Consider the following 555436-nt stretch of genomic DNA (forward strand, 5'->3'; position numbering starts at 1 on the left):
AGCACAAGCTTGGCTCCAGCTGAGCTAAAACATATACATATTTCCCATATAAATAAAATTTTGCCTTTTGTTGTTAAGTTGGCTAGACTTGTTTGTTATCATTGATCATGCCTTATGACTAATTTCTAGCATAGTGGCACGATTCGGCTGTCAAATAGTCAAAAGCCATTTAAACTTTTAAATCAGAAGAAACCTTTAACCGCATTTAGCTCTAGTTCAAGCTCACAGATTAAGGTTTGGAAGTATTTGCGTTGTTTAACAATCAGAAATGTCTGCTTTGGCCAGAGCTTGAATCATTTAAGTATTAGTCTTGGATTAGATTCGGAACTAAACAGAGGAAACAAGATCCGGAATCGTGCTGTGAATGTGCGATGAAGCAAAACATATTGTGGGCGCCTATTATAGTGAGCATCCTGTGGATGACATGTGTGGCCAAGCCAACTGTGGAAAGCAATGAGGACGAGAAGGAGAACCTGATCCCTGAAGATGCAGATATCGAGTTCCTTAATTCCTATGCAAATAAAATGAAAAGCTATATGAACCTTTCGATCTCTCCGTGCGATGACTTCTATGAATATGCTTGTGGAAACTGGAAAAATGTTCAGCCTGATCGCCGCGGTTTGCATATACGAGGCAGTGCCTCGGATATAATTTACACACTAGGCGATGTCACAGAGAATTTGCTTACGAAGTCATCACTAGCCATCGATTTGAATTACGAAAAAGAGATGCAAATTGCCCAAAAATTTTATAATGCCTGCCTCAGAGCGGAACTTCAGCCACTACCAGCAACTGACCCCGCTTATCTGACCCTTATCAAATCTATAGGCGGTTTCCCGGCGGTTGATGGTCCGGAGTGGCAAGCAGACAAGTTTAATTGGTTCAACATGAGTGCTCATCTTACTAATTACGGAGCCAAGGGCTTGATCAATGAGAGACTCATGACAGTAGCTCCCTTCGCTCCTATCTTTCTAAAGCCCGAGCTAGGGTTTGAGTATAAGGTATACAGCGATAATCTGGTCACCAATGAGACGGAAGCCTATAAAGTAAACGAGCAACGCATGCGTGTGTATTTGCAGTCATTTGGATTGGCTGAGGAGAAAATAAGTGAAGTAATTGCCGGTGTATTTGCATTCTGGCATGATGTCCTCAATCTTAACGATCGTTTTCCTGAGGACCTTACGGAGTGCACCCAAAAGTCATACCTGAGAAAATATACCCAGTTTAAACATTGGAGCAACTATTTCGAGATTGCCTGGAACGGGGAAAACTTTACGCTTGATAAACCTTTCGCATGTGATCCTTATTATTACGAACTGGACAAACTGTGCATCAAACATGGGCCTTCTGTGGCCAATTATTTGGTGATGAAGTTATTGTACACTATGGATGCTGATTTCAAAGAGGTTAAATATCAGAGGGATTATTGCAAAGGAAGCATCCTCGCTTCGATGCCCCATTTGTTGGGAAAACTATATTTTCTGGTATGTAAAATCAATCTTGTGAATTATTAGATAAACACTAAATTTACTCGCCTAAAGGAATACTCAATTGAAGACACCAGCAAGGAGATCCAGAGTATTTATAACGAACTTCGAAAGAGTTTCCGTGTGGCTATAGAGAATGCAGACTTTCTGGATACACGGACTCGCAAAGAGGCTTTAAAAAAGGAGTCCTTAATTAAGTCAAACATCGGTTGCCAACAGGATGACGCATTCACTCATCTCTTAATCAGAGAGATGCGTAACCTTAGTTTTGTTGATGGTTCTTATGCGCAGAATCAGATAAATCTGAAACGATTCAAAGTCTACATAGATCGTTTCAATGGACATCACAACGAGGAACTCCCAGAGGAAACGGTACCTTCAGAGGCATTAATATGTATGCAATCAGATGCGTTTTATTACTTTGGGGACAACTCAATTAATGTGTTGTCCGGATCATTTCATCCTCCTTTCTTCCATAAATATTGGCCGTATTCCCTTAAATTTGGAGCTATGGGATATGTAATTGGTCATGAACTAAACCATGGTTTTGATACAGTTGGCTCCATGTTCGATAGCGAGGCTGAAGTTCGTGAGTGGTGGTCTAACGAATCCGGCATAGCGTATAAGGACCGTACCGAGTGCTTTGTAAACCACTTTAATAATTATCTGATCCCAGAGATTAATCGTACAATCAATGGCGAAAAAACCAAAAACGAGAATATAGCGGACAACGGTGGTTTACGACAATCACTGAGTGCTTATCGCAACTTTATCAAAAATAAGATTAACATGCCCAAGAGTGAACAGATGCCCGGCATGGATCACTCGCCGGAGCAGTTGTTCTTCCTGGGATTCGCTCAATTTTTTTGTTCCGCTTATAAGATGACGGACTACTGGAACGAGTTATCAGATGAGCATCCCACAAACAAATTTCGAGTCATTGGTGCTCTTAGAAATAACGGGGACTTTTCCACGGCTTACAATTGTCCACTTGGCAGTCCCATGAATCCAAAAACGGAAAAGTGTCACATTTGGTAGAGAGATCCACAAAACGAAAACTTGTAATAGGTATATTTAAAGCACATTGCTCAACAAATTTGAATCTCCCTCAAAAGGCAATATTTTAATGAGATTAAATTCTTTAGTATATTGTATTTAAAAGAATTACGTTTCCAGTTGTAAGTTCAAAATGATTTCTAGCGATTAAAGTAAGCTTTAAGTTTAAAATTCGAAAATGCCTAAGCGAAATGTTTATCTGTTAACTTCAGTTAGTTTACTTCAAACATTTTCAGCATTATAATAAACCACAGAATGTGCCAGGAGCATTTCCAAAAAAAAAAAAAATAAATGAAAATAAAAACCGAAACAAGATGGGGCAAATGGGAAATATTCAGCAGAAAAGTAATTTCAAGAGCAAAAGGTGTTATGGGCCATGTCAAGTTGGCCATGGAGTCAGGAGTTGCTCTTGAAGTTAGACAGTAAACCAAGCTCAGTCAAGCCATATTGAAGCGGAAATGAGACGATAAAGAAGAAAAAGAAATGAAGATGGCAAATTCCAAATTATTGGCCAAATGAAGGAGCTTTTATTTTAATGTCTGTCTGGGGACAACCAAGACAATCAACAGAAAAGGGTGAAAAATATTACAAATGAATGCGAGAAAAATGGTTACATGGCAAAAATCTTTTCTTTATTCAATCAATTTATTGTTTTTATTGCCTTTACTTAGGAAAAGAGCTTCCCCAATTTCGCTCACCGGACGCAATATGCCACACTTTATAATTTAATTAGATTAGAATTAGTTTTTGGAGCAATGGCAAAAAAAATATGTCTCGACTTTATCAGCATTCAGTATTTTGAACAAGCGCTACATAAATCTATGATTTCGGGTAAGAGGTCTCTTGGGTCTAAGACAGCTGAGCTGAGACTTGATTACTTTTTTCTATAGAATAGTGATAGCACAAGCTTGGCTCCAGCTGAGCTAAAATATATACATATTTCCCATATAAATAAAATTTTGCCTTTTGTTGTTAAGTTGGCTAGACTTGTTTGTTATCATTGATCATGCCTTATGACTAATTTCTAGCATAGTGGCACGATTCGGCTGTCAAATAGTACGAAACCCATTTTATAATTAAATAACATTTAAACTTTTAAATAAGCAGAAACCTTTAACCGCATTTAGCTCTAGTTCAAGCTCACAGATTAAGGTTTGGAAGTATTTGCGTTGATTAACAATCAGAAATGTCTGCTTTGGCCAGAGCTTGAATCATTTAAATATTAGTCTTGGATTAGATTCGGAACTAAACAGAGTGTGAGTGTGCGATGAAGCAAAACATATTGTGGGCGCCTATTATAGTGAGCATCCTGTGGATGACATGTGTGGCCAAGCCAACTGTGGAAAGCAATGAGGACGAGAAGGAGAACCTGATCCCTGAAGATGCAGATATCGAGTTCCTTAATTCCTATGCAAATAAAATGAAAAGCTATATGAACCTTTCGATCTCTCCGTGCGATGACTTCTATGAATATGCTTGTGGAAACTGGAAAAATGTTCAGCCTGATCGCCACGGTTTGCATATACGAGGCAGTGCCTCGGATATAATTTACACACTAGGCGATGTCACAGAGAATTTGCTTACGAAGTCATCACTAGCCATCGATTTGAATTACGAAAAAGAGATGCAAATTGCCCAAAAATTTTATAATGCCTGCCTCAGAGCGGAACTTCAGCCACTACCAGCAACTGACCCCGCTTATCTGGCCCTTATCAAATCTATAGGCGGTTTCCCGGCGGTTGACGGTCCGGAGTGGCAAGCGGACAAGTTTAATTGGTTCAACATGAGTGCTCATCTTACTAATTACGGAGCCAAGGGCTTGATCAATGAGAGACTCATCACAGTAGCTCCCTTCGCTCCTATCTTTCTAAAGCCCAAGCTAGGGTTTGAGTATAAGGTATACAGCGATAATCTGGTCACCAATGAGACGGAAGCCTATAAAGTAAACGAGCAACGCATGCGTGTGTATTTGCAGTCATTTGGATTGGCTGAGGAGAAAATAAGTGAAGTAATTGCCGGTGTATTTGCATTCTGGCATGATGTCCTCAATCTTAACGATCGTTTTCCTGAGGACCTTACGGAGTGCATTCAAAAGTCATACCTGAGAAAATATACCCAGTTTAAACATTGGAGCAACTATTTCGAGATTGCCTGGAACGGGAAAAACTTTACGCTTGATAAACCTTTGGCATGTGATCCTTATTATTACGAACTGGACAAACTGTGCATCAAACATGGGCCTTCTGTGGCCAATTATTTGGTGATGAAGTTATTGTACACTATGGATGCTGATTTCAAAGAGGTCAAATATCAGAGGGATTATTGCAAAGGAAGCATCCTCGCTTCGATGCCTCATTTGTTGGGAAAACTATATTTTCTGGTATGTAAAATCAATCTTGTAAATTATTAGAAAAACACTAAATTTACTCGCCTACAGGAATACTCAATTGAAGACACCAGCAAGGAGATCCAGAGTATTATTAACGAACTTCGAAAGAGTTTCCGTGTGGCTATAGAGAATGCAGACTTTCTGGATACACGGACTCGCACAGAGGCTTTAAAAAAGGAGTCCTTAATTAAGTCAAACATCGGTTGCCAACAGGATGACGCATTCACTCATCTCTTAATCAGAGAGATGCGTAACCTTAGTTTTGTTGATGGTTCTTATGCGCAGAATCAGATAAATCTGAAACGATTCAAAGTCTACATAGATCGTTTCAATGGACATCACAACGAGGAACTCCCAGAGGAAACGGTACCTTCAGAGGCATTAATATGTATGCAACCAAATGCATTTTATTACATTAGGGACAACTCAATTAATGTGTTGTCCGGATCATTTCATCCTCCTGTCTTCCATAAATACTGGCCGCATTCCCTTAAATTTGGAGCTATGGGATATGTAATTGGTCATGAACTAAACCATGGTTTTGATACAGTTGGCTCCATGGTCGATAGCGAGGCTGAAGTTCGTGACTGGTGGTCTAACGAATCCCGCATAGCGTATAAGGAGCGTACCGAGTGCTTTGTAAAGCACTTTAATAATTATCTGATCCCAGAGATTAATCGTACAATCAATGGCGAAAAAACCAAAAACGAGAATATAGCGGACAACGGTGGTTTACGACAATCACTGAGTGCTTATCGCAACTTTATCAAAAATAAGATTAACATGCCCAAGAGTGAACAGATGCCCGGCATGGATCACTCGCCGGAGCAGTTGTTCTTCCTGGGATTCGCTCAAATTTATTGTTCCGCTTATAAGATGACGGACTACTGGAACGAGTTATCAGATAAGCATCCCACAAACAAATTTCGAGTCATTGGTGCTCTTAGAAATGACGAGGACTTTGCCACGGCTTACAATTGTCCACTTGGCAGTCCCATGAATCCAAAAACGGAAAAGTGTCACATTTGGTAGAGAGATCCACAAAACGAAAACTTGTAATAGGTATATTTAAAGCACATTGCTCAACAAATTTGAATCTCCCTCAAAAGGCAATATTTTAATGAGATTAAATTCTTTAATATATTGTATTTAAAAGAATTACGTTTCCAGCTGTAAGTTCAAAATGATTTCTAGCGGTAACGTAAGCTTTAATTTTAAAATTCGAAAATGCCTAAGCGAAATGTTTATCTGTTAACTCATCAAATAGTTTACTTCAAACATTTTCAGCATTATAATAAACCACAGAATGTGCAAGAAGCATTACCAAAAAAAAAAAAAGAATAAATGAAAATAAAAACCGAAACAAGATGGGGCAAATGGGAAATACCCAGCAGAAAAGTAATTTTAACTTAACCGCAAAGCAGGTTCACATAAAAGGTTCACATTCAACCGCATGCGATGAGCATTTACGAAAGTTACGAGTATTTGCGCTTTTAATAAATTTCCAATATGTTTGCAGCACCTGAGACAGGTGGAGCCCATGGAATGGTGGTGGGGTGGGGTCAAACTAAGGCCCCCGACTACCCCTAACGGCCCTCTTTAGCTAATGGACAGAGAATGAAATGAAATTTAATTTATTACCAACGAGAGAGAAAGAGAGACTAAAGCTAAAGTAGCATCAGACCCATTTAAAGCTAAAATGTTTATGCTCAGGTTATAACTCCTAAAAAGAATATTTTCTGCGTGTGCGGATCGTAAACATTAACAAATAAAAATGTGTTTAATTGCAAAAGAAGCAAAGCGAGAACGAGAGAGAGAGAGAGAGCTGGAGAAAGAGAAGTTGTGAGAGAGAAATTAAATTTATATGAGTGTCAAGTGCTAAACAAAGTATATGGTTGGTAGGAGAAGTTTGGTCTTCTTTCTTCCTCTCTCTGGACCAAGGATAATTAAAGACTGCTCCTGGAAGGAAGGACGAACGAAGAACACTCGTGAACTGGTGAAAGTTTCCAGAGCAACATTGTTAGTTCAATCGCATGGAATAATTTATTAATTAACTACAATTCGAAATGAATGAATGAACGATTACAACCAATAGGGGCCAGAAAGTGGGAGAAATTGGGATGGTAGTACCCTATGTGTGTCTAAGGAGAGGGAGAGGGGAAGGGCGACAGGACACGACATTGCCAATTCGCCATAGCACGTAAGCGGAAAATCAATTAAAAGCGTTTTATGTGCGCGACAGTCTTCGACTTCGACATCAACTTGAACTTCGTTTTCGTTTCTCGACTTGTGTGAGTTTTTACCCCCCACCCTGCTCCTCCTCTAACGCCCATCCTTTTGATGCTTTAGTGCCGGGGACAAGTTTAGCGCCTGCCTGCCAAATGGAACTTTCTTAGTTTCTAATTAATTGTTACAGTTACCGACGAAGCAAACTGCAACAGAAGCAACAGCAGCTGCCCGACAATTCTCGCCCATTCCTGGGTTATTTATGTCAAATACTCGTACTCAACATTATTTATGTTGCATATTTGGCGCATTGTAGTAAATTAACTAGAAATACTAGCACAACCAACCGGAGTCAGAGCCGCACGCAGAGAGCACGGAGTTGTAGTCAATGCCATGAAGTCGGTGGGAGTCGAAGACCGAAGACCGAGTCTGATTCGAATAACAGTCACAGCTGGCATTTTCTTTTTCCTGTTTATTGGAAATGTCACAATAAGTTTGCAGTTATGACAATTTTATGGAGCTCAGATTTTTGTTTGAGTCTCAATGTTATTTGTGATTATGGCTAAATGAAATAATGAAAATGCGGGCAATGTGATTGGAATTGAAATTGGTTGAGCAAAAATTATGAAGCTTTAAGCAGATTAAAGTCCATCAAAATGGAGGATATATAGAAAATATAGAAAATATTTGATTAGATTTAATGGACCTTTTTGAACAACCTATATCAAAGCTTAACCTGCCTTCAAGTTGATCCTAATAATTGGGATATATAGGAAATTATAGTTAGGAAAAGTTAAAAAAGAAGATGATTTAGCGGGTTTTATTAAACATAGATCGTTTTCTTATAAAATAACTTAAGCCTAATGAGAAAACCATAGATTACAATGCCAAATTTCTTGGTGATTAAAAATATCCTTCCTTTTCCATTTTACATCTGTTATTTGTACTTTCCTTTAATCCTTGAACTATTAACAGAACTATATTAACTTAACTACAAGGTATAATCATTTCATGCCATCATATTAATAAACACTTTAGCTTTATAATTATCTTAAATCGATTTTCATTTCACAACTTTTTAGTAGGTAAGCATCTCAATCATTTCAACTTCCTGTCATCCACAGACACACACATAAGCCATAATTACCCGTAAAATGTCTAACACCCAACAATCGGCAGCATTTGAGATTCACTTACAACTTCCCATAGCTCCTCTCGTTGGCCCATCTCCCTATGCTATACACAATTCAAACACAAAGGAGCAAAAGAAAAAAATATACAATGAAATCGCCCATGTTCATTTCCGTATTTGGTGGAAAACTGGTGGAACTGATGTTCTTCCATCCATGGCCTGTATGGACCTTCAACTGCCTGTCAATGCTATCAATACTTTTAATACTCTCTAGGCACCAAAGTCAAGTAGCAAAAGCAACAACAAAAGAGAAAGAAGAAAAAAGAATCGAGCCGAAAAGAGGGAGGAAAAAAATTGAGCGCTAGCTCCGGAAACGGAAAAGGCTTAACAGCTGCGCTTACCAAGGCGTGAAGATGTGGAAAGGGATACGGAAAGAAGCGAGACGGAGTCCGAATAGAGAAAGGAATATTGAGATGGAGGGAGAGTGGGTAAATGCTAGCTGGACACTCACAAACCGTAAGCGCATAATCATGAAAATTGTCAGTACATAATGCCTCAAAAGGCCGATAGCCAAAAGCCATCGATGGAAGCCGAAAAGGCGGAAAAGGTTTTTACTCGCAACTTTACTTACTTTACACGCTTGGCTCTTGGAAACCTGCAGTACAAACGTACATACACACATATATGGGCACAGTGGTGCACGATTTCAAGAAAAGCAAATAGCAAAAACACAAATAAAGTTCAAGTTATGTCAGAGATTAATGTACCAGAAGAAGAAGGTGTATCCTTTTAACCATTTCAAAAAGTTCTATACTCTTCTATAATAAGCTAAAGAATACAGTTTCATAAATTGCCATTTAACCACAGTGCAGGGAGAGAAAAGCGAGAGAAAAAAAAATGAATTTGTAGAGCGGAAAGTAATTTTCTTGCGCTTTTTATTTGCTTCGTTTTTTATGGGTCGAACTGTCCCCCGTATTAGCTGCCATCGCTACAACAACAAAAGAAAACGAAAACGAGAAAGCGAAGAGAGAAGAGAAAAACTTTACTTTCACATGCCGGCCGCACTTTGATTTTGTTGTCTGCCTTTTTTTATTTGGACCCCATGTTCTCCTCTCCTCTTTAGCATCTTGTTGTTATTGCTGTTATCGCTGATGATTTTATTCTTGGTTCTTTTTGAAAGAAGGAACAGGGCGTGTTTGCCTTTTTACTTTACTTTTTGCTGCTGGCGTTGGCAAAAATCAACTTTTGCACGTTTCGATTGTGTAAAGTTTTTATGGCTTTTTGATTTTTTCACTTATTGCCTTGGAAAATGGGGCGTGTGTCCACATCCAATAAGGTGGACATCAACAGCTAGCCAACATCCCATCCCATACCTCACTCCACTCAGTACCTCACTCCACTCCTTAAAGGCACTTAAATAATTACAAAATAATGGATGAAAATGGCAAATTGTTCGCAAGTAATGGAAAGGCAAAGAGTAATGCAAATCGTGCCTAAGTGCCCAGCCCTGAAGTGAGTTGACTTTTCTTTACTCTGCTGGCAAACTCTTTTACGTGAAGACGTTTCCCGTGGTGTGCTTGGATGGGGAAAATGGTTATGCAAATAATTTTCCCGACTGTGTAAATCAAGCAGACAAAGTGCCTTTCGGGCCTCATGCTGTTTGTTGTCACTTTTGTGATTTGCGATTGTAAATATTAAATGGATCAGAAATTAGAGCAAATAAAGCAAAACAATTTCTACATAAATTGCAAATCAACTAACTGAATGCTGTAATAACTTTAGGTAATCTAAATTGAAATTCCTATACAAATTCACATTATTGTTACAGTCTTATTGAATAAACTTTGAAAATAATTTACAAGTAATTTCTTTGGCGAGTATCATCTAAAAAGTATGCTATGAAAAATTTAATTTGAAGACCTGAATGTTTTATTGTTTTTACTTAATGCATAGCTGGCATAGGCTATCTCGCTTACTCTTTTAAACACACAAACATTTTAGCCAACTCTAGTCTTTATCTGTTTAGTATTATGGCAACTTTAATATATCATTTCACCAATACAAATTTAGTTTATTATAATTGTACATTAGATAGTTGCATATTTCGATTACGTTTATTATTATTATGTATATAAGAGTAACAATTAGCAGAATAAATCTGACTTTAAATAGTCGAAATGGTTTCTCTTAAGGATACGGTTAGCCTTTAGCTTGCCATTTATTTTCCATATAAATATATTTAATGCATGTTAAATAATGAACAAATAATACTGAAAATAATACTAAATACAAATGGTATTATTTTTACCAGAAGAGAAGTATATAAAACTTGCTTTTGGCCTAAACAAATAGTTTATATACATAATTGACTTTCTATCCCATAAAAAATATTTACTGAATATTATTAAATTTGCACTTTGCGCTTTTCATTGACAAATATTTGTTCTCAGTAAAGTAACCAAAAAAAAGTCAGAAACAAAGCTCCGATTTTGTAATACCCTGTGATATATTTATATATCCTGTCTAAGGGCAGTTGCTCCATATATATAAGACAACTTTATAACCATTTGGTTATAGAGAAACTCTGGCTAAAAGAGTTTACAAGTTTTTTCTAAAACATTTTTCGTGTTGCAATCGCTACACTCGCAATTCATTTCCCATGGCGAGTCAAAGGCAACAATAATATTTATAACGTAACACTAATACCAACACCAATATCAACAATATATATGTATGTACATATATATATTTAACACAAATAACTTTTATTGATAACGCATTTGCAAGTTTTTAACCCATTGCAAAAAAATTCATCAATGCAAATGCGCGTAGAGAGAAAGAGTGAAAATAAAACTCTATGAAATATTGAAAATTTATTGCAGGGGAGTACATATACCTATATTTTTCTGTGTTTTTTTTTTAGCAAAGGCTATAATAAATAAAATTAAATTATATGCTGAATGCATGCAACAAAAAAAACAAGTAAAAACAATAAGCAATTAAAAAAATAAACACGTTTGTAAGCATTTTACAGCAGCGGCCAGAGAAGCGAAATACAAAAGGAGATAAATAAATAAATTTTTGTTCATTGCAATGCGATTGAATTTTCAATTTTCTTTTCCATGTACATGTGTGTGTGTGTCTGTATATATTTGGTGGTGAGGGAAAACTGTTTTACAATTTCCAGCATACAAGGAACAGTAAATATTTAAAATGTAGCCAAGTTTTTTTTCGCATGTGTATTTATATTTCAATTTTAATTTATATTCATTTGAACCTTTTCGATTACAAACAAAAAAATACATCATAAGCTAATTTTCAAATACACCGAACTTTATATATTCTTATATTTCATAAAGGGAATTTAAGTCACTTCAAACATTGAACTAAACCTAATTTTTACAAGACATCTAATTCTAATCTTACTAAAAGCTAAAACTTAATATTTTTGTTATACTTTGGAATGGATAGAAAACAAGGAACAGAGTCCTTCTTAACTACAAACAAAAGTTAGCCAAACTAATTTGGTTTTAGTAAATTATCCTTCTCTTCACAGATTCAATCTTTATAAAACCAAAACAAAACAAACCTGAAATTTTCTTCAAATGAATGAAAATAGATTTCAAACTCTATTAAACACTTTTTGCATCTAGTAAATTTTTCGGTGAAAGGGCATTCAAAAATGATAATAAATCAATATTCAATTACTTTCAGTGGCTTAAAATTTATTGAAGAATGAATCTGTTTTATTTGAAAAAGCTTTTGAATTGGGTCATTTGTTTGTTGGTTTTTGCCGTTGTTTAGTTTTGTTTCGTGCAACAGTTTGTTTTAGTTTCAAGGGTTGGTAAATTTAATGTTAATGAACAAATATTAATTGAATTTCTAAGAAATGTGTTTACTTGAATTTTTGTCTTTGTCACAGCATGCCTATTAAAAGTTTTTGGGATCTTGTCTTGTACTTGTCTCTCTTATTTGCTTATGATTACATCTCCCATCAGGCATCATCTGATTGCCAACCTGTCTCTCACACCAAATCCTTTGGAATGGTTTTTGGGCAAAAGTTTTGTGGTCGCAAGTAAAGCTTTGATTTGCCAAATTCGTTATGCGGGCTTTTCGCTATATTTTAGCATATTAAATTAAAGCAAATGACAAATGGATGGAGCAAAGTCCAACTGAACAGCTGCTGGTCGTTCGGTTGGTTGGAGTGATAAATTTAAGTGCTGGCTTCTAAATAAGTGATGTCGCCGAGTGCGACAAAAGGCAAAAGGAAAGAGCACAAAGCCCATGTCCGTGCCCAAGCCGCGACTGAGCTGCTGAATAAACAACTTTTGCATTTGCTTTCATGAACTCTGGCAACTGGAAATCGGCTTAGACGTCATCATCATAGAGCTGGCGGCAGTAAACGTCATTGGCATTGTCATGCTTTATGCTCTTTCAAAGAGAGTGTATTGGTTTTATAAACAAACGCAACGTTTTCATTTCCCACAAAGGCACAAAAAGGCAAAAGAAATTTACTTTAAAGACGTTTACATATGTTTATTTTTACGATTTGCTTTAAATGCCCAAGAAATTCACTTACTGATTAGTTGCATAGAGTATTACTTCCTTATGCACAGCTGTTTTAACCATATCACAAACCGATCCAATATCAAAATATAAAACATTTGTGACTATATAAAAGGCTTCATCTACTTTCAATCAATTCAGTTTTTTCTACCAAAGCTAACCATGAAGTCGACCAACCACTTGTTAAATATATTTTTTATTTGCTTCATCGCCATACCAAATTCAATGGCAAGAATTCCAAACTATTGTCAGAATCCCCACTGCCAAGGCTTAAATTTGGCCTGTACTTCTCAAGGAGTAAGTTTTTTCATTAAAATATTAACAATATAACAACAATTGGTTCTTGGCAGAATCTTTCTAATTGCCCACGTAATGCCAAGTTGCTGGAAATGACGAAATATAAGAATTCTTTGGCTGATATTTTCAATACATTGCGTAACGATGTAGCCGGTGGCAAATATCGCAACTTGCCCAAAGCAGCACGCATGGGCAAAATGACCTGGTCCAATGAATTGGCCATGTTTGCCCGTTTGGATGTCAGCCGCTGCCGACTGACCCCCAGGCCCTGCATGAGTTCACCATTTTTCTATTATATCGGACATATGGCGGAAAAGATTATATTTTTGGAATACGAAACCGATCGAGGAAACTTTGCCATGATGACGGAAATAATTGATGGTTGGTTATCGGAGATAACTGGAATATCTCGCACAGCTACTTTGGTTTTGCCCAGTAGCTTTGACAAGCCGTAAGTGAGACTCTCATTAATAATACTAACTATTCTGATGGTTTCTTTTCTCTCACCGTAGTCAGAAATATAAAACAGCTCTCATTATAAATGAACGAAGTTCACAATTTGGTTGCGCCGCATTACGTTACACTTTGGCGGGTTATAAGTATTTCTACTTTAGCTGCGCCTTTGCCACCGACAATCTTATTGGTCGTCCGATCTATAAATGGGGTGCTCAACCAGGCGATAAGTGCCAACACAAGGATAAAACCTATGCCAATCTTTGCTGGAGTGAAGAGGATTATGAGAACAATAAATACACTCAAAGTGCTGGACCGTATACGGAATTATTTGAAGTTTGAGAAATTTAATAAAAACCCATTTCCATTGCTCGTCCCTCTACATAGACTAAAGTATCATCATAAATATTACATACACTAGTTTATCCTGGTCGCGAAAATGTTGCTGTCATACATCATCATCATCATCATCATCATCATCATCATCAGAATCGTCATCATCAGCATTTCCAGCATCGTCGTTTGGCAAGCGATTTGGACTTGATTTTAAATATTTCATGAAGCAAAAGAGACATCAAGATGAAGAAGGCGTTGGTAACCAAAGTGTATGGCATATAAATAATGTAAAAAGTGTGAAATGTGCCTAATGGTGTGCCCAAAGTCAGAATAAAAAAGAAAAACAAAAAGGGACACAAAGAGACAAGGGATAAGAGCTAGTGAAATGGCGCATAAAATGACAATTGACATCTGATGATACATTTTGCATTCGTTTTCTTCTTCGTGGGCGGTGAATTTCGCCTTCTACTTAACTATTTATCATATTCTCTTAATGGAATCTATATAACATTTGGTTTAATGTTATTGAAACAAAAATAATTTAAAACTAACAAAAACAAAAAGTAAAAAAAAAAATCAACATTTGCTATTCTCAACTCTAAGCACAGATTATTATTCCTACCATATCAGATCGAGAAGAGAAAACCAAAATTTTGTATATCCAAGGACGTTTTGTACATCCAATCGTATTGGGATTTTTTTTGTGTTCTATATAAATATATATATATTTTTTGTTGATGTTCCACACTCCCCCCTAATATGCCCTACAAGAGTTGTCCGCCAAATGAGGTCAATGGCATTTTCTTTCCCACCTGCTTTGAGCGTTATGGTGGCACTTGTACGCAAAAGAATCCTGGAAATGTCGAAGGACTTCATGTGTTGGCCCATCGGGTAATGCCAAAGTTTTTCGATGGTGTCGAATTGGAATATTTGCATCGATTGGCCCCAAATAAGTATATCAAAGCTTCCTGGTTGCTGAGTCATGTGAAGGCATCGGGTTTTCGTTTTGGCGGACTTTACACATTTCGGGTGTCCGATGATATAATGGTGAGGACACAGCAACTCAGCCAGTAGTTATTCTGTATATATCCTCCATTCTAGCTCACTCCCACGATAAGTGGCGATATACATCCCACATCATTGGCTGCCAATCTGAATATATTGTTTTATCCATTCAAATCGCTGCGCATGGAGGCCAATATGCAAAAAGCGAATGAGGTAACTCCGGTGAAATCGGAATACACAATCGAATGGACACGACCGTGCGACACTTGGTCAGCAAATTTATATGATGTGAGTAATGAGAATGGTCGTTGCACATTGTCCGTAATGCGTTCCATAACAACGCATTGGGCAATTGGCACGGAACTCCTGCTGGAATGGAATGAACCAAAAAGGATTACGAGTAATATTGCAGTTGCAGCCCGGTAATTTTCTTTAGTCTCTTATGCAAACACAGAAATTTACTGCTTTTTTCCAATGATACCTACTTAATAGCTACTCACATCATAATTATTCTTTTGCGGCCACCGCTTCCAAGCAAGGACTCGATGTTAGCTATTGGCAACGCATCCATCCACAAATTCAAATGGCCAATATGCTGGCTTGGAATCGCAATACACGAAAAACGCTTGCCACCATTGGCTATCAATGGAATTTCTGGAACTCAGAAGTGCATGGAATGTTCGACTCAGATGCCTCAGTGGGTTTCATGTGGACCAAGTAAGGCAATTTGAATGACCATATCTAGGCCAATCTGAAAACTCTTTGCATCTCTTAGATATCTAACATATTTACCAATTCAAGTGGGCTTTAGTGTGGTAATGAGCATGCCCACGAATCGCTTTGCATTCGGTACGCGTTTTGTGCTCGATCCCAGTGGTTTGAGACGAGGCGATTGATTTACCTATATATATATTTTGCCAAATTAAACTAGAGAGTTCAAAATTAATATTTTAGTGTGTCGGTCTAAACATCATGTGTCTTTTTACTATGTCTTTGGGTCAGAAAAACATTCATCAAACTTTTCACACACTCAGACACGGAAAATCTGTGCAAACCCATTAAGAATCATCATATACTATAGAGAGAGGGAAATGAACATGGGTGTGGGGGGAGTTGTGTGGCAAGTGTAATACTATGGGTAAAATATTTTCACATTTTCCCCCACATTTTTGCTGTAAGCTGTAAGACAACTCTTCTTGCCCCCTCAAATGCAATTGATTTATGCCCTTGCCCGTCTAGACATAGTAAATATTTTTTAATGCCAAGGCAAAAGAACCAAAGCAACAATAAAATAAAAAATACAGCAAACAAAAAAAAAAAAGGAAAATGTAGTACAACATTTTGCTTAAGAGCAAAAATATATAAATCTAAAGTATCTGGTTAGAGATTGCGACCTATTGAAATTTAAATTGAATTTAAACCGGCTCGAGGTCAATCTTACAAAAGAAGATTATTTCAAAGGTAACACACAAAAAGGTGAGCAGGTTGTCTGTATAGCTATTTCAAGAACTACCAAGTTCTATCATCAGCAGACTTTGCTAAAGAACTCCAGAATTGCAATAGCCATACCATGTCTTCAACGCTAAAACTAGTTGGGAATTACATTGCCAACTAAATGAAGCGAAAAAAGCTGGCGAAGCCTACAATACCGAAGACCACCTTTTGTGCATTACCCTTAGGCGCTATGAAATATTAGTGTAAGAGCTTCGCCCTTAACAAACTAAATTCAAGACCTGTTTCTTTTTATACACGGTATATTGTACCATATAGAAAAAGGGGTTTTTTTGGAATAAAATTCCAAAAATAACGGCGTGCCTTCCGTTAGTGTTATCTGGTTAGAGATTGCGACCTATTGAAATTTAAATTGAATTTAAACCGGCTCGAGGTCAATCTTACAAAAGAAGATTATTTCAAAGGTAACACACAAAAAGGTGAGCAGGTTGTCTGTATAGCTATTTCTTTTGTAAGATTGACCTCGAGCCGGTTTAAATTCAATTTAAATCTAAAGTAAATAAAATTTATTCCATAACATATTAGAGATCTCTTGAGTTCTGTTTAAACTAATTTATAGCAAAGATAATGCGTTTTAATCTGGTTCAGATGGTACTCATCAAAGGACCTAACAAAATTCCAGACATTTGAATTTAAGGTTTAGGTGTTGTCGAATAATTTATACTCTTACAAGAGTTATAGTTAAAAATCTTCAATGTTAAAACCAACAAAAAATTACCAAGATGTCCTTTGACTCTCCAAAAAGAAACCAAAAACCAGAGGGCCGGGGCTAACTTCGACCGCGTCAAAGTTTGTATACCCTTGCAATTTTTTTGGTAACTCTTTCCTTACCTATAGCCATTAAAGTGGAAAAACGTTTTATCTAAAAAAGCTGTTTCCGAAAGAACGGCCTACAATCTTAGCATAGCAAATAACGACGATATTGATCAAAGTCACTGTTTTCCACCGATCGTTCCTATGGGAGCTAAATGATATAGTTACCCGATCTTTATCAAATTCGGCACAGACATTAATAGATATATAAAACTAACAAATATTTAATTTGAAAGCAATCACTTTAAAAATAACGAAGTTATTGACAAAAGTCACTGTTTTCGACCGATCGTTCCTATGGGAGCTATATGATATAGTCACCCGATCTTGATCAAATTTGGCATAGTCGTTTATATGTGTAATTAACTCACCAATATTGAATTTCACGACAATAGCTCAGAAAATAACGAAGATATTGAGAAAAGTCACTGTTCGTGACTTTGCCATTTGTATGGGAGCTATATGATATAGTGGTCCGATCAGGCTGAATCCGAGATATACAACGCCTGCAGTATATACAAGCCTTCATGCAAAAAAACTCTGTAGCTCTAACGGTCTAGGAGGAGTTTGCGTTGATCCAGACGGACGGACAGACGGACAGACGGACGGACGGACGGACGGACGGACATGGCTATATGAACTCGTCTCGTCATGCTGATCAAGAATATATATACTTTATATGGTCGGAGATGCTTCCTTCTGTGCGTTGCACACTTCTGACCAAAATTAATATACCCTTTTTGCAAGGGTATAATAATGCAGATTTGAGATGTTACAAGCTCGTATCGAAAATATATATATTCTGTTATTTCTTAGCACATAAAATTACACAAAAAGTTAAACTTTTCCAATTGATTTTTGTTGAAACTTTTTAAGCTGCTTCTTGGTTTGGTCTGTCTTTAATTTTACAGCCAACAAAAACTTTGTGTGCAAAAGTTTTTCATTTTCCATACAGACACGCACACACAAACACACAGGGACGGACCCACATACACACATACACACACATGAGCTGATAAAAAGCAAATATTAAATAATATTTCAATAAATGTGGAAAATCCTTTTCTCATCTGCCTATGAAAAAGCCCGAAATACAAAAAACTTTTCTCTGTTTTCTCTCAACGCCTGAAGGGGCCATCCTCTCGCACGCTTATCATCGCCTTTACAAATCATTAGATTTTCATATCCGATGAATTTTACAACAATTTAAACAAAAAAAACCAAAAAAAAACAACCAAGAAAAACCATAACCCAACAGCCTCAACCAGTTGAAAGAGAAAAGAAAGAATTCCCCTTTTTTTCCGACTCTTTTTCGAGTTTTCTTATTTTTTTTACTCGGCATCGACATGTCAATTTGTTTGTTTTTCATCTGTGTGGGCGAGCGCCGGGAGGGAGGAAGGGAGTGAGTAGTGTGAAAAGTGGATGCATGTGTGGGTTATAAATTTGATATATATTGTACATTCATACACACACACACATACACACATATATGTATGCTTTTCCATATTTGCTGGTGCCTTATTCATTCGCTTGTCGCCATTTTATGTTTATTTAAACTTCCTTGTAGGCGTAAAATGAACAGAAGTGTAAAAGAGAGCCAAGCCAAGGCAACAATGGCCAGACCAGAGCAATGGAATGTTTAAACAACTGAGATATCTCGACTTTAGTGTTACCCTCTGTGAAATTGAGAATTATAAAATTTAATTCCATTTATTTTTACATATGATAAAAGTACATATATGTTGTTACTCAGCTTCGACAGATTCAAGTTCGATCTTTGACCCTAGATCTCGTTTTTTGGGTGCTGAGCTAACCTTGATGTTGTCTTAATAATCTAAGAGTAGAATACTTGATCTACCTATTAACATACCTAATATATATATTTCTATTATTACAATATTCATCCATTTCTAATAAAACAAGCTTTCTACGAGATTCTTGAACTTCTTTGTGAAGTGATATTAAGATTATCATTTGATCAATTAAGAAAAGAATCTTAGATTTTGAATTTCAACACCTTAAACCTATAAATATTTTATATATTAAAGCATTGATTTCTTTAGCTATGACTAACAACTTGGGTTGTGTTAATATACCCTTCTCGAACTTATAGACATTCCAGGTTACATAATAAAGAGAACGAAATATAATAAAGAAATTCATAATAAATTATTGTCAATGGCTGAACACAGCATACTGAAATGCTGAAAGGTTTTTTTTTGCTGTCTTTTCTTTGGTTCTTTTGCAATTGCAGACAATGAGAACATGCAAACTGACTCTGTAAATTTAATATTAATAAAAATATTGAATATTTATAAACTCAAATTAATCAAGATTTTACTTGTGTGTGTGTAATAAGAAGTTGCAAATGATAATTATGGACTTAAAAAGTGAATGAAATAAACAATAATAGTAAACAATAGTTTTGTCCATGTCATAACTTTCTGTTTTTCAAGTAGAAAGTGCTTAATTAGAATATTCTCTTAAATTCTTTATAAATTACTCTCACAAATCAAAATTAAATGAGTAAATGAATTCCACTTCATTCTTTTTTAAATGTTACAATATCAATAGCTTACGAAACGTACTCAAAAGTTTCTATACAAATTCCAAATTAAAATCTCTTTTTTTAACCCTAAACACAAATATCTACAAATGAATGGGAGAAAAATAAAACCCAACTTAGGCTAAAACCAGCCAAATGCAAATAGGAGAAATTTGCTCAAGGCTAGAAAAAATAAAAAAAAAATGTAACAAGTGAAAGCAGAAAAGGAAAAATAGAAACTTGTTTCCTTGCTACACCGACTAACATTTATGTTTATGTTGGTAAAATAAAACAGAATGAAACAACAACCAAACATAAATACACACACACAAACTTGTTGTTGCTGCTGGTATTTTCTTTTTTTTCATTTGGGTTCGTCTAGTGGAAAACATATTTAATTAAAGCTATCCGCATATTAAAAAGTTTTCTTTTTTACTTACATTTTGCATTTGGTTTGAGTTTGCTTCGTCTCATCATACCCTGTTATTTTTTAAAGAAACAAGTATATTGAATTGATGACAAACAAGAAACAAGAACTTAAGCACAAATAGTTTTACACAAAGAAGGCTGAGAGGGCCTTCAAATTTAAATGATTGATCTTGATCTACCTAGAGATTTACATAAGATCCAAATATATTTGATTAATTTTATACAGGGCATCTTAAAAACGTTTCCTGACTTATTTTACAGATTTTCCTGTTTTTTTTTACGCTTTTTCATACTTTTCGGTCAGCCAAAACTTAAGCTTGCCACATTACGAAGCATAAACAAGAGAATTTTCCGAGTAAGTTGTACGAGGAGGAGTGGACAGTAAATCAGAGGGGTTGGGCAGGGAGGGGGGGCGTTGCTGTTTGGTTGCTTTAAAAACAAAAGTGCCCCAAGGCGCAAAGCGGGTCACTCAGGATTCTTTTTCTTTTTTTATAAATATGCAAAATTTTAATGAATTTTTGTTTTGTTCTTTCCAGTTTCTGGCTGTGCCCCCCTTCCGTCTTTCGTTTAAGTCTCTCTCTTTCACTCTCTGTCTCCTCTTCTTCTCTCCTTTCACCCACAGGGAAAAAAACATTCATTGCATGAGGGTTAAGCAGCTTTAAAATGCGGGTCAACTTTTGCCGGCGAAGCTTTTCATTTTCCGATAAGAGGCCAAAATGGAAATTAAAACAAACAAAAGCGAAAGAGAAAAAGTAACTAACGGAAAACTTGTGCACACAACACAACGAAGATTCAATGCTCTAAAGATCATTCCGCAGACGATTTATATGATTATAAAGATGAAAGTTTCTCTTCCAAATGCTTTTTGTTGATTCTTTGCTAAATGGCACATTTTCTATGTATTTCGACCAACTTTTTGGATATTCTTTTATACCTTTTGTTCTTGAGAGAGTGGATTTCACTGAAATGAGCCTTAATTTCACTTAATTTCACCTTTTATCCATTTGCCTTACTTGTCTGGCTGTTTTCTTTGCTTCACGTTTACGAGAAAGTCATAAAATCGTAATAAAAATTGACCAACTTTTAATTTAATTGCCTTAACCACTTTTCACTGAACTTTTTTTTTTAATTCAATTTTCATGCACCCGCAAATGCTGTTTGACTTTGCTTGGGCATTCCGCATTAACATAATCAGCTCTTTGCTCTTCTTCATGTGTGTGTGGGTGAGTGGGTGGCTGTGTGGGTGGATAAGCTGCAGCTGAAACAACAGCAACAAGTGCCCAATCATAGCATGGAACAGCTGCTTTGGTAGTTATTCCTCCTACTTTTCGTACTGGCTGCTTCTCCGGTTTCTAGTCGTCCATCTGCTGCTGCTGCCTCTTGGCTAGGTATCCAACAAATTTCAACTGAATTTCAAGTAAGTAGGAGTTGGTATCTCATACACAGAGGAAAAGTAAGTGTTCTCTTAAACGCATTAAAAAGACAGCAAAATGTTTGACCCACACACAGTAAAGAGCTTCAAATGAAGGGGAAGAAGTTGGAGTAGTGGAAACTTGAGTGAAGTGGTTTTCCAGGGGCTAGTACTAATGCCCTTGCTAAGTGCCTGACTGATGTCCTGCTTAGCTTTGGCTTTTCTCTGTGATATGAGCTTAGGCAAAAACTAGATTTAACCACTTACATGTGGCAGCTCCAAACTGCAGAACATCAATCTGTCGAATAAAGAAAAAAAAAGAACTTTTAGCAAAGCTAGAGCCAAAAATTCTCATTGAAAAACGAATTGGAAATTTTTTTTTTTTTCATTTTCAAATTTGTTTAAAAGTTTTCACTTTATAGAAAGATTGCTATTCGCTTATTTCATTTTGACAGCTTTGAATTCTTTATATTATAATGGAAATATGTATAAATTGAATCTTCTGAGGTGCAAATGAGAGGGAAACGAATGGGGTCCTTACATTTATTACCACCAGTTAGGATAAATAATGTAAACAAATTCTCTATTTAATTAATTAGATGTGAATGATTAATTAGATGTATTTGCTTCTATTTAGAAACCATAAATGAAACCTACTTTTAAATCAAAGTTAAAATTAAGCGATTTCATGTCAATTAAATTCCATATGTATTTATATTTTGATTTTTTTGAAAACATTTTTCTCATATTACAAATGAGAAGCACTTAAACTCTATACACACACACACTAGCACAAACAATTTGTGGCCCACAAATGGTGGCTATTTTTATTGGTGCCATTACTTTAGCGCCTTTTCTAACAGCAGCCACTGGCAACCAGCAAGACTACTTTTCCTTCAGTTTTTCCATTCTAACAACAGGAAACGGAAATTGTCTATGGGAGGCAAAGTGCGTTTGATATCCGTTACGCTTTGTGGGCGCAGGAAAGTTTTACTTTCGTTAGGTTGATTTTTATTTCATTTTTACTTGACTCTCTCTTCTTTTTTTTTTTGTTGGTTTTGTTTTCCGATACCGAAGTTGATGCCAAAGAAACACTTGAGGGAAATGCTTGTTCGGTGGCATCGTATAGGCTCCTTGGAGTCCCAACAGTTGGACACTTTAAGTGTTGTCTGTGTGTAGGCTATTTCCACTTTATTTCTGTTGGTTGGTTCTTTTTTTTCTGGTTTGCTGCTTGAGTGTTTACTTAAACGTATATCCTGTCAATTTTCCGCTTAACATTTGCTCATAAATTCAAACAAATTGAAATGAAATCAAAAGGAAATTGCAATAAAAAGAAAATACACGATCTTAAGTAAATTGAAGAGTAATCCGATTATTAATCAATTAATTAAAATATCAACAGTTTATTAAGAGGGCAAAGTTAAATCAATAAAAACTAAAAGCATATGCCACAAATAACTTTCAGTTAATAAATCTGATTTATTTACTTTCATTTTCAATCAAATCAAAACCGAAAAATGTCAGATTTGTTTCCCTAGATTTAACACATGTCAATGCAATTTTCTTCATCAACTTGAATGCTATTATTGTTGTTGTTGTTAATATGGGGAAAATGCATTTCAATTTTATTTTGATTAACCGCAGAAATCATTTCTATATAAAATAATTAAACTGTCATGGGTCCTGTCAATTACATGCAGCAAAATGTTTTCTGAGCCGTAAGGCATTGGCGCAAAATGTGTGAGTTTATATATATACGTATCTACGAAAATGCATTTGAATGCAATTTTATTTATTTAAATTGAAAAATCAAATGGCGCTTTCCAGCTGTCGAATATGAGTGTCTGGCTTGTGAAAGGAACAGAGTCGCTGGGACTGGGTCCTAGGCAAAACCCTTTGCGGTTGAAGTGCAAACTAAATATATTTACATATTGCACTCACCTACATGCAAATGTGAATCTGTTTGTTGGTTCCCGCGTATATATTTATATATAGAAAAATTCAATTAAGTTCAATCTCACTTTTAGCCTGCCAAATGCACTTACCTAAAGTCAGAAAAAAAAATTGCGTATACGCAAGAGCGGAGCGCTTGGATAGGGTAGAAAGAAAAACTTTAAGTATGCAGCAACTTTTTCAATTGCCAAATGAAAATGCTGCTCACTCTAGTTGGGCGAATGAGAGGGGCGGGGCCAGGCAAGCTCTATGCACACTTTGCCACTTGTTTATTTAACGCTCCGCCTCGTTGCTCCTAAGTCCCGGAGTGCGGGGCTCGGGGTTCCGGAGCTCTCTCTCCGTCTCTCCCTATTACAGCAGCTATCATCAGCTTGCGGTTGCAGCTCATAAACGTTTCGCACTACATTAAATTTTATTTAGCACTCTCTACGAGTCCTGTCTGCACTGTTCTACTGCTGCTTCTCTGTCTCCTGGGCCCGCATTCATATTCATTTGTGTTAAACGCAGCGTGTCACACATACACACACACACAAAATCACATATATCCATACCCCCAACCATCATCTATATATGTATATGTATGTATAAAAGTCTCCTTCTACATCTAGATTTCTTTTTTTTTTCTCTCTTTTTTTTAGATCATTTGAAACTTTGCTGAGATTTAGAGAGCAAAGCCATCAAAGAACTTTAAGTTAAACTTTTCTCTTTTCAAGCAGCTTACCCATCAAATTTGATTTTGATTACAGTTGCAAACGCATTCAAGTTTTTCCTCTTGCCAAAAATGGTTTTCAAATCAGCAAAAGAATTTTAAGTACACTCAGTTAGGCCCCATTTTTTAAAGACTAGAAAATGCTTTTGCATTTTGTAAATTTTATTATTCTGGCCATCAATCTGTCTAACTAAGAGAAATGAAGGCTAGTTCGGAAATCAGTTACTCTAGCGTGTCCATGACACGTTGATTTCGAAATTATCTGCAGCTGACTATGGTTAATTAGCTTGAGGATATGCACCTGTTAGACTGTGGGTCAGTTCCCTGACTATTAGACTAGAAATTATGCCTTTAGCATAGCTTTTTGGTTATGTTAGTTAAACATAGTTTTGAGTAATTTAAACTCGTAATGAATACTAGGAGCAAGAATTATGTAATAATAAGAGAAGCCTCTAATAATTGCAACTGTTATTCTTCCTTATAAAGTTTTAAAGTTCTAAGTTTTGAGCTATTAATTTTTATCAAAAATTGAAGATCAATAAATGTTTAAGTTTTAATTTAATGCGCTTTATTTTATTTACAATTTTGGCCACATAAAACGGCCATAACGATAGTCTTAAGTGTATATATTTATTTATCATATTGTATCTCAAATAAACGCCTCATCAGTTTGTTTTCACTTTGCTGTTTTGCACGCACATCAAATGTACATTACGCATACGCCGAGCTGTCAATGTAAGCCAACAGTAGCAACAATAACAACAACAATAACAACAACAACAACAGCAACAACAACATCAATACACAACAGACACAACAAAGGCTGTCATTTAAGTCAATTGCCAAAAGCTAACGATGCAGCGTCCACACACACACACACACGCACAAGCTCACACACACATGGATACATATATCCACTCATTCTATAGATATAGTCAACAACTCATGCAATTGCGTGCAAATTACCAAATTAGCCCAATGTTCACCTCAACGCTTTCGTTTTGATGTTTTGCTTTCAATTAAAGCTATCCCGCTCTTTCTCGTTGGCTCTATCCCTCTGCTCCTGCTTCCGGCTAAAAGAGCGAATGGGGCTCCATATGTATATACGCAGGCTATGTCCAAATAAAAGCGGCGAATGACAACGACGTGCAATAGACGCTATAGAAAATTAACTTGACCAGGACCCCGGCAAAACCTGCGGGACTAGCCATCACTTTTTCGGCACGTAGTCAACGTTTGTGAAGTCCGTTTTATTACCAAAATCATACGAGAGTGTTCTGATGAAAGAATTCACCCAAAAAAAGAACTAAACTCGAAATGAAAGAGAAAAGAAATTGAGCGGAAGACAAGAAATTGATTGCCAATTGTAATCAAAACTTGAAATTTATTTTTCATCAGTAGAAACTCATGAAATATACTTACCAATAATATTTTTCTCTCATAGCCATCCGTTTCGAGTACAATTATCTCTCAGTTATGCACAATGATTTCTCAATCAAGAACATGCTGATGCTGGTTTCTTTATCATGCCCCGTTGATATCAACAGGAAGGTCCCGTGACTGTCACGTGAACCACCTTCTTTGACCTTTTTTTTTATATTTTTGCTTTGCTCATGCATGTGGTATAAAACAATAACAATTCCATTTTGCACGTTCGTTGCTCAAGTCAAAATGTCATTAAAAGCAGTTTTCAGTTAGGTCTTTCGATTCTATCCATTTTCTGTTTTGGGGCATTAAGTTGTCTTAGCCAGTTTGGTTTTGGCCTTTTAACAAAATCAATTTTCATAAATTTTACAGTTGTGGCGTGGCGGCAGTTGCATATGACTGCCACGCCCAATCCATTGGCTCTGCCTCACCTTTGTCACGAACTTTTCGTTCGTTTCATCGTTTCACTGATGGCAAAGTTCGAGGCATTGGCAAAGTTTTTTGGCAAACGTGGCGCATTTTTAAATGGTCACGTTTTTCAGTTTAAGCGCCAAATAAAGGGAAAAGAACAACATCAAAGCGTTGAAAAGTGTAAACAGGCGCGTGGTTGCAGAAAATGGGCGTGGCCATTTGCCACCTTTCATGACATTGCTTCAGTCGGTGTTGCTTCATTTCGTTGCTTTTTCTTTTGACATTACGCTTGCCACAAAGTTGCAAGGCGGTGTAAAAAAATGAATTTGCAGGCAAAAGCAAACCAACGAAAGGAAAGGAAAACCTATATATATGTATATATATCTATGTATATAAGAAAATTCCGCACAAAACTTGGCAAAGTTTGTAAACTTTTTAAACGCGCATTACACGGGCTGAACATGTTCAAGTCTTACGACTTAGCGGAGCAAAGGAATGCAGAAATACTTTGGCAGGTGGAGGGGAAGGAGGAGAGGGGAATAGAACGTTGGGGCAGATGGAATTGTAGCAACATTTTTGGGTTAAACGAAATAAGATGCTTTGGTATGTTTTGATATATATGTATATATTGAACCATCGATACGAGAGGAAATAACAGCAAACTAAAGAACCACGAATTTGATTGGATCGATGCCTCTTTCTTCTTCTCCCTCTCCTCTTCTGTTTACAAGGAAAATGAGTTACTTTCGGGTGAACAAAATGGGGCTGATGAAAGATTTCCTTACGAAGCCGAATTTATATTAATTAATTGTGAGAAGTGCATTTGTTTATGTTTTTTTTTAAGAATTTTTCTATTTAATAGCTAAAATTTATATTAGCTGGGATTAAGACTCTAATTATGGCCTAGGAATGAACTTTTTCTTGTTAACTATTGCAAAACTATTAACTATGTTCTTTGAAAAAGGCAAATTATACATTCCAAAGAGACAGAGAGAGCAAAAACTGATAATGCTAACTTTAGAGATTCAAAGGCAATTAAAGAAGTTTTATAATCCAAATCTGTAAAATCATTTAATCTAGATGCGTGTAAGGATATTAAATGTTGGCATATTAAGGCTTTTATATTTTTGTGCAAGTCATTAAAGATATGTCCTATTTAAATATGCAAAAATAATAAATGATTCGACTTTAAGCAAGTTAACATTAACGTGTCATATCTTTAATCTAGCCATGGCCCAACACAACAGCAGAAACAACAACACTCTGACCCTTTTGGGCAAGTTGACCAGGCTGTCACCTTTATAGTCTCACCCGGCCCCTCCCGGCCCATTCCTCCCTGGTGTCGTATTATTTTTTATGTAATATGCTTGCTGGCAGTGTCATTTGGTGCAACCACTTAAATGGCAACTGTAATTAGCATCATGGCCGCATGGCAGCTGCTATTAAACAGTCCACACTCTGTGAGGCAGTGGCTGAGGCAAAGCACACACACACACATAAACCGTAGGGGCACCAACTCCGATGGTTGAGGCATAGCGACAAGCGTTACAAGGGGCACGCTCTCTCTCTCTCTCTCTATCTCCTTCTCTCTGTTGTCGTAAACTCTGCTAAACTGTTTGCCACTTTGTCGCGCAAAATGCTAAACTTTGTCGACATTCACACGGTGGCCAGACGCAGAGGCAGCGGTGGAAATGGCGATGAACTCTCAAAACAAGCAAACCAACCTAGTTGGAGCATAGCTAGAGCTATCATCAAAAGGCTTAAGCAGCATCAGTCGTCGGCATCGTCGTCGTCGACGTCGTCAACGTTGCTGCTGCCACCTAACCGAGAAAAAAAAAAAAGAATTGGGCGATGGCACAACGCAAACTTTTACAAAATAATTTTGCATAAATTTTTGGAAAATTTGCTTTTGGCTTTCGCTGGTAGTGACTCCAGTTCTGCTGGCTTTGGTTCTACTGGTCCTGACCTGCGTCGGCAGCTGCGGCTTATTTACAAGTTGCCATAATATTTTGCGTGCCGTGCCCACCCATTCACCCATCCCTCCCTCCATAGCCATCGCTAGACCCTTCTCTCCCAGAATGTTGTCGACAGCCATTTTCACGCTTGAACAAATCACAAGCTGCTTAGTTTCATAATTAGAAGCGTCACATTTTCGGGGCGCCCGCCCGTTCGGTGCAGACATAAAACTCGTTGTGCATTATGCCAAATGGCAGCAGTTGCCATAGAAGAAGTAGTAACAGCTCCAACAACCAGGAGGTTCTGTAAAAGTTGGGAGAGCGGTCCCCATGCTTCTCACCAACTTATAGAATGCATAAAGTTTGACTAGGCCCAATACACATCCAGAGGTGTGGGTAAAAAGGGGGTTAATCTTAACTGATGAGAGCTAAAATTGTTTATATATATTGTCAGATCAGCCATCAATGCTGGAAACTTATTTTCTCTAAAAAGAACTTATCTAGTTCTAGCTTAACAAGATCCCCTTTCTACGCCCTTTCCATTTTGATGTAGCGTCTGTCAATGTCACCACAAGGCAGCAGACTGTGCTGTATGATGGTAAGAGAGACTGTGGCCCCCCCCCATGATGTTCTGTAGCTCTCTGGCTTGTCATTATTTTAATAAAGTTATTTACCTGAAAGTACGCAACAACATTTGTTTGCCAGGCAGCCCAAAAGGAAAGCATGAAATTAGGCACAATTGTAACAGAGTTGCCAACTTGCCATAAACACAACGCAAGGCAAACAAATGACACACAACCAAACACTCACACACACACACACTCACACGAACAGTGACAAAAGGCAAACTTAGTCCTTGGGGTGAGTCCAGTGCAAAATAAAACAAAAACAGCAACAGCAACAACAACAAAATATAAAGGAAGAAAAAGCAAAAGAGGTTGCCTTTTACTTTACTTGAACTGAACTCAGACTCAAGCCTGAATAACTTTTGGCTTATTTATGTTGATTTTCTAGCCAGACTTTCGACTTGGACCTGGACTTTTTGGTCGGAAATGGCAAACATAAATTAAAAGACTTTTTTGACAACCCTTGGAAATTATGATACTTATTATTTTGAGCTTTTTTTTTTCTTACTTTCTTTCGGGTGGGGCAAACTTTTCATTACAACTTCAAGTTAAAGAACGTAAAGTGAGAGAGAGAAAGAGAGAGACACAGAGGGATAGAAAGAGATAGCAGGTGGGGGATAACATTTGGCAATTGAGTAAAATGTAAAATGTCAGTGCATAAATTTTGTGAAAACTGCCTGGCCCAGTTTGAGTTTGTCTTTTTTGTTGGCTCGAGATACGAATCCCTCCACACACACACACACACACACACATACAGAGAAGATACCCACACAAAGACACATTCGCATACTGAAACACATTTGCATGTTCAGGACACCTAATCACAAAACGGATAATGTCCAAGAAGGAACCACTCACCCTCTCCCTCTAAGAGAAAAATGCATTTTTTTTTGTGGGCCAACGTCCTTGCCAGATCTCTGTCTTCTTCGTGTGGTTGCTGGAGCTGGAATCTTAAAGTAAAATTAGCTTTTGGCTTTAAGGCTTAAGCTTTGGCAACGGCCAACGAAAATCCTTTTTGGCTGTCAGCACGCCACTTGGCAAACAAGGAGAATGAAAGATTTTTGAGAGAGAGCAGAGATGGGAGCATAGTAGTAAGTAAAAGTGGTTGGGTGGCTGCTAGGTTCGTCTGTTGGTTGGTTGGTTGGTTGGCTGCTTGGCCTGGCGTGTGAATCCCAGCATCTAAGTCAGCATAATGCGGTAACAAACACTTTACTTGTGCAGTCTCTCTTTCTCAGTCTTCGTCTGTCTTTCTGTAAGTGAGTGAGTGAGTGAGTGAATGAGTTGGCCAGGGCCAAGATTTTCTCTAACAATGTTGTAATAGTTGACAGGCAAAGGACATAAGGAAAAATGTTTTCTTCTTCTGAATGGTGATATTTTCTAAGATTACCATTAAAGATAATCAACATTAAGCTAGATTTGTCAGAAAATTGTGAATATATATATATATTTTGGGAATAATAGAATTTAGTTGACCTTCGCTCTAGAAAGATCGAAATGAGTTTGTAAGCAGCCCTCAAATGTATGCTATATATTTGTATGCATGCTCTATCAGTTAGCATTTTACGATTTCCGTTAATACAAAACCCAAATGGGATGTAAATTTTTACTTTGAAAAAGCTAATAGTATTAATTTTAAATGTATCTATCTATGTAAGCTATGAGTTTATCTATTTATTGCTTAAACTAAACTTAGTTCTTACACCTAACCTCTCTAGTTGTCGGCACGCAGCTACTTCAGACTGAAAAGACACTCAGAAGCATGTAAAGGAAAATGTCAATTCTTGGCAGTTGGCCAAAGGTGTTGACATCATTGGCGTGTGTTAGCTGAATTGTGAAATTGCCATCAGCTTAGCGACAAAATGTAATTGGGTCAATTCTTCAATTTTTCCATTTTCTTTATTTAAATTTTGGCCATGTGTGTGAGTATGTGTGTGTGTGTGTGTGAATGTCTGTGAACATTTGTGAATGTAAGTGTTTGTATGCCAACCACAAGGCGTACACAATTATTTTGCCAACAATTTTGTCGAAGGGCAAAACTTGCCAACAGCCACAAACCAACAAACTCTTTGGGGCCGACAAAGTTTTTGCCTTGAAAGTTTGTCGAAGGGTTTTCAATGCAGCAGCAGCAGCAGCAGCTGAGCTTCACTGAAATTGCACCAGCTCGAAACATGGACATACAACATACATAAGCCAGGGACTTCGATCAGGCATTAGAAATCTATAAAGTTTATTTTTGTGTCTTGAGAGAGTTCTCTTCTCTAGTTTGGCAGGCAGGCAGTCAGACAAACTAGGCGTATACTAACCACTTCACTCCAGGCCAAGTCCAGGCAAAAGTTTGGAATGTCGTTGACACTGACAGGTAGACGAAACAGTTAGGTAGGAGCCGAAGAGTCAGAAGGAAAACCAGTCTAAGAGTTCCCCAAGGTAAGTTGAAGCTTGTTGCTGCTTTCCTGTTTTGTTGATTAGTTTCGGTTTTATGGCTATTTGAGCTTTGGCATTTATTGATAATTGAATGTCGACAATTTCACTCAGACCAATACAAATGAATGAGAGTAATTGATAGACATTTTTGACAAATTTATCATTTATGAATTAACTGATTCACTGATTTTCTTTTATTGCCATAGATTAACAACAAATTTTGGATAAGCTTGTTAATATTTTAATGCGGAATGACAATATTCTGCATACCATTTGTCTATATACCCTGAAAAACATTTTTGAAATCATATTTACTTTGAGATCGATGTGAGATACTGAGATAGAACAACATATATATATTATTTTAATAAAACGTATCTAGATTTTAGCAATTTTACATTTAATTAAATTTTTAAGCTCGTTGATGCGTACAATTCTTTTCCGTCAGCCTTTGTTCAAGTCCAAAAATATTGATTAGATTTTCAATTTTTTTATTTTTTTCGAATTAAACAATAACGTAAATTTGGTTTTTTTATTTGCCAACAAACTGAAATTCTCACACATGACTACCTTTTGAACCTAAAATTGTTCACAAATCAAAGTGTGAAAAAGAAAGAGAGAGAGAGATGAACATTCATTTTTGTTAGACGGTTAACACAAAATAAAAACATAAACAGAAAAAGGAAAAAAGAGGAGTCAGCTGAAAATGCATAAATGAAATGCTCCAAAATGTTATAACTCAATGCACATAGAGAAATTTTTGTGGAATGCATCATCAACAAAGAGATGCAGTCAAAAATCACAATTCCAGGGCGTTTTTTTAAACAATTTTCCTCTTGTTAAGTTGCTAGGAGAGAGAAAAAAACCAAACGAAGGGACAAGTCAAGTTGTCGAAGTTTTTATACTCTTACTTTCCAAGTTTACCAGTTTTTGTAGTCATAAAGGATTCACAAAAAGCCAACTACTCTTTTAGAAGTAAGTTGTGGTCGTAGTTAGTCTCAGTCCTCAGATAGAGTATAAATAAAAAATAAAACATTTCAATGTGAAATGTGTTCAAGTGAAATAAATTACTTTATGTGCTCTGCCAACAGAAAACCCAAAAAACAAAAAATCGCAAAATACTCGTATATATCCATATATATATGTATGTATGTAGGTATCTGTATCTGTGAAACCCACAAAGCGGAATAACAAACAAAATAAAATGAGATAAAAGAAACACACAACAGAATCAGAGAATCAGAGCTCAGGCAAATGAAAAACGCGTAAAAATAAATAAATAAAAAATGCAAACTGATTATGCATGACGGAAAAATCGGATTTTTATAAAAGACTGCAGCAAGCTAGCCAGCCAGGCAGACACGCCTACACAACCGTATACGCCTCTCTGTCATAGTACTATCTATGCCACGCCCATAACTAAACTGCCCATACACACACACACCCACACAACAGAAAGCGTAAACGTAACAACATAAAAATGGCAAAAGAAAAATTTGCATTTTAATGCACTTCACTTGTTTTGAGAAAAAAAAGCAAACGTAAAACGAGTTTTCTACGCTTTTCATTTTGGTCCATTAGAAAGAAAATGGATTCTTTATACATTTATACCAAAAATCCATACTCAAAGGTATAATAGACAATAACCGACCGACCAGAACCATTTGTCATTTCCTTAAACATTAGTCCAGGTCAGTGGACAGTTGCATACTTAATTGTGTCATTTCATCTCATTGCCAATTGCAAATGTGGAACAAAACTTTATTTTCCTTTAATTAATTTTACTTTAGCAATCATGTTCTACTTTCAAATTAAACCAACTAGATAAACTTTTCAAATATCTGAGCAAAAAAATAATAAAAATGTAGAAACTTTTCTTTATACTGAATAATTTCACAAATGAAAATGACCATCAATTTGTATAATATTATGTTCAAGTGCCAAAAACTTTTCTTATATCCATGAAAAAAAGAAGAAAATAAAACAAGAAGCAGAAAAAGTAAATAAAATTATGAGTTTAAGAACAACTTTTCACATATTTTCACATATTTTTTTCTTTCTCTGGTCCCTTTTTATCCCTTTTTTCTTTTCATTTTTTGTTTTGCCATTCAGGTGGTCTTCTTGTCCTTGTTGTTGCTGTTGATATGGGTCCTTGCCAGTCAGAAATATGCTGAACATTTATTCTATTGTCAGAGTATATTTGTTTATTATAACATAAAGTATGGCACCTGCAGGGGCGTAGTCAAGTGAAGGGGAATGTCAATAATGTAGCACTTTATTATATCAATTTGTTTAGAGGCTTTTGTTAAAAAGAGTCTCCAAAATTATGAAGTAACTTGCAAGAGCGTGCTTACAATTGAAAAAGGTGAAATAGGTAGATAAATAATTACTTATATAGATGATAGATAGGTGAAACATAGTTAGATAGATCGTTTATACCTTACTAGATAGATAAATAGGTAGATAGAAATATAAATAGTGATTGCTTCTTTCATATTTCTAAAATTTCTAATTCTATTTACAGTTGAAATGTTGTTTAATTCTATCTTATTCTACTTTGTCTAGGTCTTTAACTTCACAAATCACTTAAATCCTGAAGATTTCCAATGAGGCTATAAGAGAAACTAAACTTTAATGTAAATAAGCCAAGATTCCATATCTACCTTTTACACAGCACAGGCAACGCCTCTGTGCATATATATATGATTGAAATATATATACACATTTATATATATATTTATGTGTTTTGTTATATACAATAATCAAAAATCATGACAACCGACATTGAAATGACACCTGCCTGTCTGTATGTCCCAGTCTCGTCACGCCTGGTCTGGTCTCGCCTTGCTTGATTTGCCCCAAAAAGTTTCTCCTTTTTTTCATTTTTTTCTTTTTGTAAATCCATTGAATTTGCATATTCTAGTAGCAGAGGAAAAGTTCCTTTCCTTTTTTGTATCTATGTGTCGTTGTCTATCTGTCTGATGTCGGACTCCGACTCCGACTCCGACTCTGACTCCAACACTGATTTTGACTCGACAGTCGCCACAGTCGTTTTGTTCTCGTTTCCTATTGTTTGAAATGTACCGTAAAATCTGACTTTTCTGCTGCCATGAGGTGTTGCAGTTAGCCTGCAGTTATACATTCAAACACACATACATACATACATACAATTGTATATATACCTTTATCAAATACAATTCAAAGTTGATTCCTTTTTTCCTTATTTTGCTGCATTTTCTATCAAATTATTGATTGAGATTTTGCTGTAAAATGTGCATTAAAAAATATAACAACGAAATGCACTGCGAGAAATAGAAAGTATCTTTGTATTTAATCATCACTGGATGAATCGCTCGATTGCGGTTTTAAAGTTTCACAAAAAATACATGCCAGACGGGTCATATTATTTTCAGCATGGCAGACACAACAAGTCCATTTTTTGGTAATCGTCTTGGCCTTGAGAGCTTCACTAAAATCATAGCTAGCCACTGGGGATGGAAAGTAATCGGTTGACGACGATTTTTTATCCAACACTTCAGATGATAATTTCTTCAAGCTTAGTGGTAGTTTTACTTCTGGTAAGGGAAAAGGTGTTTCTGCAGATGGATTAGCCCCTGAAACTGGTTTGGCTGCGTCACAGACAACACATTGCTGCCGACTCTCTGTATTTGTCATCAAGCATGTCTCGCATTCCCATACTGTAGACGTTCCGCTGAACAGAGGGTCCAGCCCCTTGGTTATACCTGCCCGATCATTCATGTAGTTCATAAAATCCTCTTCCAATCCGATTGGTGATACAAATGTGAATATACGCCTCTGCCTCTCCCTTGCCGGTGGCAAGGGCAATGGTGGGTCAAATAGAAAAGTACGTGGAACTCTTTTGGTAGGTGTCAAGACGGTCCGAGTGAAATGCAAATCATTAAAGATTTTATTCCAATGTTCTGCGTTTTGTCTAAATTTTGTGGCTGTAGTTAAAATACAAGATGGGCTAAAAAAAGGATCAGAATTAGGTAAAAGAATTGTAAAGCTACCTGCTATTATAAAGCTAAAGCTATCATCTGTCTGCGTGGAGCAAGTTAGTTTTTGTTTATCTGATCCTTGATCCTTTATCATGTTATATATCTTTTTAGCCGTACTCGACAGACCAGTTAAATTAACTTCAGAGCTTTGGTTCTCTTCCGATTTTGGGCTGGCTTCAGATTCTGATGGCAACATGTGAGTTTTCTTGAGCTGACCACCACCGAGAGGTTGAAGTTCTGGATTTGTAGCTCGTTGTGGGAAACTTGGAATACAGTTGGCTGCATTTCCTCCAAAAGTGATGGGACCTGGATAAAATTGTGATTTGAAGGCAATTTGATCGCCATTGGTATTGTTATTCCGTTGACGTCGACGAATTAATAAAGCTGGGAGTCGTTTATAATCCTTGGGTTCAGCCACTCGTGCACGTTTTGATGTAGTTGGGCCATTTTCCACTACTTCGTCATTATCATTATCCTGGTTATTATTATTAGAATCCTCTGCATTTTCACCACTGTCGGTTAAATCATCTTTCTTGGCTGGCCTTTTATTATTATCCAATGGCATAATTTCTCTTAAATAAATTTATTTTTCTCGTTTCAAAATCAATGATTGACAAAAGTAATAGAATTTCTAAAACTATAAGAGTAAATAACTGGCCTACTATGAATTGATTTCTTCAAGTGTAATATCTATAGTTCAATCTAACTGAAAAACCGCAATTGTTTTGGTCAGTTCCTGACATGTCAATCGATGTGGATGATGATGAAGTCTTGGTTTTTTTATTTTTTTTTGTATTATTTTTTGTTTTTAACAGTCGTATGAAAAGCTTATGACCAAGACAATAAAAACAACAACAACAACAGCAGCAAAAACCAGCAGAAAGAAAGGGTTGTCGCTTCTATTGATGTTTTCAAGGGGGGTGGAGAGGGCGGTGCATGAATGTAGGAGCAAAAAACTTTTACATTTCTCCCTCTAGGAGTTAGCCTTTTATCAGCTCCCTGTCATAAAAGAAAAAAGTGTGCAACATTTTTAGCTACATCATCAACAACAATAACAGCAACAAGAACAATCAACCAGAGGTAACTTGGCTCCCCACCAAAACCCCCCAAAAACCCCACTCATATCTTGTCAACTTGGGTGAATGTTTAGAGTCTATAATCTTCAAATAATGGAAAAACTTTTGCTGTTAAGCAAGAGGAATGCCAAAGCTTAGATTTTTCTCTGTTGAGTTTTCCATTTTTTTTTTTTTTTTTTTGGTTTTTCATTTTGGTAATTTTTTTTTTTTTTTGTTCTATTTCTTTTGGTTTTTTTTTTTTCATTTCATCCTTGCAGTTGACATCCCTGGGAACTGTTAGTTGTTGTTGCTCACTCGATTTTCAATTTATTTCATTTCGTCTATGTGTGTGTGTGTGTAAAAGAGAGATTTAAAAAAAAAAACTTCATCAACTGTTTGCTTCTACCTGTGGCTTAAAGTCTTTTGCCACCTGCCCCCTCTTACTGCTCTCTCACCCTCTTAGCAATCAGGCAACAGCTTCTTCTTCTGTTTTTCCCAACGTTTTCCACAATTTTCGCTCATTTTTTCCCAACCTTTTTCCTTAGTTTGCTTCATTCTTTTTTTTCTTTTCTCGTGTTGTGGTGCAAATTAAGTTTGCGTCAAACGAGTGAAAAGCGAGCGAACAGAAGCAACGTTTATGCATTTTTATGATGCCTTTTGTTAAAAGTTAATTTCGATTTTTATTGCCAATTTGATTGAGATTTGAATGGAATTTTTCTGTCATGGCATTTGACACTTGGAAATTAATTCGCCGAATGCTACAAAACACCAGAACAAAAAATCAAAAGGTAAGAGCAATAATAAACTTTGGCCAATGAACCACTAAATTGTGGCTTATTAACTTCTTTTTTCTTGGCACAAAATGTCAATGGCAAATACGAAAATTGGAAAAAGCATTCTATAACTTTCATTCAGCGTGTCATACTATAGAATTTGATTTACAAAATTAATAAAGAAAAAACCCCGAAATTGCTAAACGAAGCTTTACGTTTTTTCGGGTCACTTGCCTCAATCTGCAAAACCTGAAGGCCGAAAACTGCAAAAATATAAATAAATATGAAGGCCAACAGGGTCAACAAGAGGGCTAATGGAGAGCCATTTAACGCTTGGCCAATTCAGTTGACTCTAGGTAAAATGAAAACCAGATTGAGGTTTCAGGTGCAAAGACCTTCAATTGAGTAACTAAAGAAGCATTTCAAAACGGACAAAGAAAGCCAAGCTAGAAGGCATTGCCAAAGCTTTAACTGGCTAAATCGTACCTATGTTAACTCTGTAAATGTTTAAAGCCATTTATTTTTATGTTTATTTATTATTATGTTATTCACACCTTTAATTATTATATGTTTAATAATGTTTCATAACCGATTTTCAAAAAATAACACAATGTAGCCACAAAACAAGAGCTAAACAAATTTTTGAAAAGGGGACAAAACAATTTCGTTTATTTACGCCCACAAAATCTCCTCGCAGCCAAACCAAAACGGAAACCACAAAAATGTCAAAAAGCAACAACAATTTGGCAACCTTTTGCGTTTTATTCACGTTCTTTGTTTTCTTTTTTTTGCCTGTGTGTGTGTGTGGTATTAATTTTCACATTTGCGAGTGTCAATAAGCCAACAAAATAATGCACTCGTTGGCATTTTGCGTTTGGTTTCTCTTTTGTCGGTTTCTGTGGGCTTGCCAAATTAAATTTCTCATTCAGCCAGAGGCGGAAGATATCGGCATAAAAACTGCAAATGTAATTTGTGTGCAATACGACGTGGTCATCCAAAATCGTTCTATAGCATTGTTGGCCCATATTATTTTTGTTTCAGTTGGTTTTCATATACCCATTAATTGTGGTGAATATAATGAGGTAGCTAAGGGGATACTCTCCAGCAAGCAGGTTCAGATATTTAAGGAGGCACATTTTTCGTAATGAATAATAATTCAAACAACTCATGGATCATAAGTTTTAAGATCTCAGGTCTCTTAACTTGGCAGTTTACAGGATATCGCTTATTAGTGTCCCACAAAATTTGCTTAAGAGTTTTTTTATTGTCCTTTTTTTTCTGTTCTGTTGGCTATCCCAGCTGCACTTGGTTGCAGTTTTATTGGCATCGTGCACCCACCATCCGTTTTTGGTTAACGTTGACATGTATCTGTTTGAGATTGCACCTGCATGCATATCCGTTGCAGATTCTGACTGGTCCAAGCTTCGTCGACATCTCGTGGTCATCATCATCGCACAGAATCGTTGCATATTCATATGCCATTCGCCGCATCTCTTCTCTCTCTCTCTCTCTTTCTCTCCATTTCTCGAGCAAATGTTGCATGTATGTTTATATGTGAGCAGTTGATGCGGGCGAGCTGATTTTTATGTGGCTGACCATGGCAGGTTGGCCGGTTTGGCCGGTTTGGAACGTTTTTGCCATTTTCTGTTTGGTTTTTATGGGCTCAATGGACAACAACGTATACACCAGCCATCCAGGACACCAAAACAAACAGTAGAAAAAGGAAATTTATGTTCAAAAAAAACGAAAATACTTAACGACTATTGAATATTCTTTCGTTATTTGGTTGACAAATCTCAAATGTCATCTTATGTTGAGTCATACAATAAGTTTTAAATGTTGATGATAAGTATAACATGGCTGGTATAATATTTTGACTTTAACTGCCTTTCTATGTTCACCTTAGGCAAGAAAACTAGTTTGATTTGCCTCTTGAATGGCTTATGGAGAAAGTATTGCTAAAATGTCAAACAACTGTTCAATTGTAGAGCACAAAGAGATACATGCGGAAGGAAAACGGGGAACAATCGGCCATCTTTCTGTTGGTGAGAGATATCATGGCTGTGCTCTGATGGAAGGTTCTGGTGATGGGCGTTGTGCCCGTTTTCGGTTTGGGTTTTGGTTTTGGTTTTGGCGGTGCTTTTGGCTCCGGCGTATGTCACGTTTAAAATATGCGCATTTTTGCAAATGACATTTCAGTCGCACCGCACTATCACTAATTGATATCATATGAAATGGAATTTATGCACAGACACCACCCGGAAATAGCCCTAACAGCCTACAAACTCTTTCCCCCACTCGTAACGACCAGGAGGCAGCCCATCACCCGATCGGTAATCGGTACTTTTCATGTTTGAGCCTTTTGTTATTTGCTCAATTGCTGGCAACTGCTGATTTTTTGCTCCCCCTTTTTGCGGTTTGTCGACGCGTCAGGGCCATCATGGGCAACCGATGTCTGATGTCTGATGTCTGATGTCCGATGTCTGCTGTCTGAGGTTGCCCATCCTGTGGTCCCCAACTGCGGCCCGATCATTCATTTGTCAAGTTGTCATAGCAGGATACGCTGGCAATTGGCTGTAAATGGCATAAAAGTAAACCATTTCCTGTTTTATCAGATTTAGGAACTATCAGGTCTTGCTTGGCATTATAATTCAGTTTCGTATTCTGTATTTTACAATACTTTAAATTTAGATCAGAAATCAAGTAAAATTGTTTTAGTTTTTTTTCCAATTTATCCAAATTTTTATTGAAAATGGAAGGTGAAAACGTGCGCAAGCCCATTGTTTTGGAGGACTTTGTCAATACGAATAATGTTAATCCTGTGGATATTGGACGATTAATAATTGTTATATTAAGCTGCATATTAATCTCATATCTGATTAACCTCCTAGCTCGCATTGTTATGGCTGTAGTGGTACCAGGTCTCATAGCTCTATTGGCATATAAAATGTATCAATCTGTAACCACAACAGATATAGTTAAATGCCTAGAACCAGGATGGAACTTGATCAATTCCATTTGCGATAAGTTCTATGAAATCATCTATGCGGCTATTAGTCACTAAAAGAAATCTCCAGGCTATGTTTATGATAATGTATGATGAAAATGGATTTGTTCGCCATGGAATTACGACTTTTTGAAACTATAACGGAGTTCAAGAGAACGGCTAACAATTTAAGCAAAAGATCCTCAAACTGTGCTAAAAATTGTAACTGAAAGAAGTCCTATTAAAATTTATAAATTGTCTAACCCAATATCTTCAAAAGCGTTTAATAAACATTTTTAAATCCAAATCTATTTTTTATATGATTTATGACTTGATTGCCTTTTTTCAACTAGACGAACAACATTCCATTGCCTTTTGGTGGGGCATTTAAAGGCCTAAAAGGCAGCAAAAGACAAAAGCACCCAAACAGAGTCAACGGCACAGACACAGACACAAGCCATGTTTATGTCCCACAGGCCAAGAGCAACAAAAATGGCTAACTGCAACATGGTGGCATCAACAGCCAAAGCATTCCCCGCCATTTTCAGATAGAATAGTTTTGCGCTATCTTCATGTCTCGTTGTTTTCACCACTGACCGTGAAGCTGGTTTCGCTGTCGGCAAATGCGGGAAGAGTTGACGCTGGGAGATACTTTTTGGCCGCCTTCTGTCCCATTCACGTTTTCGGAACGTGCGTTGTCTGCAGCTACCTGATGGTTGACTTTCTTGCTCTAATGAAATGCGGTTACAAATGCAATTTTACATTTTTCACAAAAAAGCATTTTATCTGTCGACGCCAGGCTCCAGGAATGAAGCAACAGCAGCAGCAGCAGCAGCAACTGGAAACAGGATCCAGGACACAGGCTGGCAAACTGGCAACACTCACTGCACGTGACATGCTTGTATGTGTGTGTGTTTCAATGTGTATTGTGTTTGTGTTTCGTCCATGTTCCTATTCGTGGCAGGTCCCCAAGCTGCTCCTGCCCCCTCTCCGACCCTCTCCACCCACTATTGCCGCTTTTACCCTTTCTCGTCAGCTTGTTTGCACCTTGTCGAAATTAGTGTTTGTACCGAAATGAACACGATTTGTTTGACCAGCAGGTGTTGAAAATACACTGCACTGTTTCTATTTCTGTCTCTCTCTCTCTCTGTCTCTATCTATGGTTGAGTTGGTTCATGTCTTTTTATCCCCCTCCACCCCATCGCCACACCTTCTATTACAACCTGTGCACCTTTCACATGGCAGCGTATGGGTAATGTTTTTCAAATTGTTGTGGTCATTTTGAGAGACATTTGGTTTTTATTTTAAAATTGAATGTTTCCTCTTTTGAGGTTTTATACAGCAAGATTTTTAGATGTTTGTTAAGGACAGATTGGAGGTATTTCACATATTGAACACAAAATGCTACAGAAAATGAAAAATAAACTAAGCAAGTTTGTAATTATCCCTATATACACATACATATATGTATATTTAGGAGTTTCCCCCTGATGAAGCAATACTAAAAGGTAGTTCCGTTGGGGATAATGAAAACGATTGTGGATAACGAGTAATTTTTAGGCATATACGAAATGTATGAGTTTAACTTATGTATGAGAACTATTCAGGAAAACTGTGGATTTTTACAAAAAAAAGAATTTAATGCCCAATCGCAGTATGTTTGGATAGTTTTTCTATAAATACTTTTATTATTAATGTGCCAAATTTATAGTTGTTGTTAAAGTCTATTTCTCTTTTGCCCCTTTCGCCACATACAACTTTCTTATTATTCTACAAACAAAATTGCATTTCTTTAACAGATTCAGACATCTAAAGCTTAAAATGTAGACATAAAAAAGTTAATATCTCGCATTGATCAACAAGTAAGAGAGACAATGTCTGACTCTTTGTTTAGTGCCTAAAGATATATGTCAAATAAGCAGGCAAAAACACAAACACGCACGCAATATAAATTTGTATCTGAATTAGAATTTAAGTTTAAGCCAAAGAAATGCTTTTTAACTTGTCTCCCAGTTGAGTCGTAAAATGTTTAATGGCCCAGCAAAGTGTCTTTCGATCTGAATCCGTTAACATTTTCTTTCTTTTTTTTTTAAATTTGGTAAATCGTGGACTAATTTCAATTTTTATAGCATACTTTTCAGATGATAAAAATTTAGTTTTCTGCTCGCTTCGTTTAGCTAACTTTGCGCACAACTTTTAAAATATAATTTAAAATTAAGTCTTAGACACAGAATTTCAAACGCCAGACAGACAGACATTGAATGACAGACAGTCAAAGAGACATTAGACATCCAGACGGCCAGACAGTCGCAGTTCTTATTAGTTATTGCAGCGAACATTTGGCAAATATTTCATTGCCAAATTGCAGTAGGCAGCATAACAACATCTGCAGCATGGTAGAGAGTCTAGAAGCCCCGTCGTCCCCCCTCTTGCCGTTCCGTTTGCCTAAGCAGTAAGCAGTACATCCTGGCAAACTCATTAACAACTTGGCACATAAAAGCCAAACAAAAACTTCAATGTTGGCGGCGGCTGGCGACAAGATGCCGCAACTAATGGTTGCCAGAATATTTTGGTTTTTCGGAAAGAAAACCCCAAGAAACTTGAGAATAACTGTTCATTTCCTTTTTGGGTTTTCTACATTTTTTTGCAGAGCAAGAGAGAGACTCTTCTCTTTTTGTATAGGCAAGGCCAAGGCAAATATTTGGCGGCGGTGAGAAGTTTTATTAAAAGCCAAACCAGTCGGAGACATATGTGCACTAGAGCCAAGAGGAAGACAGAGAAGGAGAAGCTATTGGGGGGAATGGATTCTCGTCTGTCAAAGCGGAAAAGCAAAAGACATGGCCTGATAAATACGACAAAATTATTGTGGTGAAACGGCAAAGTACAGTAAAAAATGACTACATTATACATTGATTTTCAATTTATTGTAAAATTTATGGCCACATGGAATATCATTCTTAATTTATACAATTCACAAGAAATTTATATGCAACACTTGTACATTTGTTGCAATTTTGAAAGTTCATTATAGCCTGCTTGGACTGTATTCTGAGCCATTCAAAAGGCAACTACCGCGAAAATTATAGCTCACACATGTTGCCGGTCTCCAAGCCGCGCCACTACTCATTGCAGAACTGTTGAAATATCTTTTCCTCTTCTTGGCAATGGAAAAACGACTGAAAACTCTGCAGATATCACACAGCAAACGACGACTGAAGCAAATCAGAAGACACTCACTCTTACTATTTTAAATGTAAGTTCTCCTCACAGCAAATCAAATTTGTAAAATGACAATTGCATAGACCCGCTGGACAACAGCAAGGACGAGCTAACGAAGCGAGATATGGATAGACAATGATGCGCCAAGTATCGTTCATACTGAGTGTTTCATAGTGATAGCCATTCTTGTATACCACACGAGGTGTCCTACTGGAATAATACTCCATTATGGGCACCAGGGAGACGTCAATGCAATTTACAAAGAACTTTACACATTTAACACGCGGAGCCAAGTCATACACACTTATAATCCCTTCATCAAATATACAAATCGAATCAAAAGGTGGTGTCTCTTTGCCAAAGATCAGACTCACATCCGGTATTGTTTCAAATTTATGTAACGTGGTCATTCCAGTGGCACCACTGGGAAAATAAATATGCGTAACTCCCTCGGTCACCAGAACGGGACTGGCACAGGCTGGAGCATCTTCATCATAGGCCACAACGTATTTAATATTTCCATCGTGTTTCAGCAAATTGTAGTTCCTCTCGAAATTCGGATGTAACGCTACATGAGGTTTCAATTGCTTGAAACGTATTCGCACACGTTCAATGAAATCGTCTCGGATCGATTCTTGCACAGCCACCGTGGCCATAGGATAATCTTGAAATGGCTCCTGCATGAAATTGGCCAAGCAATAGGCAGCCGTATTCAGATCACCATTCTCACAGACGACCATAAAACGAGCTCCTGGCCAAAATTTTGTAGGTTTCATATCATGCGCCTATTTTAACAAATATTTTTCCATTTATTTAAACAAATTACTTTATTTTATGCTTACAACAGTGAATTTTGGCTTATCGTAACGGAGATGATGCACCATATCGTGGGTTATCGCATTTTTAGGTCTTTCACACATGTTTTCGTTTTTTTTGCAGACTAATATTGAATTTTGAGCAAATTATGATCTTTGTAAATATGTATAAACTAAAAGGGATTAAAATTACACGACTTACTAGGCATATAAAATGTAAGGGAAACAAAAAAAGGCTTCTCCAAACAAGATTTTTATTTAAATAACTCATTAAAATCTCAAGTCTTAATCGTTCAACTGGAATAGAATTTGATATAAATATACTCTATGGTATAGAGTATACTATGTGACCTACAGTAATATTGAGAAAAAAGTTTAAACTTTTACAATTTTTAACAAATTTTTACAGTCAAATTTTTAACGAATTTTTACAGTCAAAAAAACAGTCGAAAACTATAATTTATGGCATTGAGTTTGCAGTTTTCTGTAGGAAGTTGCAATACTTGATTTTTATACTTCACGCCATTTGGATTATTGGTAGAATCATTTGGAAATAACTTTAAATATTTGTCTAGACTGCGAAATTTATGAAATTTTTTAAAATGTGGAGTATTAATTGTTACAAAGTCAACAAAGTCACAAAGGGAACACCAAAGACGTGCAGTTTGTCTGAAGAAAAACTTAAGAATTAAACTAAACATTTAATATCCTTTTTTCGGCATATTTTTGAGGTGAAAACTAGTTAAGAATGACATCTTTATGAACCAAAAAGTGGCAAGACTCACCTCTTTTGAACTTGTTTGTGACAAAATAAATATACTAACTTTCCACATAGGATGCCAAATTAGTAATGCTTAACCAATGTCTTTATTATCAATATTTCTTATATATTTTACTTTACACCATTTAAACACTCTAAAATAAATTTTAGACTTGATATAACCATAGGCTTGGGGTTGCAAAAACTCAACTAAAATTAGCGACCAGATGCAAATATTTGCCGTTTCTTTGTTAACTTGTTTTGCTGTAATTTCGTTTTTATCAATTTTCTTTATTGTCGCCGACTGGCGGAGAAGTGTCCCAGAGATGAATTTGAGAGTTTATGGGCTTAAAAGCTAAGCCAAAGCTAAGCAAACTGCCTGCCAGCCACGCCCATTTACCAGCACACAGGGTGGTAGCCTAAAAAACTTATTTATTACCTTTGTTTAGACTTTATATGACATGACACTCCTGTTGATGGCACTTGAGCTAATGGCATTAGCATTGTCTTGCCTGCTGCTGGATTAGGGTGATGGGTTGGGGGTAATGAAGTTTGGGGCGGGGGGTGTGTGTGTGTGTATTGAGAAATTTGACTTGGTTTATTATTGTTGTCTGGCCAAGTTTCTTATCGTGGCAAAATATTTTGGTTGGTTTACTTGTCCTTTGGCTGATTTGTTTTTGCTAACTTGCATGGGGACTTTGGGCCTTGTTGGCCTTGTTTATGTGGCTTTGAGGAAATTTCCAAGCTTGTTTTGCACTCTTGCTCATATGAAATGCGAATCTAAGGCCTTTCTTCGTTGTGAATTACGCCGTTTGAGTGCATAGTCATAAAAAGGATATTAAATGCTTTAGACTCTTGGTTAGTTTAAATTAAGATTCTGAATCTTGGATTATCAGCCATAAATTGCAAGCATAAATCTTCATAATGGCATTCCTATTAGAAATCCTCAACAAATTACAAAGTTCTAAGCAATTTTATATGGATTTTAGAGCTGCAGATTAATTAATTAAAATAGTTTACCAAAAACTAAGTTCTGACCTTGATTACATAAACCAAAAAGGAGGCACTTTTTGACGTAAATAAATTCTTTAGTGGTAATGGATGATGGAGAGGAAGAGAGAGGGTTGAGTAAAGTCAACTACACAATTTACAATTGCAGGCAAATAAACAAAAATTTGTTTTGCGGTTTTACGATTTTTGGACCAAGCGAATTATTTTCAATATTTTGGCAAATACGGGGTTATTCCCCCCTCTTCATTTGGTGGTAAATATGTTGAATTTTCTGCAAATGTATGAAATATTTTGCATTATATGATTTTCTGACCCATCTGCCTCTCTTTCCTCTGATTCTGATTCTCTGTTTAATTTGATGCATTTACATATTTTAATTAAACCATAAATTTTCTATTTAAGCTATGGAAATCATCAAATTCATTGAACTGTGAAAAGTGCAAGCCAAATGATAATGACTGAATTTCATTTAGCTAAAGCTTAACTTGGCCAAAAATGAAAATCAACTCGACATTTGCCAAAGATTGACTTTATTGATTCAAAAATCTCTTGCCTATGGCATACATAGTTTGGCATACCTTTGGTTATTTTAATAAAAATTTCAATAGACCCACACACACACACAGTGATATCACATCCACACTCTCTCCAAGTGTGTGTGTACACCTCGAACATAGTTTACTATCTATCTACTAAATATTTAAACGTGAAGGAAGGAGCATCAGATCGTAAAAGCGAAAAAAATGTATGCAAAGTGCATGTCGAGCAGCAATCGAGAGAACGGATGAGATGGTGAGCCATAAAAAAGGCCAAAAGAAGGCAAAGGGCAGATAAGAAAAAAGAACCAAGAACCAAAAGGCGAGCTATGAGCGAGGGAAGAAAAAAAATTAAAATAAATAAAAGCAGACATGGAGGTGAGCAGGATAGAGGGAAAACGTAAGCAGCAACAGGAACAGCAGCCAACATCAAGGAAAAATGTTACAATATTGAATAAAGTTAGTACCTGTCGGGCTGTTGCGCCTCATCGTATGCAGCACATACATATATATTTCTACATTTTTACTATTCCCTCTCATACCCTGGATCCATAGACCAAAGAGGCTATGTGAAGTATCTGAAATGAAAGCTAAAAGAGAATAAAACAAATCCTTTGAATTCATGATCATATATTGATTGTTTTAAGCCTTAAAATTATATATATATATAAAATAGGTTCTTTTAAGAATATCTAAATATCTATGATTAAGTAACAAAATTGTAATGTAGGGCAACAATAAGTCGATGCTCGTTACTAGATAACTAGGAAATTTTTGTTGCTTTAGTTGTTGGTTTGGCCCCAACGGTGCAAAACAGTCAACGGGATTCACAAAGTCTTATGGGTCGTTTATAGGTGTGTGTATGTATGAATTTGTGTGTGTGTGTGTATGTTTGAGTTCCAATATAAACGCAAATACGCAAACATTTTGCTGAAAGCATTTTTGCCACGTCCACGTCTTTTCACAGCTTTGCCAGTCAGTAACTAAAAAGCATCCACACATACACACATATACATCACTTATAGACATCCACACACACACACACACTATTCCCATGCATATTGTAGGCACTGTTGGTTATCCTTAAACATGACCAAAATGCTGTTATGTCCAAGTACCTACAGGAATGTTTGAATAACTCATGTGGTATTCATTCCTGAATTCAGAACATTACCAACAATTTACATATTTTGACAAGCATTCTGACAGATAAGTGAAGGTTCAAAATAATGTATAAAGATATCCTGTACACAAGAGGAAAGTTATTTACTTATCTACATATCATACTGCAGCAACTGCATACAAAAGACTTTCATCATTAAGGTGGAAAATTGAAATTTTAATTGCAATCACAATTATTATAAATTATTAAATGAAATAGATAGACAAACATTAAGAGAGCAACCAAAATCATTTATTTATTGAAATTTAATAAGGATTTTTCCTTAAGTGAGAGTAACTATATATGAAAGAATTTAATTTTGGGCCATGCTTTATCCAAATATCCCCTTGAAGTTAGCCTACTAATTATTCTTATGGAAGTGTTCTGAACTCTTTCTCTTTTCTTTTTTTGGGTCATACTTATACTTTATTTAAACTCCCTAGAATGAAAATTGGTCGATTCCTTCGATATGACAAATTTAATAGTATTAACCAAGTAAACCAGAAAAAACTTAAACATGAAGTTATATCGTAACAATAGCTTTAAAACTGCTAAACAAAGTACTTTCTTCCCAATCATTTTTAAGAATTATAATACTGGAACCATAACAGTAATCTTATCATTAAAATTATTTGATTTACAACGAAACATCTATATAAAATTTACGAATTTTTAGCCAATCTTATGTGTGTGTGTGTAGAATTACAGCAATATTTTTGCCGCACTTTAGTTAGTTTTCAAATTAACGCTTATCGGGCCTTGTAGTCTTTGGAAAACATTTTCATGCGAACGCATTGAAAGCCCAAAGACCCGAAATATATGTGTATGTACCAAGGGACAGGCTCTCAAAATTGCTTAATTTCAGAAACAGTTTCAATACAGCTTCCTCCCAATTCCACACTTGTCTCTTCTCTTGTGCTGAGAACAAAACAAATAAAAGCAAATCGCGCCAAAGCCGCAATGTGCTTGGGCCACCTCTCTTCACTGGGTGCATGTGTGTGTGTGTGTGTTTGCATGCATGTCTTGCACTACTATATATGATGCCACGCCCACACAATCAAGCGCCCATTTATGCACTAATTAAAATTTTATCGTTAAATCTTGTTTGCATGCATTGCTATAAGCGGCAAACGACGACTACGACGACGACGACGACGTGGACCACGACTCCAACTCCAACTACAACGATGAGTATGTCGATCGGAGGAGAAAACAAGCACCCAAAACACACAGCATACAAAATACGTTGTTCCATTGCCATATTGGTGCTCCCAAACGTATGCAATCCGCATATTTTTCGCCGAAAATGTTTGGCAACAGTTATTTGCACACTTCCTGCTGATGGGTGGCTGGTTGGCTGGCTGAATGGTCTGGTCGCTGGTGTTTGTGTCTGTGTGTGTGTATGTGTGTGGCTCCTAGGATTTCCATTGCATTTAATGCCTTGGCACAAACATTTTCATATTTTATTTGCTTGCTCATGCCGATAAGTGCTTCTGCTTCACCATTTACCATTTCTCCATTTCATGATTTTGGCATTTCTCCTATTGCCATTGCCATTGCGATTGCAAGTTTTAAAATGCTTGTTGACCTTCGTTAGCTGCAGGGAATTAAATATGAATTGCATTTTCTATGCTAACATCAACAGCAACAATAAAATCACTGTCAAAAATTTATCAAATTAGACACACACACACATATACACAGAAACAAGAACACTTGAAAATTTAATTTCCCAAACAAGTGAAAAACTAAATATAACTGACCAAAACAAAAATTGCACAAATCCCAAACAGATAGCAATAGGTAGAGACAAAGCGAGATAGAATATATATATGTGTATATGTGTGAGAGAGAGACAAAAAGATATGGGCTGTTAGATGAAACTTTTCGCGCGCCAGCAACTTTTTAATTTAATATATGTGCACACAGTGCGTATGCGTAATTTTTGTGGCTTTAAGTGTCAGTTCGGATGCCTGCAACTGGACGAGATGTGGTAAAAAATTTAATTAAAATGTTGCATAAATGAAATTCAAATTTCAAATTGCATGCAAAATAAATAATTGAATGGACTAGTTTTGCGACTACACAGTTAGTCAACTATTTGGCAACTGTTGTTGGTGTTAGTTTAGTTCATTTTGCGTCAGCGTTGATTTTCGACAGTTTTTTTTTGCTTTTTTTTGTTTTGCAGTTTTAATCATATCAAGCTCATAGGTTTAGTTAGTCGCAAAATTGACAATCATAGCTGGCCAAAATATTATGAACAAGTTGCCTATTCCATTCTATCATTATTTGTTATTATTATTTGAATAAATTGAATTAATTATGAAATCAAAATAAATGTTTGACTCTCATTGACGATAAGTTTAAGGCGTTTAGTATTTCACTTAGATCATGACAGTTGACGATTGTAATCGCTATTCCTATAGCTTCTAGTTGCACATTCTGTTTCAAGTCAGCCTCAAAAACCTTAAAGCAATTTATCGTTTTGAATAGTTTCTTTAGAAAGTTCAGTGTCCTATTATTATGCATGCTTCAGTGGCATGCAACATTAGAGCTTTGGCTTCTTCACTTGGTTGTCATTGCAGTCATCGTTCTCATCGTTGTCATCATCATCATCATCACCAATAAATCGCCATGATGTCCAGTTTTATTTATTTTCGCATCTCAAGTGTTTAGTTTACGCTTGAGAAAATCGCCATTTTCTCAACTTTATTTTGAGAGTACAGAAAATGGAAAATGCATATACATACCTACATATATATATATATATTTCTATGCAGCTGCACTTGAACATGTGACCAGGAGGAGAAAAAAAAAGAAACCTAAAATAAGAAAAGCAAAATACTCAACTACGAAGGAACAAAACAAAAAAAAAGAATGCAACATACACAGCGAAAGAACGAAGCGAAGGGAGGGTGGGTAAGGGTTATGTGGGGATAAGTCTACAGCTCTCAACTCAACTCTGTCATTGCCATTTCAATTTCCGTTTGAATTTTGCACTTCATTTCGCAAGTTTGCAATTTTCTTGTGAGCAAAAAAAAAAAACAAAAACTACAACAAAAGTTTGCCTTAGTGCGAAGATGAAGGCAATGCAAATATACTAAAATGTGAAAACAAAACAAAACAAGCGTAAATACGAAGAAGGCTAAGAAGAAGGCGATGTGGAAGACGATGACAATAAATTCCTGGAACAAAAAAAAAAAAGTGTAAACACAAGGCACCCCATGATAATGATGGAAAATCGTGGCCCAGAGAGACAATTGCACGTAGCCAAGTGACAGGCGTGTCCTTCTTCCTTTTGCCCCCCTTTTCGTCTTCACTTCAATGTTGCCTGCTGTTTATTTGTTTGACAAATAACAAGAAGGCAGCCCCATAATGAAGGAGGTGCAAATGATGTTGGCATTGTTTATTCGACTGCGAAATGTAATAGGCGCCTCGCACATCAAGTGGATGGCAAAAGGCGGGGTCACGATTTCGGTTTTTCTTTTTTTTTTTTCTTCTCTTCCTTCATTTCACTTCATTCTTCGTCTTTTATGGCTGATTTGACAGGAAACGGAAACGCGAAATTGCAAAAGCGCAATAAAGTGTAGCATAAACAAAGGCGCACGCGGCATACAGAAACCAAAACCAACTTGAAAATAAATTTGTTTCCACAATATGCTTATTTGTGTGTTTGTTGTATGTATATGTATATGTATGTGTTTTTCTTCTTCTTCTTCGTTTAGTATTATACTTTGACTTTACTTTAGGTTTTTATTTTAGGCAAAACAGATTTGTTTTCATTTTTATCTAGCACTTGTTCTTTTTTTTTGTTGTTGGTGTTTTGTATTTTATATTCAATTTCGTTTGTTCATATTTGTGGCTTTGACATGAAATTTTATCTCTACAGAGATATACAAATGGATATGGGGATGGAAATGGAAAGAGGAAGAGAGAGAGAGAGAGACATGAGAGAATGCGGGTCTCTTGAGGAAATGAATTTTATGGATTTTTGTGAATTTAAAATTTTCAAAAATTATTCACAATCAAAATTATGCCATCAATAAAGAAGAGTAACGAAGTATTTATACCCTGCATATTGAAATCTTTGGCCAACTAAACAAAATTATGCTATCAGATGAAAATGAACTAGTTTCTGCATATTCTATTTTTCTTTTAACCCAAATTTATTGCACATTTAAGCATTCAAATGTACTTAAACTTTGCACACAATCTTCATCTGTCAGTCATATGTATTTGCACTCAGAGTTCTGCATATTTATGCAGTCAGCCTCAAGATGAAATATGCGTGCGTCACTCAAAAAACGCCTGTAAGGAATGCAATGCTTTCACAATTTCCATGTTGTTGTTTTTTTTTTTTTTTTGCCATGGATTTTTATGTGCCATTGCTGACATGGCTTAATGGTGCACAGTTGATTGAGATAGACATGCAGGCAAGAAACGAGAGAAAGAGCGAAAGAGAGAGATATGCTAGATTGAAATATGAATCGTATGCAACTTACACTTAAAGTATAAAAAAAACAACACATACACACGCAAAATACTTGAGCAAATGCACTGAAAAATGTGTCAACAATGCATGCCATGAGGCATACCACCTAAAGGTGAGGCATGCCTCCATAAAAAGGTGAATGTTATGAAGAAAATTCTCAAAGCTAAGCATAAAGTAACAGTATCATAAACTAGTCTCATCTTAAGCTCTAGAAACTGAGCTCAGCCTAATCAAAAGTTTTCAAAAAGGGAAGGTTTCTAAAACGGAACAGTTCACTCTATATAAAAAACTTTCATGAATAGATTTAAAGGAAAATGTCTTTTATAAATGCCAAAAATTTTCAAAATACTGAAAATGATAATAAACTTCTAGAGCTTCTTTATAAATTTATGATTAACTAAATTTTCAATATATTGCCATCAATGTGTTTTGTGTTTTAAATATTTATGTGGAATCCCATTCCAATTTCTCTCTGCATTAAACTCTTGAGCATATTGAAACTCAGCAATTGGCAATTGGCTTGTTAGATGCTTTTCAGCTGTGAAGCAACAGTTAGTTGCTTCGGTTTCCATGGTGAAATGAAGCACAGCAAAATGTTTATCGATGCTATGTAGGTTGCCAAGTGACCGTAACCAAAGCAAAGGAAAGCAAAGCAAAGCAAAACAAAAGCCAAAACAAAAACCGAAAACTGACACAACGCAGACGAACAGAAAATACTTGAATTTCCCAGAAAAAGAACGTAAATAAACAAAAAGCAAAAGACTCAAAAAAAAATGGTAAGAAATTTTAGCTGAAAATAATGTTTAAAACATTTTGCAAAGACAGAGAGTTTTGCCCGTTTGTAGATACTTTCACGTGGCAAAACAGATTCGGCTAGTTCACGGAATGCGACCAGCAGTGGCGGCATAGGAGGTCCTGGAGTTGGGACTGCAGGTGGCAGGACGAATCAAAGGAAAGCACCTGCACCAGCCACATTGGAGGATTTCATTATTCGACGGGATTATACAGGAGCCCGAGCATTTTTGGAGGTAAACACAAACCAAAAGAAAGCGTAGAATTTTATAAAAATTTCAACTAAAATACTTTTTGCAGTACTCCAATGGCGATGATGAGGAGGGAAAGGAGGGTGATAAAGATTTGCAACAACAACAAATCGATCAATGGATTGCTTATTGTAGTTTCCACCTGGGTGACTATCAACAGGCATTAAATCAATATAAATCGCTACAGGAGAATGGCAAACAGAATCTTGAACTCAATTTAGCTGTCTGCATGTTCTATTTGGGCTTATATGAGGAAGCCCACCAGATGATGTCCCTGGTCATTGAGAGTAACCCTTTGAAACAGCGTCTTTTATTCCATTTGGCCCACAAACTGGGCAAGGAAGAGCAATGGGTAAATCTACTTGAGGAGCTGCAAAATTCACCCAATATTGAGCAACAACTGAGCCTGGCCTCAATGCATTACATGCGCTCTCACTATCAGGAGGCAATTGATGTCTATAAGCGTGTCCTGGTGGACAATAAGGATTACATGGCCATTAATGTGTACCTGGCTTTGTGTTTCTATAAGCTCGACTACTACGACATGTCGCAGGAGGTTCTCGATGTCTATATGGGTCAGCATGCGGATAGCACCATTGCCATCAATCTGAAAGCCTGCAATCGCTTTCGTCTATTCAATGGACGTGTCGCCGAACAGGAGATTAAAAATATTGCCGATAATGGTACATTTGGTGCTGATTTAATCAAACACAATTTGGTTGTATTTCGCAATGGAGACGGTGCCCTAAGAGTTTTGCCTGGTTTGCTCAATATCATACCAGAGGCGCGTCTTAATTTGGCCATTTACTATCTGAAGCAGGGCGAGGTACAGGAGGCACATGCCCTGATGAAGGAACTGCAACCAACCTCACCGCACGAGTATATCCTTAAAGGTGTCGTTCATGCTGCTCTCGGACAGCAATTGGGTTCGGTAAGTTTCACTTAAGCTCCTAGAAATGCTTACAATTCACTCTTAACTCGTCCTTGCAGAAGGAGCATATTAAGACGGCCCAACAGAATCTACATTTAGTGGGCAGTTCGGCCACAGAATGTGATACGATTCCAGGACGACAGAGCATGGCCTCGGCCTTCTTTCTCTATGAACAGTTCGAGGAAGTTCTTGTCTACATGAATTCGATTCGTAGTTATTTTGTCAATGATGATATATTCAATTATAATTTCGCTCAGGCCAAATGTGCGACAGGATATTACAAGGAAGCTGAGGAATTGCTAATGCAAATCAATGATATGGATATTAAGAATCAGCATACATATTGCATGATATTGGCCAAATGTCATGTACATTGTGGTCATCCGGAATTGGCATGGAATGTATTCATAACACGAGATACAAATGCCGAAGCCTTTATACTCTTACAATTGATTGCGAACGAGTGTTACAAGTGTGAAGAGTTTTGGGTGGCTGCCAAAGCTTTTGACATGCTGGAAAAGTAAGAAAAATCAGCTCTCATATACAGATACACCCACTTATTTTCTGTTTCTTTTCAAGATTGGATCCCAGTCCCGAGAATTGGGAGGGTAAACGTGGCGCCTGTGCTGGTGTTCTATATGCCCTGGCCACCAAGGCCCATCGTGGACGACCTGGTGGTGGAATATCCGAGGTCATTGGCCTATTGCGGGATTCATCAAACTCTCAGGCCGATTTGATGATCAAAACCATACGAAAGCATATTAGTAGCTTTAAATAATTTTCCAATAAATACATATACATACATATATGCAAGCAATTTGTTTAAACACTTGACAAATTTAAATTAATTTCCGTTTTGCCAACAGAACAGAACCGAACAGATTTCATAATTGATTAAATAACAAAATTTATCTAGATACATATTGAAAATGAACCACTTAATCAAACTGAGCACAGAGAGAGAGTGAGAGATTGCAAAAGCAAGACATAATAATTTTCACAAAACTAATTGATAATTAATGAAATAAAATTTCCATCTTTGCAGATTTTCTACTGCTCTCAATTTCAATTCCCCAGAGTGTTGGCAATTATGTTTCTTGGCCATCTCAAGTCTCAATCTCGTTTGTCTTTTACGCCTGCAGTTTTTGCCTTTGTTACCAATTTGTTGGCCGTTTTGCTTGCCTTTCTGCCAGCCTGCAGGCTACTCTTATATATACATATATATATATAGATATATACTTACATATATAAGCAAAAAGGCCCAGCAGCAAACTGAAAGTAACGCATAATTAATGCGATTAGCAAATGCGAAAGTGTGCCAGGGCAATAATAACAACCAATGGCAAATGATAATAACACAAAGAGACACCAAAATTTATAGGCGACTATAGATACACACTATATCCATTAAATAAGTACAAATTAATTATATTTCAAAGATATTTCCATTCCTAATCGAACGTCTATGATTTTTTATAGGCCATGTTTCAATTCAAACTGTCTGACTTAATCTACTCTAGTAAAATGGAATCAGTTTCAGGACAACTTCCTCTACACTCTTTTTATTCACATTGTGTACTCTTATTACTAATTGTTCAAGATTTTCATAGTACTCCACCCGGGCAAGTGAAGTGATACTCTGGCCTCGAAGCTAAGCCTCAGCCTTAGCTAGAGTTTTCCCAACCAGCGGAAATGTGTCGCAGCCATTTTGTCTAATTGGCTTTGAGAGAGAAGGAGAGATAAACCGGAAATGTCGCAGCATTGGGGCTGAGTATTTTTTTGTTCCTTTTGGTTGGTTTTCAGCAACACTTTTCCTAATTAGTTCAACAAATATTTAACTATCAGTTGCATTAAAACTTAAAGACAAATGCGACTGACTTATTTTTTCCTCACAGATTTTGTTTCTAGTATGCATTTATTATAATCTTTTCTTTTCTTTTGGAAATCTCAAAAAGTTTTTGGCCAAACTATAAATCAGCTGGTTCGACCCTTTTTTTCTGCTACTTTGCTTTCTTTCTCTTTCTATAGCTTTCTTTTGCTCTGCTTCTCTGGCACTGCTCAACAATTCCATTACAAAAATTAAAAGCAAATGCAAAGAAGAAGTTTAAAAAAAAAAAATAAAGAATCCAAAATAGTTATTAAATAATTCTTTGGCTCAATTGCCGAGAAAACTTTTTTTTTTTCTTGCGCCAGCACCTACAAAGAGCAGCAGCGAGGAAAAAGCAAACACAGACAAAACTTTTAGCTGGCAAAACTTTTTGTACTTATATATTTCTTATATATTTTTTTCTCTCCTTTCAATGGTTGTTTTTTTAAGTCCTTGTGAAACTATTAATTTGCATGATTATCGTTTAAACATAAATTCATTTAAGAGGCATTGTCGTTAGCGCACTCACACACACACACACACGCCCACTTATGCGCAAAATGTTCTCCAAAGCAAACAAACTTTTAAATTCCATTAAGTGCAATAAATTTTGCAACTGATAGCACAAAAAAAGGGCAAAGTCTAGAGCAGCTCTTTCAAGCGCCCTCTGGCGGCAACTTTGGATCAACTTAAGGTAACCATGTGCATGTGAGTCTGTGTCAGTGTGTGTATAAGTTTAATTAGGCACAGAAGCTAATTAGACTCGGCCTTCAGCTTACCTGAGCAATAAGAACTAATGAAAAGTGAGGTTAAGTTGCAAACTTAAAGATGCTAAGAACTTGATATGCAAAATATCATTAAGAAATTTGTATACTATAAGTTTAAATCCAATTTCTTTCAATGCTTTTATAAGGAGCCCTGAGTTTGCAATAGCTACATAAGGGTTTGTTGCCCAAGTCGTCCAATTTTTTAAAAACTTTCTAAAATCATTGCATAGCCAAGCAAAGCTTCTTCAAAATCAAACTTTCTGAAGTAGTCAAACGTTTACAAGGTTGTTTTTTGATAGAAATCACATTTTTGAGTCTATTTTGAGCCATCTTATTGATTAACAAATTATTATTTTCGTCTTTTTTGGAAGAGGCCTAAAAAACTCCTATTCCATATGATCAAAAATTGATTTGTATAAAGTAAATGGAAATAAAAGATTAGGCTATTGCCGTCTATGACTAAATATATAGCCTATTGTATATACATATACATATATATATGTATATATGTGTAATATTTTGTCCTTAATGACATAAGTAAGAGCAAGAAAGTCAGCAAAATTTGTCTGAAGTCTCTTGATTGCCGAAAAAACAGTGTGAAAAACATCAACAAAGAAGAAAGAAATATAAATTTGTTCCAATGCTCTATTAGAAATCTTCTTATAAAACGATTCAAATATCTATGAGACTCAACTTAGATTTTGACCCCTACTTTCCCTTATTTAATGCATTTTACAGTCAGCATTAAATATTTCTAACTCCCATTTCTCAAATTTAAATTATATCTTAGGACATTAATACACTTTTTCTTAACTCTACAAACCCTTGCAGACTTTAGAAAACACAGCCTGGCCACAGGCCAGACAAATCATAATAAAAACGAATCTAGTTGGCTTTTAGTCTAACTTAAATGCAAAATGAAATCATTCATTACACATATGTGTGTGTGTATGTAAGTGTTAGCAGACTCAATTCGAATTCAAATTGTAGTACGTAAAGAATTTATTTCTGGCTCAAACATTCTTGTGCAAAAAAAACAAAAATTAAATATGGCAAACGACGGTGAGAAACATTTGCAGGCTGCCTATGAACAGCTGATCGAAGATAGCGTCAAGGCGCAGTTCGAGAAGAACGGGACTATAGGCAAAATGCAGAGTGAGTTGCATGTGAAAGTGCTGCAAATGCTGAAAGGACAATTGGCTCTGAATCCCAATGTGACTCTGTGTGGAGCAAGTGGCCAAGGGAGTAATGAAGGCTTAGTAGGTGTTCTGAATCAATTAATAATCGAATATTTCAATTGGTATGGCTACAAGCATACCATGGAGACTTTTAAGATGGAATCGGGTGTTTCATTGGCCACACGTTCAGATCTGGAAGCCCACTTTAGCAATACACATGACGTAAAGCAATTGCCCATTTTATTGCAAATTCTTATGCGAGAACAGGAAAGAGATAAGAAAACTCTGAAGATCAAACAATTGCCATCGATGAAGCCAACGCAGGCAAACCAAGAGCAAATTCTAACACAAACGAAGAATTCTTCTACCACTCTAACAAAAGTCATACGAAACATGCCTGGAAAACCTTTGCCAAAAACCTCAGTAGTTAAACAATTGAAGCCTCTGCCCGTGTCTGGCTCAAAAGTGTTGCAATTAAAGAAACCTTCGAACAAAGAGAATCAAAAATACTCATCAGATCTGGACTCTGAGGCTACAGACTATAAGTCCTCCACCGATGATGACCTCTTCTCCGATATACCCGATAGGCACTACTATCGTGAAGAGGAACCCCCTGAGAGAAAATATCCCTTGGGCTTTGGCGAAGAAGGACCTTATAGAAGCAAACAAAAGGAAGCCGAGCGACTCTATCAGAAGTATCAGAAACAAACAACACCACCACTGAAATCTAAAACTTTATCCGATAAGAGATCAAAAACCACACGCCTAACGAAAACTACCAACGCTCCGGGTCGTGAAGCTTTGGAATTTCAACTTAGTAAGGCTATGAATGCCAAGGCCAAGAGCTCAAGTCAGACTACATCGAATAGTGGCAAATGCCTATGGTCTAAACAACGCACTCCTCCCTCAGAGATTGAGCCTAATTTGGCGGTGATGAAACCAAAATGTCCCGATACCTTAATCAGCAAAATTCAATTGGATAGCGATGAGGATAATGATGCATAGCAAGCTGGTTGAAATTGAAGTTAACTGATTCTGAGATTGGGAATAATGGCAAAAAAATGAAAAGCCTTTTACCTGTTTTTGCCAGATTTCGTTAAGAAATTGTTGTGTCTGTAAATTAATAAAATGTTTTATAATAAAACTTTACTAAACCAAAGTGATTCTTTAATTTAAATACAATTAAAATGGACTTTGTAGCCAATGGAAAACCTTTTATTGGAATGATCAAGTCTTTGTTAGTTGTCGTTTGCTATATTTGATTAAATTAATCTCTAGTATTCCAATTAACTGCTTAGTTCTTTACTTTGGCTAATTTGCTTCTATTTTTTTTGTGCTCTTCAGCTGCCTCCTATTTAATATTCTGTGCACAGAACAGAGCCCAACAATTAGGGAATTGGCCTGGGGATATTGGCCCCTGAACCATGCCTACATATTGCATCATTATAATTGAAATCAATATGCCAGCCCGTAGAGTTGCTTTCCGAAATGAAAGGGGAAATGCTATAAACGCAAAACGGATGCTGCCTGTCAATTGAATTGCATTAAAATGGCGTGCGAGTCTTAACACCATTAATTACATGACCAATGAGTCAATATTATGACAGTTGCAACTGCTGAGACCATGGGGTAACAATGAGGTCAAAAGGAGCAAGGAGTGAAATGTATAGTATCAGGACAGGCCACAATAACAACAACAACAGAACATGAACAACAACATCTTCAATCAATTAATTAGTCCTATGGGCCACAACAGAGTCCGGGGCCTTTTAAGTATTGTAGCTTGGGATACAATTTGATTGATTTTATGCAGATGCCAAAGAGGATAAAAGGATACCCCAAAGGGCATGCGAATGTGATATAGATTACACACACAGATGAAGAGTGAAAGATAAATGGAGAGAAAGAGCAAATACAACAGAACTAGCAATTTAAAGTATACTAAAGATATTATGTTTAACGGGAATAATTGCAATAAGTTTTAATAATAGCTCTAAAGTATGGTAGATCCTTTTCACTAGGAACATGCCATTTCCACATCATTTTTTCTGACTTACTGACTTAACCCCACCATCAAGTTGTCAAGTTGTGTCAGAAGATAAAGCCTTTCATCCTTTTCTTGCATCAAACTCATATGACAATCATTATTTCTTTCTCTTCGAATCCTTTAAGAAATCACGTTCCAGTGGCAGCTTCCACATGTCAACGAGACGCGACCAATTCCACGCATGCCACTAATGAGGCTCGTTAGCGTGGTCATCCATCGCCAGCACCCAACCCAACTCCAACAAGCTTTCTGCTGGCTGGTTTTACTTGCCCCGCTAGCTGGCATAATGTATGCAACAAGCCAAATTGTACAAATGTTCCAGGCAAATCGATAAAGTAATTTGGCCATTGCAAAACAAGCGACTGGCTTCTGAAAACCCCCTGGAATCCCGTCGAATCCCTGGCCATTCCGCGATAACAACGCCATCCTCCCGCGGCCACATTGGCCACATAATTTTGTTTGGCAGAGCAGCACGTAGTCGATGACTGAGTGACTGACTGACTGGCTGGCTGACTGACTGGCTGACTGACTGGACCAAGAGCAGAGTCAGGGTTTCTGCTCCTCGCCTAATTGCAGCGCCATCTTGTGGTTATGCGTTCTACGTGCGTTTGTCGCACGTTCGGCTAATTAAAATTGCATTTTTCGTTCGCATTTTCGTTTTTGGGGTTTGGGTTTTGGGTGTGGGTGCGACTGTGTGAGGTTATTGATATAGCATGGATAGGGATCCATGGATATGGTTAGGTATATGGATGGGCGTCTGTGTGTACTATATGGTATTGTAATATCATGACACCAGTTGGCTAAGTGGCGTCAGTTGGTTTTGACAAAGTGGAAATGCTCATGGGTAATTATAGTTACGTGCAAGAGAGAGAGATTGGGCAAAATATCAGGGATTTTAGGTGCTACAGCTAATGCCAAAACAATGCCTTACCAAATAAAAGTTGGCTTTATGTTTCCTGAGAAAGAAAGATGAAAATTCAAAGGCAAAGCTTCTCTTTCCCCAATCAACTGTTTAATACTTATAAATATAACTTTTACATAAATGTTAGCCAACTTATTTTTAAAGCTTTAACAATAAAAAAATAAAAGTGTCAGTCAACTAAACGTCACTTCAACTTTTAGCTAAAATAAAATTAAACTAGTGTGAAAATGCAAATGGTAAACTTGTTTCAAAAAGTTCTTCTCAAATTGAGAAATATTAAAATTGCAGTCAACTGTTATGTAGGGCATAATAAAGTCGATTTAACTCACCCAATTATGTCGTCTTATGAGAGAGAAGAACTGAATATGACAGCAAACAAATTTTAGTTAACCATTCTTTTTAATGCGAAAGCAATTTAAAAAGTTTTACCCTCTCTACGAGAGAGTGTAATATGTACGTGTAGTTTTCCGCTGGGAAGGGAACCCCCCCCAACCCTCTCTTATTAGGGAAACCTAATTGGTTTCCAGAGCCTGCTAGGGAGCAAGATGCGGTTAGATGAGAGGAAAGTTTATGAAAATATTTGTGGCGTGATATACAGGATAACTAGAATGAAGAGGACATGAAATTCCTGACGCTAAGTGAGCTTATAAATTACCAGCTAAATTAATTAAATGAGCCAAAACAACACACAAGTTATGACAAACTGAATGTTAAAGTGGGGGGGGGACGAGAGACTTTTTAGTGTTTCAACATCTGAAGTTAATTAATTCGAATAATTAATCAGTTCAAGCATTTATGCAATACAAAACTTATAAGCATAATTTACCATCAAAAAAAAAATGGGGAAAGAAATTCCTTAAAGTAGGTAAGAAATTTTCTTTACTCAAGGGAAATTATATCTTCAGATAGATTTTGAAATGAAACTAGAAAGTTTTCTTGTTAGTTTTCCAAGAAATTCGCTTTGATGTGAACACATAATATAAGCTATTTTATTTAAATCTTCTTTCGTTTTTTTTTTATCCCTCTAAAGGCAGGTGTCCTTTTCCCATAAAAGATTTGGGCTGATATAATCCTAGATATATGGATTTGTTTTATGTTATTTACGCTAAATAAAGGCTTAGTCAGTTGTCTATGGTATCAGTCGTAAGTCGGAACAACAATTGCAATTGCCAAGCGATTAACATTGGCAGCACTTAACAACAACAATTCTCAATATTGTTTCAGTTGTCTTCTCTATTAAGTTTTCCATTATACCATGTATGCGGAAGATAGTGATCAAACCACGCCCACTTTGGCACACACACACACAGTCACTAATACATAAACTGTTTGGTAAGTTCAAACGTAAATCGAATAAAAGGCCCAATGTAAAAGCAGTTACCAATATCTAAAGACTTCAAGCCGTCCTCCAGAATGAATCTCAACGAATGTGGCAAGTGCAGAAGTGAAGTGGCGCTGTGTGTGTGGTGTGGCGAGAAGATTCCAGGTCCTGAGTCCTGGCAACTGCACACATATTGTGTGTGGTGGAGGGATGTGAATGTGAGTGTGGGTGCGTGTGTAAGTGTGAGTATTGCCATGACAACAATGGCATTTTGATACTTTTGTACGAGATTTAATGAAATTTGAATCCTTTTGTTGAGTGGAATGACAACAGCAAGGAAGTTGAAACTGGCAAAAAGGACCAAAAGGAGAAAGAGTAAGAAAGAACATGGGAGTGTTTAGCCTGCAGGCAAAGCTGGATAAAACTACACTACAAGTAAAAGATGGCCAAGAAATCCCAAAAAAATCTAAACTTTATATTTCAACTCAAATTGGAGTTTAAAATTATTGTAAAACTATTAATTAAAAAGCACTTTGCAATACATTCATAAACTAATTATTTAAAGAGTTTTAATAATTCAGCCCATTACTCCCATAAGTAAATGAAACAAAACAACTGCTGAATCAAATCAAGGCTTAAATTATTATATTTAGAGTATATATATTAACAAAATATTACGACTATACATATATTAAATTTTCATGTGAAAAGAAAATTGATTTCCATTTCATTATTTTCACTCAAGACTTTTTGCCAATTGAAATTGAACTTTATTATTTTCTTTACATATTTTTTCTCTCAGTGCTGACGCTATCTTGTAGTTAGGGTATTTTTGGATCTATGTCCTTTTGCTTGTGCGGGTATTTGTTTATGTGGATGTGCTTCTGTGTGTGTGTGTGTGGGTATGTGTGTGTGAGAGTTTTGTGTGGATATTTGGGTGTTTGGATATATTACAACAATAGTAAAACAATCTTCTTAATGCACACTTTGGCCTAAAGGAATTTTTTGCACTTGTAGAGCGAAACTTGTAGACAGAAGCATGAGCTTTTCGGTTTGCCTATCATCATTGTCAATTTAGCAATATACATACATACATATATGTTCATATATAGATGTGTTGATGTATATACGTATACATATTGACAAAGAAACATGTTAATAAACAGCTGGAAGTTTGCTTTATTGTCATCAACAAAACTCCCAGGCATCTTTTTGCTTAGACCAAATGGAATAAAATCTATATGTATGTGGGTGAGTGTATGTGTGTGTGTGTTTGTGTGTGTGTGTACATTGAGACAATATGCTCAAGGGAACTTTGCCAAAAGGGTTTCTATTCACTGTCTGTAAACGGAAGCATGAGGTATCAATAACATTGTTGTAGAGTAGAACACCAAAAGCGTTGTAAAGACTGAGCCAAGGGAGACGTGAACAGAGATGTCAGCAGTTGCCAGCCAATGTCGATGACTGATGTTGATGATGCTTGAGTCCTTTGGCCCACTTCTACCATGGGGAAATGTATATCTGTGTGTGAGTGTGTCTATATATTTACTCATAGTTAAAACAAATTTCCAAGTTTAATTTTGCAATACATTGTTGAGGTATTTGCTTGTTCAAGACAATCTCAGCAGAACAACTAACGAAGCTTAAAGTTGGGGAAATAATATTAAGATTTTCTACAAATATACTAATTGTAAATTTTGCTTCTTTTGTTTTAAAAAAGGTAACTTCTGCGGCTCATTTTGAATTTTGGATAATGGCAAATCCAATAGCTTAAGTATATTTAAAAATCATTGCCTACTTATTTGGGCAAACTGAGGGAAAAGTTGACTTCTTTGACGGAAATGGGAAATATCATGATTTTGATTCAACAAATTTATCTCCACACAAGTTTACATTTGATTTTTTGTAACTTTAGCATACTATAATTTGTGCCAAAAGTTAAATTTAAAATTAATTGTTATCCCGTGTAGTCCTTTTACCTAAGGTAAACTCCCTAGGAAATGGCCAAACGAGCAAAAAATTGTCACATGTTTCAGATAGTTGCCGTAACAGGTAAATGAGAAATTACTTTGGCTTTTCCACTAGGCAAAAATGAACAAGCAGGCAACTGACATATTAGCGGTTGCCTTCCCCCTTCTTCTATCTCCTTCCTTCTCTCTATATATATATACTATGGATCGTTCTATATTTCATTTGTTTTTTTGCCATGCCACATTTTTAATTAAAAAATTAAGACGAAGCAAAAGTTATTCAACTAGTTGCACTCTTCGGCGATAGATAAATTTTGGCTTGACGCAATTTTCTCTCTGCCTTGACGAAATATGCGTGCGGTTCTTCTGGAGGGCGGGAAATATGGGGCATCCACATACAACTACTGATGGCGTCTGCCTGGAAAGTATGAGGCAAGTTTATGAAAATTCTTTTGTTTATGTCAAGGTGTGTGTGTGTGTTTATTTGTGTATATGCACGTTGCGTAGATTCTGTTGGTTTGTTAATTTTGCGTTGCTTTTTCGTTGGCTGTCAAATTTATATGCTGGTTAGCCTGCCGCAAACTTTTTGCTTCCCTGACGAACAAATTTTCTTCGTCCGTGTGTTTCTGTATGCATGTGTGTGTGCCTTTCTAATTTATGAGTACAGTTAGATGTGGGACAATGTTCAAGCTAGACTTCATTTGTATATTCAAGAGAAACCGAATAAGTCTTGAAAGTAAAGATAATTTTTGCGTATATAGATATAAAAGATCTTAGTTTATGGTCTAAGGTGAAGCGCATAAAAGTTCATCAAGCATACGCACAGTGGTCCGTATACGAATTGATGAATTGCTGTAGAATTTGGAATATTATTCTGCAGTATAAAAATGAGATAAATTGTAAATTGTTCATTTACTTATAATTATATCAATTCTTTATTTTACTATATTTCACTTTACAATTATTTTGAGTAGTTTTTCTTTTTATGGCATCAATTTTAAACTATGGAATACATTTTACTATTTTCTAACATAAAATAATCAGTAACAAGCAAATTCTCAACCACAAAATAATCAACAAAAATAGTAAATAAAAGTGAATAAAAATAAAGAAAATGTATTCTCCATATACCTACAAGGCAAATTTTCCTAAAAGGCAATAATTTTTGCATTTTATTCTCTCTCAAACTCAAGAAATTAGAAAGAGATTTTCCATCGTGCTCACACATATACACATATACAATAGATAAGGGAATGTGAATTTGGATACACTGCATTTAGAGCATATGGAAATGTCTGCTGCGATTAGTAAATGAAAAATACAACCACAAATATAATGAATTTTAAACGTTTTGCCAATGTATTAATATATGTAAGTAATTTTTCTACATAACATGTTCTTTATGGCAGAGTATCTTCAAGTCGTTTTGTCTATTTCATGTGCAAACAGTTTTTATTGTCAGCATCTGTTCTAAGAACTTGTTAAGCTCTGATCACACAAATGGAGAGTACCTGGTCGAACACATACACGCACACACATTCGTATATATAGTACGTATGCCATTTTGAGGCTTAAATATTTCACAAACTAATATCAATTCAATTTGTATGCATTGGCATCAATGTGTGAGACTGGGCATTAGTGTGTGTGAGCCAACTTGGGCATTCCAATGCACACAGGCGACAGCGGTTTTTGTTGTTGTTGTTGTTGTGACCTGTGACCAACAAATAATTTATGTATTTCTAATAAGAGCAAAAGGTAAGCAGTACTCAATTGTTTGTAAATTCGGCAAAAGCTATCTGTATTTTACAAGCATCGCACTTTAAGCAATTTCACTTTGCTTTGACAGAAAAATATTTTCAAATACAGGCAACATTTGCATTTTACAAAAAAATTATATATTTCTGGACATCAAAAAACCACTCTGATAACTATTTATTGTTAAATTCTATGCAGATATGTATTGTATGTAAAATTAGAAGATGGACAGATTTTCAAATATTAGAGATGGTAGGGAACTTGTTATACGAAGTATGTAGAATAACCCGCGAATTCGAAGGCTAATTGTCTGTCCATTCCACTTATATTGCAGATCTGTAAAATACAATGTTTAAATTTAAAATAAACTTACACTCACCTGAACAAGTTAATCGCCAGAAGACTTCCAAAGACTGATCGTGTAGGCGGTCAGCAGCACTGCTTATATAGGCACTAGGCATAACAGAACGTTATGTTAACTTAACATTTCCTGTTAACTTCACATTTCCTGTTAACCTAACATTTTCTGTTAACCTAACATTTCCTGTTGTTTATGTGGATGTGCTTCTGTGTGTGGGTAGGTGTGTGTGTGAGAGTTTTGTGTGGATTTTTGGGTGTTTGGATAGATTACAACAATAGTAAGACAATCTTCTTAATGCACACTTTGGCATAAAGAAATTTTTTGCACTTGTAGAGCGAAACTTGTAGACAGAAGCATAAGCTTTTCGGTTTGCCTATCATCATAGTCAATTTAGCAATACACATTACATATGTACATACATATGTATATGGTTGATGTATATATGTAACGCTAACAGAACACTATCTGTTAACCTAACACTTTCTGTTAACCTATAATTTTCTGTTAACCTAACACTTTCTGTTAACATAACACTTTCTGTTAACCAAACACTTTCTGTTAACCTAACATTTTCTGTTAACTTAACATTTTCTGTTAACTTAACATTTTCTGTTAACCTAACATTTTCTGTTAACTTAACATTTTCTGTTAACTTGACATTTCCTGTTAACCTAACATTTTCGGTAAATTTAACATTTCCTGTAAACTTAACATTTCCTGTAAACTTTACATTTTCTGTTAACTTAATATTTTCTGTTAACTTAACATTTTCTGATAACAGGTCTGTTAACTTTCTGTTATGCCCAGTGCCTATATAAGCAGTGCTGCTGACCGCCTACACGATCAGTTTTTTAAAGTCTTCTGGCGACTAACTTGTTCAGGTAAGTGTAAGTTTGTTTTAAATTTAAACATTGTATTTTACAGATCTGATATAGAAGTGGAATGGACAGAGAATTAGCTTTTGAATTCGCGGGTAATTCTACCTACTTCGTGTAACAACTTTTCTACCATCTCTAATATTTGAAAATCTGCCCATCTTCAGTTTTACACTTCTGGTCACACTTAAACGAATTATACGTGGATTCAACAAAAAACATAAATAACACAAAAAATGGCAAATAAACAGAAAGCAGAAGAAAAACCAAACAACGATTGGGATCAAAGTGATGAGGATGACAACTGGGATGACTGGGGCGATGATGATGATAAATTTGTCCATGTGGAGAGTGAAGCGACACCCGAAAACAGAAATGACACCACCCAGGCAAAGCCAGCAACAACAACAACAACAGCAGCTCCTGAACCACAGCAGGTTCAAAATCCAGTTTCCACTGCTTCCTCCTCCACATCCAGTTGGGGTGGTTTATGGGGTGGCAAACTAAGCTCAGTCCTTAGCACAGCTACTGAAGGATTGGGAACACTAGGCAACCAAGTGAATCAGGGCTTGAATCAAATTATAGGCGTACCCCAACCTGAAGAGCTAGCAAAAATTAATGTCGAGGAGCAAAAGCAAAAGGTAGAACAAGATGCAAGTGAAATGCCTGCACAAGAGTCAAACACCGAGCAGCTGAATGAAAACGATGAGTCCGCACAAGCATTTGGTTTGGATTTCGTTACCAATTTGGGATCAAAGGTTCTCAACACGGGTCTGGACACACTGGAAGGCATTGGCAAGAAGACCATGACAATTTTACAGGATAATGATCCCAAACTGATGAATAAAAGAAAATTGCTTGGCCTTGAGGCGAATAAACCAAATTTAAGTGCAATTCTGTTAGAAGCCAAAAAGGATGCCGATCAATTAGAACAATCTTTGGCCCAACTCCAGTTAGAGAAACAAAAGGCTCAGTTGAGATTTGAAGTTTTGTTTGAAAACTATTGCGGATTAGTGCATTTTGAGGCTTTGGAAATTTTATCCAAAGAATCCAGGCTCAAATTGGACACTCTATTGGAGGCAGTGAGTGGCAATGCATTGACTGATTTGAAAGAAACCATTGAAGAGGTAAAAGAACTTCTGGAGCTGGAAGATCTGGAGTGCGATAGTGAAGGGCATTACGAAGCCAATGAGTTGGGCGAACGTTTGCTATCCTCAATAACAGACGCAGATCTGGGGATTCAATTCGATGAACTGGCCAGGTAAGTAGATTTATCTTTCTTGAGAAGGTTTCGTCTGATTCCTTTTTGTTTTCCAGTCACTGGTCAAACTGTCTCAACTGGCTGAACTCTGAAGAAGCTAATTCAACTGCTGACTTGGATGAGACGTATGCAAAAAGTATACACGCTCTGAGCGAGGCTTGCTCTTTGGAAATGTTGAAACTTCATAAAATTGCCGAACTCTTGCTGGTCAAGCCGCATCACAGCACAGCCAATGAAGTGGATGGCATTGTGAATCTATGTAAACAATTCAATGGACATCTTCAGGGTCTGGCGCATCGCTATGCGGCCATATTAACCAGCAAAGGTGCCCAAGATAATGGAGCCTTGACAGAGGAGTCCAAATCGAAAGTCAATACATTCTTTGCCGAAATGTTGTCGGCTGTTCAATATATTGAAAAGGCATATAAACTCTTTACTCCCATTTTGCAAATGGGTGCAGTTTAAATGCAAAAACATAAATATTCTCTTATATATTATTATTATTATTGTTTTGTTGTAACTTTCTTATATTGTGTCTATTTCTACGTGATTTATAAAATTTGAATTGAATTCGATTGCTTAATTATGTGATAACATTCCAAAAAAATACGTATAATTGTTGATTTTACAAAGGGAATATGCTGGGATCAATGTCCAAAGTTGAACTTCTTTGCTCTTGAGATAGATAATTAATTCGAGCCCAACTTGTCATTCAGGAACTAGGATTAGTCCACTTTAATTCTACCAACATCTGTCACAAGAACTAAGAAACCAAAAAAAAAAACGATTCAGAAATTTCACTTTAGGCTTATAACTTTTTTTGTGGTTTTATTGTACATAACTAATTCTACAGATTACATTATCTGATGGTTTTCTATTCTTTTTAACAAACTTTTATGATTATTTCTTAAATAGGAAGTTTTAGAGGTTTCACTTTTCTTGTAATGGTAAAAAATTCAAAAACTAATTATAAACTTGAAGCCAGTTTTTTTCTTTTAAAATTGGAAATTGAGTAAACTTAGGCTGAAGTAAATGATAAAGAAAAACTAAAGAAGATTGCATTTAAAATGAAAATATTGAAGGTAAGATTAAAGAACAAAGAGCGTAGAAGGAAGTCAAAACCTTAAGTCGGGCTTGTATTTTGCCATGTATCTGAAAACGTAATAAGAAAGTCCAGTTAAATGAAAATTACAGTGTTAGCAGAAGATTTTCTGGCTTACCTGTCGAGAGTTTCCCAAAATTTGCTAAGCACTGCTCTATCCAAATGCCTTTTGTTTTGCGATAGACGCAGCAGCGTCACTGACCAGCGTTCCACATTTGCATCCAGTTTCAGCTCACTAAAGCACAAATGAAACGCGCAAACTGTCAGATGAGAAATAAAGAACATTTCATTTAGTATTTCCTGCCCACAATGATTGAGGATAGTTAAAGTTTACTTTTTGAGAAAATCTCCACGGGATTACCATCCCAAGGCCAGCCTTTGAATTGCCATTGTGGACCCATGACAAAGACAGCTACGACTCTTTGCCAATCCTGCTGATTGAGCTTGATTGGATTATCTATTACACGATATGAGACTGTTTGATTATTACGTTTTCTCTGAAAAAGATAGAGTCAATTATTTTCAATTCAAGCTTTAAATCATTTGCATTTACTTACTTGCAACAGAACCTCAGTATCACGCTGGCAACCTGCCATTTTCTTTTCTGCCGTAGACAAATAACGCAGTTCCTGCAATATATCTTTTACATTGAGCATGGTGATGAGGCTTGTGTTCGCTGACGGGATGATGATAATGGGCGTACGGGATGGACGCTTCTGGGGACCATTGCCGGATGCTAATTGCCTGTTCTGAGCTGTGGGCATACCTAGCCCCATATCCGGTTTGTTGGGTCGCATTCCGGGCGCTGCAGCACCACCTGCGCCTCCAGCTTGGGCCTTGCGTTGCTGGGCCAACGAGCCTTCGGTCACCGATTTCAGGGACATGCCATGATAGGTACCCAAAGTATCAATCTTGAATCCTTCCGTTTCCTCTTTTTGTCGATTGAAACGTTCCTGATCGTAACGATTGTACTGGGAAAGTTGTTGCTGGGGCGGTTTATTGATTCGTTGAGGCGGTTCAGGCATTTTGATTGCATTATTCGAGACCTGCGGTCTTCCCTGCCTTCCCTCTTCGCGCGCTTTAATTCCCTGCAGCATGGCAAATAGGTTCTTGGCGAATATTTTGCCCGTACTCTGTAAAATGGAAGTCCGCGTCCTCCATTGCCGCTCGCGACTAATGATATCCTTGGTGGAGTCGACATCATAGTCCAAAATGGCTCGCAAATCAGTGCCCATGGCGGCCTCATCGTTATCGGTGCGTTTAATGGTGGTACGTTTATTGGCCAAGCGCTTGGCCTTGATGGCAGCAATCTTTTCCACGGACATGGTTTCCGACAAGGACTTGATGTTATCCATATTAACAGCAGTCTCCTTTTGATTAACATCCCATCGAGCGGCCAATTGTTCTCGCACCTTTTGCACTTGAGTCTCCTCGAAACGTGGCTTCTTGGCTGCCACCTCCCCACTAATAGGATCGCCATCGGCTGACCGCTTCACCTGAGTGGGTATCTCGAGAGGCGCACTTTTGTCTATGCTGGCGCAGGTTTGTGATTCACCATTTAGGTATGCTAACAGCTCCTTACGATCTGGACGATTTACCGCTGGTATATCCTCGGCTGCACATTGTCGCACATACACCGAGTGCTGGAGCATCACATTTTTTAATAGATACAAGAGGCACTCCAGCGTATAGTATTCACGCGGAGCACCCTTTTTTCCGGATCTGAAAGATTTTGAAAGTTATTTGCTTAGTTTTTGCCATGCTGTGCCTTTTATTCAGCATCTCACTTACCCATATTTTAGATAGTTTGTCTTCACACTCTTCGGCCAGGAAAATTCGCCAAATATGATCTGGCTTTCGCGCTCTAATATTTCCTTTTTGTTGATGTTGTACTGGCGAAGCAAGCTCAAAGGATCTGCCATTTTGACCCTGTTTGCAGTTGTTTAACTCAGTCAAGAACAGCGATGTAAAATCGCTTTATTTAGTTCTGTTTTGCACCTCAATTTCGCAGTTTTCCGTTTCGTTTTGTGCTGATTTTCTTCTCTTTTTCGTTTCGGGTTCCGACATTTTATCGAAAAACATGCTTGTTAGTGTTGTAAAAACATCGATATTTTTTATAAACGAAGTGGTAAACAATCGATAATACCGGCAGTCAAACAACTCAAATTTAAAAATACAAAAACAACGACAATATAACATATTTTCATATTTCATTTTTATTCTTCTTATTATTAAGAACAGTCAAGATTATTTGTTTTTAGAAATTAAGTCTAACAGCTTTACCAAACGTTTTTTTTAAATTCGAATCTATTTTTGCACCAATATATGTAAGTTCCTTTGCGTCATATATCGTTTTCTTTCTATTCAATATTTTGTAACATCTTTTGAGCTATTTTTCCACACAACCTAGATGCTAGACTCGGTGTTGCTGGTAAATTTTTTTTTTTTTTTTATGTGTTTGATTTGCCGCCGTTTTGTTCAATTAAAGCTCATTTCGAACCTCGTTTTTAAATCTTGTATCCAAGAACAATTTCATTACTATCGATACTATCGGAATAATTCATTAGCCAACACTAAGACTTATTTACATTTTTCTGTAAGATAACATTCTTTTGGTCTGTAAAATTTAGTGTTGCCATACTAAGTGACAAACCGGCTACACAAAAAACAAAAAAAATAATAGAAACCAAAAACAAAGTTACAACAAAAGAGCTTTAAAATATTTAAAAAATCAATGCCAAAGTGAGTCAAGTGCATGCGGGTCGTGTAAGTGATAGATCATTGAATGCAAATACAAATCAAAATAGAAATGACGGCAAAGGGCAACCTAATTGGGGCCACGTGAAAATTCAATTGTAAATTTTTACTACGGCATCGTTTATACGAAAGCTCTAATTGTGATTACTAATACAACTGAGATTTATCAACTAAAATCAAATAAAATTGAGAGTGAAATTGTATTAATTGTAAAGATTATTTGTAGTATTAATATTGTAGCTTTATATACGAACGATATACATACATATGTAAATGTATGCAAATTTTTATTGCCCTTGTGTCATGGTCAATATGCAGCGTATAAGCGAATTGTTGTCATTGTTTCTGACGAAAAGATAAAAATTAAATTAAGTGAAATCATTGTGAATAAAGACCAGGAATGCAAATGAAATGGGGCAGTCAGCCGGTAAAATTGGTAAGTATAAATATATTTTTAAATTGTTTATATCTTCTTCCCCCTTACGTCATTGTCTACGTTTGACGTATTGCTTTACGTTTTATATTCTAGTGAGGAAACTTTGTTTAAAGTAGGCGATAGTTTTCATGTTACAAAAGCAACGTAGGGAATTTTCAAAAATTCGTTAAAAGCGTATGAAACAGAGCTCTAATTGTGTAATTCTTTAACTTTCTGACTAATTCTAATTTTAAGAGAAATAATGGGCGATTGCGTTAAGCATAGTGTTGTTTTATTAAAATCACAAACTCAAGATGATTCTTACGATGAACGGCCAAATTTGGAAGCGATCTATATAAATCCTGTAACATATGTCTTTAAGAATATACCACGGTTGCGAGCAAAACTCCTGAATCCCCATAAATATGCAGGAATAATTTTATGCGCTCCACGTTGTGTTTATGCTGTGAACGAAGCTCTCCAAAAGGATCCCTTGCCCACGTGCTGGCGTCCTTTGCACAATTATGCCCTAGGAAAAAATACACGAAATATGGCCTACTATTCACTACAGAACTTACCCACCATGGGTGTAAGTGCTTGTAGTGCTCATAATCTATGCGATTTAATTAGAGAGACATTCGGCCCCAAGCGTGATCTTCCATTCCTTTTGCCATGTGGCAATCTGGCCAGTAATACATTACATCTGCGTCTGGTGGCTCAGGGTTTTCGAGTGGATAGCTGCGAATGCTTTGAGAGTCAATGTCATCCACACTTTATGAATTCCATGAAACAGGCCCTCAAACTCAAGAAATTGGAAACTATTGTCTTTTTCTCACCGGCAAGCGTGAAAAGTGGTGCAGAATTTATCAAAAAGTATTCAGTTTCAATTGAAGATCGTAAACTCATAGCTGTAGGTCGCCAAACCCAGAAGGCCATGTTGGAGTCTGGTCTCAAAATCCATCGTCTAGTTGAATCGCCCCTTGAGGAATCGGTAGTTAATGCCATAATCAATTAAAAACATTTATTTTCGACTTGAAGAAAGCTAAATTCTGGTGCATACAAACCTTTTAAGGTTTTGACATTTAATGTAATTAATAATATTTGAATTATAAGAAATTATGAAGAAACTTTTCATCAGCTCTTTTGATTCCCATTTTATCAGAGTTGTGACTATATTTTCATGTTATTATCAATACCTATGAAAAAAATCCCCAATTTGATAAAATTTCTCATTCCTTCCGAATTCTTGTTTTTTATCAGTCAAACCCTAAAAACTTCTCAATCATTATCGTGATGTAAGCAAATGTTTTTTTTCCATTAAGTCTCTCACCTTGGATTTGGTATATCCATGTCTACGGTGGCATTTGGCATAGGGCATCAAAATGTTAGAAATCTAAATTAATTTTAATTTATCGTTGAAAATCTAAATAAATTCAATTATATGCCAACAATGTCAAGTGGTTTAGATAGGCTTTTATCGCGTCATTATTGATAATATACTAAAAATATATAAAAAGACTTTAAAATTTCAAATTTCTTCAATCAGTGTAGAATTTTCGGTTCAAGGTTAATGTCTTTAAGCCTACTTTTTGCTCAATCAATTACATCAATTAAATTTATTTAAGAATAAATGAATTTTAATTTATAAAAGGTTAATGGAAACCAAAGGCAGTTGGTTCTGCAAAATTAGCAATTCGAAGATAATTTCAATTCATCTTAAAGGTGAAATATAGAATTTCAAGTTCAAGGCAGATGTTTTTCCCATTTTTTCTTGTATAATCTATAAGCAGCTGTAAATAGGACTATATAAATTATTGATCGAATCTACCGCAACTAAAAACTGTAGCAAATGTCCAGGATATACATTTGTGTGTACGTATTTCCAATGTTTAATTAAAGAAAATAGAATGAAAAACGAAACGACATATGCAAACTGGTGACTCAAGGAAGAAAGAAAGGAAGGCAAGCAGCCTGACAGTTGTGTGTGTGTGTATATATGTATATAAATAAACCAAACTAATCCAAAAACCAGCAGAAAGACAGAAGGGAAAGAATTGCGCAAGCACTTGAGAAGAAACGACAGCAGTTCCCGAGTTCCCTTTCTTTCTATATATCTATAGAGGGTGGACCATCTCGTCTCGATCTCCATCTCCATTTCGTATACCTGCCCTGCCCTCCATGGCAGTTGGTTCCAGTTGCCTCAGTCGATCGAAATCTAACGTTTTTGCTTTATGGCAGAAGAAGAAGGAAACAAAGGGATGCAAGTTGGCAACTTCCACTTCCCATATCCGCCATCAAAGTCGCATCCTCCTTCTCTCTAACTCTCAATGTGTGTGTGTGCATACGTTTAATCAAATATGATCATAAGTGAAAAATACCCGGCCAAGATCAACACATGTCTAGTGGGAGTTGCATTCCCCGTTAGTTGGAAGTTTTACGGCCAAATGTTTGTTTGTGCGCGGGGGTTTCAGTTTTCAGTTTTTCACATTGCAGTTTTTTCCCGGTCTGTAAAATGTTGGAAAAACTCCCTCAACTGGCATGGACATTCAGAATACATTTGGCAAGTCATAGAGGGAGCGCGCAGAAGGTCCTTTTTGTTCATGGTTAAACAAAATGAAATTAAATTTTTCAAATTTCTACCTGTAGTACGTAGTGTAGTGTATGCCTGACGAGCCTTTGCTTTTTTCACTTATTGGTTGGTTTTTCTCTATCCTTTTGTCCTTCACGAAACACGTTGTAAGAAATCATGGACCATAAACTCAATAATTTATTATTTTCAGCTGCATAAAAGGAATAGACTCTGATTTGTTGTAAGAAAAAAAAAATTGAAACAGGTAAAATTAAGCATTTTTTGTTTTTTGGAGTCTCAAGTCTTAAGCATATCTCTGCTGCACCTGTAAAGGTGCATATTTTGCGCCCTTTTCTTGTGAAAATCCAGTCCTCAGCTGTTTTTTATTGACCTTTTTTAAGTTTTTTTTCTACACTCCTTTCTTGAGTTTTGATTGTGTTCTATATAAGGCGTGGAATCCTCAATTGACTTACTAAGCTGCTTATGATGGGTTGCAGATGATAATTGTTGAAGATTTCAATTACGTACGTATATATTAGGCCCTATAATTATTTATAAATCTATTTCTAGAGGTCTTTGGGTAAGGCTTTAATATAAAATATAATGGCTTATGGGAGCCATCGAATTTCAATGTCGAAAAGAGGCTTAACAACAATTTGGGTCTCTTATGGCCTTCTAAATATATGGACAAAGTTTTGTCCAAGTTGAAGAGTCGTATTTACCGATGAACTTGTTCAATCTATGTTTTTTGGTATGGACATCTTTAATTAAATAACCCAATACAATTCATTGCACAAAGAATTTGTCCCTTTAAACTAATCTTAAGGCAAACGACTATATATTAAATGATCCTTGAAAAAACTTATAGAATAAGCAGGATAAAGTTATATCCTGACACTGGAAATATAATTCATTAAATGTACCTTTCTCATAAAAACTTGGGTTCCTGTGATCCAAAATCTGTAGCAAACTGTTTCCGCGAAGCATTTTGAGTTCTTTTTACTACACCATAAACAAAATACCTAGTAAAATAATATACTAATTCTAGCCTTTTCTTTAGAGGAGAAAACTTGCCTTGGAAGACTTTTAACTATAGTTATAGTCTAAACTGCGACTAAGCTAAAAAAAACCGTCTGATCTCTATTCAAAAGTATGGACCAAGGAAGCAGTGCGTTCATTTGGTTAGAGGGTTTAGGTTAGGGGAAGGACTGAACTAATGTTAGGACAACTGCTGTCGTCTGTGGCTGCTGCTGCTGCTGACGATGATCCTTTCTATGAAAATGAAGTATAATAATTGCTTGGAGCAGACAACACAAAATGCTGGCAGCAGATGCAATTTCTCAAGATCGGAAGGGATCAGCACAAAGACGATGGGCAACCAAAAGAGGCATTTAAATTTCTTGTGATATTAAAGTGGAAATGCATATTCAGCATCCTCTATATCTCGCTGGACTCTTACTGATGGCAGCAGACGTGCGTCCTGGAAATACAGCTGCTGCTGCTGCTGTGCAAAAATATTGGCGAAACAGGAACCTTGCCATTCAGATATAAAACTACCCCAAAAAAGCAAAAAAAAAAAAGGTGTCATCCATCTGTGGTTACATTTTTCGCTTAGGACCTGAAAGCCAGGCTCGCTGTAAAGGATAAAGGGTTGCATTCTGCTCTTATTTCTTTTACATTTATCCTTCGCTTTTGTTGTTTGCCATTTCCAGGTGTAAATTTTTGATGTTTGTTTGCATCTAGGCAACCAGCCAAACCACGTGCCGACAGACGTGCGCCAGTTGTCGCTGGCTCCTCTTTGCTAGCTGATAAGGTTTTCCCTCTCTCTCCTTGTTTGCCGTTGTACACATTTATTTATAAATTTTTATATATAATCATATTTGTTTTTTTTTTGTCAGCGCCAGGGAACGGCTTGAAGGCCCCCTAAAAAGGCAGCTGCTGTCATTTGCTATATGGTTGGGGGCCCTTCATGTTTATATTCGCCTTAATTTTAAGTAGTTTTATGGCTAAATTTAGCAAATGTTTGCTCTCTCTCTCATCTTATCCCTCTACCCCTTCCCTCCAGTTTAATGCAAATTTTCTTGGTCTCCCACGAATTCGTATTTCCACATCTGCTTTAAAAACTTCCATATAGTTTGTTTTCTTGTTGTTTCTCAGATTTTACTGAATTTTACTTCTCGTAAGGGCCATTTGTCTTGGATTTTTGCAGATCCCACCACCAAGCCAAAACGAATTCAACTTTACCTTGACAATTCTCATTCTCATTGTGCATTTTCATTGTCTAATTTTCTTTGTTTGTCTTTGGGCATCTCCCAGGATGAGAAATTTTTACCTTTTAGGTTCAAATTTTCGGCCTAAGCATGTCAATGTTTTTAAAAGGAGAATTGTCCCCTTTAAGCAAGCGTTTAATGAAAATGCCAAATGTGAATTTTCTATGCTGAATCGGTATTATCTATAGGAATACCCGTATACACATATATGTATAATTCTACATAGTAAATCTAAAAATTTGTTAAACAATTATCTCAGTTTAATTGGTACAACTTTATTTTCGCAAAAGATTAGGCAAACAAATGTAGAGATAAGGGAAAGTCGGCGAAAGGTTCACGAACCTGTCTCTGGCCCCACAAACCTCTATTTGTCACAGTTTGCTCCTGTAAGTAATCATAATCAAAATTTCAAATAAAATATTTGAGATAACGTTTGGTAACTGAATCATGTGTAAATTGATTGACATGGTAATAGATATTTGGCCAAAATAAAAAAGACGGAAAATTGTATAGATCAGATAAAAACGGCAAGTCATTACCGATTCCATCATTTTTATTAATGAACCATTATCTGAATAATCTTGAAAATGTGGAATTTATATTGTAAGTGTGTGTGTAACAATTTACAATTTTGTAATGAATTTTACTGCAAAGAAAAAAGTATTTCACACGTTCTTTTCTGCTTTGAATTCCCGATAAGGTTACATTATTATCCAAAGACGTCAGCCCCACCACAATTGCATTCTTGCGCCACCTAGCGGTCAACGTGACAGTTTTAAATTTCGCATATATAATTCACAGTTATCAGTTGATTTAAATTTTTCTAGATCAGTTTTTTTGTTTTTAAAGTCATAGAAAGTATTACTAAATTGTTGAATCTTTGGCCATATGATGACCCCAGGTAATACACCTGAGGGCATTGGCAGATGTCCGTCTTTAGGTCCAGTTTTTCCTAACCCTCATGAACTGAAAACAACCTTGCTAACAAAAAATTCAAGATGTAAAGACCAAAACCCAAAAACAAAGAAAAAATGGCTTGAACTTTGCTGAACTATGAAAAAACAAAAAAACAGTTAACAGCGATCCAAGTTAGAGGCAGCCTGGGCCTAAATAAATGGCTAGAAGAAGCAGAGAAAGACCAAGACACAGAAGGAGAAGAAAAGACAGAATTGTTGATCAAGGTGCAGAAATTATAAGGGAGGTTCAATACACGCGAAAGGCAGGCACAAAAAGGGAACGAAACCATAGTAAATAAGAAACAGCTGCAAGACGAAAAACTGAATTGTTGTTGGTATTGGTGCCTTTTTTTCCTGTAGCGGGTGAGATTTACTCTCTCGTACACTCTTTCTCGCTCGCTCTCTTTGGAGTTAGTAAGCTAGTGATGAGAGAATTTTGGCCAGAACACGAAGTGAAACCATAACATTCGTGTAGTAGCTCTAGCTTCTCTTCCTCACCATGCACACTCGTGCATCCTGTCAATGTTCGTGTTTGCTTCGGCAAAACACGCTCATCGCTTGCTGCCATCTCTAGTCAGCTGAGCTGCAGAAACCAGTGTTGCCGTTTTTCCCCGAGCAAAATAAGCTGAATTAACAAAAAAAACCAGCCAGAATAAGCTAAATCCCAGAAAAAAATAGCTGAAAAATAAGCTAATTTTTTTAAGTTTTTAAATTATAAAAAACATATATTTTTAAAAAAACTTCATGTTTATGAAAAAAAAAAACGAAAACAAAAGAAATTTAAACTTATAAAGTTCATTTAAATGACATTAAACCTGCTATTAGATTGTCTACAGACTGTTTGGGCTCATTATCTAATTGTTCCACATTTTCTATAGACTTCAGGCAGATTGAAGAAACTTTGTAATCAAAGCAACATTTGTTGTGTCGGCTCAATCCGGATCTAGAATTTAAAAATATAAGTTTTTGTTCTGATGAGACTATCACTTTCTGAGACATTACCTTATGGTTAATATTGAATTTAACGTGTCAACGTTCATCCTATTTCTTATTTTATTTTTTATTAAATTAACTTGGCTAAAAACCCTTTCCACTTCGGCGTTCGACCAAGGTAAAGAATGTATTTCAAGCGCAACAGAACTCAGCTTAGAAAACCGGTTGTTTCCGCCCGAGTCTCTGTAATTCAATACTTCAACCCAAAATTTAATTGTGTCCTCAGTATTTTCCCAAGAGATAAGTGTCAATTCATTGTATTGACGTTCAATTTCGTCAATATTGGGAATTCCAAAAAACTCCAAAATCGGAATGATGTTTTTTTTTTTAGTTTTTAAAATATTTTCTACTGCAAAAGCATCGGCTTGTTTTAAGATTTTAAAATTGTCGGGTAACCTAAAATTAGAAAAATATATTATTAATAATTGTAAATTAAATAAAAAGAACTAAATATTTACCTCTGCTTTAGTTGCTTAACAAGATCAACTACGAAATTCGTGCAACTTTCTCGGATCGACTTTTCCTCATCATTGGATATACTCACAGATTTGATATGTTTTTCAAAAGCATATCCAAGATACAAGTCTCTAGTCACATACTTTTCAAATCCATCATCGTTTATACAATCTACACTTTTATCTGGAGCTATTATGTAGATTTTTAGTGAATTGATGGCAAATATTAGCTCGTTTAACAATTTCGATGGATTTGAAGTATTGCTTTGGAAGCATTTGTTAACTTTTTGCATATCTTGCAAAATTGGTTTCAAAAACAATAAATATAAATAGTTAATATTATCTTGAAACATATTATATAAAACGATTGCTTTGTGACATTTCTCCTCCTTGGCAGCAATACCAAAATGAGTCTTAAGCTCATGCCATTGTTCCAAAATTCTCGTGACCGCCATTTCGATGGATAACCACCTCGTGTCACACACCCTGTAACTTTGTCAATTAATCGGCATTTGGGAAACTTTATTATAACAACTAAAAGATATATTAAATAAGCTAAAAATTAGCTGTTTCGATTCTTAAATAAGCCAGATTTTCCGCTATCCGCAATTTCCCAATTTTATCCGCAATCGCTCTTGAAAATAAGTCAGATCTGGCCGAAAATAAGCCAAAACGGCAACACTGGCAGAAACTGTTTGCCTTGCTGGGCTGCCGCCGCCACTACAATTCACAGTTATAATTTGAACATCGAAGCGTTTAGGTCGTTCGCTCCGTCGTAGAGTCTCGTTTCTAGTGAAGTTCATGTTCGCGTCTCGGGCCAACAAACAAAATAAATAAACACAAAATGTTTTAACTTAATAATATTCAGTACTTGACGAATTAAATTGTTAATGCCAAAAAACAGAAATTGCATTTCGAGTTACAAATTGCAATTTCTAATCCAGTAAAACAAAAATTTTAAAGTTTCTAACACACGCAAAAATAAAAGATAAATAAAAATGGGTCTTTCGGATATCCCAAGCAATTACATGGCCCACCATCAAGGCAGCCATCCACATCTTAATATAAACCATCATCATCATCAACTGCAACACCATCAAAATGCTGCCACAGCCGCTGCAGCAGCTGCCGCCCATGTCCTAGCCATGGAAAGCAACGAACTAATGATGAGCAGCGCCAAGGACAAATTGGCTAGCAAAAAGAAAATGCATCTACTTAAAAAGATCAAAAAACGCTTTGGCTTAGGTTAGTTGATCACCATGCTAATAATTATAATTATAATCAACAGAGTTATTATATCTAAATGTAATTACAGCGTGCGAAAAATTAATAATTCATTTCAAAAACAATTTCAAACATAATTTGGTTCTCACATAAAATTAGCATATGGTGGCCCGTCTCTTTAGGCCATTGAATCATTCATTCATCCAATTTAGTTCTCTGCTCTGTTTTAATTAATGCGGCAAAGTTAAAACAAAAACAACGCTATTTTTAATGCGAACATTAGCATTTTGTGCCCATCCAACATAAAAGAATTATCGCAAAATATACTACACAAAATATGAGAAATGGGAGGAAAACAGAGAATGAGGGAGAATCAGAGCAGCTTATGAGATTGTTTAAACAAAAGTTTAGCCCAACAGATAGCAACAACAAAAACCACAAACAAATGGCCCCAAATGCCCCTTCAAGTGGCTCAAGATAAAAACGCCGCCAGTTCAAAAGAAATAACAGAAAACAAAAAAGATTAAAACTAAATACAAATTACAAATTGTTTTAGTTACTAATTATTATGAATTCTTTCATAGAAAATAGAACAATAGGCAATTCTAAAACAGCTTAAAGATTAAAATGTATATTTAGTTCCGCTTTAAATACGTTACAAACAAATGAACATTTTTGAAACCGTAACGGAAATTGAGTTAATTAGAAATTCGCGCAATGCAAATTCGCTAGAAATTCTCATCGTTCGCTCTGAAGATTTCACAAACCACTGTAAATAAACTAATACATGCAAACACACACATACACATTCGCGCACTTTCAAAGTAAAATCGAAATCATCCAAATTGCATTGTCTTTAACCACAAAAACCCCAACAACAATTTAAGCCCTCCCGAAAAACGAAACGATTATGTTTTATCATAACGATTATCTTCTTTTCGGCCTTCCCACCCAGATTCGGGGCTTTTTTTCTTCGTTTTTTGTTTTGATTGCAATTGAGAGAGAAAAAACACAACTCTCTTCTTTCTCTCTCTCACACAAAGACATACTTCGAGTGAAGGAAAAAAGCAAAGAAAAACCAAGTCAAAGCCAATGACGCATAGGCAAAAGAGTTCTTCTTGGCCTCAACCGTCGTATCCATGCCCACTTGGGGGGAGGGGTGAACCGGCGGGGGCCTCTATGCTGCCTCTCCATTCAGCTGAAGTTAGATTTGTACGCGAAGCGCCGTTGCCGCCGTCGGCAAAAGCAACAAGCCAAAGAAGAAACGCAAAAGCAAAAAAAAGAAAGAAAAAAAAATCCATATGTACATATGTAGGTACGTGGGTCGGCCACATAGACTTGATCATACTCTGCATCATATTGAATAACACAAGAACAAATATGAGTGTTTTGGTGTACTCTATGAACAGTAGGGTATCATAAGAAAGCCCCTCTCGCCCCCGCCTCGCTGCAGTTGCAGATGGTAGTTAGTTATTGTTGAAGTTTATGTGCAAGAAGAAGAAGAGGAAGAGATCCAAGGAAGAGGCGCGCCATGCAGAGGTATGAGGGGAGATGGTTTATGGCTGTCATTCCATTCCCGAACGTGCGCATTGCGTATCGGTAATCAATGAAATTACTTTGTGTCTTTTTTGTTGTTGTTTGTCTGGAAATCAGCTGGCTGGCTCAGCTCGGCTCGGCTTGGCTCAACTCTCCAGCTCCTTGGCTTGGTTGTTTTTGTCTTTGTGATTTGTTTTACCTGCATTTTCTTTTCTATTACAATTTTTTGTTGTTATTGTTTTTGTAGTTGGCTTGTTGCTTGATTCGTTTGTTCGTTGCTTGGTATGCCACGTTTACTTTGGTTTATCTCATTGGCTAAAGCTTCTCACGGTTTACTTTTTGGTTTTAGCGGAGCTGCCAACTCGTCTTGAATATCCCATCCACACACACAACAAACTCACAATAATGTTGTTGTTGCTGTTGTCGGTGCTTTCAATTCATCTAAACATTATTGTATTTACCCAAAGCAAATAAGCAGACGATTGCCAGAGAGAATGAGAGAGAGACACACCCACCCCACGTCCCCTAAACCCCCTCTCCGAATCAATCTCCACCCTCGCATTGAGAGTTTGTACATCTGTCATATGGAATATCGCTTCAATTTTCAATGTTCTTTTGTTTTGCCATTTTTTGTACCCTCTGCTACTTCCTCTCTTACCAATGAGTTCATTCCAAGATGGATGCGTCATTTGTTAGTGCAGTAAAAAATAAACTTATTTCTTTTCTTGATAAGACAGTTCTATTTTTTCGCATTCGTGATAAGAACTAGTGCGAATTGTATCAATTTGAAATACGATTTGCGACATATCAAAAACAAAAGGCATAATAGACCACGCAGAGACGGGCATGGCTATATCGGGATCAGAAACGCTGCATTTGAGACCTTTTCTACTACTTTGTCCAAACGACATCTATTCATTGTATTTCTTTTTATCTCTCAGTTGTCTTTTTTGTTTCTTTCTTTATCAAAGTTATCATTACAGCGACCTACATTCTCGTAATTCCCAAAGTATCTTTTTACTTTTATCAGTTAGTGAACTAAAGTTGGCAGCACAATTTGAGAGAAATAATGTACTTTTAACAGTTTTGTATTCGATAAAATCCGAGCATAGATAAACTTAACTTCATGTGGTGCTGTGCTGCATGTGTCTATCCATAGGGTGGTGGCGGTAGTGGTGCAACCAACTGCTGCAGTGAGGAACGCAGGTAGCTACCAACAGGTATATAAAAAAAGTATCAGATATAGTTGTAGATGCGGGTCGAGGCAGCTGCAATTAACTCACGCCAAGAGGCAGAGAAAGAGATTGGGAAACTGAGAGTTCGAGAGAGCTCCTAAAAGATATCGAAAATCTACGCCGGGTCAATTATATACGCTTGGTCAGCAGGCCTGGTTGGCTGGAGCGAGCGGGTGGTCGGACGGGGCAACAAGTCGTCAGATGTTGTGTCTATGCATAAATCAACGTAGTGTTCCACCTACGGGCACAAACAGCTGTCGATCTGTGTCTATCTAATGAAATTTGGTCAAATCGGGTTTTTACCTTTATGTTTTTTTTTTTTTTTGTAATTAATATGTACACCTATTTCTGACCAAGAACTAGATTCTTGAATTCGCAGCTGCTTGCTATAATGTTAAGAAATTTGCATGGTTTAGTCATTATTATTGAATTCTACAAGATTTTTTAATTAGTAGCAAAAAAAAAACCTCGAACAATAGGGCTTAAGAGAGTATAAACACTCTAGAAATATCCCTTCGATACATAAGAGAAAAATGAGTGGCAAACACTTGAAATTCATTGTTCAAACTTTGTAATAATGTTATAATGATGTGTTTTTATCAAAGACCAAAGAAGAAGAAGAGGCAGGCATCCTCTTCATGTCTATGGGTCATAATGAAAACGCTGAAAATGCTGTCGGCTCAACGCTTGAGTGATTTAATTACACACTCACACACATACAAAACTTGGTCTCGGAGACGCAGTCAAGTGCTAAGGAAATGCAAGTTGTACATAAGATACATGTATCTATATCTCTTCACTTGATGAGGCCCTTCTAGTAATTGCAACGCTTCGATAAACAAGCGGAAGAAAGCCAAGTTTCAGTTATATATACTACATCATACATATATATGTATGTATACCTGCCTGCCTGCATAAAGGTATATATTTGGATCGTCTATATGTATATCTATTTTGAGGCTCCACCATTACGAGTTGTTTCGTTCTTCTTGGCTGGGGTCTCATGCTTCAGTGCCTCATATGTTCATAGGTTGTGTTTTATTGAGGGAGTAGCAGCCCCTTCTATTTTTATTGTTGTTGTTTGTTGTCTGTGGGCTTATAAAAATATACACCATGTTAATTTGATTTGGCCACCCTCGCCGCTTTAGCTGCAGTCAGCTAATTATATATAAAATTTATTTTACATAGATGGATGGATGAAATTGGGTGCCAGCTCCTCGCTTCATCAAGTAACTACAAATTTTTGTGTGTGTGGCTAAGGGCCGAGAGGGGTGAATGAGAAATGTTATGACATTAAAAGTCATTGAACCTCCTCTGCCTATATACTATATAAGAATATAGTGTGTTAAGCTATAAAGGTGCGATTGATATTTATTTTTCTGAGTTTTCCACTAACTACAGCCATTTATCAATCCTAGTCAAATACTACTAAATCTTGTGTCTTTAAGGGTAAATATACCACCGAAAGAACGGGAAAATGGTAATTTTCAAGGGGAACTGCTTAAAACTGATCTTCATGGGTTTATTTAAGAAAATGCCCAAGAAGATATATCTATTTCTTATCTACCTTCAAAGTTATTTCATTAATTTTGTTAACTTTAGTAATTATTGCAAATGTGCCAAGCCGAGGAGGGCATCAGATTTCGCTTAATCGCATAAAAAGTGCATTGTACTTGATGGTAGACGATGTGGAAAGAGAAGAAGAAGAAGAAAAAAAAAGCAGCAGAACTCGAGTGGGGACAACATCCAATAGTTTGACCTCTGGTTTCCACATTGTTGTTGTTGTCGCCGTCGTCAGTCGGCCGTTTAGTTGTGCAATTATTTTTATTATACATATTTTCTTCTTTCATTTGTTGCTGCTGTTGCTGCTGCTTTCTGTCTATAGAGTCTAGAGTTACATACACAAACGAGTGGGGAAAAAGCCCGGTTGGGATGGGGGGGAGAGGTATTGGTCACCGGACAGGGGGCAACTACGATTACAAACACTCTCTTTCACTGGCTGACTGTCGGGCTTCTTCTCCATTCTGCACTAAAGAGTTTTGTTTTTGTGGCTTCCGCTGCCATTGATGATGGTTAGTTGCAGAACGGAAATGGTTTGTTGTTGTTGTTGTTTTTTTTTTTGCAAATATGTACGACTCTATAATGTACTCTACAAATTTCCATAATTTTCCACCAAAAAGCAACAAGTTGTTCAAGCTGCTGTTGCCCACATCTAAGACATACGCACTTTCTGTTGATTAAGGTCATGGGTCACGTGCTTGTGATTTCGGCGCGTGTCTTTGTTGTTATTGGGCCCACGTGCATGAGTCATAAAAAACGTGTGCGAACAATTAACAGAACAGTAAAGGTTTCTGTTTTCTTGTAATTATACCGGATATGAAGGCGGAGGAGGAGGAGAAAAAGGAAAGCGAACAGCGGAAGAGTGTTGTGTATGGGTGTGTGTGTGTAGATCGATTACCAAATTGTATCAATTGGTCAGCCACAGCCCACAATTGACCGCTTTGCATAAATTAGCATTTGAAGTAATCAACAAATGATCTGAAGAGTGGGTGCCATTACGACGACAACGACGACGACGACTTTACATGCTCTTAGAGATCTTTTGGGTTTGTGTCAATGAATGGAATGAATGGATCATCCTACGCCCAAGAAAATAAACTCTATCTATCGTATGTCTAGTGAAATTAGTTGTAGAAACATTGTGTGGGACGGATTGAACGAATTGTAGTGGGTTGTTGGCATTTTTTTTTTTGTTGTTTTTCGGTTTTTAGGCGTTGGCAGCAGCAGACAAAATAAAGTTGTTTGGCATCGGAACAAGTGTACAACAATTCTCACAGCAATAAAAACAAATATCATTATCGACATTTGTATGTTAAATAAGTGCAAACAGATCAACAATGACAAAACAGATAATTAATGCTAATTAATAACCAACTCTTCCTGCTCGCCTACCCTTCCGCCCCTCAATGAAGACACTCAATTGTGATCTCAACAATTGTCAGTTCGTCATCCGAGCGCATATATATATCTAGACTTTAAATCGATCTTTAATGATCAACGACAATCTTCATTATTTTAAATTGGTTTTCCTTAACGATCTTGAATACTATTCAACCGAAATAGGCAATCGTTTGATTACCTCACTTTTGCCTACCGTTGCTCAGTTTTTTTTTTTTTATGACACCTGCATGATTTTCACATTTTCCAATCCACCCGCGTTATACGAAACGAGATGAGATGGAGGAGGAAGATGAGGATGAGGAGGAAGAAGATTCATCCACTTCATTCGCTTGCAATTATTGTATGTAGCTTGTTACAGGTTTCCCTATATCTCCTCTCTCTCTATATATACAAATTTGGAGTCGTGGGAATTGTTTGTATTTGGCCAGCGTGGGAAATGTTTCTGTTTTTTTTTGTGTTTTTGTTTTTGCGACGCGCCAAACGGTAAATCAGGTTTTCCTTATTTTGCGCCAAAAAGGCAAAAATTTGCCTGCCGATCGTTTGGCAGATCGTTCGGCACGTTTGTTAAATTTGTTTTTGGGTTTTTCTTTTGCCAACTCTAGTAAACGCATGACCCCAAACAAGTTGGCAAGGAGGGGGGAGGAGGAGAATGAGTATTTTGAACTTTTAATCCCAAAACTGGCTAATGAATGTTGCAAAGCCAAAAGAGATCTTCAAGTGATCATGATCTAGTCGGGAAGAAGATCACTTGAGCAATCTGATGGTATTTTTTGTTAGATCATTTAAATTTTTAACAATTAGTGTGAATCTGATCTCTCTCTGAGCTAAACGAAGATCATTAGCTGATCGTCGAGGCTTCTACACTTAATTAATTGCCATGTCGTTGTCGTGATTGTCATATTGTTTGTCGTTTGAGTCTCGCCTCCTTTTTTCTTTTCTACCTAATTGATAGTATCAATGCGTCTTGCGTAAAACCGTTTTGATTTAACGAAACGCCAAGAAAAACATGGCTACAATAATATTACGATCATTGGAGTATTTCATTCATGCCATCACGACGATGGCGGCGGCGGCTACTGTTGTAAATTCATTGACAACTTGGCCTGGCGGCCCGTCTGCTGGCAAAGGTAGCAAAAAGTAGGCGTCGCCATTCGAGCCGCGACATCCTTTTGGCCACAACATAACACAACAGAAAGCAGACCAAAGAAAACGTGATTTCCTACTTCCTCGTCGTCGTCGTCATCATCAATGCGCGGCCAATTCATAAATATTGATAATGCACTCCATTGGAGTGGAGACATTCTTGATCGAAAACCAGCTCTTCTTGCATAGCGAAATGGGAGCCAACCGGAAGGAGAGACCAGACTCAGACCAGAGACTGAGAAGAAGCTGTTCTGGTGCTCCCTTTTTGATAATTTCCTTTCCCCAGACCCAAGACCAAGCAACTTCCTGTTCGATTTGGTTCTCTTCCCTTGTCCGGAAGTAGTGAGCCTCACTTATAACAGAGACAAGGCGAAAGATTTTTCAAGTCATTGGCCCTAAGGATGAGCTCTGGGATGGTATTGAATTTCATCCCCTTTTGGGAAAAAAAAACACACAGATACTTGAAATGTTGTTGCATTTGTCTCTCGATGAAACGTTTTTCGTTTTTCTCTATCAGTTCCAATTTTTGTCTTACATTTCTGAAAATTTGAACAGCTGCCGCTGCCGCCACTAGCAACCCCTAGTGATCGAAACTACCCTTAATCTACACACACACTCAAATGCATGCAATGAGGGTTGCTCGATTATTTTAGTTCGTCGTCGTCTACCTGTCCCTTTTTTTTTGGGGTACAAAGCGTACAGCTGCTTTCTTTGATTCCACATAAGAAGGCAGCTGCCACATGCCGCATAGAGGCCAAGATCTCTTAAAGACACTGTGCCACGCGCCGCATATCAACATGGTAATCAACTTGTGTCCTGTCTGTCCCTCGGTCCATCTGTCTGCCTGTCTGTCCTTCTGTCTCTCATAAGACAGGCTTTTGTTGTCTGGTCCTCCTGCTGCTTTGATCGCCGACTTACGCACGTTTTACCTTTTTTTTTTTGGGATAGTTTTTTCCTTCGTGTGGCAACTGCTGTGATGCCTTGAAGGCAAAAAACCTGTCGCAGTTTCTTGTGACTTTTTGGTAATTATTTATATTGGTTATAGGTTTTTTCTCTTTGCATTTTCTGTGTCAATTATGGCTAAAGAAGCGCAGCCTCTCACAGCAGGTGCGGCCAAGGTGCAAATAATTATGTCAATTGAGTAAAAATATTTCAAATTTTAATACTAAATGAGATCAAGAGAAGCTTAAGAAATGAATTTTTATGTTTATTTCTAAAAACATATTGATTCTATTTTTATATTACATAATTTTTCTTAGAACTCGGTCACTCCTTTCTCTCCAGATGGAAAACCTTCTGAGAATGTGTTACAGTTTCCTTTTGCTACAGTTCAATAATCATCATCAAAGTCACGTGCTATTTTTAGGAAAGGGTTTTTCTTTCTTTCTTTTTTTTTTGTGTAATATGAGATGATCTCCCTGGCTACCTGCATAATGTCTTTCTATCTATTTGTCGATGTAGGCGCGCAGTAACTCGATATTTACCATGAGAGATGAGATGAGAAACAGATTTCCAAAGGGGGTAATTGATATAGAAACATAGTGTGAGTAGATTTTAAATAAGTTTTGACCATTCATTTTGACATTTAGAAAGTGAAAATCTGTGGAAAAGTTCTATAAAATCTCTTCTTTTATATCATATTTCATTTTTTTTTATTAATAGCTTTAACTAATTTTGTATTACTTTCTCTTCTTTTCGCAGTTCGCCGCTCGCCCTCATCCTGCCCTGGCCCAAATAACCTGCCACCTTTGCAATTCCATAGCGTACATGGCGACAATATACGCATCTCTCGGGATGGAACGCTGGCACGTCGTTATGAGAGTTTCTGCCGTGCAATTACCTTCTCGGCCCGTCCTGTGCGCATTAATGAAAGGATTTGTGTGAAATTCGCTGAAATTTCAAATAATTGGAATGGTGGTATACGTTTCGGTTTCACCAGCAATGATCCTGTATCGCTGGAGGGATCCTTGCCCAAATATGCCTGCCCAGATCTCACGAATCGTCCCGGATTCTGGGCCAAGGCTCTGCATGAGCAATATTGCGAAAAGGACAATATTTTATATTACTATGTGAATAATGCCGGCGATGTTATCTATGGCATTAACAATGAGGAGAAGGGTGTCATCTTGTCGGGCATTGATACACGTAGCTTGCTATGGACTGTCATCGATATTTATGGAAATTGTACGGGCATTGAGTTTTTAGATGCCAGAATCTATATGTATCAACAGCAGCAAATATCGATACCTCCTCCATCGTCATCTGCCGGGCAACAGCAGCAGCCACTGCCTCAATCAGCCGCCGCCTCTAGCTTGAATCCTCATCATCCACATCAGCAATCGCGTCGTTCACTGCCCGGCGGCAATGCCATCGGACTGAGTGAACATGATTTGGAACGTCATGTGATGCCATCGTTGCAATCGTTGCATTTGTCAAGCGGTGTTCCCACAAGTGTTGAGGCCCACGATCTGGCCAATGGTTTGCCCCCTCTGCGTTATAATGCCAATGGCCGCCTGATACCTGTTCCATTTCACATAACCAAAGGACGTAATGTACGTCTATCGCATGATCGTTTTGTTGCCTCGCGCACTGAATCCGATTTCTGTCAGGGTTATGTCTTTACCGCCCGCCCCATTCGCATTGGGGAGAAACTTATTGTCCAGATTCTGAAGACCGAACAGATGTATGTGGGCGCCTTGGCCCTGGGACTGACATCGTGCAATCCAGCTGTTTTGCAGCCAAATGATTTGCCCAATGATTCGGATTTCCTATTGGATCGTCCGGAATATTGGGTGGTTAGCAAGGATATTGCTGCCGCCCCCCAACGTGGCGATGAAATCGCCTTCTTTGTGGCCCCCAATGGCGAGGTGAGCATTAGTAAGAATAATGGTCCCGCCGTAGTTGTCATGCACGTGGATCAATCATTACAATTGTGGGCCTTCCTCGATGTGTATGGATCGACCCAGTCGTTAAGGATGTTCCGTCAGCAATTGCCGAATATGGTGGCATATCCATCTCAGCCCCAAGTTAATGCCGGAGCACTGCCAAGTGGATCCAATGCCGCTATCGCCTCCGCCGCCTCTACCTCACGTATGCTACCCATGGCTGATTCATTGACTAGCCTAAATGCCACTGCCAGTCAAGGGCAATTGATGGCATCGAAAATGTCACTAAATCAGCACCATCTGCATCATCCGTCCCAGTTGAGTGTGGCACAGAGTACAAGTACTCTGGCCTCGGCCAGTAATGGGGGAGCCAATGGCAGTCGCATGATCAGCATGCCCTCAAACGGTGACATCCTTCAAATCCAACCAAATGGAGGTGGCACTGTTCTAGTAGTTAATCTACCTCCGGCTACAAGTTCGCATGATTTGAATGGTCAATTGGCGGCCGCCACCAGGCAACAACAGCAGCAGCAGCAGGCGACGACAATCACCTCCAGTGGCATATTGAACGGCGCTTGTTCCAGTGGCACATTGATAAGCACCACCAGCAGTCAATACATTGAGGTAAGCCATACAAATCTCCATCAAGTTCCTCAAATCTTTACTAAAGTTTCTCCATCTTCTCTTTACTTTATAGCCAATTGCCAATAATACAAATGCAAATGCCACCAAATGGAAGGACAGCTTGAGCGACCAACATAGCACAGATTCAAGTGCCGAGTGTACCATATGCTATGAGAATCCCATCGATTCCGTTCTATATATGTGTGGACATATGTGCATGTGCTACGACTGTGCCATCGAGCAATGGCGTGGTGTGGGCGGTGGTCAATGTCCATTATGTCGGGCTGTTATTCGTGATGTCATCAGGACCTACACAACGTAAAATACCAAAATTGGAAGCGTTTCAGTTTCCCTCCCCACACACTCACACACACACACACACCTCCCTAAGTAACTAACTACTATTCGAAAGACAACTTTTTAAACTCGCAATTTAACAACTAAACCTAACACTCAAATTAATTGCATTTCTTTTTTGTCAAATAGAGAAAGAAAAACGCATAAACTTTTGCATCCACCCTTTAGTATTAGTAGATGGAAAGTTATATCAATATTTTTGCAAAGAAAACAAAAAAAACTAGAGTATTCTTAAATATATATAAGAATGAAATACTTTGACTTTATTGATATAAATAGTATATAAATATTTAATTTTTTTGTGATTTTATATAATAAGTTGGCCCGAGAGCCAGAATTTGTTCAATTGATTGATTACTTGACCTTATTCCTTCGCGCGTACATATATATTGTATATTAAATTAAGCAAACGGAAATGTTTAATAATTTTTTCAAAAATTGGCATGTTATGTTCTATATAAATGCATATAGAAATAGTTTAAACCAAAGTATTGAAAAGTTGTTGCAAATTGACTTAGTTTTTCTAATTCCCTCCTTCTATCTATGTCAAAATTCAAATTTAATGTGCAAAATTATTAAGCAAACGAAATGAATATATTAATTTAATTTTTGTTTATTCCTATTTTTGGCTTGTTAATCATTTTGGTGCTAATTAATAAGAATCAAAAAAACAAAAAAAAATGTTAATGGATTAATTGGAAAAGTTATGTTGAAGCTTTGCAGCAACTCCTTTAACGTAAAAATTATAAAGAATTATATATTAAGCACACAAAACTATAAGAATCAGAAAATTACTTTGCACTTAAACAGAAGACACCAAACAAAATAAGAAAGAATGAAAATTAAAAACTGCAAGCGCCTGTTAAAATATGTCTATATTATAATTAGCATTTAAGTACTTAAGTTAATCTCTAGTCAACGAATTAATGCTGAAGTTTCACCCAAAAAAAAATGAAAAAAAACATTCAAAAAAAGTATATAAAATATAATAGAAACAAAAAAATCAATTAAGCACAAATGCAAATTTTTAAAAATTAAAAACAAAAAGAAAACAATATAAATAATACGCATTTTAGAATACCTACTAAAGTAGTGCACAGATTTTAAAGCAAAGATATATATAATTAATTATTAAAGAACAAAAGACTTGTATGTTGTTTAAACAGCTTGGATGAACAATTAATGAATTGAATTAAACTTAAACAAATGGATAACCATCTAAAACATGCAGTTAGAAAATTGCCAATAATAATTAAAACAAACACACACAGATACACAATACACAAAAGTAATAAGAACAAGACACACAGAACAAACAAACTTTACCTAAGATTTGTATTACAAGTTAAAAAAAATAAAAAGCTTAAAAAAGAGATTGTAATAGGCATAATGCTGTGCGATATGATAACGCAAGCAAACTATTTTTGTTATAAGAATGAAGTGATGGATATGATAAAACGAATGTGTATGAATGGAGAGATGTTATTTTGTCACTACAACTGGATAAATCATTTTGAATTTTTTTAAATTTAAAGCGATATGAAACAGTTACTGAATAGCTTGTAGGCAATCTAATGAAACTAATTTATATAGTTATGAATGAATAAACGAAAATGGAACATGTAATAAATCTTTTTTTATGAAACTATATTTTATAGACCGCAATGCTCTACTACCATTAAAACACTGAATAACGAATATCTAAATTATGGCTCGCTTGTCTTTCCTTCATTGTTTGATTTTATTTTATTAAAAATATTAAGTCTAGTCAGTTTGTATTACTCTAAATTTGAGTTCGCGCTGTAACGATAAACGATAACATATTTATTTGAGGAAAATCGATTGTCTTGATTGCCTATCGATAGTTGTAGCTTGCAGCACTGGTGCCAGCACGAATTGTGGTATTTTCTATGTGTCTGCTACGGTCACACTGCAGTAAACAGAGTTTTTGATTTTATCGTAAAATTCGCGGAAGAAAAAGATTTTGATCTAGTGAAAAACCATAAAAAAGTTAAGAAAAAAAGTGCATAAATGAGTGGAAAATAAGGCCACTTTTTAGCAAAGTACGTTAATGAAGAAATGAGTTACGAAAACAGATTTTCCAGCTCCCACGCACACATAACGTAGACAAAATACTAATCCCCCTCCCACTACTTACCCCTACCATAACACTACGTACATTTTTTTTCTTTTTCCAGAGACGACCCAAATACACAAAACGAAACGAAAGCTAATTAAATATTCTAAACATGGACGATGCCAACATACAGGACAAGGAGCGTTTTGCTAGTCGCGAGAATCATTGTGAGATCGAGCGACGAAGACGAAACAAAATGACGGCCTATATTACCGAATTGTCCGATATGGTGCCCACATGCAGTGCTTTGGCCAGGAAACCAGATAAATTGACCATCTTGCGCATGGCAGTGGCTCACATGAAGGCATTACGAGGCACTGGGAATACAAGCAGTGATGGCACATACAAGCCCTCTTTCCTAACCGATCAGGAGTTGAAACATTTAATACTGGAAGCAGCCGATGGCTTTCTTTTTGTTGTCTCCTGCGATTCGGGACGAGTTATCTATGTATCTGACTCGGTGACACCGGTCTTGAACTATACCCAAAGTGAGTGGTATGGCACAAGTCTCTATGATCACATACATGCTGATGATCGGGAGAAGATCAGAGAACAGCTTTCGACGCAGGAATCACAGAATGCTGGCAGGATTTTGGATCTGAAATCGGGCACGGTGAAAAAGGAGGGGCATCAATCGTCCATGCGTTTAAGCATGGGCGCTCGACGCGGTTTCATTTGCCGCATGCGGGTGGGCAATGTAAATCCCGATTCTATGGTATCGGGACATTTAAATCGTCTAAAGCAACGCAATTCGCTTGGACCTTCTCGTGATGGATCCAATTATGCAGTCGTTCATTGCACCGGTTATATTAAAAATTGGCCACCAACTGATATGTTCCCCAATATGCATATGGAGCGGGATGTCGATGATATGACCTCGCATTGCTGTTTGGTGGCCATTGGCAGATTGCAAGTGACTTCAACGGCAGCCAACGACATGAGTGGTTCGAATAATCAGAGTGAATTCATCACTCGTCATGCTGTCGATGGAAAATTCACTTTTGTGGATCAGCGAGTTCTCAATATCTTGGGTTATAGCCCAACCGAGTTGCTCGGCAAGATTTGCTATGATTTTTTTCATCCCGAAGATCAAAGTCATATGAAAGAGTCATTCGATCAGGTCCTAAAGCAGAAGGGACAAATGTTCTCGCTATTGTATAGGGTAAGAGCCAAAAATTCGGAATATGTTTGGCTAAGGACCCAGGCATATGCATTCCTCAATCCCTATACCGATGAGGTGGAGTACATTGTCTGCACAAATAGCTCTGGTAAGACTATGCATGGTCAGCCTCTGGAGCAGGGCGGACCGGGCCATACACCAGAGCAGCAGCAACAGGCAACTGTACAGAGCGCTGAACATGTCTATGTGCAAAACCCCGGTGTGGATTACACCCGCCGCGAGAGTTCCAGCCAAGAGGCCATGTATCATCCACAAATGTTAGCCATGCAAGCTCCAACACCGCAACAGCAGCAGCAGAGACCAAGCTCTGCCCAGCCCCCAGTGGTTTATTCGTATGATACCACTCATTCACCCTACAGCAGTGCCGGAGGACCATCACCGTTGGCCAAGATACCCAAGTCGGGATCATCACCGTCGCCGGTGCCCGTGCCGGCAAATAACTGGGCTGCATTGCGTCCTCAGCAGCAGCAACCCGTCGCCGAAGCTACCTATCAGTATCAACAACAAACGAGTCCGAATCGCTCACCAAGTGGACCCACTTACACCCAACTGAGTGCAGGCAATGCGCAGCAGCAGCAACAACAGCGTCAGCCTGGTCCGTATCAGGCGACAGCATCGGCTCAACCACCACCGCCATCGAATGCTCCCGGTATGTGGGATTGGCAAGGTGCTCCCCATCCCCATCCACATCCGCATCCAGCTCATCCCACATCAGCCCATCCGCATCCGCATGGCCATCCACATGCAGCTCCGCCTACCGGTGTACCCGGTCAGCCACAACAGGGCCAGGGACAGGAATTCTCCGATATGCTGCAAATGCTTGATCATAGTGCTCCAACCACCTTCGAGGATCTAAATATCAATATGTTTAACACACAATTTGAGTAAATTTCAATCCAATTCCATCGCGCTTCTCTTTCCATCATCATGATCCTCCCCTTTCTAACTCTCCCCTCTTTCTCTCCATACTCTCTCTCAAAGTGCAATCTATTGGAACATTGTTGAAATATTTCAAAAATGCGAAAGAAGCAAAAAAAAAAAACAACTACAAAATGGAAAAGAAATATAAAAAAAAACAACATGTAATCTCATAAAATAGCCATTTAAGTTTATAAACGGTAGTCACGTACAGGCCTCTGATATCTTTTATTTCATTTTCCCATCATAATCCGCTAATTTGCAAAAGTGAAAAATGAAAAGAAACACAACAAAAGAAACGAAATATCGAAAAACAAAAACAAAAGAACCAACAAAGTACATACTTAATGTATATGCGCGCTAAAATCTTTGTTAATTCATAGCACAAAACTTAAATACTCTACATAAGACCAGAATTATCAGTTTTATCAGTTAGATAATTGATAAATTGCCTCTCTTAGATTTTCAATTTATATGTATTTTACTTAATGACTTGAATTAATTTAATATACATTTAGTCTGATTTATTTTGTGTTAGCATCTCAGTTTTTTACAAATTGTTTTCAAAGATTCCATGCTCTTGTGATTGTTTGTACATTTTATGTAGAGTATTCCAACTTCGGCCTTTAAAATTGACGAAGGTAATTCAACAATATTCTTTCTCAATATGCAAAACTACAAAGTTCACTGCAACTTTAAAATATGCATATATATAGAGGTATATACATATGTCTGTATATCTAGTTTTAGATACTACACACTCTCTCCCTCTCTCTATGTTAATTCGCTCTCTCTCTTAGTATTCCATCACTTTGACCATCCATCCGCAATTGCTGCACCACTCATGCATATTGAGTCACCTCACATGGTCTCCAAGGTCGGCCACCCTAGCATTGACACAAATTTTCTTTTACATTTCGCTCCGGAAAACAAAAGTATATACATATATTTTAGATATAAATTTCTTGTTCTTCATTTGTTTTAGCTTTATAAGCACTTTATCATTTATATGGAAAAAGAGCTCAAAAATTATATGATTTAGAATTTGAGGCATAAAATTTACATTTCCACATTTATACAAGTTTTTCAAGTTCAAATAAAAACCAGAAAATTAGTTAATTAAGCACAAAACGCAAAAAAAAGCAACTAAACAATTTTCATAGCTAATAAGCATTTTTTATAATGTAAGCCAGAAACAAACTGATGATAACTTTTTTGTAGAATTGGTTAAATGAGAACAAATTTTGAAAATAAACTTAATATACTTTAATAAACAAAAACACGCAAAGAAATTAACTGTAAATCTTAATGAAATCATCTCTTTAATGAAATCTGTAAGTTATACTATTGATCGAGAGAGTATTGAGGTAAATATAGGTCTGTAAATACTATATAACCCATTGCTAGGGCATAACAATTAAAAACATAATATTTGATTCGTTTCAGTTATTTAATCTATCGGTGTATTTGATTTCGCTGCTGTCACTGCTATCGCCGCTCTTTCTGGACTTCTTGAAATCACTGAAACGAGGTCGCTTGACCGAATTTTCCTGCTGGCTGTGAATGGGTGACGATCGACGTTTCACAGCCTTCTCTTCCGTATCTTCACTATCACTGGGCTCACTTTGCTCAGCCTTGATTTGATCCTCACGTTTCTTACGTGTATTTAACCAAGCCTGCATGGTCTTATTCATGGCCGGTTTAGCTGGTTTTGCTGCCAATTCGATTGGTTTATTGCATTCTTCGCTTTTGTTGCGAGAATTGTTGACCAATTTGGAGACACGATGCCAGGCCAAGGATGTTGCTGGACGTAGAGTGGCTAGAGCTTCCGTATCGCTGACTCGCTTAAAATCCAACCAGTCCTGAAAGAATTAAGTTTAATGAGTTTTCTTCGTTAGCGAACAAAATAAGCTTCTGCTTCTTACGTTCATTTGTTGCTCCGTTTCTAATATGGCTGGCATGCGATAATGCATCCAGGACATTATCTTACTCGAGCTAAAGGTGATAATACTATAGCTATATATCTTATCACCGCTTTCGTCCTGCCAAACATCAAAGAGTCCAGCCATACGCAATAATTTTACATTCTCTGGCTTCCAAGTGGTTTTATCATGAATTTTGATGTCATCATTGTTTTGGGGCACATAAATCAAGAACGCTTCCCGCTCAGAGGGCTTCTTGGCTGGTCCTGATGTTTGCCATTCATAGAATCCTTCACAAAGAATCACACAACGTTGGCCGCGTTTAAAAGGGCCACGATATAATTTCGAATCCATTAAATGTTCGAGGCGACAGTTGTTGGTGGTAAGGCCATGTTTGCGGTAATCTCCTTTGTGCCAAAATGGAATCATGCCCCACATCATGGGCATCACAATGCGTGAGCATTTCTGATCCTCATCGTCGGAGAAGTGCGCTCCCGACACCACAACGGGAGTTATATCTGTGGGCGCTATATTATAGGAGGCGTGATAGCGCCGTCCTAAATTGAATTCCGCCCGCCATTCGGGCGTATCCAACTGCTGATCCTCTGCGTCTTGCTTTGGCTCCTTTTTCACATTGGTTATCTGTTGGTTTGTGTTTACCTCATCTTTAGAGATTTTATGTGGCTTTTGCCTGGGATATTTGCAAGCACAAAGTACTTCATCTGGATCTAGGGTTCTATAACAAAAAACAATATAGCAATTGTTATGTGACTACCTAATTAATATATTTACAAACAAGTCCGTCCACACATTTTGCCTCAAGTTTGTTTATTTTGTTAATAGAGGTGGAACTTTTATCGATTGTCCGATGTACCATCATGGCGGAAGTTTTTGAATTGATAAATAGTTGTTTGTACTTTCATCTTTCGGTGAGGTAATCTTATCTCCATAATCATGCCATAAAAATGTATAATTACAAAATTCAGAAGTTTGCCATTTTATTAAGAAAAGCGATGGAGTCCAGTTGTGATGGTGGCTACGTAGTCTACGACTGTGATATAGGAACCGACGATGCCTGGGGTTTGGCTATGCTCTTAAGAGCAGAGAAGAAAGGAAACTTTAAAGTGTCAGCTGTAACTTGTGTTCAAGGCAATACAGATGTGGATAATGCCACATTAAATGCATTCCGGGTGCTGACTACATTGGAACGTCTAGATGTGCCTGTTTTTAAGGGCTGCGCAGAGCCCATTATTCCTCGAAACTTTATACCCAAATCCCATTTTCATGGCCTTGATGGTTTGGGTGATGTTGGCAACTACCCTTTGGTAAATGAATCCGAATTACTTTCACAGGAACATGCAGTGAATGCCATGTACCGACTAGCCTGTCATCATGAAGGAAAAGTCGATTTTATTCTCTGTGGACCACTCACAAATTTCGCAAACTGCATTAATCTCTATGGAGATAAATTTTTGGAGAAACTACGCAGTGTCTATATTATGGGAGGCAATATTTTGGGCAAAGGCAACATTACCAAAAGCGCAGAATTTAATTTTATGTACGATCCTGAAGCGGCTCACATTGTTCTGGAACGATTAAAAAAACCAGCGATGATATTGCCCTGGGAACCATGCATTGACGGAGAGTTTGGTCTGTCTCTGGATTGGCGTTTCAATGTCCTTGGAGCAGTAGAATCTTCATTCATTCGTCTTCTAAATGCCACTGAAAAACAGATGCTTATTCCCCGTGGCTTTGATAAATGGATCACTCCGGATGCACTCTTGACTGCCGCTTATCTATTTCCCAACCAAATGATAGCAGATCAAAGGGATTACTATGCAAGCGTGGAATTATGTGGAGTACATACGCGCGGCCAAATGGTATTGGATCACTTGCGGGGTCGCCACAAGGATGCCCTCCATGGTAAACCAATTAATGCTAGTATTATACGTAAATTAAATGGAGACCCTTATCGAACAATTATATCCTGGACGGGGTGTTTGGAAAGTGCGAATATTTCCAAACTATGGGAAAAGGAGCTTCAGTTAAAAAAACAAAATTTTAATTAATGCTACGAAGATAAGTAAATGTCTCTTATCAATTATTTTTGTTTGTTGGACAAATGTTTGCAAAACTTGAGTATAACAAAATAAACTTTATCTATCTGATAAGATATTGTTTTGACTTATGCACTTATTTGAATAACTCAAGTTCCTTAAACCGCTACGTTTCGGAAAATGACTATTTAAAAAGTAATAAATATTTGAACCGGGCCGATAGTATATATAATATAATAATCGATCATTATCGATATCATTAACTTATCGATGTATCCTCAAAATGTAATCTATAGCTGCCCTGGTAACTAAAAGCGAAAAAATAAACAACGCCGTCTTTCGCTGTATCGCCGCCTTACTGTCATTACGTTTTATTATTATTGATTAATCAACAATGGGTGAACGCTACAATATCCACAGTCAGTTGGAGCATTTGCAAAGTAAATACATTGGAACTGGACATGCAGATACCACCAAATACGAATGGTTAACCAATCAACACCGGGATTCTCTTGCCAGCTATATGGGTCACTATGACATCCTCAACTACTTCGCCATAGCAGAGAATGAATCGAAGGCTCGAGTACGTTTTAATTTAATGGAACGCATGCTTCAACCGTGCGGACCGCCGCCAGAAAAACTAGAAGATTAAGAAATAAAAAATATGTAAAAATAAAAACAATTTATCAGGGATGAAGACACATAGTTGGCTATCAGTGGGCAGTATCGATAAAAGAATCATAGACGATAGCAGGGAGAGTTTATCGGCAGTGGACAGGGCCAACTAAGATCGAGCTTTTTGCACTCTCTAGAATAAATTTATTTTTCGTTTTATTCATATATGCAGTGGCACGGTTAATTCAAATAGTAAGATAAAACACGATAAATATACAGTTTCTTGTAAATACAATCCAATGTTTGGTCCGACAAATCCAATAAATATAATAAACCAAAATTGCCAAAACAAAAACACCAGCAATGCAGCATCATTGCTTCGCGAAATGAGAAGACAATGGGAATTTGCGGTGAACAAAAGATTTAAGTGTGATCTTTAACTGCGTATTATCATATACGTATAAACAATAATGTGAATATATTTAGATTGATGAATGTACTAGAATGCGCGCCAATAAATAAACATGCAGATGAAAACGCAAAAAAGTAAAAGCATTCCCATTCGATGAATAAGTCCACTGTAAAATATTTACAGTGTTGCCAGATCGTCGCGGAGAAAAAGCGTAATTCGCAAAAATGTTGACAGCATGATTAATAAAAAAGTCCTTGTTCTGTGCAGTTTTTGTTTAATTGTTTATAAACAATTAAACTGTTGTTGTTTAGCTGGAAAAGGTTATAATACAGTGCATCTAATTCTCCCGTTTGGGCATAAATATGGCCACACTAGGTCTCTAATGGCACTTCTTCAGCGGGGTGTCAGGGGGAGGCAATAGCAAAAAAAAAGCCCACGACATCGTCGAATGAGTTGATGAAAAATTTTCGCGAAACGAAAAAGTTAAAAATAAATGTGGAACTTAACTTGAAAAAAATGGCAGACAACAAAAGCTGAAAGGAAAAGGCAACAATTGCAATTCCAATTACCCCCAAAAGTGTGTTCGTGTGCGTGTGTGAATATGTGTGTGTGTGTCTGTCTTTGCTTTTTCGATAGCTCGCGCTCGATTGTATTGAATAATTTCATTTCATTTGCTCAAGCAGCTTGTGGGTGACCCAGGGGCAATGAAAGGCTAAAGGGGAAAGTAAGCTGTGCGGGGGAGCAAAGGAAAGTCAATTTGATTTTTTTTCTGTTTTCTTTTGCATTTCTGTTTTCTGTTGATTTTTCGGTAAACGAAATGCAAAAAGAACCGTAATCGTAAGCGAATCGTCAGAGAAAGAGCACTAGCGAAAAGAAAATAACCAGAGACAGAGTAAGAGAGATAGAAAGAGAGAGAGTGAGTGTGTGTAAAAGAAAAGAGAAGAACACAAAAAAAAGTCGAATTGAGATTTACAATGTCTAGGTAGCCCGGGCAGGCCGTCTTCTCCGTCGTGTATTGGCTATCAATTTTTCTCCGTTTACCCCTTTTGGCCCGAAACATTGCAATTGCAACAAAAGTGTTATTTATTCTTCTTCCAGCTGCTGCTATCCTGTGACAAAAACAAAACTAAGAAACAAAGAAAAAAAAAACTGGGCCAACCACGTCTCGCCATCATAATCTCCTCTTTCACTTCATCGTAAATAGACATTGGACATAGCACAAGGGAAACAACAACAATAATAGGGAAACAACAACAAATTCAGCAAAAACGTATCGTCTCCTCCTGACACTTTGCGTCAGCAGCGGGAAGGGAAAGAGGACGAAACGGAACGGCAAAAGGGAACGCGGGAGTCCTTAACGAGAGCACGACGTGGAGAACTTGTCGCCGCCGCTGCTGCTAAATAATGAGTCGTCATGAAGGTAATAATAATAATCTTGCCATCATTTCCCTGATACCCCCGTCCTGGGGAGGGACAGAAATTTAAAAGGGAAATTGGAAAACGAATAGTTCGTATTCTACCAGATCTTTTAGTATAAGCGGAACCTGATTTCAAAGCCACTTTATTTGTTTTCAAATAGTTACCAAATTTCAATACTTTTATTTGAATTTTCAAATTGTAACTTAAAATATTGTATAAACTAATTGAAATCGTTGAGATTACTAACAACTGTTTATATTTAAAAGATTTTATTAGTTAATTTTGAAAACATTCAAAGCATTTGACTATATTCGACTACTTGTATAAAACTATTTACATTTTCTCAAATTAAATCAATTCAAAATGATTGTTTCTATTTTTTCTCTATTCAGGTGTCAGCTGCGATTCATGTCTCAAAAGTAATTTCAATGGACGCCGCTATAAGTGTTTAATTTGCTACGATTATGATCTATGTGCCGATTGCTATGAGGATGGCGTCACCTCCACTCGCCATTTGGTTGAGCATCCAATGCAATGCATTCTTACCCGTTCCGATATTGAATTATATTTTGGCGGCGAGATGCTAACATCGGATCAACCGCAAAGTTTCACGTGTCCTTATTGCAAAAAGATGGGCTTCAGTGATGTAACATTGCTAGAGCATGTATCCACAGAGCATACGGAGACCAGTCTGGAGGTGGTATGTCCGGTTTGTGCCGGACTGCCAGGCGGTGAGCCGAATCTAGTCACAGATGATTTTGCTGGTCATCTAACATTGGAGCATCGGCAAGGACCTCGAGAGTTAATATCCTTTTTGATATCCTTTTGCACAAACACACACAATATCTAACTTTTTTATAACCCCAATGAACTGATATGGCTGTTTAAAAGAGATTATATTAAATATTTAGTGTAGTTATAGTTTATTATCGTCATCAATCTAAACTAAATTTTGTTAAAATTTCACATTTTTAGTTTTGATAGAATGTTTAAGTTCAATAGTTTGCTGAATTACTCTTTTGAATATTTGCAAGTTAGTTTAAGACATTCCTAGTTAGTTTTTAAGAACACTTTACTAACAAAGGTTTGTTAGTTTTGATCTGAAACACGAACATTCCTTTCTGTTTTCCTTTCAATTTTGGTTTGCCTTAACCTTTAGACAATACGACGAGCCATCTGCTATACGTCATGGTGGTGGAGTGCGTCGCATTCCTGGCCGTACCCTCGGTGGGCCACGCACGCGTCGCTCCAATATGCACTTTAGCTCAGCGAGCGGTCTCTCGGCGCTGTCGCCATCGGGTCGCGAATCGGTTGATCCTATTGCGGAATTACTCTCACAACTATCCGGTGTTAGACGTGGCGGTCCACCAACATCGCAATTGCAGCAACTGCAAATGCAAATGCAATTGGATAGACAACAGGCCACGGTAAGGTCGCAAAGAGAAAAGAAAGAGGTGAACTGTGATGCATACATATATCTATATAGATGAATATCTATAACGTATATATAAGGAAAATTTTAATGTCTTTATATTTTGCATTTGTTTTGTTTTGTTTTGTTTCTTTGTGTGTCTGTGTGTGTTTCTTTTACGTTTTGGCTCTTGCATTATTTTAGGCATCACGCCAAATCGATCGTTTGCCAAGACGTGCGCATCCTATAGTCTCAACATCGAATTCGAATGCAGCCATGTCCGAGGTGATCAGCGGTAATGGCGGCAGCGGAGGTAGCAGTGGCGCAGTCGGCAGTGGCAGCGGAGGCAGTGGAAGCGGTGGTATAACTGCAGCGCCCAATCTGCGCACAACCGAATGGCCAGTGACAGCTAGTTTCTCGACATCGGCCACTAATCATCAGCAGACACAGTCGAGTCTGGCCGCCAATAGCCTCAATACACGAGAAGTAGTTGAATCTAACATTTCATTTCACAAATCTTCCATTCTAAAATGTATCAATCCTTGCAGGCAATCGGCTCGGGTAGCAGCTCAAACAATGCCCTCGGCATAAGTGTGGGTGTAGGCGTTGGTAGTGGATCAGGCAATGGATCAGTTGGCGTAGGTGCTGCAGGTGTCAATGGCCAGGCAGTTGGTGCTGTTGGTGTTCCCGTTTCAGCAGCTGGCGAGGCTTTGCTGTTGGCCCAATTTATGCAGCCCACATTGACAGATGCCGAATGGGCGAATGTAGAACGCAAAAGGGCTAATTGGTTAGTAATCACATAAACACACAAATACTTACACATATTCAGGACATAATTATAATGCTGGTTTTTTTGTTTTCCAATCTTAGTTCGATGTTTGCAGAGACATTGCTACTCTCTATGCTCTGTGCAGAGGCTTTGGACTTGAATGCGGACTCGGATTATAATGATGATGATGATAGCGGCGATATGGCCAAGAGTGATAATGTAAATAAAGAGCAAAAACAGCAAAAACAACAGCAGGATGAGGAGGATACGCTGCTCAATAATAATGCAAACGAACCTGGGCAACAGCAGCAGCCAGCGATGGTGCGACAGGTGAATCAGATGCAACAGACGTCCCCAGAGGATTTTGTTGTCTGTGATGAGTATCGCTATAAAAACAAAAAGGCGAACAATTCAACAACAACTACTACCACCACCACACAGACAAGTGGTGGCGGTGGTGGTGTAGGTGGAGGAGTCTCAACAGCATCACCACCAACAACAGGAACAGCATCAGGAGGAGTCAGTGGCGGAGGAGGGGTTGGTATGGCTGGCAATAAGCCAACAGCTGATAGAGGCATCGAAAGACGCGGCCGCCCACCGCCAGTTGAGCAAACTGCCACCGGCAGTGGCTCTCAGTTGCAGCAACAACAACAACAGCAGCAGCAATCGGCGTCCCAGCAAAAATATAAACAACAACAAAATGCAAATGCGGCAACAGCAAACACAAATCAAATACCCGAAACTAGGTAGTGCCTCAGATAATGGATGCGAGATCAGATCAATAAAAATACCCCCCTCTCAAAAAAAGAGAATAAAATGTATGTGTAGCTGCAGCAGCCCTCCCCCCAAACTAAATTCTATTACCACTACCAACCACCAGCAAAAACAACAACAACAACAACAAACAAAAAACCAACCAACAAACATAGTAGAAAAAGCTTCGGCTCTGGAACATATCCCGAATTTAAAGATTCGGGTCTGATCATCTATAGCCTTAGCTCTCTCATGTCGCCGCCACCGCCGCAGCAGCAGCAGCAATTTCGTCAAAAACAAAACAACAAAAAAGAAAACTATATTATATGTATCGTTTATTAAATATATTAAAATTTATATAATTATAAAAAAAAAAAACAACAGCAGAAGAATTTGGGAAAGAAAGAAATGAGAGCAATCCGCAGAAAAAAAATTATTGTAATCATTGAATTAATTATAATTAAAAAAAAAAAAACAAAAAAAACAAAGAAAATCACACAAAATTGAAAAACAATTAACTAGTGTTTCTTGTGCAACTTAAAAGGAATTAGGATTCAGTTCATATTCATATTGTGATTTTCCCAATATGTTCTTAAACTATTTAATTTATTAAATCTTCACTGTAATTATTTTCTACGACTTTTTGGCGAGATGTAAAACGGAATAGTCTTGGAATAAAAACAAAAAGACACATTTCATTGAGATTATATCGGAGCTGTCATTCAATTGAGCTCATTTCGGGAAATTTTTTGCTTAAATCTAATCACTTCTTTTTAGTAGCACTTGATCACTTTTAATTAGGATCATATTTTTGTAACAATTTCATCAAGTTTAATTTGTCTGTCCACATTGAGATTTGGTAAATTATCCAAATCATATGAACTTTGTATGCCGCGAGGTTTAAGGCAAAATAAATCTTCAACAGTTTCTTTCACTTGACTCTGGGAAGCATAAGGATTCGCGAGGACAATGCAATTGGCCAATTTTTTGGCTAATTTCTTGAATAGAAAACGATTGCCAATTAAGCCATCCTGTAGCGGCGACATCAAATTGCGGACAATCCACGGACGAATACGTAAAATGCAGCTAGCAAGAAGAACCTCATCGACGAGATCAATTGATGGGCTTGTGATATGAGTGGCGAATTCTTCATCGCTATCCTCGCCAAAGAGTTCATGAAATTTCTCCCTCAAGGAGGTTTCAATGCGCCAATCTTGCTCAAGAATCCGTATGAGGCAGGCATTAAGGCGGCGTCGTTGGGCATAAAGTTCACATGGCCAGCGACTATTATGCAAAGCATCCATTTGATGATGAGGTTGCAGAGGCGGCGGAGTTGGAGTCGGTGAGTGTTTTTTATTGTGATGGGGTAGCTCCGCCTGATCGATTTCCTTCAAAAGGGCACACACTTGTGGATCATCGTTGATGTTCGCTGAAGTTTCAATGCCAAAGATTTCATTCAAATCTTTAGGCTCCTGGCCAAACAACATGGCCAATTCTTGGGCAACAATGTCGTCTTCCTCCTCCTCTGACATATGTTGCTCAGCGATTGGGCTTTTACTTCTACTATTGAAGCGACCATGATGATTCTCTGACTCCTCGAGCCGGGACTGAAACAAATCGATTTTCTGATAAAGCTCATAACTACAGTAATTGTCGTCATGGTCGATTTTTTTGTCATTAATATTTTGGGGCTCAGTTTGTGTAGACTTGTCGACCAATTGATAGCCATTGATATCATGTGGAGTGCCTTCATTTTGTTGGATTTGCATATTTTCAAATAATACGTTGGCAAGGCGCGTTTCCTGTGTATTTCGTCTAACCATGGCTATCTGTAAACGGTAAATTAATGCTATAATATATTAAATTGAATACTCATTGTATTCTTTTATACCAATTTGATCATATGCCTTTGATAAATGCGTGCCGACATGCATCCTCGTGCGGCCTTATCCTCCAGTTGCTCCAAAGTGTTTGGTATTTGAGCTACGGCTGTGGCCCTGTGATGATTTCTCGACTTTGCCGCCCATGCAGTTACATTCTCCTGCAGCTGACGTTCTAAATAGGATGCATACTTCTCACGGACCTTAGCAAAACCAATTAGAAGGAATTTATAAAAATCAATTCGTTTTCATTTACCAAATACTTACCACCTCTGTAAGCACCACAAAGTCATCAAGACTTTCGAAGGACATACCAAATGTTGAGGATTATCAATTGACTTTAAAAAGTTAAATAAAATGATCGGCTAGGCATTGAATCTCAAATGTTTGTTGTTTTGCCGTTCAAAAAACTATTTAAATTAAGCTTAAGTGTTGCCACCTTATTACTAGACAGCTGCTTCTTCTTAGTGATGGCAACTCGACTTGCACTTGTTTTAATATTCGTAAAGTTAGCGACGCATAGAGTTAGCAAAACCTGCTTTAAACCTGCAGCGCTTGAAATCCCCCTAAAATCAAGTTAAAACGAAGCTTTGCTTAACGAAACAAGTTTATTTATTAAGTAAATAACTAAAAATATTAAAAAACAAATTAGTTAACAATGGGTTATCAGCGTCGCTAACTTAACGCATATCTTATTTTACCCAATACCCTTTCTGTAAAACTATCTGAGTTTTATTGTGTACTTTGTGACAGCTAAAAATGTTCGAAACTTATCTAGAAATCTAAATATAAACAATATTGTTTATTTATTTAATAGACTTCATGGAATCGGAGCGTTTTTGCTGGAACTTTCCATTTTGTTCTTCTGATAGAGAAACAAGGAAAAATCGTTACAATTCGTTTATTTAAAGAATTCTTGTGGTCTTAAATTATGCCACAGACAACAGCATTACACGTTGTACTTAAGTCATATTATATATAATTGTTGAATTTATTTTTGACCGATTTTCAAAGGGTTAGAGCTTTACTATATGTAGTACCTATGTACACTCAGCGCATATAAATAAATTGTATATATATATATATATATATTGTTTCTATGAATATCTAATATAAGAAATACAATTTTATGTATGTAAAAAACCTCGTAACTTTTTTTCACGGGATTTCGTCAGATTTATCGTCGTTATTATTATTATATGTATATTGTTTGAAACATTAACAAAATTAAGCGTGAGAGAAACTATTATAGATATGCGCATATATATATTTATATATTCCGCACATGTTGTGTATTTAGGGGAAAATATCGTTTTACCGCACTCCTAGTCGAGAAACATATTGTCATCATCAAAGGTGAAAACATTATTTCGCGACGATGACTGCTGCTGCTGTTGCTGGGCGGGATTAGCTGGACTCTGATGTGAACTGCTGGTATTGTTGGCAGTAGTGTCAGTTGCCGTTGTCGAATTGCTGCCACTTCCGCTGCCCCCATCCATGTAATAGTTATCTTCTTCATTTTCATCGTTGCTGCCGCTGCCATCACTGCCGTCTGCGTTGGCCAAAGATTTCCGGCAAATGGGGCAAGTGCTGTGCAAATTTAACCATGGCACTATACAATTCTCATGATATAGATGCGAGCAGGGCAATTTTCGGACAGTTTCGTCTAGTTTAAAGTCATCCCAACAGATGGAGCACTGCATTTTCTTGTCAACTTCGTCGCGACTTATTTGGACATTGGGTATTTCCTGAATGCGTTGAGCGGAAAGTGGCGGCGGTCCCGATGTCTCCATTTGATTGAGCATTTGCGTCACAATCGTATCAAGGCCTTCGCGACCCCAGGCATAGTCACCCGGATTACCCATAAAGAACATATGGGAATTGCCGCCGCTGCCGCCACCGGGTCCCGTCACAATCTCCGCGGTAGCGCCAGCCAAAGGCAAACTTTGCAGAAAATCAAACAAAACATTGTCCAATCGATCCATATTCGCCGGAAGCACTCGTCCACCAGCTGTGAGGCCACCAGTTTGGCTATTGCTACCCGACGGTCCACCGAAGCCTCCCAAATGCAAAACGTTACCATGCCGACGATTTGGTTCAATAGTTATCTCCAAGTTGGGGACATTTCTCATGTTTAATAATGAAACAATATCATTCCTCAAAGATTCCACGTTTGACTGCGATGACAATGAAGCACCCGATCCCGAACTGCTGCTGCTGCTGGTCGACGCAACTTCTCCGGATGGAGCCGATGCAGCGGGTGTAGCGGCATTTGCCGACAGCTCCTCCACGAAGCCATTGGAGCACAGAGGGCATGTGAAATCGGCATTTGGAATGTTGATCTCCACATTGCACATGTGGCAGAAGAAACGTTTGGGCTCTGTGGAGCGATCCTCCACAACCATCTCAGCCATTTCCACACCCTTTTGTACTCTTCTCACACTTTTGTTCTTATTGTTGTGCAAGCTGCGCCGCTTCAATAGATTGACTTTGTCCTAGTTGTTGCTGTTTCTGTTGCTGTCGACGTCGATTGACAGCGGTTTATACAAAAAGATTACAGATAATGGTACATACGGCTGGCTCCACGTGAATCATTGGGTATTTTTTTAAGCAAAAATATCGAGAATTTAACAAAATTTGTGTATTTTACACAATTTTTTTTGCCCTTATTTTAGACGTTTCGACGCTATTTTTGTCGTATTGCCACTATTTTAAAATTCTAAAAATAAGACCGTCCATGTGTCCAGGATTAAGCAGGATAAGAAGAAAATTTTGGAAGAAATGTTACCCGTTTCCCCCCAAAAATACTAATACTTGAATTTTGTAGTCTGAAGTGAATAATTTCAATGAAAATTTTAGTCAATTTAGCAAAATTTTAAAATAGTAACATTATTTTCCGTTTAACGTTTGCAACACTGTTCGAGGTTTATAGTATTGCCACCTTGATTTACTGTGCAACAAACAGTCCGGCAAGGCTTGACTGAGAAACAAAAAGTCATCTTCTCTAGCGGCGTTTCATTTACTGCAACAAAATTTCATATTTTCCAACGTAAAAATTAACTAAACAGGGAGCCGAGATGTCGATCTTGTCGTATAATGGAGGGTGTGTTGTGGCCATGCGAGGCAAGGAGTGTGTGGCCATAGCCACTGACCATCGCTTTGGAGTCCAAGCCCAAACGATTTCCACAGATTTCAAGAAGGTATTCCACATCGCTCCTCGTATGTTCCTTGGATTGACGGGACTCCAGACAGACATACTGACGGTCCGGGATCGTCTAATGTTCCGCAAGAATCTGTACGAGACGCGCGAGAATCGTGAGATGGCTCCAAAACCTTTTTCCGCAATGCTTTCCAGTTTTCTTTACGAGCACCGTTTCGGACCATACTTTGTAGAGCCAGTGGTAGCTGGTCTTCACCCAAAGACCCTGGAACCCTTTATTTGCAACATGGACTTAATTGGATGCCCCAATGAGCCTGATGACTTTGTGGTGGCTGGAACTTGTGCGGAACAGTTGTATGGCATGTGTGAGACTCTGTGGCGTCCGAACTTGGATCCCGATCAACTATTCGAAGTGATCTCTCAATCAATGGTAAATGCCTTTGATCGTGATGCCATGAGTGGTTGGGGTGCAACGGTTTATGTCATCGAAAAGGATAAGATTACGGAAAGATCGCTCCAGACGCGCATGGATTAGATGTGGTTGCAAGTGAAGAAAGTACACATTTAGTGTTAATGTAAACTGATATATGAAAGAAAAAACACAAATAAAATTTGTTCAGGTACCAGGACATATAAAATAGACTCTTTATCTCTTTCAGTAAACATTTTATTGAAATTGTGCTTCTTGATATGGAATATCTGGTTCTGTAATATATCATTTGTAAAACTTTAATTTATTAATAGGTTTTCTACTCTTTGCTAACAAATTATTCAGCTTCTTCCGGCCATTCAATGCTCTTCTTGGCCATGGCCAAGGCTGCCTCTCTAGTTTTGGCGCCACCTATGAATCCACTATGATGCACAAATACCAATTCTTTTATGCCGGCCTTTTCGCTTAGCTCATCGTCTCGCAGGCCTCGCCAAGCAGAAGGCAGAAATTTGCGTCCCAAGAAACTACTTGGGGTCACAGGAACGCCAGCCACTCGCCAACTTTGTCCGTCGTTGAATATTACCAATTTGGGCACGCCTTCTATATTGTATTCCTTCTCAAGATCAGCCAAATGTGCTTTCCAAGGACAAAATGTGCTTAGCAGAAGGATTTCTCCACTCGGATAAACGCTTTTCGCATTCTCCAAAGCCTCTCGAACATAGTCTCGGGCCGCCAGCCAAGAGCAACAGACTTCCAACACGTTCTGTACGAGTTCTTTACCTGCTACTTCAATGGCCTGCTTAAAACGTTGTTCTATGTCAACATCTTTCTCCTGCCACGATGGATTCAAGCGGCCAATGCGTGCAGAGATGTGGGTGGAAATCTTATAGCGTGGTTCACCACCCTCAAACATGGGTACACCATTGTCTATGGCATCCAATTCGGATATAAAATTTCTATAAATTTGCACAAACGCCAATTGAAGATTTCTCGCCGATAATTGCTTTTGATGTTCCTTTTCTAAAATTCTTTGGATCACACGCTCGCCATAATGGCTATAAACAAGTCCAGCGCTGCTAAGTCTGAAATTGGATTGGACTTTCAACATTATTGCGTATACGGTGTGGGCTAATGGTTGACATTACCTTATATCGAAATCCTTACTAACTTCCGGATGCAGGCTGTGTAGAGTTTCTTGAAAGGGTTTCTGATGGTGATCATACCATTTCTTTTCATGATCATATTCTCCACCCACATCCACAATTATATCGCAGGTCTCCCTTAAGACTTTGTCATCACGACTGCGAAAGATTTCAGCATTCTCATATTCCGGTAGCTGTTGAAGCATAAAACAGGCTACAACTTCATCGCAATGAAAAGTTCCATTGTGGGTGCCAATTCGTGATGGAGTAGAGCGTTTTGGTGGAGTGGACATTTTGCTTAAATTTCTCGCAAAGTTGACAATTGCTGTTAATTAAAAATGGTTATTTAATTTATTAAAGAATATAAATTCGGCATGTTTTTTACTTACTCAGAAAACGCGGCAAACGAAACATATGATTTTTAAAGGCCCCCAGGTGAACAACGAATTTGAGATGGTAAACACCGCAAAGGGAAATTGCTCTTCAAATTGTCCATCTCTAATGCAGTGTTATCGATAATATCAATTAGCGCGCCTAATTTAAAAAAACAATTAACAACAGTTATAAACAGTCTTTGAATATTCAACTTTATATAAACTATTTTAATTAAACTTTAAATAATTACAAAACTTATTGCTTGTTGGAAAAAACTCTTTTGTACCAAGCACAGGCCGCATCCTACTACCTCATACGTCTGAGCCCATATTGATCTAAACAATTAACAAAGGAAAGCTAATTTGTTAAACAAAATTTTATTGGTATGTTTTACGATTTTTGGACTGTGTATAAGAAATACATAGTTTTTTTTTCTAGGGCGAGTGAAAAATGTTTAAATACAATTTTCAGTTAACTGACAGATATCGAGATCAACGCATGGATAAAGTTGATTAGTTCTTCATAAAAAGGGAAAATAATAAATAAACAGGCGAAAATGGCTGAGGCTAGACTGCGCCGCAATATAAGCCGCCAAATTCCAGCAATGTAAGAAACATTAAACATTATTAAAAATACAAGTAAATTCTGTGTGCGTGTGTTTTTTTGTGTTGTGTTGGGTTTTGCACTTATATAATCGCCTGATGATTTAAATTATTTAAATTTCGCATTTCCGTTAATTGTTGGGGAAAACTGAGAAAATGTTTGTAAAGTGACGGACACTGGCTGCTACAATTAAGAGAAAAAGTTTACAATAAACATAAATCACTGCCGACGACAATGATCACGTGTGATGTAAAAGCAACAACAACAAATACGCTAATTTTAAAATACAAAAATGTTTTCTGTATCCCATGACCTTCGATCGTCATGCGAGAGACGAGCGGAAATATTTTTACATTAGTTTTTGTAACGGAAACTTGTTTTCAAACATATATTTTTTTCATGTTTTTTTGCTAGAATTTAAGTGCATTCAGAATTTGCCGATTTTGGGGTAGCGGGAACAAAGACTCACAACGGTTGAATTAAATATTAAAGATGCTGATAAGCCATTTTCGTTTGGGTATTTTGAAAATCTTATCATTTTTGAGACAAGTTCATTGATCTAAAAATTTGCTACCCATGTCTAGGAACATATATGTATTCCATTTTGTTTCAATTACAAATTCAATTATTATTTCACACCCATTTGACTTGTTAACTGACGTTAGCGGGAAGTTTATTCCAAAACAAATTGCTTAATTCTCGTAATTTTTAGGACAAATATGTGAAAATGAGTCAGAAGCTATGTTGATAACAATTATTTATATATAGAGCATTATTGTTGATTTTGTCAAGCTTGGTAAGCACTTAATAAATTTAATGGAATTTCGGATAATCATAGAAAAAAATGCGTTGAAGCAAATTTAATTACATAATTTTCAAAATAACTCTGTGAGCTAAAAGTCTAATAGGTATATTTTAGTCTATCTTGTGTTCTTTTATCTTGTTCTAAGTCTAATTCTATTTATTTTAGTTAAACATTCAGGGGGTATTCAGTTTGCCAGTAGTCATAGGCTTTGTTAAACAATTAAATTACAAATACAACAATTTAGAACTCACTATCCGCTATCCGCTCAAGTAATTTAGTTTTGATTTACAAAGAGAAATCAAACAGATAAAAACTAGTCAACTCGTCTCGCTTCACTAGTTTCCGTGGACCAAAACCTAAACCTATTCGCATTCCATTTGAAAATGTTATTCAATTTCGTTTAAAATTTATAACTCAACTTGATTCTGACCTACGTATCTATAGCTTGTGTTAATACTTTCTTCTTTTATACATAAATTCATTATTAATAGTTCCAATACTCTACAATTAAGAAATATTTGTAGGGTAAGAGACCCATGACTTTTCGAAAATCTAGCAAAAAGACAGACCGAACAGACTATATGACTTTGTCATCTCAATTCAACTCATTTTCCTGATCAGAAATGCATTATTTACATATTTACATTTATATTGCCTTTGCATTGTAACCTTCTGGCCAAGTTGTTTATACTCTTTTCGCAAGAGTATAAAAAAGAACAAATAACCGGTTTAACATTTTTATTTTAACGTTTTGTTGACAAATGTTTATTGCTACTTGAAGATGTTCCAGAAACAATTTCTCGAAATTCTCCCACTTGAAATCGTTTTGAAGACCTAAGACTGCAAATGTTTTATCTTATTGTTCGTATTAGTGACGGGTTGAACAAGCAAAGGACTTGTTTTCCATGCTTGAAAACTGAAATTCGAATATTGCTTTAACAAGTCGAATATATTCACATTTTAGCTCAAATCTACTTAATTTTTATCACTTCTTCTAAATCTTTCAAAAGAAACATAAAACTGTCAATTTAAAATAAAAAATTTAACCCATTTCACATTGAACATTTTAATTCAATTGATTATTGTCGGCACATTATCCTGAATGTTTTTGTTTGCCTGCTCCCACTGTGCGTATACGTTATATTTGACCCCAAAAATGGTCCGGACAGCAGGGTGAAGAGACTCCAAAGCGTTGAATGCTTTGTAAGAAAGAGTATTACCAATAATACATTAGATTCTTGATAAATTTAATACTTCAAATTCATAAGTGAGTTCGTTAGTTTTCAGAACAACCTTCAATATAAATATTTTTGATATTTTGTATTTATCAATTGTCATTTAAAATAGAATTTTGTATTTCTTAATGAACTTCTTTTTCTCTTTTTTTTGCATTTATTGTTGGCTGTGTTCTGCTGTTGCATTATAAATTGGTCAAAGCATTGTTATTACCAAATGTGCTGCTGCCACGTTTGACATTTGCAACACCAACAACAACAATCAACAAGAACCGCCAATACAATGCAATAAGCTTTGGCCTAATGAGAGTTTTATATCGTATTGAATGCAGCTGTTTTTTTCTACTTTTTTGTTGGTTTGCTTCTGGTTACGTCGACGTCAACGTCAACGTCGACAGAGGCAGCGCTGTAAGCCAAGCTTAACAAGAGAGCTCCAAGCTTAAATTATTCAGTTTCAGTTTGTTTTTAACGTACAACAGGCACAGATGAAATTTTCGTTTAAAGCGCAACGACAAAAATCCAAAAAGTAACTGAAAACTAAGTAGGAAACGCATCAATTGAAACGAAGAAAACGCGCGTTTAACGTAACGGAAAATTAGAAAGAAACTAACAATATTTTTTGTGCATTACAAGTTTCATTAAACAAATTCTGTGTAAATTTTCTCCAAGTGACTGACTCAACCTTTGGATAATGCATTTCGGCCGCTGCACGCAATCCGCGCCGTTTCGCCGTTAACGATGACAATCTTTTAGCCCACTTTCGAGTACATATTAGGATTCGAATTCAGGTTGGGGGGTAGTGGAAACTTCCACCCCTTCTTCTGCTTCTAGCCCTCTAATATGTAAATCTTTTGGCTTAAAGTGTAAACTAAACGTAAATGGCATTCTTAGAATTTAGTTGAGAAAGTGAGAAACCAGTTTTCTAGGAGAAAAACAACAGCAAAATATCTTTAAAAAACGAAAAACACGTAAAAGAAATACAAAATAAAATCAACAAGACAAGATCAACGGAGAAACAAAAACACAACACCGAAAAAAATCGACAAAATAAACATAATTAATATTTATAACCGCAACAACAAGTTGTGAAAGGTGTTGAGCCTCTCCATTCGCTCTCACTCTAAGGTGTCAGTCGGTTAAAGTGCGGCGCTTCGTACAGTTCGCCAACAAGTGCGTAAAATTAATTCAAATTTATCGACAAAAAAAATAAATTATAAATCCAAACTGGTTAAAGTGTTGAACCATCAATAAATTCAATTTTCTCCCATCCCCTTTTTTTGTTTAAATTCAAACCCTTTTAAGCCAAAAGAGAACTTCAAATTTGTAAATCTCGAAAATATATAAAATATGTAAATTATATACAATTTGCACGTAACATTAATTTGTGTCAACCACGAACAAAATATAAATAAATAATAATTAAACTCCAACTGAACGATCGCAAAGGCATAATAAATAAGCTTGAATAATGGCAAAAGACTTTGCAAAGAAAGCAGCATGACGAGGTTTTTTTTTTGTTAATTTCAAACAAATTGTGGCTAACAAAGAGAAATGAAATCGATATAATTAATTTTAGCTTTACCAAAAAGCCTCTTCTTAATGGAGGGCAAAATCATCTTTAAAACTAAACTCTTACATTATAAGTGATAGATTTGAAAGTTTAATGAATTTATTTATGTATTTACTATCCTAAATTATAACTTATCTTTTCTCTTTTTTATTTTAAGTTAAGTCATCATCATAATAATTATAATAAATCATAATATAGAAACATCGTAAATTTTAATGAGTATAGGTTTGTCAGAAAGACAGGAATAAATTTTCACCACCCTACTAATTAAACTATCAACCTAACTATATTTTACAAGCACTGGTAACTAAGGGTTTGGCTTAGACGAAAACTACATCCATACACTAGCCTGGGATTCGAACCCGGATCCTCGTTGTTCAATTGACCAAATGACTGAGCCAAAATATAGAAAAATTTCGATAGCAAATTTGTAGTTTTTACAATTTGAAAATTTCATATTTGTTTTAAATATTTGATTTTGATACTAGAGGTAGGCCCAAAGCCCAAGGGCTACCGCGCCCATGGAGTGAATCCATTGTTAATGTTAATATTCCTCATCAATATCAACAAAAAATGGGTGTGATTTTGTTTCTTTTAAATATTTTAGACAATGAGAGCTTAGAATATCAACTTTTTTTTCCAGTATAACACAGAGACTTCTTACTATTCCATATGAATTTGAAAAAGGTTTTTTAACCAAGTTGGATTCCGCCAAGTTAGTTAGTTAATTCAGAATTCGGCAAGGGTTTTAAATTTCATCAAACTTTCATGTGGTTCCAAATGAAAACTCTATTAGATTTTGTCATTTGTAATACATTTCGAACTCCAATACAGAATATTTAGTTACCTTAAATGGATTTAAAGGTTTGTTTGGTGACAATTACTAAAAAAAAACCACGATAAATAGTGAACTTGAATATATAATTTGAAACATTTAAAGTCAAAATTTCAAATCAATTTGGTAAATAATTGTTTCATCTTCTCGTCATGCTGCTAAGTGCATTGTGAATTGATTTCAATAAATGTATTCACTTATCTTCTATTTGCTTGCACCCACAGAGTCAAAGTCAGGTGTTAACAATGAATAATTATAATGAAAATTAGAATTGATACTTAGCCAAGTCAGCAGCAGTAGCAGCAGCAGCAGCCAGTGAAAACGTTAAACAAACTATTAATAACTAGACAGAACTCGACACTTGAACAAGCAGTCAAAACTAAAGATAAACGCCGAGTGCAAGTGCCGCATTTGCCACAATGTTGAATGGCAATGGCAATGGCAAGTCAACGGCAACAACAGTTGCTGCAAACGCTGAAAAAAATGGGTAAAAATCCAACAAAAAACAACTCAAAAATATACAACAATCACCTTTACTAAAGCAAAAGTGTTTTAACTAACTTAATTTTTTTGAATTTTTATATTAAATTGCTTCTAGATCTGTGAACGATCGTCCTTTGTTTATGCTAAATGGCCATAACAATAACAATATTAATCGTCGCACTTCGGCGATCGTTAACGATGTGGAAGTTAGTAATTTTCGACGGGCCTTACCACAGTTTATAGCTGTTAGTATTAAGAACATATTGCTTTTCGGTAAATACTCGCAATGCCATTTTAAATTTCAATTAAAAAATAACTAAAACTTGGAGTGAAACTAGTTGAATAAAGTTTGAAGATAAATAAGAATAAGTTTAATTTAAAAGACATTGAAAAGTAATTGTTCTAAAAAACTTCTACACAGTTTAATATACATTGATTTTATATATATTTTGAAAACTTGATATATACTAATTTCATTCCCAAGTTCTCTATATACAGTGGCAGTCGGAATTTCCTTAATTTAATTTAAAAGAGGTTTATTATTCTAGAAATTTGTTTCAAAGTTTCATTCACAATACTTACACTTGGGAGATTAATTACTTTAGCATATTTTTAGGCAATTTAGTTTCACTTTTCGTCCTTTCGTCTGTGATTAGTTCACATGAGATTTTCAGTGTCTGCTCTCATTTTGGTGGAAGGTTGAATTATTGTTTATTCATTTACCTGAAATCGTTTAGAAATTCGTGAATGTATAGTCTAAAAAAGGCATCTGCCTTTACTCATGTTAACTAAAGTTTTGTGTTTAAAAATTCTAAAAAAAAACTTCTTTTATATCCTTACTTGAACTGAATGAATTGATTTTAAAGTACTGGTTTTCTTGAACTTCAGAAATGTAGTTAAAATTTCCCTTCAAATGAGACCATAATCATTTAAATTGGATATTTGACTCCGAAAAAGGAGCAAACTTTTGTGTGGCACTTCTCAAGAGGCCTCTTCCATATTCATTCATATCTTTGGTACAAAATGTATTTATTTGTAGACTCTTTAAAACTGTGCGCCACTGTATATATGTAGCTATATAGGTATTTAAATATATTTTGAATAAATAATTATAATTTAATATAATATTTGGCATATTAAGGCTATGGCATGACTTTGGGTTTTCCCACAATTGTGATACCAGCCATTCAAGGTGGTGAAGGACGAAGCGATCCCAATAGTGACATAGTTCTTAACAAAGATGAAATATCGTGGTTTAGTAAGTATATACTCACAAGTATTCACCATACACGTGGCTTATTCATTTATATAATTTACTATTTTTTCTATCTATTTTTTTTGATAGGTTCGATAAATTTGATTTGCGTGCCATTGGGTTGTCTCTTCTCAGGTTTGTTCACCCAGCCTCTGGGTAAACGGAGGGCTATGCAGGTGTGTATACCATAGGTGTGGGTGCTTGTGTGTGTGTGTTGAATGTGTGTGTGTGCGCACTTAACCGCAATCATCTGTAATCCATCCATCTTCCGCCACATGCAACATTGACACACTGAACTGGAAATGATCCGCGTGACTCTTTTTATTTGTTTTTTATTTTTTTTTTTGATTTTATTATGCAATTATGTTGATCATTTTGTTGTTGTTGTTTTCTATTTGTTGTTGTTGCTTTTAGTTTGTCAATCTGCCGATGCTGGCTGCCTGGTTAATGTTTCACTTTTCAACGCGTACGGAGCATTTGTATGCGGCTTTATGCTTGGCTGGTCTCGGCGGCGGTTTGATGGAGGCGCCGGTAAGTTTATTCAAATCCAAAACCAAAATCCAACCCTAAAATCAATTAATATATCCACTGGGATTGTGGGAATCTACATGTATCAAATTGATGACCTTGACTAGGGCAGACAATGTGGGGGACTCAAATTTATTGTTATTATGAAGATGATCATCAGTTTTTAGTTTTGCACCTTTTGTTTAGCTGATTTCGATTTGCATTAATAGACGTGAAACTTTGATTGTTCATAGATTTTGTCTCATGTCGGTATTGAGTTAATCCCCTTTTCTTGAGTAGGTGGGAAATTCACAGATGTGTATATAAAAAAAAAGTCTATTAAAAAGTCACAAAAACAAGTCATTTCCGGATATTTTGTGCAATTCTTAAGAATAAACAAAATCATTGTTTATGCTTACATTTTCATTATATAAGTGAAAGCTTAAATTCTGACAGTCGAAAAATATTTAAATTTTCGTATTTAAAGTTGTTAAGTTTGGTTTTCGCCTAAGTTATGACAATAAATATGTATTAAAGAAAACAATTGACTAGTTATTAAAGATTAAGCAAAGCCTTTTGACTGCAATCTCTCATTTTTGCTTAGGTGTCAGCAAAAGGTTTGTCATTATAACTTATATTATGCAGGTGTAGGCATGGGCCGAAACTCCAAAAACTAAAACGCTTGAAAAAACTCTGAAAATTATATATAACAACTTTAGTACACTTTCAAATCTTCGAAAACGTTTCAAAATTCATTTTTCTTTATTCAAATTAAGCGAAATACCTAAGTCAACTTTTAGCCAATCTCGTCTGTTACAAAGTTATTTCTATAAAGATTTGTATTAAGATTGAATTACTTTATACATATTTAGTAGAAAACACATTTTTAGGAGCGTTTTATTTACGTTACACTTGTTGTAGAAGTGAAATTGGTTGCAACATCGGATGTGTTAGAAGTCCCAACATATTTAGTTTGATATACTTGGTATAATTGCTGGCCAGGCAATATTTTTTGGTCATATAGACAGGTAAAAAACCATGTTGTTCCGGTAGTTAAAAGACCACAACCAACTTTTCTGATCTTATCGAATACTAGGTTTGCAAATAATCTTTCTTCTTTATTTGGCTTTGCGGGAAATTTACGAAAATCGAAATGATCTTTGTCGTCTTGGTATTTAAACCATCTTTTTAAGAACAAATTGAAATGATTTCTCGTGTGCGGAATGCCGTGATGTAACAAGTAATCTGAACTCTCGGCCACATTGCGATATTCAGGCAAGTTTACACAATATGGTGAAATGTCTTTAATACATAAATTACTAATACGCATGGCCAATAGACTGAGATTATCATCCCAGGTTACTGGGGGTATAGTTCTGTGACCGGGCCAGCTTTTACCAACGTTGTCTTCGAATTCGTTACGATAGTGATTGTGAAGATCGAGAATTGGTTGCCTAAATTTCAACATATCCACACCTATCCGCGGCCTTCCACAATTGGCACCCCACTAATTAAATAAATAGAGTGTAACTTTAGTCACTATGCTTTGATTTCACTTACGAATTGGGTCAGACAGCTAATATGTTCTTCTCCACGCGGACAAAGACTAGCAAGGCAAAAATTTAGTGGCTTCTTTGGAGGACCATACACCTTGGCTGGCCTATAACGATGCCATCTAGTGCGAAATTTTATTTTGTTATCCCAACATAGAACAGAATTGAATAAGCTCAATATTAAAAGGACCAGCAGTATTTGCATCTTGAAGTTTTAAACTTTGTAACTCGAAGATGCATGTGTTTTTGAGGTGGAAAAATTATATATTTAAATTGGCAAAGAAATTAATTCGTTCCATTCCCGAGGCGTAGTTAATCACATTTGATTCCATTTCAAAGCAGATGATAATGCCTGATATTGCATAGGTCGTATAAGTGATTTTTATATATAATATATATAAACTAAACTAGCTAAACACCCACAACTAGTTCGTGTTGGTCATGTTTCCAACCTAATTACCAATATGCACTTAATGAGTAATATTAAACACACACACATACACACATTCAGTGGTTGCATATTAAGTATACGTTACGTTGCTTTTTTTTTCTTGCCCTTGGCAAACTCCTCGTACACTTAACTTCACTTTACACTGCGACTGGCACTGGGTCATGCCATGACACCTGTGACCTTTAGGTTAACTTCAAAAGCGACCTTCGAGCTGTGTGTAATTTGGTTTGCATTTAATTCGTTATTTGTTTTCTGTTGTTGTTGTTGCAGGTGCTTACCTATGTGGCCGAGATCACTGAGCCCAAGTATCGTGGCATTCTATCGGCCTTGGGTACCACATGTGTCATCACTGGGGTCTTTGTGCAATTCATTCTAGGATCCCTAATGGATTGGCGTAGTGTGGCAGCTGTAAGTGCCGCCTTTCCCGTCATCACCATGTGCGCCTTGTGTTTTGTCCCGGAGAGTCCTGTGTGGCTAATCAGGGAGCAGCGTTTTCGTGAGGCAGTCAAATCCCTGCAATGGCTTAGAGGCTGGGTGCCCGAACACAAGATTGAGGCAGAATTCAATCAGCTTTACGATGAGCTGATTACCAAAAAAGCCTTGGAGCAGGCAGCAGATGGCATAACACCCGGAGAAAGCCGTACGTTTAAGAATCGTTTCCGTATGTGGAGGAAACGAAGTTTTCTGGTACCCTTCATGTTGGTCTCCTTTACATTTTTCACTGGCCACTTCTCGGGCAAGACTCCGCTCCAGACATACGCTGTGCAGATCTTTCATACGTTAAAGGCTCCAATGAACAAATATCATGCCACTATTCTGTTGGGAGTGGCTGAAATGTTGGCCACCATAATGGGTGTGATACTTATTCATTTTACTGGGAAGAGACCATTGGTTCTAGTTTCTACTGTGGGCACAGGATTGTGCTTCTTTGGCACTGCGACCTATGCCCATTTTCTAAATGATGTGCCCGGCTTTACGGTCAATAATGTGGTAGTCAATGCCTCAGCCATACTGCCCAAAGAGAATGTTCTATCGCAGGCGAATATATCGAAAATATTTGAGAATGAACAACAGGCCATCCGGAGGGAGGAAGAGGCGAGAATGGAGACCACATTGTTACCAGATGAAATGGAGACAACTACTTTGTTTGACATAGAGCGTATAAAACGTGACATTGAAGAAACCACAACCGAACCGCATTGGGGGGAGGAGGTGGAGTTAACCACATTGTTACCTATTATGAGCAGCAGCACCGCAAAGCCATTACCGAGCTCATCCCCGACGTCGGATAAGCCACCAATTGTGCAGGAAATATTATTAAAAGTGCCCAAACAGGAGCACAACTATTTGGTGTGGGTGCCATTGATTCTTTTGCTGCTGTCTGCCTTCTTCTCACATCTGGGCATACGTATGATACCATGGATATTAATTGGTGAAGTCTTTCCCGCCGAGATACGCAACAGTGCCTCGGGTTTTGCTGGTGGAGTGGGTTATATATTTGGTTTCCTGTCCAATAAACTATTTCTATCCATGGTAGGCGCCCTAACCTTGCCGGGAACCTTTGCCTTTTATGCCAGTGTGGCGTTTTTTGGCACCATAGTTTTATACTTTGCTTTACCCGAAACCGAAGGACGTTCTCTGGGAGTAAGTTATCCTTAGAAAGTAGAGATTTTCGCTTTATTAACTTTTCTACATTTTTATAGGAAATTGAAGCACATTTTTCAAAGAAATCCGAGATGAATTTGTTTCATAAGCAAGCAGCTCTCAAGTCCCCGAAGTCAACAACTATGGAGCAGAATCAAACGCCGGCGAATGTCATCAATATGGATAATTTGCAGAACCTTCATGTGCCCATCAGTTCTCAGCAGCAGGCAAAGATCATTCATTTGCAGCAAAGTGACTTTGCGCCACGATCACAGGATCAGAACGGGGCAAGAGCTGCAGGTGGTTCCACCAATTTGGCATTTGAGGAGCACAACACAACGCATCTGTAATACTTTCCACTTCCATTCCAGTGATATTTGCGAACAATAAACTTAAAATATTTAGTTGTACAGTAACAGTAAACAAGGCCAAAAATGTTTAATCAATTTTCTTGAAATTATTACGCGACTCAAACAAAAGGGTTACCAAATGTTGGCTCTAAAAGCAGCATCGGAAGTAAACCAGTTTGAGCCGCAAATGCCTCGCGCCTTTATGGTCTGGGCTGGTTCAAATCTGTTGATATTTGGCCAACAGCTTTACCAACTAACGGATGGTCAAATAGCTCTAAAGATCTGACAGCACATCAAGACATTTTCTTTTGGTTTGGACAATTAAGTTTATAGGTTCGACGAAATAACAAAAGAGCAATGTTTAAAAGGATTAACTACTTCTATTTTTTAATATATGAACTCGGAGTTTGTTTAACGTATGATTAAAGCATGCTTAATTGTAATATTGTATAACACATTTCCATAGAGATATATAGTAGAGGGTAACGGGTATAAGGATATAGAACAATTGATCAGGTTAATGGAGCTTTATGATTCGTCATCTTGAAGTTCCAGGAATTGCGTGCAAGTGTCACGACCACATTCGCCCTTATTATTAAATAGGAATTTATAGTAATGACCATCGGCGCAAATGGCTGGAAATTGGATTAAAAGAAAAGGTTAAACAAGTTACAAATAAACTTCGTTTTAGTATTGACAACAAATGATCTTACCCACAACTGAATTGGGTTCGGCACCAAAGGCACAAACACACCGTGGTCCCTGTGGTATGGAGAACTTAACGAAACTCCATTGACTTGTGAAATACTTGGGTATGATGGGCAACGATGACTCCTTTTGTTTATTATCGCATAAATTAAAGACATGTATAGTACCATGGTCGGAGGCCACAACTAACATGCTAGACTGATGATTGAAATTGATGCAATAAATATTTGCATGATTGCTTCCCCGTCGCAGTTCCGAAACCATTTTTCCGTTCTCCGTATCGAAAATCCGTATAAGTGTGCCCTTTTCACCAGCTGTGGCTAGACGAGTGCCCTGCAGATTGAGGGCAATGCAACTGATGGCCGCCTCATGAGCTACAACCTCCAAAGGAGCCCGCTCTGTATTGGCAAGATCAACGATTTGGACATGGCCGGTGCGTCGGCCGGGGAATGCGAGTAAACTTTTATTGCTATGCGGACACAAGACACATAGGCCATTGGGATTGGAGCTTGTTTCGAATACGTGCAACTGCTGAGGCTGTTGCGTAAATGTATAGACCTTAATCACTCCCTCGAGCACGACGACAATACGATCTCGTCGCAGGCGTACAGCACGTACCGGCTGGTTGAAATCCAAAGAGATGGCTGGAGACTTTTTTAAATCATCCCAAACGATGACTTTATTTGGCGGATACAAGGGTCGTATGCCGCCGCCCACTAAGGCCAAATAATTGCAGCGAAATAGCATTTCCACATGACTCAGGCCACCTGAAAATAAGACAATAGACAATGTGTTTGGTAAAAATGCAATGTGATGGGAATTTTCGTAATCCATGAACACAGACCTTCGGGAAAATATTGCCTTTCTTTTTCCTTCAGTGGATCACAATTGTAGACCCGAAATCCTGTATCTGTGGCGCAAGCAAAGCAACCTGCAACGCAATATCCATTAAAGATTATTTGACATACACATGTATATACATATATGTAATACAAAAAAAAACACGCCTTTGTGAGTGAATATGTAAACAACATATACATATATTTGTAACTTTGTACATATATACCTTGATCCTGATTGAAGCCTGCAAATAATAAGCCATTCCCATACGGATTCTGCTCCGTAAGATTCATTGTATGTGATTATTATTATCTAAAAGCTGATTTCGCAATTTGTTAATAATTTAAGTGAAATAAGGCAAAATGGAACGGCGTATGATTTATTTTTCAACAAAAACAATCGACTAGTGTTGTGCAGCGCGTCCGGACTCCCAAATGATGTCCCAAATGAACACCGATACTCCATATTTTCCAACACTAAAATTACGAGTACCATTTTTTTTTAAACATTTAAAACAGTTCGTGCTGAGTGCTTCTGTGTGTGTGTGTGTGTGTAGGTGGCCGGACACCGGGATTAGAACGAAGCGCGAACGCGAACAAACATTTAATACGAAAATTATAATAAAGTATTTTTTGAAAAAATATACATAACTATATATTAATATATATTAAGTTGAAAGTGAAACCGAGTCAATTAAATACAGTCTCAGGCAAAAACCAATAATAAGCAATGTGAGTTTTCGACTGTAACAGCATCAGCTGAGCAAGGGAAGGGGGGGCCAGCGGGTGCTTTGCCAATTTATTTAAACATTTTAAATCGAAAGAGCGTCGTCATATATAAATGTATATATACAAGCAAACAAATACACAGACATGCGTATACGTATATGTTTGTATGGCTATGCGTCTGCAATAAATTCTTTAATTTATTAAAAGGTGTTCGAGCCTTGTGATAGAGAGCCCTAAAAGAGAGAAAATTACGTAAAATGATACGCGCTTACAAGTGGTTCCAGTTTGAATTACCCATACAATATTTATCACTAGCTCTGCAAGTGTTGCCCCACACACTTGACTCCCGCTTCACCACTTTCCTCGCCCAGGTGACATACATATGTGGTGTATGGTGTTAGGGGGGAAATGTTGTGAAATTTTCAATTTCAGTTACTTTTTTGCCCCTTAAGTAATAATCGATAATTGTGTGTGTGGTGGATGGCAACTGCAGCCACAACAACAACAAAAGCAACAGGGTTAACTGTAATCTAAAATGCCTTCAACAAAAACGTCGAAATGAACTTTTTATCACATTTGTAGCCTCTCATTTTGAAATTTCCGCGTGCAAAGTTTATAACAAGTTGAATACCTTTACCACTTTCCTGATATCTTTATGCCTAAAATATATTCTTGGTGGATAGATAAAGAAGTTGCTTATCTAAGTTAAGCATTGACCAAAAATCAGAAAAAAATTATAAAATGTTTAAGTAAACTTATATCAAAAACCAAATGGACATCCACCGAAGTTGGTATACTCTAACTGATGTTATCCATTATCATTTAGACAGGATCGGAGTTACAGGGCTCTGAGGTTGAGAGATTTGTAGGGCCCGGGGCCTCAATAATCAATCTACTACCATAATTTATTCTACATCAAGTGCATATAATAATTAAACATCAAGTTATTCGTTGTCAGAGTATATGTGGTATTTGTATTAAGCTATTTTTCAATTAACATAAAGGCGTTAGCATGCTAATGAAACATTTTAGGGCAATTATTTATTCAACAAAGGCAAATATCATGGATTTTTCAAATGTGCATTAATATTTTGTATGTATAAAATTTTTATTTGATATGCCTTCAGCTGTGTGTGGGGCAAGTCAATAAACTTTGCACCAGGCAATGGTTGATAAGAAGCGGCTTTTCGTTAATTATCAATAATAATTTAACAAGTTAGTTCAGCATTATAATAATGTATACAAGCATATTTATTGTTTAAGTTTTGGCTCATCTCTAATCGAAACTAGTTTACACCGATTTCCTTATATCTAAATAAACTATTTATGTATACATATATTTATTTCACCAGAATGGCCTCAATACAACAACAACAACAAAAACAACAGCCACTTCAACAACCCAAACAACAACAATTTGCGTAAGTTATTATTAAACAACAAATAAGCAATGTAGAAAAAAAAGAAAAAGAAAACAATAACAAATATTATATATACATCTAGTGCACGCGCATAAAAAAAGGCGAGAAATAATCATTAAGTGGAAAATCAGTTGACAACATATAGAAATTGATAACTATAAAAGCAATACTATATATTATATATGTAGTTGAGAATGTCTTTAATTTCTCGGTGGAACAAACTTCAGTTTACAGCGAATATACCCTAGTCTAGTCTCTATTTCTGTAGTTTACTATATTTGGGGAAAAACTGCATTCTCTATGACATAATAATGAGTAGACATCATAGTATATAGTATTTCTTTCGTGTGTCATTATTTGGGTTAGAACATTGCTACACTGACAGAAATAGTAAGTTAAAATGCATTACTAAACACTTAAAGTTGAAGTTATTTTGGCGGCCTTAGGGCTCTTAAATTCTTAAATTTTGTTTTGAAATTTCTTCTCCAAATGTTTTTCACTTTTACAACATATTCTTCAAGTGTATTGCACATTGTTGTTTGTTTTGTTTTTGTTGCCATTGCTTAAAATATCTTTTTAGGCGGCTGGTCGGGTAAATGTGAATACTTACATATATGAATGTTTGTATATTTTTATATGTATGATATGCTGGCAAAGAATCAAATATTTTTTCTGATATTATAAATTCGCAAAAACTCTTTGCTTTGACCTTTTCTTTCAAAACAAAAAAAAATAGACAAGAGAAAGAGAAATTTGATCGATATATGTAAATGTTTACTTTAATATTATTTGCTTTGTTTTAAATTTAGATACTCATTATCATAGATACGATACTGCTTTGGGTTAGTGTGTGATATTAGCATAGGCAATTAGTGTTTGTCAAGTTCACGGCAACAAAACATTCAACAAGGCTAATCTAAAAGTTAGCGCAGTCCAAATATTTGTCAATGGGCCAAAACGAGAAAATGTAGAACACAATTAAATGTTATCACTTATCTTTAATTGCATTTGCAGACTATTGCCCAAGATCATTAATGGTGGCATAGCCGGCATTATTGGGGTAACATGTGTATTTCCACTGGATTTGGTCAAGACGCGACTGCAGAATCAGCAAGTGGGTCCAAATGGCGAACGAATGTACAACAGCATGTAAGTAATTGACTAAATATGTACTTTTCATTAATAATCAATTCGATGCATATCATTTTCAGGATCGATTGCTTCCGCAAGACATATGCGGCTGAAGGATATTTTGGAATGTATCGCGGCTCTGGTGTCAATATTCTATTAATTACACCCGAGAAGGCCATTAAATTGACAGCTAATGACTATTTTCGTCATAAGTTGACCACCAAGGATGGAAAACTGCCATTGACAAGTCAAATGGTAGCCGGTGGTTTGGCTGGTGCTTTCCAAATTATTGTCACAACTCCAATGGAATTGCTCAAGATTCAAATGCAGGATGCAGGACGTGTGGCTGCTGCTGCCAAGTTGGCCGGCAAGACCGTGGAGAAGGTATCGGCCACCCAATTGGCTACACAACTTATCAAAGACAAGGGCATTTTCGGCTTGTATAAGGGCATTGGCGCAACTGGGCTAAGGGATGTCACCTTTTCGGTTATCTACTTTCCATTATTTGCCACACTCAACGATTTGGGACCGAGGCGTAAAGATGGTTCCGGTGAAGCTGTTTTCTGGTGTTCATTCTTGGCCGGCTTGGCGGCTGGTTCGACGGCGGCCTTGGCTGTCAATCCATTTGATGTGGTCAAGACACGTCTGCAGGCCATAAAGAAGGCCGACGGTGAGAAGGAGTTCAAGGGCATTTCCGATTGCATAACGTAAGTGCAGTAAAAACTTATATCACACAATCAAATCAATCAATCTAACTCATTTCTTTTTAGTAAAACTTTGAAACACGAGGGACCGACAGCTTTCTTCAAGGGAGGACTTTGCCGTATGATTGTGATTGCTCCATTGTTTGGCATTGCACAAACCGTATACTATTTGGGAGTAGCCGAAGGTTTGCTTGGAGTGGAAAAGAAATAAATTCAATGGAATTATCGACAAAGTGTGCAAGAAATGAAAGGCATTTCCCATTAACTATCCATAGAATGTTGAATGTGTATTATATATATATATGTTTACTTTGTGTGTTAATTGTTGTTAAAGCTGTCCATTGTAAAGTCTCAAATTTAAGCGAAAAGTTCTATAAGACAATTGTTAAAGTTTGTTTTTGTTTCCAGCGAATATATATCTACATACATATGTATGTATATACTTATTAACTATACAGGCAGAATGAAAATTTCAATTCACAATGACAATAAGATAATGTAAAAGGATCGATGCTATTAAGATTTATGTAAATGTTTTGTGCTTTCGTTCATTTAGTATAATTTAGGTCTCTCTATATATTGCCATAACAAAACAAAAAAAAAAAAAAAAATTACCCTTCGGTCTTCTTTGCTTCTAATTGTATCTATTAGAAAAGATTTTGCATTTCCTTTTTATTTGTTGTCAATATGACTTAGAGCAATTTATTTAGATATCTAATACATACAAATAAAAAGATATATATAAACACATACATATATATACACTGCTGACATAATGATAAAGATAAATATATATAAAGATTAAATTTCTTGTGTTTCTTATGTTTCGTTATTCTTAATTTTCTTGTGGTCTTTTGTTCCAGTTGCATTTCTGTTTTTTGACATTGAAATTTAGACACATGGCCGATAAAAAACCCGAAAGTTTTAAGTGAGTAAATGTCTTTATTCTTTGGGCACTTGGCCTAAACATCTCCAGCTAGAATCCTGCCCAAGATCATAAATGGCGGAATAGCGGGTATAATTGGAGTTTCGTGTGTATTTCCCTTGGATTTGGTTAAGACACGTCTACAAAATCAACAAATTGGTCCAAATGGCGAGCGAATGTACAGCAGCATGTAAGAATTGGATTCCATATGCAAATTACATTACATGATGAATAATGCCTCGCTCCCTATATGTACATAGCTTCGATTGCTTTCGCAAGACAATTGCTTCGGAAGGTTTCTTTGGCATGTATCGCGGTTCGGCAGTGAATAATTTACTCATAGCACCCGAGAAGGGCATCAAGTTGGCAACCAATGATTATTTTCGATATCGTTTGGCCTCGGATGATGGCAAAATCACACTTCCCAAACAGGCTTTGGCCGGTGGATTGGCGGGGGCACTTCAAATAATTGTGACCACACCCATGGAGCTGTTGAAAATTCAAATGCAAGATGCTGGACGCATAGCCGATTCGTCCCAGGCATCCGACAAGAAAGTGAAAAAGTTAACAGCATCTCAAATAGCAAAGCAGCTTTTGAGAGAAAAGGGTATCATTGGTTTGTATAAGGGAGTGGGCGCCACTGCGGTGAGGGATATAACCTTTTCGATAATATATTTTCCATTATTTGCAACCATTAATAATGAGGGACCTCGAAAAGCGGATGGCTCCGGCGAAGCAGTGTTCTACTGGTCGTTGATCTCGGGTTTAGTAGCTGGTATGTCTTCAGCATTGTTGGCCACGCCTCTGGATGTGATTAAGACACGTGTGCAGGCCATTAAAAAAGCCGATGGGGAAAAGGAATTCGAAGGAATTATCGACTGCATTAACAAGACCATGAAACATGAGGGGATTACGGCATTTTTTAAAGGCGGCTTGTGCCGAATGATGGTAATAGCTCCACTCTTCGGCATTGCTCAAATGGTCTACTTCTTGGGTGTGGGTGAACGTTTGCTAGGCATAGAGCAAAAAAAATCTGTGTAAATCTCTCTGTTAACAATAAATTTTATTCCGTGCTTAAAAACTAACATTGAATATTTGATATACATTTCTTCAGGCCCATCTCTATTATCACATTCTGCAACAGCTTTTCAAACTTCTTACTTTCCAAACGTTCACTTAGATAACATCTGCTGGCCTGCTTGGTGGTACATTTGTGTCCCTTTGCTCTTCGTTTAGGTCCATATAACGACTACGCTGCCAGCGGGCCACTGTTGCCCTAAGCCAATCCGCAAATATAGCATGACGATATAAAACAATGCCCATTTGAAGTATTATTAAGCCCAGCATTGTCATTAAGTTAAAAACTTCCCATTCTAGCAGTATGACAAAAATCCATATAAAATATACGCGCAAGTAATCGGCCAATAGACGATTGCCAGTGGAAGAGAATTTCATAATTGCCATTCCCACATAATCATAGGCGGCACAACTTATGAAGAACATTATCAATGCAGTATTAAGCCACACATTTGCCTTCAATTGATACCACACATCAATCCAATCATCGAAAACTCCGCGTGAACTCTCATTGAATGAAGATGGCACATAATTGAAACAAACCGCCAATAAAAGAGTTATAATCATACCAAATAAACCCTTCCAACCGTTTGCCTGTCTTATGGAGACGTCTGTCGTCTTTACGATCTTCTCCTCGTAGACATACTGCATGGCATGCAGGAGTTCAGCAGTTATAATAAGTAAATCTCCTGTCAAGATGGAATTGCGGTCATAATGTGCCAAACTCGATTGATCGTAGTCTACTCGAAGCAAATCCATACTAATGATGTGTATTACGCCGCATGAAATGCTGATTATAGCTAACCAGTGGCGTGACCCCAGGCTCTGATTTAATAATATGGTGCCGAAAAAGCCCACAAACATCATTGCAGAACCTACTCGAAAGACAAGAGAGAAAGAGAGAGAGTAAAAGTGAGAGATAAGAAAGTGCAATGTAAGTGATTTGAACAGATGACAAATGCAACATAAAACGTACCTCTTATCATCTGAAAGCTGGTGGCATATGTTAGGTACAAGCCAGTAAATAGTAAAATGGAAGCGATGGCATCCAGCAAAGCAGGAAGAAGCATTTTTAAAGGCTTAAACTCAGCTCGGTCGTAAAGCAGTTGTTCCTCATTCTATAGAAATACATGCATACATATATTGAATCGAATTGGTTGCCGGTTTTATTCAGACGAAGTACACTTACCCGTCCACTGTTCCGAGAACACAAACTCAGAAGATTTCCAAAAAACATTAGAAAAGTCAAAAATACAGGGTGAAAGAATCTATATTTTTCACCATCTCTGCCCTCTACCTCAAGATTGTAGCCCCATCTGTGGATAAATGCACATATGTAAATACATACATATATTATAGTTTTTCCCCTATTACGTTTTTCCTTTGTTTTAAAGTTTTTTGTTTACTTACTTCACCACCAGAACATTAAAAGTGCCGCTTAAAACAAAAATCAGCGACTGAACAACTTCGCGATTCATTTTTTTGCTTTAAAATGCAGAAATTAAAAAGGTTTTTATTTATTTAATTAAATTAGTTTAATTTTGCGTTGTATTGGGAGTTGCAGTAGACGATAAACAATAGAAGTGAGAAATGCATCGATTGCACCATCGACAGTAACATGTGTTATCGATATCGATATAAATCGACTCTTTTATTTAAATTTAAGTTTGTTTTCATAATTTAAATCTTTTGCATCAAGGGTTGTAGTAACAATTTCCGTCACTTTTTGTGGATTTGATAGATAATATAATTATATTATATAAATGTGGTAATAGATTCCCATGAGAAACAAGTATTGAAGTAAATTACTGTTTTGTTCATTTTTTATTTAAAACCAAACTTAAAAAATTATCACAGGATATGAAAGAAACCATTTTAGAATGAAAATGAATACACAATTGATGTTTTGCATAAAAATGTGTGTGTTAATATTCCTTAGATTCGCCTGGGTGTTCCGTTTCCGTTGCATTCAAAGCTGGTGCCGTTGTGTTTTTCCTGCGAAAAGGACGTTGTATTTAGTATTGCTTAGTAATAATAACTATAATCCCGTTTTGAAATCAACAAACATTGATTTTATTATTTATTATGGTAGCAAATAGCGTGTCCTCACCTGTTGTTTGGAGTGTTTTTGTAATTTTTGTTTTTGTGTTGTGTTGTTTATGATGTTTGTTAAGAAAGTACTAAGTGCAAATATAGTTTTGTTTTTGGTTAGAGTTCATCTCTTTCATGGAGTTCGACTTGCTCCACAGAGCCCAAGCGTATGGTTTCATTTGGTTTACTAAACTTTGGTATATATTCAACTGTATCACTTGGACTAAACACCGAATTGTGTAAGTGTTCCGTAGGTGCTGCTGGATCAGGACTAGTGAGTGTAATTTTGGAACCTGTCGCAACTCTGTGAAAATGTATGTATTAATGTATGTATGTTTGTATGTTTTGGGTGTCAAAATTAGTGTCTCTTGTTCTGATGTCTTATTAGTAAAGCTCTAAAAATGGTTTTAGTTTACAAAACAGAGATAAAATTGGAAATTTGATTGTACCTTATGTACAGAAATGGTAGAAGTAAAACTTAGGAGTTGAGATGGTGGTTTTTTTTTATGAATCTGATGCTTTACTGACGCTGGCGTGCTCCACCACGTGCTCCGCGCAACTTTTGTGGATTTCTATTTATTGTAATCATTGAGATAATAATCACATCTTATATGAAACATACATATGGAATGATAATTCTTACCTATCCCTGGTCTGCATACTGGCCTCAACATCCAAGCTTCGTGGCTGACGGAAATCACATTCCAACGAGAAAGCCGAATCTCCGGGTGTTATCAATTCCGGATCATTTTGGATTACCACAATATTAGTATAGAGTTCACCTTCCTTAAGGGTCTGACATTGATCCAACTCGAAATTCATTTCGAGCGACCGAGATCCCTGCTGTTGTGTTGGCTTCATGAAGCAAGGTGGCGTCTGCTTATAGAAACTTCCACGGGTGTACATGACACCTGTGAAGGGTTTCTCCGTTTCCAGCATCACGTTCATTGAGTTTGCTCCACATTTTAGATTGACCTTCTGTATGCCCTGATCGCTGCCCTCGATTTTGAAAGTGTCCGAAAGGTCTTGTTCCCAGATTTCTGTAATGGTTACGGTTGACATTTATCACAGTGTTACATCGCTTTACTTGTTTCTTTTTAGTTCGTGAACTTTTAAAAAACTTACGCAAAGCTATTTTCTAATTTGTCTTCATTTTTAATTAAGTTTTCATTAAATTGTTTAAAGTATTGAATAATTTCTAAACACTAAACTCTTTGTCCCTTGTAATTTTTTGCCCTGATGCTGATGTTGGAAATAATTATAAGTCGATTTGGGAAAGTGGTAGTTTCTTTAATTAAATTCTAATGAGTTTAAAAGGAATATAGAAATCTAAATTATGTTCCATGGCTTTGATATTGAAATTCTTAACTTTTTTTGGGTTTTAAAGAAATATTTAAAGTAAATATTACCTAGCAAATCGATGGTTGCGAATTTTCACATAAACAAAACTTGCTTTCTGGTCAAAAAAGCCGTTAAAATCTGGTAAGTAGTTAATCTAACGAACCGCAACAACTATATAGGTATGAGACTCATCTTTACTCTGTCAATTCGATATATGCCGGTCAATAACCGGTTTGTTGTTTCTTTGTTTTGGTCTGGCTAGAACAGCAGCAACTAAGAGAACTTCCCCATTTTAGGCCGTGCCCTTTTCGATGTCGATAACCTTTCTTACCTTGATTCTGTTGTTGTTGTTGTTGATGGTGCTTATTGCCAGTTGCATGAACCATAAGCAACATGCTGCAGCCCATTAAAATTAAAATTCCATTTTGTAGTTTCATTATTATGCACTTTTGGTAAAATAATATTTTTGCAATTTTCTATCGATTATGCCGACACGTCTAAAAGACTGCGAGATGAAAGCAAAACTGTCGCTTCACCTGCGACTGCGCGCCGTTCATATAAGCAGCTGAAAGAAAGCTCGGCTTCAAAGAGAAAAACAGAGAGAGAGGGAGAGAGAGAGAGTCCAAAAGAGAGGAAGCTTCAGAGTGGGAGAGCTTTTACAGGTGAGTTGTGGAGAATCTGATCAACAGTTAGTTAATTGAGAAGGCTTTGTGATAAGGCCAAAATAAAAAACTACACTTATTGGCAGTTGTTTCTGGCCACTGCATATGGGAGATAGAGAAAGAAAATCATTTTACTGCAGTTTAAGGAAAACAAAATGCGGCAAAGACATTTCCGCTTTTCATGTCAGATTTCTGTTGTGCATTCGTTGCGCATTTTTCCCATTTTCTTTCGATTTCATTATTCAAAAAAAAAAGAAAAAACTTCCCCGTTTTCGTCTCCGCTTCGACGATTCTCCCAAAAAAATAACCAAAGAAAAACACATAACTTGGTTCGTGTTGTGGTTTTTCGTTTTTTTTTAATGCTGCGTTAATTAAGGCTTTAATTAGTTAGTGATTGACCGTGGTAGCGAAAGGTGGAAGTTGCATTGCAAATTGTTACCCTGGAGTCCATTCATTAAAGGAGCATAAACGATCTGCATTTTGCTTTATATGAAAATCATTTAAGGGAAAATTCTAGTGAAGCACCATTTATTGATATCTCAAGAATTTCTAAAACAAAGAAATAGTTTCTTCTTTAAAAATTAGGAAAATTTGGAAATTATGAACCTTTGCTTCTAAAATAATGTAATAAGCAGTCGAAGAATTTGCTTTTTGTAACATCTAAAGAAGCTTTGGAATATTTAAAGACTCTTGAAAACAAACATAGCTTGGCATATTAAAAGTAGTAAATTTGTTGCTAATAATGAATGCTTTTTCCATTGCATACTTTAAGGAGCAAAGTTCTCCCATTTTACAGTCATAGATCCACCTATGTATGTATGTATAGCTATTATTTATTAAATTATTTAATAAGCAAAGTGTTTAAAAAGTTATGCGGATAATTTCTAGTCGACCCTTTTGATTTTGTTGGCCAAATGTGTTTTGGCTAAAAACTAATGTAATCAAGACGTTGAATTTGGGTAATCATGCATAAAGAAATTTTAGTTATTTACTTATCATTTGGAATTATTTCTAGTCCGTAATAACTTACCTTTCCCATCTGTTTTTTTATTTTTAGTATCTTATCTTTGCTGGAAGGTGTTAATAGTTTTTAATTTCAATTTCTAGTAGTTATCAGTTATCAATGAGTTTTAACAATTTTATTTTGATTAGATTTGATTTATTTTTTGTCTTAAAGTTATTAAAGTTCATTTCTAGGTCAAATCAAAGGCAAACAAAACAGAGGCGAATTATGGCAAGGTTTACTTCTTTTTTAAGGCGGCCCAGTAGATTGCCAGTTCGTTGCCTTCCCAATTGAAAGGCTTGGTGAAAATGCTGCAAAAAATTTTACATAATGCACATTAATTTCAAAAGGAGAATTATGAAAATTGGGCAACAAAAATGAGGGATAAAATAGAAATGGTTTATTGGAAAATTATGGGGTAATGGAAACGAAAAAAACAAGTTCAACATGCAATGCCAATCGAGGAAAATGCAGAAAGAAAGAGAGAGAGAGAGACAGGGAATGCGCTAAAGAGGACCGCTTGGCGTTGGGGCTGCCTACTAAACCGATGGCCAAGATTGACAATGATCATGCACATAAAACATTGGACATAACCAGACTCTAACCGGACCCCACCCCACCCCACTAACCCCACTCCAAGCCATTTGCTAAGTGGATATGATGTAATAGTAACATTTTATCCGAGTTGCACAATTTTTGCTGTTTTGTCTTGTTGTTGTTTTTTGGTCAACTTCCGACTCGGACAGCATTTCCACTTACTTTTTGGTCAAGTGATCAAACACTTCCTGCTCCTTGGCATTGAGTCCATTGTAAAAGGCATCCAAATTTACTTGCAATAATTGAGTTGTCTGCATGCCAGTTAGAAAAGTCGATGCATCTTTCAACTTCAGGGTATAGTACATGGCCAATTTGCCGAGTTCAACTCCATTTTTAATACAATAATCGGAGGCTTGGCGTACAAATTGCTTTTGCTCAGCACTGGCAGGATGCCAAGGCTGGGGTCCAGCATTTGTTAGAAGACCCAGATCATGGGCTGCAGCACAAATGATTCCCAGATTTTGCGATTTGAAAAAGTCCAAGTAATCCAACAGAGTTTGATCGGTCAAAGTGTATCTAGAGTAGCAGAGAACCGTCTAAACGAAATAATTAAAAGAAATATAAGAAGTTTCAAACTTAACAAAGACAATAAAACTCACATCAAATCTTCCGGAAGCTCGTGATATACATTCCTTTAACGGGGAAATGGGATAAGCGGAGACACCAATATACTTGAGTTTGCCCTCTTTAACCAGCTGCTCCAATGTGGGCAACGTTTCGTTTAGAACAATATCCAAACTCTCTGCAAATTCAATGTCATGGATTTGCACGACATCCAAATAATTCAGACCCAACAGTTTCAAACTATTCTCGACACTTTCCCGTGTCTTTTTGGCACTGAAGTCAAACATATTCTCAAAGTCACTTCCATAGCGAGCCACTTTGGTGGCAATATAATACGCATCTCGGGGAACATCTTTGAGCGCTTTTCCCAGCACAGTTTCCGATTGACCCTGACCATAGAATGGAGCTGTATCTATATAGTTAATACCCGATTTCAAGGCCGCATGCACTGTCTTAATTGCCTCATCCAGATCAAACCTGTGAGAGTAATTATTTGCATTGGACTTAATTCTCTTAAAAATGTTTACTGCTTCTCTTAATAATTTCGATTTTAGCTTCTTACTTACCCATAAAATCTACACAATGCTCCCCCACCGAAAGAGATTTTCGAGATTTCCAGGCCAGTTTTGCCTAATTTACGATATTCCATACGCTTGACTTGCTCTTCATTGTGGAAACCCTTGACGTAGGTAGCCGGCAATATTCCAGACATTATAATTATTATTTATTAAATATAAAAAAGTAGAAATATATTTCGCACTCTGTTGAAATTCAACCAACGCCGCAGAAGTCGCAGAACGTACTGATAGCCAAGTTTTGGCAATTCAGTAATGTTTATTCCAGAATTTCATATTTGTAATCAGTGTTTGGAGCCCCCCCCCCAAGCTCCGCCACACCCAATTACACACACACATGTGTGGGAATCCCGATCGGTTAGATGCTCTTCTCTTGATATCGAAGAGCCCACTTGAATATAAACTGTTTGCGGGCATAAGTACTCTGAACGAAAGAGCGAGAGATTCAGAACAAACAGATGTATGAAATTGATATGTCTGACATGAGTACAGGGCTGGTTTAGAGCAATTGAGGGTAACTGTTTCACATGTTTTCGCCTATTGAAATGTTTCATTAGGTATGCAATTAAATAATAATTCTGTAGTAATTTTAGAAAAGATTGTAGAAATTGAAAAGTTGGAATATGAATGGAAATCGATCAAAGATAATGTTGTCTATTTTTTAATTAACTTTTTATACAACAGTATTTTTCTTCCGACTGTATTTTCGCCCAATTTTTAACCGAATTCAAGAAGTTATTACTCAGATTATGCGCAACTTAAACCGGCATTAAACTTTTTGATATTTGAGCAAATTAATTTCATGAATGAACATTAAATCAACTTTTCTGTGATTAAAAACTCCCCTCAAGGCGCGGGGACTGTATCATTTGCTGATCCTGCTTTATGACTAATTAATTATTTGTTTATGACGTCAGATTAAATACCTACTTAATGGTGAATCTACTTAGGTTTTTTATATATTTAAAACTATTCTTTGTTAATTCAATTTAGTCCGGCTAATGCATCAAATCTCATTTATTATATATGTTTTTATCTATCTCTCTAGTAATAAATAGTCTAAATTTGAGAAGATATGAACCATATACATACATATGCATTGAAGACAATCGAATTGAAATCTTAATAATAAAACACAAAAATGTTAGTAGTTCTAGTTGACAATCGAGCCTTTAAGTCGAGGAAAAGGCTAAAATTATCTTTAATTTTCTTCATTTTCAATGAGCGCCCTTACTAACTTCCCCTTCACTTCATTCACAATGCTCTACTGAAATTGCATTGAGGGCATTGCCTTACTCTCTTAGAGTCTCTCTGAACTGCAGTTCCATGTAAAGCGAGTCATATTATACCTGTTTATATATACTTATATATTTATAAAGAACTGTCGTCTGTAAAGTAAATAGAGACGATGCCGGCTTTTGTGTTGTTGTGATCAATATACATACATAAGCTATAGATAATACAAAATATAATTAGGTATTATTAGTAATGGCTTTTAATTTATTTATTTACATATGACAACTGATCTTAGGGATGAACTTGAGCTGATATGACAAATAAAATCAAATGAAACATATGAGTAGATTGATTATTTTTTTATTTCATTTTCCAGAATAAAATACATATAACAATAAATTAGTCCATATTCAGTTTTAAATTTACACATGATCTGGATGTTCAATCACTTAAACATATTCACAGTAGATAGAGTGGAACCCCAACTGTAGGATTTTGTAAAGACACTGAAAAAGAAAGAGAAGAGAAGAAAAGTGAGTTGGAAACTGGTTAACTGAGAGGCCAAGTTCGAGACGAGTGATGCAATTGCTAACACCAAATCCGACTTGCACAATTCCATATCTCGATTGTACTCACTTTTCACGTAGATACTGCAAGACTTCCTGTTCGTTCGATGTGAGTCCATTGAAAATTGCATCCAGGTTGATCTGGAGCAGACGACGATTGGGAATGCCAATAAGGAAGGTAGCAGCACCATCCAATTGCATGGTGTAGTACATGGCCAATTTTCCTAGTTCCACGCCGCGTTGCTTGCAAATTTCGGCACCACGGAGACCCACAGCTTGGAGCTCTTCACTGCCGGGATGCCAGACTTGTGGGCCACCATTGCTGAGCAGACCCAGAGCATGGGCAGCCGCACAAATGACACCCACATTTAGCTCCTTGAAGGCCTTCATGTGACGCAGAAGTGTGTTGTCCAGCAGAGTGTAGCGAGCATAATTGAGGACCAAATGAATACGTCCTTTGCCCCGTTCGGCACACTCCTTCAGGACATCAACATCGTAACCAGTGATGCCTATGAAGCGTGCCTTGCCTTGTTTTACATAATCTTCCAGGACTGGTATAGTTTCATTTAATACCATATCCAAACTGGGAGCTGCATCCACATCATGCACTTGCAGGACATCGACAGCATCCAGGCCCAGGAGTTTTAAGCTCTTCTGAACACTTGCCCGAGCCTTGGCGGCTGTGTAATCGAACATTAGATTAGGATCCAGTTCATAGCGAGCCACTTTGGTGGCTATGTAATAAGCCTCCCGTGGCACATCCTTTAAGGCTTCACCAAGCAATTCCTCCGACTTGCCCTGTCCATAGAAGGGAGCCGTATCGATATAATTGATTCCCGATTTGATGGCCTCATGCACAGTTTTGATGCCCTCCTCACGATCGAATTTGCTATCGAACAACGCACTCAATGTGGCTCCACCCAAAGCGATTTTGGACACCCTTAGTCCTGTGTTGCCCAGAGGACGATATTCCATGCGACGCACTAGCTCCTCATTGTGGAAGCCCTTCACAAATGTTGCTGGTAGTTGGCCCGACATGATTCTCTAATACAGAACGGATAGAACTGAACGACTCAATGCTGTGAGCGGCTTATTTATACCCCGAATAGCGGGGCAAATTATTCAATTGTAACCAGGGCGATAAGAGATGGAACCGAGTAAATGACTTTGTGTGTATGTATGTGTGTGTGCCTCTATAAATGAGGTAGCCGTTACATTGCTCTTAAAGTGCTCAGGTATTCTCTTAGAGAAGAGGAGCACTTGAACATGGGCGTCAACTGTCTGAAAAAAGGAAAATCTCTTTCTTCGAGGCCCTTCGATCAATCATATCAATAATATTTAATAAATTAATCTAACTGGTTTATTCATAATTTCTTATCTTGAGAACTTTATTGCCAATTATGTCCACTTGAAACGCTTTTTGTATCTATCTATTAACAATTATAAAATATTATTGATAGAAGCGAAAATTTTACTGATATGATTATGGTAAGAGCAGATAAAAATCCCTCCCCTCCCACCAAATTGTATAGAATTTCACAATATTTTTCATAACGTTAAGCCTTATCAAGATGCTTTTTTTTGTTCCATCAAATAAGTATATTATATCAAATACATTTTTTATTAAATATATTTCAGTATCTTTGTATAAGAACGAAATTTTCAAAGAGGATTATAATTAACTAATATTATTACAAAAATGTTGCGAGTGAAATATAAAATTTACTTCTAATTATTTTTATGCGGAAATTACCGTTTTAAGAGAATTCATTTTAAATTGTTTTCTCTTCTTTTAGGATACGCCCTAGTGAATTTTCCACATACCTACCTTCTATTACCTTACATATGACACCCTAAGCAAAATATGTCTGGCTGATTCGCTATGATAAAACAATCACTGAAAAATCCTGAAAGATCCACCGAAACAGTTCTTTCCAAAGAATTCTTAAAAGCCAAGATGATTCAAATTTGTATTTAGATATCCTCATACACGATATTTTTAGCATATTTAAAACTAAGGCAGTTTTTATTAAACAAGTCAAATGGTTTCGATTATCATTTTATGTTATAGTAATTTATTGATTTTTAACAAATAATATATACAGGTAAATAGGTAACAATTACAATTTTCTATTACATATAAATATGATTTTCATTTAAAGTCATTGATATAGGACAAAGTCGAACCCCAACTGTAGGATTTTGTAAAGACACTGAAAAAGAAAGAGAAGAAAAGTGAGTTGGAAACTGGTTAACTGAGAGGCCAAGTTCGAGACGAGTGATGCAATTGCTAACACCAAATTCGACTTGCACAATTCCAAATCTCGATTGTACTCACTTTTCACGTAGATACTGCAAGACTTCCTGTTCGTTCGATGTGAGTCCATTGAAAATTGCATCCAGGTTAATCTGGAGCATATGTCGATTGGGGATGCCAACGAGGAAGGTAGCTGCCCCATCCAATTGCAGTGTGTGGTACATGGCCAATTTTCCAAGCTCCACGCCGCGTTGCTTGCAAATTTCGCCACCACGTATCGCCACATCCTGAAGTTCCTTACTGCCAGGATGTTTGATCTGAGAGCCAGCATTGCTAAGCAATCCCAAAGCATGAGCTGCAGCACAAATCACACCCACATTGAGTCCCTGGAAGTCCTTCATAAATCGCTGTAGCGTGTTATCCAGCAAAGTGTAACGAGCATAGTTCAACATCAAATGAATACGTCCTTTGCCTCGTTCGGCACACTCTTTAAGGATATCCAAATCGTAGCCGGTGATGCCTATGAAGCGTGCCTTGCCCGCCCTAACATACTCTTCCAGGACTGGTATGGTTTCATTTAATACCATATCCAAACTAGGAGCTGCATCCACATCATGCACTTGTAGAACATCCACGGCGTCTAGTCCCAAGAGTTTGAAACTTTTCTCCAAACTTTCCCGAGTTTTCTTCTCAGTAAAATCAAACATACGTTCCGCAACGAGTTCATAGCGACCCACTTTGGTGGCTAAGTAATACGCCTTACGTGGCACATCCTTCAAAGCTTCACCAAGGATCTGCTCCGATCTGCCCTGCCCATAGAACGGAGCCGTGTCTATATAATTAATTCCCGATTTGATGGCTTCCTGTACTGCTCGAATGCCCTCCTCCTTGTCAAATTTGAATTTATCGCTATCGAAAAGGCCACTCAATGTGGCTGCTCCGAAGCCAATTTTCGACACCTTTAGTCCTGTATTACCCAAGGGACGATATTCCATGCGACGCACTAGCTCCTCATTGTGAAAACCCTTCACAAACGTTGCTGGCAGTTGGCCCGACATTTCTATAGAGTGTTGACAGAGAACTGTTTGAGTGTTTGCGGGAATCGGCGTTTTTATACCCCAAAAAACTGAGTACTTTTTGTGATAATAGGGCTTGATTGTGTGCAGTTGGCTAGATAATTAAAAGAGAGGGCTATATTTTAAAATACTCTCTTAAAATGTATTAGTTAGCTGTATATATGTAAGTTAAGAACTGTTTACAAGTTTGTTCACTAAATAGAGTACTGCAAAAAAACGTTTGTAAAGATTTGAAGTATTGTTAACTACTTATTTTTTGCCAATTCATTTGCCTTTAGTTTCATCATAAACTTATCATTTTATTTCTAACAGTATATACATGCATATATATAAAAGGTGCGCAACATATTTATAAGACATTTTACAAAAAGAGAAACAACAGAAGGAATGAAAAAGCGGACTCATGACTCATATTTCTGAAACCATTCCTAAACCTATTCCAAATCCAAATGAAATTTTGCTTTAACCTTGTATTAATTGTTAATCTATTTAGGACATTCAAGTAGAATACTTTTATGGGTAAGAAGTCGTTATCTAATCGGCTTTTGGATTTTTCTTCTCTATTTCCATTCATATTGAAATTCATTTAAAAAGATTTTCTACTTCTGGAACATTCGTTTCACAGATATTTTGTTATATTTTTATAAATACTTATTTATTGTATTTATCAGAGATGCATATTGGTTACCAATCATTGACAAATCGTTTAAAAATTAATATAAATATATATATATATTTGTATATTGACAATCAGTGAGAGAAGGAATCACATAGCCTTAGATTCCTTAGAAGAAGACATCGAAATCTCTCTGTGGCTGAAAGTTTCCGCCCACTGGAGGCAGCAATTGATGCTGACGCTGGGCCGGCTTCTGTCTGGGCACAATGATGTCGTTGATCTCATGAAGAATGCCATTGGTGGCCATCACATCACACTTGGTGACCCCAGAGTTTTCGATCTTGGGCCGACGATCGCGGGTAATGCGCAAATGTTGTCCCGAAATAGCCTCAATGGAGCGGACAAATGGCCAATTTGTGGGAATAATGCCAGCACAGCAGACAACATCCTCCACAATGTGAGTCTTGACAAGAGCCACATTTTCCGCTTGGCTCTGAGCTGGGTTCTTGGACGATTCACTCGACTCGCTGAACTCCTCGAAGACATCGTTCTTGGGCACCAACAGGGTATAGCTATGCGAATCGTTGGTTAGTAATTGGGTCAGATTAGCTTCACGAACGAAATCGAGGAATTTGCTATAGTTGGGATTAGCCTCCAGCATTTTCAAGAGATTCTAGAGAAAAGAGAACTCATTTGGTAAGTTATCCGTAGCAGTATGGAATGGAAATTGCTTACATTTTTGGGTGGACTGAGTGGACGATCGACCTGATGTAAAACGGAACCACAACTCTCGTCATCAAAGTGCACTAGACGGGCACAGTTGACGGTGGCACGATTCATAACATCGGAGAAGAGAGCATGGGTCGAATAGAGATTCAAACGCACTTTGCTGCCCTCCACCGTGGGCAGAGACTGCTCCGATAGATCACAGGTCTTGATCATGGGCTTAATCACATGATAGTTAAGGAATTTCAACAGATCCGCATTTTGATGCAGTTGCTCGGGCTGCTCCTTCAAAATGCGTGCCCATTCTGTGTTCTGCAAGCTTTTATCTGTGGGAGCAAAGATCGTTACATTATTCAGATCATCGAACTGATTGTCATAGCCGGAAGCCTCAAGCAATTGTTTGAATATTGTCAAATTCTTCTGGGACATCAGAGTGGTCATTGGCAGAGCCGATTCGGTTGGCAAAATGGTATCAATCACATGGATCACACCATTCGTTCCCATAATGTCGGCATCCAAGATTTTCGCCACATTATTAATGTAGATGGCGGTCTGATTTTGTGGAGTTTGTGTACGATTGAGCAGGAGGGATTCACCCAAGAGATTGTAAGCTGTTGTCTTGGCCCCCGGCACAGTGGCCAATGAGCAGAATGTCAAATCCAGCATATGATTCTTCAGAATGTCTAAAGGGGTAATAAGAGATTAATATGTTAATAGGAGTTTTTTTTTCTCATTCAGTTGCTACTCACTTGAGGCACAGCCACGTCCTTCTTTCAGGGCACGTCGTAGATGTGGTTCCAGCTTATCGAATGCTTTGTCAGTGGGCACAAAAATGGTTACCGGCTTGTCGGCAGACTCGAGGATGGCACTAATATTGGTCTTCTCCAAGACGGTACGCATGATGGACAAATCAGCGCGCTCCCTAATGATATCCATGACATTCTTGGTAAGAGGTTTCAGCACACCGCTCAGTGTATGGACCAAGGCCTGTTCGGATAGCTTGTCATGCTTCTCAATGGGCACACAATTGGCGGCATATCGATATGGCTCCAAGCCCAAAGCAGGTGGCAACTGATAGCTATTGATGCGTATCTTCTGATCGGGCAATTCAGTTTGCAGGAGTTTCTCATTGGGCACATCTTCTAGCTGAATTTCACCAAGGACTGCATGAAGCTTGTAAATCGATGATGGTGTATTGGATGACGATGTGGACGATGCTTCCGCTTTGGCATCCTCGACGTTATTCTCTTGCTGCTGCTGGCCCCCACGATATTCCACAAAGGCGGCATCGTTGGGCAAGAATAGGGTAACCTTTTGGCTATTGCCCAGCATCTGGGACAATTGTCCGGCACTGCGAGCGCTTTCAATGAACTGCTTGGCACCCATGTCAGCTGCTGTCGCCTCAATATCCTTGATTTCGATCTTTTCACAGGGTGTAGCAAAGTCGGCATTCCTGGGACGTCCATAGCCATGGCAACATTGGCGTGTTAGCGTCAGAGTCTTCTTTTTGCCATTTTGATTGATGCTACGCAAGTTTGAATGAAGAAACACTCGTGGAAATTATTCAATTTTTCAGTTTTCCCATTCCCCATACTCACATCTTGGTGCAGACATGCTTATTTGGTTTCTCGGCGCAAGAGTTCACACTGAACTGGAATTGGCCAAACAGCGGCGAGCGAACCACACTGCCAATACCATCACGTTCTTGGCCAAAGGTGTCGACGGTTTCATCAACATCAGCGTCTGGAGATGTGCTTTCGTTTTCTTCTTTTTCGGTGCACACATTGGGCCTGAGAAATAAAAAGAAAATTTGAATTAAAAGAGATCACCAAATAAAGCTTTGATAGCCTATAAGGGCCTATAAGTCTAATCTTGGCATCTATTTCAGTTAACATGGACTAGAATCAAAGAATCCAACAAGGTTTTTGAAACCATTTCTTGAGGTAGAAAAAAAGTTATAGTTTTGTGTTTAGAAAAACATTTGCAATGAAATAATTCCAAGTTTATCAATCAAAAAAGTCTACAATCTTGCAATATGTTATATTAATTCGACTTCACTGAATTTGTCCATGCTCTAAATAGTCCAGATCTCTCCTTTGCTGCGATTTTCATATATAAATTGAATTCCTTTTTTGTTCAATGATTCTTTTGCCTGATTATTTTGCGCTCGAATTAGTTTTGCTTCTAACTGCTAATGTAAATTATAAATAAGAAACTTGCAAATCGGAAAAGTCAATGCCCCCTTTGGTAATGTCTTGAACCAACCAGGTATAGTTCGGTCCAATAACTTAGTCATAGATCCCATTAGATTATCATTAGATCAGACTACCATTGGCACTTGTTACTGAATAATGTTTGCTTTATAAATTTGCACATAGATCTGCCTCACTCATACATATGTATATATCGTATACAGAGACTGATATATGTATATATATATATAGCTTAACCACTTTGCCTGGCATCAATTCAATTATGGCTACTGAATACGAGCTCATTGTGTGCGTAGAGGTTTTTTTTTTTAATGAAATTTCACAGCCCTCCATAAAAATGTGGATATATATGTATATATGTATCTGTATATAACTATGTGTATATATATAGTGCTAATTTTTCAATTGCGGACTTTCATTCTCTAAACGCAAACGTAAACAAGTTGATTTCACCCTTTTTTTTTTGTTGGTTGGTTTCGTTTTGTTTGCTTTTTTTTACTCTAATGACAATTTAGAAAAGTGCAAGCTAGATTCAACTTATATATGTATATATCTGTGTATATGGCTTGCATTTATCCAATATATGCTTATATATTCATTCAACTGACTTGACCACTGAGTAGATGCAATTAATTGGCCCAGCTGCTAGCAATCATGAATAAGAAAAAATCACATAGTATGGAAAATTATTTTTTAATTTAATTGTTAATGCTCGATTGAGCTTTGAAAAATAATCTCACCAAACAAGCTTGAAGAGATAAGCTAGTAATAAAGAAATATTTGAATAAATATGGAAAAAATATATTTAATAGGCTTAAGTGAACTTGACATTGTGTGCGGTTAATTGCCCAAATGCCAAGAACATCCAACTGAGACCGACCAAAGACACTGAGAGACGACTCAGTCAGTCAGTCAGTCAGTCAGTCGTGTGCAGCGATTAGGAAAGAAAAAAAAGAAGAAACGAACCCACTGACCATATCAATGGAAATTCAATGGAAAATTTAAATAATATTCAAATGGCCAATGAATGGAAAAGCAGAGACAAACTATCTACATATTTCTTAAGAAAAGTCGCTTACTTACCCCTTCCACCAAGGTTCCTGAGCATTGCCAATGCCAAAACCGCCAAACGAATTGAAGAACTCATTGCCAAAGAATGGGAATGATTGCTGGAAGAATACTGCTGGATTGGGAGCATTAATATCGGTCGTAATGGCATCGACATCTGTAAATAAACCAAAATTTATAAAGATCAGTGGGTGGGGTAGAAGTTTTGTGACTTACTGAAAGGCTTTTGCTCGAGGCCAGAGGCACTTGAACCACCTAGAGGTTGTCCTGCTTGGGCCACGGCCACTGTGGCAGGAACTTGACGTCCTTGCTGATGTTGCTGCTGCTGCTGTTCCAGGGGAATGAACTCCGTATCGCCGCTATCGCTGCCAAAACTACCGCTATAGAGTGGTGGCAACAATTGTGGCGCATTAGTGAGGGGCAGACGCTGTGGTGCCAATGGTGGGGGAGCAGCCGCTGGCCAAAAGCTGGCCATGCGCTGCGAGGCCTGGGCATGCAATGGTTCTAGCGGTGCAAATGGCATGGGCGCAAAGAGCGAGGTGCGTTGTTGAAGCATCGGCAATGGGCGTGTTAAATGTTGCATAAAGCTGGCCGAATTCGGGTGAGGTAAAATGAAGTGGGTGGGGATTAGTGTGGGGTGGAGGTCGGGTGTTAGTGTGTGTGTACTCAGTGGTGTGTGTATTTCATGCAAATTCCATTTTGTATAGAACGAAACGGAACACCATAATTCATATGCCCTGTTGGTTCCCGCACATTAAAGAAGAAGCCCGCACAGTATTCCCCCCTAGTCTCCTCCCTCAACCACTCTATATATACTATATACTAAACTGCTGATCGTGCTCATTGTTTAGAGTTTTTTTTGTTTTGCGCAGCATTTGTCTGATCTGCATATTAAGTAGTTCTTCCCCCTCCTTGTACTCTTCATATAGACAAATCAAATAAAAATAACTTTTTTAAGTGCCCAAAACAAATAGCAACCAAATAATTTGTTTTTTCAGCCAACTTCAAGTTGCATTTTGTTCATCAATCAAATGGAATTTATTGCCAGTCAAAACGAATTCTATTATTCTCAACGCCCAACTTTTTAGTTTTTAAATATAAATCCCATATGAGTCAGTTTGACTTTCTATAACAAAGACTTCTTAGATTTCCTTTATGGGATGAACCGGCTCATTAAAATTCGACATACGGAAGCTAATTAAAAACCAAAAAAAAGAAACCTCATAATAATAACTAAGCGCTAACGAAATAATTTTCAAAAATCTTCTAAAATAAAAACGTAAACAAATTGTTGTATGTATCTGTTTAGCATTGGTCCACAGTTGGTTGACTTCTGAAAGCCTCTTCATGAGTCATACGTTCAGACGTGAGCAACACAAGGGCTAAAACCACTCGACATTAACTGACTGAATGATCCGACAAAAAACTGTGATTCCATGATATGTGTCGAGACTGTCGACGACGAAGTATTTATTGTCTTTAGTCTGAGAGTTAAACGAACTGGGCGAATGTAAAGGAGAGTGAGTTTTTCATTTGTAACGTGAATATAACAAACGTTAAAATATTTATAAATTTTATTTCATTCTAAAAACTTTTGACATCTATCTTAAAAATAGATTGCCAATATGGCTAAAAGTAGTTTTCGAACCTATGAAACAAGAGAGCTGAAAGATCTAAGAACTTGTAGTTGCATTTAAAAAACACAAACTAAAATTAAAGAGAAAGAGTGAAAATAGTTGTTCAAATTATCTTCATTTAGAACTTTTCCCTTTATTGTGTTTAATTATGTGTGTGTGTGTGTGTGTAAACAAATTGGTTGCACTCCACTGAAAAAGACCAAAGCGAAAGTTATTGGCCACAGAGAGTGGCAAAATAATGATAATAGGTAAGGAAAGGGGGCGGTCGAAAGGGTGATAAATTGGTTGCTTGATTTAATTTGGGTCCAAACTGTAATGTCACTAGTTGTAGGCAGTTGATACTGGGTGACCCACATACAGGGTGTAATATACAATTATCATTTGTTAGGCTTTACCTGGTTCGCACGAAAAGCTACCGAAAAATTGCACTTAATGATGTGTCAAATGTCAATTAGTTTCATGGTTGCCGAGCAAAATGAATCTTCACGATCACAAGAGATAAACCACCACAGGCAAGAAGAAGAAGAAGAGGAAGAATGGTGTCAAAATGACGAATAAGTGGGAAGGAAGCTGAAAGGTTGCCAACAAGCAACAAACTCAGCCAAGTGAAGAGAGGAAGAATAAAGGTTGCCCAAGTTGTAGTCCCGCGGCGGCAATCTCAGCTTCAATTGCAAAAAGAAAAACGGATGCCCCACTTTGGCTAAACATTGTTCTTCATTTTCATCTTCTTCTTCTTGAATTGCAATTGTCTGTCTTTGCAAAAAAAGCAGAAAGAACAGACCTAAACCGATCTCAACAGAAATGATTTGAACTGCAGGGTTAGCCATATTTTACTTGGATTGAAACAATCTCTTTTGAGTTTATCAATTGGGGTCACTATTGAACTATATATATGTATATATATATATATATATATATATATATATATCTGTGTGTGTGTGTGTGCATACCTACAATTTGACTTTCTTTCTGTCTGAGTTGGGGATTTTTTTTTTGGGTTTTTGGTATTCTTGCTCTTCTGCTCTTTTTAGTTTTTTTGCATTTCATTTCGGTCAACTTTATTTGTCAATTCGTTTAGCGCAGCAAAAATTTCACCCAACACAAATAAAAGAAGCCTACAAAAAATTTCAACATTTACTCTAAACTTTACTACTTACGGGAAGCCAGTCAATTTGGGGAACAGAATCATAAAAGAAGTTTCTAACAAATATTTGTGAAAAATATTTACTATTATTTAATATTTGTGTTTGTTTGGAGGTCGTGTAAAATTCTGAAGGGTTATTGACTGTCATGACTGAGAAAATCGAATGAAAACTTTAATATGTTCACCTGGTTTGAAGGGATTCTGATGAGGAGATATCCACCGAATCTTGAAATTCTAAATCCATTTGACTATCTACACTGTAAAAGCAGGAAAATTAATAGTAAAAAAATTAAATTGAAAAACCTAGGGCGGGGAATGAACTATGAAATACTACAGTATAATGTAGAAATCTACAATTTTCTAAGTTTAACCAAAATTAGGGGCAGGATATCAACTTTAAAGACATTTAGGATAACCACAACCAAGGCACATTTTGTTTGATAGTTAATTACTTGATTTTAATTACTTTCAATTACTTGTGAGTAGTCAAAACATATGAAATGTGCATGAAACGAACACCAAACACAGATTTGAATTTGTTGTTTTTTTTTTTTGATGAGTTTTCGAGGAATTTCTTTTGTGTTCTACTTACTCTCCTCCATAAAATGGCACAGCCTGGGTAAGGCAGCCCAAGAGCAAAAGGCATGCCCAGAGTCTTAACATCTTTTACTTCACCTATAAAGCAGAAATAAAACAGTCACTAAAAAACAAGAAAGTTGCTGTAATCAGATGACAGAAAGCCGAAAAATTAAATTGGTCTGGATGGTTGACTTGAAGAAATTTCACTGTGAAACAGAAACAGAAACAGCTGAGAGGAGGAGCACCACTTTTTGGGGACGATTGCTACAAGACTGGTTTGCCACGCCAAGTTGCACTCGAGCAGAGCCAAAGAAGAAGCAACAACAACAACAATAAACTACAAATTTTCCACAGTTTTCATTTCATTAATTGCAAATTTCTTATAATTATTGTCAATTGCTTGTTTTATGTGAGTTTATCAGATTAATTTCGAAATATTAGCGAATATTTTCTTTTTTATTTTCCTCTTTGGGGTTCACTCACGTTGAAAATTTTTTGAAAAAACAAAACTATTTTGATTTGCTGTTGCCCGTTATGAATCGCAGTTTGAAACTAAGCGAGATAGAACGTCGTAGCTGCTACTTATAAGCTGAGAGAGCTCACACATACACACAGACACAAACACACACACACACACTTACACCTACACTCAGCGATCTCACTTGAGCAAAAAAAGCTTTCGACTCATATACAATAACTTTTAAGCTCGTTTTCAGAAATTTATTTCCATACCCTTTGAAGAGGGTATTACAAAATAAGGCAGATGTTTGTAATCCACAAAAGGTAACTTTGTCCCTAATAATATATATTCTTGATCAGAGCGAGAAGCTGTGTCGATATAGCATATAGAAACTTTCGATTGGAACGCTACTTTACAAAAAAATGCCTTATTAAAAAAAATGCCGTATTAAACTTTCTTTAGTGAAAAATAACTTAAAATATGTAACAAAAGCTTTTGAAATACAAAAATATTTGAGAAAGAAAACTTATTTAAGGATTTAAATTATTAAAGAATTTCAAGGGCATACGAACTTCGGCGCAGACCAAAGTTCTTTTTCTTTGATCTTTTTTCGTTCAATTTTTATTAGTGTGTAAATTGTGAAAGTACGAGAGCAGCGGTGATAAGTGCCTACACTGTCCTACAAATGTTGGGCAAATGTTTTTCTTTTTCATCTTCATAAAATTTTCCATTGAAATTATCACAGGTAGTAGGTACCTTCTGACCATTAGGTGGTGTTAGAGGTGAAGAAATGAGTCCTACCTGTTGAGTTCTGCGCAGTTCTCTATTTGGGTTATCCCTGACAACAACAACAACAACATATTTAGAGTCACCCACAAGTCATCAATCACTAGAGAAGTCTTTTTGTTTTGTTGTTGTTATTGTTGTTTCTTGTGTCTGATGGGTGCCTTATTAAGAGTCTCTGTTCATATTAAAAAAGTGTACTGTTTGTTGTCTTTTCATTTGTTTTGTATGTAGACATGTATCTATCCCAAAAGAACAACATGTGTAATTTTCGGTTCTAGGAATTGTGAAGCATTTAATGGAGTTTCATACCCAGCATTTGAGGGGTATATGTAGGTCAGGTAAAGCTAATGCTTTAGCTAATGCAGGAGATAGATAAATATTAGGAATTGGCATTCGGGTGTGCAGTCAAACTTAGCTAAAGTGAACATGTAGATAATAATGTTTACAGTATCAGTATACAATCGCCCTGAAAGTTTTATCAATCTTTTTTTTAACTTCTTTAAGTAATTTACACAACGAATACTATATATTTTCAGTCAGGCATATGAGTATATATAACATTCAGCTGCCATAGATCGTAGGATACAGACGAGAGGAGACATCCAAGACAAGAAGAATTTTCTTGCATTAGCAATATTTTGTAAATGCAGTAACTTTTTAAATCTCTATAGAAAAAAGTATTAATTATTATGTATTTTGATGAAGACGTTATGAAAATTTAAGCCTACTCGAGGTCAATCTTCAAAAAAAGAAAAAGATTATTTCAAGGGCAGCACAAATGTTGATAATTCAAAAAATGATTGAAAAAAATTAAGATTTTTATGTAAAAGTTTAGAAAAATGTTTAATAGAATATGAATGAGTAATTTTTAAGTTCTCTTGTTGATAAGAAGTTGTTTATTAATTTAAAGAAGACTGAAGAATGACTCTTGCTTTCAGAATCATTCAGAATCTAACTTATATAAGTTATATATGTACGAAAACGAAACCTAAGGCTATTGGTGATATTGACAAAGTTTTTGTTCTAGGAAAGTTGAATTGCATTATAGAAAACTTGTAATTTTTTAACCCATTTAGGTTCTTTTTCACAGCTTCACTATCTATTAAAGGGTATTAAGACTTCGACTGCCAAATTATTGACCTCTAGCAGACAGTTTCTTGACTTCTATATCATTATTTGACCAAGTAATTTATTGATATTGATTTCTTTTCGTTTTTTTTAGTAATAATTTTTATTCTGTTCATTACCAATAGTTACAATATTTACAATATTTAATTAGCCATTTGTGTTAAGATATACATATATAAGATAGGCTCCTTTTGGTAAATAGATGCGAATTTTTGTCATTTTTTGAAAATAAATAAATAAATAAATCATTTTTGTTTGTGTGTGCTTAAAAATGCATATTTTTCTTCTTTTTTTTGTGTTTTTTTTGTTGAATAATTGATCTATTTAGATTTAATTTTGATTAATAGTTTTACACTTAGATATGCAAATAATTCAATTTATGTGAATTTATTTCAAAAAGCTTTAAAAGCTTTTGATTACAATTACAGTTATATTACATAGTCTCGGAGGTGTTAAATATTAAGCTTATGTTAAGATAACAGATTCCAGTGTGTGTGTGTGTGTGTGTGTCTCTTGTGTTCCTTGTGATCCTTGCGTTGATTAATAGTTGCACTTGAAATAATCTCCAGCCCAGTGATTATTTCAAACACAACATTATTATATTTCACTTCTCTCTCTCTCTCTATCTGTGTGTGTGTGTTTGTGTGTGTATCTGTGTGTGCATGTACATACATATATTCTTGGCCTAGTTGAGGAACTTCCAGCTGTGTGTCTTTCAATAACTGAGGAACGCAATTTACTACTTTATAGAGACTTATTCCAGCGCCAAAACTGCAAAAAAAAACAAACTTTTTGTAGCCAAAACTTAATAAATTTTTGATTTGATTAACAATTTACCTGGACGTTTGCCTCGCATGCCGACAAAACCATTGGGCGCTCGTTTCTCGTTAAGGAGATAAGACCATGGATGGACGAGATACTGATCCTGACCATCCTCCAGATCCAGATTATTCTTTTTGCCTCGAACAGCCACAAATTTGTTATTGAAGTCAACGAAACGATGTTTCTTGCCACGCGCATCGTAGGCCTTTTTAAAGAGATTGCGCCAGAACTGAATGCGTTTAGTTTCTCAGAATTGTGCTTAACATTAACATGGCTCAAACAATTTGAGAAATGAAAACACCAAAAGATTTTGAGTGCTTCCATTTCTCGGATAAGCAAAAGCAAATTGATATGTTCTTACCTCTGACAGGGGAGCAGCTCGCTTGTAATTCTGATGGGAAACATCCTTTTTGCCACGCACACCCACAAAGGCATTGATTGGAGCACGCTTCTCAAAGAGTTCCATGGCATCGTCGTCATCCTCGGCTGGTCGCTTGCCTCGCATCCCAGTGAATCCAGTGGGTGCCCTCTTGTTGGGTATCTCTGCATCTCCCACACTATTCTGATCTGCCAGGCGATCAAATAACTCCTGCAGGACATTCTCACGCAAACGCTGCTCCTCGATCTGCCGCAGCAGATTCGATAAACGATTGCTGCTTGGAGTATACTTTTTGCCCCGCATTCCGACGAATGCTGTTGGCGCCTTCTTCAACCTCCTGCCGTTCTCATAGTAGTCATCACTGTCCTCTCCATAGTCTAGGGGATCGGGACCCAACCAATTGTCATTGCTCACAGGGTAAGCCCTATCTGTTTCCGTATCCGTTTCCAGCTCCTTCTTGCCCCGCATTCCTATAAATCCTGCTGCCGGTGCGCGCTTCACCAGTTTTCTGGGCTCCTGTTGCAATGAAGTTGCCGTGCTGCTAAGATTGTTCTCATCACCCTCAGAGATGGCCGCATTAGCCATGGTTAACAACAGCAGCGACAACAACATGCCGTTCGAACCCAAATGTTGGAGCATTGAGCAACAGAGTGTGGAGTACTTTTGGGCGGGAGTTTTATTTGGTTCTCTTTGCACAAATGGATCTTTATCTGCAAAACAAAATATAGTATCTTAGTGTCAGTGTAAATGGTCATTAAGTTTAGCTGAAAAGTATGCAACAAAATTGAATACAGTTTGGGCTTTGATTTCGATTGCTCATGCAGCTTAAAAAGCTGCAAGATTTGAGTCATCATTGGATTCTTCAATATGAACAACTTCTTCTTCTAGCCGAAAGAATATTACTTTATTTTAGACAATTTCTAACCGATTTCTATTAGGAATGTGGAGAATTTATCATATAAACTTTACTTATTTTGGTATGAAATGCATTTTGGTTAATGAGTGAACATTAAATCAACTATTTTGTGATCAATCCCTTCGATCATTGCTAGTTACGTCAACTGAAGTTCAATTCAAAACAGGTTCAATTTAAAGCAAAGCAAAATGAATTGACTGGACCTTAGTCCAACCTATATGACTATGAAGCTATTCCCAAACCAGAGATTTCCAGAGATTTTGCATTGAGCATGAAGATTCTAGACACCAAATTCAGGGAATCCGCATGCTGTTTTAGACGGGTTCCAGTTAATTAGATTCAACATTTAACATCTTGTTCATTAATAAACGTTCTACTTTATCTAACTAAAGTTTTCATCAGACCAAACTATTATTAAAATTAATGTATTAGTCTTTATTTCACAAACTTCTTATCTAAGCCATATCGGCATCTCCAATTTTACCAAGAAAACGTCATATTAAATTGACTTTTGATTGTGTAAAACGAATCGTTGAGCCAATTTAAACAATATTTGCATGATATAGCCAAAAGCATATTGGACCATGTTGGAGCTTCTAATTGAATGAGTTCTTTGCATTAAAATTTTGTTAAGTGAATTGAATAATATGTATCTGCGATGGTGTGTTCGGATTTCATATTCAAAAACCTTTTTCTTTGCTCCCCCATTTGGGTTTTTTGTTGTGCTGCTTGTGTTTGTTTATACATATTTATTTTAGTGCACTCACATTTACATTGGGAAAAGGAGAAAAACAAATGCCTCGTGGCAACTACTTGACCTTTTTGTGGTCTAGTTTCTAGTGGATGCGGATGCGGTGGTGATGGTGCTCACTGGGCCACAAAGTGACGGAGTGGCCGCCACCCATGGAGGGGTGTGGGGGGGGGACTACTTCAAATTGCATATGCATAAATTTTGGTGGAATGGTTAGTAACGGGCAAATAGCAACAGCAGCTAACGGCTTAAACTAGTCCCAAATGCAAACATTTTTCCACCAGCATGCAAAAAGAGCCTTCAATTGCATCCTCGATATGCCGCCGTTCCACATGATTATGCTGCCGGGTGAAGCGGCAAAGTTGTCGTTGTGCGGATTCACCACGCCCTTGTTAAGTAAAATTGCCATGCAAAATGCCTGAGAGATGGAGCCGGAGCTGGGTTTGGCATCTTTGCTTGCTTTGATAAGCCAAATGGTGTCAGAATAGCAACTAGAAGCAACAACCGCAATGTCTAACGATGCACACAGGAAGCTGGGAACAAACATGTAATTCAATTGATTGCCACCGGCGGCGTCAAGAGCTAACAACTTGCCACTCCGCCCAGCAAAGAAAAAACAAGAGGAGCAGGAGCAACAGGGGGACGAGGAAAGGGAGATGGCTTTTGAGAAGCTGAACAGTCGACAGTTTTTCTACTGCAATTCAATTGAAGTTAAGTTTGAATTGAATTGAATTGATGTTGAATTTGCGACAATCAACAGGTTGTGTGGGCTAAAAATACTCTACTCTTAAAAGCCATCACCTATCTGATGACGTCACTTGGGGGCCTAAGCTTAAGTGGCAAGTTTCCATCAAAATATAGTTTTTTGTTTTAATCCAATGAAATGGCACATAATGTGCACTCTCTACGAACAGGTGGGCAAAAGATAATAAGTATTATGCCATTTGCAGCTTCCCACTTGAACAAAATTTTTATTTCTTTGACATTTGTTCTATAGAGTTTTTATTTTTGGGGGGCTTACACAAACACATACACATCGGTTAATTATCTTTACTTATTATACCACTGTGTGTCATCGTAGCAGCATCAGGTAATGCTGGCCAAAAGTTTTGTGTGGCATAAAATTAGCAAATAGAAAATGTATAAAGCTTCCGGTTTTTGAGTCCTAACCCAATGTTTCAGTGTGTCCTGTGTGTAAGTTAGTCTTGCCGGTGACATGAAAGTGACAGCTAGGCAGACAGGCAGTTAAACAATGGACTCCTTAACTCCAGCCACACTTGGGCTATGTGTGTACTTTAACGTGTCTCAGAGTCACACACAAACACACACACACCACTAGGCGTATGTGTAATATTCTGGTGCTAAGCTGTTAACCTATATACATACCTACATATGTGTGACATCTAATTGTCTATGGATGTGTGTGTCTGTGTGTGTGTGTCAGTGTGGGTGTGGGCCTTGCCTGTTTGCTTTAGGCCTGAAACTCATCCCAGCGGACACTTTAAAATGCCAACATAGTCATGTAGGCATTAAAGATGGCCAAAAGGCAAGAAAGGAAAAAGGAATTGGGATTTACATTTTGGTCTATCATCCATACGTGTTCTATCTGGCTGTGTGTATATGTGTTAGTGTGTGTGTGTGTCTGTGTTTGTATGTGATGGTAATAAAGGCCCATTAACTCAGCTGAGCCCCAGCTCGAAAAAGGAAACTCCAAGAACAAACGAAACGAAACAAAATTAATAATAAAACAACAATACATGCATAGAAAATTCACTTGGTTTTCTTTTTTTTTGGCCCAATTTGCCTGCGGCTGCATTCTCGTCACCCTTTTTTGCATATGAGTAGAGACCAAAACAAACAGACGAACCCATCAGATGCTAAACAGGCGGGGCAAACGGGAACAACGGCTACAGTTAATGCATAATATATGAGGCATAACTGTACTTTTTCTTTTATATTTGCCAACAGCTGCAACCTACAAACATACATACATATATCGAGAAATATTTATATATGTATGTACATATCAGACGTGCGTGAGTGTTTTTAATAAATTTACATTAATTTTTTAGACCAATTTTTGGAAGTTTTTCTTTATATTTTCTAGTTGTATTAAGTAAAAGTCCATATACAGTAAAAATTCTACTATGTGACACAAGTATGTGTCGTAAAATGAATACGAAATTGCTATAAAATTTATCGTAAATTTATCTTGCAAGCAGAAGACTGCGTTTTCGGAACATATAAGGCATATATACTCTTAATCCGCATCAACAGATACATTGATTTAGCCATGTCTGTCTATTTTAACCACAAAAGCCATTGAAATTAGAATGTAGACTCGTTTTTTGCCTTTCTTTTGTCATATTTAAAGAATCGTTAAACATTTTGGCAAATCTATAGATCCACAACACAAATCAAGTTATAGATATAAGATTTTTATAGAACACAGGCCAACAGAATTGCTCGCTTAGAGCGCTAAAGTGCTCGTAATCTCGTAACACTGAGCAATAAATCCTTATATAATTGTTTCACTTACTTAAAGTTCAAAAACCATTACAAAAAAGGTGAAGGATTTCTATTATGCATATAAATGGCTAAATAAATAAATTGTTTTTACTTTAAAGACGTCAAACGTTATTAAGTTATATTCGTAAAAACATAGAAGTCGGTTGTAAATCAGTTTGAATAGATACATATGTGTTTCTGTCTATATATCTGTCATCCGAAGACACTCATAATGCACGTATCTACGTATTAAAATTTGTGACGAGCTAGTAATAATTTAAAATCGTCAATGTGTGTAAAGTTAGACTAAAACACGTTTTTTCATGTTTCTGAGTTCATTCATACGTATTTGGATTGTATCTGGTTTGTGTAGTATATCTTAGTTTATATAAAGATTAAGAATATATATTATATGCATCTTCTATGCCAAAGAATTTTATGAAAAAGATTTTTTTAAATTACTTAATGCTTAAGCGCCGTTTAGTTGAAAAATTCTGTAAATGAACTCATTTTTCATATTTTGGCATCATTTTGAACAAGTTTTTAAGAAATTTTCGTCTCCAAATAGCATTCATTAGTATTTTTCATGCATTTCAAAAACAAATCTCGATACTGTTAGCTTTTAATAAATTTTATTTTTTTGTGGTGTTCATACATTGTTAAATGATCTTTTTTAAGTATAAATTGATTTGCAACTTAATGCCCCAGTTCCGCACTGTTAGAACTCTGTTAAATAGCAGAGGCAGAGGCAAAGGCAGACTGTTAACATGACATCGTTATGTTAAACATGTTGTAGCTGCAAATCCGTTGTATTTAAATGCGATCAGTCAGAGCTCAGTTTAAGTCCGAAGCGGATCGTTTTGCCTGAGGCAAACGCGTTGAATAGATCAGTGCATAAGAAAACTGCAAAGTGTGTTCAATATACGAAACATAAAAGTAAAAATTGCTCGAGTTCTGCTTCATTTTGGATTAAGGTGAGTGCTGAAACAGGATCAAAATTTGTATAATGAACTATGCTAAAACAAAGAACACAAATAAAATGCTAAACTTTCTAATCGGGAGTGGGGGTCGAAGTAGCCAAGGAGTCAAGTCGGGGCATATATATGTGTATGTATGTACATAAATACATACAAATGTACATACATAGGTATGGGTATGCAAAATAATTGAATTGGGTCAAATGCTTTAAATGCTGGACTCATGCTGTTTGTTTGTTTTTTTGTTTTTAAGAACAATTCTGTATAAAATTAACGTTAAACATTAAATCAATGTGTGCCGCTGTCGAAGCATTAAATAAATGGAAGTATAAGGGTCTGGGGAATTTTTCGTTTTTTGGAGGGGGCTGAGGTTCATACAAGTTCACGGTCATGATTTCACAGATCATTTAATTTGATTTTGTTTAAAATGAATGAACAAAGTGATTTCAAGGGAACAAATCAAGTTGTCAGCAACTAAATAAATCCCCTTTTTAAAAGAAACAAAAAAAAAAAACGTATTCAAGGAATCAAATGTCAAGAAATTGTGGTTTTTGGTATGAAATTGTTGTTATCAGCAATTATTATTATTATCGTCATATACATATTTGTTATTTGATGGATTTCTATTTATTATTTTTTATAGTCCTCATCATTTGTTTAAATTAACTTAAAATATATAATTTTGTTTCATTTTTTACATTTATGAGGCTATTTATGGCATGAATCATCTTTGTATATGTGGTGATGTCCATTAAACTAATTACAATTAATTGTCTTCACATACAAACAAAGTTTAAACCAAAAAGAACAAAATAAATCATTTATAGCAAACTTAAGTTAATTTTGTGTAAACACGTACCAAAACAATATGATTGCAAGTCACTACTGATAGAATGCAACAACAAAAAATAAGACATATAAGTACACTCCTCATCACTTGAATAGGACACCTCCAACGCATGTTTTCCATGACACACTACTCCCCAACCAATAAAGCTAGCGATCCTTTAACAAAATTTGTATGATCACTCGCCAAAATAAACGATGAAACTAAATGCATGTTCTATTCAAGTGACAGAAAAAATTTACTCAATTTCATACGAATTCCAACACAAAGCAAAAAAAAAAATATAACGGCTCTTTTCCAGAGGTTTCTGTTGCGTTCTGATAGACGTGAATAACTGCTAAAAGACAACTTGCAAGAAAACCGTTATTTTATCATTTCGCTTTTGAGTTCTTCGCAAAAATACAATGACCGTACAGGCTGTCCTATTCAAGTGATGAGGAGTGTATATGAAATATATGTATACTCAGATCAATTGTTGATCTGATTGTTAAGTTGAAAAAAAAAATTAAAATTTAAACAAATATGCGGTATATAAATTCACTCATTTGAGCTAAGCTGAGTATGAAAAAAAAGAAGAAGGCCTGACATCGGATTCAATTAACCGATTTCGTAGGTTAGGAAGAACAACAACAACCACACAATGGGAAAGACGATGACGTCGACATAGACGACAGACGTCGTTGACAGATGCCAACTAATTGAACCATGAACTTAAATTGTGAAAAGAAAAGATTCTAAGCGGGAAAACTGACACAGATTTACATAGATTTTATACTAGGAAGTCAACATGATGGTAATTCCGGCATTATTTCATTACTAGGAAACAGATACAGTTCAGTTCAGTTCAGTACAGTTCAGTTCAACGTATTGTCGACCTATAAAGTGGCCTAATTCAAAGATATTTTTAAATTATCCATAAAGAATCGGCGACTTGTCACACATTAAGTAGGCATATTAAAGTTTACAATATATTACTCATACGCTTTTGCCAACTGCTTGCAGTTAATTATTGCCATTTTTAAGCCGTTTATTAATGTGAGAGGCTCAAGTGAACTCCAAGCTGATTATTAATTGCTGAATTGAAATAAAATATTTCAGTTAAATTGCAGCAAAAAAATCATAACTTTTAAGTGTAAAGATAAAATGCTAACAGTAGCAGTATATTTTAAAAAACTTTTCTTGATTTTTACTTAAATTTATGGTTTTAAGAGCAGCAATGTACAAACATATCCGGAATATATATTCTAGATCGTACTTACGTATATTATGCCGCAGAAATTTGGTACCATGAGTAAGAAAAAGAAAAAGAACAAACTCTATATTTCCACCAGTTTTTTTAGGAAATTTCAAAAAAATTATGAAGTTTGTTCTTCTGGCTGGGACGGTGTTTGTCCTGCTCGTCTTGTTTAATGTAATTGGGAATACTGTGAATGCCAATCGGACATTTGTTGTGGACTATGAGAATGATATATTCCTGAAGGATGGACAACCGTTTCAATTTGTAGCTGGATCTTTTCATTACTTCCGCGCCCATCCGGCCACATGGAAGAGACATTTGCGGACTATGCGGGCTGCAGGATTAAATGCAGTTACCACGTAAGTTGCGAAAGAGTCCTTTAGAAGATGAATATTTAAATGGATGCCGCTCTGGTTTCTAGTTATGTGGAATGGTCTCTTCACAATCCACATGACGGTGTCTACACATGGAATGGCATAGCCGACTTGGAGCACTTTATCCGCTTGGCAGTTGATGAGGATTTGTTGGTGATTCTACGGCCGGGTCCATATATATGCGCGGAACGTGATATGGGCGGTTTTCCCTATTGGCTGCTTAATAAATATCCTGGCATCCAATTGAGGACTGCAGATATAAGTGAGTAGTGTTATGTTGCACAAGGAATTCTGTCAAATTTTAATTTATTTTCTACTTAGATTATCTAAGCGAAGTCCGCATTTGGTATGGGCAATTGATGTCTCGCATTGTTCCCTATCTATATGGTAATGGTGGTCCCATCATAATGGTCCAGGTGGAGAATGAATATGGCTCGTATTTCGCCTGTGATCTCAACTATCGAAATTGGTTGCGTGATGAGACCGAAAGTCATGTGAAAAACCAAGCCGTTCTCTTTACCAACGATGGACCTGATGTTCTCCGTTGTGGCAAGATTCAAGGTGTCTTGGCCACAATGGACTTCGGTTCTACCAATAATTTAAAGGCCATTTGGGCCAAGCTACGACGCTTTGAACCCAAAGGACCGTTGGTTAATGCAGAATACTATCCTGGTTGGTTGACCCACTGGACAGAGGCAATGGCTAATGTCAGTATATCATCGATTACGGGTACCTTCAGGTAAGTGCAATGAGCAATTGCATAAGATTTTGACATTATTTTAAAAATGGTTTTCTCTGTCTCTCTCACTCCCAAAGAGACATGTTGGAAAGCGGAGCCAGTGTGAATTTCTATATGTTCTATGGTGGTACCAATTTCGGTTTCACAGCCGGTGCCAATGATAATGGACCGGGCAATTATCTGGCAGATATTACCAGCTATGACTATGATGCTCCCATGACTGAAGCCGGTGATCCCACACCCAAATATCATGCTCTGCGACGCATTATTGCACGTTATTTACCTATGCCCAATTTGCCGGTGCCAGGTCCAGTTCCCAAGCGGGCATACGGATCTGTTCGACTCCTGCAAAGTTCGTCTCTACTGTCACAGGAAGCTCGTCAAGAACTGGCCACTGGCATGGTTCAGTCAACCAAACCCAAAACATTTGAGGCCTTAGATCAATATTCAGGTTTGGTGCTATATGAGACCTGGCTGCCCAGTTTCAAGCGTGATCCCAGCATTCTAAATGCACCTGGACTTGCCGATCGCGGCTATGTCTATGTGGATGACGAGTTTGTTGGCCTATTGGCCCGAGAGACGCCAATATTCCAATTGCCTATCAGTGCCAGTGCGGGACGTCGACTACAGATTCTAGTGGAGAATCAAGGACGCATCAATTATGGACTCAAAATCAACGATTTCAAGGGTCTGACCAAAGATGCTTATCTCGATAAGCGTGTGCTCAACAATTGGAATATGACCAAATATCCTTTGGAATCTTATGACAACTTGAACAAGCTAATCACCGAATCAAATTCAGTCCTTATCCACGAGTTGAGAAAGCCACAGCGAATGCTTCGCTCTGGTCCAGCTATTTATCATGGTACGCTGGTCATAGATAAGGACGATCAATTGGCGGACACCTATGTCGACATGTCAGGATGGGGCAAGGGTATTCTCTTTATTAATGGCGAGAATTTGGGACGCTATTGGCCATTGGTGGGACCTCAAGTCACACTCTATGTCCCCGCTCCAGTGCTCCAGGTGGGCGTTAATCAGTTAGTTTTAATCGAACTGCAACAGGCTCCCACATCTCTGGAACTTCGTTTCCGTGATACACCCATCCTCAATGCAAGATCTTCTTAGGATTTAAGTTAATGTTAGTGTAAGTCTCGTGTAAATCTGTATGCGGTTTAAGTTCTTTGTGTGTTAGACATTAAAGCAAAACATCATTTTTATACCATACACCCATAGGGTGAAATGGTATATTAAAGTCGCCAAAATGTATGTAACAGGCAGAAGGAAGCATCTCCGACCCCACAAAGTGTATATATTCTTGATCAGGATCAAAAACCAAGTCGATCTAGCCATGTCCGTCTGTCCGTCCGTCCGTCCGTCCGTCCGTCCGTCCGTCCGTCCGTCCGTCCGTCCGTATGAACACCTAGATCTCGGAGACTATAAGAGCTAGAGCCACCAAATTTGGTATGCAGTCTCGTGTAGTATGTACGCTTATCGAGTTTGTTTCAAATTTTTGCCACGCCCCCTTCCGCCCCCAGAATTTACATAAAACTGTTTTTCTTAAAAAGTATACCAGATAGAAACATCAAATTTGGTTTATATACTCGTTTAGTTAGCGCGCAGAAAATAATTGTTCCAACTTTTTGCCACGCCCCCTTTCGCCCCCGGAATTTACATAACTCTGATTTTCTTAAAAACCATGAAAGCTACCGACATTAAATTTGGTATGTAAGCTAGCTTAATAGACGCGCAGATATTGACTATTTAAAAATTTTGCCACGCCCATTTCCGCCCCCGAAAATTAAACAAAACTGATTTTCTCGAAAACTAACAAAGCTAAACTCACCAAATTTAGTATGTGTATTGGCTTAGTATGCGCGCAGAATACATATATTTTAATATGTTGCCACGCCCACTTCCGCCTCCATAATTTAGAAAAAACCGATTAGCTCTTGCAATTTTTTGACCATCGCGATCAAATTTGGCAGACTAATAAATCTTATCTATTTCTATCAAACTACCAAATTTGATTGAAATCGGACTAGAAACATACAAAATATACGTATGAACGTATTTTGCTACGCGATCCATAAGGGCAGAATTGGCCGTTGGCTAGTGGCGGCGCTAGAGTGCTTGTGTGTTTGTAGAGTGAGCGAGATAGCAAACGGTATGAGGCATGTTAAAACAATTTAGTAGACATACATTTGGTTTTCGAAATTCTAAATATTTGTTTCACCTGGTGTATGGTATACCCAAGTCGGCGAGACGACTTACTTACTTCATTTTTGTATATGGAACACACAGACTCATTAGGGCCGGTGACGGTGGGACATGCGTGTGTGTATATGTGTGACCTTTGTATGTGCGGCTTGGCCAAATTAATCCCAAATGATTGAAATTGAAATCACGCTGATGAAGTCACAAGTCAAAAGGCACAACATACCCTCAGACGTTTGACGCGTCTTGGCTCGTTGATTTTCAGTGGCTCATCCCTCCAAAAAGGAAGTTTTTTTTTTTATAGCCATACTCCTCGCTTAGGTCTTTACGTTTGTGTCTATGTGTGTTAAGGTTTCATAATATTTAATATGTAAGGGATGGTTCTACTAGGCTAATTGCATCAATTTTGGGTCCATTTGAAAATTGTTTTCTACAAGTGTGAAACGTCTCTTTAAATTAAACATAAATATAAAAGTCACTCTTTAAATTGTCCATAATATAAACCAGAACTGACCAAAAGCCTTTAAAAGGCGTAGAAATTGTCCACCAGTTAAAATTTAGATAGAAATAGAAAAATAAAAAATTTGTTTTCCAAATAAAATGACCCAAAAAAAAACTACAAACTACAAACTACAAAGTTAGTCGCCAAAACAAAATTCCAATTCAAAAAGCCTAAAAGAAACCGAAATAAATTTGGAACTTCCATTAATGCTTGACATGAATGAAGTAATACATAAAATTGTTTATTTTAAGCTGTTTATCCTTTAGATATTTGATATTAGTTATAAGGTCCGTTGCAGGTCACGAGTCCTTTTAAGGCGTACATCATAATTCCAATTGTTTTATCAATCAGTTCTTATATATAGATTTATTTTTGCGATGTGCATTGAAATGGGTTTGAAACTCTCTTGCAATAAAATTTTCTACATTGGGGGAAGTCAGCAGTGTAAAAATATCTGAAATTCTTAAGTTCCTGAACATCAGCTAATGGTTATACAAAAAAATTGTCATTAGGATAAACTGCTCAATAGATCAAAGCGAAAAAGAGCTCTAATTGTGATGCCATTTTCAATCTATTGATTTATCTCATCTAATCTATCATTTTTTTCAATATGTCAACTTTCGGAAACAACAAAGTAATAATCTTTAGAATATTGAGTTCGAAATATCTTCTAGGAGGTGTAACATAACCAAACGTAAAAATTGTCAAATACATATACGAATAATTGCAGATGAGAATTAGTTTTTGAATGGGTTATTCAAAGAATTATTTGAATTAGGATAAAAGAATAGGTTTGTGGCTTCTTTTGCTGCAAATTTTGTTCTCTATTTTTCGTACGTCATAATCTCTATTCTAAAATTTAAAGTTATGCATATTTGGGGGTGGAGGAGGGCACAGAGATATTAACTCATGAATCTAGTTTTGGATTTGGCTGGTGCTCATTATAAAGAGACTCGGTGAATGTTAAATGGCTCCCCACTTGGCCATCTTCTTGTTGTGATTGTTGTTGTAGTTGTTAATGAGCCCTACAGCTATATGTAGTTATATATAGTAGTTGTCCAGGTTAATTAGAAGTGAGCTCGCACTTAAAATTTTCCCCTCTTTCTCCTCTTCTGCCCTGCCCTCTGTAGTCACTGCCTTATCTCTTTCTCTCTCTGTCTCTCTCAACGAAACAAACACATATAAATACACAGACAACAATACATGCAAGACGCCAACTTTTTAAAGCATCTTTTAGGCGCAGCTGCAGCTCAAGTATTTGGCCAGGCCTGCACATGTAATAATTGCCATAGTTGTTGTTTTGTTGTTGTTGTTGGCCAAGTCCAAGTTGACATAAAACAAGTTAAGGCCCAAGGGCAGTTTTAAAGCTTCACCTCAGAATGTCAGTTCATGTAGTGTAGTTCCTCTCTCATTTCTTTTGTTTTTTTTTGTTTTTTTTTTTTGGTTTTGGCCATGTCCTCTAATGGACTGCTGCGTGTGGTATAAGTACAACACCGGATGTACGGTCCAACGAGAAGGAGGTTGGGCAGTAGTAGTAGTAGGCGTGGCATTGATGTTACCGTTTTTATTAGCTTTTGCCGCCGGCTGCCTGGCAATTGACGGGGCAGCTAATAAACATTGTTGCAATTGAGATATTTCGTTTTGTTTTCCATCTTTTTGAAGTATTCAATTTAAAAAAATAAAACTCAAAACGAATGTTTTATAGTTATTTTGATCAGCGTATGTATGTAAATGCCAAATAAAGATATCTCATTTTATTTAACGCCAGCTTACTTGCTCCTAACTAAAGCAACAGCATTAAGACCTTAACTTTTGATGTCTTTTTAAATAAGATTTTAGAATTTCTTTCATTGCTGCTTTTGATATCTTGTTTTGATTTAAATTTTTATGTTCTTTAAATGTGTTTACAGATTACGAGTAGAATTTTAATGGTCAGCTTTGTTTAAGAACTCAAACTGACCCACAAATAAAATGAAATTGCTTAAAAGTCCCTCGACGCTTTCTTATTTTATGTCAATTAATGTAGAAATAAAGCTTCTGTTAAAAAAAATACTTTTCTTTTCTTAATAAACTTTTTGTATAAAATTGTTAAAAGAATTCTTCCAAAAAATATATATATTATTATTTCTTTTTTTAATTTTGAAACAGTTGAGAACAAAAATTAAGAAGATACATATCTGATGATATATTTCATGTAGTAAACCGCTTAATGGTTTGATCAAAATGTGTAAATATGATATTTGTTAACAAAAAAATTAGAAAAATATTTGAAAAAAAGATTTTTAGAAAAATATTTTAAACATATTTCTAAGTTGTTACAAAATTGTTATTCAAAAACAAAAAAAACAACTGGAAAATATTCTCACATTATTTAAGTTGAATAAAATGTTTGTCTTTAAATGTTCACTTACAAATTGTTTTCAGTTTGATATTGTTACACTAGTAGTTCACTGACTTTTTTTACTGATTTCTGGATTCCACACCGAACGAACACGGCCGGGCAGTATTCGAGAACTGAACACAGATCAAAGCATGCAAAGGCTTTTATAATGCCTGCAATAAAGAATGTGCCACAATGTGAGCCAAAAGATATGCTACACTTTTGCGGCCAAGCGAAACAGGAAATGGCAAACACGAAGTCCACATTCGACTGCTCTTCGTGTCTGTGCGTCAATGTCGTTGCTTTGTGTTTGTGTGTGTGTGTGTGTGTGTGTGTGTGTGTGTGTGTGTATGTGAGTTCGTGCATATCAACAATTGGTCGAATAGAATTCAACTATCCCGTGTGTGGGCGTTTTATTTTGTCTGTATGTGTGTTGCTGACTCGGTGTGCTTGCGTGTGTGTGTCTGTGTGTGTGTGCGGCTGGGTGAAACAATTCCGTTTCAACGGGAAATTCAGTTTGCATATGTGAATAAAACATTAAAAAACCTACAACAACAACAACAATCAAAAAGAAAGAAGGGGAAGCCCCTATAGAGACTGTATCAGATTCAGGGGGCAAGCTAGCGATAAAAATTAATTTCAATTTTTCGCCAAAAAAAAGGAAAGAAATATGAGTTGCTGTTTATTTTAAACTGTCCGAATTGGTTTTCAGTTAATCAAAAAATAATTTTCCCAACAACTCATTAAACAAACAATCGACTTGACACAAAAAGAGCAAACAATATTTTAATATTATTGTTTATGTTGAATGTCAATTAAACGAGCTACAGTGGGCAAATTCAGAATAAAGTGAAGAGTTTGGTAGTTCAATTTTTTATCTCAATGGAAAGTGCCGGAATTAGGGAAAGTAGCGGCAACAAAAGAAGAGGAATAAAGGACCTTTTATATAAGACTTTATTTATAATTTAGAATTTGTCTCTAAATTCAACTTATTTAGATAAGTTTAAGCCTTTTTGGACTTTGGCAGAAGCTGATTATTTCAATATCTTGATACCATAGTAATTAATGCCTTTAAAGTCCTATAAAGAGATACATATGATAGAATTATCTCTCTTTTTGCATTTGAATAGTATGCTATCTACTCTAAAAAGAGTCTCTTAACTAACTTCAATTTTCCAATACACACTTTTCTTATTTCTATTATCATAGTATATAAATAAACAAACAATTTCTATAGTTTCCCCTATTGAACCCACTGTGCGAACTCCAAAAATATGGCATTTAACATTTTGCCAATTTGTGTCGGTGTATTTAAGATAAAGTCATAAAGACCATGCAACAACATGGCTTGGTCATGTTGTTATTGTTATGATTCTTGTTGTTGTTATTGTATTGTGGACATAACAATGGCCCACATCTTTCCACGAGTTTTGGACTAAAATCAAGCGTTGAAACGTTGCATTTCATGGTGGCTGTTTCCTGTAGTGCGTTATCGTTTCCACATCCGCATCCTCTATCCTTGTGTACTTAAGACATTACCATCATAAAATCTGGACAAAATTTGCATTGCTGTAAAATTTGCATTTAAATTGCAGATATTTCTTTTTTTTTGGGACAGAGAGAAGAGACAGGAAAAACCATTGTTTTTCACTGTTTCAATTAGTAAAACTGAAACGAGTCACGCAATTTACCCGCTAACCATATATATATACATAGCCTCCCATCGATTGACAAATCAAATATTTACTTCAACCATTTGGTAAACATAATTAGCATTTAATTAAAATAAAATTGGTGCCCCAATCAATTGACAAGCAATTTTCTGATTTGATTATTAACAAAATCAAATAACTTTTGCCGCAGCAAAATTTTCTAACTGCGAACTAGATAAGGCTAGGTTATCAGTAATTCGCTGAGTGTCCCTATAAATGGAATTTATGCGACTAATTAGATTATGGACGTAGCTTGGTAAAATGGCACTTTTTATGGGTCACAACAACGCTCAAGTGGGAGTGGGTTGCAATGATGGTTGGAATGGGCATTAAGTGGGTAGGAATTCCTGTTTTTTTTTCTGTGTGTTTTTTTGGATGACCACCTGTTGGCATCATCGGAATGCTGGTTCAGTGTTGAAGGGGCCAAAATGTTGCAGAAATAGCAGCAGGTGGCACAAATTCAATTTGAAACTGCATTACACAAAAAGTGAGTAAGGGGACTGGGGCAAACAAAACAACAAAAAAATCACAAAAGCAAAATAGTGTGGACCTTTGTGACAACAACTAAATAAATAAACGAGGGTAGCTTGAAAAGATCGTTAAAGTCAGTAGTGTATTGGCCAAACACAGAAATTTCTAAATGTCTTACACCAACTGCCCAAAAAAGTATGCTATACCAATTGAAAGGAAATACCAGACGAACTCACAAAAATACATTATAGCATACTATGAAATCTGTGGAATCTGTGACATTACCGAAAATTCCTTTGCTCATAATTTTATAGTCAGTCATTAAATTTAACATTTAATTAATAACAAATGTTGAAAGTTATTAAATATTTCAATGACTTTTTAGCCAACACAGAATGAATCAAATTAGGCTTTATTTTACTTTCATTCATTGCCCAAAATTGAAAACAATATAGTTTTTACCTTCAGATTATATGATATGATGGTAGGTTAAGAACTTTACCATCGGCCCTATTTCAGCTGGACATTTTTTATACTCTTGTCATTTGTCTGGCAATTTATTGTTGTGCAAATAAATGGAATTCGTTGCATTGCGCACATTTCAAGCATATGGCTGGGCTGTATGGGATCCCAACAATTGAGTTATTCGCATACGATATGCACGATGATATATTCGATTAAATTGCATGAATGATACAAAGAAGGAAACAAACCAAATAACACGCACACATAAATGTATTTTAAATTAATTTTGAATGGTTTTAAGGTTTTTTTTTTTTCTTTTTACATTGATTTAAACTTTTGTAATTGAGTATTGCAAAGACTAGCCTAATAATAGAAACTAACAAATAAACAACTGGAATGAGATATATGTATATACTAAACAATTGATGACCCAGATATGGTTAGATAAAGCTTAGACCCTACTAACAAATTAATAGTATACAGCATAGATTACCTATAAAAGATATAAATTACATTAAATTTTGGCTAGGCAGACTAATTCATTCAATACGTATAACCCCGGCACCCACCCCACCACTGTGGGCGCACATCGATGGCATGAATGTCCACTTATCTGTCTCGGGATCATAGACCTCGACCGTGGACAGATTCGATTCCCCGTCGTAGCCACCGATGGCCCAAAGTTTACCCATATTTGCCGTTAAGGCTACACGGGATCTCTTACAATTCATTGGAGTAACCAATTTCCAGGTGTCAGTCAATGGATCATAGCACTCCACAGAGCGTAGAAACGAGTTGCCACAGTATCCTCCACATACATAGATTTTGCCATTCAATGTGGCCACACCCAGGCGACAGCGTCGATTTAGCATAGGAGCCATCTTGACCCATGTATCTTCATTTTGATCGTACCGTTCCACCGAATCGAAAATGGAAAGACCGTCATGACCACCCAAAGCGTAGACATAGCCATTCAATTGAGTTACCCCGCCAGCGGAACGATATTTCATCATTTGTGCCACCTTAAAAAGAAAAGAGATTTGAAAATTTCCTTTTTAATTATTTGATAGTTTCACTCACTGTTTTCCAGTTATTTGTCTTGGGGTAGTAGACCTCCACTGTATTAAGTGAGGTCACACCGTCGTAACCTCCGCACACATAGATACAATCTTCTAGTGCAGCCACGCCCACTGCACTTCGTTTGCATAACATGGCACAGCCCTGGGACCATTTGTTTTTGCGTGGGTCATAGACTTCCACAGTAGATAAACGCTCGGTGCCATTGAAGCCACCAAACGCATACAGTTTGCCATCCAAGACTGCCACGCCTACACGGGATCTTTATCAATGTAAAAATAAATAGATTTTCAATCTGTTGATCAGGAGCACAAACTGACTTACCTCATCATTGACATTTGCTCACCCATTTTCCATTTCTTGGATATGGGATCATAGATCTCCACTGTGCTCACTGATTCACCAGTGCTAGCCAGTCCACCTACTGCGTAAATTTGGCCTGTGAAGAAGTCACCGCGACGCTGACGAGTCCGAAAACTCTGAAGCAATCCCCTTCGCTCTGGCATTAAATGGAAGTCTTTTGCCTCGTCCAAAAGGTCTCGGCATTGGTGTGAGGAGCGTATCAGCTCTTCGCGAGCCACACGATCGGCCAAGAATTGTGGTGACAAGAGCGGCAAACGCACTGCAGCTAATACCTGGGGAAACAGACTCGATCTTTTTTCCTCTGCATACTTCACCCATTTCATGCAGGCTTCAAACATAACTTCTTCAGTACGGATATTGAGCTCATCCCGGCGCATTAACTCCAGCAGCTGATCACACTCGAGGGTGAGGAACTCCTCAGACTGCGAGACTTTGGCAAAATTCTGCTCGATGAACTTGTCGGCGGCATCGATTAATTGACGGCAGATCATGGCATCGGCAAAGGATCGAATGCCCAAAACGTTGTGTGGATGGAATCTAGAGATCAAGAAGGTGGCACAGGCGTCCCTCACATGGGTTAATTGGAGAAAGGATGCCCCAACCATTAAATTCTGCACATTTACATTATCAATCCGGAGTTGGCCGCTGTAAGCATAATTGATGAGGCTCTCCAGGGCACTCGGTTCTATAGCACTCTCTTTCATGGTGATTTCTTTGATCCGACTCTCGGCCATGTTGTTGGTGAACATGGCATAGAAATACGGAATTGTTGCTGCTAGGACAATGCGATGGGCGGAAAAACTTTGGTCCTCCACCTTTAATGTGACATCACAGAGCTTGCCCATCCGACGAATCTCTTTGAACAATGGAAAACTGTCGCTAAACAGTTGCTCATGTTTATATATAAAATATTGATCCTCCAGATTCTCGCTCAAGTCCATCTTTGCAATGTGACTGGATTGGCAAAGCAATCTACTATTTTTATTCTTAATTCTCTTTTTGTTTTGTTTTTTTGTTCTTGTTTGGCAAAAGATTCGATAGCACTATCGATACTATCGATATACTAGAGTATTTGCTGTAATCGATTTCCAACACTAATTGCCCAGCACTGGCTTATTCAAAATTACGCCACACTGCTGATGCACATGTCAGATTTGTTTACAACCATAGAAAACGAAAGTTAATTATTAAAATACAATGGATCAGGCTAATGAAGTAATGGAAATCGATCACATGGTGTGTGACATTTGCGGCGAACGAACATTTCAGGAACTGGCCGGATTTTATTACTGCATTGAATGCGGTACCAAAAAGGAGCAACTGGCAATGGCCGTTGAGATTAGCGCAGAAGATACCTTCAATGATACCTCAAAACACGCGTCTAGTTATGCGGTTAAGAAGCAAAAACGCAAATCCGAGGACGTCGATACAGACATTACGTCTTGGGAGTTTTACAATTATGTTCTGCGAGGATTTTTGCAAGAACTCCTTAATATGGGAGCTAAGCCGGAACTTAAGCTAATGACTCTACAAGTTTGGGCTGCCTACATGGGGCGCATGGAAGTGGCATTTTGTAATAACAACGAATTGGGTTTGCCCAAGTTAAATGTTCGCGTATTGGCCAGGTGAGATGCGTGAGGCGACTAGAAATCGTACAAGGATTTAATCTAAATTTTGTTATAGAGATGCCCGAATCATTTACAATCACAAGCAAGCCAAGCGCAAACGTATCCGTAATCAGTCCAAGGAAACCAGCCTAGTTGAGGATGAGCGCACCAATTGGCGCCATTGGAGAAAAACCAAGGTAATTTATGCTTTCTTAATTAATTTTGTTTATTATTTAAATTAACTCCAATAGAACTCAGAGGGGAACAGCAGTGGCAGTAGAAGGAACAGTGTACGAGGCTTGGGTTCCCTGTCGACAACATGAGATGGTGGCAATGTAGCCTCTACTCCAGGCAATGAAGCTGTGTGAATACAAATTGCTAGAAGTTTAAAGGGAAAAACATTTCGTTTTACTTACGATCAATAGCCGGAGCTCCTGGAACTGGCTGGGCATATGTCATCATGACCAAGAGAGCCAAACTAATTAGAACGAAGCGTATAGCAGACATGATTGTAGGAATGTAGATTGTATGTTGTAAGTGAAACTTATGAACTGTTGTCTGGCCCAGAAGAACGCACTTATATACCCACATATATGTAGGTCATTTTTGCATAAATTACGCAACAAATTACTTAAGCCATTAGCAAACTCTAAAAGTCATCAATTATTTTTTCGTTAATCTTATGCTTTTGTCTTTTCTTTTCATTGTCAAACAGCGTAAACTAGATGCCTCTGGATACAGCCAAAAGGATGCTCCCTCTGAGTCCACCTCGCAGGCCAACCAAAGCATCAAATTGCAATGGTCTCAGAATGCTCGTAAATCTCTAAAATGCCAAATGCCGCTTAAACATCTGGATAAACACAGTGTGGACAGCTCGGGCAGCATGCAGTGCCATGGTCTGCGTCCCAAAGCCAAGACCCTGAATCACTTCGATCGGAATATATATTGCCTGAATATAACCAAACTCTATGTTGTTCTGGGCATTGCATTGAATTTAGTAGAAGACGATATACAATTATCGGATCTGTTGCGGTTCATTGATGAGGAGCATATAACGGGTCGCAATGTATTAAGCTATTTGCCTGAGCATGTGGCAATTCATGGCAATCGCCTTCTCAAAGATATAGAATTTAGTCAACACTTGGACAAGTGTCGATACAAGGTGAATTACGGATTATTTCTGCATTAGAATAGCCAACTTAATCTATTTCTCTTTGCAGTTCATTCGCATGAATATAGCCCAGATGTCGCGATTCATAGATCTTAATGGATTTCAAAAGCCAAATTTAAATGATTTGGCCCAACGATATGTTTATGAACTAAGCCTCCCGCCCATGGTGGCTAGCTATGTTATAAGTCTGATGGACCTAATGCCGCCAACTTTCGAGCCAGTTTTTGGACTACAAACCTATCCGCGCTATGAGGCTCGTGTCATGGCTTATATTGTTTATGTGCTAAAGTTGTTGTTTGGACTAGATGATGTAAAAGAGCGTAGTATATCCCAATCCGCCCAAACGATCAATAAACAGCTACTGCAGGCAGCTTCTGATGAAGCTAGTTCTAGCAAGCTTCTCTTCGTTTATACCGAATGGATGGAGTTTGTGGAGCTGCGCAAGGTCTTAGTTGCGCATTACAATGAGAGTTTTGCCCAACGTTTTGGGGTGAAAACTCAGCTGGAACGGCAAGTGGACGATATGCTCATCAAAGAGCGCAAGGAAAAGGATCAAGAATATAATCTAAATGAGACTCTAACACCAGCTTTGCAACGACAACAGGACAATATCCGTTTAATCTTTGAGACTCTACTCAGCGAGGTATACGGCGAATCGAGCACGGAAAGTGCAAGCAAAGATCACATCGAATTTCAACCTACCCTAACGCCAGCCCACAGCTATTTCAAGCGATTGCTCCTCTACGCATCACGTGCGGAAGAGAGTGAGCGAATGAGTGTCAAGATACCCAATTATATGTATGAGGAGCATTCCGAGCGACAGTTGGCACCGTTTAAAAATCAAACAACAGAGCTCGCCGAGAGACTGGCAACGCAAGGATTTAACCTACGTGTAGAGGAGTTGGCCTGTCAGCAGGATTACGAAAACGTGGGCATATTTCAAACCCTGCTTAATAAACGACGCAAACCACAAGAAAGTCGCGCCAATTGCGACATCGAAATGGACCAGTGGCTTGAAGAGTTAAGCAGAAAGGAAAAGCGTCCCGCCTTTATATTTCGTCAGCCCACAGCCAAATATGGGGCGCAATATCAGCTAAGAGTCCAAGAACGGGCCATTCGGCGCGACAAACTGGAGAGTAATAATCCCTTTTGGAAAGTTCAAGCAACCCCAACATACATTTTAAATCTACCGAATGAGCAAATTAGTCTAAACAATTTGACTTCAATCCAAATCTTTGACGAAACCAATATGGATCCTTTGAAGTTGCCCTTGGAAAAGCCACGACGTCATTTGGAACGATCCCCCAACAAATCGGACGTTCAAGATGAGCTGCAACAGCCGAAAGTCGAAAGGGACGACGAGGACCATGAAGAGGATGCCAGCAGACAGGAATTAGTTTTAAATATATCAAACTTCGATTGCTGGCTCCTACACGGTTATATATCCAAGATACGCGACACGGACAAACGAGAATTGCGCGTCTTATTCCCCTGCTCATTCCGCTGGCTATTGGATATGTGTGCGGCCACCATTGGTGTACCCTGGGAAGTTCTCTACGAACAGTTGCTGGTCCTTGAGGTGATGTTCCATTACGGTGTCGAGGACTTGAATAATCACAACGATTTGTTACGCTTAAAATACAATACAATGAATAAGGATTTGAATCTATTAACCAAAACATTTAGAGATATGTGGTAGAGCTAATACATATATTAGGCGTCAGCTTACAATGTCTTGACAAGTTGGGAAATATAAACAAATTGTTTAAAATAATTCACCTCATAATTCTCTTTGGCATTTGATTCCATTCACTTGCTCTGTCTACATGAGGAAATGTTCTAGCAAATAAATGTATTTATGTTGGTGGTTTAGTTTATAAAATTAATATATTTTAAGCATAGATATATATGTATATGTGGGATGCATCTGATCAGTTTAGAGTTTCCAGCTGATTAAAACATACCTTCATGCTTCACGCACACACACATACATACATATACTTATTACCTATGTATATTAAATATTTAACTTAATGATTTTGTTATTTAAACAGTCACAAGAATAAGCAAGACACACACACATACATACATATATAATGCTTTAACGTATATGTATATTCATGTTATGTTTGTATGCATGCAGATTGAGCAACATCAATATCAATATGCAAATTAGCGTTTATCAGAGGCGACAACAACAATATTAACATCAACAAAAGCCACAGCTCATTTGTTTACAAAAGAGAGCAACACTCACACAAAGAGAGGCAGCAACAAGAGAGAGTGTGAGAGAGAGATAGTTAACGTAATTTATAAAAAGAGAATTAAGTAAGTGAGGCGTCTCGACGACTTCGGTGTACCATGCAGCAAGTGACCAAAATGTGTGTCTATTAAATTTATTTTACATACCTCATCGTAGCATATGCTATCTCGCTTACTCCTCCACTCCAAAACCGCCTTGTATAACACGTTTATATATATATTTTGCATGTTTTTAGTCCGATTTTAATCCAATTTACTTTCTTGGTAGAAATGTATAAGATTAATTTGTCTGTCGAATTTGATTACGATAGTCAATTACGGACTTTTCTAATTCATAAAGGCGGAAGTAGGCGTGGCAAAAATTTGGAATAAACTTGATCACTTTACAAACTACACGAGTCTATATATCAAATTTGTGAACTCTAGCCCTTATAGTCTCCGATATCTAGGTGTTAATACGGACAGACGGATAAGGCTAGATTGTCTCGGCTGTTGATGGGGTCGGAGAAGCTTCCTTCTGCCTGTTACATACATTTTGGCGGAATTAATATACCATTTCACTCTATGGGTGCATGATATAGTCATAGCTGCGCATTCGCAAGGCAAGTTCAGTGCTAATTTTAACGTTGCCGCGTTGACAGTTAATTTTGTATTTTTGTGCTGCTTCTGTTTCTGGTGTATTCTATTTTGTCTATGATTTAAATTAAATTCAAAATTTGATTTACGCAGATATACATATGTATGTATGTACATAGTATATATATCAAATACAATCTCAGTGCCTTATCAACCAATCGAATTTTTATCGTATCATAAAATTGAACCGTTATAAAAGGAGAAGAAATACAAAGTGAACCCAAAAAATAAAAACAGTAAACGACAAAGTGCATTAGCGAGAGGATAGATAATATATCAAACTAATTTAAATTAAATGATGCCATAATCAAAGGTGAAACTGAAACTATTTCCAGTTCGATAAACCATTTTATATATACATATACATATATAAAGTGCAGTTCTAGAATCTCCAAACTGGTGAGTGTGTGTGTGTGTCTGAGTGAGAGTGAAAGTGTTATTTTGAATTATAATCATAATAAAACGAATTTCAAATCTTCTGTATATGATTAGAAAATACTTACGTCAATCTATTGATGCGTGGGCGGTTTTAGTGGCAGTGGCTCTAAAACTGTATTATTAATACAGCTGCTTATGTTAGAGACACAGCCAACACCTGATCCCTGATCTCCGCAAATGAACTCTTGGCACCCCCCTCTCCCCACTCCTCGCTTTGGCTAAGCATGTCTCATTCACATTTGTCGATGTTCTTGGCGGTTTTTGAGGTTAACAACATTGAGAGCGGCATTGTTTAAACTAAATAACATCAACAACAACAACGACAACAAATGTACATAACTATTGAGCCTAAGTTGTATTTGCCATATAGACAACAATTAATGGCAACTATTTTGTCACTTGCCCACTTTTAGGCCAAAAACAAAAAAAAAACAGCAAAAATTATTTGCCTAACAAATCAAACACGATTTTCTACCTGATGTCAAGTTCTATCTGTGTACATATCAGATTAAAGCCTGTCCAATATAATGCTTAATTCCACACGCACAGACATCAATTTTATATATAAACACATATATATATATATTTTTTTTGTCAAATGCTAATTAGTTTCGCTTTATCATTTCGGGTTAGCCAAGAGAATAGTGGGGGGGAGGAAAAAAAAGAAGAGAATATATCATTAATTGGCAGTACACTAAGTTTGATAAGCATCGATTGATACTAGCTTACACTGCATATGTGTGTGTGTGTGTGTGATGTTGGAGGAGGGGGTTGGGGGGTACTCGACATATGGTTGCAATCATGTCCACGTCCATCAAATGCCTTTTGTTTATCTTATTCAGACGGAGAAGTACCAAAAACCCCAAACCAAACCAAAAAATAAAAAATAATTTCGTTGCCCGCCAATGACTGTCAAACTGTCAACGCCAAAATAAGGAGTGAAGAGCAGCAACATCGGATAGATGGGATGGGAGACGCCACCGTGATGGGCATATTATAGACAGTTTTCCTAAATATACATATGTATATAGATATATAAACAAAAGTGGTCCAATTCCCTTTATGTTACATGCTTTAAAAGCAAATTAAGCCGGTTTAATATTTGAAGTGGGATTGACAAGTGGGTACCCTTTACCCATTTATATTAATGGGATACAACACCAAATTGCATCACATAACTTTCATTTTGTGACATTTCATATAAAAATTAGTAAGCATAGGTTTTGAAAGACATGACAGATTGTTTGTGGATTTTGGCTCAATATTGAAATCTATCGAAAATCCTGACCCTAAATTTGTATAACCTCTTAAAGGGTTTTTCTTCATTGCCTTGTCTGGCTTAATCTCAATTTGCAATGAAATTTCGTATTAAAACTTTAAAGATTTTCCAATATTTTAATGCAGGGTATCCTAAATTTTGTGTAAGTCATTTTTTTTTTTTTGTTTTGTGAGATGATAAACTAAAAATAAATCAAAGGCAGAAATGATTCTGAGCATGGCGCAACGTCTACACCTGTCTGAGGCGGGGGAAGGGCCAAACGGTTAGATAGGGATGACGACCATGGGGTCTCGTGTGGCACGTGCAAGTCGTGTGCCTATCAAACTTTTTGGTTACTAATTATAGATCAGCTCTAGATGTATACAAACGAGAGTAGCTTAACAGCTTTTCAATAAAGGAAAACTGAAGTTTATTTCAGCTTGACAAGAAAAAAAAAGTAGTCAAAAGTAACTAGAGATGATAAATGACAAAGGGAATTAAGAATCTATTATGAGAAATTAGTAGAATAAACTTCTTTCATAATCGTTGGGCTAAATATATATCAAATTCTATTAATTAGGTTATAAATCTAAGAAATTTCAAAGTGCTTGACCTCCACTCGTCCATGTGTTTGTATTTGAGTTAAAGAATTCTTTTCCCCCATCATTCTACCTTCAAAAAAGAAAGAGAATATGCCATTGTGTTGTATATATTTAAATAGAAAACATTATATATACAAAAATACATATTTTATTAGCGCTTTTCCGCTTCCGTTGCTTTAATGAAAACAAATTTTCTTTGGCCTGGCATTTTCTGTTGTTTTTCTTCTTGTCTTCTTGGCTCTGATTTGAATAGAAAACAAAAGTTTTCAATTTTTCCACCTTTGAGAGAGTTTCTCAATTTTATTATTATTTTTATTTTTGTCTAGTTGCAATGACATTTCCATTTCCTATGTGATAAAAATGAAACAAGTAAAATATGACCTAAACCGACTTGGCGATACCCTTAAGCAACCACTCCTCAATTGAGCAACTTGTCAACATACGGTTATACTCTAACTGCTTATAGGGTATAAAAGTTTCTCTTTTCCCTAGCTCACGTTTTTGAGAGACATTGAAGACACACGCACAGAACAGCCACCCCCACCTTGTTGCCTTGTTGTCACCTCATTCTAATTGGATTACAATCTGTTATTCTTTTCTTCCCTCTCCCTCTCTTTGTGTTTTTCACTCTCTCCATGCTGCACGTTGGTATTTGCTCTCTTGGCCCATTAGTCATATGGTTCGCTTCTTCAACTTGTTGCGTAGACTCCCCCCACCTCTTTTCCATCAACGTTTGCTCCTGCAGTCAGGTACTTCAAGTGCAGAACGTGGGGGAATTTTGTGTAACTGTATATTCGTGATATACACATAATGACTTTTGTAATATCTCGGTACTTCTCTAACATTAAAGCTTGGGCAAATATTGTAAATCTTTCAAGGTGAACACCGACTTGGAAATACCTTTTCCCCCCAAAATCTCTATTTCATTTGATTAAATTCTTCGAAACTTGTAAATCCTTTTTTACCAAAGTAGGAAAAAACTATTTATAATGTTTGCGAAATATATATTTGGACAGTTGATTATGAACAGTTTCGGGATTTTGGCATACCTATTCTCTTATAGGGTATACACAAATACTAAAAAATTTCCACTCTGACTTTTCGATTACAGTTCAGCGAAAAAAAAAACTCTCAATATTTAAGTTAAAGATTAGCAAAAATTGGCTCTTTTATGTAATTGATAATTGGAATGCCAGGCGCCGATTATTGGTAAAGAAGCAAAGTTGAAAAGTGTTTTCAATTGCACAGTGGGATAAACTCTAAGGCCGAAACTTGATTATAGTCAGACTACTAAATTAAAAAACAGCAACAAGAAGGGCAATATTTGTGGCAGAATATTAAATCCTTTTGTGATATTTCTTTGTATGTACATTTGCCTCTTTAAATTTAAAACTGTCATTTTGAATTTTAAAAATCACTCACCACTGTTTTCGGCTATCGAATGGAATATATATAAATGCATTTAATTCGACCAAAATAGACACACCTCTCTCTCTTAAGTGAAATATATCTTTATTAATTTATGAAACACGATGATCAAAAAATCTATACAATTTATGATTCTATACAGTCTTCTATTTTTTTTTTTCTATTGCGGTTTTTTCTTTTCCTACAGATGCTGCGCTGCGTTTTGCACGTAATCGTAATTTTTAACACAAACAAACGACAGTCAGACAGAAAGACAAGCACATTTGCACAATTCATTTTTTAAAATCTTTGCAAGAGATGGGGGGAAAAAGCGTTAAGAGAGCGCCACAGGTGTTAATTGCCTGTCAAATTTGAGAAATATAAAATAAAAGCAACACGCAATCCGCTCATGTGCTTAGACCGCAAAGAGATCAAACTCTTGAACAAATATTTTTCATTATACATTATACAATATACATATATATATACTATATGTACATGCGCTCAGGCCTTGCACTATGTGTTAATATATTCGATTCAATTTATTTTAGCTGAAAACATAATAATGGGACGCTGGGGACGACAAAGTCCGGTGTTGGAGCCACCAGAGCCGCAGCCGCCACCTCCCATACCACCGCGGACCTTTATGCGGCAATCTAGTATAACGAAAATTGGAAATATGTTCAACACGGCCATCAATATGAATGGAGCCAAAAAACCGCAAAGTAAGTGCTTAAATACCCCGCCAAGTGGAGAATATATCGATGATCTGAATTAGTGTGACCGTGCGAAATAGTTACAAAAAATGCCAAAATATTTGTTTACTCTTTGAACTCTGATTCGCACTGATGCCTATCGAGAACATTTTATCGATAAGAAACTTGGGCGCTCGATTATAATCGATGGTTTCATCGACGGTATTTTCAGCTCTAGCTCCGACATTATATTTGCAATAAATATAATATTTGCCTACTTCCATTTTGCGTTGATTTAATCGTAAAATATTAGTCATAACTAAGCCCGAATAGTTAACGGCGCGTTTAAGTGTTATAGCCACTATGTATATAGTTTAAAAGTGCGTAAATTACGTGAATCTTTGATTCGTAATCTCCGTTTTTTTTTGCAACGACACAGCGAAGCAGTGCAGCAAAAGAGGCGGCAAAAAGTGTGGAAGAAGAGAGAAAAAGGAATCTCACGATTTTAACAAAAAAAGCGAGAAAAAAACAAAGCTTGCCATATTTGATTTTTGCCAGACGGATTAAGGAGAACTTGTGTGCATTTTAATCGAATATTGATTGTGTGTGTGTGTGTGCGATTGTGAGAGCGTCTTCCAAAAAGAGTCACGCGGTTCTTTTTCAATTCAAATAATTTGCAAATATTAACTTGCAATTAACAATTGTTATTTGTGCAAAAGCGAAAAGTGTTGAAACAGAATCAGAATTTATACGCATACATATGCACATATTCGTATGTCTCGCTGTCTATGTATTTGTGCATATGTATAAACATTTTGAAGGTTAGATTTTTGCGGCCAAAAAGAAAACTGCGATAAAACAAAGGCGCAAAAAAAAAAAGAAACGCAAGGAATGAACACATTCAACGAGAAGATCAAGTATGCGAGCGGAGAAATGTGAAAAGTTGTGTGATATATGTGCAGTTTGTTTGTTTTGATATAAAATAAAAAATAATAATATTAATCTGTGTAAAGAAATTTGTCTCTTGTTTTTTTTGCAAATCTCTCAACCACCGGCTGCACTCACACGCACACACACACAGACAGAACCCGCGAAGCACAAAGCACACGCACGTCGCTGCTACTGCGGCCTCTGCCCCTGCATCTGTTGACGTCGCTGTTCGCTCCCCCTAAAATTATTCCCCTACTTTTGCAGTTTTCTTCCCCCCGCATATGTCGTTTTCGTCGATTCTACGTGCTTAAGTTGTGTGTTTTACGGCGACAGCCCAACAACAATAAAACACAAAAGTTAAAGAAAAATAATAGCAAACAAAAAAAAAAGAAATAAAACAAAAGTAAAGCTGAACTTAACTTCAATTTGAAAGAAATCAAAAAATAAAAAAAAATCACAAAGAGCGCGCTTAACTCCTCCACAGCAAATACAACGACAACAACTCTACTTAAACCGCAAAGCTTTGTTTCTGCTGCTCTCGCTGCTCGCTCCTACTGTTGTTTTGTTGTTGTTGTTTCTGCTGCTGCCTCTGCCTCTGCCTCTGAGAGTCTCAACGCAAACTGTTCAACTGTCATGGCCGGTAAGTGAAATTTTTGTTGGACCTGCCAACTCCAAGGATTTCCGATTCCAAACTTTTTTTTTTGGTTTCCCTTTTTTTTTTTTTCAATAGTAAACAAACCATTTTTTGATTTGGTTTTGTTGTTTAACTGCTAGAAATAATTAGATTACCATAATCGTATCGAAAATCCGTTCAACTTTTAATTCGTTACCGAAACATATTGGCAGGGTCTTCCTGAGGATCAATCGCCTAGGGGAGGAGTAGGTTTAGAAATGAAATAGGAACTTTAGAGTGGGGGCTGTAAGGACTGTTATCTATTTGGTGTTATCTTTAAAGTAATGGTACTTTCGAATTAAAATTTTGAATAAGAAAATGGCGGACACTGACATCTAAATCAATCTCTCAAATAATCTTAATCTTACCCCCCAAAAAATATTTTTTAACTCCGTCCATGTCCTGACTAACCCAAGGCAAATTGGGATAGGTTTGAGTCACTTTAGGCTGGATTTTCAGTCCTTTTTTAGTTGTAGCAACTCTAATTCCGAAAAAATGTTACGGAATATCCATAGAAATGATTTTTGCATCCCTGGGAAAAGTGCCCAACTATAATTAAATAATAAACAATTGCACACATACATGAAAATTACTGGCATACAAATAAGAACGGTCAATAGATAGTTGCTTCAAGATACGAGCACGAGAGTAAGGTATGTACATATGTATGTATGTACATATATACAAATATATATCTGGTGTACATATCGCTAGTCTGGCTGATCGTGTGTAAATTGAGTTAAAGTTAGCCGTTTGCCGCAACGTGCCAATGGCAATGCACGGTCGTCTGTCCGACTGTCCGTCGATCTGTCCATTGGCCCTCCTCCACTTTAGCTGCCTCCTTCAGTGGCCTTTGGTCTCGACAATGTGACAACTTGCATGTGTGATGTATGCAAAAATATTTGTCAATTTTATATACCCAATGTATGTATGTTTGTGTGTGTGTGTGTGTGTATTGTTTTAAGATATTTGTGTTGTTACTTTTAAATAATGTATCTCAAAGAAGGGCACAATTCGGTAACAAAGTTTTGGAGGTGGAGGAGGAGTTGGGTTAAGTTTGAATGGGTTTTTACAATGCATGTTCGGAAACGTTTTGTGCCCAGTGTGTTGGCAATCTTTTCTATACCCTTTCAAAATTTACTCCCAAATACATAGAAATTGGAATTTTATTCTATCCTTATAAAATCTATTCAAAATCACAGCAAACGGCTCTTTCTCTTTTTTGCTTTTATTTATTTAAACTTATTCAGTCTTCAGAGACATGCTGACTTCATGTGCCGGCAACATGAAGCTTTTGTTTATTGTTTAAATTTAATTTTAGACTTATTACATAGTCGAATGAAAAGCAAAAAGAAAAAAAGAAAAAAAAAAAGATATCTCCTAATCTAGAAGTTTTATGTTGCCACTCGTAATATTCGCTTTTGTTTTCTTCCACTTTCATTCTTGTTTTACTTGGTGAGTTTTTTCTTTGGCGCAATTGAAATTGTTAATGAGGCTATCGAATTCTTAGGCTTATCATTAATATGTTTTATGCCATTCATCCAAAAGAATTTCTAGCATGGAGCAGTAGTAGGTAGGTCGTCGTCAATCAGTCAGTCAGTCGAGCGTGTCCGCCATACTCTCTCTAGGTCGGCCTGGCCGTCCTTAGTTTGAATTTGTGTTACGGTTCGAGGTGAATGAAGATTGGAGGAAGGGTTACGACGAGAGATGGGTGCTGGGTGGGTGGTTGGGTGGGTGAAGTAATGCTAGTTAGGTGGGTGCCGTTTTGCAGCGACATCGCGTGGTTGTGTTAAATAATTGTGTCAATATTTGAATTTCATTATTGCTCCATTTTTGTTGGTCGCTCGCTCCGTTTGGCTCATGAAATTCTACTTATCTGCCTAATACGATAAACAAGCGAGAGAATTTTAGAAAAGAGAGATCTGTTTTTGTCTAGTTTTTAGTTGTCGACCACGGTGATACACAGAAGCAGCATTTAGATTGTAATTATATATCAGCTAGAAACTAGTTTTAGGTATTTTAGCTGTAAATGGATTTATGTATGTCTGCCTTGACCCGGTTGGCTGGTATTTGGGCTTTGCATTGACTCCTTTTTGTGGTCTCCTCTCTTAATTGCTTTGCACTTTCGTTTTTTGTCTCGCATTGCGAGTTCAATGACTCTAAAACTGTACAATAGGGGCGGGGGTGCCATCAAAAATAGACAAAAAAAAAGAAAGAAAGAGGCACACGGGTGCAAAAGATTTGATCCTATTATACTTTTATATATGAACGGAGATGGCAAATAAAACAAATGCTTTGGCTCGTCAATCACATCATGACGTCGCCAATGAGGTCAGACCACATGGGGGCTGCCGCTTGGCTGCAAGGGCTTCTGCCACGCCCCCCCACACACACACATACACATTCAAATGACTATTTCGGAATGTTGTTGAAAGAAAAAAGGACAAAAAAGGAAGCACATAGCAGTAGGGACAGACATATCAGAGACAGAGCGAGCCAAAAAGAAACCGATGGCTCATATGAAAAGTTGAATATGGAATTCTCTTCTTCTCTCATATGAAAAGTTGAATATGGCATTCTCTTCAATTGGGGGCGTCGACTTTGCGTTACTCTTTATCAAAACTTTCAATTGAAATGAATTCAATTTATCATAATAAGCTCCATGTATAAACATATTAACTGATTTCAATGGGGCTAAGATCCAAGGACATTGGCACACATTGGACACTTGCAATTCTGATTGAAAATATTTACATAATTATTGTATTTTTGATTAGTATTTGTTGCTCCAGATTCATAGACACTATGTGGCTTCCTTTTGAAGGTGCTCCCATAAGTGGGTGGAATACAAATGGTTGCCACTGTAGCAGAATAGAGACCATCATAGAGAGAGAGAGAGCGAAAGACATTTACGAAATGGATGTTCTTTTGTGGCCAACGTCATCGTTTGCACAACGTGCGGCAATTGGGAAAAGTGGCTGGCAAAAAGTCGCAAAAAAAAAAAAACAAACAAACAAAAAGGAATGGCAAAAGTAAAAAAAAAAGAGGAAACCTTGAAGCCAATCTGACATGGCGTCATTAGTGAATATTAAAGCAGGACAAGGCAGGACAACGACGACGAGGACGACAATGAAGATGATGATGACGTCGTTGTTTGGTCAGTCGTCTCCTATTGATTATGTGTAACAAGTTCAGGCTTTGGCATTTCGAAGTCTATATGAAGATGAAGGCAATCCCAAAGTGTCAATAGTTGTACTTATCTCCTGGATGGATACTTGTCTAACCCATGTTTTGTCTCTTTCTGTCTCTTATTTCACAGGTAATGGAGAGGCATCGTGGTGCTTCTCACAGATTAAAGGCGCCTTAGACGATGATGTCACTGATGCGGATATCATATCCTGTGTGGAGTTCAATCATGATGGCGAACTACTGGCGACAGGCGATAAAGGTGGTCGTGTCGTTATCTTCCAGGTAAGCTATAGATCTATCGATCTGCTTATTATATGATGGAATTTACTAATATTTCTCTTCGTAATCTTTCAGCGTGATCCCGCCTCAAAAGCCGCCAATCCGCGACGTGGTGAATACAATGTCTATTCGACATTCCAATCGCATGAACCCGAATTCGATTATCTCAAGTCGCTGGAAATTGAGGAGAAAATCAATAAAATACGATGGCTACAACAAAAAAATCCCGTACACTTTCTGCTATCCACCAACGATAAAACCGTAAAATTGTGGAAGGTCAGTGAGCGCGACAAGTCGTTCGAGGGCTATAATACGAAAGAGGAAAACGGTCTGATACGGGATCCACAAAATGTAACTGCCTTACGAGTTCCTTCTGTGAAGCAAGTACCCCTTATGGTGGAGGCCTCGCCACGCCGTACCTTTGCCAATGCACACACCTATCACATCAATTCAATTAGCGTTAATTCGGACCAAGAGACCTTCCTCTCCGCCGATGACTTGCGCATCAATCTCTGGCATCTGGAGGTGGTAGATCAGAGTTACAATATTGTGGACATTAAGCCCACTAACATGGAGGAGCTGACTGAGGTTATAACGGCAGCGGAATTCCATCCGACCGAATGCAATGTGTTTGTGTACTCCAGCTCAAAGGGCACAATCAGACTATGTGATATGCGATCGGCGGCGTTATGCGATCGGCACAGTAAGCAATTCGAGGAGCCAGAGAATCCAACGAATCGCAGCTTCTTCAGTGAGATAATCAGCTCTATAAGTGATGTGAAATTAAGCAATTCGGGTCGCTATATGATCTCCAGAGATTACCTGAGTATCAAGGTCTGGGACTTGCACATGGAGGCCAAGCCCATTGAGACCTATCCGGTAGGTAGACCGACCACCCTTGTCCCACTTCTTAGAGACTTTGTTTTCTAATATCTTTTCAAATAATCCACAAGGTTCATGAATATCTGCGCGCCAAATTGTGCTCCTTATATGAAAATGACTGCATCTTCGATAAGTTTGAGTGCTGTTGGAATGGCAAGGACAGCTCAATTATGACTGGCAGCTATAATAACTTTTTCCGGGTCTTTGATCGCAACTCGAAAAAGGATGTCACCTTGGAGGCCTCCAGGGACATTATTAAGCCTAAGACGGTGCTAAAGCCACGAAAAGTTTGCACTGGCGGCAAACGGAAGAAGGACGAGATCAGTGTTGATTGCCTCGACTTTAATAAGAAAATTCTACACACCGCTTGGCATCCGGAGGAGAATATCATTGCTGTGGCGGCTACCAATAATCTGTTTATATTTCAGGATAAATTTTAGCCAACACCCCCCACACTAAAGCAACACAGAAGAAGAAGAAGGCATAGAAGTTGTTACGGGCTCATCATTCTAATGTTAATTAAATTCAGTTTCAAATTTCACTAAAATTGTTTGCATAACGCTCACTTACCTCAGTCAATCAATCACGCATCTTCCTCCTCCTGCCTCCCCGCCTTTTTGCAGCCTTGTTATACACCTTCTATTCTTCCATTTGTCCTTCCTTCCATATCCCGTCCCCCTTCACATCGCCTTCTCCACTAAAAAAAATAAGAATACTTTAAACAAATGCCATAGCAAAAGCTTTGTAACATTTTTCCTTACTACGTGAAGTAAGTTGGGGAAAACCAGAAGGAAACCTAAATAATGAGAAAACAAATTAAGAGAAAAAACTAGAACCCACAAAACAAAAAGGAAACAAAAACAAAGATAAACAAAAAAGAAGAAAAAAAAAACAACTTTTATACATAACATTTATAAATAGTAAAGCGAAAATTTGATTTAGAGCAATTTAATAATTACTAAATCGATTTCCGATCACTTTTTTGTATAATTCAAGCGCCTGCGCCGAAGTATTTGTAATAAAAACGAAAAACAAAAACAAAACAAAAAAACATATTATTTAAACAAAAAAAGAAAAACATAAAATGCATATTGTAATATTTCTACCAGCCATGTTGGTTTTTGTTTGCTTGTTAAGTTTAAAGTTTAAAACGGAAAATTAAAAAACCTAAAAGGAGGGAAATGAAACTCAGATAGATAGGGTTAAAACCCAAAACACACACACATAACTGAAACACAGATTTGAGCCTTTGTTTTCTGTTTATTTTTTCTTCAATTTTTTTTTTAATTGTTCTCTTCTCATTCTGTACGATTGTTTTATCGCTTAAAGTTCGATGAAAGTTCATTCCATGCTGTTATAAACGAGAATAACAATTGAAACATCTCTAGCTCTTACCTTATGCAAATCATCTATTCAAATATATAATTTTATTAAATCTCATCAACGACTATTAAACATAAACAAAACGATAATGCCGCTCATGAGAAACAAAAAAGAAAAACAAACAAAAAAAACAATTATAAATGCTCATTTTAAATCCTTTTAATTCATTAAGAATCTTTAAAAATAAAACATTTAACAAAATTTAAACGCATTATCAACATCATATGTAAAATGGAAGAAAAAAAAAAAAAGTATATATATATATATCTATAAATATCAGTTTAAGTTAAACAAAAATCGATAAGAGTTCAACAAAAATCGATTATCTATTTAGTGTTCTTAATTCGTTTAATTTAATATCTTAACTAAAAAAAGAAAACAAAACAAAAAACCAACCAACTATTTTTATACTCTAAATTTAAGCTAAGTATTGCTATTTTTAGTTTACCCTTTGACATTTTTGTGTGCGTGCGTCCAAGACCATTCAATAATAATTTCATCGAAAATCAATCATATTACCAATATATAAACATTTACTTAACTTTTTTTTTTGTTGGTTTCTTTCGTTTCAATGCTCCTTGTGCTATTTTCTGTTTTCCATTTTATTTGATTTTCCATGTTATTTCTAGTGTCTAGTTAACAGAAATTTTCAAAATTTAAAAGGCAGCAAGTTCAAAAATATTGAAGAAGAAACAACAAACTAGAAATGAAATGTAAACGCATAAGTAATATGATAAACAAAAAGAGATGTAAGAAAATAATGTGCTTCTTATGAAAATGAATAGTGTATTTGTATGAAATAATATCTATTTTCAATGAACTAGTTATACACACACACACAACACACACACACACACACACACAGACAGGCAAATCACATCAATATAAAATGAGCAGAAAAATAAAATGAATATGAAGGATAAATCGCAGTTATAGTATATAGTGTAAGCCGTACGAAGATAAAGATGATGATGATAATAATGATAAAGATGAATTGTTTATAATAAAAGAAAAAACGGAAAAAGTCGTGAGAGAATTCGTTTAAAAAAATTTAAGTAAATATTCTATTTTTTACAACATTGTACATTTATTGTTTCAGACACAGAAACCTTAATATGATGCCTAAATAACAGTAACTAGAATCGGATCTTTCTTAATAGCAACGCACATTTTTATCCCATTCATGCATACATATATACATATACACAAACACAGACATACATATAAAGCAAACATTACATAGTTCTTTAAAAAAGCCTTTTCGATGCCTTGTACCACATATATATCCATATAATACGATCAATAATCTATAATGTACTTTCCGTCTTTCTGTTTATATACAATCACAATCTATTTTAGAGCAACTTACAATAATTTAAACAAATGGTTTCCAAGCTTATTTACAGCTGACGACCAAATTTCTTTTAAATCTGCTGAATGCATATATTTGTGGTACAGGATATCTATATATTTGTCGGCTCTCCGACTTTATTGTACGGAATTTTTGTAAATAAGATCACAAAACTTCAAAACTCATTCATAAAATGAAATAAAATCCCAGACGGGAAGAGAGTCAACGTCATAAAAGAAAGTCAAAAAACGAAACTGCAGTCAAAAAAAGTAAGAAAGAAAATAAATTAAAAAAAATATAAGAAAATGCAATTGATTAGTTTTAAAAACAAATATTAATTGAATTGCTATAATTATAAAATGATACAAATTCAAAATAAATGAAACAAAACGCAAACTTAAGAATACGAAAAAAAAACAAAAAATAATAAAATTTAGTTTTGCAAGCAACAATAATTGAATGAAAAAATAAAAAAAAAATGGGTTTTGTCTCTTTTTTTGATAATTACTGCATGTGAATAATATAATATACAAATGTTGTCCTTGTTTTGATTTTCAGTTAAAGTTTTTTTTTATTTTGAAATTTATGAAAACACAAAATGTAGATAACAAGGATTTGAAAAAATTGGCAAGGTTGAACTGAATTATATCCTTAAAGAACATTTTAAAGAGAAACTTTGACTCTATTGCATTTAAAAAAACTGAAAAGTTTCAACTTGCAAACCTTTTAACAATATTTTGCTGAATGAAGTCATTATTTATTCACTGTGGATTTCAATTGGCTACAAAATGTACCGTTAAAAATTGAATATAGTAAGCTCTATGCCAAGTTTAGCGTATAGACATAGAAGGCACGCATGCGCATGCATGATGACGAAGCAACAGAGAGAGAGAGGAGAGAAAAAGAGAACCAAAGAGAGTGGAGCTCTGTTTGGGTCTCTGCAAAGAAATTGAGCCCGATTTGGTGGCCAAGCTGTCTTGAGCCTCAGTTTCATTTGAGCAGCAAAGCTGCACGGATCGGATTCGAGTTGTCTCTTGCGTTGTCTGTGTGTGTGCGTGACGTGAACGCAATGGCAAAAAACGCCGGAACCACTGCGCCGACTGCGTCTTAAACCTGTTTTTGGTCTTACTGGGTCCAACAACAATAGCCCCCCCTTTTGAAAAAAACGCACGCGAGTGACGAAACGGCCTTAAGATAAACCCCCCAAAAAAAGAAACAACAACAAAAACATATTACCAAATTTGCAGAATTTCCCCACTGCATTGAAGAAGAAAACACTTTCATATAGATAGACTTGGCTGAAATGCTTCGCTTATTATACGAGTGAATTAAACTGAAACTGAAAAATAACAAAGAAAATATTGTGTGTTAAGAAAAAATATTCAAAAGTAAAATATTCAAGTACGTGGCGGAAGTGTGGGAGAGAGAGGCAATCGAATGCAACTGAAAATGACATTGAGAAATCGTAAACGATATCAAGGCTTGCGAGTTGGCAAAGTTCTTTGTCTGTTAACGGTTTTCCTGGTTTATCTGGCCCTACCTAGAGCATGTAAGCTTTTACTAATAGATTTTGCCATTTTATTGCAAAAAAAAAGAAATACACAACAAGAAAGAAAGAGAAATTGGAAACGTTCCGTTTGAGCGAAAACGAAAACGAATTTTTGTGTTTAACTAGCGAAACTGGTCTAAGTCTAAGCCATGTCTTTCTCTCGCTCTCTCTCTTTCTGTCCCAGCTGGGAGCTGGGAGTCTGGCTTTGACTGCCAGGGGGCGCCACCACATCGTAAATCAGTTTAAATCAATTGGGCTATGAGTCAGACTCTAAAAGAGAAACAAGTTTGCCATTCATTTTAAGGGATTTTCCGTTTCTGTTTGCAGTTGCCGAAGGCGATGAAGAAGAAGATGGTCCATATCAGGGAAAGTATCTGGGCAAGCTCAACTCATATCATCACCAGGTCTCGGGCGATGTCTACGCCGTGAATGAGTACACTTTTCTGATTGTGGGCTTTAATTACGATGGCAATGGAGCTGATACCTTCTTCTGGGCAGGAGCAAGTAATCGACCGGGTCCACAGGGATTTATAGTACCCGATGAGCATGGCAAGTGAGTGAAACTAGAAATAACGGTATCCTTTGAGGCCAACTGACTTTGTTTTGTTTTTCTTTCAGAACCAACATCTTGGATCGTTATCATAACAAAGACTTTACATTGACCCTGCCCGATCGCAAAAAGATGACCGAAATCAAGTGGTTGGCCATCTACGATCTGAATAATCAAAACAATTTTGGCGATGTCTATATACCCGAGGAGTTTGAACCTCCCATCGCCCAGTCGGGTGGCACCTTCTCCAAGCGCAGTCACAATGTGAGCAGCAGCAGTATTGAGATTCTGGATTCCAAGACTATAAGGATAAAGGATTTCACTTACGATGGTCTAGGCAAAAGGACATTCTTTTGGACCGGCGTGGGAGCACAGCCATCGAGTCGTGGCAGCAAAATGCCTGATGAACGCGGATAGTGAGTTGGAGTTGGAGGGAATATCTAAACGAAACTATTTGTTTATTGATTGATTGTTCTTTTTTAGTCTGGATCCCATTCGAAGGTACAACAAGGAGACCATCGAATTGGAACTGCCTGGCGATAAGACCATCTTTGATATCGATTGGATAAGTGTGTACGATGTGGCTGACAATGAGAACTATGGACATGTGCTCATCTCGGATGGCCTGAATGTTCCACCCTCGTTGGTGAAGGTAACTCCCTATGAGTTCTCTCTGCCCAATTGTCGGCAATTGCACAAGGATATGCAAGTTTCGTGGGAAGTGTTTGGTCCACAAATCACATTCCAACTGTCGGGACAGGTGGCCAAGACAGATTACATGTCCTTTGGCATTTCGGGATCCGATGTTTCCAGCCAAATGATTGGCGCAGATGTTGTGGTCGCCTATATAGACGACATCAGGGGCTATACGGTGGACTATAACATCACCTCGTTGGCACCTTGTGTACAGGTGTTGGGTCAAAATAAGGGCGTGTGTCGTGATGATGTTGTTGGAGGACTCGATAGTTTCCAATTGAATACCTACAGCCGTAAGGATGGCATCAATACAATCAGTTTCAGGCGCACCCTCAAGTCGTGTGAGTTTTATTAATCTAAAAGCTAAAATTCTTTACTTACAAGTACTTTAATTCCCATAGCTGATGATGGTGACAAAGAGATCTTTCTGGATCGCAGCAACTATGTTGTCTGGGCATTTGGACAACTCGACTCAAACAATGAGCCTGCCTTCCACACTTATTATCCAAAAAGTGATATAGTCATTGATTTTAATACCACGGAGCCGGTCAATGATTGTTTCAGTTTCACCAAACGAATGGAGGCCCCAGTGCAACTATGGGAAAGGACTCGAATCTCAGATCCGTAAGAAAATTTCAATGTGCTTTAAAGATCTTGTCTAAGCTATTTTTATTTTATTTTCTGGCAGAACTGTGCGAACTTTCAATGCATACCTAGGACCTTCCGGTGGTCTGCGCGGCTATCAGGGTTTGACGGGTCACGTGTCCAGTGGCTTAGCCTGGTATATCAATGGCTATATGATACCAGAACTGTACTTAAAGCGTGGCCTCACCTACACTTTTAGGGTGCGTGGCGGCAATAATCCGCATTCGCCGGAGTACTATCATCCATTGGTCATTACGGATGATCCCCAAGGCGGCTACGATCGTCTCTCGGATGCCAAGCAGAGTGAGATTCGAGTGCTGGCTGGTGTGGAGTTCACGCGCCGAGGACGTCCCAAGGCAGCGGCAGCTGGTCCTCTCTGCATATCCCGCTATCCATCCAACTATGATCGTCGGCTGGATGACCATTTTCCTACCTTCAAGAAATTTAACCGGTCTCTGGTGACCGAGTGCAGTGACGAGGCGCCCGCGTTGCTCGACATTACTCCCAATATAACATGGCCGGATACGGTCTACTATAATTCATTTACCCACGGCAATATGGGCTGGAAGATACACATTATCGACAACTATAGCAACCTGCGTGGTGGAGCCAACTCCAACGTGTCGAGGTGGAGTTGGAGTTGGTGGGGTTCGTTATTACTAGTGCAACTCCTGCTAGTGCTACACTGACTGTTTCCTTAAGTAAAGTTTCTCCATAAATATTTGTAATATTTATCAGTCACAAAAAATATATTCGTATGTACAATACTCGTGTGAAATCTCAGCATAGATTTAGTAGTTATAAAATGAAATGTTTTACCTTAGAAAACAATTCCCAATCGATTAAAACTCAAAAATATGTACACTTTATTTTGATTATAGGGAAATTAGAGCTACAAAAATAGATGTTGGAACATTCATTGTCCCCTAAAAGGTTTAAATAGTCTTGAATTTGCTTACAAATTTCTCAATTTCATTTATTTTTTGACTTTTCCGAAGGCAATAAACAGACACTTTTGTCTGAGCTATGGAAATTTCAAACTAAAAAGGATTGAATATAGAAAGGATTTAAAAAGAATTGATTATTTTCTTTTCAAAGAAAATTCAAAATTAGATTAACAGCCCTCGTCGCATTTTAATTCAATTTTGAGTTGCATATTTTTTGGCTTTCAGTTCGGCAGTAACTGAAATAACTTGCCTACTTGGTGGAGCGAAAATTGACTTTAGAAAATAATATTTGTAGCACACTTTTAGTCCAAAAATAATAATCGTATATGAGACTCGAATATATTCATAGTGTAAATGTATATTAAACCTGACAGATCTCTGTCAATTAAATTTTAAGTATAACTTGAATTCGCCTTTAAAAGACTTTGCCACAAGTGCATGAAAATTGATAACCATAAACGATAAATAGTCTCCTCACAATTTGCATTCGCAGTCAAATCTTCCCACTAAATTATGCATTATGCAGTCCCAGAAGCCGCTTTTTGAAACATAAAAAGAGATTTTTATATCATATTTTTAATATTGGTTCTTATAGGGTTTGTTGATATAGATTTGTTTAACACCCTAGATATAAGTTAGAAGAAGATCACTTTCCAATGTGAACATGAATGAAAATCGGTCAAAAAACATAAGCAAAAAATAAAAGTTTTTTTAAACACAAATTTTGGTTTAATTATCTATTGTTTCAGACATTTACTTTTATACTTCTAGCTGATTTCAAAAAGCTTTATCTTAATTAATTGCAACTTATCGCAATTTATTTTAAAATGAAATTAAAATCTTAGATATTTGGAAAATTTACACAATTTTAATATGATTTTTTACAAAAACCATGATCTTGAGATTTTAATGCAGATTGAAAGACATAATTCTAACTAAAATACTTAAAAACATACTAAATCGGGACTTCATGAAATCAAGGTTTATTGAAATATTTTTACATTTTTAGCCTCGGTTGGAACGATAACTTAATAATAGGCAGAACAAACATTTTAATTTAAAAGCATTAATAGATATTACATTAGAAAATCGGTTAAAATTGAGCAAATTTCCAGATTCGCAAAGTTAAGAATTAAAGTTTTCTCAATTTATTCCCATTTTGCCCAGGAATCAACTTTGAATCAGCTCTTTAGTAATCAGAATTTCTTCATTTAGCGTTCTGAAGCTGATGCTAATTCTGATATATGGCTCTGCCTATGTTTATCATTTCGATTCCAATAACTTTTTCAATTCCTTACCGTTTATAAATTTTCTTTCAGTGTGCTCTTTATTTTCATTTCGAATGCATACTAAAAATGATCAAAGTTACACACAAGATACGAAACTATGCGTTGAATTATAAAAACTAATGAAATATTGATTCATGGGTGTAAAAGCACTTATTGTGTGTGTGTGTGTGTGTGTGTGTGTGTGTATTGCATATGCGACATTAAATTGGGTAAAAGTAAACAAGGGTAAATAAATACATGTATATACATACATACATATGTGTATATACATACATGTAAATAGAAATTAAATAAATTATTTCATGCAATTTAAGTGCGGACAGTAAACGGACGTCGAACAGAACACGTTCCCAGCACGCAAAGCGAAAGCCAAGCGCTGAGCTGAGCTGAGCTGAGCTGAGCTGAGCCCCCTATCGCACAGAAGCAGAGGCAAACGAAAGACTTAAGACCCGAACTTGGTGCGCCTCGGAACTGGGGAGCAGCAGAAGTAGAATGAGTGTGAGCAGCAGAGCTTGAAAAAGAAAGTGCAAGTGGACTGAAGTAGATGCTTAAGTATTCCGTCTTAACTTGCTTTGGTGTGTGTGTCTCTCTCTGTCTCTGTGAGTGTGTGTGGTTTCACATTGCGGAAGGCAGACTAACAGAGACCGAGACCGAGACCCACAGCCAAAAAAAACCAAGTCCAAGAGCGCGTTGGCGTCGTTGCTGGCATCGACGTCGCTGCTTGACCTACTTCCAATCCTCATACAATCAGAATGTTTCATGTTTCGATTTTATTATTTTATTTTCTGTTTCTTTTTTTTTTATTTTCGTGTATCTTTTCGATTTGCGCTGGACGTTGGTCACTGTGTGTGTGTGTGAGTGTTTGGTGTGTCTGTGTTGGTGTGAAGTTACTTTTTCTTTTCTTGCGGCTTTACTGCTCTCAATTGTTCATGCTGGCTGGAGCTGGAACTGCTTATGGCAGGACGGTGGCTGGAGGGAGGGAGGGAGGGTGGGGACTGTTAGGCCTATGAAAGAAAGATATGAGAACAATTTCGTGGCATGACTTTCGAAAATGATTTCGTCTGTTTCTGGGAGTGAAACATTCATGCCGATCGCACAACTATCTCGTATCGGTATCATTTACTTTCAGATTCTTTTGATTTGCTCGACTCCCAACCAAAAGTCCCTCAATCCCTTTCCCCCAGTTTTGTTCATTACTCAAAAGAATTGGCCAGCAGCAGCTGCCTCGCCATGCCTGTCGGATTTGTGTCTCATATTTGTGTATGTGTGTGTGTGTGTGCAACAGCATTACCGTAGCGTCGCTGCTGGCAGCATGACATAAACTTTCGATTGTCTGACCGTCACATAACTGTTACTCGTCTTGTTGTACGAGATCTGTGTTTCCCCTCCGTCCGTCCCCCAACCCCCTTGACAATCCCATCCTGATCATCTCCACTCTCCGTCAGCCATTCCATTCCATTCCATCATCATCATCATCATCTTCTTGGCGTTCTTTTTGGTAATATTTTTCGCCCGAGCTTAAATGGGTAATTGGGTCAGTGCGGACCGACCAGGCCGTTTTCAGGAAAAACTTTTCAAACTCATTTCACTTAAAATTCTTTTTTTGGCTTAATTCTTGCCCTCTCTGTTCACGGCTGGATGTTAGTCATGCGACCAACCGACCGACCACTAGCAACGTGGGCCGAACGTTCTTTACGAGACTTGATGAAATCTCTTTAAAAAAAAATCTCACTCTGTTTGATTTTTACAACTTTCATGGCTTATTCTTTTTTGTGTTTGTGCTGGCTGGCTGGTTGGTTGGTTGATTGTATGTAGCATTGGCACAGATTTATCTTCTTTCTTTCTTTCTTTATAGGTGCCTCTTAGCATCATCGTTACTCTTTCTTTGGTTAATAATATGTTAATTATTAAAAAGTGAAAATACAGTTTTTTGGGTCTCGTTTTTTTTTGGCTGCATTAATCATTTGCCTTTGGCCAGTCAAAATGATCTTTTTCTTTCTTTCAAGTGAGAGATTTGCTGGACGGGTTCTGCTGATGGGTCTCTTCTGCTTTCGGGATTTATATAACCAACCGGCTGACCAATTAAACATATATTAGTTGGTATTGTTCAAATTCATATCATTTGGCATCATTTGATTTCGTTTGCATTTCATCAAAAAAAATATTCCGTTTTCCATTAGCATGTAAATTCAAGTTTTTCAATGAGAAAGCAATACTAATTTTTTGTCTGATGCCTACACATTGAATAAAATAAAAATAGAAAATGCATCCAACATCATACGAACAGAACAGATTGTGGATATCAGCTATAACTCGGAGCTTGGCTAAAGAGCTTACAGAAGACTTCAAGACATAGGCCTACTGTTGTCTGCTTTGGCTCTGAGCAATTGAATTGAGCGGGAGGGAAATTGTGTACGGCTTCTACATTAGAAAGTTTTCTACAACAACAACGAGAGTAACACAAAAGAAACAACTGTAAGTGCCAGAGTGCCAAGGAAAGATACATAAACTAAGTATATACATACAAACATATGTACGTACATATATATATTTATTTATCTTTCTATACATCTGTGTATGTATGTGTGTGTGTGTGTGTGTATGCACTTCAAATGGAGCCTGCCCAAAGGCAGAGCTTGCAACGCTGAATGAACAGCAAAAGATTTCCAAATTGCAATCGTCTGCATTTTAGATACTGCATTCAAGATGCTTACTTGCAGATAATTTTACTGTCTGGTTTGGCCTGGGTAGGCCATTAAAGTATAATTAAGAATCTAATTGAGTTTCACTCTCCTTGTGCGTAATTAGCCGTGCGGTTTATGCAAAAAGAAAAGTAAAAACTGAAACAAAATTACAGCTAAACAAAGGCAAGAAATGCGACGAAAAAATATCCCAAACTCCAAAACACCAACAACAAAAGTTTAAATTATATAATTAACAAAAAAGCAACAACAAAAATCTTGACAAAAATAGATGAAAGTTGTAATTTTGCAGGCAAAGAGTAGGAAAAGAAGAAGAAGCAGAAAATGATGAAACGAAATGTGCTTAGAAGAAAACTTGGAAGCGACAGCGATGAAAGTTTAAAAGTTATAAAAGTCAAGTTGTTTGGGAACGTCTTGGAATTGAAACTGTAAAATAATTAAGCAGAGCTCCCAAAGGCGAAACTCTCAAGCACACACACACACACGCGCACTCACACACATACACACCCAAAAAAAAATTCAGACCCAGAGTCAGGCTCTTGAGCACATGGCAAACAAACGACGAACCAAAACAAAAGACTTCAACGAAGAACCAAACTCGAACTGAGAGCGAGCTGGTGTATGTGTGTGTGTGTGTGTGTGTGTGTAAGTGTAGAAATGGTGATAGCAATGGAGAGAGAAAGAAAGAAGTAAAAGCACAAAACATTGAGCAGAACTACAACATCAACTGACTAAGCCGAGGCAGAGCTTCCACCTTGGCTTGTTGTAACTCTGTCTCAGTTTCTATCACTGTGTGTGTGTGTGTGTGTTGGAGAGTGTTTAAGTCTGTATGTGTGGTAAGCGAAAGCGTCGCCGCAAAACAAAATGGATTGGTCTGAAATTTCTTACTGAGCTGCCGCACAGACGTCTACAGTGGTCCGAGGCAGACGTTACGTTCAAACGGTCGGCGCGCAAGAATCGCCAAAGTAAACTCCAATCCAGCCGCACCACCACCAGCAGCAGCAACAACAACAACACAAACACTAAAACACTCGGAACCAACCACACGCAACTTTCATAGAAAGCCAATCCATTATTCAGGCATTGGTAAAATCTAAACTAAAACTAACAAAAAAAGTGCCTAAAAAGTGTAACCAAGAAAAAAGCAAACGAAAAATTGACAAAATGATTTTGCTTATGATATCCATAGGCTCCTGCTATTGATTACAAAACCAATTCAATCCATCAAAATGTTGACTTCTCTGGACTTGAACGCGATTTGAATTCTAATATATTGAATTGCTCCTTTCTCCTCCTCTCGCCCAAGTCGCTTGTCGTCCCACTCGAATCAACCCACCTCTAATTTCTATAACTATAATCAAACATCTTATCAACATATATCAAATAAAATAAATTCCATGAACTGAATCTGATTTAGTGTTCTTCTCTGCATGTCAAAAAGTGTGGAAAGTGAAAGTGTTTTTAACGTGAGCCCACTTGAATTATAAATACCCACCCCACCTCTCGAAAATAAGAGAGTATATAATGAATATCAAGAAATCAGACAAATAACTAGAAATCAAAGCTACCAGAAAGTGAGAAAAAAACTCTAAATTATTTCATAAATAAATACAAATCATTCGGATAACACATAACATATTACAAGGATATACCAAGGATATCAGAACTCACATTGGATATGGCTGCCAACGAGATAATGGCACCCACTGTCAATGCAAATTGTCAATACTCGACGAGATATTGTTGTAAGTTGAATAGACATATAAATTGAGTATAAAAAATATTTTCTTAAAATTAAATACTAAATGACTACTAATTTTTTGAAGTAAATTTCATAGTTAACTGTTGGATAGACTTTTTAGCTTTAATTGAATAGCCTTTTAGGCCAGTTACAAATGGAATTTTACCCTCTTTGATCATGGCTTGATGTTGCTTTTGTTGAGCATCGCTAGCGACTGGCACTATGGTTCCAGGTTACATTTGTTGTTTCTTCTTTTGCTTCTACAAAACACTCGACATTGTTGTCGTCGTCGTCAGCAGCAGCAGCAGCAGCAAACGAAGTTGTTGTCGTCGTCTTTGTTGTTGTTGTTGTATCCGCTGCTCTGCCTCAGTCTCAGTTTTGCTGCTTGTACGACACGAATATTAATAGGTGAAAGTTGTTGCTTCGTCTTTATTTTTTGTTTCTTTTCTTTCTTTAGTCTCTTCTCTCCTTCTCTATCTCGGTTCGCTTCTAAAGCCAATCACAGCAACAAGTTTTCTCAGTGTCTTGTATGTTGTTGCATGCTGTCTCCTTTCATGTTGCAGTTCCTCTCGTTTGGTCGTCCTGTTGCAAATATGCGACCCACTTTTTTGAAAGCCACTTTTCATTGCCAACAAGCGATTCTCGCCAGACGATCGAACAACATGCAGCCATCATCTGCATATGGAATTCATAATGCTTTTGTCCATTTCCATTATAATTAGTCGCATTGCATAATACGAATATTCGTATATAGATACGAGTCGGTCGGTTTTCGAGTTCAATGTCCCAACCAACAATACTCGAAAGCCCTCAGATTGCAACAGTCTGCTCCCCTCGATGCGTGTGGATCTCTCTCGAAAATCGAGCTATATAATGTTCCACATGTCGTATACGCAATAAGCTGGGCTTTTATTAAATATTTATTTAGATATTTATGTTTCATAACGATTTGTTGTACTACGATTATTATTATTATTGAAAGTGGACTTTTTTTTGGCATGCGCAATTATCTAGAATGACTCATCGGGTTTTTATTTTGGCGCAGTTGGCGTTGGCGAGAGAGTATACTTACCTATATATATGTATATATATCTGCTATATGTTTTATACAAAATGTATACGCAGTGTTGGAGTTGTTTTTCGAGTGGAGGTTGCTCAACAATACCGTTAACTGATAAACCGCTACAAATTATATTACTCACATACATCAATTTCTTTAGTGTTATTTTGGTTTTCTATTCCCCCCTTGATTTCTGTGTGTGTGTGTGTGTGTAGGTATGGCAGTTATGCAATATTCGCTTAAGGTTGCTTGTCTTTTTGGCTGGGGCTTGTTAGGAAAGTTACACGCAATTTTATTGCTTTGTTGTTGGCCGCAGCAGCATCAGCAACAACAGCAACAACAGCAGCCAAAAAAAGGCAACAAGTCCAATGTCATGTCATCTCACTGTTGAGTGAAAATTGGGAACATAAGTTGACAATCAATAAACATCTTCAACATCATCAACATCAGCTTTAGTCATCAGTCATTAGTTGCCATCGTTCATCAAATTTGAGTTTTCTGCTTTCTAACTTGGCTAATCCCTCTCTACCTCATCTAGTTAGTTTGCGTGTATTTCTTACATTCCCCATTCGCTTCCTTGTCCAAAAATGAAAAACTAAAAATAATGCAGAAAGCAAGCAAAATGTATTGTATGAGTATGTACTTCAAGCATTATGTAAGCACTTATTAATTCTTTTATAATGCTCTGGCAGTCTGCTCTTTCTTAACACTCACTTACATTTAATTGGCCATCAAACGTGATCCAAAAAAAAAAAAAGAAAAGAAGACCATGGATAGGGAAGTTTTGGACCATAGAAATTGCTAAGCCAAAAACAAAAAAAAAATGATTTTATGCAATCGCCAAGCCAAAGAAATGAAAGAGAGTAAGGCGGACAGGGAAAGAAGTGGCAAAGATTTGGCGGTTATAAATCATGCTTGAAAAGGTTTCTCAAAAGAGCCATCCCAGCTTATTTAGCTAATGGCTTATTGAAATTGGCCATTAAAACTAAATTACCAAATAAATTAACAAAAATTAAACCTGCTCTTGAAACACCTTAACATTGATTGAAAGTAAATGAAGACAATAGTTTGATTAATCCAAGTAGTCCTAGTTTCTGTTGCTCTCTCTGAATTGATGAGATTGTATTCTTTTTTTTTTGGTTTATTGCCGCACAATACGAAATCAAAATCAGTCTTTTGTGTGCGAGAAATGGCAAAAAGAAATGTTTAATTTACTTTACTTTGTTTGCCCTCTTCTTTTCGCACTTCAAGTTGGACTACCGCAACAGTAAGCACCTCCAATCCAGCTGAGGGAGAAGGGGAGTGACGGGAATCGCCCCCACTTCATCAAGCCTCGCCAGCAGCTCTTGGCAACACTCATTTTTTCTCTCCTCTTTCTTTTTTCGTTGGTGGCCCGCATGGTTGCATATTTTGATTGGGCTTCTTTTGCTCGAGGTTTGCTGCTTTATTAGAACTTTCACTTTAGGTTCGCTTCAATTGCTACTCACACGAACTTTACCTTACTTTTGTTGGGGGTTTTCTTTGTGTTTCATTTAGTTTTTGGTGCTTTTTGTTCGTATTGTAAAAGTTGAATAATAGGCGAAAAATGAACTGACCCAGAAATTGACGATGTTTGAGACTGAGCTTCAGTTTCTTTACAAAAAATCGAATGGAATCATGAAAATATATATAAATATTATGCCAGTGATATATCTAAGGTTGTGCAATGGTGGTAAATCACCCACTTAAAGGCAAAAAATTGTCCTTCAGGCCTAGAATACAAATTCTATTCAAAGTTTATCATATTGCCCTTGAAAAATATTTGCCTGGAGTACCATTTTTGGCCTTTACCATACTTTAAGTAAGCGTTTTAGCATCACTAAACATCCTTAGATATGTCACTAGTATAATATTTATACTTGTGTGAATACTTGAGCAATTTATGGAAGGGAATCTCCTTTATTTTGCATTCCTGAATTCATCTTTTATTTGAATTTCGAAATTTCGGTTTCCTAACCATTTATATATATAGTTTTTCTGATTTAAATTTTGATGACTCAAGGTCTCTTGGATTTAAAAGATGATGAGCAATCAATCAGAGATTAATCTCATGTTTAAAGTATTTTTGCAGAGAAAGCCATTCGTTTATATATATATATTTAATTTCCTTTAAAATACAAGTCATCAAATTTTAATTTGTTAAGTGCATAATTGCTACAATAACAACAATTACAACAACAACAACAATAAAAGCGTTAGCAACAAATAACTGAAAAGTAAAAGAGCTTCGCGTGGGGAAGGAAGGTTAAGTTTTGTTTTTTTATGTAAGATGCCCCACAATTTAATTTGATTTTGTATCTTGAAAAATAAAACAATAACAAAAACCTCAAAATCTACAATAGTTGGAAATGATTTGTTTTTTTTTTTTTTGTTGTATTATTATTATTATTTCTCATTTTTTTCTGTATAATTTTTTTTTATTTTTTGCAAGCCTCGCCAAAGTCTCATCAAGAGACTTTGTTTCAATATCTAAACGAATGTATCTACGGCACGTAATACTGTGCGTGTATGTGTAAGCGGAATATATATATGTGTGTGTGTATATATAGATGTTTGTATGTATGTAACTGTGTTTTGGCTCTTACCGCTATTTACATTAACATTAGAGCTGCTGCTGCTGCTTGCTGCTTCTCACAGCCCAAAGTGAAAGTTATATGTTGTTAGCTGTGTGAGCGTGTGTGTGTGTGTGTATATATATAGTTAGGCAGTGCTTAGCAGTCTTGATAAGAATATTAATAGGCCTCAATTCCCCCTACACATATATACATATACATATATGAATACCACTTCCACCTGTTGCTCTTTTACCCTCTCTATCTTTCTTTCTCTCTCCCTCTTTGGATAATTTTCGAAATCAAAAGTGTTTTTCTTGAACATTAAATTGTTTATGCCAACGGTTCATTGGCAAGCCATTAAATCATACCAACAACAATTAGAAAATGCAAATAATCAAATGTTAAATATTTGCACCCAAGACAAACACACACGCACACACATGCAAACACACATGGACACACACACACACACACTTGCGTTTCAGAAGTTAACCATACGCCATGTTGCACTTTCGAAAAATAAAAAGCTTTTGCTGGACTTCCAAGTGCATGGCAAACAAAAAGAAAGAAAATCTTTTGTAAAAGTTCATAAACCTTCTCGTTAACAATGAGATTACAACAACTGCAATAACAACAGCAACAACAACAACAACTGCAACAGCAACTGTTTTGGCTTCTACTAACAACAATTGCAGCAGCCACCATGAACAATTTTTTTGTTTTTCCCAAAGAGAAATGCACAAAGTGAGCGCATAAAAAATATTTTTTCCTAAATTACTTCTGACGATGTCGATGATGATGATCATAATGATGATCATAATGATGATAATGCTGGTGTTGGTCATGATTATATGTAGTTCGGAATTTCCACAGTTGGCTGACGTACATTCAACTGCAAACACACACACACACACACACACACAGCTAGTCGCATATAAAGAGAAAACAGCGTGCAACAAGTTGCTCAGTTTCAGTTTATTTCATCTTTCGTTTTTCCAGCTTATTAGCAACTTTGACTTTTGTCTTTAGTTTGGCTTTCTTCTTCTAAGTATTCGTTGGAAAAAACAAAAGAAAAAGAAAAATAACATTTATAACAACTACAAGTATTTCTTTTGCCATTCGCTTGACTCATTTGTGCATCATTTGGGAGAAAGTAAAAGCCGAGAATTAAATGCTGTTGGCTGCTGGTCGATGACTTACACCAAAAGACCAATGGGGCGTATGCGCACTGAGGATGCTGGTGTTGTTGTTGTTGTTGCTGATGATGATGTTGTTGCTGCTGGCGGTGGTTTGAGCGGTGGTTGAGCTTGCAAGAGAAAATGCCACAGAAATGCAAGAGAAGTAGAAAACTGCAACTGCAACTTGCAACTTTGCTTGGCATGGGTTGTTGTTGTTTTCGAAAGCGCAGCATCAGCCGACTCATAGCTCATTTTGTTAGGACTCTAATTGTGAATGGGAGTTTGTTGGCAAGTTGTTGTAGTTTTTGCCATTTTAAGTCTTGTTGGAATTTATGCACACTTCAATTTAAAGTTTCAGGGCTGATAAAATCATCAATAGAAATGGTTTCAAAATAATGTTCCACTAGAAGGGCAAGAATTTCTTTCGATTAGAATCACGACTTGGCCGGCCATTTAGAAGGATAATCTTGTATATTTCTGGCCATTTTGGCCGTCTTGTTAGCAACTGACATTCATTATGGTCCACAGAAAAATGTTCTATCTCTTTGCACCGATCTTGAAAGGCTTTAAATCTATTCTAAATCCATTCTCCCCTATCACTTTCAGCATGATTATCGGGAGTAGGGCACGTCAAATGCTTCATTAATTTCAGCTTGCATCGTCGTGGGGCACAGACACACACACAAACACAAAAATAGAGAGAGATAGACAAGAAATCTTTTGACCCAATTAGAAATTCTCACGCGAAGAATCCACAGAAGAAAGAGCAGAAGAAACAAAGAAGAAAATGAAAAACGAAACGTCACGGTAAACAATTCCATGTTAAATCAAACAATGTATTAAGCAAGAAGAAAAACTTGTATCTACGTAGCTATAGAATATATATATATATATCTAGACATCAGATATACCCACGTATATACCTATGTAGTAGTATACTCTGACTTGTCGTATTTGGTTAGTGAAAGAAAAAGAAAAGTGCAAGAAGCCAAATAAGCGTGGCAAAAAGAAAGCAAGCGAAACGAAACCCAAACAATCGAAACCGGCCAAAAGAAGCATACCACAAAATACATATACATCTACTATATATATATATATATATATATCTCTGTAGGTATATCTATGTAATGCCATATTCTATGTAAAAAGCCAATCCCCAAAAAAAACGAATTCGAATTCTAAATTCAAAAGGCCAATTGTTAAAGCCAAACGTGATTGGAAGACCAACAAACAAATAAACAAACAAATGAGCTGAGCGCCAAACACAAATATCATTTCTCCATGCATTTCCGAGGGAGAGGGATAGAACCGGTTCTTGGCTGGCATGAAAGTGCTCCAAACGGAAGTTAACTGGAGATGGCCATGGCAATGGCTGGCGAGATGCAAGAGATGGAGAGAGGTAAAAGATAAAGAACAACTTCAGTTTCGGCTTTGGCTTTAAAACTTTTAGCTTTTGGGTATTGGCTTGGCTTGGGCCAAATATAGGCCAAAAGAGAAACTAACGGTAAATGCTGCTGCTGCTGCTGCCAAGACAGACAAAGTGGATTGTCTGCACAAGAAGAAGCAGCAGCATCACAAGCTGTCGACTCGAGGATTTGGGTTACATAAAAGGGTGCAAACGGAAAGTAGAAACCAAGAGCAGCATGCCAGAGTGCCAGAAGACACAACTTCAGAGGCCACGGGCGTCTCTGTCGCTCTGTGTATGTGTGTGTGTGTGTGTGTGTCTGTGTGTGAGACGCACACAAAACTTGTTGCAAAGAAAGTGAAACTTTTGTGAGTGCTGGCCAAAAGTGGTGGCTCCCTTTCTCCCCCCGACAGCAACTCCCCTTTCCCGATTTACTGCGAAAGGGGAACGTGGAACTTGTATATATGTTTGTATGTATGTATGTATGTGTGGAGTTTCTGTGTGTTTGTGTGTGTGTGTGTACATATGTCACGATCAAGCGCGTAGATCGACGCAGAAGGTTGAGGTTGTTTGGCAAGCGTTTTTGCCTTGTTTTTTGCTTATTCATTTATGTGTTTGTTTGTATCTACGTATTTGGCTGCTTGGCAAATTTTGTTTTTTTTTTTGGCCAACTCCGAGCGATGTTATTTAACGCCGCGCTCCAGCCAATCTATTTGGGTTGGTCTAGGTTATAATGCTCCGGCTCAAAACATTAATGCAAAAAACCAAAATAACTTAAAAACTCAGAGGGCTAGGCTAATTTTAATCAGCACCGTTGCTGGAATACCCTTGCTAATTGGCTCTATCTCGAATCATCTGACCCCCTTTTCATCTGTATAACGTCATACGACTAGCATTTTTAAAGGCATCTATTTTTTGTTGCTTAATTAATTAAATCAACAATTATTATAAGAGATGGAAAAAAAGGTTTTTAAAATATAAGAATTTATTTGAAATATATTAACGATTTATCGAAACAAGAGCATAAGCAAAGATAATAAATGATCTTACCCCCCAAAGTATGCAGTAGACACTCGAATAATTGTTAGTTTTAAGGGTTTTGAAACTCCTTGAGCTTACAAATTTTAGATAAGGACATTCTAAAAGATCTTCGAAATTTACATAAAGTCTTTTCTATCACTGCTTACATTAGGGAACAAGTTTTCTCCCATTTCATATGCCTAAAAGGTAGACTAAGACATTTTTCTGGATTTAGAAATGGAGGCAAATGGGGGAAAGTGTTCAGGACGGATAATAAATAGGAATTCTATGATAATTTCACGTTTTATGATTTCTGGACACTTAACTTTAAGATGTGAGGAAGTTGGAAATATTTGCCATTTGTGATTCTTATAAAATACGGAAAAATAGAAGTTGTCAGTAGTTCCTAATGATGTAAAAATAGTTTAAGTTAGAACAACTTTACAGTTTTTCCAAAAAAATCCAAAATTTCTCTTGATTTTCTAATAGTAAAACTATATATAACTATATATATAAGAAGTTTTAGGTCTCATGCCATTCTTGAGTCGGTGTTTCGGCTAATAGAATCTTTAAAGGACTAAAAGAGCGACTCTTGCTGAAATATGAAATATTTTTTTGTTTTGGCAAGAGTATTAAAGCAATCGCATAGGGTCTGAGAGGGGGGAACATTGCTCAACATTTCTGACAGATTGATGGCAGTTCCAAGCATGCTGTGTGTGTGTGTGTGTCTGTCTCTATGGCCCTTGCCTTGACACAGACTCTCGAAATTTGAACATTTTTAGAAAGTAAATGCATCGCATCGGCCAGAAAACCTGCTTAGAATCGAAATGCAGTCCAAAATCTTTCCAATCAAAGCGACCGCCGTCCTCGTCGCCGACGTCGCCGTCGTCGTCGCCGCCGCTCACTAAACTTACATAGATCCGGCTTCGACAAAAAAATTTTCTCTCAAGAAAAAGTAAAGTCAAAACAAGAAAAGAGCCTGAAGAGGCGAGATTCGAAAAAAAGAAAGAAAGAAATGAAGAAAGAAAAAAGTAAACGAGTAGAAATTACGGTAAATAAATAAATAAAGAAAGACAGCAGAAAAAGAAATAAGCGAACGCGAACGTCGCCGTCGTCGTCGTCGTCGTCGTCGTCGTCATGAGCGAAAGTGAAATCTGCTAATGAATTCTTCAACGTTGAATAGTTTTCAGTCATTATGGAGGAGATCGTTGAGTGTGGTTGGGGTAGAGTCACATACACACACTACCACACATACACCTTATATATGTATGTATTTATGTATGTATAACCAATGCTAATGCTCATCGCACATCAGCCAACTGACAACTAATGCCACTGAAGACTCCAACTCGGATCTCCGGTCTCGGACTTGTCCCATGGCTCTTGGGTTTAGCGTTTTCGGTTTCGGTTTTCGGTTACGATTTTGGTTATAATCTTTCAGAGTTAGTTAGGTAAAAGTTGCTAGATTCGTTATAGCAATTAACCACAAGGCATACACACACACACAGAGAGATATACATAGCTCTAGAGTCAGTCGTAAATGGACAAGGCTCGCTCGTTCGATGGCTATGCCAATCCGTTGTCAGATGATTGTAGTCTTTGGTTGGTTGGTCGAATCTCCTCCAACTCCGACTCCGACTCGGGCTGTGTATGTCGGGTTCAATGAATCTTTGGTGTAGTTTTCTATAATTTGTTGCTGCCGCCTATGGCCAGAGGTCTTTATCGGAAACTTGAATTGCAATGCATTGCATTTGGCAGGTGGAAAGCTTCACTCCACTTAATCCATTCAGATCAATGCCCCAAAGATCACTCACTCTTGTCTCTTAGCTTTGCACTTCTATCCATCTAACTCTGATTTTCATATATATCTCTTTACAGGGGAAGCGGAAAAAGTAAAATCACTGATCAGACTAAGGGCAGAACTATCGCCACTTTTCACTGGCAAACGTAATGCATCGAAATATGCCTGGGCGTAAGTAGCATAGAAATCATCTTATCCATTTCATATTCATATTCATTCATATTCTATTTGTCTCAGTGTGGTGGAACGTGAGCTTAATGTGCCACTGCCCCTGTCGAAGATTATCAAAAAATGGAACAATCTGCTGCAAGAGTACAAGGCCATCAAAATGTCCGAGGAGCCGAAGCGACGAGAATGGCCATTTTTTACATTGATGGATGTGTATTTTAGCGATCAGGTTAATGATCCATCGCTGCGTCTATTCTCGTCCACCAAGACATTGAAGGAGACCCTCGATGACAGTGTCTTTGAGGATGATCCAATAATTGCATCGGCCATTGCGGCTGCCACCAGCGGCGCCTACATGGACATCGATGAGCTCATCAGGCGGCAAAAGGAGCGTGCCGCCTTGGCTGCGGAACGGAAATTGGCAGCTGCTGCTAGTGGTGCTGGCGGCGATTACAAATACGAGCTGAAGCCAATGTTGGGCAACAGCAATAGTAACAAATTCAATAGCAACAGCGACATGGTTAAGTTGTCGAAGAGTGTGGATGATCTCTCCATGCAGCAATATAAGATCAAACACGAAATGATATGGCAGCGTGAGCAGGAGCAACAGGAAAATTTGGTCAAAATCAAACAGCAAGCGCGCAAGCAGCAGCAACAACAACAGCAACATCTTCAAGCACAGCAGCAGCAACAACAGCAGCAGCAGCAACAGCAACAACAACAGCAGCGATTCCTGAGTCATCAACCGTCTCTATCGCCACATCCACACCGCCTGCAGTCATCGTCGACGCCGCCAGGACTGCAGCATGCCCTGCAGCAGCAGCAACAGCATTTGCTACAGCAGCAACAGCAGCACCTGCAACAGCAACTACAGCAACAACAACAGCAGCAGCAGCAGCATCAGCAGCAGCAACATCATCACGCTCACCCACACCAACCGCCCACACCGCGACCCAGCTCGCCCCCGACAACTGCTCAACAGATTCACATCACGGCAACTCAGCATCAGGCTGCCCAACAACAGCTCCACCAGCAACAGCAGCAGCAACATCAACAGCAACAGCAGAAACAACAGCAACAACAGCCTTACACAGATCCCAATACAATCGATCAGTATCTCCTGTCGTGGAACAATTTCCACGGCAACATGTGTCGCGGCTTTCACTCTCTGCAGAAGGATGAGAAGATGGTGGACGTGACTATTGCAGCCGGCGGCAAGATATTTAAGGCCCACAAACTGGTAACTTGATGGCTAACTTGTCGGAACTGTGGCACTCATGCATAGCTCTTGCTTGCTTCTTCCTTTCCATTTTGTCTTTACAGGTTTTGTCTGTATGCAGTCCGTATTTCCAGCAAATCTTTCTAGAGAATCCATCCAGTCATCCCATTCTGCTGATGGCAGATGTTGAGGCCAGCCACATGGCGGGATTGCTTGACTTCATGTACAGTGGACAGGTGAATGTCAAGTATGAGGACTTGCCCGTCTTTCTGAAGGTGGCCGAGGCCATGAAGATCAAGGGGCTGCACACAGAGGTGGGTTTTCTTTTGGCATGCTCTGCATGAATCTCATCATGACTCTAACTGTAACTGGAACTTTCACTTGCACTTGCAGAAAAACCTGGATAGCGATGCCAGCGACATAAGCTCACCACACGAAAGCGATGGCACCGAGTGCCGTTTCGAGCGTGGAACTCACACTGTCAACATCACCAGTGGCCATGCCGCTGCTGCTGCAGCCGGTGGCTACGGCGGATCACTTGAACAACAGAACGGCCCCAACAGATGTCCCACACCTCTGTCCAGTGGCGGAGGGCCAAACTATGGCGGTGGCTTCCGTGATCACATCAAGTCGAAGGCCACCCTGACCGAGACTTTCATGAAGAATCTCAATCGCAATAACAACAATAACAGCAGCAGCAACAATTACAATCATTTGGCCAGCAACAACAGCAACGGCAGCATCAATAACAACAACAATCAGACCGAGGCCGAGAACAATTCCTTTGCCATCCTTCAGGCTAATAGCAAGAAAATGTTGGACACGGCACGAAAACAACACAAATATCTGGCAAAACGAAAGATCCTTATGCACTACAATTCCGAGCTGGGCGGCGAGAAGAGATTGAAGGAGATGGAAAGGGAACGTTCTTATTCGAGTGCTGAGCAGCACGATGATGCGATCAACAACAATCATCATCATGACCAGGACAATGTTGGACAATCGATGGGGCCCGTTATGACAATTGTGCCACAGACACCGCCGCCAGCCACACATAATAACAGTTTCAAGATACGTCTGGTCGAGAATCATCATCTGACCAATAGTGGAGGCAATAGCAGCAATGTCAGCAGCAAACCGGACAATTGCCACAACGATGATGACGAAGAGGCCTTGAATCTGGTACAGACGCCCAATGCAAATGGCAGCCGTGCAAGGCCACAGACCCCCCCAACGGCATCCACACCGACACCCACAACCATTCCGACAATGCCCGCATCCACGCCAGATATTCAGCTGATCAAACAGGAAATCGAAGTCGAACAACAATCGGGAATCTCTGCCAGCAATGGCCACGATGAGGAGGAGCCCAATGACTATGATCGCAAATATGATGACAATAATAACAATCGTGGTCTGGATATGGAAACCGATTCGAATAACAACAACAGCAGCAGCAAGCCAAACAGCAACAACAACAACAACGATAGCAACAGCAATGGAATTGCTTTGGCCCTGGGCAAGCACAAGCTACTTAATGCAATCAATCGCAGTCTAGAATTGGAGCAGCAGCCACAGCAGCAGGATAATAAACCAATTGATGATCCAATCGACCAGGCCAACAAGACTAATAGCCATGGGGAACAGCATCTGGACAACGATGACAATAACAATCACAGTGAGCATCTGGATTTGAGTACGATTAAGAATATAGCGACAGCCGAGATATTGTGTGGTCTCAAGAGTAAAGTCCTTAAAATGGAGGAGGAGCAACGTGAACGTGAGAGGGAGCGGGAGCGGGAAAGGGAACGGGAAGCCTGCCGCAATTTAAGTGAAATCAAGAACGCCGAATGACAATGGAAGCCACCGGGAAACGGAATATATGATATGCATTTGATAAAACATAAACATTTAGTGTGAGAAAAAACAAAAACACATACATACATACATACATGTATCGCGATGTATGCTACTTTTAGTTATTTATTATATCATTTAATAATCGTTAATGTAATTTTAATGACCTGATCCACATATACAAACACACACACATACACACATCCTTGGTTAGTTTGGTACACATACATAAAGAAAAAAAAAACTCTGCAAAAAAATGAACAAAAAAATTTAAGCATTAAAAAGAAAAGCAATTTTCCCCTAGTTATTAAGACTCACGAATCATTAACGCGTATTCAAAGTTTAAACAAAAAAAAAACAAGCTAAATGAATTTTAAATTGAATATTAGCACCTTTTTTTGGAATTATGGCCCTGTTGCAATACGTTTTAAGCTCATGTTTAACATAATACTTATTAATAACGCGTCTACTTAACGTACACGAACGGAGCAGAGCAGTAGGATATACATAAGAGACCCCCTTCCCCCCACATACATACACATTTTTTTGGTTTTCTCGAAAGATAATTGCTAACCATATTTCTACATATATATATATATATATACATAAATGCATACTTATATAAATTGTACTACAAATGTATCTCAACATCCCAATCACGCATATCACATCGCATACAACATCAGCAACACGGCATAACAATGTGCCTATCCATTTACAACAAATGAATGAAAAGAAAACGACAAAAAAACAAAAACAAAAAACAACAAATTCACATATGTATCTCGTTTTTTTAGTATAGTAACTTGCCAGACCTTTTGCGATTATCGTAAAACTCTTTGAAAAACGGTTTCGGATCCTTGTTCATTGTTTATATAACGATCCGGATCATGGATGACAATTTTTACAAAATAATTCATAAATATAATGAAAATATTTGAACACACAATTCGATCTAGCAAGAAAAACAACAAACAAACAAACAAATTGGCAGTGTTTATACAATATTTATTTAACAACATTGTTTTCGTAAAATTTTTAAAAATTTAATTATATTTTCCATGTACTACTTTTTAATTGCTGTTGAACAATTTTTTGTATTTTTAATTGTACAATTATGAATGAATAATAAAGAAACCAACACATTTAAATGCATTTTCAGTTAAATGAAAGTTGTAGAATAGAATTTAAAAACTCTATCTTCCAATTTAGTTAATATGTAAGACGGGAGAAAGTAAAATTTCATAAAAGCCAGCAACATTGTCAAAATGAGTCACTGTGCGCCCTTTGGTAACCTTTTCAAAAAAAAAAAAAACCGGCAACTCGTCCCTGCTCCTAGACAGATGGCGCATCAAAAATTTGCTCAAAAAATGCTAAGGGTGATTAAAAAGTGCGCTGGAAGTGCTAAGGTCTAAGTAAACGTGAGCCGGAAGTCCTAGCAACTCTTCAGCAATAGTTCTACAGATGGCGCTTATCGAATTATCGATACTGAACAATTCGATATTACAATTACAAGACAACAAGGGAAGCAAGCTATGTATAAGAGAAAGAGAGAGATTGGCAGTGGGAGAGTGAGTGTGTGAGAGCGAAGTAAGTCCTTGCTCTCACCACATCGGCGCATTATTGTCGAAAGTGAAATGGAAGCAACAAAAAGCGAATACATTTTGTGTGTATTACGGTGGTTGGCAGATGGGGGCGCGACTTTTTTGCCCATTTTTAGCGCGCGCACCCATCCGACAGAGTTTTGTAATTGAAAACTATACCGCAATACGAGCTCAGCCGAGATGCCGAGGCAGAGAGCCGAAGTCGTTAGCCTAGCCAGCCAGCCAAAGAGCCGAATACACACACAAGGACGAAAAGAAGCGAATGGCAGCCGCCGCCACGGCAGTTACTCGTCCTGTTCTCTGTGTGTGTGGTTGTAAAAAAGCGAAAAACGTCGCAAGGAAAACCGGTTAATAAATTATTGCCAATTGAGTGGCAAAATGCACAATAAATAAATAAAGAAATAATCAAAAAAATGAAAAAAACCAAACAAACTGCAATGACTAAACAAAATATGGATTAATCAGTGTTAAACTCAAGTGAAAGCGTATAGTGAAAATTTTTGTATAGAAGAACACACAGGCGTTTCTTTCGGTTTTTTTCCATTTTTTTTTTGGGAAATTTAGAAACTGCGCAAAAGGCGAAAGGCATGGCCAAGCAAGGATACAGCGGGTACGGCGGATACATCGGATATTCAACCAAGATACATATTAAACGGATGCGAAAAGTTTTGGTATACTGTCATTGTGGAGGATACAATACAATTCTCGTATGTGTGGCATCCGCAGAATACAGAAGATGCACAGAGGACCACCCAAAGCCAATTGGATGAGGACATCGGGATGGAATGGATTCCAAGATCAACAGAATGCCATAATTAAAGACGCATTAAATCCATCTTGGCATTGGGCGGACCACCAACAGCAACAACAACAAGAACATCAACAAGAAAAGAACAGCAGCAACCAAGGTGAGGACAACGGAGTCGGCGGTAGCAGCAGCAGCAGCACCACCACCACCAACAACAACAACAAGAGCTACAAATGAATTTTACGTATTTCGGTATACACACGACAAACGCCGACCAGAGCCAGAGCCAAAGCCAGAGCCAGACCCAGAACTCAGAACCAAGACCACGACGATGGGCTATGATGAGGTTTGCTTTTTTGTTGGAAAAAGGGTGGGTGGCAAGCCCAAGTCCGTCTGCGTTCGTAGTAATACACACACACACACACACAGGCACACACAAACCAAAGCAGATGTCGATGTACAGAAAGAGTGCCAACAGGAAGAAGGAAGAGAGCGAGAAAGAGAGATGCATGGATGAAGGACTGAGAGGTAGAAAGCAGAGAGAGTGAGAGGGACGTGGTTTTTGTCGGGCCGGGCCGGGCTGCTTCATGTCAGAGCCTGAGCTATGCCGGAAAACATAAGGGATGGTTTCGACTACAACACAAATCATGCATACATACATACACACATCCACATCCACATCCACTATTCGAATGCATAAACTGCAGTAGGAGCAGTGCCCAGTGCCCATTTAGGAATCAATCAGCCAGCCGACTGGGCAACACCCTAACCTACTCGCAAGCGATCACACAGAATGGATGGAAGAAAAAGAGGATTGCATTATTATTTACTTACTTGTCCACAATGTATTAGCGAGCACTCTCTTTTTTCTTTTTGGTGAGTGAGGAAAGGATGCGGAGTGGTGGATGGTTATTGTTGCTGTTATGGCTGAGCCGCCGGCTCTTGGGAAGGGCACGTTAAGGGTGAAAACACAGAGGTACACACACACACATACAGATAGACAGACTCGAATACTCACACTCGTATTCGCGCAGACAGCGGAGAGACGCATAGACAAGAAGCGAATGGCGTTTGGCAGAAAGGAGAGAGAGTAGGCAACACAGTTAGACTGTTTGGCAGACACTTTAGCTCCAGCAGAGGGCGGTGGTCGTCGCAACACACACACACACACACACGCACACACAAACTTACGCATATGTATGCAACATGCAACGTTTTCGGCTACTTAACCTACAGAACAAAGAAGGATACAGAAAAAGTAAAACGTAAGCAAAGATAACGTTGTTCACAGTTCGAACATACCCTGCGCAGGGCGGGCAAACAGACACGCGCATACACACAAACACACACACACATTGATACTGTACAAATATACATACAGACTAATCTAATCCTCTCTAGTCAAGTTCCAGCTCCAGCAATCAAATTACTAGAAACGCCGGAAATAGAAAAACTACAGGATACGGACACACACAAATACAAACGCATACTCACACACACAGACAAGCACACGCACACACACACAAATGGAAAAACGAAAGCCGCTTATGTTGTACGTCAATTACTTTACGTTTTTCTAAAACGTCGCTAACGTCGTCCCAAATGCCATCATCGCATTTGATTACGTGAATTTTTATATACATATGTATGTACATATTTGGAGTTCGTTTACCAGGATAATTTATAAGCAGTGCAGTGTATCCCCATCCTGTGTGTCTATGTCTGTGTTCATGTGTGTGTGTGTGAATTGCGTCTTACTTTCAATGTCATCAAAAAGGGCTGAAGAAAGATATTTTTGCATTTGAAGCGTATCACAGCCAGCTTTGATGGGCATTGCAATGAGCATCGTTTTGCATTTTTCCCCTCATTATTCGCCACACACTCTGGGAGTACCAGCCAACAGAGACAGAGAGCGAGCGACCGAGAGAGAGCGAACAACTGCATACGCATAATGGATGAAGGGAAGGACGAGAACGCAGTGGTGGAGAGGGGGTCCGTGGTTGGAGTTATTGCACTCTGCAAGTGAGTGGAGCCAACAAGTGTTTTTTTGGAATCCGTTCCGGCAAAAGATGGAATTTCTTACGTAACTCTTCAAGGGGGTTGTGAAATGTTGCCATTTTATTCAACTCATATCACAGCCATTTTGATGAGTTTCGTGCGAGTATTCCTGCAACAGTATTCGAAATGGATGGTATCCTTAGAATATGTGAATTGACTGCAACTTTCTTATACCATGTCGTTAAAATGTTTGTGACTTTATGTTGTGTCTCTATTCATATCACAGCCATTTTGACGAGTTTGGGTAAAGAAATCTCAACATTGTAGTTCCTATTTACGACCAACCAGCCAGTCAACCGGATAACCATCCTCATCCACTTGATGCAAGATGACCTTCAGAGATTGCTTGAAATAAAAGAAATGCATACGCTTTTTGATGTTTTGTTTTTTTTTCTCTTCTTTTTTTTTTGTAGTTTTTTGTTTTTGTTTTTTTTTTTTTATTTAAATTTATAATAATTATTATTTTTTGTTTTTCTTTTTTAATATTCTTTTTTCATTTAAGGAAACTTGAAGGTTTACAAAACAAAACAGACCACAACAGATGCTTCTTGATCATAATCAAATATAATCAAAACTGATTCCTGTGACGGGCAAAAGGATAAATACGTGTTTAATTCTAGAAGGACAACAGAGTCACTAAAACCCAAAAGAACAAAAAAAAAATAAAATAAAAAAGAAACCTGACTCAGACTCATGCGTTTTACATTTTCTGTAAATATAATAAGTATAATAATAATAATATGAATAATAAAAAATAATTGCTTTTAGAAAATTGTATATTAATTGCGAATAGTTTAGGAATTGGGGGGGAAAAGGAAGGAAAATAGAAGGATATTATGTGGAAAAGTTGGAGAAGGAGCGGTGAAAACAAAATTGAATTTCAAATCAAATTAATCAGTTTTTTACGATTTTCTTTTCGTTTCACATTCGATTTTCGCATTTCCGCAAAGCAAACAAAGGTTCTAATTTGTGTTTTCGTTTTTTACAGAGATCTCTTAATTAAATCTTCATCAGTTGCGAATCCTTTGTAAAGGCCTTGTGGGGAAAAAATGAACTTGGAATGATGACTCTGGGTTTTTAGTGTCTGCCTGTCGTTTCACTTCATATTTTCATTCTTTTTCTATGTGTATTGTGTGTGTGTGTGTGTGTGTATGGGAAGTAGGGGTGGGTGTTGTGTTTTTGTGTGGGGCTGCGGATTTCTCTGTACGAGAGTGTGTGTGTGTTTGTGTGTGTAGTGGGTGGGTTGGGGATAGAGTTTAAGATTGAGTAATATGTTGCATGCACGCCAAATCGTATTAGATTAGAATTATATATCAATAGCACTGATGTCAATTGAAAAAATTGTATAATGTTTTGAACAAATTTACAAAAACTTTATAATATCGACTTAATTTGACTTTATCAATTCCACAAAAAAAATATTATTTTTTGATTTTTGTTTTGTTGTTTTTTTCTTTTTTGAAAATGTTCTTTATTTTATCATGCAACGCGCCTAATCAATTGTATAATCAATTGTATTTTGATTTTTGGTTCAGACTGACGCTCATTATATAATATTGCATTTTACTCTGATTTTCAATAAGACGTTTGCTTTTAGCATTTTCTTTAAGACGATTCTTCGGTTCGTGATTGCTGATTATTATTCATTTTGTTGTTGTTGTTGTTGGTGTTATTCTTGTTGTTGTTTTTTTTTTTTGTTTTTGGCTTCCGTGCGCTGTTAGAAGTCTTGAAATTTGAAAAAATTCACTAGTTTCCCTTTGATTTTAAACGTATTTTTATAATTTCCTAGTTGTTTGTTGTTGTTGTTGGTGTTGCTGGTCTGTAAGGGGATGTGGGGGAAGGTGACATGATTATATGTATGCGTATGCGTGTGTATAGGTGTGGGTGTGGTGCAATAGTGTATTTGTGTGTGTGTTTTTTTATGAAAAAAAGGAAAAATATCGCTTGGAGCGACAACAAAAGCCGCGCGTTCACACAAGTTTGTTGCGGATGTGGCATATGATGTTTACTATGTGGTTGTTGCTGGCAATAATGTATATAGGCGTGTGTGTGTGTATGTAAGTGCTCTGTGTGTGTGTGTGAGTGTGTTGCTTAATGAATGCTGCGCATATAGCTCCCACATTTCCACGACGACTATGATGATGACGACGACGACGACAATAACTCAGGCGGGCAATATATGGCCCAAAGACCAAACCCAACCCAATCGTTGTGTCATTCGTCGCCAAAAGCCGTGTGGCATTTTACTGCGGCATCTGCTGCTGCATTACAATTTGAAACTGTGGATTTGGCGGCGGATGCTGTGGCTGCGGCTGCGGGAAATATGGATTTTGTATGATCTGAGAAGGATGCACGCACATCAGCTGATATGTAGGCTGCGCCGGTTGTGTGGGAGGCGTGAATGCGGGCTGCGGTCCCCCGCCGGCAGGGGAGGGCTGTGGTGGCGGATGGAAAGTCTGATGCGGCTGTCCCGGCGACGGTGTTGTCGAGGGCGGTGTCTGCGCTATGAACTGCAGCTGCTGTGGCTGATCCTGGTACAAACGCATTTGCATCGGGGCAAATGCCTGTGATTGGAAATGCTGTGGATGCGGCGCATGCTGATACGGTATGAACTGTTGTATGGGTGCCGTGGCCAGCAGTGGTTGACCTGTGGCCGCTGAGGCTGCTACATGCATCTGCGATGTTGCCATGGGACCTGCAAAATACAAAAAGGTAACATGATTATAAATCAATCACCAATCGTGATTCGACATTCGCATGCGCTCTTACCAAAGTTATTGCGTCGTAGACGCTGCTGCTGTCCGGCCTGTGGGTGTGTGGGTGGCTGGAATGGATGCGGCTGCTGCAACACGTAGACTGGCTGATTGGCCGCTGCCGGGACGTGGGTGCCTGTAGCGTATATGCCCGGCATGGGCACTGGCGTCTGTGGTGTGTGCGGCCGCGAAGGATTAGGCGTGCTGGGGCCACGCGGTGTGAACGGCTTGGCCGATGGATTAAGCACATGTGGTTTCTTAACCACTGGCGTGCTTCCGCTGGCAACGGTGCTGGTACTAGTGGTGCCACTGCCGTTCCCAGCTGTTCCCGTTGCCGTGGATTTGTCGGAACCAACAACACTCGTTGCCGCCGCAGGGGCAGTTGTCGGTGTACTGGCTATGCCAGTTGGTGTCGTATTGCTGCTGTTATTTGGAGCCGGCGAGACCTCTGGCTTGGGAGTAGCCAACTGTGGCGGCTGTTGCAGCGGTGGAGGAGCCTGCTGCAATGGAGGCGGTGGTTGCTCTAGCAACACTGGCGACGCAATGACCACCGGCGATGTTTGAGGAGGCGGCATGGCATGATACATGGGCTGTGGCTGATGCGGCGGTTCTTGTACCAACTGCTGTTGAGGCTTTTGCTGCAGATGTGGCGGTACATGTTGTTGCTGTTGCTGCTGCTGCTGTTGTTGCTGTTGAGGCGGCGGCTGTTGTTGTGGTGGCTGTTGAGGCACATAGTGTGGCTGTGATAAGGGGGCCTGATGCTGTATATGAGGCGGTGGCACATGATGTTGCATGGCCACATGTTGCTGCTGCGGCGGCTGCTGTTGCGGCTGCTGTTGCTGGCCTTGCTGCTGTTGCTGTTGCGGCGGCGAGGCTGATTGCTGGAGAGAACGTTGTTGTTGCTGCTGCTGCTGTTGTTGTTGCTGCTGTTGCTGCAAAGGCTTGAGAAAAAAACCACAAATTTGTACGATTTGTATCATATTGTCTGTTAAAGTTCACTTTATTAGTAGCCTTACCTGTGATGGCTGCTGCTGTACTTGGGGTTGCTGCTGCTGCTGCTGCTGTTGCGGCGGAGTGTTGCTAGGCGCCAATTGGAAGTCCTGACCAAATTGTCTTAGATCCTGCAACTGATTATCCCGTGAACGTTGTGGCCGCTGTGGCTGCGGCTGTTGGCTTTGTGGCTGCATGTTGCCTTGGTGCTGATGCGTCTGTTGTTGTTGTTGCTGCTGCTGCTGTTGTTGTTGTTGTTGCTGCTGCTGTTGTTGCTGCTGTTGTTGTTGCTGCTGCTGTTGTTGTTGTCCGCCTGTCTGAAGTGGCGGCGAGTTGCTATTTTGGCCAGAGTGACCAGTCTGGGTACCATGCATGGATTTACCCATCGGCTGAGATTCCCCGCTATAGTTAAGCGATGAATTACTCTGTGAACCCTGATACTGCCTCAATTGCCGGGGCGGAAGTGCCTTGCCCGCATTGGAGTTCGCATCGCCATTCACTTTGGAGCCACTGTTGCCACCGCCCATGTGAGATTGGTTACGATATTGTGAAGAGCTGCTATATTAGAAAACCAAAAGAGAAATAAAGAAATCTCTGCTCATCGAATAAAATTGACTCCTTGTTGCTTACCCGTGCATGATCTGCGAATTGCCCTGATACGAATATTGATTCTGCATGCTTATGGACGGCTGATAGCCACCCTTGCCATGGCCACCAGAATTGCTGCTGCCACCTTGGGATACGGAGGCATTGTTGCCATTGCCACCACCGCCGCCGCCGCTTCCGCCACTGCTGGGTGGATTACCGCGCATAAGTTTGCCGCCTTGCGGCACAGTTTTACGTTTCACCATTGGACCACCGCCTCCATATTTGCCGCTTGTGTCCGTGGCCACATTGCTTGATGAGGGCGGTGCAGTGCTCTTCAAACCGCCGGCCAGTATGAGAGCCGCAGTAGACTGCGTTGCACCGCCTTGGCCAGGTCCGCCCATGCCACCTTGCTGCATCATCATACTGTTGTCCCGGTCCCGTCCGCCACTGCCCACGTGTGAGGGCGGCGGTCCGGTGATGCTGCGCGTCTGCTTCGTAATATAACGATCACTGCTCATGGTCTCTCTCAGTTGGTAATCGGTTCCGCCGCGCGGCTTATTGTTGCCACGGTCACGATCACGATCACGTTCGCGTTCCCTCTCCTCACGTTCTCTTTCGCGATCGTTGCGCTCCCGATCCCGTTCAGCCGACCTCTGATGCGGCTGTTGCTGATGATGCTGCTGCTGTTGCTGATCTTGCTGCTCGTGCGCTCCTGGACGTTCAACTGCCGCAAATAGCGCCTCCTCATCGCCATTCTCCAAGTCCAGACGCTCGCGACAAACGGGATTGTTTTCAATCTCTGCTGCCAATTTTTCGGCTTTGGCCTCAGCCTCCTTGAACTCCAGTGAGTCGCCCTTATCCAAAGGCACTGTATATGATGACAGGGAATCGTCAAATGTGGATGTCACACCGAACTGATTCTCGTTCTTGCGGAACATCTCATTTGCATCCCAACCATTGGCTGCGCCATCTAGCTCTATGTCAATATCGCCATTGGCACCCGAATCCCATGGCTCCAATTCTTTTTCATCCAGACGCGCACCTAATACAGAAGACATAAGCAAAACAAAAGAAGGAGTAAGTTAGAGGATGTGACTGGCAGGCAGATAGATATACCATCTCACCATTGCACTTGTCCGATATGGCGCCATCAGTCTGAAAGCCAGCCGATGTGGCGAACTGCGAATCAAAGTCCTTGGCCACAATGTTCACAACAGTGTCGGCCGGGAATATAATGTGTTTCGGCACTTTGCCCTCATCCGGCAAATTCTTGGACTTAATGCACGCCGGTAGCTCCAGTGCGATGTCAAAATTGCCCGAGAATGTGCGAAACACGCCCTCGTAGATATTTCCCGATCGCAGGCGCACCTCCACAACGCTGCCCACCAATGCTGTGGCCGAGTGCATGAAATACGTATTATTGTAAACGCCTTGCGCCAGCGGACGTGCCCCTCCTCCGCCTCCTCCAGACGTTGAAATTGATGTGGCTCCTCCGCTGCCTGCCTTATTATTTGCTGTCCTCAAACTGTTATCGTTGGAGTTGTATCTGTCAAAATCGAATCACAGTATATAGAATTATGCATTCAAAGTAACAAATATGCAATATAAATTCGGAAACCCCTTAAACACTCCGATTAAAAACCAGTTGCAGGTACAAATGTTTTCATTTAATTGAATTTTAAATAGTTATTTTTAGTCTTTATTGTTTTGTTGTTTTCAGTCACTAAAGTACATATATAAACAATTTTATTCAACTGCTGAGAGATTCGAAGACTTGGTTTCCTTTTTGCTCACGACGTTCATTATGAGAGTTCACTGTATCCTCAGGCAGGAGTATCTTATTCTTGACCTTGGCGAACTTTAAATACCCTCCCCCATCTGGCCTTTGAGAATAATTTATATTAACAACATATTAGCGCGACAAAATAAATATGCCACAGTTTTAAGAAGGGTATGAAACGAAAGCTTTCTATTGGAACCCCAAGAATACTTATATAGTGGTCTGGAATGGGGGTTGCGTGCAGGATCGACGACCGTGAAATCGCCCAAACGCACAATGAACCCATTCAGTGCACACACACACACACACACACACACACACACACGCACACATTCTCTTAAGAAGCGCCGCGTGCGTGGGTGTGGGCAAGACCCGAAGCAGGCAGGCAGACCAGGGGGTTGCTGCTGCTGCTGCTGGTGGAGGAACAAAAGCAACAATCCATGAAGCGTGCACTCTGAACATTTTCGTGAATGAAAAACAAAAAAAAAAACAAGGAGGAAAAAAAAAAACAAACAGAAGCAGAATGCGTTTTCATAAATGAATCATGCGTGGCGTGCGCCAGCAGTGTGATAAGCCAAGAGTAGGAGAAGGTATGGAAGAAGCAACGAAGAAGAGAGAAAGATGCAATGGGAGAGAAGAGCGAGAAATAGGCTGAAACGAAGGCAACTAAGTAGAGAGATTAAATGGCAAGCGACGAAGAACAAGAGAACAGCAACAACAACAACAAAATGTGCCTCGTTTGGTCAGCAAAAAAAAAAAAAAAATACAAATTTGTAAAGTGACCCAAATTTGTGAACACCCCCCGACACAGCCAATGGGCGGCAAAGTGTGCCAAAGAAACAACAACAACAACAGCAGCAGCAGGCGACGTCGTCACAGCAAACTGCTGACAATGCAAGAAACTGCATATGAACGAAACAGAAAAAAAAAAAAGAAAAGAAGAGGCCGTGGCAGGCAAAATGTACGTAGAATAGATTGTGCGCGTGTGTGTCTACGTGCGTTATACATAAGTGTAGTATCACTGCACTCTACAGTGGGATCCATCAAGCTAGACTTGCGAATATATGGCATGGAGGCAATTATCAGAGATATGGCCACAATAATCGCATGTGAATCGGGAAACTTAAAAGTATTTGATCAGCATGGATCGTTAGATCAAGATGGTTGGAAATTTGATGACCCTTTTCAAAGAAGTGTAATATGAAATAGAAATAACAGTAGTTATACCGTTACCATAACTAAATTGAGATACACTGCAATGAGAGAGGTTACTTAGGTTTTAAACAAAACGAGACTTTCATCTGAAACGTTTTGGATACGTGATATTTGCCCAGTCTTCAATTTCAGAATTCTCGGTTTATAAGTAAATAAATGTATATGTATGTATGTATGTACCGATGCTTTTATAATACACTGTGTATACAAATGCGGATGTGACCATACATATGTATGTATGTGTGTGTGTGCGTTTATTTGTTTGTGTGTTACAGTCATATTTCAATTGAAAATTTAAAGGGCGCAGCAGAGCAGTTTGGGGGTGCGAGTGAGACGCCAATAGGGGGAACGGGGATTGACCGACAGTCCGACCGGACTTTATAAATATATATATATTTTTTTTTTGTTTTTGTGGAGAACCGCATTTGAGCCAATGGGCAAACGGCAATCCGAGCCGCGCCATTATCATCGTCATCATTATCATAATCATCGTCATCATCTTTATTAGCAGTAGTAGAAAAGGAAATCTTTACGCAAATTATGATTTGAGCTATTTGTTGTTGTTGACAATGTAAACAAAGCATAAAGTGATATATTTACTGAATATGAAACTATGTTGAGGATCCAGCACACACACACAGACACACACACAATCTCACATACACATTAAGTAGGTTGGGCTATTATATAAGCGCCATTTGCATTTGCTTTGCTGTTTTGGGGTCGTCTTTCGGTGACCACCACCAAGAATGCTTTTTGGATTCCTCTTGGTCAGGTTGCAGCAATGGCAATAACAACAATAACACACACACACACATACACACGCATAGATATCACATCACATGAAGAAACGCGCTTTCACCTTTCTCAAGCGGAGACCGGACCCGGAGAGTGCTCTTTTCGCTGGCTGAGGCTGACTAAGTTTAGTTGGTCGTCGTTTTCGTTGTCGACGCGGTTTTTCAATTTGTCAGGGCAGCGCAGTTGAAAGCAGCTCCCGCCCCTAACCCTGCTACCCCACCGTTTGCGTACCGTTCACAGCCCCACAGAGAGACCCCCCAAACACACACACACACTCACTCACACTCTTCCTCTTGCTCTTGCATGTGTGTTTTTTGCTCTTTTGCTTTCCGTTTTTATTTGATTTTGTTTCTTTTGTCTTTTTTGCTGCTGCTGCTGGTGCTTTTTTTCCTTTTTCTTTTCTTTTGCACTGCATTTATTCTTCTATTGCAGCTGCGGCTGCTTCTTCTTACCTTGAGATGCCGCCGCTGGCACCACCACCACCACCTCCGCCACTAGGTCGAGTTTTCCGCTTACTATTGTTGTTCATAATAGATTTGGGGAGCAAGCCAATTGCCCAGCACCAGAAGAAGAGGAAGAAGAAGAAGTCGACGAACGATGAAATGCACGAAACTTGATTTTGGGTTTCGTTTCGGTTTTACTGCTGCTGCTGCTCTCTCTTGGGTCTTGCTGTCTTGTGTCCTGGTCCTGATCCTACTTCGATGCTATTCTTGTCCCTGGTCCTGATACAGGCACAAGGCGTACGCTGGCCGCAAAACAAGCAATTAAATATACCACGGCACTCAGCAAAAGTAACTTTTCAGCCAAATATAATTTTGCTTTTGTTACTAATTTTATTTTTCCCCTGTAGCGATAACGAGCAAAGCAAGGTTGCAAGTTGTTGGTCGATTGTGTCGTTGCCGATGTATTGCATCCCTGGCTTGGCAGCGCATTCGCGGAAAGAACCAATTTAATTTATTGAATTCTATTAACTTTATTTGCATGGACACTAATTTTCACTACGAATTTATTGTTAATTATTTGTTAAGATATAATCACCGTAAACAGCGAACAGTTATCGATTGTACAGTAATGATTTGTAAAAAGTCGATACTTCGTGCTATCGAGTGTTTTATTTATCGAACGACAATCATTTACCAACACTAGAAATTGGCGCGTATTTATGAACAAATTTAAAAATTGGAGTCATGACGCATTCCGCATCTCAAATAATGTCGCGGTGTCAGGGTAAGGACAAATATTTATTCTAAATCTAGTTCATAAACAACAAAACAAATTATCTATTAATAGCTTATGTTTTAGCTTATCTGTTCTTTTGTGTCCAGACATGAATCAACTGCAGCGTGCGATAAAATCTCCCGGCTGATAAACGACATTAAATACACAAACTGGTTCTGGCGAACGACCTTGGAATATGGGAACGATATGGGTATAAATACATATTTTTTACCGATTTGATAAATTTTTCGCAGAAATTTGGCTCACATTAAACATTTCATAGACAACAATAAATTCATTAACTGCTTGTTTCGGTGATAAGATAACACTTTAATCTGTTTACAGCCTCCATAAAGTGAGTGGGTTACCCGTATACATTGACCGCATATCTGTCCAATGAAGATGCCAGTCGTAATATATGTGAGTGGTCCAGATTTAGGGAAGGGGCTCCTAATTAACACCTATCCGGAAGCTGCTGCTGCTGCTGTCAAAATTGCGGCTATAAAGTTATTTCGGAATCTAAATTGGGAGAACTAATGATTAGACGTTATAAAAAGCCTGTCACAAGATGTCGCTGGAAGTGCGTATTCTTGTGTGTGTGTGATTGGACTTAACTAAACTGTAGCTCAAATATTGGCCAATCCACTTATCGACAGGCATCGTTGGAATTCAGTTGACCAGATGGAAAATTACCTGGACAGTTGGATTGTCGACATGTAAGGGTAACGATTTCTCTTATCAGAACTAAGAGAGATGCACCCCTTGGCCCCTCCAGCTGCTGCCACTATCAAAGTCATTATCATTGTAGTTGGTTTTTTTTTTCGTGCACCCGCCGTTGTTGGGCGACAAACCTGCCAAACCCCTTGGCCCCTTCCCTGTTCCGCCCACTTAGGCTTAGGTTTGTTTGCCCATCTGCCTGCCGAATGAGCGTTAAGTATGCCATTGTTGTGCTGATCTCGAGCAGAAAAGAAGAAAAAAAAAAAAACGAAAATAAAGCGCAAATTGTTTGTCGCCGTTTTCTTGACTTTTTTCATTTTTCTTGTTTATCAGAAAAATCTGCTCGTCTCCTCTTATTTATCATTCCAAAATTCTCCCATTTGGCAGTTTTCATTTGATTGTGAAGCAGTGCACTTGGTCTAGTTCTGTGCGAAATAGTTTATCTATATATCATTTTATTTCCGCAAATGACATATCCTTGCGATTAAAGTAGTTCCTTTCTGGCCATTCCACGGATACGCGAATATGTCGATCGTTAAGAAACTATCCTTTGATGGTAGGTAACCCAATTGGAATTAATTATGTAATATTTATCTGCAAGTTATCATTTTTGTGCTCTTAACAATAGATTGATAAAGAACTCAAGGATTAAAGTTCGCTTATAATATTCATTCCTGATTGCATTCTTAGATAAGTATTAAGCAGCTGTAGGAATAATACATGGATGGATTTATATTGCCAACTAAGCATTTTATACCTATATTAGATAGGAAAGTAAAGACTTTCAAGTTGAACTATATAAAGTTTTGTATCCTGCTAATAGTTTCTCGACTACGAATTGTCAAGTGATACTTGGAAAATTCTTATACCCAATTAAAAATTACTGATAAAGATGGATTAAGAATGAAACTAAGAGGAATGAGAATTATGATGAGCATAAGTTCCGTTTGACTCGGCTCACGTGCTCTCAAAAAACTTTACAAATCATAAAAACATTTATATGATTATTGGCAGTAGTCAGTTAGTAGCCTCTTAATTAAATTAGTAACAATATAAAACCACAATACGAAACCAAAACAAAGCTGGCCCAAAATGTTGGCCTATTGTCACGAATTAGCATTAATTAAGAATGCCAGAAAGTGTGGAACTAAACAACAATAAATAAAATGAAAAATTTATACATATTTCCGAATACCAATTACGGCAAAGTTTCTTCAATGGCCTTAGAGAGCAATAGCTTAGAATTTGATTGTTATAAAGGACAATTATTATCGAAATTACCAATATTTTAAGATGCAAATATAAGCAAAATGTTTCTGCTTGTTTTAATCTGATTACCACATAAGAACATACTATATATAGGTATACATATATACATAAGATAATGAGAGCTGCAAGTCACAGGCAAAACAAAATTTACGAAAATCGGAGAAAACAAAGTTTGTAGACAGTCTTTTAAGTTGGTATTCGTGAAAGTGGACTAGGCTTAAAAGACATTTTAATTTCAGAACATGGTAGCAAAGGGAACTCTATTAGATATATTTATGTATTTTAGTATGGTTTCTTTCCCTTCAAATAAGAACCATAAGTCGATTAATCTATAGCGATAGGATATACTTCCACCTAACAATTACTATTAAAAGCCTTACAAAAAGCTGCTGGTATTCATTCTTACTTTAAATCTAAATCCTGTGGATGAATATAAACGACCTTAATCACGTATAATTGTGTTTGTCTGTCATTTCTTTTGAGATAAGTTATCTTATTTAATAATATAAATGGTTTTATAATGCAAAATGATGTAGAGTTAATGACCCATCATTACGCTCAAGTTTTAGTGTTTAATGAAAATATATAATGCTTAAAACATAAAAAGAACCGATTTCTATTCGGATCTAGCTCATGATTTTGAGCACGAAGATTTAAGAGGCAACATCATTTCAAAAAGCGAAAATCGACCAGTTTCATAGTTTTGCAGTAACTTTTCAGATTACCCTCCGCCGGGGATTCGGCACTCTAGACTAGATCCAAAAAAATTCTGCTTTAAAGTTGGCAAAATTTTTGGCACAGTTTTCTTCTCCACTAAAATAAAACTATTTGTTAAATAGATAATAGTATTTCCGTAAATATATACTCAGTTAAGTATAGTTAACTATTTAGTTAAATAGTTAACTGTTTAATTGTATTCATACTGGGAAAAAAAATCTTGAAAATATCACGTAGCCGCCGTGTTGTAATCTAAACAATGCATCACATAAACTTCAAATTCTTCAACACAAAAATTTCGTATTATAAAAAGCAAAAAAATATTTAAAATACTTAAATATTGGTAATTGAAAGTTGCAATGCTTAACTGTATTTTCTTAACACTTAGTAGCAAATTGTTAAGCCCCTAATTAAAATGTTTTAAAAAACAACCTGCTAATCGGCAACACAGTAAAAACTAGAGAAGTTAAAGTAAACATATTTTGCGCTCAGTTTAAATATTAAATTTTTTGGCTTTGCTTTTCTTAATGAAAAATTGTTTTATAGTCTCTCAGATCTAGTTTATTATATAGACAGATTCACATGTGAACTTGGCCAGATTGACTGAGCTGTTGATGCTGGTCAAGAATATAAGTAAATATATACATTATGGAGATTGGAACGCTATCTTCTGAACACATTTTTAAGCATAAATGAATAAAGTTTAAGGTAGATAAATATACCAAAGTTAGGTACAAAATCTGTCAATGAATTTGTCAATGAATTTGGTTATTGTATTTAATAAACAATGGGTAAGTGAACTTTCCCTTAATACAGGAATAGCTTCCAAATGTTGCCTGCCAAGATGGTAAGAGTTGTAAAGATTTATCTCCTTTTCTACCGGATACGGAAAAGGGCACTAAGCTAATATCTCTTATAAACAATCTATACAATATATTTCAATATATTAGTAATGCTATCCATGTGCTGAGAGCAACCTTACACACAGAAAAAAAACAAACAAAAATATCAATTAGAGACTTTTACAAGCTATTTATGTGATTTGGGGTATTCGCGCGAAAGCTTAGATTAACAATGAAACTAGTTTATTCAAACAATTAGCATGGGTTATGGATAGTATTGTGACTAAGTGATACCACATGGATTATTTATGATGAATAATTTGTGACGTTACTGAATGAGATGTTGTGAGTGTTTGATTTGATATCATTTGATGTGGAATTGTCTTTGGTTGCACAGAATGTGCTAACTGAAAATTCATGCGAATGAAGAACAGTTGACTAACTTTAGCTCTCTGACATAGTCATAATATTAATGATAACAGGAAATTTATTAAAAAAAAATAGATAGCTACAAATTCTAATTAGTTTAAACTATACATTTTTACATATATATAGAACTCTAGTTGTTTATATGTACATACATATAGGAAGCATCAATTGAGGGCTGTAGAACAGGTTTTTGTTGAAGTATATCAACTCTTCAATAATGTTTTTTTTTCAACTTTAGTTATTAAAAAAATCGCATGCCTTCCATAACAAACCGTGTAGCCATTTACATACCTATATATACATATATAATTATTCACATATGTACATATATATATATATATATTGGTATATAGTTAATAACGATTTCACACAATTAAGCTTCGTGATTTTTAGGTTTTGTTTTGTCTCATTCGTTTTTGATGGGCTGAAACTTGGGATCGGGAAGAGATTTGCTTATTTAAATGCCGAACCAAAAAAATTCCCCCATGACAAAAAAAAAAAAAACAAAAAACAAACAAAATTCGGCTGAAAGCGTTATGGCTCTGGTTTTGCAGTTGGCTATTAGCGAAACTGTAAATCAGTACAGAAAATGCGTTGGCCGTGGAAGCATACATTTGGCTTGGAGTCCAGACGAAAACCCAATCGCCCCGTTCAATCCCCCTCGACAGTTGCCACCATATATGATCGTAGGATCTAAGCTGATTTTAATTAGATTTATCTTTAAATAATTTGCAAATTCTTTTGTGTACTTTCCAGCCAATTGCGAGGAGAAGGAAAAGTATACGGCTCAGAATGGCGATGAGTTTTATGGCGATAATGGTCACACGGTAGAGATGGATATGCAGAGCAAATACAGTAAACCGAAAGAAGCTCATTGGCTATTGCGACGCATCTATATATTGAGCTGGATACGTAACTACTCTCGAGAGCAGGCATTCGCCGATCTGATCGCTGGCATTACGCTGGGCCTCACGATCATTCCACAAAGCATTGCCTATGCCGCCTTGGCTGGCCTCTCTTCGGAATACGGTCTATATTCCGCATTCATTGGCTCCATTATCTATGTGTTTTTCGGCACTATTCCGCAAGTTTCCATTGGACCGACCAGTTTAATGGCCATCCTCACGCTGCAATATTGTGCGGATAAGCCGGTGCAGATAGTGATTGTCCTTGCCTTTTTGGCTGGTCTTGTGGAGTTGGCTATGGGCGTCTTTCAGCTGGGATTTATAGTGAGTTTTATTCCGTCGCCGGTGACCAAAGCGTTTACCTCGGGAACAGCGGTAATTGTGGTCTTGGCCCAGATCAAGAACCTTTTGGGCATCCGCTTGAAGGGCATTCCATCGTTTGGAGCTTTCTTTAGCAACATTCGTCCTGGTGACGCTGTCTTGGGTATCTCCTGTATTTGTGTGCTGCTCTTATTACGAGTAAGTTGCCTTGACTTGGATTTGAATTTTGTCAAAGGGAATTCAAATTTGTTTCTTCCCTTGAAGTTGCTTTCCCAGGTGAAATTCAAGCAGGATAATCCACTGTCACAGCGTTTGAAGAAAGTCCTGTGGTATATAAGCATCTCACGCAATGCTTTGGTTGTATTCTTTACCGGTCTCATGGTCTTTATATGGACTAAAAAGAGTTCCATGGAAGCAGTGCCATTTATTCTCTCCTCAAAGGTCTCCTCGGCCATGCCCTCGATCAAGCTGCCTCCATTTGCCTTCGAGTATGGAAATCGAACTTATGTATTCACGGATATTCTACATGAACTTGGCAGTGGCATTGTCGTTGTTCCCATTGTTGCTGTACTTGCCAATGTGGCCATTGCTAAGGCCTTCGGTGCGTATGCGTAATAAATTTCACTTTTTGTTCTTGCTAATTTATACCTTTGTCTTTAGTTAAGGATGGCAACTTGGATGCTTCGCAGGAGATGTTGACGTTGGGTTTGTGCAATCTGGCTGGCTCTTTCTTTAGTGCCATGCCAACTTGTGGTGCCTTCACCCGTTCGGCAGTCAGTCAAGCATCAGGAGTCCGCACACCTATGGCAGGCATTTACACTGGTCTCATTGTCCTCTCGGCTTTGAGTATCCTTACGCCCTACTTTCAGTATATACCCAAGGCCTCTCTGTCTGCCGTCTTAATTGCTGCTGTGGTCTTTATGGTAGGTGGTCCAGGTTTTATTTATATTTGTAATTTCTATTACAAACGATTTACAGATTGACTTGGCTCCCGTCAAGGAACTATGGCAGACCAACAAAAAGGACTTTTTCAGCTGGGTGGGCAGCTTCATTATCTGTCTTGTGTGTGGTGTCGAACTTGGCCTACTATTCGGAATTGTTGTCAGCATGGTATTCATTCTGCTGCGACTGGGCAATCCTAAAATTGAAGTGTCCCTCAAGCAGCAAGAGGCCATCTATTATGTGCACATTGTGCCACATTCGGATATCTATTACACGGGCGTTGATACTCTACGTACGGAGCTAAGATCGGCCTGCCGGCTCTATCGCAACGATTTTCCTGTTGTACTGGACTGCAGCCGTTTCATGCAATTCGATGCCACGTTCATTGAAATGCTGTGCGCTGTGGCCAAAGAACTTGGGGAAAACAATGTCCTACTGATCCTGCAGAACATAAGCCTGAAAGTCCAGCAAATGTTGCCTGCTGTGGAGAATATACGCTTCTGCAACGAGGATACCCAACTTTGTAGTCATCTGCAAGAGAAAGAAACCGCCCCCGTTGAGGCGAAAGTGTAATCGCTTTTCGCGTGGAACATCCGCATCAGGGTAGAGAACGGCCAGATAATTGCTGGCAACGGATATTACGCAACCATCTGTCATTTCAGTAGCTCTAGCTGTAGTCATAGCAATTTAGATTCTAGTTGTAGACTCTGTAAATACTTAATTGCATTATTATTGTATGTTTGAGGCATTATTTTTTATATACATATACATATATTATATTTTATATAAACTTACCTTGGCAAAATAAAGATAAAAGAAGGCAAATTCGAATTTGAGATAAGCTCAAGTAAACATTTCTTAGACAACTTGAATTGCAAGTGACGCGTGTGGGCCAGTCAAAGATTAGACCTTTTATGGTTTTTCGAGGAAAATACTAAGCTACCTTGTATACGGGAATAAGTGTGTGCATAGAGAATGTGAACCAAGCAAACAAACAAGGGCTGACATGACGTATGAGTAATTTCTATCGTTGGAGCAATTAAACTATATCGAAGGGAGAGCAAAAATGAGCCTCAAATGGTTCCCCTCGGTCGGTTTTATAGCTTCAATTAGTCTTCAGTTAATCTCTATCTACCTCTCGATAACTACAATATTCAAACTTTTAAGCTGCGAGAATCGCTATAATTACATATATTATATTTCTCTCTCTCACTTTCTTTCTCAATTAGTCACTAAACGCTAATAAAGAATGGGAGAATATAAGAGAACTGAATCACTGCGATATCAAACGAGAGAGAGAATAACATTTCTCGGAATTTCTAAACGAGAAAGTGGGAAAGAGCGAGTGGAACTGTTAAGTCTTTCTGATTGACCACACGTGACAACACGTGGCGTATACTTGATATATTTTCTAGAGCTATGCTTAATATGCTAAGAATATGCAAGAAATTAAACATTGCATAAATACATTTTTGATTACTAAATTGAAGTAAGTAATGCTTTAGTTTAACCTCCACAAACTTCAATTATTAAAATGTTTCATTCACCGATTGCAAATGATTTGGGATTATATGAATATGTAATCTCATCTAAATACACTTAATATCTTAAAATAAATAGATAATTACTTACCATTTTTTTTTTTTTTGTATTCAAACGATGAAATAAAAATCTACAATTTCGCAATATTTTTTTTTTCCTTTTGAAATTGTTGTTTAATTATTTTCTTTTTTTTCGCATTTTGTTATTCAATAATGAAATTATAATTTATAGAAAAAGTATAATAATACAGTATAACAATTTAGTTGGTTTTTATTTTGTTTGTGTTTTTGTTTTGTTTTTTGTTTTTCCTTCATGGTTTTGGTTTTTAGTTTTGTCATTTCATAGTACTATCAGTTTATTATGTTCATTTTGTGTATTGAGTTTAAATCAAAATTGTCTAAACGATTACGGAGTGTTGTTAGTTATTCTGGATGCTTCTGTGTGTGTGTGTATTTCTCTAGACTCTTGCAGACTGTTTGAAATTTAATACTACATAAATTTAACTACATAAAATCTCAACTATTTGATCAAAAAATTTTTAATAAATTAAAAAATTCAATACCAAAACTGCAAGAGTTAGTAATTTCTATATATCTTTTTTGTAGACTGACTGATCACGTTAGTAATATACATATATATATATCGAAACATTGTCTTGGTTGGATTCAGTTGGCTAAAATAATAATAATAATAATAATAACACATACAGAGTTGTTGTTGTTGTTGTTGCTGTTGATTGTAGTTTTAGTTTTAAAAAATAAATCATTTACGTGGGAAAAGTTAACGCTTTGTTTCAACGTTCCATATATATTGATCAATTGATATACATATATATGTATATATGCATGTATGTATATGTATATTGTATATAACATTCTTAGCTATTCACTGATACTGAAATCGCTTCCAACTCTAATTTTGTCAGTGTAGAATTTACAGTGCCAACCAATATTATTATGCCATATTATTGGTTTTTCTTTTCTTTAAGTGGAACTGTGTCTCTCTCTATGTGTGTGTGTGTGTTTTGGTATATGTCCTGCCATCCAATGTCATCCGATTAAAGTAATATCACTAACCATAGAACACATAGATAGGACAAACTCATGATTTTTTGATTGCAAACGCTAGCCTAGTCATGGAACCCCAGAGAACTTCGGGAAAACCCGAACGCTCTCACTCTCAATGAAAGCGTAAAATGGGGAGAGGGCAAAGCAGCTACGAAAAAATTTCAGTCTAGCACAGACTACAGAACGACGAAGGCAGGCCTACGTCGCTTGTGATTTCGTTCTGTCTATGTATGTGTACACTCGTCGGTACATGCTCAGGCTTCGTAGTGTGTGTGTGACGTGAAGTTGTACAACATCGCATTTCAATAGCTCGCTCGACCAAAATTTTTAATTTTCGACAAAACAGCGACAATGCGAATAAGAAATGCCCCTGTGGAAAGAATATCAAGAAATATTGCCATCTTCTTCGTATGTATCCCGGTGGCTGTAACGATAGAGTGCTCGCTTCGTGATGTGACTTGGGGAATGTCCCTGGTTCGATTCCCCACTCGAAATCATTGGCTTATATAATGTTTTTTTCTATTTTATAATTTTGTTTTTTATTGTGGATTTTTTGTTTCTTTATTTTTTGTTTATTTTTCTTTTTTATTCATTTATTATTTATTTATTTTTTATTTATTAAAAAATAGAAAAAAAAACCATATTGGTCGGTTCCGAAGTGGGAATCGAACCAGCGACATTCAGATCGCCAAGCGAACACTCTATCGGCACAGCCACCGGGATACATACGAAGAAGATGGCAATATTTCTTGATATTCTTTCCACAGGGGCATTTCTTATTCGCATTGTCGCTGTTTTGTCGAAAATTAAAAATTTTGGTCGAGCGAGCTATTGAAATGCGATGTTGTACAACTTCACGTCACACACACACTACGAAGCCTGAGCATGTACCGACGAGTGTACACATACATAGACAGAACGAAATCACAAGCGACGTAGGCCTGCCTTCGTCGTTCTGTAGTCTGTGCTAGACTGAAATTTTTTCGTAGCTGCTTTGCCCTCTCCCCATTTTACGCTTTCATTGAGAGTGAGAGCGTTCGGGTTTTCCCGAAGTTCTCTGGGGTTCCATGACTAGGCTAGCGTTTGCAATCAAAAAATCATGAGTTTGTCCTATCTATGTGTTCTATGGTTAGTGGTAATATGTTTGCCTCACATTTCTCTTCATATCTCATCTCATAATACATTTAAGTACATACATTGCAAATTCTATGCGCTTCTTTAAATATTTTTTGAATTATTTAATATTTGGTTTTTAGTTTTTTTCTGGTAAATTTCTTTTAATATATTTCTTTTCTCTTTATGTTTATATTCTTTCAGTTTTGTTTTTGTTTGTTTGTAAAGCAAGAGGTACGCAATGTATTTGTATTTGTTTTGTATGTATGCATGTCTCTATATATATATGTATGTGTGCATGTCTGTCTGTCTGTTTGTATGTGTGTCTCTTTGTTTGTTAATAAAGCAATTTTCTTTGAACATTAGGAAACAGTTTTTCTATGTTTTTAAACAGGATTAAAGCAAAAAGTTCATTTTTGGCCAAAAACGTATGTATGTAAGTATGTATGTATTGAAGCATTTACGCCATAAACTATGCAATAGTTTTCTTTTTTTTGTTTTCTCTTCCGATTTAAGTTAGTTTCTTTTTGTTTTTTTTTTGTTTTTGTATTGTTTTAATAACGATCGAAATGGCTTGATTGTATGCTGATTTATGTACGTATGTATGTATGTGTAGGTAAGTAAATACATACTAACAATAAGTAGTAGTGGAAAATAGCAAGGGCCTCACGATTTGATTTTGGTTTTTTCTTTTTTAATTTTTATCGATTTACAAAGTTGAATAAACTGAATAAAGGAAATATTAGAGAACCATTTCTTTTTATATGTATATATTATGTCCTTTCTGCTGTTATATTTATTTTATTATGTATGTATGTAACTACGTGTGTATGTGTGTGTGTGTGTACATTCAGAGAAATAATTGCTTTTAATGCCAAGTCAAATGGAAGAAAAATGATTTTAATGAAGAAGAAATATTTCTTAACAAAATTAAGCAGAAAGTATGGTAGATTCCTGTTCGAAGAAGTATTTATTATCTTTGACTTAGTCTTTCTTAAAGAGAAATGAATGTTGGATGTAGAAATATAGTCAGGGGGGAAAATCGCTCCTTAAAGATTCAATAGGCTGCCAAAAAGTATATATTTTTACCCTGTAACTAACAAATGGTTAATAAACAATAGTCGCATAGAAGATCAATTCGTTAATCACAGGACTTTGGCAAAAGCTCTTTATTTGTGGTAATAGGAGAGTTTTTTGACAGCACATTGCATACTTTAGGGGGCAAATTGTCCCCGCGTCACATTACTCGAAATAAACGTGGTAAATAAAACACCAAAAAGCTCTTTCCACATCAAGCAAGCATCAGTGGATCTAGGACTGTGACATAGGAGAACGTTTGTCCCCTAAAGTATGCAACTGACCAAAAAAGCATTTTTTTTGAAGTATATAAAGAAATTTTTCAAATGTCAAGTGGCTAAAAAGTAAGAAGCAACCTAGATCTGCCTATGAAAGCAAAAGTCAGACTTAAAAAACAAAAGATTATTGCATTTGAATGTAATGTTGACTTAAAAACTATTTTTCTCTGATTGCAGCGTCTTGTGTTTGATTTTTTTCTATTGACTATATATAGATATCCATATATGTATGTACATATGTACGACAATTTGTTTCTCGATAAATTTTAATGGAGTTGTCTTCTCTCTTGGTCTTTGGTATTTGCTTTAAATTTCACATGACTTTACGTAACACTGATATACATAGATATTTATCGCATATGCCTATTTAGGGTAAAAGAGTAGATACATATAATGCCATTTGGATAATATTTGTTGTTTGCTTGAAGACTATGGACTATGTCAATTGTTACTGGAATGGAATGGAATGTTGGAATGTTGGAATGGATTGCTGTCGAGTGAGTGTTGTGCGCGGTATCACTTGAAATCGAAATTAGTTATCCAATCTCTCTGTGGTTTCAAACTAAAGTTAGTTAATTCATTTAAGCCCGAATCAAGGTTAAGGTTTAAGTTAAAGATTAATGCGAGAAATTTGTATGTATATATATGTATATGTCTGTATATGTATAGGTATTAGTATATGCGTATATATATGTAAATATGTATCATATTGGTTTATCTTTTGTTTTCCTTTTTTTCTTTATTATTTCTTTTGTTTCTTTTTTTTAATGTGTAATTTTTGCGTATTCTTTTGCTTTGTTTTTCTTTTCTTTCACTTAGTTTTCATTGGTTTGTCTCAGTGTATCCAATTTGTATGTGTGTGTGTATGTGTGTGAGTGTTTTCGCCTTTGTTTTTTGTTATAAATGTAATTTTAATATATTTTAAATATATACATATTATTATATGTATGTTTATACCTTTATTTTTTTTTTGGGTCATTTAGTTTTACTTATGTGGATGTTTTTTGTTTTGTTTTTTGTTTTTTTGGTTTTTGCATTCATTTAGTTATTTTATTTATTCATTCATTTATAAACTGGTCAGCAACAGTAGCAAATTTAACAATGTGCGTTAACAAATAATTGTAAATATATAATGTATGTATGTATACATATATTTTTCATCTTTCCTTTCATTAATAAATATTATCTATGTTTTTCTTGTATATATATGTATGTATGTATGTGTTTATGTTTATGTGTATGTATCTGTGTGTGTGTGTGTTTGAATAGTTTTTTGTTTAAATATAGTAGATAAGTAATGGAGCTTTTTTTGTTGTCTTATTTCAGTGTATATGTGTTATGTTGTTGTCTTTTTTTTTGTTTTCGTGTTGGGCTTCTGATTTGATTTGTATAATTTTACAACAATTTACTTCTTTTTTTTTGGTTTTTTTTTGTTGGGAATCTTCCCCTTTATTTATCCCCACTTAATGATCTCTTTTGTTGTTGCTGATATTGTGTTAAATATTTTTATCAATTTAATTAATAAAAAATATTATCATTATTAGTAACTAGTATTAGTTGCATTTTTATCATTTACATCAGCAACAAGAAAATCAAACACATTCCCATTCTCGACGGGGACTTTTGGGGGACATTTTTAGTTTGCATGTGTGTGTGTGTGTGTGTGTTGTGTTGTGTTGGGCAAGGAGGTTACTTGGTAGTTGATTTTTTTTTTGTTCTTGTTTTGTTAGCTTAGTATTCGTAATCGTAATAGCAATAATCATAATAGTAATAATAAGTCTAATCTACGAATAATATAACAGGACCCTATGGAATGACCGGGGTTATTTGCCAAAGCCGAACCCGAATTTGCCAAAGAGATCTTTGCCTTTTGAGAGTACATCGCCGCCGGGCGCCGCTGCCGCAATACCCTTAAGGCCTCCCAACAGACCGGCGCCCGGCCCCTGTGGCGGTGGCTGAGCTTGCGGTGGCACTTGTTGTTGTTGTTGTTGTTGCTGTTGCATTCCTGGTTGCATACCAGGTTGCATACCAGGTTGCATACCAGGTTGCATACCAGGCTGCATTCCTGGTTGCATTCCCGGTTGCATTCCCGGTTGCATTTGCTGGGCACCAAAGGCATTTGTTTGTTGCTGCGTTGGCTGCACACCACCGGGTGGTTGCATTGGATCCGTTTTGGGTGGTTGTTTCGAACCAAATAGACCACCGGTGGCAGCCGAAGTAGCACCAGAGAGCAGGCTAGTCGCGCCGGAGAAGAGGCCGCCCGTTTGCGCCTGCGTCGTAACTGGCGGCTGCTGTTGTTGCTGTTGACCCATGTTGCCCATGCCCATGTTGCCCATATTGCTCATGCCCATGCCCATTTGGCCACCGCTGCCCATTTGTTGTTGTTGCTGTTGCTGCTGTTGCAGATTCTGTTGCTGCTGTCCAGGTCCCATCATTCCCATTCCCATCTGCTGTCCCGGCTGCTGTTGGCCCATCCCCATGCCCATCATTCCAGGTTGTCCCATTTGTTGTTGTTGTTGCTGCTGTTGCTGACCATACGGTTGCTGCTGTAGCTGTTGCTGTTGCTGCTGTTGCTGCTGCTGCAGTCCAACATTACCAACGCGACCGATCATCCCCTGCAAGTTGCCGGTATTCGAATATACCAAATAGAGCGAGTTAGTCGAATGGTTCGAATCAATCAATTGAATTAATCAAACAAATGGCAAACTAATTATTTAATTAGATAAATTATTTGGGGATTATGTTTTGTTGTTGTTTTTCTGTTGTCTTATTGTTTTTTTTAATTGAACTTTTCTCAAGTGGATATACATATATTCGAAAAATTATTGTATGAGGTAAAAGATTAGTTTAGCGTATTTGGATGGCAAACTAAATCGGTGTTAGTAGTAGTAAGTTGTAGGTATTAGTAGGTATTAGTATTAGTATTAGGACTCGTCCGCGAATTATATATTCTATAATATATTGTTATAGCTGCAGATGGTATTAAGGGTTAGTAATGGCAACTACATATAATTTAACTCAACTACCGAATTGTGATTTGTTGTTAATTGCTCAGAGAGATTGTCTCCTTGCTCTCTATATATGTAAGTGACACTTTGTGCAATTACAAAAGTATTTAAGTTTCCCGCCAGTTTCCATGGAGTTAGAAACCATTCTGTACTCTGTGGATTGTCTGTATCCTCTATAGACTTTTATGGCTGGGATCACAACAAGAGAGAGAAAGGATGAGGGAAGTCGTGGTGGTTGTTTGATAAATGAGGGAAAATTGCCCCTAAAGTATGCAATAGGCAGTCAAAACATGTGTTTTAAACAAACTTTTTCAAAGCTAAACGATTTTTAGTCGATTTTTTAGCCATATGAAGAAGTTCTCTTTGGCATACTTCAAGTCGCAGTTTTCCCCCCAAAAGATTTAGATCTACCATTGGAAGGCAAGCTAATGTCCCGCTTTACCACTAGCATAATATATTTTGATTGGTGAAACAAAATTAATTATGCAGATTACTAGCAACGTTTCGCACAAACTGTTTTTAAATCAAAACCAAAACAAAAACTGATTAACTAGAACAGTGCCTAATGCGCATACAGAAGAAAAAGGGAGGGGAAAAAAAGAAAAATTGGGAAAAACCAACATCACTTTCGCATTGCTCCGTATTTGGAGCATTCTTTGGGATGAACGGACTATAGAAAACTATATATATATATATGTTTGTATGGGCGTATGTATTTACACTATCCTTATGATTACAGAGTATATGAAGTTCGGCACCCTGTTGAAATGTGTCAATGTGTAGAGTGCAAACAATTTCCTTTGAAATGAAATCAAAAGGGTAAAACTTAAAACTATGTATTCGATAATCACTTGATGTTCCCTGTTTTTGTTTTTTTTGGGTTGTTTTATTTTTGGTTTTACGCAAAAGCAAAATGCAAATCTAAAAATCATAACTAATTGTGTGATTAATCAGTGAAAAGTTGTTGAGAAGCAAAACGAAAAACGGGAGTGGGGGGGATAACAACTAAAGGCATATACAGAAGAGAAAACTCTAACTGAAAACCAAATATGATTTCAAACTAAAAAAATTAATTAAAGTTTTACACATACAGTGAATCACATAGAAATTTTACACATTACATCCAATATATATTCCATATATAATAGGTAGTAGGTAGCGATTATTTAATTAGTAGCGTATACGAAACAAAAAATTTTATTTTTATGTATATTTTATGTATATTGATTTTTATATATATATGTATGTATATAATAACAAATCTTTTGTCTGATTCAAGTGTGGAGTATCTTTGGTTAGTAGTTTTCTGATCTATGATCAATTGATCTATCAGTTATATATAAAACTGAACATGTTATTTTTTTATCAGCCAAAGATGACTAAAAAAAAATGGGATAATATGGATTTGTTTAGAGCTTGAATTTTCATTGTGTCACGAGTATTTCTTGTTGATCATTTTTGTGTAAGCAAGTTTTGGAAGTAAGCATAGAATTTGGGTAAGTATATGAAAATCAAAGTAAAACTTAGAGCATGTATCAGTAGTCCTTTATAGGTTCAATTAAAACTGATGCTGAAGGATTACGCCCTATAAAAAAGTGAGTGAAGTTGGCAAACAAATCAAAAACCAAAATGAATTTCAACATAAATTAACGTAAATCAATAAAATTAAGTAACATTGTTATGAATGTGAGTGGTTGATGGTGCTGTGAAGCTATTTTGCTGATGTTTTTCTGTTTAAAAATCTGCATTGATCTGAAACTCTTTTTTTGCAAATGCATCAAATAGGTATATGTACATACAGATACAATCTATACAAAAAATGCACTGCACGAAAATTCTTAAATGATTCAGCTTGCCTTTAATATAATATATATATTACACTATGTATAAGTTTCTGTTATATTGTGCGATTGCTGTACGATCATCAAGTAATTTACACGGACGAGAACTTTTTTGCCTTAGAGATGCTTTTTCTTTGTTTATTTTATGGATGAATGTATGTCTTTTAATGTGTCTTGGTTTTAGTAATGTTAACTACAAGATAATCATGTTGCTGGCTAAACTTATGTAGTATATATATATATATATATATATGTATATACAGAGGTCGATTTGTTGTAAAAGAATGAGAAATGGTATGTCACAATTGTATGTCACAGAAATCACCAAATGCCCAACTACACCTGCCTAAAAGTATGCTATACATATTTCATGTATGCTAAATTGTGTGATTCTGAGTGTGACTGGCCTTGTCTTTGAATATATATGGCATACTTTTGGGGTAGTTCAATTCAGGCGATTAGCGTTTTCTATTACATCCTCGATTTATATATGTTTGTATGTATAGACAGAGTAAGATAGTGAAAGGTATGAATAGAAAAGAAAGTCGGTAACGTGTGTAACACAAGTCTTGCTATATCTGTAACTGATGTCTGATTCTGAAATCTGATGAATGTCGTTTTCATTTATCGTTTTGTCGGGAGTTTGATATAAAGAAAGACAGATTGATAGAAAACGTTAGAAAAAGAGCGAAATAGAGATAGAGAGAGAGAGAGAGAGAAAGAGCGATAGTGAACCGAAAACAAATGAGTGATAGCAGCAGCAATAGTAAGTGGACAGGTGGTAGTAGAGGGGGGTAGGTAATAGGCCGTAAGCAGTTGAAGTTTGTAGTAACAGTTTCTAAGTAAGTGGTAAGAACTAAGTAGTGGCTGTAGCTTTTTTTGTTGGGGTATCAAGTGAACAGTTTTCTTCTTTTTTTTTTTTTTGTTATTTTCTTAACAAATTTCTTTACTTTTTTATGTTGTTTTTTGTTTTAAATTTTTTTTGGAAATTTGTTTGTTTTCTTTTTTTTTGGTTTTTTTCTTTTTTAATTATAAAACAAAAATAATGAAAAAAAAACTAAAAGAGAAAGAGTATTTACCTGCGTTTGGTGATCGGGGGCAGGATGGCCCGTGTTGTCTAACAGTGTAGGGGAAGCAGGGCGAGCATCTATAGCAACGAATATAACATAAAGACTTCACATTTACCACAGCAGACCATTACAAAAATTATTTGAAAGAAGTTGTAGTAGTATAATTTGAAAAAAGATTTGAAACCGAAAAACAAAAAAAATAAAAACCCAAAATCGAAAAATAAATAAGAAATTCCTTAATTTTAAATCAAAAGAAAGTAAAACAAAACATTTTCTTTTTTTTTTCATTAATTTTCAGAGAGAGAGAAGAGAGAGATGGAGATAAGGTGAGAGATAAGGAGATTTTGAGAGTTGAAAGAGTCGTTTTTTTCGAGTCGAAACTGCTGCTTGTTATTGATTGGGGGGAAATCTGGTGGATTGTGGTTTGGATTGATCGCGTTGTTAGTCGTCCAGTATAAGTTTGATATATATTCACTGTAATTCACCGCAGTTCACATTTTGCAAAACCAAAGAAAATTGTTCAAACAAAATGGTAAAACACATTTCAAAAGGACAATTAATCAAACACAAAAAGGAAACAGAGAGAGAGAGGATAATCAAACATCAAGTTCACTTAACTCAATGCGACAGTAGAAAGAAAAAAACAGAAGAAAAAGAGGCGCCAAAAGAAATGGTTTTATTTTTGTTTTTGTATTATTATTATTTATCGGCAAGAGTTGAAAAATTGATAATTGATTTATCGTTCATAGAGAGAAATGTATATTAAAAATATTACCTTTTGCATTTTGGCAAATATGCCAGAGGGTTTTCATTTTATTTACTATTGGGACTTTAATCCTAGAATATTTAGAATTTTTTGTTGCCCATTTGGGTAAGCAATTTTATATTTGCATATGTATTTGTATATATAATTATATGGGACGGCAACTTTATGACTTTTATTTAGGTATATAGATGTATAAAGAGAGATATAGTGAATAATAATAACTTTAAATATGAGAATAGAGTAAATTATCGTAGGTATTATACAATTTGAGAAAATTTACATTTGTTACAAAGAAGTTTTGCTCGCATTTTTGATTGATTGTTTTTTTTGTTATTTGTTTATTATGTGCTTAAAGCTCTTGCTGATTGCTGTTGTTGTTTTTGTTGTTATATTCATTTTCGAACTGAAAATAGTTGATCAAATATTGGAACGAAGCTATATAGCAAACAAACAAGACCAACATTCAAAAACCAGAAGAAAAAAGTATTCAAAAAGGAAAAAAGTTAAAAGAAATAACACAAAAAATATGTAACCTAGCAAAACTTTCATAGATAAATAGTCAAAAGCTAAAAAAAAAATGGAATTATATGTATAAATAGTATTAACTTTATGTTTATATTTTAAAACTTGGTGACTTGAAACTGCCCAAACAAACAGAACAAAAAAAAAACACGTCAGCAGTTGGGAAAAGTTTAGATTTTCTTAAAGGAAATGCTCGCTGTTTATCTTTTTTTTGGTCAAGAAGTGTACAAATTTCCCAGAAGGAATTTTATTTTGGATTTCGTATTGGGCTTAATCATTGGCTCAATCCAATATACTTTGACTTGGGCTTTTTCACTTATTAGATTAGATCATAAATTGTCTACAAATTGGTGAGCAACTAGGCAATTCAAGTGCAGTTGAATTAATTAGTAAGTTAGTTAGTTAGTTTATCTTTTTAATGCAAACACTTTGCTTCGTTTAAAATATAACTAAAAAAAGAAGATATAAAAATAATAATGGAACTAAAGAATTTATAAATTGATATATTGAGTAAGTGTCATGCAAAAGACCATCTAAAAAAAAAAAACAAATGTACACTTCTATGTGGAAAAGTCACGCAAGACAAAGACCAGAGAATATATATAGAGATCAAGAGAAAGAGAGAGAGAGAGACAGAGACAGAGAGAAAGTAAGTGAAAATAGGACAAACCACAATAGAAAAACGAAACTAAAAACGAAAAAGTGGTGAAAAATATATATACAAAATGGAAAATGGAAAATGAAAAAATGTTTGATCTTTCGAAATATGTCTTGATGAAAATTGACTCTCGAATTCTTTTTTGAATGATTTACTGAATGTTAGAATGATGGAATGAAGTAAGACGCTTTCAGCTTTCATAATAATAAATTGTAATTAATAATAATACGAAAATGCATAAATTGTGTGTGTACAACAACAAGAACAACAACTATCTATATATGGTAATCGAGTAAGAACTCTATATTTATATATTTATATATTTTCGAAAATAATAAAAAAAAATATATATTATTTATATACACTTAAGTATGTATATTTTATTTTTGTTTTTGTTATTAAAGAAAAGTCTGAGCGGTGCTGAAATAATGCAATTTGTACATTAACAAAACGATTGGAGGGGTGTGGTAGAGGGGGTTGGAAAAAAGAGAATTCGAAAACAAAAATTTCATTTGGAATTGTAAAACAAAATCAAAAATTGGCGGCGTTCAAAATTAGAATTTTTATTTTTGTTTGTTTGTTTCTTTGTTTTTTTTTCTTTTTCACTTGTAACTGTTTTCTTTTTTCGGTTTTATTTCAATTTGTTTGGTTTTTTGTTGTATTTTCTTTTATATTGCGATAGACAGTAAGACAGAAAAAGAGTTAGAAAGAGTGAGAGAGACAGAGAGAGTGAGAGAAAGAGTTTTTAAAGACAGAGAGGAGTGGGAGAAAGAGTATATAATTTTCTTGTGTCGTCCCGGGGGGAAATTTGTTTGTTCCGTGTTTATCTCTCAATAATGCGGATTGAAAATTTTCCTTTTGTTTCATAACCAAAAAAATGTAAAAACTTGAAAGGGATTTTGAACTGAAAAGTGGAATTGCGGGATAGTTAGTTATAGAATTAGTGATTTTATATATATATCCTGCTTTGTGGAAATTGTTTATGTTGTCTGCAAAAACCTCATTATTATTTTATTTATTGATCTTTTCTTTTGAGAACTGAAGTGATTTCAATTAGGTATATATATATATATTGGTTTTTTTTGTCGTATTTGTTTAAAAACTGAACCAAATCCAAAAAATTTAAATCATATTTAGATAAATGGAATTTCCTTCCAATTAGTTTTATAAGTATATATAATCTTATTGTTCATAATAATTGTATTCACAACTCAAGAGAAATTAAAAGAAACACAAAATGAAAAGTAAATTTGCAATAATCAATAATTTTTTGTTGTGTTTTTATTGATCTTCACAAAGTATACTTACTTTTGCCTTGCGGGCCACGTTGCCCGGCCACACCGGGCATCATGTTGTCCCTTGGTGGCGGCGGTGGTCCCCTCGCTCCGGGTCCCTGACCCCTGCCCCTCTGGCTGAGCCCTCCGCGCCCAGCTCCGCCCGGTCCCATTTGATTGTTGTACTGATCGGGGGCATCGGCTAGGAAATTTGAGGGCACCAAGCCACGGACACCATCCAATTCGCCCATATAGAAACCATCTTCATCCATATCACCATAAACGAGTATGATTTCGCCGGTCTTAAAACACAATTCCACCTGCTGCAATATTAAATAGTTTGGGGAAAAAGAATAAAAGGTTTTAAGGTTAACTAATTATACTTTTTAAGTTATATACATCTGATCTGATCCCCCGTCAATCTACTGTGGAACGAAAATAATTGTAATGGAACCTCATACGTAAGCAAGCTCAGAACAAGAACTAGAATCGAAATTCTACTATGAGATTCTACCTTGAAAGCCTAAAAGGAAGCAGTCGAAGGGGTTTCTTTAGTCTTTTTTCCTATTCTATTCAAATAAAGTTAGTTTTCAATTAGCCAGAAGGAGATTAAGGAATAAAGTGATGCAGCTAGCCTAATCAGGATTTGTCTAACTCACATTTCTGACTTTTGGAGTTACTATATCTTGGCTAAATCCAGGCAATAAACCGCCCAGCAGGCCACCCATAAAACCGCCGCTTCCAGCAGAGCTTTCCCTGCGCTATTGAGTCAAAAAATAAAGATCGGCTATTTTACTCGTCTAATTTACTTACCTCGGCATCCACATTTGGACTCAACTCCTGGGGATCATAGTCGTAGAGGGCTATCATACGTTTCACCGGCATATTCGCATAGATGTCGCCCCAACGATCGCGGCTCACATTACGCATGCTCTGTTGGGGGGCACCTTGTCCTGGCATGATTTGGCCAGTGCCAACGCCCATGCCAACGCCCACACCTCCTGGCGTACCCTGTGGCCCCATCTGTTGCACACCGGTTCCCATTTGAGCTGTAGTGTCCTCCACCTCGGAGACCATGTTGTGGGGCACATAACCGCGACGACCGCGCAGTTCACCCCAATAGAAGCCATCGGCGTCTTTATCACCATAAACCTGAATGCGGGACCACAGAGCATAAAAGTCATAAGAGATTCATTCATGGCATGGGCACAGATCAAGTCAGTGTGAACTATGTATGTATGTTTGTTGTTGTTGTTGTTGTTTGAAAGTGTTTTGAGTGCATAACGCTAACTTATGGTTCTAGTAAGAAGAGTTAACAACGTCTACTTAGTGGTTAGTTATTGAGTATTTGTATGTAAATCATTAGATATTCTTTGGATTGGACTTAGGGTAATAAACGGGGGGGTTGATCTCAACTGATTAGGTGTGAGGATCATGGGGGCATATGGGGGCGAGGCGAGAGGCGAAGGAAAAACATGCACTGATTCAATTCAATTAGTGACAAGCGCAGCCAATTCTTGGCATCAATATCGATCGCATCCAATTGCATCCAATTCAAGAATGAGAGAGAGAGAGAGAGCGAGAGCGAGACAGCGATTGCTTTACCGTATCCCTTGGAATCGGGGGTCGAGTGGTAACATCTTCGCGCGCACGTTGCGAAGGGGCCTATTGAGTTTCTGCAGCTGCAAAGTGTTTTGGTGGTTCTCTGTGTGTGAGGCACAAAAGATCAGCGAGCTTACCTTAATCGTATCACCCTCTTGGAATGGCAGTTCTTCGTCGCAGCCATCGGGATTGGGACTCATTGTGGATGGGTCGTAGTCGAACATGGCCACAAAGTAGCGAGGTTTCTTTTGCGCTCCAGGCATTTGTTGTTGTGGCTGCTGTTGACCAGGCTGTTGGCCCGGCATAAGCTGGCCCTGTTGCATTTGCTGCTGATGCTGTTGTTGTTGTTGTTGTTGCTGTTGTTGCTGCTGGTTGAAAGGAACTCGTGGTCCACCCATTTGACCCTGCATTTGACCAGGCATTTGACCCTGCATTTGACCAGCCATTTGACCCGGCATTTGACCCTGCATTTGACCCGGCATTTGACCCGGCATTTGACCCGGCATCTGACCCTGCATTTGGCCAGGAATCTGTTGACCCTGCATCTGTCCAGGGGCTGGTCCTCGAAAGCGTGGACCTCCTTGCATCTGTCCCTGCACACCATATGGCTGTTGTTGTTGTTGTTGCAGCGGACCCGCAGGTCGCCCTGGCACTGGACCCATGCCACGCTGTTGCTGCTGCCCTGTCGGCGCCCCCGGCTGGTAGCCCTGGACGACCGATGTAAGTACGCGCATAAATTTAAATTAATTTAAATGAATTTAAAATTTTGTTAGCGTTTCTCTTCATATCTTTTTGTTTTTTAGGTTTTTTTTTTTTTGTTTTTTTTTTAGCGAGTACTCTGTTTTTCATTCACATTGTCTTTTTGAGAATATTAAGGAGTTCTTTTAGCAAAATACGAAGGCGTCTATACTATGGTAAGTATATACATATTGGTAAGTAAGTAGTTAAGTAATTAAGTATGTTAGAATGCAGCTGCGTTTAGCGATTTCTATTTTATATAGTAGTAGTTTCTCTTTTAGACAACTAAATTAAAGTTGAATGTCTTGTGATATGTGTGTATGTATGTATGTATGTGTGTGTATATATAGAGATCAAGGCGATTTACAAGCTAGATACATTTAACTGAAAACTAAAATATAGTATGTAGTCTATTTTGGTTGATAGATCAAAGTTCAGGTTTATTGTTAGTAAGAAGCTATGTATGTTTATACAGTGTATTTGGTTAGTTCTTGATTTTGGAGAGGGGAGTGAGGAAATATCAGCGATAACGAGTTGGAAATGAAGAGTTAATGTAAAGATTTTATATATCCCATTTATAGTAAAGGAATTATGATTGGTGTCCTGTTGTTGTGTATGTAATCAAATTGTACATGAATCGGTTAAGCACTATATATTTTTACAAATCGAGTTCGACTAAGGACTTTATTTAGTTCACTCACAAGTAGGCAAGGTACATACATACATATATACAGCCCTAAAACACCAATATCTCAAGCTACTTTTAGTATATTTTAATCCAGCTAAAACGAATCATCTACAGTGATTAAATTCGATGGGTAATGCAAAAATTGTAAATGGAAAACGGGGGACGGAAGGACTCTTGTTTTTCATTTCATTCCCTAGAATCTCTCTATGAAAACTTCATAACTATTATTTCATTCTATACCAAAGACAATTACAGTAGAATCCAGTTATAACGACGCTCAATAGACCGACGATAGTTATATCCGGAAGACGTACTAACCGGAGGCCCTTTCATATAAGTTTGTATTGGGACCAAGCAATCACTCATCGAACTTTAGTCGCTATAACCTGACGGACATTATAAGCGGCGTCGTTATAACCGGATTATACTGTATATTACATTCAAGGGAATCCGAAAATAAGATCAAGTCAAATTATTAGCAACTAAAACGAATTTTGTTTATCTTTTGAGACGAAAGTGTGTAAGAAAAGTTTGATAAATCTCAAATTTCTGCTTAATGCTTTTTAGTCCTTCATGATATTATTATACCAAAGTTTAAGTGCATTAAAAGAGATATACAAGGGAAATTCTGCCAAAATTTCTTTACTTAGTAAAGGTTTTAATTTCACTAAACTTGATACATTGAAAAATATAGATTGAAACTCCGCTCAAGTATTTTATTTGGATATCTCACTCACGATAAGTTACTATAAACAAATATAAGAAGTAGCTAAAAGGGGTAAACTATTCTCCAAGAGTTTTTACAACTTCTACCAAAAAGAGGACTTAATCTAAGCTGATTGATTGATTGCAAAAGGCAAATGGATTACCCAAAATTTAGATTTAAGTATAATCTGACTAATTTTGAGTAAACTCACCACAGAAATGGGAAAAAAGCGTTTACATATTGAATTTCATGGAAACATTTTAAATACTTTCTTCAAAACACACAAGTTTTCGTATATTTAGAGCCGTGAAATAAAAAGTATTTTCAAAAGCATAAAAATCTCTAAGAACAACTAAAACCAAAAGCCAAACGCAATGTATGTTGTTTGTTTTTTTTCAAATTTTTCAGTTACGCTTTCTGTTTTCATTCAAAAATGTTTGAAAAATCAAGCGCAATTTCTAAACTTTTCGGCTATTTAATCAATACATAAGAATATGCAGTATATGTACTTCAGTTAAAATGAAAATAAACGACAAAAAGAAAACAAAAACGAAAAATGCATCAAACACTTAAAGTATTTGTGTGTCTGTTAACTTTTTACGCAAAGTGTTACAAGTTAATCTTATGTTTAAACTAAGTAGTTGATATATAGGTATTTAATTTTTGAGTGAATGTCTGAGTATTTCTTGGTGTGTGTGTGTGTGTGTCATGGTAGTGGTGGTGGGTGTTGGTAATAAGTGAAAGATGTTGTGGGTATAACTTACATTCTGGTTCACTTGATTCTGTGTGGGTTTCGAGAAGAGGCCACCGAGCAGGCCACCTAACAAGCCGGAGCCTCCGTCGGGCTGTATTCAGTTATCGGTATTGGGTATCATATAATGAAAATGAATATGTAACTTGTTTTGTTTAAAATTGTTCGTTGACATTGGCATTTGTTGGTTTCAATCCTTAATCATTGCTTAATTGCTTAATTGTTATTGTTAAATGGCCAAATATATGGCTAAAAATCTAATTTCAAATCTCAAATATAAGTTAATCATCAACAAAGTTTGTAAAATTTAACTTGCTATAATTATTATTATTATTATTGTGTAATATTATTGCGGCTTCAATTCAAGACATGCTACGTATGTAAATAGTATGTAAGTGGGGTATATATATGGTAGGCACTGTATTTGTATACTAAATCAAAATTCAAATTAAATTCAAACAAACCAAAAATAAAACTGGCATATCCATTTTGCATTGAAATTGATAAAAAAAAGTAACTAAATAAAAAGAAAATAACTTACATACATACAAATCATAGAGGGGGGCGGGGGGGTTTTTGGGTTTCGGGTTGGGGGTTTTAGACAGGCCTCAAATTCAATTGCTTTTTTTGGTTCTTATCATTATTAGCTTTCTCTTTCTTTGGTATTTGTGAATTTAGTGCGTTTGTCTAATACATTTTCTCTCAGTGTATGTATATAATGTTGTGAATTGGTTAATTAGCAAACAAAACCGAGAGGAAAAAGAAGGATAGTAGTAGTAATTAGGCAGACCATTTAAATATAACACGAGAGTTGAAAGAGTTAAGAGAGAGATATAGAGAGTATATAAATGTAAGTTAGAGAAAATGTACAAAAGAATCTTTTTTTTGGTTTTTTTTTTTAAGGAATTTGTTGAGTTAGTTAGTATAAAAGAGTTTGGTGATTATGTGTAAGTTGGAAACTGGTGAACTGATCATTGTCTGATGGTGCAAAAGAATTGCGGGAAACGTTTAGGTATGTATTTGTTTTTTATATATGTAAGTACAGGCAGTGGAATCGAAATTGTATTTAATGTAAATGTCTAATGGTTTTTGGCATTCAAACTTGAGAACATGTTATGTATGTATATTGGTTGTATGATGTATGTACATTTGGCTTATTGTACAAACAAATACAATCTTCGATGATGTCACATCGCATCGAAATCAAGAGAAAAACGAGTTCATAGAACATTATTTACAGTGTATTTATGTATATGATGCATTTAAATCACAAGCGGACACTCACCTGATGGCCAGGCTGGCCAGGCTGTTGTCCCGGCTGCTGTCCCGGCTGCATTCCCTGCTGCTGCATCTGATTTGGATCGTATTGCGGATGATGCGGATCCTGTTGGCCCATCATGTGCTGCTGCTGTTGCTGTTGCTGCTGCTGACCGGGAACGGTCATGCCATGTGGACCCTGTGGAAGCTGTGGCCCCACCATTCCCATACCCATTTGATTTGGTCCCCGGCGAGCAACAGCATTGCGCACAGTGTCTGCCGAGGGGAAGAGGGAATTAGATTGGTCAACAACAGAGTGAGAAAAGAGAAAGTCCATCTCACTTGGTATCAAGATGGGCGCACTGTCCGCCGACTGTGAATCTCGAGATTTGGTGCGAATGGTGACGGCTCTCGGATTAAAGACACCCAGCTTGCCAATGTCGATGAGGGCATGGTCGCCAGTGGGGGAATTGATGTCGGTGACCTTTTTACCATCGGCATACACAGCATAGCCGGTTACTGGCCCCGTTGAGGTGGGCCTGTTAACCGGCTGCCATGTCACCAGAATGGTACCATCTTGAGGGCCAGCCTCAAGCTGGATTTCCTGCGGGGGATCGGGCAGGCCTTTGGTCAACGTGCGGAAATCGGCATAGGCTCCAGGCGCCTCCTCCTGACCGGGTCGGCCGGGTGTCTGAGGCGTGTGCTGGCCCACGGCGCGCAGATGTTTGGCCCGTACGGTGACTCGATATTGGGTGCTCGGCGCCAATCCGGTAATGGTGTGCCTATACATGCCCGGCTTGACGGTGCGCACCTCCACATTGTTCACACACACCACGTGCTGGTGGTTGGAATTGGCCGGCAGCCACGAGATGACCGCTGAGGAACACGTTATGTGCGAGGCGCGCACCGCCGAGGGGCCCAAATGTGAGGTGTCGCGCCCAATAATCATGGTGCAAGCGGCATCCCGAGACGTCTGACGATTCTGGGTCACGCTTCGCACACTAATGCGATGCGGCTGCTTATGAAAATGGGAACAGACCATTAGAAATACATAAAGGATGGCTTAAAGGACAAAGCAACTTACCCGCGTGGAGTCGACGCCCTCGATAAGAGCTCGTGTGCGTTCGTTGGCCTTCACCGTAACCTTGAGCACGCCGTCCACATAGACGTGATAGCTTTCAATTAGATTATAGCCCACAGGCTCCGGCGGTGACCAACCAATGAGCACGCTCTTGTTCAGCTGTCGTTCCAGGGTCAAGTGTTTGGGAGCTGGAACTGTTTTAAGGATGAGACAATTCATTTAATATATTTATTGACTAAAAGGATAAGGATTCGGGTTCTGGCAAATACTACTAAGGAGAGAGAGAGACAGAGTGTTATGCTCACATTCGGGCCATGCATTGCAGTGTCACCAAAAACCAAAAACAAAATGTTTAAACATCATGCAAAAACTGCTAGAGTTTGTAAGTGGAGAGGAGAGGAGAGGGGAGGAGAATAGTTACCATTGTCACTGATATCGTCCTGATCGTGCTCCAGATCGGTGTGCGTCTCACTCAAACGTGCCAAATCCTCGTGGGTGTGTGTGAGCAATGGGTTGTGCGGCGGCAAGGAGGGCAATGACGTTGTATCGCACTGCATCGAGCCATCCTCGGCATCGCGCAGTGTCGATAGCACCGCCTGATGGAATTCCAGAAGATCGTCGCCTAAACGAAAAGTTATTAGCCACGCTGAGAATTCTTCTTCCACTTTTTCCCGCACTTACCCACTAAACGTTGTACAAAAGAAGCGGGCACAAGGCCGCGTCGTCCATCCAGAAGCTCGGCATCCAGGTAACCACCTTGAGGTTCACCACTTGTCCATACCAGCAGATAATCACCGGCACACAATGACAACTCCCCTTCAGCCTCCCTGTAGAAAATTTCAATATTTACTAGAGAATTTCATTTGATTTACTTGAGGTGAATTTACTCTGGCGGATCGTAGGGGAAGCGGGCAATGAACACGCAGCATCTTCCCTTTCCCGGTATGTCCAGCATATCCACCTGGGGTTCACTGGCTCCATTTAGTGTATGATTGCGACCTGGAAGACGAGGGATTTCAATTTAAAGTCGCTGTTTCGATGCTATTTCTTACCATCCAAATCCAAGGCACCGAGTGCCAGGCCACTGCGATTGTGCATCATGGAAACGCTTAAGCCGTCGGTGAATTCGTCAAGGCCCCAACTGCTCGGCGGTATTGGGGAGCAGGGTGAACTGCGATTACCATAACGAGCCAAAGGAATATCAATCTCATCCAGCATTTTCATTTTGGTTGCCTGACGCAAGGCGGCCGATGTAAATGGATACGATGCACTCGAGGCGACATCCAGAAATGGTGGACCATAGGAACTGCCCAAAGCTCCCGCTGCACCGCCGCTGAGGCCATACAGCGAGGTAGCTCCAGTGATGCCACCACCGCCACCGCCTGGACCGGCACCCAATCCGAGACCTGTTGCACCTAGCAGCGCGCTGGTATCCAGCATATTGATGTTACCCAGCCCGGGATGGGCCAGGGATGTGCCGGCGGTGCCAGCGGTGCCGCTCAGTCCCAAAGCCGAGTAGCTGGACGAGCCGGCTGGCGGCAAATTATGCGAGTTCAGTGACAGGAGGGGCATGGTTGTGCTCTGTAAATTGTACAGTTGTATTGTTCCGCGCTTCATGTTTCAATTGGATATTCAAATTTCAGGTGCATTTCAATTTGGAATTTCATTTGTATGTGTGTGTTGGTGTGTTGGTGTGTGGTTGTGTGTGTTTGTAGGTATTTTTTTTATACAAATTTACAAGACAAATTGTTGTTGTGGTTGTTGGTGTTGTTGTCGTTGTAGATACACACACACAGATACAGGTTACAAATACAGACATACATATACATTGATATTGATATTGATATTTGATTTTCGCGAACCAATTCGCCAGTTTTAGTCATTAGAGAGAGTCAAAGAGTAAAGTTAGTTAAAGGATATTAGAAAATAGTTTATACACAAACACACATTATTTTGTACAAAAGAAGAAATGGGGGGAGAGAAAGAACGAGAGAGAGAGAGAGAGAGAACAGGAAGAGACAAGAAAGAGCACATAAGACGGAAAAAGAGATCACAGAGAAACAGAATAACACGTTTATTTGGCCGATGCCTCCAATACATCAGAGATATGTTATTTAAATATATATATATATATATAGACGATATATATACGTCATGGCATTCAATTGCGAACATGTTATGAGCTGAATTCTGGTCATGAATTTTGATCTCAGCTAAGAGCTCAAGCCATTTCCAAGCAGTGAATTATATATATACGATAAAGTATGAAGACGACATTATTCATCATTCATCATCATCATCATCATCATCATCAAAATAAGAACATAAAACATAACAATTTGTGAACAATTGAACGATAAGCATGAAGATCAAATGCTCAATATGTAATGTACTTAAGTACACTTTTACATATGTATGTATGCGTGTATGTATGTATGTATGCATATATGTATGTATGTATACATTTTAGTGAAATGAACGTGATCTAAAGAACTAAGTTGGTCTTTGATCTGAGCCAAAGTCAAGGCTAAGTAATAAGTTACACTCATATCCTAACATTTAGTTACTGCAAAGACTACTAAATCGACTACTACATAGCAGACAGATAGCATCTTAAAAATGCTTTCAATATACAAACTACTTAAACAACAGATGAGACCAACTTAGTTTAGAAACCATATCCAATATATGTATATGTATAAGGAACATTTAAACATGCAAACAAGAAGACATCAAGAAAACAACAGCAATGAAATGGACTTATATACCTACGTATACTTGATATGTCTTTAAGAATGTGAAGAAGTTTATAAGCAAATGTGTGGATGTGTGTGTGTTTGTGTGAGTGTGTATGAATGTGTGGGTGTGAGTGATGTAATATTTTCAATAATGAGACTACAACAAAACGCAATTCGCAGGACTAATACTGGCTACATCTGGACTTGGGCATCTTTGTTGAGAATCCCAGAGCTAGAATACCAGGGCCAGAAATAGCGATGATCAATGATCAATACAAAACGAACAAAGGCTAAAGCAAATGATCGCTATGGTTACAATTTGAATTGAATTATCAACATATAATCTAGATTAAATATATAGCAAAAGCCAAGTGAACCACAGATGATGCCATTGCATACGCCAAGCGAGACTGATTGCATCGTTTTGGGTTCGAAAAACGAATCGAATCGGATATATATATGTATGTATATGCTGATATATGCTGAGTTGCAGTTGCAGTTGCTCTTGTTGTTAGTTCATTGCAATTGAAAATAGTTGGTTTACCTGACTTAATGCCGTTGGCATAGCCTTCATCGTGTGAATATTTACCGGCAATGGTGGAATGCCAGTGATTCCACTAGTTCCGCTCAATAATTTCTCAACGGATGTCTGGCCATAGGCGGAGGCGGCAGCAGCCGCATTCAATGATTGTATGGCATGACTGCTTAGACTCGACGATATGCCACTGATTGCATTGGGCACCAGGGCCGATATGGATGTGAGACCACTGCCACTATGGCCATGAATGTGACCGCCATGGCCATGGCCAGCACCGCCGCCTCCGCCGGCTCCTGCAGCGGCGGCCACGCTCTGCGAGCCAACGCTGGTGCCACTGAGACTAGTGCTGGCCCCATTCGGTATGGTGGAAGCTAGCGATTGCGGCAAGCTGGAATAACCAGACGATAGAGCCGAAACGCCGCCACCTGAGGCACCGCCTAGTACGGCTCTTTTATACCGATTCAGTTCTTCTTCGAGTTCTAGAGCAAAGAAATCATAATGATTAAATAGCAGATAGATAGATATCTTTTCGGCTTAACTCACCACTCTTTGATATGGTTCTAAATTCGCTATTTCCCGTGTTCATCATGGAACTGGGTGGCAAGGCGGACATACTAACACTGGCCGAAGTACGCGGCTGTTCCAGTTCGGCCAGCACACGATTATCCTAAAAGAAAATCAAATAGGTTAGTCCATAGTAGGCTAGGCAAGTCGAATATGTTAATCTGTAGTAGGCTAGGCAAATCAAATATGTTATTCGGTAGTAGGTAGTATCGGGTAGATATCATAATATCTGATTCGTGCTCTGTAACCTGTCGAGACCAGAATAAAATTCTCCAAACCAAAATTTATATAAATTCAGCTACAAACATGAAGAGTGGCAAACAAAATATTGGAATAGTCAAGGGACTTCTCGAGCAGGCCAGCTACATAGCCAACAGTCTGAACGAGCTGAATGTCAAAGCATCTGAGCTAATCGCGGAGGGATGGATTATCGATGCTGAAATCCAGAATTCATACAAATTTCGGGAGGATCATTTGGTTAAATATCTGGTCGATCGTGTAGAGGACGATGAGCAAGTGCAGCTGCTACGCATGAATATACAACTTAAGCGCACCGTAGATGAATATCAATTGGGAGTGGAAAAGATAATGGCCAAGTACAAGGAGCACTGCGAGAGCGAAGTGCTAAATGAGAGTTTCAATCTGCGGGAGAAGTATATTAACGATCTGAGTAAAATTGTCGAGACCCAGGATGCACGCATCGCGGAAATGGCCAATCTGATGCTATCGTGTGCCTTTCTGGTGGAGCAAGACAGTGTGGAAAATCAAGAGATTATGCGTCAACTGCTGGCTGACAATGAACAGATGCGTTACCAACTGCAGATTAGCCAAGCTATGAAGCAGTTTGTCCAGGGATCAAAGCCATCAACTGAGAGCGGCACACAGTTTAATGAGAATGATCTTGACGCTAACTCAGAGTCGACTAGTTTTAGCAGTTTGGAGAGTTTTATCACTTGTCTATCGTCAGGCGAATCGGCCTCAACAGACGGCTCGGTTATTAGCCAAATTGAAGTCAATCGCTTTATTGAGCAAGCTCTGTCCGATGTCAAGGTGGAAGCAGTGGCCGAGGATGGCGAGTTGGATGTTGTTGCCGAAGCTAATGTTTGATATTATTCAATTTTGCTTCTTTATTAAACTAACGAAATGAGCATTTAATTCGCTGGAGATTTCTTTTCTTTACTGTTTGTTTGATTTTACCTGCTCAATCTTTGCCATGATGATATCAATCTCCGAGCCTTGGTCCTGGTGACTGATTGTCGGTGCCCATGTGACGGTGGAACTGCTGGCCGAGGTTGGTATGGTTGCGCCGGCAGATGACGCTCCACTGCTCATGGCCATGTTCATATTCATATTCATATTCATGTTGCCAGCTTGGGAGCGTCCAGCCTTGGCCTTGAGAGTAGAAGTCAGTTCGATTTGTAGCTCCTCGCAGCGTACATTCTCCAGCGCAACCTGTGAGAAATATAGATTAGATTAACTCTCCCAATTCCATTCATTTGTAGAGACTCACCTTCTTTTCTAGTTCCCGGGCTCTCGACTGCAGGTTTTCCACCGCCTCGGCATCGGGACGTGCGCTACTGCTAAGATTGCGTATTTGTGCCAGAGTTTCCTACAAAAAAATATTCGCTATTACTTGCTCAGGGGATTGGGGGGGTGAGGGGCGGTCGTCGCTTACCTGATGCGCCCTCTCGATTTCGGTGCGCCGCATTTCAGCATCCCGCAACTGCATACTAAGGGCGTCCAACATGCTATTTGGGGCACTGGCAGCGGCCACGGCAGCGGCCGCCGACTGATGATGATGCATCGACTCGTACGGCATGCTGTGGCTGCCTCTCACTAACTAACGACTGCAAGTAATCAAACAAAGCGACAAAAACTCTTTCAATCTTAATGGGTTTTTAGAAATGATGACTAAGACGATATCCCGCGGTCACTCCAATCAATAAATCGTCTTGGCCGGCTTTTGACCAACTTCTTGTGGATTTTCTGCTTTGTTTTATTTTTATTTATGCTCGCTTTGGTTGTTTAAATTATTGATGTATGTGAAAATGGGTCAGCTGTTTGGCTAGAATAGCAATTTGTGGCACGCATAGCTCAAGTTCCTCAAGTTCGTGAACTTTGAACTATGCGCCTAATCACTGGAGAGTAATTGCAAATACAAATGCTTTAGATCGTTTAGTTTTCATTATTTGTTTACGATGAAAATGATGAAGTGAAAGCGAGTGGGAACATATCTTTGACATTTACGTACGTATATTTAAGAATTCTAGTTGTTTATTGTGAAATATCAAAGGTAAATTTCTTGGAAAATGCAAGTTATCCGCCACGTCCGTTTACCCCAAAAAGTATGCTATGGTTTAGAGAGCAGACGATTCGTAAAATTACTCATACGCCACCCTTAATCATGTGTGAGGCAAAGACGCGCGCCACTGAGTCTAGACGAGACAACAAGACGCTGCAACTGGCAATAAATCAAATGATTAAGCATACAAAATCTTAAATTCCCAATTTCAAATTAACAATAAATAAACGAATTTAAGTGCAGAGGTTTAAGATGAGCCTAAATGAAATTTTAATCCAATAATTAAACATGGTATAAATTGAATTTGAAACGTTTTACACGCAACCATAAATTGTTATTAATACCTCAAAAACGAACGTTCACCATCCACCCACACACCTACCACACACCCACCACACACCTACGCTCACACACACACACATGCCTAGAGATGCACTCACTCCCTGTTTTAACGGAAAACTTGCTTGCTTGTTGAGAGCTGTCAATGTCGATGCTGATGATGTGGAACATTTGCTGCTGGGCTGCCTGACATTTAAAAGCCATGCGAAACGTTTATCCTCTGCTTCGGCTTCTGCTTTGCCCCAAAGCCCCGCCCCATGTGGGCGTTTATGACAGCATCCAAAAGCAAAAAGCGGGTGGGCAGTTTTCTTTGGCATTTACTTTATGTTCATCGTCCAACCAACCATCCATTGCAACCATATCAAAGGCTCCACTTTCTGTCTGTCCACTGGATATTGCGGTTTTGTGTTTTAGTAGCCAAAGCTTTTTCCACTTGCCACTAATGAAGGATAAGTCCCCAGTAATAACCCAACAATCTACATGTATTCACTTGAAAAGATTACTATAAACTTATTCACTTGTTGATAGCATACACTACACATCTCAATTATTTCAACGTACATACATATATGTATACTCACTTGATTTTTGAAATTTATGCTAGTTTAAAACCCCTCGTTAGCCTACACTTGTGTATGTTTATATGCGTGAGTATGCGTCTGCATTACACCTACAACCTAGTTGGAATGCCAATGGCAACATGAATCGAAGCGCAACAACAGCGCAGCAAAGTCTCCACACGGCCACTAGTTGCTGTTATGCAGTATCTCTGTGTATGTGTGTGTGAATGTGCTTATATATATGTATGTATGTATGTGATTAAAGCTGCATATTTAAACTGGTTTTTATTTAGAAAATTGATTAATTAAAATATAATAAATACCAACAAAAAAATGTGTTTACAATTTAAAAACGGTCATTTCAAAATACTTTCAGACTTTTGCATAAGAATTTCACAATTACTATCGTGTCACTCGAATAACGAGATGAATTCCCCAAAAAATATTTCAACAACGAAAATTTTTCAAAAATGTTATGTGTGACGACCAGTAAGAGACGTGTCGAGAGTAGAGAAAATTTCCCAACACTGACGCATGCCCAGTGAGTGTAAAAATGTTAACATGCTCTGTTAATGGCTAACAGCGGCTAACGAGGGATTTGGAAATGAATTGAGAGCAACGTTCAAAGATTTATGCGAACCCGAGAGTTCTATATCCATGTAAATACATTCGTAAAGGCAAACGGATATATGTACTTAATGCAATAAAACTGAATTAACAATCACATGAATATTGTTTCAATCGAGTAATATTAGGCTTAAGAGGCTGACCGATTATACTATTTATTGGCCTTGAGCGAATGTAAAGTGGAGTTAGTATTATGGCTGCTGAAGTCGATATGTGTACTATGGTTTGCTGTGCACGTTTTCTAATATACGTACATATATGTAATATCATCTATGTAACTGTATATGTGTGTGTGTGTGTTTTTTTTTATGATAGTTCTTGCCCAGCGGCAACAGCAGCCGTTAAATGGCTATCTGGCCACTGTCATTTCCTTGTTTGTCTTTTGATATAACACCAACACCAGTTACATACACACACACACGCACACGCACACAAGCACCCATACATGGATTTATACATATTTATATGTAAGTTCCCAGTCGCTGTTCCAGTGGTTCTTCTCTGTGCCCTGTGCCTGTGAGTGTGTCTGTGTGTGTCTATTTTAGGCGCTTCACAGTTTGCTGCATACTTTTTGGGGCGGTTGGGAATGAAGGAGGTGCGGTTGAAGCGGTGCTTGGCACCATTTATACTTATTTTTCTGCTCTCGCATACACGCACACAGAAACACACACATACATAGAGAGATATACAATGTGATAGCTGCCTACGTCATAGACATGGCTTGTTTGACAACCTCTATCAACAAATTGAAGCATTTTCTGGTGGAACAATTAAACATTTAGCCAAAAGCTCAAGCAAACCACAACCAGAGGCAAACATCAATGTCTGCTGTGAGGCAACTTGAAATTTTAATGAGTTCTTAAAGCATAGGATTAGCCATGGTCGCACCAGGCAGCCTCTCAAAAGCCTCTGAAGCCGAACACCCCGATATCCCCCCTTTAGCCAAAATGTAGGTTGCGGCCGGGCGCTGCTTTACACTCTATTAACCCAATTTTGGGGGGCAACAAAGTAAATTAAATGGAAAATTCCCATGCATTTTGGATGTAGCTGCGTTATCTTAATTTTGTATACAATTATATCGATAAAATATCTCACACTTTTAACGTTTATATAATTGAAATGACTCGGAAATAACTCTAGTCGATCAAGAAGTTAAGAGTTTTATCTACTATGGTATAATATGTAATTTCAGATTGATGGCAAAGGTTTTATTAACCAAATAAATATTGGGCATGCATTTTTAATGGGCTTTGAGTGTCATCACCTAAAATGCTTTCATGCATCAATATTTAACCAAATCACAAAACTAAATAATTGCTTATACTTGCTGGCGAATGGTCGTTGAATAAGTATTAAAAGAGCAATAAGCTTTCATTTCAGTTAATTAATTGAAAGCTTACATACACATCTTAAGAGCATTACAATTAAAATGCTTCTAAGTGCAGCAATTAGTGCCGTGAGAACTCAATGGCGCCAATTATATGTATTTAGCGACTCTTATGCTTTTGCTCCCACTTGATGGAAGTGCTGCAAAAACTTTTTAAAGTTAAGCAATTACTTTTGAAAATGTTTAGAAAAGTTCATTATACCCGCTAGAAATTTGACCTCAATCAAAGAGTGGCAAGCGAAATAATAAAATAAAGTGAAAAAAAGAGGCTGAGACCAAAGAGGAGAAAACGTAAAACGTAAAAAGGAACAAGAAGGCAAAAACTATCTAGCCTATTTATAACACACTGCAGACACACACAGGCAACCACATAGAGAGGCAAACACATACATATATGTAAACATGGCTTTCTTTTTTTGGTTTGTCTCTCGTATATATCGACTTGGTTGGAAAGGAAGCAAACGCCTGTAAATCACTCGCGGCCACTCAACCTTCTTTCTTCTTTTGCTACCAAGCGGCACCATGACACATAAATTATTGAATGATTGCCATATGTCAAAATTGGCACGAGTCAACGATTAATCCTTGGCGACAAAATATCATGACAGGAATAAAATAGTTCAATTTCGAAGGCGTTGATTATTACTTAGTTCCTTATTAATTATAAATGAAATTGAATATATTTCCAACAATCCGATTTACTAAGAAAATTTCCATCGAACTTAGCCGGCTCGAGGTCAATCTTACAATCTTTTGTAATCTAACCAGATATAAAAATTTCCTTAAAAAAGAAAAAATGTTGGGAACAAATTTATTGAACTTGCCTCAAAAAGTATGCAACGAAATATTATTAAACACAAATTGAATTCTCTTTCAGAATAATATGGAATGAAAGTGAGTAGGAGGATTTATGATTGATATTATTAGCAAAAATTATACTTGAAAAGTCTACACCACTGTCGATGTCTACACATAGACTTGAAATGGAAATACAAACCCTGAACTTTGAATGAGTAAAGGATTTAATGATGTAAAAAAGGCAAATTTCGAAAGAATATAATGAAATTTCAGTTGATAAATCGTCTGTGTTGCCAAAATTGGTTTTGGAATCTATTTGAACTAATAGAATGTTATATACTACGCCAATTCTGTATGAATTAATTTCTCTTTGCATCTTTAAGTGTTAAGTTTCCTTTATTTTTACTACTGTAGACCCCCCTTTAAATATAACAAAATCTTATTCAAGAGTGTATATTACTGAAATACAGCTAGTCTAAAGTTACTCACTGTCTTATCTAACAGTTGAGTGAATCATAAAGTTTGCCAGTTTCGAGATGTGCATAAATTTAGTTTGCTAAATCGTGATATTTGATCGTTGCAACTTTGCGTTAAGTGCGTGAGTTAGCCGCAAAAGGTACAAGAATTGCTAACCGTGTTACACCGACGCACACACAGACACACACACACACAAAATCCTACAACATACTATAAAGGCTAACATCATTGTAAGCCGCCGCTGCTGCTACTGTTATTGTTGTTTTTTTTGCTGCTGTTGTAGTATAGAATGTTTACACCTACACACATAGCCGCAGGCATACAAGCGCACGCACACATTGTCAAACACCTGCCCCACAGTTCTCCCTTCTTTAGTGGTGTGCGTGTGTGTGTGAGGGTATAGTACGCACTCAGCAGCAAATAACTTGACTGCTGTTGCTGCTGCGCATGCTGCGCCAAGCGTCAAAAAAATGGCAATTTTCATTTATTTCTTTTTTTTTTGCTGCTGCTGCTTATGAATATGAAAGTCACTCATACTCCCACACATACATACATACTTATGCATTAATGTTCATGTTGGTTGCTCCATTTTCAGTGACCATTTACATTTTACTTCCCCCCTTGGGATTTTGTCTTATGTGTCTGTGTGTGTGTGTGTGTGTGTGTTCGCGCCGTTTTGGCATTTGATTTGGCTTATTACCACTTTTGGATTTGTTGTTTTTCTTTTATTTATATACCTTTCGATTTGTCTGTAATTTCATTTTCATTCAATGTTTCCTTACTCACATTTTTTGCATTGAAATATATGTGGTATGTGTATCGTGTACATATGTGGGTGTGTACGTGTATGTGTGGGTTCTACACGTGTATGTGTGCAGTGTTTTTTGTTCCCCCTCTCTTACACTTTTACTTTTAGTCTGTTAACAGAGCTGTTTTTTTTTTTTTTTTGCCACATTATAGTTACACACGCGACACTTTTTTTCATTCTTTTTTTTCCTGTTTTCTGTTTTTGGTTTTTAATAAATTCTTTTATCGCACTCACGAGGTTTTTCGTGAAAATTTTTTTCCTCAGCAGCAACGTCTGCTGTAGGGCAAGGGAGGGTGGGGACAAAAACGCCCCCTATTGGGGTATAGAGCGAAATTTTTCGCTTAGCGTTTTTTTTTCCTTAACAAAATTTGTCTTTAGAAGTAACTTTTTCTTGATAATTATTTGCTGATGATCTCGTTTTAGTAATATATAAAAATAACCAACACTTTCAATTCTCGATTTGAGGAATATTTTTTTGTGGTATTAACCTTTTATTTCTGGGGCTGCTGCTGCTGCCTTTTTCTTGCTGCTTTTTTTCGGGTGGCCTTTTTTCTTTTCTTTTTTTTGTTGCCTGTTTCACGTTAGCGCGCTGGGAAATTTTCACATAAATGCACATAGAACTTATACTAGGACTACGAGTTTTACATATTACTGATTTTAAACAATTTTATTGACTAGTATAGAAAAAAATTCCAATTATTAATTCTTTTTTCTTATGTTTTTTTGGGTATAGCAGTTGGGTTTTAATGCGAAAACCGAAAAGTGGGTCATCTCGGTCGCGCTGCTTGGCCCAACTGCTGGCCTGGCCTGGCCCCAGAGTAGAGTGGCAAAAAGGAATCGATTTTTCTAACGGGTAATTCTCTCCCGCCTTGGGGTTGATAAGAATGTTAATGCTCTGTGAGGCTGTTAACATTCACTGCTAACTCCAGTTCATTCGATTTCTCTTTATTTCCTCCCTCCCACCCAATCACTTTCTTTTTCTCTCTGTCTCCTTCCCAACACTGGGTCAGTTTTCAAAAAGGCCGCTCGTTAATCAAAAATAATTGAACATTATGAATGGATTTTGTTGTATGAAAATCATTAATTAAAAATGCGAAATTTGAATATAAATTAAATACATTTATTCGTCATCATTTTTTATGTTGTTTATTTTAATTCTGTTCTATTTCTACATTATGAGTTTTTCTTTTTTATTATTATTTCATATAACATTTTCTTTTTAAAAATAAAATAATTTGTTTCTTTATCTTGTTGTCTTTCGCATTTATATCAAATCGAACATATACATTAATTAATTAATTAATTAAGTATAGTTTATTAATTTTTATTTTTCATTCATTTATTTTAATTTCAAACTCTAACAATTAAAAACAGTTAAAAATTCAAGTGGTTTTTTCTCTCATAGTACATACATTTCCTGTGTCGTTTGTTTTTTTATTTTTTTTTTTTTTTTTATTTGTTTACTAATTTTAAATTTATCCATAGATAAACAAAACAAAGTCTAATGTTGTCGTAGTTAACAGAAAACGTATGAATTATTTACAATAAAATTGCAAACAAAAGTCATTTTAATAAATAATTTCTCAATCCATAATTACAAAATTGTAGAATTTGATGCGTTCTCTTTTTAGTTCAATTAGAATTCAGTTGTGATTATCCTTTATATATTTAAATATAAGTGTCTGTATGTAGATTAGGCCTATTTATTTAATTACAACAGGAGGGGAAGGGGTCTATTTAGTAAGTGCTTGATCCCTTACTTTTATTCTCAGTTGGTGTTTTGTGTTGTTTTTGTTTTATTTATTTTTAAACATAAAATTAAAATGCCACTAAGTTTTGCCATAATAATTAAAACATTTAATTTTCTACTCGCATTTACTCTTAACTGTCAGCATTATTTGATTCGTTTGCCGTATTAGAAAAAGTGCACTTATGAATACTGCATTCGGTCTGCAAATAAAAGAAATGAATAAATAATTAAACAAATTATCGTTGACCTTTAGACTTGGCCAAATAAGACCAATTTGGTCTAATTTAATCAACCGCCACTTCATCCCACCACCAGCCCACTGCCAAAACGAATCAAATCAATTATTAAGCCAAATTGCCTTATAATCGATTATCTGCCATAAATAAACAGCCGCTGGCCATTATCAAGGCCGTCTTGAAATGAATGGGCCAATTAGAGATTCGATTTACAATTTAAATTGTGTGCTTTAGACGTCGACCCATCGCCACCCACAACCTGGCAAGAATCTGTTAACTGATAAACCAAACAAAAAGCTAAAATGCCAATGAAATGACATCATGCTTGCCAACCGATAAGAAACCAGATATGAGGCGATTAAAGAAACCGACCATCAGAGAGATATTTTGTTTGGCGCCTCAAAACAAAAAAACAAAAACAAATACGCACAAACTAAAACTGAATTATTGTATATGGCGACTTACTGTCCTTCCTTAAAATATTCCTTCAGCGTTGTGCTGAATTTCTTGGAATATTTGACAAACTCCTTTTTGCGCTGCTCCACAGCCTGTTTGCCAGTGACGCCCGGTATGAATGAACCAATCTCGTTGACCACATCGAGCAGTTTCTTTATGGCGCTGGCAATTTCCCTGCAAACAAAGAACGATATTACGAATTAGGTATATGACGCACACCAATCATTTCTCCGCACTCACTTTATAGTCTCGAGGAAGGTTTTGCGATCATTGATCTCGTCGGGTATGCGACTAAGAATCACCTTAAGAGCAACTGATTTGCGATTAAGCTCCTGGAACGGCTCTTCAGTGCGGGTCAAACGATATTCGTTAACTGAAATAATGAGAGAAATTAATAGTTTCTGCACACGTATGCAGAGATCAGGGGAAACTATGAACTTACGATCTGCTTCCGTAATGTTGCCCTGCAAACGCAAGACGGCCTCATTTAGGTTGACATTTAGATCGGCACGTCGCACAATCGTCGCAACGAGGTCATAGCAGAAGCCCGGATTGTTTTGCTCCGATTTCAGTATGGCCGAGCGCAGCGATTGTGCAGCGCCAACGTCGCGTCGCTCTAGCTGCAAGCAGACATAGTTAACAATTTACGTTTACGCAACCTATCAATTGGGTTCGTGGGCCGCGCACCAGCGACCCCCGCTCCACAAATAACCCACCTGTGTGAAAATAGGCCGCAAAATAACGGGCAGTACGAGAGACGAAGTTGGCTCACGCTGCTCACCCATGGTCATTTCTATGTAAATTCTATTATAATACGTATTCGCGACGTATTCCCCGTGCCTGTGAGTGGTATGGTCGGTGTCGTCTTATGTAGACTGGTGCATGCTGCACTTGACTTAAATGGGCCCTCTCGTCTAGCTTTTAGATTCCTTTCTAACCACACACGCACAGCTTATCCAAATTAAATTAAAAAATTAACAAAAACTACGTTCACAACAAAAATAGGCAGTGTTGCCAACAAATCTGTGGTCACATATCGATAAAATCGTCAAATTATCCAACACTATTGAAAATATTTATCGGGAAACTAAATACTGGGAAATGATCAATATTTTCGATGTTTTGAATGAAAATATTCGATATATCGATACTATCGAAAAATGTGCAATCTTTTATTTTCATTTGAATTCAAAAATAAAATATTTAATTTTATAATATATAATGTATATATAAAAGGTAACAAAAAATATAGGAATTTCTTAAAAATAACATACCAATATTGCTTCATTATCAACATTAGAGCGCTTTGTCCTGGGTAAATTGTCAATATTTTTTTAAATTTATATCTGTTACCTATCGATACTGGATAAAAATATCGATTATGGCGCAAAAACGTAAATATTCGATACCTCGATAGTGGCATCGATAGTTTTCCAGCTGTTGTGTTTATTTTTTCATCTCTTTGTAAACAAATTCAAATTTCGCAGAAATAAAATACTTTGAGAAAAAAAATGAACAATGTCTGGGCATGACATTAAGCTAGAAGTATGTGTGGATTCTATCAAATCCGCGTTTGCTGCAGAGGCTGGAGGAGCCTCCCGGATAGAGCTATGTTCAGCTTTGGGTGAAGGCGGACTTACTCCAACAGTTGGCACCCTAAAGACACTTAAGGAGTTGTCTTTTAATTTACCAATCTTTTGTATGCTGAGGCCAAGACGGGGCACAGACTTCGTCTACAGTGATGAAGAATTGCACGCCGTTCTCACAGATATGAGTATGCTGCGGGAAAATGGGGCCGATGGCTTTGTCTTTGGAGCCCTAAACCCCGATCGCTCCATTGATGCAGAGAAATGTCGAATGGTATTAAGCAAGGCAGAGGGTTTGCCAGTGACATTTCACCGAGCCTTTGATCTGACTGATCCAAAGCGTATGCACGAGAACGTTGAACTTCTTAAGGAATTGGGCTTCAAGCGGCTTCTTAGCAGCGGCTTTCGCCCAACAGCGGGTGAAGGAGTGGAATGTTTGGCTCAGTTGATAGCCAAGCATCATCGGGATATTATTGTGATCCCTGGAGCTGGTGTTAAGGTAACTAATCTGGAAGAAATCCTCACAGTTAGCCGTTGCCGTGAATTTCATGCTTCGGCCATGGAAACGGCTAGCGAGGATTACAGTGTATCGACGACCTCTCGCATGGAATGTGATGTCACCATGGGCAAGCAGGATATAGATCCGTATTATGGGACGTGTCAAAACGTTGTACGCAAAATGGTTACCATTGCCACAGCCATGAGCAGTCGATGAGGACTACGCCCGCTTAGAATTAAGGCACTTAAATAAAGACATTTAAATTGTAAAATTTAATTTTATCACTGCACGCGTTTAAAAAATCTTAAACTATGACTAAAAAATATTCTAACTAAAATTATAAAAAATTTAAATCTGAAATTTTGAAATTAAAAAATGTTGTACAATTAATCGATAAAGTTCAGGCCATGGCACTGATGAACATATGCAGCATACTCTGAGGCGCTCAGAGCGCTTGCGCAGGTAAAAATTGATTCACATTTCCTTTATATGCGTGTGTAGTGAAACCAAAAACCTTTGTAATAAAATTCTCAGACAAAGTTATCATCTCCATTTCCACTTGTCAATGTCAACCATTACCAATTTATATTTGAATAAGTCATGGAGAATTACGGCCAGGACATGGACGAAGCGACTGGCGGCAGCCAATTCGAGCTCATCTTTGGGGACCATATGGACACGTACAATGTTGAGGTAAACCAAGGCCAAAACCAAATAATACTATGGTAAATACAAATAAACGGATCAATTTCAGACATCGGCAGTGCATCGCAAATTGCAAAGCAAAATAGAAGCCCTGCGCATCTTGCGACAGGATCTAGAACAGTTTCGTGTGGAGCGAGATCAATATAAGCTCATGGCCGAGACCCTGCAGCTGCGGTATTCAGCCCTGAAACGGAATAGCGAACTCCTTGTTAACGAGAGCCATGGATGTGGAGCTCTAAGCGAAAACTCCAGCCTTGCTGCGCTACTCCGGGAGACGCGGGAGCATAATCTTAAACTCAATACGGAAGTGGAGGCCCTGAAGCAAAAACTTCACGAGTTACAGGGTGACATTAAACTTCTACGGGAAACCGAGGCGAGCAATAAGACGCGAGTGGAAGCCATGGCTAACGAGACGGCTGCTCACAACAAAGAGGAGCTGCAATGGAAGCGGGAGCGAGCGAACTTCATCTGTCATCTGGAGAATCTTAAAAAGAAGAATGCCCAATTGGCGTTTGATTTCAAAGCCATCATTGATGAGAAGGAGGAATTGATTACGGAAAGGGATGCCTACAAATGCAAGGCCCATCGTCTGAACCACGAACTATTTGTGGCGCTTAAGGCAAAGAAAATGCATCCTAAGGTTGGACAAAGACTCAAAAGAAAATCCACTTTTTATGATATGCTCTAATGATTCCTTTACAGTTGCTGGACATTGATGGTGTTTTGTTGGAAAATAAGTACCTGCATGAACGAGTTAAGATCCAAGAGAGCGAGTTGGAGCTCTCAAAGCAGTCTATTAATAAATACAAGGTAATAATGCTTCATTAAATCATGTGAATCCACTCATCTAATGCTTCCTTTGTAGACAATGCTGGAGGCGAAACGTAAAAAGGGAATCGTTAAGCTGGGTGGAGGCAACAGCAACGATGATACCATACTGAGTCCTAGGCAGGGTATGACGATAAAGTACATATAACTAAAAATAGAAACAATCCTGAACAATTGCAGTCAAAAATATACTTGAGAGTGGAATCGATTTGCCAAAGAAAACTGAAACTATACATGATCTGAAATCTTTATGTTTGGCTCTGCTCGATAATCTGAATGACAAGAACTTAGCGCTAACGCACCAAAAGAAGACAAACAAGTGAGTTCAACCATAATGATTTGATTTAATTTAAAAGCCACCTGTTGTTTGATTGACCCCTAGAATACTGGCGGGTAAAATGACAGAACTGGAGCAGCGTTGGCAACAGCTACTTTCTGGCGACACAGACGATATTGGGGCCGAGGATGCAGGAGAGGAAGGATATGAAGAAGAATATGGCTATGCCCCATCGCAGCTTTTGTTAAATGGTTATTGTGCCGCGATGGTAGATGATGCGGACATTAGCTCGACACCGTCCATAGCTCCAGATGAAGTGGGTGACACCTTGTCTCCCGATCCAGATGAACGCGAACTTGAGAACCATAAGCCAATCCGAAATTGTGGACCAGCACAGTCTGACGATGGCATGTCTTCTTTGTCTTCAGAATCCGCTGACTCATCCGTATACGGCATTGACATCACTGACAGTGCCAAGAATGCATACAAATCTTCATTGGCAACAACAGATTCGGGCAACTGTGGCTTTGCTACCCACTGCAATACCACGCCACGAATATCCAGTGCCATAGCCCGCGAGCGTATGGAGGATTTGAAGGATTTGCCACCTCATTTGGCCACATTGGTGGAAAAGGCACTGCATGAATTGGATAAGCGGGACTACGAGGCAATGGTTACGATACGAGCTGAGAATATGACATCTGTGCAATAACAGAGCATCCTTTAGTTTTGCTATGCAGGAGCTTTCAAAGAGATTGATATAGTCATATCGCATAAAGCTACTCATCATATGAATACCAATGCAACATTGTACAATAAAGAAAAGTCTATGTAAATTTCTAAAGCCTTAAAATTAAGAGTGCTGGGTATCCGTGGTGCTTTAAGTCAAAAGTCCAACATTTCGGAACTATAGTTGCTATTTTCCAAATCCTTTCGTGATCGAAAGTGTCTCAGAGATGCAATTAATGAAATTTTGAATGTATTCGTGTATCTGAACCATTTGTAGTCCTTGTTTTTACATTTCTATGCTTCTTCGGAAGGGACTCTATTCACTCGCTTTTAGTATAATATCAATCTTAGTAATTACTCAAATTTATTCAACAGACTACTGATAGATAACATACTTTTCAGATTGATCAAAAAGAGTCTAAGATCGATTGTTTAAATCGCCCAATATTCAGTTTTAAAATTGCGAATTTACGTAAAAATTATCATGTATTCGTACTAACTAAAAAAAACTTTGGACACCGCCAGCATTCATAATATTTCATCGTTTGGACTTATAATCTGTAAAGTATTCCAATTGAATATTTCATATTTGCCAAACACGAACACGGGCGGAGGACCCACTGTGCGCCTTGGTCGTGTTCCATCCCTTTCGAACGTGAGCACAACAACAACGTGTTTGAGAATTGCGGTTGGATTGGAGTTTTGTATCATCGCGCAAGTTGCATCAAACGATATCGGTTGGGGTATCCTGAGGTGATTTGACTATTTGAAGCATTTTAGCATTTATTAATAATATTATTTCGTTATTGTTATTAAATATTAATATTAGAATATAAATGTAAAACTATCAACATAACTATTTGTTACAACTCCAAATAGTACTCCAAAGATTTGGTGTGATGCGCCTGTGTGGGTATGGTATGAAAAGAAAGAGTGTCCAGCAGTCGCTAATGGACGCAGACACTTAGGAGGAGGGGGTTATAAACAGAAAGAAAAAAAACGAACGGGCGAAGGTATACATTTTCTGATAAGAACAACAAAAAATCAACAGCACCAAAATATCTGCATTTTTCAATTAAAAATATCGTATACTGGATTTTAATGGTGCCATAAAGTGCGCTTTCGGAACGAAGATGTAGAAAAATGAAGCGCTGGACAAAAATAATTCAGTTCGAAGGAAATTTTTGTAATATCGCAAACTCATAAATTTCTATTGCCTATATTTCGGGGCAGACGGATTTGAATTAAAAGAAAAGTGCTCAGGCCATTATGTCCAACAATTAATGGAAATTTAAGCACAATCATGATGTCCAACGATGTTCAATTAGCACGCGTCGCTAAGATAAGCCGACCCAGACAGGGGCATGGCAAACAGCAGCAATGGGCCCGCGAAATAGTCCCAAAAAACTCTGGCGAAGATCCGGACTTTGTGTTTGGTAGCATTTCGCCACGGGGAACCAAGCACTTGGTTAGTTCCCATGACTTGGAATTGGATTCTCCGGAACACACTCAACGCGATACAACAGAAAGTGACAACAACATCTCCAGCTGCTCGACACTGGACATTGTCAACAAAGTAAGTAATAGAAAACATTCGCATGACCATACATCCACACTGCGCAGGTGCGTGCCATTGAGGGTCAAGCTGCAGCAAGGCTAAGGCAGTGTCGAGAGGGGCGAGAGAGAGAGGGGAAAGAGTGCACCAGAGGCAAAATCGGATGACGACGTAATCGCCAGTCAAAAATTTTCCACTAATGATTTCGGAGCAACTGCTGCCCCGCAGCATGAGCTGCATGTGCTGCAGTGATACTCCTCCAGTGGCCGAGAAACGTCGTAGCTGGGAATACACTCTAATGTCTCAGCCCCTCAGCAGGAGGCGGCCCATTAATGTGATGGCAATCTTAATGGCCAAAAGCCGAATCGGGAATAATTTTAACACTGGTTTCTGCCTTCTCCATTGCAGGTGGAACAGTTGTCAGTGCAGCATCTTGAAAATCGAGTTCGCGAACTTTCACAGCGTCTGCAACAGGCTGAACGGCAAGTGACCGAGAGCAACACGGAAAGGGATATGTGTCACAAGCGGCTGGAGGTGGTTAGCCAGGCCCACGAATGCCGAATTACCGAAATGCATTGTGTCATAGCGGAGCTGAGTAAGAAATTGCGAAACAAGCACGAACATATCATTGTGGAGGAACAGGAGCCGGAAGCATGCAGTGGTAAGCGCATCCGTAGAATGGATCCAATTGAAGTGGTTTCTTTACTCATATCTCTTTTTTAATGGCCAGAGTTGAGTTATCAAGAGGGTTCAGTGTACAACTCCGAGCTAAATCTTACCAATCCGGATGCCGATGCTGAATGTCAAACTGAACCTCTGGACGATTTGGAGGTAGCTTCTAGCATTGACAAACTATGCCCAAAGTCACAGAAAGGTCAATTGGAGGCACTGCAAGAGGAAGTACTGCATTTGAGAGCTCAAATAGCCTTGCTGCAGGCTGAGATAGCAACCAAAGGTGATGACACTGACATTGTGGAGGAACACGGCAATGTAGCCTACTTTGCATCTGACCCGGAGGCGAACGAAAGTGGGCATCAACAGTTGAATGATCTGAATAAAGGTAGAATACTATTTGTTAATCGGCTGAACACAAACTAATGGAGTTCTTCTTGTGTAGCTGGCTTATCCCTGACTAAAAAGCATTTGCCTGCAGTAACAAAAATGGCCGAACGTGTCAAGTTGCGATGCGCCAGCAAGACTGAACCAGAAGAGGATGAGGGCAACCATACAGAACTAAGCCATGAGGTAATATATTCCCTCCCATTGTTGAATCATTTCTCTTTACCAGGACCAAAATCTCTTTCTTTTAGGAGGACATCAATCTTGTGGAACATTTGGTCTGTGAACTAAAGGAACAAAATTCGATTGTGGACAGCTTTATGGAAGTAAGTCGTCTGCAACGCCAATTGGAGCATTTAAAGGTATGCAACACCATGCTGGCACTGACCCTCGACGAGTCCCGGCAACATGCAGAGCACTTGTATCTCTTGTGTGGAAAATACGAATCCAATGCATTGGCCCTTCAATTGGCAGTTAATTGCAGTGATCGCGCCATTGAGGCCTACGATGTAATGCTTGCATTGCTGGAGAGCAGGTAAGTTATAGAAATTCCCTTCATATATACAACTCAAAAGTTTCGTCTGTTACCAGGATGGCTTTGCTACACAAATCGGCGGCCGCTGAGGAGAGTCGTCGAGCCGTTGAATCCGTAGCTCGACATCTTCTGGCGCGTCTTGAGAGCGAGAAAAATGTCTGCGAGAATAGCCTAGGGCCCTGGCAGCATATCAATCTCGGAGCTGATGAGTCCCCCAAGGCAGCACGTGCCTGGACCACAGATGATGACAATCGCTTACGCTATCATGTCTCCAAGCTAAAAGGACAAAGATCGACGTTGCAACAAACGATTATCAATCTGGAATCACCCTTCAGCGATCTGTATGATAAGAAACGTCTGGCGTTAGAAAAGGATCGCGAACTGTGTCCGGATCATGGGGAAAAGAAGTCACCCATGGATATAGAGACAGCCGTAAACATGCAGGAACTACTTGAGCTGCGTGACCAAAACCTGCAGCTACAGGCGAAAATCGAGGAGGGCGAACGGGAGCAACAACATGCCAACGAGCGTGTTGCAATTTTGCAGGAGGCTCTCAGGCAGCTGCAGGCGACGACGAATCGCGTCTCCTACTCGGAGGCTGAACATGCTGCTCTCACCGAACAACAACTTGTGGAGGCTTTGACACGGGAAACGGAGCTGAAAACCCGCATCCAGACACTGCTGACCAAGGTGACGTCCATTCAGAAGGCATCGGACGAAAAGCACGAGGAACTGCAACATAATGTACGCGAACTGCATAAATCAAATCAGTGAGCGAAAATATTTTTAATATTTTGACAATTTTTTGTATTAAAAATTTGATTTTCATTTTGGTAGCAATCTTGGCCAGATGTTGGACCATAGCAAGCGCAAGTACCAGCTACGTCTTAGAAAGTTGGAGCAGAAAATTTTGGATTTGCGCCTTGAGCATGATCAACCTAAAAAAAATGTTCCTGAGACAACGCTTTAGATATAACTAAGCACCCGGAGATGTAGGAGCGAAGTCGGAGCTTGCCTTTCACATATCTCCTGCCCCTTGATAAATGTTTCCCTGCTAATGCCGCTCCCACCAACATATTGACATACCGCCTTCGCTCCAGGAAACAAATGAATATCACGAATGTGCCATGCGATGAATCAAGCTGTATTATTAACTACATATACATTACATACATATATATATATATATATCCAATGGAGCCCAAAGGTTATCGAATGTGCCGATGGTGCTCGCCCACTGCAATTACAATTACATAGTTACTCACAATACGCATACATGGGAATCCTATATTTATACAATATATATTCGCAATTTGCTTGTTATACTGTAACTCAAACTCTAATATAAATGTATTTCCAATTGTACAAATTCTTAAACTAAAGTTACGAATCATTAGAGCTCTCTTCCTCTGCTGTCTCATCATCATTACTACTGCTTTTATCCACATCCTCCCTTTCCTCATCGACTTCTGTGTCCATTTTCTCATCGGCTACAACTGCCTCTTTTTCATTTTGAGACTCATGCTTCTCCTCTTCCCCTTGTTGCTGTTCCTCTTCTTCTTGTTGTTGCTCATCCTCCTCCTTCCCATATCCGTTGGTATGCTCTGGTGTTGGTGCTGTCTCGTTTGACGGAGGAGTTAGTTTTTTCAATTGCTCTCGCGCTGCATGCACAAGTTTCTCCAACTCGGCGCTCTCGGTTTCTATCTCGTAGTTTTTGGACACCAACAAAACCCAGTGGGCCTCGAGGGATCGTAATTTCTCGCCTGCATGTGTTTGCGCCTGTTTTCGCTGCCAGTTTATATCCTGCATGTCCTTCTTAAGCTGCTGCAATTGCAATTGCGCCTTTGCTTGCATCGCGGTAAACACCTCCAGGTAGGATTTCCAAGCCTCTGTGCCATATTCTAGCATCAATTCGAGGTTGATGGAACGTACCCACTGATGTTCCAGCTGTGCCATTGAGTTCTCAATGGACTCTTGCCAAGCAGCCACTTCGGCCAGTTTACCAGAGGGTGGCGGTGGCAGCTCATACCTCTTCATCGACAGTGTTTCCATTGGAAGACGGTTTTGTATTCGTTCAAATTCATTCACCATCAACGGTGTCTCAAATGGCGAGTTAGCCGGCAGGGGTAAATGGTCCAAATAGTTTTTAGTTGGCCGATAGCGTCGGCACTCTTCCTCAACCATGGCTAGCGCTGATTCCCTAACTCCAGGATCGTCGTATCCATGGTCAATGTACGGCAGGGCATCCACAATAACTTCACCAGCCATTTTTTTTATATATTAAATTATTGTTTAATTTAAAATAATAATAAAAATACTTTGTTTTTCTTTTGTGCTTATATCGATAATTCTGCAATCGATTAATCAATCGATTAGTCAGTCCTGGCCTTTGACAGTTGTCAATACCGGGAAACGTGCTCGAATAATGGGAAACGACCTCAAAAAGAGGTTAGTGGTTTTTTGTGTTTTTGTTTGTTTTTTTTTTCATTATTGTTTTTGTTTTCAAGGTGATCGGTTGCGTGGGTGGTGGCTCCGTGTCGCTAAATTCGTTTCGAGAAGCTACAAATTTAAATTAAGTCGTAATGAAAGAATAGCCACACCTGTTTGACCTGCGATTTACTTATTTTCTCTACCAAGTGCAAATGTTGGCTATTTTTGTGATGTTTTGGCATTTAAATACGTTATATTTGCAAATTTAAGCAGAGTCCCCTATCTAAAAATTGTATGTGTATCAGTGTGCGTGAACCAAAGTAAATTCAAATTGCCAATGCCAATTGAGTGTGTATGTGTGCAAAAAATTGAAATGCTATTAAACATTTGAGTTATTAGCAATCGGCAATTAAAATACAGTGCTTATCAAATTACTGACCGCTGTTAAATTACTGCTCCAACTACACGCCGGGTAACGGTAACGCGTAGGTAACTTGAATAATTTGCAATAGAAATTTTCCCGATTTTTTGCAGAAAACCTTGAGAAATTTACCCCCTATGAACATAAAACTATTTGAAAATTCAAACTCAGGCAGGCGCAACAAAACAATAGCAGCTGGCAATCGTCCCCCCCACTAAAAGCAACAACAACATCAACAATCACATGACTACGTCATCTTGCCGCATTTCATTTCGCTTTTCATTTTCCAATTTTTACCCCCGGCTTTTCTTTTATTTCATTCTCTCTTGCCCCAGACTCTTTGTATCTGTCATGTGACAGGGAGACAGTGTTAGAGAAAGAGAGAAGAGGGTTGGGGTTACTTGAAACCATTTCTCAAACTCAGTAAAGCAATATGTACATGAATAATACGATTTTATAAATAAATTTAAAAGGAAATTTACTTGGGATAGAGTTTTCAAACATTTTTATTGTTCAAAAATTCAAAAGAAGTCTTCATTAAAGAAATTGACAATTTAATCAGAAGCTAAAATATATTTTTCATATCTCAAATTGGGATAATTCATTTTGGATTGCTTTACTCCTTTTTCATAAAGTGACAAAATAAACACAATTTAATTTAAAAACCCGTTAACTTAATAACTTTAATAGGCTCCTCTGAGCATATGTACTTCTTCTTATTAATATATCGTTTTTGCTTCGTTTCTTATGGCACTTATTGTATGTATTTATTGAATGGGCCTTCCTTGTGCTTGGGTCAATAAACCAAATGACTCGACTGTGCTCATGATGTCCATTTACTCTTCCGTGTGTGTGTGTGTCTGTGTCTGGGAGAGTATCTGTGTGGGGAAGTCTTCCATTTAGTCATTGATCGCGTCCGGTGATTTGGTTTGATGGTGTGCTGGAGTATCCAAAAGCAATCGCCATAGCGATCTGTGTTTGTTGTTTACTGTTTTTTTGCTTTGTTTTTATTAGTGTCATTAAAAATTTGTTGTATAGGAAAGGTCAATACACACACACACACACACACACCAAAAATCGTAGTGCCTTGAGTGCTAGAAGACAAAAATCAAAAAACCGGTTCAGTTTGTAAATAGTTTTTGTTTTGTTTTCATTACACTACACCCCAAAAAAAAGTCTATTCAAGTCTCTTCAATGTTTGTAACCGACACTAGGAAGTATTTTTGTCACGTACCCAGCAGTACCAATTCTCTAAGGAATCGTTAAAGACTGAATATCCGAAGAAGAAAAAAGGATTTTTAGACGAATTCTGAAAACGGAAAAACGTTCTTTAAGGATTTCTAGTCATGTAGGATACGATCAAAAGGGTTTCAATTTTGTTTAGGGCATCTAAAAGTCGACTATTTGGCATTTGTTACCTAAAGTTTTCTTTGGATTTTTCGGTTAACTTTGTCTAGATGCCATTGATGATAGATGCTGCTGCTGCTGCTGTCTCTCACACACATTTTGCACGTTCGAACTTCATTATCATGTTCATTTTCTTCCCATAGATATTCATCTTCATGCGCTTTTCTCTTGTCTGTTTCTTTTTGTAGTTGGCATCGAGTCAATAGCCTAGAACTTGAGCAAAAAAAATAAAAGACTAAAAAACCATTTGCTGCCTAGTCACGTCTTTTTTTCTTTACATTTTGTTGCTTGTCACCTTGCCCCTTTTACATTTTGAGGGACACCAAAAGTATTAACCGAAATTGTAAATAATTCATGTAAAGCTATTGTTATTTTTGAAGCAGTATTTAAAATTAGACTTCCATCCCAAAGTATCATAATTCATTTTGATTAGATTAAAAAACAATTAGTTAATTGGTGTATTTTAAAAGCTATTGTTTTATTTATATACGTCGATCTGGGGTCGTAATAGTCGCAAGGGGGAGTAACCTCAGCTACATATGTATATACACTTGCTCAAGACAATAGCTAACTCATTAGAATATCTCTATCTAATCACATGCATAGAAAAATAATTGTGTATATGGGGGAATTTGTCGCATTTTGTGGCTTATCAAGACGGGGCAAATGGAATGCGATATCAAACATTTTTGCACTATCGAAAGAGGGCGTTATAGCTGTCGATTTATGGTTTTTCGTTTCCTTTCTCTTCTAGCTTAACTTTCGCCTTGACAGGCAGCAGCAAGAAAAGCACAACAACAACAAAAATTTAATTCACTTTCAACTTGATGAAGTAAAGTGCCAAGGTCCAACAATAGCAACAACAACAACAACATACTTCAACTGTGGAGCTCGTTAGCGTTGCTTATCTTATAGATACTTTACTCTGTACCGTTTGCTCTCTCACTCTCTCTCTCCCTCTTACGTTTTGCTTTATTTCGATTTTGTTTGTTAGTTTTATTTTTCACAAATTTGGCATTGGCACCCACACACACACACAGACACACACTCGCACACAACCCTAACCCCTCTCTGTGTGTACTCTATATACATATGTATCTATGTTTTGTATCTGTATCTTTATCTATGTATCTAACGAGCATATCAAAGCGCCGCTTGACTTTCGTTGCGCCTTGTTGGTATTTTCAAACATTTATTTTGGGTTAAACAAGTTTTTGAAAATGCAATCAAAACATACCATAAACTATATACAAGTTAAATACATATCTAGTTACATATTTTATGGACAGGCGGGACAAAAACAAACGTCAGCTGAACTTCGCTCCGCAAAAACAGTTTAATGTTTATGTTGTAAATGAAGTAAACAAAGTCATGCCAACTTTGAAATGCTCTCTCTTCACATATTTCTCATCATAAATGTTTTTGGTCTAAATTACTTTAGTAGTTTGGTTCGTAAATTATTAATTTGTCTTTCTTATGGAAAATAGAGACCTGGAATTGAATTTTTCGACTAATAATTCGCAAGGATTCTTCTTTGTTGATAATTTATGTCTAGCTTAAATATTGTTTGGGTTTTTCAAATGTATTTTAAAAGTAATGCTTTAGCATCTATTACATTACTCTGAAAGTTGCCAAACACAACATTTCACCAGAAATAGTTCTTAGAACTCAAGTGTCTATATCATTTTTAACATAAAGACACTCAATCCTGTCATTACAGACGACTGAATATTGTAATCAGGATTGACTATAGCACATAATATATAGTTTCCTTTCTTTACACCCCAAATTCTGGTGATGAATATCTAAATATATAGTTAATATCTAATCTAATATATAGTTTCTTTTCTTTCTACTCTTAATTCTGCTAATGAATATCTAAAAACTAGTCTTGATAAGCCATTAAAATATAATTTGTTTTGTTATTTTTATTTTCATTGAGAAAACGTTAAGGAATCCTTGGCATTTTGTTCTTTTACATGGAACATTAGGACATTTCCATACTAAAAGGAATATCCTACCAAAAAGAAACCGCTTCACTAAGAACTTACAACCAATTTATGATTGATACACCAAGAAAGTTTGTTATAGAATCCTTAATTTCAGTTGGAAGGACAAAATATTGTTATAACTTGACTCCTTTTCCATTTGAAACTTTGTGTAGTTTGTTTAATTGTTATTAGCCAAGCGTTAAATCACAGTATCTAGTTTGCTAACAAAATCAGCTGTGAGTCTTCCATTGAAACATCAAACAAACACATGTAACTAACGGGCTAGCAATTATGCTGTCATAAATGTTGAGGGGAAGAGCACAGAAAGCATTAAAACAAGTCAAGCATCAAGCAAAGTCTTAATGGCAAACATGCAAATGTATCTGCAACTTTCTCAACAGAATTTAACGAGTGAGAAAAAGAAAAGAGAGAGAAACACACAGAAAAAACCATAAAGGTGGCAGCTTAAAAGCAGTAAAACTCTAATGATAATGCATTTTGTGCAGTTAAGTGAATAGGAAACAAAGAAAAAAACAAGAATAACTGCAATATTGTTAGCCATTATAATGAGTTGGAAATTTTCTTTAAATATCTTTCATATTCACTGGAAAATCATCTATGATAAAATGAGAGTTTAAACAATCCCAAGACTTAAGGCCTTCATTTTCGATATTCAGAATTCCTAACACATTCGAGGGGGGGCAAATCCCCCCAGAATTAGCCATATACATACAACAGACTATCTGTCTGTCTGTCTGTTTGCCCACGTCTAGTGTGAGTGCATTTCCATATTGTTTACATTTCGTCAATAGAACTATAGCAACAACAACCTGTCGTGGACAGGTGCCTTTTGAGTCGCAACACACACACGCAACTAGCTATGCTTTCTTGATTCTAGTCGCCCACTTTAGGCTTCTCTTTCTTTTATGACCATTATCTTTAGAAAGATGTGTAAACATCTTTGGGTTTCATTTGACTTTCATGGTCGAATGCCGACGCCATCGTTTAGAAACTTTTCCCTCTTCTTTGTATGTATTCCCTCACAATTCTTACCAAGTTCTTATCTACCCTTTTTCGTTCGCCTCTTTCTTTCTCAGCGAAAAATGACAACCACAACGCAGGTGGAGATCAACACAAATGCTGGCATAAATGCTGATGCCACCACTACGAATCCAAATACCAACAACCTCAACATGGTGGCAACTGCAACAAGTTCTAGTGCAACTTCCCCAGGAATATGTGGCAATGTCACTAGCACACAGAGGGGTAAGTAATTTTCGGAACACACCATTGCCCACAACCGGAAATGATATTTACAGTGCCGGATCTAGAGGTAGACAGAAAAGGTCTCATACCTCGGGGTATCACACAAACTAAGTTCTTCAAGAAAATATTCTTGATTCGATCAAAAATTATGATTATAGCATACATTTTCTCCAGTGTTTAAAGTGTAAATACAAAAGGCTTAAACGAAATTCAATGTTTTGGGGATTCTAAGTCGTTATGGCTGAAATAACCTTTAAACGTTTCGCTTGGATACCTTGGATTTTGAACAGTGGCAAATAAGACGAGAAAAAAGAAGTTAAATGCTGTTAATTGTTTGCCACACGCGATGTGGCAGTGTGAGTTTTGTGACAGAGGAAATGACAGGGGAGGAGGAGAACTTGCCCACCAAAATCTAGATGCTTTGAAGGTGTCTAGGGTGACTCCAAAAATAACATGCACACCCACCCACACACACACGCACACACACACCAATTAGTCATTTACCTAATTTGTTAATCATATTGCAGGAGTGAAGGAAAGTATTTAAATCGTTTGTACTAATCTGGTAACTGACTACTCAAGACTAAGTGCCAAGCACTTGAAATTAATATGACAAGATATTTATATCTTGCCTAACATTTCAAAAGATTATTTTCTCAAGTTTGTGTTATCTAATCCAAGTGGTAATAGAAACTTTCGTTTTGTCCACTTGAGCTTTCCCACCATTTCAATAGAAGTTAGATAGTCATAAGACTGTTAGTTCACACATAACTCAGTTAAGTTTCATTTACATAGATAGTTTCTTTCTCTTTTGTTTAGAGTTCATTAATTTAATTTGCATATTTTGTGTTTTGGTTTTTGTTTTTTGTCAATTTTGTTAGCTGTCCCAAACCTTTTGCATTATTTAATAGTCCAGCAGAGTGCATCATTTGATTTGGCTTTGGCTTTCGTTCGATTCATTTTCAATGGCGTGCAATAGACTACCGACTTGGTTCACGGTCACTGATTGATTTAATTTTTGGTTATTTTTTTTACCTGTTATGAAATCTATACACGCGATCTGACATTGAAATTGGGTAAACGTTGTGAATCCAATTTGAATTTGGAACAATGAACCAAGTGATGATGATGATGGGAGAATGGAGGAGGAAATTGTGGGAATCGAAAGGAAATTGGTTTGACCAATTTTATTTAGTGGGGTAAAATGATCTTAAATTTTGAATATTTTGAGTTTTAAATTTCAATTTCCGTTCTTAACAACCACCAAGCAAGCTGTTTAGTTCCTTCTTCTTATGGCACACACAAACACACAAAGAGCAACACATCCGGTTTAATAATTTAAGCGCATGCTATTTATAGGACCGACCCCTTCTTTGGCCAACGACAATAATCGGCTATGTGAGATCTGGTCTAAATTTAAACCACCAATGCCAACCAATACCCCTGGGCATGAGCCACATGCGCTTCTACAAAAGGAGATCTGACCAATGCCACGAGCGCCGTCTGCATTTCACTTTTAGCGAGGGCTACTCGTAAACGAATGAAGAAGTTTCGCTTTAAACTCACTTTCAAGTGTGCGCAATCTCCTCTAGACACTCTTCTTTCACTTTTTCCATTTAATATATTAGATTCACACAGATACGCTAAAAATGTTTATAGCAACTAGATGTAAAAAGTTGTCTTGATCGATCGATCGATCGATGAAGCATTTAGCCATAGTTCACTCTTCTCTTTGGTAGTAATGGCAAGTGATATTAATCGAAATGTGATCTCCAGAGATTGTCTGGTTAGACTTTCCCACCCCAGCCCACCAGGTTAATGCTCAAATTTCCAAACAAACCAAAATATTTACTTAACTGCTGCACCACCACCAAACGGGCATGAAACTCGTTTTGAGAATTGACATATTTGTGGGCTGAAATAACCGAGCCAAGCTGAAAGCAACTTGTGAGTCATTTTATTTGCCTTTTAGCCATGTCTCGCAAATATAGTTCTCAATGTTTTGGTGAATTTTGTTATTGTTACGTTAAGGTTTTCCAATTCATCCTCGTCGTATTGTCTAATTGAATCAGTCTAATTAAAATCCGAATTACCTCCGATCGGCCCGCCCCGCCCGTTTTTCCGGTTGTGTAGCGAAGCGTACAATCCATTAAATCGATGTATTTAACTGTGATTATTATTGATTTTGCTTTCATTTCATTCAATACCAGTTGTGGAAGCCACCAAGCGCAAGAAACTGAAATCTCGCAGTGCCAACGCCTCGAACGCAACATCAACACAAGCAGCAGCAGCAGCAACAACAACCACATCATTGGCCAAGAATGTTGGCAAAAGTAATGGAAATGGTTTAAGCTATTCCAAGGAGCATTTGGATGCTTGGCTAGAAAATTGCCTAAGAGATGCCACCCAGTTATCATCGTCATCTGAATTTCTGGACTTTAATCCTCCAACGGTTAACAATAATAAGCAAATCTTTGTGACTCAGCAGCAGCAGCAGCAACAACAACAACAACAGCAGCAGCAACAACAACAACAGCAGCAACAATTTCTTATGCGTTCCAATTCGCAACCCTATGGCATGGGACCTAGCCCATCAATGCCCTTCAGCTTGGGCATACAACGCGTGAGTGGCAACCATTAAACCTAACAAGTAAAACATGAAATGTCCCTAATTTCGTTTTTTTTTCTTCTTTTTTTTTTGGTATCTACATAGCACTCGCAGGCTTTAAGTCACCGTTATCCCATGCTCTTTCCACCCCAAAGCCATCATAATGGCTATGGCTTAGCCTATGGCGATAGCGGACAAGACTTTGCCAGCTTACCACCGCTGGTCAATATGATGGGCAGCACGGGTCCAGGCGGTAATGGTAGTGGTGGTGGTCATGGTGTTGGTGGTGGTAGTGGCTTACTGGCGAGTAATTTGGATCATGAACAAAACTCTACAGATGTTCTCGATGGCAGTGGAAGCAATCCGACCTTTAGTCGAGGGTAAGAAAGAAGCAAAAAACTTCATTGAAATCGATACTAATTGTTTTTTTTTTGACAGCTTTCGTTTCAGTGATCCCTGTTTGCTAAATCCTTCGGACAATGATTCCAAATTGAGTGGCCAAAATACACCGGACCGAAGAAATGGCAGCGCCACAAGTGGTGGCAATGCTGCTCACCTTCATGTGGCAGACGGGGACCAGCAACAAAATAAATTCTTTGCGGCTCTTATGGAGCAGATAAACATATTGCATGAAACTAATTCCAAGATTTGTCGTAATCTGCATGACACTAAAGGTGTGTGTGTGTGTGTTGACGGGGCCCAAATATCATGTATTCATGGCGAAGAAGAGTCAGTAGTTTTTTTTTTTTGGTTGGGTTTTTTCAACTTCTTTCCTCGAGTAACTATTGACTCTGTCCATTAATTTATAAACGTTGTAAATTGTAATGAAGATGATCTTTAGGCTATGTGTCCATGGCTATTATTTAATTGACTTTTCGTATTTCATTTTACACGCTCTTTCCAATTGGTTTGTTCGTATATGTTGCGATTTTTCTTTTCTTTCTTGTACATTTATGCCTTATTTCTATGTATTTTGTTTTTCTTTTGGCACACACTCACACAAACACACACGCAATACACAACACACAGTCGATATTGAAGCTTTAAAGCACGCTCCCAATGGCCAGCCCTGGGCTGGGGCTGGGGGCATGCGGCACCGTAGAGATAGCTTGAGCGGATTAAGCACACAAAGTCAACCAATGGTATTTGGCGGTGGATTCGGTGGCACACATAGTCCGGCGCCCACCTTTCATTCAGGTACCTCCTCTCCCCCTCCATTTCTAATTCTACAACTTTGTCTTTAAGAATTTCTCTTCCATCTAACTGCTAATGATTAATAATCGAATATTTGTAACTGTTCCCAATAGCCTACACACCCGGAATGATGACTGATGTGGTGCGGGAGGTAAAGGAAGCAGCACGGGTGCGCGAAGATGCCTTACTCAGTAGGTGAGTGAAAGAAGGCACACATATTCTGTCCGTGTATGTACAGTGACTAATCGTATTCGTGTATTCGCATTTTTTCCTCATTCTTAGAGTCAAATCCATGGTGGAGGAGCGGCAATGGACATTGAACGAGGGCAATGTCCGCACATTGCGAGACATTGATGAACTAAAGGTGAGTGAGAATGACTCAGACGTCTGGAATTTTTAATCCGTCTAACATTTTGGCCTTTGTTGTTTTGCAGTCCCAAGTGATGCAGTTGCGCTTGGAGCGCAAGGAGACCAACAAACGTTTGTCACATCTCGAGGCTGAGAACAAATATCTACGCCAGGCATTTGCCAGCTGTTTCAATCAGCGGCAAACGTTTCACGATATTATCTACGAGAACGAGCGAGCCCAAAGATCACGTAAACCGTTTCCCAATGGAAGCACTGTTGGTGGTGGTGGCGGTGGCGGAGGCGGCAGTGGGGCCCGGCGGTCTCAATCATTTAATCTGCACTATGGAACCATGCATCAGACACCAACGCACACAACACATTTACTCGATGAGGATGATGAGGGCCATGAGGAAAAGTTGCAGCCACCACAGCTAGAGGAAGAGCCAGCCGAAGAGGATAGTGAGGTGCAGTCTGTGACGGCTAAAAAGCGACTCTCAACCTCCAGCAACGATTCTCGCAACAATGGCCTAATCGCAGCAGCAGCGGCAGCTGCAACCGCCCAGAGTCCACCTACATTTTCGTTGTTAAACGAGCAGGTGACTCCGTCAACGCCACCGCCTCTACTGCCCCGCAAAAAGGAGCACGCACAACTCAAACGCGAACTCAACGAAGCGGCCGCCGCACGTAAGGAGGCCAATCAGCGTATTATAGCGTGGGTGTAGTCTATGCTCTATTCTGTCTTACTGTTTACTTTTTAACCCCAGCACCATTTCTCATAATTTCGCCTGCATGGACATTACTCATTTCACTCAATGGCACCCACTACTAACCACAAACAAACTAACATTCATTTGAACATTCACTCAAGTGACTAATCTAATGAGTCTCAATGATTTGTTTTTCTTTGGCGTTCTATGTTCTATTTTCCTACCATGCCATGCAGACTTGAAAAATTGGTTAAAGACCTAAGCGCCCAGGTGGCCAGCCAACCAAATTGGAATCCCAGTGCAGCGCCGGCTATAACTCCCAAATTCACAGCGTCCGGTGGACCGATTACGGACTTATAGTTTTAGCTGACTGCCCCAGCCGAAGTCCATGCCGCCAAATCACCAAATGAAACCAAGGGCATCCGACGGGCGCGGCAAGTGCGCATCACCCACTTATAGCGGTCGGATAAAGGGGCTAGCCTTCAGCGGCGGCCAATGCACACATTTCGTTTCAAAATTATTTATAACTCATTAACATTCGTTTAAGATAGAAAACCAAAATTATTTATCACCAACATAAACATTAAGCCAATTCTGGAGCCCTCCATATTCGTCTAAAAGTCCAACAAGTTCCACTCTACTCAAATCCAAAGGGGGGAGGGAATTCGTGCACAATTCTCATTTATCCTGATACTAATTATCATTTTACTTGTAACTAAACACTAATGGCGAAAACCGTGTACCTATATAACAATTGAACAAAAATCAAAATCTATGTATATCATCCATGTAACAAGAGAACTACTATATAGTATATATTATAATGTTAATCCTTGTTGTTTTGTGAGCGTAAAAGTCGAATAGAAATCATTTAAATTGAGTATTCAAAATAAATAATAAATTAAGTGCCATTTGATACAAACAGAACTTGGTTTTTTTGGAGTTCTGCTTTATATGGGAACTATTTGTGAGGATTCTTCTCCTTCATTATAAAAATATTTACATATCAAAAACAAATTTTGCATTAAAGCGGCTAATTTGAAGTCCGACATTATCAAAACAAGGGATTACAGCCCCTAAAGATAAGAAATCATTGGATTAAGATCTATTCCTAAAGTTGTTGACAACTTTCTCTTAATTTATTTATATTCCGCAGATGGTTGTGGAATTATTGTAATGGAATTTGATCATAAAAGATTCCTTTATAACTTATCCAACTCATATTTCCGACAAAATAATACCGCTCGATTCCTACTTCCATCATACATATATTACATACATATATGCGCATTTATTTACTTAAAAACATTGTGTCACATAAAACGCTCTCCCAGGAGAGGAACAGCGAGCTTTTTAAGGTAAAAACTAAAATGGATTATTACATATTTTGTTGACGCCTCAGTTTTTGTTTTGTTTTTTTGTTTTTCTTGCGTATGTTGTTGAAATGTAAAAAAGAAGGATAAGGAGTCGGCATGCGTCACTCGATAGCTGGGAAAAAGTCCAACCAAAGTTTATAATGCATCTATGGAAGGAAGAGTATACAGACAGAAGAAAAATAATTGAGTATCAAACAAACATAATTAAGATTTAAAAAAAAAAAACTGTCGATGTGGCGAGAAAGTGTGTGAGTGTGAGTCGATGATGATGTGGATGAAGTGAAGGTGATGTGGCCATTCTGTCTCTTTACATACATTGTGCCGCCATGTCGCTACTATCGATACCCAGCATGGCCAGCTCGTCCAATTCTGCCTGATGGCGCATTTTCTCCAAGTCCACGGTTGGTTCTGTCGGCTTGGCTATATCTTCAAGATCCATCATCATCTTCTCCTCCATATCCTTGGTCTCTGAGACGGCGTCAGAGATGTAAGCGGCACTTTGTAGTGGTTGCGGTGGTTGTGGTGATCCAGGCATGGGAATATCAATGGCGTCTGTATGATTTACACTGATTGTGCTGCGCGTTAAGGAGTCATCTGTTGATTTTCCATTCACCAACTGGTTTTCTTCATCCTGGATTGATGCCAATGGCTTTTTAGGCGATTCCAGGGATTTAGGTTCTTCAATTATATCTGCAGCCGGAGCCGAGGTTGGGACAGTTGCCTCCGTTGTTGTTGTTGTTGTTATGGGGCTCGACGTGGACGTTTCATCGATGGTCACCAAATGTATGCCCTGATTGGCCAAGTCCAGAAGATTATGCTCACTCAACACCGTTGTGTCCTCCACAATAGTCGTAACAGTCTGCGGCTCGCTTGGGATTTGACTGGCTTCGTCAGCCACTTCGCCCATGACACCATCTGTGGGAAATATGATGTCAAGTGCCTCGGCCAGATCTTTGGGTAGATCACCATCCCTGGGCTGATCTGCAGCGTCCAATGGCTGCGGCACTAGATCAGTTTCAGCTTCATCAATGCCGGGCGGCAGAACATCCTCTTCGTCGTTTTCCATTGCCTGCTGATCGGTTCCATCTGAATCTTTGCCAATTGTATCTCCATCTGATCCGTCTCCAGGCGGTGGTGGCGGCGGGCCATGTGACATCAAATTGGCAAATTGCACGGGATCAGGCATCAATTCATCGTAGTCAACCATCATTCCAGCGTCGGGATGAAAAGGCGGTGCATTGCCATAGGCATCTTCCATCATGGCCATTTGAATTTGAGCCACTGTTGGAGCTGCTAGACGCGGAACTGCTGGGGCCATATGAACGCCGCCCATAGGTGGTGGCGGCGGCGGTGGCGGCGCTTCTAGCGATCCATTGGTATAAGCAGCTGCAGCGTTATCGCCGACTCCAGCAGAAGCAGTCGGTTGCTTCTTAAATACTGGCATTTTGCCAATAAATGGCAACTTTTTGCCTCCCGTCGTTGCACTGGTGGTACCTGAGCTGGCGCTGTTTTTGGTCACTTTCGGTTTGGCAGTTGTCTCCTTCTTGTCCCGTTTGCTCTCACTGGATTTCTGGCTGGGCTGGGCGCGTGGTCGAAATTCGGAATGCTTGACGATAGGTCGTTCCACTCGATCTTCAGAGTGGCTAGGGCTACGGCTACTGCGACGACGTCGTGCCTCCCGCGAACGGCTACGCCGACTGCCTCTTAGAGGCGAACGCGAGAAGCGTCTACGTCCACGGCTGCGCGAACGACTGCGCGAGCGACGTCTGTCACGATCGCGATCCCGTTCTCGTTCGCGCTCCCTATCACGGCCACGATCGCGATCACGATCACGTTCTCGATCTCGGCGATCGCGATCAAGACGTCCACGGCTACCGCTACGGGATCGAGTGCGCCGCTTTGTCTCATGTGGACGACTGCGGGAGCGAGTACGTCTTTTTGTAGTGGAGTTGCTTCCTCCTCCGCCTCGCTTCAACTTGTCATCACTTGCAGCATTTGTCCCAGAGGTACCAGATTTATGATGGTCGCGCGTTTTAGTCTTTAGCTTTCCCTTGAGTTGCTCCAGCAACTTTTTCTCACTCTCACTGATCACCGGCTGAACTGTGTTCCATTGCTGCAACATGGCCTCGTCGCGTTTTTTCTGATCTTCAGTATGCTCCTCTCCGCCGGCAGATGTCCATTTTCCACGTCCATCCGAATTGAGGGCATCCTTGATATTGGGAGGCGGTGGAGCCACAGGATGTACCAAAGCTTCAGGCTTCAATGGAGCTGAGCGTTCAGCAGATGATCCTTGCTTGCGCATAGTAACGCGTATTGAGGAGGCATTGTTTGAGACATTGCTAGATGAAGTTGATGACTTGTCCACCTGGTCGTCGGTGCGGCCTTTCTTTGGTTGCTGCGCTTTCTCATCTTCGGATGACGAACTATCCGATGATGAAGAAGTACTGCGCTTATGCTTATTCTTTCCATGCTTGTGCTTCCTCTTTTTCTTATCACTGTTAACGAAAAACAAATTAAGTGTTTAATTTTAAATTTGGTTTACAGGTAAAGTAGTTCTCACCTCTTCTTTTTACGTTTCTTAGAGACTTTGTCTTCGTCTTTTTTGGTCTTTTTATTCTTGACCTCGTCGTTGTCCTTTTGCTGTTGAAGGGCCCGATCACGATTTGCTATCCAATCGGTTTCATAGCTCGGAGTCTTTTTAAGGTACAGCTAGAAAGATAAAGGAAGAGATCATTTTAACACTACCAATTGACAATGGGAGTCTCTCGCCAATCTCACCTCATAACGATTGGAATGCAGCCTTGATTTCAGATGCGCTGAAGCACAATGCAAATCACCAATCCAGACGCTGCAGAGTTTACAGAACCAGGCATTCGCTGGCACCAAGAACTGCATGCCACGAACCGGAACACGCTTGGTAGGGGCATTCTCGTAGGTGGGAAAGGGATCATGATCGATTTCCACATGCCACGGTGTCTCAATAATGTCACGATTCATATGTTCTTCGGTATGCAAATGCTTTAGATAGTCCCGCGCTGTCTTTGGGAATACGCCACAGCTATCGCACCAATGCTGCTCGGGATCGAAAAACACAAAATTATAGCTTTGTGCCGGTTGCTGGTTGGGGGCTCCAGCTGCCTTTGAAGTTGCACTTGTGGCCGAGACATTTTCGCCTACTCCTCGCTGCTGTTTGGCCTTCATTGACTTGATGGCCCGGTCTTTAAGACGATCTGTCGGAGTGCCTTCATTTTGATCCTCGTTGTCGTCATCATCGTTATCGTCATCAGATGAAGAATCGGATGAACTGCTTGTAGATGAGTCAGAATCCGAACTGTTTTCAGAGCTATCGCTTGAGGTCGTTGCCGAGGGCTCCTCTTTGCTGTTAACTGTTGCATTTTCGGCCAATGGTTTTTTACGCTGTTCATCCTCGGGCTCTTCATCGCCAATGATGCCATTGAGCATATCAATAACATTTTCGATTGTGTCCAATTTCTTTTTAATTTGTACCTGGCACCAAAATAAACGGATTTTAGGCTTAGTTTACTTGTGGACTCATTTGCCTTTGTAGGATTCTCACCTGCAATCGATCATTTTCCTCAATAAAATTCGATGTGGTTGGGGTTGGTGGCTCTCCACCGGCTGCTAAATCTTCTCGTTGCTCTTTTAGCACTTTCATTTCCTTCTTCAATATCAAGACTTTCTTCACATAGTTGGCTCGCTGCTTCTTGAGCTCGTCCTTTTGATTCTCGGCCTCCTGGGCTACAGCTGCCATATTTTAGGTAGGTAGAAAAGAAAAACTCAAATTAATACACATTCCCAATAGATAAAGAGAAATTATTCAAAATTTCATTTACAAAATGCAGTCAGCGAGTGCATTTCACCCGACTAGTTTCACACGGTATGGCGGCACGTCGCCGGATCAGGATTTGGGCTGACCGTGTCGCGTCGCCCCGCGTCGCTTATCGCGCTTGTTCTGCCTGTCCTCGTTGGGGGGCGGGCGGGCATGTTGGGCTGAAGAAGAGTCGTGCATGTTGTGGGTGGGTGACGACGTTGAGCGTCCAGTCGACTACACACAAAAAACTCGCCAAATAAAATTTGAACGATTTAAGGTTTTTTTTTTTTAAGTTTCGATTTGAATTTCAGGAATTCAAAACATTTTGCCCGGTTCAGTAGTGTTAGCTCCCTTAACTTTACAATTTTCTGTTTTATTTTAGCTATAAATTCTTTATGTTTTATGTTTTTTGGTTCTTTTGTTTTCGTTTTCGTTTTTTAGTTAGGGGCGTAATCATGACAACAATAATAAAACAATAATGTGAGAGGTTTGCATGTGAATTTTCGTTCATTGAGAAGAGTAGAATTCATTTCCAACACTTACCATCCTGTGGCGGCAAACCTGCGCCCTCAAGCGCCGGTGGTTTTTGTCCGTCATCGATCAGTTGTTGTTGTGGTGCCGGCGGCTGCTGCTGTTGCTGCGGTAGTGGAGCCACTGTCGCCTGTTGTGGCGAAACCAGAGCTGTTTCTGGTACAACTGGCGGCGGCACAGTGGTCAATTGGGGCTGGGGTAACCACACTTGTTGGCCATACTCTACAGAAAAATGTGGACAAAAGTGATTAAAGTTAATTTTGGTCTTTTTCGTGCTTTATATACCCTTCGAATGTTTTGTCCACTCAAACTCTCCCATTGTAACTATAGGTCTATGATACTTAAAGCTTCAATCGAAAGTAGATTAAATGATTTGATATGTAACTCACACTTAGTGTGATTTGTCACTGACAACTAAAGCGTGTCCAGTTTTTAAGTAAATTTCTATGTCATATAATTGGCAAGGGTATAGAAAAGGTGTTTAAGTACTTACCATTTACGCCCCAGGTTCCTGGCGGACCGTAGGCTGCATTAAAGCTAGGCTGAGATGGTGGCGGTCCTTGCATGCCAACATATCCGGGAGGACCACGCGATGCAAAAGCATTAGCTTGAGGCATTCCATACTGATGACCGTGATACACAACATCGGGTGGAGCTCCATACGGAGGCTGTTGATACATTTGCGGTGGCATCACATTATAGCCGGTTGATATTTGAGCTGGTGGCTGGTTGGAACGCGGTAGGGGAGGCGATGCAGGTTTCTTTTTCGGCGACCAGCGGCCTGCACCGGCAGGACTGTTGCTGCGCGAGCGAGATCGAGATCTTCCTCTGCGGGAACGACCACGCCGAATTGGAGAACGACGCCATGGAGGGGACCTACGGCGGTCCGGCGAGCGGCGAGGGGCAAAGCGGCGTCGGCGATCAAAACGTCCGTATTCCGGAGAATCATAGCGGCCGCGTCGTGGTGGTGTGGGTGATCGAGACAGCGAGCGGGAGCGCCTCCTTGAATTGGAGCGGCGGCGAGATGTGGAACGGCGACGCGACTTGCCCGCCTTGCTTGATGTCGTCTCCTTCTCACCCTCCTTATCTTTCTCCTCTGACTTGGCATTATTATCGACACCGGGTGGACCTGGGTTCAACACCATGTCGTCGTCCATATCTGCGCAGTGGTATGTTTTCCACTAGCCAAGCGTTTTTATATGTGCAATTAACAATTTAAGTCAATAATTTTCTTTATTTCTCTAGCAAAATTACGTGTGGGACATAATCGCAGCAGTATTAATATTATCGATAGTTTTCAAAGTATCGAAAAAAATAGTGGAACAAATTAATGTGCAGTTAACCCAACGAACATGAGCGTCTCAAATTCCACTATATAACCCAATGAGCATTTCTTTGGCATGACATGGTAAATGCAGATTGTTTCACCTTTTTGGTTTTGGATAAAGTGTTTTATATACTTTTGTCTTGAAATGTTTTCTACTTTAGTGAGGCTCAGCACTTTTAAGGTCTTGCAGTTTTTGGGTGTGAATTAAAAAAAAGAACTCCTTAATTTTTCTCCTTTAAATTTTTGTGTTTTTTTTTTAATTATATCAGAAAACGGACAAAAAATTGAGGGTCTTAAAACTTTTGCCGCCACCACATATATGAAAATATTTATTCAAAAATGTTTCATATTTTCTGCAGAGTTTTCTAAATTGGTACCAAAAATGAATAGAACTCTTTGCCTTGATATTGAAATATTATCATGGTCAAAACTATCCAAATTAAACAAGAGAATTGCAATTATAAAACAATATCCTAAAATGTAATCGTGACAAAAGAAAAATTATAAGAGTTTTAAGGTATATTGTCAAATCCCTGCTTTTTAAAAGAATGCTGAATAAAAAACCGATTAAATGAATAATGAAGAAATTGTATCAAATTTTAGCGGTCGGTTGTTATCGATAACTTGCTTATGTTGCCATACTTGTGGTTGTGGAAGTGGTAGTGGTAGTGGCAACGCTGTAAAAATAGCGCGAAGTTTTTTAGATTTCTTGATCCTGATTTATAGTGTAAATATGAGCAGCCGTAAGCATAAAACAGCGGAAAACATTGAAAATTTGTGTCCTGTTTCCAGGTAATTAAGTTGCCTAGTTTTTAATTAACAAATAAGAACGCAATTGATAAGAAGCAATACCATTTTAAAGCGCCGTGACGTCACAGCCCATTGAAATATTAAACAAAATTAAATTGAGGTCAAACAATTATGTTTTTGTTGAGTAAGAGCAATTGAAATGAAAGGTGCTTGACCCATGGATATAATGCTAGTGTGCACTTTTTAATTAATGTTAATTTTGCCCCGCCAACAGAAAACGCTCAACAAGTAAGATCGCCACAATTGCGGGTCTCTCCAGCTCCGGTTCAAAGACTGCAGTGGCGTCGTACTACGAACACGCATCTTCCCCCTCGGCGCTCACTTACGAGGCACTTGAAGAAATGGGCATAGGTATGCTGGACTCCGAGGAGAGTAGCTCATCGGCCATTGCTTTGGCGGTAAGTGCAAGTGCAACTAGTGACGAGAATTCCAACGAGACGACGCCTCACGCCAATGCACCGCGTATGGCCCACCAGCAGGCGCAGCGTATCAATTTGACCCTCGGTTCCAACTCGGCAAACGTTACACTGGAGGACAGCAGTTGCGATAGCCAAAACGCAACTTTAGTGGAGCTCCATCCTGAAGATGCTACAGCTCAAGCCAAGATGACAGTTCTAGCTTCCGACATTAGCAGCAACTCCAATTCCCCTAATAAACGGACTCGTAATCCATTGGCCACAGTTACAATTAATAGTCAAACTGATTCTCCCAACAAACGTACGCGCAATCCTTTAATTACGGTCACTGTCAATAATCCGACGGCTTCTCCAGTTCTTAATTTGCTGCCCTCAACTAGCAAGCAAGCTTTATTGCGCCAGCAAAAGAAGCCGATACCACCCACTGCTACGCTGCCGGTCCTCCCGGCATCCTTGCAAAAGAATCTACGAGGAACAGCAGACAACTTTTTTGTCTATCGCACTCCTTTAGTGAGTGCCCACATTATCAGCGGCATAAACTATTTTGACAAGTTGTCGGATGAAATTTTGTTGGGCATTTTTAAATGGCTGCCCAAAAAGACTCTACTGCGCATGGCCACCGTGTGCCGACGATTTAATCGCTGTGCCCGCGACGAAACGTTATGGACACGTTTGGATCTAGGACTGCGCACCTTGTGCCCTACAGCCCTTGAACAGATAGTTTCACGTGGTATACTAGTACTCCGCCTGGCTCAAGCTGAGGTAAGCTTAGGAACGCTCAAGAAGCTGAACATTTTTAATTTACTTTATTTATAACAGATTCAGGACCCCGCATTTGCACCTTCTTCCTCGATTGACTTGCAATCTCGTCTACAGTATTTGGATTTAAGTTTGGCTTCCATATCTCAAAACTCATTGCAAACGCTACTGGCACATTGCCGACAGCTGAAGAAACTAAGTTTGGAACATGCTGAACTAAATGATGATGTCTGTCTGGAGATTTCCAAAAATAAATCACTTGAGACTCTCAATCTATCCATGTCCAGTGGTCTCACAGCCAACAGTGTGCGAATTATGATGGAGTCTTTGACTAATTTGAGCAGTTTAAACATTTCCTGGACCGATCTAAGTGCTGATGCGGTCACTGCTCTGGTTGCTAATATTTCGTCAAACGTTATACGCCTTAATGTGGCCGGCTGCCGTCGCGTCCTTTTCGACTCACGTAAGCATCCGACTTTGTAAAACTATTTAAACTTAAGCGATTAATTTTTAACAATTTCGCATTCATTTCAGACGTGGTCACGTTGCAGAAACGTTGTCCACAGCTGTTGGAACTGGACTTATCTGATTGCAATAGTCTTACACCAACATCTATTGCTTCCATTATGAAGTTTAACATGCTGGAGTACTTGTCCCTTTCCCGTTGTTACCTTATTCCTGCCACGACATTTATGTAAGTTCTCACACTAAAAACAACAATCCTTTTGCTAAGAGTCCTTTTCTGTCATATCTTTGCAGCGAATTGAAGGGAATGCCCTCACTAAATTATTTGGATATATTCGGTATGCTTTCCGATGCCGCTATGGAGGTGCTGGAGAAGCAAATGCCCAAAATGGGCATCAACAAATTCATCCACAGTTCGGTGGCCCGACCCACAGTGGGAACTCGTCGCACTTCCATTTGGGGACTTCGCACCCGCGATTGATTCCCCTAGTCCACATTTATCTGTTTTTCAATATCGTTCACAACCTACAATTAATTGTCTAACTTTTGTTGCTTAAGTTGCCGTCTGGCGGAGTTCTTATATTTTTTAATCTTTTTTTTCAAATTTAATGACTATTAAAAATGTCATCACTCATTGAATAATATGTTTATTCGTCTTCCGGCTCGCTTATGGGCTCTACGGGCTCCTCCCAATTCCAACTCTCCCAGTCGACGCATTCCTTTACGCTATCCAAATAGCCCATCTCACTGGGACACTTGATTCTGGAGGCAGCCTCGTTGAGTACCTCGCATTTCCAGTACGATGTGGGATCCCAATTGTCCCGGAAGGTTCCAATATCCAATTCCTCTTGGGTTTTGCAGCCCGGTTGACCATCCTTATCGTAGGCATGGACAAGATTGTAGGCTACAACCGAGAGCACAAAACAGAGAGCGAGTTGCAGTTTCATTTTGACCACTTGAGTAGTTTATTGTGTGTGAAAACTCCACAGTCTTTTATAGTCACAATGGCCCTGGTAATGTACGCAGTAATACCAGAAAATGCTTTCAGTAATTGACAAAAATGTAAACAAAGAGCAAAGATAACTGGAGTTGCAACAAATTTTTGGTAAAGAGTTTTGCAAAAACCTTTACAACAAATGCGTCAAAGTAATTTTGCAGTTAATTGAAGTCATCAGATAAAAAAAATAAAGGGAAGACTTTTTGCTTACCAAGATGTTTACATTTTTGTGAAACAGATTTTCTTACATTTTGATAAAGGTACAACAGTGATAATATTCGTACAATTGTTCTTGTGAAAGAAAGAAATAAACGTATATGCTTGTTTTATACATAGATACATGGTTTAGCAGGTTTTAACAGACTTAAAACAGATTGATTTTAAGTATTGCGAGATAGCATTAAATTATTCCTAACTTGCCTTAGATAAGTGCCCATGATAAGGTTGGCGCCAACCTCATTGTTTTGAAACTATCGATATGTTGTTATCGACATTGTTCCAACGCTTTGCAACACTGCCATTTATATACCGTGTTGAGCAACGCTGAGAGGATTAAAGAAAGACGGAACGCTGCTGCAGAAAAATAAGTAGATACTTAATTTAAACTTGGAAAAGTATCAAATAAAAAAACAGAAAAATGTGTGGAAACTTTAATTGCTCAAAAAATGCGCTAATAGCGCTCAATATTTTATATGTGGTAAGTTAATTCAATTAAACAAAAGCAAACAACAACAACAACCAGGAAGAGGAAGGGAATTTCGAAAACCACCAATAACAACAATAACTTCATGGAGGTAGCAAGAATCCCGACTGGGGGGATCAGCATGGCTAAATAAAAAATATATAAATCTAAGTACCAAACTTTCTTAATCGAGTTTAAAATCGGATTACTAATATGACTTAATGGCCACTTGTAGGAAAGCAAAGCCCTTTCGCTACACCCATGATAAACAATACGAAAATATGGATAATTGCAAAACAGTTTATTTTGTTTGCATATTGATTTTTGGGCACAGGTGCCAGTGATAGATACCATGTGCGCTGGTATCGACTTTTGGTAGCAAGTGGTGTCCTTCCAGTCCTTTTTTGTGTAACGTATTTGTGTCTATACATGTCTGTACTCATCATCCTTTTTCTGTTTCTGCTTCTTCCACGCATTCGTTTTCTTGCAGATGATTGGCTTCTTGCTGATTGGCGTAGGTGTCTATGCTCGGGCTGCCTCTATTGTCACCAACCTGCCCATTGTGGGTGGAATCCTCGCCTGCGGTGTGATACTCATCTGCATCTCAATGCTGGGCCTCGCTGGCGCTGTCAAGCATCATCAAGTGATGCTCTTCTTCGTATCCTTTTTAAAACAACGTCGTAGAAACCTTTTCATATGGAAATTGTTATACTTTGTCTAGCTATGTATGCACATATTTATGCCAGTTAGTCAGTCTCTGAAGCAGCTGAAGGTTGCGACATGTCGAATTGTTGTTTAAGTACACATACTTCCGCACATTTTGTATGAATAATAGAGGAAGAAAGAACTTGGGGAGAAAGCAACCTCATAATGACTCAAATTATGACCATGCCCGACTTTTGTTTTTCTTTAACACAGATTAGTTTGCATACGTACATATGTATGTATCTCTGACGTCTGTAAGGGCTATCTATAAACATTGACCTGATCTAATAACACAATATTTTGTATGTACTTTGTAAGTTGATAGCAAATATTTGTTATAGAAACGAGATTTTAGGAAGCAAAGTAGAAGCATTCATCAATATTTAAGTATTTCATTCACTAATCCCTCTTTGTATGTCATAGTATATAATAACAAGAGACTGGTAGCCTTAAAGATATCAAACTGTGTCCACAACAAGGGGGAATGGCAATATTATTATACTTACTTAACATTGAACTTCTTGTGCATACAAACAGTCATACATTTTATATTTCAAGCTATTAGTATTCAATGTATTAACCTGGTTTTGCCTTAACCTTTAGATATATGCTTACAGTACATGATAATACTGTTCATGTTGTTCCTCATCCAGTTCTCCATTGCCAGCTCTTGTCTGGCTGTCAATTCTGAACAGCAGCAGCAGTTTGCCGAACAGGGCTGGAAGACAGTTCCACCAGTACTGCGCAAACAGGTCCAGGATAGTTTCCTTTGCTGCGGTTTCAATGCCACCAGCAGCACTGCTACCAACTCTGTTGCTGGCGTTCATATGACAGATGAGCCATCCTGTGAATTGATTAATCAAGAATGCTGCGCTGACTCATCGGATTCGCAGTGTCAATGCCAGCCATGTGGCCCACTATTGGAGGATAAGATCAACTATGCCTTCAAGTTGTGCGGTGGTTTGGGCATTTTCTTTAGCTTCACTGAGGTAGGTGACAACACAATAACTAACTGTGTGCATTCTAATCCTAATGAATCTGACTATATTATTCTATATTATTATTAACACATGCTGCATTCAGTTCGTTGGTGTTTGGTTAACAGTGCGCTATCGCAATCAGAAGGATCCGCGCGGCTTGCCAAGCGCTTTCCTATAAATTCTCACCCATAACTAATCCAACTAATCCCAGACACAATAGCAAAAAGAAATCATAAATACTTATACGTATTTACATACATATGTGTGTTTGTGTCTCTACAAAAAAAAAAAACAAAGAAAGAAAGTTTATGTCAATGTGTAAATTTCACTTTTCATACAATAATTGTGGGTCTTGGACTTGATGGAATTTGGGTCTATAATACATATTATACGAGCATCTCTATATTTTTACCATCTATATATATATATATATACAAGTATATATATAATCCACACCTAATGTGTGTGCTAGTTCATAAATATAAATTATATACATATACAACTTTAGACATATATACATACCAATATATATATATATATACATACGTATACATAGAGCTATGTGTTTATTCATTTTAAAAAACCAAAAAACGCAAGCAATCAACTTATATAACTCAACTCTCACTACAACTAACACTTAAATTCTCTGCAAATGCCTAACTAACTAAGGGCCTAATTAGTTTGGTTAGTCTATCTACTGGGTAAGATGTCAACTAACTTTATATGTTTATTAATTAAGCAAAAAAATATCCAGAATTGTGGAAAGCTTTCACATTAAATTTACTTAATTTTTATAATTAATTTTAAGAACTTACTGTTTCCCATAATTTCTATTAACTTCTTTATTTCCATCAGGTTCTTGCTGTATTTCTGGCGCGGCGCTATCGCAATCAACATGATCCTTACCATCTGGCTCCTCGTGCCGTCTTTCCACACAATTATCTATACTAAAAGCACCTGGCACCGCAGGATACTGTGTTGTTTTAGTCAAGGGACGGAAGGCTGAATTGTAATTCTAATTTTTAAAGAACTTTTCCTAGCAAAAACCAGGAAAGCGTGTAACCCAGGGCAGGGAGGTTTAAAGGAAACCACACACAATGTGCTCAAATGCAGCTGCTAGTTTTTAAAAATATACATACATATATATGTTTTAACTATTGTTCTATTGTTAATTGTTTACAGAGATTTAAGTTCCCCCAATTGAGATTATATTTTATTGTCTTTAATATTTTGTTTGTGCTAGATTAACCACATTTTTGGTCTAATTTAGGTATTAGATTATAAATTAGTTTTCTTTTTTTTTTTTTGTCTATCTGATTTCATGCAACTCGCAACAATCATGCAACAACTCAAAAAACTATTGTACCACAAGAAAAGCATAAACATTTCAAAACCTGATCTTAAAGTAGAGCAACTCTAAGGAAACAAAGTCAGAACAACTCTAGCAACTAACGTAAACTAGTAACTAACATAAACTACATACCTACATACATATATACAACCATATAATCGCATTAACTAAACTAAATGGTACATATTATGATACTCTAAATGTTAGTTGTGTGTTAAAAACGAAAAACAAAAAACAAAAATTAATCTGAAAACCCCATAATAGTAAAGAAACAACATAAATACAAATCTATATACGTAAATACATACATATAGTATATACTCTTCGTACATACATTAGAATGAAAAATGAAAGAAAAACTCCCAATCACCTGCTTTGTTTTCATATAATTTCTTTCAATTTTCCATTTACCAATTAACAAACTTTCTCCGCTGCTATTACTATTCTTTGACTCGCACTCACGCCAACCATCAAACCATCCGCAACTCGTCAGTTGAAGTGAAGACACACAGAACAACAAACACCAACTAAAACCAAACACATCACCCGACAATAGTTTTTTGTTTTTACCCGACTCTAAGTTTCGTTTCCAAAATTTCCTTTTTCCAAACTATATAAACAAAACCATTAGATAATATTCTCTGTATTCTGTGCTGTGATTGAAGTAAAAATGATCTTGAAAAACAAAAAGAAAACAAAAAACCTTAAAGCAAAAGTTTCGAGTTTCATTTAAAGCCATTTCCTTTACGGGCGCATTTAATGAAGGAAACTTTAGTTGGTTACGTCTGGCAGCTTAGACCATTAGCATTAAGTTTCCGCTTACGAAAAATGGATGGCGCATGACTTATGACTATGTCCTGGCTTGGCTTGGCTCTCGAGCTTCCACTGAAAGGGGTATAGCGGGGCCTGCACAGTGGTTATTAATGATTTTATCTAAATTAATGATTTAAAATGAAATTTAATCCTTTACGAATAGATAATTAATGTTGTCCCTCATAGTGTAAATAATCGTTTTATTTATTTTTTCTCATTTTTGTATTGGTAGATTCCTTTGGCATAAAAGGCCCACAGTGGGCCATAAGCATGATAAACCAAAAGAAGATTAACGCTCGCACTTTGTTTGACGCCTCCCTCTGGGGGAATTTGGGCATCTGGCTATGTTACCTTGCTTATACCAAAATTTGTGAGAAGAACTTTTCACTCAAACCAAACATTTGGGTATTTGGGCCAAGTTCAACGTACTGCGGATATTACAAAAATTGTTGCACGCTCTCAATTTTCCCGCAGAGACGACGAGAGATAGAGAGAAATTGAATCGAGTGAGAGAGAGGAGAGAGAGAGAGAGAGAGTGAGGTTGAGAGAAACATTTGATTATATAACAAATGGGTGGTTGGGGCAAGGATGGGGGACGGCGGCCTACCATTTCCGCTTTTGCGTGCTGGTATGTGGGCGTGGTGGTTATGTTGCCAACCCAAATGGTAGCCCACCATAAACTCTGTGGTTCGATTTAAGCGTATACGGTCAATGACAACAACGAGAGCGCCTTAGGTCGGAGACATTTCCATATTTTTTCGTTGTATGTGCATATGAAATGAATTGTCATGCAAATGAAAAGGACATTGTATTCACTCTCTGACTCTTACTCTCTCTCTGCGTGTGTGTATCCTTTGAAGTGCCCAGTTTTCTTAAATAAATAATGCCCTCTATTGACACACATGCGATATTCAAGTGTCGTATGCTTTAATAACATAACAAAAGTCATGTCCTTGACTAGGCTCAAGTTCCTTTTACGATATACAAGTTTGCCTGTTGAACGCCTCCACTAGGAGATTCTTACATACAAATTGTTGTGTAAAAAAAAAAGAGGCCCATTAGAACTTGCTTAGGAATGTCTGCCCTGGGTGACAGTAGCTCGACTTTCTCTGCCTCCATCTCTCTCTTTCTCTGTCTCTCCCCCCGTCTCTGTCACTGACATATATCACACATCAGCAGGAAGCAGTTAAATCAATCGTCTATTGACGTGACGATAAGATGTGAAATTTGTGTGCTTTGAAATGGAAATTTTATACCTTAAAGATCGTTGCTACTACAAATGAAACCCTTCCTACGTACTTCCACTCTTTTAGTCTCTCTCTCTGACACTTGTCGCAAATTAAGCCAGCCAGTGTATAGTTAATTGGTATTTACTGTACCATGACAGTGACACTACTACTAGGTACTACAACTTTACAGATACATACAGCTATATAGATACATATATTAGACTTTGCTTAACTGTCCAGATTCCAGCCAAGCGTGGCGCGTGTGTGCGGAAAATGAAAGCTTAGAAATTAAGCAATAAACACAGGAAAAACGTTGTACTAAAGTAGAAAATATTTGAATGTCAATGTCAAATTAAAGTCAGACACACATATAAAAAACATTATTGATTACAGTTAATTAAGTCAAACTGACAGATTCTGAGCTCATCTAAATGGTTCTGTAAGGCGAGATAAAAGACAAGTAAACCATTTCTCGGTCGGTCGTTGTCTGTGATGATCAAGATTTACTGTCCATGGAAGCAATTAACGTCTTGGCATTGAACATTTACTTTACATAATTGACTTAGTTAACATTGAAAGAAATTATAAACAAAAAAATTTGAAAATATTTCTAAACAAATAAAATGTTTAGACTGTTACTTAACTCAGTTGCTAATTTGACTAGTATAAACAATATTAGTATTTATTTAGACAAAAAATTATAGAAAGCGAAGCAAAACTTTAAGTAGACTTTTGAGGTTTGTTGTTAGCTCTCTAAAAAACAACTTCTATTTTGGAAAAAATGTTTGACTTGTGTGTGTAATAAAACACTTTGGCCATTTTAATTAGCAGCCTAAAAAAAGTATGTATAAACATTGCTTTTTTATGACCCATCAAGCACAAGGGGTTGAGAGAAATGTTTATTTCAATTGTATGTATGTTTGATACACAGGGCGTATGCGTAACTTTGGTCGACATGACGCATACGCCACAGGTGCTGAGTTTAAATTAAGGGATGGGGTCATTTAAAAATCGTCACAGTGATAATTCAATTTAGCTAAGCTTCGAAAATACGCATTAAACGTTAAAGCACGGTAAGCAGCATTAATGGCCGGTGTCATGTCCTGTCCCGCTGCATGTCCTTTAATTAAGAAACAAGAAGCATTACCACAAGGACGAAACGTATTTGAGTGATTTGCTGTGCGCAGCAGCTGTTGCTTAACCTCCGCCCCTCCCCACTCACGCCCCTTCTGCTAGAGACTTTACATTTTGAGTGAAAACTTTTCTATTGCCATTTATTTATTTCTATTTTTTAAATGGTTTTTTTCCATTCCCCTTCCGTTTTTTGGACAGCATAATTAAATATATGGCATGGTATGTTTTTGGCTTTTGCTTGGCAATTTAAACAATTCGCTGAGTCAGTGGGCAAATTGTTTGCTTTTTGAGTGAATTTCCTGTGGAAAGTTGACTCAAATATATGCCGAGAGTAACAGCAGCAGCTGCTGCTGCTGCTGGCAGAGGCCACACACAATACAGTTCACTGTTGGGACTCCTCTTCGTCAGTTAGTCATTCAGTTGGTGTTGAACCACGCGCAGCTCTGGTAGACGTAGCACTTAAGCTCTCCTGTGTGTGTATATAACTTTCGCGCCATTACAAGAGAGTAAGAGAGAGAGACAGAGAGAGAGAAAGAAAGTTCCTTTTCGATTCACGTGCCAGTCATACCCGTAGATAAACAAATAAACAACCAAACTATATAACGTGATAACACAACAAAAAGACAAACACCAACGTAAAAACCAATAAAAACCTTGTGGAATTCTTTTACTTTTCTGCTGGTCTAACAACATATCCGTTGCAGTTACCCCCAATCCTTACATCCTTTCATCTACAACTTCAACTTTTTACGTAAGTCCTAGCAAATGGTTACCCTCGACGGGTTTTCCATTACAATTCTTGTTGTTTTGATTAACCTTTTATATTCGGACAGAAAATCAATATAAATGTCTGAGTTTTCTTAGATATGCTGTCGCAGGATACACATTCGTCCTAAGAAATGTCGCTGTAATTGAAAAACTTGATTTGATAGTGTGTTGAAACTGCATAATCATCATCACCACCACCATCATCATCATCATCATCATCATCATCATCATCATCACCATCATCATCATCATCATCCGTATTTATCATTTCCACAGCCATTCCTCCATTTGCTGCTCATTGAAACGGTTCAGCAAACGCCTTCAAGGCTAGACTTCTTTTAATGGGTCAGCATGCAGATGTATGCAAAACAAAATGTAGACTAAACAAGCCTTTGTCTAGGATAAAAAATGCAAAATAGGAGCACGAAGTTTATGATTGGATCAAAGGACTTAGCATTTCTCAACTAAACATAAAAGAATTGTGTGGAATTTAATCTCAATGGTGGTAAACGATAGACGAGTCGTTATTATACCACAATAAAAGTCAACATGAGTCCTTTAAGGATATGTCAAGAATTAATCGAAATTTAAACTAGAGGATTTTATTATATTTTTGTAATAAATTACCTTTTCAAGCACTCTAAAGTCATGGTAACAGAAGTCAAGGTAAAGAAGAACCCTTTAAAGATTTAGGATAAGAATAAACGGAAAAGGTTTCTTAGGGCAAGTGTATTTGAATTATTAAACTTGTAGCAAAACATAAAGGAACTTAAATTTACTAGCAACTGAGTAATTCCTTTGTGATTTATAGAGACATTTGTTTTTGTATGTTTTTTTCAATTACAAGTTAATCTCTTAAGGATTTAGAAAATAGTTGTTTTTTTGTTTAATTTTTAGATATTTTTGTTTGTGGAGACAAAAACATTTTAATTTGTCAACATTTATAATAAGCTCTTGAGCAAATATTTTGATAAAACAAAAAGTAAACAAACTTTTGTAAACTTGGCCCTTAGGCTAGTCCATTCTGTGGTGAACTTTTAGCGGCCTTTCTGTGTGGCCTGGCTTATTTTTTGACCAAGCCTTGAACTTTGGCCATAAAAAAAACACGAAAAATGAGAAAACGATAAAAAACCAAAAAAAAAGTTAGACACTGAAAAGCACTTGATAGAAGCATAGCATATCTTTTGGCGCATTGTCGTGGGACGTGTTCTATTTATTCCGCACAAAATGCCAGCGGATAAGCCGCTAAATAAATCACAACTGCATTTTTGGTCTTTATGCTAGCGTTTCAAGGACTCGTATCCTGTGTGTTTGCTGTTTCACACTTGACCCTCCCTAGAGCAAACGTACATACGCACACATACACACACACACTCATACACCCACCAGTGCGCATTGATGGCGAGCACGTGACGTTTGCCGTCGCTTTTTTAATTAGAATCTGTCAAAACGCGCATTGTGAGCATTTCGTTGAGTTTCCATCCATTCACCTTTCTTTGCCTTGCTCATCCAAAACAAAACTCATTCCATTCCACCTCCCCCAAGCCCCCTTATGGTCTATGTCAGGCACCTTCAGTGCCAAGCGTGTGCCTGGCATTTAAATGTACTTAGTGGGTTCTGAAAATAGGCTTTACATTTAAAACGTGCTGGCAATTTTCACATCAGAATTTTCGTCTATTTTCGATATACCTAGTATTTAATGGAAAAATGAAAATGTTATATTAAATTGAAGCAATGACAGTAACATAAATGCCACACAGCATTTACAGGGTATCATGGAAATGCTACTTAAATTATTCATATTTTCAATTTAAATTCATTGAAATTGAGTTAAGTTTTCGTTTGTGTTTCTTATTTTTTTCAGAGCCAACCCCAGAAGAAAATGTCGCTGCTAACTGGTAATAGTCATTCCCTGTCTGAGGAGGAAATCGATGAGTAAGTCAAAGGAATGATTTTAAATCGCAGTTTTAACTTAAATTTAACTCTTAAGAAGAACAACAGCAACAATATTGTTTTCAAAGTTTATTTCAACGAAAAAGACCGTAAAACTTTAAGCAAACTTTTAGTCAGCTGCAAAAGTAATTAAAACTTTTGCCTAAGGCTCAAAAAGGGCTTTTATAGAAATTAGATATTCTGCTCAAAAATATAGACGATAATAATCGAAGAATATGCATATTAATCTTATCATTCGCTACTTAAATTCTATCTATCTCTTTACTAATTTTGAGTTTACAGTTTGCTTTTGTTGATGCATCATAATCTAATAATAATAACCACAAATAACACAAATTGGCTATAATTAATTGGCCCAATTGAGGCCGATGTCAAGGACGTATTGCGTATGCATCTATAATTAAATTCTCCCACCCAAAACGGGCCACTCTAATACTCTTTAGCTTTTGCTTATCACACTCAGCCCACGCACAGGCATCGAATAACAAAAGCCATTGCTCATACGCAGTGTGGGCAACAGTAGCGATGAGTATGACAATATTGGCAACAGACAAACTACCAAATGAAAACAATAAAGACCCAATTATCGATTGAGGAATAAAAACATATATACATATATATTGTATTATTATGCATTTCACCCACGTATTTATGACCTGATTCCCAGACTTGTTATACCCTTTTCTAAGAGTTCAGTTAATTTTATCTGACTACTTAGACAAGTTGGTTATAAGCCTCGTTATAAAGTGTATAACATTGTTGATAAGCTTAGTCCTTGTGCTTTTTTTATGCTGTTTGTTCCTCAATTTCGCTGAAGTCATGCGTGAGTAATGCAATTTGGGATGAATCCGATTAAGCTGTGTGGTGACACCGACCAGGGACCTGACTTTTGCTTTCTTTTCAAAGTACTTTCATCTCGTCATCTTCATTTGCATTTCTCATTTTGCCCTAGCTGCATTTGCGTTGCGTCTGGTTAGAGATAAAATGTCCTTCAAGTGGCTTTCATAATCAAAAGCAATTAACAAAGAGAGAGTAAGGAAAATGTAATTATTATTTTCCCCTTTGCACTTGTTTACCTTATGCAAAGGCTTTAGTTTGTTAGCGTGGCGGAAAATCTTCAACATCATTCAGAATAAAATCCTTTAAATACGTTTGATTTATGATTCGCATCAAGTAAAATGAAACGTGTAAAGAAAAAAAACACATGACAAATGTCTCAAGACTTAACTCAGGTCTATCAAATGTTCTTGTTGCTGTTGTTGTTGTTGTTATTTTTTTTATGCTCTTATCATTCTGCTCGCTCGAGCAAGGCCAAGAAAGAAATTGCTTTTCTTGCACTTAAGTGGATTTCCACACAGAGGACACACGGCATACTCGACTTAAAGTGCATATCAACAGTTCCAAACAATGGGCCGTATCGTCCATTAGTGTCTAAGTTCACCCAACTGAAGAGTCATCACAAGTGCCAAAAAGGGGCGTGGCATTGACATTTGTTGCTGCCATTGACAGTTGTCAGCTATAGAAACTTACATTTACTTAGTTAAAGCGTTTTGCCAATATAAAACGCATGTGAAAGGTATTTAATGGACTCTCCAATTGATACACATTTGAGTACATTAAAAGCATTTATCTTTTGGCCAATAGGCTGTATAAATTTCATGTTATGTACTTATCTTTTGCATCTCAGATAATAAAACCACCAATAACCTTTAGCCCATATAGACTGATTTTATGTTGAAATTTCATTTAGCTTTTGTTCATTTACGTAAAAATGTAGTTTGTTTGGCATTCAATGAACTGAGCAAACGATAATTACAAAGAGTTGGCCAAGTTAATTACGAATAGCTGCTTAATTCAAGTGCTTTCGGTTGGCTTATAAAGGCGACCTCAAAAAATCATTGCTTTACATAGCTCAGCCAGCTGTGTCACGTAGTTGCATACATAAAGTATGTATACATATGTATATTAGGATGGACAAAATGGATCAATACATCTAATTTCTAATAAACAGCAGAGTGGAATGGTATTTTGAAAAATATAACTTATTGAAGACTTATTGGAGAACTTGTAGAGCTTTTTGCTAATACCTTTGATATAAAGTTTCCAGACCTAAAGATAATGTAAACATTTTCAATTTAAAGACTTATGTAAGAAATGTTTCCAATTCAACTTATTAAAAAGAATATATGTAATTCGAATCGGTTAAGATCTATAAGATGCATAGCCATAAGAATATCATGGCGTTTCCAAAATTTATAAGAAATCAAAAGTTTTAAAAAGCTTTTTGAAATTTGTTAAAATCAAAACGTTATCAATTTAAGATTTTGGCTTAAAGTCTAAGAAATTTATGAAAAATTCAAACAATTTTGGTTGAATTGGAAGAATTGAATTGAATTTTCGTTAATTGGACAATTATGATATCCTTTCTATCCCTAACTGCAACAGCGTAAGGTTGGAAAACCTCCTAAAAGTTTTGTATTGATATTACGTATGCGACCTGTTGGCGATTTTATAAATTTTTTATTAATATATTTGACAATGTAATCTACATAAAAATGGAAATATAAAAGAGTGAAAAAATATATTTTATTTTGCTGTGAGAAACTAACAAAGTTTTGAGATATCCTGTTTGTTAGTTAGTTGTGCCTACAATGAATGTCCACTCTAATGTATGTATGTAGGTGTGTGGTTAGATAGCTGAGAAAGAGAGAGAGAGAGAGAGAGAGAGAGCGAAATAATGTATTATTATTTACCCGTCGCTATTCCCATTCAGCGGCAGCAGCACAGACAAAGTCGAGCCCCTTTTTGTTTCAGTTGTTTGTGCTTTTGCGCTCTTTGCCAGTTTTTTTTTATTGTTTTACTTCTTCTTTTCTTTATATACACCATATATATGTACATATATGTGTATATATATATTTGTATGTAGACATTTGTAGGTGCCCACTCATTGTATATATTGTATTCTTCTTTTGATTGTCTTTCGCTAACGTGTTTTTAGATTTGATGACTTGGCTAAAGAAAACAAACGCAAGACTATGACGCAGACCTGCCACAAAAAGAGGGCTCTCTTGGCCTCTGTCAGTTGCAGTGAAAATTCCTGACCATGTTTAAAAAAGATTTACCAATCATCTTAAATCATTCAGAAATGACTAAGTCTATAATAAAGGGTGGCCAATTTTGACGTCACAAAGAATTGTATGCAAATTTTTTAACCGTTTTTACTTGAAATTTTAAGAGTTATGTAACAATTAATTTTTATGATTTTGCACAAATTTTTAATCGTGTTATGCAAATGATTTTGAATTCGAATTGTTTCTATTTCTCCATTTTTGCCAAATATCAGAGTTGAAAAATGCAAAAACGAATCGAAACGAAACAAATTAACACCAACAAAAATTCAAATAACCTGTTCAAAATACGCCTCACAAATATTCCACAAATGATTTGCATATTTCATGAATAAAACCAACCGGACCGGCAATTAGAGCAGCTGTTTTTTTTTCTACATATTCGGAGCACCCTGTGACAATAATAATAATAATAATTGAATATTTCTATCTGCATTGAAAGAGCGAGCTCAGCTTGTGCCTTGTAAATTACGCAAAATTGTTATGCTGCGCAATCCAGTTGAAAGTGCAACTGTAATAAATTGCACTTGACTAGCAAAAGTAAATCTAATCAGTCTGATTAATGGCCGAGAGGGTGGCGGGTGGGTGGCGAGGAATTAGGCAGGGGCTGGCACTTGGACCTATGACCTTGTAACATAAGACATGATTTTGATTACATCATTTTAATGTGCAATTTATTTTGAATTTACCTCGAGAGGGGGTGGGGCTACATTTTATATAAATATACATATATATGTAATATTCAAATAAACTGCGTAGCATAGTGCCATTTGAACTTCCGTTATGTTATCAGTTATACAGAGTCTCTCTCTCTCTCAAAAGAAGTATAAATACATATATATGTATAGAAGGCAAAATAGAGAGAATGTATGAAGAGAGTAGATCTTCTTGCCTAGCTTTGTTGAGACATTGCAAATATTGTAGGACAAAATTTTAAACAAACTTGTTCTACGTAAATACTACAAGATTCTATATACCAAATTTGGTAGCTCTAGCTCTCATAGTCTCCGAGATCTAGCTGTTCATACAGACGGACATATGCAGCTAGATCGAGTCGGCTGTGGATGCTGATCATCAATCATGAATCATGAATATAAATATTCATAGATTTACATACATATATGTAGTATAGGGCGTTGGAACAGTTTCCCCATTTTTGTTACTTTATTTTGTCGACTTTAATATACCTTTTTTTTATTTTTTTGGCGCATGGTATTAGGTTTAGGTGCTTTGTTTTTGAGGTTCCATTAAGAAAGTTATAATACAATAAATATGTTTAGCCTTTTAAAGTTTAAAGAAAAAATTTACAAATTATAAGTATTCAAAAAAACTAAATCCATATTACATATTCCAATTTCAACGATCTTTTCAAAAGTTAGATCTCTCAGATTGTTAACTTCTAAATATCTACAAAATATGTATATAAATATTTATAAGGTATCAGGTAGTGTAATTTATATAGTTTCTTCTAGTTTATGGGCCGCGAATTTTTCTAGGCACCCTGTATAGCAATTCCTGTTAACAGCGGTGGATGTTAAACTGTTAGACGCCGGAGGAGGCAGCCTATATAAGAGCCGGCCAAATGTACAGAAATTTTTTAGTTTCGCTCGGAACGTTGACGTGTACAAATCGTTTTAGTTGGTTGTTTTGTTTGTTTGTTTCTTCTTGTGCGCGACATTGGAGAGATTTGTGTTTCGTTTGTTGGTTTGTTAGTGAGCTCGTTCCTGTGGTGATTAGGACAAAAAGGACATATTTATTTCGAGGACATTCGCTGACATCATCCATCAAAATGCCACCTACTATAACGTCAAATGAAGCGCATGATTTTAAGGCCCATTATGACCGTGGTCATAGCTCGCCTTTGAAGGAGAACGAAGAGGAAGATGCCTATGTGCACAGGATAACGCGGTAAGGACGAGAAACCGGTTCGAGTTTGCATTCAAATTGCAGCTGTTCATCTTTCTAGGGTTGTTGTTGCATCTAGCCGCCTCTTTTGGCGGGCTGCCCGCAATTCGATTCCCAACTGTGAGTCATCTATATGCAATTGCGGTTAGCTGAAATTGAAATCTTGTATCGCCAAAGCAAAACAACCACAGCAAAACCTGCCACACTCAAGGCAAAGACAAACAGTAAATTAATCAAAAAGTGTTAGCACTTGAGCAAATATTTATGTATCTTTTTTCCGGTGGGTGTGTCAGGCCACCTAACTTGCTTGGGTTTCATGTGATAAGAAGTTAGTTGTCTTGGTAGAAATTCACCCGAAAATTTCGAAATCAAATTGTAATTTCTTTCATCAGGGTTATATTTTTGTGGCCTTTTCTATTTTGTTTTGTTCGAATGGTTTTTTCCCCTCTTTGCTTTATTCTGACGCACTTGATAATGATTATTATACAATATCAGTCATTATCATGAAATCATGTAGGGGGGTCCAAATAAAAATAGTCTGATTTCATGACAGTCATCAATTTTCATTGGGTCATTGGCCATAGAACAGTCGGTCTGTTCTCTTTGCATATTTGATTAGGTTGGCGAAACCCGAAGCCGCCAGAGTGATGTATGATTTAGAAAACGTTCGATCATCATTACACAACATATTTGCTTCTCTTTCTCAAAAACCAGCTTGAACTGGAATTATGTTTGTGAAACTGTAAGAAACTAATTTAGAAAAAACAGCAGCAATTTTTTACCTAGAAATCTGTTATCTTATCAGTGTAGAAAAGTCATGTTAAAATCAATCCAATGCATTTTTCATTTATTTTTTTGATTTCTCTTTCCTAATATGCTTGCACAATCATTTTAAGTATTTCTTATACACTTTCCCTCCAAAAGTAAACACAATTTTCATTCCGATAGCGGTTAGCTGACTGGCTTTAAATTAGATTATGACTGTAGATTCTTGTTGCCGGAATTTGCATTATCAATTGAACTTGAACTTGACATTAGAAATATAGTAAATATTATTATAAGCATAATAAACAAAAACAAAGAGGCCCCATTAGGGCATTTCTCAGTGGTTGGATTCTGGAAACTCATTTGATACTAAATTTTGAAATCCGAAAGTATCTTCCAACTGCTTTTTCTCATACACTAGCAAAAGGATGAATAATTATGATCTTAAAACTAGTTAAGACATTTCAATTGACTCATCAATAATTATTATGAATTATTTCTTTATCTTTTAGATACTCCGATGGGACTGTCAAATTGCGTAACTCCAATATTGAGCTAATGGATCAAGATATTCTATATCACTTGGCGCTGGGAAGTGAGAGTCACGATTTAGTCGAAATGTTTGGAGATGTTAAGGTAATAAGATAAGAATTCTATAGTATATACTATGCGCTTAGTTTAGTAGCTAATCAGGTATTCATAACACTTAATGAATATTTGATTTTTAACTTAATTGAGAGAAAAGTGGTCTAGTCAACTGATTTCTGTTATCAGACCTAGTGGGTGAGCTTAAACCAGTTGAAACGACTTAATTTAATTATATATGTATGCCAGATGGATCGATAAGATTATAAATGGCCTTGATAAAGAAAACCAATTCATTCACTTCATTCAAATTGACATTGAACTTTGCGTCTTGTTTGATTTTCTAGTTTGTTTGCATGGGCGGTACACCAAAGCGTATGGAGAATTTCGCCCATTTCATTATGGAGGATATTGGCTATAAGCTACCAGCTGGAACTCAATTGCAGGATATTAGCGCTTACTCCTATCGCTATTCAATGTACAAAGTTGGCCCGGTGCTTTGTGTTAGTCATGGCATGGGCACACCCTCGGTTAGCATTCTGATGCACGAGATGATTAAGCTGATGTACCATGCCAAGTGCAAGGATCCCGTCTTTATCCGAATTGGCACATGCGGAGGCATTGGAGTGGAAGGCGGCACTGTGATTATCACTGAGGATGCTTTGGATGGTCAACTGCGCAATTCACATGAATTTGTAAGTAGAATCTTATTTAAATGGAAGCAGCTATTAACTAGTTTCCTCACTCTCTATCTCTTGGCAGACAATTCTTGGCCAAACTATTCATCGGCCGGCCAAGTTGGACAAGAAACTGGCACGTGAACTCAAATCTTTGTCCAGTGCCGATGATCCGTATGACACAATCATTGGCAAGACTCTGTGCACAAATGATTTCTACGAGGGTCAGGGCCGCCTGGATGGAGCCTTCTGTGAGTTCAGTGAGAACGACAAGATGGCCTACTTGGAGAAACTGCAGGAGCACGGCGTGGTCAATATTGAAATGGAGAGCACAATCTTTGCGGCCCTGACCCACCATGCTGGCATTAAGGCAGCTGTTGTGTGTGTGGCTCTGTTGAATCGTCTCAATGGCGATCAGGTCAATGCCCCCAAGGAAGTGATGCACGAGTGGCAGCAACGTCCTCAGATACTTGTGTCACGCTACATACGTAAGATATTGGCCCAGCATGGTCAACTGAAGTCGCTGTTTGGTCATCAGGGATCCATTAAGTCCCCCAGACGCTTCAAGCTTGTCCAACAGGAGTCTCAGGCCCATGAGTAGAGATCCTTTCTCTCTTTTTCTGTGTTTCTCTTTAAAAAGTATACAAAACGGTGTTTCAACATTCCTTAGTTTAGATCATCATAAGTTCCTTAGTTTTATTTTTGAATCCTCAACCTCATTAGTTAATTTAAATCTAAAACAAAATAAAGACACAAATATCTAACATTATATTGACAAAAGTGTTAAACCAAATGAATTAGTTAAATGTATAACTAATTGTGGTTCTCTTCTCGATGGAATTATGTGTAACTTATTCTCAATATGAACTAATTGTTAATTGTTATGTTGCATATATACATAAATACATACATATATAATATAAAAAAAGAAAAAAAACCAAAAAACAAAATAACAATATATAAAACAATAATTATATAATGATTGAAACTTGAACATTTTCGCAACTTATTCTCTATTTGATTATAATTGTAATTCTAAAACATTTGTTAAATGTCAATGTTAATTAATGTTGCTAACGGTAAAGCATTAACCTAAACTACAGTTACTCTTCACATTCGGATCCATTAAAGAAAAAAAAGAACACAAATTAAAAAAAAAACCAAATGCTGAAAATTAAATTATATGTGACAAAAAAATGAAAGCACTTGACTATTAAAAAACATACAAGTTATATTGTAAAATGGTAAATGTATAAAAAAAAAACAGAAAAATGCGAATGGCAAATGAATGAAATAATAACAATAAAACAAAATGTATTTCAATTGTTTTTTGTTGCTTCAGCTTGGCTTCTTTTTTTAAGGATAATATTATTTCACAATCGCATGGAAATTTACATAATAATAAGGACTTCAAGGGTATCTAAAATTCGTGTTTACTAATTTAGATTAACATTTCATCTTCCAATTGGATGAAGAATTTGCCTGCTCACCTTGGCGTTACTATCAGCCAACAGATGGCGCTAACTTAGCGTCCATGGTAAATATTTACAACTTAAGAACTTGTGGGCAAACGTGCTGCAAATCCTGAGTAGTATTATCATAAACCTATATATGTTGTCCATATAGTATAACCAGAGACCGGCATAACAAGAAAATGAGCATTCAGTTCATCGGGAGCATTCGAAGTGATCGCATCGCAGACTAATAATACGTGAATTTTCTACTAAATAGTAAGGTTTGTGTATGTGTGTATAAGTACATATGTATGTAGTTTGTGTGTGTTCTATTAATATGTTTTAAAAAACATATCTATATTATATTTAATAGTGACAGCTATATATTCAGCTGACAATATTTATCAATGCTGATTACTGGCTGATGGAATTTGATGAAATAGTTTTATTTCAATGTTGTGTATCATGTAAATACCTTCCGACTATTGTATCTGAGGATCGGCATATTCCAATTAGTAAACAGATCATCAACAAAGATATTTCAATATCTGAAGAAATGATTCGATTTTGTTTATAAATAGTTATTTACATTCATTTAAAGCGAAGCCGATCTTCATTCATAACAAAAGTGAAGAAATTGAATGATTTCAATGAATGTGAAATTTATAGGTATACGTACATATATTGTATATGCTGATAGATAGTTACTGATAAGATTGTTGCCAAGGCACAGGTTTTTTTTTTAAGTTTAAAACAAACGTGTGAATCCTATCTACATTTTTTAGTATTTGTAAATTTATGTCTTTTAGTTATGCTTGTTTATTTCATGTCTATTAATTGTTATTCTGTAAATTTATACTTTACCTCAACTATTTGTTTTTTAAGTAGGAACTTTTTTTTGAGTTCGATCAGTTAAAAGAAATATAATAATTACACTTTATCATTGATTAACATCCGACAGATTAAAGTAACATAAAACCAACCCCAAACAGTTCAACAAACTTCTTTATCAATTAATACTATATCCATGTAATTATATTTTGCAGTTCGGAAAAGAATTTAAAGATGGCAAAAAGGTATGTAAACGAAATCACCTTTCTCTTACATACATATATATGTTTATATATATTTTGGAATTATAGTGTTGAACTGAAGAATCCTCACTTGAATGCTATGAATTCGGACTATTTGTATCATCTGAATATCAATGTGCCCAACACCAAGGACACCAGCGATTTTCAAAAGCAATTTGGCGATGTCAGAGTAAGTGGAAATGCAATTGATGCACAATCAAGAATACTATTTTATAGATGGGAATCCCCATTTTATGAAAATACAAAATAAGATGAATTATTTTGTAAACAAGCGCGCTATAAAAACGGCAATTCGAATTATTTACAGTAAACTTTAAGAGATTAAAAACAATTAAAGTAGAAAATGAACCATAAATCAGTATTGCAATCACATCTGTTTTTAGCTTTATGCAAACGTGATAAATAGAGATAAATAAAGGCGCCTTGCGGTTGCTTTTCCTAGGAATGAATCAGATTACAAATTACCCTACATTGAATACTCTATAAATTTTCTCTTTAGGTTGTTTGCGCGGGTGGCACCAAGAGTCGAATGTATGAACTGGCTCTTCATTTGCGAGATCTATTGAAAATCAAAAAGAAAGATAGCGATATTGTGGATTTGAGTGAATCGGGCCATCGCTATGCACTGTTTAAAGTTGGTCCCATTCTTTGTGCTAGCCACGGGGTGGGCTCATCCACATTCAGTGTGGTGCTGCACGAGTTGCTCAAGCTGGTCAAGTATGCCAAGTGCGAGGATCCTGTTTTCATACGCGTGGGAACATGCGGAGGTATAGGTGTGCCACCTGGCACCGTGGTGGTGACCAAGAATGCCTACAATGGATTGCTACGCAACGAACATGAGATCGTAAGTCGTAACTAGAAGTTGCCACACTTGGAGGCACTTGGGTTCAAGTGGATTTCTTTTTATTGCAGTTCATACTTGGTGAACGCGTGGTGCGACCAGCTAGATTTCCTGAGAATGTTATCAAGGATATTGTGGCATATGGTGCAAGCGCCGATGATGATTTCCAGATTATAAGTGGCAACACAATGTCCACGGACTGTTTCTATGAAGGTGGGAATGTGAATGAGAATTCTCAGAAGTAACACTTACTCCAGTTCTATGCTTTCTCTTTCGTATTTTACTTTAGGTCAGGGACGAATTGATGGTGCCATCTGTGAGTACGATGAGAACGCCAAGATGTCATTCCTTAAGAGATGCCATGGACTGGGCATACGCAACATTGAAATGGAGGCCACGATGTTTGCATCGGTGACCTATCACGCAGGTGTCAAGGCTGCCGATATTTGTGTGACCCTTATTAATCGTTTGAATGGCGATCAAGTTGAGATCACCATGGAGACTAAGAAGACTTATGAATCGCGCCCATTCCTTGTGGTGGGACGTTATGTTAAGAAGCTGTTGGAGTGAACCAAATAATGCGAGTTTATTCATTTCATTTCAATTATATTCCATTTTACTTCATTAAAGCTCTTCGATGAGAATTTTGTTGTTATCAATACGCTTATTGGCCAGAGGCATGCGGAGCATGGATGGAGAAGAGTCTGCATCGGTGAGTTCCTGGATTGGACCTTGTTTTTGTTTGATTGATTCTTTGCCAACAAGAGCATCAGAGGCATTAAGGATTTTATTTTTCACCATGCGATTTGGTTTCACCAACTCAGCTAGATCATAGTCTTTGGTTGGTTTAGTAGCTTTTGGCTCCACCACTTTTGGACTTGCCTTGGGGTTCGCTTTGGGCTTTGGCTTCACCTCTGGAGGAAGTTCCTCAATGACCAAACGTGTGGCATTGGCTGGGGCTATTTCTCCTAGTTGCTTGTGCAGTTCTTCCAGAGATTTCAAGGCACAGGCATTGCTAGGATCCAACTGCAGCACTCGCTGATATACATCGTGCGACTTTTTGGAAAAAATATCTTACAATTAGTCATAAAAAACAGTCGTAATTTAAACCCTCACCTCTCGACGTCTTCCTTGACCATAGTTGGCATCGGCTAGACGAAGCAGAGCCTTTATATTATCCGGTTCAATCTCTAGGCAAGCTTCACAGTCCGAAATAGCTGCCAGATAATTCTTGACTTTTAAATCTGATCTTGGAAGCAATTATAAAGTTAAATGGACGTTAAGATGGACTCATTCTACATACGTGATATGGCTCGATTGTTGTAGGAGCGGCTGGCATTCTCTGGATCATAGATTATAGCCTGGCTGTATTCCAATATGGCACTTTTGTACTCCTTGCTCTTAAAGTATTCATTACCGCGCAATCGATGCCTGTGGAAGAGTTCGAATAAGTGAATTATGGGCCCAGACGAATACATTTATCATACTTTTCTGCTAAATGATCCCGCTCCAGCTTGCTGAGTTGCTCGAGCCGAGACATAAGCCGTTCCTTAAGGCGTTCGTTTTCATCAGTCTTGTCGACCGCCTTCTTGGGCGGAGCCACGTTCTTTGCGTTTTTTTGCTCTGCTTCTTCCTTGGCTCGTTCTTCATCCAAATCCATACGTAATATCTCTACATCAGGATCGTATTTGTCCCATTTATTATAGTCGGTGGATTTAATACGATTTTCAGATGATTTCGTAGCTTTCGCTGTTGGCACGGACGGGTTCGGCATCGGTTTTGCCGTATCCGCATCTGTAGCTGATTTGTCTGTGTCTATTTTGCTTGGTGTCCGCATGGGAGGAAGATTCGCTTTTAAGGTACGAATATCCTCTTTCATTTCATTTAGAGTACTATCCTTTGATTTGATGTCATGGGTCCAATCCTTTATACAGAGAGGAAATAATCAGAGCTTTGTTTATTTATTATTCATCTACTCACATAAATGGGCTTCAATTCTTTTCTGTCGAGGAATTCGCTTCTTTGTATTGGCTCTTCGTAGCGAAATAATTGGCTGTTTGGCTTCAATTCCTTTAACTTATCCTCGGCACAGCGAGTTAGATCCGGATAAAAGCCTTCCTCGCCGGAACGCAGAATATTAACAATTTTTTCCATTTCGCGAGCATTTCCGCAATTCTTCACATATCCAAAGTCCAGGTGAGACAATGGTATATTGTATTTTTCTAAAAGACTCTTTCGTTTTTGTTCCATTTTTACAATTTCTTTAAATCTATTTTGTTTTGGAAATGTGTTTATTGATCAAACATTTTCCTCCGCCTACTTGACAACAGAAAATCTAAGAAATTTAGCTTAAATTGCGCGCTTATAAATATAAAATGGTACCAACGTCGAACCAATGAGTACAACTCCGAACGATGAGTCGAACAAATGGTGCTAGCGGCGAACCGATGAGTGCAATTCAATCGCAAGTAACTCATTGTGAGCCTGTCAACGCATTATCGAGTACGCAAAGTTATCGGTCAATTTGCCATCGCTATCTCCGAAGTTGACAGTCAGTGTTGCCGAAATTTTTCAAGAAACAGTTGACTTGCTCCCAAATTGTTTAAAAATGTAGCTAAAATCAAACAGTGTTTAATTAAAAAAAAAATCCAACTCTATTAATCTAATGTGGTATCATTTCGTGCACTTGAAATAAACGCAGTATACTGAAAAAAATAAAAATTAAAGCCATTAGTTCGCTTTTATTTTGGCTAAGTGAATAACATAACTGGACTTGTAGCTAATAACTGTGTTAATTTTGTTGTAACAATCAGCCTTTAAAAGTAGCCAAATCTAGCTACAAATTGTCTGATTCGGCAACACTGGGCGAATTGGCGTCGGGGCGAATTTAATCGAAGTCGCCGCGCTAAACACAAGCACGCCTCCGAATTGTTGAAAATTTACATAAATCGCAAAGAAATTAAAATATTAAAAAAAAGAGCATAGAAAAGCAAACGCAATGTCTAGTTTTTCGCCGAACCAAATGCGGCAATGCAGCCGGATGTCAGGCGCACCGTGCAACCCGGATAAGGAACAGCAGCTACGCGACCAAATCCATAACGAGCTGGCCAAGATCAAATACTGCGCCAATCCAAGCTACGAGTGTAGCCAAATGCGCATTGAAGGGTCTGACTATTGCATCCGTCATATATTGCGGGATCCCCGTGGCAATTACCGTCAATGCTCCCATGTGTATTCGAATGGAAGGAAATGCTTAAACGCTGTGGCCAAGTTTGACAACAAGAAAGAACAAATAATGACCACCCTGTGCTTTGAGCACAATCGCCAGACACAGCTACAGAAGACCCACTTGTCCGTTGGTCGTCTCCGGAGTCGTGTTGAGACAAATGAGACGCTCCTCAACAATCTCGCCCACCATGTTAATGTGGATGATATCAAACCCGACTTGCCGAAACCAGAACCTGATGATGATGAAATCGATGTGGTGTCGCCGTATGTTGTGCCATTTGGTAAGTAGCCAAACCAACTTGTATTAAAGATGAATAATATAATTCTGTCTATTGCGTGCAGTTAATCAGGACCATCGCAACAGCATTGGTCATATTGTGAGCAATGTGCGTAAACGTCCCCGTATATTGGATTATGCTTCGGATAGCTCTAGCCAAGATGAAGATCCACCATGTCTAAGAAATACAGCCAAAGATTTGGAATTTTATGAATCCGATTACGAAAGTGTGGATTCCGAAGATGATGATCCCCTCAAGTAAGTTTGTCAGAGAAATTTAATGGTAGTTGAATTCAAATTGACAAAATCTGTTTTCTTAAGGCATGCTGGTGTCTACACTCGTGCCGAAGCTGTTCGCATTGGTGAATCAAAGTTAATTAAACTCAGGGGACTGTACATGGAGCAGTTTACCCATTTGCAGCAAGTTCTAAAACAACGTCGACGCAAATATCTCCACGAAATACGCAAGGAAAGGGAGACCTACTGTAGGTTACTCACCTAAAATATATATGTGTTGATTGATATGTTTATTGTTTTGCTTTGCAGCTAGCATTCATGACCAGCTTAAGGAAACGCCACATGAGCGACAACTTTATGACCAATTGAAGGCCTTAAACAGCTATCATCGCCGCCAGGGTGTGGAGGCAGTGCTACATAAGAAATTGAAGGAGAAGCGGCAAAGGGACACAGTACTCATTCAGAAATCGAGCAGCACACCCAAATGTGTTTTCACTGAGGGCGGTGTCAAGTGTGGAGAGCGTACATTGCCTTGTTGTAAGCATTGTCGCAAACATATACTGGAAGACAAGCGTCAGGTGCTCTTCCGAGCCTGTGGGGTGGAGCGCAGCGGTGTTGTGTGCCAAGAGCCCGTGGCCAGCATTTTGGAGGATTCTACTTGTGTCCTACATTTAAGTGTGGCGACGGCTAAACGCCAGTATATACAAAAGGTGCGTTAAGAGTTGAAGGCTGAGCCTAATACTACCACTACCACATGTCTAACACACACACACACACCACCCCCCACATCCACAACCACAACCACTTGCACGATCCCATAATATATCGAACAAATGTTGTGATTATGCTTAAAACAAAAATAATGCTTCAGCCACACCACTCTACACACATATATATATATATATATATACTAAATATATAAATCGCATAGAATAGTCAGTAGATCGCTAGTACTCATAAAAGAGTAGTTAAGGTAAAAAACAAAAAAAAACAAACAAAAAAAAACAAAATGAAACAACACACAAACGCAAAACTCTTTAGTACGTACATTTGCCGTATTATTGTGATGATCAATGAACAAGAGCTTAAGATAGAACACTATTTGAATAAATGTTCGACGTCTCTCCATTCCCTAGTTTTATGAAAAGCCGACCACACAGCCGTTAGAAAGCATTTTCGCAACTGGGCATGGTTGTGATGTACGTGGTGATGTTGGTGGTGTGGATGGTTTTGTTGTCGATGACGACAATAATTCCGATTCCGAGATGATGCCGTTAGTTGATCGTATGGAGAGCCCCCTCTTCGACCTGCCAGGTGGCTTATTTGATTTTGATGTGTGCACGGCCGAGGATTTGGCCAAATCTTTAGATGATGATTGCACTTTCTTATTGGACATTGAAGACAGTGAACTGGGCCTGGAGCTTGGGGATAATCATAATCTAGACAATGGCACGAATTTCGATTTTGGCGATATTGAAAATGGGGATTCGAATGCTATGTCTATTGATAGTCCCTACGCTGATATGCCCATCAGTCCGTATACCGATATAGAGGATACCGAGAATCAAGATCCGAATGCAATGCCAGTTTCCAATCCCTATTCCAATATAGAGAATGCAGAGTATCAAGAATCCAATGCAATGCCGTTTTCAAGTCTCTTCACCGATGTAGAACTTAATGATAATGATCAATATTCCAACGCAATGCCAATTTCAAATCTCTTTGACATAGTTGACTATAATACGAGTGAGAGTCAAGATTCCAATGCAGTGCCAGTTCCAAATCTATATTCCGATGTCGTCGACTTTGTTGAGAATCAAGATCCAAATGCTCTATATCCAAATATTTTAAATGAGGCTGCATCCGGCTCAAGTGGCGTATGCCCAATTCCAAATCCAGATCAAAGTTTTCAATTAAATGAAACTACAAGTAGTGTCAGTGAGGTCTTGAAGATACTCGAGGGCATGGAGGAATTGCCTTGGTTCGATGCGCTGCTTGACTAGAGAGATTCATCCACTTCAATCAATCAATCAATCCATCAATCAATCATTAAACCTACTAACTGTAACAACATTTATATTTGCAATTGTCTCACTGATCTTACTTCCCCTTCAAAACCCATAGAAATGCGAATCTGAGACAGAAGAAGAGGACCAACAGTCATCATCGGTGATCAAGAAAGAGGAGGAGGAGGACAAGAAACACACACCGGGAAGCATGCAATATATCGATGACAACAAAGATGGTTTAAGACAAATGGTGAAAATGGAAGGGAAGTCTCATATATAGAGATTCTAATAAATACCAAATCAAGTTAGACGATTAGATTGTGTTAGTCAATATGTAAATTAGTTAAATCCGTAAATTCTATTATAATAACATAAGCAGTTTTTTATTAAAACATCTTAAGATGCATTCAAATATCTCTTGCACTATCGTTATTTACAGTTATCAATTAATGTTTAAAATGTATTTCCATTAATTTTTTTGTTTAATATACGCGAATGCCAAGATATTTTTTACCTAAGTTTAACAATCTTATCAAATTTTTGCTAATGGCATTTCCATACTAAATAATAATAATGATGACTTTTATCATCTCACACGGCTCACTTATAATTAATCTAAATCTGATTCGATTGATTACTTACAATTTAATGACTGCAGTTGGGTTTTGTTTTGTGTTAAATTAATGCACAATTATCAATTAATCTAATCAGTTTTTTAAATGCTTCCGATATTAATTCCCCTAAAGTCAAATATTTACAGTTCTGAATTCAATAATGGCAACTGCACTTAAACTATTAGAAACGTACAAAAAATTGGCAGCTAAATAGAGATTAATTTTAGTACATATTTATATACACCGATTTGTCATGTGGATCGGAGGTTAGATTATAGCTCCGTGGTCGTTTCCACCTCGGATCGATCTAAATCGTTTAGATATGAGAAACCCATTTGACCATAATCTCGTTTGCCAAACGAAACATTCTCATTGGTGCTGCTCAGGTGGTTGTCTCCATTGGATCTGTCGGAGATAACCAAAAAAGAGATTATAGATATATGTATATAAATTTTGTGGAGTTAAACTCTTACCGTTGAAAAAGTGGATTCGTAATGGGAACCTCACCGCCAAAGACGCGATTATTGTGATTGTGGTTGGTATTGCGACCCAGAGTATTGGTCATCAAATCTCCACCTCCAGAATTATCGCCGGAGACATTGAGCAAACCAACGCCACCGAAAGTATTGCCGCGTCTGCCCATTGTGCTGTAGGCATTATTCTGGGCATTGGCCAGATTGTTGCGACTCGATGTGTCCAATTTGTACCCTCCGTTCTGGTAATGATTGATATTCTGATGCTTGATACGACCCAGGGTCAGGGTGCCATTCGGTGGAGGTGATCCCAAGGGATTTGCATTGTTACGCGTATTCATTTCCAAGGTGCGATTGAAGGTATTTTGTCGATTATTCATTGTCAGATTATTATTGTTCATATTCAAATTATTCAGATTATTGTGTCGCCGCAGCGTGGCTATGGTTGCTGTTGTGGCATCCGAATGGGATGGACTGGATTGACCACCAGCACCACCGTTGGCATTGCCACCGTTCTCCTTGTGGGTTATATAGCTAACATTATCCAAGGAGAATGCATGATTCTTGGCACTGAAATCCAACTGCAGATCATCATCGCCATCGGGTGGAACCGCCATGGCAAGCATTTGGGTTTCATACTCCTTCATGTTGGTCACTGTATCGCCAGCATTCGAGGCCTGGGAGTTAACAATGACTGGATCATAACGCGTAGGACTGGGCGTCGAATACTGGCGCATGCGTTGCTTGAAATTTTTGTATCTAAATGAAAGGAGAAATGTTAGATCCAAGAATACTTTGAGAAATTCTATTAAAACTTACTTGGACCAGGAGATGCATATGTAGATGATGCCAATGGTACCCAGAACCAGTATGATAATGGATATAGCAATCAATGTGAAGGGAAAGACCTCATCGTCAATTGCTATGGCGGCCTTGACCTGAAATTGTATTAATTAATTATATTTCCCTGCATTATTTCCCTTCATTCAGGTAAATTACCTTATGAACCTGCTCCTTCATCTCAATGGGGGCATAGATGCCTTCGGCTGTGGCACGTGCCACTCCCGATGCAGCAAAATTGAGTTCCGCCCGAGCTGCTGGTTGCAGCAATGCTGCTTGGACCGCACTATCGTTACGTTTCAGTAGCTGCTCTGTCTTGGGATCAATGAGGTAGAACCACACATCTGTGGCCGCCGGATTCTCCATGATGGTACCATTATCCGTAAGGAACTTGCGACTACTGAAACGTTCAATTCCGCTGACTAAACCATTTGATTTCTCTTGCAGCAATTCCTCCAGCTCAGAGTAATGAATACGCAAATCACTGGGAGGAGCATCGGAGAAGGCCAAAGTCATGCGATTGAGATCAGTGAGTCGATTGACCACAATACGTGCTCTAGTTCGGTGTGAGCCCATTTCCTCATTTGCCTCTGCATTATCTCGAGCCTCCACATAGAAGACCATGGGAAAAGTAACATCATTGGTAAAAGGTTTCGCTGTGCGCAGAATGCCGGAATCTTCGCTCATCACAAAGTAACTGGTGGGCTAAAAAAGCGTAGACAGTTGTAAAAAAATCCAGTTTAAATATTAATCAATGTCACTTACCAATCCCTCATTCTCATTGATGCTGTTGTCCTCTTCGTCATCGTATATTTTATAACGGATTTGTCCAAACTTGCCCGAATCCCGGTCAGTGGCCCGTACTTGCAGGATGCTTGTATCGATATCCATTTCCGTGGTGACAACGGCATAGAAAGTATCCTTACGTCCACGCAGGCGATTAAATACAAATTCGGGAGCATTATCGTTCTCATCTTGCACAATAATCTTAACTGTGGCATGATCCTTGCGGGGATTCACGAAAAATCTATGCGACACTAGACGTAATTGCAGGGTATATGTTGTCCTATTCTCGAAATCCAATGTTTGCAAGAGCACAATGCCACAGCCATGATCCTCGGAGATTAGTTCGAACATGCCCAACTCATTGCCCTGTACGAATTCACACTTAAAGGCCGGCATGGCCATATCCTTGGAGGATTTTCTTGCGTTGACTATCTGCACTAGTTTCAGTGTACTATTCACACTAGTCGACTCCGGGACACTGGTGGTGTAGCTGTCATCGCTAAATGCCAGACCGATGGTCTCGGGATTCATGATGCCGAGGCCGCTGTCCAGTTTGTTGGCATCGATTTTACTTTCCCCATTCGGATCCAGCAACAGGTGACGCACATCGACGCGCAGTTGGGCCACCGAGCTGAGTTGAGGTTCTCCCATATCGTAGGCCCTGATGTCCACTTGGTATTCCGTGTCCTCATCCTTGCGCAGCTCATCGCGTATACGCACAGCACCGGTATCGGGGTCAACTTGGAAATATTTCAAGGCCTTGCCGCGGCCAATTAGCTCATAGCGAACCACATTGCCTGGAGAAGTGCCATCGGCATCAATGGCCGGCATGGTGGCAATAACCGTGCCAATGGGCTGATCGTCGTTCACAGTCACCGGCTCGGGAACGGTCAAGAAACGAGGTGCTACATCGTTGCGATCTTCCACCTGGACAACCAAGCGTACGGTGTCGCCCGGGCCATCTCCATCATTCTCAATGGTACCGACAATAAGTTCATGTTGACGTTGCTTCTCAAAATCGAGTCCTTTGCTGGTGGTGCGCACTTCTCCCGAGTTCGGGAAGACCTTGAACAGCTCCTCATCGCCCTTACGCAGAACATAGGTAATCTCTGGCATGGAATCCGGATCAAAAGCTTGCACAGTTGCCACTAGATAGTTGGCCTCATTCTCCGGAATATGAACATCGATTCGTGCGTCACTAAAGCGTGGCACTTCGTCAGGCAAGTCTCGCACCATCACTGTCACACTGGCCGTACCCAATCGGGCATCGGGTGCTCCATCCTTGGCTGTTACCACAAACTTGTACTCATTTTGCTTCTCGTAGTCCAACTTCTTGGCAGTGCGTATCTCTCCGGACTTTCCATTTATGGCAAAGGGTATATCCGTGGGTATGGAATAAGTGATCTCTGCATTGATTCCCTCATCCGCATCGGTGGCATGGACAACCCCGACAAAGGTGTCCAATTGTCCCTCATCCACTTGGAATACATATGGCAGTGTGGACTCATCGAATTCGGGATTCTTGTCGTTGATGTCGGTCACCTTGATGTTAACCGTGGCGCTGCTGGATAGGCCACCATTATCCTCTGCCTTCAGGATCAGTTGGTAACGTGTCAGACTCTCACGATCCAATTTCCTAATGACTATGATAACTCCATTCTCCTGGCCCACAGCAAATTGTCTCAAATCATTGCCTGAGATAATGGAATACACAACGGGATCGTTCTCGGGATCGTCGGCGTGAACCACCGTGACAGTGGAATTAATCTCAGCACCTTCGCTAACTTGCACCTCATAGATGGCCTTTTCGAAACGTGGAGGTTTCGTATTTGGTCCCGGTGTCACACTGACCTCAACAATGGCCTGGGAGGAGAGACCTCCAATGTCGGTGGCCTGCACCGTGATGCTGTATTGCTCTCCAGCCAATAGACGGCCATGAGTCTCGATTTCACCCGTCTGTTCATTAATAATGAACTTCTGTGCCCCATTATTGGATACGTGATAAATGGAGTAGGTGACAACGGCATTTGCGCCCTCATCGTTATCGGTGGCATTGACCTGGGTCACTAGACGTTGCTGATCTCCGGCTGTTATCGATATGGGCGCCACCATGGCCAATTTCGGTGGATTGTCGTTGACATCTCGCAAGTGTACGGTTAAACTGAGCGGAGCACTAGCCGCATTGGTGCGTGGTTCCCGGGCCACCACTTGGAACTTGTAACGTCCAGGCGCTGGTGGATCACGATCAAGATTCTCTTCATTCACCACCAGAATACCCTCGCTTGTCACATTGAACGATGGCGTCGTTAGCTCATAGATATAATCCGGTTTTGGATCTCCCTCGCCAAGATCAGCATCTGTGGTGCTAAATGAAATTGGTTTACCCTGAGCATCGAGTACCTTTGTGCCAATAGGTGAATTCTCATCGACATAACCATCAATTTCCGAAGAAGATATCACCGGAGGATTGGCATCGACAGGCTTCACAGCTATGGTCAGTTTGGCTGTGGTGAATCTTCGTGGTGCCGGCGATATTTCTTCCGCCCGCACAACTATATCATATTTCTTAGCCGTGGATGTGTCTATGGCCTTTGTTTGCTTCAACACTCCAGTCTCCTCATCAATTTCAAAATAATCGGCATAATTTCCAGGCATTCCACTGGCAAAGCTATAGCGTATTCGGGAATTGATCGTGTCCAGATCCACGGCTTGTATACGTTCGGGCAGGACATTGAGTACGCCTAGCAAGGAGCCCGCTGGCACTGAGGCCGTGTATTCCGGATTAATGCAAGCGCCATCGAGCAGCACACAGCCCCGATAGATAAACGAAGGATCCAAGTCATCGGAATCGGCAATATTTACTGTCAAAGTTGTCGTTGAAGACAGACGATCCGAGGGATTACGTGCACGATCCTATAAAAGAGGCAAAAGCAAAGGAAATTAGTAAGTTTGGTAACAAACAAGCTATAAGAACTTTGGACTGAGTCTTCCTGGACACAACCTGCATTACAATCAAGGACCATTTTATAAACTAAGCTCGCGAATATGAAGACTTGAAACTAAAACTAGATGTTAATATTTCCCACTTGGCCTAGGAAAAAATCCACAAAATATTAATATGAAACGATGTTAATTTCTATGAAGTAGACCTTCGACTGGGCCGATTCTCTTGGCTGTTTTAATCTGTTTTAATCTTGTCAATTGACTAGAGTTAAGATACTCATTTATGCCAGAGTATACTATACTATTCCCCAGAGAAATTGATGAAAATGAAATTGAATTTCTTTGCTCCATTCAAAGAAAAAGAAACTGAATGGCAAAGATGGTCGTTTGGGAGATCGTAAGCTACCCATCTACCTCTCTCTATCTCTCTCTCTCTGTTTCTCTCTCCGTGTGTGTGTGTTGAGAAAGTGTTGTAATGGTTTCTATTGAACCACCAACGTAGATGCTGCTGCTAGCAAAAGAAGAAAAAAAAATTGTGATGTTTAATTCCATCACGTACATACATTTTTGTTGTAGCTCGCCTATATGTTTGTATGTACATAGAGTACAAGGAGAACATAACATTTTCCAAATCGTGCCCATGCTAGTCGTCTGCTAACCAGATTTTTATCGTGAATCATAACACAGTTTCACTTATAGTAGCTGTATGTGGGAGCTAAGCCACAACTGCTGCTTGTAATCAAAGTGATCGTGAGGCAAAGTTTTAAATGTTTTTTAACAGGTACCACCAAATGCAGATTAACGATCAGAACAAGAACCTTCAAATATTTGTTGAACAAGAAGAGTCCGATAGCAATAGCAATAGCAAAAGCATTTTGGGTTTCCTTAGATATCGAATTGTCGATCAGATCGAAACTGTACTGAATTACTTCAAGTGGCAGTAATTCATAACTTTCATTGTCTTGCGCCTGTGGGTCATGTGCTGGCTGGTGCCGCATAGTTGCGAAAATTGCGCACGTCTGGGGCAAGAAAAGCTTATGCTTACGCTCCACCCGGGAGTCGGAGTCGGAGTCTACCTTGCAGGCTACTAGCACCACTTATATATATATGTATGTATATATATTTTTGTTTTGAGCACTTTATCGATTGCTGGCTGGTTGGCAGTTGTTGCCGTTTGCACCGCATGTTGCTGCTGAAATCAATTCGATCAAGCCACAAAAAAAAAAAGAGGCCTTTGCCAGGCTGAGGAGCCTGTTGGGCTATTTTCACTGTACATGCCACACCACTTCTTTTTTCACGCCTTGGGTTATACTTTAGATTTTGATATTGAAAGTGGTAATGGCTCTCGAGTGTGCGCAGGCGTTGCAAGATTTTATTTAAACCATTTCGCTTTTTCTTTTTGGCTTGGCCAAAATGGTGTAAATTACAATTAGATGCCAATATTTCAGGCTAAGCTAAGCCAATTCACTTGGTAACTTGTTCTCTGTCTATGCCAATACAGAGATTATGCAAATCGTTATATAGGCAGACTCTCTTTCTATATACATTAGTGTTTCGATTGTATGTGTTTTGATTACATTTGCATTTTATGTATCTACGTCTAGGTAATATAATTAAAACCAATTCTATTTAATGTGTTTTGCCAAACTCAATTTAAAATTATAAAAGACCATTTGCAGGCACTTTTGCCACCCATCTAGTCGTCAGTCAGCCAGTCAGTCAGTTAGTCAATCGAGAGGGCTGGCCAGAGCTGGTTGCAGCAGCAGGCTTCCTGTTTGGCTTCTTCGGTAAGCTGATTTATGAAACGTGTTAAATTGAAAACGCCTCTTTATAATTTTTCTATATAAAAACATTATCTCAGGCATTTGCAGCTGAGTTTTGTATTGAGCTACTTCCACTTTGCGTGTTGGGGCCTAAGCAATGCGTGGGCTCTGAGCCACCATGTAAATAGTCTCCAAGACAATCTAATTTGATTTATGTTTAATTATAGTCAACTGTAATGCAATTAAATAGGTACTACTAGCCAAGATACTATAAAATACAATCTACGAGTACGGTATGTATGTGGTATATAAAGTCTGCCAATTGGATGAATATATTGCTGACAGATGAATCAGCTGGCAACGTCAAACACTTTGGCTCCAATGCAGATGCAATGCAGTTGGCCGGCACACAATGCCGACTGGAGTCTGGAGAAAAGCCAGAAACAGGCCGAAGCAACTGTTGGCCATAAACCAGGCAACCAAATGGCGGCCGCATCGCCAACGGTCAACGATGGTAACGGAGCTTGCTTATGTAAATGTCAAATAAATTCTTTTGAAATGTCATAAAGTGTAGATAAGGCGTTGCTAGCAACGACAATGCAAAACAAAAAAATCTAAACCATTCGCCCTCTCCCAACTTGGGCAAATCAATGCGTTTCCACAAGCAACAAAGCCACAAATATAAACTGATTTGCAAAGAATGCAAAACACACACACACACACGAAGAGAGAATATCGTTTTGATATCAGGTAAAGGAGTGAGAATAATATCGAATTTTGTAAGCAATTTTAAGCGATCTACTAAAGAGATCTTTCGTCTAGCTCTCTACTGAAAAGATTCGATGATCTATTTGTGGTGAAGGAGCAGAGAGATGGAGAGACAGGGGGAGAGATGAGAGGCCACTGAGTTACTATTATTCCTGATGACAGGCAGAACCGCAACCACAAGAGAAGCTACAAACATTCCCGACAAGCAGCCAAGCAATTGCGTTCAAGATTTATGGGCCACATACTGTTGCATGGCAAATTAATCCAGGAAGTGAATAGAATACCAGAGTACTGAGAGGGTAAGGGCTCTCTCCCTCCCTACCTCTGACAGTTGGCTGATTGAAATATGGTCACCCAATACTGATTTCTAATTGATTAATGCTCAAAATGTCACTCACCGATGCCACAATGGTCAGATAATATCGCTGAATTTTCTCGTAATCCAAGGTCTTGGCCACAGTAACCTAAGAAAAGAAGAAGAAACGACATATTGATATAAATCATTGTTGGGTTGCGGGCAATCAATAGCTTGGTATATATTGCTGGGCAATTGCAATAACTTACCTGTCCCTGGTGTGGAAATGATATGGCAAAGGTACCATAACCATCAGCGCTAGTCAGCTTCTCATCTTCGGTGGCATTGGTGCTGCCCTCGGCAATGAAGTATTCAACCAGGCCATTGACGCCGGCATCCTTATCGAGTGCCTGTATGTTGCGAAAGATTGTTGTGCCCACCGGTGTGCTCTGAAATCGTATAGTATGAATGGTATGAGGAGAAGGTATGATGATAATTTTTAGCAAAGCAAAAAAAAAGAGAAGCGCATCATCACTCATCATTATCATTATGTTTTAAGCTGTTGCTGACAGCTTTTGATTTCGTAGAAAATTATTACCATAAATTAAGGTTTCTATCGTCTTTTTTTTGCCATAATTTTACCCATATTAATGCCTAGTTCTTGTTGCTTCTAGCTATGTATATATCTCTCTCTCTCTCTCTTGGCCAACTGGCTTTGGGCCCCATTGGCAATCGCGACAACGGCAACAGGATGATCAGCAAGTGTGGCCAAAAGATTTGACAATTTTCTCACAAAAATGTTGTAAAAAAAAGAAGAGACGAAAAAAAAATATATACCCAGTTCTTAGATCATGCCGCAAAATGAAGATAACTTTGACTTCTCGATGACCAAAAACAATAAAAACGATAATAATGATTGTTACCGTTTTGTAGCGTGCAAAAATTCTAAATACCAAAAATGGTAAGCACACGAAAATTGAAGCAGCAAGAGGCCGAAAGATAGCAAACCGCACGGCGGACTGGCGGAGGATTGGCGGACTGGCGGATTGGCGGAACGGCGGATCGGCAGACCGACAGAGTGTCTGGATTTGCCATTGTTTTCTCAAGTCAAGCAGAACCGGTGTTTAGTCAGCTTTTCAGCTGGCAAAAAGATAGTTTGGGCGACAAAACCAAAACGTGCAACAACAACAACAACAACAACAACAACTACAAAAAGTGCTGTTATGTAACGGGCGCAGCCTTTTACATTTACAATGTAGAGTGTTTGTATGCGTTTGTGTGTGTCCTCTAGGCCAGGTTAAATGCTGCTACTCACAGTCACAGTCAGAGGCAGAGGCAGAGGCAGAGCGACCGATCGGCCTACCGACCGACCCATCCACAAACCCCCTTAAAACCCAATCCTCAGCATAGAGCAAGGGCCAGGCCAGCCAGCCTCCACCGCCTTTGGCTTTGGCTTGGCCTGGCCCGGCTTGGTTTGGCTTGACTCTCTCTCCCTCTCATCTTAGCAAATAACTAGTCATTGTTTATTTGCTGAACTTTGCGATTTGTTCATGTGTCTCTGTGTGAGTGTGTGTGTGTCTTTATGTATCTGTGTTAAATGGCAAGCGCTGCAAATCGCCAAACATTTTTTCATAGGCTTTCCATTTTGCCAGCATTGTTGCGACTATCTATCTGTGTGTGTGTGTTTGTGTGTGTATGTGTGTATTTGTTAAGCTTTTTCGGGTAAGGTGCAGCCCATTAATCAATCAAAAGGCCTTAGATCCACCAGATGCTGGTGGACCAAGAGCATGAGCATAAAGTTTGAATAGAGTTTTTCCTTTGAAAATAGAAAAAAAAAGAAAAACAAAACTCCCAACAGCATTAAGATTTCCTATCATTTAATCAGAGGAAAAAAAAACACCAGAAATATAATATGAAAGAAATTCATGTGTGTGTCTGTGGGAAATGCACTGAGAAAAACCTTTTAGCTAGAACTCAATTTTTAGGTAATTCTAAGCTAAAGGAATATTACTATTCTATTCTAAATTTTTTTTAAACAACCACCTGAATATCTTTATAAAATGTTTAGGTACGTTATCAATGAAGAAGTTCTAACTAAAATAAGTGAATTAAAATGGAATTATTAACTTCTTTCTTCACACTTTAAGCAAAGTTTCTACTATTCTTGTATGAAATTGGCTAAGGATGATAAAAGTCCTTTCAATATCTGATGATATTCGAAACTATATTTCTACTTTCTCCCCATGATATAGAAGTTTTGAAAAATTTAAGAAGACTTAGCATATTGTTCTTTTAACTGTAAAGAATCTTAAGGGCATTGCTTTTTGAACGGAAATGAAATGAAACTTTCCACACGTCTCAGCTTTGAGTTCTTAAAAGAAAACTCAAGCCAATTTTGACAAAAGAAAAGATAAAGATTGTTTTACATGTGCCCACAGATTGCTTTGTGTTTTGACAAGTGTATGGCTTGAATGTGTGTATGTTTGTGTGCTCAGAGTAAATTGTTGGGAAATGAATTAAGAACTCTATCACAGAAACAACTCAAAAAACCAACTCGAAAACGCCAAAAACAGACCACAGACAGATGCAATGGCAAGAGGCAACACCGACGGAGATAACTCATAGCTATAGTTAGCTGATGTTGTTGTTGCTGTTGTTGTTGCTGCTGTTTGTGTTTGCTGTTGTTGTTGTTGAAGTTAGCTGGTTGTTGGTTGTTGTTTGTGGCACAACTCCCGCGCGGTTAAGTGCGATAAACATTTGTCTTGCGGGGGCCATCGTGCATCAGCATCATCAGGTTGAGGACCCAGGGACCCTGGACGTAGTCATCGTAATGTATGCAAACGGAACGTGATATACTGACTTGCTCTGTAAATATTTGCGGTGCATCTTGCAATTGTTTGAAATTGTTTATTTCCCTTTGTATAAGTGTCTGCAGATGATGATGATGATGATGGAGAGTGTGTGTGTGTGTGTGGGTGGGGGCACAGGAGATTGTTATCGGCAGCACGAAATTATTTGTTAGGCTTGCTCTAAACTCTATCTGCCCACCTCTCTCTTACCCCACTCTATCTTGCTCTTGCTCTCTCTTTCTCTCAGCCGATCTTTCTCCTTTGTGGCATGCATGTGAAGCATCAGCCTCCTTCTACGTTTAATGAGCAGTCTGGTTTCTCTCTGGGGATATAATTTGAGCTTGTAATTGTAATTAAGTGGACGGAGTCGGCATAAGAAATTAAAAATTCCTTGCCACTCGTCCACATCTCCACATACATATGTATCCCTTGGGGGTATCGCCAAACGAGCTGGTTACGGCAAGTGCATACCAATTATATGCCCGTCTGATTGCCAGTGGTGGAAAAGACAACCATAGAAGGATCGCCAACTCAATGGCAATACAATACACGTAATTAGTTGGTTCAACTCGAACTTTGCTTCAGTTTGGGTTTGTTCTTCTTGATGACAAACAACAACAAATAAACATTTGTCACAGTTTTGCAAATTGCATATGCCACCTCGATAGCTTGCTCTCTCTCTCTCTCTCTTGGGAAGGGGCTATCTAAGCCAGGCCATCATCAGGTACCCACTGAAAGCCTGTGACAGTCTCCAACAACAAAATAGCCAAAGAGCCAAAAGTGAGTGTGCCTCAATAGGCCACTATGTCGCCAAAAGTACACACACAGAGAGACACTCTATGGAGCGCGACCCATGATCAAAAGGCACTTGTACCCTACATGGCGCATGGCATAGAGGTCCAAGGAGAAGTCTTGCGAATCGTCGGCACGCAGCTTATGATAATGAAGCCCTGAAAGAGTGGAAGCCTAAGCCTAAGAATGGCCAAAAGAACCAAACGACCAAAGCGTTCACAATAAACTGGCATTTGCCTTTTGCAATGGAATAGAATGGAGTGTTGATATTCATCTCTACTCGCATGTGTGTATATGTGAGTACGAGGTCAGTGGCGTGTCATCAAATAGGTACTTCAAAAGGGGTTTCCTCAGCCATTAAATCAAGGAGGTTTTTTGATTTCTTTCTTATATTCGTTAGACCCTTTTGGCCCTGCGCCTCAGTGCGAAAGACAAGAAGTGGGCGGGCAGGGAGTGTCTATGAGAGTGACTGCATTTTGTAGTGTTCTTGTCTGGCCATCTCCTCCAGCGCCATAGACACAGCCAAACATACACAACTTGTGTGTAGTTTTCTCGCTACATTCTGCGTAATGAATTATTTATGATCAAAAATCCTCTCTATCCTTTATTTTTTGTTGTTGTTGGTTTTCGGTTTTCGTTGGTGTCCATGCCGTCTGGTTCGACATATTCAAATTGCTTTCATATATCGCCGCGCCGCGTTGCGCCGCGATGTGTTGCGTTGCATTGGGGCTCTTTGGGATGGTTTGGCCATCGCAAAACTGGCTATTGGCATGGAGGGATTATGCGAACACACAGACAGATAGTGACAGTTGGACAAATTTTGCAGCACACGTTTCGAATATTTCAAAACGACAAATATTTACCACGAATCCACCACGAGCCACAAGATGAAACCAGGGACGGTCCTCTCTATATATGTATGTACATATAGTTTGTTGTTCTAATCAAAGTTTTGTTTGGTCCCCTAAAGCAACTCTATCTTGGCAGTTTAATTGGAATTTAAGCGCTACTTTTTATGCATATATATCAGACATCTTTTGCGGCATAATAAATAAATACATTTCGTTTGCTAGCTGGTCGACATTTCTTGTGATTTTGGCGATTTTCATGTATGTTTCGGGGTCTAATCACTATGTCAAAAATGTTGGCAAAGAGAAACCTGTATATGTACATACATATTTATTCCTTGGGATATCTTACTTCAAATGTTAGGCGAACTTATTCATTTTTAAACATTTTCCATGATCTCTTCAAGATTTGGTTATGCAAAAGCATTTTGCGGGGGTATCGTAGCATGGCATGGCATGGCATGGCTTCCTTTCTGGTTAAACAAAAATTACGCCAACTCTTTTTTTTTTTGGCCCAAGTCGGAAAATGTTGGCATGCAATGCAATGCAATGCAATGGAAAAAAGCTTAACTCGGCCCAACTGAATCTTGATACTTGGCAGGCGTCGTGAAACAGGTTGTAAAGCGAAACTTTTGACAATTGTCGTTGAACGGTTTTTCGCCAAATTTGGCAATTCAGACATATATAAACACATGCACACACACACACACAAACACACACATACACAAACATACATATATTTGTCTTTTCGCAAAATGCATATAAATATCTTTAACTACTATTTGGTTTTGTTTTTTTTCTGTATTTTTTTTTGATTATTTTGCAATTATATTGCCATTTATTTAGCCATATTAATCCTTAAATACGCCGCCTCATCATTTGACTACAGGTTTTGCATTAAGGAAACCAATACCCAAAGCATGTGTCTCTGTGTGTGTGTAGGTATCTTTTTGGCTAACACCTCGTTTGGCCAACACTTCACATTCAGCCAAGCTGAGTTGCATTTTTTGTGCAAAAGAAAGTTTTGCATAACTTTTTTAAATATTTTACTAGCACTTGCAATTGCAACTACTTCCTGCTTAAGAAAAATATTGTTTTTAATTGCTGTTAAATAATTAACATAAGCAGTTTTCCTATTTATGTTTTTTTTTTTAGCAATTCTATAAACTAAATCCGTTAAGCAATTTAATTTAATTATTTGTTTAGTGCTTTTGCTTTTACGATGACTTCAAGTTAAATAGTTGGCTTAACTAATTGAAACGAAGTTAAAACGTTTGAAGAAAAACTTAAATTTATTACATTTACAAGATTTACTAGGTTTTATTTTCAATTCCTGTCTTCTGTTTTATGGCCAATGGCCAATTAGTTATGTTAGAGCCCTCGTTTCTAATGGCCCGTAGTCCATGAATGAACGGATAAAAAATATTTGGCACATGTCTGTAATTAAATGTTTTAACAAAAATTTGTTGTGGCCACGTTGGGGCGTTGATATACACTTGGATAGGCTTTTGTTGTCGGATTTACTTGATCTTCTGGAAATTCTTTTGATCCAAAACGAAACGTATGAACAAAAGCCAACTAAAGTTGGGCTTTGTGGCCCATTGTGTTGGCCATGATGTTGTCGGTTGATCTGTTGGTTTTTGTTTTGTGGCTTAAAAGCTGTTTATTTCCAACAACGCCCACCCATAATTATTTACAGGTGATGTGGATGATGATGTGAATTCTTGACCAATGTCGTAGGCAGAAATGGTCCACCTGTTGTTGGTCTTAACTGTCATAAGTTGGGTTTGCTTTCTAATATATATCCCCAGTGGCAGTAATTGAACGTTAATAGTTAAAATAAATAATTAACAAACCGGCAATGCACTTGTTTTTTCGTTTTGGTTTAGTTTTATTGTTGTTTCTGTTTTTGCTGATCCAGTTGTTGTTGTTGTTGTTGCCTACCACATGAACATGTTGCATCAACATGCGACAAGGAGGACAACACACACACACAGAGAGACACAACTGCCTGTCTGCCACTTCATTAGTGACCAACTAGTATGTCGCTGTCTCTTGTCTCATGTCTGCTTCGTCGTCGTCGTCGTGATAGTTGCGGAAGCTTTGTCCATACACCTGACTTTCTGTCTGTGTCCATTAAGAGGCAAAAGCCAATTGCATTTTTTGTTTTTTTTTTATGTCAAATGGTTGGAGAGTCTGCAAGAGTTGGCGATTGGCCATTTGGCAATCAGCGAAAATGAAATACAAATATGCCATGCAATGCACCGGGCTTAAACTTCATACCTCTCACCCAGAAACAGAAAAAAAAAAAAACAACACTGAACACACACTCACAGAGGGGGGGCGTTTGTTTGAAAAGCTAAAAGGATAATCAAAATCGTATTGTCTTACGTGCCTGCACGTCAAAAAACGTGATAGTGTCACTTGCAAAATGCTCTTGGTCTTTGGGGTGAAGAAAACTATGTAAATTACATTATATGTATGTATGTATGTACCTCACTCAGATGCCACTTCTCTGATCTCAGTTAGATTGTTATCATCCACTACCTGTAACTACCTGTTCTTTCTCTTAACTTCTGCTTTCCAATCAATTAAAAGTGGGAGAAGAATGGCAGACAGACAGAAAGAGAGAGAGAGAGAGAGAGAGAAAGACTGTTAGTGAGGGGGTCTATAAATAATGGTTGTAAAATATCCCCTCCCTCTTTACTCTTTTACTGACTTCCAAATGATTTAATTGCTTTCTAAAATGGACAATTGTTTTTCTTTCTTTTCTTAATTGGCGATTCTAGCTCTATGTCTACCTCTAGCTGGCTCTAGCAGACATCGACATTGTTTCAATTGCGTTTTGTGCCATAAATTGATGTCGCTTGGCGTTTGGCGGTAGTGAAAGGCAACGGATTTAAGTATACTGTGTTCTAGTTGTCTATACGAAAATATTCGATATATGTAGATGTAATTTATTGTGCGATTGATGCTCTTACCTCGGGCACAGTCACCTCGTAGGGTGTGTTCATGAAACGTGGCGCATTGTCATTAATATCAGAGACTCGCACAATAATCGGAATGTTGCGCTTCTTATTCGTGGTGCGAACGGTGCAGGATACCTGAAATGAATTGCCAATGTGCGATTATGTGGCGGGATTACTCACTCGCACTCTATCCAATTATGGATAGACTTGCAGTAACGTCGTCGTCCTCATCCTCCTCCTCTCGATTCTTCATTCTCATTCTCATACTCATTCTTCTCTTTCTTACTTACCTGAAACACAATGTGACTAAGATTCTCCTCATCGCGATCTAGTGGCTGGAGTAACTGAAGTTTTTTGCCGTTCAACAGGAACGTCGGTTGCCCCTTTGGGAAGACTAAATCGAGAGCAATTTCCGTGTAGGGATCACCATAAATTGGTAGTTCGGGCGGTGTAGTAGCTTGTCCAATAACTGTAAATGTTCAAGCCAAGGCAAGACGACACAGAAGAAAAGAAGAAAAGCATAATTTAAATATAACAAAAATTTTCACATTTTATGTCCATTTTAATTGGTCATTATTAACTTAGTACTAGGTAGTAAACAGATTAGGCATACACAATCTCTCAGAGACACAGAGAGAATAAAAGAGAGGGAGAGAGAGAGGGACTAACCCAATATGCATGAACATTCCAAGAAGATTAGTTTCTAATTTGCAAAAAGAACTCCAGTCAGCACGAAAAGGAAAAAGAAAACCATGGCAGAACCAAATGCATTTTGGAGGCCTTTCTCTTTGCCTTTGTTTTTTGGGGTCAAGCGGTAGTCCGGACTTCTGAAATATTGTCATCAGCAAGTAGCAGCTGCTGCATTTTATGTAGAAAGTGCGATACAGATATTGCATAATATTCTTCCCCTTTCTCTCTCTCGCTCTCTCACTGTGTCTCTTTTTGTGGGCAGAGATTGCTCTGTTTTTTATGTGGCCATGTTCCGGCATTGCGTTACCACCTAGAACATCCGCGTCTAGCCACAGTAGCTAACTTGGCTTTTAGCATTTTTTTTTCATTCGTTTTTTTTCGACTTTATCGATTGGGGCGCAGCAGGATCAGAAACCTAGCTGGCTTTAAGAGAAGAGAGAGAGATAGAGAGAGAGAAGGGGGACTGGAGGCAAAGCAAAACTGTTTGGGGCCTGTACCTTCATTTCGACTTGTTCTTCTTCTTATGCCTCTTCTACTTGCAACACATAGTTTAGGCTTGGGCTGTGGCCGCTTGTCAGCCATTCGCAGGCATTCTGGACCTTTTTTTTTTTTTTGCCTTCTTCCACGTACACGTAAGTTATAATTATGGCGTGGCAACTTTTGTACTTTGAGTTTTATGTTCTTGAAGTTGAGGTTTGTCTCACAGATTACACACACAGAGAGAGACACAGACACACATGAGCTAGTGTGTTGCATGTTTCCGCCTCTTCACTGCCGTGTTTAGTTTATCTCTTTGGGCTAAAGCATCTGCCAGAGTTAAAAGTGTAAAAATTGTTCGTGCTCATGTTTGCTTTATTGTTTTCTTTCCCCAGAACTCATACCAAATTGGTCTAACGTTAAGTGTAATTGTTTGTATATAAAAAAAAAAATAAGGAAAATTCTTAAAAGAATTTAAGAAATGATGGGACGACTATCATCTCTTACCAACTGTTGCTACTTGTGCTTGCTACCGGTATTTGTCCAGGATTAAAGACAATTTCTATTTGGTTTTAAGGCTAAAAGATAAGTCTGACATGAGGCTTTTCATTTGGTTACCACTTTTCCGATGTCAACAACATGATGATGTAGTTTGATTGGTGTTGAAATCGAGTAAAAAGGAAATTGAAAGGAAACTGGGCTGTGCATGAAGAGGCAGTCCATTGTACTTACTAGCAATAAAATGTCTGGGCAAACTAATGGCAACTAATGTCAGGTAATAAAGTGCACTTTGTGTGCCCAAGAAGATGCGGCACGGCATTGCTGAAGACGAAGACGATGCCGAAGCCGATGCCATGGACATGGGTTTTCCGTTTTGGCTCTTTAGCTGCTCTACACATGTTTAATGCGATTTGCATCAAAAACGCCTGCTCAGAGACTGCAACTGCAACTGCAACCAGGTTGCACTGAAGCCTATTAGCGACGACACAAGACATGGGGCGACTTGAAACAATTTTATTATAATGAGCGCTTTGGCAGCAGCGGCAACCGAAGCAACCGAAGCGGCAGCAGCAGCAGTTGTTGAAAAGTGTCTATTAAAAATTGTGAAAAATAAAAGGGCCGGTAGCGAAAAGCGAACAAAAAAAAAAAAAAAATGTTCCAAGAAAATGCTGCTGCTGCTGCTGCTGAAAGGCGCATAAAAATACACTGAATTGTGGCCAAGATAGGCCAAAAGTATATTGAAGTTAAGGTGAAAGGAAAGCGAGAGGGCGTAGAGGAGAGTTTCGCGCTATGCCATCAAAGTCAAAGTTGTCGAAGACTGCTGTTGCGCCTAATGAAGCCAGTCAAGCCAAGCCAGCGGGGAAGGTGGAAATAGGAAGGATGAGACGAACGGACAGTCAGAGAGACAGACAGACGGAGGAACGGACATACCGCGCCACAAAATAATGTTGTAAGCAAAAGGTGGTATATTTTGTAAGCCGCCTCTTAGGGCAGACATCTTGATTGTTTATGCCCAACAGGCAGAAGAACAACTAACACTAAAAAGAAGAGTGGCTGCTGCTGCTGCTGCTTCTGGCTGGTCAATGAAAAGGTTCCTCTTCAGCTGACACTTTGGGGGCTGCCGATGCGAACGGCAAACAGCGAATGGCGAATGGTATAAAGACCCCCTTCCCCCCATCCCCCACCCCACAATTCCACTCATTCAAATGCCGCCGCCTGACAGGCAACACTTTCGATTGTTGTTGGGCCTTTTATTCGATTTGTTAATGCAACTTCATCACCTCGACAAAAGGGCAGCCGGCAAAGTGCGTTTTGCGTTTGATTGTAAGACGAGTGTGAGAGGAGATTACATGCAAGATTTGTAAAGATTTTTTTTTGTTGTTGTTCGTCTTTCCTCTGCTGGATGATGATGGAGAATCCGGTCATAAATCTTAAACTTACATACAGAAAATGTATTTATTGCTCTCACTAGAGATGTGTGCGTGAATTGAAGGGGTTAGAAACAAAATATCTTTATTGCAAGATTGCTGATGTTTTTTTGAGATCACATTGAATCCAGCTAATATCATGCAGATAGCTCTCTTGTCCCTCATCTTTAATGGTAACTAACGAGTTTCTCTCATAAATAATTTGGGTAGGCGTCAGGATGTGTTACATGTACATCCTGTTTTTGTACTTTAATTGGCTTTCCAATTGCCAGAGCAGGACTTGGACCTGAGGGAAAGGTAAAACCTAGGCGAAAAACACGTCTCCATGTGCTCTAATTTACTCTTCGGGCCGTCAGGCAGCAGCAGCTTTGGGCCAGGCCAACATATACATATAATTGCAAGTTGTCGACAGTTTAGACCTTCTCCAAATGAAAATCGCCACGTCGGAGGCTAATGAATATTAACGAGCATTTTGCAACTGATGTCTTGGCGTTTCTATGCCGCACAATTAATGATAATACTTTGCAAAATTTGCATTTACGCCACAACGAACGGTACGGTAAGGTGACAACAAAAGGTTGCTCAACATGTTGATATAATTGCATTTGTGCGAGCAATCATAAACCATCATCATCCCATCATTCCGGTAAGCGGATTCAAACATGAGTTGCCAGTTGCCAGTTGCCAGATGCAAGTTGGAAGTTGCCTTGCCGCATGTTGCCTGCTGCCTGTTGCAAGTTGTCAGCCAGCAAGGGCCGTAAAAATCATTGATAATGATCCCATGACAGTTGCTGTTGCTTTTGCTATTGCTATTGCTATTACTGTTGCTGTTGCCTCGGCAATTGCAATTATTTGTCCGCTATATAAACATAAACTCAAACTCTAACTTAAAGTACAGTTGAAGCCACCATGATGGTATCCCAAAAACCCAAACAGGGGGATCCGGTCCAGGCAAAAGCATTAAACACGGGAGAAATCGGCTCTCTGTGTGATCGGTAATGGCAAAAATTGAAATGGTAATTGCTGCTAGGCAAAAAGATCGTTTACTGTGCACTTGTCGCCGTTGCCCCAGTGTCTCGCTCTCTCTCTTTCTCTATCTCTATCTCACTCTGTGGTTTTTATTCCTTTTGTTGCCCGACAGCAATGAAAGTTGAATGCCTCGCGTGCTGATCTTTTGTTCAAGACTTTTGAAAGAGGGTCAGACAGAAAACCCAAAAAATATCATCAAATAACTAGATAAAGATGGGCGCGTGAGAAGATGAAATTGTATTACCTCTGATCGATGGTTGCAACAAACATTCATCCACATGTGGCTATTAAGATACATACGCGTGTATATTGTGTCGTTGAGAGCATTTCCGCCTGCTTAGACGCTGTCCACATGCATATATAATCATGGGGTATCAGCATTTCAAGTTTACCATGCCAGACCCCACACAATAGCCCATTCGACCGACCGACCAACTTGTCCAAAGTCAAATGCTCGCCAGAATACGGGCATACGCAAAGCAAAGCAAAGCAAACCAAGTCAAGACCAAAAACTAAAACCTTTGCCTGACCAAAGACTGCGTATTGGTATGCAATTTAAGCATCGCTCCAACTCCATAAACTGAACGCCTTTCGGCTTTGGTTTTTTTTTCTTCTTTTTTTTTTTTTTTTCGTTGTACCAAGACCAAGGAGAACACAAATGGTTTGTTGAAATTGCCATTGAAAGGCAAGGTAACAGGCAACAGGCAACAAGAAGACATGCAACTGGCAACAGGCAACAGGCAACAAGAGGGCCCACAACAACATGATGGTGATTCATTTATTGTGGGTTAAAATTACTACAGGATGCTGCCAGCTATTTTTCGATCTGTGGCCAGAGACTGAGACTGAGACTCTTGTTGCGCTTCTTGATGGTGTTTGTAGACGTTGCCGTTGCCGTTGCCGATGCAGTTGCCATTGCCGTTGCAGTTTTGCTTTATAGTTGCTGCAGTTGTTGTGGCGTTAGCCAGCAGCTCCTTGCTGCCATTTTTATTCATTGCAAAATATCTAAGATAAGTTCATTTTCCTCATCTCCACAGACACACACACACATCGACTCACGCAACTGGCTGTCATTTTCTGCAATCACCCTCACCATCATCATCATCATCCTTTTGCCCATTATCATCATCATGTTCTGCTCTGGGCTGGCGCTAAATGTTATTTAACCGATGTGTGCGTTAATACTACCGATAAGTACTTATGGTATCGTATGTTCGTCGTATGTGCCTGGAAGACCATTATCATCTTTGATCTATTGGCTCTTGCGAAAATTGTGTTTTCATCAGAGTTATACTCATTATTATTACAACTATTATTATTATTGGCCAATTGGCAATTTGATCATGATTAATTGAGTTGGCAAGCCATAACCATAAATATATTTAAAACTAGGTACATAGATAGGTACATATATCTACTCACAATTTCCACGACTCTCTTCTATATCCAATATAATATTCGTTTGACCAGTTTCCACCTCGCACATTTGGGATTTGCCCAATACGGCCGATGTCAGCAGTATCAATAGTCCCAAAAATCCAAGCCGTAGCTGTCGTGTCTGTGGACTGTGTCTTGCCATTTTTGTACTGCAATTAAAACATATAGAAAAAAATGTTGATTTAACAAATTGTTTCAAGCCAAAAAGATTAATCACAAAATATACTAAATTGAATAGCCACGTTTCTATTAACAAACTTTTGGTCCATTTCAGAGGTTATCTCATTATCCAGATGAACTACAAGATAGTTACTGATCCAATAATTGTTGACTTAAATAACTTGAATCATTTAATTAACTTGCAAACTTTTGTGGGAAAACTATGCAATTGAATTAATTTAAGGTAAATACAAGTTTATCACATAAATATTTTATATTTAATATTTGCTTGTAGCTTAATTATTGGGGAGAGTGGGGCTAATCGGCGCATTTTTTTTTAATCCTTCATATATCCTGATCGGGAGCTCATATCCTCTCATATGAGCACTTAAATCAAAGGTTAATTCATTGTCCAACTATTGATCAAAGATACGTTTCGATATAATTTACCTTTACAAAGCTATAGCGTGCTATTATATTTCAAGATAATTCGACTGCGCCGGGTTGCCCCATGCGCCGATTAGCACCACTTTCCCCTACCTTTATATTGACTACATTCTGACTATATTATAATTTATGAAGAATTGAAGACTAAGAACTTTTGATAGTCATCAAGCATTCGCCTAACTTGAATCCTGACTTTTATTTTCATTGTCCAATAAAGAATGAAAAACTAACTATTTATATATAGTATAATCCTTCTGTGCCGATACCACTCCATTTTTTGCACATAGAAATACATTTATTCAAAAGTCAGTGGAAATTTTAATAAATCAAAATCTTTTTTGAAGTAAACATTTGCTTTAAACACTCAAATATATACCACAATCTAATATTTTATTATGCCTAAATTTCCTAGTGTTATATTTTAAAAAGAGATTTCGAGAAAGGAATAAAATTTTGGAAAAAATGCTGCAGCTTTTATAGGAAAACTCAATGCCAATTATTCGTGCGACTAAAAAAAAGGATATGACTATAAATTGAGTGACCTGTTGACCTCAAAAATTATGATTTAATGATAGTATATTACCGAATAATAATGTGATCATAAATTTATATGCCTACTTTAATGAGTTAAAACCTCTTCGATCAGTTTTGTTAGCCTGGCCTTAAGACTGACTCATTATTAAGTTAAATTTTCTGTAATCTAGACTTTACAGTTTAGCCCAAGGGTATTGATACTTCGTCTTATATAATTAAAAGAATTTTCTTCAATACTTTATTTCTTTTTTGATGTGTGTTTTCGTGCATGATTGTCGGCGACCATAATAAAAAGAAAAAAAAAAACAAAACTTGTCAGACACATAAGAAAAAGGAATTAAAAAGTAATAAACTAATGTTATTCTGGTTTGCTTGCTCAGCCTATTTGATTGGAATTTTAATTATAGCTATCTATGCCTATAAAAAAAAGGGGAGAGAAAGAGATACATGGAGTGGTTTTAGGAGTTTGTTTTTTGTGTTGGTTAAATTCAATTTTAGGCTTTAATTAAAGGTCAAAATTCTGAGCCCGATTGTGAGTCAGGCAATTTTTGGTGGTTAACCACAAAAGAAAACATTTAACGGCACATCAGGGAGAATAAAGAAGGCATCAGGCATCCATGGGTTTTATCATAGAAAACGATTCGGGGTTTCGCCTTCATTTCCATTACCAAACACTAACTACAATTACACTCAGAGAAATATACATACACATTTTAAAGTAAAACAACTATTATTTTCAATATTTTCGAAATCATAAACAGTTTATCTGTTTATCCTTAGTAAGTGGCCAAAACAGTTTTTGTTTTTCGACTGTAAATTTTCGAGTCAAAATGTGTATTAAACTATTTCTGCCTGTGGTGTAATTTTAATGGCTTAATACCCTTTTTTGTTTATTTATAGCCCCATTTGACTGGCCATAAACAAAGTGTAAAACTTTTATATATATTTTTGTTTATTTTTTATTGTCTTGTTCTCAATTTAAACGGTAATAAAGAGAATTGTGATCGATTTTTCAGTTTTTCCAAGTGTAAAAGCTCATGCAATTGTGGCTAAGCAGCGAGCCCAGCGAGTTGGCCAAGTTGTTTGGCGAATGCCTTCTAAAAGTAGCTGCTTATACAAACAGCGACCTGGCTTTGCCTTAAATGGTGTGATATCAATATGCAATAAACATTTAAAACGAGCTTGGCGTTGTTTTTTTTTTGTCTACGCGCTTCTCTTTGGACTTTTGTTGTCTTGCTCTGTCTGTTGGTTTTATTTTTGTTTCTCTTATTTCCTTTTTTTTCCCCCTGCAAAATACTTATGCACTTATATGGTCATGTGGAAATCTTAGATGCGAATTTTCTATCTCTCTACAGCTATTTGTAAACGTTTCTGCAGAGATGCAGCGTAACCTACGTATGGAGTTGGGTTTTCTTATTTTTCCTTTTTTCTTGTTTTCTTTTTGGACATTTCACACTTTGTATTGGCTGGGGCTTGGCTTGGTAATTAAAGCGCAGGTTACCCAAAAGCAAAACCAACAGCTACATAAATATGTATCTCTATAGCCTAGGACTAGAACGAGTACCATTATAGAGAGCTGCCGCAGCAGTCGCTTTGTGAAAATCGTGCAAAGCATCAAGTGGCACAAAACTTTTTCGGGCCATCGTAGTGAAAAGTTCACCAAAACGTGCCACAGCCACATTCCACTTCCAATTGCCACATAAGACTCTGTGATAGAGGGAGAGAGAGAGAGCGATAAAGACAAAGACAGGTAGAGAAAGAGTAGAAAAATGAAGAACGAATGCTACTACCCAGCAAGCTGCAACTGTGGCAGCGGCTGCTGCTGCCAATAGATCAGGTGTACAATTTACTGCCAGTTTGCCCACCTCATCAACGGACGGGAATGGCCGACTGCCAACTGCCGACTCTTTGCCTCCTGTGCCAGTCTCTATTGCTCTCTAGACTGGTTGCTGGCTGCTGCTGCTAAAATACAGTTAGAAAAAAGTATCTTAAAGCCACTTCTTGTGCTATCCCTAAGCTGTGTTCTTCTGTTTAGCTGCCGTTTCGCTGGCTACATCCGCTAGTAACTAAGTATTACGTTACCCCCCAATGGCAGAGCGACCATTACTTTTTTTTGGCCCAAACCAAGCCGCCTAGTCGCATCTGCTGTTCGCATCTGCAAAATGAACTTGATATTTATGCATGATTTTTGCAATTTAGGCTTACGTCCAAGTGACTGTGGCTATGTGTCTGTGTCTGTGTATATGTCTGTGTGTGTGTTAGCGGTTAGGTTTCAGTTCCTGTCTCCCGTCCATAAACAATTATATACACATTATATTGTATATAAGTAATAGTTCATGTGAAGAGTGTCACTGGCTACAAAAAGGGGGAATTATTATTATTGTTGTTGTTGTTGTTGTTGTTGCTTTTCATTGTTTTTCTTTGCTTTTCTCTTCTGTTGAGTGATTGCAGTTAATTCTGTTTGATGACGTTCATGATGAGGCACATTTTTGTTATTATTATTATTTGTCGTCCAAGAGGAATGCAGCATCTCTGAGAAGGAAGTAACTTTTGCCCTGCACATATCACATGTATCACCTCGTCTCACTGTCTGTCCGTCAGTCTGTCTGTCTCCATAAACACATCTATTTGTGTATCTCTATTAATGACGAGCGATTGCGCGACTGGTCGACTGGATGACTGGATGACTAGATGACTAGATGACTGGATGACCGTCTGTGCCAGCACTTAGAGACATGCCGAATGACGACGAATTTTCTAGCCATGAGATCTACATTTCTTTGGTCCAGTTCTTGGACTCACTGAATCAAAAACCAGTTAATGGCAATGGCAACAGCAACAGCAATGGCGATGGCGATGGCGATGATGGTGATGGTGATTTTTACCGTCGCAATCTATTTCAATTGCAGTTTCCACTGGTCCACTGGTCCACAAGAATGGCCTGCTGTGCTTTTACCGTTAAATTATGATTGCATACTGCAATATGCCTCATGCCAGGCTGCACTTGAGCTCTCTCACTGGGCGAACATCAACATAGACCATGCCACAACCAGACATCCTATATGTATGTATATAAAAACAAAAAACAACAAGCTTCTTGCCATAACAAACACATTATATTGCAGTAAATATTTTATCTCTATCAAGTATCACAGAACAGAACAGTCTACACCTTTTTAGCCAATGACCACATACCACCATAAACTATGTAAATAAACCTAGCTAAAATATTCAACAATTATAATACTAATTGCAAGTACAAATTCAAGAATCGTTGGTTGGTTTTTCCTTTTTGTTACCAAAGATTTATGTTTGGCATTAAAGAAAAGGACATTTAAGTTATGCAAATAACTTGGAAAAATAATGATTGTTTATTTTGATATAATAGGCAAACATTTACATAGCTTTAGTGTCCTTTATAAAAACGTATACGTAAACTTATAAAAATCAAAAGATGCGTTTAAAAATGTATTATTAAAGGATAACCTGTCTCACTTCTTTTGTCGATAATTCCCTTAAAATCATTTGTTACCCATTTTACCTCAACCTGGCTGTAGTTTTAAGTCTTCCACTTGATTTGCCTCACAATATTTCTAAAATTTAGTTTACCTGTTAGCAACATTTCGGTTCTTTTTTTTGTTAATTGAAAAGTTAACAAATTTGGCTTAATAAATTCCTTTGAATTTGTACTTTTAAACGATGTTTAAGTCGTTTTTTCTTCTTTTGACCAAGTTTTGCCATTTTTGGAAGAATATCAAATACAAATTGCAGTTAAGACAACAAAACATAAAAAGGTTTGAAATCGAGTAGAATTAATTCTTCACATCGCAATGACCCAAGGCCAAGAAAAAAAAACGTTTGTATCCCTCTCTCTCTCTCTGTCTTTGTCTCAAATTACATGGTAAAAATGTTAAATACCATCCAAAAAGGCAAGTGCCACAAAGTCTGGCTTTTGGCCAAACAAGTGAATTGTTGCATTACAGGTACAAAACACACACACACACACTCTTATACACATATACTTATAGCCACATGAAATATCAAAGAGCAAAGTGCAGTTTTTCATTTTTTTTTCTTGTTTTTTGGCAAATAAATTTATAGAGTCGGCTTATGAAACAGTCTCTCCATTCCATTCCAGTAAGAAACACGAATTTATAATTTCATGGTTATAAACTATATATATGTTCATTCTGGGTATGAGAGAGATATATAAAATTTCGTCACAATGATATAGACTATCATGATCCGGCCTAATGATATTGTCTATATGAAACATTTTTGTACGTGACATTCATTTGAAACAACGTATTTTGACAACCTTATGATGTTACTTTATAAATTGCTCTTATCGGCCTTTTTGAGTATGTTATTTGAATTTTTCTTCTGGCTCGGTACGTTCGTGACATACGAAATAAACAAACACACCTTATAAACGAAAAAAAAGCAACAACAATGATCCAACAACAAATATAACGAAGATACCAAAACATATTTTCTGTGTGTGTATACTTTATAGCCAAGATCTCATCATCTTTATTTTGTTATTTTTTTTCGAACATATTTCTTGTTTTTTGTATTATTATTCAACTAATTCTAAACGGTTATGGCTGCCAAATTCGTAGAGAACGTGGGAAGGGAAGCACACAGAGTTTGAGTTAATAACAGGCGTCAAAAGGCGATGAATACAAGTAGACAAAAAGTTTTTGTCTTAGCTCTAATGGGTCGAGTTTTGCCTGTTTTGATGATGTTTAGTACGACGAGTTTAAGCGGAAGCATCAAGACCAACAACAAAGAAAAACAAGAGAATTTCATTTGAATTTTAACTAGTTGGTCTTAACTAACCACACTCACACTTGTGTGGCACGTGGATAATGAATTGAAGGGGTCAAAAGTTAGGGCCCCATAAAATGGTCTGCACATAAAATTCCTTATAGACATTTTTGATCTCATTAGAGTAACTCCCTGTGCTCAGATATTTTTAGAGTGCACATTTATTGCTTTTCGTGGAATTGATATGCCAGTTTACCTTTTGGTATTTACTTACATTTTTGTTTTATTTATGTATTTTCGCTCATCGTCGTCGCCGTCGTCGTCGGTGAATCAGAATCAAAAATGTTGATTTCATTCAATCAACAAAATGATGCGAAAACAATCGCTGGCACGCACTGATCGATAAGTGATCAGCCGTGTCCAAATATGGTTACAGAAGACAACGAGTCGTCGTCGTTCAGTCACACCGATCTTCAAGACTTCGAACTCTCTAGCCAACTAGCTCTGACTCTGACTCTGACTTTGGCCCCGACTCGAGTGAGTTTCACATTGAAGATCGCCCCGGTGCACGCTTTGTTTTGTTGCTTTTCTTTTCTTTTCTTTTGTCCGACCGAGAATTTACACATTTACATACAATTTACACGCACTGCATGTGTAAATAAGTAAGCACTGCCCCTTGTCAATAAAACTAAAATTTAAAAACCAAAAAAAAAAGCACATAAAAAATGCCAAAACGATCTGGCTAACCGATTGCATATAGTATGTAGAATAATCTGCCCCGCACTTCCTCTCATCCTTTTTCTTTGACATAACCAAAAAGGCTGCAAAGTAAGAATACAAATTAGCGATTAGATAAGACCCACTGACTAACTCTAGCTAGTTAGTTAGTTAGTCAGCTACATTTCTTGCTTATAATTAACCGGAAATTTTATATCCCCCCAAAAAAAACTTTAACCGAATGTGCCAACCGGTTTGCAAAACAAAAAGAGAAAAACGTAAGTCCAAGTAACGCAATGAATGTTGCTGCTGGGTGCTATTAGAAACCTGTTGCCCACTGATGCTGTTTCTCCAAAAAACAAAAAACAAAAATAAAACTAAACACAAAATAAAAGCCAAGATTGAAATAATGTTGGCTGCTTGTGAATGTGGCACAATGTGTACCTAATAAATTGCTATGGCATAAAATCTGAAGAACTAATGGAATGCGGGCGAATTTTGCCTTACATATAAGTCTTTCTCTCTCTCTCTCTCTACCAATATACAAATCGGGACAACCAAAACAAAAATGCACTCAAAACGGTTACAATTCAATTGCTGGAATGTATCATATGTACATATCTATATATATCTATCTATCTAGTTAGATATGTATATGTAATTCATTTGCTCAATATGGTTCTTGTGACATTTGTAACATTTTCGATGCTTAAAAAAACCTTAAAAGACGAAAAATTCAACACATTTGGCCTACTTTTCTTTTGAGGAGACGTGCAAAACTTGTGAAAAACTTCCACAAATTGTTATGTCTTGGTCATGAAATTTAACTAAAATTTTTTCATAAATATTAGATGAAATTTTTATGTTATTTAAATTACAAGTGGCTTAGGGCTTAGCAGCAGTTTATGACTATATATTCTCTATTCCAGGTAAGTTGAGGTGGCCTTAAACTCAGGTGTTTCAGCTGTCAGTTAGTTTACTAATGAAAAATATGATGGAGAGTTAAATTTCAAACGCTGTCTAGACAGGGGCGTATCAGGGGTTAACCAAAAATAAAATGCAAAACAAATATAAATACTTGACCCTAATGAACCCCAAATGAAGTGATGAAAAATTGACTTAAACTCTTTTGCCTTTATATGCTTAGAGACTCAAGAGGATTTACTTGAATTTGGGTCTCGAAATCTTCTTTCTTTGTAGCTATTAAAAAGTATTTAATTGAGAAAATAAATTTAAGAAAAAACATCTCCTAATGTCTTTAATGGAAATACTTGTTATGGCAGATTTGCTGCCATTGATTAGAAATTGGTTACACCCATGCCAAATCGGTGTATATCATCATCATCGTCAGTTGAGTGTTTTTGTGGTTTGTGTGGTTTTGTGATGGGATTATAAACTTTAGATATGTACGTGATGGTTGATATGTACATATGTTGGTACCTTCACCTCGACTCTGAAAATAACCGCAGTTTCGCCTCTACATACTTGACAAAATCCATCAAATCACATCATGGTACATCAGTTTTCACATATTTTTCGATTAACCGATGAGAAAAAACATATACATACACATAGGGTTTAGGTTTGAAGACATAAACTGAAGGTAAACCACAATAATGTATGCATTACTTATGTTTATCTATGACTAATGGCAGAAGTCATTGAACCTGAGGCTATTTACATACATATGTATCTGTATGTATGTATATATAGTTGGTATCTGTAAATGGCTTCTCTAATATTTACCATGTCAATTTTCATTGGTAATTCACAAACGAAGAAGAAAACGTTTAGAACCATTCGCTATGTCGGAGCAAACGTGAAAGCAGACAGCCAGATTATGTCTAAAACGAAAAAGAAAAAAAAAAATCCATCTGGGGAGTACAATGTCATTGTGTCGTCATTAACGCCAGACAGAATTCGAGATGGAGTCAGTCAGTCAGTTGCAGTCGTCAGTCGGTAAGTCTTGTCGTCTTTATGTTGGGAAATCTACCGAAAAGAAACGTGACTGACAAAAGGGCAAGAGATGAACGTTTCGGTTTGCCAGTTGCATTTTGGGTGCACGTTGGCAGCTGTTTTGCTATTGCACTTGAAATATCTTAACCACAAAAAAACAAAAAACCAAAAAAAAACTAAGACAAAAAACGAAGAAGAGACGCTCATCGTTTCTCTCCAACCATCAAGTGTCATGATGGCATAGGGCACCGAGAATAAAATTACGTATAACCATTAGCATTCAGCTATTTCTTTTAGGGTTTTGGCCTTTATTTTTTTTCTCTTTTCTCTGTTGTTGTTGTTAAGCTGTTGCGCTGCCTTTGAAGTGTGCATTCGAGGTCCATGATTTGCCTGTTGGGAAGTCTCTGCATCTCTTCGTTCGCTCGTCCGCCGTCAGGTTAGTCAGTTAGTCAGTCATAACTGGATAATTTTCACACAACTCATGGGTCCGAGCAAAACAGACTTTCACTTTTCATGTTTTATACCAATAAATTTATATGGCTAGTCAATATCTGGCCTATGGCCGCGACGAGTACATGAGGTAAATACATATGTTACCCATGTACCATGCAACGCGCCCAAGACTCGAAAAACAACAATCGGTGTTGACCTTGTGAGTCGAATTGAGTTGGAGTCCAACTCAATCAAAGACCAACCAGTCCGATCAGTAATGAAAGTGTGGGTAATGTCCCACCAGTTAGTTTGCACGTACATACATAAGTATTTAGTTCTTTATTGTGTTTAAGCCTTATATTGAGTCACGCTGCCAGACCCAGTTACAGTAGACAACATGTGAGTTCACGGCCAAAAAATACATACAAATACAAATTTTGGAGTCTCTCGCCAACACACACACACACACAATACAATCGTATTTGAAATTTGGTCTATGGCTTTATTTAGCGATATCATATTACGCTATGGATATTATTATCATAGTAACCTAATTTACTGTCTTTATTGTTTTTTACCTTTTCATATTTTTCTGAAATCGATTTGACCTTACATAAATTTTTGTTTCTTTCTGTTTTGAACTGAGAGAACAATCGACTTTGGTAAGATTAATGATTTATAGTTTAATGAAATATATGTAATACTCAGAAATATGTAAAAAACTGTCAATGTCAGAGAGAAATCGGTAGTACATATATAGAAACTAAGATGACATCATTGAGAAATCGAAAAATCATTTCTCTCTAGCACTTTTTCGTTGAAGAGATGATTAACCTTTGTGTTTTAATGTTTGCATAGTCCAAACAGAAAAAAATAATAGAAAAAATAAAACCCTAAATCCGCTGAATAACACAAAAACATGATTTCTCCAACGCTCTGGGGGAATTGACCTTTTAAAACAAGCATTTGCATATTTCACTATTCTTGGCTTAAAGAACTCGGAGTAGGCAGATGTGGAAGGTGTCTCTTGTTCATCGTCATCACATGAGAAGAGAAGCCTGTAGAGTTCTGTATAAAGAAAACTTTAAATCAAACTCAGCCACAACATTAAAAAAAGAGAGAGATAAATAAATACATAGAAACTCCTGAAATTCAAACCGGACCTGTCTTGGCCTTCTTTGCCTTGATCTCGAGCTGCACCCAGGTTCAAGATTCATTCAACATTTTTGCGGCTTCTTTAGGTTTTTTTTTTTTTGTTTTTTGGTCAACAAAAACGCACGCAAAATGCACATGTCTCTCACAATTCTCCCCGGATTTGGTGTTTGTTCGGTTTTTTTTTCCCCTTATGTAAAAGAAGATTTTTCACAGCCATTTGTAACCCCAATCAAGTCGAGGTCAGTCACTTTCCTATGGACATTTCCTGGAGGGCTATGACCATCTAAACGCAGTGACAGTGACAAATGCAGAGAATTATGAAGGAGTTGTTACCTCCATTCCCCTCCCCCAACCCCTCCCCAATCCTTATTGTCTAAGCACGCTGTGAGACTTCCTCGTAAAACGCCAAGTCGCAGATGTGCGCACGCTCTCTTAAAGTTGTTTTAACATTTGACCCCAAAAGTCTATCGGGGTTCAGGCTAACAAACAACAAAAACTAAAAGTGCAATTACAAAGCACACTTCCCTCCAAAAGTGTTCCCCTGGCATCGGCACTTGGCTCAATTTTAACGGCAAATCGAAACCAGGTCAACGAAATATGAAATTGTTGGCAAAATGTGCTAATCTGACAGTAAACAAACCCGTCAAATTGCTGCTGGTGCTTGCTGCCTGTTGGCGGGGTCTCATGGGTCTGGGGTCTAATGAAATGCTTTCTCCTGCGATTGAAGCTGAGCTCGACATAGAGATGGCTACGTGACACGGTCGTAACTTTTCACAGGCATCTCTTGACTAAGAAAAAATAGACACTTATTTAATGGTCAAAGGAAGGAGTGAATCCCCATGCTTCCTTTTCTTCTATAGTATTCACTGCCTCATTCACTTTAGTAGCATTTCAATCAATGAATTCATAGTCAAGCTGATCTTGTAGTGACTAATTTAGTTAGTTACGTTCTCAATTGTTGGATTAGCTAAGGTAATTTTGGATCTTGGTCATCTCTATGATTGGCTGGCATGCGTCTGTTGTGCTATTTCTTTTGTCTTGTGTTTCATAATAACAATTGCGTGTAATGGCGCCATTAGACTCATCTTAGACAACGTTTAAACTGCTTGGGTGAAATTCGTTGAGATTTATTAGCCGACTCCGAAATGAATGAATAACTACTTAGTCGGTGGTGTGAGCCTAAGCCCAACCAAGTCGAACTGAAAAAGACAGGGGTAGCGTGTGAAAGATTTAATATTTCGAGCTGGGAAAACTAATTTCAAGAGTCTCATCATCTCCCTGCCTTCCACTCACTCTCTCTGTTTCTCTCCCTCTCGATGTGTGTTCGTCCGGCACCTTTCACTCAACTGTAAAGAAGCCACAAAACATGCTAGTACACACACTTACATCTACATATACAAGATAATAACATCAATTTAGCATAATTTGCATGTTTATTACGCCAAGCAACCTGGTCAGAAGCAGCAGCTTTGATGGCCAAGAAAAATTATGTTTTCGGCATGTCTTTTATTTTGGTTAGCATTTCCTCTCCACGGTCATCTAATTGACTTTTGCCACTCTGTATGGGACATCAACATCAAATATCATGACAAATAACATTATTTCTATTAAGTTTTTTTTTATCATTTGGCTACCTTTTCAACTACCAACTTCTAATTCTTTCGTGTTGGCCGCAATTGGCATTTATTAAATGCTATGAGTTGCCATTTAATCGAAAATTGCCAAAAATTGTTGGTCAATGACTTGTTAAGCGGATAATTGATCGACAAACGGATAACTCCGGGGGCCAGGCCAGACTCTCCCCCAAGTATGATATGTCAAATTTTTTTGTGTTTTTAAATCTTTAACCAAAAAGTATATAACTATTGACTGACTGGTCTCAAGTGAAAGAAAGTTGTGTGCAAAAGCATCAGTTATGTATGTTGTATCCCGCTACTTTCATTTTAGGTTTTTGTTTTCAGTTTTTTTTTGCTTTGCAAAAGAAAGTGATCTCTGAGCATTTCCTTTCAATATGTAAGGCTTATATACATACACACATTTTTGTTCAAGCCATTTTCAAAACCCAAAAAAGCAAACAAAAATCTGCAACAAAGCACTAATACAAACAATATATGCTGATGATTACAAAATGATGAACAAAGTCGTATATATTTACTCTGACAAAGCTATGTGAAATTTCAACTCGTTTGTTTTTCCAAGAAATTAAAAGAATTATAGACTTTGCAGGGAGTTATAAATATTTAATTAAAAAACCTGACTAAAACATTTTTGCACACCTTTTTCATTGCAAAATTTAATCAAGGATCACTCAGTTTTCTCTTCTTTTCTTCGAATATTTTAAGAAATAATCAAACATCTTATTATTATTATAGAAAATGGAATTTAAAAGTATTTTTTTAGCCTCTTTAATTCATTGAAGTAAATTTTTGACTCTATTTATATCGATTCTCTAATATGTCACCAAAGTAGTTACAAATACTTATGAATAGAGTGATGTATAAACTTTGCTGATGTATGAAAGTAATTTATGCATAAAATTAAACCATTTTTAAAGCAATTGAAGTTAATGATTCTAACAATTCACTTAGCAAAATAAGGTCATTTAAGAATAATTGTTATAGAAACGATTAGTCGAACAATGAGAAACTTTTCCTTTTTCTTTTCTCTTTTAAATTACACGTTCAAGTTGTATATAATTAAAGTTACATTAACAATCCCTCAAATAATATCTAGATCAGAAGTTATAAATTGTTTTTCTAAGACATGTTGATCATTAGAAAGATTTTGTGGAACAAATTTTTAAAAGATTGCTAAGCTCATTTATATATAATCATCTCGCTAACTTACCTTTTCAAATTATAATCCAAATCGTATCCAATTCAGTGTAGATATCAAATAGATGTGTTTAATTGGCAAATTTGCTAGCACATTAAAGTTTAATCACTGATTACTTTTATTACATATTGCAGATTTGTATTGAGGGGAGAAAAATAAATACACAATTAAAGCTCAAATGAGCCTTAAATCTTAGCACAATTCTCAATATCGGAATATCAAATGATTTTTAGCACTTGTCGTATAAAACCTGTAACAGAATAGAGGAGAAAAAAGGGTAAGAAAAGGGTAGAAAACACTTAAGATCGATAAAAATGTTGTTTGTATTTGGTATAATTTATATTGACGCGTACAGCAAACAGAATTTTTACATAATTTTTTTTTCCTCTTTGAAACCTGATACAACTTTAGTTTTTGTTTTATTTCTTTTACTCTTTAGAGGCAAGGTTCAGGTTTCACTTTTGTTGAAAGATGTTAGGTTTCTGGTTGGTCAATTGTGCCGAAAACGGCACCCACATTCACAATTGTTAAAGGTATTGGAAAAGTTCCCGAAAAAAAGCAAACAAAATCTGCGGGAGCTTCAACGTTGCAAGCATGTGCAGTAAAAGTAGTGTGGCAAGTTGATGATGATGATGATGATGAAGGTGACGGTGACGATGGCAAAGGCGATGATGGTGACGAAGGTGCGGTGGACGTGATGGCGTCTATTCACGGCGTCTACCTGAGTCGCTAGCACACTCGCGGCACACGTGACCTCATTTGCCAATGCTCCATGTGGAAGCCTGCCTGGGTTTTTTGTTCGTTCGTACGTTCGTTTGTCTTTTACTTTTTCTTTTCCGTCAGAAAGCTAACCTATCCTATCCCAAGCAATCGTCCAGCAATTGGGGTCACCTGCACTACCATAACCAGGGGGACACTGCAAGCCCCAATGTCTAGCTCTAACTATGTTATGCCTTGTCGGTAGGTCTGTCTGTCGGTCTTTCTGTACATTGTAGCCACCAACGCTCCGTTGCCCATTTCCGTTGAGTGTGCGGGCGACTTTCTGTCAGTTTATCAGCCGCACACAGCATCCGACATTTGCTGCTAATATTTATTTATTCGATGGCCTGCCAAAAACCACTTCTTTTTTTTCGCTCTCTTGTTTGGCTTGTTTGATTCAATGTTTTTTTTTGTGTATTTTTAGTTTGTTTGCAAATCGACAAGTCGATGAAAGTTTCACTGTCCGCTTGTTTTGCTGATTTATTTGGGTTTTCGCTTTTTTTGCTGCGGCCAAACTGAAGATGTTGAATTTGTTATTCGCACACACACACAAGACACAAAGAAAGTCCAGCGAGTTCGTGATCTCTTGACTAAGATTTAGTCAAATTTAGTTTTGTTGTAGGTGAAATTTTGTTGTTTAACTGCCAACTTACTTAGTAATTAGCACCAATTTGAGTATTAGTTTGTTACTAAAAATTAACACACGATACGAAACATGCTCTATGGAGGATACTCCTTTATATTAGCTGTGGTTAAACACAACAAACCGGTCTAAAATACGTTTGTTATACATATATATAAGTATATATGTGTATGCGATATATATGGGAATGTAAATGGAAGCCCGAGCTCAGATGAAGCGAGATCGAGCGATCAAGCGAGCGAACGACACACGTGAAGACTCAGCTAGAGTTGGCTCGAGACTGTTTCACCGTTTCTTCTCAGCAACAAGTGGGCGCTGGCATTCAGCTAACATTGGGGGTAGAATGAAACGATATGGAATTGGGCCTAGCGAGAACCGGTTACAGTTTACCATTTTGGTGTCTAGTTTAACAGCTGATGCAATGCATTGGTAGCTGCTGCTGCTCCATGGCAGGTTCGCATTGTACATATAACGATCTGCAGGTGCATGAACTAACAGAGCTCTGTTAACTCTGTTGGGAGACCACCGTGTTTCATTTCCATAGGCTCCACCGGCTGAAAGACATAAAGAAAAACCAGTTTTGATTTTTACCATTTAGTTAGTGGACTTTTTCTCCTGTTTTGTTTTTGCAATTGTTTTTTATTGAATTGTTTTTTTGGTTGTATTTTTTACTTCTTGTTTGTTAAGTTGTTGTATTCAGTTTTATTTTTATTTGAATTCTTTTTTCGTGGCTGCTTTTGTTGGGTGCTTGCTGTTGCATTAAATGAATGAAGTTCACCACAATTTCGAGTGCCACAGACAGACAGACAGTTGCATTTGCATATGCAATTGTATGGCGATATTATGACAGTATTTTTTTTTCTCATTTTCAGGTACTATTTTTCTGTTTTTTTTTTTTTAATACATTTTCGAAATCTACCAACGCGGTTAGGTGTTTTGTTACCATTGCGAATTCTGCTGTTGTTGCTGTTTTTGTTGTTCGCTGTTGTCTGGCTGCACCATTTGCATAAATCACCGTGACATGTTTGTCGTTAAAACACCTGTTTGGCAATGGAAGTTAAACATAAGCAATACATATGCAGAGCACTTCAATTAATAATATCTGTTCAAAAACAAAAATGGAAAGGAAAAGCTTCTAAGTACAGACATAAGTAACAATGACGCAATTCTTAAAGTACAGCACAACACACACACACACATACACATACACTTTAAAGTCTATTCTCGTTTTGTGAGAGAACTCCTTAAAGCTGGTATTTAAAAATTTTCCAACTGAAAGAAACACTTATTTCCCATCAAGTTTTCTTGTTGTTGTTGCTGCTGCCACTTAATATCATGAATGAACCCGAAAAACTCGAAAACAGAAAGGCCAGAAAGTGGCAACAAACAACAACAACAACAACAAGTAAGCAAGTATAACAAAATGCACTAAAAATACAATACATATACACGAAAGCGTGAAATGTGGTAAAGAAGCAGCGCATCGCATCGCATCGCATCGCATCGCATCACATGGCAAGAAACCCAAGAAATGCAACGCTTACAATGCGACTTTTCAAGTAATTGACGTGAGAACTCCCAAGAAATTACGGCACACTGGCACACACATATACAGACATAGCTCACACTTGTACGGTGTATGTGTGTGTGTGTGTGTGTGTGTATGTAGTGGCTGCAACACCTGGAGATGAGGATGACATTGCCACAGCAGCCAGCAGGCATCTTTTACTCGAAACACTGCCTGACATGCTAATACGCCGCAGAATAATTTCATGCTCGCTTTCGCGTGGCACCAGACAGAACAGGAAACACTGAGCGAACTCTAGTAAGAGGAACAACAACAACACGAAACTTGCGACAAAACCGCCAAGAGAAACAAAAAAAAGTAAAGAGACAACTGTGGCCAAAAATTCCATGGATGATTGCCATCAAAAGCGGCGCAAAACCGAACACAAGGTGTAGCAGGTAAAAGTGTAGGCGTTTTATTTATTATGCGCTGGCATGTCATGGAAATAAAATGAAATGAATTTTAGCATTCATAATTGAGACCCGAAGAAGACGATTCTTTTGAAAAAGGTGTGTGTGTGTGTTACTCTCGATTATTGTGGGATTAAAGAGTCAGTCAATTCTATGAATTACCAATATCAGAGATCAGAGCAACTTAGTAAACACATTTACATAATCTTAACCATTAAGAAATTTATTTCCCTTACATGCAATCCATGTCGAATCACAAAATATGTGAGCTTGAATGATATAAATCAATATAAAGTGCAACCTTGGCAAGTTTATTTATAAAAAGTAATTAAAACTTATTTATTTTTATGGCATATTTAGCAATTACTGATTAGAATTGTGTCAAAATACATATATCTAGTGAAACAATTCGTTCTATAACTTAAAGAGGTTTTCAGGTATTCGCTTAAGTTTACAGAAAAAGTACTCACGCCTTTATGAATCTATTTCATTGTTATAAGAAGTTTAATAACCAAATCCTATAATAAAATCATAAATTCAGCTATTAAACACTATAATTTTTATAAATTTATAACAAACTGAACTTAAGTGTGTGTGTAGTAAAACGATTTGATCCATTGTTCAAAATTGTTCAATCATGCGCCGACAAGTTCGTTGCCTAAGTCTTTTGATTTGTTTAACTCATTTGCTTAAATGTTGCAATTTGCGTTCGTTTTTATATCAATTTTTTGTTTTTTTTTTTGGCAATCCAATCAACAATTCATTTTCCCATTTGAGCAAGTCATGCAAAAGTCGGCTAAATTTATTTTTTAATAATTCATATTAAATGCTCAATTGTTTAGCTACAATGCCTACTTATGCCTGACGTAATTTGTCAAGAAAAAAAGCAAACAATTTCAAGGTTTTCCATTCAGTTAGTGTGAGTTTTTTTTTGTTTTTTACACATAACTGTTAAGAATATTATGTGTTGATATGGGAAACGGTTTCCATGGTTTTTTTTATCTACCTTCCTTTAACTCATATATAATGTCTATAGATTTCAATTTTTGTCAGTTTTTAAAAGGGGTAACCGGTTCTAAGTTCTCTTATTCTGTATCAAATTGCCATTTTTTTTGTTTTGTTTTTGCGTAGGTAGTCAGTCCAGCAATTGGCTGATTGCAATGCTATATGGCAATAGTTGGTTTGGTTTGGTTTTTATCTGCCCACTCGGTGAAATTGCAAGTCCCATAAAAACAAATGCAGACCAACATTGGCGACATTTTGAAGTCGAAAAGGTTCTCTAAACCAAAACAAAAACAAAAGAGACACACACACAAAAGAATAGACAAAACCAAGTTTAGTTTTCTTCTAATGTTCGTTACGGGTTGGAAACCCATGCGAATGTCCAATTTATGGCTCAATTAAATATTTTGGATGCAGCTGACGTTGTGCTGGCAAAGCTTTTAAATAATAAACGCTTCTAACAACAACCACAACAACGACAGCAACAGCAACACCAACACCGACTTCATCAGATTCATTCAGCAAACAGGCACAGCCATCGTTAGGAGCATAAAAATATGCTTGGCATCTACAGCTTAGTTAGGGGAAAAAAATTGTTTGTCGATAGGACAGGATAGGATAGGATAGGATAGTCAGGGCCTGATTGGCTTTAACTAGTTGGCACCTAAGCCAAAAGCCTCTTGTTAAAGTTTATGCCAAACCAGGTGCAGGTGGATTCTGGTTGTCGTCACTAAAACCATTATGAAATAGCATAAACGAATTGAGAGCTAAATCTTGTGTAGCAGCAACAAGTCTTTGGTAAATTCATATATAGCTACCTATGTATCTATGAAATATATTAATTAATTTATCAATTCAGCCTTTTATGACTGACCAATACTTTCTAACTGCACTTGGCAGGCAATTTTGTATACTATGAACGTGCCCATCGAATATACGAGAGGCGATTGACTAAATGACCAACCATTAATAAAGAGAAATGCTCAGCTGAGCTGAGCTGAATGATCTGAAACTTGCCTTTGCTCATATATGTGTGTTTGCAGGTAAATATAATTCTAATTATGGGCATTTATTATAGCAGAATTCACTCTCTGCTTCGGCTTCTCTCTAGCTACCCACTCTTCTTTTACACTCTCTCATAGATACTTCATAGTGTGAACATAATTATTGAACCATAACTTATGGTTGAGGAGGCAATCGATAATGTCAGAACTCCAAGAACGTGGCACATAAACATTTCATTTAGCCAAGGAAAATTCATAGTATACGAGGCGTGCCGCTACACTCACACACAGACAAACAGAGAGAACAGAAAAAAGGTAGAAAGAATTCAACTTGAAAGCAGGCAGGCTGGCTGACTGTGGCAATGGAGAAAGCATAAATTGCCCTGATGGCCATCGACAATTTGTGGCATAAACAACAATTTGGTTGGATTATGGAGAGCAGAGAAGAAGCAGCAGTCGGTGGCAGCAGCCACCAAATAGATACTCGCATTCGTAGCCATCGTATTAACAAATCAACATGGAATTTATTTGCCAAAGTACGCAAACACGCCCCAATGCCCAGGCCTAAAATCTACCTGGCCAACCGAAAGGAGTGTCAATTGGACTTGAACAATGCGTAACAAGTGGATCCGGGTACATTGGCCGGCCGGTTTAATGGGTGATAAAACTTAAACGAAATCAACTTACATAGGAAATAAAGTGGTGAAATGTCTTGAGTAACTGGAGTACACACACACACACACACACATGCGTCGTATACGTAATGCAGATAGCTGGTTTTTATCTACAGTCTGTGCTAATCGTTCATTTGGTTAACAATCTCTGACATAGACATCATTTTGAGTTTGTGAAATAAATTTTCCATACCAAATTACTGAGTAGAATCAACTAATAATATAAGATGCTATCATTAAGTCATGGAACAGGCCAACAAATGAAGTTCGTTTGGCTAAGTCAACGTTAAATCGAACTAATGATCCATATCTAATTATACATATGTGAAATTCAAATACCAAGGTATAACCAGAAACTCCTTCATCTCCGCCTGTTCCTCTAGCATCTCTCTCTCTCCCTCTGTTTGGCCAATCAAATAAAAAAAAGTGCCCATTGAATTGGCTATCTACAGCGGGAATCTATGTATAAATATATATCGCATTTACTTCATCTGCATGCAAGGCAGGCTTGCACTTGCCAATGGAACATCCACCATCCAACCTATGTCTATGGCCTCTTACATGCATTTAATAAACAATTTTTCAGCCTTGGTGTGAAAAATGCAGCTGGTACTGCAGCACTAAGATGCAGCTTTTAGCTCATTTGAAGCAAACACACACACAGACATACAAAATGACCATGGTCTTATGAACAATTAAAGAAATGTTCACATGCAGAGAGTTTACTCAGTCTCTCCAGATCTTGTACCCAGACCCGATCTCCATTGTGTGCTAAAGCCAAATTGAAGTTGCTTGCCACACGGTTTCTGTTAATTAATCGCGCTTGTTTGTTATTTTTCTTCATTATAATATGAAAAAAAATGAAAAATTTCTAGGGAAATTTTGCTGTTAGTTGTGATTGTGATTGCCACAGCAGAGAATTTTTGCTGTTGATTTCCGGCATAGTCAGCATTTTTTCACATTTCAGACAGTATCACAATGCACTCTATCTGCTGTGTCGAACAGTAATTTGATAGCTGACCGTTTGCTCGAACCATTAGGTTTTTCTTTTTTTTTTCATTTTATTTGGGTTAAGGAAATTGTCAGGGTGAATAAAAAACAAAAGAGAAACAAAAAAACTTGACAATTGCTGCATAAGATTTTTGTATGTCAGATTTATCTCAAGCCGTAAAAGTGTTGGCCTTTTATGGGCCAATTGTTGGGCTAGAGTCAGGAGGGTCTGGAGGGACCCTCTGCCCGTGCCGGATACGCAGAATTTTGTATGCAAATGCATTTTACCTAAATCAAATTGCTGAGAAGGCACAAAGTGTTTTGTTGATATGCAAAAACCAATAAATTATCAAGTCAATTATTTAGTTTTTTGCTAATTGAACAAAAAATTAATCAAAAAACGAAAAACGAAGTTGTTTGGTTGTCATAGTATTGATTCAATCAGAGCAAATAAACACCATTATTATGGGTAATATGTTTTGTTAAAACATTTTTCAATTTTTAGCAATCTAGATGAGGCATACCAGAGAATGGTTTGAGGTAAATAATCAGGTTGTCTAACGCTAAAGGGTTCTAAGCGAATGGCTCTAGCATTTGGCTCTAGCTCTTGGTCTAAGAATGCGGCTAAATGCTGCTGCCAACTATCCAACCAACTGGAACAAGTTTTAAATCATTTTTAAACAACAACAAAAGTAGCAGCAGCAGCCGCAGTTGCAGTTGCAGCAGAAGAAACACATTCACTTCTGAATGGGGTGATCTTTTGTTGGGTTGTTCGGTGCCTGTTGCCTACTTGGACTACTTCTGACAGAGATGAAAGCATAAAAGTAGTGGTAAAAAGTTCAACTATTTATGTTAACGCCTTTAGAATGCAATCGCAATCATAATAAGTGCATATAACGGCCTGATGCTGATGAGCTAGCCCAGTTAGTTGGTTAGTTAGTTACTCATTTTACCTTACTTAACCGCAAGGAGAATTCAATAATCTTTGCTAATAAGATGGCAAATGCTTGTAACTTCAGTTTGTTGTTAATAACTGTGAAATTCTTCTTCTGCTTACCATAAATGTGCTCATTAAAAGCAAACTAATACAAGTCCTGATTCTGTCCTTTTCTAATGACAAAGCTATAACAACAATGAGTCTAATTAAGCCAAGTTTTATTCTCACAATCGTTAGGGTTTTTCGATTTTCGTTTATTTTACAAATAGAGTACATAAAAGAAAGAAACCATCTATTGCTCTTTAAAGGGCTATATCACAAAACCTTTTAAATCAATTTTAACGATCTTCAAGAGATGATTTCACATTTATTGCATTTGTTTTTAATGGCAAATGAAAATTCGATTCGTCCAATTAGTAGTCAAGTAACTTCGCCTATTAATGTTTTAATGTCTATTTACTCGTACGAAATAATAACTTTTTAAATCAATTTCTATTGATTGTTTGACTTATTTCTACAGCCCATTGGCCACTGTGGGAACTTGGCTCACACACATACGTTTAGATATTCTTCTTTTAATTGTCTGTTAGATCACTCTTTGGGTGGCTAACATCAAGGACCAGTAAGTCCAACAGAGACTCAACAAATTGAATTTGATTAAAAACCATGAAGGGGAAAAAAAAAACGAGAAAGAAGTATATATACAGACAGGTTCCTCTCTTGTGCTTTGGTATGGTCTGGTTTGTTATATTCTTTGCTCTTAATATGCGGCTAACCGATAAAGCCGCATTGCCCGTGTTTGGTCCGTTGTCGATGTCGATGGAGTCAAAGTCGAAGTCTCCTTTATCTTTGCCCAGCAATCAAATTCAATTAGCTGGTTGCACTAATAGAATTTTTGTGGCACTTAACCATTTTAGGTGGTGACATTCAATTGCAATTTCAAAAATTGTCGTTCCAATTGCTGGTCCTTAATTTAAATTCCACTTAATTGCCAAAAACCAAAAGAACCAAACAACAACAAAAATTCAGCATAGTCACTCTGAATGCTGATGATGCTAGCTAAGAGCTAGAAGGCTGTTAAATCATCCATCGTTTACTTTTAATTGCTTAGTCCAGGCAGCAGCAGCAGCATCGACTAGAAACAACGACAGCGGCTAAAAATACACACAAGAGCAACAATTCGATTTCCTCCCCCTCCCCCCCCTTGGTTGGAGGAGCAGTAGTAGTAGGAAGGACGCCATGGTCTGCCATTGGTCTTGGTCCTGGTCCTAGACGAGCAATGCAATCAGTTTGCCAAGATCAATTGCAGGTCCGTCCATACATATGTATGTATGTATGCATGTTGCGCCAAGACCATTAACATTGTTTAATTGAATCAGATTTTGAGCGTAGATAATGAGGAAATGCCGCCGCCCGCCCCATACTTAATAGTATACCGATGTAGGCATGTATATATATATGGATGCCATGGCCTGGCATGGCATGGAATGGCAAATGAACTGCTTCCAAATGGAATGGAATCGCTTGTCACATGATTTTAATACCAACTAATTTATAGACTTATGAATTTGCTGCGAATTTACCAAAGAAAATTCACAAATTGTTGCCCAGTAGCCCAAAAACTTCCCCTCTATAAACTCCGCACCTGCAATCACACACAATTGTCATGTGTGTGTGTGTGTGTGTGTGTGTGTGTGTGTTGCTTTTTTTTTTTCTTTTGGGGCGGGTATTAAAGGCCAACAATTGTGGCATGTCCCACTGACAGCCAACGCCACAACAAAATGCAACGAGCAACAGCAACGGGCAACAAGTAACCACCACATGCAACTTGCCACCACATTCTAGTTGCTTCATTAGTTATGCATTAAGCATACGACATGGTGTACAATTTTTTTACTCCACCCACCAAACACCGCCTGGCAGTCGATCTCTTTTTACTTTTGCCTATTTTCATAGTGTATTTTTTTTTTCTTCTGTTTCGTTTTCTGGTGTAGATGTCCAGTTCTTGAACAACTGCGTGCAATTCGTGGGGGTTCGCATGTCGCTGAAAAATTTTAATTGCCTTTGCGTGTTTAGAAAACTTTTTTACACGAAATATCGTACAAGTACGACGAGTTACAGGTATCTCAGGTAAGGCTCAGCAAGGCTCAACAAGGATTAGACGCATTGCCCGATTATAGAAGGCCAAATAAAACGATTCCAAAATTCCCACAAGAATATAAAACTAGTAAACTATGTAGATAGCCAGTTTTCAGTAGAGTTTAACAATGGTCAAAAAATGGCTAAACATTTGACTTAATTCTTACAGTTGACATAAGTTGATCTTCCAGTTTAATTTTCGACTCACCTTGACCTTGCTTCTCATTTGCTTTCCATGGGAAAGTAATGGACAAATGAGAGCAAATTTTTCTCAAGGAAATAATTTGCCATATTTATAGCTTTTACGACTTCCATTTGGTATAAAAATAAATGCTCCATTTGATTATTACAAATTGTCATACAAATGAAGTGATTAAACCAGATAAGATTGCTGATGCAAGATAAAATTTACTTCGCTTGGCCATCAAAAGCCATTAGATGAGAATTAAGGCATTAATTTTAAATTGCGGAAAATATCTATATACATATATTTAGGATATATGTATGCAACATATAGACGTTAGACTAGACCGATCTACAAACTGTTAAAATGCAAATTTAACATAAGAGCTTAATGAGTAGCCATCATTTAAGTCACTCTTGGTCCTCTGGCAACTTCCTCAGCATAATCATCAGCTGGCAAGAGCAACAACCACAACAACAACAACAACACCAGCAGCAAGATCAACATCAACATCAACATGAGAATGCCATTAAAGTTGGCCCAACTTATTTGCCAGACGCATCTTGGAATCTCTTTTGCCAAAACTGAAGGCACTCCCACCTCAAAGAGAAAGTACATAAAGATACTTGAACCCAAAAGTGCTTCTGCAGTAGATGAATAACATTTTTTTTCTATTCCCACAAAAAGAAAGAAGCCATTTTTGAGTGGTTAAATGGATAATAATAAAAAGCTTTTTTAGTAACTACTAACTAACTAGTACCTCCTATCTATCTGTGTGTGTGTGTGTTTGTGTGTCTCCAAGTGTCCGTAAGTGGAATTCACTGTCGCATTCTACCATTTCGAAGGAACCAACATCAGGTGGACGACTTCATGCTGAGTTACCTGATGAGTGTCATTTGTTAAGACGACTCTATAGATTGCTTATCTCTCTGTCTGATATTGAAATTACTTTTCCGTATCCATAGCAGCTATGCTGAAAAATTTCAAATAGAAATCAATATCAATTTAAAATTTTATGTTATTAACTTTTTGATGTAAATTTTTGTAAATTTTTATTTTGTGTGGTTTTTTTTTGAAAAAGGCAATCAGATGGCTTCTTATTGTGCACTCGCCTTGGCTGGTTTACTGCATTTCGTAATTGGTGTAACCATCTTCATAACGCCCGGAACCAAGAGCTGTTCACCGGCTCCAGTGTTGGCCAGTTGGATATCCATTGGAGGCATACTAATGATTATTGGCAATCTTAATTTGAACTATCCTTGGTACACACGTTTACCGCATGGCCTGCAAGTTATAGTCGAGGTTGGCATTTTGTTGGGCCTGCTCGAGTTCTATTCTCTGGTGATATGGTGTAAGCTGGAGCGTTTGTTATACCTAATTCTAAGGCACATTCTGCTGACCCTGGGCATGTCAGAGAGTGCCTATTTGACCTACGAATATGGAATGCTAGCCGTGGCCACAACTCTCATGGCCTTGGCCCTGTGCTTTGTGGTTAAATTGGCCACTTCAACAAGTTTTTTCGTTGAGAGCGAAAGGGATCCCATGATTTATTTGAATATGGAATTGTATGAGGAGGTTGTTAGTCGCAAAAAGCAACGAATGAGAAGAGTTCTTCTACACTGAATCGGCATTGCAATCCATATTGAAGTACTTCTGTTCTCTATGTGTAATGGTCATTTAGAAACATCTGTAATATCAATAAAAAAAAGCGAAAAACGAAAAAAAATATACTTTTTTTTGTAAGCAATAAGAAAAGGTCTGGTTCTGTTTTTGTGGCTAAAAACACGCAAAGCCAATTAAAATTACTTAACATGCGAACGAATTAAGTAAAGAGTATGAACAGAAAGGAACATATTCCACATAGTCGTCCCCACGGCTTCCCACATGTATCCCAAGCTTTTAGCTTTAGGGGCCCCCAAATGCATGTAGCTACACACACAGATACAGATACAAACAAGCATACATACATACATACTCGTACTCTATATACCTATACAAGTTGTCTTTTTGGACATCTATGCCAACTGTCGCAAAAATTGCGACTTTTGCGTGGTTGCCTGACACGATTTTTATTTTTTTGTGGGGCGTAGGCATGGACCATCTGACCCATAAGATAGAAATCTATAAAACAGAATTACTTGTCCATATCATTATGCTATCTCTTTAGTGCTGTTGGCCCATTGCGAATGTGTCAATATTGAAAATTAATCCGTTTTTGGTCATTCAGCGATATGCGAAATTCAGCTTTAATTCTGACTGAATTTGCAGCACACCTGTCAAGAAATCTAATTCACTTTACACTCAACACGAAACACCACATGAGTTGTAGTCTAGTTTATGTTCTGCAAACAGAAACAAAAAAAATTGCCAACTGATACATAAAATCATGAGGGATTGGCTAGCTTCAATTATGACAAATTTTGTATACTCTAGCATATTCTACTATAAAGAAAATTGAGGGATTGAAGTGCTCAGACTCGGACCTATTGGCCTGGACTCCTTGCCCACCCCTTTGGATCAGTCCATGGAATTGCTGAATATCATAAACTTTTACTTTAATCAAAGATCTGCACTGACTTTTTGAAAGATTTCACCTTTTTGTGAAAAGTCATGAAAATTTCTAGCTAATCCTTTAGGAAATTAAATTTTAAACTCTTTCAGAACGATTTTTTAAAGTCCATTCAATGGACCAATCTTTAAAAAACCTTAAAATTGATACCAAAAATTGATTAAAAAATTTGTGATTTTACAGTGATAAGTAAACGGCTTGATACTTTGATATTAGAATTCGTCTAAGTTCAGAAAACTATGGAAATATTATTAAAGATAGATATCAGAAACCCCCTTAAAGTATCAATCTGAAGACATATAAAGTAGATATGGGATAGAGCGTTGCATTCATTGAATACATTCAAAAGCCCAAACGAGTCATTTGGTTTTTAAAAGCTCTGACAACACTTGAACGAGTTCTAAGAACAAACTATTTTATATGCAAAAAACAAATAGAGTTAATTCTAGTATACGAATACCAGGAAATATGTTTTGAAGCACTCGTTTCATTGGTTCACAGCATGATCTTTAGAGTTCATAGAGTTATTTGCTTTATAAATGCATTTAAGCAATGCTCTAGTATACAGTGGCGGCAAAAAATTTGAGTACATTTTTTTTTGACCTTAAATTCTGATTTCATTCGATTGTTACTTAATGTTGGTGAAATGTTTTGATATGTTAATTTATAACGTTCAATTGGTTGTTCTATTGAGATGATGTTCTGTAAATTTCGTTGGCATATCTCTAATGGGTTTTTTTTAAAACGGGTTTTGATAAAAAGCCCCCAAATTCGGACCCGGCAAAAAAAAAAAGACACATTTTCAAAATTTGTAAAATTGATCGTACACCTTTGGACTCAGAGAAAAAGTTTTAGATCAGTAAAACTAAGATAAAGAGGTGTTTTCAACAGCCCAACTATTTCCCTCTCTTACTATACTAGTCATATGACTAGTTAAATGTTTTAAATATTGAGAAACTTATTTGATAAGAACCAAATTTCAAGAGCTTAGCTTGCTGTGATTATCAACAAACGAGTCACAAACTTCTGATCAAAAATAATATGCTCTTAATTTTGTTCTGCTTTTGTCTTTAAACGCCAAAAAAAAAAGAAAAGAGAATCGAAATTCCTTGGCAGCTAGCAGTCAGAGGAGGAACAAGTGTAGGAAGTAGATTCCTTCTCGTAGACAAGAAAATTGCACGATTTAGTTTGGCGTTACTTTGGTTTATTATGTGCAACGAACTAACGCTCCCAAATGTACCACACGCCATGACAGAGACCAAGCCGCAGCCGCAGCCTCAGCCTAAGCATCCAAACAACCAGCAAGAGCGCCAGGCAGCCCATGGGCATCTACGAAATACTACATGAATTTTTTTTGTATTTTGTCTAGTTTTAGCTCACAGCATATTATGGTCAGCATACATGGTACAAGAAAACAAAACAAAAAAAAAATAATCTATAGCAAGTTAGATTGTGGCTGTTGGTAAGAATGCAAAGGAAAAAAAACCCACCCAAATTTATTCGAAATACCAATAACTGATAGGAAATCTGCAAACACCCTTTAAGATGCGTGATTGGATAGTTATTTTGGGGATAACTGCAAATTTAAATTAGTGAAATTTATCTAAACGAATTAACAATTATATAATCTCTTTCTTGATTACAAAAGATTTTGCAGCCTAGAATGGGAATCGTTGAGTAAAGTCCATAGACCATGTCCAATTTATGGCGATTTCTGGACTTGTTTATGGCAGCAAAATGTTAGCGAAAATCGAATGTTATAAACAAAGGTCGCTCTTAATTGACTGTGGCAATTGTATGGATCTGTCAATTTATTTATATTGTATATGCATGTATATTTAAGAAGATTCCAGCCAAACAAACGACGCCATTAAACAATGGAGGGCTGGGACACGGGCTTGAAGTTGGACTTGAACTTGGTTTGATATGCCATTTCCTGCCCGATGCGCCATGGAAATTGAAATCGAATTCGCCAAGAAGATGGCATATACATATATATGTAAATACACACACACACACACACAGACACACAACAAATAAATGTGTGCGTTCGTTCAGCTACAAGATTTACATGGGGCAGTGGCTTTAGCTTTAACGACATCGAAAGCTCTCTTCGCTGCAAATTCTTGTCAACTGGGGAAGATTGCGGCGATTGCAATTGAAATGTTTAACGACTTTATTTTGTCATCAATCAGCGTTTTCGTTTTGTTTGGGGTTTGTGTTCAGTGTCACAGTTGGCTATTTGGCAGGTTTCCAAGAATTGAAGGCACTTTCAGTGCAACAAGTGACAGATAGTCGTTGTCAGGCTAGCTGAGAGCTGAGATTCTCGAGCTTCTACTTGTTCCTTCTGAACACAATATCTCTGATCAATGGAGTAAGTCAAATTACTTTTTGTTCGGTCATTTACCTTCTTGTGCCAGAGTTAGAGCAAAAAAAGAAAAAAAATGGAAAAAATTCCTTGTGTTGTCATAGGCAGCACCACTAAGAAATTAATCAATATCAGTACGAAAATGGTGCCTTGGCGGCTTCCAATAGTAGTAGTAGTTGTTGTTGTTGTTGTAGCGCTGGGTACGTAGTTAGCAGCTGCATTGCTGCACTCCAACGCACACAGAGCCAACAACTCGACTCTACTCCATTCGCCTTCGATTTGACTAGGAGAGGGAGATCAATAATACTATAAGTGTGGTCTCTCCTACTTACTCCTTCCTACCAGGCAGGCAGCATTGTGCTCGTATTAAGTTTCGGTTCGGTTAAATCTGCAGCCAAGGCGACGGACATGGAATGTGAACCGGTCGCATTTTGCTTCACTTGGCCAAATAAAAGAGGGAAAAATCAACTAACACTGAAATGAAAACACAATCACGATATTCATTCAGATTCAGTAATCAAGACTTGACTGTGCAATTCGAAACCCAAATATAATTTCAATCTACTTATTGGTCATGCTTTGGTTAAGTTTTAATTTACAATTCTTCTTAATAGTTAGTCTTTTTTTGAAACGAAGTCCATTTAAACAAAAAGATTACATATTTAAGTTCTTTCGAGTTTTAGTCCAAATAACAATTAAGGGAAAAAACCGGGTATTTTAAAAAGGTGGTTTTTGCAATACTGGTATATGCCGCTATTTATCTAAGGTGACCACCTTAAAAAAGCACCCGGTGGCGCCATACAATTCACATGTGACAAATTATCTACATGGGCGGGAAATTTATTTGGTAAGTATTTACTTAAGCTAACACGAGCACGAGCTAAGGTGCGCCTTGGCGATTTATTCCCTAGTTTTGTGTAATTAACAACCAGAGCATCCGAATATTCCTCGATTTTATTATTCAGAGTAAAATATTTGGCTGCCAGAGCAGTTAAACAACGCGCCAAACAAAAAAACAAAAGACTGGCAACACCATAATCCATGAAAAAAATGGTTGCCAACACTGAAATCTAGCTTTAGATAATTTTCTACTTTTCAACACTGCTGCTGCCCACTCCTGGAATTGTAAACAGCCCGTTTTTTGTTTTGTTTTTTGCGACCAACCATGCAAATCGGCGTTTGTTCTAGACGATTATGTGCATAATGTCAATCCTGAATGACATCCTATTAATGGAGACGCAATTGTCATGAGAGAAACACCGAGAAGAGCAATAACTTACCCATCAAGGTGACGACAGAGAAGAAGAAGAAGAAGCAGCAGCAGTAGCGGAGGAACAAAACAAAACAAAAACAACAAATATTAATACAACAAAAGCAATAAAATATTCAATTTGTGCTGGTGATAAAAGCGAAAGAGAAGTAAAACTGAGAATGTCCACCGAAGAGACCACATGGCGCGAGCATGTGGTTAGAGCCCTGAGGGAACGCAATCGCAAAGAATGCGACAATTTCAAGGAAATCATCGAGCAGAGTGAGTGAGAAATGCACTGACATTTGGGGCTGGGTCTCACCTCCCCACCACAAAAGGCAAAAATGAGTGGGTGCTAAAGCTATTTAAATCCCTTGCAGACAATCGCCTCATCGATCATGTGGCCCAACTGAAATCGGACAACTTGAAATTGTCGGTGGAGAACGAGCAGGTGCGCAATGCAGTGTCAACAGGTGGCGCCGGTTCAAATGTGGCCATAGCCACTCTCGAAAAGAAGCTTCTCAGTCAGCAGGAGGAGCTGACGGATCTGCATAAACGTAAGGGTGAAAACTCCCAGATGATTGTCGATCTCAATCAAAAGGTGGAACAGCAAAAGAAAATCATTTCCGAGAAGGAACACAGGTAAGTACAAATGCAAATTGAGCTAATTAATATCAAAGTGCGGCCATTGATCCAATTATTTATTTGTGTTTGCAGTCTGGCCGATCAGCAAACGAACAACAATCGATTGCGAGCAGAGGTTCAGTTGCTGCATTCAAGTTTGGAGGAATTGAAAAAACTAAATACAACATTGCTGGACGAGCACACAGCTCTACAATTGGCCTTCAGCTCATTGGAGGAGAAATTGCGAGGCGTGCAGGTAAAAACCTAAGAGGCTTTGCCTTAGATTTCCACAAAAACAACAAAAACAAACATTTCGTTCGAACAACACAGTCAAGAAATATTTCAAGTTTATTCAAAATTTCCAATCGAATTTATCATAAAAACTAATTGTGAAAGGAACTAGTAAGTAGATGGATTAGTTAGAGCACGTTTATACGCTCATTACAATGCTGGGTTATCATTTCCATCACATTTCCCAGGCTTATCAATGCCAATACACACACACACACACAAACACTCACACTCACACACATGTACTTAATTGTTTACACTGATGATGGGCAGCCAGTCATAAATCTCTTACCCTTTAGCCCTAATACACTTTGTCTGGGCCAATGAAAAGGCATTTTCCGTTAGGGTATTCAAGTATTTTTGTGGTGCTTGTAACATATTTTATTGTTTTTTTCGCATTTCGCTTATTGTTTACAATTTCTTCTATTTCATTTATGGAATAGTCTGCCAGAGTGTGTGTGTGTGTGTGTATGTATTCCCGTCGTTGTGTGTGTGATTATATTTATATACATTTTTTTTTATGTACACATTTAAATTGTTTTTGGCAACGTTTCAAATGTTTAACAAGAAACAAAAAACACTTCTGTTTTCAAATATCAAAGAGATGGGAGTACTATATCACTTTTTGAGATATAACAGATATTTTGTTTCTAATGAATAACCATTCCAATAAAAAAAAGCGACGCAAAACAAAAAACACTCTTGAGCCTCTTCAAAATTGACCTCAAACTATATAGGTGTTTGCAGACACCCACACACACACACATACACAACCATTGTGTCTATTTGATTGAAAAGAAAATCCATAATTCACACAATATTATTCTCAAGCTCACGGAAAATCATTCACGATCATATATATCTATGCATTAGGGTAGTGCCAAACAATAAATCGAAAATCTTTGCAAAATATGCGAGAAAATATCCAAATGTTTAGTAAAATTTAAAGATTTCAGAAGTTTTCTTTTAAACTAAAAGTTAGAAGATTAAAAAGAATTTATTTCCATACTGATTTAGTTTAGAATTATGGAACTGTGAACAACCCTAATACATACTCATCTTCTATATCTATATGTATATATTTTTAGAATGAAAATAGCTGCTAATTTTTGAACAAAATGTAAATACACTTACTTTTGCGCCATATATATTGATACAGTCATAATAATTTTACGACTATTTGCACATTATATTGCCAATATAAATATTATCAGGGTAAAATTTGGTATAAGCTGACTAGATTTTAATTCGGAACTGTCCTTAAATGTTTTACAATAGTTTAGAAAAGTAAAATGAAAAGCCTATCTTTAGTATGCCAATTGGCTTAATCAATTATATCATAGTCTAACTATCAAGTCATGTCTTTCTCGATTAACAATTGCTATTACCATTTAATTACTTGATACTATATAGAGTGTCATATATTTAACCTTATTTCCCATGACTTCTTTTTTAAAGCAGTTTGCAAAACGGATTTAGTGAAATTGATATCCATTTGTTTGAAAGAGTATTAGATAGTCAAGATTCATGTCTTCTGATTGTTCCATTGTTGAATTCTTTGTCAGTTTATTGAAAACAAAATGTTGTTTTGGGGGAAAACTCGTGCTATCTAACGAATGCCGCTTCCAGTAATAAATGAGCACTCATCGAGCAACTCGGAGCCTAACGCAAAAAGAAAATTACAAAATTTTCGCAAAAAAAAGAAATCATAATATTTGAGAAAATAAATTTTTCTGTTCTGAACACGAGATGAAAAAGTATTTAATAAAACGTTTGTCGTTCTCTACTGATTCACAGGATGAAAATCGCTGTTTGCTGGACCGTTTGATGCGCTACAAATCCAAAGATGCAGACAAGCTCAACGAGGAGAACGAAAGTATCATTAGGTAGGTTGAATGAATTCCCAATTTGTTTTCCCACAAGCGACATGGTTCGATTATAACTAACAATTCAATAATCATACCATACCCAAAAAAAAAAAAAAGAAAACTAAAAAAAACTAACTAACTCTCCGTTTATTGTTGTTATCATAGCAAATTGCACTTTTTAATACACACATCAAAAGACACACACATTACATATATATACATATATGTACTTATGTGTTTATCTGTTGGCTTCATCATTATGTACATCGATGAGAGAGATAAAACTCTGTGTTAATGTTGTTGTTCGTTCGTATACTTGTTGTAGTAGTGATTGTTGTTTATCTAATGGAAAAAAAAGCTCTAAATGACTTAATCGAACCGAACTGTTCACATTATAAATGTGTTAACCATCTACGATAATGAAGTGTGATTAAGTCCTTTAACTAAGCGGTAGATTGGTCAGTAAATAGTTTTGAAATTATTTAATCGTTTCTCTTTTTAGTTCTTAATAACTGAAATATTAATTTAAAGTTTTGACTTATAGAATTTCAAGTGATTTCTTCTATACGCATTTCGCAATTGAAATTGAATTCGGTTTTTTTTTTTCGTGGAAAAAATGTTGGTGAAAGTTTTACAGGTTATTCAATTATGACTGACACTCACGTATGGCACTCACTAGCGCGATTGGAACGATCGAATTGGTTACAGGATATCATTTGTAGTCGAGCATTTATCGGCCATAAATTATGCCATTTCATTTTTGTTTTTGCCTCTTTATGATTTTGGTCAAATTTAAATGTGTAACCGTTTTTAAACATATCTAGAAAAAGACTGCCGTCAATTTTCAGAAAACGTTCGGCCAAACTGAAACGTGATTTGGAAGACGCCGTACGTGAGCCCAGTTCGTCGTCGAATAATCTGGCACCAACACCTACCTCGGGTGGCAGTGGCACACCACTCCAACGCAACTCCACAAGTCCCGCCCAATTCGGCGGTGGTCTTCTCGGCGACGACGACTTCGACGTTGCCTCGTTAAACAACGGCGCCATGGAGGCATTAGGTCTTGACGATGATGAATACATCAGTGCTCGTTTTACAGCCGGCGAAGGGATACACGATGGACATCGTCCCTCGATCGATATGCTCAAGGCGACTGGCTATTTGGGTCAACCGAATCCCACCAAAATCCTAATGAAATTCGAAGCCCATGAAAACGAATCGCATGCCGTACGCTGGAGTCCTGTTGAACGCATGGTGGCCACTGGCGGTGCGGATCGCAAAGTCAAGCTGTGGGATGTGGGCAAAGGTATAAGATCCTTACACCAAGGAGTGTAATTCACATGCTAATGAATATTATTTCCATTTGTAGGCTCCACAGAACCAAGGGCTGTGCTGAGTGGCAGCAGTGCTGGAATCAATTCGGTTGATTTTGATTCAACTGGAGCATATATTTTGGGCACTTCCAATGATTATGGAGCTCGAGTTTGGACCGTAATGGATAATCGGTTGAGGGTGAGTAAGAATAACTATTGTGATATATCTACATACATACGAAGTTGCATCTATTTATACTTTATTGTAATTGGAACATCAACAAATGTTGCATTACATTAAACATAAGCAAGTCTTTTAACTAATTTAATGCCTAAAAAATGTGTTAAAGATCAGAAAAAAGGACAAGTGAATATGCGTCATGTTATGATATTATGAAATATTCTTTTAAAAGTTAATATTGCAAGACAATAATTTATATAGTCGTCTATATAACGACTATTCGATATCCTGTACGCAGTTCTTAACAGAAGAAATATAATTATTTTGTTGTTTTTGACAAGTTTGTCTAAATCGAAGTTTCAAAACGTCGTGTGGGCTTAATTTATCGGTCTTTATGAAATTATTTGTTATGTTTGTTAGTCTGGTACAAGGATATTTTGCTTTATTTATATAGTTCAGTCGTCCTTTTTTCCCCCTTTTTGTATGCTTCTCTTTTCTTATGGATTTTTGCTTGTTTTGAAATTATCACTTTTCACTGAATGGTTCAAAAATCGATCGCCTATTTAATATTATATATATATATGTATACTTATTCTTTCGCTTAGCACAAGTTGGCAACTCTGCGCATTTGATGGCTTGGCTCTTACTCTTCCTACCCTTGATTTCATTTCATTTCACTTTGCTCTCTGCTCTTATCCGCCGGGAAATGTGGCTTATCTAATCGCTTACTAAAACTGCCTGCCATGACGACCATCGAAACTGCTCTCGTAGAGTTTGCACATGGGTTCTGTTCGTAAATTGGTTAGATTCGATGCCATGGACGAGCAACTGTTGATACTGCTGCCGCCCGTAAACGATGTTGCCGCATTGGAGGTCATCGAATGACTTGCATAGGGTTCCAATTTGTTTCGTCTCTGATAGAGATACGTCCAAATGGCAATGACAGCGAATTGGGCAAACAAAAATACTGCGGCGGCCAAAATGAGACCTGAAATGGGAAATTAAAGTTGAATTATTTCTGCTTTCCTTCCACGCTCTCTGATTCTTACCAATGGTGCATTGTCCCTGGACCTCTTCATTGGCCACGAACACCATGTCCTTCTGATTAAATGACTTCATTGACACATTGCGCTGTTCCAACGGCTGCTTATCGAAACCAAATTTATCTGTAATCTGTATTGACTCCACTAAAAGCAAATCTTCCGGACTAGGTCTATTGGTGTGCCTTGTCGAACGACGACGACGACGTCCATAAGATATTAGGGATTTCAATTCACCACTGCTATCCTCTTGGTCGCATTGAACGGGCTCACAGCTGGGCATGCAGGGCGTGACCAAGGCGCGGAATTGAACCACTTCGCTTGAGGGGAACTTGAAGGCATCGAATTGCGAGAGAAGTATTTTGCCAGACAGCGAACTCTTGTAGATGGGTCCCATAATAAAGTGATCTGTAGGGCAGCCACGTGAGTCTATCAATGTGATCTCGGCATTGTCTGCCCCATCCATGGCCACCAGTTCGCGTACAAATATCTCGTAGGGACTCTGCTCATCGAGTATTTCGAATTTCAGGGCCAAAGGATCACCGACCTCGGCAGAGCGCATCATATCGCTGCCATCGCGTGCCGTGATGCGCATCAGAACAGTTGGCGAGTCCACAATTACCTCCTCGGACAGGGCTGGCTCAATTTCACCCTTCACACTCAGATCGACATCATTTGTCACCGACTTATTGGTCAGATCGTACTGACAGGTGACAGCCAGTCCCAGATCGGATGAGGTGACTATAGTGTCATGATGTTGAATGACAACATCATTGATATATCGTCCAGAGCCACTCTGACGGACATTGCATTCTAGATCATGGTAATTCATGCGCAATTCAAAGTCCAAGGCACTCTTCACATCGACTGCACAGGACTTGGGTGAACCCTTTGCATAGACCTTGCCATCAAACAGCTTGGATGTTCTTATGCGGGCCACCATATCGCCGGCTCCACACTCGATGGTAACATTATAGCATGAAGCCAGCTCATATGTCGAAGCCTCTGGCACCTCTAAATAGGGATCCTGTACATCAGACAGGGTGGCACGGCTGTGATGGGAGAGACGGCAAACCATATCGCCAGTATCGCCATAGTCATATGAATGGCATCTGCAAAGAAGAAGGCAAATCAATCAAAATCATCGACTGATGATGGTCATGGGAGAAGAGGAGTGTGGGAGGAGGGAATCAAAAAACAGTTGAGTGAAAAGAGTGAAACGATTTAATGCATCCTTTAGCACTTTGGTCAAAATTTATCACTCGTTTTACGCTGTCGAACAACCAGTTTTGTTTCCTGTTTTCATCGCGGTCATTGGCTCCTCTTGCATTTCACTCCCATTTTCTCCAATTCCGATTCTTCTCACTTGTCTTACCTGTATGGCGAGTTAAGACACAAATCACGGCACTCATCAATGCTGCCAACATCTTGATACACCGAATCCACCGTCTTAAGAATTCTTCCCGACAAACGCTTAAATTCGCATAATTTATTTGGCTCCTCGGCACAATTATTTTCCAAATATTCGATGCCTTCATATGCCTGGAAAGCATTTGTGCCCGCCAATGTGATGCGGTCCAGTTCGGAGAGTTCGCATGTCTTCGATGAGCGATGGTAGTTTGCGGATCTTCAACAAAAATGGAGAAGAACATGAAGAAGAAGACGAAGAAGAAAAACAGATTTTGTGCATGCAAGTGATTAGGGTCATAGTCATAATCAAATTGGTTACACACAAGGAATTGGTATGATGGAATGAATTTTCTGCAGTCAAAATGTCAAATCTGTTGCCCCCTAACTCTCTCCTCCTCTCTCTCGTTTTCTACCCCCCATTATAATATTCTGGACGTGTTTGTCAACTTTCAAAATGCTAGTTTTAATTACCAAGAAATAAATTTATATATCTGTCCACTTAAAGAGAGGAGAGAGTATTTAAAAGTCGTTCAACAAGTAATGCCATCTCTTTTCGTTTATTGGCAGGCAGGTCCAGTTCTTTTAGATAGCCGCAGCCAGGATTCAAGAAATGAGCTGGTTTAACAAGTAAGACCTAACCTTAATTGAGTGTCCGTGAGTTGGAGGAATATAAATATCCATGTGTGTGTGTGTGTTTGTGTGTGTTGACCTACTTTCCGTATTAAGTTAAGACAGTTTTAGCAACTGACATGAATTAGCCACTGCTATTGAAATGCCTAAGGAAATCCATTTTACGAGCTGTTTTGTGTGCATCCACAAAATTTACTATCCCTTTGCCTCTCTATCGAAGTCTTGTGACTTTTGTTTTTTTTTCTCGCTTACCTGCAAGCGAATTCAGTTTCTCCCAGGCACAATTCCAGGCAGTCACGTCGTGATGTCACTGGAACTGTACGTTTTGCATGTCCATTGAGCTTGTAGTTTTGCACACGATCCACGCACCAGGCCCGTGCACAAGGACGCACACCCAGGCAAGATTTTTGTGCATAAATTGTAAAGACCGGAAACTGAGATTTGGTTAGAGCGCCTACAAGAGAAATATATATATATAAGATGCAATCCTCCCTCCTCCTCCTCCCTCTCATTATGGGAGCTTATTTATAGCTTTACTTTACCTGGCAAACGATCTGAATTCGATGAGAACAATACACATAATCCAGTCTCGTAATTCACTGCCTGACAAGTCTCATTATTTTGGCAGGCCTCTAAGCAATCTGTTAGCATCAGTGTGCCGGGCAGAGAGTCTAGCAGTTTACCCGGTGCTGAGAAAACAAAACTGCAAAAAAACCCACCATTAGATTCAAGGATACATTCTATGAAATATACAAATATCCTTACCCTGTGACAATTTCAAATCCTAACATATCGGGATCACACTCTTCAATTGTATTGGGATTGTATTTAGGGCTGGCGGAGAAAATGCGTTCGAGATCAATGTCCTCGCCATCGGGTTGTTGCTTCTGTTCCTTTGGTAATTGCATTGCCTGTTGGTTGTGGTTGTTGTTGTTGTTGTTGGCATTTGCATGTGCCTCAGAGGCCAAAGGCGTTTCAGCAGCAGCGGCTGTCAGTAGAAATGACAATGTTGTCGTTAGTCGTTCTTTTTAGTGAGACAGGGAAAGAGCGAGAGAGAGAGAGTTTCTAGGTGGATAGGTGAGGGAAGGGGAGATTGTCCTCACCATCAGTCAGTTGATTTTTTCCTGCTCCAACTTCGGTTCCTCCTGCTGAGCCTGATGTGACTCCGACTGCTGCCGTTGATTGATCATTCCACAGTTGGCCGGTACTGCTATTCATTGTCTTGTCCCCTAAAGGCGCTGACAGTGGCAACGGCAGCGGTTGTTGCACTCGCAGCTCACTCAAACCGCTCAAACTGCTGGCCAAATTGTCACTCGTACTCACAGCTACTGGTATTGTGGCAGTCGGTGAACGATGCTGGGCCACAACAATTGCTATTGGCGCTTGATGGACCAACAGAAGCGGTAGCAATAAGTGTATTGGCCACATTCTGTTGACTTGCATGGCCAATTTGTGTCTATGTTTGTGTGTGTGCAAAGGACTCCCCGGGCAAACGGGCTATTATTGAATTGTTATTGCTCTTCAATTGCACGCACGTTCCCCTCTCAAGTGCTGCAAAGAGAAGAAAAAAAAAAACACAAAGGAAAGGAATAGGTGAAAATTATTAATTTAATTATGGTTTCGTGCCATGACTTGAGGTGTCACTCACACCAACCAAACACACAGCATCCATTCTAGAGATAATTATGGTTGTGGTTTGTATTACCACGCCTAATAGGCTTATTACCTAAGCGGTTACCTATAATTTTGCAACTGACCAAGCCTCCAATTAGACACAATGAATTCGCATTAAAAACTATTTTGTCATTTTCAATTAGTGAGTCTTCAGCGTGAACGCTCTCCTATGCATTATGCAGATATTTGCATAAATAAATCTCTGTATAGAGAGGAAGAGAGAGGTAGATGGCGCCCATTGGTGGCCACGTCGTGGTCGGTAATTGTGGTTAAACTAATTTTAACGACTTTACGAATTGTGTGGGTGTTGTTCTCTCATGCCAAAGTTATTAAGTTAAACTATTCACTTGTATTTATTATTGTTGTTTGTTGTTGTTGTGTTTTTTTTTTTGGTGAGGTCAGGTTAACATGTTTAGTCTTTAACCTCTGAGGCGGGTGGTTGCATAAATCTGAGTTAAGCCTTGGTTTAGACTCATAAATTAAAATGTTTATTGTATAATACAAGCAATTTGCCTTGTAAGAGAAAGAGTAACAAAGCTCTAAAGGCCTGTCTATCTCTTAGGAGGTTGTAGAGGACCCCACACGCCCATCCAACAAATCTTTAGTTTCCTCTTCACTGCATAACCAATCAGTGGTCTAGCTCTGTTCGTAATTCGTAACGAAGAATCGGGTGCTGCTGCTGCACTCGTTCATCTTGGCCAACGTCCATTGTCTGCCAAAAGACCGACAAGCTACAGATCCAACATACATATATATATATTTATATACATATGTCTGTCTGTAGGTAGATTATTTGCATTGTGTGCTCTATAGGGCCTGGTCACAGTTTAGTTTTTTTTTTTTGAGGTTTGGTCTAAAATTACCATTTTTATTTGTTTTGCATGCATAAGTGAAACTCCAACTCCAACTCTGCAAGTCGTCTACAACTGCAATTCCCTTGTAGTGAGTCGATTTCTTGGCAGAGTTAAAAAATAAACTATGTCTGACACTCCGTCTGAGCATCGAGTTTTAGTATCAATATTTTGTGATCTGTTTACGTCGTTATTTCTCTCAGTCTCTCTGCCTGTTCATTGTTCATTTATGCTCTATGGAGTTCAGGCCATTCCAGTTGATATGCTGTCGAATCGTGGCGGTTTAATTGGCATGGGATAAGCAAACAATTTCAGTCAAAGAGCTTCTTTTGCGTGCTATTGAATCTATCTCTCTTCCTTGGCTAAAACTCCTCGAACACTTTTAATCTAGGTCTCATGAAGAACTGCAAATGACTCCCCAAAAGTTCCAACTTTTGGTAATTCACATGCAATGAAATGCACCAACAATGGATGACAGCAGCAGCAGGCGCCATCTGCAGCGAATGCTTGAGTGCTTTCAGCATGATTTCAGTTAACGCTCTAAACACAACAAAAAGAAAAAAAAAAAACAATGTACAACTCCAATTCCAATTACATATATGTACAAGCGAAAAGCAACACCAAATACTGCAATAATTTTATTTGCAATTTCTGGCTACAAAGACCAACTGAGGTCAATACCAAAGCAATACCGGAAGACATCTACCGTAATGTTTACAATGCACCTTTAACTTTCGTTGTTCTTCTTGCACCGATGGTTATTTTTAATGGTAAGGCAATGTGCAGCAGTTGCAGCAGCAACAGTGAACTGCCTCGTCAATGGATGACTTGGTTAGTGTAAGGGAGAGAGGGAGAGATGGAGGGAGGGAGGAGGGGGGCCCCCAAACCGCAACATCGAAAGCAAATAATTTAGCCAAGAACTCGCGAATCATCCACATGGTCGATAGATACCCTGCAATTGCAATTTCCCTGTCGCGGACCATATCTCCATTTCTCCCATATCTCTGATCTAACTCTCTTCCTGCTGTTCCCAATTTTACCACATGTAATCAGAGATATTCGAGGTATCGACAGGTCGAGATCTTTGAATATTTTGCAAATTTATTACTCTTGCTTGTTTAAGACCGTGTATGCCAGTGGAAAATGCAACAGGAACAGCAACTAGCAACCTGCAACTTGCAACTGATATTGGTGAATTTTCTTATTTGACTGCGATAATATAATCGATTGATGAATTTTGATTTCAATGTTTCTACACTGGGCATACATTTCCATTTCCGGTGAATTGGCAGTGTTGATTCCATTTGATTGCCATTTTCACAGTTACGCATTTCTTTAATTTCTTTTCTCCTTTTTTATTTCGCACAACTCTGTCCATATGTGTGTGTGCGTTTGTGTGTGTCACCACATGGAACAATTGTGGAATTTTCATCATTTTCCATCAATGTTAGAGTTTTCAAGCAGAACTTTGATCACTGATGTGTGAATGTGATGAATGTGAATCTGTTGCTGTTCTTGGTGTCGTCGGAAGTTAACCAAGTTTATTGAACTTGGTCAATTGCTTGAGAGAGAGACAGAGAGAAAAATATTTCTTATGCACAGTTATTATTATATTCTGCTATAAGTTATTGACTTCTTCTGGTCTTTTGTCTCATATATCAAGACCTTTGACAAGGTCTTGGCACATGCCAGTGCCTACCGCCGACACTGACGCCCAGTCGCTCAATCTTGCCATAATTAAGTTATAAATTATGGCTTAATCAATGTAATTAAAAGCTGTGGTCATACCAAGATAAACACTAAAGTTTCCCTCTTTTAGAACCGCCACAGGTCGTCACCGTCATCGTCGTTGAGACGGAATTATGTTTTCCGAGCACGCAGCAGTAGTTGCAGCTGCACAAGATCAGAAAACAGGGAATCTCATATCATCTTTGTGCTTGACTGCGCCAGTCTGTCTAAACACAAAACGGTTTGCCAGAATGCTATGTGTTACTCCACCTTCTCCTGGGCCTCCTCCTCTAGAGCTGCTGCTGCTGCTGCAGCTTCTATTATGCACATTTATCAAATCTCTTCTACAAACACCTGCGGCGTAAGGCCAAACTGAACTGAACTGAATTGACTGTGTGTGTGGCTTAGTTCCAGTTTTTGTTTTGTGCGTTCCATGAATTGCCCGTCATATATTTTGAAAGGTGAACACTAAAAACCAACCAAATAGTCCCCAATTAAAGTGTCCAAATAACAAGTTAAACTCTGAATGCTGCCAACAGAAAACAACTGAAGAGTAAAAAATAATCTGACTAATCAGTCCAGATGCAAAGAGAATGTTAGATAGATATGTATATAACTGGCGGATTTATGAAATAATAATAGTATACAAATGACTGCAATTGAGCGGATGCTTTAAATAAAGTTTTACAAGTTTTTCATGCAATTAATTTCTAAAATATAAAAGGAGAAACTTATTACTGCATGTGTCTTATAAAATGAATATGTAGTAAATGTTTCAATTCAGAAATTCTCTCTGTAATTGATATAATTGCAAAATAATCTTGTGTAAATTTTGTACAAATTCCAATAATAATCCTTTTGAGATTTTTGCTACTGTTTACAATAAACCGATCTGTGTATATATACCGACAACTGATTTGATAGACTTGGCTGACAGGCGATGTCTTCCCTATTGATTTGACAACTCGGCATTGCATTCCGTTGCCTACTGGATTGGCACAAATATCGTAAACTCAACATGACGAGCGACATCTGCTGATTGACAATTTTCAAAGAAAGAGAGATGAGATGAGAATAGAATAGAGACGAAGCAGGCAGCAGCAGCAGCAGCCGACCAGATCAAATGGCATTGTCACAACTATGAAAAGTGGCCTAACAATCTGATTTGGTTCGAAAGTCTTTTCAATATTCTATAAGCAGCTAAAATCGTATGAATATTGATATAATGCAATTAGATTTGATTTGAAATGGAGAACTAAAGAACGAGCGCTATCTTCTTAGTCTCAAGTGAAAGAGAAGACACACAGTGAGAAGGAGATGAACAAGATGGCAGAGGGACAGACAGAAAGACAGTTCTTGGTAGTGTTCTTTGATCCAACAATGTGGTTGTTGTTTTTTTAAATGCCTTAGTGCGCCTTAATTTACATACATATGTGTGTCAATATTTGCAGATAGAACCATGGAGTTGAAGTTGAAGGAGATCCTCAAACAGATCTGAGAAACTGAGAACTCCGAGAGAGAAAAGAGCAGGGTCATATGCTAATCCGAGGCGAAACTATAAGTAAAACGCATCAGAAACACGCCGATGGCAAACAGAAATGTTGTTTGCTAATAAACAATATTTATGCAGGCACCAAGAAACAGAAAGAGAATAACAACAAATACTGCGAACTTGCTGACACACACACACACCAGAAGGAACACACACGCAACATACAACATTGTTGTTGTTGTTGTTGTGTGACCTCGGTCATGACTGCAACTGACAAGAAAACTCCTAACCTGGAGATGACTCTGAAGCAGTAACTGAAGCTGGAGCTGTTGCTGAGCTCAACGCAGCGTTTCCATCTTGTTGCAATGGGCTTATTTGGTCAGTGCCACATGTAGAAGAGAGTTGTGAGTTGTGAGTTGAGACACTGACACTGGAGACTGAGACTGAGGAGACACAAACAACAACGACATCGACGGACTGATAAAAGGAGCGGCATTGTGACGATGGCATTTTAAGTTGACATTTTGGCCCGTCACTCGAATAATGGTAGTTGGTGGTGATTCCCTGCTTATTCTCTCTGTGTGTGTGTGTGTGGTTCATTAATGTTAACCTCGGCATAATCGTTGGCTCTGTTTTTTCATAGTTTCCCAGACCAGACGACCTCTCCTCCTACTAAATCTACCAAAAAAACTATCAGTGAATGAATTGAATTTTGATTACATTTAAGTCATGTCACCCACATAGAGATACTTGACTCCTTTTGTGGCTCCAACTATTTGTATGGGCGTGAATGAATTTTAACGGTAGTTGGTAATTCTAACATATTTTATTTTGCGTGTGTGTGTCTGGATAACAATTAAGAGGAATTTTTATACATTGCGCGTTCCTTTCGGTTTGTTAGCATCGTCGTTAGTGTCGCCTATTGACACTAACTTGTTGTGGCCAAGGATTACATAAAGCTTGGCTTGTTCAACTTGGCCATAACTGCATTTTCGGGCACTGACAACGAAATTGAATTTCAACGTGGCATTGACAGAACATGCGCATAGGCATAAGACATTTGGGCATAAGGAGGAGAGGAGGGATACGGGCTAAAGGGGGGCATCGGTCGGTCTTGGATATCGGACTTGGTCCAACTTTTGATTGTCATCAAAAAGGAACGAATAAAATACTTTGGGGCGAGAGAAAAGATACAACGACATCGAAACAGTTAGAAAAGGCTTGACCGTTTGCTAGTTCATTCGTACAATGTGTGTGTGAGTGTGTGTGTGTGTACCTGTGTGTGTGTGGTTGTTCTTTTTGGTCCCCAGAGTGGTGGAGCGGCCTAGTGTTATATGTGTATATGTTAGGCCAGATCATTTGGCAATAAGTCTTGCCTTGGCCTTTGTGACCGCAGAATTATTCTTTTCTATTTCTTTTACAGGAGCTGCTCCTATCTATAGGAATTTTTTGAAATGTTGTAGAAAACTCGCTTTTTCTTCTTTTCTTTGGCGCTCTCTCAGCTAACTGTTCCTTGTTGTGTGTGTGTGTGTGTGTGTGTGTGTGTGTGACTAGGCTATGTTGTTTGGTTTTGTTTTGTTGTGTCCGTGGTTGTGGTGCTGCTGCTGCGCCTACATGTTGCCAGTTGCCAGATACTTGCGTTCTGTTCCATATAAGCCAACTTTTGTAGCGCCGCCATGACCAATGTGGTCGGGCTTGTTGTTGTTCTCGTTGTCGTCAAGCAAGGCAAAACTTGACTCCTGTTTAGCGGGTATCGGGTGAAAATGTATGCATCATCAGTAGGTCATGGATGCTATGTTCTCGTTTTTATTTTTCCTCTTTTTGTTTTTTCCATACTCTCTCAAAGAAAGTCAAAGATTAGAGTCTGGGACAGAAATTTAATGAGTTAATTCATGTGGTAAACCGCATAGACATTAATATTAAGTACCCAAATCTAAATAAAGCAGACCTCTCTTGTGGTCAAGGTGACGCACGGGCCAATTACCAAGCAACCAATGGTCCAACCAACCGACCACATACCTATCACAACAGTGTCGTCTAGAGTTTCCAATGTGCGTCCAGTGACCAGTTGCTTGGCCTTTTGTTAAACCTACGCATTTGATTACACTGTGCATAGCAACTGACATTTGTACTGATAAATAGCAAGTGCCACTACCACCACCAAGCACCACCAAGCACCACCAAGCACCACCAAGCACCACCAAGCACCACCAAGCACCGCCAAGCACTTTGCCAGCAACTAAAGAAATATGCTAACCCCGATTGAGTGCCTTCTCCTTCCTTTTTGCTGGCTGGTTGGCTTTTGCATGCGCTTAATCACTTTAAGGCTTCCACAGTATGTGTGTGTGTGTGTGTGTGTAGATAGTAAGTAGTCGTCCCTATTGCCGCCTTGTCTCTCGGCAAAAGGCTATCTCTGACAGTGGCCCTAAGCTTAGGTGCTTTGTTTTGCTTCTTTTTTCTTCTTATTTTTTTTTATCAACGCTTGTTTTTCATTAAGGCAGCGGGCACGTTTTATTTCATTTTAATGAGCCTGGTTATTTGTTGTCATTTTACGTATTTTGCATAGTCACTTAATAGACTTGTAGGAATCAAATTCCAATGAAAAGGACACATAGGCGTGCCCAAAGAGGGGTCGCATCACGATTCAATTTAACTGTGTGTGTGTGTTCTAGATTTTCACATTGCAATTATAAAATACAGTCTCACGATTTGATTATAGTTTTTGTTTAAGATTTCTCTGTTGTTTTTTTATGGACTCAAGGATGTAGATTGATTGATCAGCTCAACAAAAGCCATTGAATCGGGCATGAAATTGATTTAACTTTTTAAATAGCTTACCGCTAAACGAGAAAGATTTGCTACGAATTCTTTTGGCTTAAATAAGGTGAATGAAAAATTAAACAAAGTCATAAAGAGCAATTAGTCGGTCGTTTCGATGAATCAATGGTGGCCAATGTATTTATGACGTTTAATAAAAACATAACCACAGGGTGTATTTCAGCACAAAATTTACCCCCAAGACAGATTGAATTAAAATTTATGACGTTTTTTGGAATTTTTGCTCCCATTTTTTCGTTTTATTGGACTTGCCGCTGTTTTACGACTGTGAAGGATTAACAATTTTTTTGTGAACTACAAAAGGAAAAACGAATGAAAATTGAAATTCCTGACAAATTGAATTAGAGATAGCAGTAATATTTTATAATAATTATTCTTTCTCTTATTTTTGTTATTATTTTCAAACGTTCCAAATACTTAAGATAGGCCATCATCTCCGCCCAAAGAAAGTCAATTATCTCACGGTTCCGAAACATTTGTAGAACAGCAACAAAAAAAAGCAAACATGCCTCCGCCGAATGTGGCAAACAATTGGAAATTTTCTCAACTTTCTTTCTCTATGCAAATGGCCATATTAATATTTCATTAGCCATAACACAATTGCTCAAGTCTGTGGCACAATCCTTGCATATGAAATGTGTGCTGCACTTGTTGATGTTGTTGCTACCAACACGAAGCTAGTGGAAAATTATGCATTGCGATGCGAATTCTCTTATGACTAGTTCTAGATTGTGTTAGTGCCACTTTAAATGCAGTTCTCATGCCACAGATTAACCGTTTATTCGTTGATTCTCCTTTGGGCTTTTGTTTTGCCTTGTGGCACATTAGCCTAAAGTAAATAAATGCATAAATCTCTAAGCCTGCTACTTGCTAGTCAACTGAATTTAGTTAATAACTAAGACTTCTTGGCTTTGCTAACACTGTAACCCAGTTTCATTGTGTTTGGTTGTATTTCTTTTTTTTTTTTTGCCTATCTAAAATTAGCATGTTATGGAATTTAAATGTCGTGCAGAATTGGATTTAATGTGACAGTTTAATGCAGTCAAGGCAGATGGCCATGGTCATGGTCATGATGATGACGCTGACGACGGCGACGACGCTCATGGTTGATTGTTGGGATTAGGCTGAGCACAGGAGGAGTAGAAGGAGTGCAAGTTCAAGGTCTTGATGCCAATATGTTGCTTTGGCATTCCCCAAGGCAACTTGACTCTATAAAGACATAAAGATATATAAAATGCACTCATCGTTAAGTAGAATCAGTCACATCCTTGCCCCTGCAAGTCTCCCACCAAGTCCCAGTCAACATCATCACATTACTCTGAGAATCGTTAAGAAACGTTTAAACGTATAATTTATGGATAGATGAGAAGAGAGTTGGTCCTGAGATTTGGATGCTAAAATGCTTTTAATGACGTCTTAAGTGGCGGTGGCTATATAAAAACCAAAAGGAAACATCATATAAGTCTACATTCATCTCTACTGATCGAAATAAAAGTCCTTTTCCTTTTCTAAGAAATTTTTGGTTTCTTTTGTATATTCTTTTGTTTTTTTTTTTGTGTCCATCTGCCGCCGCCGCCCTCCTGTTAAACTTTCCAAAATGCAAGTAGGCATGAAGACACGATTTTGGTGCTGAAAAGAATGCTGAGGCATGGCCATCATCACGTGCAACAAAAACCAGAAAAGCAAAAAAAACAAAAAAAAATGAAAAGAAAAACCATGGGAAACTTTTGGCCATGTTTAAAACGAAACGAAATCAAAAAGTCGAGAATTTCCTTTTTTTTCTAGTTTTTTTTTTGTTTATGCCATTTGCATAAATTGTGAAGTATAAGCGAAATCAATAGCCAAACACATTGTTCATTCTTTGGTTCATGGTTGTTGTTGTTGTTGTTGTTCTTCTTCTTCTTTTTTTTGTTGAGGGCGTTCGACCAGTTCGACTAATGCCACAAATTCTGTTAGTTGCAACATGGGACCAAAGAGGGGACCATAACTACAGTTGCCACCTTGCCATATGCAAGTGCGAAGACATTTCCCTGTCACCGGTTTGTTGTCGCCCCCCGCGATCCCCCTCGTGCTCTGTGGTCCAGTGCTATAATTAAAGTTCAAATCGTTTACCGTTCAAACACTCTACTTGATGCTCGTGTAATATTTTAAATAACTGCAGTTATCTGCTGTCAGTGGCAATGATGTACAAGATCACTTGTCCGCAGCATTTGCCACATTCATTTGCCCATGTAAGAGTGACTGACTGACTGACTGAGTGTATGAGTGTGTGTGTGTGTGTGTGCAGAATGGTGTGGTAAGCAAATGTGGTTGATAATTTCTTGCCTCTTTTGTCTATACAAAAAAAAATATTTAACTGTTTCAACTTGCCCCGCAATGCATACAGTTGCACTTTGATTTTCATAATTTGACAAGAGACGACTGACGACTGCTTTTTCTTTCTCTACATTTGACATTTGGAAATTTATCAAAATTGGCAGAAGGCCGTCTTGATATTTGGAGAGGGGACTTGGCCTGGATAACAACTGGCAATGGCAGGCTGTTTTATCGTTTGCCTTGCCACCAGTTTCATCGTGGTCAACATCAACGACAAACCGCGCGCGCCACTTTAACAGTGGCTTTCAATGTTGCCACAGTTGAGGATATGGCTGAGGCTGCTGCAACATGCGAGTGAACATACAAGTGCAATTTCTTCCTGCTTCTACACCACCACCGCCCCATCTAACTGGTATTTCTGGATTGACATTTAAACGGTTCTTTTGCGCACAACTGGAGACAGTAACCAAAGAACTTACATACTTGCAAGTGTGTGATGTGTGTGTGTGTTGTATGTGTGTGTGTGTGCATGTTGTATAGCATTGAAATGAGCACATTGACTTGCCACGGCCTTCTCGCTTGCTCCCATACTCCTCAAACCAACCGACGACTAGTTGATTGCAGTTGTTTGCTGAATTATTATTATTTCTCTAATTAAGTTGTTGGTCACCACTCACCACTCAGCAGCACTCAACACCGCTGCTCATCATAGTTCAACAACAACAACAGGTCTCAGGGCCTGTCTTAAATCTCTTTCTCTGTTCGTCTCTGGGATTTGCTGCACAGGATATTCAAATGTTCAAAGAGCTTTGCCACTCATAATTCGTTCAGAATTCAGCATTGTGTTTCGCTATTTGCCGCCGTTTATCTGCCAAGTGATTTGAATTGGCTTTTCGTGATGCCATTATCCTAGTTAGCGAAAGCCCCCAACACAAAGCAATCGAGCAAAACTTCTTCATCGGCAGGTGCGTGTGAACGATTCCGCACAATTTGAGCCGTTTAATGAGGCTTAAAATAGGAAGATCTTGCAACCAGTAGTTGCTGCTGCAGTTGGCATAGATAAAATCAGTTTGACACAAATTGTTTTGGCCACTGAGACAAAGCTTAGTCTCAGAGAATGAAAAGATTTCAACTTCATGCCTTTCAATTTTTACAATGCAAAAAAGAAAAAAGATAAACCTTTTAGGATCATTAAAGACAACAATCAAAAATCTTCCTCCTTTTTTTTTTTGAGCTAAAGTCGTAAAATCAACTCTCGAAATGTTTTTCTAATCTACTAAAAATTGAAATAAAGATAAATCAGCACTTTGAATGCTAAATATTTCACTTCTTCATTCATTACTCAGTTAATTTGCTTTTAACAAAAATTTGTTCACCTTAAAAATCGTGTTTTTATTTTTTGGATTTTATTATTCGTTTTAAATTTAATCCTTGTATTTATTGAATACTTAAAGAAAATAGTTTTTCTTTTTATTTTTTTTTTGTAACTTACCAAATAAAATTGTGTGATCTTTTTTGATGGATTGGTGTTTGGTTTTATTGTTGCAATTTCACTGAAACACACAAAACACACTTATTTATTTGAAATGCAGTTTTTAATGGGTTTGAATTTTTGTTTCTCGCATTCGTGGATCCTTGATGGAGGATTTGAAACGAAGGCTTTCCACGAATGGATCAGTCTTGTTGTTTCGCGTGACCAAGTCTCGTTTAAATTTTTTAGACTAAATGAACATTGTGCTAGAAGACCAACACGTACATGATTGTTGAATGGCTGACGCAGAACTAAAGCCTCTTGGTCAATGCAATATGTTGTTATATAAGCCAAGGAGGAGAACACTTCTTTCACTTGCTGCGGCTGCTGCTGTTGTTGCTGCTGCTGCTGCTGCCTCTAAGACAGCGAGTCAAACACATCGATGGAGCAGCAATTGCTCCAGCTCAAACATCTAGCAACAACAACATCTCATCCTATCCCATTCCGTTCTAAAGATCTATGTAAGAGTACAACAGAGCAAACAAAGTTGTAAGTGCGCGGAAGAGAGTGTTTTATGTTCCGCCACGATCATGCAATAAGTCAAGTTTAAGTTTACCGGCTTAACTTGCCATAGAAAGTGGCCTATGCAGAGAGAGAAAGAGAGAGAGCGGGAGAGCAACAAGTCTCCAAGAGAGAACTTCTTCTTTATATCAAACATGTTGCTTAGTTTCTGCAATAGGCATGGAGCTTCGTCTTTGGCTCGGCTTTCGGTTCGGGTTCCAAGCCTGAGTGCGCGTACATTGACCGTTCGGGTTGACTTGCCGGTTGGAAGTCAGACTTATGACCAAACTCCTCTTGCGTTTGCTCTCTTTGCTTTTGCTCTTCTCCTTCATCTCCTCCTCCTCCTCCTGTGCTGGCAAACAGAAACTTGGTCAGGGACGTGAAGGAAATTTTTGTCTTGTTAACAGTGTGTGCACTTGTCGGCTGTTAACATTAAAAGGTTGTTAAGTGGAACTGAATGCTAATGCCAATAGTGTCAATAAAAATTCGAATACGGTAAAAACTGAATAGATCGAACCAAAATGCTATAGCTGAATGAACTGATTAAATGTTAGGTATATAGCCATTCATACATTCACTCATTCATTTATTTGTTTATTTATTTATTTATGGGAAAGATTGTGTCAATGACTTGTTGTAACCGTAACTTTATGTTAACCAAGCAGCGGTAAACGGAAAGGGCATAACTACAAGCGTTTAATTTGTTTCTCTCTTTTTTTTTTTTTGGAGGAGCAAAGTGAAAATGTCACATTGTTGGTACAACAACCTGCTGACCGTCCTCTCCTCCTCCTCCTCCTCCTCCGCAGGGCTAAGCGAATGAAAACCTATGCCAATAAATCTTTGGCTAGCTGCGTTTTAACGCCGCAATTAAATGTGTTTTGCGGCAACTTTAATTGCACGTTGTTCTAGTGAAACATTTGTATGTACTTTACTTGGCTGCGGGCAATTAGTCAGAGACTTATGTAATGTGACCGATGCTTGACCAAAATGCGGAGAGAGAGGAAGACGACTGCCAGCCGGCAGTCGGAGCTATGAGCCCATGTATTGTATTTCTAAGTTTCCTTTGTTACGCTCGATTTGTCTGTCTAGTCGGTCGGTTGGTGGGTCGCTTGGTCGCTCGGTCGGTCCGTTTGACCGTCTCTCTACGTAGAATTATGTATGCTTGTTCCTTAACGGGTTTAACACTAACTGTCTTTGCTTTATGATCTCTCGCCTATTGAAGCACACGCTGACGGGTCATAGTGGCAAGGTAATGGCCGCCAAATATGTCCAAGAGCCCATTAAAGTGGTAACCGGAAGCCATGATCGTACGCTAAAGATCTGGGACTTGCGCAGCATCGCCTGTATCGAAACGAAATTTGCCGGCTCCAGTTGCAATGATCTGGTCACCACGGATAGTCTCGGCTCGACCATTATCAGTGGTCATTATGATAAGAAAATACGCTTCTGGGATATAAGAACTGAAAAGCAAGCGGATGATGTTCTCATGCCAGCGAAAATAACCTCGTTGGACTTGTCAAAGGGTGAGTAATGATAATAATCAATGACAAATTATTATTTACATTATGTGTTAATATTTTGACTTTCATTTACCAGATTGCAATTACCTCATATGTTCCGTAAGAGATGATACTATAAAACTTTTAGATCTACGAAAAAATCAAGTCATTTCCACTTTCGCGTAAGTTGGCATCACACATCATGAAATGAATGAATGAATGAATGACTACTTTCCCTTTTCCCTCCCTCCTTCTCCATTGCTGACCATTTTTAGAAACGAGCACTTTAAAATCAGCTGTGATTTTGCACGAGCCACTTTTAACTCGGGTGCTTCCAAAATAGCCTGCGGATCGGCAGATGGCAGCATATATATATGGAATGTAAATGGCTTTCTAGAGACTACGCTCAAGGGGCACAGGTAGGTGGCACACACACACACACCACACACACACACACGCCATTTAAAAGCTTTCACTTGCTATTTTTCTTAATTTAAATGCATCCTTTTTATTATTTTTTAGTGTTTTTTTTTTCTTTTTTCGTGTCACACAATTTTTGTTTTTCGTTTTCTTTTCTTCTTTTTTTTTCTATAAATTTGCTGCACAAACAAACAAAACAAAACAATCCAAAAACACAAAACAAAACCCTAACGCAAATAGTTCTGGTCTGGGTTTCTTTTACAGCACGGCGGTAAATGCAGTCAGCTGGAGTCCCAATAGCAATATGCTCGCCTCCGTTGGCAAGAGCAAACGATGCATTATCTATTCCGATTCTTAGCCCTCAATGTGTCAGCTAACGGCAGCTGAAGTCGAAAGTCGCCTCATGGACGACAACAACGACGACGACGACGACGACGACGAAGATGACACCATTCAGTCCTTAGTCACGGCTGCTTTAGTCAACAGTCATGATGAGTTGCCGCCGACGACGGCTGTACTGGAGAATTTGGGCGCTCTTTGGCGTTTCATTAAGGGCGGCACTCAAAGTTGAAATAAATCCTCCGTTGACCATTTTATACAGATTACATATACACTTATATATATATATACAAAAATTCATTTGACTCCTATATAATTGTTTTTTGAAATGCAAAGAGTTAACACTATATATTTATTATTGATAAGTTTAGTCCATTAATATAATACGCATATATATATGATTTTTTTAGGTATATTTGTTTTTTGCAATTTATGATTTTTTATTATTATTTTTTAAAAAAGTAAACGAAACAACTTTATTGTTCCATGTGTTAGGTGTTGAATGATTTTAGCAACGAATTAAACGTTTAAGTTTTGGGATAACACGAAAAACGTAAAAAGTCAAATTAAAATTAAACTACATCACAATTAATTAATTAATTAATTATGAGAGAAACGTAATTGCATTAACTAACAATTGAGTTTCCTTCTTGTGTCATTTTGCCATAATTATATACACAAATTATAATATTAAAAAAAACCCTGTAAATAATTTATGAATATTATTGTTGTTGTACAATGTACATGCTGCATATACTTATACTTTATATACTTATCTAATACTTTTCCTTGATGTGTGTACATACTTTTATATATATATATATGTATGTGTATGTATGTATGTATCGATGGTATGTACATAAACTAACATTAAACAACACAAAAAATTTTTAAAATTGAATACACAAACAAGAACAAAAGAACCCAAAAACAAGTGTTCATTATCCTCTTACTTGATGATGGGACATAACTAATTGAATTTATATCTCAATCGGTTAACTGAAGAAGAATCAAGTCATTAATACTCTTGTTTTAGCAGAGTGTCACGATTTTGTCAGGCAATTGAAATAGAAATAGATTTATTTGATCTGCTTGAATAGCCACATCGAATGTCCAACTAAAGTAGGTTAATATGCCTGTCTTTTAAGAATTTAGTCAAAGTTTTATATATGCCAAAGAATTTCTTTAAAAGATGCCAAATTCTTTACTTGATTGTGTCTAGTTCTATAAATCTGCAAAGAGTATAACAAATTCTTAAAAGCTTTTTCGGGATGCTTTTTGGTTGCCTTTAAATTGCTGAGTCAGAAGATGGAGCAATGAAATTGCTAAAAATCAAAATTGGCAGCTACTAATATGTGGTTTTCCTTTCATCATTAAAAAGTAAAAGCCAAATAAAAGTGATTAAGATTCTTAGATTTTTTCTGCTGCTGCTGCTGCCGTTGTTATTATTATTTTTTGTTTTAACCATGTGTAGTATGTAGACATAGTTGAGCCAATTAAACGTCTAAGGTACATACGTACGTACATACATGAGAAGTGCTCTGGCTCTGTGCGTGCCAGAATTAACAGATCGTCTCTTGGCCTGAAGATGCTGCCGTTCAAGAGCTTCGCAACAAATGAAAAGAACAAAAACAAAAAATAACTCTCAGTGTCTGGTCTGTAGGTCTGTAAACTGATGACAAACACTTTAATGGATTTAAACACAGGAATGACTTCAGTAATGCTGCGGCTTCGTTTACTCAGAAATGCCATTATAATGATGCTGATAAAACAGCAGCTGCACAAAAGAAATAGCCTGATGATGGTGGTTCCTGTGGTTCTTTCATCCATCGAGAGGGTTTTGTTATATTTCTTTTCTTTTTTCAGTTAGCACGATAGATTTTTACAATCTATTCAATAATGTTGTGCTACTGTTTTCTCTGGCCCTTTTGCTGCTGCTACCAGAACACGAATAAGAATACTTGGGATATTCTTTTCTATTCAGCATAAAACAAACTTTAGATTGCCAGTTCTAGATTATTGATGTTAGGTTTCATGCTCACATTAGAAGTTGGTTTTTTTGGGCCTTAACTTTTAATCTCATTTCATTAGAGTTCAAAGTTATTTTTTTGGAATTGCGCTAAATGTCTTGAAATTGGTAATTATTTAACAGGTTAATGGCTTTTGGCTGATTTATTATTGTTAGGCGTTCGGAACTTGATTCATAGGCCTGGGTAATTTCTTTTTTTTCTGGGTTAATGGCAAGTGAAATGCAAAGGGCCCTCTACTTGCCAGTTTCATTACAATAGCAAAGTCCAACTAAACTTTCTCATAGATTCTTAAGCGACTTGCATTCAGTCTCCTGGGAGAAATGCAACGACAAAGTATTCCTCCAATGACCACTTGGAGGAGATGCGGCATACCAACATAATTATATTTCCAAGTATTAGATTCTTCGGCTGACTAAAATGAGCAATTTATTTCTTTTCTATTCTGTCTCTGGCCAACACCTACGAGTTATTTGTGGTGATTTCAATTTAAGTTCCCGCAAGGCAAGGTCTCATCCTCATCCTCGTGGCGCCATTTGTGGGTAAGGGTTCATTATGCAAAATACGCACGTACCTTGGAGTCTGTGTGAGAGAGAGACGTCGTCGAATGGGAATGGGTGGGAATGTATGGGGGCGGCGAAAGAGGGGGGGAGGGGAAACTACTAAGCGTGGATGCCGCATAGCCAAATAATTGCATTACAACACCTTGGTACACAGATGTATTTAAAACAACAGCTAGACACGAAGCGGCCAACTGTAAATGGCAACTCAACAGTTTCCTGGAACGCGGACACTCACTTAAGTTACCGTCAGCCGAAAAAACACGCCACAACCAGGGCTTGGAAACACTCCGCTATAGCACCATCATCACCATCATCATCGTCATCGTTGTCCTCGTCGTCGTCGTCGTCGTAGTCGTCGTTGGGTCGTCACTGTCACCGACAGTGCAAACGATTCACTTTTTAAGATGTGGGTAGGGAGGTCCACGTATCGTGTCCATTTTCATTTTCCAGCAATGCGCCATCTTCATTATGGTTGCGCACCTGTCCGTGGATGCAACATCTCAGCATCAGCAGGTATCTATGCTGTGTGTGTGTACACACAAGTGTCGTTCGGTGCAACCGCTGGTGTGCATCATGCAAATAAATGCACCCTCAGCGCCCAACAGGCAGGCAGGCAGGAAACTGCTTCGTGCAGATTTGTATCTTTATCTGCTAAAGGAACGGACCATGCGAGAAAGTACTACTACTACTACTACTGACTTTCTGCTCCTGCCTGGCTGACTGCTTGACTACCCAATCTCTAGCTGCCCGCTCCCTCGCCTAGTTAAGTGAATTCATCTCAATTAATTTACGTAGCCAGCACACACACAAAACGGCTAAAACGACAAAACACACACCTCAAGAATGCAGCAGTACTTGATGTTGAATCGCCCCGTTGTTGTTTTAGTTGCTGTTGTTGTTGCTGCTGAAGAGAGCTGAAGAGACTTTTAGTTTGAGTTTTAATTAAAGCAAGCATGCAAAGCGATAAACATAAATTTACATTAGATTTGTTTGGTGATGGTGCCATCGTTTTTATGCTATGCCCAATTAGAGATCCTCCGCATCGATTAAATGCGCCATCATCAACAACAACAACAACAACAGCAATAGGCAACGCGGCAAAAACTTCATCAGGATACCAAATAATTGGCACGTCTTGTCGATTCTTTCGTGCCAAAAATTGATCAAAGTAGAGAAATTGAACCAATATACCAGTGTGTGTATTCATAGTTGTTGTTGTAGTGTCTTGCATGTGAGGCTCTATCTAATCGATCTGATTTAACAGCTTTCTGTTTCTTGGTTCAATATACACAATCCGGAGCATAAAATGCAATTGCACTGAATGTTTTTTGTGGGATCATTAAGCCAAAGCCACAAAATCCAGGAAACTGCAAGCAATAAATAAAACTGATTTTATCCTTTACGTCTGTATATATACATATATCAATTTGCACAGTTGTGCGATTGCATGCAATGCATAATAAAAGCATAAAATTCTTTAGATTTATTATATACCAATCAACATTTTGTTAGCAACGCTTTGAAAAGTCGTAGATCTAGTAGAGATCACATATTTCAAATTCTCGTGGATTAACCATTATCTTCATGCCTTGCTTGAAAGGGGAAAGATTGTTCTATTACTTACTTTTCTTGGCTTGGATTGAAAGTATTTAAGTTTAGCTCTTGATGGTTTTCTCTTTGATAACATTTAACTAGTCTATTCTTTTGCCAAAATTAAGAAATTAAGTGTCCTTTACTATCATCAAGTTATCGATTCCAAGGACAGCGAACAAAGAATCGAAGAATCGTCCATTAAAATCATTAAAATATATCAAAAATTAATAGTTTATGTATAAATATGTTTTTTATTTAATTAATGCAATGAAATTACAATAAATAATTTAGCAGATTTAATCTAGTTTATGTTAGAAATATACTAAACTAGTGTGTTATTCAAGAATCAACCTCTCTTAATGAGGCATAAGCAGGCAGATATCATAGGGGGAATATAATAAATTCCAATAAATAAATATAATAATGTAATCTTATGCAATTCATCGATCATCTCTTTCATCTTATTATGTTTTTTTGTCTACAAACTAACAACAATTCCATTAGTCCAAAGTCACAAAAGTAGTTCAATACACACACACATATTGTGGATGTCAAACTGCTTTTATAAGTAAGGACATGGAATGCCAAATACAAAAAATAAACTTAATACATTAAAAGACATTCCCATTACGCAATGGCTGCCATCCATCGTCAGTCGAAATTTCCATTATTCTTTCTCTATAAAATCGTGCACTGACTAGATAAGACAAATAACGATTGAAATGTCAGGGCGATGGATGCGGAAAAGGGGGGTAGTGAGTGGGGGAGTGGGAAAGCACTTATATTGCGTAATGGTTAATTGCACCTTTCGAAGATTCCAAAGCTTGTCTTGCTAATCTTACGGAGGAGAGAATTGTTAAACTGTTCTAATTTCGCTCTTCTATTTTCTATTTTAGTATGAATGCTGGTAAGATTGTAGTTTCTGGCGGCGTTGGTAGCAATATGTCCAAATGGCAATAACGGCCAACTGGGTGAGCAAGAAAATCGTGGCGGCTGTAATTAGACCTGCAAGAGACACCGATAATGGTTTTAGTTAAATCAATTGGTCGAAAGCTTTCACCCTTCCAGTTGCTACTGCTACTCACCAATGGCATTCACACAGAAACCATGGGCCCCCTCCCCGGTAATAAATGTCGTTTCATTAGCCTCATAATTCTGCCGGCTCTGTTGTTTTTGTTGTTCGAAACCGAATTTATCGGTAATCTGAATGGATTGCACTAGCAACATATCGCCAGGAGATGTTTTCGATGGCATTTCCACAGCTCGGCGTGTGCGAATAGCTTAAGAATAGACAAAGAGGAGATTTAGTTTGTTTATATTTTGTGTTATGGGTAATGAGTGGGCTTACCTGTTTCGTTAATGGAACGACGTCTGCGTCCGTAGGACAACAAGGAACGGAATTCACCGCTTGTATCTTCCTGGTCACATTGAACGGGCTCGCAGCTGGGCATACAAGGTGTTACCAGGGCACGGAATTGCACCACCTCGCTCGAGGGGAACTTGAATGCATCGAAATTGGAGAGCAACACTTTACCCGACACCGAGCCCTTGTAGACGGGACCCATGATGAAGTGATCGGTGGGACAGCCATTTGAGTCAATCAAAGTGATTTCCGAATTATCCACACCATCCATGGCCACAAGTTCGCGTATGAAAATCTCATAGGGACTCTGCTCATCGACAATTTCGAATTTCAGGGCCAAAGGATCACCGACCTCGGCAGAGCGCATCATATCGCTGCCATCCCGAGAAGTGATGCGCATAATGACATTGGGCGAGTCGACAATTACTTCTTCTGACAGTGCAGGCGTGATGTCACCGCGCACATCCAAGTCCACGCCATTGGTCACCGACTTGTTGGTCAGATCGTATTGACAGGCCAAGGCCAGACCCAAATCCGAAGAGGTGACTATCATATCATGATGCTGAATGATAATATCATTGACATAGCGTCCGGCACTGCTCTGGCGCACATTGCACTCCAGATCGTGATAGCTCATCCGCAACTCAAAGTCCAGGGCACTCTTCACATCCACAGCACAGGATTTGGGAGCACCCTTGGCATAAACCTTGCCATTGAAAAGTTTCGAGGTACGTATGCGGGCCAACATATCACCGCCACCACACTCAATGGTCACATTATAACACGAGGACAACTCATAGGTTGAGGCCTCGGGCACCTCAAGGAAAGGATCCTGCACATCGGTCAATGTGGCACGACTGTGATGTGAGAGACGACAGACCATATCGCCCGTATCATTGTAATCGTACGAGTGGCACCTGTAGAATAATTCACTCATAATGTAAAGGCTAACGAAAGAAAAGGGGTCAATCCTCACCTGTATGGCGAGTTGAGACACAATTCCCGGCATTCGTCTACGCTGCTGACCTCCTGATACACAGAGTCTACAGTCTTCAAGATGCGACCGGGCAGGCGTTTGAATTCACACAATTTATTGGGCTCCTCGATGCAATGGTTCTCAAGGTAATCGCTGCCATCCATGGTCTGGAAAGCATTGGTACCTGCCAGAGTCAGACGATCCATTTCGCTTAGTTCACAGGATCCGCTAACTCGTTCATAATTGGCCGATCTACAAAACAAAACACAAAACGCTCGATAGAGTTCAACGACATTTAGCTTCTATCTGTGGTAATCTATCGAACATCTCTTTACAAAATTAATAATATTAATTTCTTGTTAGTTCACAATACTTTCGAAAGTTCAGCCCAACTTGGGCGACTTGGCCGTATCGTTTGGATAACGGGTTAAACAACAACAACAACTATAAATGACTGTGCGTTGATTAACTGCTTCTGATTGACCTACAAGTGCAGCAATTTGTGGGTGGTTGTGCAATCGAATGAACTATGCTAGATACTTTATTATTATTAGTTAGTAACTCCTTTTTTGCTGTCGTTCGTTGTCAGTTGGTTGGAGTTGGTTAGAGTTAGTGGAATTGGCTGACTTACCTGCATGTGAACTCAGTTTCGCTTAGGCAAAGTTCAAAGCACTCACGCCGTGAAGACACCGACACGGTGCGCTTAACTTCCGTCTTCAGCTTATAGTTTTGTACACGATCCACATACCAGGCGCGAGAGCAAGGCTTCACCGACAGACACGATTTTTGCGCATAAATTGTGAACACGGGAAATTGTGACTTGGTCAGAGCTCCTGTGGAAGAACCATGAACCAGAGACCAAAGCATAATTGCAATTAATTAAAATGGCTTAATTTGTTAAATGAATCTTTGGCGTCTCAGTCTGTCTCTCTGTCTGAACTGACCTGGCAACTGGTCGGCATGGGCTGAGAATAGCACACAGAGTCCCGTCTCATAGTTAACGGACTGGCAAGTTTTGTTCTTCTGGCACGTGGCTAGACAATCGGTCAACATTAGGGTGCCTGGCAGTGAGTCCATCAGTTTTCCAGGTGCCGAGAATACGTATCTAGATATGTAGATAATGAGGATCACACACACACATTTAGAGATCCAATTGAACTTACCCAGTAACAATCTCAAAGCCAACCATTTCGGGACTACAATCGATGGGAGCATTGTCATAATAGATGCCCTCCTCCTCGGAGCCAGACGAGACATTGCCTTCCTTTGATTCGATTTCTGAGGCGGCCGATAGATCAAAAGCTGAATTACGGTTCTCAACCGTAACAACAGGATCAATGTCAGTTGCCCCGACCTTAGTTTTGGTCTCGGGCTGCGTCTGTGCCTCTTGCTGTGGCAACAGAGTGGTTTCTTCAAGAGGCGTTGCGTCTGTGGCTAGTGGCGTTTCAGTCTGTTGCTCTTCAGAGTTGGGTGCCACAGTTGCTGATGTTGCATTTGCTGCCACTCTGCGCACACGCGGATGTTCGTGTCCCTGAGCTGCTGTTGCAATGCTGTACAACACAAGGGCCAGGACCAAGTGTCGCCACAAATTGTTGCTCTGTGCCATTTTCTACAATACCACTGGGAGCTGTAAATGCCACAAGAACCAAATGGTTGGGAATTGGAGTCTATTATTAAATCAAAACTAAAAACTAAATCAACAAACGAATTACATTAATGCATGAAAATTACTTTATTATCCTAGGATAACTCCTAGCCACTCTCTTTGCTCAGAGTCCCCTTTCGTGAAAGTCATAACGATTTCGACAAATTGGCAACAAGAGGAAACCATAACACTTATTTATAAAACGCTTCATATTCTGATGTCAGTCACGGCTCATACTGTCTCAATCTTTGGGCAAATTAATTTGTTTGCCAAGAGGCGTAACGCATATTATGAAATCCCAACAGAAAGGCAGAATGATCACCGGTTAGACAGTTTTTGGGCTGTGGCCAAGCGAATTGCCATGGACTTGAGAATCGGACTACAAAGTTCATATCAGCAGCTCACGTCGATGACCTCGTGCACTATACACCACTAGAGTGCTCTATTCTGCCAATTGTTCCAGAGGGGGGGAGCAGCCTTACTCTAGCTCTGGGCCTCCAATGGGCATGGGGTTGGGCATGGGCATGGGCATGGACATGGGTAAAGGTAAAGATGGACTGGGGCATGGGCTTTGTTCTGGTTCGCTGGCTGCCAAGTTAATGGGCATCGTTTATGCTTGATGGTTGTGCTTGAAAAGGTCATGAACTCTCAAATTTGAGATATACAATATGCAATCTCTTTCTATCTCTCTCTCTCTTTTCGTTTCTCTATCTATGTATCTCCAAAGTTAAATGATTTTTTACGTACTTGCATATATATACTTTTTTTTTCTGGATGTTGTAACATTTTATTCAATACCCAAAAGTTACTTAGAAAGTGTGACGACTTAATTATAGACAGAAAGTGTGTGATCAGTCCACCAAATTATTGTAGGTAGTTTCTAATAAAAAGTCTAACGCCCAATTAAGACGCAGGTGATTCCCATCTCCCCCAAATGAATCACGGCCCCAAATAACAAGTGAAAAAATGTGAAACTATAGAAATTTTTTTGTAAAGAATATCTTATTTCATACATATTATTAAAAAGATAACAATAGAAACAAGAAACTATGCCTTTATTCAAATGATAAGCATTGAAATGTAATGATTGATCATACATCAAGTGAGGTTGGATCTGGGTCAATATAAAATATATCTGAATAATTCTTTGATATATTATTTGATCTTACTTCTTGAGATCTAAATGAAATGTAATTATTTGCCTTTTGAGTTCGTTAGTTAAAAAGGAAAAACATTTTCCACATTTTAAAATAAATGACTTACCACTTAACAAGAAATTTCTAAGGGTATTAGCTGAGTTCTTTTTTTTTTCCTACTACTATTACGTATTAAAAAGTGAAAATGTTGTACCGGGAGTCTAAAGAGTTTACCTGAGAATCTACCTGAGTTAATTGTTAGTTTGACTGCTTATTAAGTTGTGTTTATTAAGCATGTTAAAACCATTTATAAGTCGGATTTCTTCTTCTCTCTTGGTTCTATGTTCTTTTTGCTCAGTTGGCTACTTTGACGTACAAACATATTTCTAATTAGCTGAGGACCTGAAGCGCAACGGCTGGTCACTGCCTATTAACTAAGAGTATTTATTCTAAAAATATAACTCACTTGGCTGTAGAACTTGTTTGATATTCTAACAGTATATTTGGTGTGTGTGTGTGTGTGTGTGCTTCGGGATGGCCATAATGTACTCTAATCTGCGTTGGCAGTTAAATTTATTGACAACAAAGCCGAGCAACGGTAATTCGGATGCGGATGAACATGCTTGGGTCATCGGCACACACCAAACTAAATGTGTAGATACGCTTATTAACTTTTTAGATGGGATGACTAAGTGTGGGCACATATATCAAAAAAAAAATAAAGTCGGCAACGCTTTCTATTTTTTTTTTTCGCCCCTTCCTAATGACATTTGACCATCGATGCATTCCTTATGAAATTAATTGATTGTCTCTTAGTTCATCTCCTTCATCTTCATGCGGGCAGAGTGCATACTTAGATAGCACTTGGGCACATTTGCAGATGGACACAACAGACTGCAGTTCTAATGAGGCCATGGCCATCTATTTTTACAGACACAGAAAACTGTAGAAAGCTACACAAGAATTGGGTCAATGATTATCGTCAGCAATGTGTGGATGCTATTGCTGTTGTTGTTGTTGTTGTTGTTGCAGACATATAGGCTGTATATGTTGCATATAATACCCGCGGCGACTTACAACCGGTATGGGGTATGGATATGAACACCATGAAGCATACACAGGAGAGGGCATCAATAGCATTCGACTAAGTATGCCATTGATCTGATCCGAACCGAACCGATCCGACTATCCAAGATCTTTGCGGTAAGCAAGCCAAGTGTGTGTGTGTCTTTGTGTGTGTGTGTGTGTGGTTGAAATTGAATTTTTCATCACCATTATCATCATCAATATCATCATCATCATATCTCTTTGGTTTTTTTATGCCAGCTCTTACTAATTAACATTTGATTGCTTCTCGTCGCTGTCTTCTTCATTGACGAATTTGAGTGAAATTCTCTACTCAATGTGTTGAGATTTATTTGTTGTTTTTCGGTTTTGGTGACTGGCCAAGAACAACATGTGATTTACATAAAGAGATGACAGCTAAATTAAATCCGATTTGCATACGAATAAAAGTAAAATGATTCAAAGAAATTGGCCCACAAAACAAACTTCCGTGTGTGTGTGAGAGTGTGTGTGTGTGACTGTGTCACAGTTATAACCCACATTTGCGGTGAATTCATTAAATAAAAGTTTACCGCAAAAAAGAATATTATATGTTCTGCTCGACGTGCTTCCCTTCCATCATATTTGAAGGCATTTGGAAATGTAAAAGAAATTAACACTTGATAACTAATTAGCACTTTCAAAAAAAAAAATCATTTTCTAATTTTCAATCTGGGCCGCTCACATTTGGAATTGGCCAAAAATTTATGGCGAAATCGAAATTAGAGTGCAGAGTAAAGATCAACAAGTTCAGATAGCTCCAAATGTAGTTAAAGCGCTTAACGGCAAAATCTCCTCCCTCCGCCCCTCCCCTTACACCTACCTCCAGTAGATCAAACAGAACCAAACCCATACTTAAGACTCATATGTATGTACGCATGATGTCATTGAAAAGTCCACAACAGAAGAAAAAGTCAATAATATACGAAATAAATATCCAAAAAAGAAAACTTTCACCATTCTGAATGCTGCGTGGCTAGCTGTTTGCCTGAATTGCTTTTGTTTATCCACATCGGCATCGGTATCGGCATCGGCATTGAGAGCCACCAAAAAGTGAGCCAACCCGCGTAATGTTTGTGTGGCCTGATATGGTATTTGGATTTCTATACACGTAAATTGCTTTTGGGTCTGCCTCCTCCATCTTATCAGCCATGAAAATAGTTAAAAGTCAATGAGCCAAAAACTTAAGAACCCCCCAGTCCACAGTCCAAGTGGCTGGCCAAATAGATGCCGCTTCTTAGATACAACGACACATTTATCTAGCTGTTGTTTAGCCTCAAGTGTTTAGCGGTTAATTATAAAGTTAATTTATAGTCGAAATTCTGTTGTGTTTTTATTTTCTTTCGGCAAAGGAAATGTGTGGCCAAAAAGCAAAAAAAAAAAACAAAACTTGTTTCTTTCGGTTTGGGTTTGGCTGACCCATTTCAAAAACATATATAAAAAATATCTATTCTTTTCGAATAGTGGAAAGTGCAAGTGCCGAGTTACTCTCGTCTCTGATCTCATTCAGACATGCGCTCGATCTTCTTATCTATCTTTATGTACCTCAATTAGAACTACTTACAAAGAAGTTAATAGTTTTTTTTCGTGCTAGTTGAAAACAGAAAAGAAGAGCATTGAGATACTTAAGCTGACATTAGGCTGCCAACAAAAGCCATCCAATAATAATAATAATAATAACTGCGGTTATTATGTTGCCAGTTCCATGTGTGTGTGTGAGTGTGCGTGTGTGAGTGGGTATGTGAATAGGAGTATAGTTTTTTGCTTTTGCGCTTTTTCATTATCTTTAACATTGTAACTATTTACTAGTACTTTTTTTTTTTTTTTTTTTGCCAACCATTGGACCGTGGAGTTGCCGCCATCGCCGGATCGTCGTCGTCGTCGCCGTCGCCGTCGTCTACGTTTCGTGACAGCCCACTGTAGGTCTATGTCCGAGTCCAGCCAGTCAAGCAAATAGTCTGGCCATCAGTCTGTTCTATAGCGACGCCCTAATGTTCACTAATGTTTTGACGGAAGCTGTTGACTTGTAGTTTAAGATCATAGCGCTTTGCTTTGCTTTGCTTTGGTTTTCTTTTGCTTTGCTTTGCTTTGCATGTCTTATGTCTTTCACAGTTCCTTGCTTTTAGAGTGCGTTCCTACACCAGTTGTTGTTGTTGTTGTTGCGGTTGCAGTTGCGGCAAACTGCTACTTTTTTGTTCCTTTTTTTTGTTGTTGTTGTTATTTTCCATCTCCCTGTTGCTAGTAGTCTTACAGTTCTTTTTTAGAATATTCCTCTTGTTTTTGTTGTTGTTCTTGGTATGTTTTTTCTTACTCATATATATATATACATATATATAGCAATACTTGTCCGTCGCCTTGTCGCTAGTGTGTTCGAACAAACCGGTTAACATTTTTTCCAGTGATTTTTCTTAGTTATTCTTCAGTTAGTATAAAAGTTTTTTTTTCAGCTGTCGTCGTTTGTTTGCGATAGCGGTTCATTTTACAACAAAAGACTTAGGCAACGAACTTGCGTTCATATGTATAAAATTAACAAAAGACTTGGAAAACGAATTTGATGTTTCACCACCTGCATAGTGCGATTCGATGACAAGTTCTATTACTAAGTTTATGAATTTAAACTCCTGGATTACCTACACACACGAGCACAATCACTCACACACTTACCTATTTACTAAGAATTATGAAAAATTCAATAAAAAGTTTCTTAGTCTTTTTTTGGGAAATATATTTTAAGTAATGCACATAAAACTAACTTAGTAACACTTACAAAAACACAAACACGAAAAGAAGGAACCGAAGTTAACCATTCAATGGTTGACGCAGAACTAAAGTCTTTACCGCAACCAAGTGACTTGTTATAAAAATTAGATAAAGAAGTTCTGCAGACGCGTTGCTGCTGCTGCTGCTGCCGCTGGTGCTGGTGGTGCTGCTTTCAAAGCTGAGGCATACAACCTGTAAGAAGTTGAGGAGTCGGCAGAAGAAAATGATCATCGTTCACATATATAGAGATGGAGTCAACATCAACATCACGATGGTTCGTACCTCATTCCATTAATTGCGTACAAAAGAATGAGATACAGAGCGACAGCCACACAGACACACACGCACACAGGGTGAGAGAGAGACAACTTGGAGAAAGAGAGAAAGTTGGAGAGCATTTGATGCTTTAAGTCTGCGGCATCCTAATTGAAAAGAAATTATAAGCATGGCTAAATGTTTACATACAAAAAACTCTACACACAACCCAACAACGAACTTGTTGGAGTTGCAAGACAGAGAGAGAGAGTTGAGAGAATTATGTGCGGTCACTGCACCTGTTCTCTCTACCATTCTCCCACTCTCCCACTCTCTTTCACTCGCTCTTTCTCTGTTAACAACAACATCATCAGCATACATAATTCATTCGTTTATGTACAGCTCCGCCTCTGCGCTCCACCTGTATCGCCCATGATAATGGGCCATGGGAATGTTAAAGTTTTCAAGTCGTAAATATTATAACTGTCGCTAAGCATTTAATGTACAATACTTGCATTTCACTTTCACTCGTATGAAACCATTTTTACTGCCTAATCCGATTTACAGTACGCACCGCAAGCTGTTTATTAACTAAGCCCAAATATTAAACACATATATATATAAATATATATTTGGAAAATGCTAACTAACCCACATAAAAGTCAAGTCATTGTCCATCTACTTTGATCAAATCTAACCGAAAAAGGCGTGATTTATGCAAAAGGTAACTATTTTTACCATTTTGGGGATAACACTTAACGGCTAAGTAAACGTATCATTTTGACCATCTCAATTCTTCAACTCTTTTGTTGCCAAAAAATAAAAAAGTGCCAAATAGCCCATAATTTATTCAGAGCTTTTTGCTCTACACCCTTTTGTTGAGATTGTTAGGGGTATATTCTGATTATTCAAACACAAGACAACATAAATTGAGCTGCTTATTAATAGCAGTTATTAAAGAGTAACTAAGTAACTTAATTTCTGGCTTAGTACCCTTCTGGACCTTATTTTTTGGTAAAATCATTCACTTACATAAAATTTATATAAAGTTTTTCAAAATATGGTCAAAGTTTTGAAATGAAACCTTTTTAACCTTTTATAGGGTATTTTGTGGTCATTGCTGCGGCATGATGAAAGAAATTTTCGTCTGTTTGTTCTGATTTTTGTTATTGTTTGGCAATGACAACGGCTAACTGGCATCGTTTTGTGCCAAAAATTATTCAAGCAAAAAGCCAAAAAAATATAGAAGCCCTGCCATGGGTAGAATGTTTCATCAAAACGGTGTTTGATTTCCAAATTTATGGGTCAAGCGAATGCAAATCAGTTTATGAGTTTATTTTTCGTTAACAAACGAATCGTGTCTTGTTTGGACAACTAATTGTTGTCCATCCCGATTGGCCTGGTGTGATATTCTTTTTTCTATTTATTCGGTTTATTTGAGGTTTTTCTTGTTGCGAAAACACAAATAGCATACATATACTTATTGTATATATGTATGTATGAATGCCGGAGGTATATTTAATTTTATTCTATCTATTCCGTTAGCAGCTGCAAAATACATAGCAGTTCCACATTCGCAACCAAAAAGTTTTGCCACTTCTTGTAATGAATGCCGTCCCAAATGTCCAACCATCCAAATAGTTGTAGATTCGCTTTAGGTGTAACAGAAACATAAAATTTTATACAATACAAAAAAACTCCAAAGAGAGATGGAGCGAGAGGCAGAGGGAGAGAGAATGGGAGATATCTATTTGTATAGGATGGCTATAGCAACTATTACTAATCTCTGCGCATAATCCGTTAGCAGCCAATGGGCAAAGGAAATTCATGGAACACTTGGCGCCTGCGCGAAAAGAACTTGTAGAAAACAAAAAGTGAATCTCTAAGCAGGCTTCATTTGGGTGGAGAAGTTGTTCAATAGAAAGAAGCCAACACATACAGGCGGTAATGTCTGCTCTGCTCTGCTCTGCTCTGCCATGCTCAAGTGGGTGCTGACGGGAGGCGGCAGCAGTTGAAATCAACTCTAGAATTCAAACTAAAAACCAAAAGCCGAAACCCACTGGCTGGCCGTCAGTTACAGTTATCTTTTCGCGTTTTGCCATTATGATTCTTAACATTCTTGGCCATTAACATTTGCATTTTTGTTGTTGTTGTGGTTGGCCACGATCCACGAGAGACAGAAAGAGAGAGAGAGAGAAACCAAAGACGTCTGCAAACCAGATGAAAATCGAAATTATTGACGGTTACGGCAAACTAATTATTTAACTCGTACATTGTGCACACATAATTAGACGTCTGCCCAGTAACTAACACAACGCGAGCGAATGAGAAGGATGGATACAAAAACAAAAAAGAAAGAAAAAAAAAAAGAAATTCCAATGTTATTTGATGTCTTCCTGGTTCGTGCAAAAGGTTCTAATTAAGAAGACCCAAAGAATGTCCAATCAGCTGGAGTTGAAGCTACTGTTGCTGGTGCTAGGGAAATTAGCATCTGAGAGCAGGTGATGTTAGATGGCCATGGTATTCAGATCCAAAAATAAGTGTCGCCTACACACACTAACACAGAGTCATTGGGTTCTCACTAGAGAAGATTGTTTAAGGAATTGCCAGTTGATGCCCTGGTGCCCTGTGTCTCTATGTCTCTGGGCAGGCCTTCCTTCCTCTTTGAGTTGGTTTTTGAGTTGAAATTTACACAAATGCAATGATTTATGGAGATCATTTAGGCAGGCATCTTCCTAGCTTCATCTTTCTGTGAGGGGACCAAACAACCGGTTAACCAGAGCTGGTTAACAATGCTCTTGCACCATGTGTGTGATTTCCCACCTTTTGTTAGTACCTTTAAACAAATTGACTTTATTAATCGGATATGGCCAGACGACACGGAAGGGGCGTTACCACCAATACGAATACGATCCGTTGCCTAGCTGACTCCAAGCAGCTATAAAAATGAATAAGGAGAAATTTGTATGCATTTTCAATTATTCTTTCAGCACAAACATAAAAATAACAAACATATACTGTAGATATAGGATGGGAATATGTAGGTATATAGTTAAAACCTGTCTCTAATTGAAATATAGTATAGGTGCCCAAGGAGACGATTGCCTGGCGACAGTTGTTAACCCATCAATTTGGTCACTGTAACTGTAACTCAGTAAGGGGTTTTGTTTCATAATTATCTTTGCCTGGCCATGGACCTCGAATTGAACCTGAACCTGAACCTTTTCTTCTCGAGTCGAGTCACACACAAATGTTTATAATCAGAACGTGTGCGCTAATAGTTTAAGTGGCACCTTAGAGTCCATCGTCGATGGTTCAACTGGTTTCTACTGGCTGTTATTCAAGTATTCAATTCAATTATTATTGAACCGCAGCAGCACTGCAGCAATTTCTCGTTGCAACACAGTTTTTCAAATGCAATTTCAGCAGATGTGCTGCACATGCAACACAAGCAACGGCTATCGATGACTGTTAAACATCTAATTAGAATGTTTCTATTTTCCAGAATCGTCAGGATATCTTGATCCACCTGCAATGATGGGTGATGGATCACCTCGATCCCCCCTTCATCTCCTCAATTGCTTGTCATTATGACTACCTGATAAATAGTAGCTTCTTTTCAATTAAGGGCAACTGGCAACCAAGTCAATGTGTGAAAAATGGCCAGACTAATGAGACTAGCCAAGAGGGATACCCTAGACAAATAGCTTTTGAAATTGTGGCGCCACAGCCAAAAGGTTTGTACATATTTCCATAATGAGCCCAAGCTGAGCCAAGAGAAGCTGTCTAACCAAATTGGTAAATGTAATTGAATATAATTATAATCATAATCATTCATCTACATTTATCACGCGCCCAAATAGATCGGATTAGATCAGGCAATGGCCACCCAAAGAGTTTGCCGCGTCAAAACGGCTGTCGAAAATCATTCTTATTATCGAAATCAATTACGGCAGCTCAGACTCATTTGCTGGCAAATTGGTAAGCATTTTAGCCAAATTGATACTGCATTTACGGCAACTTAATTGAAGGGGAGCCCCTCCTTCCCACTCTCCAATCGCCACAACGATTTATGAGACAAACGGTTCATCAATATTTTGTTCATTTTTTTTTTTTTTTTTTTGTATATTATGATTAAAAGAAATGTATATTATTTCCTTTCTATTCAGGTGTGCGTGTATTGCTTTTACCCAAAAACTCATCGATAAATGAAAATTACTTTTCCATATGCATGCCAATTAGATTTCGTGATTAGAAACAGTTGCTGTGGCAAGTGGAAAACTAATGATGAACCACATGCCTTTCTGACATGCATATAATTGCAATTACCTGGGAACCAAACATTAGGACCATTAGAATAATAAAATACTCAGAAAGCTTCCGCAATGTGATTGAAGTTGCAAAACTCTATTTTTTTTTATAGTTTAATCTCTGATATATGTATGTTTATCTGTATTATACCTCAGAAACATAGAGTAATATAGTGTATATAGATTCCAGATATGTTCATTATTACTTAGAACAGGACTAAGCCGGATTAAGCCAGTGCGCAGCCTTTAGCATTCCGAAAAACTATATTTCGGGGTCATAATGCCAATTAAAAGATCACTTTCTAATGTGAATTTAAATTGGTAGAAAACGATTCGAAAAAAAGATGTTTTTTTATAATTCTTTTAACATAAACTTTTGATTAATCTGTCTTTTTTGTCAGATTTTATTTTGGCCAATTTGAAACCCAGACTAACAAAGTTATATGTATCTTAACTAAACCTCAATTTAGCCTATTTTAAAATGTTATCAAATACATAAATACTTGGAAAAATAATAATATAATATAAAATAAAATAAATAAATAAAATAATTTCAAACCGATTTTTCATAAAAATCACACAAACTTCTTCTAAAAATTGGCAAAAAATTTAAGTCTCGAGATTCTAAAGCAGATTGTAAGCTAATTTTGTAAGGGTATTTGAAAAACTAAGCAACTTCCTAACTTAATTTATCTATTGGATACTACAAATTATTTCGAGTGGCAATATTTGAATTGGTAATAGGATTTGTCAAGCCAAAATAATAAATAAATACATAAATACAGTTAGCCAAATAAATCATAAGCCCATAAATTATAATGACATTTGCAGTTGGTTAATTTATATTTGGGCCTTTGAAATAATTAACCAGAGTTTAGATTGCTGCCACTGAGGGTAATGCCATTGCTGTTTCTGTTGTCCCTAGCTGTAAATGTGAGCTTCATTAGTCACGATAGACAACAACAGGTGATGCCAAATGGTGTGTGTGTGTGTGTGTGTGTGCAACCCACAACCTACACCCATCATCATATTTTTATACAGCTGCATATAAGGATGAGGATGGAGGAACACTCTTACACTCTCACGAATTATTAGCTGAATTGGATGCGCCGTTAAACCGAAATGGATGAAAAATGAAGTATGTAATGCAACACACACACACACACACACACATACCATCATCATGTCATCCGGCATACCACATTCATATGAGTGTGTGTTTCCTTAACCTTGCCATTGACCAGAACTTTGCTATGTGCTTGTGCTGTGCTTTCCGCTCTTTGCACGTTGATTTATTTAATTGACTCTATTTCCCCTCTTCAGGTGTGTTTTTTTTTTTTGTTTTTTTCTTTTTCTTGGCGATTTTCCAGAGAATCTTCACAGAGCGTTGATGTTTGCTGTTGTGCCGTGAAATTTTTCTTGCAATGCTTTATTTTGATTGGATCCAGAATATGCATTTTTATGGCGAACATGCCAAGCAACAGATGTCATAATATTTGAGAAAGATTTGCAACGAATTAGTTCTAAAGTTCTTTTTCTCCCCTCCCCCCCCCACTCCCCCTCTCAAATGCGATCTCTTTTTCTTTCTTGCCTTTTTTTTGCCTTATGTGATGTAATGACCCAACGCATGTTTTGTGCCAAGTCATGTTGAAGATTTATCATCAGCATTACATGAGCCAACTAAATGACAACTTTCCATTTCCTATATATACATTTATGTAGCTACATTTGAATGCCAAGACCCTCTCAAACGATTACTATCTGGCAAAGCAAGTGAAGAGTAGAAAAAGATGGAAAATGGATTAACGAATTATTTGAAGCCTTTATCATTCAGGTGAAAATCTTCAAGCTCAGGAAACAAATTTGAACTTTGCTTGCCGTTTTTATTATTCGATCAACAATTGAACAGCATTTACGATTTAAACATTAAAGTGATTTACAGTAATAAGTTCTTAAATTCAATTTAAACGCCTCCATCATCATCTATAATCATTCCCATTCCCAGTTTCCCTTTGCTGGCTATAAGTATAATGAATCATTATTCTCAAAAATTCTATAGTCACTTCAACTGGAACCTTTTTGCTTTTAGATAAGACGAAAATGTGAGATTTTATGAGATTTAATTTTTCTTTTGTGGCCAACCAGTTTAAATGCTCTAAATTCTAGTGGCCAGTTGCACATTGCGTGTTCAATTTTCTTATAGTCTTCTTTTAAGCCATTCGGAAAACGTTTCCTCATTTGATATTTGTTGTATTTCCCTCTGGCAATTAACTATTGTAAAAATTAATAATTTTAATTGTAATCATTAAAATTGTTGAGGTTATATCTAAAGATAGATTCTTGACCACAAAACCACATTGGGGGGAATGAATGGAGCTCACATGATCCAATTAAATACCGTTGGGAGCACTTCAATTTGAGTTTTCCGCTCTTTTATTGTATTGATCACAGAAACCAATTGACCTTGAACTCAAAATTGTCTTGTTAATCTGCTGCACCATCAGCAGAAAACCAAACTTCAATTGATTTCGGTTTGAATTCCTTTGGCCAACTTTGGACATTGGCCTGTCAGATGGAGAAACAGAAGCTCCTCGTCAAATACACGATATGTGATAAAATGAGGATCTCAGCGATAGCCGGCATCTCTGCACGCATCGTGATTTCACAATAAATAATTGTCAAGTGTGAGAGCGAGAAAAACGAGAGGTAGCAAATACGTTTTACAGGAGTTTTCAATCTGGTCATCTACGTGGATCTGTGTAGCACTTAACTTTGCACATAAAATGCTTGACAACTAAATGCCACTTGGGCACTTGGGCTTCGTGTCCCAAGTTCCATGAACTCTGGCAACGATTTCCCGTTTTACTGTCTCTCGTTTCATGTTGATAATTACACACAGAGAGTTTGCCGTTGCTAATTAGGACTACTTAATTCCTCTGATTGGCGCAAAGGGCGCAAAACTTGCGATTGCATTGTTGCTTTTGTTCTAATTACGAGACGTGTTCACATTTCGAACAATCGCATCAAAGACAAGTTTGCTTCATTGCTAAATGATAGAAATCTATCTCTCAACTTGTCTCTTTCCTTCAGTTTCAGTTTCCCAGCACGACGAAAGATTCCGGAATTGAATTTCACACTTAACTGACATGCCGATCTAAGGGTTATCCGACACGCAAAACAGTTTGTTTAGAGTTTGTATTAAATGTTTAATGCAACCATAAATATGTTTGCATATATTATAAATATACTAAACGTTTATATAATGCTGAGAAAAACTTGTAATTCAATTAAAATAATAGTTTATTGTATTATAGCATCTGAGGCTAACATTTTCTTCTCTCCTTTTGAACTAACTTCTACTTTTATCTGAAAAATGAAACGGTTTCTTTTAAACTTAATCTCAAAATCGTACTAAAAGTTGTCCTAAATGGAATGAAAATAAGCTATTAACTTAGATGCAGAGTAACCTGAACTCTCTCAAATAGTTAACGATATTTGAATGGACTATTTAGATTGAAAAAGGAATTTACTAACATTTGAAAAAAGCGTTGGGTTTTAAATTGACGGTTAGGTGAAGTTAACAAAACAGTGGCAACGCTGGAAACGTTGTCACAAAAAACTGGTTTTCACTGCAAAGCTTGAGAAAAGCTTTTTGCTTCAGGGAAAACTGGTATTTCTCACTTTCGTCGCTAAAGGTCACTTTAGAAATTCAAATCACCCGCTTTTGTAAAATGGATTTATTTTAATTTATTGCAATGGCGAAATAGGAATTATCCACATAATGGCCTGATTAGCTTAATCTCTCTCAGTTGAAGTCCAGCATAGACAATCTAGATAACAACAATGTTTCAGAATTCATTCACATGGCATTTTTTGGTTGGTCATCTTAAGCCAAAATAACACACATGACGTTTATTCCCACCGAACTGACAAAGAAAACGACAAGAGCGAGAAGGAGACAGTGAGTTTGTGAAAACTCAGTGTTTGTTTTCATGAAATATGGCATACTTTGGGGCGTTTGTGCCCCACACACTTGCACGCACACGTACTACTAATGGCAAATGACGTCGCTGGCAACGCACATAAAGAATACTTTTCAGAGATTTCCGAAAACCACAGACAGGCAGCACGGCATCACGTTTTGAAGTCTCCCCGGAGACTAGATGAAATCGTAGAAGCTATAGGGGGGCAGGAGAAGGAAATGGAAGTGGAAAGCTGACTGACTGAAAACTTAACAAAAATAAAAGAAGAAAACTTCATTTATGCCATAAAACTTTTTGGGGCAGACGTCGCCACTACGCTAAAGTTGATAATTTAACTAACGTAATTTTCAAGTTCACCCAACGTCATAGACTAGAATGTAAAAGTTGGTTTTGGTTTGGTTTGGTTTGGCGTTTTTTTTTTTATCCTTTTGGTATTGCTGCTGCTGCTGCTGCTGCCACTTGCAACTTTTCAAATTTTGTTGTTTGTTTTATGAACTTCTCACAGTTTAAGCCAATTTTGTGTGAAACAAAAACGGGAAGTATGTAAGTATGAAATGTGTGGTATCTGGTTTATCAACTAAAACAACATGGGCGTAGCAAAAATAAATATAAAGTGTTCTAAATCTATCTAAAAGTCTTTCGAAACGATGTGTTAAGTAATTTAAATAAAAGTATCTACAACAAAATGTTATTTTACCTATAAACTTTCAATCAGACTATTTGCCAGACACCTTAGGATAGTTTTAGTTAAGGCAATTCAGATAGCAACTAAAGAAAAAGTTTGCCAAGAAGCATAGAGAAGAATTTGGAGCATCATACACATATTTAAGTAATTAATTTTCTTGTGTTAGTGGATGGAGCATACATTTTCCATAGTTATTCTGCCAGCTTAGGGGGTCAATGGTAAGCCATTTTATTTTATTATGTGAAAAAAACCGGTGCTAGAGTTTTGTTTCTGGTTTCTTGCATTTTGGTTTAAATTCTGTTGTGAGTGGCCAACAAAATGGCGACATGTTTGGCCAACCCCAGCTGTCTGTGGCATTTCCGCTTTTTCCTTTCCGATGCTCAAGCGGAAGTTGTGCCATTTATGTGCAATTTTTGTTCATTTGTTGAAAGCTTGCACAAAGGAAGGATTCCAGCAAATGCATTTCTGACCAGCAAAGAAAATGGGTCAGAAAAGGGTTTACTTACTTACTTAGTTACTTACTGTTGCGGCCTGAAAAAAAATTGAGTAATCCCCAACTGCTGGACTTGGCGCACATGACCATCAATTTCATGACAAGTAAACATATGCTGGCTTAAATAGACCCAACAAATGGGTACAAAACATTAGACAGCAATAAATGCTGATGCTGATGTCGTTGCGTTACCAAATATCCAAATCCTACGGCGAGGCAAGTTAAGCCGCTTAGTCCTGCCGTTGGAAGACCAACAGAAAAACAAAAGAGAAACAAGAGAAAAAGGCAAAACCAAAAGCAAAAGCAAGCCACCAACTCTCCAGATGCCTGGAGGAGAGACATAAAAGTAATGGCCAAAAGAAAAACAACAACAAGAAACGGCCAACGGCGGTCAAGCGAAATTTTTATACTCCCCTTACGGTCAGCGCAAAAGATAAATAAATATAAATAAAAATAACAAATGCAATAATCATTAAGCATGCCTCATTGGTGGGCATGTACACACACGAACACACACACACACACATGTGAGGGGCTGAGGGTACTAAGGCGAAGAGGTTGGGACTTGTAATAAATGTTTAACACACACATACACACACACACCCACACAAACATAGAGAAAGAGGCATATAAATGGAAATGTTTGTTAAATTATGTAAGCAATATACGTTTATATCTGTCTGTGTGAGTAATAAACGATAAAACATAAACTTAATATGCAAAGGCCACGCGAAAAAATAGCAACAGCCTAAAAGTATGCCACACATTGGCCAAACAATGTGTACGATTGTGTGTGCGTGTGTGTGGGTGAGTGGAAACCTTACTTCTGTTATCAGTGCAATGAAAAAATGGCCATATGCTGCACGAGTTGAAAAGAAATAAATGCCAAGGGCATACAGAAAGGTCCTCTAGAGATGTCCAAGCCAGAAATCCCCCAAAAATATAGCTAAAACCAAAAGAAAACCGAAAATCGAAAATATTTGAAAATGAATGCAGTTGAATCAATACAAATCCAATGAAAAGTTTGAACTTATTTTAAAGTCTCAAGAAGTTCATTAAATATTGAATATGTTAATTTAGAGTGTAAGCAATTTGTAGAGTATTTTACTCATAATTTAATTTTATAAACTTATAATCGAAATTTAATATTGTGCAGAAAAAGCCTTAAAGCTAAATCCAATTTCACTAATTCTTCCACATCAACGCCCCGCTAATCCCATTGATGAAACGTTTGTTTGACTTTGTTTTGATTAGATGGATATTTGTGCATTAATTGTTGTAACAAATAATCATGCCTTAGGAGAATATGACATATGAAAAATGATTTGCAATGGAATCACTCTGGCTATAAGCTTAGAATTGAAAACGGCTAAAGAAAATTTCGCATCATTTGCATAAAATTCGCACGAAATTGTTTTGCCTTATGGTTCAATCAATAATTTGTGAAATAAATTTGGACATTTCATTCATTCTATGGCAATAATAATCAGCCAACTAATTTGCATAAATCGATAAAACTTACAAAATCGTTTCTATCCCTGGCTTTTTGGCTGACATAAAAATTGTTATCCTTTGCCCTACGAAACGGAAACTGTGCACTTGGAGGCTAATACATTGCCCCATGATGTGTGTTTTATGTGCTGCCTGGTCATACTCATCGTTCTTATTGCGATTTTTGCGTAGATTGTGCAATTTTGCTATGATAAGCGAGTTTCGCTTGTGTGTGGCGAAGCACATCATCATAAATTTTCATCATCAACTTGTTTTGCACACGATTCTCGTTCTCTAATTTTGAAATATGAACTGGATTTGGGACTCGGCAATTCTGATTTTTGGCACTAATTGCTCTTGCTGATTGAGTTGTGAGTGACGGCAGGCTAATCAATGTCGAGTATTGGTGATGGCACTAGCAACGAATCATAGGATTAAGTAAGATATTTCACATATCGTTGTGTATGCATACGTGTCGTATGAGTAATGAACAAGCTAAAGCAACTGTTTTAGTTTCATTTATGTACATAAATGTTGGTAGGTATATAAAAATGGTAACTGGAAAGTGGCACAAAACTGTCACTATTATGTTGTTTTTGCTCTAACTTTAGCAAATTATGGTGGCAATAAAAAGTGGCAACCAACCAACCACCGCAGCAGCATTAACACAACAAGAACAAGAGCAAGAGCAACACGCTACACTCACATAAGTGGCAGGCACTTCCGGCCAGCTAGCTGGTCCTGTTTCACCCTCCCCTAACAACCATGTCAGGTTTTCAAGTGTCCTGTGTGTGTGTGGGTGTGTGTGTGAAAGTTCGCATTGAATTAACTTGAGTGGCCACATCGAAAAGATGTGTTCATGTGGTCAGAGCTTGGCATTTATGGATCAGCCTGTCAGTGTGGTCACATTTGTCAAGTGTTTCACTAGATGGACTAAACTAGTTGGAAATACCGTGCAAAATCCATTAAGCAACATTCTAATGAATGCTCTATGCCAGGGCAAACAAAATATTTTTAGTTATTAAAGTGAGATTAAAATTTAAAATGTGTATAACTAAAAAATGCAACTTTTTAATGATGCTCTCTAACTGTTTGCTCTATCGTGGCGTTGATCTCAAAGTTTCTCTTTTGCCACAAACAACTTTAATAGACTCGCCTAGTATTCAAAGCGCCATCAAAGAGAGCGAATGCCCCACTAGAATATGCAAAACAGTCTGCCAAAGAGGCTGGCGCCACAGACATTGGCACTGGCACAGAAGCACGAGCGGGGGGCCGAAGAAGGAAGAAGATGGTCGAGAGATAGAGACTAGCAGCCGGCACACTTGTTGCTCAGTTTGGCAAAGAGTTGTATGTAGTGCGATTGCAGTTGCTCTCGTACAACATTGTTGAAAAGTAAAATTATTAAAACTTTTTGAATTACCCAAAGAGGCAGTCAGTGAGAGGCACAGGCAACGGCAACGAGCTAAATGATGTCGACGACAACGCCAACATCGTTGTCCGTTGGTGAAATTGCATAAAATAGTGAATTAAATGCGAATAAAAAGGCGCAAAGTTAATTTATGCAACGCGGCAACTGAAACTACACACACACACACACACACAGACATACTTATACACAGTAACACAGTAACAGTTCGAGCAGCGGGAATGGAATAGTGAATATAGAGATAGAGATGGAAATCCAGCTGCGTCGTGAACTCTTAAAAGCGGAACACTGAACGCCATATTAGATTCAAATGCATTTCCCTGTCGGTCGACACCTCCCATTTCCGGCAGATGCGGTCGATGTTGCTGTGTTGTCGCCATTGCCGTTGCCTTCCGGAAATGAACAACAAACTTTTCAATTGAGTTTTCCGCTGCCTCCAACACAAGCCCCACAAAGAGTAATGCCAGCTAACGATAAAGTTTTAACATTATTTTTGTTTATTTTTCTTCTTGTTGATCCATAAAACACAGTCGCCGAGTTATTTTGGTCTATTTGGCAATGTTGTTGGTCACTAATTGAGCTTAGTTTTCTTCGGAGGGGCAGTTAACATAAATTGACAGTAACAAGAAAAAAGTTAATTAATTTGAGGCAAAAATCTTCCATGTAATTGAACCAGAAGAAAGAAATCGAACTGAATAGCAAAACGGACAAGCAATCAAAGCTCATAAATTCCAAACAAATTAAGCAGTCCAAATGGTTGCGTAATCCAACTCTACAAAACTTGGGCCCAATAAAATGAGCAGCAGTTGCTGTTGCCGCCGGGCATTGTCCAGGAAGATGATAATGATGGCAGTAACAGGAGCAACCAGCAACGGAAACCGGACAGCAACAACAACAACAGCAAACCTGCATACATCAGTGGCAATCATCAAAATTGGACAACTGTAGGAGAAAAGAAAAAAAGGGAAAAGGAAAAACAAGAAAACCAAAACAGAGCCAGCAAATAAATTTTCTCTTTTAGGCCGAAAAGAAGTTGCCGACAAAGCGTATAGCAAATCAACAGCTCCAAGTCAAGTCAGGCAAGCAATAAACTTGGCTACAAATGAAAATAACATGGTCTTGAAAATGAGACAGAGACATACACAAGAAGATATAGATACAGAAAAAGATATAGATACAGTTACAGCAGATACAGAGATACATTTACCCGGCCAGGATGCGAAAGATGAAGAAGAAAATTGTGAGGGGCAAAGTTGCTGCCCTTCCGTCGGGACATTGGAGTTTGGGGGCACATCCGCCGCTGGTCATTTCAATCAATTTACTTGCACACACACACGCACGATACACACGCACACATCTATAGAAATATACGTTGATAGTTCCTCACATGAATTCAGGCTTCGTTTTTTTTTTTTTTTAATAAACGGTCCAAGCAAGCAAAGAGAACTGGGGAAATGGAGGCAGAGAGGTAAAGCTCAACTGAAATTCGCTAGCCGGAAATGGCAGTCATGACGGAAACGAAGACACATTGTTGCTGTAGCACAAAGCTTTATTGTATGTGTGTGTGTGTGTATAGAAGGGACTCTAACCAAGTCAAACAGTTGTGTATTTTTCATGGATGTAGCAAAACTCTCCAAATGCCTTACAAAGAAATGTTTGCAGCTCAGCAAAACACCGGAAGTCGTAAAAAGTATTTCAATTTACTACAAAACATCACATTCTCCCTCTCACACACACGCACAAACCCCCACACACACACATACACAACCCACCAGGCCTTCCTCTTGTCGGTCCACACATGACCGATTGAAAGTCGCATTTTTGGCACGTCCTGTTGCCTGACCACTGAAAACTGATGAGAGCAGCAAGCAACTATGTATGCTTCAATTGAATGATGACCCAGTTTGTTTAGTACATAGTCCATAATAAGGCAATTCATTTGACAAAAGGAACCTACAATTTATCACATTTCACAATGATTCATTTCAAACGCAAGTACTTGTAATTGTTGATCAACTTCTCAGTGAGATGGAGATTGTCCACCGCCCTCGAATCATTCGAGTCGCTATCAGTGCCGCAATAGCTTAGACCACAAACTGAGCATGTCGATCGCTTCTTTCTGGCTTTGTACAGAAGAGACATTTCCGAGCCGAGAAGCGTAGACATTCGTTCGCGACTGGTGGATCTGGGATTTGTGTATTGCCGATCGAGACTGGTTTTCCGTGAGCCAGAACTCCTTCGTGATTGTGAGGAGCGCGAACGGAATCGAGCGTGTCCTTTTTGATGTTGGTTTTGCCGCTGAATTTCACGATTTTCGTTATTAAGTTTTCGGAACTTTAGTCGTGTGCTCTCAGCGGCCTGTTGTTGACGTTTTTGCTCCAACAGCAGCTCGGTTGGTGACTTTTCCTGCTCAGAAAAATATTTCTGCCATCTTTTGTGCAAGTCTTCTGTATCATATTGAGGGATGGGATGAAATGTGGATGCACTAAATGATAGCTCAGTTTCAGTATCTGATAAACTATATGGCGAAAACATAAATGGGCGGTTTTGCAGTTGCTTCTGGCGACGGCTGATTACACTTTGTGTATCCCCAAAGTCGGCCTCGAGTAGACTACGTTCATATGGAGTCTCTGATTGCATCACACGGAAATCGTATAATCTTTTCAATGTTGCATTATAACGTGATGGTGTCCTGGCGTACTTGTCCAGCAGCAGTCTATCTGCCCACTCGATTGGGGGATCCTTTTGCAATAGCAATTCATAGACCCGTTTGTACTCTTGGTATTCACTTCCTACAATAACGCTAAGATGTGTATCCAGATGACCAGATCGAAGATCATCTGTAAATATTGTTGTCGTCAATCGTCTCGGCTTATGCAATTTTTCTTGAAATTCTTTCGTTTGCATTAGCTGTAATTCGCCTTCATTGGGCTCAAATTCAGAATATTTTATATTACGCTTTGACTTGACATGTTCGTGCAGATCACGATGAAAGCTTTGATCATGGTTTGGATGAAGATTCTTGCGTGAATCCCCATCCAAACCAGGTCCAAAACCATCGCCTCCGCCTCCATGATATTTTGAAAGTGAATCCAGATGAAGGTGTATTCTTTCTTCGTTGTCTTCATCGCTCAACGCATCCCTTTCAGAACCTTGTCCACTCATAAAGGAGGTCATGCTTCTGGTAATTAAATGGCGTAGCCTATCTTTAATTGGCACCAAATAACCCTCCACGGTTGAAGTCGTTGATGTATTTTGTTTTAGTTCAGCAGGAAATATAAGTCTCAATTGATTCGATGATTGGCTTGATTTTGTATCTATCAGTTTGTTTTTATCTCCAAGTTCCGTTTCGGACTGTTCGGCAGTCATTAGCCCACTAGTTTTTTCCTTAGATTTCCGTTTGGCCTTTTGGTCTGTCTTTCGCCAACTGGTTATTGGTATTTTTTCAATATTTTGATTGTTTTTTCCTTTACGAATTAAATGAATAATATTTTCACTTTTGACGTTGTCAAAGAATTTTTGCTGTTTCTTAGTACTTTTGGGACCTCGGCTTCTACCCCGCTTGCGACTAGTACTACGCTGCCTGCTAAAACTAACACTGCGACTAGTACTAGACCTGCGACTAGAGTTGCCACTTCCATAACTAGACCAAGAATTAGAACTGGTCCTGCGCCTAGAATTTGGTCTCCGGTTCCTGCTGGGGCTCTGATCAAAATGATGTTTGGTGCTAGACCTTCGACTAGATCTAGGAGTTGGACTACGACTAGGACTATAAGATAAACTTGTCCTAGGACTACGCAATGTAATTATCTCATCAATTGTAATGCGATCCGACATGCCAACGTGGGCTCTACCAATGCGATATGGACTTTGCTTTCTTTGGGATTTCAGCTGTCTACGCATTTTTTTAAAGGCACCCATAGATGATTTAATACCAGAGGGCGTCACTGTCCTGGGAGCCGGTAGCTTATAAGGTCCATCAATCTGAACTTTATCCGGTGCTTTGGCTTTTGACTTCGTCTTATGATCCACTAGAAACTGACAATCATTATCACCCATAAGATTTATGTCTATCATTGCTGAATCATCCGTGAGATTTTCTCCCTTTTTCTGTGGCCTTTTCTGTAGAACATTTTCAAGAGGCAATATTCCAGCAAAGGACAACTCTAAGCGTTTTATATGACCTTTGAAATGTTTCCAAGTTTTTGGTGTTTTCTGTGCCAGTTTCTTTAACTTTGCCAGCTCCTTCTGCAGCTTCCGTTCGTTTTTCTTTTGCTTTGTTCTCAGATCATTTTTCTTTGCCGTGAGCGATGCTTCCATTTGTTGGATCATTAGATGAAATAGTTGTTGGGCTCTTTGCCTGCGGTATTTTCTTCGTTTCTTAGCTCGCTGTCTTTGTGCTTGTTGCATCCTTAGGATCAATCTGCGCAGTTGTTGCACTTTCAAACGGCGCACTTTGAACACGGAATGCATACGGCGATATGCCTTCATTTTGTCCTTGGTCAAACTCATCATTTCATTGGTCAGGGCCTCCAAATTGTGGTCTGTTCTAGATCTACTGCGCTGCCGACTGAACTTAGTTTTATTTTTAGTTGCCATGGAATTAAAATAGAACTTAAAATTTTTAAATTTAAACTCATAAAGATGCCAAATAATAATATTCAAAATGTTGTAGACTACTTTATTATTGTTTCATTTTAAAATCGATTACTTTTCGGTTTGATTTGGTATTAAAATTTGGCAAGGTGTTCAAGTCAACCAACCCTTTAGCACTTTAGGGTGTTAAAGTTTCTCTCTAAGTTTTTCTAGTTGCCTTTATTGGCTCCCCTTTTGGTAGGAGTTGTCGACGTGACTATTAGTGAACCATTTAACACTTTTGCTTCTCTGCTTTCATTGTTGTTTTTGTGAGCTTCTCAAAATCAAAACGGACACGTAATTTGCATTTACCAGCAATAATGATTTAAAGCAGAAACTGAAATTCAGTATGACAAATATTTGACACAACAACAGAGAGAAAGAGAACAAACGAACGAGAGAGAGAGAGGGAGAGGAAAATAGATTCATTTGACTACATTGGGGATTATGCAAATACAGAATATGAAAACAAGCTGATTGTGTTAAGTAATATTGCATTTTGTTGTTCTTGGATCTAAGACTTGTCCTTTGCTTGATTTTAATTAATATGTGGAAAGAAAATCAATTTGGCTGACGGGCTGAATGACTAAACTGAAATTAATGTAGCCGATTATAGCGAGGAGATGAGAACTTTTCTTATACAACTTGCAAAGGATATAAATAAATAAATAACCCACCCAACAAGTGTCTAACTGTATGGGACAACACTGCGTATGTGTGTGTGTGTGTGTTGTGAGTTGTGACTGCTGCTCTAACTATTTATTTGTTGTCGCGTACAATGAGGAAAACGTGCGACTCGTTTATCACGTGCCGAGTCAGTAAATTGCAATAAACTGAAGCCAACATGCGTCCGGGTGACATTTAATAGGAATAAGTGTGAAAGCAAAAAGCAAGCAGGAGTTTCCATATGACAATATCGTATGTGTATAATGTCATTTCCCGTATAGTACCTATATATATCCAGAAACTTTTTATTCATTAAAATTGTTATTAAAGTACAATTAGTTTAACCAGAATTTCAGTACTCAGTCAGACACAAAGTATCGATTCAATTTTCGTAGCAAAAACTTGATGACAAGTTTTGTTTTCTTCTTGTGGGCACGTTTTTGTTGTTTATTTTTACTGTCTTAAATCAAATGAAATTAAATTTTTGTGAGTTACGTGACAAGGTGGAAACTCATTTAGATACACACACAAACACACACATACACACACGAACTGTCAAGGTTGATTGGTTTAATTTCCATGTGTTATATGTTTTTGGTAATAGACTTTTGTGGTTGGTTTTTTTTAATTCGACAAATGGCTGTAATTGTCCTGGTGGGCCATTAGTGAAGCCAATGTAAAACATTTTAAATCTTGCGAATGCCAAATGCAATTTTTTTCTGCTCTACATACATGTATGTACACATACGTATACATGAATCAGTATATAGATCATTTGCACACAGCGGATAAAAACAGATATAACAAAAATCCAATTATATCGAAGCACGTATTTTCCATTAAGCAAACAACAGTCGGTAGCCAGTAGCCAGGAGGCAGTAGGCAGTAGGCGTAGTCAAGGATAACCATTATGAGCAAAAGGTGGGTGGTCGATGCCAACGAAGACCAACGGCTGGGTAAACCATTTAATGAATTGAACCGGCCTTTAGTTGCCTTTTTTGGTTTTGGTATTCGTACACAATTAAAACCATCATTGGCAGCATCAGCTGATGCGCTTAAGCCAGTGTCGAGGCCATTAAGCTCAGGTTAAGCGCGGGCTTTCAACCGGGCGGGCTGCCTTCTCCGCCTCCCTCTGTCCTCATAATGCACAATGAAAGGGACAGACAGATACATACATACACATAGACACACATGGCAGTGCACACTTGACATTTCAATTTCCGCATGCACCCCAAGCATAAAGAGTAAAAGAACAGAGAGAGCCAGCAATGAAAACAAAAAAAACTGTAGCCAATTTCATGCGGGCAACATTGCAAAGTTGCTTTCAATTACCCAGTCAGGACACGCTTGCTGCCTTTTGTTTTTTGCATGCCCGGCACGCCCCCGACATGGTCTTTGTTTTAGATTTTTTTCCTTCGGTTTTTTGTGTTAGTCTATTCACATTTTCCGCTTTGTTGCTAGCCCGAAACAGTTGACGGCACTCCCGACTTCAGACTGCTCCTGCCTGATGCACTTTATTATGCTTACAAAAGTTTAAGACGCACTGCACCAGAAATGTATCAGAAGCAGCAGCAGCAGCAGCAGCAGGAGCCACAAGGAGTTGCTCGAGAACAAGGACCAAGACCAAGGAGAACAGGTGCATTGGCCACTTCAGCCTAAAGTGGACAGGCAGAGCTCCTTCTGTTGGCAAGTGGCATTAATAACAAAAAAGCTAGTTGAGATAAGGGATAAGGATAAGGATAAGGATAAGCAGCATATCGCCAACCTCTAACCCCAAAGAAACCTAAAAGTATGCAGTAAGCTTTTTATTTGATTTTTTCTTCGCTTTTTTTCCTTTTGAGAAATTCGATTGCCGGTACTGGAGGTCTCTGAATTATGCTAATTTACTTTTATCGCTTCGACGGCAAAGTCAATTTAATTGTAATTTTCAACGCGCAACGCATTTTAGTTTTATTTCCGTCAACGCTTTTTCAATTTGCTCGCTTCGCTTTGCTTCTCTGTCGCATCCCTTTGCCTCCCGCCCGTCCTTGCTCCTTGCCTTGTCTTGCTTTCTGCATCCTCAAATGAGAAATAATTTAATTTGCCTTTTCCACTTCGACGTCCACTTTTCAAACTTTGCTTTGCTTATTTCCTTTAGCGACTTTAGTTGTCCGCCTTCTCTATCTCTATCTGACTGTCTGCTCCATTCCTTTCCCCTCGTTTCGCCCCCCTCTCGCCGTGCCACCACTTGTATCATTTGGAAATTCAAAGCTCGTACTTTTTTCATTATTGAAAGGGAGGTTAAAGAAGGTGGGGCAAACAAGTGAAAAAAAAAATTGAAGAAAAAGTTGAGATGAGCGCATAAAACTGCCATAGAAAGTAGCTGACAGTCAGACGCTTGGAAATAATGTGACTAGGGCGCGAACTGCCACGCTCTCCCGGTCACCGGGCACTCCCGGTGGGTTCCTCCACAACCCCCCCCTCCACACACTCAATTGGCGCGTCTGGGTCCCTAAGTGGAAAAAAGGTTTTGTCACGGCTAAGCACTTTTGCACATTCACAAGGGTCGACGGAACGGCAGCTGGCACTGTCCACTGGCCGCAAAAACCGCCAAGAAGAGGCTTTTCCTCTCTTTTTGATTTGATTTCAATGGCTTACTACTCCATTTTCAGTTTAGTCTCTCTAGCCAGACACCGAGGGCTAAGTTTCCGTTTTTTTTTTTTTATGTTTCTTTCATATTCATTTTTATCGTAATAATTGCAACTGACTCGGCGTTCGGTGTAGAAAACTGAAACAGCTGGAACCGGAATTTATGAGTGTACATAATAAGTTAAGAGAGAGAGAGCCCACAAGGCATCAAGGATAATTATGAGCAAGCAAAGCAAAAGGATGGGCAGTGGTGAGATAAAACCGCGTTAATAAATAATTTGCTTTAAGGAAAATCCTCTTGGGTAGTTGCAACAAATTACTTAACTTATGATTTAATAAACGAAAATAGAAATAACTCTCTTTCTTTCTTGTCTTGTTTTAAATTTTACACTAGCCCATTGTGTTGATTTTTGGCCCTAATCTCGGCTTGAGCAAAGGCAAAGCCTAGCACATTGGCACTTGATTAGAAGGAGAAACGAACTCTGTGTTTCAACTTACTCGTACTCGTGCTGTTGCTCTGGTTAAGCATCCTTATCTGCTTTAGAACTCTGTTCTGCAAATGAAAGGGCCGCAATGACAACTCAATGAAAAAGTTAGACATGCAAACGAAGATGGGGAAGCATGTGTGTGTGTGTGTGTATGTGTGCATGTGTGTGTAGGGTAAAGTCAGCACATGAAGTTTGATATCATTAAAGGCCACTTATGTGTCAAATGCAACACAACCGCAGGAGGAGTCGCAATGGCAGCCGCATCCGCAGACGTTACACACTTAAATGTCATTGAAATAGAAGCTCACTTGACAAGTAATGCTGGCGCAACAGACATGCCTCCCCCCCCTCATATCCGCACATCCGCATAGAGGAAAGGACTTAAGTCAACTACACAAAAGCCATGTCAGCAGATGTTGACAAGTCTCCTGTTTCTGCCACTCCTCTCTGATATTTTTGCTTCTTCTCTTTTTTCTGCTTAGCCACAAAGTTTGACATTATCTCTTTGGGCCTGAGAGTGATTTGCCTGGGACAGGAAAATCACAAGAAAGAACAAGCAAGAGAGAGAGAGACTTTATAGATAAAGGGATGGTATGTGAGAGAGGTTTCTTCTTGTATAATTTTCATAATTGCATTGCTGCCACGCATCATTGGAGTAGAATTTGCGGCGCCAACAAGTCGTTGTCGATAATTGCCAGTCTATGGGCTGGCAGACAATTTGCTACCGCTTGCGGTTCGTACAACGTGACGTATGAGTAATCAGACTGCAACAAAAATATTATAACGCAAGCCACAAAAATGCATTAAAATCAGGAAATTGTATAATAAATAATTGCTGTTTCATTAACAAACATTTCGTTGGCATTTACCGATCTCTTTCTCTTTGTCTCTCTTTCTGTCTCTCTCTTGGTTTCTTATTTTAATGCAATTTAATTAAGGACTGGCTGGCTGACTTTTTATGCTGTTGGCTGGTCATGAATGATTTATGGACAACATAAATTGCCACTTGTCACTCTGAACAGGTGGGTAAATAAAATGCGCAGCCACAATATTTTAAGTGTTGTCATCATATGAAAGTCAATGAGCTGCGGCTAATGTGGTCCAGTCAGAACCTTCAACTGCAATCTTCCACCTGAGCAAGCAATCCAAAACCAACCACCACCCCCCCAAAATTATGCAATATAAAATTCAGCCACCACAAACAATTAGCACATTTTTAAGGCAACAAGCAACAAGTGTGTGGCTGAGACCAGTGAACTTTGGCTTATGATTTTTGGCCCTCTGATTCTCAGGTCTTTGCTCGCAGTTCTCAGTTTTGTAATATAATAAAACGCTTATTAAATTTTGCTGCTGCTGCCGCTGTGGCTGTTGCTATTATAACAAGTAGAGCAAGTATAACCCACAAAATTGCTGCCCTGGGTTGGCCGCAGCGCCACGCTTCCTGTTCTGTGTCCTGGTTCTGGCACTGGCACTGGTCCCTGGCATCGTTGCTCCATTTTCTTGCCTTCCATGATAATGATGCGGTTTTGTTATGGCTTTTTGTTGGCATCGGCATCATCGTCGTTGCGTCTCATTCCCGTTTCCCATACTCGCATCCCCTTTGGCAATCCCCCCTTGCGGTTTACAGCACTCAACAAGCTTTGGTGCCAGACTTTTGCAAAACTTTTCGTGTCCTTAGTGTAGTTGTAGTTGTTACTCTTGTTGCTGTTGCGGCTAACAGAGAAAGTTGAACGTATCCATTGCCAGACAACACTTTGGGCGATGCAAGTCATGGTGGCAGGGGGAGGGGGAGGTGAAAAATGAAAGGAAGTGTATTAGCAATGGCAACTTTAATAATTTGCTTATTTTGACTTTTTATTGTTGTGGTGTAATTATTTTTTAATGACACTTTTAGCACGAATTATGAGTTTTTATTGTGGTTAGGTGTGTGGCTTCGGGTTCAGGTTCGGTTTTGGGTTCGGTGTGCCGCAAGTGTGTGTATGTGTGTGTGTGTGTGTGTTTGAAAGGATTATTGTTAGCTAAAGCCTTAAGGGCGTGAAAACTTGATGAACTTGAAATGAGTTTGCAAAAAGTTTGTTATGAAGGTTATCACATAACTGGCAAAATGGTTATCAAGTTAATTAATACTGCTCATGGAGTTTAAATGTGGCAACTTTGATCAAGAAAGGACGTTTATAGAAAAAGCTAATCAGGCATAATAATTGCCTGAAAATCGTTTGTTAAAATCCAAAGAAGTATATATTATCAGTTAGTGTATTGAAAGTTACCAATTATTATCAACTAAAATGTAGAAATGGGGGAAATGTTGAATATTTGCCAATGTATTTCTTAATGTTATGAGGCTATTAAAAGAAATTGAAACTCTTATTACTTAGGTAAAGTCCACTAAAAACGTAACTGTGCTAGATATTTGATAGTTTTTTTATCGGAACAAACACGTGATGGATAAAAATTAACGTCAATGCTTAAGATACACCTGTTTAAATCTTTAATATTGATTTAATAATTTTGCTTGAATTCTAAATTATTTAAAGCAGCAAATGCAAACACAAATGGAACTGTCCCTGAGGGGTATAAGGCTCTCAAATCAAAATCAACGTTTATAACTGTCAGCTGCAGGATCACATAAGAGTTGTTTTATTTCCTCGCTGGAGGTAAAATAAATAGTTATAATAACTATATAAAAGTTAATGTTGGCCTCGCCTAATTCCATAAGAGAATTGTGTGTTTGAAATGCGATCCATTTCAAAATAGATAGTTTATTAAATTCTTCAATAAGTATTACTTTCCAAATATTTATATATTTTTTCAAAGATTTTTAAAATATAAGGAAACTTTTTTAATGTAGGAAAATCTTATTATAATAGCTATACAGACGACGTGCTCTCCTTTTTGTGCTGTCTTTGAAATAATCTTCTTTTGGAAGATTGACCTCGACTACAAGGTTTGATTTAAATTTCAAATAGGTCGTAATCTAACTTATTAAAATACTTTATTCCTTCTCTCCTTGAATAAGTTTCGCTTTTCAAATATTTAACAAGAAATTTCATTTGTAGACCACTTTAAAAAGTTGAACATGTTTCTACTGATGTATTTATCCATAAAGTAGGCTATTCGATAGCCGGTTTTGATGACAACTATATGTTATAGTGGAACGATCCACAGAATTTTCAAACTTGTTCTCATTTAGGCTTGAATAACAAGTTTTTTTTCAAAAGCTTTCTGATTGGGAGCGGTGAGACGCCCAGACGGACTTGGCTACATTGACTTGGCCTCTCATGCTGATCAGGAATACATATACTTTATGGGGTCGAAATCGTCTCCTTTTCTGCATTACAAATATCTGGCCAACTTTATAATACCCTCCTGAAGGGTGTACAAAAAGATCCAGTGTAGTTTAATTCTTCAAAATTCGTAAAAATAAAAGTCAACAAGCTTCTGTAACACATTACTTAATGCAAAGCAATTAGTTAAGTAACGAAAAAACAAAAGCGCATATGTATATACAGAAACATCATAAAAACATAGTTATTTCTGAATTCAGATTTAACATTTTGCACTTGCAAATGGCGCTTAGACATGATGAGCAAAGCCATTAAAACCATAAATCTAAAATTAAATGCCCAGATAAGCGAGCTACGTAAATTATGCCATTTGCTGTTGCCCAAGTTCAGACAATACAAATTGCAAAGTGGCTGTTGCTGCTGCCGCCAAGTCAAAAATGGGCACACACACACACACAGACACAGACACAAACACATGTGAATAAAAGCAACAAGACCTGAATGTCTGGTGTGTTGGCTTTTGCTTTGCCAGCCGCCGCCGTTGCTGATGTGCGCACCAAATTATAACAATTTCGTAATTTATTTAAGAGCTTTGCATAAATGGCCACAAACCATTTGTTTATTTATCTCGCTCGCCCAGTTTGTTCTAAAGGAATGGAAGGAACTTGAAGCAGAAGAAAACTAGGAACTGAAAATATTTATTAATTTCAAAATTATTTATGCTCAACTTGGATTTAATAGTTCTCTTTAAAACCATGAAATTAAACTCGTCGCCAAGTCTTTTCGATTTGTTTACTTAACGAGTTTATAATAAAATTCGCAAATAACGATTAAAGTGCAAGTTTTCAAATATATATGTATATAACTCATAATCGTTATGGACTTTGAATGAAACTCTTGTTCTGGTCCTTGTTTATGTGGCATGCTAATAATTCACTTTAGCTGCTTGGCACAAAATGCTTTTAAATTTAATTACAAGGCATTTTCCTGCACACATACGAGACTAACATCCTTCAAGTGTGTATGAGTGTGTGTGTGTGAGCGTGTAGCAAAAACCTATACACCGGCAGGCACTTGGCAAATTTATTAATGACAAAGCAAATATGTTTGCCATGGCAATTGAGTTATGCAACTTCATTTTGAAGCCCGGCGATGATTTATTACGGCAAAATTCTGCTCCAGCTCTGGCAATGATGGAAATTGAGTTGATTCATCATTTTTGGCCAGTGCCAGGGCAGGTGGGCGGCCATGTGAATACTACACAGAGCACGGCGGGACACAGATTCGACCGCACACAATATGAAAATCCGTAATATTCCTTATTCAAGCTTGATATATGAAAATTATAATACGCTTTGACAGCTCTAGCTCTATGGCATACAAACACACACACACACACTCAACACACATACCTACCTAATGGACACATGTCAATGCGTTTGCCTGTTCGTTTTTTGTTTGCCCTAGGTCAGGTTTTTGTTGCTGCTGTTGAAAACTTTGAATTGTTGCCACAAGCGGCGCTGCAACTTAACTTGGCATTGCGTTCAAAGAGAGCGCCTGCGCTTTTCCATTGTTGACAACAGAGCAATTGTGTAAGCGAGATGGGGACAGAGACTAGAGTGGGATAGAGAGAGGAAGAGAGAAGCAACACGTGCTTGGCCATTTGTTTGTGGGAAAAAACGCCAGAACAAATACAAAAAAAAAAAACACCCTGCAAAGTAAACAAATAAATAAACAAGAAAAACCAAAAAAATAAAAAAAAAACCGTTGACTGAGCAGAAAACTGAATGACATTTTACGCTAAAAGCCGCGTAGTAAGCATGGAAATTGTGTGTGATGGTGGCAATGGGTCGAATGGGCGTCCTCATGTTTTATGTAGCATAACTTTTGGCGCCAAAGTCACATTTTTGCATTGCACATTCCAAATGATTTATGATGCCACATGCCACGACGACCAAAGGTGATTAAGTGCCGCGTAGCAGAGAATAGAGCCAGCCAACATAAATTTCATTGTTGGCCGGCAAATGAAACAAAAACAAACAGAAAGAAGCAGGCTAAAATTTCTAACAAATAAAGTTAAATGGAAATTAAAGTTAATTGCTTATTAGTAACTTCCGATGTAAACAATTTGAAAAAGAATCTAAAAAAGAAAGAAATCTTGCTATTTATTTCTTAAAAATAAGAACATAAATAAAGCATATAAAAGTAGTTTTAATTTCTAATTTATTCACAAATGAAAATCTCTGCTAAATTACAAGTATTTTACTTTATCATCATTTTACTTTTTCGTTTATAAGCATCTTGCTTTACTGTCTACTACTTACTCTTGCTCTTTCTCACATGTCTTCTCTCTCTGTCTGTCACTTGGCAGATATTTCTCTCTCTTTTTGAACCACAAGAGAATAAAAACGAACAAGCAGCATCAATGATACGCACTACCCCCAAACATCCATCTCCAGGCATTTGGCCACCCATTTACCCCACTTGGGCAGACAGATAGCGAAGAGAACCAACGATGGCTTAAAGAGAAATGGCAACTGTTGGCATCAACTGCGCAGCTAACAGCGCAGCAAGCGTCGTTCAATTGTGGGCCAAGTTAGTGCCATGTTTGGCAACAGTTGCAAACATGGCCAACTGCCAACTGACAGTGGCAGCGATAGCGGCAGCGAGGAGTAGACTGGTCTGATGTGAGGCTTAAAGGTTTTGTGAGGTTGAGTTGTTTGGGAAGGCCGGGGGTCGAAGGGTTAGCAACGATTACGCTGACAGAGATAAAACCCAACAACTGAAAGGCACTCTGACTCTGCTGCTGCTGCTGCTGCTGGCAATCGAGGATGATGATACCAGGCAGAGGCAGGCAGTGACGCTGGCAGCAAAGGACGATTTCAAAATTCAGTCATTGCCGGCGTTTCGAACTGTTTGGACGTGTTAAGCGGACGAAATTGCAAAAAATTGTTGTCAGTGCCGAACGCCTATGGCCAGAGTGTATTAGTGTTAGTTAAGCATTCTAATACATACTTAGGCACACTCATACACACACGTTTTTATATTCGAGTGATAGTTGATGTGCCTGTGTGTGTGTGAGTGTGTTAGGCACTATTTGGGGATTTAATGGAAAAACCATTAATGGATGCTGGGGCCATCGCCTCGGGGAATGTAAAGGGACGACCCCATCATTGGATGTGTGTGTGTGTGTGTGTGAGTGTGTTAGTGGCTATTGCATGTGTGTGTGAGTGTTGTGTATGACCGTGTGCCTAAAGGGATATCAATGTTACGTTGTGTCCTCAGCGCTGCCTAAAACTATGCAATACAATTTTGTTTGCTGACATTTAGCCTCCCCAACACACACAAGTGAATGAACGCGTTTCCCTACATGAGTGAGTGTGTGTGTGTGTTTGGTTTTATCGTGGATTTTACTGACTTTACGGGTTATTTGTCCGCACCAATGTGTTCATAAAAAATGTAACAAAAGTGGATTTGCCCTGGCCCGTAGCATAAACGAACCCTTCAGACCATCGACCATCCCCTCCCCCAACACACACACACAAGCTCCTTCCTTTCGGAAGCGGAACCGGAAGCTGAACACACATCCACACACTTCGCTGTGTGTGGATAAAGTAAATTGAATAAAAGGTGAAATAATTTGAGCGCTAAACAGGCCAGCAAAGTGATGGCTAATGGAAAAAGTGTGAAAAGGTTTTTGGGACAAAAAAAAAAAGAACGAAACTGTGTGAAATATCAATTTTGAAAAGGCCAACGCTTGGTAAAAGAAAAAAACCAGAACGGAAAATGCAAAATTTTAGCAACATAAGCGATAAGCGACGTTTTTTTTGTGAAAATTTATTGAGCACTCCGGCAACTGAGTCCTGATGGGTGGGGGGAGGGGACACCGGGCAACCAGCAGCAAATTGAATCGAATGGCCCTGGCCCTGTCAGCGCTCTGACATGAAAGTAAAGCATTTGCCATGCGATTATCAAAGTGTGATAAAATTGCGGCAACAATGGCAAACAGGACAATGTGGGGAATAAAAAGAAGAAAAAAAAAAAATAAACGTATGGCATTACGGAGGAAAGGGAATGGCAAAGGAAGACTAGTCACAGTCCATAAAAATTTCACGTCTATGCACTGCGTATAATTTATGGCCGCAACTATTTTTCTTTCTTCCTTCCTTTTCAGCCGTCCGTGCTTAGGTCGTTTATTTTTTTGCTAGCCACCTTTTGGCAATTGTTGAATGCAACCACTAAATATGCCATGGTTTTTATACCAATTCCAGGATGTTAGCTGCCAACATATGTGTGACTTTTTAGAAGTTTTAGTGTACCAGTGACCGTGTGTGTGTGTGTGAGTGACTCTGTGTGTGAGCACGGGCAATCTGCCAAAAATAATAAAATCACAATTCTATGGCAGACAACTCAATGTAACTGTTAGCTGGCAAAGGATTCAGTTCCAGCAACGCCGCTGTGTCGCGTCCTGTGGCCAAAGATAACGAGGTAATTTCACTGAATGATTTGCAATTTTCATTTTGCAACTTCTACCGATATTTGTTTGTTCCTTATGTTTGGTTTAACCAAATTGAGTTCCGAGTTTTTGCTTGCTAAGCTTTTTCTTTGCACAAATTGCCAAATCTCAATGGTTTCCACTTATATTTGGTTTTTGCCTCTACATACATCTCGATGGCATTCGTATGTTTTGTCTTTTGTTTTCTGCCTTTCCTTTTTTCTTTTATTTTGTGGTATTCGCAAAACTGTTGAATTATGCATTCAATCCGGTGATAAGCCAGAGAAAGGTTGCATAGCCGTTTGCTTTGCCATTGGCATTCGTATTGCTTCAGCAGCTGTGGGTTATTAAAATTTAATCTATGAAAATGTTTGTGTACAGTGTACACCGATTGCCAATCGAATGTTAAGCCAACGATAAGAAACGTGAGGGCGGGGGGAAGCAGACAGTTAGTGAAAGAAATCAAAGCAAGTGCAATGAAATTGCCAAAATATCTGAATGAAACTATGTGTTCAGTGAAAAGCAATAAAATATTTATCTAATTTTTTATTCAATCAAGAATGACGAATCTAAGGCAACAAAGTTATTTCCATTTAAGTTATTTTTGTTTCTCACTAACAAGGAAAGTGGCCAAGGTTATCTAGATTAATGATATACCAATTACTCGAGATAGTTCATAGGCGATTTATATATTTATATCATATCATAGATCGCTGCATATAACCTTAGGTACTTACCTTGTAAGACAACCCTTTAAATTTTAGTTGAATCGTATAAACATTGGACTAATCATGTTCATTTTGTTTATTTAAGCAGCTTCTACAACAATTCGCTTTAAAATAATAGATGAAATCTTTATTTTAATAACTTCGATTATGTATTTCCAATTTTAATGAACGAAAAAAAAACATATTTTGGGTTTGTTCCATTAGTTTTCTTTCAATCTTGTTAGTTCTGTCATTAAGGCTGCTTAATTAAATTTTACTTACTAAAACCACATAAAAAGTTGCTGAAAAATGTTGAATTTATTTCGAAATTACTTTTGGGTTCATTAACACCTTTATATCTTTGTCATCGAGCAATTTCATCTGGCAGAGCATAAAGTAATTTTAAGGACCTTTTGCATAGTTTGCTCATAGCACTCGTACCAATTAAATTTGTTTGTTAGACACCGGAGCGACCATCATTGTCATCATACCCAGCATCATCATTATCATCATCGTCTTCGTTGTTGTTGTCAACACAAGACACTAAAGTCAACTTTATTCATAATAATAATAACAAGACTTCACCGCAACAGCATTGGCAGCGGCATCGGCAACGGCAACGGCAACGGCCACAACAGCAACAACTAAACAAAGGCCCTCTCAGAAACGCCCGAGGGCCGAGCACTGAACAAAGATAAAATGCCAGCCCCGACTGGAGGGTTAGTCAATGTGACAATGCAGCATCGTGAAACGATGTTTTCCCCCTAACAGGCTGCCTTTGCCGCGTTGCGGACCATTGCAATGGCAACAATAGAAAGTCGAGGAAAAATATGCGCGACCATTACATTTTGTTGCTTTGGCATATTTTTTTCATTTTTAGACAATTGTTGTGCCCGAATTGATGTAATATAAAAGGTGGCCAAACAGTTGTAGGACACGCAAGGATGGTGCTGAGAGGATGGAAAATGTTATTAGGTGGCTCGTCGCCTTTGAATTTCCGTTTTTGCCACTCGCCCTGGCCAAGCCACAGCTAGACCAGGTCCATTGTTCCATATCCATCCGCCACGGATGCTCTTTGGCTTGCGAGACCCCGAGCTATTGTGAGCCAAAAGAGTTGCACTTCAGTCGAAATGCGAAGTGCAAATGGATCTATTGTTTGAGGCATTTCACATTAGGCTCGAGCCCTGGGCTAGAAGTGGGTGACACGGGCAGGAAATTGCCGGGTGCATGCACTGTGGGCTGGGCTGGACTGGGCTGGAATACTGTTTAAAGTTGCCTTTAAATTTGTTCGTCGCTGGCAGGAAGTTGAGCACATAAATTGCCAAGCTGTCAAGCGACGCTAAACGCAAACACATCCGCCTTCGGGTATGCAACACATTTTGCATTTTGCCCAGTGGAAAAAAGGATGTAGCAACAGAGCACTAAACGAACAGAAGGAGAACAAGAAGAAGAGAACACCAAACCAGTACACAAGAGAAAGGAACCAAACAAACATCCCAGGTGACGAGCATTAAAACGATTCAACAGCTCGACTCAAAAGCAAGAAAAATTATTGCTTGACGCCCTATGCTCTTGCCTCACACCATCACCAGCTCACCGGATGGAGGCGTGGCCCTTCGGCGGATGCAACAACGTTTAGCCTCAGCCACGCCCATTACCAACATTTACGCTTGGTTGCCTTTGAAACACATGAAGGCCTCTGTTGCTGCTGTTGTTGCTGTTGTTTCTATTGCTGCTGTTGCTGTTTGTTGTGGCGTTGGCAGCACTTAAAGCCTTTCACACCGAAACAAAAACCAACCTCAGAACACAAAACCCACTTGTGTGCTCAAGGTGCATACAGCAAATGCAAAGACAAGGGGTAGTAGCCACAGTGCTTGATAGCAACACACACATCTAAATTGAGTATTGCTTCTTCTTCACCCTTTTTTTCCCATCTGTTTTCCTTTTTTTGTGCAGTCACTGACCACAAATGATTGCCCTGCTGAAATTGGCTACATTACGAAGAACCTTTCCAAAAAGGAAAATTAAACTTGAATTAAAATTTTTCTTTTACCTTGCAAGTTGCCAAATTTCTTAAAGCTGAACCCAAAAGTCTTCGTTGAGACTTGACCATGTGAATTCCACAATCCCTTGTCACGCTATTTCAAAATAGGATCTGCTACAGAAATTGCGGATTTAGATGTAATATACAAAAGTTTTCGTAGCCGCAAAGCTAGAGATTATCACAAGAAACTTTTGTTTTTTTTTTCCCAGTTATTATATGTAGTAACACATCATCAACAACCATTTTACTCAGTCTCCCAGCCAGTCGGTCTCTCAGTTACTCACTTAGAAACCGCAGAGACATAAGCATCTAAAGCGTTGTCACACATTTAGTGTCAAATTTGCTGGCAGTTAGAAGTTATGACACCAAACACAAGACAAAGTAAGCGACGTTGTATATCCTGACAACGGACTGTATCCCCCCCTTTGTCACGGGTTGCCTGGAGTCCTCTCATTGCTCCTCTCCGCTTAACAGAGCAGCAAATGAAGCCAAAGCCAGACAGTTAGACGGGCCAAAGAGCGACACACAAAAGCGTGGAAAATAAAAACTCATTAAAAATGAAAGGCAAACAGACCTACACGTACGTTCACACACATAGACCCTCTCACACACACACACACACTGACATACCCACCCACACATGGCAGGCGGAAACATCCTACTCACTTTTATATATCGTATACTATGTGACGCCGTCCAAGTGCTGAGTAAAGAAGTGAAACGCTCGTGGCAAATTGTTCAACAAAAGATGCTGCAAAAATAAACAAATCATTTTAAATTCTCAATTAAATGCAAACACACACACACACACACACTGACAGAGTGAGCAAAGCAATAAGGGTGAGAGGCGAGAAACGCTTCACATATGGCCCCTTTGATGAAAAGGTGTCAAGTTGCAAACATTGAAAAAAAGAAGAAGAACTCCAGAGTGTGACCCTCACATCCTCCTACCCATCCTTGCCCAATACTGTTAATGGGTGTCATGATGATGTTTATTTAGTCGCTAAGCTAAGTGCCTGGCCGGGGCCCAAGGAGCACCGAAAAAATTTGTAAAAAGGATTCTAACAAACTGTTCATGCTGCTGGGCTGTTGAACTCCAAAGATCCATTCCACTACCCACTACGCCCTCCTACGAGACCAAGTGCTCGACCTGAAAACATGTTTATGTCTTCTTCATTGTTGTCGAGGCTTTGGCATACCAAAATAAAATTTAATGATGGCAAAAGTCATTCATTTCGTATGCTCCCTCATAAATACTCGTTAAATGTATTTACCCAAGAGTTCTACAGCAAATGCAAACGAACGATTTGTATGTGTGCGTATGGGGTGAATGGGTGTGTGTATGGGTGGGTGTGTGTGTGTGTAAAAGTTGTTTGCTATTGTTAGCAACGACTCATACGGATTCCTCACATCCCTGAGAATCATTTGAACTTGGCATAAATAGTTAGAGATTTGTATTTAACTTGATATGATTCGAAAACGTTTTGAAGATTTTCAGATACAATGTTCGAATGCATTTTAAGGAATCTTTATTCTTACCTACATTATTTTGAGTAGTGACATTTTGATTTTAAATTGTGTTTATTTAAGATCTTTTATTTCAAAAGACTATGGACAATCTTTTTCAATTTCAAATACCAACATGAGTATGAGAAAATTGGTTTACTCTAACCACTTTAATTGGTCACTGACAACATTTAAATATTATAATTAGTTTATATAAATTTTTGCATTGCACTTTAAATTAAAACTTGAAGTTTTGTGCCAGGCAGAAACAAGAATGTTTTACTAACAAATAAACTATTTGCCAGAGAATATAAACATGTTGAACAAAACATATGTAAATGAACTTTTGATTTTCATACTCCATGCACAGGTACATACATAGATGTTTTCCCAACAACAAGGACAACGGCGGAAGTTTTTGAAATATTTGTAGAGAAGCAAACAAAAGGCCAGGCGAGGTTCATGTGTGGACTGATCCCAGGACCAAAAATAAACAATACAAACAGCATAAAGACAAAACCAGTGAAAATTTGCCTCAATTAAATTCTCCTACACATTTAAGCAAACATCAACACATGCAACGGAATGGATTTAGTCAAGCACATAGTAAACCAGGCCAAAATAGGTGAGTACCAGTAAAAAACAAAACCAAATGTATAGCTAAGCCGAAGAGGAACGTAAGAGTTACTGCAACGCAGTCAAGTGCTGCCTAAATGCGAATCAAGTGCATGCTTGCGGCATGCGAATGAAACCGAATCCAAATTAACCGCATTTATGACTTCTACACTTGACGCACACACTCCCCGCACACCCACCCACCCACACACACACACACATACACACACATACACCGACGGCAGACTGAGAGACAATAGCCAGGAGCTGCAACTGCATTAAAGTTTTAAGCAAACTAAACAATAACAATGCTGGTAATTAACTGGTTACAATTACCTCACCCTCTCGCACCCTCTCGTTCTTTCTCTTTCTCTCCTTAGTGCTCCTGCTGGTGTTGGCCCCTTGGTACGTTCTGGCCACAAGCGGCTTACGTGTACCCACATTTCTGCTGGAACCCTCTCCGCGTCTATTCTTTGGGAACGATAGTGGGGCACAGGTTAGCTGCACAGCACATGGGAATCCGCCGCCAGTCGTGTCCTGGGTGTTACGCGATGGCACGCTGGCAACACAAGTGCCAGGACTGAGGTAAGTTTTGCGGTCTGCAACCGCTTCAACCTATGCGTATGGGTAATAATAAGCGGGTGTCGCTGCTCCTGTTGCAATAACTGGCTTCCTGTGCCAGGCGAAGTCACATTGTTGCGGCTTCGACTTGTGCGGCTAAAATTCAAGTTATTTTCCAAGTGGTTTTAATTAACATTGTTGCAATACATTTAGTCAGCTCACATGGAAATAAGGCACAGACATACATAGAGCTGTGAAAATCAATGTTGCCCCATGAGGCAAGTCTATTGCCAACAACAACCACACAAAATGAAAGGTTTCTTTTCATAATACTTTTCTTTTGTTTTTTTTTTTGGTTTTTCTTTTTTGCTTTTGTTCTTGTTGGTAAAGAGCCTGCCAACAAAAGGCAATGTTTGAAAAGGCCAAAGAAATTATATGAAAGTAATGCGTGGTTGGCAGTCGGCAGCACTGAAGCAGCAACATATATCAGCAGAGTGCCTGTCAGGACAGGACCTGCTCTCCCTTCATCATCATCATCATCATCATCATCATCATCATCATTGTGATTCCCCTGTCTGCCCTTTTGTTAACATTTAAAATATTAAAAAAATGCTGTGTTGTCATGTTAATGCCAGCTGACAACTTAAATGCATATATAGAAACATTTCTGTATATATACTCTTGTCTGTGTGGATCGCCATTCAGTCTAGCATTAATCCAGACAAGTATTTTAATCCCACACACATACACTATTCACATATACTTATATGTATTCATATGCAGGCGAATCTCTCTGGTCCATCTATCAGAAATCATTGTATATTTTGTGGTTATTTGTTGCCTTCATCCATTAGCGATAACCCAACTCAATTAACACATTTTTATATGCGGTTGCTTGTTTTGATTAGAGTTTCGCATACGGTTCGTTTGTTGATTTTGCCAATAAATTGCTTTTCATATCATTGCCATGGCGGTTCTTAAGCGGATTAGCCTAAAGAGTTCCAAATAAAGCAAAATAATAGACAGTTATAAAATATTTGGTTTATAGACTACAAAATACCTCATATTAAGCAAAAAAGATTTACAAAGGGCAGAAAATATAAACCAAAACCAAAACAGAGCCTAGATTTAATTTCTAAGGCTTATTACACTTATATTATTGGCAAAGGCTCTCTAAATTTGGCTAAAAATTTGTCTACTCTAATTAAAAATCAAGTTTTTGACTTAACAACAATCCCTAAAATCAATTTAATTTCTTCAAGTTCACCAAGTCTTAGCAGTTTCAAGATATATTTTCAATTTATTTAAGATCCAAATGTTTAAGAATTTAAAATGTTTTTTTCTATAAACATTTGACTAGACTCAACATACTCTATAACCATATGGATTTCAATAGGGTAAATCAAGCGAATGCCAAAATAAATCGTAAAAAAGTATATATATATATATGTACATATATTGTACATGTATAAAGTGAACTTTTCATAGAGCATGAGCTAAAAATAAATATGCATATAAAATTGTATAAACTCTCATCGCAATATGGCAACAAAATTTACTAAAAGAATTTTTATGTTTTGCAAAATGAAATGTCATTCGAAATACGTGATCGCACACACACTGTTTGTATTTCTGTGTGTGTGTGTGTGTGTGTGAGAGAGTTGGTATGTTTAAACTCCAAAAAAAAAGGAAAGGAAAGGAAAATAAAATTTCGGACGCGAACAGAGAGCATTGCATAGAAGCAAAACAAAATTTATTTTAAGCTGCTAAAGAGCATAGTTGAGTTCAAGTGACGTGAATATGGGACGTGCACTTATCTGCCCGTCGCCGTTGTCGACGTCAACATCACAGTCTGCTCTATAGAGTACAGTGAATTCTGGGTTTCATTCTAAGCATCCTGTGGGCTCCTCCTCAACTCTATGCGAACGCAATAGACGTAAACAAATTGCTGGCACTTAAACATTTCGTTTTTTTTTTGAAAAACAACGCTTGATGAAGTTTTTTTGATGTGGCTGCAACAACAACAACAGCAGCAGCAGCAGCAAATGGCAGTCGTTTTAGTCGTTGTTGCTTTTGTCCTCAACTTCATCCGCAACGTTGTCGTAGTAGTCGACTGGTAGCTTGTTAGCTTGGCGCAACTCAGATGATTAGCGGACAGTTGATGTGGAGTTGTATTGCTGCTGCCATTATTGTTGTTGTTGTTTCTGTTGTGCTGCAACTGCAACTGGAGTTGAAGTTGATGTGGTTTGCATGAGTTATGTGATGGCCACTTGATATGTTTGCCTTTGCTTGCTAAGCCCCCCAAGCTAATCAAAAGTATTAAAGCAAATCTTGCATACGACATTCATTGAAATTGATTTACTATACACAAAATGTTCCAAGAGTCACTCTAAACCAAAATCAATATATGTCATTTATGGAAAAGTTTTCCATTTTCATTAAGAATTCACTAAGGATTTATTAATTTTGCTTACAATTTGTGAAACTTGAGATTCTCTTTCAATTATCCATACGATGTCATGGGTTTATGAAAATGTTAACAAGCTCTTTTTCTCTCAAGATAATTTTCTTTGAGATAATTTTCTTTTAATTACGAAATGCAACCAAAAATACAAAAATTAATGAAGCGAAATGTAATTCAGGACAAGTAATCTCATCAACAAAATCAGTCAAAATTGTTTTTGAAACTTAATTATTTCTTTAATCATTAAAATATCATATAGAAAATAAAATAAAAATGTTGAAAATTGTAACCTTGGTAAGACTTCTTTTTATCGTTCTCAAGTGATAACTTTGAAGTACCTACTACATTTAGTTTTTTCCAAATAGTTAAAAGAAATCATCCTTTCAACAGAAATTCAACATTTGCCAAGTGAAGTGCTTGTAAAAGAACGAAGCATTTTGCTTGTTAGCCCAAAGCAGCTTTTTGTATCTTTTGTTGCAAGCAACCAACCAACAGAGGCTTAGGCCGTTGCATTTCACTTAGGTACTTATATATTAGATATAGTGCATATAGTTATATATATATATGTATGTGGATATATATTGTGTATACCACACTTACAACGTATCGCAGAGCATTACGTTTATTGCATTTTTATGTAAATTTACACTTTTCGCTCCATATAGTAGTACCATAAAAATGCTTGCCAGCAAAGTGGCTGCCATTTTTGGACGCTTTGGCGCAACAAATTTCTCTCCCCGACTCTGTTTTACTCCATTCCATTTTGGGTCTCAATGTAAATAAATAAATAAATAACACAAGAGAAAAACCCCCCCAAGACTTTTACCCACTAAAATATTGCATTTTGCGGCTGTTCTATTATGTGTCTGTTTATGTATGTATGTATGTATATGTGTGTGTGTTTTTCTGTTTTTCTAGAAAAATATCTGGCAATGGCACATTGCACTTCCCACCATTTTTGGCGCAATATTATCGCACGGATGTGCATGAAGCCACCTACCGATGCCGGGCCAGCAACGAGGCGGGCACCATATTGAGTCGGAATGTGCAGGTGCAAGCAGGTAAGCGTAAAGTAGACTAAAGTAGCTATCGGACTATCCTAGATGGGTAATGGGTAATGGGTAATGGGTGATGGGTGGGCCATCACTAGCATTAACATGCACAGCAAACCGCTGCTGCTGCTGCTGAGTTGCCCATGGGGCGGGTCGACGTTTGGATGGGGCTTGGAGTGCTGGTAAAAGCTCAGCGCATTATGTTGACAACATTTTTGAAGCTGTGCACGTTCCAAGAGAGGATGTTGCCGCTGCTGCGTTTGCCTTTTGCCAGGCATCCATCCATTTTTGACGTGCTTTACGATTTTGTGTATGTCAACTGTGCTCTAGTTTTTTATTTTTTTGATTTCTGCCCATACATCATTTATACCTATCTCCTTTTACCCCACCATCCATCCATCCATCCATTTATCGTGGCCCACACTGTGGCTTGGAGTTGAGATTGAGCGCTTGTTGACATGAACAAAATGACTTTTTCTCTTCTTTTCATTTTCGCTTGGAGTATTTTCTGCATTTAATTAAATTAATCATCTTAAGAGCATTGCTATAAAGAGAGAAAAAGCAGAGAGATAGATGGATGGATGGATGGATGGAGAGAGTAAGAGCTCAGTCTCTTTATTGACTTTACCCCTTAACCGTTGACCTCGAAAAGAGTTGAACCATTCCTGTCAACGTTGATTTCATTTGCATAGCCACACAATCAGGCCTCAGAGCTTCTGGCATTCAGGCAGGGCCAACGATGCATGATAGTCGCTTAAAATCTCATTCAATATTTACACTTTGCATTTTCCCTGTGTATCATTTTGTCTACCCTTTTTTTTTTACTTCTTCTCCCTCTCTCTCTCTCTGCCTCTTCATGGGTCTGATGTAGTAGTCATTGGGTTTTCTCACCATTTTTATTTTTGAATTTTCGCGTTTGTTTCTTTCTTTTTTTCGGTTTTTGTAGCCGTTTTGTCTGCTCTTCAACTTCCGTTTTGCATGTAATTTCAAGCAATTTCATTCATTTAAACTGCTGCCATTTTTGCATTGTTGTGCCACGTTTATTGCCCCCGCCAGGATGGTGGACCGAAATGCTGTCGGAAAGCGTTTTATGCGTTCATCTGTATGCGCAGTTTACGCCAGCGGGCAGACAGTCAACGTTTGTTGACTTTTATTCCCTTTTCACATATCCCCCACAGATAGATATACATTTATATAGATACATATATCGTATATATAACGAACTGTCTTGCTCTGGTTTCTGTTTCTCTGTTTTCTGTGACTGTGACTGCTGCTGCTACTTTCCCTAGTGGTCCGTCGTCAATTCCATGTGCACGTGGAAAACACTGAAGTCTATTTGGGAAATTCGGCGTTGATTAAGTGCGCCATACCGGAATATGTACGTCCCTATGTGCGCGTGGCCAGTTGGCATCGTGGTGAGGAGATACTACTGCCGGATCTGTCGGATGTGGGTGAGTGTTGCCACATTTTTTGCTTATATACAAAGATGGACAGAGAGACAGACAGAGAAAGGATATTCGCCTTCTCCTGCGTGTGTGGTGTGTTTATCTGCTGCTGAAATTTATGTGTGCCCATGCTTTGTGTGTGTGTGTGCGAATGGGACTCTGGTCCGGGGTTGACATTTATTGGAAATTGTTACGTATACGCAACGTGTGCAGCAAATGCTTTGATTTCGTTTTACTTTTTGTGTTGGCTGCTGCTGCTGTTGTCGACACATTGTTGCTGCTATTGCAATTTTATGAATTACGAGTTACGATTTCGTTGCAGCGGGTCGCTATGTGGTGCTAGCTGCCTCCGGTGATCTATACATCCGTTCTGTGCGTTCCGAGGATGGTTTGATGAAATTTAGCTGTCTGGTAACAAATACATTGAATGGTGAACGTCAACGCAGCGATGCGGTAACGCTACAAATCAAAGGTAATGTTGAATTTAAAATTTAAGTTCTCTCTAGTTCTATTTGTGAATCTTTTGCAGAGCTAAGCAAAAATTTGGCACCGCGTACCACACAGAAACCCGTAATGGAAATCCAAGTTGAGCGTGGAAATGATGTGCATCTTCCTTGCAATATTCAAGGAAATCCATTTCCCATATTCACGTGAGTAATAAAGAAACTTCTGCCATTTACGAGTGTCTATATAGTCTCGGTATGCTTGGCCAGCTTGGTAATTTGCTCATTTATAGACAGCACTTAAGTGCATTTAAATGTTTTCTTATTACCCATGAGGGGCTACATTAGTGTTGTGACTGTGTAGAACTAATTAGGTGACTTTTGATGGCCCACACACATTAGCCCCGTGCTAATAGACGATAAACAAACTAATAAAAGACCAGACAAGTAACTTAATCATTCTGTTTACTTGGCCACACTCTCCAAAAGGGAAAAAAAGTGTCAAACTAGTTCATGGATTGGCTTACAATGAGGTAAACACTTCGAAAAAGCCAATAGCTCAAAACAGACAAAAGAAACCGTCAATAAAACAAACATATCAAGTAACATGATGTCAAGCCTTCACAACTAATTAACAAAATAACAAACAGCTAAAGAGAAGCCTTGCCCTTGCTTCTACTCTGGGGGTAACATAATTTAACCGACTGTTTCACTTAGCCAGGCTTATTAAAATTTCATGCAGTTCTAAACACTTGAAGTTACTTGGCAGGATAACCCTCGTCCTTCCCGCTACCACACACAAACACACACACACAAAACAGACCGACAGCAGACGACAAAACATGCAAAGAGCGCAAAACTTTTCCCTCTTTTGCCTTATACATTTTCTTTTTTTGTGTGTTTCCCATGTTGAAGCACCGAGTAAGAATCGAGGGGTAAATATTCGAGATATTTTACAACGATGTGAGGCATGCCAGAATCATCTCGGCCCCCGTGGCTTATTATGATTACCATGAATGGGAGAGAAATGCGATAATTTTTCGTTTTCTGTTTGTGTTCTTAGTACAAAATTTATGCGTGAGCCTACCGTGTCTGAGCTTACGTGGCTAGAATGGCCAATCAAGATTTGGCGCGAATTTAGTGCCTATTTTATTCTCCTCTATTGATTTCATGGTCTGAGAGTGAGATGAGCTTGGTAGTGATTGAATGTGTGGCTTGTGTGTCTGGGTCTAGGTCTGGGTCTGTGTGAATGCCTTTAATAGCATTTAGATTTAGTTTTTAGGAGGCAATCAGTGTGCTGCTTTGAATATACGAAATGAAACAATACGAAAAGTTTTTCAGAGTTTGGTTTAACATTCTATAAATTACAGCTGGTATCGTGTTTCCGATTCGGCGGCTCTATATCCCATACCCTCATCACAGCGTGTGATACTTTCACGAACGTTGTTGCTCATCAAAAATGCTGACGAACGCGATGCGGGCAAGTGGGTAAGTACCTAAATAAAACCCAATGCTGACAGGCCAAGTGCCTGCTCATCAGCCAGTCAGTCAGTCTATTTGTCCGTCTGTCAGTCGATCTGTCTGCCATTCAACCAGTAACTAGTTTGCCCTCTACTCTATATGGCATTCAAATATTGTATATAATTCTTTTCGTTTCGTTTCGGCTTTGGGTTTTTTTTCCTAGATTTTGTTTTGTTGTGTGGTTATCCTAGCTATGCATTGCATGATATATGACAGTGCTGATTGATTTCGTCTGCTTTATGTGGCTTAACAAAGGCCCTTCACAACTCCTACTCCCACTCCCACTTCCACTCTTTCTGTCTGTATCTCAAACGTTTGCTCTATTTGCAGATTTGCCAGGCGTCGAATCAGTTTGGCGAGCAGCGCATCGAAATACGCCTCAATGTCAATTCGTATGTGTCTGTGCATATATTGCCGCAAGTTCAAATTGTCAATTCGGGCGGAACGGCAATTTTCAATTGTACAACAACGGGTTCAGCGATCGATGCCATCGACTGGCTGCACAATGGAAAACCGCTGCAAGAGAATCATGCACTAGCCACTGGCAGGGATAAGTAAGTACAATGTGCCCAGAGAGAGGGAGAGAGAAAGACAGAATGAGGGCAACATGCAATCCAACATATACAACCGTGCAACCATGCAACATGGCAACATTGTATAGCCCGTTTTCGATTTTTATCAGCTTGCCAGTTTTGCACAAAAAATGTTGCCGAAAAAATATTCACTATAGATTTTTGTTATTGCTACTGCAGTTTTACTTTTTCATTTCTCCTGTTTCCCTGCCTGTTGTTAGGGCATTTTTCACTATAGAAAAAGGTTTTTATGGTTATTATTATTATTATTATTGATGAATATTGCTGGCAACGAGCGACTGACTCCTGCACTCACACACACATACATTTACTTGGCCGCTCTCAACGAGTTCATGTATATATATATATGCCAGTTCATTTATTTGGTTATTTTTCACATTTCTCTCTGTCGAGTTTATTATTTTAGCAACTTTCTGACAATCTCGTTGGTTGATTGTTTAAAAGCTTTGCAATGTTTTTCCATCGTTTAACAAGGCAATGCCGAACGTTTCTGATTGCTTGACTTTTGCGAGATTGTTGCCACTAAATCCTTAGCATACTTTTCAGGGCAGTCTCATATCAAGTGGCTAATGGAAAATTACATCATTTGTGAGATATGCATAAAGCGGCTGGTAAATTAGAAAGCATGTGAAATGCGTTGCATTTGCAAAACTTAATGATAAGGCCTCGTAACTCAAACAGCCATCCACTTAAATATACATACGTACTTACATATATGGTAAATACTTTCAAGTGTATACAGGGCCCATTCTATATGGGTAGGTAAGTGTGTGTGTGTGTCTGTGTCTGTGTGTGTGTTAGGCATATCTTATGTAAATCTTTACCAGCTTCTGGTTGCCTACAGCTTCAGTGGTCCTTCCCTTTGCTTTTGTGCATATTTTCGCTTCAACGGGTTGGACACATCTTGATAATTTAATGCAATTACATGAAATCAGCATAATACTCTTTGCTGCCCCTGAACTAAAGGCGAAGGCAAACGAAAATTTGCACGCACAGCCACATTATGGGGAAATTTGTACGGCAGCTGGCAAACAAACTGACTGGTCAAACTGAGCCTTGGAAAACCAACAAACAAACATCTCTCACAAACACACACACACACAGACACATATTTCTAAGCATATCTGTGTGAATTTCGTATTGGCCAGCTGCTGCTGTTGCTATTGCTGTTGGGATAAGTGTATGATAGAGAGAAGTCGGATAGGAAAGAGAGCAAGCAAATCAGCATTACAAATCAAGCAGAAATTTTTATGCTTATGCTAATAAAATAAATAACAAATTTCGCTTGAATGAACAAAAGGCCGGCAGCAGACACACACACACACACACACACATACACAGAACAACAACACATCTATACCAAGAGATACACACACATTCACGAGTTTACAAACTGGTGTGAGTTAATGGCATATTGCTGTGAGTCTTTGCTCGAATTTTTGTGCAACGTTGTCAATTTCTGTTTTTTCCCCTTTGTACATTTTTTTGTGAGAGAGAGCGAGACAAAAGTTTGGATGAGAAATTTTTAACACTTTTTGTTTTGTATAGCATACGCTTTCTGTCGAAGAGTTCGTTGCTGGTACAGAATGTGGGACGACGCGACCGCGGTGTCTATCAATGTCTTGTCGAGAATCAGCGAGCCAGTGCACAGGCCATGGCCGAACTGAAGCTGGGCGGTAAGTTAACAGACACCTCCATATAAATAATTTATCAGAAGCAAAATCGGCTTTGCCTTGTCTCTTCCATTCGCTTTTGCTAGACACTGTGCCCGAATTGATTTACACCTTCATTGAGCAGAACGTGCGTCCGGGACCATTAATATCGCTTAAGTGCTCTGCCAGCGGCTCTCCGCCACCGCAAGTAAGTAAAGCCAAAAAGTTGCACTCACTTTGAAATATTTCATAGACTTTATGCATTATTATGACACTCACACACACACACACACAAACATTGCACATTGCATTCTCAATTTGCTGATTAAGCTCACAAATTATGGATAGTCCTTGTGTATTGGCATCATATTGATTTTCTTGGGCCACTTCTCGTTTACAGTTTGCCTGGCTTTTGGACTCCCAGCCCATTATGGATGTCTCGCTGCATCATCGATTTGCAATTGGGCAATTTGTCGACATGTCTGGCGATGTGATAAGCCATTTAAATATCTCACATGTGCGTCCGGACGATGGTGGCCTCTACAAGTGTGTGGCCAGTAATTCGATGGGCAGTGTACAGCATTCGTCCAGGTTAAATGTTTATGGTAAGTTGATAAATTGCTTGCAAAATCAATTACGAGTGCTACGATCCAGGCCATCCACACACTCACATCTGTATCTGGGGTTTACAAATGTTGAACTCCTTAATGCTGTCCATCATTGTGTTGGCACATATCAAAGACTTTCGTTTTCTTTTCTTTTTTTTTTTTTTTTGTGTGTGGCAAACAATGTAAAGCACAAAAGACGCTGCCAACATTGAGCCATGAATTTTGTTACTGGCCCAAACAAAGTAGAATTATCAGTAACAGCAACAGCAGGAGTCGCAGCAGCAGCGGAAGCGGCATTGATTGGAAATGCTGCCACGGCAACGACAATGCAAATAAAAGAGAGAGGCAAAGATGCCGATAGGAAGGAAGAGGAAAAAAGTAAAGCAATATATAAAGCTGTATGTGTGAGTGTGTGTGAGTGTGTGAGAAGGAGCAAAATAACTCCGCCATTCAGCAGAAAATGCTTCGTTGCGCGCCAAAAGAAAATCTCTTGACGATATGCTGCCACCATTCCAATCACATGCCGCCAATCCATTGATGCCATGCGGCTTTGGCTCCTGCTAACAAGCTGCTTCACGTCCCTACATACATACATATAAAGAGTGTGTGAATTGCTTGGCCCGTAGCTTTAGCTGGCATCTGGCCCAGCACAGGATAATCACTGTCACATTCAAGCAGCATAAACTGTAAATAACTGTAATGTAAACAGGAGGCAAAGAGGGAGGTCATAGGGAGGTAGACAGGAGGATGCGACCAGCTCAATTTCTTGGCAGGAATTCCAACTTTTTAGCATTTTAAGCAGTTTTGCACATTCACAATCTTAATGTGTTAATAATGCATAAGTGAATGTGTATCTATGTGTGTTTGTGACATTTATAAATCATACGCCCTGTATGCCACATGATTGATGAAGGAATATGCCTCAACTTCGTCTCGAATAATAAATGTGTCGTGCCCGTTTTGTACGTGTGTGTGTGTGTGTGTGTGTGTTGGCGCGTATTGTGCGTATACTTAATATTTAAATGGACATATTGATGATGAATGATGATGTTGTTTACCCAGAATGTCGGTTTTTGTTTTGTATTGTATTCTATTCTAAAAACAAATTATAAATCAAATTAGTTTTGATCAGTCCTTGGACTTGATTATTTAAACCAAGTGTGTGAAATCCAATTAGCAATTAGTTGAATATGATTTAATAGATGAGTTTAATGTGCATTTTTAGACTTAAGGGGTTAATATTACCCATGCTGACTGCTAAGTATGTATTTATATAAAATTCAAATTAGTTTTCATTAATTGCTTACCATGATTTAATGATTCTTTATTAATTGCTTTGATTAATATCAGTCGATAAGCAATTTCTTATAAATTCAAAAACCTAAATGTCCAATATAGAAATGGAGTTTCACCACAGGCAAAAAAAGAAGAAGATTATTCTACTTTATGTGTCTAAGATAATTTGAAAATGCCCTGACCACAAAGCAATTTTGCTTGCCACGCCCAAAGGGATGACTCTCACAGTGAAATATCATAATGATGTTGATGATGATGATGATTATCATCATCATTGGCATTGTGGCCATCGTCAACACCAACATTGGATGATGGCTTTCATTGAACGTCATCATTGTTTGCCGCCAGCAAAGGGACGTCTGTTTAATTATGAATATTGCAATTTATGCAACGCATTTGCGAATGAAATGAGTTGCATTAGCAGCACTAAAAGTGAACACACACACACACACACACACACATACTAACTGTGAGTGTAGAGGATGCATTTTATGCATTAACGTCACATGTGTGCTAAATGAATATAATTGGAATTATTCGGCATTCGGACAGCGTACATATACATGCATACATACATACGAGTATACAGTACTTATGTAGTAGTCTCTGTTCTGCCTAATTGCATTTTGCAACTAATTTAATAAATTCAACAATTTCACTTCATTGCATATAATTTTACAGGACCACCGTATGTGCGAGCCATTGGACCGATTAAAGCTGTTGCCGGCGAGGATATAACTGTCCATTGTCCATTTGCCGGCTATCCAATCGAACAAATTAGATGGGAGAAGGCGCATCAGGAATTGACAACAAGTAAGACAAATTGCATTAAGAAGGGGGAGGGGAGAGAATGGGAGAAGGATTTGGTGCATTTCTACCATGTCTTATTATCGTCAGGCATGCACTACGAGTTGGCCACAGTGCTCGAGGGCGGACATCTTGTCATCAAGAATGTGGAGCCAAGTCGGGATCAAGGCATCTACACGTGCATTGTGCGGAGTCGGGCGGGTGAGGAGGCGAGACGCGACATGCAACTGAATGTGAACAGTAAGTTAACCCGCAATTGCCGCACCCTTCTTTGTTGATCCATTAATGTGTGTCTGGGCTAATCGCTCATCAGGTCCGCCTGTCATTGAGGCCTTCAAGTTTCCTAAGAATCTACAAGAGGGTGGTCGCGCCCAAATCACCTGTGCAGTGTCCTCCGGCGACATGCCCATCTACTTTAGCTGGAAAAAGGATGAGAGCACCATATCCAGCAGTTTGCAGGTAAGTCTCAAGATATCGAGCTGCGAAAAGTTTCTTGTGCATTGCTTGTGTGTTTTTGTTTTCCTCTTTCAATTTACAAGATTACGGAAAAGAAAGAGGAATTCTATTCGCTGTTGGTGTTTAAGGATATCAGTTCGAGGCACAGTGGGAAATACACCTGCTATGCCAGCAATGCGGCTGCCAAGGTGAACTACACGGCAGAGTTGCAAGTGCGAGGTGAGTGAGTTTGGGGCCTGAATGAATATATAGGGGTACAGATGTCTATTGAAGCGTCTCACTGCTGATGCTGTTTCACGAAAATAAATCACACAGGATTTGTGCGCCAGTTGAGCTCAGAGTTTGCCCTTTTTCGAGCCAACCTACATACCTACACAAAGTTGTTAATTTTGTTGTTGTTTACTTTTGTTTATTCCGTTTCGTTTCGTTTCGTTTTGTTCGTTCGTTTGTTCGCGTTACGCCTTCACCCGGTCACGTTTCAGTGGCCCCACGTTGGAGCTACGAGCCTATGGACACGGCCATTATGCTGGGCAATACAATATCGATAAATTGTGAGGCGGAAGGATATCCAATTCCAGCCATTACCTGGTTCAAGGGACAAGGTAGGTTTTGCCAATCACAATTCCCTTCAGCTGGAAGAGGAGTAGCAGGAGAAGGAGTTCATTAAAATTTGATAGCTTAGAGTCCTTTGCTTTTGCCCTCCTCTCCGTGTTGGCTTTATTAATTAGCGCATTCTGATTTCAATGTGCCTTTGCATACAGGCAAAACCTCCAAGGACTTTAAGGCATTGAGCATGCGTAATCACTCGCTATTGCTGAACCTTGCCACTGATAACGATGAGGGTTATTACATGTGCCAGGCCACAAATGAAATAGGAGTCGGTCTCAAGAAGATAATACGCATCAATGTTAATGGTAATTGGCAGCAGAAACTCAATCAAAAGACAATTCCATGTGTATTCATTCCCTTGTCCATTATATTTGCTTACTTTGAATGCAGAACCTGCCCGCTTTGAGCAACCTGCACGCAATATTAGTTCACGTCGGAATGATCCTGTTACCCTGGACTGCCAGGCCAAAGGCGATGAGCCAATCACAATTGGCTGGACTCACAATAACGGACGCATCGATTTGAATAACTTTCGTTTTAGCATTGCCGAGATGAAGACCGAGAAGGGGGTGGACTCCCAGTTGACCGTGGCCCATTCGGACCGTCATGATTCGGGCGTTTATCGTTGCATAGCCGAGAACCCATATGGCCGGGCGGAACAAATCATTTATCTTGCCGTACAAGAACGTCCCGACACACCATCCAATTTGGAGATCTTTGAAGTCGGCTCTCGCACCGTCAAACTTAGCTGGCGGCGTCCCTTTGATGGCAATTCACCAGTACTAAGCTATCTTGTTCAATATCAGGCCCTGAAATATCTGCAATCACACGCATCCCTTGGAGCAGCTGGCGGCAACTGGAGCGGCATGAATGTCATCAATGTGAGTCTGCCGTCGACAAGCATTAGTCGCAGCTATGACAGTGATTTGAGAGAGAGTGCCATAGTGGCAGGTCTTACGCCAGCCACAACATTCCTCATTCGCATGCAAGCCATCAACGAGATTGAGCGCAGCTCCTACACCGAGGCAATCGTTCTCAAGACACAGGAGGAGGCGCCCACCGAGGCCCCGGCCAATGTGCAAGTGCAGACGGGAGGCGAAAGCGAGTTGATTGTCACCTGGCAGATTCCACCCCGAGAGTCGTGGAATGGCGAGCTAATTGGCTACACCGTCAACTGCAGCGAAGAGAAACAGAACATCAACTACATTAGCGTCGTCAACAACTCACTGAAGTCGGTAATCGTTAGTGGCTGGGCCACCACCAAGGCCACTTTGCGGAGTCTGCGTAAGTACACCCGCTATGCGGTAACTGTGCGGGCCATCAACAGCTTTGGCTCTGGACCGTGGAGTGCGGCCATCTTTGGCACCACCGCCGAGGGAGGTAAGTTCAAGTTGAAGGCAAAGGCAAACCTCAACCGTATCGCATTTCGCATCTACTTTAACTTTACCTTACAGTCCCAGAGGCTGCACCCCAGAATGTCAATTGTACGCCGTTGTCATCGCAAAGCCTGAAGATTTCATGGCAAGAACCGCCGCTGCAATTCCATGGCGGTATCATACAGGGCTATAAAATTTTATATCGCCCGATTGTGCATCAAAGTGAGTATATGCATTTACCCAGATCCTAGACCACTTCACTCCACCACCCACCCGACTCTCTCTCCCCCTCTCTCTATCTGTGGGAGTGAGTGAAATTGTGTATCGATTGAGATTTTGCGGTTGGCAGTTTGCACTTTATGACGCTGATTTTGTTGATATTGCGCCGAGTGGAAGAGCTCTGTGCAAACAGCAATGCCATAGATATGTATCCGGGATGTGTTCGGGATAAGCAAGAAGGCAATGTAATGCAGTGGAGTTTGTTGCCGACTTTATTGGTTTTGCCACAGAGTTCAATGATTCCCAGCCCAGGACCAGGCCGGGGATAAGTTTTGTTGATTTTGGCACTGACTTAACCCTTATCAAATCAATAACGTAATAAACTTGCAATGAATATCAAAATATTTATGTGAACTCGTACATTCTATGCAAGGCATCAATTTGTAAACTTGTATGTGCGACAAATGGATTAGATGCACTTCAAATGACATCATTTAATTAGCTTTTCTTTAAACTTAATAAGATTTTTTGTGAATTTTTAAACCCGGAGCCGTTTCCCAAATTATTAATCTATATCATCTTTATTGCCTTCTCTTTACTTCTATAATATAGTTGACTTTCCAGCCAAGCTAGAAATCAAACGAACCTCAAATCTGGAGACCTATCTGCATACGCTACACAAGGCCAGCAACTATTCTGTGCGCGTTCTGGCCTATACGGCCAGCGGCGATGGCCTGGCCAGTCAGCCGTTATATTGCCAAACCGACGACGATGTGCCCGATGCTCCGTCTGCCATAAAGGCCGCTGCCCTGACTGCTGATTCGATTTTAATTTCATGGCTGACGCCGAAAAATCGCAACGGCATCATTTCGCATTATACGGTGTATGCGCGGGAGGCGGGCCGCAAGGGTCAGGCCAAAAGTGAGTGAAACCGAATTGAAATGACAGTAGTGGAGCCGCCTTTGGGCTCCCCAAAGGACCAACTGACATTCATCTATGTATTCGATTTGTTTGTTTGCCTACCTTCCTCTGCTTTTCCATGCTTTTCCCATGCTTGTGTATGTTTGCTCTCTTTTTGGCTGGTTGGCTGGATTCAGCCCACATGGTGCGTGTGGATGAGAATGGCTATCCAGTGACATTCGAGGCACGCAGTCTGGCCGAGAATCAAATGTACGAGTTCTGGGTATCGGCATCAACCTCAGTGGGTGAGGGTGAGCCCACTTCTGTGGTTGCCCAGGCCACCAATACCCGAGGTTCGTATCTAAAATCGCACTAGATGCGAATTTATGCCTTAATTAAAATTCGTCATTTAAGCGGCAACCGCAACATTTTCATTTTTGCAATTATAAATATGTATGTATATGTATATTTGGCACTCTTTAGCACCTGCTCGCATAGCCTCGTTTGGTCAATTGGTGCGAAAAGCAGTGGGCACTAGTCTGCTCCTGGAATGCAAGGCAGTGGGCAATCCCACGCCTCGTGCTCGCTGGCTAACCCGTGATCGACCCGTGACCTTTAGTCCCTTTTACGAGGTGACCAATGAGGGTAATTTGAAGATACACCGTAAGTTAATCGCATTTCGAATTTCGAAATTAGTTAGTATTTGCATTTATCAATTTTCTTTGATAGGCGTCGAAGGAAGCCTCTCCGGAAATTACACGTGCACGGCGAACAATCTCTTTGGCAATGACGAAATCCAATATCAGGTGATTGCCATGAAGCCGCCAGCTGCCCCACAAATCATTGTGCAATACGCTTCCGCTGACAGCATACGTGTCAGTTGGGATGCGCCAGACGATGGCGGTGCCCCGTTGCAGGGCTACAGCATCTCGTATCATACGGCGGGCGAAAGTTGGTCGCTAACCGAGCTACTGCCAGAGAACAACGCTTACACGATTACAGGACTGAAGTGCGGAAATCAGTACATTATAAAAATGTCCGCTCACAATATGGTTGGCTCTGGTGTGGCCAGTGAGGAAATTAATGTCTGGACCAAAGGCAAAGGTACGTTAAGTTTCAATGTATATAGAGAGAGAAATGTGTGTGTGTATGAGTGTGCGTGTCGATCAATTGACCAATCTTTCAATCGACCAGTTTCACCACAAAAGCCACTCTACTGAAGTGACATGCTGAATGTCTATGCTCTACATTTCACATTTTCCATTTCTCCCATTTTCCACCCTCACATGGCCATCGCCACTTGCAAATTTCGATTCGAAATGCAGCCTCCCAGGCGCCAAATGGTAATGAACTAATTGCCACCAATGCGACATGTGTGAATTTGAAGCTGTCATCGTGGCAGAATGGCGGCTGCGATATTCATCATTTCTCCATAGAGCATCGACCTCTGGGTAAGTCGAAATTACTAAACGGATATTGTCCATTCACTCATGCACTAATTTATCCTTTTTTTACCCTTTCTATAAAATGGGCTTAGAGCATGTTTTATGAAATTTCATTTACATTTGGTTTATATTTAGGTTAGAGTATTCACACACTTTAATGAATATTTTCAGTAGCTTGTTTGTTAATATTAATTAAATACAGTTAATACAATTATTTTTGTTTTCAATTAACTGACCAATCTGCAGACATTGCCATATATAAATATTTATCAACTTGATGTCGCGTTCAACGTGGCGTATAATATACAATTTCCTCGTACTCTTTTTTTTGTTTGCAATCAGTATCTCTCTCTCTCTCTCTTTGTCTCTCTCTTACTCCCTGTCTGTCTCTGAATTGTTTTTCATTTTGTATTTACACATTTTTGCATTGTATATATTTTGCCATTTGCTGATGGCCATTTCGTTTTGGCTCTTGTCTCCCAGGCGACATACGTTGGACAGTTGTCACATCGGATATTTCGAATGCTGAGGAAAATCGTAAAAATTTAATATTCTGCGACTTTCTGCCAGCCAAATGGTACCAACTGCGCATCTCTGCCACCAATGATGCGGGCAAAACGACCGAGCATTATCATTTCAGCACAACGAGCATTGATGGCATCACCATACCACCGCCTCCTGTATTCCCCTCGGAAAACGATTTGATGAACAATCTGATAAACTCAACAAATCCAACCAACGGTGATTGGTTAGCGACATTAATTGTCCTTGTCATAATCACAATGGCCATCATAACGATGTAAGTTTCCTTTGGCGAGGGTGGGCCTTTTGTTAATGGAAAAGGGAATTGAATTAGTACTTGAGTTGAAAATTGCTTTGTGGGTTTCGTCGATGGGTTGTTGCCACAGTGATGGCCTGTGAATGTTAATTGAGCCTTAATTAACTAAAGCCCACAGCCACCTCTCACTCACATCAAAGAGTAAACCAGAAAGTGGATATTTGCTCACCTAGAAACTGTTTTCCCCCCTTTATTTTTTTCTTAGCGCCTTGACTATCAAACATCGTCGTGCGCTTTGTGGTCCCATGGCAGAAGGTTATGAGTCCCGCACCCTGCCCGGTGAATTCAAAGAGGATCATGAGAATAGAAGGAATCAGCAAGTTTATAGCGCTTCTCCAGTGAAAACCGTGGATAAGGGCAATGAATCGGGTAAGCAAGACATTCTTAATATCCTAGCACGTGTTGGCGTGTTACACTTGATGTTTGGTGGCAATTAAACGACCACATTCTTGGCTTTCCATTTGGGTTTTCGTGACCGAATCAGAAATGTACGAGATTTCGCCATATGCTACATTTAGCGTGAATGGCGGACGAACTGGGGCACCAGCCAAGACGCCTACACGTGCCGTGGCTGCCCAGACACCTCTTGACTATACGATGCAGTTCAAGACATTCGGGCATCCAGAGGGCGAGAATCTAAATGCCACTGCCTATCCTTTGTTGCCCACTTCGGGCTTTGGGCATGTCAAGAGCAAGTCCAGTTGGCACAAGCAGCGCTATTACAACACGGACGGTGAGTGGTGTCCTTCCATGTCGAATAAAAGCAACGACAACATGCATCTCGTCCGTCTTTAGATGAGTCCACGCTGAGCAAATCAATGACAATTGTGGCTGGCTCACAGGCGGGTCACTCCAAGAAGTCTGCTGGGACCCGGAGCTCAAAGAACAGCAATGCTGGAGTTGTAGCCGAATCCGAATCAGACACCAGCATTAGTCCAAGTACCGAGTTCTCTAATATGCCCACCTATAGAGTTCCTTGCAAATCCTCACGCAGCAATGATGGACGCGCTGTCGTAGGTTCGTATGCTGCACGGGCTTATGGGCGTTTGATCGCACCCAATCCCTGCTATCTTGCAGATATGTTCCGGCCCGACTCGAGCACCGAGTCCAACAATGATCAGGGCTCTCCGGCCCCCGAGCGACGACTGAATACGCCACGTCACCTGAACATGGGCATGGAGAAGCGCAGCTCTGGGCAACGGAGTCGCAAACACACGGCTCAGCCGAGCAATCACACGTTGGAGCGGCGAAAGTGCCCTGGTAGTAGCAACAGGTAGTTCAGGTACCTAAACCCTAACCAATCCAAATCAGATTCATTAAAAAGAAAAAAAAACAATTAGAAAATTAGCAAGAAAATAGTTGAGCATGCGGTGTAATTGTGCAAATATGAATGGAAATTGATGACCTTGCCAATGATCTCTTCACAGCTTAGACAGTGAGGTTGAAGCGGAAACTGCTGCCTCATTGGCCGCTTCAATAGCTGCCATGACTGGTGGCAACGGCGTCGGCGGCGGAGACACTGATTTAAATGGCGGTTTTCGTCCGCCCACCGGTTTTCACGATGCACGCGAATTTAGTGATCAGGATGCCCTGGATCTGGAGGTGCAGCGCGTCATGGAGAATACCAGCGAGGCGCAATTGGCCAAAATTGATCGCGATGAATTAACCTCACTGTTGGCAAGGTAAAACCAATTGAAACAATCACAGTTAAATACATGCATACACTCATACACTCACCAAAAATAAATGCGATGATGGGTGTGTGAGTGGGCTTTTGTTTGGCTAACGATCCCTTTCCCTATTTCGTGCTTGACTGTTGCTTGTGTTGCATGCTTGTGTAGCGTCTATCTACCCCGAACTTGAACCGCAAATTAACTAACCAGCCTGCGACCGACCTCTAGGTATCACGAGAAGAAGGAGCAGGAGCGCCATGAATACACCATACACGTGTAATCCATATAAATGGCATTCTAAACACAGACTACACACACACACACCCACACACTGAGAAATAGATAGAGATTTAAGAGATACTCGCATACAGAGATATTTAATCTGTGTGTCCTTTGAAATTGTGGCATTTATAGGCATTTAACCAGAGCATAAACTCAACCTTACGAATAAACATAAATGTGTTGTTCATTATTAAGTGTAAATCTTAGTCAAACTAAAAAAAAAAACAAAATAAACAACTAGTCTAGAGTAAGCAACCAACTAAAGACTACAACATCTAGCTATAAATAACTAAGAACTCTCTAACTGACTACCAAAAACAAAAAGGACTTGCAAAATTATTGATAGCTCTAGCCTTTACACATTACACACACACAGACACACAGGTACACATTTAAGTATACACAATATAGATATATCTATGTAATTCAATTTGTTGTGATAAATTATATTGTTCAGAATTGCTCGTTGATGTATTATATGGAATATTATTACAACTTATTAACTTGAAACGAAAGTGTCCCACTCAATTGGCTTAGAGAAAAGGCAAAAAGTCTCTCGCATTTTCGAGATCTAAATATATATATATGTATGTATAGTTATTTTATTTATTGGTTTGGAATTTCATTTAAACCAAATTTTTCGTTCGATTGTTGCCGCATTTATTTTTAACAATTATGATAAATATTGAATTTAATTAAATAGATAATCAACAATAAAATTGTATGGGGCTACCTTAGGTAAATATAAATACTTATTTAACAAAAAAAAAAAAAAAAATAGAATGGAATGGTATTGGCAGACGAGTGCGTCGAGCCGAAATTGAAATATCAGCAAATTAATTAAATAAAAGATGTGTAAAAACAAACAAAATCAAATCGTGGTAATTTCATTAAAACCAAATTTATCTCCATCTCTTAAACTAACACAAATGCCATTCCCTCCCACCCTCCCTTTCTATCTGTCCCACTCTATATATTGTATGTATCTCCCTCTTTGCTGGCAACTGTGCAAATATTTATGCAAGCAAATGAGAGCAAACCAAATCAATCGAATGGTATTGCAGACTAACTTAACCACAAGCCAGCGGTCGCCATTGATAGACAAACCCCAGGAAAGTCCCAGGATGAACGAACCGATGTCATCGAGACAATCAGTTGAAGTTGAAGTTTGAACTCACTCACAGGAGTTGGAGATGAAAGTTGCCACCGCACTGTGGTTGCAATTTCACTAGATAAACTTGACCGCAAGATGCCTTTGACACACTCTAATACACACACAACATAAACACACACACACACCACATAGCTCATAATGATTCACTGTGTTTACCTGCTATGTGGCTATTGCAAATGACGACAACTTCTCTTTGACATGAAGTCTGTAAGCCAATGACAACCTCGATTCTCTGCTCAAAAATTGTGGAGGGTTTTTTGAAATTCGTTTTTCTATTTTCAGAAGGAGTTAAACCGACTACCTCGATGTTATCAGTTCATATAGGAAATGAAGAGCTTCAAAATTTGTCAAGATTTGTTCGTCTTTACAGAAAGTTCTCAGCTGCTGGGAATCATGGGAGAAATAATATATGTAAAGATTTACATTTTTTATCCATTCTAAGACCCATTAATACATACTTTTCTTTCTATATTGTGTTTCTGTAATGAAACAAAACGTGACAAAATTTAGAGAGTTTAGTTGTTTCTATTCAAGTCATTATTAAAATTAGAAGAGCTTAAAAACAATCAGATAAAGTGATTGCTTAGGCACATGCTGAATCCTTGTACCTTTATTCAACAACAACAACAACCGACACAAAACTCTAGCTAATTAAGGTGCGTGCTTGAAACTTTGTTAAATGGCCATATCGAACCTCCAATCGTACATTTGGGGCGTAAAGTTTTAGTTGCTGGTTTAGGATTACATGTGCATAATGTTCTGAACAATTAAAATGGTAATTTGCCATTGTTTTGCCATAGTTTTTGGCCATTGTGCACGCTTGTGGCATTAATTGCCATGCGGTTACGCATTGCAGTAAATACACACAATGGATTCAGCATTATCAGGAAGACAGCTTCATTTTTGCTTAGAGTTCAAGTCGAAGTGCACTTAAGGCTAATGCAAATTTTATCAGGGCCAAAATCGATAATACAACCGCATGCGGAGTGCACAGTGCACTTTATATGTGTAGCATTTAGGCTTAACGCTGACATGATTCTCAATGACAGCACTCGAGGATGGGCTTTACCTTCTTTACTTTTGCCCCTCGGTACCTATATCTCTCTCTGTGTCTCTCTTTAGCAATCTATTTCACTATGCCTGTCTCTGTCTGTTTTAATCTTTTGTTCCATTTGCTGGACAAAATCGATTTCAATTAGTTAAAGCTGCTTGGTAGGCAAGCAAATAAACACGAACTATGCAAAGGAATAAAGTTGAGCAACACAGACAATGCCAGGCAATCAGCTCGGGACCAAACAGCAACCGGCAACACTGACAATAATGCAATTAAAGCAAATTCAAAACCCCAAAACTGCAAGAGGTTACACCATACATACAGTAGTATACCATACAAACCCAGGCCACCTATTTCAAATGTAGTTGTAATGCTAACACACATGCGCCAGTGGCGTTCCAGAAGGATTAACGGGGGGTTTTTGAGGAGAAATTAATGTCAAAAGGTTTGATTAGAGTCAAATGGTCGTCTATCTATTCAGAGTTTATATAAAAGAAGAGTAATTTAAAGACGCCAGCCTCTTAAGCCCCTTCTGAAGACTCCACTGCTAGGCAGACAAATACACACACACACACAGATACACCGCATGGCATGCACTTGCATTTAATAACAACCCAGTGTAGTTAGAGTTAGATAGGAGGATGGAGGTCATGTGCGTAGGACATTATCTGCACAATTCCTGGCGAATGCAAATTTTGCCTTTGATGCATTTGCACATGGCTCCCAACTGTTTCCATGGCTCCGGCTCTCTCTCTCTGTGTCTGTCTTTCCATCTATCTATCTGTCTCTGTGGTTAGGTCAACTGGTCGGCATTGCTTTTAATTAAAGTTTTCAAATTACATCTATACGAAAATGGTGAATGACTTTTGTTAGAGCAACTAAGCACTTGGAACAAACATTTATAGCTTTGCTAAAATGTTAAAAGAATATTCATAATAATTATAAAAAAAATTTAAACATATTGTCGATTGATTTGGAAAGCAGTTTTCATGCAAATGTTTGCTTTAAGTCGTAAACGGAATCTGAGTTTGTGTTCTGGTTGTGGGGTCTGGGAGCTTTTAGGGTTTCTCTTGTAGAGCAAACATCCAGCAGATGCAAAGCCAACTTAACATAATGAGCAAGCGCGGACTACCGCAACCACAGAGAGAGGGTTGGAGCCGGAGACCCAATCCCAGACCAAACCACATCTACCCAACCCAACCCAACCCGAACCCGAACCCGAACCTACCCTACCCTACCAGGCATGCCATTCCAAACAGCTGCTGCCAAAGGCACTTGATGCGGCTGCCACGATGTATATGTGTGTGTGTTTGAGCCTGTGTGTTTATGTTTGTATGTGTGTGTGCATCCTTTATAAAGACAGTGTATAAAAAATGCAAAGAAGTGTTACAAATACAAACAGCCAGAGAGGAGAGACCAGCCAGAGAGGCAGCCAGGCAAGTGCAATTCATGTGGGACTCACTTAAATAAAGTGCTTTTGCATTGCCTGCACGGATGATGGGAGGATGCTGATGCCGGATGCTGCAATGTGGCTATGACTCTGCCTGTCTCTACCATGATTATTTGAATTATCACAGGTTTGCCTTCGCACCAACCAACCCCTTTTGCAGCCCTTTCGTCAAGTCAATGTGCAACATGTGAGCATGTGAGCATGTGAGGGGTGTTGAATTCATTATAATTCCTAGCACCGTTCAACTATTTAACACAAAAAGCCTTTGTCCCGGTCGTTTAGTCGTCAGTCAGCCATTGAATGGAATTAAATTGTTCAATGTGGCTTTCATTGATTTCCACGCAACTTGCTGGTCTTTGTATGCCATGAAAGTAAAAAAGAATGAAGAGGTGAATTGAAGTTGAGGACATCTCCACATACATACATATGTATGTATATAGAGAAATGTCATGGTCCTGGAATTGGAATTGGAATGCTATCTTTACGCTCTGTCGCAAACTACGACTTGTTAATTTGTCCCAGCTATTGCTCCGATTCTGCCTTTATCCATTTTTTTTTTGTGTGTGCGTTCTCGCGTTCTCTTTACTCGACACATGCCTTTGTTTTTGTTCACTGAACGTTGATCAGCTTTCAGGACGATGTGTATATGTGTGTGTGCCGATTTGTAGTTGTCATCTGGCAAGCGTTGCCATGAGCAAACAGATACCAATTCAAGTGGAAACGCAGGCAATTGAGTGAACATGGCAAATTCAAACTGAAAACATTTATGAGACTCTAAATGAGAATATGTAGTTAGCTGCTCCTGGGCAACATGCCATCTTAATGGAAATGACAATAAAAGTGAGGACAAAAGTCTTTGCCAATATGTCCACATAATAAATTAAAGTATAGGCTTCAAAATAGCTAAAGCACATGAGTAGATGACATGATTAATTGTTTGTTATATTAATTATTAATTTTTCGTTCATCATTCCCCTTTTGATGGCATCTCTAAGTTAGATTCTTTAACCTAACCTTTACTTGAAACTATTTTATTCAATTATTTTAGTTATTATATACCCTTACATTTACATGATATCATGGCTATGTGTGTCCATTTCTTCATCTTCTTAAATTACTCACTAGTTACATTAACCTATTAGTCGGAAGTTCATTTAATCCGAGAAATAATTTAAAGTTCATGTTAATTAATTATTAAAATGTACCATCTCTTCGAGTGCAGCAGGAAAATGTGCAAGGATAAAATTTTGTCGGCCCTGTGATTTACCTTGCCCTTAAAGAGACGTAATTAATTTCGCTTCAATAAACAAGCCGCCCATTCCTTCGTTCGATTCCTGAAAGTATCCGTCTGGCATTTCCCTTGCCCGTTATTTGTCGATTATGTAATCAATATTACAATAATCCTTGCCCACAAAATAATTATCGGAAAAAAAAATAATGGAAAATGGTGAAAAGAAAAAATATTGTCAGGTTTAATTAAAACGGCGCTAAATTAATAGATAGTTGCAGCATCGATTGAAGAGCTAAAGGCTCGAGTTATGCCGGGAATGGGCACGGGTTTAAGGGTGTGGGTGTGGGGGTGGCGCCGCAGGGAGCTGTTTTGTAATCAGGTCAACAACTGGCCGGTAATTTGGAATGTGCATTAAGTCGCACGACGGGGAATAAACAGATACAAACACATCGATAGAAAGAGCCTGCATTTTCAATTGTTTAGCTCAAAGTTCAGCTCGGAGCTATGCCTTATTTGGTATTTATTTAATGTAACTCTTTGTCTCTCTCTCTCTCTCTCTTTCATTTTCTCTGTCATTGCCTTTTTTGTTTATCGACACTACTCTAAGGAATTCATTGACAAATAGATAAAGAAGCATTTGAACATATACAACAAAAAAAAAAATTCACTAACGGAAATGAAAATTCATGAGAATAAAAATCTAATCAAAAGGAAAAAGCATGAAACAAAGAAGATGAAGAAGAAGCAAACTAAAAAGAACTAAAGTACAAAGTGGGGGGAATGGGGTGAAACGGCAAAGATGGCGGAATAGAAACAGAAACAGGAAAATAAGTTGAAAGGCACTTTTTTCACTTGAGTGCACTTTGAGAAGCGTGTCGCAAGGCACCGGAAACGGAAATTCATAGCCCAAGCGGAGGAGAGGAATTGGGCACTTGGCAACTTGCTTTACCGGACGGATGGTCCAGTCCCATGTCAATAGACTGACAGAAAGAGAGCAAAATAAGGACACAGACCTCAGAGTGAAAGAGTGCAGAAAGGGATGGAAGAAGCAGCAAACAAGAAAGAGAATTGTCAAAGGCAAAAATGCAAATGCTAAGAAATTGAAAACGAGTCGCAATATTTAAAAAAAGCGACAAAAATCTAAAAGAAAAGACTTTTCGTATAAAATATACAAAAGTAAGCACTAGACGAGACAAAAAGTAAAGGGTTCCCCGTTTTTTTCTTTGAAGTGCTCTCTGGCATTAGCCATGCATGCTAATAACATGCATAAAATGTGTATTTAATTGCCTCGACATAGTACAAATGGAAATATGTATGTATGTATATAGAAATTGTATATGATAATGAGTGCACAGCAAATGCAAAATAAAGAAAATGAGGAAAATGCCAAATGACAATTATGCTGTTAATTACATGACAAAGGCCACACAATCCACACGCTTCTGCATTTTGCACTCACCGCATATCTAATTGTCAATTTGTGCCTTCAAATTGAATGTCCAATGCATCCTACAAAACGTACGTACATACATATATAGCCACGTTGTCATGGCAGTTGGTATAAGCCCAGGATCTTGACTTGCACACCCATCGTTTTGATTTGCATAAATGCTTTGTGGCTGGCTTCGTTCGTCACGGGGCTAAAGGAGGAAGGATGCTGCTTTTGCAGGTTATTAATGCAACGGGTCGGTTGTCCGTTTTAATTAGTCTAATTAAGATTTGAGCTAACCATCAACCGATTCTCGGATTGTATGTAGATAAGCAGAGAGAAATTAGAGAGAATTGTAGTATACTTCTAGGCCGCACTATAAAATATAGAGGAAATCGAAGAGACATTCAGTTTCTTGCAGAATTAAATTGAATTTGTTTGCACAATTTAATCGCGAATGCCTGTTATTGGCGTTATAGTGAGGGCAATCTGTCAATTGGCTTCAATCGAATCATAGCATCGAAATCGCATTAGTGCTGCCAGACAGACAGGATATTCACGCTATATTTTTGCACACGACTTCACTTAGTGGCCTTACTTAGTGGATGCTGACGTGCATAAGCGATGAAATGATTAGCTTAAATAGTTCATGCCAAGCAAATTTCAACGAAGATCTACTATGTATGTATGTATGTGCTGGGTAAGTACTTGGGCGTGGCCTCAACTGACAAAACAAATGAAACTTAATGAACTTTGGCGGAAGGGCGAAATTGCAAAACTGCGAGATTGCATCAAGAAGGAGAGCAGAAGGCGAAGAAGAAACAACATTGACGCCAGCAGAAAATGCAACTTTAGACCGACGAAACGTTTTGCTAGTTTGCCACAGCCACAGCCATATAGAGTATCAGCTACACATAAGCTTCATTTAGTAAATTGATGCATGCACTCCAGCCACTTGCGGGCCCCGAACCAACTCAGCACACTCGTAATGGTTGAAATAACCGCAACCGAATAAAATTCAATCTGTGAAATGCTCTCTTCTTGCATTTTATGCTGACAATCTGCAAACATAAGTGCGCCAAAGCAGTCCAGACAGTAAGTGAGAGAGATGGAGATGAAGATGGAGAGAATAGGGGAGAGGGCAAGTTAAAAAGCACTCAGAGTACCAATGGTGGAGCTGGAGATGAAGCTAGAACTGGCTCGTATGTAACTCCGGAAATGGCAAAAGACATACACTCATGCTCTAGTCCCGGTTTGGCATTTTGCACCCAGGACTGCAAAGGCATCAGCATCAGCGCATTATTGGATGATTTATTGACGTCGATATGCTTAGTTGAGCAGCAGCAGCAGCCATTTTTAACTCACACACACACATCGACAGGCACACACACACATGCATATAGACGCGACTCTACACAAACATGACTCTACATTAGCCTCATTAGGCGGACGCATCGTCGGCGTCAGTATTGCATGAAAATGCATTTTTTTTCACTCCCTCCACCTCCCACCATCTGTTTGCCTCTTTCTGGTACTATGTTGTTGGCATATGAGAATAATGTTCGATTCGAATATGCCACATTTAAGATTGGGCACGCGTTTACAGCACAAATTGCATTTGCTATAACGAAAATCATTGAACTATGCATATAAATTTTCGGCTTTCGATAACAGAATTTTTAGTCCTTTACCAGCTTGATGCTGATGCTGAATTTGTGAGGGAATCAATCATAAACTATATAATTGCAAGACGAAATTATATGGCCTACAGCTAAATATGATGAATATTATTAACCCTTTGGGGGCAAAACAAATCGATAGGATGCAGCTGCTGCTTTTCCTTGTGTCCCCTTGTGCCTTGGGCTCTAAATCGAATATATATTTTATAGCACTCAACGTTTTTCCAGTTTTTTTTTTCGTCAAATGTTTACTTCCGTCAAATCAACAAAAATGCCATACAATTTTGATGGCATTTCAAATGGTATTCTCGCTTTATACAATTTCTTTGCGTTGTCGATGTATGGAAATGGCATCAGATCAGAGCGGAAATGCATATATGCAATACACTATGCACTTGTATTTGTTAGCAACGGAAAAGGAAATGAGAATGCAACAGAAATTGTGAATTCATTGGCTATTTTCGCTCGTCCTTCTCGATAAATACTTCAATAGTCCACTTTGGTTTTCACTCTTATGGTTTATTGCACTAATGAATTTAAGCGCATTACCATGATTGGTATGATTATTATTATTATTATTATTATGTATAATGATTGCTGACTGAACCAGTGAGTGAATGTATTCATGCATATTGTAGGAATTTCAAATACATATTTCAATTTCATGTTCATTGTTATATTGAAAATGCATATAAAGCAAGAGTTTGAGTTTGTTAGTAGTAATTGCCAGACAAATTAAATAACTCAATTTGCTTTTTGTTGTTGGACAATGAATTAGATTTGTGTTTTATTTAAATGCAATTTTCGTTTTCTATGAATAACGGCAAAGCGACTATGAATAGAACTACATACATTCATACATTCGGTTGATTCTGGGCTCCAGGCAAATTGGAAAAAGCACTCAAGCTGATTGCGTTACTTAAGTTGCCAAGCAGAGCTGAGAAAAGAAACAAAAACAACAACAACAACTAGCTCAAGAAATAGAACTTGCTTTTTCTGCAAGGGTCGTCATCTGATTTATACGCTCACATCGACAAGAACAAAACGTGAGATAGTTGCAAGTCAGCAGCACTGACAGGATCCAAGTATATAAAAAAAAAAAACAATTTTGTGGGTGTTTGTGTGTGTGGGCAGGTGTTTCGTCTAGCATCAGAACGAGAACGAGAACGAGGACGATAGAAAGACGCCGATGCTGGCAAAAACAATCAAAGTTAGCACGTGTCGTAAATACTTTTTATATACCCACCTATACATTAGTATGTGCATATTTATGTGGGGCCATCCAAATAGGTTTAGCCAAGAGTTTGGGTAAGAATGTTGCCAAAGTTTAATTGAAAGCGAATGCTTCAACGATTCCGGATCTGCAGAGAAATTTACATTTCAAATATGTAAGAAGAAAATATTATTCGAAAAAGTAGTAAGTAGCTCGTTGAGTTATTGTGATTGTAAGTAAATGTTCATAGAAGTTTAGAGAATTTAGAGAATTTAGTTCTATGATTAATTTAGATAATGCGTGCTCAGTTTGGTTTTGCTTATTTCCTGTTACTAATTGTATGGCCAGCATAGTATGCTTGGCTTACACAGTGACAGCATTCACACAAATGCACAAACAGACATTTCCCAACGATTTGTAAAACCAAACACCTTTTATGCCCTTAGCACATGTTTGTTGTAGTCACTGGAGTTGTTTTTGTTGGCAAGACAAATAACATTTTCCGCCTTTCAAGATTTCATAACGCTTCAATAAACCCAAATGCCGTTTTTCAACTGCCAACAGGGCGAACGTCTTAACGTTCTTGTTAGCATTCGTCGTGGTTGTTAGTGGTTGCATGAATTCCAGGGTCTTGTTAGTTTTGCGGTTCGTTTCATGTGGTGCCTTGCGCTGTCAACGCCAAAAAGAAACTCTTCAGAAATATACCCAAAAGTTGTACATAATGAGCTTGGGACAGATCCAAAACACTTCAAGCACAAAAACGCAATTAAACTTGGGTGTCCAATGCCCATTCCCTATCACCCACCACCGCCCCCCTAAAAGATGTAGGAAACTTTTCGGCAAATTGGCAGCTAATTAATTTGCCAATGAGCCAAATAGAAGAGGAAGTTGTTGTTGTTGTTGTTGTCGGATGATGGAGTCACCTGCCAAGTAACAGTTTGACAGGCTGACTTATTTGTCAAGTGTCCTGCGGGAGATTATTTAGAGAGAGAGAGAGACTGAAGGAGAATCTGCACTTTATGACACTGACAATTGAGGATAATTAAACTGGATTATGTTGTGATGAAGCTCCAAAATTTCCTCCTCTTAATGCTGAAAAATAAATTAAATTCGTGAGTTGTTTTCCTTATTGCTCTAGCTGAGCATTAATATTGACATTAACATGCTCATTGCTCACTGGCCATGAACACGGACATGGACACGGACACGGACATGGACACGAACACGGCAAGGACTTGCCTACAATTTACGAGGCGTCGATCGCAATAAATTAGCCAAAAAACTTGTTACGCAGAATGAAAATACCAATAAAAAATGTATATAAAAGGAATGTGGCAGAGAAAAAACAGAAGAACGTAAATTATAGCCTCCTCCTCCTCCTCCTACTCCACCTCCTCTGATGTCTTGTGCCCGGAAATGTTTGCCAAACTGAATTTAAAGCTTAAGCAGCAAGAGCTGGGCAAGCACAAAATGCGAAAAATCAATCAGTTTAATTGAAAAATATAAAAATGCGAAAGAGAAAGAGAGAGAGAGAGATTGAGTGAGACTGCATACAATCCTTGCAGTTGGATTTAATTTCATTAGCCAAAACTTTTCTTTCTTTTTTTTGCCCCAACTTCTGGGGGCATACATTGCATTAGTTTTATTTGTGCAGCGCTTAAAAACGCATTGCACTTCAAAAGCAAATCAATTGAATTGACGCAATGTTGCCAGGATAACTTTGACTGCAGCAGTAGCTGGAGCAGCAGCTGAATAAAAGCTACCAAAGGACCCTCTACTTATCTTATTGTTGCGCGCAAACTTTTATAAACTTTGAGTGGCCATTGAAAAGTCCTTCCGATTCTGCTTCTCAATCTGCCCCAAACTGACTTTGAGTGGCTTTTGGTGTCTTTAATCCACTTCAGGCTAGGAGTCAGTCTAACTAACAAACTAACTAACTAACTGCACACAAAGTATCCGCACCAGGGGAACAAAGTCGACATAATCAGTTTGCATATTCAAGCTTCAAGAGTTTCTTTTTTTTTTTAAGTAAAAGTAACCATTGACTTTGACCCGCAGAGCAAATGACTAAATTTAAATTAAAGCTACCAGCTATTTGCATGGAAAATTCGTTTTAGATTTACCACTTTTTGCTGTTTGACTATAAACTTTTTAATTTTTAATTTTTTAAAAGCTAAAAAGTTATCATAACTTTTGCCTTTCAGTCTTAAGATCTTTAAGCGCAATTTGAATTAATTTGCAATGCAGAATGGAAAATGAAAACTAATATTTCCTCTTAGACTTGTGTATGTTTGTATATTAAAAGAGGGAGCATTTTGATTTAACATTCATTTGTGTAAGTAAAATTTATATTTTTCAGGTCACACATTGAGCAAAGTGAAATTAAATATTTATTTGTTTTAAATGGAAACATCAGCAACGGAAACTATCAATTGAAAATCATTGCTTATGACCTTTCTGTTGGAAATGAATTTCATGATTGACCAACCACATAGATATGTGGATATATAAATTCAAAGAAACGTACAAAACATTTCCATTACCAAGCTAAATGCGTTGACAAAACAAATATATTACGCATACGCCAGATATGCCAGCAGCTTCTGTGGGAGCTGTAATTAAATGCCATACACAAAAGGAAAATCACTTCTCAGCACATGCATGCATGCACACATATACATATGCACCATGATGATGATGATGATGATGATGATGATGATGATGATGATTTTCATTTAGTTAGACTATTACAAAGACAACACAAAGCAAACTGCAGCTGACAGCATGTTAATATTTATGAAATTTTCACAACAAACAATATCAAACTGGAGGAAAAATAAATACTTGCAGGCATAACCGTATTATAAAATGCAATCGAAGCCTTTACACACACACACACACACACACACATCAGTGTGGCCAGTGGCCAAGGGAAACATGTAGGGGTAGGGGTGAAGGATATGAATTTTGTTGGGTTTTGTTGTCTGCACGTGCCAAGCCAAAGGACATTGTGACCGATATGCAAAAGTACCAACCAACTACAACTGAGCAGAGCAGCAAAGGATATGCTGACATTGTCCTTAGACTTTTACCTGTGATATTTTGTGAAATGCCAAAGGAAAACACAATTTCCCATTTGATGCTAAAATAGACCTTGAAGGCAAGCAGAGAGATAGAAAGATGCAGAGACGAAGGACATCATCTGCACATACTCGTATAAACAGGATTATATGTCTCCAGGGGGAGGTTATGTAAGCAAGCTTCCGTTGTAAATTGATTTCGCAGCAAACCGGACACACACACACACGAAATGAAAAGGATTTTATCAACTTATTGTTCCAGGGGTTGATAGATACGTATGCATACACACACAACCACACACACACACACGCACACACATCCCACATAGAGATCAATGTATGCTCACCTGAACGAAACTAAAACTATATCCCTTCCCTACCCATTTAGTTAGTATAAACACTAAAGTAACTGAATATTTTATATACATATATAGAGAAGCATACAAAACAAAACCAAAAATGAAAAAAAAAATGAATACAAAACAAAAGCAAGCAACAGAGAAAAGAAAACAATGTGAATGCACGAATGTTTAGATAGAAATGTTTTGCGTTTGTTGTTTTTAGTAAAGGGATGTGCAAATATTTTTAATTTTGACATGGCTCTGATTTCATTGTCGAAACCCAGAAAGCATAAGTTACATAGCTGCCATTGTTCAAACGTTTCCATTTATTTATTTATTATACTCTTCCAAATAAAGTAACCAATAGCTTTTGCCTAAAAGTAGGCAACACAAATTGAAAGCACAAATTTTCGTTCCCACAAACAATGAAAACAGAATCAGAGGCTTATAAACTGTATGAGACTCTTTCTACCTATATCACCTTTTAATTCCTGGATTTTCTTCCTTCTTCTTCATTTAATACAATCTAAAAATATAATTTATTGTAGAAATAGAAGGGTATTAAAGGTACGGCTTCACAGAAATACATCGTTCGCTGCTTCTTTTTTTTTGTTAGATTGTAGACAAGTTTTTTACTTTCTTTTTGGTTGGCTGGTTCGTTTCGCTTTGACAATTGTCAGATGCCAGCAGCGGGGACAGGGCCTTGATATTGATGTCCTTTGAAGTGTTTTCAATTAGTTTGCATTTTCGCTTGTTCTATTGGGTTTTTTTCTTTTTCTATATATACATATATATATATTTTTTTTTGCAATTCATGTATTTCTTGACTATAAAGACTCGGTAGGACACATTAATAAAACAGCGACAGTTGCTGGGACTGGAATGCCTCCTCCATGTTGACGAAGCCAACGAGACATCCAGAGTTGTCTACTAATTGAACGAGCCAAATTCATTATGTGCAGAAAGCGAATAGAATAGAAGAAAGAGGAATGTAAAGAGAGGGAGAGAAGGAGTGGGGAAAAGTCAAAAGCTTGTCTGCATGTGTGCCAAATTGGCATTCAGTTGGATTAGCCAGTGTTCCAGTAGCCCGTTTGTCATTCCCGTTTCGCCTTTTGACAACCAACTGCGAACAGGTGGCCCTTGGGGGCCGGCAGGTTGAACATTTACCTGAAGTGCTTTAACTTTTTCCTCGCCTCTCCCCAGTTGGTCATAAATATTTGTGTTCGTCGCTAATTCAAGTGAGGCATCTGTGTTTGTGTGTGTCCAGCTGTGATCTTTGACTTGGTTTTATGCATAAATTTTAGCCAAACCTTCCATCATCCAAGCCCAACAACCCCATCCAAAGGCATCCCCTGCCGGACTATCAACATAATTTACTTGGACTTCCGTTTTATATAGTAAATGCTCCTACTCCAGCAGCTCGGTAGCATGCATATTTTATGCCTTTTATCATAATTTATGCGTTGATATAGCAAATGCATAAAATTAAATTCAATTCAGAAACACACACACACACACACACACACATACACACTGAAACAGACAAATGCACTAATATGTATTATCCTGCCGCATTATGTTTGGAAATGGCGCAGCTTTGGTCAATGCATTCAAATTTGATTTAATGTAATGCGCTCTCGGTCACGCCCAGCTCCGCCCTTAATCCAAACCCAACCACCCACTAGTTTTTGTCGGACTGCAAATGATGGCAGGCAAAATTTACATAAATTACATATAATATGTTGCAATTAGATACGTAAATATTTAAGCTGCAGATAAATATGTTGAAAAAAAATTGTGCCAACACAAATATCTAGACTCTGACATTTTGGCATTCGGTCTATGAAACTTGCTTCCTAAAAATCTATTTAATTAAGAAGTCAGCTAACTTCAGCTTCATCCCATCCCTTCAGCTCCATTTCGTCTCTATTCCACGCTTTGACTTTATTGAATTCGCTGGGGCAATAAAAATTTATTTTCATCCTACAACATTGTGGCCCATAAAACGCAAAACGTGGCCAAGCGATGGCGAGTAGAAACTGGCAAAATAGAAGAGAGCGATAGAAAAAAAAAACTTTCTTCAGAGTAGAATGAGAACAAAAACGGATGATTTTATCACGGCCAGCAGTTTTTCAGCTTGAACTGCGAGAGCGATGGCCTTTTTTTTTATTCAATTTGTGAGCTTCATTCAAATTGTTGGCCCAAAGAAAAAAAAATTGTTGGCCGCCTTTTGAACTTTTTGGCATTGTTTGGCAAGCGTATTATTAGGTTTGCAAATCGCCATTATGTAGCCTTTAGAGTCAGTGAGTAAGGATATATACATACATACGAGCTGCTAATTTGACTAAAATACACTCGATAATGCTCAGAGAACAAATGAGAGTTGGTTGAAATTTAATGTAAGTTTGTCAAATGTATCTCGCAAAAACTGTTATCTGTTAAATTCTAAGAACAACCCTCGTATTCAATTACGGAATGAAGGGAATGAATGAATGGATGAGCTGGCAAAATATTCTCCTGTGGTAATGTTTTGTGGTCCCCCAAGCATAACTGAGATTGTAAATTTTGAAGCAAAACCAAAGTATTTGTTGATATTTGTTTCACTTGAAAACACAAAATCGAATGTACATATATTTCTTATTTTAATGGCTCTCATTTACCATGATCGAACTATTCGCAATTCTTATGAACTTGTAATGGCTGCCTTAGGTGAAATCTCACACGCTGCAACCATTCAGGAGGTGGGACGCTTGGTGAGCATCAAAACGGACTTTCCGGCTGCTGTTTGTCACAAAATCATTAAGGAGGCCCTGGAGGAGGGCTTAGTCAATAAAACCATTCGACAAATTGGTGAACTCTATTATGCTGTGCCGCCAAAACCGCCCAAGTTGAAATCCAAGCCCAGAGTCAAGGCAGAGCCGCAACCAAAACCGAAAGCAAAACGAAATCCAAAGTGAACGACCAACAGCTGTGATAATTAATTCATAATTCTGGCAGAGTATCTGTGCAGAGTTGGAGCCTGAGAGGGCCACGAGTGCAATGCAAACACTTTATTAAAATTAAAATTTATCTAAATTGCAATGGCAAGCCATTTTGGCCGCAAAGTACTTAAGCAACTTCGTCGTCTTGTCAGACAATCACAATATGATGAGGGTGGTGCAAAAACAAAAGGCTGAGTGGGTTAAACAGGGGGAATCGGCTTATGGGGTTGGTGTAACTGCATCTTGTTGCAGGCAAACTCCTTCAGTTTGTCTGTCTGTCTGTCAGTCAGTCAACGGAGTCAGTCAGACGTCAGGCATACCTTGTCGTCTGCTTGTTGAGCGTTGAAATTGAAAGCTTGTCTTCTTGCTACGGCTTAGCCAGGTGCTGGCTGCCTTGGGGGGGCAGCACTGGAAAAGGAGACCAAGGATGTGTCACTTTGATTTATTATTTTCGACAATTTCTCTTCCCGGCGACGGCAACGGCCTCAGCCTCAGACTCACACATTGCACTTGCGGCAAAGCAAACGGAGATGAAGAAGGAAGTAACTGCAAGTGAGTTTATATATACATGTATGTATGTATGTGTGTGCATCTGTGTGCGGTTAGCAGCTCGTGCACAATTTTTCATTTCCTTTCCAAGGTTTTTTTTTTTTGGTTTTTCTCCTTTTCTTCTTTGGTGGTTCACGTTTTTATCTCATTTATTTATTTTACAATTAGACAAAGTGAAGTGCACTTCCCGAGCCGAAGAGGAGAGCAGTAGCAGCAGCAGCTGCTGGCGCAGAGGGTTGCCCCCGATTGCATACGAAACATTGATGCATATCTCGTGATGAAGTCTTGTTTTGGCTTTAAATCAAAAACAAAAATGATTTTAGGCCAAAATATGCTTAAAATTACCATTAAGGGTTTAAGTAGGGGGCTGAGCTCGGCAAAAGCAATAATCATAAATGTGGGCCCGTACGTTCTTTGGGCCTAGACCATCGCGTACCACCTTGGCCAGAAACTTTTCACATCGACTGATGCTGGGGCATGTTGGCCCAAAACAAATGGCAAATGGCCCCGGCCAAAGAAACACTTAAGCGCTAGGTAAGTGAAAACTCAAATAAAAAAAGGCATCGTGGCATCTCAGGAAAAACTTTTACAATGCGCACGCGAAGGACGCCAAACAAAAAGAAACGAAACACACACACACACACAGGAAAAAAAGGACGACGACGTGTTGGAAGTTGCCCAAGTTACTTGAAGGCTATTTTTGGGTAAATGGCAGCAAGCAAAGGGAAATATCAGAGAGAGAGTGAGAGAGTGAGTCTCGCTTGCCAGATTCAATAAAGTGTCAGCCGCCAGGCTATCTCTTTTACAGGAGACTTTAATTTCGAAACGCCTAAAGCTATGCAACATTTTCTGCTGTCTGCTCTCTTTGAAGCTGCCACAAAATATTGAAATATGCCTTTTCATTGCAAAAGCCTTGACAATTAAGCAAATGCAGCTGAAATTCTCAACTTTATTGCACAGTCGATTTGTACTTAAAAATATGCAAGCTTTAATTAATTTAGTCGTATACCCATACTATTCACTTAGTTACTCTCTTAACCTAAAGAGAAAGCAACTTTGAAGTTGAAAAGACACTAGTGAAAATATATATCAAATTTTTATCAAATTGTTACTCTACTCTCATTTTATATTTCGTTATAATAAAAAAGTAAAATTTATATTCAAGATTTTGTCTTTAATATATTTCAATGTGAGTTGCAATTCTCTCTCTATGTTTTCTTGTATAATTTTGTTAACAATTGTCATATTGAAAGGTTAAGTTATCTGACTTTAGATTTAAGTTGTCATAACACACACAGAGAGAGAAAATAGCAAAAATAGAACAAATGCAAAACAGAGAAAAAGTCAACTAGAAACTAAAGCAAAGTGCAAGTTTTCATTGCATTAGCCCGAGCTCTGACTCGGCAAACATTGAAATGTCAACGCAAAGCCACACACACACACACACACAAACACACGCACACACACACACACACATGGAAAGAGATTCATCAAGAAAAATTCCATATAGTCCAGCCAGCTAGTCACCTACCCAACATACGGATTTCTTTCTGTCCACTGGACCAGTTCGAGCTTTCAAAATTTTTGAAATTCGTCCCAATTTTGCTTCAATAGCTGACACATGGAGCAAAGGTACGAGATATTTCGGCACCCAGGCATATTGGCACATGAGAGCGAGATGAATGGAATGGCATGGGATCAGGGTAGCAGGGGATGAGAGGTGTGTGTAGGTTGGGGAAATAAATGGTTGACAGCTTTCCCGTGGTATGCATTTTGGACACCTTTCCCCTGAACTCTCCGCTCCTCTGTGGCACCTTTTTTAACATCAACCCAATTTATGTTGTATTTGTATTTGTTAATTAACAAACGTTGCCATGGGATTTAGGCCAACGGCATTCTAGGCCACCTGATAAAGCTTGGAAAATGCTAAAAATTTATTAACTGACAGCATTTAGTGAGACTTCATCAACGAGAATGATCAACAATATATTAAAAAAAAAAAAAGAATAATAATTTTTGGTTTATGGTTTATTTAATTTGCGGTTTTTGAGTCTAAATGACATGCACTTTGCAGCAAATTAAAATAGTTTACAATTGAATTAAAGTAAATGCGCAACAAACACAACAACACAAACACAAAAAGTAATAATAAAAGGATGCAAATATTTCATTTCATTTTAAATGCTGCATTTACCACAAAATAGATGGCTTTGCCAAATGCATTAAACTCGATAAGTATAAACCAATATGCTCGATCTGAAATGTAAAGCACAACTGCTAAAGGCAGCAGCAAAAAAACAAAAAAAAAGCAACAACAAATGCATTAATAAACAAATTAATTACAGACTTCAGATAATTCAGGCATTTAAAAGCACATCAATATTAATTATGTACATTTACAACCAATGAATTTGACTTGATAAATACCTGGAAGCTAACCCCAGCCCAAAAGCTGAAATATTAATAAACAAAATGTTTATTTAAAATGTTTTAAATATTTATAACAACATTTAAATATTAATGGTATGCGAATGAAAATCGATTATTTCTTTTAAATTTCAACTGCGAAATGAGGAATATTTTGCCCCGAAAGATAGGCAATGGTCTGGAAAAGTAGTTTTTGACAAATTAACGTTTCGTATGCCCCTCGCGGTGCATTTACTTGCCACAGGATACTCCAAGATTTCAGACTCCCTACTTTCACAGTCCTGAACCTGATTTAAACTACAAGCCATAACAAAGGTTCTTGAGGTTTGGTTTCTTTCGTTTGGAAATTGGAACAAGAAAATCTAATTGTGTATTTCCATTTGCACGGCAATCGCATAATATGCAATCATATGCCTATTTATATGGCAAAAACAAAAACCCCAAAAAGCAATTAGCAAATAAAGCAGATACAGCAAATATATTCGCACAGCATGAGGCTGTAAGCAAATAAACAAAGGACAAAAACAAAAGCAGCTCCGAGTCAAATACAAAGTGAAGCAACATTAAACATGAACGATGAGGAGTTGGTTGCTAAGGGGACAGGGCAGGGCAGCCAGTCGATGGGTAAACGGCAGGATTAAGACAGAGAGTGTCTGTGTGTGACCAGCATGGCCCATCCATCCACCCACCTTGGAAGGCAGAAGGCACAGTGTCACTCTGTAGGCATACACACACACACACACACACACACACAGAGTCTACTTTGGCCTCAATGCCGCCACTTAAGCAGTGTTACGTGAGCAAGGAGACACACTCTCACACACACACATATGCACACCCACACGTAAATATCTGCGGGGTAGCTTTTAATTATCTCGTTATTTTTTAATTTCCAGCATTTCACTGATTTCATTTTGAGCGGGCATCGAGCGCGACGGGTGGCGGTTGGTTGCCATTGAGTATTCTGCTGAGTGTGCGGATTGAGAGTGGAATGGAGTGAAGTGGAGTGGAGTGGAGTGCAAGTTGCCTTGAGATTCTCATTTCATATAGCAGGATGAAACTAATTCTCAGCTTACGTTTACGTCTTTAAGTCTTGTGCATAATTTCGTTCACGCTCTAATGACCTGGCCACTTGAAAATGGCTTTTAAAGCCCCACAAAATAAAAAATAAAAAACACCGTCGTCATCGCCGCCGGTGTAAAGTGAGCTGGAAAACAATTAAAACAGCTCAACTCAGCCCCCAAATGCCAGGCAAGACCATTTTACCATTTCCACCTTCACCATCTCGTCTCGGTGCCAAGTAACTCCTTCCGCTCCTCGCTCACATTAACATCAAATTAGTTTGTGGATTAACATGCCAAGGCAAATACTGTAGATGAAGGGGCAGCGGGAGCGGTAGGGTTAGCTTCATTACGCATACGACAGGACGGCCTGGGCCCGGCCCTTTCCCTCGTTAGTTTTGTTTAACTGGTGTCCCGTGTCCCAGCTCTGTGTGTGTGCAGTGAGGCAAGAAAAAGGTTTAGAGTTACTAATTATACTCTTGGCTGCATGTATTTTTGGGTCTCATAGTTAGTTAAATTTACTCTTAAAACTTTATTATTAACAAGAGCACAAGGTTGAAAACTATGTACATATTAAGGATTTATTTTCCACTTTTACACAAACGAGCGTTTGCCAGCTTAACTATAGATTTAAATAAATCAAGTTTTATTCAACCTGACACAAAGTTTTCTCCGGCAACAAATAGGCTTCATTGGGCTTTTGTCATGCCCGGCTAGCTGCCAATATATAAGTAGGTACATACACACATACATACACACATATACAGACTATAGATGTCTTCTATCTTGAAGCTAAAATCACTGGCACAATGAACATATTGTGTGGCAACAAAACCAAAACCAAAAAAAAGGACGAAGGGAAAGATAAAAAATTTAATGCTTACGTGCCTGAAATATGTAGCTGGAGTTCACAAAAGAAGCGAATGCAATGTATGGTGATGCTAGTAGCAAAGTTCATAAATAAAGCCCCGATTCAACCAAGTTGGCTTGGCCTGGCTTGGCTTGGCTTAAAATAAAAGTTCTACGTACATATGTATGTAGTAGTAGAAAAAAATTGCTATAAAAATTGCTGCTGTTGGGTAAAATCGTTTACTGATTTACTCCCTGTTCTGTGGCAAGTATGTGGAGGTGGAGGTGCAGTGTGGAATGGATTGAAGCTGCTGCTGCAACTAATAAAAGTTTTCGCCATTCGATGGCGTTGATGTTGGCATGCCAATACTTTCAATGTGGCAGCGCACCCACAAGCCCTTGTCTGCCACGCACACTCACACTCACACACACACACACTCCTACTCCTTCAGCCTGGCCAACGGTGGCAATGTTTGCTGTTGTGGCTTTTTGGCCAACAAGGAACAACAAGTAAAAGGCTGGCAACAAATTTTTGGGCTACACGTTCAGTGCCCCAAACAAAAAACCGAAAACTTAATTTGGCCAACACTTTAATAATGAGTTTTGTATTGAAGAGCGATTGATTGCCCCTAAAAGAAGCCATTGAAGAATTTCAAAACATTTCAACTCAAAATTTATTTCTCAAGTGTTTTTTTTTTGTAATATTTTTTTCTATTTTGATTTACTCTTCTTTCACTTTCTAGCAAGTTGCCTTGCTTTTTGAAATTTCCGTTGCGCACTGCTTAATGAACTGCTTAACCAAAACTGCTTTGTCAAGTTTTGTGAGTTGCCAGATGTGGGGAAAAATAAACTCATTTTGAGTCCGTTAAATTCAACTAGAGAAATTTTAAAAAATTAACCAATTCAACGCGTACATGCAAGAAAATTAATATATTAATATATTAAATATATTTTTGCAATTGTTAAAATATTAAACGTTATTACTTTCATCACAAAGAGACATTACAAATGAAGTCGAATTATAGATTTAATCGAATTGTAGAAAATTGCTCTTTACACAATTATTAATTGTAAATTATTACTATATAAACTTTATTTAAACTAAATATCACAATAAAACTGACAAATAAAACGAGAAAGAAGTTTACTTAAGCTTAAGATCGCCCTTGTGGGGTGGTCTATTTTTAAATTGTCAATTCCTTTAATAAATTTATTTAAATAAGTTTCATTTTCCAAAAATCATTTTACCTTATAGGACATACATATCTATATCATGAGAAATGCACCAAGAGAATTTTTTTATATTTCTACTAATTGTACGAAATTTCTTAATAAAGTAGACTTTTCTCAATTAGATAATAAGAATCTTAAATACCAAGTTCCAGTAGCTTAGAAAATTGAGGGAGTGAATAGAAATAAAGGGGTAAGGGGAAAAAGAATACTCTTAAAAAGAACCGAATAATTTGACTCTTCCCATTATAGTTTGCAAACTCAATGTCCCAATGCAAGGAAAAAAACAATAAAGCTAGATCCCATTTTGTTATACTGTATACTTTGATTAGTTAAACAAATTCTTACAATGATTTATTTTACTTGGTGAAACTTTTCAATTTACAGCCTCGATTAGAATAAATACATAAAGGAGGAAATGATTTGGCTACCGTGTTTAGCCACTTTTAATCCGTATTTTTAAGCAACTAGCCAAGATTATGCAGTTAAGAAGTTTGATTTCCTGTTCGTACTTACTATTGCCACCGAAAAAAAAAAGAAATAATAAAAATAATACTTAAAAAGAAACGCAATTAAACTGGCTAAGTAACATCCAGTGGCAGTGTCAGTGGCACCGCTGTGAAAACCACTCAAGAAAGTGTCTATCGACCGCCAGCGGAAGTGACTTTTCGCCAGCCTGCTCCCCATACGAGTATTCAATTAGATGTGTTTCGTGTAGCTCAGTTAAATTGATTAATTCGCCTGACAATTCCCAATCTGTATGTTTGTATAAATACGACAAGAACTCTGCAATCCGACACAGAGTCGTTCTAGAACCAGTTTTCAGCAAACAAACTTGTTGCCAACGGCAAACATCGCGCCCACACCCGTGTCTAGACCAAAGAAAAAAGCCAAAAAACCAAAAACTACCGGTAAGTCTTGACATCGAGTACTATTCCATGTACGTCATCAACGGATCACTTAGCCAAAAAGAAAAAAGCTTAGCTTATTCTCAAGTGTCACGCCCACAAGGTGGCTGCTATGACGTATTTTGATGTATAAATCAAAGCGAGATCGATCAGCATTACTCATACGATGGCGCGTGTTGGCTATTAGTTAGGAAACAAACAAAATGCATAAAATTAGCATAACTTTAAATTTTCCCACGATACATATTTGTAAAGTTTTTAGTTTCTTGTTCATTTTTGCTGTTGTTGTTGTTCTTGTTGTGTTTCATTTTATTGGCATTTTTTAAAAGTGCGACACCCCAAAAACCAGTTAAAGGCATGGCTATAGGGTCTGCGTGTCCGGTTGGAGTTGCTCTTGGGGGGCTAAGACTGAAACCAGACAGACAAAAGAGCTTCAGGCTGGCTGGCCTGCTGCTCTGTTCTACGTTTTACAATATTTTTACTGCAATCACAGCGCCATTAATTTACAACCGATCGCCGCATATAATTTGCATTAATTATAAACAGATACAGATATGTAGTTTTTTGTGTTTTTTTTCCTTTGGAATAATGGGATCAGTAAGAGTTCGGCGATTGATACTTCCTGCTAAATATGTATTACTTTCTCTGCAGTTTTTCTTCAAAATGACAACCATTTTTTATCATTTTGTTCTTGAAAATGGGGGAAATTTTTCTTTCGAATAACTGAAATGTGAATATCAATGAGTTAGAAAGCAATTACATAGAATTATTGTAGATAAATTCTTAATAGAACTAAAATTAGTAAACTAATTAGCCTTTCGTTAGATTTTCTTGTGAAATAAACAAAAATAACAAAACGTTTAGCTAACTTTAACTACTTCAAAGTTTCTACAGACTTTTCTCTAAATTATTTGTTCTATTATTGTTCTTGTTCTAAGTAATTCTCATCAAAAAAAAAAACCTACTTTATTCTTATAGTTTTGGTCATCATCGATGTATCTGCCTTTTTGGCAAGGGTATTAAACAAATAACCCATAAAATTAGTTTTCGGATCAGTTTCTTTGATCAATCATTATTGATATCAGGTAGTTAATTTATACATTTTAACACTATTCAACGCATTCCATAAATAATTCATAATTTTCTAGTTTAATGCCCACAAAACACAAAAAAAAAAATATCGTAAAATGTTATAATTATGTAAAAATAGAATAACAACAAAACGACTCACAGTTATAGTACAAAATAAAGTTTAAGATTTTTTTTTTTTGCGTATCACACACACACAACACATAGAGACTTGTAAATTTGCATACGTTTAGCAAACATATTGAAATTGATTTTTTTTATATGTATTTTTATATTATTGAATTTGTATTGATTTCGCTTTTGTTTGAGAAGAGAAGAGAAAAAAAGATCTGACGTACTTTAGCGCCACTTGGGCTGGACCGTCTGCGCTCCCAGAGACCCCCAGACGGAGAAGCAGACAGAGACAGAGACCGAGACCGGCTTCGGATGTTGTTTTGTTGTTGTTTCTTTCTCATCTGCGATTGGGTTTTTTTTGTATAAAATAAAAAGACAAACGAGCAATATTAATTATTTTTGCTTTGCACTTGGAGCACAACGGATCTGAATCTTTTAATAGAAAATAAAGGCCTATACCATCTTTCTAACTACTCTTAGCCATCATGTACTCTTCAAAGATGACCACTCTGATGACCATTCTGTTGCTGAGCTATTGCATTCTAAGCTTGATGGATGCTGGCGAAGCCCTTCCCTCCATTGGACACTATGGCAAACGTTTTGGTAAATGATCTCACGCAACTTGCAAAAGTGTAATTGATCTTAATGGTATATATTTTGATATATTCAACAGATCCCATGGGTGGCATCGATTTCATACAGATTTGCCTCAACAATTGTGCCCAGTGCAAGAAGATGTTTGGCGATTACTTCCAGGGCCAGACCTGTGCCGAATCCTGTCTCAAGTTCAAAGGCAAAGCCATACCCGATTGTGAAGATATTGGCTCCATAGCACCATTTCTGAATGCTCTTGAGTAGAGAGAAGAGGCGACAGAAATGATGAGATGAGATGTATGTATATGTGGATTGTATATATATATATGTGTATGTGGATTTTATGGCCAGTGACTCACGGATGCGGATTTGGGTCAATGAGACGCTCAACACAAAAACGATCTTGGCTGTCGACAACTGACTTTGGCTAAAATACGCAAAACTTTTACGACTTTGACTAACTCTCTGGGGGCAATCCATGTCCAACTCAAGCACGTAACCACCAAAATAAAACACACACAAAGTTCCTATTACAATTAATGTTATTCAATAAATAATTGCTTTACATGAAAAACAATTCGTCAATTGCTTATTTATTTTTATGGATTTTTCAAAATTTTTATTTAAAAAATAGTTGCATATACAAAACTTAAATCGAAACACATATATATTTATATTAGATTTTTCAAAAAATTCACTCCAAGTCCAAGTCGGATCCATTTAGATCGGATACTAATTCACATTTCACTTTATCGATTTTTCTTGATGCTGTTTAAAGAATTTCTTTTCTTTTTGTTCTTTTTTTTTTTTTGTTAACTTACGCACTGTATTTCTGCTATTTAATAATAATATATACAAAAAAAATGATGGAAAGGCTGGAAAAGTTGCTAAAAGAAAATGGCTGACTGATTGGCTATGGAAATTGTCGATGAAGAAAAGTGTGCAAAGACTAGTTAAAGAGACTAAGCGATATATAGAAAATAGATAGTAAATGAAGAATGCAGAACTGAGTAATGTTTCATAGACACATCCTTTTCAGGATCACTGTGTGTGTGGGTGTGTGAATAGAAGCTGGAAAATCTTATTGAAGATTAAATGGCAGTTACTTCCTATAATTGAGTAATGTATCGGGAATTTCATTGATATAGTTCTGCAACGAATAAAACCACAAATCAAGGTGAGTAAATTGAGTGTTGAGTGGAATATTAAATCATTTGTGACTTACGTAGATTGAAGAATCCAAGCCATGGCCACCATAATCAGCCCATTTAGACAGATCGATTGAGGGTATGATACCACTCTTGCAGGGCACACGTGGATTGCTATATAAAATAAGCACAAAATATGAAAAACCATTGCAAATTATTTAATCAATTTATGAACTCACATTTCATGATCGGGCAGAACCATGGGATAAATTTGCACAGTGTCAATCAGATCCGTATTATCGCATATCAATCGAGAGAGCTTCGCCTTGCGTATCTCCTGCAGCTGCTCAGGTGAGAAGGACGACGGCTGATTGGGCAATTCGTACCAGAAGCGATCACCACGTCGGAGATAGCTCATCTGGGTGGCAATGACACAGGCAAAAGTGGGACCCAGCATGGAGCCAGGCAGGGACTTCTCCGAAACACCGCCAGACCATAGATCGATGTCAGCAGGATGTCTGCAAGAGAATGAAATTGTGATGTGAACTGCAGAAGTTATCATCGATTGAAACTCACTCGAATATGCTGCCATAACGCAAAACCGTCTCATTGGGCATCGAGCCATACATTTCATCCCAGGTATTTGAGGTGGGCAGGCCGCAGAATTTACGGAACTCCATGTAACCGGGGATACCGAATTCACGGCCTCGCTGCATATTGAAAGATACCAGATCCATGCCGAATCGGGCTCCCTCCTTTTTGAACAAATGATTGGTCACCTCCTGTGTAATGGAATCATCCATAGCCTGGGCCACTTGATTCATCAGACCCATGAAATACTCATCCAAGACACCAGCGCGATACAAATCATATGGGCGACGAATCAAATCCGATAAACGTTTCGAGGCAATGAACTTGTGTGCCTTGGACCAACGCTCCACAGCTGTGGGCAGTAAAGAATGTCCAAAGCGGAAGGCAGCTCCAGCAAATGAATCAATAATGCCCGGATTAACATTCGAATCGTAGCCATCCCAGTAGCCATCCTTTTGCAGAACCAAACCGAATTTCTCCATCACTTCCTTGCCCAACAGAATGGGCAGGAACTCATTGTATGTCACATGCTGGACAATGGCAATATTGATGCGTCGTGCCTCCTGGAACAAAGTCTCGTCATCCCAATGTTTGTTGATCTGGGCTAGACCAGTGGCCAAGCGATTATGCTCTCGCGCCATCAATGTGTGCATGCAGGTCAACACCAATTGCTCATTCACACGAATCTCTCCGCCCTCGAAGCAATACATGCTCTTGTTGGGTCGTGTGCAGCCCTCGTCAGGTATGTCCAGCTTCAGGGGCAGCAAGTCCTTAAGGCCATACTCCTGGAACACGGGATTCATGCGCATCAGACCGCCATAGCCAGTGCGCAGCTTGCGAGCGAAGGCCTCCTTCACGCCATAGACAGTGTTTGCATCGATGACACCCGTCAGAGTATTGAATTGCTGGCGGGAACCTGCAATCAAGATGTATTGAAGGTCACATTAAGATTTAGTTCAAGTTCAAGTTGATTTATTCAATTTACTAACCCAATTTACAGCCTGGCCGGGGTGAGGGGAAGCCACGAACAAAATCAATGCACTTGACATTAAAAAGACGATAGAAGTAATCATCATCTGGCACTCGAATCTCATTACAATATGGATGCTTCAAATGCAATGGACGCTTGCAGCATTCCTCCGGATCGTTGCGATTGATGGGATCTAACAGCGGATTAACGAATTAAAACTCACGAGTCAATTGTAACAAAACATTAAACACTTACCCAATGGTGTTCCCGTCAGCGTGAAATCATGATCCATGAACTGGCCCCAGGCAATGACCATAACAGTGCCGGCGTGATCATGATAGCCATCATCGGGATGCATGGTGCGGGAGACGACACGTGAGAAGGGCAAGTCGCGTCCAGTTACCGAAATACGTGGAGCATTTATACCATCTGCATACAGTGGCCCGATGAGACGCTGGAATGGCGAGTTGGCTGCACCCCAAGTGGGATGCTCAATGTTGTTGCAAAGGCCATCGAAACGACGATATTTGCCCGGTCGACACTCGACACCCGCAAAGAAGGGCGGACACACTTCACGAATCAACGTCTTTGAGGTATCAATGGTGGGAAGACCCTTCTCGATTTCCTCATAGGACAGGCCATAACTGAAAAAATAAGTCAAAAATCAATTAGCCAAACTTGGACGGATATCAAAATCAAATTTGGCATTTTCCTGTCAATTCTTTAGATACGTTTTTTTCCAAATCTCAAATATTGCAAAATTAAAAGTATTAGCCCAGTTTTGCCAAATGACTGGAAATTAACGCACATTGATGTTGATGTGTGGACGTTGACAGTGGCAAATTTCGTAGCCAGCAATTTGAGAGTTTGACGTTGATAAACCTGTTGACTGGTTAAATGTTGGCTGGCTGTTGTTGCCAGATTGTTGGCAAGTGTGCAACAAAGAGGCATAAATTGTAAAAGGGACCGACTGGAGGCACTTCCTCGATTAGATTACTGCCATGAGAAAGCGAGGAAAGTTCAAAGCTAATTGCCCGGAGAGCAGACCCTATTGTGTTGCATCGAGTCTGAAGATAGTGTTAAAATGATAGCAAAATGCAAAACACAAACTTCACAGTCAATTGATCTGCAAACGAGTCTACAAATTTCACGGTCTTAATGACTAGACAATCAAAGGCGAGTGGAGTAGAGTAAAGTGGAGTGGAGTGGCATAGAGTCGACAGGTTTCATTTGTGGTACGTTCTTTGCCAGGAACGGATTAGTACAAATAATGATCAATTTACTACAATTTAAATCTCCGTTGAATCCAATCCTGTTCTAACTCTTTTTATAGAGTAAAAAATCTGCTTCCCAGGCAGTTTATACAGTTTATATAGAATGCCATAAACATGGCAACAAAATTTGCATGCCATAAAGACGTTTACAACTGTTATTAGCCAGCAGCAAAGACCATAATCAAATGGTTATACAACTGCAATTGAAACGATCCCAGGTGCACTGGCAGCATCAGCTGGGGATGGAGATGACAACTTTGTTGGCTTAAGACTGGTAGACCCGGGTAGACTTGGGGTTGGCTGGGGTGATCACCGAATGAGTGAAAGTCTCACATGTTCAAGTGTTAGTTGAGAGCGGCTAAGCTTTAAGCACAGGCTAGTATGTATGTAGTATGGTTGGATGTTGGAATTACTGCGGCCAAGTGACTTGGCAACCCGCTTACCCAGATTCCGCATCGGCAATCGCCAATCATTGGCCAACCAAACACGAAAACTGGAAATGATGCTGCAGAAGTTGTGGCATCCTCCGCAGTAGCAGCAGCAGCTTCTTTTTGTTTTCTTGTCGAACCGTGGGGAGTCACGCGCACTCTCACTGTTGCATCGAGCTGGCTGATTGCATAATCTGGCTGGCGTTTGTTTTCTTTTTTTTTTTCTGAGAGCTCGCTGCTTGGCAAGACAAATAGGTAAATAACTGCAAAAATGCAGTTGCGCCAGTTTTTAGAAGTAGGCGAAGAAGCTTTCAAGTGCCTGGCCATCAGCCATCATCAACCAGCATTAACCAGCATCAACCACCATCAACATCAGTCAAAGCCGCAGACGAACAATTAGCATTTGCATTCGCTACATAGCAGCACTTTCAAATTTACGCAGAAGCTTTCTGCTCAATGCAGAACCTTGAAGTTGTATAGACAGCCAGCAATATTATTTATGCGAGGGTTGTCTTAATAGTTTTATTTACTCCAGCCAAACTCCTTGAAGACTTCCAGAACTGCTCATATGGCTAGAGCAAAGTCTGTCGTTCTTTACTTTCGGGAAGCCCTCGTTTACCTTTCATGCCTGCGGGCTCTGAGAGTGTTTAAGCCGTTGCACGAGTTACTTGTAAGTGCCTTGTCATGCGTTATTTGGCAATCGCAATTTTTCGAGATTCGGTGGGCGGTGGGCGTGTGGGGGGCCAGTGTTACTTTCAAATGCGTTTCGTTTAAGAAAATTGTTTACTTACGTGCGAGCCAACTGTATGGAAATATCGAGCAACAGTTCGCCCACAGTGGCCAGTTCCTCGGGCTTCCAGTCGCTCTTGGGCTGGGCCACATCTGAAATGTTCATTTAATATTATAAAAAAAAAACCGAGAGGAAGAGAGTGGGAGGGAGACCCCTTAACACGTTTAACTTCCACTTACGTATACGTTTGCGGGCATCCAAGTAGGCAGCATTAATGGCATCGTAGGTGATACAAGTGCCCGTTCCACTATTATAGGGATTCCTGTCAATGTTAAAGAAAGAAGAACACAAAGTGAGTAAAATTGACAATAACCAAGCAATTTGCTTTTATCACATGCGAACCATCCATCCAACCATTCATTCATCCTTCCGGATGGCAGCAGGCAACAGCAGACGCAGCTAACGAAGCCTGCGCACTGCCTGATAATCAAATTACTGCCAGTCGAATGCATAAAGTGAAGGATAACAGGAGACTCTATTGAATGCCCGGCCACAGTTCGCTACGTGACGCGAGAGCTGCAACATCATGGACATGGACATGGGCAAGAATAAGGACATAAACACGGAGCAGGCACGCAGTAGGCTAAAGCAAATACTGCAAGTTCATAAACCAAATTATCTGAGTGAAACAATGCAAGGATTTCTGAAAAAGGCCAAGCTAGAACGTGGTCAGGCATATCAATGCATACGAAAATTGGTCACATGGACTGGCCTTTTCATTATACTGATATATGCCATCAAATACTACCATGAAGAGCTGCAGGGACAGGTGAGCTTCCTTGATTTGTCAATCAGTTTGCTGTTTGCTGAACTTTTCCACCGCAGAGTTGTGCCCTCACATTGCCTCGGTCCTTGCGCTATGCACTTCGCCCACCCGAGAACTGTGAGTTTTGTGCCAAAATTAGGAATGTGCCACGCCTTAGTCGAATTAGTCAGCTAGAATTCGAGACAAAATATGCATATACCGGAGCACCTGTTATTGTCAGCGATGCAACTCAAAATTGGACAGCAATTTCGGTGGGTTGTGCTAGGGAAAGCTTTGCCAGAGTCAATGTAATTGCAATTTGGCATCATTCCATATGCAGCTATTCAACTATTGGTACTTTCGGGACGTCTATGCGAAGGCGAAGCGCAAGCAACGCATACGTGACTGCCAGTTTTTGCCATATAAGACTGGCTTTCGCGATATCTACGAGGCCTTGGATATGCCAGAGGAGCGAGTGGACCTGAAGGAGGGCGAACTGCCATGGTACTTTGGCTGGAGCAATTGCCACGCCGAGACAGCAGAAGAGTTTCGACGGCATTACGGCAGACCCTATTTCCTGCCCGAAAGTTCGGAGAATAATGCAGTTGATTGGTTTTTCATAGGAACCAGTGGATTGGGTGCCCAAATGCATGTGAGCTTATTTATCCTGTTATTAGATGAAGTCGTTTTCATTTCAAATCCACAGATCGATAATGTGAGACTGCCCTCTTGGCAGGCCCAGTTGGGGGGCAGTAAACGTTGGCTTCTAATGCCACCACCTGAATGTTATTTTCAATGCCAAAGTTTCGATATAACCGTGCAACAGGGTGACATAAGTATGTAGAGACTAAAAAGTCATTTAATATTCTTACATTTCATTTCAAATGCTTTGCAGTTGTCTTGGACACAAATAAATGGTATCATCAGACATTTGTCCTTCCCGGAGCTGTCAGCCTGACCATCGGTGCGGAGTATGACTAAGTTTAACCGGCTTTAAGCGGTTTTTCCCTGCCAACAGGAAGCATCTTTGTTTCTCCCTCTCTGTGTGTGTCTCTGCTTTGGCTTTATGTCTCGTTTATCGAAAAGAAACTGTAACAGCAACAACCTAACATTGCAGTTTGTTTGTTGGTTTGGTTTGGTTTGGTCGTTTATCCATCTCCCTCTCTGGTTTTGTCTCTGTTTTGCCAGCCGGTTTGTTAATTAAATAGCAAAAACACGCAAATTTCTTGCAACGCAAAAAAAAAAAAACAACAAACAAATCTGCCCCAAAAATGGGAGGCAGCAACAGCGTCAACTTCCTCGAATGGGGCGACATGTAAAACGCGTGTCATGTGACATCGATGCGTGTTTAACAATGCGTAAGTATTAAGTAATTACAACAACAGCAACACACAGCGAAATAGAGTATGCAACATAGACAACAACATTTAGACCAAAGACATTGCCAATTCACGCAATGCAAAAGCCATTTCAGCCATGATCAACATTTTTCACGAACATAAAAGCCATTTGTTATACACTTACGCCAAGAAAAAAACAAGGAAAACTAATCAAGAGTGAATTGAACATGTTCAGAGAATATTTTAATTTAAACGGTTTTGAAGAATTTCAGACAAAGTCCTTTAGTAAGTGGAAGTGTAAGAAAACTTCGGGGTTTTTCTTTTTGGTTTGTTGTATTGTATCAATTTATTTATTGTCCATTTTTCGTTTGTTTGTTTTTGGCAAATTTGTCAAATTCAAATGGAAAATGGCGTCGTCTGGCAATCGACGCACTCTATATACTGGTCTGGTAGTTAATTTTTGTTGTGTTTTTTGTTTGTTTGCAATTTATTGCGCTTGAAAAGTTCAATGTGCGCATAGCCCGAGTTTTGGGCCAACTAGAAAGTTGCTTGCATGCGGCACGCACTCGGACTTGTACTTGTTATCCTGATTGGCGCGGCTGCTGGAGTAAGTAAGTAAAATATAATGTTATGAATCCAATATGTATATGGTATATATGTAAGACAAACGCAGGTGCCCGGCAGAGTACGCCAACACTTCCTGTTGCAAAGTGAAACTGTGTGTTAAACGTATTGCATTGCGGCCCAATGTGGCGTATGCGTAATATTTTGAATAATTGCAAAAGCGTGTCGTAAACTGCCTCTCTCAGGCGCAAAACGAAGTGAGTATTCAAATAACATTGCGAGTCTTTCCTACCTCGCTTACGCAGAAGGAGCCCACCAGATAGCTAGATAGACATCGGGGCAGACAAAACATTAAAAAACAAAACTCACAGCATCTGTCTGAAACGAAAGTGGCCCGGCAATGGCAAACCTGTATTTATCTGACTTAAGTAGGTTGTCTGCATTTTTTTTGCTGACCGCAACGCAACAAAGTTCAATAGCCAGGCCAAACTCAGGCCAAAGCCAAAGCGCCAACAAACAATCCAATTTTCTGCAAACTCACGTTTGCGCCGATGACGTCGGCCTGACCCCAAATTAGTTGCACTTCTTGCTGACCCCTATGCAACGAAATAATCGAGATCGTGTGACATTTAAAATTTGTTAAGATAATGCAACTGCAGCCACATTTCAAAGCAATATTTCAAAGTCACTTTTCGAAATCATTCCAAAACAAAAGTTTGCCATCAATAGCTGCAAGTGTTGTAATGCCGTTTGCGGCTTTTTTGTCGTGTGGTTAAACTTCTTACAAATATGTATGTATGTATATCGAGCCGGTATGTCAGGTGACTTCACAGACGACAACGATGATGATGATGATGATGATGATGATGATGATGATGATGATGATGGGGATGGCAACTGCATGCAGCACATGATGTTGTTGTCTTTGTCGAGGCCACAAAACATTTGCTGATTGCCAATTGTTGGTACTACCAAGTACCAACTGTTTCAAATAACACACAAACTCTCTAGCCATATATAAGAAACATTTAAACTCTCTCGAAATCAAACACTCTTCAGTAGCAATTCATTTCAAGCAAATCGAAATGAGATCTCTGGCAATTCTTCTGTTTTTCCTAATTCACAATTTGCTTCTAAGCGATGCCAAAAATGCTAAACTAAATTTCAATTGTCCTTCTACGTGCCCCAAAAGTATAGAACCAGTCTGCGCTGCCTGGAATCATAACAATAAACTTAGTTTCTGCACTTTCCTCAATGTCTGCCTATTAAAAAAGCAGATTTGCAACCACATAAAAGGTGAGTAGAAGTTTAATACTTTCGTTTGTTTGCTAATTAAAAAACGGACTTTTTTAGATTGGCGTATGGAAAGCAACGAACCCTGTCAATGGCCCACAGATGATTGCAAATATATATTTAATAGTCAGAATTCAAGACAAACGCCACATAAAGATGATGACAAGAATATAGAACAATATGAGAGTTCTTCAAGTGCTACTGACTTAACTACTAAAAAGCCAAAACCTAAAATAGTAAAAAAGGTTAGGAATTATTGGCAAACTTCAGATATGAGAAATTTAACTTTTTAAGAAAATAAACTTTATTACTTGAAATTTTTAGATTGTGGTCATTATTATAGGTTGTTTAATTAACAGTTCCTAAACTGAGAGTTAAACTTGGGCTATCATTTAATGTTATTTTATTGCATTTCTACTTTATGTGTCTTCTGTTTTACTGTGCAAATTCATCAGAGTATTACCTTCGAGTTGACATTGTGTTTTGTCAGTATTGATTTAAGGCAGTTTGCTAAATGAAGACATCAGCCTGTCAAAAGATGTGAAAGAGATATTCCAGCCTCAGCATGGATCATATATACACATTCATATGTACATAGCTAGACATCTATACTATACATAAATATACATGGGTGCATATCTTGCTTCCCAGGTTGGCAACTTTGTGCCCCCGTTGCCCATTTGGCAACGGCTAAGGCAACGGCAACGGCAACGACAACAGACAAAAGACAACAAACAGACAATTTCAACATGCGGCGGTGGCGGTGTCGGCGGCGGCTGCTGCCGCCTGTTAATGATTAGCTAAAAGCAACAAAAGTCGTGTTAGTATAGTAGGTGTAGGAGACGACGACGACGACCATCGACAGGCAGACATGACTGCCACATGACTAAGATTTATGACTGTCAGGCAACTATTTCGCTGCCGTTTCGGTGTCAACGTTCAAATATTTAAGCCTCAAACATGACCCAGAATGCCACCAGACGACAATTTTTAGTATCTACTTGTATTTGCGTACTCTCCGTTCTCTAGTTGAGGTTAATGCATACCATGTGGAGGTGTGACTGATCCACTCGTCTCTGGGTGATGCCTATTAACTTAAATTCTACCTTAATCTGTATTAACATGGTACTTACGCTGTGCCACGAAACAGATTCACATTGTAATCATAGACAGAGGATCGACCCGGTCCGGCTAGCAAGAGGGCACAATCGGAACCATGGGCTGTCTGCAATTGTTCTCCAAACTGATGATATTGCGCCGTGGCCGATGACACCAAGAAGAGTAAGAATATTCTGCGAAAAACCAAATAAAAAGCAAAGAAATTGAAATGTTAATAAGTTTGACAAATTTGCATATACAACGCCGAGGTAGGTACAGTGTGTGCACAGTGGCGGTGACGACGACGACGACGACACGCCTCTTATTTGACAAATGGAGAAACGCCGGCGGCTTTAAGTGTGACTGACTGAGATTGAGAGCATTAATCAACTGGAATGGTAACGGCCAGTCGGCAGCTGCTCCAATGGAGGGTAAATTCAAATGTAGAGGCAAAGCTGCATTGTTTCTACCATATTCATTGTTTTTGGAGGGTGGAGAGGGGTGGGCCCAGGGGGTGGGCATTCGAATTGACAGCTGGAAAACCTTGTTTTTATTTTGTGGCTTAAATAAGCTCCAATACCTACATAAGTATATATATTTTCGTGTGACTTGAGGCACGCGTGTTAATGGCTTGTTATGGCTTTTGTCACCCAATCGAAACATATTTTCAGAGCAACTGTTAACGGCTTTAAATAATTATTATTGATTACCGATATTGATTGCCATTGTATGTGGGTATTGTATTCGATTGTATTGTATTGTACTTTACTCTGTGGCAGTAACTATCATTGTGACTGTCTTTATGGCTGTGGCAGTGAAAGTGTTTATTATGATCTATTGCTGAACCTTTTCTTTGAGACCTGCCAAGGGCCAGTTAACTTATGTAAGCATAACAACAATGGCAAGACCAACAACAACAACAACAACAACGCACTTAAGTCCTTTCACTTTTCTTCATTTGACATACAATTTGAGGCTTTCTTTCTTTTCATTAATATCGACTCATTTTTTTTATATGCAGTTGTATCTTATTTCAGTAATATGAGTGACAGGAAACTTTTCTCTTGACTCCCAAGTAACCCATTTTGGTGTCAATAAAGAAAGAAAAAACAAAATGCACTTGTCATTGTCCCAAAAAAAGCACCTGTTCCCATTTCAGCAGAACATACTTAGTATAGAACCTTGTTATAGATCCACTAGTATATAAATTACTTCCGAACCTCACTTAATTAATTAAGTTTTCTGACTTGCGGACATGAGATCATATCTACTTGTATTTGTTGTCTTGGCTATCAGCCACATGGTGGTATCAATCCCAAATATTCGTTGTAATATACCATGCACTCGGGAATTCCGTCCTGTTTGCGCCATCTGGCGTCGTCCTAATCAATGGCCCGTGGCCTGCACTTTCCCCACCGAATGCACCATGAGGAGTCACATTTGCCAAACCGGACAACGTGAGTTTGAAGCGTATGGAATGTTCCGTGATTGTCATTTCTAATCAAATTTCCATTTCAGAGTGGCGAATTCAGGATAATAAAGAATGCATCGTGAGCTCTCGGGAATGTGGAGATCTTCTGAGAGGTCGAACCCGTTATGGAGCTTAAGTTCCTAAATAACCCACATTAATATTGAACCGATTTACATTTCAATTCCTTAAGGCAAGTTTTTGAAATTACCGTAAATTGACTTCAATAACAAAAAAGTACAAAAAAAGCATATTTATTCAAATATCTGACTATAGAAAGTTATATTATAAACCAAACGAAGACCAAGCTAAAATCTTTGAATCAATTTGTCATACAGAAAAGACTCTAATCTGATTTAGGGAAAGTTTCCCTTTCCAAACTATAAGGATGGTTTAATTTTAGCTACATAACTCCAACACATGATACGATATTACAGCTTCATTTGGACTTAAGATAAATTACATCAACAAAATTATTTCATCTACTTATGATTAAACACAAGAGCAACAAATTGCCCAAATGATTTGCCCATTTGGACCATAAATCTTGTTGTAACGCTTTACAGTCTGCATGATTTGCAACTTTTGTACACACTTCAGTATGTAAAGTGACCGAAAAAAACTACAAAAATAAAAGTGCTTATTAAAACTCGTTAACTGTGCAGGTACGCTTTCATTTTTAGCCAAAACAACAACAGCAACCACAAAAGTAACGCACATCTGAAAGTGGTTCAAGGTTGACCTTTTTTGCAAAGAAAAAATTCCACAGAAATTGAAAGAAATCCACAGAAATTTATGAACCGCACTAAATGCAAAAAGCGTGCAATGTTTATGATTTGTAATATGCTTAAACAAATGACGTTTAGTTCATTAGCACGTTTCTGCCAATCTCCCCCCACCCCCTTCTTCTATTCATGTTCATGACAGGGCAATTAGAATGCCAACAAAACGCAACTCGCCCACATTCAAACACAGGCATGAATTGTGTGGACACGCCTCCACTTATTGACTTGGCTGCCACGCGTGCTTATAGATTGTGGCAGAGATCAATGCAGAGTGCAGACTTAATTGCTTGCCACCATCGCCCAAAGACGCGGACTCGATTGGGGGTGAGGAGTCAGGGGACAAGACAGATCAGAGCCAGAGTCGGGCCACTGCGTAAGTCAATTAATTGTTGCTCGCCTTTGGGGGCGACAACTTTTGTGAAAGGCAACTCACGCAACGTCCTTCCAACCCAAGAAAAAACCAAGAAAAAAAAAATCCCAATAAAAAAAAGAAAGAAACAAAATTGTATGCATATGCAAGCAGCTTCAAGTTTTTACACCTGCCCGCAAGAGCCAATTAATTTTTGCGTTTTGATTCGCTTCGGTTTCTGTATATTTTTTTTTGGGTTTTTTGCACAGACCGCACAGACAAGTGAAGCTTATCTAATGCTTGTTTGCATAGACAACTAGCCTTTGTTCAGATGTCAGAGAATTTTGACCATATATGGTCAATAGATTCATGGGCGTAACCAACAGGGAGCAGCAGCCTCCGTAAAGTTGACATTTAATATACAAATGCAAGTCTGGGAATATAAATCTCTAAATGGCCCAAGTGAATGCTATTTGAGTCCAAGCAAGTGTTAAGTAAGGTTTCCAATGAAAATTCTTACTTTCCCTTTTCGTAAACAGCTAAGCTAAAACTAAAATCAATACGCAAGGCGCCCAATTATAGTCCAAGTCTCTCGAAATGGAGTTCACCTCTTTTTTTTCTACTCCAATGCTGACATTTGTTAATAAATTTTACCAGCATTGTTAGGCAGATGATTGTATCGGCGCATCAACTCCAAATCCGTAGCTACTTATGTCATCTTTGTTGTTAGACATGGCAATAGACTCTCCAAAAGGGGGCGTGCCAAGTGCATAGGACTCTGTGTGTGTGTCTGTGTTGCAGCTTGCCACATCTCTACGCTGGCATTGTCTATTATTTGGGGTTGCCTTTTTGGTTTCTTGGTATGTAAATGGTCCAACACGACGGGTTGCTTGTTTTTGTTATTTGTCTGAAAGTTTCGTGAGATTAAATGTTGAAAGCCCTATTTAATGCATTGGCCTAACTGTGAATTCAAAATAAAAGAATATTTTCACAATGCGAGCCCCGCGTAATGACTTGAACTATGTTACTTAATTATTGATCGTTTGTTTGTTCATTTATTATTCATAGACATATCAAATTATGCTGTAATGTAGTTTATTTTCTATGGCAATAGAATCTGGTTGCTTTGTTGCTGACTTCAGATCAGCAATACAAGCACTTTTAATTGCCGCTTAATTGATTCTGGCTCTTGACGGTCTAGACGGATCAGAGCAACATGTCTTCACATCCGCTTGGCACAGCAAATCAATACCATGCACACATGGCGCATACTTAACAAAACTGCACACCAATTGCAACATGAAGTGCATTTATGTGGCATTAATGTCGCTAGTTTTTCTTCTTTTTTTTCTCAATAAGTGATTTTTTTCTACGTTAGTTTTTTTTTTTTATTATGCCATAAATTGGCAACACATTTGCAGAGCAACAACAACATTTGGTAAGCAAACAGTAAGCAGGCCACAAAAAAATTGCCTTAATTCTGGCTCTAAGCTGACCCAAATCGATGGGAAATCTACTATACTTCAGCAGCTTGTGAAGGGTCTTGTGATATATTACACACGCAATTCGAGTCTAGAGGCTGTGTGTGTGTGTGTGTGTGTGTGCATAGGAGATAAGGATCTTGAACATGGCTTACGTGCTGTTTATAGACTTGTGGAGAATGGTAATATAAATCCATATGGCAGCTGCCTGCATTCAAGATCTTTTGACTTCAAATTGATAACCATGGAAACCATATACATATATGTATATAATTATTAATTGATCGGCCGCCTTTACAGATTTACAGCTGGAGCCAAAAGCCTCTAACTAATTGCATACAAATTGCCAAGCCAACGCCATTTCAATGCCAGAACCAAGTCAATTGACCAAAAGAAAAAAAAGACCAAATCACAGTTCAGATATTTCATTAAAAAGTGCAGCAGCAAACTCAATGCAAAACTGGCTATATAAACTGTCCCAGGTCTGCCATCGATTAAACATAAATCAAATGGAATATAAAACACAACACAACAAAAAAAAAAAAAAACGAAAACCATAAAAAAAAACAACTTTTGCATTTGACGTTTCAAATGTTAACTGCCTTGACTTTCTTAGGCTTCAAGTGCTCGCTGCTTGCTGAGAGACTCAATTGAGACTGAGAGCCATCCTCCACCTACGTTGAATAAGATGGATGGGATAACTATATGGTTGAGACAGAAGGAGGAGGTCTTGGGAGGAGAATGGGATGGAGGCAGATGTAGACACCTTTCACCATTCGGTGGTGGGCAACAATTACCAAAAATTACTTTTATGTCTATGTACTTTGTATTTGCCTGATGACACACATGCATTCAATATAACCAAGCAATTGGCACATCGTCGTCGTCGTCATCATCATCATCATCAACATGAATTTGAGTGCGAATGATGCAAGCATTGCCACTCCACTTGGACTGCCTACAAATGTACAAAGTGATTATCGGGTTCAGTTTCGGTTTCTGTTTCTGTTTCGGGTGCTTTGCTTTTGTTTTTTATATTCAGGTTTTTTTTTCGGTTATATCTATTTGTATTTCAGTATTACGCAGTTCAGTTCAGTTCAGCATACCAACATGCAGCGGCGGGGGCATACCTCAATTGCTGTGCTTTATTTAAATAGTATTCGCTTGGCAGATGCAACACAGGCCGCATGCTGCATAGTTTTGTTTTGTTGCCACATCTCAGGCTATGAATGTAGTTTTTTTTTTGTTTTTTTGACGAGCTCACATAAAAATCAAAACACAACAAAAATACAAAAACCTGCACGCTATTTGGGTTAGTGTGGCAGCTCACACGATCTTTTGATTTGTTACCTTACCAAACAGGCACGTAGTTAGCAAGGAAATATCTTTCAAAAGGGGAACATCTATAAAGTGCTTTGAACTATTTAACTTAGTTGACAATGTAGACTTGGAGAGAAACTACAGACATGACCTTTTTCTAATGAAAATACTTAAAGAAGTTAGCAGGAAAATGTTTTTCACACCCATTTGAGAATGTGGAATTGAAGAGATAAAACAGAAAGCTCCTATTTTGGATTTGGAAATGCAATTGCCTCAGTCTATTCAATTGCCACCAATCCATGATTTTCTATAATCTTTTGTTAGTATCTCAATTCTATTTGGAAAAATCTACTTATTATCTTGTTCATTTGGATTAACGATTCTACTTGGTTGGTAGGAATTGCCTTAGGTCACAGGTTTGTCATATTTCTTATCCTTTATTAATTAAAGATCTATTTAATATGGATTTACTACTAATTAGACTCTTTTCTTGTTATGGGTTTGCATACATTGTTAGTTGATGTAATAAAAACTGTATATAATTCTTTAAAATATGTAAAAAAAACTTGTCAAAGTTGAAATTATTGATGCACCTCATGCCCCCTTTCTGATTGCCACTGTTTCAGTTTAAGACTGTTCCCTGCTGTGAACTGCGTCTACAGCTTCTGCATTTCAATTAGCCAGTTGCGTTTTTCTTGGTGTTGTTGTTGTTTTGCCTTCTACATTTGCCCTATCTGTAATATCTCTTTTTGTGTACGTACTGATAACCTCATATGAAAAGCAAAATCGCATTTCACTTTCAGTTCTCACGGTTTATATGTAGGTGGCAATTTGGTAGTTTCATTTTGTCATAGTTAGTTAAGGGTTTCTATACAAAATATTTGTAACACTTTCACGAACTTACTCAGCGATAAATCAAAGAATTTCACCGCCATCAAGATAATGAATGGATTTGGCAAACCGAATCGATATACATACACACATACCACAAAAAGGGCCACCCAGTGCGTTTAATTACCATGAAGAGCATCTTCATTTAACATGACCCAAAGCAGCAACACTTCACTTCAGTCATGATCTCAGCTTCTACAACTTTCTATTTACAACAAACAAATAATAATAATAAGTTTTTGCAAAAATCTAATTAATAATGGTGTGTAAAAGAAAATAAAAACAAGAAAACAAATTCAAAAGCTTCACAAATTATTCCCCCTTTTTTGTTTTTTTTGTTTCTCGCGATTTTGAAAGTGAAATGATTTTAAGTAATTTAACTTAATGTATAGCACATTAAAGGCGCATCATCATGAGCATCACCCAAAAAAAAAAAAAAGTGAATGTTGACCAACATTCACTTTAAAAATCGAGCACTTGCAAAAGTAGAAACTCTTAAAAAATCAAAAAAAAAAAAAAAACAAAAATCCCCAAAAAAAAAGAGATACAAAATATCCATCAATGTAATGAATAATTTGTTTTAATATTTCGTGGTTACTGTTGTTGCTGTCGGGCAAACGTCACGTGGCTGTTCGAGTAATTGTAGCAAACACATCAAACCGAACATTATGACCAAAAAAAGCAACAAAAGACAAAACCAAAAAAAAAAACATAGAGAAACAGAAACAATGCTACCCACAAGTCATGGCTGCTGTTGCTGCTGCTGATGCTGTCTTCGTTTTGGTCTTGTAAACCTTGTAAGGCTTTTTTATGTAACCAATTTCTGTTTTCTGTTTCTTTTTTTTTTTTATAGCTGCATCAGCAGCACTGGCAACATTGTGACTTTGGTCATAACAAAAGCCTCCCCATATTGATCGACATAGACCATCCATTGAGCCACTCAAGTCAACTCATTACTACGCAGCACAAGACGCATTATTATCGCTAAGCCGCAATCTGCACGACTTACCGCTTTCCAATTTGGCCCAAAATAGCCGTCAATTGAAGTGCGCGATCGATACAACATTTTGGGCATGCAAATCGACTCCAGGAGACTGAATGCAGGCAGCAAACAGCAAACAGCAAACAGCATGTCAGCCTTGACACAAATTCAGCTGGCATGGCAGAGAGCAATCAATGCCTCCTGCTTCCTGCCCACCATTTCACTTGCTCCCAATTATGTCTTTATTTTATAATATCCACATTCATCCTCCTATATATGTATGTATGTATGTGTAAGACGAACCGGATTTCTAGCCAAGTCACGAGGCAGATGCCAGGCCAACAATTGTGCAGCAGGAAATCAACTTTTGGTTGTCTTCTACTTTTAAGGAGAAAGTAAAATTGTTTGCCTGTTAACATGAAGTTCAGCTAAAATACATCTAACAATTGTGTAACTTGAATTGAACTTCGCCTGCTAAAGTTAATGACCTCGATTAACTATTGCAGGCCAACAATGATTTATTCTCAGATTTCTTGCTTCTTAGTTTGGTTTGGATTTTAAGCGAACGAGACGGCTTAGCGAAACGTTAGACAATTAACAACAAAGCGCTAACTTCATGTCAGAGGAGAGCCAATTTATGGCTAGGTGTGAGCATTGCCAACTACCGTTAGAATTGTTATAACGTATTGAGTGAGTTAACAACATAAAACGAACATGACAAATAGCCTGGACACGCCTCTTTCTCCCTCTCTCTCTGCCCGTCGAATAGCCTTGGGTCAAAACTAAGCGGATCAAGTTAAGCTTGAACCCCGACTACCTTGTGGTTAAATACAATAAATGCAATTTAAATACTTAATCTAATCTCTGTAACCTTTTGGCTTAATTGGAAAATCATCTCATGCTGAGCTTCCAAATTAGACCCGTATTACTATGTGTGCTACGGAAGCTGACCAAGTGAGATATGGCCAAGAGCCGTGACCTATACGCTCATTAATTTTCCCCTGCTTATCTCTTGTCGATGATTTGTCCATCATCATCAACATCATCATCAGTTTCGGCCACTCTTGTGAGAGTGAATGGCGCGTGTTGATTTGTAGAAAGTGGCAGGAAACCATTAGCCAAAAAGGAAGTTGTTAGACAAAATACTAAATCAATTTAAAACTTTGTCTTGAACTCTTTTACAGAACGCATTAATTGCAGACACAAAGACTGGCATATAAATGACTGAATCAAAATACAAATATGGCACAAGAATGAGAAATTCAACAAAGAATGCTCATGCCCACACATAAAAAACAAAAAAAAAAGAAGAACAAACAAAAACTTTCTGTGCCAACGGCTCAGAGCTGGTGAAATGGTCGCCGCTACAGAAGACACGTCCAAAAATTACATAAAAAATACATATAAGAGCTACATAAAATTATGAGACAAGAACCAGTCGGTTCATGGTGACTTGACACACGGGGAGGTCTTGAAAATTAACTAGAAAAATTTTAATAGCAATGCGGCACACACCAAAAAAAATCTAACAATTTGTAATGTCAGGTCATTAAGAAATAGTGAGAAACATACCTTAAAATCATTTTGTTGACGTTGCAAGTTGCCGTTTGGCTTCTAATGGCTAAGCACGGGATGCAATTTGCCTTGGCCTTCACTTCAACGGTGAAGACTCTCAATTGGGCTAAAGTTCGTTGCCCAAGTCCTTAGCAAGAACTTTTCTTTTTTTCCTCTCTCTTTTTTTTTAAATTTCACCGTTTAATTCCGCTTCTCGTTTTCTTTTACTCGTATTGGTTTGTCACTTTATTGGTGATTATTGCTTCTTATTATTATTTTTTATTGAAATTTCTTCATTACACTTGCTGCCGCTGATGATGTGTTTCCTGCTCGCACACTTTCACACACACACACACACACAAAACACGGCACATAAGCACTTTGTATGCAACACAGGGTGTAGTATGTGGATTTCTATTCAAGAGAATTACCGTTAGCCAAATGCACAACCGCCACGGAGTGTGTCCAACAATTAACTGAACACTGCGATCCGTTGCTGCCACAGAAAAACCCCAAACCAACGATAAAGAGAGAAGAAGAAGAAAACAGAAAAAAAAACCATAAAGTTACCGGCTTGCCAGCAGCATCGACGTTAACGTTAACGTTGACGTTGACGTCGACGACAAAGTCTTTCGTTTTGGCTATTATCAGCTAAAGTTGCCGGCGGCAGCAAGCAGCGAACATCGCCCAAAAGACTACAGGAACAACAACAACGACTAGCAACTGTTGCTGCTGCTGTTGCTGCTACTGCTACTGCCGCCTCTGCTATTGACTCTGACTTTTGAGTGAAGCTTTTGAGCCAAGTTGAGTGTGGTGAATACGTATTTAGCCTGTGGTGAGATGTTCACTAGCATGAAGAAGTTCGTTGCCTAAGTCTTTTGTTTTTTTCCTTTAGAGTTACAACTTTTTTATGCTAAAAGGCATGAAAATTGTTTAAGGTGAGTTAATTTTAACTATTATATTGAATCAAGCTTAAATTAATTGGATTAACGTGATTAGTTGTCCCTTTATCCCTTATAACCCATTTCGCTGCTATCGGAATTTCTTTTATGAATCATTGTCACTTAACTAATTAAATAAACCATTTCAGAAAAAAAAATTATTGAAAATCTCGAAACTAACAAAACAGAAAAACCAATTTAGTATATATATGTATATTACCTATATATATTTATATGTTTAGTATCTTTACTAAGATCATTCCTTGTATAGAATTATTTCCAAACAAACCCAAGATAAAATACATGAAAGACATTAACAAATTCCCTGTACTGTATCTATTTATTGGGTAAAAAATATTAATTTGAATGATATTACAAAGTGCTTTCAATTTTGTATTTATCGTAAAGTATTAATGGGATAAATTAAATTTTGCAAACAAGTTAACTGGAATCAAATAACCGTTTGAGTAATATCCCATTCACTTACATTAAAAAGTAGAAGTATGATAGAGTATGAAAACTACAATTTAATTAAATTTTCTAACCATTTGTTTTTAAAAGATATCTAAAGTTAATAAAAAAAATAATCAAATAAATGAGAAAAAATATTCCAAGTTTTTATTTATTTTTGGCATGACAAAATAAAAATTTACTTGTGGTATCACTTTCCCATTGGCCATTAAGCTGCACCTCCACCTCTATAATGGCAATCACTTCAATCGTAACATAGCATCAGTCCAAACCAATTAATTTAATTTGTCATGTCTCACACACACACACACACAGACACACACACATACAGACCAGTTAGGCCAAGCCGTCAAAAGGCAAACCAATAGAAATTCATTTTATGAAAAGTAACAAAAAAATTAAATGATATTTCTTAGTGCTGGCTTAGGCACACTCAAAACGTATGCACACATACATATACATACATATGTTTCTATGTATGTGAGTTTATCTATTTATTTTCCATAACCATATCGATTTTTGTGGCCTTTGGCTTTGGCTTTGTTGCATTTGACAATTGCTTTGCATGAACGCACGAAAATTGTGCAACAGTGCACCGTTTGGACCACGCATTTTGGAAAAGTTGTTTTCTGTTCTTTTTTTATTAAAGTCAAACACTTTTTGTTGTAGTTATAGTTGTTGTTGTTGTTGATTCTTTTAATCCACAAGTTTGTTGTTTTATCGACCCGGTTTGACGGCCTGGCATGTTTGCTCCTTTTTGTGAGTAGAAGTTTAGTTTATTTCTTATTTTTGTTTTCTATTTTGTTGCTTAGTTGGATAAGATTTGCTTGGTATGTTTAATAGTTTTTTTTTTTTGTTTTTTCTGTTTAAAAAACATGCTATTAATTTTTTGTTTTTATCTTTTTTTAATGTCGTGTGACATTTTTGTTAACGCATGGCTTCAATGTAGAGCAAAACATTAGCATGTCGGCATTAGTTTTCAATATTTCTTGCTGTCATTGAGAAAAAGAGGTGGCTTGGCTTTGATGGCGCTTTAATTGATATTTATGGACCATAACGAGAACATCATAATAAAGGTGTAAAAGGCTTGTTTGGACTGACGGACGACAACAACAACAGAAAAATTGCGCCCAAACTGTTTTGGCCATTTGATTAGGCTCAATACAAGAACAAGCCTCAAATGGTTTACCAATTTAATTAAGTTGAAGCCACAGATTGAGTCTCAGAGCAGCAGCTGAATTCAGACAACCTTGCCAGCATTCTTAACATGTTCAAGATTTTTGTCAACGCACTACATACAGAGAGGTTCAGTGTTGGTGTTGCTGTTGCTGTTGGTCTTGCTGCTGCGTTCACTTTTCAAATGCTTACGAAATGTCAATTTTCGGCACACAAACTTATTTGTTATTTGATCGAAACGATTGAGCAATTGTTAATCTGTGTGTGTGAGTGTGTGTCTATGTGTATGTTGTTGGTTTTCGTTTCGTATTGATTTGTTAACTAATTGTAATTAAAATTAAATCGACCACCGTCAATTTTGCCTTGCATGTCGACTGAAAAGTGTTAACACCCTGATCTCAGCACAGCTGGCCACAAAAATGACTCACTGGACCACACTGGGCACATATCTATGTAGATTCAAGCCAACTTCATATACAATACAAAATATGCAAATAGGCTATAAACAATTTGGTAAATTTACGCAGCTTGTATACCTTTCACTTTGGTCAAAGTAAATCCTTTTTGATCATTTACTAATTGTAAGGCAAATTTGATAGGAATTTAAGTAGTTAACCACAGACTACATCCAATCTGTTTATGCCAAAAGTATGTGGAGCCAAAATTAGCTTAACCTTTGCTGTTTTTATATGTTGCTCTTGTTGTTTTTTTATTGTTACCATGACATTTCATTTTGATTCATATTCAGTTATCAAAGTAATTAGTTTTGCCATTTCTTATAAAATTGTTCAAGTTGTTGTGGCTTATGAACCGACCCTGAGCCATTTATTGCGCTGGCGAGGTCATTTTGTAATTGGAACTGAGCCTATCTATCTATTTCTCAGCTTACCAATAGCAACATAATCAAACATGTTTTTCTGTCGTTCGCTTATGATTTCTTTTACTTAGCCAAGTTAATCGCAGTCGTAATGAAGTCTTCTATATGCCAATTAAAGCCATTCACGACAAGTAAATGATGAATTTTTGGGCAATCTAAGCTCATGTATTATGCATTGACCAAAAAATAATGTCACTTTTTTGTTTGATATTTTTTTTTTTTATAAAAAATGGAAAAGAAAAACTAAAATAATAAGTATATTGATTTCGTGTGTTTAGTCTTAGGTATGTAAGCAGTGAGATTGAACAGTAATCAGTTGTCATATTTAGCTTTCATCAGTCCAATCTTAGGATCAACTTAATAAGGGATGCTGCTCCTGGGCAAACGATGGCAGTCATGACGACTTATGGGCTTCAGCAGGCTATTCATGGCATTGCGACGTTCGCAATTGGCATAGGCCAGATGGCAGGAGTTGTTGAATTTGTAGCAATATTGGCCATCGGTGGTATAGGTGATATCGGCAACAGAATTGGAGCAATGGATATTGGCCCGACAGTTGCGTCTGTGGTGCACATGCGAGTGACCAATTGGCGTGTGAACAGCAGTCACGAGGGCAGCGGGATGCCGAGAATGATGCATGATCGGATTACGGTGTGCAATTGGCAGATAATTAACGGCATGTCCATCAATGTAAATGGGCGAAACTCCATGAGAGCCAGGTCCAGTTACCACATTTAATCCAGTATGGTAGCCACTAGGTGGCAGATAAGCAGTTCCATGGCCATAAGCTGGAATAATGTTGGCCAAGCCGAGGCAACAGAACAGAACAATAAAACGAGCCGGCATTTTCGGGGAAATGGTTGAGACACAACTGATGCTTCTCCTGGCCAAAGTCAACACTTTTATAGCTCCCTGAATATGCTTCTTCTGCAAAGACTCGGAGACTTATTAAGAAACAGAATACAAAAATTCTAATTACCAAAGCATTTAATGAATTAATTAAAAGATAAGCACTTGATGAATTGCCCCCGTAAAAGCATAAACAAATTAAACATTTCGCATGCTCTGGAACTGAGTTTTAAGTTAAACCTGGAATTTGCGTATAACTTTTCCCCCACTAATCCAGTTTCCAAGTTACTTGAACTTTGGCTCAACATGTGCTTGGGGTTCAACAAACAACAGATAAAAGATAACAACCGATTGAAATCGAAACAAGATTATTACAGTACTCTCTCTTTAAATGATTTGCTTAATTTACTCTCTTATAGCTTCATATTGATAGATCAATATGTTTTCCCATCAACCATTCATCCTCAATAATTTCTGCAATTGTTTAGCCCACATGAACGGGTGACTCAACACATTCTCCGATGTCATAATATGAATAAGCTGCAAAGAGAAAGATTCAGTATTGAATTTCCGTAAATATATCTTTAATTTCGCTACTCACGTCTCTCATTTTCGCATATATAATTGCGCATCTCACATTCATTGCTAAATGATATATAATCCTCTTGAAAAATCTGACAGCACACTGGATCGTAGGTATCATAGCAATATTGACGACAACTTTGCTTGCAGGTTTTCCTATCCGTTTCAGTTAGTTCCGTTTGTCCACTTAGTCCCCGGGCACATTGTTCCACCTGGAACAGGCATCGATTGTGGAAGAGATAGCAACGCTCTTCATCGATGGCCCAGACAAAATCCTTGATGCCAGAACACTTGTATTTCATACTACATTCGAAAAGTTTGTGTTCCCTTGCCTGAATGCTAATTGCAATTAGAAGCAGGCAGCTCAATTTCAATCTTAATTTGTTTACTCCACTGCTCATGTTTGTTCGCCACTTGTCTAGTAACTTAAGCCATTCATCTAAATTGTGTTTAATTTATATGATTCTCAGATTCCCCGAATCAACATTAACCCTTGCAAGGCCACTGGACATATTGCAAAATCTAACAAAACTTGAATGGGTATTCAATGGCTTTTCGAAAAAAGAAACCAAATTATATGCTTGTTACTAAGAAATTTGGTATTTTAGGTACTCAAAGGTTTTGTTAATATAATAACACCTACAAACCTATCTGATTTAGCGGTCTTTGCAGTATTCTGTGTACCAGGAGTGGGTTAACGACAGCTGACGCAAGTCGACTATAATTTATGATTGGGGTTTTTTGTTTTTGCAAGATCTATTGTGAGTTGGCTGCAGATTTAACGTGCTAGATACACACTTAACTGACTGTTATTTGTTAGAATATTTCTGGAATAATATATAACTCAAAGCTAATATAACTTAATTAATAATTTTATCTTAATTGCTTTCATTGTTTAAGTGAATTAATTTAATACTCTACTCCAAGGGTGGCCACGGAAATTTAGCTTGGGAGCCGGCTCTTTACCGGCAGACGCTGGGCAGAGAAAAAGGTCACTTTTGCGAGTCGACGCACACAAAAATTTGTGTGCCTCGAGTTTTATGACGGGTCATAAAACGACTTTTTTTGGGTCGAGCGAGCGATCGTCGTCGAACTTGTAGGCAGAGGGACGGACAAGTCCCGAATTTTGCGGGGAGGGGGAAAAAGGTCGCGATCTTGAGCTCGCAACTTGTGGGCAGAGGGAGTGAGGGACAAGTAAAAATAAGGGTTGTTTTTGATGAGTGCTCGAGATCGCGTTCCTTTTTCCCCCTCCCCGTAAAATTCGAGACTTGTCCGTCTCTCTGCCCACAAGTTGCGAGCTCGAGATCGCGACCTTTTTCCCCCTCCCCGTAAAATTCGGGACTTGTCCGTCTCTCTGCCAACAAGTAGCGAGCTCGAGATCGCGACTCTTTTCCCCCTCCCCGTAAAATTCGGGACTTGTCCGTCCCTCTGCCCACAAGTTCGACGACGATCGCTCGCTCGACCCAAAAAAGGTCGTTTTATGACCCTTCATAAAACTCGAGGCACACAAATTTTTGTGTGCGTCGACTCGCAAAAGTGACCTTTTTCTCTGCCCAGCCTCTGCCGGTAAAGAGCCACGGGAGCCAAAAGAGCCACTACGTGGCCATCCTTGCTCTACTCAATAGCTTAAGTCATATTTGTTTATTTTCTTTTACTCAGTCAATTCGAAATGTGAAATGTTTTTGATAAAGTTTCCATAAGTCTTTAAGTTCATGTGTAACAAAGTTGTTAAATAAGGCTTATCCTATAGCACAGCCTTATCGAATGACCACTTGAGTGAGATTTATAAACACTTCTACACATAGGCTGTAATTAAAAAACAAATAAAAAAATTACAAGAGGTGGCAAACATTATATAAATAAGTAGATTAATAGACTTACTTTCCCCAGTGAAGCAGTTGTATGTTTCCATTTCACATTTATTGCCAAAAGTCATTGATTCTCCCTTGTAAGTACCAACAACTGGATCGTAAATAAATTGGCATTTAAATCTGCAAAAGTTTTGGCATTCCGCTTTTGTGGTAATCGTTAGAGCTAAGTAGAGAATATAAATTTTTAACAATATTAGTTCTTACGGTTCAGATTCCTTACTTACGTTCGTCACGATAGCAATGCGCCTTATCAAAGTAGCATTTGTTGCGGAACACAAGGCAGGAGTCATCCAGAGCCCAGATCACCTCCTCCGTATCGGGACAATCGGCTGAACAATTAGCACTAACTTGGCTGAAAGCCAGTGCAAAGATAACACAAAGTGGGAGAAATGCTTTCATTCTGTTAAAAACAAAGATCACAGACGACTGACTGGCAGATGTGAAGGGAAAATATTATAAATAGCCTTAGCTACGAGCCATAAAAAAAAGTATCATTGCTAATAGCTAATAATGTTGTCGCACACGTACTGGATGTAGGGGACTTTTTTTCCACATTATTTAAGTACATCTACGTGCGAATGAATAGATTCATTAGGCGATAAGGCGATATTGATCTTGAATGGGTCAGCTGTTCGGTCGATCAAGTTTTTGTTCACTCTTTGATACGTCTTTTGTATAATCTCTCTGCATTTCTCTCCCTTTTTTTCTCAACTCTGCTATTCAATACTTCTAAAACGAACTTATTTGAGAGATAAAAATCGCATTATTAGAAAAATAACGTGAAGAATTACTGAATATGATAAGTGAAATAACAAACTTATTGAAATATTTCAAACCATTAGTTCTTCCTCATTTAAATGTTTAGTTTGTGCAGGTGTCTCTAAAATTTATTGTTCTAATTTGTTTATATATTATCTATATAACAATTGATGATAATAGACAATATTTTAGCCCTACAGAGTGCTGATGCAAAACGTTTCTAAATATTGAGTAAATGTATTTAAAATAATTTAGAAATGCAAATACATTTTTACAACAAACGAGCCCCCAAAATTTGTAGCCATAGAACAAGGAAAACAAGTTCTTTATAATTTATTTCATTCCAAAGTTAACTGGTTCAAATCGAATGGCTGAACTCTTTAAGCGGGTCATAGTTTTATATAAAGGCTGTGGGAATATGAAAAATATTATAAAACATTGAGAAAATATTTAAAGACAATCTTACTTTCTCCTGTTATGCAGGTGTGGATATTTTTCTCACATGGATTGCGAAAGGTCCTCAAATGTCCTCTGTAAGTGCCACCAACAGGTTGATACACTTGAGGACAGGCAAAAGGACACAATTCCTGGCATTCCTCTTTGGTGGTAATACTTAGAGCTACGATAAAAATATTATTATCTATTAGTATTAAGTATTTAGATATAGTTACCCTTAGTTGCTTACGTGGCTTGCGCTGGCAGTTCTCCTTGTCGAAATAGCATTTGTTGCGGAACACATTACATCCGCCACCCAGAGCCCAGACCACCTCCTCCGTATCGGGACAATCAGCTGAGCAATTAGCTCTGACTTGGCTTAAGGCGAGAGCAGAGATAACACAAAGTAGGAGAAATAGCTTCATTATTAAACAAAGCTCACAGACGAACAACTACTGACAGTTGTGAGGGGAAAATGCGTTGAGCTATTTAACTACAAGTTATAAAAATCAGTAATGATGCCACACACATACTAGGGACTTTTTTCCCATATAATTTAAGTACATGTACGTGCAAATGAATAGATTCTCTATGCTCAGCTTTTCGGTCGAGTAAGTTTTGGCTCACTCTCTGTTTCGACTTCCCACAACTGCTCTCTGCATCTCTCTTTCTCTGTTTCTCAACTTTGTTATTCAATACTTCTCAAACAACTGATTTAAGAGATAATAAGTGAAATGTAGGTAACTATCGTTGGTACTTAGGCACAGCCCGATAGTTATAGTTTGCTAGATCCTAATCAAGGATTAAAGTGAAAGATTTTGAATTATTGTTTTTAGCAATTATTTTCTTACTCTTTCAAAATATTACCTAGAAACGTTTTGTTTGAGCAGGTGTCTCTAAAATCTATTGTTCTAATTGCTTTTGAATATCACAATATTTGCCAAATATCTGTATAACTACAACAATTGTTGATACCAAACAACAATAAGAACAAATACTTTGACCCTGCAGAGTGCTAATAAAAACTCATTTTATATATATTTAGTAAATCATTTTAAACTAATCTACATATGCAAATGTATTTTTACACTAAACGAGCCCCTCAAACTTAATGACAAACAACAAAGAAAACAAGTTTTTTTATAATTCATTTTATTCCAAAGGTAACTGCTTTGAAAATGCTCATCCCACTGCCTGAACTCTTTAGCTGGGTCTCAGTTTTACAAAAAAGCTGTTGGAATATGAAGAAAATTATATAATATTGTAGTAAATACTTGAGAGCTGAAACTTACTTTCTCCTGTTCTGCAGATGTGGGCATTTTTCTCACATTGATTGCCAAAAGTCCTGGTTTGGCCACGGTAAGTGCCACCAACAGGTTGATAGATTTGAATACAGGCATCCGCGCAGAATTTCTGGCATTCCTCCTTGGTGGTAATAGTTAGAGCTAAGTAAAAAATTTAAATATGTATTAGTAATAGGTGTTTAGATATAGATGATATCCATTGCTTACGTGGCTTGCGATGGCAATTCTCCTTGTCGAAGTAGCACTTGTTGCGGAACACATTACATCCGGCACCCAAAGCCCAGACCACCTCCTCCGTATCGGGACAATCAGCTGAGCAATTAGCACTGACTTGGCTTAAGGCCAAAGCAAAGATAACACAAAGTGGGAGAAACAGCTTCATTATTCAATAGTATCTACTCAATGTTCACTGACGAACTAACTGCCAGATGTTCGTTGAAGATGCGTTTATATAGCTATGGGCTAGGGCAGTGGAAAAATTTATTAATTATGATAATTGCCAAAGTTGACGTCACACACGTGCCAGATGTAGGGGATTTTTTTCTCTTGTTTGGTGATATACATATTAATTAACATTTTGTGGGCTCGACTGATCAGATGTTTGGGCAAACTAGTTTTATGATGATCTCCCACTCTCAAATAAAACACATTATGGAGAATATTTATTTCAAAGAACTTTCTTTTGTCTATGCAGCAGGTGCGAATCCAATTCGCAGTTGTCCCATATCGAAGGCTGTATAAAATCTCCCGATGAATACATCACCCAAAATCCAGAATTCGGTATCCATTCCAGTGAATGCCGAGAGGCAAAGAGCAGAGCCATCGTCATCCGTTAGTCGAATAATATAATCTCGGGGCTGCAATGCGAAACGTTGGCCACCAATAATGAAACTAATATCCGGCAGGCGATCTATGTGATTACAGTTAACCACATACTCGCCACTAGTGGTAGGGAATCCGCCAATCAGCCTATTTATAATCAGATGCTCCCTTGGAGGCGCCACCAATAACGATGTTCCCGTATCAGCAATAGCTTGGCGATGTTCCGCAATGCGTTGGCCGTCTATTTCGATGCCTTGCATCTCGAATTGCCAGTAACCAGGATTACTGAGTGGCACATAGGTCAGTTGACCCGTAAACTTGGTTGAATCAGTGCCCCCGAAAAGAAGTTCACCGCCGCTACGCTCACTGCCATTGCGTTTGAGATAGAACGAAAAAACGCATTGATCCACCAACTTCTGATCACACATGCTCTGAAATAAGGGAGTCACGTGTTGCTCGGCAATTTTTCGAAAGGCGAGACCCACAATGCCAGCGAAGTTTGTGTCTATGAATGTGTCTCCTGGTTCGTGCTCGGCCACGCCAAAGGTCTGATTGCGAACAACCATTTGGCCTATGGTAACTGTGTCCTCTGCCAATCTACCCGATAGACTGCCTGTGCCATAGGCTATAGCAAAGGGACGACCATTTGGCACATGACTTTGCGATGCGCTGGCATTGTAACGATGATGATGCTGGCAGGCTCGATTCTTCAAAGAACAATCAGCACTAGGAACCCAGAGATTCGCCGATCCAGTGTCGAAGAGCATGTTAAAGGGCTGACCCGGTGTGCCAATGCTTATGGGTCCTGCATACTCCAAGTTCATGCGATTATCCAATTGTTCGCTGGCACTACGCTCCTGCAATGCGTCTTGATTTCCGCTCAAATTGTACTTAGCATAGAGTGAAGCCTTACCAGCTCGATGATGTCGCCGGCTGGCCATAAACGAGCCCTGAAACTGCATGGGAATGCGAATCAAATGACCATCGGTGAAAAGGGCCAAGGATAATAGAATCCAGAATGCCCAAATCATTGTGTACCGAACGCTGCGAATATTCCGTTACGACTAATTGAAACAATTCTTGTGCGAATTGTTTTATAGCTTCTCCAAATAGAGCAATTTGAAACATTTTATTACCCCCTCCGGTCAGTCGAGCAGACTCAAAACGGTTGAATGAACTGGCTAATTTGAAAATTGAACGCATTTAAATGTTTGGCAAGTACATAAAAGCGTAGCAACTCACATTTAATTGAATAAACAATGCTTTGAGTAATTACACGAAGTAGCAGCAGGGGCAAAAAAAAAATAGCAGACCAAATCTATTTTAACCATTACTCCACCGACTTTTAGTTACCTTTTAATTGGCTTAGATTGGATTGGAATTTTACCACTTACCATGTTTAAACACCTTAATAGACTACAAACATTTTGAAAAACAAACTCGATAGGATCAAATTATCTTTTAATCTTCAAAGTATTTGTGAGCTGGACTATCAAACTTGGTAACAGAAAAACATTTTTGGTAAGGGTATAAAAATATAGACAACAGTCAGCACAGTGAAACAAAAAGGAATTAAATTTTAAATTACCTCGTCAATAAATTAGTTTGTTTATTTTACTGTCTGCCTTGCAAAATTGTTTAAACAAAAAATATTTACATTGAAAATAAAGTTTTACATGTTTTATTCCACTCATTCGATTCTAATTTAGTTCTGGAGTGGCTTTAGCCAATCCGATGCGCTTTTTATCCAAATCATAGACCGTGTAGTAGCGGCTAAGGAATATATCACCCAGCACCCAAAAGTTCATAACGATTGGCACAAATACTGAAACGCAAAACGAGCTATTCGACACGGTTTTGTCATCAACCTCGATAATATAATCACGGGGGGTGATGACAAACTCTGCACCTTCAATGATCAGGCGAATATTTGGCAAGGTTTCCAGCTGACAGCTGAGAATATAGTGACCTCCGTGTACTTTGGCTCCCAAGGCCAGATGAAGGCGATCGAAGCTGTACTCCGGCACAAGGATCAATGAGGTCCCTGTATCCAATATGCCATTAACAGGACCATCGACTTTTTCATTTTGACCAACTAACACTTTGGTTATCCTTAGTTTCCAGTAACCAGACGGTGTGATAGGTGCATAGTGTAGACTTCCATCAAACTGGTACTCATCAATGCCCCCAAAGACTATCTCGCCGCCATATTTCCTTGTACTGTTTAATGGATTGCGACGCATATAGACAGAGAACAGGCACTGGTCCACCAACTTAAGCTCACATAGACGCTGGACAAAAGGTGTTGTACCTGGCCAGGCAATCCTGGACATGCCAAGACCCACAATTCCATCAAATGTCACACTGCTGAAGACCGACTGATGCTGAAGCAGAGCCTGACCAAAACTTATATTGGCAACCTCAACACCAGCAATGTGTAGGGTATCTTTCGATAGGTAACCCGTCACAGTGCCAGAACCATAGGAAAGGCTGAAATTGCGTCCATCAAGGACATGACTCGTTGAACTACTGGCATTATAGCGTCTATGCCTTTGGCATGCCACATTAGTCCTTGGACAATTGCTGGAGGGTATCCAAGTGTTGGCTGATCCCGTATCGAATATTACACGAAATTGCTGCGGTGGTGTGCCCAAGGCTATGTTGCCATAGTACTCGATATTTCGCCGGTTGGTCAGCAGTAGATGAAGACTCCTTGGATAAAGTGATTGATCGCCAGTTATGAAACTGTTGAAAGCCTCAGTAAATTTAGTTGTATTCCGATCTTGCCAAGCCAAAGGAACTCGAAGCAATACCGAACTATTTATGACTGAGACCAGAGCTGAGCCCAGAAATAGCCACCACAGAACTTGTGGCATCTCACCCAAAAACCTCAATAACTACTGAACCTCAGCTAAATGCTGATCAGTGAAAACGAAACCCCAGATAGTCGATCATGTAAGTGCAGCTGTTAGACTTAATTAACCAGTTCGCTTGAAACTTAAAATAAACCTCTAAAAATTATTGCCTCATCTCACACTATTAACACTTTTGAAAGGGGGAAAAACGTACATTGGAAATAAAGTTTTTCTTTTAATTGCATATAGAAATTTTCAATATTCTACAATTTCTTTAGTTAATGAGATCTCAGTTCTTTCAGGATGTTGTAGTGGCGAAACCTATGCGATTCTTTGATGCATCGAAAACCACACAGAAATGTCTGATAAAGGCATCACCCAATATCCAGAAACTGGTCTCCATATAGGTAATAGCCGAGATGCACACCGTATTGCCCTTTGTAGTTTTCACCTTCAACTTGAGTTTATTGCCAGCCATTGTGAACTTTGTGCCGCCAATTTTGAAAGTGATATCGGGTATCTTCTTCGAACACTTCATCCAGCATTCGCCACTAGTTGTGGTGTGGCAACCAATTTTCTTATTAATCGCAGCGAAAGCCTTCTTAGGAGCTGCTATCAACGATGTTCCCGTATCGCAAATCGCCTGACTCTCGCCAGCGGTTTCATCGCTACCTATAGAGACACTCTGTAGTTTGAATTGCCAGTAGCCCTGCACTGTGACCGGGGTGTACGTGTAGCTGTTGCTGCCCGTGTATGTGCTGGTATCGGTGCTGCCAAAGATTAATTCACCTCCACGTGTCGAGCTGCCACCACCTTTCATGCAAACGGAAAAGACGCAGCTGCTGATGACATCCTGTGAGCACATGTTCTGCCATATTGTCCGGACATTATTCTCGGAAATGGCTTGATAACCCAAACCGAGAATGCCATCAAAGTCGGCGCTAACAAATGTGCTGCCCGGCTCCTTGGTTGTCATGGCAAATGTCTGATTGGCCACAGCTAATCCGGCCACTCTTACCGTATCCTGGCCCAATCTTCCTGAAACACTGCCCGATCCATAGGTAATGGAGAAGGCTTTACCATTCTTTACAAAGGTGCTCGATTTGGCCGGCTTGAAGCGTTTGTGATTCTTGCAGGCCTTACTCTTGCAATTGAGACCTGGCACCCAGATATTCGAGCTTCCCGTATCGGGCAGCACTGTGAATTTTTGAGCTGGTGTTCCAATTGTCATCTTGCAGGTATATTCCATATTCTTGACATTCGTCAAAGTGGCTGTTCCAGAGGTTGTGGCAAAACTAATGCCATATTTGCCAGACAGGAATGCTCGTTCACCCCGCAAGTTGTCTGTGGTACGCACAAAGTTCGACTTGAAGTCCAGAGGAACGCGAATAAATTTCGCTCCACTTCTGGCCGACGACAATTTCTTGGTCTTGGATGCAGCCTTAGCTGCCTTGGAACGTTTAGCGTTTCGTTTTTTCTTGGCCGCATTGAGCTTACGTCGACGGGATTTGGACTTATTTTTGGCTAGCGATCTACCCGGTTTGGCTCTCAGTCTGTTCCCTCGAACTCGTGCTCTGTTTCCTCGAGCAGTTGCATGGTTTCCACTTTTCTGCTCCCTTACTGCCAATGCACGTGAATTCCGTCTATTCCTGCCCTTGCTCTCAACCAGCAGGACGAGCAGGCAAACCAGAAGGCAGACAAAGAGCAGTCTGCACCGCATTCTATATGCGGATAGTTGGCTAAATACTAATTGCTTGGAATATCATCCGGAGTATTTTATAGAAGAAATCCAATTTATCAAATAGAAGTAGTCAAGGTCATTGTAAAACAGCTGCCTTAAAAGCTTGGATTTTCCCCGATTCGGGGTGAAAGCAGCAAAAGTAACTCAAGAAATAACTCCAAGAGCCTGAGCCCTGGTAACGGTATTAAAAATAGATACTTTACGAACATAATTAACAAATATTTAAATAAACGAAGTTTTATTTTTATCTTTAGCATAACAGCTTCTGATAGTAGAATATCAATACCCTTTCATCTTAGCTCAATAATTTGAAGACTTTAATTTGGTTTAAAAACTACGCCTGATTTTGAAAATTCAAAATCAGATTACTTCTTATTTTTGTAGTCAATCATTTATATTTTTGAATCATTTCCTCAGATCATCTACTACACTAACTTGTAGATTTTGTGGTTAATCTAATTTAACATTTTCACAGAGTAACTAAAAGGCTCATTAATCATAGATATAATATTCAAATGAGATAAACATATTTATATACTTGGTAAACTAACGTCATCAGAGTTATACTTATTTTTGAAGGTTGACTTTTAATTACGCATTTGATTGTTTGCTTTATCACATGATCAGATTAAACTGTCGACGTATTTTCAATTTTTGTTTATATGGCATAACGAATTTATTTATTATTTTATAACAAAATTATTATAATATTATATATGTTTGTTGAATATCTTTTGGGCGTGCTTAAATTATTTACACAACTGCTGATGCTTCTTTTGCAGATATTTTTGTTTTCATCCATTGGCACAGATGGCATTATCTTTATCTAAACAAAAGATGTTATGTTGGTTTTCTATATGAGGAAAATGTCTGTTTCAAATGATTATTAACTAGTAGGCTGATGCCCTTTACATTTACATATACATATGTATGTAAGTGTTTACAATCTTGTTTAAATAAATAAACATTTAACAATAAATAAGCGTATCTGATAGATTTTTAGACCAGTTTTGGGTTTTACAGAAATTGGGAGTAATCTAAACTTTTAATAAAGACTTAGCTTTATAGAATCGTCTGAAATTTGGCCAATCTGGCATATACTTTTACTTTAATTAAAGTTTATTGCAAAGAATATTCTCATAATAGCTAGACTTGCTTCATTGTGAGACAAACTAAACAGCAAAATAAATACACTTTTTTCATTTTTTTTCCATCAAATACATAATTAAAATAACAACATAATATATGAACTTTGACTACTATTAGACAGATAGAACCTCCCAAGTGGTCGGCTTAACTGTCGCACCCATCATCTACATTTATGAAAAGCTGTTGTTATTGACCATTGCATTATGCAGTCCGACCTTCAGGCCTGTTTTGCGTTGCTTGTGTTTTGCTTTGCCTTTATTGTAATAGTGTTTCACCGTCCAAGTCACAGGCCAACTGGCTAACTGGCCACCTTAAATGGTATTGCGACTCTCGGCCAAAACGTGCTACAACTTTGTATGCCGCCTGGAGTCACAATTATATATTTGATTTTCAATTTATATAGAAATCATTTCATGCCTTCAATTCATTCGTTTCGCTTTTGGCCAAAATGAGCCGCACTCAGCACACAGCGGGGCAGTAGCTCTCCATGTCTGTTAAGTGGATGTGGGTGTGGGCCATTTACCTATTTTTGAACCTGGCTGATTCTCAAGCATTAGTGACTGGCTATATGGATACAACGGGTATTCAGTTATACTATCGTCTGTCGCATCGAAAGGCATAGAAAGCATATCCAGTTAAAGTAAACCTTCGCGAACCAAAACTTGAATCCAAAAGGACTGTATTGATTCCCAATGAGAAATATTATGTAATACGCAAAAATTAAAGTAGGAAACGAGAACGAAAAAAAAACGAAATATTTATTTGCTTTATGCGAATTCCCAAAAACTAGCGAAAATTGACTTTGTAAATGGTCTAAAAACCAGCAAAAATATCAGGAGCAAATAGATAAGCAATAAAAAAGGATGTCTATGGACATTTAAGCCATGGTTGCACTCTATTGCTTCGCGTACGAAGGACATTTTGCGAGACTGACAAATCAAAGAATAATAATAATAGCAATATGGTATGCCTCATGCCTAATCCTTAACGTTTCATGCCAAAAAAGAAAATTTATATGGTTAAAATAAAACCTTTCAAGGCTTAAAAGCTACAACAACTTCTATAAGAATGCAATATTCTAAATTCTGAATAAAACTCCAAATATACCGACTAAACCTGCTAACGAAACTTGTGACCAAAGTTTATCATATCTTTTTTTTTAAGTGTATAAAAGGCTGCAATGCCATTCACTTGCCACCATTTAACTATGGGTGGGCGTTGAATTCACAGTTCATTTGGGCTCTCGAGCTACGCACATGTCTCATTGACAAGCTGACAGAGCCAATGATTTATGATTTTGACTCTTGGCAAAAAATTTGTTCGATCGAATCAAAACACTTTTAAGAGTCAAATCAAAGTGCAAGTGCCCTAAAATTTTTACTTTCAAATTATGGCAGACAAAACCTGTTACAACTCCTGTTTTTGAAATAAAAAGTGTGTATGAATGAATAAGCAGACGATTAACGCACTTGGGAAGAGATCTTTCTTTGATGTGGCCAATCGATTGCAGATCCAAAACAGGTTTCCTTCCTTTCGTTTATCCCACAGTGGTGCAAAATTGAAACTTTATTGGTAAAGCATAGTTAGCTTTAAAGAGTGAAATTATTTGTATTCATAGGTATTCATAAGCAAATCCATAAATACTATTTCAAGTACAGAGACCTTAACAAACCTTTACAATGATACCAACAGACGCAGCTGTTCCATTTAATATATTTTTACATACCAATATGAAAAATAATAAAGAAATTTTGGACAATATTTATGATTTTGATATATGTATATAAAAGCTTCCAATCAGTAAGACAGTAAGTTCAGTTGCCTTTCTTTATCATAGCTCTTCCCAAGATCAGGACCACAAGTGTGCGTTTAGTTTACCCATATGACCATAGTCGTTTAGGGCTTATAAAATTAAACCTAAATAAAGTTTGTTTGAAAATCAACTGCATTGGTAATTAAATCTGGCGCTTGATTGATATGAATTATGTGTTATATAAACAGAGGTGATATAGAAAATCCCACACTGATACTTATTTAAAAACTTTAAAGTCGTAAGTTTATCTCATAGTGGTGTAAAATTAGTGAAACTATTTGGCACTAAATTTGTGTTGAATTATTTGTATTATATATTACGGTATTATTCATAAGTAAATCATTAAATATTAATCTTATTGACAAATACGGGGAACTTAACAAAGCTCTCATCATTATGTGATGACATGAAAAGACACAGCTGTTCCATTCGGTAAATATTTGCTTACCAATATGAAATACAATGGTACTTCTGCTTATATATGAAGGCTTCCAACCGGCAGTAAGTTCAGTTGCCTTCCCTCGTCATGGATCTATACAAGTTGTCATTTTTATTGGTTATTCTTTGTGTTGGGTTAGTACAGTCCCAACGAAATTCGACTTTAGTCAGAGATTGCTCCAATCGATGCACGTGGCGTGCTCGATGCTCGCCCTACTACAAGTCTTTGGTGTGGACCATTGTGAATGGGGTGTGTCGTGTCTATCAAAACGGTTGCATATTCGGCTCAGAGAATTGTATGAGAGTCAATCAGTGTCTGGAACGTAAGTGAATCTCCCACTTTGGTATACAGTGTCTGAACTAAATGTAATATCTTCTATTAGCCATGGTCGCTGTTGATCGGTGTAGTAGTCAGTGTGCAGCTGTCACATGCCCAACCACAGGACCACAGGTCTGTGGTTGGTTTCCCTATGTCGATGCCAATGGCAATAATAAAGAGCGCCAATTGACATTTACGAATCGCTGTCTATTAAATGTCTATTCGTGTCTTAGCGGCGAAGGTAAGTAAAAGGATTTTAATATCCCTGGGATTTCATATTTCAAAAAAATATTTTTTATAGCTTACGTGGGTGAACCAACTCAAGGACCTTGTCAATAACTAATTAATTTGTGTAAAAATCAAAAATAAAGCGTTCTTGATAGTCCATTGTATTTTTACTTAAAGTTGGCTCTTGCTTTTGATGAGACCATATAATCTATCTATATCTATATATATATAAAAATGAATTGCTGTTCGTTATGAATTGTTTATCTTAGCTTGGTCCTGAATTATTCGTGGAGGTCTAGGGAAGGTTTAAAAGGTGAAAAAAATTCGAATAATTGCCGGGAAAATTCTCAAAACAGCATTTTTCTATTTCGCATACAAACGTTTTCTAAATAAAATGGAGTCAATTTGTAATTTATTACCGCTGCATAATACATAAATAATACAAATAAATGCATAGTACATAAATAGTGTCGGCTTCGAGATACTCAATTTTAGCTAACTTCAGTTGGTAATCTGTCAGTTGTTAAATCTTAAGTTTTGTCACAAATTAAATTATAAATATTAAGTTAAATTTCTGAACGCAATCATAATATTTGACATTAGATTTGACAACCAACTCATATGTCAATCCATCCTGTCGCATTTCAAAGCACGGAAAAAATTATTATTACGATATTATATCTATCTTTGCGAGAACTTTCTTTACTTTGGTGATCCTTTGTGATAGTGACATTCCAAGTAATGTGCTCTTTTTTGTGATAGTGACACTTTACTGCTAAATGAGTGGGAAATTTTTTCACTTTGATTGATTACAATTTACGATGCCGAGGAGAAGACCTGACCTGACTTAGGTCGTCGTAGTCAATCAAATGTGCGAAGGAGCTACCTCACGTGTTAACCGCACTGATGACCAGAGACAGACAGATCAAAAAAATAGTCGTATTGCTATGTCAGAATTGCGTTCTTTAGTGAGTGACAATGTAGGAGATGGGCTTAGAATGCAACGAGTTCGTGCACATCAAACACAACAACAGCAAGCTAGACATAATAAAATTAAGGGAATCCGCAGACGCAGTGCTCCTGTGATTCTTGAAGGAGCTGCATTCCACTATGATCCGGCAATTGATTATTGTTCCGACAAATCGGTAACAATTGGGGAAATGAAAATTCAAATCATCAGCCGATTCAGAAAAAAATTTATTGTATTTTAGTATCAAAAAGAAATAAATTTAAAGGATTATTCTTGTTTCTCGAATACTAGTTCAAAAATTTTAAGTTTTTTATAAAAAAAAAAATTTTAAAAGTTTATTTAAAAAAGTAAGTAAAAAAGTAACTTCGAAATGTTGAAAAAAAGTTGCGCTAACGAGCCTCACATGCATGAACAAGAAGACGACCTTTATAATGCATCAATTGATGGCCTTAAGGACAAATACGTACACAGCATTCAAGTTTCTTCCTGTGTATCCATACCCTGGTCCCAATAATACCCTGTTGTTAATTGTTCTGATGGAGCTTGCCTATTGAGTTTATACTTTAATTTTGGATTTTGGTATTAAGGAATATATAAAGAAATTTAAATTATGTGTCCTGATGGAGCTTGTGTATTGAGTTAATACTTTAATTTCGGATGTTAGTATTAAGGAAAATATTGAAGTATGGAAACAATTCATCACGACCGAGCATCAATTGATGGCCTTGAGGACAAATACGTGCACAGCATTCAAGTTTCTTCCTGTGTATCCATACCCTGGTCCCAATATTACCCTGTTGTTAATTGTTCTGATGGAGCTTGCCTATTGAGTTAATATTTTAATTTTGGATTTTGGTATTAAGGAATATATTAAGAAATTTAAATTATGTGTCCTGATGGAGCTTGTGTATTAAGTTAATACCTTAATTTCGGAAGTTAGTATAAAGGAAAATATTGAAGTATGGAAACAATTCATCACGACCGAGCATCAATTGATGGCCTTAAGGACAAATACGTGCACAGCATTGAAGTTTCTTTTTGTATATCCATACCCTGGTCCGATCAAGCCCCAATTCACGATATTCTAACGTATTTCTCATCATGTGTTCTGATGGAGCTTGCCTATTGAGTTAATACTTTAATTTTGGATTTTGGTATTAAGGAATATATTAAGTAATTTAAATTATGTGTCCTGATGGAGCTTGTGTATTGAGTTAATACTTTAATTTCGGATGTTAGTATTAAGGAAAATATTGAAGTATGGAAACAATTCATCACGATCGAGCATCAATTGATGGCCTTGAGGACAAATACGTGCACAGCATTGAAGTTTCTTCCTGTGTATCCATACCCTGGTCCGATCAAGCCCCAATTCGCGATATGCAAACGAATTTCTCATCATGTGTTCTGATGGAGCTTGCCTATTGAGTTAATATTTTAATTTTGGATTTTGGTATTAAGGAATATATTGAGAAATTTAAATTATGTGTCCTGATGAAGCTTGTGTATTAAGTTAATACCTTAATTTCGGATGTTAGTATTAAGGAAAATATTGAAATATGGAAACAAATCATCACGACCGAGCTTGCCTATTGAGTTTTCATCACTTTAAGTTTGAATTTTAATATAAAGGAAAATATAACCCATTAAAGTATTTAAAGTGGGTCTCGTTGCTTTAGTTTGGAAACGTTTTAAAGCGTTTTAAAAAAAAAAAAAAAAAAGAAGTAATTTTAGTTGTTGCCTTGAGAGGGCTCAACAAATAAATGATAAAATTGTCGAGTGGGGTCTGCTTTTATACCCGTAAAAAGCAAAGCCTGCTATGCCCTGTTAGAGACGAAAATGCTACTTTGTTTTGGAGGTGAGTAACTTTGTCTAATATCGATAATAAAAGTATCGATTAAAAGTAAGATTATCGTTCATACCCTAAAATTTCATCGGATTCAAGTCCAAATTTTGCCTTAGATATGTTTTTCTGCCATTTTCCGTGATTTGGATAAATCAAGTCGAGTAAAGTCAATTCATTTCCCTAATCACAAACATAATTCCCAACAAACAATTCTTTTCAAAAAAGCTCATTTGAACAATCGACATTTCACAGAAGTGAAAACTAATATTGAGATTTTTCCTTTTTCCTATATAATACAATACTTTCTCAACCTTTAAGATTTTGTCTCACAATTTGTATTCTCTTTGTTCAGCAGTTTTTAGATTTTTGACCTAGCCAATCGTTATTGCAAAATATATTACAAGGCGAAAGGAGAAATGAGTTAACAAGAGGCTCAACTTACAGTTTTTTTCACCAATATTTGAAAAGGCTTTCAATTGAGGTTATAATAATGACTGTATCAAGTCAAAACAAATCAGATATAATGACAAAGCCGTCAGCCATTTTGTACCTGAAACATCTGTTTAATGATCAAAGCTTTGTTCTACCAGAATGAATGGAATGGAATTATATGGCAGCTATATAAGCTACCTAGAATCTTCTTTACATGATTTTTAGGAAAATGAAGTCACTCGGCACTTTACCTCTCCTCGTAGTTATTATCTTAGTGTGTATTCTCAATGTGAGCAGTCAGGGGTGCAATCGGGTTTGCACCGAGGATATAAACTATGTTTGTGGCACAACTAATCGCAATGGAAGAATCATTTACTGCACCTTTACTAACCAATGCAAATTGGATATCTATGCTTGCAGAAAGAGAGAAAGTAAGTGCAAATAAAATAAATACTAAGAATTAAACTTAGTATTCAATAATTTCAACTGACTTCTGTTTCAGCATGGCGTTCGTCTCCTAGACGTTGTCGTCGGGATTCCAGTGCAAACGATTGCAACTAACAAAGTGACAACCCATAATCCCAATTATCCCATTGCCTGACTGCGCCAGTTTCTCAATGACCTCTCATCAATTATGGTTCGATATCTACAGAACTGAAAGGGTCAGGCTTGTGGCTGAACCTGACCACAAGCAATTTATAATAAACAACGGAAAATGTAAAAAAAATTCCTCAAATATTGACACATTCATATTTTTTTTTTATAAACAAATAAAAACCAGCAGTTTCACAAGTAAACGTTGTTTATAAATAAATTTCGACTAAAAGCAATAATTCATTGTCATTTCATTACAAGAAGCTCTTAGCGATCGGATGGAACGGATAATAACATTAAGGGTAGCCAAATATCTTGGCCTTGTTTGTTTGATTCTAAATGGTTTTCGTTTGACCCATAGCCATATGTATGACTCGAATAGTAAGTTATAAATAATGCGGAAAGTCTTGAAATTGGACAATATTTTTCCATGATTTAGATCCAAAGAAATGTCATGATGTGTGTCCCATGGTCTATCGTGTGGTCTGTGCCTTGGATGTCCTTGATGGTTGCTTTCGGACATTTGCCAGTAGCTGTGTAATGAGGATGTACAATTGTAAATATCAAAAGGGTAAGATGCGGCCGCTTCTCTTTTTTTGTTTATTTTGAATTATTTAATTGTTTTTTTGTAGGCTACAAAATTATAGCAGAACGTGCCTGTGAATTCATTACCAACGATGATTTACGAAAATTGGAACTGTAACTCTGGCTTTCTCCTGTTTTAACCGATATGAACTCAGACTTTTGAGATAAACAAAAAAAAAACGTTATTTTTGAAATGTTACATTGAGCTTTTTTCTTGCCGCAAAAGCTGTCTTACATACGTAAGTTAACGTAGCCAAATGACGTAAAATGGCGCAAGCGCCTAGCCTTTTCTTTTGTTGGCCAGGATATATATATCCTTGTTAGCATTGCTGCTGCTGTATTTATGTGTAACTCTCTGGCTCAACCTCAACTGTTGTAGTAAAAAAAAAATAGAAAAAAAACGAAAAAAGTCACGTCACCTTCTATACAAAGAAAAAAAAATATTACAAATTTTTCAAGTTTCTTAACCAAAGTTCAACTACAAAATTGTGCTAAATAACCGTTATACCCATACGTGTCTTCCTAATACATAAGTCGCAGCTAACGATAACCGAAGTGTAAGAAGCAAAACAAGCTGAAAAGTGCTGGAAAATAAGAGGAAAATTCAAAAGACAGACGAACTGCAAGCCACAAGCGAAAGTGTGTTTGGGTAGGCGAGACAGGCAAGTCAAGCAAAAGGAAGGGCACGGAACCGAAAGGACACTCACACATCAGTGCGTTAGAAGGAGATAGACCGAAAGCGAGAGAAAAGAAAAAGAGAGAAAGAGTGCTATACAGAGGGAGTCACACTGAAGCCTGGGAAAGTTTTCTTGTGTGGCGATTTAATAACAGGTTGGATATATTATTGTTGTCTATTTGTAATTGGTTTGACATTTGCCTTAGCCTTAACTCCTACTCCTACTTCCACTCCACCATGTCCCTACTTCTCCTGCTGTTGCTCCTCCATTGCAGTGTCAACAAATTGCGTATCATAAATTATGTATAACAATCTAATATAGGCATGTGTGGGGCCCACAGTATTTACATATGTATGTGTGTGTGTGTTTGTGTGCAGTTCTCAAGTTTTCTGCTCAAAATTAAAAATATTAAGTGAAAGTGAAAACTTTTTTGTCAGAATTATATCTACGATAGATGCTATGAGTCATGCGATGCTGTAACAACTTCAATTTAGTGCTTAAAAACTTCTCTTTGAACATTTAGCTGGAATTTCATACAGCTTCATATAATTCTTTATCACATAAATGCTCCCACGCAAATATATCTACATATGCACGTTGCAGGTGCCTGTGCTTAAGTCGCCCTTCTGGATGTGAGAATAAAAGGGACATGTGAGTCGGTCTTAATGCCACTGCATCATGTGGGCAGTGGATTAGTTTGCCGGGTGGTAGAATAGACCAGAAGTTTGATGTTACAGTTGCATTGTTCCGGCAACTGCGCAATTGAAATCTGCTAATTAGTAGGTTGACTGACATGAACATGCACTCGTAATTGGATCTCTGTGTAGTCGAGTTCTGTCCTATTCTGTTTTTGCAGCTAATTGGTAGCGCCCAGCGCCGGCATGTCCTGGTTAAAATGCAACCTTCAAAAGCCGACCTTGACCATCAACCGTAAACTGAATGTTGGCATTAGTTCAAGATTTCCGCACATACACACATGATTAAATTGGCCTGCAATAATATCGCATTACACCTGTTACATTTAACTAGCGAAAGGGCTTAGCTTTGCTTTGCTTTACCCTGACCACCCACTTCAGGAACAGGGCGGTTTAAATAACAATATAACCAAAGTTCTCTACAGTTTAATGTTTAACAAATTAAAGGTGTTTTAAATTCGTCTATTTGTTGTTTTTTAAGTTTTATTCATTGATTGATGCAAAAACAATTTCCCCTATTATTTTACACGGAACTTATTTAAAACGTTTATTTTAAAAAATTCTACAACCACAATATTTAAAAAAATGTGTTGCAGCCTTTTAAGGTCGATAGATGTTTACAGCTACAATCGAAAATCGAAAACAGTCAATATTACCAGATTGTTTTTATTTAACATATGGCAGCGCTTGTATCTCGGTTTTTTTTGTTGTATGTGAAGGAATTTTTTTTTTCGTGCGCCGGAAAAATAAGTATACGTACGTTTAAGCAGGACATCCGCTCTTATCGGTACATCCGGTGACGGTGTCACAATAGATAAAGCCTGATCTCTGGATACTTCGATTGGTTCAAATGGACATCGACCTATCCTCAACCAATACAAAGGCATTTGGACAAAGACAAACAGATCCTTCTATGACTGAATCACTTAACTAGATAGTAATTAATTTCTACCACAAATTTGAATTAATTACATATAATAATCCCACGTTAATCAGCTGCAATGATTTTTGGAATTTTATAGAAGCCGTAAGTTGACATTTTGGGAGATAGGGCGGCAGCCCGATTTGTTTTTGTTTTGTATCTACATAAATACATACATACGTATGTACATGTATGTGTGCCACAATGCGTGTGTGTGTGTGTGAGTTGTGTGCGGGTGGATTGACGTGCAACCTTTTGCACTGCCTGTAGCTCTTTCCGGGAATTTTGTCAGTTGCGTTTATTCCTGACACTGACCTTGACATTTACCGCGACAATTATTATATCTGGATAGAACGATAAGAGTAACTGGCAGGGAGTGGGCGTGGCGTGTGTCCTTTAATACTATTGACAGCAGACAAACTTGAATCAATTTACCAATAATGTGAGCCAATTTCAACGCAACGAATCCCATGCATTTATATATCCTTTCTTCAAATGCAACCGATCGTTAATAGTCCTAATATATGTGCTTAAGCATAAGGCAATTGTAATTTATCATATTCGGACACCCTGTTTTTAGTTTGGAATTATTGTACTTAAAAGACGACAAGTTCTTAATTTGAATTCCATTGTACTATACTCGCCTCCTTTGTGTGTGTGTTTAATTTACTTATGTATTTAAATGAATTTCTTTCAAATTCCCTGACAAGAGCTTTATATGATGATGCATTAGTCCGATGCGGTCGGCGGTGACGATAAATATATTTACATACTTTTATATCTACATAAAAGCTTAATATAGAATCAGCTGCAGCTAGTCACGATAAATACTTCGAGTTGCTTGTTAGTTATTTCAAGTGTCTAAGAGGTTTGATTATGGAGTATTGAGTTTCAAAAAGGTTTGCTGGTCAGTTGCAGCTAGAAGGAGTCCGTTTGGGCTGGTGGGGGTGTGGGACGCAGTGAGAGTGAGAAATTGTAAAGCATTATTGGGAGACATCGGCGACGTAAAATGACGCACGTACCAAGAGACCAGAGCTGGCCGCGCCTGTGTCTGACGCACAATTGATAAAGTGCAGCCATAAAGAAATAATCAACCTGCGCCTTCATATCGCCCGCCCATCGTCCGTTGGTTCGTTGTATTGGGCTCTCTCTCACACTCTCTATGTTTCCAATTTTTTCAATTGCAGAGTAGAAGCAACGAGTTCCTCTGGCCGCGATTGCTGGTGTTGTTGCTTTGGCACACTTCTGGGCAACGCATTGTCGCCGCCAACCGCAAAGCTGGGCAAAATTATGAACTTGTGTTCTTCGGGCGCAACGGCATCGGCATCGAGCACATCGTTATCGTCCACAGGGCAGGCGGAGAGAAACGGAGGAGGAAAAGGTGGCGACGGCAGCGGCGGCGGCGGTGGTGGCGGCAGCAGCAGCAATCAGAACGGATCATCAGAGGCCATTAATTGTTTTGGTGGCGGACCAGAGCCAGTCTCCAATTTGAACAGCACGATCAACGGTGGCGGTGGCGTTGGCGGAGCCAAAACCAATTCAAATACGACAGCAAACACGACTGCAACAAGTAGCAACAGCACCAGCAACGGACAGCAAGGACATACACAACACAACGAAAACACAGCAACTATGCCGCCCGAAACGCGTCCCAAGGTGGTGACCGTCAAGCATCCAGAATCCAATAAGCCCAAGCCCACCACAAAGAAGAGTAAACCCATTCAGGCTGATCAGGATGTGATTAAAGCGCTTCAACGCTGTCGCGATGAAGGTAAGGACACTCAACCAGATTAATCTCCCATGTTAATACTTTCTAAAAACTTCCGTAGGCATCAAACGTCTGGATCTGAGTAAATCATCAATCACGGTTATACCCAACACGGTGAAGGAATGTGTTCATCTCACGGAACTCTATTTGTACAGCAATAAAATTGGTCAACTGCCCACAGAGATCGGTTGTCTAGTAAACTTGCGCAATCTGGCTTTAAACGAGAACTCATTGACCTCGCTGCCGGACTCACTGCAGCACTGCAATCAATTGAAGGTGCTGGATTTGAGGCACAATAAGCTGGCCGAAATCCCCCCAGTCATCTATCGTCTACGCTCGCTGACCACTTTGTATTTGCGATTTAATCGCATCACTACAGTGGCGGATGACCTGCGCCAATTGGTGAACCTTACAATGTTGAGTCTACGTGAAAATAAGATCAGAGAGTTGGGCAGTGCCATTGGAGCTCTGGTCAATTTGACCACTTTGGATGTATCGCACAATCATTTGGAGCATTTGCCCGAAGACATTGGCAACTGTGTGAATCTGAGTGCTCTCGACTTACAGCACAACGAACTGCTGGACATTCCAGACAGCATTGGCAATCTTAAGTCGTTGGTCAGGCTGGGATTGCGCTACAATCGTTTGACCAGTGTCCCAGCTTCCCTGAAGAACTGCAAAAGCATGGACGAGTTTAATGTGGAGGGGAATGGCATCACTCAGCTGCCGGATGGCATGCTGGCAAGTTTGAATGGATTGACTATTATCACATTGTCGCGAAATCAGTTTACCAGCTATCCCACGGGTGGACCGGCTCAGTTCACCAATGTGTATAACATCAATTTGGAGCACAATCGCATCGACAAGATCCCATATGGGATATTCTCACGGGCAAAGGGTCTAACCAAGCTGAATATGAAGGAGAATATGTTGACAGCTTTGCCATTGGACATTGGTACCTGGGTCAATATGGTGGAACTGAATTTGGCCACAAACGCATTGCAGAAGCTGCCCGATGACATTATGAACTTGCAGAATCTGGAAATACTCATCTTGTCCAACAACATGCTCAAGAAAATACCCAATACTATTGGCAATTTGCGAAAATTGCGTATCCTTGATCTTGAGGAGAATCGCATTGAGGTTCTACCCCATGAGATAGGTCTACTCCACGAACTCCAGCGTCTAATATTGCAAACCAATCAGATAACCATGTTGCCGCGCAGCATTGGCCATTTGAGCCAGCTAACCCATTTGTCGGTTAGCGAGAATAATTTGCAATTTTTGCCCGAAGAGATTGGCTCACTGGAGAGTCTGGAGAATCTCTATATCAATCAGAATCCAGGCCTGGAGAAACTGCCATTCGAGTTGGCCCTTTGTCAAAATCTGAAATATCTTAACATTGACAAATGTCCGCTGAGCACCATTCCGCCCGAAATTCAGGCTGGAGGACCGTCTTTGGTATTGCAGTGGCTCAAGATGCATTCACCATATCGGCAAATGTGAGATGTGGATGGCGTCTGGCGTACCGTCTATGTGGGCAGCGATTACTATTATCAGTATGAACTGCAGACGGTGCCACAGACGCAGCAGCAGCAGCAGCAACCGGACCGACAGACAACCGCCAGAGGTAGCGGTCAGGAGCGTCGCTAACGGTGCGAGTTAAGCTAAGCTGATCTATCGAACGGAATGAAAGAAAATTCATAATGAAGATAAAACTACAAATTTGATAGCTTTAACAATGTTATACCAATTGTCCCGCGTATTGAAAACTGCCCCGAATTTGCTTTTACTTTATGTTCCAAACTCTTTTGTATTTAACTCTCAATTTTTCTCTCTCCCTCTATCTGTGTCAGTCCAAATCCTTCTGTAATTTGATTATATTGAGACTTTGCGATTGTTGCCATTACCTGAAGCAACAATCCTCATCCCACATCCATCCTCATAACCCCAAACACATCCAAATACATGCACATATTTAGATTCTAATTTGAAATGCTTCCAAGCTAGTCACAAATTTTAAAGCTTTACCTAATCATTTATGTTTTGTTTTGGTTCCTAACAAGTTTTCATTTAAAAAACAAAACTACAAATCCCGAAGCAGGAGTCGTCATAAAGAAAAGCAAAATCTGAAAACAAAAATACTAAAAAAAACATACGCAAGCGCCAAGGAATTGTTTGATAAAAAAAAAAAAACAAAATTTGAGAAAAATATGAGAAATTATTATATTATATTATACACATAACCCGTAGTTGTATTTTGTATAAGCAACAAAGTGAATATGCAACAAGTATTAAACAAAAACAAAACAGATATTGTAATTTGTGGCAAGATAAAATTGCAAATTGTTGTCGTTTTTTATTTTATTGTTTTTTTTTTTCATTTTATTTCTGTAAAGCGCGCTTCAAGCAAGTTTTTCAAAGTTAAACTATATATTTTGATTTCTTACTTTTGATATTTCACAAGAGAACTCTTAAGCAAGTGTAGTTTTAATCGGTGTTCAGTCTAAGACAACTTATATAAGACATGCTGTTCTCTAATTTTTAATTATTATTAGTTTGAAATCAAAATCTTGTGTTAATTACTACCATATCTGCAGATTAAGCTAACCACATATAGTTTTAAATGCTAAAAAGAGTTTTAAAACACTTCGAAACATGTTACTTGGATATTAATTTTACTTTCATTGTTATTAAGCAGACTCTATTTGTTTTAAATTAAATTTAAAGTCATTCTTTAAACCTTCCAAAAAACAAAAATCTAAAAAAGCATTTAAAACTGAAAATTCTGTAATTTTTTGTTCCCACAATCAGTTATATATATATATGTATCTACTTCCTATTTTTAATTATGACAAAATTATAGTCTAATGATAAAATACATATTGTATACATACAGTGGTGGCCACTTTGTTAGCGCGTTTGATGTTTTTGAAATTCAACTTTGATTTTCTCGACTCCCTAATGAAGAATTTTTTTTTAGTAATTTGTTAGTTAGGACTACCAAGTTGAGAAAATCATGGTTGAAATTCAAACTGAGTGGCTGCCACTGTACGTATATAAATGTCTATAGTATATATCTTGTTTGTGGCGCATGTGCAGCATTTTATATGTTTAGTGTTAAGCATAAACTAATCGACGTTTATAGATATGAATATATCTGAGAGAACATTTTTTGAGCATGAATATTTGTCAAATGCCAGTTAATTGATAAGGCAAGAAAATCTATCCATCGATAGTTACAGTCCCCACACACCTACACACTTGTAATACACACACACACACACACACAGACACATATAAATATACATTATATACAAAATGATTGTCTTCTTTACCGAACTTTGGTAAGAATCACATTATACTTCATTGAAAACAGCTCAAAAACCAATTATAGATTCTTATACATTGTTGCAACGCAAAATGGGCTTTAAGGAATAAGTTTTGAAAACAAACTCAATAATCAACGAAGCTAACTTTAATCTCTATCTATATAGAACGATACACAGACACAAAGGAGAACAAAATACATCCATACATACATATGAGATACTTTTACACATCTATTTTTGAAACAAAAACACTTGAGATCTATATACATACACACCTGTATAATCTAATTCAGTAATTCATCAGATCTTTACATACATATATAATAAATATATTTTTCAAAAACCAAAACTGTATGCGGCAGGGTAAAACAAACTGGCAAATGTAATTTAATTACAAATAAACATTTAATTACAAATAAAAAAACAAAAGCAACAACAAGCAGAAAACACAAAAAACACACCACAAATTATCTCTCCAAAAGGTACAAAACAAAAACATAAATGTTGAAAATATTCGCACACTTGAAACGAACATAATATAATACTATCTTTTAAACAAAACAAAACATAAACTAAATTATAAGGATAAATGATGATAAGTACGTGTTGGGCCATCCGCAAATAGAAACAATAAATAAGTTGAAATGTGGTCAAGTTAATTTGAGAAGCAAATAAAAACAAAAATGAAAAATTGTATAAGTTATAAACTATATATATATATTAAATGAATGGCATAATATTTAAAAACCAAAAAAAAAAAAACAAATCTTGACTCAATATCAAGAATAAATGTAATGATATTCCTAAAGCAAGAAAAACATATTGAAACCTGCATACCTACCATATGTATTTGAGAGAAATAAAGAAACCAAAACTGTTAAAAATCTGTGGAAATTTTTGAATACTCATCTAGTGTCATAGCGATCTGCTTTTGAAAGACAGCCCTGAGACAGGCTTGAGTTGGCAGGTCCGCTTAGTGCCAAGTGAGGACTGGACTCGATCTGAATCATATCCATTAGTATTACTCCAATTATAATAAAAAAGATCTGTTTATGAGCCTGTTTTGAAAGCTACTTTAGATAATAAAAACACATTTCAAAATGATGAAAAAAAATTAATCACCTACTGAAAATATTCACTTACAAAAAAGATTAAGATCGGAACTCATTTTACTGCTCGTAACTGGAGTCCATCATACCCCGTCGACAAAGAGAGAAAGGGAACAGGAACAGCTGGGTTTAAGAACATATTCCATATAAACAGGTGATAGCAAAGTATCGTTGGTAGTTCTTGCCAGTCAGTTGGTAAACAAAACACCGTACAGAAAGACCGATAAGGGAATACTCGGATCTCATATATATATATAAAAATATATAATATAAAAGTACGTATATCTTGGACGTGACAGAAGCAGTGTATGTTGAGGAAAGTGGAAACACGGAAATCGGGCAAGAGCGGAGTCTAAGCGAGGAAACTGGTCCGATTAGGTCTTTGTTTTTTTCTTTGTTTGTGCGTGAATCAGGAATCGGTATGTATGTACATAATTTTACTTTGGTAAATATTTATGTACATATGTAGACACTGGGAGATAATGCGAAATTGTGGAATCAGAGTGCGCTTTTGTTAGCAACGAAAATAAGTAAAAGTAAGATAGTCAAGTAGATTCTTTCTACCTTGTTAAAATGGCTCAAACCCTAAGTGAAAGGTCTAGAAACGGACAGACTATTTAGGCTGCTAAAGTACGCAATTCCTATATGATCGAGTTCTAAATTCTTTCGAAAAAATCATTAAACCTGGCAAAATATACTATCAGTAAGGGCATTAAAATTATATAAATATAGTGTTAACCATTACAAATGCATCTTTTCTGGCTCTTGATATTTTTAAATTGAAAACAGAGCCCTACAAAAGATTATTTCATGTTAATGCCTCTTAAAACAATAGCTAATAGCGTTTCATTGGAAATTTCATTGTATCCCGTCACGTAAGTAATTTATTTGTGTTCAACATGAATATATCCTTCAAAATCACGAGATTACAACATGCAACTTTTAGATTTACTATGTGATAATTTTTTCTACTTAAGATGAGGCCAAACTGTGTCTTTTTTAATGATGGTGACAGAGACTCAAATATCTCTCATACGACAAGTCAAAGTACATATTCAACAAGCGCTATCTTAGTGGTATAAATACTCAATCACAAAAATGATACAAAACTTTCATCAACCACAACAACGACATTCTTATATATCCTTCATCTGAAGACTTAAATACCCATTGCACCATACATAATGTAATTACGGAAATTACTTAAGCAAAGCAAATCGCGTGTATATACTTAGAACGATTTATGATCGGGGAACAGTAGACTTTCGCCATTGATTGAAATTTAAGCAAGATATAACGTTTTACTTTCAGATCCTTTTTGACTGCCATGTACAATTCTCAATATATTGTCGTAATTTGGGCAACAATTGCCGTCAGCCTGATCAGCTCCTTGCCTAGCTCTCAAGGATACTCACCAAGAGAAGATGCGCGAGTGATAGCCGAATATAAACGGGAATTGGAACTGAATCATGCAAAAATTGCCCGTCAGCTGGTACATCAGGCCAACTGGGCTTCTGTGGGAAGCATATCGACAAATAAAATTGTCGAAAACTATCCCATGGTCAATATCGTAGCAATAGATGACAATGATGTCCACGGCAACTCAACAGGAAAAATACGTTTTTTGCTCACCGATTTGGATTTCACTGGTCCAGATTGGCAAAAGAATAACAAGGTTACCTTCACGTTTACCGACGAGCAAACCCTGAATTGTCAAAAGGCTGGCAAGGATCCCATGGAACCGACTTGTGCCCGAACTATGCTAAGCGGGCAGGTCAAAAAGGTCAGTCGTAATGCTTAAATGATGCTTGTCTAACTAAATATTTGAACTTTACTTTTCCACAGATGGTAGAAGATGATGCTAGCTACAAGCCCGCACTTGATGCATTCCTAAAACGTCATCCAGCAGGAACCAATTGGCTAAAATGTGAGAATATGATTAAAAAAGCTTAGACTTCGATCACAACATTATATTTTTCTTATCTCCCCAGTTCATACGTTTTATCTCTGCGAATTGGTGATCAAGAACATTTTTGTTCTGGACTTTTATGGAGGACCGCATGAGGTCAGCGCCTCCGATTATTATGCCATTACGATTTGACCGTTGAATGAACTCCAGATTAAGCAATAATTCCTGATTTACTACGCTTCAATAAAATAACATGATAAGAAAGAGAGAAGTTGACGTACCATAGCATTTTATCAATGATTGGTTAACATTATTGTTTAATTAAATAAATGTATTGTGATTGCAGAATGTTTAACATTTTAATGTTGAGTTTTTTTTTTTGTTTGTTTCTTGTGGGGTTAAGTCTTATGCGTTCGCAAATAGAAGAAGGATAATTATTCGGTTTTTGCATTAGGTACCATACACAGGGTGGCATCAATCTTTTTCAGCTGGGGAAGGATGTCTCGCAACTTGGAACGATATCTAATGTCCTTGGCGAGGGGAGTGTGCTCCAAGTAGATGGTTTCCAACGTCTTATTAGCCTTAAGCACTTCGACATTCTTCCAGTCCTCGAATCCGTTGTTATTCAACCAAAGTTCCTCCAATTTCTCCAGTTTCTCCAGATTGCCAATCGCTGTCAGCCGGTTTTTGGCCATATCCAGGGTCTCCAATTGCTTGTTGCCATCCAGATTTTCAATGGTCTCAATGCCATTCTCCGATATGTAAAGCTCTCTTAAATTCTCTAGCTTGTCTAAATTCTCGATTTTGACAATGCGATTGGCCTGAAGACTTAATATTTCCAGGTTTACCAGAGTATCCAAATTCTCGATTTTGTTTATCTTGTTCTTGCCCAAAAACAATTCACGCAAATTGACCAAAGTCTCGATATTCTCAATCTTCTTCAGTTTGTTGTCGCCCAGCTCCAACATGGTGAGACCGGTCAGCATTCCAACATTTTCGATGACTGTTATTTTGTTAGCCACAAAATACAGCTTCTCCAGTTTCAACAGCTTATCCAGATTCTCGATTTTAACGAGTCTATTGAAACTGAGATCCAATATCTCTAGATTAGTCAGCTGATCGAGATTCTCAATTTGCACAATCTGATTGTCGTATAGCTCCAGTTCCACCAGTGTCTTCAGTGTTTCCAAGTTTTCGATCTTCTTGATTAGATTCCAGCGCAGGAATAAACGTTCAATCTGCGTGAGAGGCTCAAAGTTCTCCAATTTCTCAATGCGACGATGATTCAGATCCAATTCATAGCACTCGGGATCAATTGTGACAATCTCCTCTATGGACGCTACCTCTTCTGAGGGTATAATTTGCAATCCGGCTGCTGATGATGCCGCCGAAGGCTTAGCACCCACATCCTTAATTTTTATCACTTGGTCAGCGTCACCCATTTTGATAGCTACTAGATCTACAATTTTTTACTTTTATTATCAGTTTACCAAAAATCTGACAGACTTATTTTTTTTTATTTATTCCCTCTTTTGGTTGCCGCAAATGTGTGTTGCACAACGTGGAAATAATTCTTGGTTTTGGCATTTTTCAAGAATTGACAACCAGCGGGTGGCTGGTCACACTAGACGGTTGCAACCTTTCACACAACAACAATTAAAATTGCAAAGATTTTAAATAGATTGTTTAAACAGACGTCAAAAATGCCAAGGACTAAAATGGAAGCACTTTAAATAAACCTCTAACTAACGAAGTCGAAGGAAATCTTCATCAGCAATCAAAATGTCATCAGGATTGAAATGCCGCAACTGTGGCTCCAACGAGATCGAGGAGGACAATGCACGCGGTGATCGGGGTTAGTATTAGTGCACCAATCCTTGCCAGACTTGCAACTCTTATGTCTAATCGTATAATTTTCAGTGTGTATGAACTGTGGATCCGTGTTGGAGGATTCGCTCATTGTGTCCGAGGTACAATTCGAAGAAGCTGGCCATGGAGCAGTTGCCATTGGACAGTTTGTTTCCGCTGAATCGTCGGGCGGAGCCACCAACTACGGCTATGGCAAATTCCAAGTCGGTTCTGGCACAGAGTCACGGGAGGTCACCATCAAAAAGGCTAAAAAGGATATTACATTGTTGTGTCAGCAGCTGCAGCTGTCCCAGCATTATGCGGACACTGCTCTAAATTTCTTCAAAATGGCTTTAGGTCGTCATCTGACACGTGGTCGCAAAAGCACCCACATCTATGCCGCCTGTGTCTATATGACCTGCCGCACCGAAGGAACTTCACGTGAGTGGCCACTGGCCAACGACCAAAGTTACCAGCGCATGTTGAAACTAATTTGATTATCTTTTAAACAGATTTACTCATTGATATTAGCGATGTCCAACAGATTTGTTCATACGAATTGGGACGCACCTATTTAAAGCTATCACACGCTCTCTGCATCAATATTCCGTCTGTGGGTGAGTGAATACCTATATATATACAACTAAAGGGGTGCATCTTTTTTTGATGATGCTTGTGATATGATTTTATATTGATTTCTTCAAAAAGAAAGTAATCTTGTGGTGACTCGAACCTTGTCCCCCTTTTGAAACTAATTGCCACCAAGTAGCATGTTTTATACATTTTCCCAAAGAGTGGGTAGAAACTTCTCCACTATTATTTGCTCTACATACTCGTAAAGAATACTTGTTCTTTATAGATCTCGATTACCTTCTGAATGGTTTAGACCATATTTCCTTAATAATTGACATACATTTTTGACAAGTTCGCTAGAAATCGGTTAAATGTATTTTATTTAATTAAAGTACATAATGTTATTAAGATTCATAACCATATCGTATAGAATAACGTATATACTCAAGTATATTTAAATACTTTTGTTTTAAACAAACCAGATAGAAAATATCAGTACATTTTTTCAAACAGAAACTTATCAAAAAGGAAAAGTTAAAGATTGAACATAAAATTTGATTGTTGTGCGTTAAAAAAGAACAGTAATAATAGATGACATAATATGTATATATGAATATAGAGATATATAAGAATCTATTTGACAATTTAGGATTATTAATGTGGCTACTATAATTCATTTTTACTACTATATGACTTTTCAATTGGTACAACAAGAGATTTCTTGTTAACTGGTTAACTTGGCTTTCAAATTCGTATGCAATTCAACATGTTTTATGATTTTTCAAATATATATATATATATATAGAGTATATATAGAATATGCTGGCAAAATAGATGTATATATATGCTTTTATGTAGTGTATTTATATATATGTGTGTGTTTGTGGTGTATGTTTTGTGTCTTTTATTTAGAATATTGGTTGACTGATTGCCCCGATTTTCATTAGCTTATTGCGTAAACCCCGTCTTACTTTTCTACCCCATCTACCATCTTTTGCAACGTCTCAAATGTTGTGGAACGTAATTTGTATTTTTCTACTTCTATGGATTCGATTTGGAAATATAAGTGTATATATTGTGTATATGTATATATATATACCAACAGACTATAAATGTATAGGATTAATATGAAAACTAGAGCACTCTACTATATTATAGTGTATATAATATATATGTATGTATGTATATAACGGTTACATCTGCTTAAAACTCCAATTTGCCCTGTTGACTGGCACTGAAAACCCATGAGTTTCTTCTGTTTTGTATATTCTGTGCTTTGTTTGTTGCTGTTGTTGGTCTCCTTTGTGGTTGTTGTTGCTGCTGCTGCTGCTGCTGTTGACGATAATAGCAAGCGCCCTGCCATTCAGCGCAGTAAAGCTGTGCGCATCAGGTGCTGCTGCTACTCCCGGTGGTTGTCTCTGCCAATTCCTCAACAGCAGCACCAGCATTATTTACATTATTGCCACCGACAGTTGTTGCCGCTGCCGTTGCAGTTGTACCTGTTGCTGCTGGCCCATTTGTGCTGCCATTTCCTGTGCCGCTTGCGCCAATCATTCCACTTATACCACCACCGCCAATAGGCGTGGCACACAATGAATTTGTTGGTGAACTTAAAGCGGTAACAGGACTAGTTGGCCCATAGAATATCAATTCCGGTATCTGGCCACCTTGCACTCCAGTGCCATTCGTACTTTCCGATGAGCATTGGAACTGGAATGTCACATTACCCATCAGCACCTCGGACATGCCCTCTTGGCCAAAGAAGCTCAGCTCATTGCCATCGAGTATTACCGATGCAGTGTAATAGCATTCGGGCTCAATTTGTATGGGATTCTCGAAGAATACATGGAAGGTATTGCTAGAGCCATCCGAGAAGAATTTTGTATCATTTTCGGCCAGTGTGCGTCCCAGACGTTTGAGCTCAATCTTGACATTGTAATTGGCAGCCCCTGTTGAGGATCCATAGAGTCCAAAGCCAACAATGAAAATGCGACGATCCACTGAAAATTGTATGGAATCACAGCGTCCACGGTAGCGCCACTGATTCGAGCGATACGCACACGATTGAAAGCGATGGCACACTTGGGTCTTTAGACCGGCACGGGAACGTGTTGGGAAACCCAAAATTGGCTTCACTTTCGCTGTAAAATGCAAAAACATGTCAATTGTCTCCTGGGACGTTAGAATCCCTGTCTGAGCCACTCCATTGGCAAACTCCTCGAGCGTCATTGTGGGTATACGTATTAAATGCAATGCTTGTCCCAGCAATCTACGTTTATTCTGGGGCGTCTCATCGATGCTCATCTTCTCGCAGGCATTGAGGGCCCAATTTAGGGCGGCCTCAAACAGATGAATCTCCTTGCAATTTAGCGTCTCGCGTGACAATATCGACTCGAACGTCTTTAGATCAATATCCACGAAATCCTCGGACTTAACCGCCATCTCGGCCTGAGCGTCGATCACTTCCCAGCAACGCTGCATCAGTTCGGGCTCCTCGAAAAGACGCGATTGACTGAGAAGTAGGCAGGCGTTTTTTGCCGTCAACTTAACCTCGAGATAGTTGACGCATGCGCGAGCCAAATGGGGAACAATATACTTCTTAGCCGCATAAAGAGTGGCCAAAATGTGTTCTGGTTCCAATTTGATTTCATCACAATAGAGGTATCTGAGTGGAAAATAGTGTTAGGGGAAGGGTAAGCTTTGGTTTTTAGTTTCTCCTTAGATTACTTACCTTAACAATGTTAGAAAGGCTGTGGGCTCTACATCAGGCACTTTGATTTCCTGCTTGTTCTCCGCCAATCCACCATAGAACATGGCATAAAAGACTGAGCTGCCTGTGGCCAATATATATTTGTGCGCGGGTATTGTTTGTACAGGATCATTATCTGCAAAAGATTCATCTGTGATTCACTCTTAGACTTGATTGATCATCATTAAGCTATCATCATCTCAAACACTTACCAAATTCGCCACCCACAACGAAGGTGACATCGGACATCAATTCATTGTTGAACATGGCCGCATTTCGCTCTAATACGGTTGCCTTGCTGGCTTGCCAGTTGGGATCGGCAGTGTCGATGGCATTAGATGCACCAACTGCCGCATAACTGCTGCTACTATTCGTGCCAGCTGAGCAAACATACGAGCCACTGCCGCTGGTGGGCGTATGTGTGTTTAATGTGGCTGCAGCGGCTGCTATCGCTGCCGCAGCTTGAGCCGCCCCCGAACCGGAGGGTAAGCAAAATGCAGTTGGACTGCCAATGCCAACGCCGAGTCCGCTGCCGCTGACGCCACCACTTCCTCCACCATTGACAGCTCCCGGTGAGGCTAGAGGTGAAGATGGTGCACTAATTGGCTGAGTTATTTGTATATTGTGATCCGCCGAACTGCCCGATGGTCCACCTCCCCCTGGTGGCGATAGAGCTACTCCTCCACCCCTTTGTTGTTGCTGCTGCTGCTGCTGTTGATGATTGTGAGGCGGTGAGTGCAGCAATCCGTTGCCATTGTTGAGAGTCTCCACTGAAATGGAAATAAAAGGATTTATATATGAGAAATATAGTATTTAGAAGCTGATCCTGCCGCCCAACCAACCAAATTTCTCTAGCGACTGCAATATGCGTTCCCACATTGGAACAGGCCAAATGCCAACTGGCGGGCGACCCCTTACTTCCGCTGGTTACCGTTGTCGCGCGCAGTTCGCATCATAAATAACAAAAGTACACATTGTCGCCATGCAGTCAGCAGAAGCAGCAACGACGGCGCAGTGTCTCTTTGAGGCACAGTGCACCGTGGTACAACAAATCGTAACAAAATTTAATGCGGTCCTATCTTCATATTAACCAGATAAGATAATGCAAAATTGATGTTGTTGGTTCAGCTGCTTATTTTGGGAGACGGCATTAATAATCATTATTCAAATGTTTGAGTTATCAGTTAAATGTATTCTCTGTGTGCTGGATAATGCAATACTATTATTTATTTTAGATAATAGAGCAAAGAATTAGATTTTCAATTCAAAATTTGATATTAATGACGGCACAAAGAAATGTTTTGCCCCAATGTGCAGGTGATGTCGTTGTGTCTCCCCTGTTATCGAAATTCTGTTCTGCACGCAACGAAAGAGACAAAGTGGAGCGAGAGCGTCCAAAAATAGCAGCGCATTGCCCGTTTGTTGTAGATGTGTTTTGTTGTTGTTGTTTTTTCTTATTTTTTTGTAAATCCGCAGCGCGCGACTTTTAGCACGGGGGCTGCCCCAGCAGCCCGTAGATGCGACTGGCCCCCTTCCTGACCCCTCTTTTGAGTATATGTGTGAGTGTGTGTGTGGGAAAAATCAATAAATCTCAGACATCAGCAAATAGTAAAGAGACATTGTCATTGGGCAAGAGGGGGGTTCAAGAGTAGGCGCCGCAGTCGCCAGCACCTGCATTATCTGCTTTTACGTCCCGCTCGCTCCCACACAGTTGCTTGTTCTTACCGTTTATCCAGCCGCCGCCGCCATTTGGCTGGGAATGTGACATGGATTCCTGGTTTCGTTTGTTGGCCGATTTCAGGGAGAGACGATTTAGTGCATTATTATTGCCATTATTATTACTATGATTGTTGTTGGCCATGGCAACGCAATTTGCAATTTTTTATTTTTCACTTTTGGAGGTCGCCACACACACACACACACTCACGCACACACACAGGCAGACAGCGAGAGAAAGAGAATTATAGAGAAATATAAGACTAGCTATTCACATATGATGCACATGACTTTTGCTTCTGCAATGACACAATTTACAGTTAAACTGCAATTTAATTGGTCATGTCTTTTTAATTAAAAAATTTTCTTGATATTTTTCTGCTTTGTTTTTTTTTCTTCTTTTCTTTTCTCTCTCCCGTTCTTATGAGAGACAAATCTCTTGGCGACTGGTCACACTTGACGATGTTAGTGTTGCCTAACACTAGTGTTTGCAGTGTTGAATAATGGATAATTGAAGAGAGCGCGTGTTTTGAATTTGAAATGAGATTTGTTTTCCGTTTGAGTTTCGTAATTCGTTGATTATATCATGGCCATTCGACTAATATGTATTTCCGTCATGCTGCCCACTCCATATAGCAACGTAAATGCGTACGTGAAGGAGGAGCTCATATTGCTGGTGCTGGCTTTTCTGCTCTCAAAACGCGATTCGCTTTAAAATTTGCATATGCTTAACCTGACCAACGGCCAGCAGCTATCAACTTGACTTATTTTTGTTGTTGTTTCTTTTCGGACATTATTATTTTTGATTTATTTATTGAATTTTAAATTTGAACTTGAATTTGATTTGCCTTTGCTTTGCTTTTATGTCAGTCTTTGTTGGCTTTGGTCATCGTCGTTGCCACTGTTCAAGGTTTGTTTATCTCTTAGCACATTCACAGATGAAACCAGTTTGCAGAGCTCCCGCCAAACCAACAACAAATAATGTTGTTGACCTCTACCAAAATCAAAATCAATACAAAAATCGATTTTAAATTTTGTCACTAGCCAAACTTCAGTGGGCTCATCTCGAAGTTTACTCTTCTGCCCTTTTGATAGCTTTCGAATTTCTAGAATTTTCAATTTGTACTCACTGTATTCCGGTGGCGGCATCTCTTGATTTTCCGGCACACGAGCCGCATACTCTGGCTCATAATTGTGGGCATAGGCGCTGCCCCAATGGCCAGCAAAATCGTCCTCCTCGAGCGTCAGCAAATGATCCAACACCTGCACACCCCGTTCAAGGGGGCCGTGAAATTTGTTAATTAGCTCGGAGAGACGCAGATTGAGGCCGACGCTGCCAGTTGGTGGCACCACAGTGCTATCAATGGCCCAATAGAATAGATGTCGTCCAAGATGACTGCTTAAATGATTTGCAAAAGCTTCAATCATCTTTGAATCATCATCATTATCATCATCTTTTTGTCATCCTTTCGACTTGCTGCAACAAATATAAGAAAGAGATGTAGAAATATTTGATTAAAAGTTGAATGAAATTTTTCTCAGTGTATCTCCCAGCCTCTTTCTCTTTCTCTCGCTCAGTTATTTGCGGTGAACATGTTGCACTTTCACTTCCATTTCCACTTCCACACGCATTTGTCGCTGTTTTTGGTGTTTATTTTATGTTAGTCCCAGGAAGTCAATGTAATCTATGAGGCGCCGCTGCTGCTGGCCTTGCATGTTTTGGGTCACTTTTAGGCCAAGTCTTCACAGGTTTCTTCGCCTCCATCTCCACTATACAACATAACACCAACTGGTCAGGGAGTCGGAGAAAGAGAGGAAGGCGGAGAGAGAGCGAGAGAGATGAGATTATGCAAGCGGCTATTTGTTTTAATTGGCAATGCGAAGTCTGTAACCAAAACAAAACCGGCAATACGACGCACATAGAGTTTTTTTTGACGCGTCATCTAGATGTGTTGGCAACTAGGTAGAGAGGAGGAGATGGAGCAGGTGCAGGTGGTTTTTAAGAGGAGTGGGAGGAGTCGTTTTCGTTTGGCACTCAATGAAACTAAAATTCCATGCTTCGAATGCTTCCGGCAATGGAAAAAGAGTTAGACATAGAGGATAACATCATCTCATCTGATGTGCGACTAATTAGTTGGATTTTTAATTAAATTGCTAATTAATTAGTTTGTATATTATTCGGTATATTATGATGCCAAAAAGAAATATATCCTCTCCTAGTTTAAATAAACTGTCTTTTGATTATATAGAATATCGATTTTCTTTTTATTAATTGTCATCTCAGTATTTTTTTTGGGTCTAGGTGGTGTCTCATTTGTCATTCATCAAAATTTTACAGATTCCATAAACGATTTTCCTCTCTATATAGGCACTTACATACATATATGCAGAAGCTGATCTTTTGATTTTGGCTTTTTGTTACTCTATGCGAAACGCATATGCAATTTATGCTAAATTAATCGAATGACTTAATATTCAAGTCACACACACACACACACGTTTATTATTCATTGTATTGTATTTTTCCCTTTGATTTAAGTTTTCGGTCTAAAGTATATTTTAAGTATTTGTTTCTTTGTTTTCCGCTGTGGCTTTTAGCACTTTGGAGTGCGGTAGTATAGTGAAAGGTTGGGTATATCAGGTTCTTTGTGTTTATAGGGAACTCAAAGGGATTTACAGATGATGTAAAGTGCTGTATTACATCATTTGTAGAGTTAAGACTTTGCCTTGTCCATTTTTAGTTTATAAGATAATATTCCCTTCAGTCATTTGCCCTACATAAGGGCATCTTGCGGTCGTTGTGCCATTTCATCATATATAAAGTTTTTCTTAATTTATTTGGTGTTATGTTTGCATTACAAGTTTTTTGCCTTAATTTTTTTAATGTTTTTTTTTACACTTTTGTTTTTATTTTCTTCGGTTTTCATTGCCTCTTTAATTGCAAACGTCGACCCAGTTTGCCCACCGCCTTGCCCCAGCCCCGGGTCAGCAGACATCGGCCAAAGCCGACGACGGCGACGCCCGCGTAACACTTTCAATTTTTATTTCCTCATTACACCCAAAAAAAGAAAAAAAAACCGAAATATGTATATATGTACATACATATATACATAACGAAATGAAAACCGCAACAAAAAAGCTAACCAACGAAGAAAAAGTGAAGAGTTGTCTTATTTCTGTGGCTTTTTGCTGGTCTTTTGTCTTTTATTTTCTCATTATTTGGTGATTTGCTCTTCATATATATGAAAATATTGCACATTTTGCAATCGGATAACATTTTACCTGATTAACTTCAATATGGAGAACCCAAGACCCCCCCTCCTCCTCCTCTATGATGAAATAGCCCCCCAAGCCAAGACCAATTCTCGACCTAGTCAGCCGTGCTCTGAGCCGGCCATTCAGTCACGTGGCTAGTCGATCTGTTCGTGTTGTCTATCTTCCGATTTATCGCTACAATTCATTATGTTTCTTGGCCTTATGTGTGTGATTGCCCGAGTTTTTGGTTTTCTTTTTTTGTCGGTCAGAGAATTTTTTTCATTAGACGAGGGCAATTTGATGAAATTGTCTGTGTGGCTTGCAATTAGTTAAAAAGATGACATCATAAACAGATTTGAGTTTAAAAAAAGGGTTTATTGTTTAATTTGTTGTGTGCATGCAGGACAGGTTCTTGTGTCGATCTTGCCAATTCAAACAACATTTAAAAATTCCACTAGAAAATAAAGATACATGCCAAAGATGGTTAGACATCTTTTTTATGTTCTTAAATTGCTAATTAGTTAAACTAAAGATGGATTAGCAGGGCTTGACGTGACTGAATGAAACGAAAGGTTCAACAACCACCAAAAGTCAGTTAGATGCTTAGCGAGAAATCAACTCAAATTTCGACCAAGTATTCAAGTTGCCCTAAACATTATTCGGCTTGGCTTATAGACAAGTTTTTAAATTGTAAAATAGGCTAAACTTGTTTAAGTTAAAACTCAAAAGATCAAACTGTCTTTAATAGTTCGATGAATAAATTATCAAAAGAATAATTTTAAGCAAATCTGAGGCTAAAGAGTATGAAAATTTCGTAAAAGTTGTTGTTCTTTATCTTTTTTCTTTACCTCACACCACCTCGCACCCTTTTCTTTATTGGAAGGCGTGTGTCTGTGTGTATCTTAGATGCATTTGGCACCCAAATGTATCTAAAATGTGTATGTACATCGCTTTATGCCTCGTTTCAAGTGCCCTTAGGTTGTTTCGCAATTAGTCAGACAGCCAAACAGACAGTCAGGTGTCGACTGTCGGTTGAGGTGTTTGGTTGCCTTTGGTCTTTCAATGGCTCTGAGACTAGCCGTTTGCGGTTTTTATTTTTTTTTTTCTGAGTTAGACGCTTTAATTTGCAGATAATTTTATAGACATTAACATGCAGTTTTCCCATATTTCTTTATGCACAAGTATTTAGGTTTTTCTCTCTCGATTTACTCGCATATTTTCATAGTTTCTTTTTCTTTTTTTTTTTTTGTGTAAGTCATTCTGCATTTTGGCCTAATGACTTGTTGATTTCGAATACGTTTTGCTGCTTGTACTCAATTTATATTCTTTCAAGTGTTTCACAATTCTTACTGGGGGGGAACTCCCCCGCATTCGTTTTCAAATGCGTTTTTCAAAACACCATGATTTGCAGAAATAAAACTTCAAAAAAATATCAATAATAAATGTGAATGAGAAGAAACATAAAAGCCAAGCACAAATCTGTTCATTTTGTTCGATTCTTGTGACAGATTTGCTGATTTGTACTTATTTATGTAGCTACGAGAAACCAGTTTTATTTCCCTTTCAAAAAAGTATATTAGTTATTTTTTCCTAAATATTTGTTTAAGCGGAAACAAGTTGTTTAATTTTGTTTGCTATTATTGTAATTATTTTTTCCACATATGCAGCTTCAAATCAGTTATCCAAATAACTGTGGCATTTCTCATACAAAAGTCATTCAACTATATCTTATGGAGTGAATATAGTTTTAAAGTGTATTGACACTTCGGCGTGTGGCCTTCGGATTCCGTTTTATTTTTACGTATTTTCTAAGCTTATTTGCTTAAATTTCGTTCAATTCTTATTGGCCATGCCTAAAAATTGTCATCAGGTTTTTTTTCTCGTCTTTTTAATATGTACATATATTGAAATATTCATGTCTCTCTTCTCAGTTTTTTTGTCGCCAACAGAATTTCAATGAGCAGCTATTAGCCAATGTTTGCCCAGAATAACTAGAAAGCCATTTTCGTTCAGCTTATAATATTATAAAATACTTTTTGAGTGATCTTTGCTCTTTCCGCGTGTGTCCATATCGTCGATAGAGCAAAGTTTTCTTGGAAATACCTTAACTCTCTCATCAAACCCCCCCTAAAATTCGAATGGGGAAGTCGCTATTGGGCTTATCTTGAGTGTACGGGGCCTGTCATTACAAAATCACCTTTAAAAAGCATTGTAATTTAGAGTTAAATGAATAGCAATTAACTCAAAGCATATTAGACATGAAATTATAGAGACTCAATTGCTAAAGAAATGCATTGTTTCAACAACAAAGTTCTCCCCGCTCCATCCTCTTCATATACTCTGACAAGATTCTCTCAAGTGCTATACAGAATTCACAATTATTTACTCAAGTAACTGCGCCTAAAGAGATTTCATCCGTTCTACATTTCCAAAGTCGTCGTGTGGCAAAAATGCCTCATCATCTCCCATTGGGCTTTAACACTTTTTGTGACAAGCAAATAAAATTGCTTTGTAAGAATTTTGTAAGTTCGTTGAGACTTAAAATGAGAGTTGAATATTATCTAAACTCATCGTCAATAAATTTAATAATAATCTTGATCATTTGATAAGAATTTTCTGATTTAAGGTAAAATATTTCGAATGGTTTGAGGTTTTAAAAGTAGATAATCCTAGAGTCTGTTCTTGATCTTTAAGTTTAGAGAAATCTACTGCTATTTAAGCATTTCAAAATTTTATAATTTACCGCTAATTATTTTTGTTAACACCTACAAAATTCCTCCCGAATACGTCGACGTTGTAATGAAAGTTAAAGCTTATCTAAGATTATAGAAATCCCCGACAAAGTGAGCGTTAAAGTAAATGATAAATTTTGCAAAATCTTCTTTTGCTGTTTCAAAAGTGATAAAGTTTTCGTTTTTATTCAAAAAACTTCAACTTTTAACGTTGAATATTAATAGTTTGTTGTAACTTTGGTGAAACCAAAGAGAGAAATATGTGATGTATGTTGAAGTTAATGCTAAAATCCATTGTTTGTTTATTATAGTGTTGGGCAAGATTCGTTCTGTGGTGAACTGTGTGACTTTGACATCAATTTCTAAGATTTTTTTGGTCTTATTAATCCAAATAACATATGATACGAGTATTTATAAATCTCTGATTGATGGTGATTTCTTTCAACATTCCTCTCATGCACTTTCTTTATGCCAGGCACGATGTTGGCATGACCTTCAAT

General features: G+C 38.2%; 84 protein-coding genes, 2 long non-coding RNA genes and 1 other non-coding gene across 124 annotated transcripts in view; 46 read left to right on the forward strand and 41 right to left on the reverse strand.

Annotated features, from left to right (window-relative positions):
• Window positions 1–371: 371 nt before the first annotated feature.
• Window positions 372–2525, forward strand: LOC6647529 (endothelin-converting enzyme 1-like). Its single transcript, XM_023178888.1, has 2 exons — window positions 372–1484; window positions 1542–2525. The coding sequence occupies exons 1-2, from the start codon at window positions 372–374 to the stop codon at window positions 2523–2525; spliced, it is 2097 nt and encodes a 698-aa protein (XP_023034656.1).
• Window positions 2526–3810: 1285 nt separating this feature from the next.
• On the forward strand, window positions 3811–5964 carry LOC111519225 (endothelin-converting enzyme 1-like). The gene is made up of 2 exons (XM_023178887.1): window positions 3811–4923; window positions 4981–5964. Exons 1-2 carry the CDS (start codon window positions 3811–3813, stop codon window positions 5962–5964), a joined length of 2097 nt encoding a protein of 698 aa, XP_023034655.1.
• A 7047-nt stretch (window positions 5965–13011) lies between these two features.
• On the forward strand, window positions 13012–14017 carry LOC6647528 (antigen 5 like allergen Cul n 1). Its single transcript, XM_002069703.4, has 3 exons — window positions 13012–13153; window positions 13207–13604; window positions 13666–14017. The coding sequence occupies exons 1-3, from the start codon at window positions 13019–13021 to the stop codon at window positions 13946–13948; spliced, it is 816 nt and encodes a 271-aa protein (XP_002069739.3). The 5' UTR covers window positions 13012–13018; the 3' UTR covers window positions 13949–14017.
• A 456-nt stretch (window positions 14018–14473) lies between these two features.
• LOC6647527 (mitochondrial import receptor subunit TOM40 homolog 2) lies at window positions 14474–15893 on the forward strand. The gene is made up of 4 exons (XM_002069702.4): window positions 14474–14989; window positions 15044–15369; window positions 15440–15664; window positions 15723–15893. The coding sequence occupies exons 1-4, from the start codon at window positions 14702–14704 to the stop codon at window positions 15841–15843; spliced, it is 960 nt and encodes a 319-aa protein (XP_002069738.1). The 5' UTR covers window positions 14474–14701; the 3' UTR covers window positions 15844–15893.
• Window positions 15894–34460: 18567 nt separating this feature from the next.
• Window positions 34461–35811, reverse strand: LOC111519224. The gene is made up of 2 exons (XM_023178878.2): window positions 35189–35811; window positions 34461–35122 (listed from the first exon to the last, which is right to left on the reverse strand). Exons 1-2 carry the CDS (start codon window positions 35739–35741, stop codon window positions 34488–34490), a joined length of 1188 nt encoding a protein of 395 aa, XP_023034646.1. The 5' UTR covers window positions 35742–35811; the 3' UTR covers window positions 34461–34487.
• A 7077-nt stretch (window positions 35812–42888) lies between these two features.
• On the reverse strand, window positions 42889–44230 carry LOC6647525. Its single transcript, XM_002069700.4, has 2 exons — window positions 44052–44230; window positions 42889–43994 (listed from the first exon to the last, which is right to left on the reverse strand). The coding sequence occupies exons 1-2, from the start codon at window positions 44127–44129 to the stop codon at window positions 43233–43235; spliced, it is 840 nt and encodes a 279-aa protein (XP_002069736.2). The 5' UTR covers window positions 44130–44230; the 3' UTR covers window positions 42889–43232.
• Window positions 44231–46703: 2473 nt separating this feature from the next.
• Window positions 46704–54737, forward strand: LOC6647524 (intraflagellar transport protein 56). The gene is made up of 5 exons (XM_002069699.1): window positions 46704–46709; window positions 52831–53013; window positions 53078–53959; window positions 54019–54479; window positions 54539–54737. The coding sequence occupies exons 1-5, from the start codon at window positions 46704–46706 to the stop codon at window positions 54735–54737; spliced, it is 1731 nt and encodes a 576-aa protein (XP_002069735.1).
• A 2776-nt stretch (window positions 54738–57513) lies between these two features.
• On the forward strand, window positions 57514–58930 carry LOC6647523. Its single transcript, XM_002069698.4, has one exon. The coding sequence runs from the start codon at window positions 57643–57645 to the stop codon at window positions 58774–58776; it is 1134 nt and encodes a 377-aa protein (XP_002069734.1). The 5' UTR covers window positions 57514–57642; the 3' UTR covers window positions 58777–58930.
• An 8262-nt stretch (window positions 58931–67192) lies between these two features.
• LOC6647522 (protein FAM114A2) lies at window positions 67193–68861 on the forward strand. Its single transcript, XM_002069697.4, has 2 exons — window positions 67193–68286; window positions 68343–68861. Exons 1-2 carry the CDS (start codon window positions 67262–67264, stop codon window positions 68749–68751), a joined length of 1434 nt encoding a protein of 477 aa, XP_002069733.1. The 5' UTR covers window positions 67193–67261; the 3' UTR covers window positions 68752–68861.
• A 220-nt stretch (window positions 68862–69081) lies between these two features.
• On the reverse strand, window positions 69082–71440 carry LOC6647017 (parafibromin). Its single transcript, XM_002069696.4, has 5 exons — window positions 71180–71440; window positions 69946–71110; window positions 69723–69885; window positions 69507–69648; window positions 69082–69438 (listed from the first exon to the last, which is right to left on the reverse strand). Exons 1-5 carry the CDS (start codon window positions 71308–71310, stop codon window positions 69402–69404), a joined length of 1638 nt encoding a protein of 545 aa, XP_002069732.1. The 5' UTR covers window positions 71311–71440; the 3' UTR covers window positions 69082–69401.
• Window positions 71441–72094: 654 nt separating this feature from the next.
• Window positions 72095–92601, forward strand: LOC6647015 (protein neuralized). 2 transcript variants are annotated; one of them, XM_002069694.4, is made up of 3 exons: window positions 72095–72581; window positions 89604–91411; window positions 91485–92601. In XM_002069694.4, exons 1-3 carry the CDS (start codon window positions 72557–72559, stop codon window positions 91731–91733), a joined length of 2082 nt encoding a protein of 693 aa, XP_002069730.2. In that variant the 5' UTR covers window positions 72095–72556; the 3' UTR covers window positions 91734–92601. The 2 variants fall into 2 exon arrangements, with proteins under 2 accessions (XP_002069730.2, XP_023034483.1); XM_023178715.2 differs by lacking the exon at window positions 72095–72581 and adding an exon at window positions 80533–81048.
• Window positions 72688–73687, forward strand: LOC6647016 (uroporphyrinogen-III synthase). Its single transcript, XM_002069695.3, has one exon. The coding sequence runs from the start codon at window positions 72823–72825 to the stop codon at window positions 73573–73575; it is 753 nt and encodes a 250-aa protein (XP_002069731.1). The 5' UTR covers window positions 72688–72822; the 3' UTR covers window positions 73576–73687.
• LOC124462142 lies at window positions 79111–80489 on the reverse strand. The gene is made up of 3 exons (XM_047013716.1): window positions 79807–80489; window positions 79358–79744; window positions 79111–79298 (listed from the first exon to the last, which is right to left on the reverse strand). The coding sequence occupies exons 1-3, from the start codon at window positions 80256–80258 to the stop codon at window positions 79151–79153; spliced, it is 987 nt and encodes a 328-aa protein (XP_046869672.1). The 5' UTR covers window positions 80259–80489; the 3' UTR covers window positions 79111–79150.
• Window positions 92602–93682: 1081 nt separating the features above from the next.
• LOC6647014 (aryl hydrocarbon receptor nuclear translocator homolog) lies at window positions 93683–97273 on the forward strand. Its single transcript, XM_002069693.4, has 2 exons — window positions 93683–93831; window positions 93967–97273. Exon 2 carries the CDS (start codon window positions 94018–94020, stop codon window positions 95971–95973), a length of 1956 nt encoding a protein of 651 aa, XP_002069729.1. The 5' UTR covers window positions 93683–93831; window positions 93967–94017; the 3' UTR covers window positions 95974–97273.
• Window positions 97274–97295: 22 nt separating this feature from the next.
• LOC6647013 (abasic site processing protein HMCES) lies at window positions 97296–98795 on the reverse strand. The gene is made up of 3 exons (XM_002069692.3): window positions 98718–98795; window positions 97929–98661; window positions 97296–97865 (listed from the first exon to the last, which is right to left on the reverse strand). The coding sequence occupies exons 1-3, from the start codon at window positions 98735–98737 to the stop codon at window positions 97446–97448; spliced, it is 1173 nt and encodes a 390-aa protein (XP_002069728.1). The 5' UTR covers window positions 98738–98795; the 3' UTR covers window positions 97296–97445.
• A 50-nt stretch (window positions 98796–98845) lies between these two features.
• On the forward strand, window positions 98846–100093 carry LOC6647012 (pyrimidine-specific ribonucleoside hydrolase RihA). The gene is made up of 2 exons (XM_002069691.2): window positions 98846–98859; window positions 98932–100093. Exon 2 carries the CDS (start codon window positions 98939–98941, stop codon window positions 99992–99994), a length of 1056 nt encoding a protein of 351 aa, XP_002069727.1. The 5' UTR covers window positions 98846–98859; window positions 98932–98938; the 3' UTR covers window positions 99995–100093.
• Window positions 100094–100271: 178 nt separating this feature from the next.
• Window positions 100272–101143, forward strand: LOC6647011 (splicing factor 3B subunit 5). Its single transcript, XM_002069690.4, has one exon. The coding sequence runs from the start codon at window positions 100377–100379 to the stop codon at window positions 100632–100634; it is 258 nt and encodes an 85-aa protein (XP_002069726.1). The 5' UTR covers window positions 100272–100376; the 3' UTR covers window positions 100635–101143.
• Window positions 101144–102361: 1218 nt separating this feature from the next.
• LOC6647010 (E3 ubiquitin-protein ligase Kcmf1) lies at window positions 102362–105534 on the forward strand. The gene is made up of 6 exons (XM_002069689.4): window positions 102362–102429; window positions 102821–103245; window positions 103595–103855; window positions 104044–104325; window positions 104388–104626; window positions 104710–105534. The coding sequence occupies exons 1-6, from the start codon at window positions 102414–102416 to the stop codon at window positions 105356–105358; spliced, it is 1872 nt and encodes a 623-aa protein (XP_002069725.2). The 5' UTR covers window positions 102362–102413; the 3' UTR covers window positions 105359–105534.
• Window positions 105535–105863: 329 nt separating this feature from the next.
• On the reverse strand, window positions 105864–107660 carry LOC6647009. The gene is made up of 3 exons (XM_002069688.3): window positions 107509–107660; window positions 107253–107444; window positions 105864–107190 (listed from the first exon to the last, which is right to left on the reverse strand). The coding sequence occupies exons 1-3, from the start codon at window positions 107551–107553 to the stop codon at window positions 106165–106167; spliced, it is 1263 nt and encodes a 420-aa protein (XP_002069724.1). The 5' UTR covers window positions 107554–107660; the 3' UTR covers window positions 105864–106164.
• A 468-nt stretch (window positions 107661–108128) lies between these two features.
• On the reverse strand, window positions 108129–110136 carry LOC6646861 (E3 ubiquitin-protein ligase Iruka). Its single transcript, XM_002069687.4, has one exon. It carries the CDS (start codon window positions 109653–109655, stop codon window positions 108567–108569), a length of 1089 nt encoding a protein of 362 aa, XP_002069723.1. The 5' UTR covers window positions 109656–110136; the 3' UTR covers window positions 108129–108566.
• Window positions 110137–110204: 68 nt separating this feature from the next.
• On the forward strand, window positions 110205–111043 carry LOC6646860 (proteasome subunit beta type-3). The gene has a single exon (XM_002069686.4). The coding sequence runs from the start codon at window positions 110319–110321 to the stop codon at window positions 110934–110936; it is 618 nt and encodes a 205-aa protein (XP_002069722.1). The 5' UTR covers window positions 110205–110318; the 3' UTR covers window positions 110937–111043.
• Window positions 111044–111050: 7 nt separating this feature from the next.
• On the reverse strand, window positions 111051–112431 carry LOC6646859 (MYG1 protein C27H6.8). The gene is made up of 3 exons (XM_023178339.2): window positions 112363–112431; window positions 111977–112298; window positions 111051–111913 (listed from the first exon to the last, which is right to left on the reverse strand). The coding sequence occupies exons 1-3, from the start codon at window positions 112385–112387 to the stop codon at window positions 111169–111171; spliced, it is 1092 nt and encodes a 363-aa protein (XP_023034107.2). The 5' UTR covers window positions 112388–112431; the 3' UTR covers window positions 111051–111168.
• Window positions 112432–112870: 439 nt separating this feature from the next.
• LOC6646857 (facilitated trehalose transporter Tret1) lies at window positions 112871–123712 on the forward strand. 2 transcript variants are annotated; one of them, XM_023178354.2, is made up of 7 exons: window positions 112871–112954; window positions 117995–118152; window positions 119021–119137; window positions 119225–119310; window positions 119549–119665; window positions 121916–123289; window positions 123349–123712. In XM_023178354.2, the coding sequence occupies exons 1-7, from the start codon at window positions 112905–112907 to the stop codon at window positions 123637–123639; spliced, it is 2193 nt and encodes a 730-aa protein (XP_023034122.1). In that variant the 5' UTR covers window positions 112871–112904; the 3' UTR covers window positions 123640–123712. The 2 variants fall into 2 exon arrangements, with proteins under 2 accessions (XP_023034122.1, XP_002069719.3); XM_002069683.4 differs by lacking the exon at window positions 112871–112954 and adding an exon at window positions 117621–117883.
• On the reverse strand, window positions 120375–121427 carry LOC6646858 (antigen 5 like allergen Cul n 1). Its single transcript, XM_047009139.1, has 2 exons — window positions 121202–121427; window positions 120375–121148 (listed from the first exon to the last, which is right to left on the reverse strand). The coding sequence occupies exons 1-2, from the start codon at window positions 121397–121399 to the stop codon at window positions 120543–120545; spliced, it is 804 nt and encodes a 267-aa protein (XP_046865095.1). The 5' UTR covers window positions 121400–121427; the 3' UTR covers window positions 120375–120542.
• Window positions 123713–123999: 287 nt separating the features above from the next.
• On the reverse strand, window positions 124000–125599 carry LOC6646856 (WD repeat domain phosphoinositide-interacting protein 3). The gene is made up of 4 exons (XM_002069682.4): window positions 125414–125599; window positions 125192–125278; window positions 124353–125114; window positions 124000–124274 (listed from the first exon to the last, which is right to left on the reverse strand). The coding sequence occupies exons 1-4, from the start codon at window positions 125478–125480 to the stop codon at window positions 124168–124170; spliced, it is 1023 nt and encodes a 340-aa protein (XP_002069718.1). The 5' UTR covers window positions 125481–125599; the 3' UTR covers window positions 124000–124167.
• A 117-nt stretch (window positions 125600–125716) lies between these two features.
• Window positions 125717–129977, forward strand: LOC6646855 (mitochondrial glutamate carrier 1). Its single transcript, XM_002069681.4, has 5 exons — window positions 125717–125918; window positions 127268–127336; window positions 128351–128485; window positions 128548–129174; window positions 129238–129977. Exons 2-5 carry the CDS (start codon window positions 127269–127271, stop codon window positions 129380–129382), a joined length of 975 nt encoding a protein of 324 aa, XP_002069717.3. The 5' UTR covers window positions 125717–125918; window position 127268; the 3' UTR covers window positions 129383–129977.
• A 66-nt stretch (window positions 129978–130043) lies between these two features.
• LOC6646854 (mitochondrial glutamate carrier 1) lies at window positions 130044–131137 on the forward strand. Its single transcript, XM_002069680.4, has 3 exons — window positions 130044–130099; window positions 130152–130286; window positions 130357–131137. The coding sequence occupies exons 1-3, from the start codon at window positions 130071–130073 to the stop codon at window positions 131135–131137; spliced, it is 945 nt and encodes a 314-aa protein (XP_002069716.3). The 5' UTR covers window positions 130044–130070.
• A 1-nt stretch (window position 131138) lies between these two features.
• LOC6647780 (solute carrier family 35 member F6) lies at window positions 131139–132734 on the reverse strand. The gene is made up of 4 exons (XM_002069679.4): window positions 132584–132734; window positions 132363–132489; window positions 132150–132291; window positions 131139–132048 (listed from the first exon to the last, which is right to left on the reverse strand). Exons 1-4 carry the CDS (start codon window positions 132649–132651, stop codon window positions 131273–131275), a joined length of 1113 nt encoding a protein of 370 aa, XP_002069715.1. The 5' UTR covers window positions 132652–132734; the 3' UTR covers window positions 131139–131272.
• A 266-nt stretch (window positions 132735–133000) lies between these two features.
• Window positions 133001–135118, reverse strand: LOC6647779. The gene is made up of 4 exons (XM_047009410.1): window positions 134937–135118; window positions 133908–134304; window positions 133284–133568; window positions 133001–133168 (listed from the first exon to the last, which is right to left on the reverse strand). The coding sequence occupies exons 1-3, from the start codon at window positions 135040–135042 to the stop codon at window positions 133382–133384; spliced, it is 690 nt and encodes a 229-aa protein (XP_046865366.1). The 5' UTR covers window positions 135043–135118; the 3' UTR covers window positions 133001–133168; window positions 133284–133381.
• A 1301-nt stretch (window positions 135119–136419) lies between these two features.
• Window positions 136420–138243, reverse strand: LOC6647778 (L-galactose dehydrogenase). Its single transcript, XM_002069677.3, has 4 exons — window positions 137998–138243; window positions 137467–137908; window positions 137030–137403; window positions 136420–136581 (listed from the first exon to the last, which is right to left on the reverse strand). Exons 1-4 carry the CDS (start codon window positions 138141–138143, stop codon window positions 136509–136511), a joined length of 1035 nt encoding a protein of 344 aa, XP_002069713.1. The 5' UTR covers window positions 138144–138243; the 3' UTR covers window positions 136420–136508.
• Window positions 138244–139586: 1343 nt separating this feature from the next.
• Window positions 139587–140878, reverse strand: LOC6647777 (L-galactose dehydrogenase). The gene is made up of 2 exons (XM_002069676.4): window positions 139879–140878; window positions 139587–139748 (listed from the first exon to the last, which is right to left on the reverse strand). The coding sequence occupies exons 1-2, from the start codon at window positions 140844–140846 to the stop codon at window positions 139688–139690; spliced, it is 1029 nt and encodes a 342-aa protein (XP_002069712.1). The 5' UTR covers window positions 140847–140878; the 3' UTR covers window positions 139587–139687.
• Window positions 140879–141896: 1018 nt separating this feature from the next.
• Window positions 141897–143145, reverse strand: LOC6647776 (L-galactose dehydrogenase). Its single transcript, XM_002069675.3, has 2 exons — window positions 142147–143145; window positions 141897–142021 (listed from the first exon to the last, which is right to left on the reverse strand). Exons 1-2 carry the CDS (start codon window positions 143121–143123, stop codon window positions 141961–141963), a joined length of 1038 nt encoding a protein of 345 aa, XP_002069711.1. The 5' UTR covers window positions 143124–143145; the 3' UTR covers window positions 141897–141960.
• A 516-nt stretch (window positions 143146–143661) lies between these two features.
• On the reverse strand, window positions 143662–151669 carry LOC6647775 (periostin). Of its 4 annotated transcripts, XM_023178351.2 has the most exons (9): window positions 151608–151669; window positions 151138–151220; window positions 150731–150802; window positions 147981–148144; window positions 147780–147921; window positions 146082–146273; window positions 145233–146008; window positions 144493–145166; window positions 143662–144430 (listed from the first exon to the last, which is right to left on the reverse strand). In XM_023178351.2, the coding sequence occupies exons 2-9, from the start codon at window positions 151206–151208 to the stop codon at window positions 143927–143929; spliced, it is 2595 nt and encodes an 864-aa protein (XP_023034119.1). In that variant the 5' UTR covers window positions 151209–151220; window positions 151608–151669; the 3' UTR covers window positions 143662–143926. The 4 variants fall into 4 exon arrangements, with proteins under 4 accessions (XP_023034119.1, XP_015032858.1, XP_002069710.2 ...); XM_015177372.3 differs by lacking the exon at window positions 150731–150802; XM_002069674.4 differs by lacking the exon at window positions 150731–150802 and having other exon boundaries at window positions 147981–148351.
• A 2138-nt stretch (window positions 151670–153807) lies between these two features.
• On the reverse strand, window positions 153808–168266 carry LOC6647774 (tachykinins). Of its 2 annotated transcripts, none has more exons than XM_023178623.2 (4): window positions 168179–168266; window positions 154682–155409; window positions 154336–154549; window positions 153808–154269 (listed from the first exon to the last, which is right to left on the reverse strand). In XM_023178623.2, exons 2-4 carry the CDS (start codon window positions 155336–155338, stop codon window positions 154253–154255), a joined length of 888 nt encoding a protein of 295 aa, XP_023034391.1. In that variant the 5' UTR covers window positions 155339–155409; window positions 168179–168266; the 3' UTR covers window positions 153808–154252. The 2 variants fall into 2 exon arrangements, with proteins under 2 accessions (XP_023034391.1, XP_002069709.2); XM_002069673.4 differs by having other exon boundaries at window positions 153809–154269; window positions 154336–154525; window positions 168179–168265.
• Window positions 159707–164305, forward strand: LOC6647773 (beta-galactosidase). Its single transcript, XM_002069672.4, has 5 exons — window positions 159707–159848; window positions 162039–162294; window positions 162357–162571; window positions 162631–163048; window positions 163126–164305. The coding sequence occupies exons 2-5, from the start codon at window positions 162056–162058 to the stop codon at window positions 164174–164176; spliced, it is 1923 nt and encodes a 640-aa protein (XP_002069708.1). The 5' UTR covers window positions 159707–159848; window positions 162039–162055; the 3' UTR covers window positions 164177–164305.
• Window positions 168267–171078: 2812 nt separating the features above from the next.
• On the reverse strand, window positions 171079–173258 carry LOC6646944 (kelch-like protein 18). The gene is made up of 3 exons (XM_002069671.4): window positions 172197–173258; window positions 171876–172134; window positions 171079–171817 (listed from the first exon to the last, which is right to left on the reverse strand). The coding sequence occupies exons 1-3, from the start codon at window positions 173174–173176 to the stop codon at window positions 171335–171337; spliced, it is 1722 nt and encodes a 573-aa protein (XP_002069707.2). The 5' UTR covers window positions 173177–173258; the 3' UTR covers window positions 171079–171334.
• A 109-nt stretch (window positions 173259–173367) lies between these two features.
• LOC6646943 (TATA box-binding protein-associated factor RNA polymerase I subunit B) lies at window positions 173368–177001 on the forward strand. The gene is made up of 4 exons (XM_002069670.3): window positions 173368–173860; window positions 173919–174039; window positions 174558–175004; window positions 175063–177001. The coding sequence occupies exons 1-4, from the start codon at window positions 173433–173435 to the stop codon at window positions 176710–176712; spliced, it is 2646 nt and encodes an 881-aa protein (XP_002069706.1). The 5' UTR covers window positions 173368–173432; the 3' UTR covers window positions 176713–177001.
• Window positions 174052–174553, reverse strand: LOC124459678. The gene is made up of 2 exons (XM_047009141.1): window positions 174259–174553; window positions 174052–174202 (listed from the first exon to the last, which is right to left on the reverse strand). Exons 1-2 carry the CDS (start codon window positions 174431–174433, stop codon window positions 174081–174083), a joined length of 297 nt encoding a protein of 98 aa, XP_046865097.1. The 5' UTR covers window positions 174434–174553; the 3' UTR covers window positions 174052–174080.
• Window positions 177002–178006: 1005 nt separating the features above from the next.
• LOC6646942 (protein phosphatase PP2A 55 kDa regulatory subunit) lies at window positions 178007–189084 on the forward strand. Of its 3 annotated transcripts, none has more exons than XM_002069669.4 (5): window positions 178007–178310; window positions 182168–182341; window positions 187234–187385; window positions 187458–188261; window positions 188336–189084. In XM_002069669.4, exons 2-5 carry the CDS (start codon window positions 182182–182184, stop codon window positions 188702–188704), a joined length of 1485 nt encoding a protein of 494 aa, XP_002069705.1. In that variant the 5' UTR covers window positions 178007–178310; window positions 182168–182181; the 3' UTR covers window positions 188705–189084. The 3 variants fall into 3 exon arrangements, with proteins under 3 accessions (XP_002069705.1, XP_015032840.1, XP_046865098.1); XM_015177354.3 differs by lacking the exons at window positions 178007–178310; window positions 182168–182341 and adding exons at window positions 182519–182691; window positions 183506–183881; XM_047009142.1 differs by lacking the exons at window positions 178007–178310; window positions 182168–182341 and adding exons at window positions 182816–182887; window positions 183506–183881.
• A 3279-nt stretch (window positions 189085–192363) lies between these two features.
• Window positions 192364–195296, forward strand: LOC6646941 (protein Skeletor, isoforms B/C). Its single transcript, XM_023178573.2, has 6 exons — window positions 192364–192547; window positions 192875–193100; window positions 193166–193513; window positions 193581–194134; window positions 194195–194417; window positions 194482–195296. The coding sequence occupies exons 1-6, from the start codon at window positions 192436–192438 to the stop codon at window positions 195125–195127; spliced, it is 2109 nt and encodes a 702-aa protein (XP_023034341.1). The 5' UTR covers window positions 192364–192435; the 3' UTR covers window positions 195128–195296.
• Window positions 195297–200844: 5548 nt separating this feature from the next.
• LOC6646940 (putative uncharacterized protein DDB_G0282133) lies at window positions 200845–213571 on the forward strand. The gene is made up of 5 exons (XM_002069667.4): window positions 200845–201121; window positions 210253–210346; window positions 210413–211583; window positions 211667–211876; window positions 211956–213571. The coding sequence occupies exons 1-5, from the start codon at window positions 201055–201057 to the stop codon at window positions 213414–213416; spliced, it is 3003 nt and encodes a 1000-aa protein (XP_002069703.2). The 5' UTR covers window positions 200845–201054; the 3' UTR covers window positions 213417–213571.
• Window positions 213572–218587: 5016 nt separating this feature from the next.
• LOC6646966 (ataxin-2 homolog) lies at window positions 218588–227000 on the reverse strand. 2 transcript variants are annotated; one of them, XM_047009144.1, is made up of 6 exons: window positions 226406–227000; window positions 223285–223706; window positions 222203–223202; window positions 221599–222127; window positions 220599–221523; window positions 218588–220524 (listed from the first exon to the last, which is right to left on the reverse strand). In XM_047009144.1, exons 1-6 carry the CDS (start codon window positions 226480–226482, stop codon window positions 220073–220075), a joined length of 3405 nt encoding a protein of 1134 aa, XP_046865100.1. In that variant the 5' UTR covers window positions 226483–227000; the 3' UTR covers window positions 218588–220072. The 2 variants fall into 2 exon arrangements, with proteins under 2 accessions (XP_046865100.1, XP_046865099.1); XM_047009143.1 differs by having other exon boundaries at window positions 221599–222130.
• A 1360-nt stretch (window positions 227001–228360) lies between these two features.
• Window positions 228361–234089, forward strand: LOC6646965 (sodium-independent sulfate anion transporter). Of its 2 annotated transcripts, none has more exons than XM_015177355.3 (5): window positions 228361–228444; window positions 231902–232569; window positions 232636–232972; window positions 233032–233294; window positions 233350–234088. In XM_015177355.3, the coding sequence occupies exons 1-5, from the start codon at window positions 228414–228416 to the stop codon at window positions 233884–233886; spliced, it is 1836 nt and encodes a 611-aa protein (XP_015032841.1). In that variant the 5' UTR covers window positions 228361–228413; the 3' UTR covers window positions 233887–234088. The 2 variants fall into 2 exon arrangements, with proteins under 2 accessions (XP_015032841.1, XP_002069700.1); XM_002069664.4 differs by lacking the exon at window positions 228361–228444 and adding an exon at window positions 231720–231831 and having other exon boundaries at window positions 233350–234089.
• A 5575-nt stretch (window positions 234090–239664) lies between these two features.
• Window positions 239665–260039, reverse strand: LOC6646964 (RIMS-binding protein 2). 7 transcript variants are annotated; one of them, XM_047009147.1, is made up of 18 exons: window positions 259868–260039; window positions 259703–259801; window positions 259390–259644; window positions 258172–258295; window positions 257680–258107; window positions 255405–255933; window positions 255240–255351; window positions 255034–255179; window positions 254774–254974; window positions 254356–254546; window positions 253614–254286; window positions 253300–253547; window positions 252028–252108; window positions 249269–249838; window positions 248343–248681; window positions 247564–247852; window positions 244319–244386; window positions 239665–241005 (listed from the first exon to the last, which is right to left on the reverse strand). In XM_047009147.1, the coding sequence occupies exons 1-18, from the start codon at window positions 260009–260011 to the stop codon at window positions 240214–240216; spliced, it is 5289 nt and encodes a 1762-aa protein (XP_046865103.1). In that variant the 5' UTR covers window positions 260012–260039; the 3' UTR covers window positions 239665–240213. The 7 variants fall into 7 exon arrangements, with proteins under 7 accessions (XP_046865103.1, XP_046865102.1, XP_046865101.1 ...); XM_047009146.1 differs by having other exon boundaries at window positions 255405–255963; XM_047009145.1 differs by having other exon boundaries at window positions 255405–255963; window positions 257635–258107.
• Window positions 258388–259347, forward strand: LOC111519188. Its single transcript, XM_023178630.2, has one exon. The coding sequence runs from the start codon at window positions 258499–258501 to the stop codon at window positions 259297–259299; it is 801 nt and encodes a 266-aa protein (XP_023034398.1). The 5' UTR covers window positions 258388–258498; the 3' UTR covers window positions 259300–259347.
• A 7285-nt stretch (window positions 260040–267324) lies between the features above and the next one.
• Window positions 267325–268940, reverse strand: LOC6646961 (programmed cell death protein 10). The gene is made up of 5 exons (XM_002069660.4): window positions 268649–268940; window positions 268375–268552; window positions 268173–268305; window positions 267942–268106; window positions 267325–267440 (listed from the first exon to the last, which is right to left on the reverse strand). Exons 1-5 carry the CDS (start codon window positions 268721–268723, stop codon window positions 267356–267358), a joined length of 636 nt encoding a protein of 211 aa, XP_002069696.1. The 5' UTR covers window positions 268724–268940; the 3' UTR covers window positions 267325–267355.
• A 466-nt stretch (window positions 268941–269406) lies between these two features.
• LOC6647721 (copper homeostasis protein cutC homolog) lies at window positions 269407–270293 on the forward strand. Its single transcript, XM_002069659.4, has one exon. It carries the CDS (start codon window positions 269451–269453, stop codon window positions 270231–270233), a length of 783 nt encoding a protein of 260 aa, XP_002069695.1. The 5' UTR covers window positions 269407–269450; the 3' UTR covers window positions 270234–270293.
• Window positions 270294–270360: 67 nt separating this feature from the next.
• Window positions 270361–272663, forward strand: LOC6647720 (coiled-coil domain-containing protein 149). Its single transcript, XM_047009150.1, has 7 exons — window positions 270361–270479; window positions 270552–270710; window positions 270772–271362; window positions 271425–271532; window positions 271588–271675; window positions 271731–271869; window positions 271933–272663. Exons 2-7 carry the CDS (start codon window positions 270618–270620, stop codon window positions 272537–272539), a joined length of 1626 nt encoding a protein of 541 aa, XP_046865106.1. The 5' UTR covers window positions 270361–270479; window positions 270552–270617; the 3' UTR covers window positions 272540–272663.
• Window positions 272664–273539: 876 nt separating this feature from the next.
• On the forward strand, window positions 273540–277103 carry LOC6647718 (colorectal mutant cancer protein). Of its 2 annotated transcripts, none has more exons than XM_023178700.2 (7): window positions 273540–274132; window positions 274520–274772; window positions 274842–275171; window positions 275229–275356; window positions 275422–275705; window positions 275762–276475; window positions 276543–277103. In XM_023178700.2, exons 1-7 carry the CDS (start codon window positions 273860–273862, stop codon window positions 276673–276675), a joined length of 2115 nt encoding a protein of 704 aa, XP_023034468.1. In that variant the 5' UTR covers window positions 273540–273859; the 3' UTR covers window positions 276676–277103. The 2 variants fall into 2 exon arrangements, with proteins under 2 accessions (XP_023034468.1, XP_023034469.1); XM_023178701.2 differs by lacking the exon at window positions 273540–274132 and adding an exon at window positions 274289–274445.
• LOC6647717 (pre-mRNA-splicing factor SPF27) lies at window positions 276829–278006 on the reverse strand. The gene has a single exon (XM_002069655.4). It carries the CDS (start codon window positions 277971–277973, stop codon window positions 277089–277091), a length of 885 nt encoding a protein of 294 aa, XP_002069691.3. The 5' UTR covers window positions 277974–278006; the 3' UTR covers window positions 276829–277088.
• Window positions 278007–278189: 183 nt separating this feature from the next.
• Window positions 278190–289001, forward strand: LOC6647716 (GATA zinc finger domain-containing protein 6). Of its 4 annotated transcripts, none has more exons than XM_002069654.4 (10): window positions 278190–278624; window positions 283052–283220; window positions 285431–285843; window positions 285934–286208; window positions 286267–286502; window positions 286858–287025; window positions 287136–287217; window positions 287305–287386; window positions 287457–288082; window positions 288314–289001. In XM_002069654.4, the coding sequence occupies exons 2-10, from the start codon at window positions 283058–283060 to the stop codon at window positions 288435–288437; spliced, it is 2169 nt and encodes a 722-aa protein (XP_002069690.1). In that variant the 5' UTR covers window positions 278190–278624; window positions 283052–283057; the 3' UTR covers window positions 288438–289001. The 4 variants fall into 4 exon arrangements, with proteins under 4 accessions (XP_002069690.1, XP_023034412.1, XP_023034413.1 ...); XM_023178644.2 differs by having other exon boundaries at window positions 278190–278620; XM_023178645.2 differs by having other exon boundaries at window positions 287457–288054; window positions 288314–288408.
• Window positions 289002–289334: 333 nt separating this feature from the next.
• LOC6647715 (zinc finger matrin-type protein CG9776) lies at window positions 289335–295104 on the reverse strand. Of its 2 annotated transcripts, XM_002069653.4 has the most exons (7): window positions 294310–295104; window positions 293829–294038; window positions 293031–293218; window positions 292232–292960; window positions 292014–292162; window positions 289769–291948; window positions 289335–289599 (listed from the first exon to the last, which is right to left on the reverse strand). In XM_002069653.4, exons 1-7 carry the CDS (start codon window positions 294971–294973, stop codon window positions 289589–289591), a joined length of 4131 nt encoding a protein of 1376 aa, XP_002069689.2. In that variant the 5' UTR covers window positions 294974–295104; the 3' UTR covers window positions 289335–289588. The 2 variants fall into 2 exon arrangements, with proteins under 2 accessions (XP_002069689.2, XP_023034411.1); XM_023178643.2 differs by lacking the exons at window positions 293829–294038; window positions 294310–295104 and adding an exon at window positions 293308–293542.
• A 695-nt stretch (window positions 295105–295799) lies between these two features.
• LOC6647714 (S-phase kinase-associated protein 2) lies at window positions 295800–298232 on the forward strand. The gene is made up of 5 exons (XM_002069652.4): window positions 295800–295935; window positions 296168–297131; window positions 297189–297591; window positions 297663–297822; window positions 297888–298232. The coding sequence occupies exons 1-5, from the start codon at window positions 295877–295879 to the stop codon at window positions 298072–298074; spliced, it is 1773 nt and encodes a 590-aa protein (XP_002069688.1). The 5' UTR covers window positions 295800–295876; the 3' UTR covers window positions 298075–298232.
• LOC6647713 lies at window positions 298138–298555 on the reverse strand. Its single transcript, XM_002069651.3, has one exon. It carries the CDS (start codon window positions 298538–298540, stop codon window positions 298241–298243), a length of 300 nt encoding a protein of 99 aa, XP_002069687.1. The 5' UTR covers window positions 298541–298555; the 3' UTR covers window positions 298138–298240.
• A 556-nt stretch (window positions 298556–299111) lies between these two features.
• Window positions 299112–302615, forward strand: LOC6647712 (tetraspanin-13). Of its 2 annotated transcripts, none has more exons than XM_015177356.3 (4): window positions 299112–299287; window positions 299763–299930; window positions 300595–300966; window positions 301061–301208. In XM_015177356.3, exons 1-4 carry the CDS (start codon window positions 299228–299230, stop codon window positions 301133–301135), a joined length of 675 nt encoding a protein of 224 aa, XP_015032842.1. In that variant the 5' UTR covers window positions 299112–299227; the 3' UTR covers window positions 301136–301208. The 2 variants fall into 2 exon arrangements, with proteins under 2 accessions (XP_015032842.1, XP_002069686.2); XM_002069650.4 differs by lacking the exon at window positions 301061–301208 and adding an exon at window positions 301813–302615 and having other exon boundaries at window positions 299114–299287.
• Window positions 302616–305916: 3301 nt separating this feature from the next.
• Window positions 305917–316034, forward strand: LOC6647711 (uridine phosphorylase 1). 2 transcript variants are annotated; one of them, XM_015177357.3, is made up of 5 exons: window positions 305917–306235; window positions 308117–308187; window positions 314516–314639; window positions 314936–315283; window positions 315351–316034. In XM_015177357.3, the coding sequence occupies exons 2-5, from the start codon at window positions 308135–308137 to the stop codon at window positions 315864–315866; spliced, it is 1041 nt and encodes a 346-aa protein (XP_015032843.1). In that variant the 5' UTR covers window positions 305917–306235; window positions 308117–308134; the 3' UTR covers window positions 315867–316034. The 2 variants fall into 2 exon arrangements, with proteins under 2 accessions (XP_015032843.1, XP_002069685.1); XM_002069649.4 differs by lacking the exons at window positions 305917–306235; window positions 308117–308187 and adding an exon at window positions 312974–313241.
• Window positions 316035–316895: 861 nt separating this feature from the next.
• Window positions 316896–319298, forward strand: LOC6647710 (uridine phosphorylase 1). Its single transcript, XM_002069648.3, has 6 exons — window positions 316896–317000; window positions 317766–317795; window positions 317862–317982; window positions 318313–318657; window positions 318726–318867; window positions 318944–319298. Exons 2-6 carry the CDS (start codon window positions 317785–317787, stop codon window positions 319222–319224), a joined length of 900 nt encoding a protein of 299 aa, XP_002069684.1. The 5' UTR covers window positions 316896–317000; window positions 317766–317784; the 3' UTR covers window positions 319225–319298.
• Window positions 319222–321016, reverse strand: LOC6647709 (sperm-associated antigen 1). Its single transcript, XM_002069647.3, has 5 exons — window positions 320635–321016; window positions 320142–320578; window positions 319958–320085; window positions 319771–319898; window positions 319222–319710 (listed from the first exon to the last, which is right to left on the reverse strand). The coding sequence occupies exons 1-5, from the start codon at window positions 320902–320904 to the stop codon at window positions 319279–319281; spliced, it is 1395 nt and encodes a 464-aa protein (XP_002069683.1). The 5' UTR covers window positions 320905–321016; the 3' UTR covers window positions 319222–319278.
• Window positions 321017–321198: 182 nt separating this feature from the next.
• LOC6647708 (KAT8 regulatory NSL complex subunit 2) lies at window positions 321199–324821 on the forward strand. 2 transcript variants are annotated; one of them, XM_023178368.2, is made up of 6 exons: window positions 321199–322163; window positions 322225–322417; window positions 322481–322644; window positions 322706–323106; window positions 323533–324460; window positions 324521–324587. In XM_023178368.2, the coding sequence occupies exons 1-5, from the start codon at window positions 321653–321655 to the stop codon at window positions 324397–324399; spliced, it is 2136 nt and encodes a 711-aa protein (XP_023034136.1). In that variant the 5' UTR covers window positions 321199–321652; the 3' UTR covers window positions 324400–324460; window positions 324521–324587. The 2 variants fall into 2 exon arrangements, with proteins under 2 accessions (XP_023034136.1, XP_002069682.3); XM_002069646.4 differs by lacking the exon at window positions 323533–324460 and having other exon boundaries at window positions 321206–322163; window positions 324521–324821.
• Window positions 324762–360576, reverse strand: LOC6647170 (cadherin-99C). The gene is made up of 12 exons (XM_002069645.3): window positions 360324–360576; window positions 358924–359161; window positions 345892–346055; window positions 340636–340814; window positions 340358–340480; window positions 333157–333336; window positions 332991–333056; window positions 327098–330031; window positions 326492–327037; window positions 326312–326430; window positions 325493–326251; window positions 324762–325424 (listed from the first exon to the last, which is right to left on the reverse strand). Exons 3-12 carry the CDS (start codon window positions 346046–346048, stop codon window positions 325292–325294), a joined length of 5196 nt encoding a protein of 1731 aa, XP_002069681.1. The 5' UTR covers window positions 346049–346055; window positions 358924–359161; window positions 360324–360576; the 3' UTR covers window positions 324762–325291.
• Window positions 360577–370309: 9733 nt separating this feature from the next.
• LOC26529479 lies at window positions 370310–370843 on the forward strand. Its single transcript, XM_015177492.1, has one exon. It carries the CDS (start codon window positions 370310–370312, stop codon window positions 370841–370843), a length of 534 nt encoding a protein of 177 aa, XP_015032978.1.
• Window positions 370844–375474: 4631 nt separating this feature from the next.
• On the forward strand, window positions 375475–398263 carry LOC6647168 (autophagy-related protein 16). Of its 7 annotated transcripts, none has more exons than XM_023178534.2 (10): window positions 375475–375688; window positions 375787–376048; window positions 376124–376286; window positions 378119–378207; window positions 379014–379495; window positions 379559–379701; window positions 396917–397217; window positions 397291–397375; window positions 397469–397612; window positions 397854–398263. In XM_023178534.2, exons 1-10 carry the CDS (start codon window positions 375589–375591, stop codon window positions 397969–397971), a joined length of 1887 nt encoding a protein of 628 aa, XP_023034302.1. In that variant the 5' UTR covers window positions 375475–375588; the 3' UTR covers window positions 397972–398263. The 7 variants fall into 7 exon arrangements, with proteins under 7 accessions (XP_023034302.1, XP_023034303.1, XP_023034304.1 ...); XM_023178535.2 differs by having other exon boundaries at window positions 375498–375688; window positions 397878–398263; XM_023178536.2 differs by having other exon boundaries at window positions 375498–375688; window positions 379038–379495.
• On the reverse strand, window positions 380035–384285 carry LOC6647169. The gene is made up of 7 exons (XM_023178533.2): window positions 383867–384285; window positions 383529–383751; window positions 383306–383466; window positions 383016–383217; window positions 382099–382350; window positions 380733–381835; window positions 380035–380671 (listed from the first exon to the last, which is right to left on the reverse strand). The coding sequence occupies exons 1-7, from the start codon at window positions 384204–384206 to the stop codon at window positions 380412–380414; spliced, it is 2541 nt and encodes an 846-aa protein (XP_023034301.2). The 5' UTR covers window positions 384207–384285; the 3' UTR covers window positions 380035–380411.
• On the reverse strand, window positions 384281–395443 carry LOC124459679. The gene is made up of 3 exons (XR_006953715.1): window positions 395419–395443; window positions 395155–395215; window positions 384281–384314 (listed from the first exon to the last, which is right to left on the reverse strand). It is a non-coding gene; the product is annotated as an uncharacterized LOC124459679 (long non-coding RNA).
• Window positions 398264–402431: 4168 nt separating the features above from the next.
• Window positions 402432–411170, reverse strand: LOC6647167. The gene is made up of 8 exons (XM_047009412.1): window positions 411127–411170; window positions 405638–406101; window positions 405419–405579; window positions 405106–405307; window positions 404475–404726; window positions 403484–404415; window positions 403221–403415; window positions 402432–403140 (listed from the first exon to the last, which is right to left on the reverse strand). The coding sequence occupies exons 2-8, from the start codon at window positions 406078–406080 to the stop codon at window positions 403028–403030; spliced, it is 2298 nt and encodes a 765-aa protein (XP_046865368.1). The 5' UTR covers window positions 406081–406101; window positions 411127–411170; the 3' UTR covers window positions 402432–403027.
• Window positions 411171–438373: 27203 nt separating this feature from the next.
• On the forward strand, window positions 438374–465615 carry LOC6647088 (Down syndrome cell adhesion molecule-like protein Dscam2). 3 transcript variants are annotated; one of them, XM_023178739.2, is made up of 33 exons: window positions 438374–438453; window positions 439735–439951; window positions 444586–444840; window positions 445211–445415; window positions 448774–448916; window positions 450197–450358; window positions 450675–450824; window positions 450882–451002; window positions 452166–452283; window positions 452647–452870; window positions 454458–454585; window positions 454669–454769; window positions 454962–455166; window positions 457147–457278; window positions 457363–457512; window positions 457586–457731; window positions 457812–457947; window positions 458211–458330; window positions 458490–458642; window positions 458728–459717; window positions 459792–459935; window positions 460545–460853; window positions 461030–461185; window positions 461316–461495; window positions 461562–461936; window positions 462158–462283; window positions 462761–463076; window positions 463321–463484; window positions 463600–463848; window positions 463911–464132; window positions 464193–464388; window positions 464543–464797; window positions 465017–465615. In XM_023178739.2, exons 3-33 carry the CDS (start codon window positions 444801–444803, stop codon window positions 465066–465068), a joined length of 6168 nt encoding a protein of 2055 aa, XP_023034507.1. In that variant the 5' UTR covers window positions 438374–438453; window positions 439735–439951; window positions 444586–444800; the 3' UTR covers window positions 465069–465615. The 3 variants fall into 3 exon arrangements, with proteins under 3 accessions (XP_023034507.1, XP_046865112.1, XP_023034508.1); XM_047009156.1 differs by having other exon boundaries at window positions 464957–465076; XM_023178740.2 differs by lacking the exon at window positions 465017–465615 and having other exon boundaries at window positions 457147–457512; window positions 464193–464397; window positions 464543–464601.
• Window positions 465616–480289: 14674 nt separating this feature from the next.
• On the forward strand, window positions 480290–480828 carry LOC6647087. The gene has a single exon (XM_002069639.4). The coding sequence runs from the start codon at window positions 480367–480369 to the stop codon at window positions 480676–480678; it is 312 nt and encodes a 103-aa protein (XP_002069675.1). The 5' UTR covers window positions 480290–480366; the 3' UTR covers window positions 480679–480828.
• A 6805-nt stretch (window positions 480829–487633) lies between these two features.
• On the forward strand, window positions 487634–490045 carry LOC6647086 (eclosion hormone). The gene is made up of 3 exons (XM_002069638.3): window positions 487634–487729; window positions 489410–489532; window positions 489603–490045. Exons 2-3 carry the CDS (start codon window positions 489415–489417, stop codon window positions 489785–489787), a joined length of 303 nt encoding a protein of 100 aa, XP_002069674.1. The 5' UTR covers window positions 487634–487729; window positions 489410–489414; the 3' UTR covers window positions 489788–490045.
• A 308-nt stretch (window positions 490046–490353) lies between these two features.
• Window positions 490354–509045, reverse strand: LOC6647084 (peroxidase). The gene is made up of 10 exons (XM_023178574.2): window positions 508613–509045; window positions 499800–499958; window positions 494904–494986; window positions 494726–494816; window positions 492488–492876; window positions 492252–492425; window positions 491248–492178; window positions 490911–491189; window positions 490749–490845; window positions 490354–490673 (listed from the first exon to the last, which is right to left on the reverse strand). The coding sequence occupies exons 1-10, from the start codon at window positions 508621–508623 to the stop codon at window positions 490626–490628; spliced, it is 2262 nt and encodes a 753-aa protein (XP_023034342.1). The 5' UTR covers window positions 508624–509045; the 3' UTR covers window positions 490354–490625.
• LOC6647085 lies at window positions 495118–496569 on the forward strand. The gene is made up of 5 exons (XM_002069637.4): window positions 495118–495493; window positions 495550–495741; window positions 495810–496121; window positions 496176–496305; window positions 496365–496569. The coding sequence occupies exons 1-5, from the start codon at window positions 495251–495253 to the stop codon at window positions 496448–496450; spliced, it is 963 nt and encodes a 320-aa protein (XP_002069673.2). The 5' UTR covers window positions 495118–495250; the 3' UTR covers window positions 496451–496569.
• Window positions 499885–501889, forward strand: LOC111519177. Of its 3 annotated transcripts, none has more exons than XR_006953717.1 (3): window positions 499885–499947; window positions 500038–501221; window positions 501283–501889. It is a non-coding gene; the product is annotated as an uncharacterized LOC111519177 (transcript). The 3 variants fall into 3 exon arrangements; XR_006953718.1 differs by having other exon boundaries at window positions 499887–499947; window positions 500034–501221; XR_006953716.1 differs by having other exon boundaries at window positions 499893–499947; window positions 500005–501221.
• Window positions 509046–513028: 3983 nt separating the features above from the next.
• Window positions 513029–513956, reverse strand: LOC6647082. The gene is made up of 2 exons (XM_002069634.4): window positions 513510–513956; window positions 513029–513448 (listed from the first exon to the last, which is right to left on the reverse strand). Exons 1-2 carry the CDS (start codon window positions 513889–513891, stop codon window positions 513393–513395), a joined length of 438 nt encoding a protein of 145 aa, XP_002069670.1. The 5' UTR covers window positions 513892–513956; the 3' UTR covers window positions 513029–513392.
• Window positions 513957–515116: 1160 nt separating this feature from the next.
• Window positions 515117–515798, reverse strand: LOC6647081. Its single transcript, XM_002069633.4, has 3 exons — window positions 515586–515798; window positions 515372–515524; window positions 515117–515296 (listed from the first exon to the last, which is right to left on the reverse strand). Exons 1-3 carry the CDS (start codon window positions 515758–515760, stop codon window positions 515286–515288), a joined length of 339 nt encoding a protein of 112 aa, XP_002069669.2. The 5' UTR covers window positions 515761–515798; the 3' UTR covers window positions 515117–515285.
• A 543-nt stretch (window positions 515799–516341) lies between these two features.
• LOC6647434 lies at window positions 516342–517032 on the reverse strand. 2 transcript variants are annotated; one of them, XM_002069632.4, is made up of 3 exons: window positions 516806–517027; window positions 516587–516739; window positions 516342–516528 (listed from the first exon to the last, which is right to left on the reverse strand). In XM_002069632.4, exons 1-3 carry the CDS (start codon window positions 516978–516980, stop codon window positions 516518–516520), a joined length of 339 nt encoding a protein of 112 aa, XP_002069668.2. In that variant the 5' UTR covers window positions 516981–517027; the 3' UTR covers window positions 516342–516517. The 2 variants fall into 2 exon arrangements, with proteins under 2 accessions (XP_002069668.2, XP_046865369.1); XM_047009413.1 differs by lacking the exon at window positions 516342–516528 and having other exon boundaries at window positions 516678–516739; window positions 516792–517032.
• Window positions 517033–517553: 521 nt separating this feature from the next.
• Window positions 517554–518270, reverse strand: LOC26529825. The gene is made up of 3 exons (XM_015177510.3): window positions 518067–518270; window positions 517848–518000; window positions 517554–517786 (listed from the first exon to the last, which is right to left on the reverse strand). The coding sequence occupies exons 1-3, from the start codon at window positions 518239–518241 to the stop codon at window positions 517776–517778; spliced, it is 339 nt and encodes a 112-aa protein (XP_015032996.1). The 5' UTR covers window positions 518242–518270; the 3' UTR covers window positions 517554–517775.
• A 250-nt stretch (window positions 518271–518520) lies between these two features.
• LOC6647433 (lysosomal aspartic protease) lies at window positions 518521–520302 on the reverse strand. The gene has a single exon (XM_047009157.1). The coding sequence runs from the start codon at window positions 519710–519712 to the stop codon at window positions 518546–518548; it is 1167 nt and encodes a 388-aa protein (XP_046865113.1). The 5' UTR covers window positions 519713–520302; the 3' UTR covers window positions 518521–518545.
• Window position 520303: 1 nt separating this feature from the next.
• LOC6647432 (cathepsin D) lies at window positions 520304–521594 on the reverse strand. The gene has a single exon (XM_002069630.3). The coding sequence runs from the start codon at window positions 521555–521557 to the stop codon at window positions 520382–520384; it is 1176 nt and encodes a 391-aa protein (XP_002069666.1). The 5' UTR covers window positions 521558–521594; the 3' UTR covers window positions 520304–520381.
• Window positions 521595–521834: 240 nt separating this feature from the next.
• On the reverse strand, window positions 521835–523338 carry LOC6647431 (pepsin-2B). Its single transcript, XM_002069629.2, has one exon. The coding sequence runs from the start codon at window positions 523254–523256 to the stop codon at window positions 521835–521837; it is 1422 nt and encodes a 473-aa protein (XP_002069665.1). The 5' UTR covers window positions 523257–523338.
• A 3427-nt stretch (window positions 523339–526765) lies between these two features.
• On the forward strand, window positions 526766–527394 carry LOC6647430. Its single transcript, XM_023178875.2, has 3 exons — window positions 526766–527000; window positions 527061–527237; window positions 527298–527394. The coding sequence occupies exons 1-3, from the start codon at window positions 526766–526768 to the stop codon at window positions 527333–527335; spliced, it is 450 nt and encodes a 149-aa protein (XP_023034643.1). The 3' UTR covers window positions 527336–527394.
• A 1343-nt stretch (window positions 527395–528737) lies between these two features.
• LOC124459680 lies at window positions 528738–529960 on the reverse strand. Its single transcript, XR_006953719.1, has 3 exons — window positions 529715–529960; window positions 529117–529615; window positions 528738–529017 (listed from the first exon to the last, which is right to left on the reverse strand). It is a non-coding gene; the product is annotated as an uncharacterized LOC124459680 (long non-coding RNA).
• A 741-nt stretch (window positions 529961–530701) lies between these two features.
• LOC111519223 (vasotab) lies at window positions 530702–531033 on the forward strand. The gene is made up of 2 exons (XM_023178874.1): window positions 530702–530903; window positions 530975–531033. The coding sequence occupies exons 1-2, from the start codon at window positions 530702–530704 to the stop codon at window positions 531031–531033; spliced, it is 261 nt and encodes an 86-aa protein (XP_023034642.1).
• A 398-nt stretch (window positions 531034–531431) lies between these two features.
• LOC26528757 lies at window positions 531432–531769 on the forward strand. The gene is made up of 3 exons (XM_015177442.1): window positions 531432–531447; window positions 531506–531637; window positions 531699–531769. The coding sequence occupies exons 1-3, from the start codon at window positions 531432–531434 to the stop codon at window positions 531767–531769; spliced, it is 219 nt and encodes a 72-aa protein (XP_015032928.1).
• A 1949-nt stretch (window positions 531770–533718) lies between these two features.
• On the forward strand, window positions 533719–538073 carry LOC6647429 (leucine-rich repeat protein soc-2 homolog). Its single transcript, XM_023178266.2, has 3 exons — window positions 533719–534050; window positions 535133–535716; window positions 535775–538073. The coding sequence occupies exons 2-3, from the start codon at window positions 535236–535238 to the stop codon at window positions 537217–537219; spliced, it is 1926 nt and encodes a 641-aa protein (XP_023034034.1). The 5' UTR covers window positions 533719–534050; window positions 535133–535235; the 3' UTR covers window positions 537220–538073.
• A 2252-nt stretch (window positions 538074–540325) lies between these two features.
• Window positions 540326–542411, forward strand: LOC6647428 (protein CREG1). Of its 3 annotated transcripts, none has more exons than XM_002069626.4 (4): window positions 540326–540429; window positions 541466–541937; window positions 542000–542081; window positions 542146–542411. In XM_002069626.4, exons 2-4 carry the CDS (start codon window positions 541482–541484, stop codon window positions 542253–542255), a joined length of 648 nt encoding a protein of 215 aa, XP_002069662.1. In that variant the 5' UTR covers window positions 540326–540429; window positions 541466–541481; the 3' UTR covers window positions 542256–542411. The 3 variants fall into 3 exon arrangements, with proteins under 3 accessions (XP_002069662.1, XP_023034293.1, XP_023034291.1); XM_023178525.2 differs by lacking the exon at window positions 540326–540429 and adding an exon at window positions 540789–540857; XM_023178523.2 differs by lacking the exon at window positions 540326–540429 and adding an exon at window positions 540956–541029.
• On the reverse strand, window positions 542336–543615 carry LOC6647427 (protein phosphatase 1 regulatory subunit 7). The gene has a single exon (XM_002069625.4). The coding sequence runs from the start codon at window positions 543503–543505 to the stop codon at window positions 542498–542500; it is 1008 nt and encodes a 335-aa protein (XP_002069661.1). The 5' UTR covers window positions 543506–543615; the 3' UTR covers window positions 542336–542497.
• Window positions 543616–543676: 61 nt separating this feature from the next.
• LOC6646935 (transcription factor IIIB 90 kDa subunit) overlaps window positions 543677–555436 on the forward strand; it is a 17810-nt gene continuing 6050 nt past the window's right edge. The window contains exons 1-3 of the mRNA XM_002069622.4: window positions 543677–543918; window positions 543984–544352; window positions 544424–544528. Of these exons, the coding sequence (XP_002069658.2) occupies window positions 543846–543918; window positions 543984–544352; window positions 544424–544528 (547 nt within the window). The 5' untranslated portion in view covers window positions 543677–543845. The remainder of the gene's footprint in view (window positions 543919–543983; window positions 544353–544423; window positions 544529–555436) is intronic.
• On the reverse strand, window positions 544837–550392 carry LOC6647426 (BTB/POZ domain-containing protein 6). The gene is given in 4 exon segments (XM_002069624.4): window positions 544837–547149; window positions 547216–547369; window positions 547446–548003; window positions 550080–550392. Coding segments are annotated over 4 exon segments (2472 nt in total). The 5' UTR covers window positions 550378–550392; the 3' UTR covers window positions 544837–545687.

This window comes from Drosophila willistoni, chromosome 3R (assembly GCF_018902025.1).
Source record: "Drosophila willistoni isolate 14030-0811.24 chromosome 3R, UCI_dwil_1.1, whole genome shotgun sequence".
NCBI classification, from domain to species: Eukaryota; Metazoa; Arthropoda; class Insecta; order Diptera; family Drosophilidae; genus Drosophila; species Drosophila willistoni.

Bases quoted from the DNA above. Each gene is read 5' to 3' on its own strand.
- LOC6647529 (XM_023178888.1), top strand. From the start codon at position 372: ATGAAGCAAAACATATTGTGGGCGCCTATTATAGTGAGCATCCTGTGG. The intron at 1,485-1,541 runs GTATGTAAAATC...ACTCGCCTAAAG, and splicing joins TGGGAAAACTATATTTTCTG to GAATACTCAATTGAAGACAC.
- LOC111519225 (XM_023178887.1), top strand. From the start codon at position 3,811: ATGAAGCAAAACATATTGTGGGCGCCTATTATAGTGAGCATCCTGTGG. The intron at 4,924-4,980 runs GTATGTAAAATC...ACTCGCCTACAG, and splicing joins TGGGAAAACTATATTTTCTG to GAATACTCAATTGAAGACAC.
- LOC6647528 (XM_002069703.4), top strand. From the start codon at position 13,019: ATGAAGTCGACCAACCACTTGTTAAATATATTTTTTATTTGCTTCATC. The intron at 13,154-13,206 runs GTAAGTTTTTTC...GGTTCTTGGCAG, and splicing joins TGGCCTGTACTTCTCAAGGA to AATCTTTCTAATTGCCCACG. The intron at 13,605-13,665 runs GTAAGTGAGACT...CTCTCACCGTAG, and splicing joins CCCAGTAGCTTTGACAAGCC to TCAGAAATATAAAACAGCTC.
- LOC6647527 (XM_002069702.4), top strand. From the start codon at position 14,702: ATGCCCTACAAGAGTTGTCCGCCAAATGAGGTCAATGGCATTTTCTTT. The intron at 15,370-15,439 runs GTAATTTTCTTT...CCTACTTAATAG, and splicing joins AATATTGCAGTTGCAGCCCG to CTACTCACATCATAATTATT. The intron at 15,665-15,722 runs GTAAGGCAATTT...TGCATCTCTTAG, and splicing joins GTGGGTTTCATGTGGACCAA to ATATCTAACATATTTACCAA.
- LOC111519224 (XM_023178878.2), bottom strand. From the start codon at position 35,741: ATGCCATTGGATAATAATAAAAGGCCAGCCAAGAAAGATGATTTAACC. The intron at 35,123-35,188 runs GTAGCTTTACAA...TTTTAACTACAG, and splicing joins CTTTAGCTTTATAATAGCAG to CCACAAAATTTAGACAAAAC.
- LOC6647525 (XM_002069700.4), bottom strand. From the start codon at position 44,129: ATGTGTGAAAGACCTAAAAATGCGATAACCCACGATATGGTGCATCAT. The intron at 43,995-44,051 runs GTAAGCATAAAA...TTGTTAAAATAG, and splicing joins ATAAGCCAAAATTCACTGTT to GCGCATGATATGAAACCTAC.
- LOC6647524 (XM_002069699.1), top strand. The intron at 53,960-54,018 runs GTAAGTTTCACT...TCGTCCTTGCAG, and splicing joins TCGGACAGCAATTGGGTTCG to AAGGAGCATATTAAGACGGC. The intron at 54,480-54,538 runs GTAAGAAAAATC...TTTCTTTTCAAG, and splicing joins GCTTTTGACATGCTGGAAAA to ATTGGATCCCAGTCCCGAGA.
- LOC6647523 (XM_002069698.4), top strand. From the start codon at position 57,643: ATGGCAAACGACGGTGAGAAACATTTGCAGGCTGCCTATGAACAGCTG.
- LOC6647522 (XM_002069697.4), top strand. From the start codon at position 67,262: ATGGCAAATAAACAGAAAGCAGAAGAAAAACCAAACAACGATTGGGAT. The intron at 68,287-68,342 runs GTAAGTAGATTT...TTTGTTTTCCAG, and splicing joins CAATTCGATGAACTGGCCAG to TCACTGGTCAAACTGTCTCA.
- LOC6647017 (XM_002069696.4), bottom strand. From the start codon at position 71,310: ATGGCAGATCCTTTGAGCTTGCTTCGCCAGTACAACATCAACAAAAAG. The intron at 69,649-69,722 runs GTAAACTTTAAC...CTCATCTGACAG, and splicing joins CGTGGAGATTTTCTCAAAAA to TTTGCGCGTTTCATTTGTGC. The intron at 69,439-69,506 runs GTAAGCCAGAAA...TTACGTTTTCAG, and splicing joins TTTTGGGAAACTCTCGACAG to ATACATGGCAAAATACAAGC.
- LOC6647016 (XM_002069695.3), top strand. From the start codon at position 72,823: ATGGGCGATTGCGTTAAGCATAGTGTTGTTTTATTAAAATCACAAACT.
- LOC124462142 (XM_047013716.1), bottom strand. From the start codon at position 80,258: ATGGCGGTCACGAGAATTTTGGAACAATGGCATGAGCTTAAGACTCAT. The intron at 79,745-79,806 runs GTAAATATTTAG...TTCTAATTTTAG, and splicing joins GTTAAGCAACTAAAGCAGAG to GTTACCCGACAATTTTAAAA. The intron at 79,299-79,357 runs GTAATGTCTCAG...TTTAAATTCTAG, and splicing joins AATTCAATATTAACCATAAG to ATCCGGATTGAGCCGACACA.
- LOC6647015 (XM_023178715.2), top strand. From the start codon at position 80,802: ATGGGTCTTTCGGATATCCCAAGCAATTACATGGCCCACCATCAAGGC. The intron at 81,049-89,603 runs GTTAGTTGATCA...TTCTTTTCGCAG, and splicing joins CAAAAAACGCTTTGGCTTAG to TTCGCCGCTCGCCCTCATCC. The intron at 91,412-91,484 runs GTAAGCCATACA...TTTACTTTATAG, and splicing joins CCAGCAGTCAATACATTGAG to CCAATTGCCAATAATACAAA.
- LOC6647014 (XM_002069693.4), top strand. From the start codon at position 94,018: ATGGACGATGCCAACATACAGGACAAGGAGCGTTTTGCTAGTCGCGAG.
- LOC6647013 (XM_002069692.3), bottom strand. From the start codon at position 98,737: ATGTGTGGACGGACTTGTTT. The intron at 98,662-98,717 runs GTAAATATATTA...TTTTTGTTATAG, and splicing joins ATGTGTGGACGGACTTGTTT to AACCCTAGATCCAGATGAAG. The intron at 97,866-97,928 runs GTAAGAAGCAGA...TAATTCTTTCAG, and splicing joins AAACGGAGCAACAAATGAAC to GACTGGTTGGATTTTAAGCG.
- LOC6647012 (XM_002069691.2), top strand. From the start codon at position 98,939: ATGGAGTCCAGTTGTGATGGTGGCTACGTAGTCTACGACTGTGATATA.
- LOC6647011 (XM_002069690.4), top strand. From the start codon at position 100,377: ATGGGTGAACGCTACAATATCCACAGTCAGTTGGAGCATTTGCAAAGT.
- LOC6647010 (XM_002069689.4), top strand. The intron at 103,246-103,594 runs ATATCCTTTTGC...TTTAGACAATAC, and splicing joins GAGAGTTAATATCCTTTTTG to GACGAGCCATCTGCTATACG. The intron at 104,627-104,709 runs GTTAGTAATCAC...TTCCAATCTTAG, and splicing joins GAACGCAAAAGGGCTAATTG to TTCGATGTTTGCAGAGACAT.
- LOC6647009 (XM_002069688.3), bottom strand. From the start codon at position 107,553: ATGTCCTTCGAAAGTCTTGATGACTTTGTGGTGCTTACAGAGGTG. The intron at 107,445-107,508 runs GTAAGTATTTGG...GGTTTTGCTAAG, and splicing joins TTGTGGTGCTTACAGAGGTG to GTCCGTGAGAAGTATGCATC. The intron at 107,191-107,252 runs GTATAAAAGAAT...TACCGTTTACAG, and splicing joins AAAGGCATATGATCAAATTG to ATAGCCATGGTTAGACGAAA.
- LOC6646861 (XM_002069687.4), bottom strand. From the start codon at position 109,655: ATGGCTGAGATGGTTGTGGAGGATCGCTCCACAGAGCCCAAACGTTTC.
- LOC6646860 (XM_002069686.4), top strand. From the start codon at position 110,319: ATGTCGATCTTGTCGTATAATGGAGGGTGTGTTGTGGCCATGCGAGGC.
- LOC6646859 (XM_023178339.2), bottom strand. From the start codon at position 112,387: ATGTTTCGTTTGCCGCGTTTTCTGA. The intron at 112,299-112,362 runs GTAAGTAAAAAA...TTTAATTAACAG, and splicing joins TCGTTTGCCGCGTTTTCTGA to CAATTGTCAACTTTGCGAGA. The intron at 111,914-111,976 runs GTAATGTCAACC...ATCCAATTTCAG, and splicing joins AGTAAGGATTTCGATATAAG to ACTTAGCAGCGCTGGACTTG.
- LOC6646857 (XM_002069683.4), top strand. From the start codon at position 117,816: ATGTTGAATGGCAATGGCAATGGCAAGTCAACGGCAACAACAGTTGCT. The intron at 118,153-119,020 runs GTAAATACTCGC...TGGCATATTAAG, and splicing joins TAAGAACATATTGCTTTTCG to GCTATGGCATGACTTTGGGT. The intron at 119,666-121,915 runs GTAAGTTTATTC...TTGTTGTTGCAG, and splicing joins GCGGTTTGATGGAGGCGCCG to GTGCTTACCTATGTGGCCGA.
- LOC6646858 (XM_047009139.1), bottom strand. From the start codon at position 121,399: ATGCAAATACTGCTGGTCCTTTTAATATTGAGCTTATTCAATTCTGTT. The intron at 121,149-121,201 runs GTAAGTGAAATC...TTATTTAATTAG, and splicing joins TTAGCTGTCTGACCCAATTC to TGGGGTGCCAATTGTGGAAG.
- LOC6646856 (XM_002069682.4), bottom strand. From the start codon at position 125,480: ATGAATCTTACGGAGCAGAATCCGTATGGGAATGGCTTATTATTTGCA. The intron at 125,115-125,191 runs GTCTGTGTTCAT...TCTTATTTTCAG, and splicing joins AAGGCAATATTTTCCCGAAG to GTGGCCTGAGTCATGTGGAA. The intron at 124,275-124,352 runs GTAAGATCATTT...TCCAATTTCCAG, and splicing joins CGAACCCAATTCAGTTGTGG to CCATTTGCGCCGATGGTCAT.
- LOC6646855 (XM_002069681.4), top strand. From the start codon at position 127,269: ATGGCCTCAATACAACAACAACAACAAAAACAACAGCCACTTCAACAA. The intron at 128,486-128,547 runs GTAAGTAATTGA...TATCATTTTCAG, and splicing joins GAACGAATGTACAACAGCAT to GATCGATTGCTTCCGCAAGA. The intron at 129,175-129,237 runs GTAAGTGCAGTA...ATTTCTTTTTAG, and splicing joins GGCATTTCCGATTGCATAAC to TAAAACTTTGAAACACGAGG.
- LOC6646854 (XM_002069680.4), top strand. From the start codon at position 130,071: ATGGCCGATAAAAAACCCGAAAGTTTTAA. The intron at 130,100-130,151 runs GTGAGTAAATGT...ATCTCCAGCTAG, and splicing joins AAAAAACCCGAAAGTTTTAA to AATCCTGCCCAAGATCATAA. The intron at 130,287-130,356 runs GTAAGAATTGGA...ATATGTACATAG, and splicing joins GAGCGAATGTACAGCAGCAT to CTTCGATTGCTTTCGCAAGA.
- LOC6647780 (XM_002069679.4), bottom strand. From the start codon at position 132,651: ATGAATCGCGAAGTTGTTCAGTCGCTGATTTTTGTTTTAAGCGGCACT. The intron at 132,292-132,362 runs GTAAGTGTACTT...GTATTTCTATAG, and splicing joins GTTCTCGGAACAGTGGACGG to AATGAGGAACAACTGCTTTA. The intron at 132,049-132,149 runs GTACGTTTTATG...TCTTTCGAGTAG, and splicing joins CAGCTTTCAGATGATAAGAG to GTTCTGCAATGATGTTTGTG.
- LOC6647779 (XM_047009410.1), bottom strand. From the start codon at position 135,042: ATGAAACTACAAAATGGAATTTTAATTTTAATGGGCTGCAGCATGTTG. The intron at 134,305-134,936 runs GTAAGAAAGGTT...TAACCATTACAG, and splicing joins ACAACAACAACAGAATCAAG to AAATCTGGGAACAAGACCTT. The intron at 133,569-133,907 runs GTAAGAATTATC...ACATTTTCACAG, and splicing joins AGTATGCAGACCAGGGATAG to AGTTGCGACAGGTTCCAAAA.
- LOC6647778 (XM_002069677.3), bottom strand. From the start codon at position 138,143: ATGTCTGGAATATTGCCGGCTACCTACGTCAAGGGTTTCCACAATGAA. The intron at 137,909-137,997 runs GTAAGTAAGAAG...TTACTCTCACAG, and splicing joins GCATTGTGTAGATTTTATGG to GTTTGATCTGGATGAGGCAA. The intron at 137,404-137,466 runs GTGAGTTTTATT...TATTTCGTTTAG, and splicing joins GAGCTTCCGGAAGATTTGAT to ACGGTTCTCTGCTACTCTAG.
- LOC6647777 (XM_002069676.4), bottom strand. From the start codon at position 140,846: ATGTCGGGCCAACTACCAGCAACATTTGTGAAGGGCTTCCACAATGAG. The intron at 139,749-139,878 runs GTGAGTACAATC...TTTCTTTTTCAG, and splicing joins TTGCAGTATCTACGTGAAAA to TGTCTTTACAAAATCCTACA.
- LOC6647776 (XM_002069675.3), bottom strand. From the start codon at position 143,123: ATGTCGGGCCAACTGCCAGCAACGTTTGTGAAGGGTTTTCACAATGAG. The intron at 142,022-142,146 runs GTGAGTACAATC...TTTCTTTTTCAG, and splicing joins TTGCAGTATCTACGTGAAAA to TGTCTTTACAAAATCCTACA.
- LOC6647775 (XM_002069674.4), bottom strand. From the start codon at position 151,208: ATGTTAAGACTCTGGGCATGCCTTTTGCTCTTGGGCTGCCTTACCCAG. The intron at 146,009-146,081 runs GTGAGTATGGGG...AAACTTGCGTAG, and splicing joins AAGCATGTCTGCACCAAGAT to CATCAATCAAAATGGCAAAA. The intron at 144,431-144,492 runs GTAAGCAATTTC...TCTTTTCTCTAG, and splicing joins CACTCAGTCCACCCAAAAAT to AATCTCTTGAAAATGCTGGA.
- LOC6647774 (XM_023178623.2), bottom strand. From the start codon at position 155,338: ATGCTCCAACATTTGGGTTCGAACGGCATGTTGTTGTCGCTGCTGTTG. The intron at 154,550-154,681 runs GTAAGAACATAT...AAACGCATTCAG, and splicing joins GAGCTGCTCCCCTGTCAGAG to TTCTGGCGCAATCTCTTTAA.
- LOC6647773 (XM_002069672.4), top strand. From the start codon at position 162,056: ATGAAGTTTGTTCTTCTGGCTGGGACGGTGTTTGTCCTGCTCGTCTTG. The intron at 162,295-162,356 runs GTAAGTTGCGAA...TCTGGTTTCTAG, and splicing joins GGATTAAATGCAGTTACCAC to TTATGTGGAATGGTCTCTTC. The intron at 162,572-162,630 runs GTGAGTAGTGTT...TTTTCTACTTAG, and splicing joins ATTGAGGACTGCAGATATAA to ATTATCTAAGCGAAGTCCGC.
- LOC6646944 (XM_002069671.4), bottom strand. From the start codon at position 173,176: ATGGACTTGAGCGAGAATCTGGAGGATCAATATTTTATATATAAACAT. The intron at 172,135-172,196 runs GTAAGTCAGTTT...ACATTGATAAAG, and splicing joins GAGCAAATGTCAATGATGAG to ATCCCGTGTAGGCGTGGCAG. The intron at 171,818-171,875 runs GTGAGTGAAACT...TTTCTTTTTAAG, and splicing joins AGACAAATAACTGGAAAACA to GTGGCACAAATGATGAAATA.
- LOC6646943 (XM_002069670.3), top strand. From the start codon at position 173,433: ATGGATCAGGCTAATGAAGTAATGGAAATCGATCACATGGTGTGTGAC. The intron at 174,040-174,557 runs GTAATTTATGCT...ATTGTCAAACAG, and splicing joins GCCATTGGAGAAAAACCAAG to CGTAAACTAGATGCCTCTGG. The intron at 175,005-175,062 runs GTGAATTACGGA...TTCTCTTTGCAG, and splicing joins TGGACAAGTGTCGATACAAG to TTCATTCGCATGAATATAGC.
- LOC124459678 (XM_047009141.1), bottom strand. From the start codon at position 174,433: ATGTGGGTATATAAGTGCGTTCTTCTGGGCCAGACAACAGTTCATAAG. The intron at 174,203-174,258 runs GTAAGTAAAACG...GTATTCACACAG, and splicing joins AGGAGCTCCGGCTATTGATC to CTTCATTGCCTGGAGTAGAG.
- LOC6646942 (XM_002069669.4), top strand. From the start codon at position 182,182: ATGGGACGCTGGGGACGACAAAGTCCGGTGTTGGAGCCACCAGAGCCG. The intron at 182,342-187,233 runs GTAAGTGCTTAA...CTTATTTCACAG, and splicing joins TGGAGCCAAAAAACCGCAAA to GTAATGGAGAGGCATCGTGG. The intron at 188,262-188,335 runs GTAGGTAGACCG...ATAATCCACAAG, and splicing joins AGCCCATTGAGACCTATCCG to GTTCATGAATATCTGCGCGC.
- LOC6646941 (XM_023178573.2), top strand. From the start codon at position 192,436: ATGCAACTGAAAATGACATTGAGAAATCGTAAACGATATCAAGGCTTG. The intron at 192,548-192,874 runs GTAAGCTTTTAC...TTCTGTTTGCAG, and splicing joins TCTGGCCCTACCTAGAGCAT to TTGCCGAAGGCGATGAAGAA. The intron at 193,101-193,165 runs GTGAGTGAAACT...TTTTTCTTTCAG, and splicing joins GTACCCGATGAGCATGGCAA to AACCAACATCTTGGATCGTT.
- LOC6646940 (XM_002069667.4), top strand. From the start codon at position 201,055: ATGGCTGCCAACGAGATAATGGCACCCACTGTCAATGCAAATTGTCAA. The intron at 210,347-210,412 runs GTAAGTAGCATA...TATTTGTCTCAG, and splicing joins GCATCGAAATATGCCTGGGC to TGTGGTGGAACGTGAGCTTA. The intron at 211,877-211,955 runs GTGGGTTTTCTT...TTGCACTTGCAG, and splicing joins TCAAGGGGCTGCACACAGAG to AAAAACCTGGATAGCGATGC.
- LOC6646966 (XM_047009143.1), bottom strand. From the start codon at position 226,482: ATGAACAACAATAGTAAGCGGAAAACTCGACCTAGTGGCGGAGGTGGT. The intron at 223,707-226,405 runs GTAAGAAGAAGC...CGATTTTGACAG, and splicing joins GCCAGCGGCGGCATCTCAAG to ATACAACTCCAACGATAACA. The intron at 221,524-221,598 runs GTAAGGCTACTA...TTTTTTCTCAAG, and splicing joins TACAGCAGCAGCCATCACAG to CCTTTGCAGCAACAGCAGCA.
- LOC6646965 (XM_002069664.4), top strand. From the start codon at position 231,735: ATGCGTTGGCCGTGGAAGCATACATTTGGCTTGGAGTCCAGACGAAAA. The intron at 232,570-232,635 runs GTAAGTTGCCTT...CTTCCCTTGAAG, and splicing joins GTGTGCTGCTCTTATTACGA to TTGCTTTCCCAGGTGAAATT. The intron at 233,295-233,349 runs GTAGGTGGTCCA...AACGATTTACAG, and splicing joins TTGCTGCTGTGGTCTTTATG to ATTGACTTGGCTCCCGTCAA.
- LOC111519188 (XM_023178630.2), top strand. From the start codon at position 258,499: ATGAAGAGTGGCAAACAAAATATTGGAATAGTCAAGGGACTTCTCGAG.
- LOC6646964 (XM_047009145.1), bottom strand. From the start codon at position 260,011: ATGCCGTACGAGTCGATGCATCATCATCAGTCGGCGGCCGCTGCCGTG. The intron at 259,802-259,867 runs GTAAGCGACGAC...ATTTTTTTGTAG, and splicing joins AAATCGAGAGGGCGCATCAG to GAAACTCTGGCACAAATACG. The intron at 258,296-259,389 runs GTAAAATCAAAC...ATTTTCTTTTAG, and splicing joins TCATGGCAAAGATTGAGCAG to GATAATCGTGTGCTGGCCGA.
- LOC6646961 (XM_002069660.4), bottom strand. From the start codon at position 268,723: ATGACCATGGGTGAGCAGCGTGAGCCAACTTCGTCTCTCGTACTGCCC. The intron at 268,553-268,648 runs GTGGGTTATTTG...GTCTGCTTGCAG, and splicing joins TGCGGCCTATTTTCACACAG to CTAGAGCGACGCGACGTTGG. The intron at 267,441-267,941 runs GTAAGTCGCCAT...TTTTATTTGCAG, and splicing joins GAATATTTTAAGGAAGGACA to ACCGAATGCAGTATTCATAA.
- LOC6647721 (XM_002069659.4), top strand. From the start codon at position 269,451: ATGTCTGGGCATGACATTAAGCTAGAAGTATGTGTGGATTCTATCAAA.
- LOC6647720 (XM_047009150.1), top strand. From the start codon at position 270,618: ATGGAGAATTACGGCCAGGACATGGACGAAGCGACTGGCGGCAGCCAA. The intron at 271,676-271,730 runs GTATGACGATAA...GAACAATTGCAG, and splicing joins CATACTGAGTCCTAGGCAGG to TCAAAAATATACTTGAGAGT. The intron at 271,870-271,932 runs GTGAGTTCAACC...ATTGACCCCTAG, and splicing joins CACCAAAAGAAGACAAACAA to AATACTGGCGGGTAAAATGA.
- LOC6647718 (XM_023178700.2), top strand. From the start codon at position 273,860: ATGATGTCCAACGATGTTCAATTAGCACGCGTCGCTAAGATAAGCCGA. The intron at 274,133-274,519 runs GTAAGTAATAGA...TCTCCATTGCAG, and splicing joins CACTGGACATTGTCAACAAA to GTGGAACAGTTGTCAGTGCA. The intron at 275,706-275,761 runs GTAAGTTATAGA...GTCTGTTACCAG, and splicing joins CTTGCATTGCTGGAGAGCAG to GATGGCTTTGCTACACAAAT.
- LOC6647717 (XM_002069655.4), bottom strand. From the start codon at position 277,973: ATGGCTGGTGAAGTTATTGTGGATGCCCTGCCGTACATTGACCATGGA.
- LOC6647716 (XM_002069654.4), top strand. From the start codon at position 283,058: ATGACAACCACAACGCAGGTGGAGATCAACACAAATGCTGGCATAAAT. The intron at 283,221-285,430 runs GTAAGTAATTTT...ATTCAATACCAG, and splicing joins TGTCACTAGCACACAGAGGG to TTGTGGAAGCCACCAAGCGC. The intron at 287,026-287,135 runs GTACCTCCTCTC...TGTTCCCAATAG, and splicing joins GGCGCCCACCTTTCATTCAG to CCTACACACCCGGAATGATG.
- LOC6647715 (XM_002069653.4), bottom strand. From the start codon at position 294,973: ATGGACGACGACATGGTGTTGAACCCAGGTCCACCCGGTGTCGATAAT. The intron at 293,219-293,828 runs GTAAGTGTTGGA...AAAATATGGCAG, and splicing joins AGGTTTGCCGCCACAGGATG to CTGTAGCCCAGGAGGCCGAG. The intron at 292,961-293,030 runs GTGAGAATCCTA...TTTTGGTGCCAG, and splicing joins AGGAAAATGATCGATTGCAG to GTACAAATTAAAAAGAAATT.
- LOC6647714 (XM_002069652.4), top strand. From the start codon at position 295,877: ATGAGCAGCCGTAAGCATAAAACAGCGGAAAACATTGAAAATTTGTGT. The intron at 297,132-297,188 runs GTAAGCTTAGGA...TATTTATAACAG, and splicing joins TCCGCCTGGCTCAAGCTGAG to ATTCAGGACCCCGCATTTGC. The intron at 297,823-297,887 runs GTAAGTTCTCAC...ATATCTTTGCAG, and splicing joins ATTCCTGCCACGACATTTAT to CGAATTGAAGGGAATGCCCT.
- LOC6647713 (XM_002069651.3), bottom strand. From the start codon at position 298,540: ATGAAACTGCAACTCGCTCTCTGTTTTGTGCTCTCGGTTGTAGCCTAC.
- LOC6647712 (XM_002069650.4), top strand. From the start codon at position 299,228: ATGTGTGGAAACTTTAATTGCTCAAAAAATGCGCTAATAGCGCTCAAT. The intron at 299,931-300,594 runs GTATCCTTTTTA...ATATGCTTACAG, and splicing joins ATCAAGTGATGCTCTTCTTC to TACATGATAATACTGTTCAT. The intron at 300,967-301,812 runs GTAGGTGACAAC...TATTTCCATCAG, and splicing joins TTTTCTTTAGCTTCACTGAG to GTTCTTGCTGTATTTCTGGC.
- LOC6647711 (XM_002069649.4), top strand. From the start codon at position 313,123: ATGCCACCTACTATAACGTCAAATGAAGCGCATGATTTTAAGGCCCAT. The intron at 313,242-314,515 runs GTAAGGACGAGA...TTTATCTTTTAG, and splicing joins TATGTGCACAGGATAACGCG to ATACTCCGATGGGACTGTCA. The intron at 315,284-315,350 runs GTAAGTAGAATC...ATCTCTTGGCAG, and splicing joins TGCGCAATTCACATGAATTT to ACAATTCTTGGCCAAACTAT.
- LOC6647710 (XM_002069648.3), top strand. The intron at 317,983-318,312 runs GTAAGTGGAAAT...TTTTCTCTTTAG, and splicing joins AGCAATTTGGCGATGTCAGA to GTTGTTTGCGCGGGTGGCAC. The intron at 318,658-318,725 runs GTAAGTCGTAAC...TTTTTATTGCAG, and splicing joins TACGCAACGAACATGAGATC to TTCATACTTGGTGAACGCGT.
- LOC6647709 (XM_002069647.3), bottom strand. From the start codon at position 320,904: ATGGAACAAAAACGAAAGAGTCTTTTAGAAAAATACAATATACCATTG. The intron at 320,579-320,634 runs GTGAGTAGATGA...CTCTGTATAAAG, and splicing joins AAGAATTGAAGCCCATTTAT to GATTGGACCCATGACATCAA. The intron at 319,711-319,770 runs GTGAGGGTTTAA...TTTTCCAAAAAG, and splicing joins GTCAAGGAAGACGTCGAGAG to TCGCACGATGTATATCAGCG.
- LOC6647708 (XM_023178368.2), top strand. From the start codon at position 321,653: ATGTCTAGTTTTTCGCCGAACCAAATGCGGCAATGCAGCCGGATGTCA. The intron at 322,164-322,224 runs GTAAGTAGCCAA...TATTGCGTGCAG, and splicing joins GCCGTATGTTGTGCCATTTG to TTAATCAGGACCATCGCAAC. The intron at 323,107-323,532 runs GTGCGTTAAGAG...TCCATTCCCTAG, and splicing joins AACGCCAGTATATACAAAAG to TTTTATGAAAAGCCGACCAC.
- LOC6647170 (XM_002069645.3), bottom strand. From the start codon at position 346,048: ATGGCAAGACACAGTCCACAGACACGACAGCTACGGCTTGGATTTTTG. The intron at 333,057-333,156 runs GTAAGTTATTGC...TTCTTTTCTTAG, and splicing joins CATTTCCACACCAGGGACAG to GTTACTGTGGCCAAGACCTT. The intron at 325,425-325,492 runs GTAAGAGTTTAA...TATCTCCGACAG, and splicing joins ACGAATCCACTTTTTCAACG to ATCCAATGGAGACAACCACC.
- LOC26529479 (XM_015177492.1), top strand. From the start codon at position 370,310: ATGGCTTCTTATTGTGCACTCGCCTTGGCTGGTTTACTGCATTTCGTA.
- LOC6647168 (XM_023178534.2), top strand. From the start codon at position 375,589: ATGTCCACCGAAGAGACCACATGGCGCGAGCATGTGGTTAGAGCCCTG. The intron at 378,208-379,013 runs GTAGGTTGAATG...AAACATATCTAG, and splicing joins GAGAACGAAAGTATCATTAG to AAAAAGACTGCCGTCAATTT. The intron at 397,613-397,853 runs GTAGGTGGCACA...TAACGCAAATAG, and splicing joins ACTACGCTCAAGGGGCACAG to TTCTGGTCTGGGTTTCTTTT.
- LOC6647169 (XM_023178533.2), bottom strand. From the start codon at position 384,206: ATGCAAGTCAACAGAATGTGGCCAATACACTTATTGCTACCGCTTCTG. The intron at 383,218-383,305 runs GTAAAGTAAAGC...TTTCTCTTGTAG, and splicing joins GAATTCAGATCGTTTGCCAG to GCGCTCTAACCAAATCTCAG. The intron at 380,672-380,732 runs GTAAGAATCAGA...TTCCCATTTCAG, and splicing joins CCAGGGACAATGCACCATTG to GTCTCATTTTGGCCGCCGCA.
- LOC6647167 (XM_047009412.1), bottom strand. From the start codon at position 406,080: ATGGCACAGAGCAACAATTTGTGGCGACACTTGGTCCTGGCCCTTGTG. The intron at 403,416-403,483 runs GTAAGCCCACTC...TCTATTCTTAAG, and splicing joins TCGTTCCATTAACGAAACAG to CTATTCGCACACGCCGAGCT. The intron at 403,141-403,220 runs GTGAGTAGCAGT...TGTCTCTTGCAG, and splicing joins TTTCTGTGTGAATGCCATTG to GTCTAATTACAGCCGCCACG.
- LOC6647088 (XM_023178739.2), top strand. From the start codon at position 444,801: ATGGATTTAGTCAAGCACATAGTAAACCAGGCCAAAATAG. The intron at 457,948-458,210 runs GTGAGTGAGTTT...GTCACGTTTCAG, and splicing joins GGCAGAGTTGCAAGTGCGAG to TGGCCCCACGTTGGAGCTAC. The intron at 463,077-463,320 runs GTAAGTTTCCTT...TTTTTTTCTTAG, and splicing joins ACAATGGCCATCATAACGAT to CGCCTTGACTATCAAACATC.
- LOC6647087 (XM_002069639.4), top strand. From the start codon at position 480,367: ATGGCTCTCATTTACCATGATCGAACTATTCGCAATTCTTATGAACTT.
- LOC6647086 (XM_002069638.3), top strand. From the start codon at position 489,415: ATGTACTCTTCAAAGATGACCACTCTGATGACCATTCTGTTGCTGAGC. The intron at 489,533-489,602 runs GTAAATGATCTC...TATATTCAACAG, and splicing joins ACACTATGGCAAACGTTTTG to ATCCCATGGGTGGCATCGAT.
- LOC6647085 (XM_002069637.4), top strand. From the start codon at position 495,251: ATGGACATGGACATGGGCAAGAATAAGGACATAAACACGGAGCAGGCA. The intron at 495,742-495,809 runs GTGGGTTGTGCT...TTCCATATGCAG, and splicing joins AAAATTGGACAGCAATTTCG to CTATTCAACTATTGGTACTT. The intron at 496,306-496,364 runs GTATGTAGAGAC...AATGCTTTGCAG, and splicing joins CGTGCAACAGGGTGACATAA to TTGTCTTGGACACAAATAAA.
- LOC6647084 (XM_023178574.2), bottom strand. The intron at 494,817-494,903 runs GTAAGTGGAAGT...TGAACATTTCAG, and splicing joins GGATGCCCGCAAACGTATAC to ATGTGGCCCAGCCCAAGAGC. The intron at 490,846-490,910 runs GTGAGTTCATAA...TATTTTATATAG, and splicing joins GTTCTGCCCGATCATGAAAT to CAATCCACGTGTGCCCTGCA.
- LOC6647082 (XM_002069634.4), bottom strand. From the start codon at position 513,891: ATGAGCAGTGGAGTAAACAAATTAAGATTGAAATTGAGCTGCCTGCTT. The intron at 513,449-513,509 runs GTGAGTAGCGAA...TTCTCTTTGCAG, and splicing joins TATATGCGAAAATGAGAGAC to CTTATTCATATTATGACATC.
- LOC6647081 (XM_002069633.4), bottom strand. From the start codon at position 515,760: ATGAAAGCATTTCTCCCACTTTGTGTTATCTTTGCACTGGCTTTCAGC. The intron at 515,525-515,585 runs GTAAGTAAGGAA...TTCTCTACTTAG, and splicing joins GCATTGCTATCGTGACGAAC to CTCTAACGATTACCACAAAA.
- LOC6647434 (XM_002069632.4), bottom strand. From the start codon at position 516,980: ATGAAGCTATTTCTCCTACTTTGTGTTATCTCTGCTCTCGCCTTAAGC. The intron at 516,740-516,805 runs GTAAGCAACTAA...TTTTTATCGTAG, and splicing joins GAACTGCCAGCGCAAGCCAC to CTCTAAGTATTACCACCAAA.
- LOC26529825 (XM_015177510.3), bottom strand. From the start codon at position 518,241: ATGAAGCTGTTTCTCCCACTTTGTGTTATCTTTGCTTTGGCCTTAAGC. The intron at 518,001-518,066 runs GTAAGCAATGGA...TTTTTTACTTAG, and splicing joins GAATTGCCATCGCAAGCCAC to CTCTAACTATTACCACCAAG.
- LOC6647433 (XM_047009157.1), bottom strand. From the start codon at position 519,712: ATGATTTGGGCATTCTGGATTCTATTATCCTTGGCCCTTTTCACCGAT.
- LOC6647432 (XM_002069630.3), bottom strand. From the start codon at position 521,557: ATGCCACAAGTTCTGTGGTGGCTATTTCTGGGCTCAGCTCTGGTCTCA.
- LOC6647431 (XM_002069629.2), bottom strand. From the start codon at position 523,256: ATGCGGTGCAGACTGCTCTTTGTCTGCCTTCTGGTTTGCCTGCTCGTC.
- LOC6647430 (XM_023178875.2), top strand. From the start codon at position 526,766: ATGGATCTATACAAGTTGTCATTTTTATTGGTTATTCTTTGTGTTGGG. The intron at 527,001-527,060 runs GTAAGTGAATCT...ATCTTCTATTAG, and splicing joins AGTCAATCAGTGTCTGGAAC to CCATGGTCGCTGTTGATCGG. The intron at 527,238-527,297 runs GTAAGTAAAAGG...TATTTTTTATAG, and splicing joins TTCGTGTCTTAGCGGCGAAG to CTTACGTGGGTGAACCAACT.
- LOC111519223 (XM_023178874.1), top strand. From the start codon at position 530,702: ATGAAGTCACTCGGCACTTTACCTCTCCTCGTAGTTATTATCTTAGTG. The intron at 530,904-530,974 runs GTAAGTGCAAAT...CTTCTGTTTCAG, and splicing joins TGCTTGCAGAAAGAGAGAAA to CATGGCGTTCGTCTCCTAGA.
- LOC26528757 (XM_015177442.1), top strand. The intron at 531,638-531,698 runs GTAAGATGCGGC...GTTTTTTTGTAG, and splicing joins CAATTGTAAATATCAAAAGG to GCTACAAAATTATAGCAGAA.
- LOC6647429 (XM_023178266.2), top strand. From the start codon at position 535,236: ATGAACTTGTGTTCTTCGGGCGCAACGGCATCGGCATCGAGCACATCG. The intron at 535,717-535,774 runs GTAAGGACACTC...AAACTTCCGTAG, and splicing joins TCAACGCTGTCGCGATGAAG to GCATCAAACGTCTGGATCTG.
- LOC6647428 (XM_023178523.2), top strand. From the start codon at position 540,965: ATGTTAATGCCTCTTAAAACAATAGCTAATAGCGTTTCATTGGAAATT. The intron at 541,030-541,465 runs GTAAGTAATTTA...TTTTACTTTCAG, and splicing joins ATTTCATTGTATCCCGTCAC to ATCCTTTTTGACTGCCATGT. The intron at 542,082-542,145 runs GTGAGAATATGA...TTATCTCCCCAG, and splicing joins AGGAACCAATTGGCTAAAAT to TTCATACGTTTTATCTCTGC.
- LOC6647427 (XM_002069625.4), bottom strand. From the start codon at position 543,505: ATGGGTGACGCTGACCAAGTGATAAAAATTAAGGATGTGGGTGCTAAG.